Below are 458,146 nucleotides of genomic sequence, written 5' to 3'. Positions count from 1 at the left end.
TACAATGGTGTTCCCTTGGGGTCAGAATTAGGACCACTGCTCTTTTTGATATATATTAATGACCTGGACTTGGGTATAGAGGGTATAATTTCAAAGTTTGCAGATGACACGAAACTCAGAAATGTAGTAAACAATATGGAGGATGGTAACGGACTTCAGGAGGACATAGACAGACTGGTGAAATGGGCAGACACATGGCAGATGAAATTTAACGCAGAGAAGTGTAAAGTGATACATCTTGGTAGGAAGAACGAGGAGAGGCAATATAAACTAAATGGTACAATTTTAAAGGGAGTGCAGGAACAGAGAGACCTTGGCCTGCATGTACACAAATCTTTGAAGGAGGCAGGATAAGTTGAGAAGGCTGTTAAAAAAACATATGGGTTCCTGGGCTTTATTAAAAGAGGCATAGAGTACAAAAGCAAGGAAGTTATGCTAAACCTTTATTAATCACTGGTTAGGCCTCAGCTGGAGTATTGTACTCAGTTCTGGGCAACACACTTTTGGAACGATGCCAAGGCTTTAAAGAGAGTGCAGAAGAGATTTACTAGAATGGTACCAGGGATGAGGCTAGGTGGAGAGACTGGAGAAGCTGGGGTTGTTCTCCTTAGAACAGAGAAGGTTAAGAGGAGATTTGTTAGAGGTGTCCAAAATCATGAACAATTTTGATAGAGTAAATAAGGAGAAACTGTTTTCAGCAGCAGAAGGATCAGTAACCAGAGGACACAGATTTAAGGTGATCAGCAAAAGAGCCAGAGGCAACATGAGGAAACATTTTTTTACGTAGCGAGTTGTAATGATCTGGAATGCACTGTCTGAAAGGATGGTGGTTGCAGATTCAATAGTAACTTTCAAAAGGGAATTGGACAAACACTTGAAGATAAAAAATGTACAGGGCTATGGGGAATGAGCAGGGGAATGGGACTAATTGGATAGCTTTCAAAAAGCTGGCAGAGGCACGACAGGCCAAATGGCTTCCTCCTGTGCTGTGCCTATGATACCAGGAATGGTTTTCTAGGTAGATCTGAGGAGGCAAAACTTCTGGAGTCGTTCAAGAGTCAGTTAGATGCTATGGTGGGGAAATCCACAGGTTTGTACAGAAGATCAAATGGGTCAAATGGCCACCCTCAGCTGCAGCGGCTTTTGTTTGTGATATTGGCCCCTGCAACCCTTCACCGTGTTTTATTTTTCTGCTACACATTAAGTAATTATAGTTACAAAAGATGTACGTTTTCAATAGGAATGATATGGATGCACTCATTTTGGTGATGTCACTACAATTGGCAACATAAGCAAAGTAAACATCACGATCAGTAGTGACACTGATTGTAACCACATACATAGAAAGCTGTGTTTAATTTTCAGTGAAATATATCAAAATAGGTTACAGTGTATTTACAACTAGTCAGTAATTCCTAATAAATGACACTTGGCAGTTTGATTTTAGCGTCATAGGCGTGAAAGATGAAATATATATCCTGGTGTTGAGGATACTACAGGTGTTAAAAAAATACTGCTCACCTTTCTCACTAGCCTGTTCTCAACAAAATTACATTGCCAGAACCTGGACAACTCTACTTAAGGCGTCCTAATATTTGCCTGGGAAGTGCGGAGGAAAGAAATTTGTGAAACTTGTATTTCTAATTCCCTCAGAAATGACACTTCGACGAAAACATAAGATGCCGTAAAAATAAAAATAAACTTCTTTCACTTCCCTCGGCCTTTACCCCCCCCCCCCCCAAGCCCTCGCTAACAAAATACAGCAGCGGCGTTTCACCGACCAACTAAAGATGAAGCAGCGCGGGGTCTTGCGTTGCGGTGTGGCGCTGAGGTTTGTCGCCGAGTTGTGTTGGGGGGGAGGTTTGTCTGTATTGATTAACTGGGCTCAATGGCCGGACTGCTGATGTAAGCGGGATTGTTACTGGGGATCGGAGTGAGAATAACAACGAGGAAGCGCTTGGAACATCATGTTGCGGTCTGAGAGCGAGGGCCGCGGCTGCCATGGTTTTCTCGGGTAGGTTTTGACACAGGATTCCTTTTTGGAAGGGTGAGGCGGCGCTCGAACTGACGCCGCTGTCTCGAGCAGCGATTGTTATGGCCTAAAGCCTGCACACACAGCGTGAGATTTGCACCATATTTGCTATGGTCTGATTTGCTTTCTGTCAGTGTAGTTTTTTTTTAGAAAAAATGATCGTTTATATCGTACGATTTCTCGAATTACAATCGGCTCCGAACTTTTGTGAAAGCTGTTTGTCCACACTACCGATATTAAGAAAAAATTGCAGTGTCATGATGTTGGGGTAGTGTTCTGAGGTCATCTCTGATCGCGGAGACATGGAGGAGAAATTTGATTTGGTTTTGTTCTAACCTTTTTTCTCTAATTATTAAACCCACTAGAATATCAATCTGTTTTGTTCAAGTATGCAGGGGAATAAAACTTTGCGGTCTGCAAGAAGCAGTAAATGCTTTAGCTTCCTGTCATATCAGATCGAAATCCATGTTTCGAACGACATATTTTTCAATCCTCCCGTCTGTGACTAGAAACTTTTTTATGTCTGTATGCACATGTTGTTTGTCTAACTTGTAGTTGTTGTCGTGTGGATAGAGGATCAGTTCAGGTTAAGTAATATAAACATTACCAGTTATATTGCTTTTTACTGTCAAGGATTTTGCTTTCAGGAGCAATGGGACATAGGAACAGGAGTAGGCCATTCAGCCCCATGAGCCTGCTCTGCCATTTGATAAGATCATGGCTGATCTATGATCTAACTCCATATACCTGCCTTTGGCCCATATCCCTTAATACCGTTGGTTGCCAAAAAGCTATCTATCTCAGATTTAAATTTAGCAATTGAGCTTGTATCAATTGCCGTTTGCAGAAGAGAGTTCCAAACTTCTACCACCGTTTGTGTGTAGAAATGTTTTCTAATCTCACTCCTGGAAAGGTCTGGCTAATTTTTAGTCTGTGCCCCCACTCCTAGAATCCCCAACCAGCGGAAATAGTTTCTTTCTATCCACCCTATCCGTTCCCCTTAATATCTTATAAACTTCGATCAGATCACCCCTTAACCTTCTAAACTCCAGAGAATACAACCCCAATTTGTGTAATCTCTCCTCGTAACTTAACCCTTGAAGTCTGGGTATCATTCTAGTAAACCTACGCTGCACTCCCTCCAAAGCCAATATGTCCTTCCGAAGGTGCGGTGCCCAGAACTGCTCACAGTAATCCAGGTGCAGTCTAACCAGGGTTTTGTATAACTGCAGCACAACTTCTGCCCCCTTGTACTCTTGTCCTCTAGATATAAAGGCCAGCATTCCATTAGCCTTATTGATTATTTTCTGCACCTGTTCATGACACTTCAATGATCTATGTACCTGAACCCCTAAGTTCCTTTGGACATCCATTGTTTTTAACTTTTTACCATTTAGAAAGTACCCTGTTCTATCCTTTTTTGATCCTAAGTGGATGACCTCACATTTGCCTACATTGGGCAAAACTGTGGCAAATGGAATTCATTCACCTAATCTATCAATATCTCTTTGTAATTTTGTTTTCATCTACACTGCTTACAATGCCACCAATCTTTGTGTCATTGGCAAACTTAGATATGAGACTTTCTATGCCTTCATCTAAGTCGTTAATAAATATTGTGAATAATTGAGGCCCCAAGACAGATCCCTGCGGGACTCCACTAGTCACATCCTGCCCTCTGGTTTTAAATTTAGATTTGTTTCAAGACTGGTTCATTTTGACCAGCAGACTTAGTAGTTGAATTTGAATTTGAATTTTTAATCTTTGAAAACTTGTCCATTCTTTGACAACATTAAAGAAATCTTAGTGTATTTTCTATAATATCTGTGTGGTCAGTGACACAAACTAGATAATCAGTGGTACCTATAATGGGGAATATTAACTGTTTTTAAAAAATATGTATTTTTGCTATGCTTTCTTCATCTCTTGAAGACAGTGGTTTATGGAGGGGTGCAGTTCCACAGGCACCAGTAGCCTTCCGGTACTTCATCTAAACAACCATTTTTATGTATGTGCTTAGATGGAGTGTTGGTAGGCAATTCAACTGTGGGGGACATTACAGTTAAGCTCAATTCTGTCCTTATCCAAATTCCACATGGCTCTTTGCAGCTGGGGTCAGTGGATAGTCATCATTAGTGGGAACCTTTCCAGTTTAAAAGGGAAAAAAAATCTCCTTCCGAACTGGGAATAATCATTGTTGTGCTCCACCACCAAGATTGATTAACTCAGCACAATGCAGGGACCTTCCTAGTGTGAAGAATTCAGTACCATACCATGCAGTGCTTCTCTGGGTATTTTCTTCCTTCCAGGTCTCTTCAAGGTTTAACGGTTAGTAATTTCACAATTCAAATTCTCTTATTTTGTGTGACTTTCCAACTGAGTAGGTTTCAAACTTAATTGTGTGGGGAACCATCTGCAAATATTTATACACTCCTGTGTGTTTCCTGCAAATGTTCACACACGTCTGGTGACAGCTACCCAAAGGAAAACAGTGACTGTCAACAGTGGATGTTTTTTGTTAGTGTGCAGCAACAAAAATAACAAATAAATCAAGAAATACAGAAAAAAATCTGAAATTTGATGACCTTGGGACAGCCCCAAGAATCTCCTTTTGGACTCACTAAGATCGAGATATTCCAGTTTGAAAACCTGAGATTACCTGAAGGTCTGCCTGAAAAGACAGATTAGAGTTATGGTTCCAAATTGCTGTCAGCCACTGTATGAAATGAAACTGCACCTTTGCCTACTCAACGTCTACAGTAGGCAGTGAGTGTGGCTCCACCACCAAAAAGTGTCTAAATACTGCATTGATTTGCAGTAGAAGACCCTTATAGCACTGAAGGTTGAAAACTCTATCAATTTATCTTGGATATCAACAGCTTTAAATGTTGTGAATTCTGAGTTGAGTAGATTGGCATATACTTCTAGGAATAAAATGGCAGAGAGGTTACCTGCAACTCCACTCACAACACACTAGTGTAGAGACACCTGAGCATTCAAAAGCCTCAGAATTGATTTTAAGAAAGCTGTGCATTGCTCCACCCTGTACACTGCCTCAGGGCCCCTTGTGATCCACTCCTGGGTTTTTTATTGATTTTTTTTTTTCTTTTTTACATCAACCCACCTCTCAAATCAACCCCAGCACATCCCAAACCTCAACCAAGCACTCACTCTTTCCTAAGCCTTGGCTCTGGTTTCCATTTGGACACATCTCTCCCACTTCTGACCACACCAAGCACACGGTTCATATAGTTCATATAGCTCAGCCTCCTCAGTCCATGAGCATTATTGTGGGAGATGCATGTTTCGAATGTGAGCCATACTCACAGAATCATACCTTTCAGCCATCGTCCCAGACTCTTCCATCACCATCCCTGGGTATGTCCTGTCCCACCGCCAGGACAGACCCACCAGAAGTGGCGGTTCAGTGATATACAGTCAGGAAGGAGTGGCCCTGGGAGTCTTCAACATTGACTCTAGACCCCATGAAATCTCATGGCATCACGTCAAACATGGCAAGGAAACCTCCTGCTGATTACCACCTACCACCCTCCCTCAGCGGATGAATCAGTCCTCCTCCATGTTGAGCATCACTTGGAGGAAGCACTGAGGGTAGCCAGGGCACAGAATGTACTCTGGGTGGGGGACTTCAATGTCCATCACCAAGAGTGGCTCGGTAGCACCACTACTGACCGAGCTGGCCGAGTCCTGAAGGACATAGCTGCCAGACTGGGCCTGTGGCAGGTGGTGAGCGAACCAACACGAGGGAAAAACCCACCTGACCTTGTCCTCACCAATCTACCTGTCGCAGATGCATCTGTCCATGACAGTATTGGTAGGAGTGACCACCGCACAGTCCTCGTGGAGACGAAGTTCCGTCTTAGCACTGAGGACACCATCCAACATGTTGTGTGGCACTACCACCTAGAAGGACAAGCAGGCACATGGGAACAACACCACTTGCACGTTCCCCTCCAAGTCACACTCTAGATTCAGGAACTGTCCCTCCTGGATTGGAAAATTGCACATGTCACTCTGCTTTTTAAGACAGGACAGAGGGGGAAACCAGGGAGTTATAGACCAGTTAGCCTGACATCTGTTGTGGGTTAATGCTGGAGTCTATAATTAAGGATAGGGTGACTGACCACCTCGAGAATTTTCAGTTAATCAGAGAGAGCCAGTGAGAATCCCTACGTGGTCAGTTTTCAGTAAAATATTAAAATGCCTACGTGGCAAAGAAGCAGAATGCAAAATGGTTAGAAAGGGTTAATTAGTTAGTAACTGAGATTGATACAAGTGGCCTGGCCCTCCTGCTGGGCCATATGTTTGCTTAGTCAGCAGGCCTGCATTGTCTTATCAATGATAGGTCTTTGATGTGAGTCAAGGACTGGTCTGAATGTCTCCATGTTTATGGCAGATCAATATAGGTAACGAGCTTAGCCAAAGTTGAAAGACATTCCAGGTTGGGAGATAAGGAACAGAAGGAACAGGGAAGAACATTCCAAGTTGGAAAGTGAGGAAGTATCCCCTTTGATGTCTAACAGCAGCATGATCAGCACATGGACGATTTATGATTGGCCGGAAATAATGTAACCTCACATGGCAACCTATGCCCGGCTTATGATTGGTGTTGACCCTCGTTAAGTATGTTCCAACCCTATTCATCTGTATAAAAACGTGTGGATTTCTGTATGTTTCTTGTTCTTGCTCTGCCAGCATAGAGGGACTCTATCAGGAGTCCAAGTCAATGCTGCAGACTAAGAACCCTGCTATTAAAGATGTGTTGAATTTTAAAATGTATTCGACTTCAGTTATTACTGAACCAGACTGAGGGGAAAGAATCCGGATCGTCACCAGCATAGATTTGTGAAAGGTAGGTCGTGCCTGACGAACCTGATTGAATTTTTTGAAGAGGTGACTAAAGTAGTGGACAGGGGAATGTCAATGGATGTTATTTATATGGACTTCCAGAAGGCATTTGATAAGGTCCCACATAAGAGACTGTTAGCTAAGATAGAAGCCCATGGATTAGAGGGAAAAGTACAGACTTGATTAGGAAGTTGGCTGAGCGAAAGGTAACAGAGAGTAGGGATAATGGGTAGGTACTCACATTGGCAGGATGTGACTAGTGGAGTCCCGCAGGGATCTGTCTTGGGGCCTCAATTATTCACTATTTATTAATGACTTAGATGAAGGCATAGAAAGTCTCATATCTAAGTTTGCCGATGACACAAAGATTGGTGGCATTGTAAGCAGTGTAGATGAAAACATAAAATTACAAAGGGATATTGATAGATTAAGTGAATGGGCAAAACTGTGGCAAATGGAATTCAATGTAGACAAATGTGAGGTCATCCACTTTGGATCAAAAAAGGATAGAACAGGGTACTTTCTAAAAATTGGTAAAAAGTTTAAAAACAATGGATGTCCAAAGGGACTTAGGGGTTCAGGTACATAGATCATTGAAGTGTCATGAACAGGTGCAGAAAATAATCAATAAGGATAATGCGATGCTTGCCTTGATATCTAGAGGACAAGAGTACAAGGGGGCAGAAGTTATGCTGCAGCTATACAAAACCCTGGTTAGACCGCACCTGGATTACTGAGAGCAGTTCTGGGCACCGCACCTTCGGAAGGACATATTGGCCTTGGAGGGAGTGCAGCATAGGTTTACTAGAATGATACCCGGACTTCAAGGGTTAAGTTACGAGGAGAGATTACACAAATTGGGGTTGTATTCTCTGGAGTTTAGAAGGTTAAGGGGTGGTCTGATTGAAGTTTATAAGATATTAAGGGGAACGGATAGGGTGGATAGAGAGAAACTATTTCCGCTGGTTGGGGATTCTAAGAGTCGGGGGCACAGTCTAAAAATTAGAGCCAGACCTTTCAGGAGCGAGATTAGAAAACATTTCTACACACAAAGGGTGATAGAAGTTTGGAACTCTCTTCTGCAAACGGCAATTGATACTAGCTCAATTGCTAAATTTAAATCTGAGATAGATAGCTTTTTGGCAATCAAAGGTATTAAGGGATATGGGTCAAAGGCGGGTATATGGAGTTAGATCGCAGATCAGCCATGATTTTATCAAATGGCGGAGCAGGCACGAGGGGCTGAATGGCCTACTCATGTTCCTATGTACCATCCTGACTTGGAAATATATCGCCGTTCCTTCATCGTCGCTGGGTCAAAATCCTGGAACTCCCTACTTAACAGCACTGTGGGAGAACCTTCACCACACGGACTGCAGCGGTTCAAGAAGGTGGCTCACCTCCACCTTCTCAAGGACAATTAGGGATGGGCAATAAATGCTGGCCTTGCCAGCGAACGCCCACATCCCATGAACGAATAAAAAAAAACTTGCACTGTTAAAACGATTTAAACTCGCCGCAGAAAGTTAGGGTTGGTACTTAACAACGTCAGGACCCACGAGATTTACTCAATCTCTCTGGCCCAGAAAGGGAACAATTGAAACTGTGGAGTCTCATTCCTCCAGATAATAAATTGTTCCTAGAGGTTTTTAAAATTAAACATTTTTAATTTTTAAATATTTTTCTGACTTGTCTTTTTTTTTCTCGCTCTCTGATTCCAATCTTTTTTTCCCTCTCTCTTTTTCATCCTGTACCTAATTTGACTCTCATTCACCCTATTTCCTTCTCGGTCGTTTCTCTGTTCCTTTCTCTGTCCTTAAATCGCATTGGTTAAGGAGATAGACTGTTGGTTCCATCGTTCACCGGGGTCCCAGATGCCCCGTTGAACCCGCCGTGCCTTTATCAGCTCGCACTTCCAGCAATTTGCGCCGCAAAACCTTTTGTGCTGAAGGGTGAGGAAAACATTTAACAAACGTGGTCACGAGATGCCCCACTCCAGCAAATTCTGGGCCAATAAATTCCTGAGCTCAGCTAAGTCAAGCCATTTTAGGAGGATGTCTTCTCATTTTAGAGGGAAAATCTGGATACATTTTCAAAATTTTTTTTGCAATATCTTTTGTTGCGCTGAATACGATAATTTGCATGATATGGGTTACTTGAACCTTTCTAAACTGATGTTTTCAAAGTTCTACTAATGCTGCCATGCACTAATCTCATGGTGGCATTTAATTAACTCCCTGGGTACTATATACCTTTCATCAGCATGTCTGCCTTCTATAGCTTGGATGTGAATCATTTTATTTCAGGTGGTTTTCTGTGGGGGATGGGTATGAGGATTTATGTAACTCTTGTGCATTTGATTTGACTTTTTTTACTTTTTTGTCAAAATGTAAAAGGGAAAGTATTATTTGCCTTTTGACTTTTTCTCTCTCTCTCTCTCCCTTAGGTTCTGACTATCTCCGATGCAACTTTGCAATATAGTAATCCATGATGGATAAGATACTGGAAGCCCTCATCACTTCTTCGCACCCCTTACCCGTGAAGAAGGGGATTGTGAAGAAAGTGGTAGATGCAGCTGAGAACTCAGTTGACCGGGAGCAATGCAAGGCGATGTTCGATCTAACTACAAGGTTAATTTTACTTGGGGAGGACAGTTTCCAAAAACAAGTGGGTCATCAGGTACTTGATGCCTATGCCAGATACCATCGTTGTGAATTTGAAGAGTTCTTTAACAAGGGCTTTATTCTAAGCCTTCTGCAACAAGGTTATGGATCATTAGATAAGAAAGATATTGCCATAATTGACTATATCCACATGGGACTAAAACTTATAATGAGCTGCCCTTCTGTGCTTGAAATCTTTGGCTTCATGCACACTGAGGTATTACGATTAGTTTGTGAAAGACCAGAGCCTTTGCTGTGTGCTAGGTTGAGTGAGTTGTTGTCTGACTTTGTGCACTGTATCCCAAGGGGTAAAGCAGCAGTGCTGTTTTGCCAGCAGCTAGTAAGGACCATAAGTCAGTTCCAGTGCAGTGCGACACAGGAGGAAGAGATTCGTGGATTTATTTCTCAGGTGAATAAAGTAAGCAATTTGCTACAAAGCATTTGGAAAGCTGAGCCTGGTGCACTTCTGCCTTCTCTTCAAGAGGTATTCGTAATAATCTCGGCTACAGGTAATGAACATATCAAAGAGTGAGTTTTTTTTTAAAAGAAAAATTGTTATTTTTGTAGATTTATTTCAGCAATCGTTTCAAATGTTTTTAAAAGGAGATTCTCCCATTCCCCCTTTTTCCGTTCTCCTCTCCTGAAGGTACATACTTAACAAGCAATTGATCTTTGTGTCAGAGGCTATTCATCTATGTGTAGCACCAAAACCAAGTGTGACCTTGTTGCCACCTGATATCCGCACTCGTGTGTTATAGCTGGGAATCTCAAAATTTTGATCAACATCTGGGATTTGGGTTCATCTTCTCTTCACCTTGTGTCCCCAACCCAGGGACTGCAAAGCTAGTTGGAGCACCTTTGCCATTACCCTGGCTGAGAGCAGCTAACTCTGATCTCTGGGGATCAAACCTGGGACCTTGCTGCTCTGTATAACTCAGTTCCACATCCAGCAATTGTCTTACTTTTTTTTAACTTGAAATTCTTTGTGTCAGTAGCTATTGTTCATTTTATTATATTTTGCTCCCTTTTTTTTTAAAATAAGTTTTTCCTTTGCCTTCCCTCCACAAGCTGTTCTCTTACTTGGGGTGGGAAGCAAGTAGCTGGCCTGCTGACCTCCATCTGCATCTATAGTTTGAGTCCAGATTCTAAAGTGAAAGGCAAAATTTTGACTCTTAATAGTACCCAACCCCCCCCGCCCCCATGAGGTAAAAGGACAATGGGACCCTGGGGTTTAGCCCACTAGTGTATTGATATACTGTGACACCACACAGTCCATAGGAAATTCAAATATTTCCTTGTAGAAAATTACTGGGAAGCACAAGAAACATTAGAAATAGGAGCAGGAGTAGGCCATACAGCCCCTCGAGCCTGCTCCGCCATTCATAAGGTCATGGCTGATTTTCGACCTCAACTCCACTTTCCCGCCTGATCCCCATATCCCTCGATTCCCTTAGAGTCCAAAAATCTATCGTTCTCAGCGTTGAATATACTCGGCGACTGAGCATCTACAGCCCTCTGGGGCAGAGAATTCTAAATATTCACGACCCTCTGAGTGAAGAAATTCCTCCTCATCTCAGCCCTAAGTGTCTGACCCCTTATCCTGAGATTATGTCCCCGACTGCAGCATCTAGATGGGTTAGTGCCTCTAAAAGACTTGTCTTCCACCAGAGCTGCCTATCGCTTGCCGCAATTGAACCTTTTCAGTTAAGGTTCCAAGATTGATGCATTTTATGTTGGTGATATGTGTACAAACAGAGTAATGGTTACTGTGAATTTCAACTTATTTCATAAGACAGAAAATCATAAAACATGCCACATTGTCCCTGCGAATGGGCAAAATACAACTTTTCTGACCAGTAAATCCTCTGAAAGTGATCGGCTCTGAGCTTTAGGAGAGAACTTTCTCGCTTTGGGAGAGAACTTTCTCACTTTAGGTCTGGTTTCCTACACCTCTCTCTGGCCATTTTCCTGCAGACTATATATTTCGTTATTGCTTTGCAGGATGGGAAGCCGAGGGTTTGAGCTCTGATCCTGCCTCGGCTCTCCATGTCCAGGGGTTGGGTTGGCCCCTACGTGGACCTTCCCTGGCAGCTACCACCTCTCCTGGGCTCAAATAAATGGAACTGTCCAAACATAAATGAAAATGAATAACAATACAAGTCATATATTTGGAAAGTACCTGTTTCTTATATGCTCCTTCCCCTTTAAGAATGATTGGCATTGATGTTTTAGAATTCTGAACAAAATGTGATCAATAGAAAGGTAAATTATCAAATTATTGAGTCTAACTTTTAATCTATCTTGTATATTGGCGATCAACTATCTGATATGTGTCAGTTATTGAATGTTTTCTGTTTGCTGTTATGGCCTCGAATCAAGTTACTATGCAAGTTCTACATTGAATTGTTTCACCAAACCAAAAAAAAGCCATGTATCTGCTTGCTTTACAGATTCCATATTTGAACCATCTATTGCCCTAGCAAGTCTCGTTCAGCACATCCCATTACAAATGATTACAGTTCTCATTCGCAGCCTGATCACAGATCAAAATGTTAAAGATGCCAGCATGACTTGTGCTCTCTGCAGGTATAAAGGAACTTGCATTTATGTAGCACCTGTCTCATTCCTCACGATGTCCCAAAGCACTTCTTAGCTAATGAATTACTTGTTGAATTGTAGTCACCGTTGTTTGTGGTCAAATGTGGCTGCCTGTTTGTGCAGGTGCTGTTTAAAGCTCATAATCAGCATGATGATTAAAAATTATCGGATAGGACAATTCAGGGAAAATTTGAGTCTATTATGACAAGGTAGTTTCTATGATTGTCCCATGTGTATGAATGGGGGGGGGGGGATCCCAAACAAGGGGGCACAATCTTAAAATTAAAGCCAGGCCATTCAGGAGTGAAATCAGGAAGCACTTTTTCTACACAAAAGGTAGTTGAAATTTGGAATTCTCTCCCCCAAAAAACTGTGGATGTTGGGTCAATTGAAATTTTCAAGACTGAGATAGACAGATTTTTATTAGGTAAGGATATCAAGTGATATGGAACAAATGGAGTACAGATCAGCCATGATGTAATTGAATGGCAGAACAGGCTCGAGGGGCTGAATGGCCTACTCCTGTTCCTATGATGTGAAGCTAACTCTTGCTAGAAGATTCGGATGCAAAATCGGAGAGAATGCAATAGCCTCTCGCTGTATTGCCTTCTCATATCTAGGAGCTTTGGATATGATGTGTTTTAGTTGTTGTTACAAGGGAAACCACATAAGCCATTCTTGTTGAAATATGTTTCATTATATGCTTTCTAAGACCAGCATCCAAAGAAAGTCTGAATTCTTTCAGTAGAATAGAATTTCTGTTGCTGTGAAAAAAACTTTTAAAACGTGCCTACTAGTGCCTTTGCGCCTAAGAAAATGAGCGCAATTTGACGAGCCTTCCCTAACCTGCGCAATCAGCAGAATCTCTCAATTTCAAACTGGGGGCGTGGCCAGTTTTGTGGGCGGGGCCTGATCTGGGCAAATTGAACCTTAAACCATAGAATCATGGAATCATAGAAAGTTGCAGCACAGAAGGAGGCCATTCGATCCATCGTGTCCATGCCAGAAACCAGCGTGAGAGATTGTGGAAAACACAGCCGTAAGTGGTTTTGGGTATGACTCACCTACTTTTTAAATTCCCCGGTCTTTTGCGCTGGTTCGGCCAATTCTGCCCTGATTGCTCTGGAATCTGGGCGCAAAACTAGCAGAAACAAGTGGAAACTTCCCCCCAACTAGTTATAGCTTTATTGTACTAAAATGATATGGGGAGTTACTTTTATTGTATCGTCAGTAACCTTTCACCTCTGGTATTTGGTTTCACATCCAGCTCAAACTAGTGGGATAAATGTCTCCTTTTCCTGGCTGTAATGATTCTACATAATATGAATGCTGGCAGTCTCAACCCAGTTTCCAGTGGCCATTGCCCCAAGCACAAAGCAGCAACAATTTGCATTTATATAGCACCTTTTAATGTAGACAAATGTCCCAAGGCTCTTCACAGAAGTGTCTTCAGATAATGGACGCTGAGCCAAAGAATATTAGGAAGGATGACCAAAAGCTTGACCAAAAAGGTGGGTATTAAAAAGGAAAGGGAGGTGGAGAGGCAGTGAGGTTTATGGAGGGAATTCCAGAGCATGGGGCTTAGGCGGCTGAAGGCACATCTGCCAGTCGTGGGTGAATGGAGGGAGGATGCACAACTAGCCAGAGTCAGAGGAATGGAGAATTCTGGAGGAGGTTGTAGAGATAGGAAGAGGTAAGCCCGTGTAGGGATTTAAACACAAGTATGAGAATTTTAAATTGCCAGCATTGGACAATCAGGAGCCAGTGTACATCAGCACGGAAAGGAGTGATGGGTGAGCGGGACTTGGTGCGGGATAGGATACAAGCAGCAGAGATTTGGATGAGCTGAAGTTCACAGAGCATGAAGGATTGGAGGCCGGCTGGCGGGTGGAGTATTGGAATAGTCGAGCCTGGAGGTGATAAATGTTTGAATAAGAGTTGCAGCAGCTGAAGGACTGAGGTGGAGGTGGGCGATGTTACGATGGTGGAAGAAGGTGGTATTTGTGATGGAGGAGTTATGGGGTCAGCAGCTCAGTTTCGGGTCGAATAGGAAGCTGAGATTGCAAACAGTCTAGTTCAATCTGAGCTAGAGTCTGGGAAGGGGGATGTAATTGGTAGCGAGTGAACGGAGTTTGTGGCGAGGGCTGAAGACAATCACTTCAGTCTTCCTAATATTTTACTGGAGGAAATTGCAGCGCATCCAGGACTGGATGTTGGACCAGCAATCTGACAGTGTGGAGAAAATGGAGGGGTCAAGGGAGGTGGTAGAAAGATACAGTTGGGTGTTATCAGCATATGTGTGGAAGCTGACCCCATGTCTGCAGATGATGTCGCCAAGGGACAGCATGTAAACGAGGAAGAGGAGGGAGCCAAGGATAGATCCTTGGGGGACTCCAGATGTAACTGGGTGGGAAAAGAAGCCACTGGAGATGCGCTGGCTGCAATTTGATAGGGAAGAGTGGAACCAAGCGAGCTAGTCCCACTGAGCTGGACAACAAAGAGGTGTTGGAGGAGGGTGGTATGATCGAACATGTCAAAGACAATGGCGAGTCCAGGAGGACGAGGAGGGAAATGCACCACAGTCACAGACTGACTTTGGTCAGTGCTGTGGCAGGGACGCAAACCTGATTGGAGAGATTGAAGCAAATGAGTTGGAGGCACTATCTACCAAGTTAGTGTCGATTAGTGCTGAATTTGGAAGTCCCCACTTTCTGGACTACAGGATAGCTGGTGTAGGAAACTGGAAGTGCCATTCAGTAGTGGGTGCTTTTCTGAGGTTGGGATGAAGGCACATTCTTGGGGCAGAATAGAAGGATCTTTACTCACCAACTGTTCTGTATCTGACCCCTGAATACTTAGCACTGATGCTGGATGCCTGAAATAAAAAGTGTTCCATTTTCTCATCACTAATAATCCCTATCTTGATGAGCACACATAATTTTGGTGATGGCGGGGAGAAACCCAGTTGTTGGCATGACTGGAGGAGGTACAGACTTGCCGGTATAAGCATGAACTGAAGTAAAAGATGATTGAGGGAGTTTTTTGTACTTTGCAAACTGAGCCATGTCACTTATGAGTACTGCAGACTGGCTTACTTGGGTGAAATCTACTAGTTGTGTCAATTTAAAGGTGAAGAAAATATTAAGCTAATAGAAATTGGCCTTCTGGGTAATTTATAAACAAGAGAGTAAAAAGCACCATAGGAAGCTTTTTTGGAAAGAAATTGTGGAAGGATTACTTAAACCCATACATTACAGTGTTAAATTGACACAACTAAATAAATACTTACTCCCTTCTATCAAGTATTTTAATCACCTAAATCTAGAAACCATGGAGTTTAAATGTTTTTGGTTCTATATTTTTTGTCTCCTGAAGGATGATTGATTGGCTGTCCTGGCCATTAGCTCAGCATGTTGAGACATGGGTGATTGCGCTGCTCAAAGGATTGGCTTCTGTCCAGAAGTTCACTATACTCATCGATGTCACTTTGCTTAAAATTGAACAGGTAAGTGGGGGGAGAAACCAAGCACAACTATTCCACAAAGAGAACAAGAGGGTGGAAAAGCCTGTTGGCGATGTGATTGTGTGAATGCTGATGCAGGTTTAACACTTCATTTGAAATAGTAGAGAGAGGAATTTGGTATGAACATTTTGTGAAGACACACACACACACACACACCTGTTAATAGGACCTTCAGCTTCTTCCGAAGAAACTCCAGAAAGATAGATAGATATATATATATTACAGAACAGTATGTTTAATAATAAATTATATCTCTCTCTTGCGCACTCTCACTTCTGTGTCACTTAACACTCTGATGAAATTTACAAATCTTCAGCTTTAAAGACTACTCCCATCACTTCAGAGGGAACTGGCTCGTTGAAATGTCTTCACTTGAACACTTGTAGCTGTTGACACTACTGGTTTCGTTAATTGTATGGAGAGTAGGAAATTAAATCAAAACAAACCAAAGCACTGCATTAATAGTATCAACATTTAAGATAATACAGGATGTCTGAAAAGTAAAATGTAACAAATTTTAATATGGTGCAATATAGTGTTGTTGCTAAGATTTCAGTACAGCAGAATGGTGAACATTGCTACCTAGCAACTGAAGTACTGTATACTGCTTTTTTTTTTGATCCACTGCAACCTGAGTCCATATCAATGAAGGCAGAGTTTACCCACGCTTTTCAGTGAGTGTTAAACCATTTTATAACCTCAGCATCACCTCAAACAATTATGAACCAATGTGCTTCCCACACCACCAGCAAGTATGCATGATGATAGCAGCAGGAGCATTTCAGTTACAATATCTGTGCCCTGAAAGAATACTTTACTGAAGTAGACTTCATTTTATATCCTTTTTAGCCTTGCATTTGCTTGTTTGCACCAAAGTCAGAACTTATTGTACTTGTGCTTACTCGGTGTGCCTACAGCTGCTGATATAAATGCAATACATTGTCTTGTCCTGGCTGTGTTCCTCAGACACTGTTTTATTTGCAATTCACTGAGCTGGAAACTGCATTTGCAGAACATAAGAACATAAGAAATAGGAGCCTGAGTAGGCCATATGGTCCCTCGAGCCTGCTCCGCCATTCAATAAGATCATGGCTGATCTTCGACCTCAACTCCACTTTCTTGCCCAATCCCCATATCCCTTGATTCCCCTAAAGTCCAAAAATCTATCTATCTCAGCCTTGAACATTTTCAACAACCCAGCATCCACAACCCTCTGGGGTAGAGAATTCCAAAGATTCACAACCCTCAGTGTGAAGAAATTCCTCCTCAGCTCAGTCTTAAATGGCTGACCCCTTATCCTGAGAACCTAGTTTTAGACTCTCTAGCCATAGGAAACAACCTCTCAGCATCTACCCTTCTACCCTGTCAAGCCCCATCAGAATCTTGTATGTTTCGATGAGATCACTTTTCATTCTTCTAAACTCCAGAGAGTGTGGCCCATTCGACTCAATCTATCCTCATAGGACACCCTCTCATGCCAGGAATTAATCTAGTGAACCTTTGTTGCTCCGCCTCTAAGGCAAGTATATCCTTCCTTAGATAAGGACCCCAAAACTATACACATTACTCCAGATGTGGTCTCACCAAAGCCCTGGACAATTGTAGTAAGACTTCCTTAATCTTGTATACCAACCCCTTGCAATGAAGGCCAACATGCCATTTGCCATCCTTATTGCTTGCTGTACCTGCATGCTAACTTTTTCCGTTTCTTGTACGAGGACACCCAAATCTCTCTGAACACCAACATTTAATAGTTTCTCACCATTTTAAAAAATATTCTGTTTTTCTGTTCTTCCTACCAAAGTGAACAACCTCACATTTCCCCATATTATACTCCATCCGCCACCTTGTTGCCCACTCATTTAACCTGTCTATATTCCTTTGCAGACTCTTTGGGCTCGATTTTCGCACCCGCGATCGGTGCGTTCGTGGCGGGGGAGGCTGCGAAAATCCGGGATTCCCGGGGCGGGTCCGGAGCCCGGCTCCAACCTGCCCACTTCCGGGTTCCCCAGTGACGCGCTCACATGCGCGCGCAGCCCCCGCATTTGGAACTCCCGCCGGCAATTAAAGCCGGCGGGGTGCCACTTAAAGTACTTGAACAGATATTTCAGGTTGTTTACAGACCTGATTGACCTGATATTTTAGGAGGGATCGGATTTTGAAATTAACTGAGACTGTTTCCCGTACTGGGTAAAACACTCCCAATTGAAATGGATGTGTTGCAGCCACCAGCCTGTGGCAGCTGCAAAGGTCCGTTTGACAGGTGTGGGGGGGGAGACCCTCACTCATTGCAGGAGGCCACTCTCACTTTGGACAAAGTTTGGCCTCCACCACCCTCCTCCTAACAATCAAATGCATAAACTTGCATTCTTACCCCGGTGTCCAGGCACATTTACCTACCTTGCGGATCCCTTCAAACTTCCGGATGGGGGCTGCCGTAGCTGCAGTCATGACCTCCTCGGAGGGCGAACAGCATCACCAGCCTCGCCGTCCACCTCTGACATGTGGAGCTCCACAACACAGTGCTGTGACACATCCACCTGCACAGCAGGAGGGAGGGCAACCGCAGAGAGAGATGCGTCGTAGAGGCCACTACCCTCGCCACAGGGTCTACATACCGAGTCTCAGCTTCCTGGACCTCTCTGAGCAGCAGTGCACATGGAGGCTCAGAGTCACTCGACATGTAGTCGTGGACATCTGCAGCCTCCTTCATGCCGAGCTGCTCCCGGCTGGCCCGAGCACCATCTTCTTACCTGTCGCTGTCAAGTCACCACTGCCCTCAACAACTTCTCCTCCGCATCCTTCCAGGGTGCCACAGGGGACATCGCCAGCGTCTCTCAGTCGTCTGCACAAAAGAGCCCTGCAAATACACCTACACCCACTCTGCAGTGACACAATGGGTGGCATCAAGTGTGCGTGTTCATGGTGAACCCCATGATAAGGACCTATTCCACAAGCCAGTCAAGAATGGGCAAGACTTGGCAGTAGTGGTGATAATATTTATTGTGCATGTGAAACAAAACAAATATAAATGAAAAACATGACAAATCGTCAGACACCCTTGTGCATTCCCTTTGTGCTCACAAAACCTTCGCCTTGCGTTTCCAGGAACCCCTACGTGGTGCTACCCCTGTGGCTTCAGCAGAGGTAGTGGCAGGTTGCTCTTGTCCATGCCCTGACCGATGAGATGCTTTGGGCCGACGCCCTCTGGGTTTGGGTGCCCGTGCAGGCCCCTCCAAAGTCTGCTCCACCTGCACCTGTGCAGGGGCAGACTTGGCCACCTGGAGAAGGGGCATCATTGCGGGTACCGGTTGAGAGGGGGGCAACGGGGGAGACGTGGGAGCGCTTTGACTGGCATCCCCACTTCCATATCCCCTTTCACCATCATCCCTCTCGTGGCCCAGGCCCACATCACTCCTTCCACCCTGCTGGACAGCAGTTTGGAGGACTTGTGTGAGGCCTTGGAAGGCCACCTGTAAAGTATCTGTCAGCCTGTTCAAGGCGGCAGAATGTTGCTCACCTTGAATCTGAACGGCCGTTGTCAGGGCCTGAATGGACTCATTGTTGAGCCGTGCTTGACGCTCGAGGGAGGCTAGCCTTTCCTCCATCGCAGACGTTCCCGCACCTACCTACAACACTATCTCAGAGATGCCTTCACGTTCCTGCGACACTATCTCGGAGATACCCTCCTGTACCTGTGCCACCATTCCCCTCATGCAGGAGTTGGACTCCTCTATCCTCTGCGCAATTGTGGAGAGTGAGCGTGGCACTTGTTCCAGTACCTCGGCAATGTGCTGCTGCCCCTCGATGACTCTCCTTTTCATGGCTGGCCCCCAGGGTTCAGCATCTGGGTCCAGCTGAGCAGAGCCTGGAGAAGAGTGCTCCCACCGACGCGGACTCTCCACGTCTGCCCCTGCCACCAGGGTCTGCTCATGCTCACGTGCGTGGTGACTCACCATGTGCAAGCCCAACTAAGTGAGGACAGGGACCCACCAAGGTGTATGTATCTGCGCTGGTGGATGCATGGCTCAGATGTGATAATGGACCCTCAGAGGCCGGCAGGTTCTCTGAGGAATCGCCCTCCATGGTCACGGCGCTCGCAGATGGCCCTGCAAGAGAACAGAAAGCAATATTAGGCATGTGGACAGATGTTGAGGTGCTGCAGATGCCAAGTGATGCTAAGATCATTCGCTATCATGAGTGCTGAGTGTTAGCTTTCTGTCACCGGCCGCTTGTGCAATCCCAGCCTCTGCATCCGCCACGGACAGGCACTCCAGCGTGCGGCTGATGTCCAATGCCTGCTGCTCCACTTCCGTTAGGACCACCTGGTGTGGCGGGCCCCCTCCGGTCCGTGCCCTCTCCCGGGCGTTCTGGCATCTCTTCTCCTATCAAGGCAAAACACAGAGGTGTGATTGAGTGATGGTTGCATGGTGAGCCGCTGCATGCGTTGGTGTGGGTGGGGTTGAGCGTGAGGGAGATGCATGGGAGGGTGCATGTGCAACATAGCCATGATATTGTATGAGGATTGGGTTGCGTGGTAGTGTTCGAATGGGGACAGGGGCGGTGAGTACGTACAGGCAAGGTGAGGATGATAGTTGAGTGGATATGAGGAGTGATGCGAGAGCGTTGTGGTGGCAGTGCAGAAGGGGTTGTGTGGTGGTGGAGGTGATGTGGAAGACGGAGTGTGGGAGAATGCGTAAGTATACTCACTTTGCCTAACCTGGTTAGGTCATTAAATCTCTTCCTGCACTGGACCCAGGTTCGTGGCACATTGCCGCAGCTGGTGACCTCGGCCACCTTCAGCCAGGCCTCCTTTGTGGTGGAGGGAGGGCACTTCCTCCCATCAGACGGGAAAAATATTTCCCTCCTCCTCACCCCATCCAGCAGCAGCTGGAGTGAGGAGTCTGAAAATCTTGGGGCAGCCTTCCCTCTGGCGTGCTCCATGGTTTAACATTGGTTGTTTGCTGCAGGAGGAGCATTGATGGACTGCCCCTTTAAATAGGGCTCCTCCAGTTGACAGACCTTACTGCGCATCCGCAGTCCGCCCGCCGCGCAGCTTACCAGCGGGAAACCCGGAAGCAAAGGTAAGTGGCTCCAATTAGCCTGTAATTGCGTGCAGAGCACACTGATTTCACCGGGCGCGTGAATCGACCCCCCCTGCTGAGAACCTGCCGCCCTGCTAATATCGAGCCCTTTGTGTCCTCCTCACAGCTTACTTTCCCATCGAGCTTTGTATTGTTAGCAAACTTGGATCCCTTCACCTAAGTCATTAATATAGATTGTAAATAGCTCAGGCCCAAGCGCTGATCCTTGCGGCACTCCACTAGTTATAGCCTGCCAACCTGAAAATGACCTGTTTATCCCTACTCTCTGTTTTCTGTCCGTTAACCAATCTTCTATCCATGTTAATATATTACCCCCAACCCCATGAGCCCTTATCTTGCATAACAACCTTTTATGTGGCACCTTATTGAATGCTTTTTGAAAATCCAAATTATGCTACATCCACTAGTTCCCTTGTGTGCTTAAAAATGGAGATTTGCAGTTGCAATAACTTACGGATTTAATTGGGTTTAACCAAAATTTATAGATGATCTTACTTCTTCCCCATTGCCCCAAAGTGCAGCAAGTCCAGGGATGGGTCCTAAACTTTCTCTTGGGTCTTAACAAATGCTGTTAAGGGAACTGTGAGAGTTGCCAAAGATCACTACCTATTTTTGAATTTTTTTTTTTCCTTTCTAATTACTTTTTAAATAAATTGTACTATAGTATTTCCTGAAGCAGAGACAAAGGATGAAGCAAAAGAATTGCATCAGTTATGGGATTGGGCACACACATTGCAAATTTAATTTGATGTTGTTAAATTACATTGGTTGGGGGTAGGGGGGGAATAAAACTCCATGTGCACTGGCCACCCTCAGGTACTGAGGTTCAATCCTCAGTCTGTACTGAGCTAGCTGATCTCAGCTAGGCAGTAGTGGAGGCCCTTACACCTGACCCCAGTTCCCCGGATCACGGAGAGGAAAATCGGCCAGGGTCTTTGTTCTTGATTGCTATCCAATGTAATCTGCTGAAAGTACAAGTATGAGATTAGGTGAGGGCTGCAGATAGCTCAGCTGATGATGCTCCCCTTGGTCAAATAGTTTGAATGCGCATTGTGAAAACTCGGACAAGAATAATGACTATTTGGATGAGGTACCGGAGGATAACTGGCACCCTGTGGATCCATATCCCAGCAAAGGGTCGAGGCTTTCAGGAGAGTGGCAGGGGGTAAAGAAATTGGTGGGAAAATCATTACTTCATTGCTACTTATTGGTGACTTTATTTTCTGTGATAGGTATTTCATCGACTTTGGTATCCTATTGTGAGGCCTGGTGCTTTAGCGGTTCTTTCCCACATGCTGCTCAGCTTTCAGCATTCTCCAGAAGCCTTTCATTTAGTAAGTTATTATACTCGCGCTGTTTACAAAGGAAAACTATTTTCCCTAGTAAGTAATATTTTTGCTGTCTGTGATATTCTATCTTACTTAAGACTTTAGAAAATATATGTAAGATTATTTATGTGATCAAACAGCAGGTAAGAAATATAACCCAAAAAATGAATCTTGCCAGGAAGAATAGCAGTGGCTAAATATTATGACGTCGTTTCACTGTGAGCTTTAACTATTCTTGTGTTTTTTATGTTGTTTCATTAATGATCTGGATGTGAATATCAAAACCAAATGTAAGATTCTCAAACTTGGAACACTAAATTAGGAGTAGTAGAGAGAAGACGGAACAAAAGATTTGTCGAAAGATTTAGATCAGTTGCAATTTGTCTGCCCAATTGCTTAAATGAAACTTGACATTGATAAAGGCATTGCATATTGGGAGGGGACGGAGTATATAGTGAATAGAATTAGAGACAGAAGGTAATAGTTTTGTTGTCTGGATAATGCACTGAAACAATTTTTTTTAAAGTGCTGGGATATACAGCAAGAGCAGTAGAGTACAAGTCTCCAGAGGTTATGTTAAGACTGTACAATGAACTATCGGACCACATTTGGAGCACTGTGTTAAGTTCTGGTTGCCACACTACAAAAAAAAGCCGATTTAACTTGGGACACATTTGGGATGTATTAACAAGACATTAAGGAGCGTGCAGTGAAGAGTATCAAGATTGATTCCAATACAAAGGAGATGAGCTTTGAGGAAAGATTAGAGACAGTTAAGTTCTACAGTTTAGAAGGAAGGTGGTTATGGGGGATCCTCATTGAGCTACGTGAAATATTTAATGATGTAGATACGGTAAATCAAGAAGATTACTTCTGAATAATCCAGAAAAGTAGGACCAAAAGACATAAATTAAAATTAGTGAAAGTAAATTTAAAACCGGTTTCAAGAAGGACTTTATTCAGTGATAAATGTTTGGAATAATCTGCCAAGCCAAATTGTAGAAACAAAGACATTGGAGAACCCCCAAAATATAGTTGAATGTGTAATTGGGTGCTCGGAATGGGCTGAATGGCCTTTGTCCTTTTTTTTAAAACTGTTATTCCTTTTCACTGTACTCTTCAAAAAGGCACTGTACAAAATTAAGAAACAAAAACAGCTAATAGAAATACAGAGCAGGTCTATCAGCATTTGTAAAGAGAAAAGGCAGGTTAATATTTTGGTTGTAATCCTTTGTCAGAACTACAGGATGATCTAATTTTGAACTTTTTAAAACTCAATTTCCTTGCTTCTCTAAACATCCTCCTACTTTAAATAATAAGTATATAAATAGTACTTGCTTTCTTACTTCAAAATGTCTCCAGCACTTGACATGATAAAATTGCTCGTTTTTGAGTGCAGTGACTATTTTGTAGGTAAGCACAGCAACTGTTCTGTGCCAGCATTGCACAAACAGGCAGTGAGTTGAATAACAATGAATAAATTATTCCATATTTACAGTTAGTGAATTACTTCATATTTACAATCCACCCTCAGTTAATGAAATTATATTCTGGCAAACTCTAAAGAAAAATATCTGTTCCATTCTGAGTTGAATGGAGCTTGATATTCTTGGAGTGGGGTGGTGTTCCTTTGCAAGACTATTGATTCACCTAAAATAAAATGTCTATGGGTTAACTGTTGGAAACAAGAAATTTTACATTCATATATGTATGACCTTGTCAGCACAGTAAGCTCTTTGTTTGCTGCTTCAACACCTAAGAATCATGCTATCCATGATTCTCCATTTCAGTTCCTCCCTGCGGTTAAAATTAGGTTTATTGCAGGTGAAGCCAGGCCTGGGTGAGAGCAACAGAGTCTGGGCCTAGGTAGAAGCAATGGGCCCGAAGTGACCTGGAACAGCGAAGTCCAGGAGCTGAGAGAAGGGGAAGGCCAAGGTTAGCAGCGGGACTGCGGGGATTGGTGCACGATAACCATGCGACCGAGTTTACATAAATAGTCACTCAGGGTTATGACGGACTAATGAGACAATAAATGGACAAACAGGACAGAGAACATTTTATACTTAGAGATTTTGGGCAGCAGTGGAGAAGTTACAGTGACTCCTGAAAAATGTAATCCTGCCTGTATTTTTGCTAGTTGATTGGGAGTTGCAGTTTTGGAGATGTGCCTTTCCAGTCTGCATGTTGCGATAATGAGGATTGGAACTGGAGGTCAGTGTCAGAAGACCTTCAGGGGAGGGGGTGGGTTGTATCAGATTCCAGGGTGTACAGAGACCTTGCGGGCTGCATGGTCCTGGTTGGGGAGCAGGACTAGGCGTTGCTGGAGCAAAGTTTATAGATTTGTTATTTTTTATATGATTAATTTTATTTTTAGGAATATATATTGGGGTGGGCGAGCAACTAACATGGCAACAGTATTATGTATGTGATTGATAGACCAAAATTAAATTGGGAGAAAAGGGCTTTGCATAACATGATTGGTTAAGTTTGTTATTTTCTACTTTCACCAATGAGGAAGAAAACAATGGACTCCAATCATGATGTTGATAACAGTCACAATGTAGATTGTCAGGGCAAACATGAGAAATGTTACTCTGAAGATATATGTATATATATATATATATATGACATTTTACACGAGTAACCCCACGAACTGATCTCTCCACAGATTGTTCCTCACATTATAAAGCTAGTTCAGTTCCTGAAAGATGAAGCATCACCTACCAGTAAAATCTTCCTCATGCAGTTGACTGAGTTGGTGCATTGTATGATGTATCAGTATTCTGGGTTCCCAGATCTCTATGAACCTATTCTTGAGGCCATTAAGGTAGGCATCTGCGAGCTAATTACAGGAAACATCTGATTTCAGTCTCTAAAAATTTAATTCGTTCTGTGTTTGGCACGGTTTTTAAAAGGAATAATGAAAAACAGGTCATAACCAAATCAACTTGCAGCTTCATAGTAATGGAAATTAAGGTCAATTATTCCCGTGTTTATTAATTATAACTTTGTTCTGAGCCTGACACCTGACTTATGTTGCATAATTCCTAGAGATACAAGTTGGCGGATCACTAAGGTCTGAGAATGGTATCTTGTGTTTAATTTCTTTTCGCTCCACGTGATGTCTAGTGCAATTCAAATGCAATTTTTACATTTTTAGAAACAAAAACTTTACAAGGCTCTGATGCACAGATACATTTCATACTTCGTGGTAACACCATTCAAATCATGTAGCACCTGTAATGAAATAAATGCAGTAAATGCTGAAAATATAAAGGTCAATCAGCATCTGGAAAAGCAAGATAGGTTAATGTTTTGAGTATAACTATTAGAACATCCTGACATGTTAATCCGCCTTTCACTTTCAGATGCTGACTTACCTGGGGCGGGGGTGTGTATGTGTAGGATTTTCTGTTATTTTATGTTGTCCTCTTTAAGATCCTCATTTACCTGTCTATTTACTACCTTGTGCTTCCCCTGGGTTAGATGTTGGAAGTTAGTAATAGTGACACCAATATTTGACATTAAATAAATAGTGTGCTATTCCCACACCTCCAAATGCTGGAAGTTGTGTTGATGGTAAATCTGTTTTGTTCCGTATTATGTTAAGCCGAGGACAGAACTCTAATTAGTCCTTGTGTTTTTGGAGAGACTTGAAACACAATATTATTTCCAAAAGAAATAACCCAGGGAGAAAATAAGAAAGAGAGTTTTTAAAAAAGCAATTGAATTATAGTTTGGTTGTTCTCCCAACTCATAACTGTCTGTGTAAGTAGGACCCTACCACTATTGGGAGGGTGGGATTCTGAACATGTATATGTAACTTCAAAAAAAAATTTCTACCAATATTGGTTTTCTGTTCCACCATGCTTAATAAATGCTATCAGGAGTGGAATGGAGTGAAATGGTGGGCAGAGATTAGTTACTCTTGATCTCACCAATAATGTGTTTGGAACGCACCTCCAGTCAAGTTTATAACAGGCTCCCACCAGAAATGTGCGGGAGCGTTACAATATAATGCAGTGGAAATTATATCACGTAGGTGTTGACATTGTTTTCTGACTTTTATGTCAGATGTATACTCCGTCATAATTGTGCATATATAAATTGGGCAGCCAGGGTAACTAGGCTATGCCTTTGAATGTGAAGATATTTAAAGGGACAGACTACAAGTTAAATATATGGTTTCCAATTGTTTGGGACAATGGTTGCTCTGGAGAAGGTATGGAGGGATAACCAGACCTGCTAGATTGCAACGTTGGATTGTGTCCACCTACCATTGCACGCTTACCCACTAATACTGGAACAATAGCAAACTTGCCTGGATTTGTCTGAAGATTTCTCGTAAGCTCCAATCACAGGGAGACACTGGCAAAGTTGTACTGTATGCTGTAATCTGACAGGCAGCCAAATTCTGCCATAGACACAGCACTGCCAGTGGTTGTGAAAGTCATTTCGGTCCTAAACTATGTATCATGCTCCTTAAAGGCATGCTGCACCAATGTCTATAGGAAAGGTACAGTGGAGTGCCAAACAGGACAACACTCCTTGCATCCAACTCGTGCATCATAATGTCCACTTTCCCAGCCTTGAAAAACAATAGGTCGGCACTGGGCTACTCAGTCAGTTGCCCACAAACTCCTTTTTATGTCTCCACAATGGGTTTCCTTTCACTTCATTTTTACCTGGCACTTCCCCTTCAAAGGTAGAGCTGCTAAAAGGTTGATATATCCTTTTGAACCTTTGCGAAGAATTTTTGCAGCCCCACCCCACCCCCCCACCCTTTTGCAGTTACTTGACTTTAGGTGGCTGCATTCTTTTAAACTGAACCCAAAGCAAGATTGTTTTGGTTTCCCCTGCCCCCATTATGCTAGCTTCCTACACAAGACCAGAACCGCACAGGGAGCTATGTGTAATTATGCAAATGCACTCACCACTCAGCTCATTGCACTTTGAGCTAGCTTTACATTAGTTCTTTGTCATTCTGGACTGAACTTTGTTGAGACCACAATATCTACCCTCATTGTTGATGATAGTACTGATACCACTGATGCAATAATCATTCCCTAGCTAGTTGCTCAGAAAAATCAATTAATATTCCATTCTCCGCTTCTAATTATAAATAAACTAGGACTTAGTAATTCTGCAGATGTCTTATAGAATGGTTACAGCACGGAAGAAGGCCATTCATGGCCTTTCAGGTAGTTAACATTTTAATGGGAAAAAAAATTCTCAGGCACTGTCTGTGTAAGTTGCTTTTGCAGTCAGTACTTTTGATCTCCCACAAAGTGACTGTCAGCTGGCACTCTCCAACCTTGCCATTGCTTTCCAAACATCCACTTGGCATGACTGAAAGTCACAAAAATAACAGTTTTAGTTAACTGGATTATATTGCAGCTACCAAGATTACTGATCTAATGTGAAGGGAAACCTGGATGTAAATGATAGTTGAGAGTGAGTGGGACTTCATTTGTACATGACTGTCCAGAAGTATGGTGTTAGACTACATCTGTTCTTTTTTACTTTCTCATTTTCATTCATATTTTCCATTTGCTGTTTGTTTTTTTATTTCTTGTATTGTGTTTTTCTATTGCTCAGGATTCAATATTTTTCCATAATCTGTGTGTTTTTGGTACCTTTACAGTAGATCATGAGACTATATATTAATTGATATTGATATTTGTAGGATTTGCCAAAACCTTGTGAAGAAAAGATGAAACTCACTCTTAATCAAAGTGCCTGGACATCGCACTCAAATTCTTTGGCATCTTGTTTGTCGAGGCTTTCTGGAAAATCTGAAACGGGAAAAACTGGGTTAATAAACCTGGGCAATACATGTTACATGAACAGTGTCATTCAAGCATTATTTATGGCTACAGAGTAAGTGGTGGAGTCTGTTTCAGTATCGTAGAGAAATTAAGGCTTTAATACTTAACTGTACTAAGGTAACCTAATTGTAACTTGTTAGCACGTATGTGGAGATTTAGGACACAGTTCTATTGTCGTTTTTGCAACAGTGCAAAACTATTTTGGGTGAGTATTAATATCAAAGTAGCAGTATATCATAGAAGTCATTGGGACCACCACCTCCTGGAAACTATCCGGTATTATCCCATTTTAAAAATGCTCAGGAGGACTATTGGACCTCTTGGACATTTCAGAAAATTACTTTACTATGCTTTTTAATATTAGACGAAAACAGATACTCCAACCAGCACTTTTCTAACTAAAAATTAGTTGTATATGCAGAGCTCCTTCGTTGCTGAACTCAGTCTGAACTGCAGTTGCTGATAGAACTCCAATCTGTCCACCATGAATCCCACTTCTCAGACACTGGTCTGAGACTGGTAGTTGCAGTATAACTGCAAGCTTATGGTATCGAATGTTCAGTAGAACTGGTGAGCTTTTCTTCGATATTTTTTGAGAGAAACTTTAACAACTCTGTAAAACTAATAGTCATGGTTTATTAAATTTTACTTTTTTGTGGTGGGGCAGGGGGAGCGATTTCAAAAATTAGTTATGTTTTCTTAAATGTTCTCAAAAAAAAAATTGCTTCAGTTTCAGACGGTCTGTTTTAGCACTGAATCTAAATGGATCCCGTTCTTTGATGAGGAAGCTGCAACTTCTGTTTGCCTTTTTGGCTCACACTCAGGTACTTTTTAAAAAAAATTACCCTTGAGTAAATGCTCTAAATCAGTGGGTTGAGTAAACATTGGGTCTGTGTACTGAACTATTATCTTCTGACTGCTAATTTAGAAACCTTCGTGATGCAAGTTCTTCATTTTTGGCTGGGTATGTTGGGAAACGGTTTATACAGTTTTAATGACATTAGCAATGTTTTTGCCATTACTGCTGAACTTGGAGATGTGCAGTAGAGGGGAGAGTAACCAATGTTTTAAAAAAAATAATAATGGCAATTGTCACATCTGCAGTTTGATCATCCATTACCAGTGTGTGTGATCTTAACCTTGGACAACAGAATGATTATTCAACGTACACACACGTAACTATTAAGTGTGAAGCAGATCTGTTATCCTTGATTCATGCATTCTCTCACAAATCAAGTGCTTGATTCAATTCTTATGTTCATTAAGAGCTGAAGTTATTGTATTTCATGTCCATCTTTGTAAATTTTGCACTGTGCACAGAAATATTTAAAGATGGGCATTTACAGAAGAGAGAGTACTTGACGCTTTAGCAGGCCAAATATTACAGTTAGAGGATTGATCATTTGAAATTCATCATGGTTGAGTTTATAGTTAAATGAGCTCAAATCCAATTATATTATTAAAGCGTATTTGCAAATTTGCTTGTAGTCTGTCACATTGAAAGGAATAGAAATGTAACAAAAATAGCAACATTTCTGGATGTTCAGTTTTCTACTTGTTTCAGTTGATGCGAAACAATACAATGCAATTGTAAATGTGTAAATGCAGGTTCCAAACAGTTCCATTACTCTACCAACAGAGAGCAGCATATGCTCCACAGAGCTTCTTTGAAGAATCAAGACCACCATGGTTCACCCCTGGATCCCAGCAAGACTGTTCTGAATACCTCAGGTTCCTTTTGGACAGGTAAATACTGTTCTTGTCCAGCAGCCATCATTCTGTAACTAAACATAGTAAACTAGGTCACTTCAGTCCTTTTTATGCATTGTGCGTATTAGGGGCATAAGAACATAAATAGGAGGAGGAGTAGGCCAATCGGCCCCTCAAGCCTGCTCCGCCATTCAATAAGATCATGGCTGATCTGATCCTAACCTCAAATTTAAATTCATGTCCAATTTCCTGCCCGCTCCCCGTAACCCCTAATTCCCTTTACTTCTAGGAAACTGTCTATTTCTGTTTTAAATGTATTTAATGATGTAGCTTCCACAGCTTCCTGGGGCAGCAAATTCCACAGACTTACTACCCTCTGAGTGAAGAAGTTTCTCCTCATCTCAGTTTTGAAAGAGCAGCCCCTTATTCTAAGATTATGCCCCCTCGTTCTAGTTTCACCCATCCTTGGGAACATCCTCACCGCATCCACCCGATCAAGCCCCTTCACAATCTTATATGTTTCAATAAGATCGCCTCTCATTCTTCTGAACTCCAATGAGTAGAGTCCCAATCCACTCAACCTCTCCTCATATGTCCACCCCCTCATCCCCGGGATTAACCGAGTGAACCTTCTTTGTACTGCCTCGAGAGCAAGTATGTCTTTTCTTAAGTATGGACACCAAAACTGTATGCAGTATTCCAGGTGCGGTCTCACCAATACCTTATATAACTGCAGCAATACCTCCCTGTTTTTATATTCTATCCCCCTAGCAATAAAAGCCAACATTCCGTTGGCCTTCTTGATCACCTGCTGCACCTGCATGCTACTTTTTGATTTTCTTGCACTAGGACCCCCAGATCCCTTTGCACTGCAGTACTTTCCAGTTTCTCACCATTAAGATAATAACTTGCTCTCTGATTTTTCCTGCCAAAGTGCATAACCTCACATTTTCCAATATTGTATTGCATCTGCCAAATCTCCGCCCACTCACCCAGCCTGTCTATATCCCCGTGTAGGTTTTTTATGTCCTCCTCACTTTCTACTTTCCCTCCCATCTTTGTATCATCTGCAAATTTTGAAATGTTACACTCGGTCCTCTCCTCCAAATCGTTAATATAGATTGTAAAGAGTTGGGGACCCAGCACCGACCCCTGCGGAACACCACTGGCGACTGGTTGCCAGTCCGAGAATGAACCATTTATCCCAACTCTCTGCTTCCTGTTAGATAACCAATCCTCCACCCATGCCAGAATATTACCCCCAATCCAGTGATTCTTTATCTTGAGCAATAATCTTTTATGTGGCACCTTGTCGAATGCCTTCTGGAAGTCTAAATACACTACGTCCACTGGTTCCCCTTTATCCACCCTGTACGTTATGTCCTCAAAGAACTCAAGCAAATTTGTCAGACATGACTTCCCCTTCGTAAAGCCATGCTGACTTTGTCCTATTAAATTATGTTTATCCAAATGTTCCGCTACTGTCTCCTTAATAATAGACTCCAAAATTTTACCCACCACAGATGTTAGGCTAACTGGTCTATAATTTCCAGCCTTCTGCCTACTACCCTTTTTAAATAAGGGTGTTACATTAGCAGTTTTCCAATCTGCCGGGACCTTTGCCGAGTCCAGAGAATTTTGGAAAATTATTACCAAAGCATCCACAATCCCGACTGCCACTTCCCTCAAGACCCTAGGATGTAAGCCATCAGGTCCAGGGGATTTATCCGCCTTGAGTCCCATTAATTTACTGAGTACCAATTCCTTAGTGATTTTAATCATATTTAGCTCCTCCCCCCCCAGAGCCCCCTGTTTGTCCAGTGTTGGGATACTCTTAGTGTCCTCTACCGTAAAGACTGAAACAAAATATTTGTTCGGCATTTTTGCCATCTCCATGTTTCCCACCATTAATTTCCCGGTCTCATCCTCTAAGGGACCTACGTTTGCCTTAGCCACCCTTTTTCTTTTTATATAACTATAGAAACTCTTGCTATCTGTTTTTATATTTTTTGCTAATTTATTTTCATAATCTATCTTCCCTTTCTTAATCAACCATTTAGTTACTTTTTGCTGTCTTTTGAAGACTTCCCAATCTTCTATCCTCCCACTAAGTTTGGCTACCTTATATGTCCTTGTTTTTAGTCGGATACTATCCTTAATTTCTTTACTTAGCCACGGATGGCTGTCATTTCTTTTACACCCTTTTTTCCTCAGTGGAATATATTTTTTTTGAAAGTTGTAAAATAACTCCTTAAATGAACACCACTGCTCATATACCGTCTTACCCTTTAATCTATTTTCCCAGTCCACTTTAATCAATTCCGCTCTCATACCATCATAGCCTCCTTTATTCAAGCTCAGTACGATTGTTTGAGAACCAACCTTCTCGCCCTCTAATTGGATATGGAATGTAACCATGTTATGGTCACTCATTCCAAGGGGATCTTTAACTAGGACATTATTAATTAATCCTGGCTCATTACACAGGACCAGGTCCAAGGTTGCCTGCCCCCTTGTAGGATCAGTTACATACTGCTCAAGAAATCCATCCCTAATACAATCAATAAACTCTTCCTCAAGGCTGCCCTGCCCAATTTGATTTGTCCAGTTAATATGATAGTTAAAATCCGCCATAATTATAGCTGTTCCCTTATTACATGCCCCGACTATTTCCTGATTAATACTTCTTCCAGCAGAGTTGCAACTATTAGGAGGCCTATATACTACGCCCACTAGTTTTTTTCCCTTTATTATTCCTTATCTCTACCCAAACTGTTTCATTGTCCTGATCCTTTGTCCCAGTATCATTTCTCTGTATCACAGTGATTCCTTCCTTTATTAACATAGCCACCCCACCTCCCCCTCCTTCCTGATTGTTAAATAACCTGGCATATTTAATTCCCAGTCGTTGTCACCCTGCAGCCATGTTTCTGTAATGGCCACAAGATCATACCCACACATAGTTATTTGTGCCGTTAACTCGTCCATTTTGTTACGAATGCTACGTGCATTCAGATAAAGAACTTTCAAATATGTTTTATGACACTTAGTTCCTGCTTTTTCCTTTTTTAACACTTTACCTTTTACTCCATACCTTCTGTTCCTTCCTGACACGCTTTCCTCTGATTCCCTGCTCAGGTTCCCAACCCCCTGCCACAGCTTTGATGCTGGGTTAATCGCCTTACGCCTTCTAGTTTTTATTTTATCTGTCGCGCCTAAAGTACACTTTCTTTCTGCTGCTCTACACTTTTCCCTTTCACTTGTTCTTGAACAACTGTTTGTACTATTTGTATTGTAGATTTCCCCTGGGTCTTCCCCTCTCTTGCTGCTCTCAACTTTATTCTCTTCTGACTCCCCGCTCAGGTTCCCATCCCCCTGCCACTCTAATTTAAACCTTCCCCAACAACACTAGCAAACACCCCCGCGAGGACATTGGTCCCGGTCCTGCTCAGGTGTAACCCGTCACGCTTGTACGGGTCCCACCTTCCCCAGAACCGGTCCCAATATCCCAGGCATCTAAATCCCTCCCTCCTACACCATCCCTGCAGCCACGCATTCATCCTGTCTATTCTCCTGTTCCTATACTCACTAGCACGTGGCACCAGTAGTAATCCTGAGATCACTACCTTTGAAGTCCTGCTTTTTAATTTATCTCCTAACTCCTTAAATTCGCCTTGCAGGACCTCATCCCTTTTTTTACCTATGTCGTTGGTACCAATATGGACCACGACTACTGGCTGTTCATCCTCCCCCTCCAGAATGCCCTGCAGCCGCTCCGTGACATCCTTGACCCTAGCACCAGGGAGGCAACATACCATCCTGGAGTCACGTTTGCGGCCGCAGAAACGCCTATCTGTTCCCCTTACAACTGAATCCCCTATCACTATAGCCCTGTCACTCTTCTTCCTCCCCTCCTGTGCAGCAGAGCCACCCGTGGTGCCACGAACTTGGCTCTTGCTGCTTTCCCCTGATAAGCCATCTCCCCCCAACAGTGTCCAAAGCGGTATATCTGTTTGAGAGGGAGATGGCCCCAGGGGACTCCTGCTCTACCTGCCTAGTCCTTTTACTCTGCCTGGCGGTCACCCATTTCCTTTCTGCCTGCGTAATCTTTACCTGCGGTGTGACCACCTCACTGAACGTGCTATCCACGATAGTGCATGCTGCACTGTTCTCTATGGAAAGAGTACAGTGGGGTGTCAAACAGGGCAACACTCCTTGCATCCACTCATGCATCATGATGTCCACTTTCCCAATGCAACTTGGAGGTGATAGTGTTCCCATGATCATACTGCCCTTGTCCTTCTTGATGGTAGAAGCCACAGGTTTGGGGTGTACTGTTTAAGCAAACTTAGTAAGTTGCTGCAGTCCATCCTGCAGTACATACTGCAACAACAGTGCACACACAGTGGTGGAGGGGGTATATATTGTATCTATTGGCAGGGCACCGATCAAACAGACTGCTCTATGCTGAATAGTGATAAGCTTCCTTCGTGTTACAGCTGAACCCATTCAGGTGAGTGATAAGTATTGCCTCAGGCACATGGGAACAACACCACCTGCACGTTCCCCTCCAAGTCACACACCATCCCGACTTGGAAATATATCGCCGTTCCTTCGTCGCTGGGTCAAAATCCTGGAACTCCCTTCCTAACAGCACTGTGGGGGAACCGTCACTACACGGACTGCAGCGGTTCAAGAAGGCAGCTCACCACCACCTTCTCCAGGGCAATTAGGGATGGGCATGGCAATAAATGCCGGCCTCGCCAGTGACGCCCACATCCCATGAACGAATAAAAAAAAAATGCTGTCTTGACTTGACGCATTGAGAGAACAGGAGGTTAGCCACTGTCACAGGGTACCCAGCCTCTGCCCTACTCTTGTAGTCTTGGTGTTGATATAGTTGTCCAGTTAAGCTTCTAGTCAGTGGTGACTGCCTTCCACCCATGGATGCTGAAAGCGGGGGACTCAGCAATGTTGGTGCCATTGAAGTTTAGGAGGAGATGGTTGGCCCTTTTTCTTGTTGGTGGTGGCCATTGTCTGACATCTAAGTGACTGGATTGTTATCTGCATTTGTCAGGCCATGCCTGGATGTTGTCCAAGTCTTGCTGTAGGCTGACAAGAGTTGCTTCATTATTGGAGGAGCTGTGAATTGAGCTAAACACAGTGGAAGCATTCGTCAATAGTTCCAGTCTTGACCTTGTGACGGAGGGGAGGTGATTAATGAAGCAGCTGAAGATGATTGGGCCAGGCTGTTTTTGTGTGTGTCTGTCAAGAATTCTTAAATTAATCTCAATACATAATACTGATTAATTTCACTAAGTCCTTTAAATAGAAGAAATAGCTTTATTATTTATTGTAATGGATCGGATATTTCATTTTGATTTCCTTAATCAGACTTTATTTTGTTAGCATGTTAGTTGGAAAGAACAGACTTGCCTTTATATCGCGCATTTCACAACCTCAGGACATCCCAAAGTGTTTCACAGCCCATGAATTACTTTTAGAGGTGTAATCACTGTTGTAATGTGGCAGCCAATTTGCACACAGCAAGGTCCCACAAACAGCTATGAGATAAATGACCAGATAATCTGTTCTTGGTGTTGTTGGTTGACTGATAAATTGGCCAGGACATCATGAGAATTCCCCATCTCTTCAAATAGTGTCATGAGATCTTTTGCGTCCACCTGAGAGGGGCAAACAGGGCCTCGGTTTAACATCTCATCCAAAAGACAGCACCTCTGACAGTACAGCGCACTCTCAGTGCTGAAGTTCTGCAATGGGGCTTGAGCCCAGGACCTTCTGACTCGAGGTGACTGCTATCATTGAGCTTATTTTCCTGCTTAAATGATTTTAATAAACAATTGCGTTAGCAAGCTCAACAGTGCCATCAGGGAGAAGTAGTGTACTATTGGCAAAGGCTAGGAAGTAGGTTCCCTTTCGGGTTTCTCACAGTGCTTCTTATAGGAAATCTTGAAAGAAAAGGAGATAATATCTTGTTTCTCATCTTGATCTTTGAGTGCTACTTTACTCAAACAAATTGATGTCATTGTATTAGAAAGTGGTAAGAGGCACATTGTCTATAGCAATTGCTTTTATCCACATCTGAAGGAAACAGTGTTACAAAAAGTAGATGCATTGAGTCGAAATATTATGGGAGTCAGGAAATGGCAGTTGTTGTGGAACTACATATATCTGCATCCCATTTGTGTGTGTGTGGAATGTGAAGTGATGCATTTTCGAAGGAAAAATGAAGAGTGGCAATCTCAACTAAATGGTACAATTTTAAAACGGGTGCAAGAACAGAGACACCAGGGATGTACGAACACAAATCTTTGAAGGTGGCAGGACAAGTTGAGATGGCTGTTTTTTTTTAAAAAAGCATACGGGTTCCTGGGCTTTATAAATAGAGGCATAGAATACAAACGCAAGGAAGTTACGCTAAACCTTTATAAATCACTGAGTAGGCCTCTGCTAGAGTATTGTGTCCAATTCTGGGCACCACACTTTAGGCCTTGGAGAGGGTGCAGAGGAGATTTACTGGAATGGTACCAGAGATGAAGGACTTCAGTTATGTGGAGCGTCTAGAGAAGCTGGGATTGTTCTTAGATCACAGAAGGTTAAGGGGAGATTTAATAGTGGTGTACAAAATTAGGAAGGGTTTTGATAGAGCAAATAAGGAGAGACTGTTTCCACTGTCAGGAGAGTCATCAGCCAAAGAAGATAGATTTAAGATAGTTGGCAAAAGAATCAGGTGGGAAATTAGATTTTTTTTTACACAGCGAGTTGTTATGATGTGGAATGTACCACCGAAAAGGGTGGTGGAAGCAGATTCAATAATAACTTTCAATAGGGAATTGGATATATACTTGAAAAGGAAAAAAAATTGCAGGCCTTTAAGGAAAGAGCAGGGGAGTGGGATTATTTGGATAGCTTTCAAAGAGCCGGCACAGGCATGATGGGCCAAATGGCCTCCTGTGCTGTAAGATTCTACTATGTTCATAACACCTACAGACAGAAATGCAAATTTTCAGTGCATCTGAACTGGATATACTTTGCAATCCTTTTTCGTTAAGTCCAAGGAGAAAAAAGTATAGGGGAGTATTTTTTGTTCCAAATACTGCTCATTTTATGGAGGAAAATAACAGTCAGAATTGGAGACGCTCTAGTAAGGTCTTCCTCCATGCTAGGCTTTTCCATTGATATCACTTATTGGGAGTGACCCTGTAAATCCCAGAAAGTGTCTATACAAACAGGATATGCTGACATTATTGAATTCATCTTTTAGGGTGGGGGAGGAAGAGGAGAAGGCTAGCCAGCTAGAATAGCTGTAATAAGATGAGGTGAATGGAACAACTTGATTTCCTTGATTTGGCTTTTCTAGGAAGGCAGGGAGTTGATTGGTAATGCCCATGGTAAACCCATTTTCCATCTTGTTTTCTCAAAGGCATAGTGACCTGGTTAGGCCTGTACTCTTGTTAGGCTGGCCCTCTGTCTTCACTTTGTGACAGTTCATCTCCACTCCATCATGAATCTACCTGGCTGTTCTACCAAAAATTTGAGAAAGGAAATGGGCAAATCTAAATTTAGCCTTCCTAATGCTCCCATATGGCATAATCCTAAAATGGGAATGTGAGGGTGTTGGGGCACAGAAAGATTTATTCACAATCAGTTTTTTTGTAAATCTAACAAATGATAATAATAGTCTTAAAATGTTTAAGAAAAATATTTATAAATCAGGCCTCTTGCCCGGTGTGGAACTGGCCCACTGGTTCTTTAGTTCCTGTGTACAGAAAATACCCCAAATAAAATGAAGGGCTGGGAAATTATAAAGAAAGGCTGGTTAATCACAAATGAGACCAATCCTTCAAAGGCTTCAACTCATCCAAAACACTACAGTCCAGGTCCTCACCCATACAAAGTCACCCATCCTCTCTAAGCTTCAGTTGCTCCCTTTGACCCAGCATGTTGATTTCAAAATTCTCATCCTCGTTTTTAAATCTCCATTGCCTTAGTGACCCCTCTCCCTATGTCTCCAATGCACCCTCTGCTCTTCTAACACTAGACTTGTCCTTTGCTCCACCATTGGTGGCAGCTTATTCTGCCCTCTGGAACTCTACCCACTTCTCTCCACCTTGCCACTTCCCTCCCTGCTTTCAAAAACCTCTTCTTCAACCATGCCTTTGATTTCCCTATCCTAGCCTCTCTCCTTTCTCCATGCTCTGTGTCCACCATATCCTTTTCCTCATTGTGATGTACTTGAGACATCTTCCTGCACATGATGAGCAATTTATCGTGGATGACATTTCTTATAAAAACTCAGGCAATCTTCTGAGAAGGTGTAAAGGAATCTTTGAGAGGAGAAAAAATAAGTACTCTTTAAGTGAACACACAATACATTGGGTCCCTTCATGTCGACACAAGGCAGGACCTGGAATTCAGGTAAACGCTGATGATGTATCTGCTTGGGACCCACATTAGTATCCTATGGGATTCATTTGAAGCAAAGTCTTGCTGGGTGAATATCCAGGGCTTACCAAAAAATTGTTCTGGCGAGATCTGGCACTCTCCATTGCTGATTACCCAAGGAATGTGTGACACTCAAATCCATCAGTAGATCATGTATTGCTCTGTACACTTAAATAACCACTGTAATGCAAACAACCTGATGAAACTGGAGAGCAGTAGATATTTTGCCCACTGAAGAATGGAAAGCTGTTGACTGGATCTATTAATATGCAAAAACCAGGATCAGAGAGAAGGCCTCTGGGGTGGATTTGAAAAAATCTGTGGTATATTTTGCTCTGGTTATAAAGTTAAAGAAAAATTATTTACCACCTGTCATAATAAATCTTCCCAGTTGAGAAAGACTAAGATTTTTCTTAAATTTACAAACACAGCAAATATCCCTTTTTTTGATCGCTATTTTTATGGAGAATAGTAGATGTGAGGTTTTCTCCTCAGAGGTCCCCATTGACCTTTCTTTCAGGGTCCTTTTAGTCCTTGAATGTATGGCCCTCAGGTAAGGGTTTTATTCTTGCTCCATCCCCTTTCTTATACTATCTCATCCAGACCTTCCACCTCGGTATTGGGAGGAATATGTCCCTATAGATACATGGGGAAAATTAGCAGTAATTACATTGTGGGAGAATCTCTTGCAGTTTAAAACAAAATAGTACATTTCCAATGTGTGTATGTATATAGACAGGAGGATCATAACTACAGCGGATTTATAGACTTAAATAAGAATCAAGTTTGGGGAAAATGATATTGTGTTTTTAAATTTCAATTTTGTGCCCGGTAAATCTCCCTTTGTTTCCTATTCTTCCCCTTCAAGGTTGCATGAAGAAGAAAAAACTTGTAGAATTCTTCATGAGAATTCATCTCAAAGCAGCATCAGTTCTGAACATGAATGCAGCTCTCGAGAACATTCAGAGAAAATGCCATCTCTCACTGAATCAAATCTGCCAAGAGTTGATGAAGGGAAAACGCTGATAGAGAAAATGTTTGGAGGCAAACTGCAAACTACAATACGCTGTCTAAACTGTAAGAGCACCTCTCAGAAACAGGAGGCTTTCACTGATCTTTCACTAGCCTTTCCACCATGCCTTGAAGATATTGTAGAAGCTGAATCCACACAGTTGCTTGCCCCAGCAGATTGTGAAAGCACAGTGCCTCCATGTTGTACTGCAGTAGTCTCTGACGCTCTTCATACTGAGCCTCCTGTACTTCATGGCCTTCAGGTGGAAGAAATTGGGCACGGATCAGAAGCTGGGGATGAAATGCTTCAAAAGTTTCCATTGCAACCCATTACTTCTGTAGATTCCTGTAGCCTGCCAATCCCATCTGATAAACTGGTCACAGTTCACAATAATAAATCCATTGAGCGGAATGACAAAACTAAGTCTGTCCCAAATCTAATAAACTATTTTTTGGCCCCTGAAATTCTCAATGGAGAGAACAAGTATTACTGTGAAAAATGTGCCTCGTTGCAAAATGCACAGAAGGTTATGCAGGTAGTAGACGAACCTGAATACCTCATTCTCACTCTCCTGAGATTTTCGTATGATTCGAAGAGTCACATAAGGCGGAAAATCCTGGATGATGTGGCACTTCCTCTAGTTTTACAGTTGCCAGTTGAAAAAACATCTCAGAAATCACCAGCGATCAGCCAGTCGTTGCTGCCTGACTCGCCTGAAAACCTGCCTAAAAAATTGAAGCCCTCTGGTTCAGTCGACTCGAGTGATCCACAACCGGTATCTTACCTCCTCTCTTCTATCGTGGTACATTCTGGGATGTCATCTGAGAGTGGGCACTATTACTGTTATGCCAGAAACACCAGTTCAGGATCTGTAGGTCAGTTGTGCTATAAGACTGACCTTGCGGGTTTGTCCTCCCCTCAGGGTTGTGCAACAGATAATAATGATTCCAATACCTCGGTCATTTGGCATGATCCAAACTGCAAAGAGGCATCAAAGGAGTGGTTTCTGTTCAATGACAGCAGAGTGACTTTCACATCCTTTCAGTCTGTTCAGAACATCACCAGCAGGTTTCCTAAGGACACGGCATATGTCTTGTTTTACAGGAAACAGGATGCTAATTGTGGAGTATACCCAAGTGCAATAAATGGACTGTGGGTAAATGGAGAGCCGCCACTGCAGAAGGAACTCATGGATGCAATCACTAAAGACAACAAGCTTTACCTACAGGTAGTTTTTGATGAATTTTTGTGCTCTTCAAGGTGAGGGATTTAAGCAATGGGAAAGGAATACAATCAAATTTCATGCACCCAGTGTTGGCAGCAAGCACTCCTAGGTCCTGTAGCACAACTAGATGCAGCATTAAACTTCCTCTAGTCTGGTATCAGAGGAGCACCTTCCCTTTCCCTCCTCCCTCTAGTGGGCCAATGAACCAGCCATCCATGTGGTCTGTGAGCGAGTGAGAGCCAAATTAAAAGCACTTTTGTACTATGGGCCTGCTCCCATTGGGAGGTGGGCTTTAACAGCCCAAATTCATTTCACGTAGAACCCCTACCACTAACAGGGCAAACATTTTCATCTCATAGGTCAGGGCTGAATTAGAGCCCAGTTCCAGAGATGTGCGGTTCAGCCCTTTACAGGTATATTTTCATGCTATGTCACTTCGATTTTTAAAATCTGTACATTTTACAATTCTAATGCAAACTCATGAAGTACAGTGGAATTCTATTATACAAGTGTTAGCTTCTCCTTCACCCCCTCCCCCTTCCCTAGTAGCTCAGTAAATTTATCCAGTGAATAGCTGAGCCATACAGCTGAGGAAGGTCCCAAGTTTGACCCCTGGTCTGTGTTGATCTCGCCTGTAGTGAAAGTCGGAATGGTACAGTTGCCTCAGCTCGGTTAGAGGGGGAAAATTGTCAGGTTCCTGACTGCAATTCAGCAACCACTGTTGAAGTGTGGGCACTAGATGAAAACAGAATTGTGACTTCCTCCACATTCAAAGCCTGCCGACATTCACCGCTAAGGGTCATGCCTGAATAAAGGCTACTTGGGCAAAGTACTGGAGGGTGACTGGAATTGATGGAACCGTACCCAGCAAGGAGCCACTGCATTCAGGAGGGGACTGGAGAAAATTGGAATGGGGTGGAATTTATTCAAATGTTGACTGACTGCCCATGGCAAAACATGTTGGACTGTTAACATACAATGCCGTGGAATTGTACGATGAGGATTTGATCCTTTTTCCTCTTCCCTCTACTGAGTTCTTCATTTCAGACCCGGTGATGTAGGGAGGCAGTGAATGAAGGCTAGGTGCCTTCTCACCAGGAGGGGAAAAGGAAATTGGCACAAATCTCGTGTACCTCCAAATGGTCAGCTCAAGTGGCATTGATGGAAGAGTCCGAATGGGCTACCTATCTGGCACCTCAGCCACAAAGGTGCATGGCCTGGCAAGATGACATAAATAATTGTTAACATACCCTCTAAAATGAGCTAATGGATTTCCCGCTCATTTTCAATCCATGAGTTATTGAAATGACCACGGGCCTTAACTTATGGTTTTCATGTAAAAATGGATGCAATCACTGAACTCAATCTCCAAAATACCAATAAAAGTACCAAAATCACATAATAAAAATGGAATTTGACCTGTTCAGTCACCGTAAAACAGTAGCCCTGGAAATAACAACTTGCATTTATATCGCGCCTTTAACATAGTAAGATGTCCCAAAGCGCTTCACGGGAGCATTATCAAACAAAATTTGACTCCGAGACACACGAGATATCAGGACAGTTGGTCAAAACTATGGTCAAAGGTTTTAAGGAGCGTCTTAAAGGAGGCGAGAGGTAGACAGGCGGAGGGGTTCAAGGAGGGAATGCCAGAGCTTAGGGCCTAGGCAGCTGAAGGCATAGCCCCCAATAGTGGAGCGATTAAAATTGGAGATGGGCAAGAGGCAAGAATTGGAGGAGTGCAGAGGTCTCGGAGGGTTTTATGGCTGGAGGAGGTTACAGAGATAAGGAGGGGCAAGGCCATGGAGGGATTTGAAAACAAGGATGAGAATTTTAAAATCAAGGAGTTGCTGTACCGGAAACCAATGTAGGTCAGCAAGCACAGGGGTGATGGGTGAACAGGACTTGGTGCGAGTTAGGATATGAGCGGCAGAGTTTTGAATGAGCTCAAGTTTACGGAAGGTGGAAGTTGGGAGGCTTGCCAGGAAAGCACCGGAATAGTCAAGTCTAGAGGTAACAAAGACATGGATGAGGATTTCAGCAGCAGATGAGCTGAGGCAGGGGCGGAGACGAGCGATGTTACGGAGGTGAAAATAGGCAGTCTTGATGATGGAGCGGCTATGTGGTCGGAAGTTCATCTCGGTCAAATGGGACGCTATGGTTACGAACGTTCAGGTTCAGCCTCAGACAGCGGCCAAGGAGAGGTGTGGAGTCGGCTAGGGAACAGAGTTTGTGGCAGGGACTGAAGATAATGGCTTTGGTTCTCCCAATATTTAGTTGGAGGAAATTTTTTCCCATCCTCTACTGGATGTCGGACAAGCGTTGACAAATCAGAGACAGTGGAGGGGTCGAGGGAGGTGGTGGTGAGGTGGAGCTGGGTGCAGTCAGTGTACATGTGGAACCTGACTATTTGTTTTCAAATGATGTTGCCGAGGGGCAGCATGTAGATGAGAAATAGGAGGAGGCCAAGGATAGATCCTTGGAGGACTCCAGAGATAATGGTGTGAGGGCAAGAAGAGAAGCCATTGCAGGTGATTCTCTGGCTACGACTGGATAGATAGGAATGGAACCAGGCGAGCACAGTCCCACCCAGCTGGACGACTGAGGAGAGGTGTTGGAGGAGGATTGTGAAGTCAACTATGTCAAAGGCTGCAGACAGGTCAAGAAGGATGAGGTGGGATAGTTTACCATAATCGCAATCACATAGGATGTCATTTATGACTTTGATAAAGGACAGAAACCTGATTGGAGGGATTCAAAAATGGAGTTGCAGGAAAGATGGGCACGGATTTGGGAGGTGACAACACGTTCAAGGACTTTGGAATGGAAAGGGAGGTTGCAAATGGGGCGGCAGTTTGCAAGGACAGTGGGATCAAGCAATATTGTGTTACAAGCTTTGGACACCACTGCATGCTTTACATTGTAAACACTCATTTTATCCTCTCGCCCTGAACTGCCAATCTTATTTATGTTTTATCCTCTGACTATGTTTATTGTTTCGGTGGTGTTTTCATCATCATCTCCAGTGATTCTTGATGTAGATTGTGCATGCTAGTAATCTTTCTGCTGCTTTCAATCACACTTCATTTTACACCACTTTCTCCATTATATCTTCTTTACTTATGTCCCTGCCCCCCTCAAAAATACTGGTGCTCCAAACTTTTTAAATGAGCAATGCAAACTCCAACTGTTAAGAATGCTACACAATCTCTTTAAAATATAGGTCAGTTGGTACCGGGTACTCTGTGTGATTGTACTCCTTCAACTTCACTAAGCAGATTTCAGTAAGTGATGCTAGACACTGGGCAGAATTGAAGTTTCCAACCATTATCATCAAGTGGTGGGCCCTGAAGACCTTATTGTGTCTGTATTATGAGCATAGTTATAGCCTATGCTTGATTATCCAAAATCACCACTATCCTGTTCTGAGTCCAAGGACATAATAAAAGGTTGGGACCTCGCATTGTGGGGCATTGAAAGTTGAAACATGTCCAACTACTCCATGGCACAAATTACCCCTCACTCTGACCACTGTTGGAGCATGAGTTGGCACAAAAGTTGAACAATGTAATTAAAGACTTCAACATTTTCTTCTAAATGGTATCGTTGAAACAAAATAGAAATTTACATTTCATTTTCCTTTCCACAGGAACAAGAGCTAAATGCCCGTACCAGAGCGTTACAAGCGTCCTCCACTACATGTTCATTTCGTCCACGCGGTTTTGATGATAGTGACCCACCAGGGAGCTGTGGCCCAAGTGGTGGTGGTGGAGGAGGAGGAGGTGGTGGGTTTAATACGATCAGCCGACTTGTCTTCTGAGACTCCTTCAATAAGGCCAACTTTCTTCCCCTCCCCTCCCTCCTGCTGATAAATGGAGAAATTATATCACTTGTGCATCAAGTCACTCTATGGGTCAGAATCTATTAATGAAGTCTCAAGATGCTTCCAACTGTTGTGTTTGTTTTCCCGGCCTATTTGGCATTTTGAGAAAAAATTGACTTGTACTAGCTCTATTTCCTAGTTAATTCTTAAAATAGGGAAAAAGACAGGGAAAACATTCATGATTGCAATAATTTTTAATGTTTGTAGGTTTCTTAACCTTGCACCTGAATTTGACCATAACCATATTTGCATGTTTGGATTAATTTTGTAAATAAAACATTCAGCATTGTAATGTGTATAAAGGCTGTAAATACATTTCAAGTGAACTTTTCAAACCCATAAGTGATCAAAATATGGAGATGGTAATTTTTAAATTGCCACATTTCTAGTATTGCATTTCTTTGATATTTTTATTTTTGAATGTGTAAACAGCATCTTGCAATTTCAGGGAGCAGTATTTGTCACAGATTTGATAGAAATTCATTTTGCTCTTTTTTGTGTTTGTGCGTGTGTGCCTTGAGATCTGTACAGACTAGGTACATTTAGGATGCAAGAACAGAATTTGAAATTTATATTTTCAAACTTTTTTTAAAAAAAAGCACATCCTTGGGAGAGGGAAGAGAATTATTTGTATGTTTGTCATAGATGTAGCTCAACATCTTAAATCTTGTTTACGTTTTGAAGTTTCTAAGAAACCCTGCCATCACTTGAAGAGATAAGAGGTTTATTGCACATGTATACTAAATATAAAAGACTAACAAAAGTGTTTTCCTCTGTGTTTGTTCATGGCTGATGCAGTGATTCAACTACTGAATAATTCCAAACATTGTCAAACTTTTGAATGTGTTGAGAATTGTTCTACCATTGGGCTGACTACAGTGCTAAGACATTTCTGAAAAACTGAATATTTATAAATATTTAAATGTATAGGACTTAGCAGACCACATGATTAGCAAAAATCAACTTACTGGAACAATGTTGGCTGTTATTCAATAACTAATTTTCACTAAATTATTGATTTTTATTTTAGAAATGCACTGCTATGCTTTAGGATATGAAATAAAAAAAACACTCAAACAACATTTTAGATATGATTTTTTTCCAACATCATTCAGAGATAAGCAATAAACTGACTGCTGAGTAGTGGGGTTTTTTTGCAACAGTTTTATTTCATTCGCTATCTGCAAACACCGATGATGCAACAAAACTATTCATTGCATTTTATATGGATTTTTATTTTTTAAATAACTTTTTTGGCTTGTTTTCCTTATCCCTTTTTCCCTAGTTTTTTTTAAATCTTTATCTTACAAATATTAATATGTCGTGCCCATTTTATACCACATGGCTTTGGCAACAAAGCGGAACTGCTTGTTACATTTTCATTTTTGCTGGGTTCATCATCTCAGACCACTCCCTTAGGGGTCTCTTTGCTCACTTTGTCTGGAGTGTGATTTCATGACCCATATATCTTAAGTAAATTAGCAGTGTGCCTTCTCACTTTGTTGCAGCTTACTGCTTTTATCACGTGCTCTAGTGTGATCTTCCCTGATTTCAGAAAGCCCTAAGTTAATGTGATATTAGATTGTAACTGGGGTTTTAACTGCTAAACAAATTTTATTTAACACGAAATAATAAGTGAACAGTAGCAATGACGCACATAGGTTTTACAGTAGTTATTAGACTTAAATATCTTAAGTAGAAAATAACTAATATGCTGAACTATATTATTATGTGGCAGTTCTTTTCCTTTCCTCATCATCCACAAAAGCTATATAACCATCAGTCTCCAGAGCCAGACTCTCCACTTGGAACCACCCAGGCTGAGAAATACTTTTCAGAATATCTAATAACTGTTAAATTCAAAAGGAAGCTGCCACTCAAATGTTCTTCTAACTAATCCTAAGAGATGTTTGTGTTTGAATAATTTTGCCCTTCTCTCGGAAGCCTGGCTAAGAAAAAATAATTAATTGTTGAAACTACTGTATCAAAAATAAATTGGGGCATGTGTTCCTAGGGATTCTGTGAGTGAAGCTGGTATTTGACCATGTAGCATAACAAAATTTTAAAAAATCAATGCCATATTAAATCTTGGACAAAAATGCACAATTAGTGCAAAGTTTTTGTGAATTTACCTTCACAGCCAAAGGCAATGCTGTCCTTGCCCTGCTCTGAGGCTGCAGCTGTGGCTAATCTCCGTCACGACCTCTTTCGTGAACCGCAGCCGTCGGAAGCACTGATCTTCGCTCGTGTTGAGGTAAGAGAATTGGTCCCTGAAGGCCCTGATTGGATATGGCCACCTGCTCCTCCCTCTCCTCGCAGCTTGACCTGCTCTGCGTGGTCTCTCTGCATGCTCCCAGTCATGTTCAATGCCCAGCGGGAGCCCTAGTAGGCCAATCATGGTTGGCAGAAACCTTGTTCAGCACACTGTTCTAACTTCCACCAACAGTAATGCAGGACCTGCCGCACCACGCATCGCCAGTGAAGAGATGCAAAAATTAGGGAAATTAAACACCAGATAAAATTACTTGAAATCAAACATGGAAGCATTAAAATAAACTAATCTGAAACCAGGTTTGGAGCAAGGAACAACAAATATTGATTTATATGAAGGACTATAGAGAGCAATAAACAATGGACACAAAAGATTTTGAAAAAAAACTGCTCTCAAAAGCATGTAACATCATTATGTGCATCTTCCAAAAACAGCAGGGGGAGCCACCCACCTATATACAACCAATTTTCAAACGAGAGGAAATTGAAATGTCTTCTCAAGGTGACTTACCAGCTCCCTAGAAGCAGTGAGTTGAGGCAGATACTCCATAAAATACAATTGTACTTATTATCTCACAAATCAGGAAGGTTGAATAACTATTATCACTTAAAATAGGAATCAGTTATAGTAGTTTGTGAACTCCTCCAACTTATCTACTATCTGCAACTAGAGTTGCCAACTCTGGAGGCATTCCTGGAGGTTTGGTCATGTGATATTCTGACCACTTGACATCTGACCACATGACATCTGATCACGTGACTTCTACAAATGTTATTGCATTTACTTTATAAAGGTTGGGTCCCCTGTAGTTGAGAATATTTGCTCATGGTTTCACACCAGCAGCTATTGTGCGACAAGTTCCAAGAACCAGGAGGCCACTCGTGAGCAGGCGAAAAGGGGAAACCGAGGGCAGGGAAGAGGGGAATTCGAAGGTGGGGAATTGATTTGCAGAAGGGAAACCAAAGACAGGGAGCTTTGGGCCGGAAATTGTGCTGAGCGGCGAACACATGTCGCCCGCTGTTGGCAAATAACTAACTCACCCACAAACCTTTTGCAGGCTTCTGGGCGCCAACTTACTTTAATTGAGGCCTGCAAGAAATGCAGCGGTCGTTCCTGGGCTTCTCTGAGCTGTGAGAGGAGGAAAAGAGCTCTGTTCCCTCCACTAGTCAGCTTGAATCAAGCCACGCTGTGAGAACCAGGAAGTGAATCTCGCAGAGTAAGAATGAGGAAGTGTCAGATAAGATTAGTAAATGTACTATAAAATCAAATAGAGAAAGTGTAATAAAGAGAGGGTAAGATTAAAAGACTGAGATAAAAGAGACAGAAAGAAAAAGTAAAAAAAATAACATTTTACATTTTTAAATTTTTTTTTAAAAAATTTAAATGTCCAAAAACTATTAATATCAGGAGTAATAAGACGCCACATTTTTTTAAATTAATTTTCAGTGCCAGAGAGCTTGTTTGGGAGTCATTAATAGATTCCATACCGTTAAATGTTAGTTTAGACCTGATATAACTCAGTGTACCTTTTTCCTGGTGAGATTAGTTAGTTTCCAGTAGGGCAGGAGAGCAAGTTCACGTTGGTCCATTGATTCCAGCCTGTGATATCCCTTTAACGCAAAGCTGTCAAATCAGCAGGAAATCAGGAAGAGCGAGTTCCGGATTTCCGTGTTTGACTGTGCATATGTGGTCACCAGAACTTGCTCTTCGATTTGCCCATTAATAACCATGAGCTCTGTTAGGCTCACTGTTATTTTATGAGCAATTTCCAGCCCTAAATTTGATTCCACCAGTAACTAATGGTACCGCACTGAAATTGCACTGATAACTAATAGTGATAACACTCAGATTCCCCTTATAACCAACAGTAATACAATAACTCACTGATAATCTATAGGTAACTGGTAGTATTAGGTGTAATGCCCCAATAGCCTACCTGTAACTAGCAGTGATCCCATAACCCACTGATATTCACCCTGAAAGCGTACCCAGAAATCCCCTGCACTGCACAAGGTGCAGTCTGGCTCCCCAGTTGATGCCACTTTGAACTGGTCCGATCTCTCTCCCTATCTCTTTGGACTCTGGTTTGGACTCCGGTTCCATATGAAGGTGACAACTCTGAACTGAGAACCTCAGTCAGAGCTGACCTTTATTTGCACATCACACGTTAAAACTGACCGGTAAAGACCGACCTGAACCAAACCGAGAAATCGCACCAAGAGCAACGGGCTCAGTGTTTGGGGAAATTCTCACAGGGCACATTGTCCTCAACTTAGCTCAGCACCAACATTTCTGAATTTTAGTCTCTACTTCAATAGCCACATGTGATGAAGGATCCCACAGTCTAATAGCCCTCAGTTCAAGAACCTCCTCCTTTCCCCCTTGTTTCTTCCAGTGAGAATGTTTGATTTCCGCTCCCTAGTTCCCCATTCACCCACCAGTGGAAATAATCTTTCACTATTTACCCACAGTAAGGTCCCCAGGTTTCACTCACTGGCTTCTCCTCTCTCAGTGCCACTCCCACTCACCATCTTATTGCTGCTGCTCCCAGCTCTGCAGGAAATGCTGGTCCCCACCCCATTCCCCCTCTCTTCCACTTCCACCCTCAATATTGGGGTGGGCAGGGCACAATTTATATAAACATCGGGGCAAGCAGATATTTGGGAGGGTGAGACACAATTTATAAACAGGCAAAAGCAGATATTGGGGTGGGCGGAGCACAATTCATAAAGCATTGCAACAGGCGTATATTGGGATGAGGCTCAAATTATAAAAGAATGGGGCAGGCAGATATTGGGGCAGGGTTCAATATAAAAAGCAGTACACAGGCAGATATTGGGGTGCAAAGGGCACAATTTATAAAATAGTGGGCCAGGCAGATAATGGGATATGGCTCAATTCGTAAAACAGTTGGAAGGCAGATATTGGGGCGGGGCACAATTAATAAAAAAGTGGGGCAGACAGGTATTGGGGTATGGTTCAACTTATAATACAGTAGGGCAGGCAGATATTGGGGTGGTGCTTAATTTATAAAACAGTGGAGCAGGCAAATATTGGGTGTGTAGGGCACAATCTATAAAACAGTGGGCCTGGCAGATAATTTATAATACAGTGAGGCAGGCAGATGTTGGGAAGGGGCACAATTTATAAAACAGTGGGGCAGGCTGATATGGGGGTGGGACTCCATTTATGTAACGGCGGGCCAGCCAGATATTCGGGTGGGGCTCAATTTATGAAACAGTGAGGCAGGCAGATATTGGGGTAGGGCACAGTTTATAAAACTGTGGGGCAGGCAGATGTTGGGGTGGGAGGGGCACAATTTAGAAAATAGTAGTGCAGGCAGTTGGTGGGGTGTGGCGCAATTTATAAATCAGTGGGTCTGGCAGATATTGGGGTGTGCGGGACTCAATTCATAAAATGGTGGGACAGGCACATATTGGGGTGGGGCTCAATTTATAAAACGGTGGATCTGGCAGATATTGGGGTTTGCGAGACTCTTCATTAAACAATGGGACAGGAAGATATTGGGGCAAACAGGTATTGGAGTGGGTGGGGTTCAATTTATGTAACGGCGGGGAAGGCAGATATCGATGTAGGACTCAATTTATAAAACAGCGGGGCAGGCAGATATTGGGGTAGGGCACAGTTTATACAACTGTGGGGCAGGCATCTATTGGGGCAGGGCTCAATTAATGAAACAGTGGGACAGGCAGATATTGGGGGGTGCTGGGCTCTATTTATAAAACGGTGGGGCAAGTAGATCTTGAGGCGGGGCACAATTTATAAAACAGTGGTGCATGAAGATATGGGGGCGAGGCTCAATTTATGAAACAGTGGGTTAGGCAGATACTGGGGTGGGTGAGTCACAATTCATGAAAGCAGTGGGGTGGGCAGATATTGGGACAGGCAGGGCTCAATTCATAAAATGGTGGGGCAGGTAGATATTGGGGTGGGCAGGGCATAATTTATAGAACAGTAGGGCAGGCAGAAATCGGGGTGGGGCTCAATTTATAAAACAGTGCAGCAGGCAGATATCGAGGCAGGGCTCCATTGATAAAACAGTGGGGCAGGCAGATATTGGGGCAGGCAGGGCACATTTTATAAATACAGAGGGACAGGCAGATATTGGGGTGCACGGGGCGCAATTTATAAATACAGTGGGGCAGGCAGATATTTGGGTGGACGGCACGATGACAGGTAGCAATCAGCACAATATTTGCTGCCCCAGTGTTTTTATGAATTCTGCCACGCCCCAATATCTGTCTGCCCCACTATATTTATAAATTATGCCTCTTGCACCCCAATATGTGCCTGCCCCACTGTATTTATAAATTATGCCCCTTGCACCCCAATATATGCCTGCCCCACTGTATTTATAAATCATGCTGCGTGCACCCCAATATCTGTCTGCAATGACGCTTCCGTTGAGTTTCATTGGATCAGTGTAAGAGGCCGAGGACAGTGGGGTCAGAGTGGGAGTGGGACGGGGAATTAAAATGGCAAACGATCGGCAGGTCAGGGTCACGCTTGCAGACTGAGTGGAGGTGTTCGGCAAAGTGATCACCCAATCTGCGTTTGGTCTCCCCAATGTGGAGACCTCTCTCTTACCCATCTCTTTCACTCTCTCTGATCCCAGACTCTCCTTCTCTCAGCTTAATAGTTTCTAAAGCTTGTAAAACACAAAACCAAAGCTACAATAGGTGAGTAATCAGAACACTGTTATTTTTCTGACTTTCATTCTTTCTCACACACATCCTCTCTATTGTTTTAAAAATACTCAATATAAATTTTACCTCCAAAAAAATCTTCTGATACGCATTCTCTTGTTTTTCAAAATTACATGAAGAACAGCAACTGAGCACAATGTGCTAGAATCTAAAGTAAAATATTCCATCAGTACAGCTGACTGAAAGGTACTAGTGTATCCTGAGAAATTAGGTACACTTACTCAGACCATCACAGCTCTGGGCAAAAGTATTAGGTCCAAGCCAAGGCTCTAGTGAGAGACTGAGGCCTTCCAGTAAAAACTTTAATGGAAGCATTAAAAAGATGATTCACTGGATAAGTTCAATTATGGTATTGTGAAATATATATATTTTGATTTTTAAATTTATTTAAATCTTTATTTTGAATATTAGAAATCCCAGTTACTGAGCAAAAAAAAAAGCAGTGAAAAAATTTGTCAGAAAGCATCTTGCACCTATTTTGGGAACCCATGGCCAGATTGCATGATCCGGGTGACGAGTTTACAAAGGGAAAACCTATTACAATATGAATTTATAATGAGAAAATGTTGACACAAGAAATGTGGCAAAAACGAAACAAAGGCAAAGGAAGTCAGTCAAGTTATGGAGACAGAAAGTGCATGCAGAAATAAGGGGCACGATTTTAAAATGAAAATCCAATTAAAGCCTCAGCAACGATATTTAAAGCAGTAAATCAAGTATTTAACGTACTTGAAATGTCCATAAATCCAATTAACAATGAAGGCAAGTGATTTTAATGCTGCCTCAATGTGCTTCTCGTGCTGTGTGAAGCACGCCATGGGAAAGTAGTCAGGTTTCAGCCGTTTAAATCCCTGTTTGACAGATGGGGATAAAAGGTGAGTTATTGCAGCTGGGCACTCAGTTCTCTCAGTCAAACTTTTGGCTGGGAGATCTTTGTGTTTGGACTGAAAATTCTTGGTTCACACTCAGAATTGATCTGTTTACACATATTTACCAACTTTTCAGACCCCCCTCAAACTGACACCATGGGGGCGCGATGGCTGTATTCACGAGTACATCCGAGGACGAGGAACATCACCATCCTTGCCAGGCACGGCATGCACTTCGCCACTTGGAGCTCCACAACACAGTGCTGCACCACAGGGACCTGCACAAGAGCAGAGAGGGGAACAACAGAGGGACCGACATTGCAGGAGGCACTACCCTCACCAGGGAGTCTACAGACCAAGGCTGAGCTTCCTGGACCTCTCTGAGGAGCAATGCCTACGGAGGCTCAGAGTGAGTCACCAGATGGTAGTAGTTATCTGCAGCCTCCTTCATGCCAAGCTGCTCCCGGCTGGGCCTGGCGGAATCTCATTACCTGTCGCATTTAAAGTGACCACCATCCTCAACTTTTTCGCCTCCGGATCATTCCAGGGTGCCAGCGATGACATCGCCAGGGTCTCTCAGTTGTCTGCCCACAAGTGCATAAAACAGGTCACCGACGGTTTGTTTTGCAGGGTGTCGCAATGCGTCAACTTCCCCATAGACGACCTCAGCCAGACAGAGAGGGCAGTGGGTTTCCACTCTGTGGCTGGCTTCCCACGGGTGCAGGGTGCAATCGAATATAGCACGCATATAGCAATCCAAGCACCTCCAGCATGAGCCAGGACTGTTCATCAACAGAAAGGGATATCACTCCATCAACGCTTAGCTTGTTTGTGATCACCGCAAAAGATTTCTTCACACGTGTGTGAGACTCCCTGGCAGCTGCCATGATCCATTCATTCGGAGGGAATCCAACATCCCATCCCTCTTCCACGCACCAAACAGCCTTAAGGGCTGGCTCCTCGGGGACAAGGGATAACCCCTGCACATATGGCTTATGGCACCTCTGAGGAACCCCATCAGCAAGGAACAGCGTTGATACAATGACAGCCACATTGCCACCAGGTCTGTAATTGAACATGCGATAGGACTGCTGAAGATGCAATTTCAGTGCCTCGATCGTTCTGGGGGAGTACTTCAATACGCATTCAGACAGTGGGTCGAATTATAGTAGTGTGTTGTGTCCTGCACAACATGGCGCAACAGAGAGGGTTACCGATTGATGAGGCCCCATGCACTTATCCACCATCCACATCTGCCATGAACATTGAGGAGGAGCAGCAGCAGGAGGAGGAGGAGGAGGAGGAACCCCTCAGCATAGCAACGGCTCACCTGGCTGCTCGTGAGGCCAGGGAGTAATTAATATGTGAATGCTCCTAATAAGGAGATCACAAAGTGAGAATAGTCCAGTCTCAGATCACTTGGAACGAGCAGTGCCAACACCATCCCCCCACCTCCCTGCACAAAACAGTCCTGCAACTACACCCACTGTAAAGTCACCCACTGGGTGGCATCAAGTCTCGCCGTTCATGATGAAGCACATGAAAGGGCACTATCACAAAAGGCAGTCAGGAATGGGCAAGACATGGCAGTAGTGTTGAGAATGATAACATTTAATGTGACTTTATCAAAAACCAAATATAAATGAAAAACATGGCATTCGGTCAAACACCCTTGTGCATCCCCTTCGTGATCACAAATCCTTAGCCTTTCTCTTCCTACTCCTTCTATGTGGTGCACCCCTATGGCTGCAGCAGTGGTAGTAGCAGGTTGCTCATGTTCATGCCCTGACCGATTAGATGCTTTCGACATATGTCCTCTGGGTGAGGGCCCCGCCAAAGACTGCTCCATCTGCGCCTGTGCAGGGGTAGACTTGGCCACCTGGAGAGGAAGCAGCATTGCGGGTATTGGTTGAGAGGGGGGCAACGGGTGAGTTGTGGGACCGCTTTGAGTGGCATCCCCACTTCCATGTCCTCTTTCACCATCATTCCTCTCCTGGGCCAAGCCCACATCACTCCTACCACCCTGCTGGAGAACAGTTTGGAGGACATGTGTGATGCCTGGTAAGCCCAGTTGTAAAGTTTCTGTCTGCCTGTTTAAGGTGGCAGAATGTTGTTCACCCCGAATCTGAATGGTTGTTGTCAGGGCTTGAAAGGACTCATTTGAGAGCCGTGCTTGAAGCTCAGTGGAGGCTAGCCTTCTCTTCATCGCAGACATCCCCGCACTTGCCTGCGACACTATCACAGACATTTCTGCACTTAACTGCGACATTATCTCATAGATTCCCTCACATACCTGTGCCACCATTCCACTAATGCAGGAGTTGGACTCCTCCATCCTCTGCACTATTGTGGAGAGTTTGCGTGGCACCTGTTCCAGTACCTCGCAAATGTATTGCTGTCCCTCGATCATTCTCCTTTTAAAGGACGACCCCCGGGTTTCAGCATCTGCATCCAGCTAAGCAGAGCCTGGAGAGGAGTGCGCCCACCGACGCGGACTCTACACAGTTGCCCCTGCCACCAGTGTCTGCTCGTGCTCTCTTGTGTGTGGTGACTCACCAGGTGCCAACCCAACTAACTGACTACTAGGACCCACCAAGATGTGAGTATCTGCGCTGGTGGATGGCTCACTAAGATGTGACGGTGCACCCTCAGAGGCCTGGAGCTCCTCTGAGGAATTGCCCTCTCCCGCCACTATGGCCGTTGAATGGCCTGTAAGAGAACAGAAGGCAATATTAAGCTTCATCACAGATGTGTCATGTTGCGATGAGCATACTGAGGTGTTCAACATGCTGAGCATTCATAACATCAATTCATGTTTTGTGTGATGAATGTTAAAGTTGAGTCACCAGACTTTTGTGGAGTGCTAGTCTCGTGTCCCCGATGGACAGGCACTCGATCTTCAGGGCCTCCTCCTCCGCGTCCGTGAGGACCACTATTTGTTGTGGCTCCCCTCCAGTCTGCGCCATCTTGCATGCATTTTGCGCTCTCTTCTCCTACAAGGGGAGAAAGTACAGCCGTGTGAGTGAGTGAGGGTGAAGTGGTCAGCCGATGAATGCATTGCTTTGGGAGAGGCTGACCGTGAAAGAGGTGCATCAGAGGGTTAGTATCAGTCAGAGACATCACATTGGATCAGGATTGGGGTGAGTGGTAGTGGTGGGGTCACAAATGGGGAGGTGAGGAAGTGCTCAGGAAGTGAAGGTAAGTTGAGGATGAGTTTTAAGTGCGTGTGAAGAGTGATGTGATGGAGGAGTCTTGGCAGTGCGGAACGATGTGAGGTGGGGGGCTGGGGGTGATGTGCGACACAGAATGCAAGAGAATCAGTACGTGTACTCACTTTTGCTGACCTAGTTAGGTCATTGAAACGCTTCCTGCACTGGATCCAAGTGAAGGATATGTTGCTCCTGCTCGTGACCTCCTCTGCCACCTCGAGCCAGGCCTTCTTGGTGGCAGAGGCAGGACACTTCCTCCTATTGGCGGGGTAAAATAGTTCCCTCCTCCTCCTCACCTCGGCCAGCAGCACCTCAAGTGAGGCCTCGCTGAATCTTGGAGCAGCCTTGCCCCTGTGCTGCTCCATTGTATCTCCTTACTCCTTGCTTCAGCAAAATCCATTGGAGCAATGACCCTTTAAATCTAGACGCTCCAGCCGACAGCAGGTCATGCGGGTGCGCCGTCCGCTCGCTGTGCAGCTTTCGGATGCCAAACCCAGAAACAAGGTTAATGACCACCAATTAAGTTGCGATCGGGTGGGGAACAATAAGCTTTTATTATTTGGGTTACCTGCGCGCCCATTCACTCCCCCACCTGTACCCTGCCCCCGGCCCCGCTGTCATCCTGCCAACCTTTTAAAATTGTACCTAAGATTTTTAATAAGATATTGATAGATAAATTTGGAATGACTGGAATTTAATTGCAAGGGAATATCGAGGTTATTTGATCACGTTTGGGGAGCTTTTATGGGAACTCTTGTGGTGTAGTAAAATGCAGCCCAACACGTGTGCAATTGAACAATCTGATTCAGCAAAGGACCACTGAGGAAAGGGGTGGCCTTCCTAGTTAAAGCTGCGCAACACCATTTTTGTTTTAAAACAAAAACAGAATGTCGTGGAAACGCTCAGCAAGTCAGGCAGTATCTATGAAGACCACAGAGGAATTAATGTTTTGGGTATGGGCCCTTTGTCAAAATAATGGTGCACAATGGGCATCGTGAGCCACGAATTCTAATATTTTTGATACATTTCAATGTGCATGTATAATACTCAACTCCACTTCAGGAATTTTTTGAGGGAGAAAATTGCGTTTACACTCAAAAAATTACCTTAATTAAAAAATTTCCCCTTTAAATTGTACTCTCCATTGATGCTGCTATTATTTTTTAGTAGGACTGAGGGTTTACTTTTGTTCGACTATTGAGAAATACGGGATAATTTTGAAGCTTCTTAATGAAATAAATAAATATCTTAATGTTACCCTCAACTCCTTATATGTTTCTTTAATAATTGCAGCGTATACAATTTCATAAGAAGTTTACATTCTACATTATACGTCTGTAATGATTTGACCTTAAAACATATTTGTATTTTAAATTGTAACCTTGTGATTTGCAGTGCAACAATTATAAAAAAAAGTCTGTATCAAATTATTAAAATATGCCATTTTGGGAATTTGAATATAGTGACTGAGGGACTTGTAGGAGACAAGTCTCAATCCCACAGCTGAATTAATTATGCAAATAAAGGAGTGAGGATGAATTCCAAACTTTATTTCACTCTGTTTCTGATAGAAAATTATTCATAATTCACTTCCTCTGTCTCCTGGTTCATCACTGTAATACCTTTGTACGTTTTTGTTCTCTTTCTTTCAAGTTTGAAGAAGGGAGCTTCATCAACAGCCTCTTTTTATCTTAAACAATTGAAAAGAATTATGATTAACTTTAATTCTTCTTCTTTTTGTGCTCATGATAAGTTTATTGAAATAATGAATGCTCATTACCTTCATTGCGGGAATTGATTGTGAATCACCACAGGTAAGACTTCCAAGATGATCCTGTCCAGTGAAAGTTATCATAAGATGAATATAGACAACAATTGCCATTTTAGTTCATCTGTTCAGAAAGAAAAACGTACAGTCACCCCCATCACAGCATCTAACCACTTGTTGATTGACTCTAAGGTCAATTAACTACCCTAATGAAGTAAAAATTCTAAGATATAAATGTAACTTTCCTATACACATTTTCCAATTCTAACTGGCTGTACTCCATAAATTACTTTTCATAATATAACAGCTCAGGAACTATTGTGCCCTTTGGAAGGATGATTTTCAAACTTTTCTGTGTAGGGTACCCCTGTAAATATTGACACACTCCCAGGGACCTACTGCCAATATTGATGGACTCCCTATCTGAAAGACAGTGTTAGCTACTCAAGGGAAAACAGTACTATGGATTAATTCTGTTGCTATATACTAATAAAACCCCTAAAATGGTTATTAGTATATAGTAACAAAATGAATGTGATAGTAAGTCTAGAAATACAAACAAAATCTAAAATCTGAGGACAGCTGGGCTGACATCTGATAACCTTGGGGATCTCTGTGAACTGCCTAGTGTCCAACTGTTCCACTTTGAAAACCTATGCTTTAGAGTTTTACATTATTTTTGCCTTTCCTTATAATATATTTAGCAAGCTACTGTTTTCATCTGTTGATTGAAATGACATTGACTGCTTTTCATCTGACTCTGTTGCACACATTTATGACTCTGTTAGTTCTTCTGATCACTTGTTCTCTTTGAGGCTTGCCAACTTGTACCCAGTGTCCTCTAATTCTGCAGTTTGATTTAAATAACCTGCTTACATAACCTTATCCATGTCTTTTAGCACTTCAAAAATCTGGGTCGTGTCCAGGCCTTAATGCTTGTCTGCCTCTCACACAGAATTTTGAGTTCTATCAGCCAGATGAGATGAAAATGTCCCATCTCTTCTGCATGTAATGCACTCAATGTGAAATTGAGTAACAGCATTTTCAACCCCGCTCCTAGGTAACCATAGGTTACTGGCTGAAAACCGTCCATTTTTGGCATAGTTGACACGAAGGGCCATCTTATTATCTCTTTGAGTGCACTGGATACAGCAATGGGTACAGGTCCCGACAAGATCCTGTTGTAAAAAAAAAGAAAGACTTGCATTTAAATAGTGCCTTTCACAACCTCAAGACGTCCAAAGCGCTTTACAGCCAATGAAGTACTTTTGAAGTGTAGTCACTGTTATAATGTAGGAAAACACGGCAGCCAATTTGTGCACAGCAAGGTCCCACAAACAGCAATGAGATAATGACCAGATAATGTGATTTAGTGATGTTGGTTGAGGGACAAATATTGGCCAGGCTACCGAGGGGAGCTCCCCTGCTCTACTTCGAAATAGTGCACTGGGGTCTTTTACATCCACCTGAGAGAGCAGACAGGACCTCGGTTTAACATTTCATCCGAAAGAAGGCACCTCCGACACTGCAGCACTCCCTCAGTACTGCACTGGAGTGTCAGCCTAGATTTTGTGCTCAAGTCTCTGGAGTGGGACTTGAATCCACAAACTTCAGCTGTAGTGCTGAAGGTCTGTGCTGCAGACCGAGCTGTGCCTGTAGTCAAGCTGTTCGATTACAGCTACAAAACTGGCATCCACCCAACAATGTGGAAAATTGCCCAGGTATGTCCTGTCCACAAAAAGCAGAACAAATCCAACCAAGCCAATTACCACCCCATCAGTCTATTCTCAATCATCAGCAAATTAATGGAAGGAGTCATCAACAGTGCTATCAAGTGGCACTTACTCAACAATAACCTGCTCATCAACACTCAGTTTGGATTCTGCCAGGACCACTCAGCTTCAGGCCTCATTATTGCCTTGGTCCAAACATGGACAAAAGAGCTGAAGTCCAGATGTGAGGTGAGAGTGACTATTCTTGACATCAAGACAGCATTCGACCGAGTGTGGTACCAAGGAGCCCTAGTAAAACTGAATTCAATGGGGATGAGAGGAAAAACTCTCTAGTGGCTGGAGTCATACCTGGCACAAAGTGCAGGCCAATCATCTCAGCCCCAGGACATTGCTGCAGGTGTTCCTCAGGGCAGCTCCAACTATCTTCAGCTGCTTCATCACTGACCTTTCCTCCATCATAAGGTCAGAAGTGGAACTGTTCACTGATGATTGCACAGTGTTCAGCTCCATTCACAATTCCTCAGATAATGAAGCATTCCATGTCCGCATGCAGCTAGACCTGGACAACATCCAGGCTTAGGCTGATAAATGACAAGTAACTTTCGCACCACACAAGTGCCAGGCAATGACCATCTCTAACAAGAGTGAGCCTAACCACCTCCCTTTAACATTCAATGGCATTACCATCACCTGATACCCCACCATTAACATCTTGGGGGGGGTCACCATTGACCAGAAACTCAACTGGACCAGCCGCATAAATGCTGTGTCTACTAGAGCAGGTCAGAGGCTGGGTATTCTGCAGTGAGTGGCTCACCTCCTGATACCCCAAAGCCTCTCCACTACCTACAAGGTACAAGTCAGGAGTGTGATGGAATACTCTCTACTTGCCTGGATGGGGGCAGCTGCAACACCATCCAGAACAAAGCAATCCACTTGATTGACACCCCATCTACCAGCTTAAACAACCAGTGTTAATTGTATGATTTATATCAATTAGTGTTAAATTACATTCAGGTGGCGCATATCAACTGGAGTCTCTCTGGTATCCATATATATGAGAGCTTATCTAGGGTGTGGAACTTGTAATATGGATCTCTGTGAATAAAGGTTTGGAAGCAACTGAAGACCAGGCTCTAGTATTCTATCCTTCACCGCCTAGCTATCCAATTTGTAACATGGTAGCAGAGAATGGTTGCCTAAAGGATGGAAATGACAACTTTTTTTGGACATAAAAAAGAAAAACTTGAAAGCCTAGTGGCAATTGTGGAAAATGGAAAAAAGCAAATTTAAAGGGTCGAGGTACGATTTCCCTCTGATGTTCTCGGAGTTTGGACTATATGACCCCAGTGGAAGAATGAGGTTGATATGTGGACACGGGTTACTACTCTGCCAAAGAGAAAACAAGGCATGGCCTTGGTGTTGTCACTTCCTGAACGAAGTAAAATCAGAAATAAGGTATTTTCTGAGATGGATGCAGATCTTTTGGATAATGAAGGTTTTACCTTTCTAATAGAATTTCTGGATCAAATCTACAAGAAAGGTGACCTGTTAAGTGCCGATGAGACCTTGTCAGCATTTGATAGATTTTGGAAAATGGATGGTCATTCAAGGGAAGAGTGCATCATGAACTTTAACAAATTGTACAAAAGGTTGACAAAGTTCAAATTGTGAATCCCTGGATCGGTACTAGCATTTAAATTACTAGATTGTGCTAAGGTGTCTCATATGGACAGGTAACTGGTCCTAACTGGCATCCAATTTTCAGAAAAGGAGACTGTTGGACCAAATGGCTGCTGCCTTAAAAAAATTCCTCGGGAAACAGCCATTCCCTTCAGCCTTCGTGGAACAAATGGGGGCTTCCGCTGTGGCACAATGAATAGAAGATTCGATGGTTACCAGGTTTCGAAGCGTTCCAGATACTAAATGCAGGCGCCAGACCAGATTTCAAAATTTTCAAGAGACCGGACGCAGGCACCAATATGATGGAAGAATTAAAAACAGCCAGATTGATGATGAAAGCAGGTAGAGCAAATCCAGTTATATCAACAGAAGACAAAATTGGGACAGTAATAACGAGTGACTGAATCCCAGCAATGCCCAAGGAAAAATCAGTAGACGCTTTAGACAGTATCATTAGGAGGTGAATTGCCCAGAGCAAAGACGCAAGGCTTTTGAAATGATGCATGAAGAAAGTAGTTCTGAGGAAGGGAATGAAGATAATGATGAATCTGAATAAATTATACTGGTTAGAGGGAGTTTTAATCCTGTGATGAATGTTTTAGTCGCGGATTCCTTTAATTGTGCGGTGTTAGTGCATGTACTTCAACTGTATGCGGGGTAGATTAGTTAAAATGTTATCTTGATTCACTAAGTAGTGAGGATCGACGTAAAGTTAAGGAATATAAAAGTTCTACATGTTTTAGGTTTGGAGATGACAACACCTTGAGGTCACTCAAGAGAGTGGTAATTCCATGTAAGATAGCTGGAGTGAGCCATTTTATAAGTAAGGATGTGGTCTCCAGTGAGATACCTATGCTTTTGGGTAAACCTTTCATGAAAAAGGCAAAAATGAAACTTGACATGGAACACGATGAGGCAATCATTTTTGGCAAATCAATTGATTTGCAGTTTACCCAGTCAGGGCATTATTGTAGCCCCTTAATAAGACCTGATGTTTCTCATCAGCATGTTAGACAATTATTAATAGTGTCAGGCGATAAGGATAAGAGAGAAAAAAACAAATTGTCTTAAAGTTACATAGACAATTTGTCCACCCTACTTGTCAACATTTAAAAATCCTGCTAAAAGATGCAGGTATTGTTGATGAGGAGTATACGAGGCTAATAGAAGAGATTAGTGAGAACGGTGAAATCTGTAAGAAGTAAAGTCGGACGCCCCACATCCATTGTAAGTGTTCCGTTAGCACGTGACTTTAACGAGGTAGTTGCCATGGATCTAAATGTATGGGACAAAGAAATAAATGTTTTCATCCTACATTTTATTGACCTAGCTATGAGATTTAGTATTTCTACATTAATATCTGGTAAGAAGAAGAAGGTTATGGAAAAATGGATGGGGACTGGACTTGGGACATTGGCAAAGTTTTTGACCAATAATGGAGGTGAATTCGCTAGCTCAGAGTTCAGAGATATATGTGAGAATATGAATATAATTGTCATGAATACAGCAGCTGAGAGCCCTTTTAGCAATGGTCTTTGTGAAAGTAATCATGCTGTGATTGAAAGCATGCTGCATAAAATTTTGACTGATTGAACAGAGTGTAAATTGTCAACTGCCCTAGCATGGGCAGTTCATGCAATGAATTCTCTTCAGAGGTTGGAGGATATAATCCTTACCAACCAGTATATGGGCGCAATCCCAAATTACCTTCTGTTCTTTGTGGTAATCCTCCTGCTCTAGAAGATACTACAATTAGTGCTATTTTTTCTGAGCATTTAAATGCTATGCATGCAGGGAGACAGATTTTTATCAAGGCTGAGGTATCAGAGAAAATTCGTAGAGCACAGAGGCATCGTATTAGACGATCTGAGACAGAGTTCAATTCAGGAGATTTGGTATAACTATAAAAGAGAGGGTCATAGGGAATGGAAAGGCCCTGATAAGGTAATAGGTCGTGATGGTAAGACAGTAATTGTCCAACATGGTAATCAAACTGTTATGGTTCATTCCTCAGGATTAATTGGAATTAATTATAAAATCTCAGACTCTGAGCAGTTGATAGAAGTAAACGAGGCACCTTGTGCCTCAGATGTTCATGATTTTTTTGATGAGGTTCCTGAGGAACAGACTGAGGTAGATCAAGGGCTGGACAGTGGTAATGTCAGTGATCAAGAAACACATGTCAGAGCTATCATATCCACAGAACAATTACCCAAAGCGAGTACACGGGTGACATATGTTCCAGAAGGGACTAAAGAATGGAGGGATGCAACAATTTTGGGACGTGCAGGCAAAACCGCTGGTAGGTTTAAATATTGGTTGAATGTTCAGGATGATGGCCAAGGAGCGAGGTCCATGGACTGGCAGAATGGGGTAAAAATGTGAAGGGTAGGAAAGCGGAGTACAAGTAATGATAGGGAGTCTGGAAGCGAATCTCACATCAGAAAATGATCGCCAACTAGAGATGAAAGAGGGAGATCTTGCAGTAGTAGTCCCTACAGACAGAGAAGTGGAAGTAGAAGATGTAGCTTGACTAGGTCAGATAATGAAACAAAGGCTACAGAACAGTCACGTAACAGAACTAGAAACAGAAGTCCTCATGATTGTGAAGTTTTGGTGGCTGCCAATAAACTTGAGGATAAATGAGTAAGTGTGGCAAAACAAAGGAAGTTAGATAGTTGCAAAGAATTTGGAGTTTATTCTGAGGTAACGGATAAGGGTCAACCAGCTTTGTCGCATAAATGGGTTTGTACTGAAAAAGTCCTTGCAGTTGGGACTTATAAGGCTAAAGCGAGGTTGGTAGCTAGGGGTTTTGAAGAGAAACTGGGTGATATAGATGTTTGAGTGGGTTCTCCCACTGCTGGAAAGGTAATCTTAAGAATCTTTTTGGCTTTTTTGGCAACATATTCATGGAGTCTAGGTCAATTAACATAAAAGCCGCATTTCTGCAGGGCGATACTTTTCAGAGAGAAGTGTTTCTGAAACCGCCTAAAGAGGCAGTAGATGCAGAAGGAAAACTATGGAAACTAACAAATGCTAGTTTTGATGTGTTGGAGTTAAGTACTTCAATGAAACACCCCGCAGTAGAGAATGTTTTAAGGGCAAATAAAATATTATGAAAATTAAATATAGATAAATGTGCACTTAAGTTCCCATCCTTAGGTGACCCAAAGAAAATGAAGCTAGTTATTTTTAGCGATGCTTCACATGCTAACCTTCCCAATGGGTATTCTAGTGCAGCTGGTTTTATAGTGTTTCTTATGGGTGAGAATGGGAAATGTTGTCCTTTAGCTTGGGAAGCTAAGGAAATAAAAAGGGCTGTTAAGAGTACTCTGGCTGCTGAAACGCTGGCTCTTGTAAATGCAGTGGATATGGGATTCTATTTGGCAAATATCTTGAGTGATATCCTGTACAATGGGAGTACTGAAGATAGTATATCCATTGAATGTTATGTAGACAATTGTTCATTGTGGGATAATGTACACTCTACGAAAAATGTGAGTGAGAAAAGATTACGGATTGACCTTGCTGGCTTGAAACAAATGCTGGAAAGGGAATCTCTAAAATTAAATGGGTGCATTCAAGCCATCAACTGTCAGATTGTTTTACTAAAAGATGTACATATACAAAGAAATTATTAGGGGTCCTGGAGACTAGTATAAGTTGTACAGAAGTTTTTGATTTGATTTTTGAAATTTTTGTTTGTATTGTATGTATAAAGCTTTTTTTTTATTTAAAGAGAGAGAAGGGAATCTGTTATGATTGTATGATTTATATCAATTAGTGTTAAATTGCATTCAGGTGGTGCATATCAACTGGGGACTCTCTGGTATCCATATATATGAGAGCTTATCTAGGGTGTGGAGAAGGCCTTATGGATCTCTGTGAATAAAGGCTTGAAGACCAGGCTTTAGTAGTCTATCCTTCACCACCTGGCTATCCAATTTATAATAACCAGTACCTCCACCACCGGTGCACTGTGGCTGCAGTGTGTACTATCGACAGGATGCACGGCACCAACTTGCCAAAGCTTTTTCGGCAGCACCTCCCAAACCCATAACCCCCACCATTTAGGAGGAGCAGCAGGTGCATGGGAACACCATCACCTGCACGTTCTCCTCCAAGTCACACAACATCCAGACATGGGCATATATTGCCTTTCCTTCATCGTTGCTGGGTCAAAATCGTGGCACTCCCCACCTAGCAGCACAATGGAAGCTCCTTCACCACATGGACTGCAGTGGTTCACATGGGCAATAAATGCTGGCCTTGCTGGCGATACCCAAGCATGAATAAAAAAACACATTTATACCAGTTACATTGCTTGTTGGCTGATTACAAAGTGTTAAGGAATCATTATTGCAGGTATGTTATGATAGGCTGATTTTTGTTCCTGCGTTATCGAGAAATGTACAATTCAAAACTGTGCATTCCTTCCATTTTGTTAGTCTGCGCAAAACAACAGAATTCATTTCATTCATTTTTCAACAAAAAAACCCTAACTTAACAATCTCTATAAAAGGGCTGCAAGCATGGCCTGGTGGCAAACAGAAATAAGTGCTCTTCTGAGGCTGGGGTGGGGATATATTGTTGAAGGCAAAAGTTTTTGATAGTGAAGGAAAATTTATTCTGATAAATTTTATTTCTCCAACTCTGGCCTCTTGTGCAACCCTCACTTCCTTCACCCCACCATTGGAGGCCGTGCCTTCACTCGTTGAGGGCCTAAGCTCTGAAATTCCCTCCCCAAACCTCTTCGGCTCTGCACCTCGCTCTTTCTCCTCCTTTAAGACGCTGCTTAAAACATACATCTTTGACTAAACGTTTGGTCACCTGTCCTAATGTCTTCTTCTTTGGCTCAGTGTCAATTTTTTTCTGATTATGCTCATGTGAAGTGCCTTGGGACGGTTTACTACTCTAAAACACTATATAAAGGCAAGTTGTTGTTATAGGTGTGTGGCATATCTGAACAGGAGTTCTGGATACAGACACAAGGAGTTAATTCTTTTTAAATGTTCCATTCTCCAGGGCTGCCATCCCCCATCTCAGTGAACACAAAATTTATAAAGAGAAAAAGTAGGGTTCCCAAAATTGTGCAAAACATTCAAATGCGTACTCTCCAATGATTTTATTTATATATAATGCGAAAATAATCTGTTAATATTTGTAATTGTACTAGCCAACATATTCTTTCCATCTATGTTAAAATTGTTATGTTTGGCTAAATGTTTTAATTTACACTATAGTGGTGTTTAATGGTAATGTAAATATACACCCTTGCAATAATAGTTATCCAAAAAGGTTTTGTTTCAAAAATGAAATGCCAATAAACTATAAACTTTATTTTTAGTTTATGATTTTAAAACTACATATTATCTGTTAGAAGATTGAATGTTGATGATATCCCCTGAGGGAAAGTAGCTGAATTATTGAATTTGGCAGTACGAAGGAGCTGGACTAACATGAGTAGAAGTAACCATTAACCGAAAGATGCTTAAGCAATCTTTCAATTCAACTGTACACGTCAATTCAGCTCTCCTGCACAGTCTGACTCAGCAGATCTTTCCAACCAGTTCCCCGGTGAAGTCATCAGTACACTCCAGTTAAACAAAACATCTCAAGAAAGTTAATCACAATTCGTTGCAACTTTATTTTAAGTGGGTGAGGGTAAAGAGTCTAAACAATTTTAAATGCAGAAATTGATCAATTAAAGAATTACTGTGGATATGTTGTTTACAAACACGCACTAGAGTTTTAACTCATTTTATAACATGAGACGCACACTCAGACTAACCAGTGTGCAGTGACTCCGTTTTTAAAAAAAATAAAAACATGAGAACATAAGAAATACTGTTGTTCCACCTCTTGCAAAGCTGCTTTCAGTCCCCGTAGATCGTTCAGCCCATGATTCATCAACAGTATCACTGGTGACATAAACAAAAAGTGTGTCAAAAACAATAATGTATTATTATTATTCCTTTTGTAAGGTATGACTTTCGGATCAGTTTGGGGAAAAAAAGCCGAACCAGATAAACCAGTTCCTTGTAAATGTTTGGACTTGTTTGATTGGGAAGGGGGTGGGGGCAGGAGGAGGCTGTACATTTTTCTATGTGGATGGGGTAACTTTTTAGTTTTTTCCCCCTAGACGAATAAACTAGAACAGCCTTCTTTTCCGTGGTTATCTTACGATCTTGTGACTTTCCACTCCACTCACATTCAGAGGGAATTTTAACCTCGAGCGAGTTCCAGGAATCTATGCGATCTTTTGCACCGCATTCCTCGGATTCCTGTCCCAGCGAGGATAATGATTTTCTCATGACACAATCCAATAATGAAGTGGGTGGCATAGCAACCTTGCATTTCTGCCAAAAAGCAAAACTTTCACTTTTAAAAATGCCTTTTTTTAAAAATAAAATTTTGCAAGTCTTTTTTTAAATTTAAGATATTAAACAACAAATGTTATATCTGATCGAGGACAGACATTTCAGCAACTTAAGTTACATTCTGGATAGACCGTAGTTTATTTTACTGCACCTGAAATCTAACACTGAGTTTTTCCCGTCTAAACCCGCCCCCGGGGACTGTGAAACGGGATCGCTCCAATACCCAGACGCTGGGACCGCCACCGCTGGTGGGAAATGTAGTTCTCGAAGGTGACCGAAGACTGACCCATTGGGATTGCACTGCTTTTCCTGGTGCATGATGTGGAGATGCCGGTGATGGACTGGGGTTGACAATTGTAAACAATTTTACAACACCAAGTTATAGTCCAGCAATTTTATTTTAAATTCACAAGCTTTCGGAGGCCACCTCCTTCGTCAGGTGAACGATCCGCATCGTTCACCTGACGAAGGAGGTGGCCTCCGAAAGCTTGTGAATTTAAAATAAAATTGCTGGACTATAACTTGGTGTTGTAAAATTGTTTACAATTTCCTGGTGCAGATATTGCACTTCGCACTGACGGACACCCAGCAGCGAAGGGATCAGTATCAATGTCACACAGACCCTCGTCTCTAACAGGGGGTCCTCGCTCAACACGCAATGGGAATTCTTCGTAGCAGTCATCAGCAACCAGCCCCGAAACTGCAGTCTCGATTGCAGAAACTGGAGGAGCCCGGTTTGGTGGCGAAGGTGTACCTGCTGTTGCAACCAGGATGCCGAAAGCATTAAGTCAAGTCCATGGAGAGTTTTTTTGGGGGGTGGAAGCAGCAAAGGAGAAAAGCTGGGAGGCTTTTAAACTACAAATCCCACAATTCTGTGCAAAAATTCCTCTCCCCCTCTGGATAACGTAACATCACATGATGTACGTCACTGAGTAGTCGGATCGGTTGGAGTCGGTTACTTTGTTGGGAAAGTCTGGAGACGGTAGCTCGAGGGAGCGGAGCTGTCAATCATCTCAGGGAGACGCAGCGCGAGAGTGGCCGGGCGGGGGAGAGAGGAGACCGACCGACCGACCGACTGTACACAGGGGCTCTCTCCATAGTCTGTCCCACCACCACCACTGAGTGCGGTTTCTTCTTTCAGATTGTTGAACGGGGAATTGGGGGGAGAGAGTACCTGGGTTGTGCTGGGGAGTTGGTTAACAGTTACTGGGGCTGGGTGTGAGAGGGACTGGACTGTTTGTCTTCATCGTCATTTGCAACCCATTCGTGAGTAAGATGAGCGGTGGCGATATCGTCTACAACGGCTGGTTGAGGAAGTCTCCACCGGAGAAAAAGTTGAGACGTTACGTAAGTTTTTACGAAAACTCACTTTTGAAATATGATACATTCAATATATATGCAGATTAAAATGGGTTAAGACTGCAGTGGTGATGCTGTAATATTATAAAAGTTAATGTTTAACTGCAAAATTAATTTCTCATTCTGAACAGCGATTGATAGTCTCTTCAATACTTAAGGATAATTGACGATCCTTAATGCTGGCGCTAAGGAATGCAGTGAATCCATAGTAACTGCTGTGCACTATCCTTTTACACTTTAATCTTGTTAGTATGCAAGCTAGTAATTGCTATCAATTACTGTACGTGACACAGATTTATTGAAAAGGCGAATTGAGTTGCTGCCAAAAGTGGCAGTGTGTACAGTAGTTTATTCTAGATTTCCAGCGTTTGTAGATTTTTTTTGTTGTGTTGTGTTTATGTTTTGATGTTTATAACTACTTTTGATGCAATTTGAGTGAGGTTAAAGTCACTCATTGCTGAACACAAATCAGATCATCGACACAATTGCATGCATGTCAGTGTTGAACAGTAATAGTTTTCACGGTAACATTTGCTGAATCGCACAGGCTATCAGAAATCTAGTTTCCAATAAGAGTCACACCCATTAACTTGGCTGCTGCTCTTACCACATTTGAGGTGGAATGGGTGTTGATGTATTTTAATGCAGGTACAATGCCAAACGACGTGGAAGGATGAAGTAGCTGCTTGAATAGCGTCCTCTTGCGAAGTCATGGTTATCTCAGATCCCCAAGGTGTTCCCTCACTGCTGGCACTTCTTGGATACTTGATATCTTGGCAGGCGGATTAAAATGGATCTTAAATCATCTCTGTAGAAATCCATAACACTGGCAGAGGTTTGTGAGAATCGTGCAGTTTTCTCACTTTCTCAGCAATTGAACTGTGTTCAAGTGATCTGTGGTTTGGTCTGATTCTCATGAAAAGTCATAACAGCGTTTTATTGCAGCGTCAGCACCCAACTCATTTTGAAATGTTAAGTATACAAACTTTTGCATACTTTAGTCTGCAGATTTGAAGAGCTAATGAGCTAAATATAACGAGCTATTTTTTACTGCAGCTTGAGAAAATTATTTTTAGTGAGAGGGACTTTGAACCTTTTTGGTTTTGTAGTGACTGCTTCACTTTTGGATAAAATAATAAATGCAAAAGGTAAGAGGAAAATTTAAATAAAGTGCCTACTTCCATGTGGCAATCTGAAGTGGTCGTGATTTAACACACTTTAAAACCTTACATCTTTGAGATATACTTTTGAGGTGTGCCTCATTGGAAATAAGCTTCTTTAATAGCCATTTTCCTGAAGTGTTTACTTAATTTAATCTGTTTTATTGGAGGTGACCCCATAAGTAAGAAAAGGTTTGTCCATCTGATTCCAAGTTTTTGAGTTCATTTTTAGTAAGTCTTGGCTGTTTTAAATTTTCTTCCCAGCTATTTCCTGCAGAGTTAATTACTTACAGAGAACACTCAGATTAGTGAGAGCAGTAAATGTCTCGTTGTTGTGTTTGAATCGCAAGACTTTTAAAACTGGTATCATGCAAATTTTTCAGACTGTTTAGAAGTGAAGTGTTTAGAATTCAGCATCACTTTCTGCTGTTTGTAGATCCCTTTTCAGTTGAACCAAAGGAAAAGGATGAATTTGGTAAGACAGGTGCAGGCATTCCCATTGCAATATCTCTGTCAGTGATTGCTTAGTTGTATCTGCAAATGCAGAACTGATAACCTCTTATTATTAATCATCTATATTGATAATCAAAATGTAAAATGCATAAATGTGAATGTAATATGTGCAATTTCCACTTCAGCAAGAGTCAGTACCATGTTCCCCATTGTAAATTTGTAACATATAAAGTCCTATTCTTAATTGTTATATGACAAAAAGCACAAAAGTTTGTCAACAGCAATGTTTTTGAGCCTGATGAAAGTGCAAATAGAGATTTTGTACCAATGTAGGTTGAGATGGTTTATTTATTCAAGTCCTGCCTATTGGAAATAAGCCTTGGTTGTGATAATGCAAGAGAGAGAGGGGTTTGGGTGAAAGTTGCATTGGTCTCCCTTGCACTGGATTTGCCAATTAAAAGAACTTGCATGTATGTAATGCCTTTTACATCTTCAAGACACCTAACAACAACAACTTGCATTTCTTTAGGGCCTTTAATACAGTAAAACGGCCCAAGGTGCTTCACAGGAGCGTTATCAGACAAAATTTGACACTGAGCCACATAAGGAGATATTAGGACAGGAATGGTCAAAGAGGTAGGTTTTAAGGAGCGTTTTAAAGGAGGAGAAAGAAATAGGGAGGCGGAATGGTTTAGGGAAAGAATTGCAGAGCTTAGGGCCTAGACAGCTGAAGGCATGGCCACCAATGGTGGGTCAAAGGAAATAGGGGATGCACAAAAGGCCAGAGTTGGAGGAATGCAGAGTTCTGGGAGGGTTGTTGAGATGGAGGAGGTTACAGATATAGGGAAGGGCGAAGCCATAGAAAAAAATTGAACGCAAGGATGAGAATTTTAAATTTAAGGTGTTGCCAGACTGGGAGCTAATGTAGGTCAGCGAGCACAAGGGTGATGGGTGAACGGGACTGCTCTATGTTAAATTTCATCTGCCACGTGTCCGCCCATTCTACCAGCCTGTATGTGTCCTCTTGAAGTCTATTACTATCCTCCTCATTGGTTGCTACACTTCCAAGTTTTGTGTCATTGCAGTTTTGAAATTGTGCCCTGTACACCCAAGTCCAAGTCATTAATATATGAATATAGTGTACACCCAGTAGTGTAATAGCTCCTCTAATGTTACTTAATTCTAACCAAATTGATTCTGTCTTTGACCCCTCAACTACATCATCCCTTTCCAGTGCTATAATAGTTTCTTTGATCAATATTGCCACCCCCCACCCCTCTTTTTCTCCTTCCCTATCTTTTCTGAATACCTTGTAGCCAGGAATATTAAGTTCCTAATCTTCCCCTTCTTTGAGCCAGGTCTCTGTTATTGCCACGATATCATAGTCCTGTGTACCACGCTATATGCATTTATGCACATGCACTCCAAACTCATCTTAGACTGCCTCACATTTGCCCCCTGTCTAATTGCTCCTATTTCTGAACTAGAATCATAGAATCATAGAAGTTACAACATGGAAACAGGCCCTTCGGCCCAACATGTCCATGTCGCCCAGTTTATACCACTAAGCTAGTCCCAATTGCCTGCACTTGGCCCATATCCCTCTATACCCATCTTACCCATGTAACTGTCCAAATGCTTTTTAAAAGACAAAATTGTACCCGCCTCTACTACTGCCTCTGGCAGCTCGTTCCAGACACTCACCACCCTTTGAGTGAAAAAATTGCCCCTCTGGACCCTTTTGTATCTCTCCCCTCTCACCTTAAATCTGTGCCCCCTCATTATAGACTCCCCTACCTTTGGGAAAAGATTTTGACTATCTACCTTATCTATGCCCCTCATTATTTTATAGACTTCTATAAGATCACCCCTTAACCTCCTACTCTCCAGGGAAAAAAGTCCCAGTCTATCTAACCTCTCCCTATAAGTCAAACCATCAAGTCCCGGTAGCATCCTAGTAAATCTTTTCTGCACTCTTTCTAGTTTAATAATATCCTTTCTATAATAGGGTGACCAGAACTGTACACAGTATTCCAAGTGTGGCCTTACTAATGTCTTGTACAACTTCAACAAGACATCCCAACTCCTGTATTCAATGTTCTGACCAATGAAACCAAGCATGCCGAATGCCTTCTTCACCACCCTATCCACCTGTGACTCCACTTTCAAGGAGCTATGAACCTGTACTCCTAGATCTCTTTGTTCTATAACTCTCCCCAACGCCCTACCATTAACGGAAGGTCCTGGCCCGATTCGATCTACCAAAATGCATCACCTCACATTTATCTAAATTAAACTCCATCTGCCATTCATCGGCCCACTGGCCCAATTTATCAAGATCCCGTTGCAATCCTAGATAACCTTCTTCACTGTCCACAATGCCACCAATCTTGGTGTCATCTGCAAACTTACTAACCATGCCTCCTAAATTCTCATCCAAATCTATGCTTTACTCTAGTGCTATCTGTCTCCCAGTCCTCTGTGCACCTTGTTTCTCCTCTCAAATGTTTTATCCTGGTGCCCATACCACTGCCAAATTAGTTTACACCCTCCTCCACAGCACTAGTTAACCTCCCGGTGAGGACATTGGTCCCAGCTCTGTTGAGGTGCAACCTGTCCATCTTGAATAGGTTCCTCCTGCCCCACAACTGGTCGCAATGCCCAAGGAATTTGAAGCCCTCCCTCCTGCATCATTTCTCCAGCTATACGTTAACCTGCCTTATCGTACTATTCCTATACTCATTAGTGCATCGCACTGGAAATAATCCAAAGATTACTACCTTTTGAGGTCCTGCTTTTTAATTTCCTAGCTCCTGAAACTCTGACTGCAGGACCTCAACTTTTTTCCTTCCAATGTCATTGGTTCCCTCATAGACCACGACTTCTGGCTGTTACCCCCCCCCCCCCCCCCAAAAAAAATGTTCTGCACCCTCTGTGATGCCCTTTATCCTGCCACCAGGGAGGCAACACAGCATGAGGGACTCATGCCAGCGGTTGCAAAAACGCCTATTTGTCCCCTGATTATTCAATCGCCTATAACCACTGCATTCCTACACTTTGCTGGGCCCCCCCTCGTGCAGTCCTTTGCCCCATGGTCCCATGCTCTGGACTGCACTCCTTCGAGGTGTCGTCACCCTCACCGGTATTGAGTATTGTAAACCGGTTAGTGAGCACCACGGTCCCAGAGGATTCCTGCACTGCCTGCCTCTTCCTACCCTGCTGAATGGCCATCCATTTACTGTCCTGAGCTTTCTGTGTCTGTGGGGTGACCACCTCCAGGAACGTACGATCCAGGAAATTTTCAGCCTCGTATGCCTTGTAATGATTCTAGCCGCTCCTCAAGCTCAGAAACCCTGAGCGTAAGCAGCTGCAGGCACTTCCTGCACACGTGGTTATCCAGGACACCTGAACATCCTGGGCATGGCACAGGAATTGCAGGCAATGGGACTCAATTGCCCCTCCATTCTGTTTAGTGTCGATATATAAATCGTGTTTTATCTTAGTGCACCTTTAACTCTTATTTATTATTTATTTAGTTAATATTTACGTACACCAGATACTTCTTTAATACAATTTTGGATCCCATTAGTGTTAGGGTCCCTGACTTAGTTTATCTTATCCCCTTATATCTAATTCATTACTCTGATTATTTATTAATATGTTTACTTATTTAACTGTTAGTAAATGGACTTAATGTGATTTGAAATTAGTAATCAATTTATCCCATTATTTTTAAACTTAATCTACTTATCCTTTTATCCCGGGACTCTCAGAGCTCGTCCTCCACGTTTACTGTGACGTCACTTTCTCAAATTCTCTCGATGTTTGTTTTATTCCTCAGGCCTCTCCTCTGGCGCTCCGCGCTTTCAAAGTTATATATTAAAAGGTATACAGAGATTTTTCAAAACGTCCATTTTTCACAGTGTGGCAACTAGAAAATCATGACCTAGCAAAAGCAAGAGGAAGTGCTGAAGAGGAAAAACAGAATTTGCAGCAGGAACATCTCTCTAAATATAAAAACACATCAGACTGAAACTAGATGTGTAATGTCCTGGATTGTTCTCTGAGGTAGTGATGTCAGCAGTGTTTCGACTGACACTGCTATCAGCATTGCGGTTAATGCCAATGGCAGTCTCTCAAAAAGGCTTTTGAAACTGATAATACTGGTATGTCTCCCTTAAGTTGGCCTAACCTGCAAGTTACTGTGTCGCTTCTGTTCTGTGATCTGCAGTTTCACTGTTGATCTTAATTTTTTTTTTAAAAAGGAGTTTGGCTACTGTGAGGGCTCTTTCTTTCCCTACCAGTAAGTGAACAGTATACGAATGGTGACTCGTCTCCATTTCTCAAGTAATTTTTTCTCACTCGTAAATTGATTTGCTAAAACTGGTGAATGTAACCCTCTGAGGGAGGCTGAATGGAAAAGTGATTTGAGGTGAGTATTGCATTTACGTTGATTCCCATGCTGCAACTGGTTTTATTTTTAAAATATGCATGGGTGTACTTAGTGGAGTTGTTCTTTTTGTATTAGTAGCTAGTTCCTAAATATTGCAAAATATATATTTGATGTTGATTGTGCCCTTTAATGGGAACTAGGTGTGGGTTAAATACTAGTCTTTTACATCAGACCATGGGGTTCAAAATCCAGCTCAGGTTGATAGGCTGGACGTTTCCTCTGTCTTCTGGCTGTGAGGATCTTGTATGAAATGAGTACTGATTGTGGGACTAAAGCACAAAATGGCCGAGTTAGGCACCAATCTCATTCCAAGAGTTCATACTGTGACTGGGGGTGTGGCAAATGCAAAACATGCCACACTGGGCCAGTAGGCATGCTCTTCTGACTTTGGAACTGAGGCATTTGTTGGGGCTGAGCAGAATCTGACATTGGCTGCCTGAAATGGGAAGAGTTGCATCTTGATGGGCACTAAAAAAATATCTCTACTGGCTGATAATATGGAGGAGGAGCAACACACTGACAAGTGGATGTCAGAAATATGGATAGTTTTAGGCTAAATCCAACTTTGGTTTGTTATTGGAAACATGCACTAGGATTTAGACTGATCATCTGGTTCGAAGTTCAACACTCCAGCTTTACAAATACTGTTACCCCCCTTGCTTTCATTCTTGAAATAGGCCTGTCAGTAAGATGTGCCGCGTACAGAATGTGTTGTACATCATAGATTTTTAAATTGGTCTGCAGGGAGATCCTAAGGGATAAATTAATTCTTTAGATTTCTGTCTGTCTGAATCATTGTTGGATTTTTCTATGTGTGTTGATTAACTAGCGTGTTATGTACCAGTTTCTGTATACTAATGGTACTATTTTCCTTTGGATAACTGACATTGTCTTCAGCAAGTTAGGACCAGGGCTTAGGAGTTTGTCTAAATTTGCAGGTAGTCCCCCAAACAGGAAAATTGTGAAAATTTTGCACATAGCTGTGGCAAACATTTAACCACCTTTTGAGTGAATGTTCAATATTTGTTTTATTGATGTGTTCAGGGTGCAACAATTTCAAATGGGGGAAGAAAAAAAGCTGCATTTTTCAGTTTTTAGTTGCATCAATGCTGAAACTCCAGAGGATTCAGTGAACGTTATTATCACCAGACCATGCAAATGCTTAACATGCCATTGCATGAATGCAGGAAAACCCACACAAATTAGCTAAATATTTTATAATCTGATTCACACACTTGTTGCATTTTTGTTTAAATCAACACAACTGTTCATTTTCACTGACAGTAAGTTTCTGCATTTTAGTTGTCAAGTTACAAATTAAAATGCTGGAATATCATGCCTTCTAGATTGTTCTTTGGACTTAATGGCTTGTTGAAAAAAGATGCGGCAGCTTTTACTTTCCTTTCTCTACTTATACTATGTATGAAATTCAGCACTCAGTGCACACATTTCATTGAAACGTCATCGTAAGTACTTGTTACTCCTGTAGGTGGCATTATGATTGGTATTTTTAATGTTAAAGGTGTTACACTGTTCGACACACAATGGCTACACTTTTATATAGTTACCCTGTGATTGCACTATTTGGCCACTGAGTACCCACAAATTACACTCAATCCTTTCTCAATTTTATTTTCATCTGCCGTTTATTTTCTTCAGTAACTGAATTTCTAATGTAAAAAAACAAGCGTTTAAATAAAATAAATTCAAAAACTACATATTTGATAACACCATTAAATTTATCCATTGAATTGTCTTTTGTGTCTTGTAATGCCTTCACTAAAGTTTTTACTTGAAGGTCTTAGTCAGCCTTTCCCAAAAGCCTGGGCTTGGACTTCATATTTTTGCCTACAGCAAATGTGCTGCATTTGGATTGTGCAGCCTGAGCATGTAGTGTACCTAACTTCCCAGGATACACAGTACTGTTCAATGCTACAGACAGAGCTAAGCGATTCCACAACCAACGGATCAGATCAAAACTCTGCAGTCCTGCCACATCCAGTCGTGAATGTGTAAACATCCCCATCCTCAACAATGGCGGAGTCCAGCACGTGAGTGCAAAAGACAAGGCTGAAGCGTTTGAAACCATCTTCAGCCAGAAGTGCCAAGTGGATGATCCATCGCGGCCTCCTCCCGATATCCCCACCATCACAGAAGCTAGTCTTCAGCCGTGCTATCAAGAAACAGCTGAGTGCACTGGACACAACAAAGGCTATGGGCCCCCGACAACATCCCGGCTGTAGTGCTGAAGACTTGCGCACCAGAACTAGCTGCGCCTCTAGCCAAACCATTCCAGTACAGCTACAACACTGGCATCTACCCGACGAGGTGGAAAATTGCCCAGGTATGTCCCGTCCGCAAAAAGCAGGACAAATCCAATCCGGCCAATTACCACCCCATCAGCCTACTCTCAATCGTCAGCCAACTGATGGAAGGTGTCGACGACACCTTCCATCAAGTGGCACTTACTCACCAATAACCTGCTCACCGATGCTCAGTTTGGGTTCCGCCAGGACCACTCTGCTCCAGACCTCATTGCAGCCTTGGTCCAAACATGGACAAAAGAGCTGAATTCCAGAGGTGAGGTGAGAGTGACTGCCCTTGACATCAAGGCAGCATTTGACCGAGTGTGGCACCAAGGAGCACCAGTAAAATTGAAATCAATGGGAATCAGGGGAAAAACTCTCCAGTGGCTGGAGTCATACCTAGCGCAAAGGAAGATGGCAGTGGTTGTTGGAGGCCAATCATCTCAGCCCCAGGACATTGCTGCAGGAGTTCCTCAGGGCAGTGTCTTAGGCCCAACCATCTTCAGCTGCTTCATTAATGACCTCCCCGCCATCATAAGGTCAGAAATGGGGATGTTCGCTGATGATTGCACTGTGTCAGTTCCATTCGCAACCCCTCAGATAATGAAGCAGTCCGAGCCCGCATGCAGCAAGACCTGGACAACATCCAGGCTTGGGCTGATATGTGGCAAGTGACATTCGCGCCAGGCAATGACCATCTCCGACAAGAGATTGTCTAACCACCTCCCCTTGACATTCAACGGCATTACCATCGCTGAATCCCCCACCATCAACATCCTGGGGGTCACCATTGACCAGAAACTTAACTGGACCAGCCATATAAATACTGTGGCTACAAGAGCAGGTCAGAGGCTGGGTATTCTGCAGCGAGTGACTCACCTCCTGACTCCCCAAAGCCTTTCCACCATCTATAAGGCACAAGTCAGGAGTGTGATGGAATACTCTCCACTTGCCTGAATGAGTGCAGCTCCAACAACACTCAAGAAGCTCGACATCATCCAGAACAAAGCAGGCCGCTTGATTGGCACCCCATCCACTACCCTAAACATTCACTCCCTTCACCACCGGTGCACTGTGGCTGCATTGTACACCATCCACAGGATGCACTGCAGCAACTCGCCAAGGCTTCTTCGACAGCACCTCCCAAACCCGCGACCTCTACCACCTAGAAGGACAAGGCAGTAGGCACATGGGAACAACACCACCTGCACGTTCCCCTCCAAGTCACACACCATCCCGACTTGGAAATATACCGCCATTCCTTCGTCGTCGCTGGGTCAAAATCCTGGAACTCCCTTCCTAACAGCACTGTGGGAGAACCTTCACCACCCGGACTGCAGCGGTTCAAGAAGGCGGTTCACCACCACCTTCTCAAGGGCAATTAGGGATGGGCAATAAATGCCGGCCTCGCCAGCGACGCCCACATCCCATGAACGAATAAAAAAAAATTAGCTCTACTGATGGGATACTTTTTTTTAAACTTCCTGCACTTTCTGCCCAGTAGCTTTTCTTCAAAGAATTTTGAAACACAAGATTTCAAAGGCTTGTATGAGATGAAAATTTGCACCGTGTTTAAAAAAAAGGGGCTGTGTGTAATAGAGAGAAAATGATGCTGTTCTGATGACTCACCTGTTGTGGCTTTTGTTTTGTGTTCTAAAATTTAATGTTTAATTTACAAAAAAAAGGTGAATCTTGAAGCCAACTAATTATCTCCATGTCTATTTTGTTGACCGAGAAGGCCAGTGCTAATGATTTATGACAGGTTCTAATTTTTAACACCTATGAGACAGATGGGGGCGATAGAAAGATGCAAATACAGAGAAGGGCAGAGTGGGTGCTTTTTTCATGATTCTAAATTGATCTTTTAAAGTTGAATTTTGAAAGCAAACAAAGCCTCCTTATAGGGAAAGATACAGCAAGGAAGGTGAACAGGAAACTGGCTGAGGATGAGGAGGCTTCTCACCTCTTGGCACCCATCCTTGGGAGCAAATGGGGGTGAGGTGTGTGATGGTGGAGCAAGGGGAACAGGACTTGAGTCGGTAGTTTAGAGGTTGGGAGAGTGATAGGAGTGAGGGGTTTGTACCACGTGGAATGGGTAGTGTGAAGGGGTAGTGGATGGGAGCAAGGGAATGGTGAGAAGCACAAATGATTGATGGTAAGGGAGCCACTAAAGGCTACATTTTTTCCACAACCCTCATCCTAAATGCAGCCTGGAGCTGCTGGTGGTTCTTTTCCCCACCACATCACACCATACCACCCACCACCTCCCATCTGAAACGAAAGAAGAAAAAGAGAGAGGGTGAGAGTTAAGAGATGAGGACAGAGAGAAGCAAAAACAATTTTAAGGGGAGAGAAATGATGTGGAGATGCCGGTGATGGACTGGGGTTGACAATTGTAAACAATTTTACAACACCAAGTTATAGTCCAACAATTTTATTTGAAATTCACAAGCTTTCGGAGGCTTCCTCCTTCCTCAGGTGAACACCTATGAGACAGATGGGGGCGATAGAAAGATGCAAATACAGAGAAGGGCAGAGTGGGTGCTTTTTTCATGATTCTAAATTGATCTTTTAAAGTTGAATTTTGAAAGCAAACAAAGCCTCCTTTATAGTGAAAGATACAGCAAGGAAGGTGAACAGGAAACTGGCTGAGGATGAGTTGGCTTCTCACCTCTTGGCACCCATCCTTGGGAGCAAATGGGGGTGAGGTGTGTGACGGTGGAGCAAGGGGAGCAGGACTTGAGTAACATCCTCCACAACATTCACCTGAGGAAGGAGGAAGCCTCTGAAAGCTTGTGAATTTCAAATAAAATTGTTGGACTATAACTTGGTGTTGTAAAATTGTTTACAAAGGCGAGAGAAAGACAGAGAAGGAAGCAGAAGACATCAGAGTCATGTAAGCGAGTAATCTGAAGAAGGCCTTCCATCACTTTTTGTTTAGAGTAACTATATCCTCTAGCTTACTTTGCGATGCCATTGTATATCAATTAATAATAAATAAATGAACTGACAAGTTCTAGTGTCTAGTATGAGACCTGCATTTTAATGCTGTGTCTAAATGAAATTAACTGCAAATCAGCACTGTTCTTTGATGTCACCTTTTATTTTCTTCCCTCCCAATTTTCTCCCTTTCTCAAAATGTTGGTTCTTCCTGGTTACAGTTCCATGGGTGTCAGGTGCCCTCTTGTAGTTCAACCAAGTAGCCATTCATCATGTATGAGTCCAGACAGTGAGGATCAGTGGGCATCATGGCAAAACCTGGTTCTGTTTGCTCATGCACTTTCCAGCAAGGGTCACTGAATAGCAATTGGGGAAGGCAACCCTGATCTCCCTCCCCCCCCCCCCCCCCCCCCTCCTTTTTTTCCCCCCCACTTACAAGCGCTGAGGCTGAGTACCCCGAACGCTGCCTTGCCCGAGGTCATCTAACAGCACAGTTTAGAGATCGAAGTTGGGATCTTTCTGGTCAGTATGGCTCAGCTACTCATTCTAAAGTTCAAATTTTGTACCAAGAATATAAGAATGTTAGTGTTGTGTTGTAGGGGAACTAGGTGGCATAGCAGTTTAGATGCTGACCTTTCATTTCTGAGTTCAAATCCAGCCCAACTGAAGGGATGACTATCTCCTCTGTCGTTTGGCTGCAAGGGTGTGAGATAAGTTTGGGAATGGCCCGGATCACACAACTGCTCCTAATTTGGCATAATTAACAATCTCACTGTGTCACCACAGGAAGGCTGCTGTGAGAAATGAAGAAGTAATGCCACACTGGTACTGTAATGGTAATCTTCTGAGGTTGCGGCTGAGTAGAGGGAGCTTTAGACTGCTTGTGCTATACCTGATGCAGGCCAAATCGCAACAAATAAAGAAATTTCTTTGGGTCAGTCTGATTGAGGAAGTAGTGATGGGTGCAGACAGTATGCAATTCAGTAGCAGTCTTTTGATGGTAACTCGTGATTTCCCTTGGCAACCTAAAGCAACATTATTACTAGAGCTACTTAAAGAAAGAACTTGCATTTATATAGTGCCTTTCATGACCTCAGGACGTTCGAAAGTGCTTTGCAGCCAATGAAGTATTTTTGAAGTGTAGTACTAATGCAAGAAATGCAGCAGCCAATTTGCACACTGCAAGATCCCACAGACAGCAATGTGATAATGACCAGATAATCTGATTTAGTGAGGTTGGTTGAGGGATAAATATTGGCCAAGACACAGGGGAGAACTCCCCTGCTCTTCGAATAGTGCCATAGGATATTTTACCTGAGAGGACAGATGGGTTCTCAGTTTAACGTCTCATCTGAAAGACGGCACCTGACAATGCAGGACTCGCTCAGTGCTGCACTGGAGTGTCACCCTAGATTTTGTGCTCAAGCCTCTGGAGTGGGACTCAAACCCACAACCTTCTGACTCAGAAGCGAGAGTGTTACCACTGCACCACGGCTAACACCAGCACTTTAAGAACATAAGAAATAGGAGCAGGAGTAGGCCAATCGGCCCTTCGAGCCTGCTCTGCCATTCAATAAGATCATGGCTGATCTGATCCTAACCTCAAATCTAAATTCATGTCCAATTTCCTGCCCGCTCCCCGTAACCCCTAATTCCCTTTACTTCTAGGAAACTGTCTCTTTCTGTTTTAAATTTATTCAATGATGTAGCTTCCACAGCTTCCTGGGGCAGCAGATTCCACAGACCTACTACCCTCTGAGTGAAGAAGTTTCTCCTCATCTCAGTTTTGAAAGAGCAGCCCCTTATTCTAAGATTATGCCCCCTCGTTCTAGTTTCACCCATCCTTGGGAACATCCTTACCGCATCCACCTGATCAAGCCCCTTCACAATCTTATATGTTTCAATAAGATCGCCTCTCATTCTTCTGAACTCCAATGAGTAGAGTCCCAATCTACTCAACCTCTCCTCATATGTCCACCCCCTCATCCCTGGGATTAACTGCCTCGAGAGCAAGTATGTCTTTTCTTAGTATGGAGACCAAAACTGTATGCAGTATTCCAGGTGCGGTCTCACCAATACCTTATATAACTGCAGCAATACCTCCCTGTTTTTATATTCTATCCCCCTAGCAATAAAAGCCAACATTCCGTTGGCCTTCTTGATCACCTGCTGCACCTGCATACTAACTTTGATTTTCTTGCACTAGGACCCCCAGATCCCTTTGTACTGCAGTACTTTCCAGTTTCTCACCATTAAGATAATAACTTGCTCTCTGATTTTTCCTGCCAAAGTGCATAACCTCACATTTTCCAATATTGTATTGCATCTGCCAAATCTCCGCCCACTCACCCAGCCTGTCTATATCCCCTTGTAGGTTTTTTATGTCCTCCTCACTCTCTACTTTCCCTCCCATCTTTGTGGTGATTTGTGTCCATTCCTTTTGTCACTCTGAAGAAGAGATTTCACAGTTGCAATTAGCTGAGGTAAATATTTTAGATTTTTAAACTGTAGTTCTGTGCAGTTTTCCTTTGCTGCTAAGCGAAAAGGAGGGAAGATGTGCATCGTGTAGCATCTTGCGTCTCAAATGTTTCAAAAGTTCTTCATGTACAAAAAAAATTGAAGTGCATTGACTGTCATGCAGCCATTTTACACAGATGGCTTTGGACCTATAGTTTCCAAAGATCTCCACCACTGGGGTTTTCCTCATGTCATTTGGACATGAAGGGAATTAAGGGATATGGAGATAGGGCGGGAAAGTGGAGTTGAGGTAGAAGATCAGCCATGATCTTATTGAATGGCGGAGCAGGCGCTCGAGGGGCCATATGGCTTACTCCTGCTCCTGTTTTTTATGTTCTTATATTCTTATTTCTGGATCTGTTGCAGACTAATTGATAACAATTGATTGCTATGATTAGTCAACGATTCCATTATCATTGTGTCATGCGACTACCAGGATGGTAGAAGGTGAACTAGATGGACTGTAGTCTTTTTTCATCCAGCAATTCCTACGTTCCTATCATTAAAGAAACGTCATTCTGCAGTTACGGCTCTCTGCCCACCTCAGTTTTAGGTCACATTGAAGCTGGTTTTACATTTGATACCAGGCAACTGATATCCATAAGTTGGGTCCGTGCGTTTAGACTAATCTTAGTTCCCTTATCCAGGTGACAGACTTGTAGATTTTTTTTGTAGTCTGAATCTGCCACTGGGAAAAGGAACCTGGACACAGCGGGAGCTGCCTTACTGATGCCAATCTTGTGGAATCCAAATTAAAACGTCGGTCAGTCACCACAGCTTTCACTTTGACTCTATTTCCACAGACTTTTGGCATCACAGGACTTCGTAAGGCGTGTGTTTTTTTTATTGCAGCCTCTTCAGCTGCCCTGTCATACAAATGCTTTTGCAGCAATTGGTGTTCAGTTAAATGACTGTTCCTGATCTTTATAAGACTGGTCAGTACTGTTGTTAGAGGCTATTGGTGCTGTAACCAATGTGGTGCTTCATATGTTTACCACATTCTGAATCAAAATTTGCACAATTTTTACCTCTTGGGGAGCTCCTTATTAGCCATGATAAAACTTACCCCCCCCCCACCCCATTTTAAATAGACACAAAGCTGAAAGTGCCTGCTGTATTGCTACCATCTCAAAGTCAGATTTCAAAGTGCACCATAGAACGTTATGACACAAAAATAGTCATTTAACCCATCAAGTCTGTGCTGATGTTTTTGACAACAGGAGCCATCTAGTCCAACCCCTCTCTCCTGCATGCTCGCTTTAACCTTTAATGAAGCAACGTTTTTTGAAGCAACTATCTAATTTCCTTCTAAATAAATCAGGGGCTCTGCTTCAACAATGATTTGTGGCACAAGGTTCAACATTCTAACCATCCCCTGTGTAGAGAATTTCTTTCTCGCCTCCTTCAATTCTTTGAGATTATTTTAAATTTGTGGCCTCTCATTACTGTCTCAGTGACCGATGGAAACAACCTGTTCCTATTTACCTTAGTGCAACCCTCCATTATCTTGAAGGTCTCTAACAGGTCACCAATTAACCTTGGTTAGTTCCAGTGGGGAAGGGAACCCTAACTTAGCTGTATAACGATCCACTAATATATATGATACCATTGCATTTCAAGGTTACTGAGGGAAGTAAGGGTGGAAATTATGGAGGCTCTGGTCACAATCTTTCAATCCTCTTAAGGTTATGAGGGATGATGCTGGAGGACTGGAGGATTGCAAATGTAACACCCCTGTTCAAAAAAGGGGAGGGGGATAAACCCGGCAATTACAGGCCAGTCAGTCTAATGTCAGTGGCGGGGAAACTTTGAGACAATAATCTGGGACAAAATGAATTGGCACTTGGAAAAGTATGGGTTAATAAATGAAAGTCAGCACGGATTTGTTAAAAGGAAAATCGTGTTTGACTAACTTGATTGAGTTCTTCGATAAAGTAACAGAGAAGGTTGATGTTGTGTATATGGACTTTCAAAGACATTTGATATAGACTTGTTAGCAAAATTAAAGCCCATGGGATTGAAGGGACAATGGTGGCGTGGATACAAAATTGGCTAAGGGACAGAAAGCAGAAAGTAGTAGTGAAAGTTTTTTTTCAGACTGGAGAGAAGTAGAATCGTAGAATGGTTACAGCACGAAAGGAGGCCTATGCAAGAGCAATCCAGCTAGTCCCACTCCCCTGCCCTATCCCTGTAGCCCTGCAAATATTTTCCTTTCAAGTACTTATCCAGTTCCCTTTTGAAAGCCATCATTGAATCTGCCTCCACCACCCCCTCGGACAGTGCGTTCTAGATCCTAACCACTCGCTGTGTAAAAATGTTTTTCCTCATGTCACCTTTGGTTCTTTTGCCAATCACCTCAAATCTATACCCTCTGGTTCTTGAACCTTCTGCCAAAGGGAACAGTTTCTCTATCTACTCTGTCTCGACCCTTCATGATTTTGAATACCTCTATCAAATCTCCTCGCAACTGTCTCTGTTCCAAGGAGAACAACCCCAGCTTCTCCAGTCTATTCATGTAACTAAAGCCCCTCATCCCTGGAATAATTCTAGTAAATCTCTTCTGCACCCTCTCTAAGCCTCCACATCTTTCCTAAAGTGTGGTGCCCAGAACTGGACACGATACTCCAGTTGTGGCCGAACCAGTGTTTTATAAAGGTTCGTCATGACTTCACTCAGCAACCTCGGATGCATCCCATCTGGACCGGATGACTACACTGGTGCTTCTCCAGCAGTCATTATTAGGACCACTACTCTTTTTGATATATATTAATGACCTGGACTTGGGTATAGAGGGTATAATTTCAAAGTTTGCAGATGACATGAAATTCGGAAATGTAGTAAACAAAGAGGAGGATAGTAACAGACTTCAGGAGGACAGAGACAGACTGGTGAAATGGGCAGACACATGGCAGATAAAGTGTGAAGTGATACTTTTGGTCGGAACATACAAATTTGGAGCAGGAGTAGGCCATTCGGCCCCTCGAGCCTACTCTGCCATTTGATAAGATCATGGCTGATCTGATTGTGACCTCAACCCTACTTTCCCGTCTACCGACTATAACCTTTGACTCCCTTGTTAATCAGGAATCTATCTAACTCAGCCTTAAAAATATTCAATGACCCTGCCTCCACCGCTCTCTGGGGAAGGGAGTTCTGCAGACACGCGACCCTCAGAGAAAATTTCTCCTCATCTCCGTCTTAAATGGGAGACCCTTTATTTTTAAACTGTGGCCCCCAGTTCTAGTCTCTCCCACAAGGGGAAACATCCTCTCAGCATCTACCCCTTCTGGTACCCTCAGGACCTTATATGTTTCAATAAGATCACCTCTCATTCTTCTAAATTTCAGTGTATACAGGCCCAACTTGTCCAACCTTTCCTCATAAGATAACCTCCTCATCCCAGGAATCAGTCGAATGAACCTTCTCTGAACCGCTTCCAAAGCAATTATGTCCTTTCTTAAATAAGGAGACCAAAACTGCACGCAGTATTCTAGATGTGGTCTCACCAATGCCCTGTACAACTGGAGCAAACCATGTCTACTTTTATATTCCATTCCCCTTGCAATAAATGGCAACATTCCATTTGCCTTCCTAATCACTTGCTGTACCTGCATACTAACTTTTTATGATTCATGTACTAGGACACCCAGATCCCTCTGTACCCCAGAGTTCTGCAATCTCTCTCCATTTAAATAATATACTGCTTTTCTATTCCTCCTGCCAAAGTGGACAAGTTCACATTTTCCCACATTATACTCCATCTGCCAATTTTTGCCCACTCACTTAACCTATATATATCCCTTTGCAGACTCCTTATGTCCTCTTCACAATTTACTTTCCTACCTACCTACCTTTGTGTCATCAGCAAATTTAGCAACCATACATTCGGTCCCTTCATCCAAGTCATTGATACAGATTGTAAATACTTGAGGCCCAACGCACTGATCCGTGTGGCAGTCCACTCATTACATCTTGCCAACCTGAAAATGACCCATTTATGCCTACTGTCTGTTTCCTGTTAGCTAACTAATCCTTTATCCATGCTAATACGTTACCCTCTACACCCTGAGCTCTTATTTTGTGTAGTTGCCTTCGATGTGGCACCTTGTCAAAAGCCTTCTGGAAATCCAAGTACACCACATCCACAGGATCCTCTTTATTCACGTAGCTTGTTACTTCCTCAAAGAACTATAATAAATTAGTCAAACACGATTTCCCTTTCACAAAGCCGTGTTGACTCTGCCTGATTGCATTGAGATTTTCTAAGTGCCCTGCTACAACCTCCTTAATAATAGATTCTAGCATTTTCCCTATGACAGATGTTAAGCTTCCTGGCCTGTAGTTTCCTGCTTTCTGTCTCCCTCCTTTCTTGAATAGAGGAGTTACATTTGCTATTCTTCAATCTGATGGGACCCTTCCAGAATCTAGGGAATTTTGGAAAATTAATACCAATGCATCTACTATCTCTGCAGCCACTTCTTTTAAGATCCTAGGATGAAGTCCGTCAGGACCTGGGGACTTATCAGCTTTTAGTTCTAATAATTTTTTCAGAACCCTTTCCCTGGTGATTATAAGTGTTTTAAGTTCCTCCCTCCCTTTCACCTCTTGATTCACAATTATTTCTGGCATGTTATTTGTATCCTCTACAGTGAAGACGGATGCAAAATATCTGTTCAATTCATCTGCCATTTCCTTATTCTCCATTATTAATTCCCCAGACACACACTCTAGAGGACCAACGCTCACTTTACTTACTCTGTTCCTTTTTAGATATCCGTAGAAGCTCTTACTATCTGTTTTTATATTTCTAGCTAGCTTTCTCTCGTACTCTAATTTCTCCCTCCCGGTCGGGGAACACTTCAGCAGTCAAGGACATTCAGCCACCGACCTTCGGGTAAGCGTACTCCAAGGCGGCCTTCGAGACACTCGACAACGCAAAATCGTCGAGCAGAAATTGATAGCCAAGTTCCGCACCCATGAGGACGGCCTCAACCGGGATCTTGGGTTCATGTAACGCTACACGTTACCCCACCAGCGAACAAATGTTATCTGTTTTTAATATAACGGGTCAATTGCTGTCTGATATGTTTCTGCCTCTCTCGCTCTGTTTTTTTAATTGGCATCTCCACATCATCTGTTTTTTTAGTTCTGGCCATTTGTATATTCGGTGGCCTTGTAGGTAACACCTGTCTGTCTGAACACTTTGGCTGCCTTGGCAACGAGCAGTTGAAAAGACTATCTGTAATCACCAGGCGTTGTTCTGTGATTTATAAATGCGATAGGTTCGAGGATTTCATTTCCACATTCACCTGAGGAAGGAGGAAGCCTCCGAAAGCTTGTGGATTTTAAAATAAAATTGTTGGACTATAACTTGGTGTTGTAAAATTGTTCACAATTATTCTTTTAGTCATTCTTTGCTGTTTTTTATATTCTGACCAATCTTCTGACCTGCCACTAATCTTCTTGAAATTGTATGCTTTTTCTTTCAATTTGATACTGTCTTTAACTTCCTTAGTTAGCCACAGATGGTACGTCCTTCCCCTAGAGTCTCTCTTTCTCACTGGAATGTATCTTTGCTGAGTGTTATGAAATATCTTATTAAATGTCTACCACTGCATTCTTAACCTAAATTCCCAGTTCACTTTAGTCAGCTTTGTCCTCATGCCTTCAAAATTGCCCTTATTTAAGTTTAAAATACTAGTCTTAGACTTATTCTTCTCTCCCTCAAACTGAATGTGAAATTCAGTCATATTGTGATCACTGCTACCTAGAGGCTCCTTTACAATGAGGTCTTTAATTAATCCTGTCTCATTACACATTACCAGATTTCGATAGCCTGCTCTCTGATTGGCTCTAGAACGTGCTGCTCTAAGAAACTGCCCCGAAAGCACTCTATGAACTCATCTTCTGGCTATCTTTGCCAATCAGATTCTTCCAATCTATATGTAGATTAAAATCACCCATGATTATCGTTGTTCCTTTCTCACAAGCCCCCATTATTTCTTGAGGAGAGGCAATATAAACTAAATGGTACAATTTTAAAGGGGGTACAGGAGCAGAGCCACCTGGAGGTGCACATTCATAAATCTTTGAAAGTGGCAGGACAAGTTGAGAAGGCTGTTTTAAAAAAGTGTATGGGATCCTGGGCTTTATTAATAGAGAAAAAAGCAAAGAAGTTATACTAATCCTTCATAAAACAGTGGCTAGGCCTCAGCTGGAGTATTGTATTCAATTCTGGGCACCACACTTTAGGAAAGATGTCAAGGCCTTTGAGAGGGTGCAGAAGAGATTTACTAGAATGGTACCAGGGATGAGGGGATTCAGTTATGTGGACAGACTGGAGAAACTGGGGTTGTTCTCCTTGGAGCAGAGAAGGTTAAGGGGAGATTTGATAGAGGTGTTCAAAATCATGAACGATTTTGATAGAGTAAATAAGGAGAAACTGTTTCCAGTGGCAGAAGGGTCGGTAATTAGAGGACACAGATTTAAAGTGATCAGCAAAAGAGGCAGAGGCACCGTGAGGTAACATTTTTTTAGGCAACGAGTTGCAATGATCTGGAATGCACTTCTGCTGAGAGGATGGTGGAAGTAGATTCAACAGTAAGTTTCAAAAGGGAATTAGATAAATACTTGAAGGGAAAATATTTACAGGGCTATGGGGAAAGAGCTGGGGAATGGGACTAATTGAATAGTTCTTTCGAAGAGCCGGCACAGGCACAATGGGTGGAATGGTTGGCTGCCTCCTGTGCTGTACCTGCTATGATGCATTCCTAGGATTGTAGGCACTGTAATCTGCTACAAAGCTGAGACATTTTTCATTGCTTATTTTTACTTCATTGGTATACTAGTTTGTGCTATGTATCTGACATGTTTTCTGTAGCCAAAACATCATCATACAGGGCTCCAGGCATTGTCCATGACGTTACCTGTAACAGTAAATAAAATGTTTTGGCTTAATTAGTCCCTTGGTCAACTGCAGAGTTTTTTAGAATTTATTTTGTTATTGCCTCAATGGTTTTTTGCACCTTGTTGCGATATACATAATCACTTTTCCCTCACCATTTGCACCTGGACATATTCATAATAGAGGCAGAATATCTCTTTTTTGCAGTAAACTTTCTAATATTTTCAATGTTCCCCCATTGACCTCCTCGTTGAGCATGCTATGGCATACATTCTATTTTGGTTCTTAGTTCTGATTTTCTCTATTCCATCAACTAGATATTTTTTCTTTGGATACTGATTGTAGTTTGCTTGCCTGCTCAGATTTTGTGGTGTAAACCAGTGTTCTCACACCTCGCTTCCTTTTTTTTGGTAGGGGGCAGGAGAAAGTGAAGGAAAGAGGAGGAACAATTTCAAAAATTGCTTGCTTTTGGCATACCAACTTTCCATGTATTGCATTCAACTAAATTTTGTAAATTTTAAATCTAAGGTCCTTCTTGCATTGTTTTTATACTAGTATATTTCAAACTTTGGAGTTTTAAGTTGGACTGTGTATAGCTACGGAAGGTCTTCGCATCAGTAGAGTCCCAACAGAAGCATGACCTGAAACGTGTGAAGCATTTTAAACATTTTTTAGGTTTGTTCTTTTGGTTCAAGTTTATTCTTTTGAAACTCAATTCACTTCTATCATTGAAACGTTAGAGATTAATGTACAGAATTTATTCGCAACAAGTTACGCAATGGTGGAACTTTGAATTTAAAACAGTGTTCTGAAGAAGTAGGATCAGTTTTTCATTATGCCGGACGAACAATTGATCTTCAATCAAATTTTTGAACTGCCATTATTGGGCTTGCCAATATACTAGCAATATGTTCAGCTACCTGAACATATCATTCTGTGAAACAGTAAGTATTGTGTAGGAGAGAGAGAGATGGCTGCTGTTTGCGGAAGCAGTAACGTTCTACAAAGTTATAAATATCTGACGTTAAAACTTTTGTCTCAATGTTTCTGACCTCAAATGATCTGTGCTTTAATAAGCTGTTCAGTTTGGTACTTTCGTCTAGTTATTTTCATTAGGATAGCTTCTAGCCTGTTAATCCTGTGGGGATTACCATGGTAACTATTCTCCAGTGTGGCCATGCCAAACTCACTGGACCTAATATATTGTTACAGCAGGAGTCGAACAGGCCTTGGATTTGATTCTTAAACTGCCACTAGAGAATTACTGATGAAATTAGTGTTCACAGCATGCATCTGCCATACTAAAACAATGTATACCCTAGCCAGAAATGCAGTGATACGTGAAGTTGGAGTTGCCATTTGTGCATATATTGTAACTGTTCCAAGCTAATGAGGGGTTGTTCAGTTTCCTAGATTGCCTCTTTTTTTAAAAAAACAATTCTATCTTGTACAAGGAGTTTGGCATTGTACCTGGATAATATTTTCAGCCTTTTTATAACTAGTTGGCAACCATGTTGAATGTGCTAAAGTACAGATGTAGTCCACTGCATTTCCTGAAAAGTTAGACATTTTTTCGTTCCCAAAAATATTCTCATGTTTTTTTAAAAAATTGCCAAAAGTTAGTCTTGCATTATGCCTGCGTATTCCAAAAGCAGACCATTTACATTGTGGGGAAAAAAGATTGTTTAACTCGGCCTGTTGGAGTCCAATATCACTAGGACCCAAGCCATGAATTCTTGTGTAGCACAAGTGCAGGTAAGGATGTAGATCATGCATATGCAAAGTAGATTTGAACATTCAGGACTGTGAACCTTCTAGGAAAAATATTTGGGACTCTAACCCATGAGTACACGTTGGATAAAAATTCTAATTTTACAGATGTCAAATATGTTCTATGGAAAATTATCTCTCTGCAGCAGGCTGATTTTTAAATTGTGTGTTCTAGATCCTGCTGATCATGGGCTGGTGAATAACTTGAACTTCTCTCTTTCTGATTTTTTTTTGTAGTCCTCAACCTGTGCAATGTCACTACTGGGGAATGTAATTTTTTTTCACTTCTACCACTGTGTGTCAGCATCAATCATTCATTCATTCCCATGGATCATTTTGCACTGCTCCATGCAGAATAAAGCTCCTGTATTCTGGCCTACCAGTGACACCTTAGCCACATCCTCAAAAGAATGGCCTCAAACTAAGAATTTGTTTTCTATACTAGTCATTTTTATAATCCATTTGAGTAAGATCAGAGCTTTATGTACACAAGGGAATTGGTTTAAACCAACTTATGACTATCAGAGACAGAAACTCAGGTCCCATCGGTTCGGACTACATTTGTATCCAGATACCAGGGATCAGAACGTGGTATGCAACACTTGCATTCTGCTGAATCCATGGCACATAATTAATTCTTGGAGTAATATCTTAATAGCTTTTCTAGAAAAGCATCCAACGTCTTAAAAGGGCTCAAGTTGTTCAATAAATGATGTGGCCAAAGGGGAAATATCTATACAGTTACATGTGTCATAATCATCTGACTGGTGTGCATTTTTTCTAAAGATTACTACCTAGATTCAGTCTTCCAGTATTTAATTTGAATTTGCTTTGTATTTGTTTTTATGCTTTTCCTTCTGCAAAATCTTTCCCCTCCGCCCTTAAAGCTGTGTTCTTGCTGGGGCTGTTTTCATGGGTGCCCTCCAGTACCTTGCCCCACTTATAGTGGGTGTTGAGAGGCACCAAAGCTGAGTGGGATCTTGTTTTTACCTGACATCCACACATGCATCTCCACCAGTGATTATTAGATCAAGAGTAGGAAACCTGGTGATTGATTTTCCTTTTCCCTCCCTCTCTTTCACGCACAGTCTACTACTGTTACCGCGCTTGAACTCTGCTAACTCAGCAGAGACTGAGGATGAACCTTGGTCCTTCATGCTTTATATAGCGCAGCAACTCACTGCATTAACTTTCTGAATCTTAAGAAAAAACTTTCAGAATCTCTGGGGAAGTTAGTTTGTACATTTTTTGACAAACTTTAGTTAATTGGCTAGCACATTGTTGTAGTTAAAAAGCCAGACTGAGACATTTTAAATACCACCATATTCATGGCAGCTGGCTTACGCTGCTTGGAATTGAATTTATGTAAACAATTTGAGTGGTTGCAATACCTATCATGATGTGCACTATATTCTGGGGTGTAATGTTGACTCCAGCTGTTGTACTTGAATTGACATTACATTACCTTAGCACTCAGCCTTGACCCTTGGAGGCAGTAGAGCCGGTGCAGTTCAGCTGTTCTGTGCTTTGCTGAATAATTGCAAAAACTAGTTACGCTCTTGCTCAGCTAGTATTATGTAGCAGGTGGAAGATAGTGGATAAATGAACCAATTCTGCTACACAGCTTAGATAACCTCAAACTACAAGTATGAAGCACCAACCGGTTAAGCATCAGCTAAACTTCCTCGACTAGGTTAATTGAAGAATTAATACAAATTGATTCAAGGGTGTTCAGATGAAGACATAAACCACATAAGTAAAGTTGAAATATTTTTATAACTTTTGTTACCTGAGCTTTGAAATCATACTCGTACATCTGTTCTGCTGATATTGGATGTCATGGTGGATGATTATGGCCTCTGCATCCACACTGCTGGATTAATAATTGTAAGGAATCTTACAACACCAGGTTATAGTCCAACTGTTTTATTTGAAAATCACAAGCTTTCGGAGGCTTTCTCCTTCGTCAGGTGAGTGTGGGATTCGGATTCCATGGAAGGTTACCGCATTTATAGTCAGAGAACAATACCTGGTGATTACAGATAATCTTTCCAACTGCCCGTTGTCAAGGCAATCAAAGTGTTCAGACAGAGAGATGTTACCTACAGGACCACCGAATACACAAACGGCCAGATCACAAGACAGAGAGAGAGAGAAACATCCGAAAGGAAGAGAAAGAGAGAGAATGACCCGTTGTATTAAAAACAGATAACTTTTTTTCGCTGGTGGGGTTACGTGTAGCATGACATGAACCCAAGATGAAGTTGAGGCCGTCCACATGGGTGCGGAACTTGGCTATCAATTTCTGCTCGATGATTTTGCGTTGTCGTGTGTCTCGAAGGCCGCCTTGGAGAACGCTTACCCGAAGATCGGTGGCTGAATGTCCTTGACTGCTAAAGTGTTCCCCGACTGGGAGGGAACCCTCCCGTCTGGCGATTGTTGTGCGGTGTCCGTTCATCCGTTGTTGCAGTGTCTGCATGGTCTCGCCAATGTACTCTGGGGCATCCTTTCCTGCAACGTATGAGGTAGACAACGTTGGCCGAGTCACAGGAGTATGAACCATGTACCTGGTGGGTGGTGTCCTCTCGTGTGATGGTGGTACCTGTGTCGATGATCTGTTATGTCTTGCAGAGGTTGCCGTGGCAGGGTTGTGTGGTGTCGTGGACGCTGTTCTCCTGAAAGCTGGGTAATTTGCTGCGAACGATGGTCTGTTTGAGGTTGGGTGGCTGTTTGAAGGCGAGTAGTGGAGGTGTGGGGATGGCCTTAGCGAGGTGTTCGTCGTCATCGATGACATGTTGAAGGCTGCGGAGAACATGGCGTAGTTTCTCCGCTCCGGGGAAGTACTGGACGACAAAGGGTACTCTGTTGGTTGCGTCCCGTGTTAGTCTTCTGAGGAGGTCTATGCGATTTTTCGCTGTGGCCCGTCGGAACTGTCGATCGACGAGTCGAGCGTCATATCCCGTTCTTACGAGGGCGTCTTTCAGCATCTGTCGGTGTCCATCGCGTTCCTCCTCGTCTGAGCAGATCCTGTGTATTTGCAGGGCCTGTCCATAGGGGATGGCCTCTTTGACGTGGTTAGGGTGGAAGCTGGAAAAGTGGAGCATCGTGAGGTTGTCCGTGGGCTTGCGGTAGAGTGAGGTGCTGAGGTGCCCGTCTTTGATGGAGATTCGTGTGTCCAAGAAAGAAACCGATTCTGAGGAGTAGTCCATGGTGAGCTTGATGGTGGGATGGAACTTGTTGATGTTATCGTGTAGTCTCTTCAGTGATTCTTCGTCATGGGTCCATAGGAAGAAAATGTCGTCGATGTATCTGGTGTATAGTGTTGGTTGGAGGCCCTGTGCAGTGAAGAAGTCCTGCTCGAACTTGTGCATGAAAATGTTGGCATATTGGGGTATTAATAATTGTATAATAATTACTGCCGTGTTTGGGTGATAAATTGTTGAATATGAAGAAATAACCATATATTTTTAAATTATGTTGCTTGCTCTGATTTTTGATGTAAAGAACATTGGATGATATGTGGTAGTAGATCAGAGTGCTGTTGATATTGTTGGGTTGGAGTTTTACCCAGGACTTCACACAATACAGACATATTCTGGATGGTGCATTCGGGACTGTTCATCATCCTTCATATAATACATAGATCACTGGATGCTGCCAGTGAATTAGAGATTAGTAATTCTGTCAGACGACATCCAACCAAAAGTTATTGCTGTTATCTGAATCTCACTTTTGAAATGCTGTCTTGTGCATTGTTATTCTGTTAGCAGTCTGGAGTCCTTCATGTAACAAGGGTCTTGTCATGTGATATACCTTCAGGTCCTAGGTGATAAATCTATTAGAGGGAAATTCTGGGTCCCTTGAAAGCTCGGAGGGTAAAGGAACTGCCCAGTGTAGTATTCAGCCATACAGCCCAGAACGTACCCTATGCAAGACTGTGCTAAGTTATTTAATCTAAGCCAGGGCAGCAGTTGCAATGTTACAGTTGGATTTGGTGAATCTGTGCAAGGTAGGTAAAAATCAGCCAGGATTCCCACTCCTGATTGCTGGCCGTTGACTTGTACTGGAAAGCAGGTATGTGTGGACATTGGGTGAGGTGATAGTCAGGTGGGGTAAGGCTTGAGTTCAGCTGTGCTATCCTGTGCACATATCCTGCTGAAAGCATGTTTTGGCTCATGCAAAAAAAAAGTAATTTGGGCAAGATACAAGATGGTTGTTGGTACCTGTGGAACAGCATCCAGCAACAGCCATAACATCTTCAGGAGGGGAGAAAATTGGAGGAAAATTAAATACTTTTGGAAGCTGCATGGGGTGGGCCGAACTACAAAAGGAAACTGGGAAGAACATATTGAATAATATCTTTGGTCTTTGTGCTACTTCAATGTATTTTGGTATTACTGACTTCCATTAAAGATGTAACCTGACTTACCAAATACATTCCCTGACTGTACAGATCATTTATTAAGTAAAATATGATGCAAGTTTTTCTGTGTTGCATTTAATAATGTGGCTATTTCAGTGGCACCCCTTCTACTAGGAAACCCCACTGTGACTTGAAACACATAAAGACCTTTTCCTGCTTTTAAATCTAAACAAATATTTTCATTGCTGTTGTGTAATATTAGGTTTGGCTAAAAGGGACTGTCCAGAATCATTTTTTTAAACAAGATTGCAAAGAGTATTTTGGATGTGTGTATGTGGTAGGGTTGTTAATGGTGTGTCATTTATATGCAGTATATATGTGTACACAGACCATTAACAATCCTCCCAATTGATATAAAGTCGAGGGGGAAGAGCTGAAGATGAATAATTTGAAGACCAAGTAAAGAGTGGCATGTAAGCATGAAACCACAGTATAATTTATCATTTCAAACTGATTTAATGAAAATCACAATATTGTTCAACACAAGTGTGTCCAATTTAATATAATGTGGGCATTGAATTAACAGACCACTGAAGTGTGTTGTCACTAAAGTGTTTCTGAAGAGAGCGAGCTTCTGCTGAAATCTTCAGATCATCATGATGAGCTGTTGATTATTTGGAAAAGTGAGTAGTTATGGCAGAGCAAAATATACCTACAACACAATAAAGCTATTGCACTACATGGAAGTGTTGAAAGATAGAGGACAACCAGGGCTACTGGGCTTGACTCTTTCCAGGAGTTCCCAATGCTCCTATTGAAAACTTGTTTTGAGTTCAAACAAAAATTGCCTTGTTACAAGGGGTGCAGACTTGAGTTTATCTGGCACATAGTGTATACATGTGTACTTTAACCTTTTTGTGCGTTTGTTGGTAAAATGGTATGATGAAAAGCAGAGTGTGTGTGTTTTTTAATCGTTGTGAATGCTTGGTTACTGAATGGTGGAAGAGGTTTGAGTAAATATACACATGTGAAGTACATTTACCTGTATTCTTTGAGTGTGTATAAGGCATTTTCTACTAAATTAGTGCATGTGGCTAAAATGGTGTCACCATAGCCACAGCTGTGGCAAGTCAGCAATTTCTACTGGACAACACTGATCCAGCCCATCTATCCACAGTATTCCCTTCGTGCAATTCTAATAATCCTGAATCCTATTTGTTGGCAAGAACCTTTCTAGTTCCCTCTTGAAACTCATTAAGGTTTCTTGTTCCATCACCTGTGCTGGTAATTTGTTTGTTGTCCTCAATTTGTAAATATGACCCCTTGAGCTTAAATTCTGCACACGACAGGAAAGCTTACTTGGATCTAATTTGCCCAAACCTTTCATAATTTTAAGCACTTCTACTATATCCAGTCTCAGCCTTCTCTTTTGATGAGAAAAGACCCAGGGTAGTCAGTCATCCATTATAATATTTGAATATAATATTATTTGGTTTGTCTGAAAGCTATGTAGAGCTAGCTCCTAGTGCTGATCAGTAACGATGAGTCATCCTTTGATTTAGCCTGGGAAAGATAACAATGGAAATTTTCCAAAATGATTAATTCTGACGCCCATTAGGTTAAAAAGTTGGAGTGCGAGTCTGTCAGGAGTTCAGGTGACTGATTCATTAGGAACTTATGTTAGATTCTCTACTCGAGTGATGAGAAATTGTTAACTATTAGCAAAAATGGTAGGAGAGGATGAAAACAGGTGTAATTTGCTAGACAGAGGCTTAGTGCTGTGCAAGTATCAGCTCTGCAACCTACTTGTTTTAACTCTAATTTTGATGGTCACTTTCCAACTTTGGTCAATGTACCTCAATAAAATTCTGAAATTATAGCTGAACTGCTTGGCCATTACAATTCATTTATTTTTTTAGCCTCCTGGTGACTGAAACACATAACATTACAGAAGATGCCTGTAGCTTTTTGGGGCTCCACCTAATGGAGGTTAGGAAGGACCTAGGTTTGATCTTTACTGCAGAGTGACTTGATTTCAGCTGGGCAGCAGAAAGTACAACAACTGGCCTCAGCTTTTCTGGAGGGGAGGATTAACAAGCAAGGGTTTCTGTCCCTTATCACTGTCCTGTGCCTCTTGCCGGATAATGCATTGTGTAGGACAAGATTGAGCTTGGTTGTGATTAATCTACTCTCTTCCTCCCTATTCCTTCCCAACCACTCGCTGTTTAAGCTAGTACATGAAGTACATCCATTTGGGTGAGGTACCGGAAAGCTGCTGGTGCCTGTGGAACTGGACCACAGAGTGAGTCAGTGCTTTGAAAGGATTTGAGAAGATTGGAAATATTTAAAAGTAAATTCCAAGATTTGAGAATGCTGAAGTGTTCTCCTGCATCTTGGAGCTAATAAATAAACTGGAGTTTTTCACTCAATCTAAACATGATTCAGCATTGATCTGCTGTACTCTACAAATGTCTTGTTCTGTAAAGTATGTTTATTTTTTCACATTTAATTTCTACCCGCCATTCCATAATTAGACACGGAAGTGTGTTTTAAAAACTGTCTTCAGCTGTATCTCTGCATCAAGCAGTAGGTTAGTAGGCCAGCAAATGCAACTGTGTTGCTAGATCTCATTATGAGTAATGAAATGGATCGGGTAGATGAGCTAAATGTGGGTGAGCACCTTGGGATTAGTGATCACCATATGATCAGGTTTAATATCCAACTAAAAAGGTTAAAAGTCAGTGGAATAACTGGAACACCAGATTAGTTTCGGGCAGATTTTGGAAAGCTGAGGAGCAAACTAGCTGAGGTTAGGTAGAGAGAGAAATTGGCACACAGGACTGTGAAGCAACAATGGGATGACATTTCAAATCAAAAAATAAGGAAACCGCTAGTAGTTTTAGGATGCCATTGCGTTACATCGAGTCTACAGCATAGAAACAGGCCATTCGGCCCAATTAATCTATGCTGCTGTTTATGCTCCACACTAGCCTCCTCCCTCTACTTCATCTAACCCTATCAGCACACCCTTCGATTCCTTTCTCCCTCGTGTGCCTAACCAGCTTCCCTTTAAATACATCTAGGCTAATTGCCTCAATTACTCCCTGTGGTAGCGCATTCCACATCCTTACCACTCTTTGGGTTAAGAGGTTTCTCCTGAATTTTGTATTGGATTTTTTAGTGACTATCTTATATTTATGACCTCTAGTTTTGGATTCCCCCACAAGTGGAAATATTGTCTTTACGTCTACCCTGTCAAACCTTTTCATTATCTTAAAGACCTCTATCAGGTCACCTGTCAGCCTTCTGTTTCCTAAAGAGTCCCAGCCAGTTCAGCCTTTCTTGATAAGCAAATCCTCTCAGTTCTGATATCATCCTTGTGAACCTTTTTTTCACCACCTTGAATGCTTCTATGTCCTTTTTACAAAATGGAGACCAGAACAGTGTATAGTATTCCAAGAATGGTCTAATCTAGGTTCTATACAAGTTTAACACAACTTCTCTGCTTTTCAATTCTATCCCTCTAGAAATGGTGTTATTAACCTGTGTCGCTACTTTGTGATTTGTGTATCTGTACCTCAAAATCCCTTTGTTCCTCTACCCCATTGGATTTATTATCCAAGCAATATGTGACCTCCTTATTCTTCCTACCAAAATGCACCACCTCACACATCTATATTGAAATTCATTTGCCCATTCTGCAAGTTTATTAATGTCTTCTTGCATTTTAACGCAGTCTTCCTTTTGTATTAACTACACCCCCCATGGATGCATAAAGAGGTTAGAAACCAATTAATATTGAAAAAGAGGACTATGAGAATAATGAAAAAACGAAAGAGGAATATAAGAAAATAAGAGGTTAAGAGTGGAATAAGGAAAGTTGAGAGAGAATGAGTAAAAATATCAAAAGGAACGGTGAGGTATTTTAGGATTATAGCAGTAAAAAGAGAATTGTTAAAAGCGAGATGAGACCCCTGAGAGGAGAGGTCAATTTGTAGACGATGATCAAGAAAGGCAGGGATATTTAATAAGTACGTCACAGTCTTTACTAAAGAAAAGGATATTGGAGAAGAGGTAAATCCTGAAGTGGTTGAGGGTGAGATGAGTGATATTAGAATAATAGAATGATACAGCACAGAAGGAGGCCATTCGCCCATTAAATGCAAGAGGTTTAGAATAGAGGGCAGGAGGAACATCTTCAGAGTTGTGAGGCTGTGGAATTCACTTCCAAGGTTAGTGGTTGAGGCAGAAACTGTGTCAACATTCATGATTAGATTGGATCGATCTATAAAAGAAAAAGGGTTGAAGGGATATGGGAACAGGATGGGTAAATGTGATTAGAACTATTTGCTCGCATGGAGGTTAAACACCGGGTGGACTGAGTGGCCTTTTTCCGAGTTGCAATTTCTATGCATTTCTTAGTGAAGCTCATTGTATCTGCAACACAAGGAGTGCAGTTGAGTTGTCTGGACTGAAGCCTCAGTTGCCTTTGAACACTAGCTAATCAAATTATTGATCCTTTGAAGGATAGTGGATATTTAATATGTTAAACAAGAACAGAAAATGCTGGAAACTCAGAGCAGGTCAATAAGCATCTGTGGAGACAAGCTTATGTTTTGGATGTGGACTCTTATTCAGAAACATGAGAGCTGGACAGGCATAGTAATACAATCAGAAAAAGGGGAGGAGATGAGAAATCATCAGTATAATGCAAAAGGTCATCCCAGTGGAACAGTGATAATTGTAGTACTATGCCTGTCTGCCTCAGATTTTTCAGTTCCCAAAAAGTTAACTTATCTGTTCTCTCCACAGATGTTGATTGACCTGCTTTGAGTTTCCAATATTTTCTGATTTCCAGCACCTGCAATATTTTGTTTTTACTTGTATTTAATATGTTAACTCCAGCTCATGTACATCAAACATAAAGTTATGATTTTAATTGCTGTTAGTGTCAAAAACAGAGAGCAATGGTGACTGGTTGTTTTTCAGACTGGAGGGAAGTGTGCAGTGGTGTCCCTGAGGGTCGGTGTTGGGACCACTACTCTTTTTGATATATATTAATGTGCTGGACTTGGGTATATAGGGCATAATTTCAAAATTTGCAGAGGACACAAAACTCGGAAATGTAGTAAACAGTGAGGAGGATAGTAACAGACATCAGGAAAACATAAAATCAAAAGCAAAATACTGCGGATGCTGAAAATCTGAAATAAAAACAGAAGATGCTGGAAATACTCAGCAAGTCAGGCAACATCTGTGGAGAAAGAAAGTGTTACTGTTTCAGGTTGATGATCCTTAGTCAAAACTGGAAGAAGTTGAAGATTGAACAGTTTTTAAGCAAGTAGAGAGCTGGGTGAAGGTTGGAGGGGAGCAAGATTGGGTGATCGCTTCACTGACCGCCTTCGCTTAGTCTGCAAGTGTGACCTTGACCTGCCGGTCGCTTGCCATTTTAATTCCTCGTCCACTCCCACTCTGACCTCTCAGTCCTTGGCCTCTTACACTGTTCCAATGAAGCTCAAGGAACAGCACCTCATCTTTCGATTAAGCACTTTACAACCGTCTGGATTCAACATTGATTTCAGTAACTTCAGATCATAACCATTTTCAGATCCCATTTTTTTTGGACACCAGTTGCTAGTAATGGTTCTGATATTTACAGTTCCTCTAGACCCATTTTTTGATTTATTACCTGTCCCATTACCACCCTCCTTGCCTTGCACCATCATTTTTGTCATTTAATCGCTCCTGCCCTCCACTCTATCACAGACCTTCCCTTTTGTTCTTTCCTCCCCCCCCCCCCCCCCCCCCCTTTCCCCTGGCTGTGTACTTGCTTAAAAACTGTTTAATCTTCAGTTACTTCCAGTTCTGATGAAGGGTCATCAACCTGAAATGTTAACTCTTTCTTTCTCCATGGATGCTGCCTGACTTGCTCAGTGTTTCCAGCATTTTCTGTTTTTTATTTCAGGAGGACATAGACAGGCTGGTGAAATGGGCAGACACATGGCAGATGAAATTTAATGCAGAGAAATGTGAAGTGATTCATTTTGGTGGAAGAATGGGGAGAGGCAATATATACTAAATGGTACAATTTTAAAGGGGGTGCAGGCACAGAGAGACCAGGGGGTATCTATGAAGGTGGCAGGACAAGTTGAAAAGGCATATGGGATCCTCCTGTTTATAAATAGAGGCGTAGAGTACAAAAGGAAGGAAGTTATGCTAAACCTTTATAAAACACTGGTTAGGCTCTAGCTGGAGTATTGTCCAATTCTGGGCACTACACTTTAGGAAGGATTTCAAGGTGTTAGAGAGGTTGCAGAGGCGATTTTCTAGAATGGTATCATGGATGAAAGATTTCAGTTATGTAGAGAGACTAGAGAATCGTGAAGGGTTTTAATAGAGTAAATAAGGAGAAACTGTTTCCAATTGCATAAGGGTCGGTAACCAGTGGACAGATTTAAGGTAATTGGCAAAAGAACCAGAGGCGACATGAGGAAAAAAAATTTACACTGTGAGTTATGATCTGGAATGCACTGCCTGAAGGGGTGGTGGAAGCAGATTCAGTAATAACTTTCAAAAGGGAATTGGATAAATACTTGAAGGGGAAAAAATTTGCAGGGCTATGGGGAAAGAGCAGGGGATTGGGACTAATTGGATAGCTCTTTCAAAGAGCCGGCCCAGGCACGATGGGTCGAATGGCCTCCTTCTATGAAAAGCAAATTGTTAAAAGTGGTTAACATTTTACTTGTCTGATCATTGAGAAGCAATTGTTTAATTAGCGAATGGGCTTGCTTTAACATCAAAGATAGCTTTGTGTTTAGGAACAACTGTAGCCTATTCAGTTCCTTGCTTTGCAATGGGGACTAACTGCCTCTGTGTGAGGTCATGTACCATGTAACTTTCATCAGAGACTCGGTGGAAGCTACCAAAAAGAGGATTTTGGTCTGCTCTTCTGTACATTTTACTCGCAAAAAAGTGGATAGTTTTAGCCTGAATGTAATTGGTCCGACTGTTATTTTCCACCTTTTTTAGTGGAGAAAGGAAAATGTGATGGGTATCCCATGTGGTCTGTAGTGCAATAAGAGAAAGAAAGAATGACGTGCATTTATATAGCAGCTTTCATGACCTCAGGACATCCCAAAGCACTTTACAGCCAATGAAGTACTTCTGAAGTGTAGTTACAGTTGTAATGTAGGAAACATGCCAGCCAATTTGCATACAGTAAGCTCCCACAAACAGCAGTGTGATAATGACCAGATAATCTGCTTTAATGATGTTGGTTGAGGATAAATATTGGCCAGGACACTGAGGAGAACTCCCCTGCTGTTCTTCAAAATAGCACCATGGGATTGTTTATGTCCACGTGAGGGCAGACGGGGTCTCTGTTTAACGTCTCATCCGACAGACGGCACCTTCGACAGTGCAACACTCCTTCAGGACTGCATTGAAGTGTTAGCCTAGAGGTACTGTAGTTAAAGGTTAACTTTTAATCCTGTGGCACACTATCCCACTCACATCACACGAAGGCCAATAATTGTATATGGAAAGTGGTTCAGTTGTGATTGTAAGTTAAAAATGTTGGTAGAAAGCTGAACTGTAACAGGCCTATTACAACAAAAACTATATTGTCTTCTCCTTATAGGTCTTTGCTTTTTCGATGAATACCTATTGATTGTGCCCTGTAAAATACCCGTAAACATTTATTCCATTACTAGTTTCAGATGTACTTGTGTATAATTTGGTTATTTGTGAGTCTCGCCCCTTTTTTTTGAACATCAGGTTTACATGAGCTCCTCTTCAATGCTCAGGTAACTGGAATTCCTGAAAATAGGAAACAGCTTTGAATATTTCTTTAGGGATTTCAGGGCATATTCAATCTGGTCAAGGTGCCCCAAACATATCTAATTCTTTGAATATCTTCAGAATATGTTTTATTGTAGCCTGGATATGTTCTTGACCCCTAGATCACTTGCCAAACCTCTGCCCAGTATTCCCCTGGCCCAGCCCTGAATCTGCATCTCTCTCTCATAACTTTCTGACCTTCCCTCATGCCCACTTCAAGCTCCTCTTGTCCACGAAATCCACCTCCTGGACCTCCTTGGTCTTATTACCACTAAATTGCTAACTGCCCATCCTCTCTTCCTTGTTCTCATGCTAGCTGATGTTGTAAATGGTTCTTTCACCTCAGGGACTGTCCTCCTCCATTTCAAAATGACAGTGATCATCCACCTCCTCAAAATAACCACCCTCAGCCCCTCTGTCCTTGCAAATCACTGCCCCATCTCCATCCGCTGTTTCCTCTCTAAAGTAATTGATCATATCGCCTTCCAAATCCATGTCCATTTTTCCCATAACTCCATATTTAAATCTCCTCCAATCAGGTTTACGCCCTTACGACAGCACTGAAATGGTCCTAATCGACGTCATAAATTACATCCTTTGTGACTGTGACCATGATACATTATCCCTCTTTGTCCTTCTTGACCTCTGTGCAGCCTTTGACATGGTCAACCACACCAACCTCCTCTAACACCTCTCCTCTGTTCTCCAGCTCAGTGGGACTGCCCTTGTTTGATTCCACTATTCAATTGTACTCAGAACATCTCCAGCAATGGCCTCTCTTTCTGCCACTACATCGTTACTTCTGCAGTTCCCCAAGGATCTATCTTTGGCCTCTTCCTCTTCCACATCTACATGCTGTCTTTTGGTGATCTCATCTTCAGATTATGGGGTCAGTTTCCACATATACACTGTAGACACCGAACTCTATCCCTCCATTGCCTCTGTATTGTCAGACTGCTTGTCTGACATCCAGTCTTGGGTGAGCCGCAATTTCCTCCAATTAAGCATTGTGAAGGCCAAAGCTATCATATTTGGCCTCAGCTACAAGCTCTGTACCCTTGCCACCGATTTTATCTCCCTCCCATCACTGTCTCCAGCTGAACCAGTTTATTGGTAACCTCAACTTCCTACTCAAGCCTGAGATGAGCTTGGAATTCCACTTCCTCGTTATCGTAAAGACCTCCAACTTCCACCTCTGTAACATCATCCACCTTCGCCCCATCTCAGCGCATCTGCTCCTGAAACACCCATCCATGCCACTGTCACTTCCTGATCTGACTATTCCAATGCTCCTGATCCCCAAGTGCCTCAATTTTAAAATTCTCATCCTTGTATTTAAATCCCTCCCTACTTCTAACCTGCTCCAGCCCTACAACATCCCCTCCTCACAAACACTCTGGCCCCGATATTTACGGGGAGGGTACAGGGGAGGCCGAAAATGGTTGAAGAATCGGCAAGGCTGGGGACGCGGAGGTCCTGCCGAACTTAATGGCAGGACTTCATTTAACATTTTTTAGTTCAGTTTCCCACCTGGCAGCCGGCCAGATGGACAGCCTGGCCAGTGGCCGGGAAAGAACACCAGCAGCAGGAGGCCGCAGCTGACTGTTTGGGATGGTCCCCGGCAATTGGGAGAGGGGGAGAGAAGCCGTGATCGGGGTGGGGGGGAAGAAGAGAGGAGAGGCGCGATTGGGAGAGGGGGAAGAAGAGAGGAGAGGCGCGATTGGGAGTGGGGGGGGGGGGAAGAGAATGCGATTTGGGAGGGGGGGGGGAAAGAGAGGCCACGATCAAGAGGAGGGTGAGCAGTCAGCAATTGGGAGGGCTTGGGTGGGGATTGCGGTACATTGGAAGGGAGGCTGGTGATCGGGGCTGGGGGAGGCTGAAGGCTTCGCTGAGGGGCGTGGGAGGAGCTCTCCTGCTCCTCCAGGCCCACAAGGTGTGCTGAAAAAGGCACTTGAAGCCAGCAGCTCCTGCCTCCCTTTCACTGCTGGGTCTCCTGACCCCTGGGAAACCCGTGTGGCAGTAGTGAATTTTAAATCTGGCTCCCAATTGCACGGTGGGAGCCCAATTTAAATATGTCAATTGTCCTACCTGTCCACGGCGGGATACTCAGGTGCCCTGATATCCACCGCCATAAAAAAGGTGCCGGGCACTGCGTAGTGGGGACGCGTTCCCCGTATGTAACTCTTCAACCCCCCGGACCCCCTCCCACCTGTCTTAGGTGGGTTAATATTGAGGCTGCTGTTCCTCCTGAATCTGACCTTTTGTGTATTTTTCCCCCCTTTCTGTGCACCACCATCGGCAGCCTTGCCTTCAGCCCTCCAGGCTCTACTCTGGCTTTGGAAGAAGCTCTACCTGGCTCACCAGTCCTGAGACTGACTTTGGATAGTGAACAGTTGCTTCCTAGGATGGATTTGCCTGTAAAACAAATAGAATATGTTGAGAAGACTGAAGTTTGTCAAGGTGAAGTTCTGGGGCTTTTAAATGCTATCCCACCAGAGTAGGCTTCAATGGATTATTGAAAGAGTGCTTTTGGGTTATACATAATATATAAAAAAAATTTTTATAGAGCTCATCTGCGATTAATGAACCACATGTGGCACATAGCCAAATGATTTGCTGACCCACGAATACTGCCTACAATGTTTTTGTATCGCGATGCTATTATCAAGTACATTCAATTTCTACTGGACATTTAGTTAATTGTACTTGATGTCACTCCTGCAAGAAAAGGGTGGGGAGATATTCGGAGACTGTTGATTTTAGTCATTTTGGCCATTGATTAATGACTAGATTACCAATGTCAGTACTTAATCCCAGTTTTTGTTTCGGTGTGAACACTGCATAGCTTATATACAAGTTTAATAGAGATTTAAAAGCAACTATGTCTAATTTATTTACATTGAGACATTATTTAACCGATTTGAAATGTTTCTCTTTCAGTGATTTGAGAGCATCAGTGCACTTGACCAGAACGAAAGGTTAAATGATGCTTATTCCCTTCCCCTGATTGTGTTGCAGTTATGGAGCTGTGAAATGCCATAACGGCAATGTGTAATTTCTCAAGTTACTGAAAGATAGCTACAGTATGTTTTTTAGCCAATGAAACTCACCGAGCATCCAGCACTATTTTATGCAGGCCCTGGTGGACTCTTATGATTTCATTTATGTTATTCATCACCAGCTTGGATCCAGGCCACGGTTTTCTTTTCAGCTGATAGGTGGCTTCAAAGTTGATCACTGCAATGACTGTGATGGTGGGGGGTGGTGGGGGGGGTTTAGTATGTGCAGTCAACTTTGATTGAAGCAGCTGTTTACAGCTCATTCTCTTGCTGATGCGGCAAGACGCTGCCAATGTATGTGATGTGTTCTCTCTCTCTCTCTCTCTCTCTCTCTCTCTCTCTCTCTCTCTCTCTCTCTTTCCCCCCCCCCTCCCCCACTTTAGTATGTCCCACTGGGCCACTGATGTAATGGTGGTAAGACTACCTGACGCTTATTCTTAGGCTGAGGTTTTCTTCATTTTGAGTAGCACAGCCTCTTTCAGTGGCAGTATGTTCTATCTGCCTCCACGCCCAAGGATAGTAAAATTAAGAACCAGTTCTTGGGAGTGAAGTCTGCTTTTTGTTTTAGGTACTTGGCAAATTCAAGAGTTTTGGAAAAAATAAAATTGATTTTGTGAAGGAGTTGTAAAGGTAGATAAGCTTTTATTTTGTTTCAACTGTTACAAATCATAGACTGTAAGAAATTGACTTGTCCTGTAAATGTTACTTAAGTTGCAGTGATTTTATTTTTGATTCTTTGCCCAGAAAAGTTGAGATTGCTGTGATGCACAACTGTCTAGGCAAAGGATAGTTTAGTGACGAATAAGAATGCAAATGGTTTAACTAAATTGGCTAGTAATGGGTGCAGTCTTGCAACTAAGATTGCAGTATCTACAAAACATGAGCAGTTGCTAAGCAAAATGGAATGCCCTAAAAGTGTTGTAATGGAGTGTGACTGAGACAGCAAGTTCTGTATGTTTAAATATCTACTTGCTTATGAGTTCATTTTGTACGATACTTAACTCTTGCATCAAATTCTGTGTTGCGATTTAAAGTTCGAGGTAAATTTGGCTGTTCTGTTGGGGAGTGAGGGAGAAGGAGGAGAAGAGATTTCTTATTGGATGTGTTTTGTTTTCCAAACCACAGATTTAGATTTTAACAATTTTTAATGGCTGTAGTGTACATATCGCACAAGAGAAAACACCCACCCATATCCTGTACTACTTTGCTTTGTGGGTGTTGTTGGTGAACTTGATTGTTTTCTCAGCAGTAAAGTGGACCAAAAACTATAACCTTTAATTCAGTGTTGTAAACTGACTGAAGTATTTTTGGGTAAGTTACTAATTGCTAATTTTTTGTGTGCTTTTAATCAAATGCTCTTTGTTTTGTAGAGATTGATTTGTATATTTGCCATTTCTGCAAGGCGATGTGTAATGGGTTTGTGTGTGAGTAAACTCTGTGACTTTGATCATGCAAACTGTGACAATATGCTAAAGTTCTGGATTCAGGAAAGCTGTCTACATTACATTGTAGTTCTATATTTATCTTCTAATTGGAATAAAGGTAAGTATCTTATTCCACTTTCCCAACATGATCCTTTGTGCCAGTGATTAATAAAATCCAAGTTCTGTTATTGATCATTCAAAACTGAAAATTGTTCCACATTAGCACATTATTACTGCACTTAATGGACTCATTAAATCTAGTGAAACTTGAAATCATATTGGAGAGCCCTGTCTATAATTGTAGATGAATTTTATTTCAAAATCTGCAGTTAAGTCAAGGAAATTGAATACTGTATTCTGCTCCCCACCTCCCTTGTTGCTATTGTCAATAGATTGTGCTTAAAGTGGCATTACGAACTTTTTTTTGTTTCTTCAGCATAATCACTTTTTTTTCCAAGCTGCAAAATAGTGAGTTTCAATATAACAATATTTCAATTCCAGCTGTTTTGGTACAGGCTTTTCAGCTGGTTTCTCAATCACCAACTTGTTTTGACTCATCTGTTGAATTGTGGTTTGTTCTTTTGTCAGTGTTTCTGTTAGCATCTAAAAGGAAAACCTAGCATTTGCTGCAATATTAGTGTCTTTAGTGGAGCCTAAAAAAATGTTCCGAGGAACTGCCATGCCCTTTTGATTTAGGTTTGTGTGGGTCTGTAGTCGAGGATCAGAAGGGGTTGACGAGATCCCTTACATGGATTAATCTTGCTAATGTGAAAACTAGAGCAGTTAGGAGAAGAATAGAGCCGTCAAGTTGTTCCTAAAAGGTTGGTAAGAAGTTGAGAGTAGCTACTGTGTGTGTATATAAACTGAATTCTGTATCTGTATAAACATTGTGGAATGTACGCTTATAAAAAATGTTTGAGCTCTGGGTCCAGTTTACACATGCGAACGCTGTGCATAGATGCTGTACGCACAGTTGATCTTGAGCTTCACTCAAGGTGTGGTTATAGCATCAGTGAGACCTCACTGCGATGTAGTTATTAGTTCAACTCATTTCTGAATTTTCTTTAAGCTAACAAATAAATCAGGTTTTCTAGTATGAATTAAATGTCCACGGTAAAATAGTTTACAAATATCCAGATTGTAAGTTCTACATTTTTTTTTAAAAAAGTATGTATGATTTTCTATACTTTCTGTTGGCTTGCTCTCTAGTGTGCTGGTGGTGGAGGGGTTGACTATTGAGTCCATTGGCAGGGGTGCCCATCAAGAGCCCATCTGGATGATGTCAAGCTGCTTGAGTGTTGCAGCGGTACCCATTTAGATGAGTGGTGAATATTCTATCATACTGCTGATTTGAGCCTTGTCGATGCTGGAGAGGCTTTTGAGGGGTCAGGAGGTAAGCTACTCACCACAGAGTACCCAGTCTCTGCTCTACTCTTGTAATCGCGTTGTTGATGTGGCTGGTCTTAAGCTTCTGGTCAGTGGTGATTCCCAGAATATTGATAGTGGGGAGACTTGGCGATGGTAGTGCCATTGAAGGTACTTGGAAGTGAGCATTTCCTTGATGGAGATTGTCACTACCTGGCATATGTGGTGTGAATGTTACCTGCCACTTGTGTGCCCAAGCCTGGATGTTGTCCAGGTTCTGCTGTAGGCTGGTATGGGCTGTTTTATTATTGGAGCAGTTGTGAATGGAACTGAACATTGTAGAATCGTCAGTGAACAGCCTCACTTCTGACATTATATTGGAGGGAAGGTGATTGATGAAGCAGCTGAAGACTTTTGGGGATCGGTTACTTCCTTGAGGAACTTCTGCAGCAACGTCCTGGGGTTGCAGTGATTAGTTTCCAACGACCATGACCATCTTCCTTTGTATCAGCTGTGACTGTAGCCACTTGAGGGTTTCCCCCTTGAATTCCACTGACATAAGTTTTGTTTAGGCTCCTTGGTGACATATTCAGTTGAATGCTGCTTTGATGTTGAGGGTAGCTACTCTCGCCTCTCGTCTGTCATTTAGCTTGTGTTCATGTCTGGATCAACACTATGACGAAGTCCGGAGCCAAAATGGTTTGAGCAGACGACGCGTCCATCACAAAGCAAGCACTAATCTCGTCCTGGGCCTTGTCAGTGCCATGGCACAATTGGTCAGTAGAAGGTGTAAAAGACTGAACCTTTTTTTACCCACTTTGTCTCTTGCACTTTTTACTCACCATCCCCCACTGAAAATAATGGACGATGGATTGCCCTGCTGGATAGATCTGCCAAAAACTGGCCATTCCCCATTTGAGAGTCTATAGTACAAATTTAATTTTTATCATTCTCTTTGGCATTCAATGCATTGGTCACGGTCACTGATTTTCAGTGTGTTGATATACTAAGTTGTTGTATTACATGTCAGTGCTAGAAGTTTTGTTAAATTGAGTATATTTAGGGTAATTCCTTGTTTGATCAATCCTGCAGCCTCCAAGATCTAGTATGGTGACAGGTGTGGGAGTTAGCCTGATGGGTTTGTCCTTGCACACATGCTTTCAGAGAAATGAAGTCTGGAGGAATGTGCAGCTGCAGCTTCCTGGGCTGGAGCAGATTGAAAATGCCACGCCTGGAAAAGAGCAAGAGCACTTTCACACTTTTTTTCAAAAACTATATTCAGCATTTAAAAAAAGTTTATGATTTGTGCCTTTGTGATATGATTGATAATGTAGGTTATTATGCAGTTTGTGCTGTCATTTCCATGCAATTTTTCACATTCTTTATGGAAATGATATGTTGCTATGACTGTTCAAATTCATTTTCACAACATTTAAAATGACTGAGAAAAAACTCTGCACAATTGCACACCAGGAAAGAACAGTTAAATAACATTGTTGCTTCAAGTTGACTGACTACCTTAAATTTCTCGTAAACTTGTAATTGTAAAACATCTGGAGTCATATTTTGTTGGGTTTAATAAAAGAATTTTACTTTAACTTAATGCACAGTCATTATAAGCTCTCCATTTTCCGAAATCAAAATAAACCCCTGATGCTTCAAAATGCTTTTCTTCACATTGCACCATATGGTTTGAACAGGATACTGTATGATGGCCTCCAGATTAGATTTTATATCCCACTAGAGGTGCTAAATGCAAACCGTTTGGTTTTATTCACAAGTTGTTATGCCAGCCAGCTAGTGCGATTATAAATCATATAAGCCATGCTGATTATTTGTCAAGTTGTATATTCGGATAATTCCTAATCCTATAACCTCTTCCATATGGGAACATTTTATTACAGTTAGTACGTTTGATCATTCACACTATAAAGATGATTTCAGTCAGCATAAAAACAATGTCATTAACTCTTGAAAGTTGCACTTTTGGTGTCTCCAGTAGTAGTTTTGCAGAATTGCAAAATGGCATTTTTCATTTGTTCACGCCTTACTATAATAAAATGATCTCTGTGGCTTTATTGTAAATATGTTTTACCTCTACAATCTGCTTGAAGTGCTGATGTAGGTCATTTAAGAACATAAGAAATAGGAGCAGGAGTAGGCCATACAGCCACTCGAGCCTGCTCCACTATTCAATAAGATCATGGCTGATTGTCTACCTCAACTCCACTTTCCCACCCTATCTCCATATCCCTTGATGTCCAAAAATCTATCAGTCTCTGTCTTGAATATACTCTGCCCTCTGGGGTAGAGAATTCCAAAAATTCACAGCCCTCTGAGTGAAGTATTTTTCCTCATCTTGGTACTAAATGGCCGATCCCTTATCTTGAGACTAAGACCTCTAGTTCCAGATTCTCCAGCCAGGGGAATCAACATCTACCCTGTCAAGCCCTCGAAGAATTTTATACGTTTCAATAAGATCACCTCTCATTCTTCTAAACTCCAGAGAATATAGACTCAGTATACTCAATGGCGAGAAACTGGAAAGTACTGCAGTACAAAGGGATCTGGGGGTCCTAGTGCAAGAAAATCAAAAAGTTAGTTTGCAGGTGCAGCAGGTGATCAAGAAGGCCAGCGGAATGTTGGCTTTTATTGCTAGGGGGATAGAATATAAAAACAGGGAGGTATTGCTGCAGTTATATAAGGTATTGGTGAGACCGCACCTGGAATACTGCATACAGTTTTGGTGTCCATACTTAAGAAAAGACATACTTGCTCTCGAGGCAGTACAAAGAAGGTTCACTCTGTTAATCCCGGGGATGAGGGGGTGGACATATGAGGAGAGGTTGAGTAGATTGGGACTCTACTCATTGGAGTTCAGAAGAATGAGAGGCGATCTTATTGAAACATATAAGATTGTGAAGGGGCTTGATTGGGTGGATGCGGTAAGGATGTTCCCAAGGATGGGTGAAACTAGAACGAGGGGGCATAATCTTAGAATAAGGGGCTGCTCTTTCAAAACTGAGATGAGGAGAAACTTCTTCACTCAGAGGGTAGTAGGTCTGTGGAATTTGCTGCCCCAGGAAGCTGTGGAAGCGACATCATTAAATAAATTTAAAACAGAAATAGACAGTTTCCTAGAAGTAAAGGGAATTAGGGGTTACGGGGAGCGGGCAGGAAATTGGACATGAATTTAGATTTGAGGTTAGGATCAGATCAGCCATGATTTTATTGAATGGCGGAGCAGGCTCGAAGGGCCGATTGGCCTACTCCTGCTCCTATTTCTTATGTTCTTATGTTCTTAATCCTCATGGGACAGGCCTGTCATCCCAGGAATCAATCTCGTGAACCTTTGTTACACCCCCTCTAAGGCAAGTATATCCATCCTTGGGTAAGGAGACCAAAACTGTACGCACTACTCCAGGTGTGGTCTCACGAGAGCCCTATATAATTGCAGCAAGACCTTTTTACTCTTATACTCCAATCCCTTTGCAATAAAGACTAACATACCATTTGCCTTCCTAATTGCTTGCTGTACCTGCATGTTAACGTTCTGTGATTCATGTCCAAATCCCTCTGAATACCACATTTTAAATATTCTGCCTTTCTATTCTTCCTATCAAAGTGGATAATTCCACATTTCCCCACATTATACTCCATCTGCCACCTTCTCGCCCACACACTTAACCTGTCTATATGCCTTTGCAGCCTCTCTGCATCCTCCTCATAGCTTACTTTCCCACCTAGCTTTGTGTCATCAGCAAACTTGGATACATTACACTCGGCCCCCCATCTAAGTCATTGATATTGATTGCAAACGGCTGAGGCCCAAGCACTGATCCTTGCGGAACCCTACTAGTTACAACCTGCCAACCCGAAAATAGCCCGTTTGTTCCTACTTTCTGTTTTCTGCCCATTAACCAATCCTCAATCCATTCAAAGATCTTTGCAACAACTGAGTTTATCCAATAAGCAGTTGAGCCCTATGAAGCAGGAAGGTCCCAGGTTCTATTCCCAGCCTATGCCAAGTTGGAAGATCTTGGCTATCGAACCAATAGGGATGCTACAGTTGGCCTCGGTACCTCCAGATAAGGCAGGGGAACATAGGCAAGCAATTCTGCCACATAATTGCCATTTGGATGTACGTATGTATGGACTTGGGGGAGGATAGGTTTTTCTGCGATATCCTTTGTGGTTGATTAGTGTCCTGACGTTCACTGTTGAAGGTTATGCACGAATTGTGGCCGTTTGGGTGCAGTACCAGGGTGTGCCCGACGCCTGTAGAATTGTGCTCAGCAAGGAGTCAATGCCTTCTGGAGGTGAGGGGAAAAAATTGGTGGAGATCAAAGCAGTTTGTTGTCATTGGTAGGCCAGTAATGAGCAGCAACCATCATTAATGTTTACAACTGCTTAAGCTTCTATTTTTAGCACATGCTGAGAGCAGGGTCTCAAGTAGCTTTCATACTGTCCTGTGAAGACAGATCATGAAAATATATTGGACCATTTCAGACTGTGACGTTCAAACACATAGGGATTGTATTTCTTTTCTTTTTCCTTTCTGCTTGGTAGAGCTGCCAAAAAGCTTAACACAATAGATGGACTTTTATTCCCTGACTGTAGTGGTGGTGATGGTGGGTGGGAGGGAGATTAGGAAAGAAGTCCTACAGACCATCTACGCTTCTTAAAATTTAACTAGAATCGATGGGTAGAGGTGTGAAATACAACCAGTTATAATCCAGTTGAACTTTGTGAACTCTCACTAGTCAAAATGTATTACAGCAAAAAGTTTTATGCAATATAGACTGATCTTCATATTCTTGCAATTGAGGTGAAACACAAAATATGAATTGTTTTTGCAGCTGTTTGTAGGATGTCCCTAGAGATGCAGCAAACCATGTGAACTACTGTGTGTGTGTGTGTGTGTGTGTGTGTGTGTGTGTGTGTGTGTGTGAGTGTGTAATATATATCTTGGTTAACTTTTTTATTAACAGGGCCATGGCAATTTGGAATTTTTTTTTAAAGTTATATTTTTTTGATCTCTTCAATTTGAGGAATGGAGCACTTTTGGCCACCCAGCGTCAGCAATAATCATTCAGAGAAAAAGCAGTATAGTTAGATGGTGACAGAGTAACGTTCCTGCTTTGTCCTAATAATATAGCCTAACTGTAGTCTACAATTTCCCAATTTAGTGTGCTTTTTCTTTTTTGCTAATTTTCTTCCCTTTTGAGAAACCTTGCTTGGGATACATTTCCTTTCCTGATCGCACTTGGGATAAGGTTCCTCTGCTCATCACACTTGGCCTTAATATTCCTCTGTACAGGTCACTCTCCACTACCCTTTTTCCTCCCACCGTAATCCAGAGGCACTGTAACAATCTGAAAGTCATCCTGGTTGGGATCAGTTTAGGCTGGATTTGAACCCAAAACGTAAAGTTGAAAGAACAGTTCCTTGACCTAGTGGTGTTGAGGATGCGGTGGAAGGGCCAAAGGTGGCCTGTGAGCTCCTTTGATTGGACCAGCAAAGCTTCTGCTCGCTCTGTGCGCAAAGTCAACTTGAACAACTTTGCACTTCAGCTCAGTTGAGGATTATAAGTAAACCAATTTAATAATGTCATAAAATGAAAGAGTGTAATTTGTCATCTCAATTCAAAGATTAGATTGTTTCTCTTTTCCTATCCACTATTTTTGCATTAGAAAAATTATTTTTCCACTTTTCATCCATCCACCCCCGAAGGTCCTATCCTTTCCTAATGTAAAGTTCTAAAGGCACTGGGTTCTCATCTAAATGGCTATTTACACGTGATTTGTAGACTGACTGCGTAGGCCATCACAGCCAAGCCAATCTGGTCCTGACCAGCCACCCACACGCATACTTTCTAGCAAGGATCACTAGATCACGATCAGTAGCTGGATAACTGGTTGATTTATTTTGCCTTCCTCTTCCCCTGCTCCTCCTTGTAACCTACCAAGGGATGCTGAGGCCGACTGTAGCACGATTGTGTCCTGTGGAATATATGATCACATCAGCATCTGCTTTAGAACCTCCAGTCATATTCCTAACCAGGTAGTTGAGTTTTTTAAACTGAGTCGTACATCTAGAAATGTGATTTGTACTCTAAAGTAAGCCATCAATGTGATTGTATTGTACTAAGCATGGCTGAAAGTTGGAAACAGAAGTGTTTTTTGAGTCTTTTGTTCCTTAGTTTAAAATTGCTGGATGCTGCACTTGCAGTTTATTCAAACAATGTTTATTGTCTCTGGTGGTTGACCAGAATTAATGATAATTAAGAGCTCGAGGAACAAAATATTATTAGACCTGGTGCTGAATGACATCCTTATTTATTCTGTTGCAATTATGGTTATTCTGAGCAAGTTGCAAGTTCGTAACATGTGATTTCATGGTGATCATTTTAATCCTAATGCAATTGCAGATGATCTTTGCATGACAGTTAGGGTTTAACCTTTACTTGATGTAATGCTGTGTCGTTCTTTATACATGCTGTCTAATATAGTTGTAGGTTATTGTACTAGTAATATGTCAGACTTGTGAAAACCCCCCTTGTCATGTACGGTTGCCAACTCTAGTTGGACATATTCCTGGAGTGTCATCACATGACCTTGTCCCCAACCGCCCCGCCCCCACACTCCTGCCGTTGGTCGCCGAACATGTCCATACTTGCGGTACACTGCCTTCCCACACAAATTGGAAAGCGGATAGACTCTTCGTTACTCAATTGGTTAATTCTTGACTGTCAGTGAAACAGCGTTTTTTTCTTTTTATAACTAGTAAACAAAAGTGTTCAAAGAAAATATTTTATTGCCCCTATGATTTTTCTCCTGTGATGCTCGAAGCAGTGTCCTGGAGATTAGCCTTTAATTCCTGGAGACTTCAGGGCAGTCCTGGAGGGTTGGCAACCCTACTGTCATGAGTGATGAAGATAATAATGGTGTATTGCTGGAGTGAGAGCCCACGTGTCAAGGCGTTCTTTGTGTTTGATAGATGCGTTGTGCATTGTGGGCAGTTGAGTGAAAATCTGTTGCGCACATCTTAGTTTTACTGTTTTCCTTTCTGGCTTGTTGCATTATTATTAGCACTCAAAATAATTAGCAGTAGCCTACTACATTGATCAAACAGTTCGTTACCCGGTGAAGTTATCAAATAGGTTTGCAGCATGGATGGGGAGGTAGAGTGCTCTCACTCGTGCTATTTTTTGTTTTTTTGGTAGGTGACCTGACGTCTTAAAGTGGATTGACAAAGTTGTCTAATGGCGTCAAGCAATTTCTGCATCTCAGTGATGGAAATGCTGGTGTGACTCCAGGGTTAGGTCCTGACTTAACTCTGGAGGAGAGCTGTGTGGGGCCCCCTGGAGGAGAGTCTCTCACTGGTTGATGAAGCATGGAATATAACTAAAGTGCTGCATTAAACAACAACTTGCATTCATATATTGCCTTTAATGTAGATAAACGTCACAAAAGCACTTCGCAGAGGCGTAATCAGAAAAAAAAAGTTGGATGATGAGCCAAAGAGGAGATATTGGTGATGAAAAGCTTGGACAAAGAGGTAGGCTTCATGGAGGGCCTAAATAAAGGAGTAGGTGGTTTAGGGAGGGAATTCTATAGCGTGGGGTCTAGGCGGATGAAGGCACAGCCGTCAATAGTTGGGCGAAGGGAGGGTCAAGACGTTGAAGGAATTTGAATACGAGGATGAGAATTTTAAATTTGAGGTGTTGGGGGACTGAGAGCCAATGTAGGTCAGCGAGGACAGGGATGTTGGATGAGCGGGACTTAGTGTGGCATAGGATTTGGGCAAAAGAATTTTGGATGAGCTTAAGTTTACGGAGGGTGGAGGATGGGAGGCCAGCCAGGAAAACAAACGTAATAGTGGAATCTGGTGGTGATAGAGGTATGGAGGAGGGTTTCAGCAGCATTTGGGCTGAATTAGGCTCAGGTGGGCAATGTTTTGAAGGTGGAAGTTGATGGTCTTTGTGATGGACAGGATATAGGGTTCCATTCTCATCTTGGGGTCGAATAGGGCACGAAGGTGGTGACAGTTTGGTTCAGCCTGAGACCTTGGCCAGAGAGGGGGATGGAATCGGTGGCAAGAGCGTACAGAGTTTGTAGCGGGTGCTAAAGACAATGGCTTCAGTCTTCCCAATGTTTAACTGGAGGAAATTACTGGATGTTGGATAAGCAGTCTAATATCCCAGAGATACTGGAGGGATCGAGAGAGGTGGTCGAGAGGTAGAGCTGGGTGCCATCAGTGTACGTGTGAAAGGAACATGTGTGGGGAAAAGAACCTGTTGCTGAAGAAACTGTGGATACGAATGGATAGGTAAGAGTGGAACGAAGTGAGGGCAGTCCCATTGAGCTGGACAATGGAGGAGAAGCTTTGGAGGAGAATGGTGTGGTTGACTGTGTCAAAAGTTGCTAAGAGGTCAGGTAGGATGAGGAGGGATAATGTGTCGCAATCAGAGGATGTTATTTGTGACTTTGGTTAGGGCTGTTGCAGGGGCAGTTTTACAAAATGCTCAGGGGATCTGTTAAACTTTCTGGGTACTTTATGAACTTAAATATATTGAGTTCAGGTGCTCTTGCTTGCCACCTGAGAGCATTTAAAATTTAGTGGCTGGAAGCAGAGGTTTAAGTATGTGTCTTTCCTGGATCGCAATCTGAATCAAAGTCAACTGGTGTGAACAGGTACTGCTCGCTGCAAATGAGTACTGTAGCCAATGAGATTTGTAGTTTCTGTAATCGTATTGGGGAACAATGCAATCCTGAGATTGTTCTGCAAGTAAGGACAACGCTTGAACAGTTGTGTTACTTAACTGGTTTTCATACCTGGAATGTAGGTGGTATATTAGGAGGTCAGATTTTTTTTGGAAATTTGTTGAGATATTTTCTGCAATTGTAATCCTGTTTTCCTTGAGTGTTTCTTACAGGGAGTTCCCAGGAGTGAGTCAGTATTTGTTGAGGGTATCCCACCCAGAAAAGGATTGCCTTACTTGTAACACCAAAAACTAAATCTCTAGGGAGAGATCCTTCATTTAACTCTTATTTTCAGATGAGACTTAAACTGAGGCCCCATCTGCTCTCTCAAATGGACGTAAAAGATCCTACAGTGCTATTCGAAGAAGAGCAGGGGAGTTCTTCTGGGGCCCTGGTCAATATTTATGCTTCCGACACCACCCAAACAGACTATGTGGTCATATATATCATTGCTGTTTGTGGGACCTTACTGTGTGCCAATTTACTGCTACGTTTCCCTACATTACAACAGTAACAATACTTCAAAAGTACATAATTGGCTGTGAAATGCTTAGGGATATACTAAAGTTGTGAAAAGTGTTTTGTAAATATGCAAGTTCGTTCTTTCTACTTTTTTGGGATAATTGTTACAATCTCCTATTACAATTAACTGTCCACAAGTTATCCCAGCACTAGGAATGGGACACTGTTATTTTACGTCGGTGCTTCTTTGGATTATGGAAGAACAGCATTTGTGCACTGGCTCCTAGCACCTACTCAGCTTAATCTGGTTCTCTTATCCCAGTGTCAGATTTGTAGACCTACAAAAAAAGGGTCTACAATTCTGTCAGCATAAGAGAGCCAGATTTAGCAGAGTAAATGTGGAGAGTTGACACATGGACGACAATCCTCTGGTAACCCAAATTAAACACCAAAATTAACATGCTTTTATTCAATCATGGAATTTTAAGGTAAACTCCTTGATTGTACCCTTGCACCTTATTTACAATAGCAAACAGAAGTTGAATCAGCAAGGAAGATTTAGATGTTCTTGTTTGCCACTATAAACCTGGTTAAAGCAACGATTATTCCATTGGATAAATAAACTTTTTGTCAATTGTAAATTGTCAGAGAATGATGAGATATTATTCCCTCGAATAAAATTATTTTCAGGTCATCAAATTGATTTTCCTTGTGGTAGATTAGTATGTAAAGTTGAGAGAGCCTAATATCGGCCTGGAATTTCCGCATGATTTCCACCCAGATAACAGCGGAATCTGAGCAGAATGAAATGAAATAGCACAAAAGATCATGGAATTTTAAGCGTAAGCGAGTTGTGCCCATAACCACTTTACGCTGGAGTTTCTTTCACGCTGTTTCAAATGTCCCTTTGCTTGAATAGCCCCCACCCACAAAGCTGGCCACGCCCCCAGATTGGAAAGGCGAGTTTTCACCAGTTGCTCCCGTTAGGGGGGTATTCATCAAATTGTGCTCGGGCGCACAGACACCCGTGGTCACGTTAATCCATCGTTAATGACCAGCAGTCAATTGAAGCCTTACTCAGGTTTGTTTCTCATACTGATGTTACAGTTACTTTAAATTCAGATTAAATTAATTCAAATTCAGTCAGCTGATCTGCCCTGGGTACATAAGACCTGTGACCAGCAGTCAATTGAAACAACTGATTGGTCTGTTTGTTCAGCTGCAGCACTTAATGAATGAATTTAAAATAATTTAAACTAAAAATTTAGTCATCTTGACGCCCCATTGGCGATGTTCCAGTTAATAATCGATTACGATCGATTACGCTGCTTGATTGCGCTGATTCATGGCAGATTTTATATTCGGGCTTATGCTAATAAGTTTGAGCAGAAACTTGGGCGTAACTCCACCTTGGAAAAATTGGCATAGGTGTCCAGCGCAATTTACCGATTGCGCCCCTAGCCCCTCCAGGCCATTATGTATACAATGTATAAGAAACATTTTATTAAAAAAATTGCTTTGTTGTATCCACGTACTGTGCACATGTCGGCCTACGGTTACCACATATGTAATTGTAAAAAGTTTGATGTATGATTTCATCCATATACACCAGTTGTGTTTTTTTAAAAAAACACTTTGCAGATGGTCTAATTGAGTAGGCTCGAAGCAGAAGATCGGTTGGTAGATATTATCATGAGTCTCACCATCTGCCAGCCCTTGTGAATCCTGGCAGCTTTACTTCCACGTTGCAGCCAGCTGCATGAGACTAGTGTGTCAGGAGCTGGTACCACTAGCATGGACCTTCCTGACATATAAAAGCAGCCCTGGCTTCCAAACTGCTATAACAAACTTCAGACTCCTGTTGGCAGAACTGTCTTGCAGCGCAAATGGTGATTTTTGCCAGCACGTTAGAAAAACTCTGAATGCTCAGAACTGCCGTGGAAGGTGGCTGTTTAGTGTAAACAAAGTACTTTTGTGACTGGCGATTAGAAAGTTGGTGTATATTCCCCTTTTCCCCATCACCAGTAGTTGTACATCTTGTTCTACATTTTATGAGTTCATACTTTGGATAAGTGCTATTTTGGATAGCCCTAATCTATATTTCTATTCTCACGGGATGTTTTGTGTTTGTACAATTCACAGAATTTCACATCTGTTTGGCAATCTATAAACTGAAGGAAAATCTGGATATAATTTGATCGGAATTTGAACACAATTTTGAAATAGTTGCCAAAATAAATCTGAAGAAAGCAGCCGAGAAAGGATGGCTAAGTATCTGTTTGTGCTTGATTGTAATTCGTTAAATGAATTCTATATATAAATGAGTGGCAGCGCTTTTAACCTCCCATTTAAAAACTGTAGTTGCAATGAGTTTGGCAACCTCTACCTCTTGAAATCTTGTAAGTTTATGAGCGTGTAAATGGATTTGAGAAACATCCTGCATCAAGACGACAAAGTTTCTGACAACAGGAATCTAGTGCTGAGTAAGCAATTTACTTAAATACAAACAGGTGGACTAGCGAAGTGACCCATTGCTCTCCGACTGTTCAACGCAGCATATGATGTTTGCGCTATTGTGATTAAACATTTTCCTTTGGTTTGCAGGGCTTAGTGTGGTAATGCCCTGAGTTGGTATTTCTGTAACCCTCAATTGACACATTTATGCCATTCACTTTGTGCCTCATTTTTGTTAAGTTTTGTGGGGAAGCAGGAGGATTAGAATGCTGATTCTGTCTTTGTCTTGTCTTTCACACATCATCTGCACTTTCCAGTAGGTTTCATTGAGAACACAATGAAGAGGCAATTTGTAGTGACCCCCCAATACTGTCTAAGCTGAGTTCAGTTAACTAAGGACAGCCTGATTTGTGGCTTTTGCTGATATGCCTGAATCATTACTGTAACATTCATCCACTGAGAATATTTGTGCTAATTTTAAAAAGAACAACTATTTCAGTGTGTTTAATTACCTCTGGTATTAATTTTCAAAAACTCAAACAGTAAAACCAGTAATATGCTGGTAAGATCGTCCTGCTATATTTTTTCTTTCTCTTGCTAGAAACTTATCTAATTGTGGAACCCATTTGTACTGCCTGCTTCAATGGCCTTCCCTAGTATCTTATTCAGTTACTCTTACCTTTTGAGTGGTCATGTTTCAGCATTTTTGGGGGTATTTTTTCCACTGAAAAAGTTACTTTTGAGGTATCCAGATTTTTTTTTAAAAGGCTGAGTTGATGGGTGGTTTAAATGCTATTGGGCCAGCTGTGATGTTTCATCAAAAACTGTAAATAAGCAATTCATAAGCCTGTCTTACCAATTGGAAAACATGTCACACTCATTGAATTGGAAAATAATTGAATTATTTTTGCTGTGAGCAGAGATACAAGGTAGAGGCTGGGACACAGGCTGGCAGAGAGAGATTTTTCAAACAGGGTGCTATGTCGGCTGTGAAGTTTTTAAAGAGAAAGCTGCAGGATCTTTTCCGGAGGCTGAGGTCAGAAATGCTGAAGGAACAGTTAGAAGCCATCTTGCTTAAGTAAAGTAAGAAGACCCACTGATGTGGGGAAGTGTGGCTTGTTCTTCATTTTGTGTCATTATGCAAAGATAAGTTATACAATTTGAACCACTTGGATCCATGCAGTCATGCAGAACCTAAAAATGCTCAACTTTAGCTTCCACACTACATGGCACTATGCACAAGCAGAGAAGGCTGGAAGGTCATAGATGCACCGCCATGCTTCTATTGGTGGAATAGGTGAGGAGGAGGACTAGTCGTAGTAGTAGCTTGTTGATTCATATCTGATCTCATCTCACCAAGTGTTTGCGTGGTCTGCCTTTTGGAGAGACTGAAGCAGTATACGTGTGAAAGACCCAAACATCCAGTACTGGTCACAAAGGGGTACCATTTACGCCTCCGGGTTATGCTATCGTACAAGCAGATATACAGCAGCGTGAGCCCAGTCCCATAAAAGTAAGTGGCTCAGACCACTTCGGGAAGTGACTGATGCCAGTGAACCCATGAAGATATCTACTACAGAATTCGTACCCCTTCTAACATCCTAATTTTTAATTTGTGTTTCCTAAAATTTGAGCATGTGGTTGGATTAATTAATTTTGTCAATTCCTCAAAACGCTCTTTGCTAGGTCACCTTGAAGTCTATTTTCCAAAGAAAGCAAACTCAACTTCCTTAGTCTTTCCTCATTACTCATTCCTTATACCCAAAATCATATCAATTGCTCTCCTGTATCGCTTTGAGGGCAGTATCTTTCCTATGACCAATACTTTATTCAGCAATAATACCACTTTTATCTGATTTGTACTCGATCCTTCTGCTAATGCATCATGTTACTTCAGAGAAGCACTATGTTGCAGTTTCATAGATTTATTCACCATTACCTCTTTTGCTTTCCTGATCACCACTAACTGCTCGAAACTGCACTAGTAATGCCAGACTGAACATACCAAATGTAAGGTTTTTATGTTTAGCATTATTCTACTTGTGTTTGTAGAAATGACTTTATTCAGAGCTGCAACATGATCTCTGGTTTCAGGTGATTGACTAAACATACTGATAGCCATCTATTCTCTGCACATATCTGCTTGAAATTCCTATTGTCCTGCCCAAAGTAATGCAGGTCTAGCACATGTGAAAATGTATTCATCCTGAAAGGTGCAACTATATGCTGGAGTACCATTGCATGGTGTCATGAAATGAGCTGCAGTTTTGGTCACCTCACTCTGTCCAAATTCCCAATCCCAGTCACGTTGCAGGGAAGGTGGGTAATCTTTTTTTTCCAACTGCAATAAGACAATTAACTACAAAAAAAAGGGCCCAACAGAAAATTTAATTTAAGGTGTGCATTTGCCTTTTACTGTGCCCAGTTTTGGTCCCCTTATTTAGCAGGTGATATAGAGGCTCTGGAAAATGTTCAGAGGAGGGCCATTAGTTTGGTACCAAGTTTAAGAGCCCTCAATTAGTATGATAGGCTGAGAGGTAGGGCTGTTTACTCTGGGAAAAGCAGAGATGTTAAGGAAATTTAATTGAGATATTTAAAAATAATGAAAGGGTTAAACTCAGTCCACATGGACAAGCTATTCAAACCAGATAGGTTAAGGAGGAACAGGGGACACAAGTGTAAGTTACATAAGCATAGAATTACAGACTTTTCGCAGAGAATCGTCGACCTTTGGCACAAGTTGACAACACATGCAACAACTGCAAATTCGCTGCAAGTATTCAAATGGTAGGTAGGTACTGGGGTATGTGTCAACGTCACTGTGGTCTCCTCCAACTTGTTTTGTTGCATTCAGGCGTCAGGGGAATTACCCAGAATTTTTTTTCCTAAATTGGCCTATGGTATTTTTTCTTTTTTTGCCTCTCCCAGGAGATTGCTTAACTATGATGGGTTGAGAGGGAGAGGGGAGAAGGGTTAGGATGGGGAATGATACTGTGTAGAAGTTACACCATGCTAGTATAGGACAAGCTTGTTGGGATCAGCTGAACCTTGCCTTTTCTGTGTGTTTGTATGTACTATTTTAACAAGTGCTTGCTGAGAAATCATTTTTTTAATTGAAATATATACTTCAGGGATGCAACTGTCACTAGGTACCAGAATTTAATAAATTCTACTTTGCATTTTTTTGAGAAAAAACTTCATTTAAAAATACAAACAGAAAATGTTGGAGAAGCAAAGCAAGTCAGGCAGCATCTGTGGAGAAAAATAGGGTTAACGTTTCAGGTCTTCTCCAGCATTTTCTGTTTTTATTTCAGATTTCCAGCATCCGCAGTATTTTGCTTTTCATATTATACACTGCATGCTGAGCTGCACTGTATTCAACTAATTAAGCCTTCTGGTGAAAAGGATTCAAAACCTGTCTTTTTTTGTTTTCATCATACTAAGAATTTGCAGATGCTCTTGTCTTATTTGCCTCATTCAGTTTATTATGAGCATTATTGGAATTAATGCACTTCGGAGGGCAGTTCATCTATGTTGCTTTCTCAGCTGCATTCACCACATGCATCTGTTGATTTAGAAGTAAAAATTATTTTGTTGACTTACCGAGAAACCTGTTTTTTTTGATAGCTGCCATAAATTATACTAGCACATCTTGGCCTATGGTATACTAATTTCCTTTTTCCTAACAAAACTTAGTGCACTGGAGTATAATTTCAATAGTCTGTATCCAGGTTAATGAATGACACTGCTATTGCAATGGTGAATATAGAACTTAAAGTAAGTTCTAATAGGTAGAAGATGCTTTTGTTTTTAATCATAGAATCGTTACAGCACAGAAGGAGGATAGCCCGTGCTGGCTCTTTGTAAGAGCAATCTAGTTAGTCCCATTCCCCTGCTCTTTCCCCATAGCCCTTTAAATTTTTTCCCTTCAAATATTTATCCAGTTCCTTTTTGAAAGCCACGATTGAATCTGCTTCCACCACCCTTTCAGTCAGTGCATTCCAGATCATAATTACTCACTGCTTTGAAAAATGTTTTTCCTCACGTAGCCTTTGATTCTTTTGCCAATCATCTTAAATATGTGTCGTTTGCATCTCGACCCTTCTGCCAATGGGAACAGTTTCTCTTTATTTACTTTATCTAAACCCGTCATGATTTTGAACACCTATCAAATCTCCTCTTAACCTTCTCTGCTCTAAGGAGAACAACCCCAGCCTCTCCAGTATATCCACGTAACTGAAGTCCCTCATCCCTTTAACCATTCTAGTAAATCTTTTCTGCATCCTCTCTAAGGCCTTCACAACCTTCCTAAAGTGCGGTGCCCAGAATTGGACACAGTACTCCAGTTGTGGCTGACCCGGTGTTTTATAAAGGTTCAACATAACTTTCTTGCTTTTGTACTCTATGCCCCTATTTATAAAGCCCAGGATCCCCTATACTTTTTTAACTGTTTTCTCAACCTATCCTGCCACCTTCAAAGATTTGCGCACATATACCCCCAAGTCTCTCTGTTCCTGCATTCCCTTAAGAATTGTACCATTTAGTTTATATTGCCTCGCCTCATTCTTCCTGCCAAAATGTATCACTTTGCACTTCTCTGCATTAAATTTCATCTGCCATGTGTCCGCCCATTCCACCAGCCAGTTTATGTCCTCATGAAGTCTATTACTATTCTCCTCCACTCTTTACTATACTTCCAAGTTTTGTGTCATCTGCAAATTTTTAAACTGTGCCCTGTACACCCAAGTACAAGTCATCAATATATATCAAAAAAGCAGCGGTCATAGTACAGACCCCTGGGGAACACCACTCTCTGCCTCCCTCCAGTCTGAAAAACAACCATTTACCACTACTGTTTCCTGTCACATAGCTAATTTTGTGTCCATGCTGCCACAGCCCCTTTTATTCCATGGGCTTCAACTTCAGTGACAAGCCTGTTATGCGGCACTTCAGCCATGCCCTCTGCCTCCATGCGTAGATCTCCATTTTGGTCCTTAATCGGCCCCACCCCTCCTCTTACTACCCGTTTGCTATTTATATGCCAATCGAAGACTTTTGGATTCCCTTTTATGTTAACTGCCAGTCTATTCTCATACTCTTTGCCCCTCTTATTTCCTTTTTCACTTCTCCTCTGTACTTTCTATATTCAGCCTGGTTCTTACATGTCACTTCTCACGCCCCCCACTTTTTCTGCTTCATCTTACACTCTATCTCTTTCGTCATCCAGGGAGCTCTGGCTTTGGTCGCCTTACCTTTCCCCCTCGTGGGAATGTACTTAGATTGTACCCGAAACATCTCCTCTTTAAAGGCCGCCCATTGTTTGATTCCAATTTACCTGGGCCAGATCCGCTCTGAACCCATTGAAATTGGCCCTCCTCCAAATAAGTATTTTTACTCTAGATTGCTCCTTGTCCTTTTCCATAACTAATTTAAACCTTATGATACTATGATCACTGTTCCCTAAATGTTCCCCCACTGACATATTTGCTCCACTTGACCCACCTCATTCCCCAGAACCAGATCCAGCAATACTTCCTTCCTCGTTGGGTTGGAAATATACTGATCAAGAAAGTTCTTCTGAATACATTTCAGAAATTCCTCCCCCTCCTTGCCTTTTACACTATTGCTATCCTAGCCTATATTAGGATAGTTGAAGTCCCCCATTATCACTACAATATGGCTCTTGCACCTCTCTGTAATGTCCTTGCAAATTTGCTCCTCTATATCCTTCCCACAAGTTGGTGGCCTATAGAATACACCTAGTAGTGTAATGGCGCCTCTCTAGTTTCTTAACTCCAACCAAATAGAGTCTGTCCTTGACTCCTCAAGGACATCCTCTCCAACTGGCGCTGCAATATTCTCCTTAATCAGTACTGCCACCCCACCCCCACTCTTTTTTCCTTCCATCTCTTTTCTGAACATCTTGTATCCAGGAACATTTAGTATTCAATCCTACCCTTTTTTGAGCTAGGTCTCCATTATCGCCACTACATTATATTTGTGGTTATTTGCGCCTGCAGCTCACCAACCTCGCCATGCTTTATGCGTTTACACACACGCACCTATCTTCGACCTTCTCGTATTCTCTTAGTCAGATCCCACCTAATACTTGACTGTATCTTACTCCTCTATTGCCATCTGTCTCTCCCAACCCTTTGTGCACTTTGTTTCTCCTTTCTAATGCTACATCCTGGTGCCCACCCTCTGCCAAATTAGTTTAAACCCTCCCCCCTCACCCCCCCCCCCCCACCCCCACAGCACTAGTGAACCTCCCTGCGAGTACATTGGACTCAGCTCTATTGAGCTGCAACCCGTCTGCCTTGAACAGATCCATCCTGCCCCAGAACTGGTCCCAATGCCCCAATAATGATTTGTCTTTAATAAGTCGCTGTACATTCTTACACTTTGTAGCCTACTGGAGTAGAAACCAGTTATGTCATGACCAGAAAATAACCGTGACACTGTTCTGTGATGTGATTGTAGATATTTTTCACTTATTATGCGTTCTCTTTACAAGGATGAAGGAGACAGTTGTGAAAACCAGTAAAGCAGGAGCTTAAAAGATACGATAGTTCAGTGTTATGTTTTGGGTAACTGGCAAGTCAGGTCTCCTACCTGTAATGACAGTCGCTCATTGTGATTTATAATTGGAACCTATTTTGATGTGTTACTGACAAAGCAGTTGCTTATGTTTTTAAATTGGTTTCCATTTTGTGTCACTCCTAATATTCCCTGACGTTGGAAACACTTGCTTTGTGTAGTTGCTTAATGTGAGATGGGACTTAACTATAGCCAGCCAGTAAATTCATTGCAGTCTGAATAAGATAGCTCAGTAATGTAGAGTTTTTTCTTTTCTTTCCCCTCTGCTGCCTTCTCCTCCTCTCCTCTCCTAAGAGGAAGATGAAGGAAAAATACACTCTTGGAGCTGTTGTGCTTCATTAAGAAGCCAGAGTAAAAACTGATGATATTGCATCAAATTTAAGCAGAAGAGATTGAGTAAAAGAGTGTGTTTCTTGCTAATAATAGACCCATGATAGCTGGAAATCAAAGCCTAAAATGGATGTGTTAGAGTTGGTAGCTAGAATTGGACCTACAGAATGAAGAGACGGTTTCAAAAGTGGGATGCTGCTTAAATTATGCAGATAAAACTGCTAAACGTTCAGTGGGGTTGGGAGTTAGAAGAGTGGCAGAAATCCATTCTAATTGGACTTGAGAAAGGGAAGAAGAGAGTGTGTCTTTTTTGACATATTATAAAATGCACAAATCACTTCACTAGGATGGTGTCCATTAAAGGCATAATTGTTTCATTGCCACCAGAATTGATTATAAGCTATTCAAAGTTTGCCACTTCCTGTAAAGGAAATCGGGACACATCCATTTTAGGCTTTGATTTCCAGCTTTGTTAAATACTGGATATCCCACCAATCTTGCAGTTTAGCGAATATGTAAAATATTCATAGAATCAAACAGCACAGAAGGAGGCCATTCAGCCCATCGTGCCTGTACCGGCTGTATGAAAGAGCTATCCAATTAGTCCCACTACCCTGCTCTTTCCCCATTGCCCTGCAGTTTTTCCCCTTTAAGTATTTAGCCAATCTCCTTTGAGTGGTTAAATTAAAGCAGGTATGAAGTATAGATGGCTGAATGAGTATTAGAGGAAGGGGTTTATGACACAGTTGGAGTTGAGTTGATGGTAGACTTCTGGCTGGAATGTGTAATACGCCATTCAATTTACAAAATGTTGGATTTTTATTTGAAATGTATTCATATTCAGTATCTTGTTTTGCAGGTAGAAAAGTTTTACAAATATTAGTCTACATTTGAAGTAGAAACTTGAAAGCTTTGGTAATCCTCTGCTCAGGGATTGGAAACTCTCTTGATGGAGATGTTTGTTTAAACAGTAGGTAAATAAAGTATGAACTTTTTAAAGCTATACCCTGTTTACTGCATTTACCTAATGTGCACTCCAGAGTTGCATAATGCAATGAAAAGGCAATTGGGACTGAGGAGCGGGGCTGGTGCCAAGGTTTTCCCTTCCTGTTTAGGCCATTGCTTGCTTCAGTGCAGCTGTACCTTTGTTAGACTGGTTGTTTAAAAATAGAATTTCAAGTTGATGATGCGGTTCTGGAAAACATTTCAGACTAAGAGTGAGCTTAGTCTTTAATTGTCAGTGCTGTGCTTAAATATTAAAATAGTTGCAAAAATCAGATGTGTACAACAGATCTAATTTCTGATGCGATTAAAGTTTCACTGAATTTCTGCTGAGCATTTCCCTCCCAGCTGTTTAGGCATTGGTTCTATTTGGCAATATATAACTTTTCAAGTGCTGACTACTTGAGATCTTTGTTCAGTCACACCTCTTTCAAGACTGAGAACTGGTTGGTTGAAAAACGTTTCCTTGGTTAAATTGTTTTTGGTAGATGTGCACAAAGCATAATTTGTGATTTTTTTTTTTGTCCTGTCGTGTGCTGAGGCTATAAACTGAGATGGTTTAATCAGTGCATAAACTATTTGCTCCTGAGGATGCACTGCACTGATTGTCACTGTGTTATGTCTTGCATTCAGTTTTTGTTCACAAAAATGTCTTTTTGGCATCAAAAGGAGAAGAAAAGGATTTTTATTTCTGTTCTCCTTCCCTCTTTGGTAGTAAATCAGTCAGGAAATGAACTGTCCAGTGTGATGGTTGTTGAGTAGCCCCTGTTGAAAAGTATATGGTGGGTGAGGTCAGAATTGGGCTCAGAAGTGATGCCTCCCATAATCTAATAGCCTGCCAACACTTGAAGAATGGCCACTACTGGATAGCAACTGGCATCTATGGAACTGTCCACTGGCAAGAGATGCTGCTGCCTTTAGGAATGGGGAGGATATGGAATTGCATATATTCTAGAGCACAGAAACAGGCTATTCGGCCCAACTGGTCTATGTTGGTATTTATACTCTTCCCACTCTATTTACCTCTTCCCACCCTGCCCCCATATCCCTGTATTCTCTTCTCCGTCATGTATGCATCAAGCCTCCCCTTAAATATGTCGATGCTATCTGCTTCAATAATCCATGTGGCAGCAATTTCCAAATGCTCTCTAGAAATTCCTCCTAAATTGTTTTTGACCTGTTATTAGCTATTTTGTATTGTATTTTTTTAAATCAGACTTGGATAGGCAATGGTTGGCGTGCTTAGTTTGAACATTGGAGGAAGAATTCCTTTATGTACTACTTGTATTATTGAAATTGTAAAGATGTTTTTGATTTTATTACACATTGTCATAGATGTCAGCCTTAGCTCTTGCCTCCGAGTCAGAAGGTTGTGAGGTCAAGCCCCACTCCACTTGAGCACATAATTTAGGCGGACACTTCAGTACAGTACTGACTGAGTACTGCACTGTTGGAGGTGCCATCTTTTGGAAGAGACGTTAAACTGAGGTCCTGTTTGCCCCCTCAGCTGGATGTAAAAGATCTCATTCTAAAAAGAATACGGGAGTTCTCCTGGTATCCTGCCAACATTTATCCCTTAATCAACGTCACTTAAACAGATTATCTGGTCATTTATCTCATTGTTGTTTGAGGAATCTTGCTGTATGCAAATTGGTTGCCACATTTTCCTACATTTCGAAAGTATTTCATTGGCTGGGAAGCCCTTTGGGATGTCCTGAGGTCATGAAAGGTCTGTCTCCTTTTTTCCAGGTCCTGAATTAGAATTCAATTCGTATGAGTAACCTCTCTAATGGCTGTAAACATTCTAAATAGAATGAATGTGTAGCCTAAGCCTAGTGCCTAATGGGCCCAGTGCACAAGAAACGGCACAAAATTGGTCATCTCATGGTAAGCCAAAAGTGATGGCTGGTGTTGGAAATGGAAATACATTTTTGTGGGATTTTTTTAATTATATGGCCTACAGGGTAAAGGAATGACTTAGTGTAGCATTAAGACATACAAATAGGAAAACCCCAGCTTTGAAACCTGTCTATGATGAGTTAACCTATTTCCAGGGCAGTGGTTAAGGGTGCTGCAGTTGGCCTGATCACCCTGGACTAGGGAGAAGAAATTCAGACAGATTTCTTATTCCTGATCTCTATCCAGTGATGCCTGCCAGGAAATGTGCATGTGCAGATGTTGGATCTTCCCAAGAATGGGATTAGCAGTAATGCCCTCTACAGTCAAATAGCCTGTCACTGTCTGGGGTTATGTGTGAAGAATGGCTACTTGGGCTGATAGTATCCATGGAATCATACCCCAACAAGATTCCGTGGCTTTAGCAGAAAAGAAAATTGGGACGGGAGAGGTAATATAGAAGTAAATTTAAATTTCTCAAGTGATTGACATAAAGTAGTTGACAAACATTCATGCACTTCCCTTGCGTCTCATCTAAAAGCATTAGACAACAGCAACAACTTGTGTTTATAGCGCCTTAAATGCTGTCTCAAGGCGCTTCACAGGAGCATTATCAAAGGAGATATTAGGTCAGGTTGGTCAGAGGTGGGTTTTAAGGAGTGTCTTAAAGGAGGAGAGAGAGTCAGAGGGGTTTGGGGAGGGCCTAGGCAACTGAAGATATGGCCGCCAATGGTTGAGTGATGAAAATTGGGGAAGGGAAAGAGGCCAGAATTGGAGGAGCGCAGAGATCTTGGAGGGTTGTAGGGCTAGAGGAGATTACAGAGATAGGGAGGGGTGAGGCTATCGACGGATTTGAAAACAAGGATGAGAATTTTAAAATTGAGGTGTTGCTGGACCGGGAGCAAATGTAGGTCAGCGAGCACAGGGTGATGGGTGAACAGAACTTGTTGCAAGTTAGGATACGGGCAGCAGATTCTGGATTCTGAAAGTTGATTTGTGTTGGAAAGGGATAAGGAAGTAGCAAGTAACTGTACCCACAGCTTTTGTTGTGGCTTTTTCTGATGAAGTACGGTGATTTGACTATCAGTTAGTTAATCATTAGGCTAGCAGTAAAATGTGTTGATCAAGTGGCAAAAACCAATGTAGGAGAACCTTTATTCAGGAAACCATTTCTTCCTTTTTGAAAATGTTGACTACTTTCGTAAATGGGGAGTTGGTTTCTTGGTTTTAATTTTAACCTGGATTAAAACCTACTTTTTATGCTTAAGATTGTGTTGTGACTGAGTGACACGATACCATTTAAGTCCTGTCATAATGTAGGATGGTGAAATGATATGCTTCTGTTTTAGTTGACTAACCAAGTATCTTTGCAAAATTGATTTGAAGTTTAGCAATTTTGTCAATTCTTACGACCCTGCTGTGCTGCAAGTGACTCATGATATATGTAATCTAATAATTCTGTGGATGTTGGTCATTACAGGTCCAGAGGTGCCTCTGAGAGCCTGTAATGAAATTGTGGGAGTCAAATAACCTTCAAGCCCATGCTGTCGTTGATCTGACAAATCTGTTATCTGCCTCCTTTTTGGTGAATAGAGGTTTCTTTAAGCTTGGTTAGCACTCTGATGCCCAGCTCTTCTGTGCTCTGTCTATTGTTTCATCGCTACGTCTTTCACACACTTGGACTTCGGTTGAATTGTGTCCACACAACAATAGGTCACATGATGTTTGCAAGTATTTTGACCCATAGCTGTTTTTTGATGGCGCTGCAATAAGAACTAGTCTATTTTCAGTGAGTGGGACTGACTGTTAGATAATGCACTCAATAGCTTCAGTTTGGAATATCAAATGAAGTTCTTCACACCATGCCAGGGTACTACTTTTTCATGTACTTGGTCTACTGTGATATTGGAATGGCGCAGTGATCGTTGATCCCCTTGCAGAACAGAACAACAGCAATGAAAGTGACCTTTGGGAGCCATTCACAGCTGAATTTTCCTCCTACACCGCCCCCCCCCCCCACCTACTCCCCTGCTTCAGAAATCCATTAACAACTTATTACTGGTCCCTGTAATGTCACTTTAAAGAGAGTTATCCTTGATTTATAAATACCAAAAACCATAGTAGAATCTCCAAACCTTCTGCAGGGCAGAGATAAAATGATGGAGCAACTTTTTAGAGAAATTCTTTTTTTTGAAGAAGACATCAATTACATTTATGCACTACCACCACAGCAGAAGTCCAACTTACACTAATTCATAGAGAGTTAACTTTACAGCATGATTTTAAAAAGTACTTTTTTTTTTACCCAAGAAGTCCATTCTGCCCTTGTGATTCCATTATAATTTAAATGCTAGTGAGTGTCTATCCTTGATGTCTAATACCTTCTGAGATGCTTCTGTTCCCTACATTTTAAGAACTGCTTCTGTGTGCAAACATAATGGTCTGTGACTTCAACCCAACAATTCCCATTAATAACAGGTGTTCTCTGCCATCTTCTTGAGGTGAGTTTAAATTCTCCCCTTGTTGTAGGTGAGCAACTGAAGTGTGTTGCCCTCACATGTTTAAGCAATAAAAGAGAAGCTGGAATCCATGTAGACCAAGACCTGCATCAAAAACCCAGTGAATTGATTCATGCACCGGTGGCTATGACACTCTGGCCACTGCACATGGGTGAAGTAACGACGTGACACAAGTTACGGCTGATATTGCCACAATGTCCACAAGGTTCAGGGATTTACATCAAGGCCACACAATTCAACTTAGTGTACTTACTGGCCAATCTCTGAGGCTTCGGGGCCAGTAGAAGATGGGAAGACCCAGCAAAAACTGGGTCTCAGCTGCTGTTGCACTTATAAAAACAAGTACATTGATTTTCAGCAGTGTTTCTGGCTGAGCAGGATCTATTGGGAGCCAGTAGTGCTAATGTATGAAATGCCTTTGGTCAGGCTGTAGTGCAGGTGGTTTCTTGCCTCTACCATCCTACATTGTTTAAATCATGTTGGTTTTCATTGCTTGGTAAAAATGCTTTTATATTCTTGGTGTGAAAACCACACATTCATACATAATTGTTTGCCATCTAAATATTGGGGTGTATAGACTAGTATCTTGCACATGTTTGTGTAAACAATGATCCTAAAATCTATGTATAACATAGTTTTACAGTAATTGTCAAAGAAACAAATATCCTGGAATAATTTTCCCAAACTTAGGGCTTAGAATAGCTGCTTCCTCTTGATAAATAATGCAGCTTCAATCTAACTACAAAAGATGAAAGGGAAGGTTTTTTGAGAGGGTACTCTTTGTTTATCAAATTGGAAATGTCAGTGTAAGGTAATGGTTGCATTTTAAACTTAGGCCAGCTGCAGAGCAAACTACATTGCTGCATTTAGGGACAATTTTATTCTTGTGTTCACTAAGAATGTTAAGACTGCTCAAACTTATAAGACCCTTTCAGCCTTCAGAGAGAGAGGATTCTTTCATCCTGTGAGTTGGCTAGATTTAAACCAAGGTCCAGGTGAAAGCTCAGGGTGCTAATTCATCATACCATTCAGCTGTCACCAGGCAGGGTTCTAACAAAACATTGAATTACAATTTAATTTCCCGCTTGTAATAAACTCCTTTACCCAACCCCTTTCCCAGACATGGTTCTGAGTGACACAAATAAAAATTAAACCATTTAGTTAAATAATGTGGTTAGAAATTCTTCCATGCATGACTTTGCCCATGGGATAAAAGTAATGTACTCATTATAACTTTGCCCGTGAGGTACATTTACTGCATGGTGGAGTGTACGAGTCAGCTGCTAAGGGGGTGCCTTCAGTTACTAGTTGGGTAATTTACAATCATTTGCTAAGAAACTCCATATAGTTTACATTAGAGATAACTAGGTATGACGTATTGATTTAAATCCAGCTTTTCACCAGGAAGTTATACTGGACCATTTTTATGACTGTGTATCCAAATATTTGGATATATCACTTGAATAATAGATGGAATATTCAATTACCAAGTTGGTTGCCACAGCTCTAAAATGTTAAGTGTGAATCAATAGCAATAATGGCTAAGGTAATGCCTCGGCTGTCAATCTCCTGCTTTTCAGCCATCCAATCTATACTGACAATATTGTATATATGTCCCCTTATTGTTTAAACATTTATTACAATTAATGCATTTTCAACAAAGACAAAGCTTTTCAAAGTCATAAGTGTGTACACCAACCCAGAAATTGGCAAAAGCTAACTAGCAGCTTCAAAAAGCTGACAACTCCCTTACAGTCCTGAATTTAAACCTATGATACGGAAAACAAGTAATTACAATGCAAGTGCAGTGGACACTGGTTTACAACAAAGTTCCAAGTGTACCCAATATTCCTTCATTTGAATTGGAGAAAAACGACAGAAATACATGAAAGCCTGAAGAAGGATAGAAAAAGACACGGGGTTTCTTTTTTTGTTGTTGGTGCATTTCGGATCTAACAACAAATATGAGCATTACGATTTTTAAATCTAAAAATAAAGTAATATTTGCTCACTGATATTGGAAGCTACTCTCTATTTGCATTTTGGGAATGTTATTTTTCTTTATATATTTTAAAACCTCTTTCTCCTATTACTCGTCCTAGGAGGAGAAAAAAGCGTCTTTCTAAAAACAAATGCTTAGCAGCAAATAGAAGATTCGAAAGCTTGTTGCTTGGAGCTGCAGGCAGCAATTTAGAATTGTACACTCGTACACAACTTGCCCAACTTGCTGGTGGTGCATTTCTTTTTAAAATGATGCCTTTAACACTCCCCTTTGACGGCCTCCAGTTCACAGAGGCACTGACCTCCTCCCCCAGTTCAGAGAGGCACACTCCCTCTCTAACCCCACCAGTTAATGGTAGTAGACTGCCCTCTCCTTCCTCAGTAAATGCTGCTGCTCTTCCCCCCCCCTCCCCATCCCTCCCCATCCCTCCCCATCCCTCCCCATCCCTCCCCATCCCTCCCCCTCCCTCCCCCTCCCCCCCCCTACTGCCAGTGCCATTTCTTAGCTTTCCCCTCTCCCTCTCCCCCAACAAAGTGTTGCTCTTGCCCTCCCTCCATTGTGCCACTCTGGAACACTTATCTTTCTCTGCCGATCTGATTTTGAATGCCGCTGCATGCTACGGTTGGAATTGTTTATCTCTGAACATTGCCCATGAAGCACTGACTGTCAAACATGAATGATTGGCATGTATGCATATGACAGAATCCTTTTATTTAAATAAAAAATGAACTTTCAGTATTATTAAAAGGTGTGACTACATTTTGTCCTGTGACTAGCTCAAATCAGAGAGGCACCACTGTGATTCTGCTAGGAGAATGTCTTTTTATGTAGAGGGTTGTTAGGGCTGTCCATGTCGTAACAGAAGCTGAATCCATAATGGCTTTTAAAAGGGAAGTGAATAAATATTTGAAAAAGAAAAGTTTACAAGGGTATAGGGAAAGGCAGGAGAATGGGACTAAGTGGATAGTAATTTCAGAGAGCGAGTGCAGGCATAATGTCTTCAAAAATTTGATAATTTGTGTTTGTAACTGCACAATAATGAAGGGTGCTATTAAAGATAAAAGTGGAAAATACTTCTTTGAACACATGGGCCTCTTAATGTTGTAATATGAAAATGTTTGAAAAGGAAAGTGTGCGAATTAGATGACAGTGTAAAATGCCTTGATAAGTGGTGATTTGCTAGTTATTGTCTTTCATGTAAAATGAAACTGCATTTTTTTTCATCCAAGTTTGATTTTTTTTAAGCACAAACTTGGTATATACAAATGTGACCCTTCCAAATGCTACTGTACCTTTTAGATTCTGGGTTGGTATTAATAAACTAATAAGATTTTGTGAGTGCTGATACTTTATTCTGTCAAGGGATTGGTATAATGGATTGTTAGTGGGATTGCATTTTGAAACCACACACATTACCTCATCGCATTAGTGGACATAAAATGGAGTACTTGGTGCAGAGTTCCAGGGCTCTTGCAATTACTGCAGTTAGGGCAAGACTTAAAAGGATCCACAGTTTCATCTTTCTACTGGGATATGTACTGATGGCCAATATCTTGCAATCATATGATAAGTGCATTTTCCTTTGATAAACAGGAGGTGCAAATATGTTGCAAGAAAAACTAGGCAAGAACATTATTTAAATCATTATCTGTCCCACTTTGATCAGATGTATGTAGATAGTAAATGTAGTTGCAATTTTTCTAATTGATTGTGAATAGATTATCAATTTTTAGGCAAAGCACTATTCTATTAATGTATTAAAAAAATATAATTCTGTTTTTGTAAGAAGTCTCTGTCCATTTCAGTGCAGCCCTGCTTCTGGGTCCAATTTATGTCTACATTTTTAAACTTGGCTTTTCATAGTGAAAGTTCTTGACTAAAACACTGAAACTGAGTGTGCTATGGTATTCAGTGACCACTATTCCTCTGAATGTTGACAGTCTCCAGGTTTCATAATTCCAGATTCATTATTCATATCTTAATCATGATAATGAGACATACGGACTCTGGACTGAATCAACTGAACTAAGCCCACTAGTGGCAGTACAACTTGTCCCCACAACTAGTCTGTAGACTAGAGAGGGAAAAATCAGCTGCTTCCAATTACTATTTAGTAATCCTTGTTGGAGTGTTTGTGTAATTTTTGTGTGTTTTTATAGGTGAGGACAGGATTAGGTTTGGCCGTGGAAAGGTGAAACTACAGATTATTTTAAGTGTTGCCTTAACTGCAGTGATTGCACCCTGGGCCAAGTACTCCATCATACGGTTCAGTAACGTGCACACACTTCCTGACAAATCTTGTGAAGAATGTCCACTTGGACATGATACTAAAGGGCTGCTGGGAGAGGAGGGGAGAAAGTCGGAAAAAACCAAAAACATGGATGTCTGATCTGCCTTCTCATTTGCCCATTTTGAGATGACAGACTAGACAGTTAAAAACATTTTCTTCGCAGCCCAATGCAAACAAATCAAGTTGACTGTTTTGATGGTACAGAGTGACGTTTAACAGTGTCCGCCTGTGCCACAACTTCTGTTTTCATTGCAGATGGTTTTACATCAATGCACGAGCAAATACTGTAGAAAGTTTGAAATTGAGTCCTTTCAAACATGGCCTTGTTCTGGAGTAGCATATTGTTTTCAGGTTTGGCAGAATGCCATGTGCACCATAAACACCATTGTTAAATGCAAGTTACTACGCCAAGATAACAAACTTATGAAATATTCCCCAAGTTCGTTCTTGATATTCAACCAAGGTGCAACAAAACTAGACTTTTCGCGGATCGATGCTTCCCAGTGTACATTCTGAATCAGATCTGTAGCAAAGATTTGTTATGTGGAGGAAAAAAAATTGCTTTGGAAGTTATTGGATCTTCAAGTGCAACACAAAATCCAGTACAAGTGTTTTTTCCCCTCTTCTTCTCTCTTTTGATGAATTGGTTAGGTTGCTATAATGTAGCGAAAGTCAATAATTTGTTAAATTTAAAGTTCATAATAAGTTGCTACTTTCAAAAGAAGAAATGGAACTCAACACACTCCAAGGCTGACCAGTTGTTCTAAAAGTAAGTTTTAAAAACATTTTTGTAACTCGATAATTAAAGGGAACTGAGAAGGTTTTAAAAAAAAAAGTTATTTTGAGAACTGTTTTGGAATTGAAATTATGGGTCAACGTCACACTAATCACAATACAAACTGAAGTCAGATGTTTGTAAATTGTGCTGGGTTGAATTACTGACTTCAGTGAGATTACATTTCTTCAATCAGGAGCAGTCTTTTGCTTTGAAAGCATACCTGGCTCCTCCTGAACCGAGAATTGAAATCTGTTTAAAATATTGACCCAATAGAGATTTTGCGTTTTCAAGAGTACAGCTATGCTTTCTGATGTTAAGAGCCTGTAAGTATTAATTTCTAGTGGGTTTAAGTTCAACTGCATAGCGCAAGATCGTTAATTAACCTCCACCTTGGGAGGTAATGGTTTCACTGTAGTGCTTGTAGATTTACATTTTTTTGATTTTGATCTTGATCTTGCACTCTCTTCTCTCTTTCCCTTTCCTTCCCTCCCTTTGTGGTATCTCTGTCTCTTTTTCTCTCTCTCTCTTGCCTTTTCTTGCTTTTTTTTTTCTCTTCTCTCTCTCTCTCTCCCTCCCCCCTGTAATAATCTCTTTAATTTAATTAAGTGTTAAGTCTTTGGAAGCTTTCAGCCTTCTTGCAGTTGGTCCTTAATGAAACCTTGTGCATTCTCTAAGGTCAACCATGTGAATTGTTCTGGGGTGTCAGGCTCCAGGAAGGCAGAGATAAATGAGGAAATCTGGAAAGGATGGAGAATTGAAGAAGAATACAGCATAAAGTACATGTAAATGGTTTGATTGAATATTTCCAATTAACATAGATGGGGGGAAAAAAGCTTCAGGGGGGGAGGGAGAGACCCCGTTCTATAAAGTAATGTTTACCGTATTGTACATCTATCTCTTTGGTTTCCAACCTTGGACTTGACATTAAATCCCTTTTTCCTCCTCAGTTTGTTTTTGTTCAAATTTTTACTTGCAAATTTACCCACATTGTCCATGCAATTCTGGATTAGAAGCAGCAAATATGTGGTAGTACAGTATTTGCTTTGCCCTGTTGTATAGAGTAGAGTGGGGGGGGGGGGGTGGGTAGGGAGTGGGTTGGAGAGAGTTAAGTGGTGGCTGGAAAATGTAAGAATTCCCATTGGACTTTATTTGCTTTTCCAGTGGTTGCTTTGTAATGCTTGTTTTTATTGATTGGCTGTAACAGAACTAAAAGAGGTAGGGCTCTTTGTGCTGGTCCTTCAGCGACAGCGATACGCACTCTCTCTCACTGGGGACTTCATGAAGCTTCAGAAGGACTGTTACTTGCCCTGTGGATAAAGAAGTTCTGATGGGCTGAGGTAGCATTTATAAACATACTTTTTCTATTGAGCAGAAAATCTTTTGCAGTCACATTGTGCTGCAGCTGGGCAAATACTTCACAACAGCAGTGAGGCTTTGTCTTAGTGCTAGTTTCCTAACTGTCCACTGATTTTCAAGTAGCTATTTTGATTCAAAAACACATCAGTGTACAGAATTTAGCAGTTGTAAATTCTTTTATGAATCTCCGTTCAAATAACAAACGGTGCTGAGCAGTTTGGTACACGAGGAATAATATTGCTGGAAAATGCCATTTAGACTTTCTGCGTATACTGTAACTGGGTGATAGAGCAATATCTATCACCAGTGGCAAAATTAAGTCCAAAAAAAACTTCGGGAAATGACACATAGGTTGATTTCATTTAAAGGCATGTCCTGTCCTATAGTATGTTTGTTTATAGTATTATAGTATTTCTTTGTTTAGAGTATTATATATTATAATACAGCGTGGGCTTCGTTATCTGGCTCTGTGATTTGCACCTGCACCATCTGTGGCGAGGACTCTTCAGCCACTCACGATGTTGCAACATGGCATAGTAACTGAACCACTTTTGGCGCTTTCACTATTGTCTTTCGAGATGGACGGTTGCTGTATTATTATGTTATAGTATGTTTGTTAATAACAATTTAACATGCCACTGAGGGGTGGACATGTGAAAGGATTTGTTACAAGATTTTCCGAATTTTCCATCAGTCTCGTTTCCCCAGGCCTCCCACTGCCAGTTATTTACACACCCTTTGTTTCTTTTAATATCTTAATGCTTCTTTCCATTTCTGAACTGAGATGATCTGTTAACATTATGCCATTAATAACTTCTCTGGTTTCATCTGTTTTATATGTATTTCCCCCTTCCCTTTTTCTCATTGGTATTTATATGCCTGCCTGTCTGTCTTAGTATTCAGTTTTGAAAATAGGTCCGGAAACAAAAAGAAAACTTGCTTATTCTTTCCACAGATGCTGATTGACCTGTGTTTTCTAGCATTTTCTGTTTTTGTTTCAGATTTCCAGCATCCGCAGTATTTTGCTTTTTATTTACTATTGCAACTATTGGTTTAAAAACCAGAATATTTAGAAATCTGGAGAAAGGGTTCGTACCTTGTCAACTCTTTCAGTCCGTGTGTTGTATAGCAAAATAGGATGAGTAATTTTTAATAGGATGAGTAATGTTGCTTCGTTACTTACATTAGTACAGTTGCTCATTGAAAGTAGCTTCATGAATAGCATACATCGTTCTTTGTAATGTGGTAATTGTATTGCAGGAACTACTCTGCTGTTTGCACCTGTTACTGTTATTTTTAATTAACGTGTTTTTCTGGAACTAGAATGCTTAAGAATTTGATGTAGGAACATTGATGATCCAAAACATATTCAATTTGTGCTCTGAAGTTCCTTTTTTAAATTTACAATATTGTATGACAAAGTCATGACATGGGCACTTATAACTATTGAACTTGTTCAGTATTACTAAGAGAAGAATTTCTGGTGATCTCATAAATGACTGTCACAGTGGAGAAAGTAATGGAATGAGAATGAGGAATGCTAAGTAATGACGCATTAGCCTACTGTCATAATAGAAGCACTGTTATCAAATTGAGTTGACACCAGCAGTTTCCAACTTCATTGGATTGGATAGTATGAAATCTTTTTTAAAAAGTCAGCTCAACCAAAGCTCCCTATAACATGATGTGGAGATGCCGGTGATGGACTGGGGTGGACAAATGTAAGGAATCTTACAACACCAGGTTATAGTCCAACAAATTTATTTTAAAATCACAAGCTTTCGGAGATTATCTCCTTCGTCAGATGAATGAATGAAAAGGTTCTCAAATCGCATATCTTATACTATGTTGGGACAGCATCACACCAATCAAAAGGTGTCGTCGTTATTCAAACAGGCCAGTCACGGAGAACAGCACGTCCCAGTACACTAGATATACATTGTGTCTATTACACAGGCAGGCAGAAAGAAACTCAAAATGGCAGAGAGAGAGAGAGAGAGAGAATTTTAAAAAACATATAATTTTTTCCCCCCCTTTTTGCTGGTGGGGTTACGTGTAGCGTGACATGAACCCAAGATCCCGGTTGAGGCCGTCCTCATGGGTGCGGAACTTGGCTATCAACTTCTGCTCGACGATTTTGCGTTGTCGTGTGTCTCGAAGGCCGCCTTGGAGAACGCTTACCCGAAGATCGGTGGCTGAATGTCCTTGACTGCTAAAGTGTTCCCCGACTGGGAGGGAACCCTCCTGTTTGGCGATTGTTGCGCGGTGTCCGTTCATCCGTTGTCGGTGTGATGCTGTCCCAACATAGTATAAGATATGCGATTTGAGAACCTTTTCATTCATTCATCTGACGAAGGAGATAATCTCCGAAAGCTTGTGATTTTAAAATAAATTTGTTGGACTCTCACCTGGTGTTGTAAGATTCCCTATAACATGAGTATCCAGTTTGTGCTATGGACAGGAAAAGACCCTCTGGTCCATCCAGCCTGTCCCACACAATTGAGATACCTTGTGTATCACAATATATACACTCCACACCTCACCCAAAACCATGTGATCTCATGGGAGAGGTGAAAAACCAGATTTAAAAACCCAGGCTAATTTGGGGGAAAAAAATCTGGGAAATTCCTCTCTAACCCTTTTGGTGATTACTCTGGCCCTGATAATTCTATGTATTACATTACCTACCTTTTTGTAAGAGGTGATCTCTGCCCCAACCAGAAACATGTCAAACTCACACTCGAAGGAATTCAGTGAATCGGCGTCCATCGCACAAGCCGGCAGCCTGTTCTAGAGGTCCACTATTCTCTGGAAAAAGAACCACCCCCTGATATGTAAGCCAGATCTGGCCTCATACAACTTAAAATTGTGACCCCTGGTCCTCCCTAATCTATTTAATTGGAACAAACTGTCAACTTGATCACAATCCATTCCTTCCATCAGATCACCCCTAAGTCTACGCTTCTCAAGTGTAGAATCCCAGCTCTTTTAGCCTATCTTGATGGCAACTAAGATGCTTTAAGCTGGGAATTAGTCTCGTGTTTCTCCTCTGCACCCTTTCCAAAGCCACAATATCACCCACCATGTGAGGAGACTAAAACTGGACACAATATTCCAAATGAGGCCTGACCAAGGTCTTGTACAAGGACAAAATAGTATGCTTTTTCTCATAGTCAGTTGTCCTATAAATGCACCCTAACACCCTATTTGCTCTAGCTATCGCTTCACGGCATTGCTCATGAACCTTTAGAGCACTATGCACTCGAAGGCCCGGATCTCTCTTTCTCCAACTGCTTTAATGCTTTTCCCTGAAGAGAGTATGTATGTTGAGCATCTGTCCTACCCACACGCATAACACTGCACTTCTCCAAATTAAACACCATTTGCAGGTCACGAGCCCAATCCCCCAATGCATCAAAATCCGCCTGAAGCATTCGAGCATCATCTACAGTCCTGACACTCGCACAGATCTTGGTATCATCTGCAAATTTGTAGATCGTACCCTCAACACCTATTTCTAGATCATTAATAACAATAGTAAAAAGCAATGGTCTCAACACCGATTCCTGTGGGACACCACTGGTGACCGGACTCCAAACCGATCCAAATCCATCTATAACAACTTTCTTCCCATGGCCATCTAGCCAGTTCACAATCCAGCTCAATATATTACCACTTATACCAGAGGCTTCGATGTTGTCGAGAAGCCTCTTGTGTGGTACCTTGTCGAAAGCTTTTTGGAAGTCTAAGCAGACAATGTCTACTGGACTTCCCTCATCCACTGTCTTGGTGACTTCTTCCAAAAAAAAATCAAATTTGTTAGACATGACCTTTTTGAAGGCATGTTGGATGTTCCTAATATGTTCCTCTCTATCCAAGTAATCATATATTACAACCCTAATGATACTCTCAAGCACCTTTCCTATTACTGATGTCAAACTAATGACCCTATAGTTACCCAAGTCCGCCTTGTCTCCTTTTTTTAAAGATGGAGACTACATTAACCTCCTTCCAGTCTATGGGAACCATCCCAGAGTGCAATGAGCTGGGGCAAGGGGCTCTCACAGCACGTGTCCCATCTCCCTGAGGACCCTTGGGTGGATATCATTTGGCCCGGCTGCTCTATCTATTTTCAGCTTCTTAATTCTCTCTAAAACAATGTGTTCAATTATGTTACTATTACTCGACTCCAAGAGTGAAGATTGATGCAAAGAACTCATTTAATATTTCTGCCAGACCTCGAGTCCTTTGTAACCTGTCCTTCAATGGTCAAATACAGTTTTTGACAGTTCTGACTCTTCACATAGTTGTCTACAATCCTTGTTTCCATTATCCTTTTAGCTCATCTAATATTCTATAGAACTGCACAACAGCTACATGGACTAGTCATAGGAAATAGGAGCTGGAGTAGGCCATACGGCCCCTCGAGCCTCCTCTGTCATTCAATAAGGTCATGGCTGATCTTAGACCTCAATTTCACTTTCCTGCCTGAACCCCACTTCCCTTGATTCCCTTAGAGTCCAACATTCTATTGATCTCAGTCTTGAATATACCCAACGACTGAGCATCCAAAGGTTCACAACCTTCTGAGTGAAGAAATTTCTCCTCACCTCAGTCTTATTCTGAGACTATGCCCTCTAGTTCTAGACTCTCCAGCCAGGGGAAACAGCCTCTCAGCATCTACCCTGCCAAGCTCTCTCAGAATTTTATACGTTTCAATGAGATCACCTCTCATTCTTCTAAACTCCGGAGAATTTAGGCTCATTCTACTGAATCTCTCTTCATTGGACAACCCTCTCATCCCAGGAATCAATCTAGTGAAACTTCGTTGCACCCTCTCCAGGGAAGTATATCCTTCCTTGGGTAAGGAGACCAAAACTGTACACCATACTCCAGGTGTGGGCTCACTAAAGCTCTGTACAATGCAGCAAGACCTCCTTACTCTTGTACTCCAACCCCCTTGCAATAAAGGCCAACATACCATTTGCCTTCCTAATTGCTTGCTGTACCTGCTTGTTAACTCTGTTTCGTTTACAAGGACAGGCAAATCCCTCTGAGCACCAACATTTAATAGTTTCTCACCATTTAACAAAAATTCTGTTTTTCTATTCTTCCTACCAAAGTGAATAACCTCACATTTCCTCACATTATACTCCATCTGCCACCTTCTCGCCCGCTCACTTAACCTGTCTGTCCATTTGCAGCCTCTTTGCATCCTCCTCACAGCTTACTTTCCCACCTAGCTTTGTATTGAAAGCAAACTTGGATACATTACACTCGGTCCCTTCATCTAAGTCATGAATATCGATTGATGAACATAAGTCATGTAAATAGCTGGGGCCCAAGCACTGATCCTTGAGGCACCCCACTAGTTATATCCTGCCAACCTGAAAATGACCCATTTATTCCGACTCTTTCCTCTGTTTATCAATCCCCCTATTCATGCTAATATATTACCCCAACCCCATGAGCCCTTATCTTGTGTAACAACCTTTTATATGGCACCTTATCGAATGCCTTTTGAAAATCCAAATATACTACATCCACTTGTTCCCCTTTATCTACCCTGCTAGTTACATCCTCAAAAAACTCTAATAGATTTGTCAAACGCGATTTCCCTGTCATAAAACCATGTTGACTCAGCCTAATTATATTATGATTTTCTAAGCGCTCCATTACCACGTCCTTAATAATAGATTCTAGCATTTTCCCGACTACTGATGTCAGGCAAACTGGCCTGTAGTTCCCTGTTTTCTCTCTCCCTCCTTTCTTAAATAGCGGTGTTACATTTGCTAACTTCCAATCCACTGGAACGATTCTAGAATCTAGGGAATATTGGAAGATCCCAATCAGTGCATTCACTACCTCTGCAGCCACCTCTTTTTAGAACCCTAGGATGTAGGCCATCAGGTCCAGGGGATTTGTCGGCTTTTAGTTCCATTAATTTCTCCAGTACTTTTTCTTTACCAATTTTAATTACTTTAAGTTCCTCACTCTCATTCGACCCTTGGTTCCCCAGTATTTCCAGTATGCTATTTGTGTCTTCTACTGTGAAGACAGATACAAAATATTTGTTTAACGTCTCTGCCATTTCCTTATTCCCCATTATAATTTCTCCTGTGTCAGCCTCTAAAGGACCAATGTTTACTTTTGCTACTCCCCTCCTATTTACATGTAAAAGCTCTTACAATCTGTTTTTATATTTCTTGCTAGTTTACTCATATTCTATTTTCTCCCTCATCAATTTTTTGGTCATCCTTTGCTGGTTTCTAAAACTCTCCGAATCCTCAGGCTTGCTACTCTTCTGGGCAACATTATAAGCCTCTTTTAATATAATACTATCCTTAACTTCTTTAATTAGCCACGGATGGATCACGTTTCCCGTGTAGTTTTTATTCCTCAATGGAATGTATATTCGTTGAGAATTATGAAATATTTCTTTAAATGTTTGCCATTGCTTATCTACCGTCATATCTTTTAATCTAATTTCCCAATCAACCCTAGCCAATTTGCCCCTCATGCCTGTGTGATTGGTTTTAAGTTTAAGACTCTAGTTTTGGACTTAAGTATGTCCCTCTCGAACTCAATGTGAAATTCATCATATTATGATCACTCATCCCCAGAAGATCCCAGAAGATTACTAATTAACCCTGTCTCATTACACAAGACAAGATCTAAAATAGCCTGTTTGCTGTTTGGTTCCATGACATATTGTTCTAGGAAACTGTCTCGAATGCATTACATGAACTCGTCCTCCAAACTAGTTTTGCCAATTTGATTGGCGCAGTCTATATGAAGATTAAAGTCCCCTACGATTATTGCACTACAAGCTCTAATTTCTTGATTAATACTCTGTCCAACAGTATAACTACTGTTGTGGGAGTAGTTTATAGGCCCCCCTGAGCATTTCCTGCCTCTTGTTATTTCTTATCTCTACCCACACTGCTTCTGCTTCCTGATCTTCCCAGCCAAGGTCCTTTCTCACCATTGCCTTACTCTCATATTCTATTTTGTCCCTCTTTATCATTTTGTTTGTCTTTTCAAAAAGTCAAGTACCGTGGAATATTTAGTTCCCAACCTTGGTCACCTTGCGACCACGTCTCAGTAATGGCTACTAGATCAAACCCATTTATCTCTATTTGTGCTATTAATTCATCTATCTTGTTACAAATGCTTCATGCAGTCACATAAAGCGCCGTAACTTTTTACTATTCCCTGATTTGACCTTATTCACTGATGCACTATTACCGTTAAACTCTATGTCCCTTCCTGACACACTGCTTATCTTTACCCAAATCACTACACTACTCTATGTCCTTGACTTATCTGTTTAGATTTTTAAATTTACCCTTATCTGAACCACCCCCCCCGCCCCCCTCCCTTTTTAGTTTAAAGCCCTATCCACCGCCCTGGTTATTCAATTCGCCAGGACACTGGTCCCAGCTCGGTTTAAGTGGAGCCCATCCCAACGGAACAGCTCCCTCTTTTACCCAGTATTGGTGCTAGTGCCCCATGAATTGAAACCCCTGTCTCCCACACCACTCTTTGAGCCATGCATTTACCTTTCTGGTCTGTTTGACCCGATGTCAATTTGCGCGTGGCTCAGAGATTATTACCTTTGAGGTTCTGCTTATTAATTTGGACCCTAGCATCTCAAACTTCCTCAGCAGAGCCTCATTCCTAGTTCTATTTATGTCCTTAGTTCCTACATGGAGCATGACAACTGGATCCTCCCTCCTCATGCTCCAAGTTCTTCAGCTCAATTTTACTGTGTCTAGTGCTTCCCCAATTCAGAAACTCTAAATGGCTAGATCATTGATCTGAGATGAATTACCTTGCATCATGTTTGATCCTGTCTCTGATCCTTGTGAAGCACTAATTGGAGCGTAGGTTTGCAATATTCTTTATGCAGGGAAGGGCTTAATGTGGTGTTGAGGAAAGTAGGTACGCGTCATTCATGAAACTACTTCCAACAGCAACAATATAAATAGTCACCATGCCTGACATCTGCACCATGTCAGTTTTGTCTGATTCTGTGAAGCGCTTTAGGATGTTTCTCAATGCTAACGGTGCTATATATAAATGCACGTTGTTGTTGTGTAACATCACATCAGACCTTGTTCTTGTTTTAAACTATTTAGTAAATTTATTTAACAAAGAACATACAAATGACATATTAAAAAATACATATAATATTCACAGTAGAAATGTTGTCTCTTTCCTTGAAAGGGAACAAGATAAAATACTGGAAATCCATATGCTAACCTGTTTCTCTGTAAACAACTGTTGCATAGACAACTCCTCTTTTCCTTGTCCCTTCATGTGCTTTGGCAGCTTTGTAAAATCAACCTTTCTGTTTATGAAGATTACAGTTTGTTTGATTCAAATCCACTCAAATTGGCCCCTTTTTATACTCAGCAGGTTGGCAAGGCTTGTTAGAAATCCATAACAGCCAGCCTCATTTTAAAAAGAATAACAGAACATAACTGAACCAAACAAATTGTATATTAGGCCTCCTCTCAAGCGTTACCAGTGAAACAATAACAACAAATTTTGCTGGTGTTCTTTAAACTCTCATGTACTATACCTGATTTGAAGGGACAAGTATAAAAAGGTGGAATAGGACGGGAAAGTTACCTGCTATGCGTCTCTTGCCGAGGTACATAATATTCCACCGCAATGTAAAGAAGTTACACACACGCCAAAGATCTAAAAAATCAAGCGTGTCTCGTTACACAATTATCTGACTGTTACTTCAAAGTGAATAGAACGTGGTATCCTATAGTTAGGGGGTAATTGTTAATCTGTTGCACGCTATCCCAATCGTGGTATGCATAAGCGTACAAGTTTCGGTTCATAGGCAATTCTGTCTGCCTATGGAAACTGCCATTTTGATGTGAAGTGATGGGAGAATGCCTGAATGATAACTATTCAATTGTTGGCTTTCTCCCAACAAGTTTATCTATTGCTTGTGGCAAAAAGACAGTTTCCATTAACAGACCGAGACTTCTATTAACTGAAAGCTGTACCATCACGTATGCCATGAGTGGGATAGCGTGCCATGGGACTAATAATTACCCCTTAACCTTACACCACAGACCATGTGGGATGCCTATCACATTCTCCTGTTTACTCCAAAAGGCAGTAAATATCACTCTCAGACCCTTGCGTACAGGTTAAAACAAATAGATTTATTTACAAGCAAGATATTACCCCCAAAACAGCAAGACACTACAAGAAACTAGTAGTACAATACATGACATAAACAATATGCAAACAGCTTCAAAGGAAAAAAAAAGACAGTTTGGAATCCATGTAGTTCTTTTCAGTAGGCTTGAGTTTGTAGATATGATGAGAGATGACCTTGCCCCTTTTGTGGCAGTGCAAAGCAAGTAGCTGGGAACCACATGGCTGCCCCATATTTATATGTCTGTCTTTACACCAAAATAAATATATGGCAAGCTTATATGGTGATCAAACAAATTCTTTTCAACAGCTAGGCAATTAAGGTATTAACCACTTCTAACATTTAAGTCAAACAAGGTTTGAACTGATTCCCAGTAATCTCTTGGCCTGTTTTACTTTTGACACCTGTCAGCAAATAAAATAAAATCTTGTCCAGTTCTTGCATACTTGCCATTGCTTTTAAACAATACACATTTTCAACTTCAAAAACAAAGCCTCCTTGATGCCTCTAGCTGCATAGGCCCTAAGTTCTGAAATTCTCTCCCTAAACTGCTCTGCCTCTCTACCTCTCTCTCCTTTAAGATGCTCCTTAAAACCTACCTCTTTGACCAAGCTTTTGGTTATCTGTCCTAATATCTCCTTATGTGACTCGGTGTCAAATTTTGTTTAATAACGCTCCTGTGAGACACCTTGGGATGTTTTACTATGTTAAAGGCGCTATATAAATACAAGTTGTTGTTGGGTCAGCCATTGAGGGTCTCATGCATTTATCTGTGAACTTGCATAGTTTTGACACTTGCTAGCAATTGAAACGTCCCTATGTCTGACTGATATGAGCTAGAATTCGACAAATATATTGGCCATTGCGTTTCAAAGGACCAATCAGTAACTATCACCTAGAACCAAGCTTCTGAAACCTGGATGATCCACAGATCAAAGCACCTGTTTGCTTGCAGTTAGCCCCGCACTGGTCTTGATTTTGAACTTCAATAAGCAACGGCAGTTTCCATCTTAACTCCAGTATTTCTAAAACATTTACCTACATATCTATGTTCATATGTCAGCTTGGCTCTATGGCAGTGTTGTCCAATAAATTAGCCACTAGCCACATGTGGCTAATTGGGAATCCAGATTTGGGTAATTGCATTTCTTATTAATAAATAAAAAATGAGTAATAGACACCATCAAAGAGCAGAGGAGTTCTCTGTGTCTTGGTCAACACCTACCCCTCAACCAACACCACCAAAAACTGAACAACACGTCACTAATCTCATATGCTGTTAGTGGGGTCTTGCTGTGTGCATATTAGCTGCAGAATTTGCTGACAAAAGTGACTGCACTTAATAAGTAATGCATTGGCTGTGAAGCGCTTTGTGATACTCTGAGGACTAAAAGGCACTATATAAATGTACCTTCTTTCTTTTTAATATAGTACAGAAGCACTGTTGGTTCTTTTCCATCATAAAGCACACCAGTTTCTAAACAGCAAATCAATAACCAATACCACTGTGTTGTAGTTTTCATGGGAAAATGGACAGAATCATGAAAAACAAACCACAAAACACTGGTAAAAATCCCATGCAACAAAAATTGAATCTGACTTAGTCACCATAAATCATTAGGTCCAATTATAGATGGGTGCTATTACAAAATACAATCCCTAAAATGCTGGTAAAAATTATGGGATCCCATATAATAAAAATGAAATTTGATATTCAGTCACCTTTAACTAAAGGTGGCCCTGCCAAAAACTTAAAATGCACCTGCTAGGAGGATTTATGTTCGTTTTTAGTTTGGCTCTGGGATTTGTGTTAATTGTAACTACTGCAACATTGTTTGCTAGCGGTGGAGTTTTAGGTATTGATTCCAATGTAACTTTGTTTTGCACAGACATTACTGCAACACATGCACATCTAGTAGTTGAGCATTGTTCAATTTTATGCTGAATGTGCAATCAGATGTTTGATGTTACAATACATAGTCATCCTGTGCAAGCAAAGTACACTCCCAATTGTATGAGAATGTTATTGATCTGGAGCTTGACTCAAACCTACAGCAGAAAAAGACATTTTAGATGAATGATAACATGAGGTAATGCTACCAGCAGTACATCATGTTACAGAATTAATTTGAAGATGCAAACTGGTTTGGTATTGGTGATTCCAATGGACTGAGCCACAGGGCTTGGAGGAGAGCTCATACATGCAGGCTAATAATGTTAACTTAAAAAAAAAGATTTAAAAGAAAACAATTTTCTCCCTGCTGAGAATATTTGGAGTTGAGTTTCACATCCCTACGAAGACCCAGTCCAAACTGATTGGATGAAGATGACCTCTTTCTCAAATGGCTTTTAAGACATACTGTGAAATAAGTGGTAAGTTTCCTCCCATTTTTTGGAGTGTGAGCCCGTAGCCTAAAACTAATTTGGCATCAACTTGATAATGCCACTCAGACAAGCTGCAAGGATGGCATTGTAGGAAGTGGAAACATTCACACCAGTGTAGTGCAGTAGGGAGTAATCTTGAGTTTGTGGCTGGGGCACACCGTTAGGGCAAAGTAAAGGAAGTTTGACTTTGCATTTAACCATGTCATACTTGACCTGGGAATGCTTGCTGCTGGCAATTGGTGGAAAAAGTTTTTGTTTGATTTCCCCAACTGACCTTTACGAACACTGAAATTCACCTTCCTCCCAAGAATTTGTTTTTTTTTAAAAAACAACTAAAATTTCACAAACGTCACCCTTTCTTCTTTTGTAAATAAACCCTGAGAAACAGTTTAATGACTTATGATTTTAATGTTTGGAAATTGTTAATTGGGATGTGTTTTTCTAACTCGAGTTGCTTGACAGGAACAGATTTAAAAGTAAACTGACTAAGGTATCCTCTGTTTAGTTCAGTTCTCTGAAGGTGATGTTCAATTGGAAAACTTTTTAAACTTATTTTCCTTCAACAGTCTGAAGATCCAGTTATTATCCCATATCTAATATTTATGATAACAGCTCAGGTAGGTAGGATCATTTTTAAAAATGTAAACGTTTTCGGTCAAAGGGAACAAATCAGATGGAATTGCCTGAAACATTTGGCTGCTTGTAACTGTTTCTTCCTGTATTCCTTTTAGTGCCAATTATTACTACAATTTTTTTTTTAAATCACAGACTGAGTTAAAACTCTTTCTAATGTTGAATCTTGATGCCAGTGAGAAATTTGCTTATGAAGATAAGTCGGCTGAAGCATGAAGCTGTTAAATCCAGACTCAATGGCACGAGGACAGCTTACTGTAATTCACTGTACTTCTTCAAGCATAGCTAATATAAGCACTTGTTTTAATGTAGCATAAACATCTGTTAATGCCCATAAATGTACTGTATTGCATGTCATTAAGTGAAGAGGGAATTGAAGCATAATGAGATTACCACATCAGCGCTGCACCTCCAGTGATTCACTAAATTACATCTATACAAGCTTAATGTTTATTGCAGCCAAGTGTAATGAAAATGAGTTATATTTAAATAGTTCAGGGTTAGGACTAAACAAACTTTCTGTAAGCCACATGCTATTTGTTTATATTTTTGTTGCCTTTTCTGTCAGGATAGCTGCTGTATTGCATATTATAAACCAATATCTCTTGTGTCCTCATCATGTAACTCGCGCACATTTGTATCTCAACTTGGTTCTCAGTCCCACGCAGCTAGTATCCCATTTATATTGTAGCTCTGCCTGTGGAGGCAGGACTGTAATATTAGTGAGCTGATTTGCACACCATCAGCGGCAGGGAGCACCACCTCACAAGATGGTTTGCCGGTGACCAAGATAAATGGCTGCCTTCATGTAAAGTTGCAAAGGCAACAATTGTAGCAACTGCATATGTGCAGTTGTTCCAGTGTTGTCACACTTGTGCTCTCTGCAGTATAAATGAGCCCAATTTAGAACATGGAGAACCAAGATCATATTGAGTGGAAGTGGTTCTGCAAAATAAATTTGGTATTGATGAACCAATAAAAATCTTGATTTTTTAAAATAAAAATCAGGATGTTGGCTAGATATAGAACCACAGAACTTTACAGCGCAGAAGGGGTATTTGGTCCATCATGTCTGTGCCAATTCATCACTAGAGTAATCCAAACTGCCTGCTCACTACCTATATCCTCTGCTTCAAGTATTTATCTAATTTTCTCTTAAAAGATGTGCTGCTTCAACTGCTCCTAGTGGCAAAGTATTCTGTGCTTCAATAATCTCTGCTTAACAAAGCTTCTCTTTACCTCTCTCCTCACTCTTTTAGTAACAGTTTCAAATTGATTACACTATCAGTTTGCAAACTGAATTAACAATTATGTTTTATTGCCCATGTAGGTTTTGCTTTAGTGGGGGAAGGGGGAGCCCCTTCTGTTGGGTGTGTGGGAGGGCAGCAATGATTTGTGGTGGTTCTTTCTAGGATAAGGGACTGAAGCTGATTTTAGACGGGATGATTGATTTTGTTTTTACATAGACGTGGTTGATCTGAGTGTACTGCTGTTGCTGGTGACTGTTATTTTCAGTCTATTGTGTCTACTTCCTGTGTGTCAAAGGTCTTTGGAGGAGGGTGGTGTAAAGATGGGAAGCTGGCAGGAAAGTGACCAGACTGCATGTTGCAGGGCAGACTCAACCGCAGGAACAGCTGGTGCATCGACTGAATTCACAGGCAACAAAGGGTAAAACTACGGAGAAAATAACTTCAGATTGCAGATAGACTTTCAGTTGAAGTGTTCACATTGAGTTGAGTTTTTGTTTTGGGTGTTGAAGCATTAAGAGGCAGCTTTCCCCTTAAGTCGAGCTGAAGTAGGAGATGCTGTGTGAACATGAGAGCCCAAGGCTTGGTGTGTGATTCCTGCAGCTATAGCCATGTCAGCAAGCCCTAGTTTTCTTTTCGGAAGGTGGAAATCCTTTTTATTGTGTGAAATGTACAGTTATTAGCAAGATGCAGCGATCAGTTTTTTAATAAAAGGCTTGTACAAAGTTAGGAACTTGTAGGAACTGTGATGTTTTTCTGTAATGCTGTTTCTGCTGTTAAATCCATTGTACATACAACATCTTTGAAATCGTGAAAGTTCACTGTGTCCATAAATGATGTATGGGATTGAGATCCCGGTTAACTGTGATTGTTGGTAATGGTAACACATGTTTAACAAATACTGTCTGTTTTGATTAAATTGTTCTGCCGTGGCACTTCGGCATGTTAGAGTAGCAATAAAATCTTTGAATAGCAAGTCTAACTTTACTTTAACAAAAATAATTGAACAAAACTGCATTAGTGCACACTTTTGTAGCAGATTTCCCAAGTGATAGAATTAAGTTCTTTTTAAAGTAAAGCACGCGTAGTATTTTCAGTTTTTTTTGTCTTGCTGCTTTCCATTGGTTAGTATTTCATTTGGCTGCAGCTATCGGAATAATGATAGCTGAGTCTGTGTATAGAGCAAAGTCTGTTGTGAAGTGTACGCTCTAGAAATCTGATCAATGAGAGACATTTGGTATACTTTTCTCTTTCTTGAATCACGGTTTTGTTGCAATACTATTAGATTGTCTTACAATGCTTAAAGCAAATTGATGCGATTGGGTGGGAGTTTTGGGCTATTTTTATAATCCCAGAAAGCTGGGATTGACTGCGTTGAGACTAACAAATGTGAAAATCCTTTGAAAACAGGAAACTCAGCCACAGCGTGTGTGCGAGGAACAGATGATCAGGATGATAGCCAGCTGAGTGGAAACTTCCAGCGAGCCTGTTTTTTCCTTGTTTTGCTCAGTGCACAACTGAGCTTCCTGGAAAACCCACAAAAAAAACCTTATGGTCTGATCATTTGAGATTTGTGTAGTCACACATGCAGAAAATAGTTTCCCATTGTGTTCTGAACTGTTGTCACAGTAGTTCAAACAACTTTGTTTTTTTCTGATGGAGCAGTTTACCTTCTTTGCTGAACCTAATCAGTCATGTTGGCTTCCATTTGTCTTGGAATCACAAGTGAAGAAATATTACAAGCAGGGGTTTTGGGAAAGAAAATGATAGAGGTGCAGTTATTTGGTAATTTAGATACTATTTTAAACATAGCTTTATTGGTACTTGATCTGATACCTCAAATATAAATGGAGAAAAAAACATCAAGTACCTCTCAAGGTGCTCTCTCAAGTACCCAGGGTGTGTTAATATGTCATGCTTGTCTTTACTTTCTACATGGTAAGGGCTGTTATTTTGAATCCTTCTTGCTTCCTTAAATTCAGTATTGTCTCAGTCCAGAACTTTTAGCTCCACAACTCAAAATTGTAAGAGATTTAACCTTTTTATTCCTGTTTAAATTTGGCAACTGAAGGTTGATGGGTTCAACTCCACTGCTGGACTTGAACACATACTCTAGGCTGACAATTCAGTGCATTACTCTCTCAGATGAGCCATTAAGCTGAGTGCCTTCTCCTGCTCGGGTGGACAAAAAGATCAACGGCACTATTCGAAGATGACCAAGGGATTTCTTCTGGCATCCTGGCCAATAGTTATCCCTCAACTAATGCCACCAGAACAGATTAACTGGTCAATTCTCTAATTGCTGTTTGTGGAAGCTTGCTGTGTGCAAATTGGCTGCCATATTTGACTACATAACAGTGACTATAATTCAGAAGTAATTCTTTGGCTATGAATTGTTTTAAGATGTCCTGACAAGCTCTTTCTTTTTCTTTGCAACATGGAATTAATTACTTCTGAAGTTAAAGTGGTTAATTACAGCTTAATTACAGCTGCTGAACTCGATTGTGAAAATGTTTTGTTTTATTTCATGTTTATTAATTTATGGGGCAAAACCTCAGGGAGCTAATTACTTGCTGCAACATCCCGTTCTGTTTTAGGCCTGACAACCTGGTGAATTTCAGTCTTTGTATACCATTTCTCCCCGCTTCAAGATAGCAGCCCATCGTCTTATGAGCAGGGCTATTAGTTTATGGTGAATGAACATTTGAAATTCAGTTTCATTACACAAGACTCAGGAATTTTATGATGCTTTAGGAATCGCATTTTACAATTCTGGCCGTCTTCCTTGAAAACTGCAAACCAGTGACCTCCTTATGACAGTAACATTTGGATGAGCCATATTGATTGGTACAGTCATGCAGTTTGTCTCCTCAGAGGCCTGAGGTTGATTGTGGGGCTGTTATTGAGTAGTTTGTTAATTAGCACCAGTTACTATGCTGTGTGGCAACCAGGAAATATATTTGTTCAAATTTCCCCATATATTGTTAGAATAGGCTGTGATTGGGTTGGGGGGGTGGATTTTGGATACTCTTTTGCTGCATTTACATTGTCTTTAGAAGGGTGTATGTACTTACGGTTCCTAATGAGCCTGTCTTGTGCAGCTGGTGGTAACCACAATGTAAAATTGGTTGCTGGGAAGACCCACTTTTTAAAAAAAAAACAGCTAGATGTGAGATGGGAACTGGAAGTTCAAAATCTCTCAAACACAGCTGTAAAAAGATTTGTGCCATTTTTTTGTTTCACCCATTGTCGGCAGCAACCTTGATTGTTGAACATTCACAAAAATGACTCGTGTTCTGTTTTCTACGCCACGTGCTGGCTTATCTTGTTGAATGGCCTGTTAGAGCATCTACCCAGTTAGGGAGATTACGTTGCAAATTGAGAAAAGTCCCAAACTACAAGCAGTCCAGGGCTTACCCTTCATAGGCACCTGGCTCCAGGCAACTGCGAGAGAGTCTTATTAGCACCAGGAGACTTTAAGACTGTACAGTTGAAATGTCCCTTCTGGGTGGAAAGCCGGATTTGGGCCTGGTGCTACATGAGAGTGTTGGTGGCAGTCCGATTTGAATTTCCTGTGTGGGTGCATCCTGAAAGTTAGAAATTCAAAGCCCTAATGCCTGATACAAGGCTGTTCATGAGATCATTGCCAATATCCTTACCCGCAGAGTGGTCTTCGTCTCAAGAAGCTAATTAATGAAATGAAGGCTAATGTACTTTGATTTTGAGGCACATATACTTGAGGGATTGCAATAGCAAGCACCATTTTTCATTCTGACCAACACCTATTTAACAGGATTCGGTATGCATCTTGATGGGGTGTGACCAAATCACCTCACCTGCACATTTAAATTTACATTTACTGTCTGAATTTAAAATGGTTTGGATAGCACTGCTGTGCTTCACTGAACACATCTATAGCAAACTGAAGTCTGGAGAATTGGCACAGTTGTGAGGTACATGAGCAAGGTGGCACTCATTTGCATCTTCCATGTCGGAATGTCATCTAGACATGTCACTGGTGTTGTCCCAACTGCATGACCCTGTCTGCTCAACAGGTTGGTGGCCTTACATGATGAAACATTGCATAGAAAAATTTAGTGATCATCAGATATGCATATGCAGACTCAAACTCAGCAATGGGTCCTAAATGTACAAACTTCTCTGTATTGTGAGATGTAACTTAAAGCAGAAGTTAACAAGGGTTGAAGTAAAGAGTTAGACAATAAAACTTGCCTGTGATGGCAGAAGGTGGAAACCGAAACACTATAGCTGGAATGGCAAAGCTCAAGTCCTTTTTAGTTTTGAAGCTGAGAATGTGATTGAACATTGTCACCTTTTTCTCAATTGGTAAAACAGGCCTATTTTAACATAATCATGTTGTCATTCCTTTTGTTTTGCAGTACATCACTTACGAGTACACTGAGAGATGCCATTATAGCTCAGTAAACCAGAACTTCAAACACCTGTAGGTGAAGTCAGCAAACTAGAGAATCTTACCTCTAAAGTACCACATACGATATAAGTGCTTCTATTGTTCACTCATTCAGTGTATTACTCCGGTTTGTTGCTGCATTGTGCTGGTTAGCTAGATTTTAATGTGGTTTGTGGTTGATGGTATCAGCTTGCAGTGTACGAGCAGTAATTGTATATTGCAGATTGGGTCGGGGGTGAATATCCTGTGCCGATTGTTGCTGAATTTCTTTTAAGAATTAATATGAAACTACAACCGCATTGGTGCTACCAAGCCCAAAGGAGAGTTCAAGTTCTGCAGGTTAATAGTCTTTTTGCATCAGAGCTCCTGCTATGGATTCTAGGGGATAATATGGAAAGGAAATAAGGAGTCGTCTTGATTTGTAGCAGTGCTTTTGAATATGCAGTTATAACTTGGCTTTTAACATACCAGAGTCTGCTTCATCGGTTAACTTTGCCTCATTACAAAATGATCCATGATACCGTAGGTTCACCCTAACCACAAAGTTGTCTAATTTGAATTATCTGTTAATTTGAATTGAAATCATGCAAAAAAAAAGCCTCCTGTGCTAAACTATTACAATTGCTTAATTCGTACTATTGGACATTACAATTTTTTTCAAGCTTAAAAAAAGACTTTGAATTTGACTGTAGGCATTTATTTTTATTTTAAAACTGGTTTTACTAGTTTTGTGATTTAGCCATTAGCTGCATATGCGATCATTCCAACAACTGAACCATATGATGTGTTTCACTAGTGACTTACTGCTACTGTTCCATTGAACAGGGGCAAAAATGCTGCAGTGCTATATGAGAAAAATTGAGACTGGAGCAGAGGTTTCTACTACCAACATTTAATAAACCCAATGGGGTATAAGATACCATCATACACCAGTGTGATGACATTTCCAGTACTGCACCCTTACAGGTTCTCAGAGTAAAATTCCTAAATTAGTACAAGTTGTACTGAATTTGAGGGTTGTTGCATTTACTCTTGTTTACTGGTAACTGGGTTGTGGATGGCTGTTAAGTTTGCACATTCATCTGAAGACTTTCTTTCCTTTAGTTTGGTCTCAATTCAAACTCTACCTCTGAGGTAAAGGGAACTATTGTGCCACCCAGTCCCTTTCCATTCCACTTTTATTTAATCTTAGGATTGGAAATGGCTTCAATTCTTTTAAATGTAATGTCAGCTGTACCCTTTAATATAGCAGCCAAAGGAAACTCTGTAAAGTATACAAATGACTGAATATGGTGTTACTGTGAAGTTAGTACTTTAATAACGAAATGCACAGTACTGGATCTATAATCACCTTTGTGGTATGTGAATAATGCAGCATACGTTCAGTTATAGAACTTTACATAGTCATTTTAAAATGCATTGTGGCAGTGCAGGATGAAAGTTTGTTTGTTGAGGAAGTAAGCTTTGCATATTTGGTAGAAAATCAAGCCCATGATTGCTTGTACTGTTTGATTAGTAGGACCTAACTGAACAAAATGTAGGAGTATTTCCTGATGGTGCTTTGAAGAATTGTTGATGTTTTGAATTAACTGACATTTTAGACTTGAATGTTGCAGGAGACAGCTAGAAAAAAATTAACTAACTCTACAGTGCAGTCTCCTAAAAGATTACGCCTAGCTCTTCTGATGGGTCAGTTGGTTAAATATGCACTGCTCGTGTGGTTTTGAGCCATTTGGACCCAAAAGATGCAAGGTTTGATCCCTGGTCTTTGCTTCATCTGTTGATCTCAGCAGGGATGTGATGAAATTGGTCTCTGCATCGTTGGGCTAGAGAGGAGGGGGAAAATTGTCTAGGATTCCTGTTGCTGATTGCAGTCAATGACCCCAAAGATGGGATAGGTCTCTGCTGTGTTAACCCCATGGTTGAACTACTTGCCAAAACACATTACAGTTTCTCGCATCAAGAATGCACACTTCAATGTATGAGAAGGTGGCCAGGGCCCATAGAACCATATCCCAGCATGAGCTCGTGCCTTCAGGAAAGGGGGAGAGAAAATTGGAAAGTTGGGGGGGGGGGGGTGGTGGAATGACCAAGTCAAGCCTCTATCTCCAGCTATTACTATTAAATAAACTGTTCATATGAAATATTGGAGCTAGACTATAGGGTAATGAGCTATGATCGTTGTGGCTTAATAGTGGATCCACTCAGAATGTTGAATATACAGGTTCAGTTAGCTGCCTCCTTTAAACCTCACAATACATTAAAATGCTTTTTATAATGCAGGAAGAGGAAGTTTATTATTTAGACTCTTGAGCTTATCTGAGAAGCAGATGAATCTAAAGGAAGGGATAGCAACTCAAATGTAAACTGTGGCCACAGGAAAACCTAGACCCTGTCCCAGCTTAGGCCAGTGTTAGTGTCCAACAAGTTTATCCCATCATTTATATTCACGTAGGGAATGTTTACATTCAGGATTCTATTAATAAAGAAATTATGCATCATGTATTTAGCACAAATATATGGGCTAAGAAGGTTGCAGAAGTTAAATGTGAAGCATGTTTAATACACCAGCCTGAAGAAATTCCAAAATAAAAATAAGTGCTGAAAAGCACAGAAGGCAGGTCTACTGTGAGCAATTATTTCCACTGAAGAAATTTCACTGGGAGGGAACAGAAAAAAAAAAAGCTAGTCACTTTTATCTCTCATTCCCACCCCAAAAACAAATTGTTGTATTTCAATGGATAGGCTGTGTAAGTATGAATTAAATTTTATTTGAAGTTGGGCAGTTGATCCAGTTTGATCTAAGATGTCTAAATTTGGCAAACGTCTGTGTGTTCAACATAATCTAAACTGGCCTATTTCAGGTTACTATGGGGCCATATTTTGGTTTGATGCTAATTACTTCTAGTGGTGTGGTTTTCTTCTGCCGCTATATTGTGTAGTATTTGTGCTTTATTTTACCCCAATCCAAGAATGTTGAGCACTTAATGGATTAAAGTCTATGAACAGGATGGGGTCAGAGGAACTTCTGATTCATATGGACATTCTGGAAGTGTTGGGGTTTTAAACCTTTAGCTTTCAATCATCATAGTAATACAAGCTTTTACCGAATATTCACCTCTTTGACAGTTGGAATCGAAGGACGGAGAGAATTCAGCTGAATACATTCTACATCAGATCTTTTTAAAATGGTCAAATAACAATTGTGATTATACAGAAATCTGTCATGATATCAAGAACTTAGCACCACTTTGGCAGTGTGAACTACCAAAGAATAGAATTAGAAAGGCAATGAGCCAAACTCAAGTAACTTGTCTCTCGGATTTTAATTTTGGCATATGGTTTCTAACTCGAGTCGAACACATTGAATATTATATAAATGAATCTGAAACCTAGAACCTCTTTAGATTTTTCTTTTATTTAGTGAGTACTATAGATTTTTATTTCGACACACTATTGTTGTGGTCCTGAAAGAGATGGACATCCTTGTAGCATAACAGTTGGTTATTGCTCACCTCCAGAGGATGGTGCTTTTAACTAAGATTGGGTAAAATGCTGTCGCCATGTATTGAGCAGAAATTGTGAATTATGATTTTGGATAGCATAATGTGAGCATTCTGACTTTAATTCGAAGCATATGCCATTTGTAGATTTGTGAAGATGAGGTCGCTATTGAGCAAAACAAGTCAGTTTTTGAAATGTGGTCTTAAAAAGTGGCCTTTTTTGCTTTTCTTATTGCAATCCTTCGGATGAAAGTAATTTAAATTGAAAGATTGCATGAGGTGTGAGATACATACCACTATTGACAGATTAAAAACCTGTATCAGATGAATGGAACCAAAGTAACATTTGAAATCTATGAGCAGTGTGTTATACTGTGCATCAATATACAAAAAGGAAAGTGAGAAAAGGCCACCAAACATATCCATTTGGATGGTGCAGTCTCGCGCATTACCCTCCCCAACAGGCAACAATGCTAATTCCCGGGTGGGGCAAAAACATCCAGAGAAGTAAACCTGTGCATGTCATTCCTACTAAATATTTTCAAATTTCACAATGACAATACATTTTAATGACCAGTTATTTATTGGTTTAAAAACTCATTCAGAAAGGGAATGTTTGTTTATATTCTAAACCTAGATTACACAACATGAGACTAATTAATACTTGTACTTCCTCCAGCTGCACTGGAGCCATACTGCAAAAGAACATGGTGTAGTTTTGTATATCTTTACCTCATTAGCTACTGATGGTTATATTATGCAGATCTGTGAGATGTGACTTGTATTCCTTTTGTGGTGCTGAGAAAACTAATTTTTGACTTTGTCATTCGTGACTTATCTGGTCACTTGTGGGATATCAATCCTATCCCACAGATCATTGCAGTGTATCCTTTATGACACTTGTATGGAGAAATACTAGTGAAAATACCAGACTTCCACAAGTAAATGTATTGTGCTGAAATTGTGCATGATGATTTTAGATAGCATAATGTTCAGTTTTTGTACAACTAACTGTGTATTTTAAAAATAATTTTTTCAATTATATGTTGCTTTAAATTATTTCATTTAAGCTTCCTAAGCTGTAGCCTTGGGATAAAATATGTGGTTGAAATTTGGAAAACATTTTTGACTTCAAAACCTACCACTCCTTAGCACACCATCATACTATGACACTAAGATCTATCTCAAATATTTTGAATTGTTTTCAAGCAAATAGTGCTTTTTTTCACTTAGCCACATTTTAAAAAAAATTATCAATTTTCAGATGACTTCCTTGCACGTGTTTCAGTCTTAATATTTGATGACATGAAGTAAAATGCATATAATCATCTATAATATATAAAAAATCTTGTGTCTAGTGAACACTTTCTGTTTATCATTCTGACAAAAATGGATTTTTGTTTGTTGAATTTTTAACTTATATTCTTTATTGCTAGAAACAGCATGTGAGGAAATAAAAATCCAGTCACACAAATATTTCTCAAGGAAAAACCTTGAGCTCAGAATCCAGACAAGCTGGTTGTGATGGGCTTACAGTGAGAATTGCTAGGGAAAATAGAATAGGGGGACCCAGGTGCGAATCGGATTAAATGGCCCCTGATTTCACATTGCATGGCAAGCATTGTATGCCACTGTCAAAGATGGTTGTACCTTTAATACTCATCAGGGAAATGCAGCCTTTAGTTTTAGTATATCTTCAAAGGCTGTTGAATAATGGGCCAGAATTTGCTGTCAAAATAACGGAGAGGCTATTGGCGCTTGCTGTGGCGCATGTGTAAATTGTACAGCAATTTCAGGCGAGGAGCAGATGCACGGTTAAAATCGAATATCCAAAAGTTGCTGTCCTGGTTGAGCAACTCCGCTGTTAGCTTTGCGAAAACTGCATCTCGGTGCCTGCCTCGCCATTGAAATGCATTGAATGTCGTGAAGTTGCTGTATTTGCACAATAGATATGAACGAAACTCACCACAGAAAGTTAAGTTTTGTCATTTCAAGTGCATGTCCCCTTTTAACGATGTGGTAACTGTTAATTACTGCCTATCAACCCCTCTGGCACTGAAAATTAAGTATTACAAGTGTGGAGTTTCATTCCTTCAGGTACTAATTGATGTAGATTTTAAAAATGTCAAATTTAAATTTTTTAAAACAATTTTTTACTTTTCTGTCTCTCTTCTCTTTCTCTCTCAATCCAATCTTTTTTTTCCCTCTCTTATTTCTCTTTCTGTACCTGATTTGACATTGAATTCACCCACTCTAATTTACACTTCCTTCTCAGTCCTTGTGCTGTTTATTTCACTATCCTTCATTTTGATTGGTAAAGGAGATACACAGTTGCTTGCCCTGTTCACTCAGGTCCCAGATGCCCTTTCCTATGTGAAACGTTATCAGCTCACACTTACAGCAACTTGCCAAGCAAAAAATTGAAAACCTAAACATGCAAGGGCAAGTCTAACTAACAGCATACTCCATTAGATGCCATGCTACAGCAAATTATGGCCCAGTACATTTGTTCTGAATTTGTGAGTGGAGAGTCTCATAGCCTGCTTTTCACCCAACAGAAAAGTTCTGTGGTTTAAGATTGTACTGGCCAGCAGAGAAAGTGGGCAGGTTGGAAACTGCATATATGAATAGAGAGAAAGTCAGTGTCATCTTCCGTTATTTTATGCATTGACAATAATGTAAGATTCGCTGCTCCATAATATATACTGTTCTTTTAACCGTTCTATTTAAATAAACACTCTGCTGCTTTAGAGCCTTAGTCTTTGGGTGTTTATTCAGTCCATTTTTCTGAGCGAGAGCTGCATGGTTGCACGTGTTACATTCTAGTACAAAGTAAGGGTTCCTTGTTGCAATCCCTGTGTCTCCCTAACATTATTAGACAGGGAAAGGTACGCTCCGGATCATAGGGAATACGAGGTTTGGTTATGGTGGTGACTGGTAACACTGTACCTGAGACAATATGAAGCATAAAAACCCCCAAAATTATTAGTCACACTTGCCTCCTTGTAATGTTATATTTTGACAACACACTTTTGCTAAGTGGCTCAAAATAAAACTGAAGAGATGGGAAATGTCCGAGTTGGAAAACTGCCACTGCGGTTAGAAAACTGCCACTATTAGGGACTTCTGAAACAGTCAATCTTAAAAGAACAGTAAGGAGAACCTAGCAATATTTTTGTGGAAAAATTAAATTGCTCAACAGGATTTTTGGGAAAAAAAGTGCTTTTTTTTTCTTCAGCAACTGAAATTCTAATATCCAAAATAAGTTTTTTTTTAAAAAGCACATATTTCACAGTAACATGAAACTTACCCATTGAATTGTCTTTTAATATCTTAAAGTTTTTGCTTTCATGCCTCAGCCCCTCAAAATTTTAGGCTCTAATTGGATATCTTTTCCCCAGAGCAGTTGAAGGAAATTACTGACTACGTCCATGCATTCTGGCCATGTGCAGTTTGCAGAGTTTCCCAGCAAGCACCTGTAGGTCTCTTTAAATTGAAGTAGAGGGGTGCTCGCTCACCTTGAGGACTCGTGAGTTTCTTTGCTTTTTTTCAAAAGTTTGGAACAAATTGGAAATTGAATTCTCAGCATTATTGCAGGTAGGTTTCACATTTAAAATATTACAAACTGCTCTATTATCCCTCAGACCATACTTGTCATTAATAATGCCTGTGGTTTCTTTTGGTGACATTTAGAAAGTAAAATGAAGATTGTTTGAAGATTGAGTGGATTTCTGCCATATCAATTGTGATGTGTCCCTCCCCTCTTTGTTTTTGGCTCCAAATTCATTTTAAAAAGTATACGGTAATTTTTTTTGTATTTTAAAAATTCAAGCTGCTTTATTAACTGAACTTTTGGGTGTTTTGTGTGGTCACTTTTCCTTGTTTATGGAAGTATAAAGACTGTACAAGTTGGCAAACTGACGACTAATGCACTTAGTGCTTTAAGGTGGAACTTGAAGGTAGAAATTGGCTGTCAAAGGAGAAAATGGGGTGGGGGGGAGGGAAGGAGATGGCTGCCAACTCGAAGGGAGTTGGGGGAGGAACTTGACTGGGAATTTGGTGAAATCCTGATCAGCACTGCCTAATGCTAAGAGTGCCCTCAGTGTTCTTAATCACTGGACTTCCCTCCATTCTGAGTTCCCAGGACTGGCCACAAAGCTCCTGGGACATCCCTTCCCAATGTTCCCAGATTCCAGAACCTAGGTCCCAGTGATCCCAGATCAGGGACTTGCCACGGTGTTCCAAGAGCTCTTCTCGACAGTGTCCCAAGACCTCGTGCGGACCCAGACCCAGTGACCTATCTCAAAATATGCTAGGCCCTGAGAGCCCATCCCCATACTACCAGGCCTTGGGCACCCTTTCCACTGCATTTGGACCCTAGGGCTGCCCCCAATACTGATATCAATGTTGTTGATACTGCCACATGGAGTGGTTGAAGCAGGTAGCATTGGCACATTTGAGGGGAGGCTTGATGCATACATGAGTGATAAGGGAATAGAGGGATATGGGAGCAGGGTGGAAAGAGGTAGAATTGGAGGAGGCTTGTGTGGAGTATAAACACCAGCATAGATCAGTTGGGCTGAATGGCCTGTTTCTGTGCTGTAGATTCTCTGTAAATTTGTGTAATTCTGACTTATCGTGAGCATTGCCAAAGAATGTCAGCTAGCATTAAAAATTATTTCTGTTGTTTGTTTCATTGGTTGACGTGTTTTGGCTCTTTGCATGGTGGTTCATGCATCACCTTGATAGAAAAGGAGTTGAGTTTGCAATTGGAGCAGAAGTGTGGTGAGTGCTCCTGTTTGAGTGTTTTGCAGTTTTGGCTAGGTAGATTAGAGTTCCCTTCAATGGCAGGAAATGGGCACCGAAGCAGTATAATTCAGTCATTTACCAAGGTCTGATGGACTTCATGCTTCAGTTTTGTCCCAGGTAGAATTTTGAATCACTACTAATATAATAACATTACACTAAAGCCAAATTTACTATACTTCTCCTTAAATGCATCCATGTTCGTCTCAACTGCTCCGTATGGTAGCATGTTCCACATACTAACCACACTCTGGGTAAAGAGGATTCTCCTGAATTCATAATAAGAACATAAGAAATAGGAGCAGGAGTAGGCCAACCGGCCCCTCGAGCCTGCTCCGCCATTCAATAAGATCATGGCTGATCTGATCCTAACCTCAAATTTAAATTCATGTCCAATTTCCTGCCCGCTCCCTGTAACCCCTAATTCCCTTTACTTCTAGGAAACTGTCTATTTCTGTTTTAAATTTATTTAATGATGTAGCTTCCACAGCTTCCTGGGGCAGCAAATTCCACAGACCTACTACCCTCTGAGTGAAGAAGTTTCTCCTCATCTCAGTTTTGAAAGAGCAACCCCTTATTCTAAGATTATGCCCCCTCGTTCTAGTTTCACCCATCCTTGGGAACATCCTCACCGCATCCACCCGATCAAGCCCCTTCACAATCTTATATGTTTCAATAAGATCGCCTCTCATTCTTCTGAACTCCAATGAGTAGAGTCCCAATCTACTCAACCTCTCCTCATATGTCCGCCCCCTCATCCCCGGGATTAACCGAGTGAACCTTCTTTGTACTGCCTCGAGAGCAAGTATGTCTTTTAAGTATGGAGACCAAAACTGTATGCAGTATTCCAGGTGCGGTCTCACCAATACCTTATATAACTGCAGCAATACCTCCCTGTTTTTATATTCTATCCCCCTAGCAATAAAAGCCAACATTCCGTTGGCCTTCTTGATCACCTGCTGCACCTGCATGCTAACTTTTTGATTTTCTTGCACTAGGACCCCCAGATCCCTTTGTACTGCAGTACTTTCCAGTTTCTCGCCATTAAGATAATAACTTGCTCTCTGATTTTTCCTGCCAAAGTGCATAACCTCACATTTTCCAATATTGTATTGCATCTGCCAAATCTCCGCCCACTCACCCAGCCTGTCTATATCCCCTTATTCCTTATTTGAATTATTAGTGACTGTCTTTATATTTATGGCCCCTAGTCTTGGATTCCCCCACAAATGGAAACACCTTCTCTACGTCTGCCTTCTCAAACCCATTCATAATTTTAAAGACCTCTACTAGGTCACTGCTCAGGCTTCTCTTTTCTAGAGAAAAAAGCCCCAGCCTGTTCAGTTTTTCCTGATAGTTATAACCTCTCCGTTCTGGTATCATCCTTGTAAATGTTTTTGCACCTTCTCCACTGCCACTATATCCTTTTTGTAATATGGAGATCAGAACCGTGCACAGTACCCCCAAGTGTGGTCGAACCAAAGTTCTATATAAGTTTAACATATTTGCTTTTCAATTCTATTCCTCTAGAAATGAATCCCAAAGCTTAGTGTTATGGATGCCTTAAGTATATTTGGAACCATGTGTGCAGGTGCACATGCATGTTGACACAAATTGGCTTTCCACTTCAGTAATGTAACCTTTGTTATATTAAGAAAAGAAAGTCAATGTTTGAGGATATAATGAAGGGTTTTCTGCACTCTGTAGACTCCTAGTCCATGCATCTCCTATGTCAAAAAAAAGTGGCTTCGTCTGACTTTAAACCACTGCTACTTTTGGTTGGCCACCATGAAAGAAGCTTGTTTGAGACTTCCCATTTGACGTCCCTGAATAATATAGGTAAAAGCAAAATTAAATGCAATATAAAAGGTAACGATGTTATTAAAATATTGAATTTTAAGTAAAAAGGCAAATAAATCTAAGCATTCTAGAAATCTGAAATAAAAACAGAAAATGCTGAAAATATACAGCTGATCAGTCAGCATCTGTAAAGAGAAGACAGATTCATGTTTTTGGGTGTATACCCTTCAGCAGAACTGAAGTCTAAAAGGTAAGCAGGTTTTTTTGGAAAATTTGGGGAAAATAGAGTAAAAAGGGTGAAGAGGCAAAAACATTCCACTCAGGAAGAGGGATTTTAGAGGTTGAATAATCTGTAAACTGCTTAACAAAATAATTGCATAAAATATACAGAACAGAAACAGGCCATTCAGCCCAACTGGTCCATGCTGATGTTTATCCTCCACACGAGCCTTGTCCCACCCCTCTTCATCTAACCCTATCCACATAACCTTCTATTCTTTTCTCCCTCATGTGTTTATCTAGCTTCCCCTTAAATGCATCTATGCTAATCACCTCAACTACTCCTTGTGGTAGTGAGTTTCACATTATCACCACTCACTTGGTGAAGAAGTTTCTCCTGAATTCCTTATTGGATTTATTGGTGACTATCTTATATTCATGGCCCCTAATTTTGGTCTCCCGCATAAGTGGAAACATCTTCTCCAAGTGACTGTGACCGTGATTAAACTATCCTTCCTCATCCTTCTCGACCTGTCTGCAGCCTTTTAAATGGTTGACCACACCATCCTCCATCCACGCCTCTCCTCCGTTGTCCAGCTGGGTGGGACTGCCCTTTCCTTGATCTCTCCTAATCTATCCAGTTGTAGCTAGAGAATCACCTGCAATGCTTTCTCTTCCTGCTCCTGCACCGTTACTTCCGGAGGTTCCCCAAGGATATATCCTTGGTCCCCTCCTATTTCTCATAATTCTAAAACACATTAGGTTCCACATGTACGCTGATGAGACCCAGCTCTACCTCACCACCACCACCTCCCTCGACCCCTCCACTGTCTGATTTGTTACACTGCTTGTCCAACATCCAGTACTGGATGAGGAAAAATTTCCTCCAACTAATTATTGGGAAGACCAAAGCCATTGTCTTCGGTCCCCACCACAAACTCCATTCCCTAGCCACCAACTCCATCCCTCTTCCTGGCCACTGTGGCTGAACCAGACAGTTCTCAACCATGGTGTCCTATTTGACCTTGAGATGAGCTTCCAACTATATAGCTGCTCCATCACAAAGACCGCCTACTTCCACCTCATTAACATTGCCGACTCTGCCCCCGCCTCAGCTCATCTGCTGAAACCCTCATCCACGCATTTGTTACCTCTAGACTTGACTATTCCAATGCTTTCCTGGCCGGCCTCCCATCTTCCACCCTCCATAAACTTAAGCACATCCAGAACTCTGCTGCCTGTATCCTAACTCGCACCAAGTCCCGTTCACCCATCACCCCTGTGCCCGCTGACCTACAGTGGCTTCCAGTCCAGGAACACCTCGATTTTAAAATTCTCATCCTTGGCCTTGCCCCTCCCTATCTCTGTAACCTTCTCCAGCCCTTCAACCCTCCGAGATCTCTGCGCTCCTCCAATTCTTGCCTCTTGCGCATCCCCGATTTTAATCTCTCCACCATTGGCGGCCCTAAGCTCTGGAATTCCCTCCCTAAACCCCTCTGCCTCTCTACCTCTCTCTCCTTAAAAGCTACCTCTTTGACCAAACTTTTGGTCACCTATCCTAATATCTCCTTATCAAAAGCAAAATACTGCGGATGCTGAAAATCTGAAATAGAATTGTAGAATCATAGGTTACAACACAGAAGGAGGACATTTGGCCCATCAAGTCTGTGTTGGCTCTCTACAAGAGCAATCAAGCTAGTCCCATTCCTGTGCCCTTTCCTTGTAGCCCTGCAATTTTTTTCCCTTCAAGTACTTATCCAATTCCCTTTTGAAGGCCATGATTGAATCTGCCTCCTCCACCACCTCTGGCAGTGCATTCCACTCGCTGTGTAAAAAAGTATTTCCTTGTGCTCCTTTGGTTCTTTTGCCAATCACCTTAAATCTATGTCCTCTGGTTCTTGACCCTCCTGCCAATAGTTTCTCTCTATCCACTCTGTTTAGACCCTTCATGATTTTGAATACCTCGATCAAATCTCCTCTCAACCTCCTCTGCTGTGAGGAGAAGAACCCCAGCTTCTCCAGTCTATCCACATAACTGAAGTCCTTCTTCCCTGGAACCATTCAAATAAATCTCTTCTGCACCCTCTCTTAGGCCTTCACATCCTTCCGAAAGTGCGGTGCCCAGAACTGGACCCAGTACTCCAGTTGTGGCTGAACCAGTGTTTTATAAAGGGCCATCATAACTTCCTTGCTTTTGTACTGTATGCCTCTATTTATAAAGCCCAGGATCCCGTATGCTTTTTTAACCGCTTTCTCAACTTGCCCTGTCACCTTCAAAGATTTGTGCACATATATGCCCAGATCTCTCCGTTCCTGTACCCCTTTTAGAGTTGTACCCTTCAGTTTATATTGCCTCTCCTTGTTCTTCCTACCGAAATGTATCACTTTGCACTTTTCTGCATTAAATTTCATCTGCCACGTGTCCGTCCATTCCACCAGTCTGTCTATATCCTCTTGAAGTCTCTCACTATCCTCCTCACTGTTCACTACACTTCCAAGTTGTGTCATCTGCAAATTTTGAAATTGTGCCCTGTACAAGCAAGTCCAAGTCATTAATATATATCAAGAAAAGCAGTGGTCCTAGTACCGACTCCCGGGGAGCACTAATGTATATCTCCCTCCAGTCCGAAAAACAACTGTTCACCACTACTCTCTGTTTCCTGTCACTTAGTCAATTTCGTATCCGTGCTGCCACTGCCCCTTTTATTCCATGGGCTTCAACTTTGTTGACAAGCCTGTTAGGCGGCACTTTATCAAACGCCTTTTGAAAGTCCATATACACGGCATCGACTGCATTGCCCTCATCAACTCTGTTACCTCATCAAAAAACTCTATCAGGTTAGTTAAACAAGATTTGTCTTTAACAAACCTGTACTGGCTTTCCTTAATTAATCCACACTTGTCCAAGCGACTGTTAACTTTGTCCCGGATTATTGTTTCTAAAAGTCTCCCCGCCACTGAGGTTAAACTGATTGGCATGTAGTTGCTAGGTTTATCCTTACACCCTGTTTCGAACAAGGGTGTAACATTTGCAATTCTCCAGTCCTCTGGCACCACCCTGTAGTTAAGGATGATTGGAAGATTATGGCCAGTACCGTTGCAATTTCCACCCTTATTTCCCTCAGCAACCTAGGATGCATCCCATCCGGACCAGGTGACTTATCTACTTTAAATACAGCTAGCCTTTCTAGTACCTCTTCTTTATCAATTTTTAGCCCATCCAGTATCTCAACTACATCCTCCTTTACTGTGACTTTGGCAGCGTCTTCTCCCTTGGTAAAGACAGATGCAAAGTACACGTTTAGTACCTCAACCATGCCCTCTGCCTCCATGCGTAGATCTCCTTTTCAGCCCCTAATCGGTCCCACCCCTTCCCTTACTACCAGTTTACTATTTATAAGCCTATAGAAGACTTTTGGATTCCCTTTTATGTTAGCTGCCAGTCTATTCTCATATTCTTGCCCCTCGTATTTCCTTTTTCGCTTCCCATCTGAACTTTCTATATTCAGCCTGGTTCTCACTTGTATTATCAACCTGACATTTGTCATACACCCCTTTTTTCTGTTTCATCTTACTCTCTATCTCATTTGTCATCCAGGGAGCTCTGGCTTTAGTTGCCCTACCTTTCCCCCTCGTGGGAATGTACCTAGCTACCATCATTTCTTTAAAGGCCGCCCATTGTTCAATTACAGTTTTGCCTGCCAATCTTTGATTCCAATTTACCCGGGCCAAATCCGTTCTCATCCCACTGAAATATATCCTCCTCCATCGAGTATTTTTACTCTGGATTGCTCCTTTTTCCTTTTCCATAACTAATCTAAACCTTATGATAGTTTGATTGTTGTTCCCTAAATGTTCCCCCACTGACACTTGCTCCATTTGATCCATCTCATTCCCCAGAACTAGATCCAGCAATGCCTCCTTCCTCGTTGGGCTGAAAATGTACTGGTCAGGAAAGTTCTCCTGAACACGCTTCAGAAATTCCTCCCCCCACTTTCCCCTTTACACTACTACTATCCCAGTCTATATTAGGATAGTTGAAGTCCCCCATTATCACCATCTATGGCTCTTGCACATCCTGTAATTGCCCTGCATATTTGCTCCTCTATATCCTTCCCACTAGTTGGTGGCCTATAGAATACACCTAGCAGTGTAATGGCACCTCTATCATTTTTTAATTCTAACCAAATAGATTCTGTCCTTGACCCCTCAAGGACACCCTCTCCCACCAGTACTGCAATATTCTCCTTATTCAATACTGCCACCTCCCCACCCCCCACCCCAGTTCTTTTTTCCTTCCCTTTCTTTCCTGAACATCTTGTGACCAGGAATATTTAGTACCCAATCCTGCCCTTTTTTGAGCTGAGTCTCCATTATTGCCACAACATCATATTCCCATGTGGCTATTTGCGCCTGCAGCTCACTGACCTTGTTTACTATGCTTCATGCGATTATACACGTACTGTAAATCTATCTTAGACCTTCTTGTATTCTCTTAGTCTGATCGCACCTAATAGTGTACTATTTCTTACTCTAGTGCTATCTGTCTCTCCCAATCGTTTGTGCACCTTGTTTCTCCTTTCGAATGCTACATCCTGGTGCCCATCCCCCTACCAAATTAGTTTAAACCCTCCCCCACAGCACTCGCAAACCTCCCTGCAAAGGACAGAAAATGGTGGAAAAGCTCAGCAAGCCAGAAAGTTTCTTTCTCCACAGACGCTGCCTGACTTGCTGAGCTTTTCCAGCATTTTCTGTTTCCATTTCTGATATCTCCTTATGTGGCTCGGTGTCAAATTTTGTTTGGGAATGCTTCTATGATGAGCCTTGGGATGTCTTACTACATTAAAGGTGCTATATAAATGCACGTTTTTCTTGTCTACCCTTTCAAAATCTTAAAGACCTTTATCAGGTCACTTCTTAGCCTTCTCTCTTCTAGAGTAAAGAGCCCCAACCTCTCAGTTCTGGTATTATCTTCTTTCCACCTTCTCCAGTGCCTCTGTATTCTTTTTATAATATGGAGACCAGAACTGTGCACAGTACTCCCAAGTGTGGCATAACCAAGATTAGAGTCATAGAGTCATAGATTTATACAGCACGGATAGAGGCCCTTCGGCCCATCGTGTCTGCGCCGGCCATCAAGCCCTGTCTAATCTAATCCCATATTCCAGCATTTGGTCCGTAGCCTTGTATGCTATGGCATTTCAAGTGCTCATCCAAATGCTTCTTGAATGTTGTGAGGGTTCCTGCCTCCACAACCCTTTCAGGCAGTGAGTTCCAGACTCCAACCACCCTCTGGGTGAAAAAGTTCTTTCTCAAATCCCCTCTAAACCTCCCGCCTTTTACCTTGAATCTATGTCCCCTTGTTATAGAACCCTCAACGAAGGGAAAAAGCTCCTTAGTATCCATCCTATCTGTGCCCCTCATAATTTTGTACACCTCAATCATGTCCCCCCTCAGCCTCCTCTGCTCCAAGGAAAACAAACCCAATCTTCCCAGTCTCTCTTCATAGCTGAAGCGCTCCAGCCCTGGTAACATCCTGGTGAATCTCCTCTGCACCCTCTCCAAAGCGATCACATCCTTCCTGTAGTGTGGCGACCAGAACTGCACACAGTACTCCAGCTGTGGCCTAACCAGTGTTTTATACAGCTCCATCATAACCTCCTTGCTCTTATATTCTATGCCTCGGCTAATAAAGGCAAGTATCTCATATGCCTTCTTTACCACCTTATCTACCTGTTCCGCCGCCTTCAGGGATCTGTGAACTTGCACACCAAGATCCCTCTGACCCTCTGTCTTGCCTAGGGTCCTCCCATTCATTGTGTCTATACAAGTTTAACATAACTTCTCTGCTTTTCGATTCTATCCCTCTAGAAATGTGCCGCAGTGCTTGGTCTGCTTTTTTTAATGGCCTTATTAACTTTCGTCGCTGCTTTTAATGATTTGTGTATCTGTACCCCAGATCCGTCTGTTCTGCTACCCCATTTAGACTCTTATTTTTCAAGGAATATGTGGCCTCCTTATTCTTCCTACCAAAATGCACCAACTTACACTTATCTATTACATGCCCATATTGCAAGTTTATTAATGTTTTCTTCTATTATGTCACAGTGCTCCTCAGTATTAACTATACCCCCCCAATTTAGTGTGGTCTGCAAATTTAGATGACATATACAAGAAGTCATCAATGAGGCCATGGAAAGACATTCAAAGAACCGAATGTGCAAATAATTAGGGTGAAAATGCGAGGGAGGGGCCCACTCAAAAAGGTGAAGAAATGGAGGAGGGAAAAAAACTGCAAATGCTGGAGGTCTGAAATGACGAGAGAAAATTCTGGTGAAACACACTGCGTCCATCAGCCTTGAAAAAGCAATAAAACAGGTTAACAGCAGGAACGCAGCCCCCAACCCCCCCCCCCCCTCCCCCCAAACCAGCACTGTGTTTAACAAAGGGCCTGTGCCCAAAACGTCAACCTTCCCTCTGGATGCTGACATACCCAATCCATATCACTAGCATCCCCTGCTGTGGGGAACATGGAGGTTATAGCTAAGGTTGGAATTCACTAACGTGTTCAGGCCAGAGGGCTGCAGATTGCTCAAAGAAAGACAAGAAACTGTATGTGAAGCTTTCATTGAGTCTGGTTGAAACAGTGTAGCCAACCAAAGACACTGGTCAGAATGGGAATGGGAGGAGAGCTTAAAGTGGCGAGTCACAGGGACAGGACAGGTGTTTAGCAAAGTATCCCCTAATTTGAGTTGGAGACTCCATGATGACCACTAAATGCAGTAAACGAGATTGGAGGAAGTGCACGTAAATTGCAGTTCCACATGGAAGGAGTGTTTGGGGCCCTGGACAGTGGTGTGGGAAGAGGTAAATGGATAAATGTTGCACCTGCTGTAATTGTATGGGAAGGTGCCAGGGAGAAGGGCAGCTGGAAGTAGGGGTGGTAGAAGAGAGAACAAAAGTGTCCTGGTGGGAACGGTCCCTTTGAAAAGCAGAGAGGGTGAGGGGAAGATGTGCAGAATTTTAAATGTTGCAGAAGTAAGCAGATGTTTAGCCCATTTTGGTTTAGTAAGAATGAAGAGGTTGAAGTATTAACGCACTACTGCTGCTGTGGCAAACCACAAGATTTAAATATAGAATCTGTTTATAAAAAGATCCCAGATATTTGTGCATAACAAAGAATGATTTATATGAGTGCGTACTGCAAATTGACAAAGCATAGAGGAGCTTTTGTGCTGTGATTGAACAGGGTGCTGATGTCAGTTCTCTTGCCTCACATCCAGCATTATTCCAGCATTAAATTGATCATTGTTCCCTGATCCAGGGGACTTTTCTTTCACAGTTATTAAATTGTCTAATTTATGTGATTGCTTTTGTTCTTTATTTTGACTCTGCCAGTTATGCAGAACATGAGTCATCTAGATTGATGTAAATAATAATGAACACTGTATCACACCGTGACGGGAGTGGCAAGCCCCAATTCATGTCGAGAATATCTCAGCAGTTGACAAGATAAGAAGTTACTGATGTTACACAAGTGGTAAAGAATAGGGGGTAGAGTTTCTGCTTTGGGCGCAATTGGGAAAATCGTGCTCGAAATTGTGCTGGTTAGGTTACAGTTCAAGTTTCTGATTTTAAAAAAAACGTTTGCGTAATCACAAACGTAAAATCTTCCATGAACCAGTGCAATCAGGAGGCAGAACATAATTTTTTTTACTTTCCATTTAAAAAGTATTCATTGATGTATAAGCGTGGTAACCTGGTCCACTTTTATTGATACAGTTTATCACAAAAAAATAAATGTTTTTAATAAGACTGTCCAGTCCTCCATCTGTGAGTAACCTGATTTAAAAGTAGTCAGTTTCTTAGTAGATTAAATATTTTTTAATATGAAAAAAGCTTTAAAAACGTGCCTACTAGTGCTTGGGTGCCTAAGAAAATTAGCGCAATTTGAAGATCCTTTCCTAATCAGCGCAATCGACGGAAACTCGCATTGTCGACCTGGGGGCGTGGCCAGTTTTGTGGGTGGGGCCTGATTTGGCTGAACTGATCTTGAACCAACATAAAAGATCGCGGAAACTCGGGAGTGAATGCTTTTGGGCGTAACTCACCTTGCATTTAAAATTCCCCGATCTTATGCGCTGGTTCAGGCAATTCCACTGATACTACTGGTGTAAAGGAGCGGAAACTCTACTCCTAGTTTTTAAAATGCCACAGGCATAGATGGGTTACCGGAGCCTTCAGTGGGAATACAATAAGCTCTCGTTTACTTTAGATTTTTTTTCTTAGCCATTTAATGAAACCAAGTTATCTGAAAGGTGTTTAGCTAAGTCTAGGTGGAGTAAAACATGGAGGTCATTTACAGCAGTTGAGTTCTTTTTATAGGACTGGAAATATAAAGATAAAAATAAAAAGATTGAAGCAAAGCCACATTCTAGAACACTGCCAGTAAGTGGCAGCTTGGTGGCACTTTGTGCATTGAAACCCTTGTGTGTAGTGCCACAGAGTGGGAGGACCAAGGTTCAGTCCACCGTTCCCAATTTGAGCTCCACAATTAAAGGAAAGGAAAATCAGATGGAGGTGTTGTCACCAGGTCGTACTGCCTCCTGGTGGCTGGCTGAAAGGAATTGTGGAGGCAGGGATGGAAGCAATCTTGTTAGCAGATGGTGGGACCTAGAATTTGCTGGGATAAAACTGAGGGTGATCTTATCTCTGCATTTAACACTTGAAGTATAAAAAAATAAATTAATACAAGGGATGGTCATTGAAATCAAACAACTCAATGCTTTAAAGAAATTTAGTTTAACACACTTACATTTTGTTTCTTACACGTACTCATGTGCTGCTTTGATACACATCTGGAAGCATAAGATTTAATGGGCTGTGATAAAACAGAAATGTAAAGGTTCAAAGTTCCCTGGAAATACACTTTAAAAATACTAGGATGTTTTGCACCTTCTCTTCCCCTCCCCCTCCATTGCCTTGCTTCCTTCTCTTATCATCCTTCAGCACCACCCCGCCCCACCATGTATTGCTTTAGCAAAGGGAGTATGAGGTGAAGTGTCATTCCTTGCATCTGTTTATGCTGACCTGATAACCGTATTAAAAACTTATTCTACACTAAGCTTTCCATTCAGATACAATGCAAAAGATCTTGTGAAACTGAGATGAAGATGATTAACGCCCGCTGCTCAGGGATTAGTCATTAACTAGTTCAATTTCAGTTGATGCCAGTCAGAAACTTTGCAAAGCTACAAGTGTTAACTGGGCTGAGGTTAACTGTCTAGCAAAGTACATCACGCCACACCTGAAACGTAATAATTTTCATTCTCTGTTGATTGGAAAGGAGGAGTGATGCCAACACTGGTGTTATGTTTTCAAACTGTGTCAAATGATTTGCTTTTAGACAGAGTAAAACCCCTTGATAATGTTTTGAGAACAACATTTGCGAATTAATGTTTAATCTGGATGAGGATCACACGATTATAGCATTAAGAGAATGCTGCAGAATTTCTGTGCAGCTGCTTAGTTTTCTAGCATTTGGCACCTGGAGATGTTTACTGGAAACATTTGGCATTTGCACAAATGCAAGGACTAGGGCTGCAGATAATCCAAGTGGTGGTGTTGGGTATGAGAGGTGAGATCAGTTGATGTGCTCATTTTCTTCTGAAGATTAAGAATTTATTTGTGGCTATTCTCTTAGAGTAAAACATTAACAAAAATAGTTGACCGTGTTAAGCTGTGATTTGAAAACTTATGAACTAGTCTCACAATTTCCAATGCCTGAAATTGCTAAGATTTCATTTTTATTCTGTCTTGATTCAAGTGCATGGCCCTAAAATGGTTGACTTTCAAGATCTTTTCTACATTAATGTCACAAATTCTTACTATTTTATTGGCTCTACCTGGTAATGGAAAACAATGTGTGGTACACTGCATCAGATCTACCTAATTGGTTAAGAAAATAACGATGCTGCAGTTGGCCTCATGCTCTCGCTAGGGGTGAGAAAATCAGCCAGTGTTCCTGATTCTAATCTACTGACTCCCTGATCTGTGTTGGTGGGTATTGGGTGAGGACAGTGTCAGGCTTGGCAGTGATGCCCACCACCCCCCATGATTGAGTGGCTTGCCAGTGCTCATTGTCTCAGCTCACATGAAGACTGGTCATTTGGATGAGGCACTGGTGGGCTGATGCTGCCTATGGAACTGGAACTCCATATACGTTTGCACCTCCAGGAGAGGATGGGAGGGGAAAAAAGTAAAATTTGCACATAGCTGCTTGGATGAGATTCCTTATAACTAGATGAATGGGGAGTTAAGTTTTCAAACATGAAGCTGCTTGAGTTTTTTAAAACTTATTTTCCTTTCTACTTTCCATTGTGCCTCTCCAACCACCGCCCCCCCCCCCTCCCCCTGCAAACCCTCTGGGATACTCTGGTACTTAAACAATTTTAATGTATGTCTACCTCTAGCTTTAAGGTTATGACGTACTTTTTCCATACACTGTTTGCCTGATCACCATCAGTGCTCAACAACTTGTCAACTGGACATACAATTCAAGTGGAACCAACAGAATATCCATCCTGTATGAGTGAGAGATATCTGACTCTCGCGGTGAAATTAAGTGCTTCGGTATGCATGGAATTTCAATGACATAAGAACCCACCTTGCTGGAAAGGATTGAGTTTGGTTATGATCCCCACAGTTGAATAGCCTGCCAATGCTGTCCAAGTTCACACATGAAGAATGCTACTTGGACAAGGTACAGTAAAGCTGCTGGTGCCTGTGGAACTACAATTCAGTTTGACTACATGCCTTCAGGAGTGGTGGGGGTAGGGAAATTGAGAGAAACAAGAAAAGATCTTGGAAGAATATCTAATATTTTCTTGTCAATTCTTTTTTCTATTACAAACTTCTGTCCACATTTATAATGGCATCTCCCTATGTAAATGTGTCACATTGTAATTACACAGTATCAATGAGGGTGTAATTACAGCGTGACAAATTTACCTAGGCAGTTTCTAATATAAATATATAAACGTAGAGATTTATAAAGCAAAATATAAGAATGACAGCGTGTGGTTTTGAAATGAGGACTGAATTATATCTGTGTACCCTGGTCTAATTATCCCCCAGCTTTTAACCCCACTTCACCTGAAGACTGCACATGGACTTGAATCCCCATGTGCAATGCATGGGAGGTTGACTCGTAATTTAAAAAGGTATTGATCGTGCAGGTCACGGTAGTCGATGCTGAAGCACATGTTAGCTGTGTTTTTTTTTTAATTCCATGGTATGAAGGAAAAATTGCAGTCCATTTCAATTAAGAATGAACTATAACAGCAGCTAAGGGATATTATTACAGTATTAGCCTTTTACTCTGAAGATAGCACAAACAAACTGGAATTATTTTCTCTTTTTGTAATCTGGGGAGGAGGAAAAAAAATTGTCCAAAATGTATTGTAGGGTATATGTTCCCAAACTCTGTTCTGTAGATCCAATGGAGGAATTTACAAATCAAATGTCTGTCTGTCTAAGGATCAGCATACTGTGCCTACAAGCACAATGTCTTAAGAATCCTGTATTATGTTTTTCTGAATTTATTGATTTACTGGTATGTTACACCTATTGCTGTACACTAATGAGAAATGTTTTCTTCAATGATAGCACTGTTTTCCTTTGGGTAGTTGATACTGTCTTTCTGGAATTAAAATTGGGGGCCCCCAACAATGCAGCAATATATTTGGCTGGATTTTGCTGTGAGCGGCAATCGGCACTGGCCCATAGTCTTTCTATGAGCTTTTGCACGGCAACTTCCTCTAAATTCGAGAGCCAAAAAGCACAGTGCCCTCTACAGCGCATCTGAGACCTGTGTGAACAGGGCAAACAACTGTGTATCCCCTTAACTAATCAGACTGAAGCACCATTAATAAGCCGCGCAGAGACTGAACCAGGAAGTGTAAATTAGAATAGTGAATTCAATGTCAAATCAGGTACAGAAAGCGAAATAAAGAGAGGGTAAGAAAGATTGAATAAAGAGACAAAGAAAAAGTAACAAAAAAAGAAATTTAATTTAAAAAAAAATTTCCAACTATAATTAAAATCTGAAGGAATGAGACTACACACTTGTTAAAGTTAATTTTCAGTGCCAGAAAGGTTTTTTGGCAGTCATTAATACTTACCACGCCATTAAAAGGGTGCTTCCATTGGAATGGACAAGCCCTAACTTTTTCTGGCGAGATTAGTCCATTATCTACAATGTCAGTGCAATGTCAATGTTGATCCATTCATTTGAACATGGAGCCAGACAGCGAAATGCCATTTTCGCAGCACATACAGAGGAGGATCTCATCTCGTACAGCATCTTCCAGATTTCCACATTTAACTGTGCATGTGTGCTTGCATGTTGCTGTATAATTTGCACAGAAATAAATGGTGAGTGTTGTTGACCTCAGTTATTTTTACAGCAAAATCTGGCCCCTTGTTTCATAATCTTGAAGCTTGAGGTGCAAAATAATATATCACCATAAATGGCAAAAGTTTATTATTTGCTGTACTGTACTTTTTGGTTGCATGTCAGTTTATAATTGTGACTAAGCGCAACATGAAAGATGTGTGGAAGAACTTATTTATCTGAAAGAATAATGCTGGTTCAGTAACCTCCAATTCCAGACGGTGATATGATCACATTTAATGACAAACGCTGAATCATAGAATCTTAAAGCACAGAAGGAGGCCATTCTGCCCATTGTGCTTGTGCCGGCTCTTTGAAAGAGTTATCCAATTAGTCCTACACCCGTGCTCTTTCCCCATAGCCCTGCAAATTTTTCCTTTTCAAGTATATATCCAATTCCCTTTCGAAAGTTACTATTGAATCTGCTTTCAAGCAATGCATTCCAGATCATAACAACTTGCTGCGTTTTAAAAAAAAAAATTCTCACCTCCCCTCTGTTCTTTTGCCAGTTACCTTTAAATCTGTATCCTCTGGTTATCAACCCTTTTGCCAGTGGAAACTGTTTCTCCCTAACTATATCAAAACCATTCATAATTTTGAACACCTCCATTAAATCTCCCCTTACCCTTCTCTGCTCTATGGAGAACAATCCCAGCTTCTCTACTCTCTCCACATGTTGCCTAACCTCAATGCTCTATTGGTATCCTTGTACAAGAATACTTGTTCAGCCTTTTTTGCAAGAGATTTTATGAAGCCCTGTAAAAAGTAGTTTTCAAACCATTAAAGTACTTTGATTCTGGGATTTTTAGCAGATCTCTCTAGTGTAGTACGTGCACTAACTGAGAATGATAGACTTATCTGCAGTTACTACAGATGCACATCGGGTACAGATACATAAATCACTAAAAGTAGCGATGCAGGTTAATAAACTGCCATTAAAAAAAGACAAACCAAGCACTAGGGTTCATTTCTAGAGTGATAGAACTGAAAAGCAGAGAAGTTATGTTAAACTTGTATAGAACCTTGGTTAGACCACACTGTGCACAGTTCTGGTCTCCATATTATAAAAAGGATAGAGGCCTGGGAGAAGGTTCACAAGGATGATACCCGAACTGAGAGGATATACGTATCAGGAACGATTAAGGAGGCTGGGTCTAGAAAAGATAAGGCTGGAGGGTGACCTGAGAGAGGTCTTTAAGATAATGAAATTATTTGATAGGGTGGTCATAGAGAAAATGTTTCCACTTGTGGGGGAGTCCAAAACTAGAGGTCAGTAATATAAGACAGTTACTAATAAATCCAATAGGGAATTCAGGAAACTTCTTTACCCAAAGAGTGTTAAGAATGTGGAATGTGCTACCACGAGGAGTAGTTGAGGCAAGTCGCATAGATTCATTTAAAGGGAAGCCAGACAAGCACAAGAAGGAGAAAAGAATAGAAGGGTATGTTGATGGGAGTAGATGAAGTAGGGAGGGAGGGAGGAGGCTCGTGTGGAGCATAAATGTTGGCATAGACCAGTTGGGCCGAATGGCCTGTTTCTGTGCTCTCGACTCAATATACTGCACTATATTTTGCATCAGCTACTGAAAATATTGCAAATTGGACAAGGCACCTTTTCTGGAGAATCAGAGCCACTGTGATAAGAGGAATACATGGAAGATGAGAGAATTATTTCTTTGTAGTTGCTAACACTTCCACCGAGATACTGGTATTTGGTTGTATTCTCATTGTCTTTCATGTTTCCAGCTTTCATGCTTTGTAGCTGTGAACCCAATAAATTTTAATTACAAAAAGAAATCAAGTTTTTTTTTCAATGAGGATTAAAGTGGTTAATAGTTTCCAATATCTGTACATGCCTGGACTTGTTTGCTGAATGCTGAAATGTTTAGTTTCATTTTTGTGATCATGCACACATATTTGCATTGTCTTACTTCAAAGAGAATTGGCACCTTTCACTACAAGTCATCAAAACATTTGCAGCTGCATTGGGGAAAAGACTGTGCCTGACTGCTGAAGGAAGGTATAGTAAGTTTTTCTAAAGTCCAGATTGAAGTTGCAAGATCAGTACTTCAGTGTGAGAATTAATATTGGGGAAATTAAATTTGGGGAAAGTGGTTAAGAACAAAGAAAGGCTATTGGAGAGTGAGAGCCCAAACAGGGAAAAAAGTCAAAAGTGAACTGAAAAATGAGGATGATAAGAGGGAAACAGAGAGTTACAGCAAAACAGAGTGATGATTTCAATGACCAGTTCATCCAATTCTAGTAATGTACCGCTGAACTCTCTTTTTGAGAGCAAAATTAAGGAAACCATTTTAGCCCATTTGTCCATCCTTAATTCCATGGTATATTTGATTTTATGTGCTTCAGCATATCAAAATCCAACTGGTTCACTCATGTCCTTTTTAGGGAAGGAAACCCACTGTCCTCACCTGGTCTGGCCTATGTATGACTCCAGTCCCACACTAACATGGTTGACTCACAACTGCTCGGCCAATTCAGAGGGCAGTTAAATCAGGGCAATAAATGCTGACTTTGCCAGCAATGCCCATGTCATGAGAGTGAATTTTTAAAAAAATTCAATCAAATGCTTTCTAGGCAGCCATTTCAAATAGACCCAGAAAGCAGGCAAGAATAAACATAGGACAACCAATCTGCCCAGAGTGAAGGCCCTAGCTGTGCTATTGTACTTTGGGACATCTGCCACCACTGGCCCATGTAATCAAAACAATTGGAACAGTATGTTCACACTCGCTACCACCAAAGGCTTTAAATACTATGCAAGATATGATGCCCCATTCATGATTGCTGATACGCGTGATCAATAAATAAAATGTTTGTTGCTAAAGTGTGATATCACTGTCCAGCACATTTGTCCAGGCTTTTCTAAAAACACCCACTGGGAAAGACTAATGTGAACATCCCTTATATTTGAGGACAGAATTGTGAAATTGAAAAAGCCAAAGAAAGGTGACCACTCTGGCTCGATATTCGCCAATCTGTATTATGTCACTGTTGGATGTTCCTGAAGACCATTCTGACTTCCCAACTGGCACTGGGAATAAGTTGGAAGCGGTTGTGTTGGCCTACTCCAGGCCAAACAGCTTGAATCAATGTGTATCAATGACACGTTAGCATGGATTATTGCGTGCACAATGAGGCGAAGCGCACCAGATCCCAACAAAGAGGCAACTCTCGGTTTAGCATTGTCTCTTAAATGGATTATGTGAAGGAAATTTATTTTAATTAGTGCTGATTTTTGTCAGGCAAAAGTCTTTGTGAATTGGATTCCATTTTAGATTTGAGGTAAAGAGACCAAGTAGCAGATGAAAAGAAACACTGAGATAATTTTGGGCAGAAGGGCCTGGAAGGGAGAGGCCAAGAGAAAACAGAAGGCATTAAAGTTTCATGTCAAGTTCTCGATTTTTAGCAAAATAACATGTTGTACAGATGTGCACCAAGTGAGACTCCTGTGCAGGAGGTGGTTTGCATTTCACCAGATGTATTCCAATATTTTTTTTCCCCCTGAAGTCTTTAGTTATTTGTTCAAAAGTATTGTTTTGATCCTGATTTTATTTACATTTCTGCTTTGATGAGGACAGGCTGTTGTCCCAAAAGTTTTGAACATGCTGTGTTGTGATAGGTTGAAAATTGATACCATGAAAGCAGTCCAGTTTTCAGGGCATCCTCCCACGGTAATTTGTAAACATATTCTGTTTCTTGGAATTCTTCTTTCATGCCTGAAAATTGGGAAATCCCCTGCCCCCCACATGATGTTCAGTAAACTTTTTCAGTTGGATTTCATTAAAACAACCTCGATACTTGTCAACTAAGTTGGAACCTCGATATTTGTCAACTGAGTTGGAACAAGAGGAAGTACGATCACTTTCTTGGAAATCGAAGAGGGAACATGCTTTGACGAATGCAAAAATTTTATTGAATAACTTGAACAACATCCATTCTTGAGTTAATTTGCTTATTGCACTTGGCTTAAACCTAGTGTGCATTTCATTGAAAGTACTATATTGATCCAGGATTTAACTATTTCATCAGTCCCAGGACAGCTCAGTTGTTCCAGTGTTACTTTAGGCTTTGTCTTGCTGCCTTATTTCTTCATTGGTTCACTTACCACTTTCCCTTTTGACAGCCTTGAACATGTGTCTTGTGGCAACTCATTAACAGTCACTTGGAATTGTTAGTACTACTCTTGAGATTGCTACAGTTCTATTTATATTTACATTTCATTCTCTGACTTTTAACCTTGTTTAAAATAATGAAATGGCACCATCTTATTTAGCATTACTTGTCCTGCAGAGGCACTAGTTATTATCATTGACACTAATCTAGATACAGAGAAAAACAGCTTGCTGAGTCCTTATCAGCAGGTTGAAAGCTGTAATTTTTTACAAAGAAAACTGAACCAATTTCTAGAATGAGTATTATGAGTAAAAAAACAATCTTCTACTTAGATTAGTGATTCTTAGGAATTCAATATAAAGTGAAATCCCTTGGTCATCTTTAGTAAGAATCCACTTGAATTGACATTTGTCTTTTGGTGTGATAATTTTTAAAGCACAAAATTGCGATTGGACACTGCTATCCTATCCTCTTTCTACCCCCTCCCCCCAAACAATTGGCATTTTATTGGTTCTGTCATATTATCCATACCATATCATTATCCTTTTAAGTGTATTAGAATGTGTATAACCATTCCCCTGCTTGTCTGGCACTTTCTGTTTTTTTCTCCTCTTTTCCCAAAAGCATTGACTCATTTTGGGGTACAGTTCCAGCTGTTTTGGCAATCCTCTGAATCTTCATGTGTGCGCTGAGACAATGAGTGACTGTGGGGGGCAGGTACATAGTTAAATAAATAAATCTGTGTCCCTCCATTGCTGCTGCAACATCTTATACAATAAAGTAAAGTCTTGCATTTATATAGCTCAGTAATGTCTCAAAATACTTCACATACAATGAGTTTCTTTGAAGTGCAGTTACTCTTGTTGAGATTTTCAACTTGCATATTTAACAACAATGAAAATAGAATAGATAGGAATTATGCAATATATAAAATTATTTATAAATGTTAGCACTGTATGTAGCATATTGAAATTGGAAATGTATAACTATAAATATATCCCACTATATATAAATCTAAAGCAATGTTATGAATGTGTAATTATCATAGATGTGAATATAAACTGACTCTACAGTCAATATTAATTCTGAATATATGTACCTGTAAAGATTGGATATATACTGTTTACAATTTTGCACAATGTAGATGGAAATATAGAAGAGAATCTTTTCAGTGATTTGATGTGAAGGTCAGGCTTAGGAACGTGGATTCATTTATAGTTGGTATTTAAAAGTAATTTTAAGTGTCAGCTTGGCTCAGTTGCCTCAGCTCTTGTGTCTGAGTTAGAAGCTTTGTTGATTTAAAGCCCTATTCCAGGACTTGAGCAGGTAATCTAGGCAGATGTATCAGTGCAGTACAAAGGAAATGCTGCACTGCCAGGGTGCTATCCTTCCGATGAGATGTTAAGCAGATTCTGTCTGCCTGCTCAGTTGGACATTCAAGATCCACTTGGCACTATTCAAATAGTGTGGAATTCCCCTGGTGTCCTGGTCAACAATCTTTCCTCAAACACCACCAAAACAGGCCAACTGCTAATTTGTTTCATCACTGTTTGAGGGACCATGCTGTGCGCAATGTAGCTTCTGCATTTGACTACAATAACAAAAGTGACTACATTTCAAGGCAATTCATTGTGTGTAAAGCACTTTGGGATGTTGGAGAAATATGATTAAGGCACTAAATAAATGCAAGTTCCTTCTTTCTAAAAGGATGAAGGAATTAATCATCAATTTAGTCTATCTTGTAAAGAGAGGATACCATTGCAATTCCAGTCTTTGTTCTATTCAGTTATATTTGCATGTTAAAAAAAGAATCTTCGACGATGTTTGCTCACTTGTGTGGATCCACTGTCAGGAGGCTGGGGGCAAGGTTCATGGTAAGTTCATGGATGTGCAGTTGAGGTGTAGCATTGATGGGTGTGGTCCAGTAGGGACTGGGCAGCAGGAACGTTTTGTTTATTTAAGAAAAAAGTGGGAGCAATGGGTTAGGTCCAAGTTGAGCCACTGATTAAGATGTGATGCAGGGGAAAGCGGGAGCAGCAGTCTGGCCACAAACACGCACTGAGGAGAATGCAAGTAGAGTTGGGCTGTAGAATTGGCCTGGGAGTGGGCATGTGGGAGGTTGGCTGTGTACTTGGGCTAGGAGTAGGGAACCAGGTGTGGGACCACAAGATGGATATAGATAAGCAAGGCCATTCAGCCTATCTTAGCTCATTCATCCACCACTACATCCTGTTGTTCAATAATTCCAGGGTTTTTGCCTCTACTATCCAACCCTACCCTCATATCTCAGTCCTCTGATGCTAGGGATCAGTCTTGTGGCCCTTCTCTGAACTGCCTTTGGGGCTTTAATGTAACTGTATGTCTGTTACCAGTAATGTCCACAGTACTCAAAGCGTGGACTGTCCAGAACATCACAGTCTCAGCGTGACTTCTTCTGACTTGTACTCTATGTATAAAAATGATTTTTGACTCTATGGGGGTGATTTTAATGAAGGGTGGGATTGGTATGGCCAGGCGCTGAGACGGACGGGAGACCCGGGGTAGGGAAGGTGAAAGGCATCCTTGTGGGGCCCGGTGGAGCACTGCTGCTGCTCCTGGCCCATAAGAAAACAAACAAAAATGAAAAGAAATTTGCCTTTCTGGGCCTCGTCTGGCCCCACCTCCTTCCTGACAGGTTTGACCTAGCAGGAAAGCCATGAAGGGTTCCCCACCCAGACCTGGGGTTAAGATTGCAGTCGGGCCCTGATGTCAAAGCCTGGTCTGCTTATTCAAAGCAGTACCCCGCTGCCGTCCGGTGGGTGACCTGCTTGCCTGCTAAAAAGAGCAGATTAATATAGCAACCCGCGGGATCGGAGGGGGTATGTCACACTCTGCATTTTAACTGCCCTTGTGCACGGTTTCTGCCAGGCGGGCAGGCAGTTAAAATTCCCCGTGTAATTCTTCATTCTGTTTGCTTTATTGATTGCTGTTCTGCAGTGATTGCCCAAGTTGAGGATCAAACATTGCTATTTTGGTTCTAAGATCTAATTGGTCTGGCTATCGATGTGACTGATATCTGCTTACTGTGGACCATTTGAATCATGCAAACTGGATGGAAAGACACAGACTGATTTTATTTTTGATGCGGACCTATGATCCTGTGTTATAGCAGAAAATTTGAAATTGGATTAATTGCTGTTTTTTTTTCAATCATGGACTGTGTAATATTAACTTGAAACTTTCGTATTTCTTGGAAGAGAGACTGGTATCAACAGTTTTTATAGCATGTGTGGAATTTATGTGGGTGCCCAATTTGAAAGAATTTACAAGAAGTGCTTGCTGAGGATTTTTTAAAATTTCAAGACTTATGGAAAGGCTGTCTGGCATAAGATGGTTTAATTTGAAACTTTCAGATCTCAAAGGGTTTAAGCAATTGGTATTTTAGTGGTTCGGGATTTTGAATTTCTCCAATCAGGTTTCTATCCCTCTCACAACACTAAAATGGTCTTAACTTAAGACACAAACTACATTCTCTGTGACCGCAGTGCATTATTCCTCCTTGACTCCATGCAGCCTTAGACGTGGTCGATCATACCAACCACATCAAAGGCTGCACAGAGTCGAGGAGGAATAATGCACCACAGTCACAGAGAATGTAATTTGTGTGTCTCCACAGATGCTGCTTGACTTGCTGAGCTTCTCCAGCATTTTCTGTTTTCATTTCAGATTTCCAGCATCCACAAGATTTTGCTTTTGATCATACCATTCTCCTTTGTTGTCCCGCTCTAATGGGACTGCCCTCATTTGGTTCCACTCTCACCTATCTGATCGTAGCCAGAGCATCTCAATCAATGGCTTCACTTCTCACACACCACCACCCCCCCCCCCACCCCCGGAGCCTCCCAACGATCCACTGTTGGCGCTCTCTTTCTCATTTATATGCTGACTCTTAGCAACAGCATCTGCAGACATGGGGTTAGTTTCCACACATACACAGATGATACCCAGTACTACACCTCCATCTCTCTCAATTTCAGCACTTTCTCTGTGCAGTCAGACTGAGTCCAACATTCAATCTTGGATGAGCCGCAATTTCATCCAGTTAAACATTAGGAAGACCGAAGCCATTGTCTTTGGCCCCGAAACAAGCTGTACCCTCATTGCCCACTGTCTTAGGCTGAACCAGACTATTGGCAACCTTAGCATCCTATTCATCCCTGAGCTGAGCTTCCAACCTCATATCCTCTTAATCACAAAGACTGCATACTTCCACCTCTGCAACATCACACACCGCTGCCCCTCCCTCAGCCCATTTGCTGCTGAAACCTTTTCCATGCCTTTGTCACCTCTACATTCAACTATTTAAATGTTCTCTTGGCCAGCTAACAGACCTGCATCCCCTGTAAACTTCAGCCCTGCTGTCCATACCTTGTCCCACACCAAGTCCCACGCACTCACCACCCCAGTCCTCACTGACCTACGTTGGCGACCAGTCTTCCAGTGCCTGAAATTTAAAATTCTCATCTTTGTGTTTAAATTCATCTTTATCCTCACCTGTCCCTAATCTCCTCATCCCCCTTCTCACCCCCCCCCCCCCCAAAAAAAAATTCTTGGTTCGTCTGACTCCTGTCTCCTATGCCCTCCCTTTGCCCCACATTTGGCAGCCATGCTTTGGAATTCCTTCCCTATATTCCTCTGCCTCTCCACCTCTCTCTAACTTAAAACCACAAGTCCCGCCCCGCCTACACCTCAGTGGCTGATACATTGGTGTCAATATACACTATGTTAATATTATTCTTCAGCCCTCAGCTTTTGCAGACAGTGGCCATCTCAGCATTTCCTTTTGTGACAGCGCGAAAGACATATTTTTCATTGGGTATTTAATGAAGATATCCACACGTGCATACTGGTCAAAATGCCACAGCTAACTTGCACAGGAACAGAATGTTGGACCCCCACAGTGTAGCTGGTTTACAGGAAACCCAGCTGCATACTACAAAACTAAATGTGGGCAAGCGGCTTAGTTAGCTCGCTCTCATGGAGACATGGACTGCAATGTAAAAGCAGCTAACAAAAATTAATATTCTGCTCCTGTAGATCTCCACCAGCAATCAGTTCCATAAATATCAAGGTTTGTGCAGCAATAAAATGTGTAATATTTTGCTGATGTAGAACAGCAGCAATAAGTGTGCACAGAGATACAAAACCTGAAATTGTCACAGTGAGATGTCAAAAGAGGCATGTTTGAATTGGACCAGAATTCATCTGTTCAGTAATGGATCCAAACCGTTCCAATTTGAACATCTTCCTATGAGATGTGGTACATGGCAGGCTGGCTCCTGATATCCATGTATCTTATTTCAGACTGATCTTGTCAACTATCCACCAACCCTAGTGGTTGAAGAATCAGTTGACATTTTGTACTGTCTGTGTAAGGAGCCTCAGTTCCCTTCCATTACGAGGTGGGACATGGCGATACCTGGATTACCCGGTTTAAAAATGTTAAGAATTTGTCGCATGACCATTGTACCTGCTTGCTTCTGCTGTTCTATTAGTTTACTGTTGAAAACAAGAGCTCATGGGTTCTGTCATATCTCAGTCATATGCATTTTGCATGTTTGGGTTGTGAGCCATTTAACCAGTTTAATTGTTCACAAAAATGTGTGCTTTTTTAAAAACTAGTGCAAATCTGAAATAAAAACAAAATGCTGGAAATACACAAGAGGGATCAGAATCAATGGAGCGAACAGTACGCACATGTGTTTTAAGTGTACACCGTTCTGTACCCAAAAACATTTCTGTGTCTCTTCTCTTTACAGATGCTGATGCACCAACTGTGTATTCTCTGCATTTTCTGTTTTTGATCCAAAGTACATGTACTGTCTGAAGCTGCAATTTAAATTGCTACCCTGACCCAAATTGTGCTTCACTCCAGTGATGTTTTGCACTCATTCCATTCCATTTCCTCAAATGCTGACTTGGCAATCTCTTTTTTTATTCGTTCATGGGATGTGGACATCGCTGGCAAGGCCAGCGTTTATTGCCCATCCCTAATTACCCTTGAGAAGGTGGTGGTGAGCCACCGCCTTGAACCACTGCAGTCCGTATGGCGAAGGTTCTCCCACAGTGCTGTTAGGTAGGGAGTTGCAGGATTTTGACCCAGCGACAATAAAGGAATGGCGATATATTTCCATGTCGGGATGGCATGTGACTTGGAGGGGAACATGCAGGTGGTGTTGTTCCCATGTGCCTGCTGCCCTTGTCTTTCTAGGTGGTAGAGTTCGCGGGTTTGGGAGGTGCTGTCGAAGAAGCCTTGGACAGCACCTCCCAAACCCGTGACCTCTACCACTTGCATCAAAGGGAGCAAATCATCTGTGAAATGTAATGGTGTACATAAAATTGAATAGAGCTATCTAGTGGTCAGAGATGGAGTTAGAATCATAGAATGGTTACAGCATAGAAGGAGGCCATACAACCCATCGAATCCATGCCAGCTCTTTGTAATCCAGTTAGTCCCATTCCCCCGCTCTTTCACTGTAGCCCTAAAATTTTTTGCCCTTCAAGTATTTATCCAATTCCTTTTTGAAAGCCATGATTGAATCTGCTTCCACTACCCTTTCAGGCAGTGCTTGCCAGATCATAACTACTCACTGCGTAAAAATGTATTTCCTCGTGTCACCTTTCGTTCTTTTGCCAATCACCTTAAATCTGTGTCCTCTGGTTCTCGACCCATCCACCAATGGGAACAGTTTCTCTTTATTTACTTTTATCTAAGCCCTTCATGACTTTGAACACTTCTATCAAATCTCCTCTTAACCTTCTCTGCTCTAAGGAGAACAACCCCAGCTTCTCCAGTCCATCCACGTAACTGAAGTCCTTTATCCCTGGAACCATTCTAGTAAATCTTTTCTGCACCCCCCTCTAAGGCCTTCAAATCCTTCCTTAAGTGTGGTATCCAGATTTGGACACAATACTCCAGTTGTGGCCGAATTAGGGTTTTAAAGAGATTCAACATAACTTCCTTGCTTTTGTACTCTCTGCCTCTATTTATAAATGTAAGGAATCTTACAACACCAGGTTATAGTCCAACAAATTTATTTTATAAATTTGTTGGACTATAACCTGGTGTTGTAAGATTCCTTACATTTGTCCACCCCAGTCCATCACCGGCATCTCCACATCATGGCTTCTATTTATAAAGCCCAGGATCCCGTATGCTTTTTTTTAACCGCTTTCTCAAACCTGTCCTGCCACCTTCAAAATTTTGTGCACATATTCCCCCAGGTCTCTCTGTTCCTGCACTCCCTTTTGAATTGTACCATTTAGTTTATATTGCCTCTACAAGGAAAGAGCATTGCTGGACTTGGTTCTAGGGAACGAGGTGGGCCAAGTGGAGCAAGTGCCAGTGGGAGAGCATTTAGGGAGTAGCGCTCATAGTATCATAAGGTTTAGAATAGCTATGGAAAACGATACTGAGGAGGGTCAATTTCAATGTGATGAGAACAGATCTGGCCCGGGTAAATTGGAATCAAATACCGGCAGGCAAAACTGTAATTTAAGGAGGATATGGTTCGGGTACAGTCTCGGCGCATTCCTACAGGGCAGAAAGATAGTGCAACTAAAGCCAGAGCTCCCTGGATGACAAAAGAGATAGTGAGTAAGATGAAATGGAAAAAAGAGGCGTGTGACAGATGTCAGGTTGATAACACAAGTGAGAACCAAGCAGAATATAGAAAGTTCAGAGAGGAAGTGAAAAAGGAAATAAGAAGGGCAAAGAGAGAGTATGAGAATAGACTGGCAGCCAACATAAAAGGGAATCCAAAAGTTTTCTACAGGCATGTAAACAGTAAACGGGTAGTAAGAGGAGGGGTGGGGCCTATTAGGGACCATAAAGGAGATCTACTCATGGAGGCAGAGGGGATGGCTCAGGTCCTAAATGAGTACTTTGCATCTGTCTTTACCAAGGAAGATACTGCTGCCAGAGTCTCAGTAACGGAATATATAGTTGAGATACTGGATGGGCTAAAATTTGATGATTAAGAGGTATTAGAAAGGCTGGCTGTACTTACAGTAGATAAGTCACCCGGTCCGGATGGGATGCATCCTAGGTTGCTGAGGGAAGTAAGGGTGGAAATTGCGGAGGTACTGGCCATTATCTTCCAAACATCTGTAGATACTGGGGTGGTGCCAGAGGACTGGAGAACTGCAAATGTTACACCCTTGTTCAAAAAAGGGCGTAAGGATAAACCCAGCAACTATAGTCCAGTCAGTTTAACCTCAGTGGGGAAACTTTTAGAAACGATAATCCGGGACAGAATTAGCAGTCACTTGGACGAGGGTAGATTGATTAGGGAAAGCTTTCACAGATTTGTTAAAGGCAAATCGTGTTTAACTAACTTGGTTGTTACCTCATAAAAAAAAATTGAGAGGGTAGATGAGGGCAATGCAGTTGATGTGGTGTATATGGACTTTCAAAAGGCGTTTGATAAGGTGCTGCACGATAGGCTTATCAAGATTGCGGCACATGGAATAAAGGGGGCAGTAGCAACATGGATACAGAATTGACTAAGGGACAGGAAACAGAGAATAGTGGTGAACGGTTGTTTTTCCAACTGGAGGGAGGTGTACAGTGGTGTTCCCCAGGGGTCAGTGCTAGGGCCACTGCTTTTCTTGATTTATATATTCATGATTTGGACTTTGGGTGTACAGAGCACAATTTCCAAATTTGTAGATGACACAAAACTTGGAAGGGTAGTAAACAGTGAGGAGAGGATAGTGATAGACTTCAAGAGGATACATACAGGCTGGTGGCATGGGCGGACATATGGCAGATGAAATTTAACGCAGAAAAATGCGAAGTGATACATTTCGGTAGGAAGAATGAGAGGCAATATAAACTAGAAGGCACAAATCTAAAAGGGGTAAAGGAACAGAGAGATCTGGGGGTATATGTGCACATATCGTTGAAGGTGGCAGGGCAGGTCGAGAAAGTGGTTAAAAAGCATATGGGATCCTGAGCTTTATAAATAGAGGCATAGAATACAGAAGTATGGAAGTCATGAACCTTTTATAAAACACTGGTTCGACCACAACTGGAGTATTGTGTCCAGTTTTGGGCACCGCACTTCAGGAAAGATGTGAAGGCCTTAGAAAGGGTGCAGAAAAGATTTACTAGAATGATTCCAAGAATGAGGGACTTTAGGTACTTGAATAGACTGGAGAAGCTGGGGATGTTCTCCTTGGAACAGAGTTGGTTGCAAGGAGATTTGATAGAGGTATTCAAAATCATGAGGGGTCTAGGCAGAGTGGATAGAGAGAAACTGTTCCCATTGGCGGAAGGGTCAAGGACCAGAGGACATAGATTTAAGATGATTGGCAAAAGAACCAAAGGTAACATGAGGAAAAACTTTTTTATACAGCGAGTGATTAGGATCTGGAATGCACTGCCCGAAGGGGTGGTGGAGGCAGATTCAATCATGGCCTTCAAAAGGGAACTGGCTAAGTACTTGAAAGGAAAAAAATTTGCAGGGCTACTGGGAAAGGGCAGAGGGTGGGACTAGCTGGATTGCTCTTACATAAAGCTGGCGCGGATTCGATGGGCCGAATGGCCGCCTCCTGTGATGTAACCTTTCTATGATTCTATTCTAAGATTCGACTCATTCTTCCTGCTAAAATGTATCACTTTGCACTTCTCTGCGTTAAATTTCATCTAACATGTGTCCGGCCATTCCACCAGCCTGTCTATGTCCTCTTTAAGTCTATTACTATCCTCCTCACTGTTTACTACACTTCCAAGTTTTGTGTCACCTGCAAATTTTGAAATTGTGCCCTGTACACCCAAGTCCAAGTCATTTAATATAAATCAAAAAAAGCAGTGGTCCTTTTACCGATCCCTGGAAAACACCACTGTATACCTTTCTCCAGCCCGAAAAACAACCATTCCCCACTACTCTGTTTCCTGTCACTTTCATATCCATGCTGGCACAGCCCCTTTTATTCCATGGGCTTCAATTTTGCTGACAAGCCTATTATGTGGCACTTTACCATAGACACAACATAAACTGCATTGCCCTCCAACCCTCTCTGTTACCCCATCAAAAAACTCAAATCAAGTTAGTTAAACACGATTTGCCTTTAATAAATCCATGCCGGCTTTCCCTTATTAATCCACAGTTGTCCAAGTGACTATTAATTTTGTCCTGGAATATCATTTCTAAAAGCTTCCCCAACACAGAGGTTAAACTGACTGTCCTATAGTTGCCAGGTTTATCCTTGCACCCTTTTTTGAACAAGGGTGTAACATTTGCCATTCTCCAGTCCCTTGGCACCGCCCCCATATCTAAGGAGGATTAGAAGATTATGGCCAGCACCTCTGCAATTTCCCACCCTTACTTCCCTCAGCAACCTAGGATACATCCCGTCTGGACCGAGTGACTTATCTACTGTAAGTACAGCTAGCCTTTCTAGTACCTCCTCTTCATCAATTTTTAGCCCATCCTGTATCTCAACTACCTCCCCTTTTACTGTGACTTTGGCAGCATCATCTTCCTTGGTGAAGACAGATGCAAAGTACTTATTTAGTACCTTGGCCATGCCCTCTGCCTCCATGTGTAGATCTCATTTTTGGTCCCTAATCAGTCCCTCCCCTCCTCTTATTGCCCGTTTACTATTTATATGCCAAAGAAGACCCTTAAGCCTTTTATGTTAGCCACCAGTCTATTCTCATACTCTCTCCTTGCCCCTCTTAGTTACTTTTTCACTTCTCTGTACTTTCTATATTCAGATAACATATCAGAGTTGATATTTTTTTTTTAAAAATTGTGCTTAGAAACACAATTCGGAATAAAGCTAGAGACATGTTACAGACAGTTTCTTGAGTGTGAAAATAGAATACAAACCTTTACAAGGGGAACATCTTGCACCAGCACTTGAAAGGACATCTTGGTGGGTGTGCCAAGGTAATGGTCACTGCTAGGGGGTCTTTGTTGCCCTCCTGACCAAGGAGGAAATATTTTTGAAGACATTGTATTCCAGAGTGTAATTTTGTCAGTCAATTCCACTTACCTCAGTTAAGTAGATTTAATCATCATCTTGCTGAAATACTTTGAGGTACTTTTTGGGCAGAGGAAAACACTTTATTCGACTCCCTTGTATCAAAACACCCACCAACTACTGATGCATCGGTCGTTGGACCATGGGTATATTTGCAACTCAAGCTGTTCTTTGACAAGAGAATAATGGAAAAGGAGAATTTTTTGAATAGATGAGTACTAAACATGGATTGAATAAGTTATTCTGTTTTTATTAGATGAGATTATGGGATTTTTACTTAATTTAACGGCAGGTCCTGATTTAAATTTTTGGGCTCTGTTTCCAGGCCACATCCAGCCAGATTGAGAGGCAGGAAGGCCTGCGGCACCAGGCCGCAGCTGGGGAATGGAAAGGAGGTAGAAATCGGTTGGGGGGAGGCAGAGAGATCGGGGGTTTGGGGGGGGTGGTGGTGAAGAGATCACAAGGAGGTTAACAGGTTAGCTTGGTGGACCTGCGGGGATGCACTCCTGCTATTCCTGGCCCACGAGCAGTGCTGGAAAGGCGCTTACCTGCTGGATCCGGCCATGCTCGCCTCCCTTCAGCTGCTGGGTTTCCTGAGTCCTGGGAAATCCGGCCCGGAGGCGTTAAATCTGAAACACAACTAAAATTTGAGGTAGGTCGCCACATGAAAGTATTTAAATTAGGGACTGCCTCTGGAGAGAAGGTTAGTCACCCGACCCCCAAACCGCCTCTGTTAAAACCGGAAATTGGCGGGTTGGGGTTGGAATTCCCATTTTTGACATTTTAATTGGCATCTGTTTTTGTTATGCTTATTTGTGAAGCACTTAGGATGACTTTGTACATTAAAGATGCTGTATAAATGCACGTTGTATGTGTATAGATTACACATCATAATTTTCAGTTGTAACTGGGTATCTGTCTTCTAATGTCTGCAAAGGATGTTTATAATACGTACAAGGATTGCAAACTTTTGCCCTTAATTGACCAGTAGTAGAATGAGAGTACACTGAACCATAGTTTGTGAAATCATACCCTTCTTTGAATAAAGTGTTGTGATCTTGCTCTTAATTGCTGTGCAGCTAGTGCTTAAGGGGTTAGTCGCTGTGAGGTGTATTCTTGTCCAGCATATAAATGCCAGTTAATCGCCACCTGAACAATGAAGTGACCTTAAACTCAATTATTGTGACATTTCTGGTTTTCCCTCTCTGAGGATTACAGAATTTCTGGACAAAAAAACAAGAATAGAACTGGATTATTTTTTTTAACTTCCACATATAGAACCTTGTAATGTATTAAATGATATCTTGTGACTTCCAGTTGGAAATGCTAGGCTGGTTTTTGCAGTTGGCATTTGACTGAAATGGATGGAGGTAGAGAAGACCAGGGGTGGGGGGTCGGGGGGCCGGGGGGTGGGGGGGCTAGAATAGGAAAGTGATTTTTTTTTAACCTGTGAATATTGGAATTGCATTCCCACAGTGCCCTTAAATTGAAATGGCATTGGAAAAAGAAGTGTAATGCAATGCATTTTCAGGTTTTAAAATAAAAAACCGAGTGCTGTAGTAGCCAAAGAAACCTTCCAAAGTTGATTCTGCCCGGGGTTTTCAACAGTACAGTAGATGTGCATTTTTGTTGCTTGTGATTCTTTCAGTCAGCAAACAGCAGTTGATCCCAATTCTTAAAAAAAAAGAGAAGGGTGAGAGGTGACCTGATAGAAATCTTTAAAATTATGAAAGGGATCGATAGGGTCGATGTAGAGAAGATGTTACCACTCGTGGGGGGAGTCCAAAACTAGGTGCTATGAATATAAGATAGTCACTAATAAATCCAATAAGGAATTCAGGAGAAACATCTTTTGCTAGAGAATGGTTGGAATGTGGAACTTGCTACCACATAGAGTAGTTGAGGCGAATGGCAAAGGTGCATTTAAGGGGAAGCTGGATATGTTTGTGAGGGAAAAAGGAATAGAAGGGTGAGATGGAGTAAGATGGAAGGAGGCTCGTGTGGAGCATAAACACCGGCATAGACCTTTTGGGCCAAATGGCCTGTTCCTGTGCTGTGAATACCATGAAAAATATAATTGGACAAGATTTATCTTCACATTATCCACATTTGTGTCACCACATTATGTATAGATTCATGGCAACTTAGGTTGTAACTATCCTGCCATGTTTTAATTAAGTTGGAAATGATTAGTTGGAACAATGAATTGCTATCTAAAATCTCAAGTTATTGGCAACTTTTACTCTGTTTTTGCTAAGTGTAGGGCACATGAAAATCCTAATGACTATTTAAAGGAGGACATTTTGTCTTCATGCAATGGACTACCTTCTCATAGAAAATAAAGAAAATTATCACTTTCATCATGCTCTCTTCCTCATTTGCATATGAGTTAATGAGAGTTTGAAAGATAGAATGATCGATCCCAGTTAGCTCAAGTCAGGTTACCTAACACAACAGCCTGCATTTTACAGGGGTTGTAATGCCATAGCTATGTTTTTTTTCCAAGGAAACAAATTTCTAATTTGTTCTTTACTGCACCAAAGTGTAATTAAAGATTCAACTAATTATTTGAAGTTTGGGCAGTCATAGTGGTGAAGATTTTATCTGTACAAGAAACTTTCTCTGTGTACAGATGGAAATACGAATTGTATATTCAAGGCTGAGCAATGTGCAAGTAGTACATTGTTTACATTGTTAAAGGCATAGATTTTTAAAGTTGTTTTTGGAACAGTTGTAATGGCATTGTATGCTTTACAGAATTTTTTGGGTGTCTTGGTGAATTGAGCTACTTGTCAAGCAGTACTGGGGCCTATTTATAACTTTGTTTTGCTGTTATGAAAATATTCACTCAATTCCATTCCTTCCCCTCCCCCCACCTCCAAAAAAAAATCCAAATAATTTGAACCTGATCTGAACGGGTGTGATTCTGGAGCTTAGATCCCATATTTTTGGCATTAAGTGGCCCATGTGAGGTGCTTTGGAGTTCAGAATTATTAAATCGTCATTTGCTAACAAAATAGAATGATTGCCAATTTTGTTAATTTTTAGTTCAATTTTGTTTTAAGATTAAAAAGCTTTGTGAATTGAATGGGATAGGTTTTTTAGTATTCTGTTATCTGTTTATCCTGGCTGTACACATTCTCTTTTTCTCTTGCAGACATCAATTATTTTTTCACTTGCTAAATGTTTAGTTATTTTCAGCTTCCCTTTCTCAGCAGAATGATTGGCAATTTCAATCTGTGCATTTGTGCATTTTGATGTGAAACAGTAATTTTCCTTTTAAGAAGTTGCAAAAAGTGTGGAATGCAGAAGAGAATGCTTTTAAAAACTTTTAAATGAAGTGTTAGTCCTTTTAAGGATTATAATAAAATTAATCTCTTTAAAAAGATTAAGAAATACTACAGATTTTTTTTTAAAAGTACGGTCTTTAATTATTCACATTTCTCAGAACAGCCTCAAAGCACTTCAAATGCTTTGAAGTGCAGTGCCTGTTATGTAGGCAAATACAGCAGCCATTTTATACAAGACAAGATCCCACAAACAGTAATGACTATTCATTCTGTTTTGGTACTGGTGATTGAGGGAGGGATGTTTCCCAGGACAGAGCAGCAGAAGGTCAGGTTAGCAGATATTTCTGTTTTTAGAATTAGAATTTTGCTGAGGATTGAAACTGCAGTGAAACTTATTTTGCACCTAGTTTCCAGGATCCTTCATAACTCCATATCAATTGTTGCATATACAGCACAATCTTCTGTCATTTTTAAAGTAGGGTGTCCTGTGATCTACAGTCAGGTTTCAGGAAATATCTGCATTGTCCTTCGTCTTTTGCTTTTTATCTAATGATCCAATTCTTCCCTTAAACAGTCCAAGGTATTGCTGTTTTTTAAAAAATGAAATGAAAATAATTCTAGGCTTTGTGCCAATTTTCACAGTTATTGTAAGAAGTAAAGGTGCACATTTTAAACACTGGAAATCTCAGTATTGGATGAAGGTGGGATTTGCATTTTGTGTAATAACATATGTATTAGCTCTGATCTGGAAAACCAGAGATCATTCAGTCCATCATATGCTATGCTCTTTGCTAGAGCAATCCAAAACTAATCCCACTACCCTACCCTCTGCCTGTGAGTGGGACCAGATGTACAGTAGTGGCCATTTATTAACATTCTTTCAGTTGCTGGCACTGTGGTTTAGTCATCCTATATGTTTCAGGAAATGTTTGCATGAAATAAAAACAGAAAATGCTGGAAACACTCAGCGGGTGAGGCAGCATCTGTGGAGAGAGAAATAGTTAATGTTTCAGGTCAATGACCTTTCATCAGAACTGGAAGAAGTTAGAGATTTATCAGTTTATAAACAAGTACAGAGCCAGGGAAAGGGGTGGGGGTGGGGTGGGTGTTGGAGGAAAGAAAGGGGGGGGTGGTTTGTGATTGGGTGGAGGGCAGGAGTAATTAAATGACAAAAGGTGGGGTGATGTGACAAGTAAAGAAGCAAAAGATGGGTCCAGAGGAGGTGTAAATGATAAGAGCAGAACCATTACCAGCACCTGCTGACTGAGAAAATGGGAGCAGTGGTTATGATTTGCATGGTGATGTAAAAACATTATGCAGTTACAGTACCTCTGTATCTTCATCCATTACCGTTAACTTTTCCTCCTGTTGTATTGGAATTCACTTGCTAGATTAAACATTCAATCCACCGTGTGCTATATTGGTGTGTAGGACTGTGCAATCTTGTTCAGTCCCTTTCGTAAAGATAAGTCAGAATGACGTTGGGATCCAATAAAATTCCTCTATAATGTATAATAGAAATGATTGAGTCATCAGAGTTGCTTTGCTTTTATTCAGAATCTCCCACTTAATTGGACATCACCCACTTAAGTGTACAAAACACATGGTTTCTGAATATTTCTTAGTTGAATTTTTCATTTACTTGTTGGTTGGAGGAATCAGTCCATTTGAAAATCCTACTGATTTGACAAAATACCAGGATGCAGCATTTAGTGATGATTGCCCAATCTTCAACCATAACAGTGAATCAGTATACTTTATTGTTTCACTATTTTGTGCTATTTCTTCAACATTCTTTCAAAATAACAGATGCTCCAAAGTTATGTCGAACTGACCTCCTATGTTCTTTGTTTCCGTTGTTCTCTCCGTTCCCTTAAATGGAGGTTAGCTAATTGTATATTCCACTATTTTTATGGCCAGAATGATTGGCACTTAACTGCTGTGAGGGTGCCTGCCCAGACCCCTGCTAATACTTCCAATAGTGTGTGTCAGAGAGTTGTGCAAACAATACAATGTGAAACGATCACAAATCTGATGCATAAGTGATAACTTTATGAAAGCTGTTACTGTATTGTGTGCAAGTCTTGGTTGAGTGCAAGTCTTGGTTGAGTGCAACTTGGGCTCCAGTGCAACCAAACTTTTTTTTTGGTCCCCAATATAAAATTTGGGGCTTGTTTGTTGAATATTAACTGTGAAACAAGACTCCTGTTTGGTTATGTATTGAATGTATTAAATTTTATCTGCATGTGCGTTTGTGTAAGTCCCATCAAGCAATCAGGTTCCAGAACCAGAGATCAATCAATCATATTCTAGAACTTCAACCAGTCGGATGCAAGTTGTTGGCTAAATCCTTTATCTTTTAATAATAGAAGAGACCACTATTACTTTAACCAGTTAGACATTAGAATCAGCTCTATTATTTACATCGAAACTACAGCACAGAAACAGGCTATTCGGCCTAACTGGTCTATGCTGGTGTTTATGCTCCCCATAATCCTCCTCCTACTCTAATTTATCTAACCCTATCAGGATATCCTTCTATTCCTTTCTCCCTCATGTGCTTATCTAGCTTCCCCTTAAATGCAGCTATGCTATTTGCCTCAATTACTCCTTGTGGTAGCACATTCCACATTCTTACCACTCTTCGGTTAAAGACGTTTCTCCTGAATTCCCTATTGGATTTATTAGCGACTATTTTATATTTATGACCTAGTTTTGGATTCCCCTGGAAGTGGAACCATTTTCTCTGTGTCTACCCTATCAAACCCTTTCATTATCTTAAAGACCTCTGTTGGCTCACCCCTCAGCCTTCTCTTTTCTAGAGAAAAGAGCCCCAGCCTGTTTAGCCTTTCCTGATAAAGATATCCTCTTAGTTCTGGTATCATCCTTGTGAATCTTTTTTGCACTTTCTCCAATGCCTCTATATCCTTTCTATAATATGGAGACTGGAACTGTTCACACTACTCCAAGTGGAGTCTAACCAAGGTTCTATACAAGTTTAACATAATTTCTTTGCTTTTCAATTCTATCTCTCTAGCAATGAGCCCTAGTGCTTGATTTGCCCTTTTTATGGCCACCTTAACCTGGTCACCAATCACATTTTACTTTCTGTGCATAGAGCTGCCATTACTGTTCCACATCCACTCCACTGCCAACCCTTAAAAATAAGATTCATGTAGCATAATAATAACTACTTGTATTAACATAGTCCTCTTTTAATGTAGAAAAACATTTCAAGGCACTTCACAGAAGCTTGAGGAAAACAGACATTGAGCCAAAGGAGCGATTAGGAGGCATGGTCAAAAGTTCAGAGAGCTGTTTTTTTACAAAGGAGAGAGAGGTAAAGGAGTTTAGGAAAGGAATTCCAGAGACTCAGGCCTAGGCAGCTGAAAGCATGGGTGGCGGCGGGGGGGGCGGTGCACAACAAGCAGGAGTTAGAGGAACTGAGAATACAGGAGTGGGTGTAGAGCTGAAGGAGGTTACAGAGATAGTGAGGGGCGAGGCCAAAAATTCATTTTAAATCCTTTTTTTAATTTGATGCGTTGGAGCACTGAAAACAATAGTAGGTCAATGAGGACTGGTGTGGTGGTTGAGTGTGACTTCGTGGTCTAGGATATGGGGTAGCAGTTTTAGATGAGTTGAAATTTATGGATGGTGGAGGAGGGAGGCTGACCATTGGAATAATACAGCCTGAAGTTGAGGAAGACATGAATGAGGGTTTCAGTAGTTGATAGGCTGAGGTATGGGTGGACATGGGTAATGTTAGAGGTGGATGCAGGTAGTTCTTGTGTTGGAGAGGGTATGAAGTCAGAAGTTCAGTCCGGAGTCAAACAGGATGCCGTCATTGCAAACAATCTGGTTCATCTGTGACAGTGGCCTGGGAGCAGGGGCGATGTTGATGGTGCAGGTACAGAGATTGTGATGTGGAGCCAAACACGAAAGCTTTGATGGTGTTTAGCTAAAGGAAATTATGGCTCATCCAAGACTGAACGTCAGACAAGCAGTCTGACAGCACAGAGGCAATGTAGAGGTCGAGAGAGATGGTGGAGAGGTAGAGCTGGATGTCATCTGCATGCATGTGGAAGCTGTCCCCACGGCTTCAGATGATGTTGCAGTTCCAAGGGTAGCATGTAGACGAGGAGGCGGCCAAGGATAGATCCTGGGATGACTCCATGTTTGTGTTGTGGAAGTGGAAATAGAATCCATTGCTTCAGATACTCGGGCAGTGATTGGATAGGTAAGAGGCAGTCCCATGGAACTGGACAGCTGAGGAGAGGCATTTGGGGAGAATGTTGTGATTGACTGTATTGAAGCCTGCAGAGAGAACAAAGAGCGATAATGCACCGTCGTCACAGAGAATATCATTTATGACTGGTTATGGTTGTTTCAATGCCATGGCAGGGGTGGAAACCTGATTGGAGGTATTAAAACAGGGAATTGTTGGAGAGATGGGCATGGAGCTGGAAGGTATTAATGTATTCAAGGACCTTAGAGAGGAAAGGGAGGCTGAAGAAGGGACGGTAGTTCATAGGGATAGAGGGGTGGAGGGTGAGGTTTTGAGGTAGAAGTGAGGGGGGCGGTGCTTGAGAAGGAGAAATCATATACTCTATCAGTGAAAACATTGGCCAAGAAGGGACTTTGGGTGATCAGGAGTTTAATGGAAATGGGGTCAAAGGGAGCAGGAGACATGTTTCATGGATGAAATTAGCTTAGAGAGGGGCGTTGGTGGAGAAAGTAGGAAGAGATGCGGGTTCAGGACTTGAGGGAGATTTGGCTTGGTAAGCAAGGGGAATTGGGGGATGTAGAAGAGGTAGCTGAATGGATGGTCTCTATCATGGAGATGAAGAAATCCATGAACTACTTGCCCTTCACAGGTGAGAGGGGAAGGGTTTAAGGAGGCGGTTAGTAATAGAGAAAGGAGCCTGGGGTTATTTTTGCCCTCCAGGATAATTAGTGACCATTTTAGCAGAGGAGAGTGAGATACCCAATAGAGCTTAATGTGATCCAACCAAATCAAGCAATGAATAGTGTAGCCAATTGTGCACCAGGTTGACTGTTAGGATTTTAAACCCGACGCAAGTGGGGTAGAACAGTGAAGTGCTTGAAAGAGGAGATAGTACCAGAGGAGTAGGGTAAAGGCCAGGGTGTGACTTGCTGATAAGGACCATGCCACCATTGGTGGTTTGGACAAGGTAGGTGATGGAAAGTATAACCAGGTGAGGAGGCTTTGGTACGGAACAAGATATTGCCCACCAATGAGTCATGTTTAATTCGGAATCAAAATTATAATAGTCACCCACAATGATGTGGATGGCAAGGGCCTAGTTTATTAGTGAGCAGGCATTCTGGAGGGAAATGTGAAGAGAGGTGATAATTGTGGATTCACCAGCAGATACCAGGAGGCATTAGTAGGTGGTGTGAGTGGGATGGAAAGGAGGTTGGTGAGTTTGTCCCCAGTGAGCATGCTGCATGGTATAGTTGGCGAGTGAAGAGATGGGGCACTTGGTTACTGCTCTTTCGGAGGCTGCGATGGGCCTGTCTGAGAATTCCACAAGACACACAAAGGGTAGCCATTGGCTTGTTCAACACTGAAATTAAACCAACATTTGTGTATTGGGCGTATCAGCATCAAAATAATGACAGTTTCTGCAACTAACTTGTGGCTGGGAGTGATACAGAAAATGGCGATTGACAATTTCTTAGCAGTGGTTCTCAGCTGATTTACATAACTGTAGTAACTAGTGGAGAAGTCATTTCATTGCTATCGTTCTTTTATTTGGTAAACCAAAATGATGTTCCTGAAAGTGGATCATCCAAATTGTCCTCTTGATCTATCCTTTTAAAATATACCAGCAGTGCAATCAGGTAATTTCAGACACCAAAGCAACTGAGGTTTTTGCAGTCTTGTGCCCTGAAATTCAAAATTTGTTCATCATTTCTCACACTGTACAGACAGTGATCTCACTTTAGGAGAAAATTTATTCTGTCTTTCATATTTCTAACATTCCTGCTAATGCTTTTTGGTCATAATACTGGATGTGAACATTAAATTTGCTTTATAATTTTTCACTTGGGCACATATTTGTTTTAATGCCATAAATACTAATTTGAAAACTTACCAAAGCGAATATTATTCTGAAAAGTACAATTTTAAGGTTGGTTAATATGAATAGGAGACTGCCACAAGGGAGTAACATGACTGATCCTACTGCTGGGCATATAGAGTGGACTCCAGCTTTTCCTCATCCTTGATCAAACCAATTTATCAACTTATCAAGAAAAAAAAATCATCAGCAGGCTAGCCATGTGGTGGTGAAGATGAGATTGAGGAATGACACCTGGGATGGTGGTGAGTGATTTTCTGGTCTGTGGTTTACCTTAAATGGTTTTATGGTGGTCAAACTCTTATCCAGGATTATTGTTGCCTAAAGAGGGAAAAATCACTAGTGTCTATTATGAGGTTGAAGACTTCAGTATAGCTGTATGTCAGGTGAGAGGGGAGGGGGAGAGGCTGTTGGAGGGGAGGGGGGAAGGAGAGAGAGATGGATGCAGACAAAAAGCATACCAAAATAATGGGAAGATGCACAGAAGAGTTGGAAGGTAGGCTTGGGGAGAGACTGGGAAGATGGAGGACAGTGTATGTGTTGGTGGCATGCATAGAGAAAAAGAAAGCTTCAGCGTGCAATGCAAACAGATTGATAGACTAGAAGACTCGGAGAGAGGCAGTTACAGGAAGAGCGGGGTGCACATTGTATTTTTATTTTTTGTGTGAGCAACACCACGGGAAATCTCCCAACCTAACCAAATTTGGGGATGTGTCTGAACACTCAAAGTAGTGTCCAATTTGGTTATTCCCTCAAATTTGGCAAATGTATGCCTGATTCTGAGATTGGTTTGGTATACATTTGGTTTATCCTAGAGACAGGAGGATTTGATTTGGCTGTGCCAATATCACAATTCAGTGCATACCCACATTTGTTTGTGAAACAGTAAAGCTTTTAAAAAGATCTGAAAGGTAGTTTAATCATGGTACATATAAATACTTTGTAAGTTGCACTGAGGTGGGTATTAATAGTGCTCACAGAAATCTCAGGTTTTCTGACCTGTGCAGTTAGTGTTGAGTGCCGTAGAGCAGACGGACTGCTTGAACTACTGTTAGTGTGGTGGATGTTTCTGTTCTATTTAGTATAATTTTGTAGTCTGATTGGGATGCATAGTGGCAGCTAAATTTTGGCTTTCAGGAGTGATGTAAGTGTAATTCAGTTGAGGTGGCATTTTCAGCATTTTCAGCATTCACTGTCAGCCCTGTCTCAGTTTTGAAGGGACTTTTGAAAGTTTTCTTGTCTTGTGCCAAGTATAGCTGCATTTCTGGAGCATTGTAACAGAACATTTAATAAGCTGAAGCCATGACATTCAATGAGCTGTAGGGAATGAGGGGAAAATATAGTGCATAGATATTGCTCCAGCATGTGGAACTTCCTGTGAGGGCTTGTGACATTAAAGACATTTTGTCCTCCTGCAGTTGTTTGCTTGACAGGAAGAAGTGTGGATTGGTCATTGGGTCGTTGCAGGGGTTGATTGGATAGCGGACTGGGTCATGTCAGGCTATGGAAGTGCTGTGCTAGGAAGGCAAGAAAAGCAATTCCTGTTTACTGTTCATTTTAACTTCAGTCTCCGTTAGGAATAACCCAGCTGCTTCCTTTAAGTCATTGGACCAATATTCACTGTATATTGTGTATTTGTGTGTGGGTGATATCTTTATTCATGAGACCCTTAAGTGTTACATTCAGGATCTGCTACAGTTTAAAATAGGTATTGAAGATCCAGAGAAGGATGCTATAAAGCTCTGACATGTATTGGTGAGTGACATTTGTTAGTACAGTTTTGTCCAATATGTTAGCTGTTAGCCTAATGTGGCTAATTGCATTTTTGACTAGTAAATAAAAAATGAATAATAGACACTGTCATTGGGCATGTGATCTTAGTACTCGTATTTGGACAGCTTGTGCATATGTATTTTAATCTTTTTGTGCTTTTATTGGCAAAATGGTGCAGCGAAACGCAGTGTATGCAACTGGTTTTTGATGTGTGTGCTTTACCACCTTGGTTACTCCTTGGTTATCAGCTAAAATGGTTTGTAACACGGATGAAAACGCTGAGTTTCAGCACCATGGAAACACCAGCAACATTATATGGAGAGGGGAGCTGTCGTCGTGGTCAGCTCAACCAATTAGATAATCGGTCCAGGCCAGCAGAGGAAAGCAAGCCGAACCAATAATGAGCAGCTCCATCAGGGCTGGTCGTGACAAAGTGCAAGTAACATCCAACTGCTGGACAAAAACATAGAAGCTTCACTAAGATGTGCTGTGTCTGATAAATTCATGTCAGAATTACAAACTTTGGTGAAAGATAATGGCTGCAAAGTTTTGTACTGGATGGTGGTAGATGTTAAGTAAATAAACGTGAAGCACATTTACTTGTATTGTGTGTAAGATGTTTCTTACTAAAATTAGTGCATGTTGCCAAAGTGGTGTCACCGTAGCCATATCTGTGCCTCGTCAGCAATTTCTATTGGACATAATAGGCTATTGCAGTAGATGTAATGTTTACTATCCGTGCAAGAATGCCGCCAAGTCGTCTTGTATGCTGTAACACAGTTTTTCAGCGCTCAGCTCAGATCCGTCTTAATTTATGGGATGTATATTGGAGGTTTTGTTTAGGGTAGTGAAATTAAGTGTGTATCTTGACTAGCTTTCAATTAATTTAATAGGTTCTTTCTACATAGATAATATCTAGTGCCAAATTCACACACTCCCGAAACATTTAATACCAAACTGGTTCGTCTTCATTCTACCAGAAAGTAGTCACCAGGTGCGACACCAATAACTTGTGTACTAATTTTAACATTCTGCACATTAATTCTGTATATGCTTCTGAAAAAGTGTTCCGATGTCAATTGACCTGAGCATCGACTTACCATCGACTAAATGTACAGCTTACCTAAGTTTTTAGGTAAGATGTTACAATTTTCTAGCAGGACACAGAAAATAAAAATAACCTGTTTATAGTCTGTGTTTTATAGTCATGTCACCGCATGTAGTGGTGTCGTCCCTGTAGCACGGTGCTCTTTAAGCTCTGCAGGCTGTAATTTACAATTGCATTGAATGTATTTAGAGCAAAGGTCTGCTGTGTGGGAAGGAGCTTTGGTGCTATAGAAAGGAATTACCACATGTACAGTATTAGAATACAATATAATTGCTAATGGACAGCGAGAACAGTGCAAGTATTGACACTGTCTTAAATATGGCACTTAGGGTTGTGCATGAACCCAGTAGTGTGTAACATGTTGTAGACATGCATTAAGGGATGTACAATCTGGAACCCAGACTTAGTTGTGAATTATACTGCAGCCAAATGCCTGCAGAATTAGAATGTCTGTGACCATTTTAGGATGGCCATAATGCAAACCTAAGACGGGATTCAGAGCTATTCTTAGGGTTCAGTGTAAGTGGGATACAAGACACCTGTTCTCAACTTTATACTTTCCACTTTTAAAATACAGTGCGAGAATGAAACTGTTAAAAGTCCCACTGTGGACTTTGCGGGGAAACTTGGCAACTCATGCACACGTGTATGTTTGAAACTGGCTTGGTGCAGAATCTACAGCGGGATGATTGATGAAATGGGGCCAGTTGGCAGCTGCTCCAACACATCGTCACAGAATAAGGTACATGTGAAGTGCACTAGTTTATATGTGCGTGTGTGAAAATGCAGATATAGCACTTTCACATCAGGGCAGATAGAAGAGCAATCAGTTGGAACTAAATTCCTCTTCCCCTTTCCCCTCAATCAACTGAACGTAACGGTGGTGACTGTTAGTTCATGCATATGCCTGGTTTCTGATTTGTAGACCTGCTTTTCACTGGCAACTTCAGTCTAAAACAAAGTTAGGATTTATAAATTCTGGTACAGACTTATGTTCCACAAAAGGTGCTTGTTCAAATCTAACAACACTTGGAAATAGTAAAATGTGCCTTCTAATTGCAAAGTTGATTCCTTCCCCATCCCGACCCCATTTTTCCTGTTTTCTCCCTATCTCTTTCTTCCGTTGAAGACACTGACTCTTGCTGGGGTATGGATCTATAGATGCTGGCAGTCCTGGTATCTTGTTTAAGTAACCATGCTCTGAGTGAGCCCAGGTAGTAGGTGTCAGCAAGCTGTTGGATTGCAGAGCGCATCACAGCTCAGCTTGACTCTGTCCTTATCTACTGTCCACACAAGTGTGTTTCCAGTAGGGGTTTCAACCTATAGCAATCAGGAGTGGGAATCCTGACTAATTTTTAACCCTCTCTAGCCCAGAAGTTCTGTGACAAATTGTAACACCCTATCAATGCCCCAACCAAGGACAGCAGTAGGGATGCTAGTTGAATAACTGAGCACAGACCAAGAATCAAACTTATAACCTCGCTAAACTCAACTGGTAACTTTTTAGAGGAAGTTTCCTTTGATTCTGGAATGTCTATTGTGAGTATATATCTTGGTTTACAACAGTGTTGCTCAATGCATTAGCCACTACCTGCATGCGACTCATTGGGAATCCAGATGTGGTGAATTGCATTTCTGATCAGTAAATAAAAAATGAGTAATAGACACTGGGTATGTGATCTCAGTATTCATATTCACACGGCGCATGGATGTGTACTTTAACCTTTTGTGCGTTTGTTGGTAAAAAGGTATGACGAAAAGCAGAGTGTGTGAATCTTTCGATTGTTGAGTGCTTTACTGGCTTGGTTAATGAATGGTGGTATATGTTAAGTAAATGTACACGTGCATTTTTTTAAACTAAAATTAGTGCATGTAGCAGAAAGGTATAGCTACACTTGTGGCTCGTCAGCAACTTCTATTGGACAGCACTGGTTTACAGTATTACAATAGTTGTGAAATGTAGCTACTTTAAAATAATTGTTGTACATCTTTGCTGTATAGTAACAAACTGAGTACAAAGAGGGATGACTAATACTGAATAGCCCAGTGCCTTGAATTTACAGCAGCCTTGGCCTCTAGTAACTAAAACTCTATTTGTTCTCTGCTCACTATTACAGCATTGTGTATTCAAGGCTGCAGTATTCAATCCCAACCCTCTACAAGAATCTTAACAGGAGAAAATAACACAATTTAACTCAAACAAGGCAATAAGAAATGGATGCCCATAAGTTGTGGACTTTTGAGCTGGAATTCACTTTTAACCTGCCAATACAAAAATTAACTTTGTTTTCAACAAAATACTATATTCAGAAAATTACTTTATAAGCATTGTTGCTTTGCCTCTTTTTTTTCTTTTGCAAAACTAATTCTGTAGCAGCATCAGGCACCTGTTGCAACATGTAATCTTGACATCATGACCCATGTTGAACAGTTCTGCAAGGACTGTCAGAGTATTTCTTGTTTTTTTAGCCAAATGTTGCACCACCTCTTCTGATGGTGCTGATTCTTGCTGGGATAGGATACCTTAGGCTTGGGCAGTGCCCTGGAACCTTGCCCAAGTGGTCACTCTTCACGTGTAAAACCTAGCTGGTGAGTGTTGACAGCCTGCTTAACTGCAGAGCGCATCGCAGCCTAGTTCGATCCTGATCTCAGTTGATGTCCATAAATGGGTGTTGTCCAGCAGCAATTGCTGGGTAGCAATCACTAGCAGGAATACTGGCTGAATTTCTCTCTTGCCCTCCCCCCGTCCCCCCCAAACTGAAGGTGATGCAGCCAACATTTTGGCACCCAGTTTCTGCCTTGGGAACTCAAACCTGGGATCTCCTGGTCCATATGGCTGAAACACTGAGCTTTCTTAAGCTGTTAAGAGGTGAAAAGAATCAGTGTGTTTAGCAAATCGTGTGTGATCAATTGTTCCCTAGATCTGTCACTTTTAATTCTTCTTCATGACTAAAATTTAGAAACTGTCAAATACCATGTTTGTGGCTCTATTTGTATGAAACTAAATGGAATGATTGCAAGCAAGAGAAGATATTTAAGAGTTCATGGTGTTGATGTGAGAGCTCTGCTCTTAATAACTAACTTTACAGCTTGTTTATGTTGTAACAGTGTTTGCTGCGGCTCATCAAACAAAATGGTCCAAGGTCATTGTATAATAAACCAGGTTGTTACTTATAAATGATATCTTTTCAAGGAATGCAGTACTACGTCTTTTTTAAAATTGAGATAATTGGCAGTCCTACCTCCAAAACAAAATAGAACAATCACTTTTTGTGACTGCTCAGTGGGTGCGTTACAGGGCTATGTAGACCAGGGAGGCCCCAGGCTTCATTCCTCCTAGTCAGAAGGTTGTGGGATCAAGGCCCACTTCGCGACTTGAGCGTATAATTGAGGCTGACACTTCAGCGCAGTACTCGGGAAGTTTTGTACTGTCGGAGGTGTCGTCTTTCAAATGAGACATTAAACTGAGGACCTATCTATCTTGGGAATGCAAAAGATCCCGTAGCATTATTAGTGGCAGGAATTTTCCCAGTGTCCTGGCCAACTGTTTCCCCTCAATCATCACTCCCAAAACAGATGAACTAGTCTTTTTATCTCCTTAGGTGTTTGTGGGATCTTGCTGTGCACAAATTGGCTGGCTGTCATGTTCTACAAAACAGCAGTGACTACATCTGAAAAAGTAATTAATTGGTTGTCAAGCACTTGCAATGTCAACTAAGGTTGTGAAAGGTGGAATCTAAATACATTTTTTTTCTCTCCTCATCGCAACTAGAGTGATGCAAGAAGGGGTTGGAACAATAAACATCAGTGTCCTTAGGGAGAGGAAAATTGGCCATGATTCTTACTCCTGATTACTAATGAATATCTCCTGCTGGAAATCTACATGCACCTGCTGAGTGAAGCAATGGTTGGGCATTGCTGTGATGGTATCCACAATTAAATAGCTCTGAGGCTCACTTTTCACAATTGCATCTTGCTGCATGATGGAACATGGTTCGACATGCAGTAGTGACCTTTCATATATTGCCCAAGTGCCCATTCTTCAGGAGAGAGGGAGCAAAGGGAAAAAGATTGGAGGGAGGAAAGTTAATGTCACCCCGACAAAACCCTTTACTCTTTCACTAGATTCTTTGTTGTACATGTTTCAGGAAAGGTGAATCAAGCAGAAGGTGAACAGCTTGGAGCAAATGGAGCTCGAGGTGCATCCCAAGCAAAATGACTTCCCTACGACCCTTCATTCAGAGGGGACCAATTATACTTTTACTGCAGCCATAGAAACCACAAAGCAGTTGTAAACATTGCTACATATAGGAGACATAAGTTAACAAAGTAAATTTACAGATGCCGTGTCGGTGATCTTGTCTCCGCCTCCACTCTCCCTTTTTTGGCCTAAACACTGTGGATTTTATTAAAGCACAATACAGCAGTGAACACATCAATTTCGCTTTAGAAAATTGTAATGGTGCTGACACTTTAAAGGAATTTTCTTCTTGGTTTATTTTCAGGCATGGAAGAAGCGCTGGTTTATACTTCGAAGTGGCCGTCTGACAGGAGATCCGGATGTGTTGGAATACTACAAAAATGATCATGCAAAGAAACCGATCCGTGTCATTGACTTGAATCTTTGTGAGCAAGTGGATGCTGGGCTGACCTTTAATAAAAAGGATCTTGAGAACACTTACATTTTTGATATCAGAACAATTGACCGTGTCTTCTACCTGGTAGCAGACACCGAAGAAGAAATGAATAAGTGGGTTCGATGCATCTGTGACATCTGTGGGTTCAATCCTACCGATGAGGGTAAGTGCCTTATCTTTGCCTATTTGCAGTAGGTGTTGTTTTTGAGGGCATGAAATTGAAGTTATATTTACAGTTTGGTCCATAATTAGAATGAAGAGATCTCATCCTGGAAATTTCAGGTTCCTGTGACCATAAAAGAAGCAGTATCTGGGCTGGCAGGGGTGGGATTAATCAAGATGAGGAAATTGTGGCTTTTGTGGGGGGAAGGCACATAATATGCCTGCCCATAAATGGGTGGGTCTATTGGAGCACCATGCAAATGAGGGAAATGGACCATACAATGCATTCCCCATCATTAGTGGTGTGATAACCTGGGCATCCCTGGTGTCCAGTGATGCTAAGGGCTTCTGGGGTTTAAAAAATTTGAAGATGACTTACTGAGCAATCGATTGCATTATGGAATCTGGCAGTAAAAGGAGTTTTTAAAAAAAATTCAAATTTTGCCTTTTAAGCTCTCTCCCTGAATCCACTGGGCCCATTTATTCTGTGACAAGGTTGCACATTGAAATTTTCTTCCTCCTCCTCTTCCCCCCCCCCACCCCACCCTACCTGAAGTAGCACTCCCTGGGTTCTGAAAATGGCAGCATTGCCTGCCCACAATACGTTAATGGCCTCGATCCCAGGATATTTGATTGGGTCAGGGACACATCCACAGAATGGGTGGAATCCCCTCCCCACATTTCCCCTAAAAGACATCCCTTGGAATTTCTTGGCCCTCATCTTTTCTTACATCTCGATAGTCTACAGGAATGCTGAATGGTCCAACGGGTTAGCAAAATGTCTTTTTCATTTGAGACCAACTTGACAATTGGGATGAAAGTCTTGGTTCTCTAGCGCTAAGGGTCTTACGTGAAGTGAGTATGGACAGTCTGAACCCACTCTGTAATGGGTGCAAGTCCACACCAGAAAGCTACTCACAGTTTAGGAAGGTTGTACGGGCATCTGTTATGGAACATAGAAAATGTCAGATTTTCTCAAAGTGAAGCTGAAATGAAGGTGCATTGTTACAATTCAGCCAAGATAGGACAAGTACTAAAGAGATCATCAGCTCATCACAGGAGCATTCCTATACTTTCACTAATCAAATATATTTCCTCCTGAAAATCAATCAAGTAAACTGACTCAAAGCATCCTGCGAGAAACCAAGAAATAATTAGTTGGTCCCAAGAGAGCAAGGAGAATTTGCTGTTTCTGCGCAGTAGATCTTCAATGGGCTAAATAGAGCGTGTAGGCTGGTATTGATACAGACAGACCGGGAAGCCCAAAATTTAATCCTTGGGCTGCGTTCATCTCAGTTGGTGCATAGAATTTGGCCATGTGTCTCTAGGAAGAAAATCATTTGACCAAGGAAATTGCTCTTGATTGCTATCCTTAGACATGTGTTGGAGGTGCACTTGTGTTGATCTGTGATGCCCCCCACAGTTGAATACCCAATTGATATTCACTGTCCAGGCCCACACAAAATAGTGAGGTGCTGGAGGCCCATCTTTGGCTGTAGAGTTGCACCACAGCATGGAAGATATATTTCAGAAGAGGAAAATGGAGTGGAGAAAAAAGTGACAACTCTCTTTGAAGCTAGAATTGTTGAGTGCCTTTGGACCCCCTTGGATATGATAGCAAACGGCTGTACTTCTCTTTTCCCCTACAGCCTCAGCTTTGTCTAAAACAAGCAGCTGCTGTGACAAGTGGCCAAATTCTCATCTCTCGCCCTCTCTCAGATTACCCAAGGGTAGTGCAAAAAAGTAGAAAGGGCACTGAAAGGCTCAGCAAGAAGGTAGACCGAATGATTATCCTGGGAGAATTTCAGATTTTGGGAGGGGGGGGGGGTGGGAGGCGAGGGCAGTGGAAATGCATGACTTCCATAGAGCAGAAAAGTCAGATAGAACTGCTCATATTATATCATGGTTACTCCTTGCTCTTTAAGTAATCTCTAACAGCAAGGCAGTAAAGCTGGATTCTGGAGGCAGGTGTACAATGGGCTAGAATTCTGCTTATTCATACTCCATTGGCAGCCAATCCAGTCCACTGAGGGTTAGTGTTTAATGTAAGTGTAGCTGTGTGGGACTCATACTGTGGTGCATAGATGGAGGAAGATGGATTAATTTTAGTGTGTAAGTGTGCTGCCTCTATTTCATTACTGTTCCTTGAGCATTGACCCAATTTGCACTTGCTTAGTAAATAGGTTAGGGAGGGGAAATTTGTCTATGGAGATTGTTATACAGGAACTTGCGGAGGTGCATCAGTATGATTGGGATCGGTCGTCATGTTGCATACACAACAGAATTTCACTGTACCAGTTAGCCCAAGATTTCCAGTTGCAGGGACTCATTCGTGATTTGACATTCCGTTGCAGTCTCGCAATATTTGGGAGTGCCACAAGTGCTGCCGATGTGTCTGTATTTGGGAATGTTGCCTGTGTGGGCTGATTTGTGTAGAATCATCAATTTCTGCGAATAATATAGAACAACGAATACTTTTTTCCTCCCCAGATTGGAATGAATCAGAAGGATTCAATTTGAATTTGGAAATGTCTAATTACTATTGCTAACTCGAGTGGTAGCATTCAGGTTCAGGCTTACGACTTTGTACATATGTCCAATCTTGGAGTGCCATCTTGCAGTGCCATCTTGCAATGAAGCGCTAATTGTGATGCCTCTCCACAAGGAGAGAAAATGATGGATGGCTTATCCTTTAACACTTCGGTGCACCTGCCAGCAACTAGCCCATATGTTTTGCCTAGCCTTGGCTCAGTAGTTGCACTCTTGGTTCTTGAGTCAGAAGGTTGTGGGTTCAAGCCCGACTCCAGAGACTTTCTTTATTCGTTCATGGGATGTGGGCGTCACTGGCGAGGCCAGCGTTTATTGCCCATCCCTAATTGCCCTTGAGAAGGTGGTGGTGAGCCGCCTTCTTGAACCGCTGCAGTCCGTGTGGTGAAGGTTCTCCCACAGTGCTGTTAGGCAAGGAGTTCCAGGATTTTGACCTAGTGACGATGAAGGAACGGCAATATATTTCCAAGTCAGGATGGTGTGTGACTTGGAGGGGAACATGCAGGTGGTGTTGTTCCCATGTGCCTGCTGCTCTTGTCCTTCTAGGTAGTAGAGTTCGCGGGTTTAGGAGATGCTGTCGAAGAAGCCTTGGCGAGTTGCTGCAGTGCATCCTGTGGATGGTACACACTGCAGCCGCAGTGCGCAGTGGTGAAGGGAGTGAATGTTTAGGGTGGTGGATGGGGTGCCAATCAAGCGGGTTCTTTGTCCTGGATGGTGTCGAGCTTCTTGAGTGTTGTTGGAGCTGCACTCATCCAGGCAAGTGGAGAGTATTCCATCACACTCCTGACTTGTGCCTTGTAGATGGTGGAAAGGCTTTGGGGAGTCAGGAGGTGAGTCACTCACCGCAGAATACCCAGCCTCTGACCTGCTCTTGTAGCCACATTATTTATATGGCTGGCCCAGTTAAGTTTCTGGTCAATGGTGACCCCCCGGATGTTGATGGTGGGGGATTTGGCGATGGTAATGCCGTTGAATGTCAAGGGGAGGTGGTTAGACCCTCTCTTGTTGGAGATGGTCATTGTCTGGCGCGAATATTACTTGCCACTTATCAGCCCAAGCCTGGATGTTGTCCAGGTCTTGCTGCATGCAGGCACACTTCTTCATTATCTGAGGGGTTGCAAATGAAACTGAACACTGTGCAATCATCAGCGAACATCCCGATTTCTGACCTCCTGATGAAGGGAAGGTCATTGATGAAGCAGCTGAAGATGGTTGGGCCTAGGACACTGCCCTGAGGAACTCCTGCAGCAATGCCCTGGGGCTGAGATGATTGGCCTCCAACAACCGCTACCATCTTCCTTTGTGCTAGGTATGACTCCAGTCACTGGAGAGTTTTCCCCCTGATTCCCATTGACTTCAATTTTACTAGGGCTCCTTGGTGCCACACGGTCAAATGCTGCCTTGATGTCAAGGGCAGTCACTCTCAGCTCACCTCTGGAATTCAGCTCTTTTGTCCATGTTTGGACCAAGGCTGTAATGAGGTCTGGCGCCGAGTGGTCCTGGCGGAACCCAAACTGAGCATCGGTGAGCAGGTTATTGTTGAGTAAGTGCCGCTTGATAGCACTGTCAACGACACCTTCCATCACTTGGCTGATGATTGAGAGTGGACTGATGGGGCGGTAATTGGCCGGATTGGATTTGTCCTGCTTTTTGTGGACAGGACATACCTGGGCAATTTTCCACATTGTCGGGTAGATGCCAGTGTTGTAACTGTACTGGAACAGCTTGGCTAGAGGCGCAGCTAGTTCTGGAGCACAAGTCTTCAGCACTACAGCTGGGATGTTGTCGGGGCCCATAGCCTTTGCTGTATCCAGTGCACTCAGCCATTTCTTGATATCATGTGGAGTGAATTGAATTGGCTGAAGACTGGCTTCTGCGATGGTGGGGATATCGGGAGGCGGCCGAGATGGATCATCTACTCGGCACTTCTGGCTGAAGATGGTTGCAAACGCTTCAGCCTTGTCTTTTGCACTCACGTGCTGGACTCCGCCATCATTGAGGATGGGGATGTTTGCAGAGTCTCCTCCTCCCGTTAGTTGTTTAATTGTCCACCACCATTCACGACTGGATGTGGCAGGACTGCAGTGCTTTGATCTGATCTGTTGGTTGTGGAATAGCTTAGCTCTGTCTATAGCATATTGCTTCTGCTGTTTAGCATGCATGTCGTCCTGAGTTGTAGCTTTACCAGGTTGGCACCTTATTTTTAGGTACGCCTGGTGCTACTCCTGGTATGCTCTTCTACACTCCTCGTTGAACCAGGGTTGATCCCCTGGCTTGTTGGTAATGGTAGAGTGAGGAATATGCCAGGCCATGAGGTTACAGATTGTGCTGGAATACAATTCTGCTGCTGCTGATGGCCCACAGTGCCTCATGGATGCCCAGTTTTGAGCTGCGAGATCTGTTCTGAATCTATCCCATTTAGCACGGTGGTAGTGCCACACAACACGTTGGATGGTGTCCTCAGTGCAAAGACGGGACTTCGTCTCCACGAGGACTGTGCGGTGGTTACTCCTATCAATACTGTAATGGACAGATGCATTTGCGACAGGTAGATTGGTGAGGACGAGGTCAAGTAAGTTTTTCCCTCGTGTTGGTTCGCTTACCACCTGCCGCATGCCCAGTCTGCCAGCTATGTCCTTCAGGACTCGGCCAGCTCGGTCAGTAGTGGTGCTGCAGAGCCACTCTTGATGATGGACATTGAAGTCCCCCACCCAGAGTACATTCTGTGCCCTTGCTACCCTCAGTGCTTCCTCTAAGTGGTGCTCAACATGGAGGAGGACTGATTCATCAGCTGAGGCAGGGCGGTAGGTGGTAATCAGCAGGAAGTTTCCTTGCCCATGTTTGACCTGATGCCATGAGATTTCATGGGGTCCAGAGTCAATGTTGAGGACTCCCAAGGCCACTCCCTCCTGACTGTATATCACTGTACCGCCACCTCTGGTGGGTCTGCCCTGCCGGTGGGACAGGACATACCCAGGGATGGTGATGGAAGAGTCTGGGACGTTGGCTGAAAGGTATGATTCTGTGAGTATGGCTATGTCAGGCTGTTGCTTGACTAGTCTGTGTGATAGCTCTCCCAATTTTGCCTAGTGGTCCGATGCCGGGTGGTCCGTCCGGTTTTATTCTTATTGTGACTTTTTTTAGCGAGATTTTACAACTGAGTGGCTTGCTAGGCCATTTCAGAGGGCAATTAATAATCAACCACATTGCTGTGGGTCTGGAGTCACATAGGCCAGACCGGGTAAGGACGGCAGGTTTCCTTCCCTAAAGGACATTAGTGAACTTGAGCACATAATCTAGGCTGACACTTTGTTACAGTACTGCACAGTCTGAGGTGCTGTCTTTCAGATGCAACATTAAACCAAGGTCCTGTCTGCCCCCTCATTTGGACGTAAAAGATCCCATGGCACTATTTTGAAGAGGAGCAGGGGAGTTCTCCGTGTCCTGGCCAAAATTTGTCCCTTAACCAACACTACCAAAAACAGATTATCTAGTCATTTACCTCATTGCTGTTTGTGGGAACTTGCTGTGTGAAAATTGGCTGCTGCGTTCCCTACATTAAAACAACTACATTTCAAAAATACTTAAAATAGCTATGAAGGGCTTTGCGGGGTTCCAAGGCTGTGAAAGGGGCTGTAAATATCCAACTTCCTTCCTTTCTTCAAGAGTGAAGGGGAGGAAAAATAGCATAAATAGTTATAAGCACAGCTTGCATGGCTCATTATGTGCCCTGAGGTTGCTTGGGAGAAAAAGCAATTCTGGTAGTGATTCTATTCAGTGAATTGTCAGGAGGAGACAGCTCAATGTTACGACAATAATCAAATTCAAGATTTCTTCCAACTAGTATTGTTTTTGTGAAACTTTGTGTAATGTCTAACTGGCGGAAAGGAGTATTTTGACTGTATAAGTACTCCTGCCTTGCACTTGGTACCGACACGTCCAGGATGAGGAAAGCCATTGGCCTACCAAAGATCATCTGTCTTGGTATTCTCATTTTCCCAACAGCATCCAATTGTGTTGGATTCTCATTAACAGCTTTGAATTTTCTTAGCCACTGAACAAAATACCTCAAATTGATTGCATTTGTATTCAAGTATCTATTGTTATGAAGTCTATGAAATCTGCAATTTATCTTGATTTTCTAGAAAATTATTGTCATTAGAAAAGGCAGTTTAGTTGCTGCAGTATATTGTAAGTTCCAGCAGTATGAAATTTGTGTAACTGGCTGTAACGCTCATGCACTGTTTTCCTTCTAGCTATAGACTCCAGTCTGCAACAATATATGGCATAGTGAGATTCCCTCAGCCTATTACACTGAAACCAGTATGTTTTGCAATAGACCACTGAACGTATTGAAATGCTTGGTTGTGCTCCCACACGCACACTTTTTGTGCAGACTTTTCACAGATTCATCCAGCAAACATCTGTGTATAAGGTATATTATAATTATTATGGTGACAGACCAGTGTGAATGTATGTATGAGCCTAGACACGAGTGTTGGCAAACTATTCACCTATGAAAGAGCATCACACCTGAGGCTTATCTTGTTTTCACCCACCACAAGCATTATTGCAGCAGAAATCACTGGATCGTGATTAAGAGCAAGAGTCCTGGCTGATTCCTGCAGGCCCACACCTCCCCTCATAATCTGGAGGCACTGAGGCCAATTATAGGAAGGTGCTTTTTACTTTACTGGAGTTTTTGATTTTGTTTCAGGAAAGCGACCTCCCTGCTCCACTCTGCTTTTATATTTGGCGTAATGAGCAGGACTCTTTTGGCAAACCAGCCAACTTGCTACCATTTCAGTCCTAGAATGTAAAAGCACAGGTCTAGTTCCTCACTTTTACTTTCCTGAAACTACCAACCATCGTAGACACTCATTTCATGCAGTTAACTTCCCATGCATATGGTTCTTTACAGTGTAGAGTGTAGCCAATGGAGGGAGAGCTGTCTGCCATTAACTGCACATCCGTGTAAATGCCTCTTAACTTTCAGCAGACCAAGATGATCCATTTCTATTTCATGTGTAAACTGCATCAGAGTACATTTATCTCTAGATTGTGATGATTTTGTGTCCATTAATAAATAACGCATACATTGAAAACCTGTTTCGAACAAATTATTGAAGCACAGATGTTTAAGCGCTGTGTACTCGTATGTACTCTCAACTCTTTCCAATTTTCTATCCTTATTTCCCTTCTGTTGATGAAACCTTGAATTGTGGTATAGTTCCACAAGCTTTCAGCAACTCGCTGAAATGGCCATCTTTGTTCTGTGAGCTTAGTGATTATTAACTTCAAGAAAAATTCTATACACTAAAACCTTGTGAATCGTATAGTTAGTCTGGTTAAGTTCTTGCACAAGATTTACCTGTAATGTTCAATAAATTCTGAACCTGGCTAAAAACTTCTGAAAATATTTCCATTTACAAAATTTTAAAGTAGTTTGCTGGATGTTTGTGCCTGCTGTCCCAGCTCTATTCATCACTTTGCCAAGCTTGCTTGCACACATAAATTGGACTGTCAAAATGTTTAAGACATACTCTGAGACGAGCAGGTTTTGGCTAAGAGTTTTTGAATCCATTCCATGCATTCTGAATATCTGTCCATCACAAAGTGTAGTTGTGCTTGTGTGAGCAGCACTAACCACTCCTTGCATTGAGTGACACAAACAAGGTCATGATTGTGCTTTATCTGTGTCTCATTTTTCAGATAGAAGAGGGGCCAATACTTGCCAATATTCTTGCTGCTGTTGCCTTCTGATGTTTGTTGCTATCTGCAGCGTGAGCTGATGTCATGAATCATGCTGGAACGATGTTGAATTTTGGCAGAGCTTCAGTAAGCTACAAAATTGGCCTTTTATTCTCTCTGCTGAACTTTGTTGTTGAAACCAAGCTATTGTCAGGTATCAAAGTTTGTCATTTTCTTTTCTGAAAAGCAAAAAATGATCTTGTGCCTTAAACACCAGACTCCTGATTTAGCAGAAGCTTGAGGCAACAGGATGAAGAAGATGGCTGTCCAAATGGGGTGAATCAGATGAGCAGGGTGTCCTTTTCTACCTGTTTTTGTTCTTGCACACTCAAACAAATTAGGTCACCAGCATATTTTCAATTTTTCATTTGCATTGACAGTAATCTACAAATTTGAAATGTCTGTCTCCAATTTTAATCTTTTGGTGAAATGAGCAAGACATGCAATTAGCAAACTTGATTAACATACTTCCAACCGTTCCTAAAGGGTAACTTTTTGACTCAATATTCAGAGCTCAGAATATAAACTGCAGTTGAAGCCACATACGACCACTTTATTACCATGCATTTGTCTTAAAAGCCTGACAGCTGGGTTACGTGGGCCCACTGCTATAGTAGTAGACCAGAGTAACTGAAAATAATTTCAACAGTAGTCACGCAGTGAGAACATTTATGTAGGAAGAACAAGAAAACAGCTGTTGATTGATATGGGTCAGGGCACACCACTACAATTAGTTTTTGGAATGAGGTCATTACAAACATTGTGTAACGATACAGCCAAAAGAATGGTTACAGCATTAGAAGTTAACATTAACCTTTTGATTATTAAGTGTGCTTTCCATGAATTTGAGTAAGCTATTTGTTTACCAGGCATTTATACACCTTTCAGGTCCTCAGGATGCCCCAAAGTGCTTCACAACCAACTGATTACTTTTTGAAGTAAGTGTAGTTGCTATCATTATGTAGGCAGCTTGGCAGCCAATTTATATACAGCAGGGCCCAACAAACAGTAAATAAGATAAATAACTGGTTGATCTGTTTTTAGTGGTGTTGATTGAACACACCGGGAGAACTGCCTTCTCCTTTTCGAATAGTGCCATGGGATCTTTGTAACCTGAACAAGCAGTAGAGGCCTTGGTTTAACATTTTTCCAAAGGTGGCACCTCCATCAATACAGTACTCAGAGTACTGCATTTAAGTGTCAGCATAGGTTACATGTTCTAGTCATGGTGTGGGGCTTTAATGTTAACCTTCTGAAAGTTCTACCAACTGAGCCAGGTGCCACTGAGAATGCATTTAGTTTCTGCAGTTAATGTCTAGCTTGATAAATGTTTTCATAGATCAAATGGATGTAGTGTAATGATTTTAAAAAAGTAGTTATAGACTGAAAATGTACAACTGACTCCAGATAAACAGCTACCTGATTGGATACATTGGTTAGATCAGAATCATCCTTCACTCAATTGCCTATTTTGTCCCATTGTTCAGAATTCATGGTCCTCGCATAATCTATTCCCAAACTCCTATTTCACTGCTCAGCATACTGACTAATTGCGAGCGTATCATCTTTTGAATATTAACAACTACTTACACAAGGTTAATTTAATGTCACATATGGAATCAGTTGCATTCTTTCTCTAATTTAATGTCAAGAAGTAAGAATTAAGCTAATTGAAAATAGTCAAATCAGGGTCGATCTTAAAAATACTTTGTCCCCTCCATTTTTTAAGACACCATGAGTCACAGACCATGCCCATATGAAAAGGGTAAGCTGATGAGCAACTTATCCCAATCCTCCAACGAACTGCTCCAAAACGAGCCACGGCGAGTTGTGCAAACGTAGCCTAGGTGATTTTCCACCCTCTCAAAAGGGGAAGTGCCTGCCTACTGTGCTGTCTCATAAAAGCATTGCTGAGTTTGTGAACTGGAACGGGTGTGGAGGGAGAGGTTGTTGATGGCAATCTTGTTTCTTCCTAAATTAATTTTTTCCAATTCAGCCCAGCTAGTTTATCTGTCCCTTTTTAAAATAAATATGCAATTTTATTTTTTCCTAATGTCTTCGCTCACTCTCTCTTCCCTTTCCACTTCACTCTTGCTTAATAATTATTTTTTTGATACAATAGCTCTTGCTGGGCTGTGTAAGTGTCCAAGTGGCCATTTTTCACACATGGCCCTAACTGTTGTGTTTGAGCCACACAGCATTAGAGACCATCATAATTGTATCTTCACTTACCTTCAGTATGAGGTGTGTCTGCAGCAGACCTCTCAAGATAGCAAATAGTAATTTTTTCTCCTCCTTTGCCCAAGAATGCTTAGGCCACTGTCTCTCTCTGCCCCTGTTCCCCCTAGAGCCCCAGCTGAGATTAGCTAACTCAGTTCCCCCCTCCCTTAATCTTTTCTGCTGCAGTGAATACAGCTAAATTTTTCCAAGTCTCGTAACTGTTTCCTCTCATCCTTTGGTATTGTTCTAGCATACTACGTTGCTCCTTTTCCATGGGCTAGGTAAAATTGCATACAGTACTTCAACTGCAACCTGACCAATGTCTTGTACATGCTAATCACCGTCCTCGTTATGGTATCAGCTGTGGCTCAGTGGTAGCACTCTCGTCTGAGTCAGAAAGTTCAAGCCCCACTCCATGGACTTAAGCACAAAATGTAGGTTGGCATTCAAGTGCAGTACTGAGGGAGTGCTGCACTGTTGGAGGTGCTGTCTTTCAGATGAGACGTTAAAATGAGGCCCCGTCTGTCCCCTCGGGTGGACGTAAAAGATCCCATGGCACTATTCGAAGAAGAGCAGGGAGCTCGCCCCAGTGTCCTGGCCAATATTTATCCCTCAACAAACACCTAAAACACATCCTAAAATGGTCATTATCACATTGCTGTTTGTGGGATCTTGCTGTGCTGCATTTCCTACTTTACAATAGTGACTACACTTCAAAAAATACTTCATTGGCAGTTAAGCACTTTGGAATGTCCTGAGGTTGTGAAAGGTGCTAAATGAATGCAAGTCTTTCTTTTTGTTGCTTTTGTATTCAGTGCCCTATCTATATAATACCCAGAATTCCACTTGCCCGTTTGGTAGCTTTTTTCACATGCAATCGTGCTTTTGATGACCCTGTTTATCTGCATCCCTAGATCTTCATTTCTGTTGACTTCTGTCAATAATGTGTTTACAATATAATGTTGCCTTTGGCATAATCACTGGAATGTGAATGAGATAGCACTACTGTCTGTAGAAGAGTAGAAAGAGGAGTGTTTTCTCCCACATGCCACTGTAACCTGTGTGTCACTGTTTCTTGCCAAAAAAAAATCTGTTTTTCGTCTTGCTAGAGGTGTGTGTGGCCTGCAATTTTTTTTCTGGCCACAGGCAGGTTAAGGTTTTTTATTTGTTGCCTTGTATGGATATTTCCAGCCATTGGGCTGTAAGAAAAACAGTGCCGATTTACGAAGACTGTCTACCCAACAAGTCCACAGATATCAAGATCACACTTTTTCAGGATTTTGCGATCTTCCTAAACGTGAGAAATGTGGCATAAACAGTTAGGAGTAACTTTGAAGCTAAAAGTAGGCTTTGTATATTGTCTCTACTCAACTATACTGTTTACCAGATACTCCCTTACCTATGAATGCTTTGTAATTTAAATTCATTGGTAAGGAAAACAAAATAGTCACAGCAGCTTTAATAACTTGGCACCTTCTCTTCACCTACTTACCTATTTAGAATAGCAAAGCTTTTTTTAAAATTGTAGAACAATATTGGGCTTGGCTGTGATGCCCCTCACAGTGGGGGGGGGGGGGGAAATCATTTTTACAGTGAAAAAGCCTGCTGATATTCCTCATTCTAAGCTCAAACATGGAGACTGACAACTTGGCCTAGCTGAAGGAGAGATGTCGTTGCCCACCTTAGTATGAGTCAACACATTCATGAGAAGAAGGGCAGAGAAAATTCCCCCAAAAATTGATGTTTTTAAAAAAAAATTGATTTAATTGAATCATCTTTTTTCAGGGATCTTAATATGAATTTATGCTCCGAATAAATCTGTAGAAAGTCAATTGTAGCTTTAAAGTGAGTGCTTTAGAATTGTTATCCGCCACCTCTCTCTGTTGGGTACACAGTACCTCGGAAGAAAGGGACTCGCCTTAGTAATTGATTGGGGGAGGGAAAGAGAGGGGAGAAAATCAAAAAGTAAACTAAAGAATGACGCATTGTATATAGTTAGATCACTTGTAGCCAGAGTTTTGTGTTGTATGACATATAACATATTACTGACAACTCTAATAACTTTGCTCTCTCCTGTTCAACTTTACTACCAGAGATTTATTTGCTGTACCGCAGGGGTAGAGTTGATCCAGCTGTTGCGTTTTCCTAATAAAGAGCGTTGTGATTCCACTGGTTTCCAAAATCTGTGTACTACAGGCCGCAGATCTCTCAAATGTGACATCTGGGTTGAATGAACAGTTCGAAACACATGCAGCACTAAATATTGAAAGTGGGCATGTTTTTGGGGGATGTGTCCTTACCACTAGTCCATTGCAAAAGAGGTTTTTGTTTCCTGTACTACATGCACTAAATAGATGAAAATAGTAACAATTTATAGTTGTGTATTTCATCAAACTGTACTGTAATGGATTACTCTGTATACAAAACAAAAATGAAGAAAGTAGGTTAACCCTGCTATTTGGCATTTACATAAACCTTTTACAAATCAAAACAACCAAAACCAGTGTTCCCCATTTGGAAAAGGAATTTCTAAAACCTTGTTTACAAAGCATTTATTGTACTTGCAGTTCTACCTTCAATGCGTAATAAAGAAGATTTGGAGTTGCAAGTTTACCCACACTACATGAAATTATATTTGTAAAGGGTATAAGGGTACTGAAGGATTAGAAAACAAGAGAGCTTAACTGACATACATGAATGTTTGGAACAACTCTAGCTGTAGTCATGTGCCCCATTAGACTTGTGCATGAAATGAGGTTAAAATGCTCTTGTAACTGGGGTATGAATATATCATATAAGGTATTATTTATATGATGTATTTCAATGTAATGTGAATCATCTTTGGCAGTGTCTAATAGAATTTGACCTCAAACAGGTTTGACAGTGCAGTTGAAGGAAGAATTTTTTTTTTCCTCTGCACAAGGGTGATGTGTAGTTTGTGTAGGTGGAGTTTAAAAAGCAGGGGATTTTCCCAAACCAGGGATGAGTCAGCAGACACAATGTTTGATATTCTTAATATTTGGCATTATGATTCCACAATTGGTATATGATTCAGACACAACAAATTAGTCAGGCTGATGGTATTTCAAATACACGAGAGCGACAGACAAAGCAATAATGTTATAAAATTAACCCTGAGAAGATTCTTTTATTGGACACAAAATCTGATTCCCAGCATATGGATCGAACCCTTATCCACATTGAACCTTCTGAGCAGAGCTAGAAGCCACCTTGCATCACGTCCAATATTCTACCATTGTGGGCCTTGAAATTAAGAAAAGGGCTAACCTGTAATTGTCACCTCTGACAGAGGAAGGAGGCAGAACCCACCCCGTATGTTTGCAGCACTGCACTGTCTGTGGGTCGACAGGCTTTGGCAGATTTTAGCAGCATTCAATCACAGAGGATTATGGTCTAGGGGCCAACTGAGTGGCTCTGAAATCAGCACACTGGGCAGTATTGACTGTTGCAAGCTCCAGCACACCTAGTGTGAAAAGGGTAATAATCCCTCGGCCATCGTTAGCAAATTCCCAATTTATTAGTGGGTGCTGATAGTGCTTCTCTCAAGATAGTTTTAAGGACATTACCGCGCCTCCTTGTTCAGAGCCTGCCCAATGCTACATTGCCTTGATGTTCAGAACCACACCAGATGCTATAGGGCCGTGATCAACGGAGCTTATAACCTTTGTTCAGAATGTTTGTTCAAAGTGGAGACGGCATGGATGCTTGGCCTGGTCGATTGATTTCTTGAATGGTTTCCTGAGCAGTAAGTAAAATACAGCTAAATATTTATTTTAAATAATACAAATTTCTCCAGGTCACTGCTCAGGAAACCCTTTTCAAGAAATCCACCACAATCAGCCTGTCAAACTGCTGTGACCAGACCCCAAGCTGGTCTCAAAAAGTTATGGGAAGCAGGGGTCCAGTTGCTGTGGGCAGGGCTGGCAGCAACAATAGGGAGGGGTTTTGCCAACATTGACTTGGGGAGTTCTGTTATTTTAAATATATACCTGCTAGTGGAGGTTGGCAAGGATAGGGATGAGCAAGACAGGGTGCAGGTGACATAGTTCTGGATGAGGCAGTTTATGTAGGGTGGAGTTCAGGAAGCTGCTGAGGGCATTTAAGAAATTGAGTCTGGAGGTGACAAACGCAAATGAGGGTTTCAATGACAGTGGAGGTGATGTAGAGACAGAAGGACACTATTTTAGAGGTGGATGTGGACAGTCTTCATGAGGCAGTGGATGTTGTGTTTGAAGCTATGGTCAGGGTTGAGCAGGACAGCAAGGTTATGTCTGTCCGATTGATCTTGAGTAGGCATACAGGAAAGGAAATGAATAGCAGGCTAGGCTGTGGAATTTGAGTATTATAAGCATGGCTAAGTTTTCAGGCTTAAAAAATCTACTACATTTTTTTACAATTAAAAAAAATTGAAGTAAAAAAGAACTAAACAAATATTAATCGTACAATAGATATGCATGCAAACAAAGATTTGTGGTTGGTTAATTGCTCTTTTTGAGAAGAGTGCTTTGAAAATACGTCTTGAAAACATTCCTGGTATCTAGTCTACTTTTTGGTATTGGGGTTGAATGGAAATTGAATTATGATGTTTGTAATGCCAGCCATGTGTTGAGTCCCCTCCGTCTGATCCTGTCTCAGAATTCCAGTTTTTAAACCTGTTGAGATGTCGGTGTCATTTTTCCTGGGAATTCTAAGACACAGATAATGATTTGTATCATTTGACGACCCAATTGAGGCTGGTTGATGGTTTCCTGAATGAGACACCACATAATGAGATTATAATTCAGCAATATGAAGAAAGCCATTTAACAACTTTAAAATAAACAACTGCAATTGGTAGCTTGGCACACATTGATGGGATCCAGTCAGCCAGGCACATATTTGTGTCTGAAAAGCTCTCTCGCGTCTCTTTCCGTATTTCACAATAGATAAACATTGGCATGTTCCGGATATTTGTTTGCACCTATGTGGCCAGGTGCTAATTTGCGGAAAGCATTGGGATTGCAGGGGTAAATGCCATTGCTGGTGCTTCTGCCTGTCCACTGCCTGACTGCAGAGGAAATCACCAGCTGTTAATTAACATGTACTCTGATCATCAGCACTGTAATAGCACTGCTGTTTAAAATGAGAATTTTAAATGTTCGAAGCTGGTGAGTGGAACTCATTGACTAACATCAATTGGTTACTGTACTAGCTAGTAACGTCCTTGATGGTGAAGCAAGCTAGGAGAAGCAGAGCAAGTTATGACAGAGGTTACTTTACATCTGTTTTCACTAATAAAGATGATGCTGAGACTCCACAGCTGATTGATAAAATTGAATCTGTTGAAGTTGATGCAAAATTCGTCCTTGCCAGGATTGGGACTCTTGAGATGGATTAGGCTGGTGGTATTCACCCTAGAGTACTTGGGGGAAATGCCAGCCACTGATTCACATATTTATCAGTTCATTATTTATCAGGCTGGGAATGTTCTCATTGACAGGAGTGAGGCCCATGTGGTGCCTATATTTTTAAAAAAAGGGAACAAGTCTGAATCGTGGGATTATGTGCCAGTTAGTTTGACATCTATTACTTTAAGGAATTATTAGTGATGCGCTGCACAATTATTGTGAAAGAGTGCTGGTTATTAGGGATTCTCAACATGACTTTTGAAAATAGAAGTCCTGTCTCACCAACTTCACTGAATTTTTTGAAGAGGTAACAAAGTTGTTCATTGATGGTAGATACTCTCTACTCTCTACATCCCCACCACCTACACCCACCCTGCTTATATAGCCGCCTATATAGGGCAAATGATGCTAACCATTTGCCATTTCCATGGGTGTCAATTACAACAGCACCGCTCAATCTGTAATAGCCGCCAGCTATTTCGGGCAGTTCAAGCAGCTGTTCCACAATCTCTTTCTCTACCATCTGCGTTATTCCCTATTTCCTGTCACAAATTAAAATGAACACATTACAAACTTTTCAGTGACAAAGGTGAGAGATTGGACTCGGCCCGTTCAACTCACCCTCTGACTGTAATCGGAACAGCTTGCTCCGGATCCCGAGGCTTCTTGAGCTCCTCTGGTCTTGCTCCAGACCCCAACACCTAAGACCATAAGAAATAGGGACAGGAGTAGGCAATATGGTCCTGTAAGCCTGCTCCACCATTCAATTAGATCATGGCTGGTCTTCGAGCTCAACTCCACTTTCCCACCCTATCCCCATATCCCTTGATTCCCTTAGTGTCCAAAAATCTATCAATCTCTGTCTTGAATATACTCAATGACTGAGCATCTACAGCCCTTGGGTAGAGTATTCCAAAGATTCACAGCCCTCTGAGTGAAGAAATTTCTCCTCATCTCAGTCCTAAATGGCTAGCCCTTATCTTGAGACTATGCCACCTAGTTCTAGACTCTCCAGCCTCTCAGCATCTACCCTGTCAATCCCTCTCAGAATTTTATACATTTCAATGCGATCACCTCTCATTCTTCTGAACTCCAGAGAATATAGGCTTATTCTACTGAATCTCTCTTCATAGGAGAACCCTCTCATCCCAGGAATCAATCTAGTGAAACTTCGTTGCACCCTCTCCAAGAAGTATATCCTCCCTTAGGTAAGGAGACCAAAACTGTACACAGTACTCCAGGTGAGATCTTACCAGAGGCGTATATAATTGTAGCAAAACCTCCTTACTCTTATACTCCAACCCCCTTGCAAAAAAGGCTAACATACCATTTACCTTCCTAATTGCTTGCTGTACCTTTTGTGATTCATGTACAAGGTCACCCAAATCCCTCTGGCTACCAACAATTCTTAGTCTCTCACCTTTTTAAAAAAATATTCTGGTTTTCTATTCTTCCTATCAAAGTGGATAATTTCACATTTCCCCACGTTATACTCCATCTGCCACCTTGCCCACTCATTTAACCTGTCTATATCCCTTTGCAGCCTCTTTGAGTCCTCCTCACAGCTTACTTTCCCACCTAGCTTTGTATCGTCAGCAAACTTGGATACATTACACTCGATCCCCTCATCTAAGTCATTGATATATATTGTAAACAACTGAGGCCTAAGCATTAATCCTTGTGGCACCCCACTAGTTAGAACCTGCCAACCCAAAAATGACCCGTTTATTCCTACTCTCTATTTTCTGTCCGTTAACCAATCCTCAATCCATGCTAATATATTACTCCCAATCCCATGTGCCCTAATCTTGTGTAACTTGTTGAGTTCCTCGTCATTTCTCCAGACCTCGGCCCTGACTCTTTCGCACAGGCCTTGGTTACAGCGCCCACCGCATATAGTGGGCAAATCATGTTGACACCAATGTGCCCGCTATAAGCGGTGGAGACTGTGTTTGGATTTCTGATCAGCCTTCGATTTAAAATACTGCATAAAACACCTGTCAGATAAGGTAGACTTCTGTGGGAATGATGGTCAAATTTTAAGCTGGGTTGCAAATTGGTTATATTCCTGTAGGCAGAGGGAGGTATTAATGGGCTTTTCATGGGGTTCGGTCATTTGTGGAGTCCTGCAGTGATCTGTTAGGACAATTGTTCTTCACCATATTTAAGAATGATTTGGATGAAGGCATCAGTAGTACAATCCCTAAGTTTGCTGATGCCACAAAGATATGTGAGGGAATTAGGACTTTGGACGAAATCGTTTGCAGGCTGATTTAGATAGATTGGGGAATGGGCCCGGGTGTGGCAGAAGTCCTTCTATGTTGATAATTGCAGTGCAATAATGCATTTGCATCATAGTAATTCTAAACCATGTGTATATACCATGCCAGGCTGCAGATCAGGCAAGAGACCTGGTGGGTTGTTCATGAAATGCTGAAAGTTCATGGCCAGTGTTACGAGACTGTAGAGAAGGCTAATCAGCTGTTAGGATAGTATAGCTAGGACAATGTAATCCAAAGCCAGAATAAATATACATTTTACTAGACACGAGTGCAGCCCCATCTTGAGTACTATGCTTAGTTTCAGTCCCCTCAACTGTTGGGGGAATATCAAAGTCCTGGAGAAGGTCCAGAGGAGGATCAGCAGATTGATACCAAGCATTGGGACAATTGGGCTTTTTTCACAAGACCAATGTGGACTTCGGGGAGGGTGATGATATGATTGAGGCCTTGAAACTGATGAAGGGAGTAGATTCTGTTGGGTGAATAGGTTGGTTGAGCTAGACAGAGTGAAGAGCATCAGAACCAAATAAGAAAACATAGTATCAGGTTAGATGCCAGGAAATGCTTCTTTTGTTTCAGAGGTTAATGGCTGCAAATATTTCCAGAATGTGTGGTGAGCCTGAATTTACTACAGGCCTTCAAAAGGGAGCTGGATGGATTCCTGCGGTTAGAAGATATCTTGAGTTACAAAAGGTAGGTAGGGGATTAGGGTTACCAATTACGGCAGCCTCCCAGAATCATTAGAAATTTAAAGCACAGAAGGAGGCTATTCGGCCCATCGTGTCTGTGCCGGCCGAAAAAGAGCTATCCAGTCTAATCCCACTTTTCAGCTCTTGGTCCGTAGCCTTGTAGGTTACGGCACTTCAAGTGCTCATCCAAGTACTTTTTAAATGTGATGAGGGTTTCTGCCTGTACCACCCTTTTTCAGGCAGTGAGTTTCAGACCCCCACCACCCTCTGGGTGAAAAAACTTCTCAATTTCCCCTTCTACCAATTACTTTAAATCTGTGCCCCCTGGTTATTGACCTCTGCTAAGGGAAATAAGCCCTTCCTATCCACTCTATCTAGGCCCTCATAATTTTACACCTCAATTAAATCTCCCCTCAGCCGCCTTTGTTCCAAAGAAAACAACCCCAGCCTATCCAATCTTTCCTCTTGGCTAAAATTCTCCAGTCCTGGCAACATCCTTGTAAATCTCCTCTGTACCCTCTCTAGTGCAATCACATCTTTCCTGTAATGTGATCAGAACAGTACACAGTACTCTAGCTGTGGCCTAAATTATATTTTATACAGTTTTAGCATAACCTCCCTGCTCTTATATTCTGTGCCTCGGCTAATAAAGGCAAGTATATGCTTTCTTAACCACCTTATCCACCTGTCCTCCTTCAGGGATCTGTGGACATGCACTCCAAGGTCCCTCTGTTCCACTACACCGCTCAGTATCCTACCATTTATTGTGTACTCCCTTGCCTTGTTTGCCCTCCCCAAATGAATTACCTCTCACTTCTCTGGATTGAATTCCATTTGCCACTTTTCTGCCCACCTGACCAGTCTATTGATATCTTCCTGCAGTCCATAGCTTTCTTCCTCACTATCAACCACAAGGCCAATTTTTGTATCATCCGTAAACTTCTTAATCATTGATATAGACCACAAAAAGTAAGGGACCTAGTACTGAGCCCTGCGGTACCCCACTGGAAACAGCCTTCAGGTGAAAACACCTGTCAACCATTACCCTTTGCTTCCTGCTACTGAACCAATTTTGGATCCAATTTGCCACTTTCCCTTGGATCCCATGGGCTTTTATTTTTCCTGCAGCTTGCTTGATTGCCTTTGGGGATCAGAGAAGAATTCCCCAGGGGTTTTTTTTTCCTAAATGGGCTTGATTTTTTTTTTCCTCCAGAATTTTTTAATTTTTTTGGCCTGTCCCCAAGAGATTGCGTGACAGGGAGTGGGTTGATGAGGTACGTAGGCTGCACCATTTCTGAATGGGAAAGGCTGAGTGGACCAATCGGTCTGATCTGGACCTACTTTCGGTGAACAGGAAGATGGAGCAAGCAGGGGAAACAATAGGTTAGGATAACGCACTGCTCCTGCAGATATGTTTGTTTTCAGGATTTCACTGGTGGATTAAACCCAAAATCCACCAATGAAGGACTGCGAGGTTAGTCCTTTCCAAGTCCTGCCAAATTTAAACAGGCAAACCCACCATTATATTAAAAATTGGAAATAGAAACTGAGCATTCCATTGGTAGTTGTGCACTTCATGTTGAGTCCTGCAAGGCAAAGGAAGCGATTCAGTTTGTAGCACTCCCAGTATTATCATTGGAGGCACAGTTGGCACCTGTGAAAGTCAGTAGCCTCGCCTACTTGAAGAGCAAAAGTGGATCTTTCGGTTTTCAGTCAGCGGGCATGGATTTTTGAGATTTAAAAAAATACATTAAATATTTTAATATTCATGACATTGAACAGTAAAACACAAAGGCCTCTATAGTAACCTCCACCAGCGACCGGCAGGAGAGGGTTGGGGGGGATGTCAAAGACTTAAATATGGGGAACCCATCCCCAACACGCCCACCCCCTTTTTTACGGCGGTGGAGATTGGGGTGTCCGAGTGTCCCGTCGTGGAGAGGCAGGACACTTCATTAACATATTTAAATCGGGCTCCCACAGTGCAATTGGGAGACCGATTTAAAATTCACTGCTGCTGCGTGGATTTCCCAGGGCGCGGGAATCTGGCAGTGAAAGAGAGGCAGGAGCTGCCGGCTCCACAACGTAAGTGCCTTTTCCAACACTCCTTGTGGGCCAGGAGGAGCAGGAGTACTCCCCCCTTTGGCCTTCCCCCTGCCAATCACGGCGGCTGACCTCCTTTCCCCCACCCCCAATTGACGGGGACCGTCCCTGGCTGTGGTCTCCTGCTGCTGATTTTCCTGCCCAGAAGCTGGCCAGGCTGTCAGTTTGGCCGGCTGCGAGGCAGGAAACTGATCAAAAAACAGTAGAGGTCCTGCCGTTAAGTTTGGCAGGACCTCAGCGTTCCTGGCCTTGCCGGGTTCTTCGCCAGTTTTCAGGCTCCCTCGCACCCTCCCCGTAAATATGGGGACCGATATTTCATCATTCATGAAAACTATGCAGCAGCAAATGGTAATCCGACCTTAAAATGACTGAGGGATTGAGATGCCAAACTCATGTAATTTCAGTTTCTCTTTGTTGCTTCTAATCTAGGATTTATTTGTTTGGTGCTGGGGAAGGAATCCTACCTTGAGGCTTGCCAGTGTGGCAGAATTCAGGCTATTTTGTTAAGGGGGTCTGTATTCTGAATTATCTCACAATCCTAAAATGTTATGGATGTATTTGTACATTTATCATGGTCAGTGGTGGAGAATTGGCCGCCTCTTTAAGGGATCTAAGTTCAAATGCCAATTTCAAGCCGTCTTGCCCTTTGTAGCAAATTCTTTGTTCTTGACTGGGCTACTGGTTAGAATATCTTGTGACTAGACAGCACTCAAAAAAAGAGATTATTCCCTGCCAGTAAGGAGGCAGTATAGTGCAACAAAGCCAGCAGCAGTGCAGAAGGTCATGACTCAGAACATCTAACTGAAAAAGAACAATATGGAGGCAACAGCTGAACGGCAAAGCTGTTATGGCAGATATAAATTACAAAAGGTGAGGGGTTGCCTGTGGAAGCACTCATTACCTCAGCCTTCTATTTGATCCCGAGTTGAGCTTCAGGTCCCATATCCTCCCCATCACAAAGACCACCTATTTCCATCTCCATAATATTACTCATCTCCACCCCTGCCTCTGCACAACTGATGCTGAAATCCTCAACCATGCCTTTGTCACTTCCAGATTCAGATATTCCAATGCTATCCTGCTGGCCTCCCATCCTCCAATCTCCATAAACTTCACCTCATCCAAAACTCTGCCCGTATCCTATCCCGCACCAAGTCCCACTCACCCATCCCCCCTGTTCTCGCTGACCTGCATTGACTCCTAGTCCCCCAATGCCTCCAATTTAAAATTCTCATCCTCATGCAAAAATCCCTTTATGACCTTGTAACTTTCTTCAGCCGTACAACCCTCCGAGAACCCTGCGTTCCTCCAACTTTGGCCTCGTGTGCATCCTTCACTCCCTCTGCCCCACCATTGGTGGTCGTGCCTTCAGCCGCCTAAGCCCTACACTATGGAATTCCCTCCCTAAAGTCCTCCATCTTGCCACCTCCCTTGCCTCCTTTAAGACTTTCCTTAAAACCCTCACCTTTGACCAAGGTTTTAGTCACCCCTCCTAATATCTCCATCATTGGCAACATAATTTTTCAAATTCTGATTGTGTCTTTGAAGTGCCTTTGGATGTTTTTCTACATTAAAGGCACTATATAAATGCAAGTTGTTGTTGTTGTTTTAGTCACCCCTTGTTATTCTGCTTTAGTACTGACTAGGATCAGGGAGAGTTATACATCAACATATGTTTCCAGGCTGCCTCTCACCAGTAGCTCTAGAACATAAGTAAGATAATTGGAGTGACTAATAAGTGAGCAGTTATTTCCTTGTTTATAATAGTTAAGATCATGGGACAATTCCGTGGACTGTTCTTCGTTATTGGTCAGTTAAGCTTGATGAGTAGTGCAGTGCTGTAAGGGAATGCATATTCTCCACATCAACTGTTTTATTCATGGCAGAGTTCTTGAGTACAGAGTGAACTGCTAACGCAGTGAATTGCTAACAGAGTGAGGATTTTCAACTGGAAATTTGGTGAGTGTGGGAATTAGGTGCAGGGGGGGAAGGAGGTCTAAGTGATTTAAACCAAGGGACTATAAACTAATCTATCAACTTTTACAACTTAAATTTTAAAAAAAATCCATAACATTTTTAAAAAGACTAAATAATTAATTATTTTGAAATCAAGCTAAATCCATTTACTAAATAGAATCACTTGAGATCTAGATTCTATCAGTAGTTTGAGTTTATGGACAGTGAGACTGTCCCAGATTGCTGCATCTGCAGTAAATGCCTGTGGCTTGAGACACTCCGGCTCAGATTTGAGCTGGAGTACGAGTTAGAGACACTCTGACACATAAGGGAGGGGGTGGTAGAGAAGGGGGTCCTGCAGACACTGGCCCTATCCAACAAGTACAAGGTATTTGATACTGTGAGGATAAGGATGAAGGCTGCAGGGAGGATGCCCAGAATGCTAATTATGGCACTCTGGAGCATGAGGCAGTCCAAGGGGTGGAGGATCAGAATAGAAAGGTTGCAGTCATAGGGGATTCTATAATCAGGGCGATAGATAGCATTCTCTGCAGTCGTGACCAAGAGTCCAGGAGGCTGTGTTGCCTTCCTGGTGCAAGGGTAAAGGACATCTTGGAGCAACTGGAGAGGAACTTGGAAAGAGAGAGGAGGATCCAGTTGTCGTCCAAGTCTCCACCAATGACATAAGAAAAAACAAGGTGGAGGTCCTGCTAAGGGAATATCAGAAGCTAGGAACTAAATTAAAAAGCAGGACCTCCCGGGTGGTAATCTGAGGATTGCTACCCGAGCCACGTGCTAATTGGCAGAGGGATAGGCAGATCAGAAAGGTGAAAGTCTGGTGTGGGAAGGAGAGGCTCCATAGGCCAGTTAGCCTGACATCAGTAGTAGGGACACTGACACCAGTACTGGGACAGAAAGGAGCTGTACCGCTGGGACGGGCTCCACCTGAATCAGAATGGGACCAGAGTCCTAGCGGAAAGGATAAATAGGGCGGTGCATAAGGCTTTAAACTAGCAAGATGTGGGGAGGGATCTGGTAGCAATAACAAAAGCTTAAAGATAAAAGAAACCAGGAGATGAGTGAAGGTCAGACCAGGATAAGGAATAATGGTGACATAAACAGTCAAGGCACAAATACAGTTATAAAACAGAGGTATAAAAGGACTGTTTAAAAATAAAGTAAAAGGACCTGATGGCCTACATCCTATGGTTTTAAAAGAGGCGGCTGCAGAGATAGTGGATGTATTGGTTTTGATCTTCCAGATTTCCCTAAATTCTACAACTGTCCCAGTGGATTGGAAGGTAGCAAATATAACCCTGCTGTTCAAGAAAGGAGGGAGAGAGAAAACAGGGAATCGTAGGCCAGTTAGCCTGACATCAGTAGTAGGGACAATGCTATCATTAAGGTCCTAGTAACAGGGCACTTAGAAAATCATATGGTTAGGTAGAGTCAGCACTGATTTATGAAAGGGAAATTGTGTTTGACAAATCTATTAGAATTTTTTGAAGGCGTAACTAGCAGGGTAGACCAGTGGATGTAGTATATTTGGATTTTCAAAAGGCATTCGATAAGGTGCCACACAAGAGGTTGTGACACAAGATTAGGGCTTATAGGATTGGGGGTAATATTAGCATAGATTGAGGATTGGTTAACGGACAGAAAATAGAGTGTAGTAATAAACGGGTCACTTTCGGGTTGGCAGGTTGTAAATAGTGGGGTGCTGCAAGGATCAGTGCTTGGGCCTCAGCTGTTTACAATATATATCAGTGACTCAGTGACGTAGATGAGAGGACAGAGTGTAATGTATTTAAGTTTGCTGACGATACAAAGTGAGGTGGGAGAGTAAGCTGTGAGGAGGCTGCAAAGGGATATAGACAGGTTAAGTGTGTGGGCGAGAAAGTGGCAGATGGAGTATCATGTGAGGAAATGTGAAATTATCCACTTTGGTAGGAAGAATAGAAAACCAGAATATTTTTTAAAACGTGCAACTAAGAAATGTTGGTATTCAGAGGGATTTGGATGTCCTTGTACTTGAATCACAGAAAGTTAACATGCAGGTATAGCAAGCAGTTAGGAAGGCAAATGGTATGTTAGCCTTTATTGCAAGGGGGTTGGAGTATAAGAGTAAAGAGGTCTTGCTGCAATTATATAGGGCTACGGTGAGACCACACCTGGAGTACTATGTACAGTTTTGGTCGTCTTACCTAAGGAAGGATATACTTGCCTTAGAATGGATGCAATGTAGGTTCGCGAGATTGATTCCTGGGATGAGAGGGTTGTCCTGCGAGGAGAGATTATGTCGAATGGGCCTATACTCTCTGCAGTTTAGAGGAATGAGAGGTGATCTCATTGAAACGTAGAAAATCCTTAGAGGGCTTGACAGGATAGATGCTAGAGGCTATTTCTCCTGGCTGGAGAGTCTAGAACTAGGGGTTCTGGTCTCAAGATAAGGCGTTGACCATTTAGGACCGAGATGAGGAAAAACGTCTTTACTCAGAGTGTTGTGAATCTTTGGAATTCCCTACCCCAGAGGGCTGTGGATGTTCAGCCGTTGAGTATATTCAGGATTGAGATTGATAGATTTTTGGACAGTAAAGGAATCAAGGGATATGGGGATAGGGTGGGAAAGTGGAGTTGAGATTGAAGATCAGCCATGATCTTATTGAATGGCGGAGCAGGCTCGAGGTGTCATATGGCTTACTTCTGTTCCTATTTCTTATGGACAACTATTAAAGATGAATTAAACTGCCTGTACAGCAATGTACACAGCACCCAAAATAAAACTGGGAAACTGGAGACAATAATCCATAGTGAAGAACCAGGTGTAGTAGGAATAACAAATATGGCTAATTAAAGAACAGGACTGGCAACTAAATATTGCAGGTTGTAACATAATCAGAAAGGATAGGGAAGGAAGAAGGAGGGGTGGAGTAGCTATACTAATTAGAGATAACAGTGGCAGTAAAAAAAAAAGAGACATAACTAACAGAAGGATAGAAACAGGATCCATATGGATTGAAATAAAAGATAAGGGATTGATCACGCTAATAGGGGTATACTACAGACCACCTAATAGTGGAAAAGAGGTGGGGGAAGAAATATTTAAGCAAATATGTGAAGTGAATAAAGGACATAGAATAATCATGGGAGATTTTAACTATCCCCAAAGAAACTTGCAAGAAGAGGTAGGTAACAGGGTACTGGGAATGGAGTTTTTACAATATGTGCTCCTTTCTTACCCAGTATGTAAAAAGCCCAATAAGAGAGGAAGCGCTGCTGGATCTAGTAATGGGAAATGAACCAGAACAGATAAGAGAATTAGTATAGGGGAATATCTAAGCAATAGTGATCACAATATAATAAAGGTTTAAACTAAAGATTGAGAAGGACATAAGTAAGACAAAGACCAAAGTAATAAATTGGGGAAAAAAAGCTGATTTTCAGGGGATGAGAATGGAACTAGGGAAAATAAACTGGAAAAATGTACTGATAAACAAAGAAATAGAACAGCAGTGGGAAACATTTAAAATGGTGATCAATAGAGTCCAGGAGAAATATATCCCACTAAAAAGTAAGAACAAACCAGCTAGTAGCGATATACCATGGATAAATAAAGAAATAAGGGCAAAAGTGAAACTTTTTTAAAAAAGGCATAAGTCAAAAACAAAGGAGAGGGTGACAAAGGGGAATACAAAAAGGTGAGGAAAGAAGTAAAAAAAAACAATTAAGAAGGCAAAGGGAGATTATGAAATTAAATTGTTAAAGAAATATAAAAAGAAATAGTAAAGTATCCTACAGACACATGAATAACAAGAAAAATCAGGATAAGGACTGGGCCGCTAAGGGATACACAGATAAATTCACAGGTAATGACAGTGAAATGGCAGAAATATTAAATAATTACTTTGCCTCAGTATTTACCAGGGAGACTAACATGGTGGGCAAGACATTAGAAGAAGAGATCAAAAAAGATATAAAGGCATTTAAGATAGAAAGGGAGATAATTGATAAACTAATCAAACTTAGAGAGGATGGATTGCATCCGCGCATATTAAGAGGGTAGGGAAGAGATAGCAGAGGCACTATTTCATATATATAAAAAATTAATTTAAAAAAGGAATAGTGGACTGGCAGACAGCTAATGTGGTTCCTGCATTTAAAAAGGGAGATAGAACCAGTCCAGGGAACAATAGACCAATTAGCTTAACGTCTGCGTTAGGAAAGATAATAGAATCCTTAGTCAAAGATGTAATAGAAAAACATCTAACAACTAAAAATATAATAAAGAACAGTCAGTACGGATTTCAAAAAGGAAAGTCAAGCTTGACCAACCTTATTGAATTCTTTGAAGAAGTAACAGAAAGGGTGGACGAGAGTAATGCAGTAGATGTAACATATTTGGACTTTCAAAAGTCCTTTGACAAGGTACTGGATAGTAGACTCATGACTAAGGTCAGAGCATGTGGAGTCATGATAAGTAGCAGAATGGACATCAAGCTAGCTACAAAACAGAAAACAAAGAGTAGGGGTTAACGATAGTTACTCAGACTGGCAAAAGGTGGGGATTGGTGCTGGGATCACTGTTGTTCACCATTTACATAAACAATTTGGGCTCGGGAATCGGAAGTACAATTTCAGAATTCGCGGGCGACACCAAATTGGGGGCTATGGTTGATAACGAGGAGGACTGCGTCAAAATACAGGAAGACATTAATAAACTTGCAGAATGGGCATGTAATTGGCAAATGAATTTCAATATAGATAAGTGTGAAGTATTACATTTTGGTAGGAACAATAAGGCGGCCACATATTGCTTAGATAATAGTCTAAACGGGGTGGAGGAGCAGAGAGGGATCTGGAGGTACAGTTACACAAATCACTAAAAGTAGCGATGCAGGCTAATAAGGCAGTTTTTAAAGAAAGCAAACCAAGCACTGCGGTTTGTTCATAGCGGGATAGAATTGAAAAGCAGAGAAGTTATGTTAAACTTGTTTAGACCACACTTGGAGTACTGTGAACAGTTCTGGTCTCCATGTTATAAAGAGGATATGGAGGCACTGGAGAAGGTTCAAAAAAGATTTACTAGGATGATACCAGATCTGAGAGGTTATATCTATCAGGAAAGCTTGAACAGGCTGGGGCTCTTTTCTTCAGAAATAAGACTGAGGGGTGACCTGATAGAGGTCTTTAAGATTATGAAAGGGTTTGATAGGGTAGGCGTAGAGAAGATGTTTCTACTTGCGGAGGAGACCAGAACTAGGGGCCATAAATATAAGATAGTCAGTAATAAATCCAATAGGGAATTCAGGAGAAGCTTCTTTACCCAGAGAGTGGGTAGAATGTGGAGCTTGCTACCACAAGGAGTAATTGAGGCGATCAGCACAGATAAGGTACATTTAAGGGGAAGCTAGATAAACCCATGAGGGAGAAAGGAATAGAAGGATATGTTGATGGGGTTAGATGAAGTAGGGAGCGGGGAGGCTCATGTGGAGCATAAACACCGGCATGGACCTGTTGAGCCGAATGGCCTGTTTCTGTGCTGTACATTCTATGTAATTCCTGTAGATTTGAGTGTTTTCTGGTTGCAATAATGCCTGTCATTTGGATTAAGGAGTAAGGGAGAATCACCAGTCCAGCTGTAAAGTTAGTATGATTTCTATTTTGTGGGAAAGGTGTTGATCTGTTTCTTGAGTTACATAAATTTTATATTTTGGACAAATGTTGTTCACAATAATATAACAAGTAACGGGAGACTTTGTGACACTGAAGATAACATTGAAGTTGACTTTTCCTTGCCAAAAAAAATATTCCAGTGTAATCTTCAATTTGGAAATTGAAGTACTGGAGCAGAATACCCATCAATTAGCAAAGCAGTTTCTCCAGTTTTGCCTGGAGGGATAATTGAGGATTAACCACTTCATACTCTGCTACTGAGCATTGAGCCATTTTGGAAATATATTTCCAGAGAATCGTGAAGCAACTGCCAAGTCTAGCCAGGATATTTAGTCTTAGAAGGCTGCTTTTGCTAAAATAAATGCAAGATCCTAGCTAATGCCAAATGCAGTTGAAGCTCCTTTTGTATTGCCGCCGAGATCTTGGGGGAGTGAGCCAACTGCATCGCTCCCGCACTTTTATTTTTGTTATGTGCAGCCAATCTTCCTGTAAACCAGCTGCACTGTAGGTACCCGCCATTCCATGCATGTATTGACTAGCTTTTACCTTTTGACTAGCGCACGTGCACAGAGTACTGACTTCGTGCATTTGCATTGCAGCGTCACCAGAGAAAATGGGCGATGCAATGACATGTCGACTCATGATGATGCCACCACAAAAACTTGATGCTACTGCCAGAGTAGTGTGTTTAGTATCCTTCCCCCCACCCCCAAACCCCGGAAGATCCAGCAAAAAATGTGACTTGCTGGTTTTTAAAATAAACCTAGTCAGATTTTTATTTTTTTAATATAGCTGCCGTCTGCAAAAGACGGGAGTCTACGGCCGAAGACCAATATTGAAGAATCTAACTCCATTTTTGGTGACACCTGTTTTTCTTCATCTTATCACAGGAGCATTGCTAACTTTTACACAGTGGGATATGAACAAGGCTCATCATGTATTGTGTATGTCCTGGGCTGAAACAGATAAGTATTTTAGAAAAGGGATTTCATTAATGCCCTAATTCACATTCTGTGTCTCTGGAAATTTTTCATGCAAGTTTCTTTGTGCTATGACAAAGTTAGTCTGTGAATGGCCAATTCATATCACTGACAGCAATGCAAACATCCTTTGTCACTGTTAGGTTGATTGAGATCACTTGTGCTAAATATTCAGCTGCACCATCTGCAAGTTAAATTAATTAAACTGTTACCATGTCAACTTATTCAGTATAAATGTCTGACCTGAATGTAGTTTTGTTATTTTGTATCTACGCCTAGATGCCAAATGCGCAGCCTAATATCTGTTTCAATGAAGAACTGTATATATTGAGGAAAAGTCAGAACCAGGCTCTATGGTGGTATCCACACAGGGATAAACAACACAGGGAGAAATTATAATAGGGCCATAAAAGGCAGATACATGATGATTGCCTCAAAACTTAAAGATAGCTTTTTCTGGTACACCTGGTGTTTGGGAAAGGAGAGGGTTCACCAATAAATGTAAATGAATGGCTGGCTATCTGGTGTCAAAACAGCGGTGCTCCCTTCATAAGTTATTGGGAACATTTTCAGAATAAGAAGAAATGGACAAGAGGCAACAATTGAAAATCATTAGAAGTAGATGGGTGGGGAAAGATGGAGGGAGAGAGGGTACTTAGCCAGATCCCAGATGGGAAAGATAGTGGGGTAGAAGGTAGTCAACATGGGGGTATGAATAAAGTAACCCAGAGATATATACACATGAACCTTAGCCTAGGACAAAGCAGGCACTAGCGTATATGAAAGGAACCAAATCTACTTATGATGATTATACCTGAATGCTGGAAGAATTAGAAATAAGATGCCAGAACCAGAGGCTATTTGTGGCAGTCAGGAACAACAATATGGTGGGAATATCAGAAACATGGATAAACAGAGGATGGAAATGATTTTAACATTCAGGGGTATAGAGTGCAGAAAAGACAGAAAAGGAGGTAATGTAACCGTATATGTCAGGGACAACTAGAACATAAAATAAGTTGATCCTGTGGGAGGAAGTAAGGTACATAAAGAACTACTCTGGATAGAAATCTCTTGTCAAAAAAATCCAAACTAACACTAGGGATTTGCTAAAGAGCTCCAGGTCAACACGAGGAGCACAGTTTGCTCTATGAAGAGATAAAAAGAGTTTTTGAGAAACTGGAAAGCTATTTTAATAGGAGACTTCAACCAGCCAAATATAAATTGGTTTCCCAAGAGTTTTGGTGTGAGAGTTGGTAAATGTAATGCATGACTGTTTCATGAATCAAATGCACAAGGGAAGCTGCGAGAGGCAGTGCTCATCTTGACCTGGTATTGGTAAATGGCTCAGACAACATACAGGAAATCTAAGTCGTAGCACCCCTTGGGTAAAAGGACCGTAAGTTTAACACAATCTGGGATTCAGTTATACCAAAGACCAGGAGCCGGGTTTCTAACTTTGAAAGGGCTAAATTCAAAGAAATTAAGGAAGAATTAAAACAAATGGATTAGAGCAGGATGTTCATTATCATTTCAGTAGCAGAGAAATGGGACACTATGTAAATAATAATGCAGGGCATACAGTACAAATACATACATAGGATCATCAAGCTCAGACTAAACAAGCGTGATCCTAAATGGATTAACAAAGTGAAAGAGGTAAAATTACCTATACAAAGGTACCAAGGCATAATTCAGAAATTGGATATAAATGAAGTTGAAGTCTTAGACAAGCTGAAATCCCAGGGTTAAATGGTCCCAGAGTATTGAGTGAGACTAGTGAGATACTGCCAATCGTTATGATGGAGTCAGTGGACACCGCGGTGGGAGGTAGCACTAGATTGGAAACAGGCTAACGTGGTGTCCATATTTCTGAACATAAGGAACATTCATCTTGGTGATGTCTTTAAAAAATGTAATTTCCAACTGTTATCTGGTGTTAAAGAACATGTATGAGACCAAATTCCTAGGCCATTAACCTGTTTCCAGGGTTTTTAGCTTAAGAATCTGTTTGTTCAAGACAATCTTCAAAGAAACTGTTGCATTCATCAATGTAGGGATGTCTGGCATTGTCACCATTCTTCAATTCTAGAATTCCAAAAGAAGTTTGCATGCGTACCACCAGAGTCTGCTTCTCTAAGAGTAGACTGAGAAGTTTTAAGAAGTCGGGAGCGTAAATTGTGCTGTATAATATTGTACTTGTATTTTTCTGTTTCTGTATATTTTATCTGTAAATGCGTTTGGGCAGTCTATTTGAGGTAGTCGCGTGGTGTGGCATTTTCTTCATCTAAAGTGACAGAAGAATGTCATGAGCATCCTACTTGTCCACCATTAAGTAATTTACCAGGTTAGTTATTAGACTCTGACTACACTAACTAATTTCTGCCTGAGAATAAAGACACACGTTTTGGTTCATAAGAGATTTGTTTTGCTTACGGAAATTTGTTAAGTTTTTTTAACATGAGGAAAAGATGTTTCTGTGGGGGTGGGGGGGGGCGGGTGCGGGAAGAGTTTGAGAGCCCCTATTGTTTCATTGTTGTATCATCTTTGTTAATGTTAAGAATAATATCTTGGACTTCCAAAAGCATCTCCCCCAAATGATGCTTTAGCCAGTATCTCATTCCAGTTTGAGGGAGTACAGTTCAGAGCTGTTGCTGGGTTCCTAACTCTCAAGACTGATCAGAGGAAGAGGATATAAAAATTACATAACTACTCTTTTCCTACAATACCTACATTTCAACCAGCCACAAAATCTGTTTGTCAAAGCGCACAGGGAAGTAGTTGACAGCTGGAACAAAAATTTCTTCTGGAGCCTTGAACCTGAGGCCTTTGACCCATTATGAGCTCCCGAGAAAATGTCTGTGGACGTTTTAGTGAAATACAGCAAGATTGTTCTGCGATCTACCCACAGCATTGAAACACATTACCATGTAAATAACTTTTCTAATGCATCCAGTTTAATTTTTCTCACAGGATGCAATTTGGTGAAGTTTTCAGGAGATTGGAATGTTTGCTGAACACACTGCCACAATTTGAATTTACCTTTCAAATAAAATGTAGAATGATCTGTCCTGATAATTTGGAAATATTGTTCCCAGGTTGTGCCATTAAAAGCTGAACATAGTTAAGCGTCCATTTTTTTTTCTGAATGCTTTTTATTGGTATAGCTACTGATCACTGGCTCTTTTTGTCCCATTGTAGATGCTGTTAAACCATCCAATCCCTCTGGCAATGCAGTTACTGAGGTACCTCTTTCTGTCAGTACTACACAGCCTTCTGTACGGCCAGCAGTTTCCATGGGCTCGCTACCTCCACCCTATCAGCCAATCAGTGTGCGACATCTGGAGTCATTATCCAGCCAGGAAGATCCACAAGATTATCTGTGGTTAGCCAACTGTGAAAGCAAAAAGCCTGAACCTGCCAGGTAAGACAAGTGCTTGGAAAGTGTTACAGTACTGTTTATAAAGTGTGTTAGTGCTACAGTGCTTAATCTGAAGAATTCTTCAAAATTCTGACATGAATTGACAATTTGTATTATTCATTCTAAATAGGAATTGTACTCTGATGTTGGTTATTTAGTGTCTTGATTTGTAGTGATTTTTTAAAAAAGTTTTAATTTTTATTAAAAGCTACTAATCTTTTGAGGTTGGGTATTGAATTTTCAGTGTTTACATAGGCATATGGACCAAGTAAGTTCTTCATTGAGCCCAAGGTGTTATATTTTGAACACTGATAGCATGACTGTTTCTTTGATGCTTATCACTTGCATAATTAAATTTTTAGGAAATATTGAATATTATATAGCCATTAGCGATAGATGATGCATTGGTTGACATCTTCCCAAATTCTATAGATTCTGGAACAGTTCCTGCAGATTGGAGGGTGGCAAATGTAACCCCGCTATTTAAGAAAGGAGGGAGAGGAAAAACAGGGAACTACAAACCTGTTATCCTAACATCAGTAGTAGGGAAAATGCTAGAATCTATTATAAAGGATGTAATAACAGGACACTTAGAAAATAATAATACAATTTAGCAGAGTCAACATGGATTTATGAAAGGGAAAACATGTTTGACAAACCTATTGGAGTGCTTTGAGGATGTAACTAGTAGAATAGATAAGGGAGAACCAGTGGATGTGGTGTATTTGGATTTTCAGAAGACTTTCGATAAGGTCCCTCACAGGAGGTTGATGAACAAAGTTAGAGCACATGGAATTGGGGGTAATATACTGGCATGGATTGAGAATTGGTTAACAGACAGAAAACAGAGAATAGGAATAAATGGGTCTTTTTCAGGTTGGCAGACTGTGACTAGTGGGGTACCACAGGGATCGGTGCTTGGGCCCCAGCTATTCACAATCTATATCAATGATTTGGAAGAGGGGACCAAATGTAATATTTCCAGGTTTGCTGATGATTGAAAACTTGGTGGGAATGTGAGTTGTGAGGAGGATGCAAAGAGGCTTCAAGGGGATATAGACAGGCTAAGTGATTGGGCAAGAACATGGCAGATGGAATATAATGTGGAAAAATGTGAAGTTATCCACTTTGGTAGGAAAAACAGAAATGCAGAATGTTTTTTAAATGGTGAGAGATTGGGAAATGTTGATGCTCAAAGGGACCTGGGTGTCCTAGTATATGAGTCACTGAAAGCTAACACGCAGGTGCAGCAAGCAATTAGGAAGGCAAATGGTATGTTGGCCTTGATTACAAGAGGATTTGAGTACAGGAGTAAAGATGTCTTACTGCAATTTTATAGGGCCTTGGTGAGACCGCACCTGGAGTACGGGTTTGGTAGCATAGTGGTTATATTACTGGATTTGTCATCCAGAGGCCTGGAGTCATCCGGAGTCATGAGTGCAAATCCCGCCACGGCAGCTGGGGAATTTAAATTCAATTAATTAAAATAAAATCTGGAATACAAAAAAATAGTATCAGTAATGGTGGCTATGAAACTACCGGATAGTCGTAAAAACCCATCTGGTTCACTAATGTCCTTTAGGGAAGGAAACCTGACGTCCTTACCCGATCTGGCCGAAATGTGACTCCAGATCCACAGCAATGTGCATCTTGATTCTTAATCACCCTCTGAAATGGCCTAGCAAGTCACTCAGTTATACAATCTCGCTACAAAAAGTCATGGTAAGAATAAAACAGGACGGACCACCCAGCATCAGACCACTAGGCACCGGACACGACAAAGGCAAACCAAGCCCAGTCGACCCTGCAAAGTCCTCCTCACTAACTTCTGGGGACCAAAATTGGGAGAGCTGTCCCACAGACAAGTCAAGCAACAGCTTGACACAGCCATACTCACAGAATGATACCTTTCAGCCAACATCCCAGACTCTTCCATTACCACCAGAGGTGGCGGTACAGTGATATACAGTCAGGAGGGAGTGGACTTGGGAGTCCTCAACATTGACTCCAGACCCCATTACATCTCATGGCATCGGGTCAAACATGGGCAAGGAAACCTTCTGCTGATTACCCAATTACCGCCCTCCCTCAGCTGATTAATCAGTCCTCCTCCATGTTGAGCACCACTTGGAGGAAGCACTGAGGGTAGCAAGGGCACAGAATGTACTCTGGGTGGGGGACTTCAATGTCCATCGCCAAGATTGGCTCAGTAGCACCACTATTGACCGAGCTGGCCGAGTGCTGAAGGACATAGCTGCCACTGGGCCTGCGGCAGGTGGTGAGCGAACCAACACGAGGGAAAAACCTATTTGAACTCGTCCTCACCAATTGACCTGTCACAAATGCATCTGTCCATGACAGTATTTGTACGAGTGACCACCTCACAGTTCTCGTGGAGACGAAATCCCGTCTTCACACTGAGAACACCATCCAGCGTGTTGTGTGGCACTACCACCGTGCTAAATGGGATAGATTCAGAACAGATCTAGCAGCTCAAAACTGGGCATCCATGAGGCGCTGTGGGCCATCAGCAGCAGAATTGTATTCCAGCACAATCTGTAACCTCATGGCGCGGCATATTTCTCGCTCTACCATTACCAACAAGCCAGGGGATCAATGAGGAGTGTAGAAGAGCATACCAGGAGCAGCACCAGGCGTACCTAAAAATGAGGTGCCAACCTGGTGAAGCTACAACACAGGACTACATGCAGGCTGAACAGCGGAAGCAACATGCTATAGATAGAGCTAAGCGATTCCACAACCAACGGATCAGATCAAAGCTCTGCAGTCCTGCCACATCCAGTCGTGAATGGTGGTAGACAATTAAACATCTAACGGGAGCAGGAGGTTCTGTGAACATCCCCATCCTCAATGTTGGCGGAGTCCAGCACCTGAGTGCAAAAGACAAGGCTGAAGCATTTGCAGCCATTTTCAGCCAGAAGTGCCGAGTGGATGATCCATCGCGGCCTCCTCCCGATATCCCCACCATCACAGAAGCCAGGTCTTCAGCCACTTCGATTCATTCCACGTGATGTCAAGAGAAGGCTGAGTGCACCGGATACAGCAAAGGCTATGATCCCCGACAACATCCCGGCTGTAGAGCTGAAGACTTGTGCTCCAGAATTAGCCACGCCTCCAGCCAAACTGTTTCAGTACAGCTACAACACTGGCATCTATCTGACAACGTGGAAAATTGCCCAGGTATGTCCTGTCCACAAAAAGCAGGACAAATCCAATCCGGCCAATTACCACCCCATCAGTCTACTCTCAATCATCAGCGAAGTGATGGAAGGTGTTGTTGACAGTGCTATCAAGCAGCACTTACTCACCAATAACCTGCTCACCGATGCTCAGTTTGGGTTCCGCCAGGACCACTCGGCTCCAGACCTCATTACAGCCTTGGTCCAAACATGGACAAAAGAGCTGAATTCCAGAGGTGAGGTGAGAGTGACTGCCCTTGACATCAAGGCAGCATTTGACCGAGTGTGGCACCAAGGAACCTTTGTGAAATTGAAGTCAGTGGGAATCGGGGGGAAAACTCTCCAGTGGGTGGAGTCATACCTAGCACAAAGGAAGATGGTAGTGGTTGTTGGAGGCCAATCATCTCAGCCCCAGGGCATTGCTGCAGGAGTTCCTCAGGGCAGTGTCCTATGCCCAACCATCTTCAGCTGCTTCATCAATGACCTTCCCTCCATCATAAGGTCAGAAATGGGGATGTTCGCTGATGATTGCACAGTGTTCAGTTTCATTCGCAACCCCTCAGATAATGAAGCAGTCCGTGCCCGTGTGCAGCAAGACCTGGACAACATCCTGGCTTGGGCTGATAAGTGGCAAGTAACATTCGTGCCAGACAAGTGCCAGGCAATGACCATCTCCAATAAGAGGAAATGTAACCACTTCCCCTTGATATTCAATGGCATTACCATCGCCGAATGCCTCACCATCAACATTCTGGGGGTCACCATTGACCAGACACTTAACCGGACCAGTACTGTGACTACAAGAGCAGGTCAGAGGCTGGGTATTCTGTGGCGAGTGACTCACTTCCTGACTCCCCAAAGCCTTTCCACCATCTACAAGGCACAAGTCAGGAGTGTGATGGAATACTCTCCACTTGCCTGGATGAGTGCAGCTCCAGCAACACTCAAGAAGCTCGACACCATCCAGGACAAAGCAGTCTGCTTGATTGGTACCCCATCCACCACCCTAAACATTCACTTCCTTCACCAATGACGCGCCGTAGCTGCAGTGTGTACCATCTACAGGATGCACTGCAGCAACTCGCCAAGGCGTCTTCGACAGTACCTCCCAAACCAGCGATGTCTACCACCTAGAAGGACCAGGGCAGCAGGCACATGGGAACAACACCACCTGCACGTTCCTCTCCAAGCCACACACCATCCCGACTTGGTAATATATCGCCATTCCTTCATCGTCGCTGGGTCTAAATCCTGAACTCCCTACCAAACAGCACTGTGGGAGAACCTTCACCACACGGACTGCAGCGGTTCAAGAAGGCGGCTCACCACCACCTTCTCGAGGGCCATTAGGGATGGGCAATAAATGCTGGCCTTGCCAGCGATGCCACATCCCATGAACGAATAAAAAAAAAAAATTTTGATCTCCTTTCCTGAGAGAGGATATACTTGCCATAGAGGGAGTGCAACGAAGGTTCACCAGACTGAATCCTGGAATGGCGGGATTGTCGGTGAGGAGTGATTGAGCAGACTGGGCCTGTATTCCCTAGAGTTTAGAAGAATGTGAGGTGATCTCATTGAAACATACAAAATTCTTACAGGCCCCCACAGGGTAGATGCAGGGAGGATGTTTCCCCTGGCTGGAGAATCTACAACAGTCACAGTCTCAGAATAAAGGGTAGGCCATTTAGGACTGAGATGAGGAGAAATTTCTTCACTCAGAGGGTGGTGAATCTTTGGAATTCTCTACCTCAGAGGGCTGTGGAGACTCAGTCATTGAGTACATTCAAAACAGAGATCGATAGATTTCTAGATATTAAAGGCATCAAGGGATACGGGGATGGTGCAGTTGAATGGAGTTGAGGTAGACGATCAGCCATGATCTTGTTGAATGGCGGAGCAGGCTCGAGGGGCCGGATGGCCTACTCCTGCTCCTATTTATGTTCGTATACAGAGATGGCAAATAGTTTACTTTTTAGTTGTGCCCTGTCGTGTTGATGAAATTAATTTGTTGCCTGGTTAACTTACTTAAAACGTTGCGAAGTTGAAGATATGAGGATGGTGTTTGCTTTGTCCATGGACGAGGAAGTGAAACTGTTCTCACTCTGCCTCAGTTCAGTTTTTGAATCTTTTACACTTACTCCCAAGCTCTGCCTGTTTCCTAAAATCAATTACTCTGTATTGGTTACCTGTCTTCATTAACTCAGTCTTTAACCCACTGTTCCACATCAAACATTAAACCTATATTTTTTTTTAAATAAAAATGCCACCACCTCACTACTTATTAGAATCACATTGTCATGGAAACCAAAGCTTTTTAAAAGTACTTTGGTCTAATACTGTCTGTCCAGCAATGCAAACCTACAAAACACAGCAATTCTTTCATCTGAATAGCACAAACCCATCAGTAGAAGTGGACTCCAGATGAAAACCTGCTCACAATAGTACTATCCTGTTTTTCATTGCAATCCATATCTACACTGGAATAAACAGCCTTATCCCAGCCAGATGTACAAATGTCAATAAACAAAACAGATTCGAAGTGGGACATGCAACCAGTTGCACAGATTTCTATCATTGCTGTATTAACTACTGCTATACTTAAATAAAAGGAAACCCCTTGGAGCACTTAATGAAGAAAAAGTGGGCACTGAGGTGGGAGGAGGCAAATTTAGGGAAGGGGTGAGGGAGAACACTGAAGGCAATCAAGAGAAGGACATCCTGCAGGCTTTGGAAAGTAGCAAGACAAAGTGATTTTGGGAGAGAATTATGCAGGGCAAAGAAAGAACTAGCATTTATGCTGCTCCTTTCAAGTTCTCAATGTCCCAAAGCGTTTCACAGGCAATAAATTACTTCTTGAAGTCACTGTTATAATGTAGGCAAACACAGCAGCCAATTTATACACAGGTCCCACTAACAATAATCTGTTTTTGGTGGTTTCGCTTGAGGAATAAATATTGGCCAGGACACCAAGACAACTCTCCTCCTCTTCAGATAGTGCCATGGTACCTTTTATTACACTTGAACAGGCAGACTTAGTTTAATATCTCATGAAAGGCAACGCTTCCAACAATGCACCCCTTCCTCCATGACTGCAATGAAGTGACGGCCTAGATTATGTACTCAAGTACTGGAGCGGGGCTTGCAACCATGATCTTCTGTCTGAGGTGAGTGTGCTACCACTCAGCCAAGCTGGCAGGGGCCTGGTGACTGAAAGATTGGCCTCCAATGGAGTGGTAGAAAGAGCAGGGACAAGCAGTAATCTGCACAGAAGAATGGATGGTGCATGTCTGGAAGTATCATTTTGATATGATGGAGTGAAGTCATGGAGGGATTTGAATACAAGGACAAGGTTTTGAAATCGGCTTGTCATGTAGACACGAGGCCAGTGGAACTTGGCAGAGATGATGGGAGTGCAGGAGATGATGTGGGTGCATGAACCAGGTGAAGGTTGGAGGCCCACAGGGAGAGCAGTGGGGAAATCAATCATCAAGATGATGAAGATATGGATTAGGGTTTCAGCTTCAGTGCGTTTATCTATATCATTGCACAGAAATGACTATAACATGATTTCAGTTTAATCTTGCCTTTGGAAATGTTTTGAGAAGTTTTTATATTGGAATTGTCTTCTGTCACATTTTGTCATCCTCTGAGACTCTGTTGCATTCTTCAATTACATCTCCAATTTTGATCATTTGAAATTTTCTGTTGACCCCTTGGACATTAAAACTTCAGAATTGTACTTGCACTAGATTCCTGAGAGTCGAAAGCTGTAATAAGAATTATATTCTGTATGATTTTGCAGCTTGCATTGTTTAATGCTTAGAACTTATGTTTCAAAAGATATTTCAGAAAGCCATCTATATTGAATTTACTCACCATGCTACCGAGATAAGCATTTGAAAAATCAATTTAGTTTAAAACTGTCAAAACAACTGAAACGTACAGCATCAGAACGTATCATAACCTGGAAATTGGCTATTTCTAGATTTTCTCTAAATTTACTAGCATTTTTCTATCTATTTTATCATAACTTTAACATAATTTAGTGTGCCTTTTGCGCACTTTGTTTGTCTCACTTCTCTTTCATACATCAGTGTCACATTCAATTCTGTCACTCTTCAAAGTGGAATACAAAGGGTCCCTCCAGGAACAAAAAATAACCGAGTCAGGATGTCTGGAATCTCTTGATTGACATCTGTTTCATCCCAGTATTTGCCTAACAGCACTTAGAGACTTTGTAGCTTTAAAAGAGCACATACTGCAGCAGAACCACCGAAGCGGTACGGTAGCATAGTGGTTATGTAACTGGACTAGTAATCCAGAAGCCTGGACTAATAATCCAGAGTCATGAGTTCAAATCCCGCCACGGCAGCTGGGGAATTCAATTAATTAAATAAAATTCTGGAATAAAAAAAACTAGTATCAGTAATGGTGACCATGAAACTGCCGGATTGTCGTAAAAACCCATCTGGTTCACTAATGTCCTTTAGGAAAGGAAACCTGCTGTCCTTACCCGTTCTGGCCTATATGTGACTCTGGACCCACAGCAATGTAGTTGATTCTTAATCTCCCTCTGAAATGGCCTAGCAAGAAGCCACTCAGTTATAAAATCTCGCTACAAAAAGTCATAATAAGAATAACATCGGACCACTAGGCACCGGACACGAAAAAGGCAAACCAAGCCCAGTCGACCCTGCAAAGTCCTCCTCACTAGCATCTGGGGACTTGTGCCAAAATTGGGAGAGCTGTCCCACAGACTAGTCACACAACAGCCTGACATAGCTATACTCACAGAATCATACCTTTCAACCAACGTCCCAGACTCTTCCATCATCATCCCTGGGTATGTCCTGTCCCACTGGCGGTACAGTGATATACAGTCAGGAGGGAGTGGCCCTGGTAGTCCTCAACATTGACTCCGGACCCCATGAAATCTCATGGCATCTCATGGGCAAGGAAACCTCCTGCTGATTACCACCTACCGCCCTCCCTCAGCTAATGAATCAGTCCTCCTCCTTGTTGAGCACCACTTGGAGGAAACACTGTACTCTGGGTGGGGGACTTCAATGTCCATCACCAAGAGTAGATGAGTAGCACCACTACTGACTGAGCTGGCCGAGTCCCGAGACCACTGCACAGTCCTCGTGAAGTCTTTGCACTGAGGACACCATCCAACGTGTAGTGTGGCACTACCACCGTGCTAAATGGAATAGATTCAGAACAGATCTAGCAGCTCAAAACTGGGCATCCATGAGGCACTGTGGGCCATCAGCAGCAGAATTGTATTCCAGCACAATCTGTAACCTCATGGCCCGGCATATTCCTCATTCTACCATTACTAACAAGCCAGGGGATCAACCCTGGTTCAATGAAGAGTGTGGAAGAACATGCCAGGAACAGCACCAGGCGTACCTAAATATGAGGTGCCAACCTGGTGAAGCTACAACACGCTAAACAGCGGAAGCAATATGCTATAGACAGAGCTAAGCGATTTCACAACCAACAGATCAAAGCTCTGCAGTCCTGCCACATCCAGTCGTGAATGGTGGCGGACAGTTAAATAACTAACGGGAGGAGGCGCTGTAAACATCCCCATCCTCAATGATGGCGGAGTCCAGCACGTGAGTGCAGAAGACAAGGCTGAAGCGTTTGCAACCATCTTCAGCCAGAAGTGCCGAGTAGATGATCCATCTCGGCCTCCTCCCAATATCCCCACCATCACAGCAGCCATCTTCAGCCAATTCGATTCACTCCATGTGATATTAAGAAACGGCTGAGTGCCCTGGGTATACCAAAGGCTTTGGGCCCCGACAACATCCCGGCTGTAGTGCTGAAGTCTTGTGCACCAGAACTAGCCGCCCCTCTAGCCAAACTGTTCCAGTACAGCTACAACACTGGCATCTACCCGACAATGTGGAAAATTACCCAGGTATGTCCTGTCCACAAAAAGCAGGACAAATCCAATCTAGCCGATTACCACCTCATCAGTCTACTCTCAATCATCAGCAAAGTGATGGAAGGTGTCGTCGACCGTTACATCAAGCAGCACTTACTCAACAATAACCTGCTCACCGATGCTCAGTTTGGGTTCCGCCAGGACCACTCGGCTCCAGACCTCATTACAGCCTTGGTCCAAACATGGACAAAAGAGCTGAATTCCAGAGGTGAGGTGAGAGTGACTGCTCTTGACATCAAAGCAGCATTTGACCGAGTGTGGCACCAAGGAACCCTAGTAAAATTGAAGTCAGTGGGGATCAGGGGGAAAACTCTCCAGTGGTTGGAGTCACACCTAGTACAAAGGAAGATGGTAGTGGTTGTTGGAGACCAATCATCTCAGCCCCAGGGCACTGCTGTAGGAGTTCCTCAGAGCAGTGTCCTATGCCCAAGCATCTTAAGCTGCTTCATCAATGACCTTCCCTCCATCATAAGGTCAGAAATGGGGATGGTCGCTGATGATTGCACAGTGTTCAGCTTCATTCGCAACCCCTCAGTTAATGAAGCAGTCTGTACCTGCATGCAGCAAGACCTGGACAACATCCAGGCTTGGGCTCATAAGTGGCAAGTAATATTTGCACCAGACAAATGCCAGGCAATGACCATCTCCAACAAGAGAGCATCAAACCACCTCCCCTTGACATTCAACGGCATTACCATCGCTGAATCCCCCACCATCAACATCCTGGGGTTCACCATTGACCAGAAACTTAACTGGACCAGCCACATAAATACTGTGGCTACAAGCGCAGGTCAGAGGCTGGGTATTTTGCGGCGAGTGACTCACCTCCTGACTCCCCAAAGCCTTTCCACCATCTCCAAGGCACAAGTCAGGAGTGTGATGGAATACTCTCCACTTGCCTGGATGAGTGCAGCTCCAACAACACTCAAGAAGCTCGACAGCATCCAGGACAAAGCAGCTCGCTTAATTGGCACCCCATCCACCACCCTAAACATTCATTCTCTCCACCACCGGCGCACAGTGACTGCAGTGTGTACCATCCACAGGATGCACTGCAGCAACTCGCCAAGGCTTCTTCGACAGCACCTCCCAAACCCACGACCCCTACCACCAAGAAGGACCAGGGCAGCAGGCACATGGGAACAACGCCACCTGCACGTTCCCCTCCAAGTCACACACCATCCCGACTTTGAAATATATCACTGTTCCTTCATCGTCGCTGGGTCAAAATCCTGGAACTCCCTTCCTAACAGCATTGTGGGAGAACCTTCACCTCATGGACTGCAGTGGTTCAAGAAGGCGGCTCACCACCACCTTCTCACTGCAATTAGGGATGGGCAATAAATGCTGGCCTTGCCAGCAATGCCCACATCCCATGAACGAATATAAAAAAAAGTGTCTGAAACTTTTACCTGTAATCATCTGTCTGACGTTTAAGTCTATAAACAGTCCCTACCAAATGGCGAACATATGATTTGGTCTACTTAGGAACATATGAATATAAGAATTAGGAACAGGAGTAGGCCTTATAGCTCCTCGAGCCTGCTCCGCCATTCAATAAGATCATGGCTGCCTGTCTACCTCAACTCCACTTCCCCCACCCCCATCCCCATATCCCTTGTTACATATTCTTGCAATTTTCTTTTTTTTAAAAAAAACTGGATCATAATTTTCCAGATGTTCCAGAAGCATCTTGTGTAATTCCATACAAGCCAAAGTCATTGTCATATAACTGACAGTTGGATAATGTGATGGGAAACTGTTGGGGGTTTCTTTGATGAATGAGCCAAGATGGGCCAGGTAGCCTTCCTTATTCATACTTGTGGTTTTTGATCTGTTGAATTTTTAACTGTTAAATGTCAAACTTTGTTGTAAATGATCAAATGAATTAAATGTATGTGATTACAAAATTCCATTATATAATCATCCCTCAAAGTCTACAACATTAGAAAAACCATTTCTGCAAACTACCTCTTTTGGACTTTATCTGCAGAGACCTTTTCAACTTATTTAATGTAACATACTTTTTTTTTCTTTCCAACGGGATGTTTAGGCTGATCAGTGGAAAATGGTCCCACGTTTTGCATCCACTGTCTGCATCATGTATTCCCAGATTGTATAGCGCTGCCAGATCAAGAGTAAACCCCCCTCTGCTCTATTCAACAATGGGGGAAGATTTTCTCTGTGCCTTAGATGTAACAAAGTCATAAACCCATTTATAAAGGACAGGTTTACCATTCTGTTGCACTTGGCACATAGAGGAAATGTTTCCACACTCAAGAGCATTCCCCTACTTGTACCAGTGTGAACTTTTCTACTTTTAGCCCTCTTATAGCCACACATTAAGATTGAGGAGTTTTGTCCTGTGGCCCCGCACCTGCTTGGACCTGAGTTAAGGCCGTCCCACACTCAGTTAACATAAGATTCTTGTGGGTGGTACACGAAGGGCTTTCCATATGTCTGCGTTGGATCTTTTCATCCCATCAGACTGGACAGCATTCAGGCAAGGCTCAAGGTGAAAGGAAAGGGTGTTAAACCATTGCAAAATCTACCCCAATGATCTCTTGACATGACTTCAGTCTGTTTGCTTACCATTTTTTCTTCACTTGCTCTTCTTGACCATCTCTAAATCAGAGATGGACATTTCAAACCTAGAATGAGCAATTTCAAGGCTGTTGAAGCCATTTTGATACATGAAACTTTTGTAAATTGTTGGTGAATTACACGGAAAGCTGCAAATCTTGTTGTACCTTGCAGACTTCAATGTAGAATGAAAATATTTTTTTTAAATAAATTGATTTCAAGTAAGTGTGTATTTATTATTTTACTCATGAAGAAGACTTTTATCGCTTGTGTGCATCTATGATACTTGTGAATTTTAGGCACTCGCCCTTGAAGAGAAACAGTAATAAGGTAAGCTACTGACACAAAGCCAATATTTAACATAGTTAATAGTGTATGTTGGATATTAAATTTGAAACATTAAAAATACAGCAGCTATTCAAATATTTGCTTGTGCTTCAGTTGATTTTTATGTACAAAGATCAGTTTATGATTGGTGCCAATTATAACTTGACAGATATGCACCGAATTAAAAGGCTGCTGATTGATTATATTTTGTAATACACAGCTTTATCGCTAGCTGTATTTCAGTGGAAGATAGCACTTTAATGCAAGCGAATGTTTCCTTCTGTTTAATTGAGCTCTTTATTGCATTCAGCTGTGTAATTAGATCTTGCCAAGCCTTTATGTTGTCATCTTCCATTTCCTCTGTTTGTGAAATAGCCGAGCATCGTCTTTTGCCACAGAAGAGGGGGACGAGTATCTTCTGCTGGAAGATTTTGAAAGCAAAAAGCATCCGTTTCACAACCAGTGAGTTTAATAAACTGTAAATGGGTCTATAGTGAAAACATAGGCTCATCTGCAGTTCTCAGCATTTCAGGATTGATCGGTGTGGCAGAAATGGTTTGGCTTTCCACTCTGCAAATTGCACTATTGCCACTGCTTGTAATTCTAACCTTAATATATCTGCTTCCTACTAACTCTCCACAGTGGATTGTGTGAAACTTTGACATAGGAGTTTTTGGGTGATGGCATGGTGTGGGATTCATGCTTGGTGAATCCTGGGTAGAGGTTGCATGGAACTTCTTACTTCTTAATCAAATGTTAGTCAATGTGGACCCTGTAGAACATTTTTCTTGTGCTTCTTCTAATTTCATAAATTGAAGTGGACTGCCATGTGAATTGACACTAACTTTCATACGTTGGTAGGTAAGCATATTAAACACGGCAAAATCTAATGATTTGTAAGGCGTACCTAAACATTGTAGTGCAATTGAGGAAATGTTCCAGGATAAGGCATTGCAGTGACCATATATTTGAATATTTTTATGGGAAAAATGCGCGCGCGCGCACACATACATACATACATATATATTTATATTCCGGGTTGTGTAGCATTAAGTCATACAGACCAGCAGGATTCAGGCTTTGACTCCTGGTTTACGCAGATTTAATGGCCTCAACTGCAGGAACAGTTGCGGCTTTTCAATTGACCTCAGCACCCCCGTGTTAAGGACAGGAAAAATCGGCCAGTGTCTAGTGACCCCTGCTGGAAAGTATGTGTAATTGTGGACTTAGTGGGAGAACGGGATCATATGGCTGCCGACAGTCACTGTCTAGGCTTGGATGTGAAGAATGGTGAAGATTGTCAATGTTTGTGGATCCATATCCCAACTTTGGGATTTGGCGGTAGTAATGTGTGTCATACTGATGTTAACATTGCACGAGTAAGTTTTACACTGAAGTTGCACCATTGCAGAAGTTGTACCTTGAAATTTTCAGATAACCAGAAACCTGCATGAAGGTGAGATTCATGAGGCTGCTTTTATAAGGATTTCATAGTTGCATAAGTTTTTTAAGATACTTTTATTTTTAGCCTTTTTTTTAGGTTGCATAACTAGTTGCTTGAACTACAGAAAAATACATTAATCTAGTGATGCAAGTTGTTTTGCTTCTGTAAAAGGTGACCACTGAATCATTCTACATGTGAAATGATGAATGATATGTTAAGGTATAGATTATTCATGAGAATCTGAAAATTTCAAAAGATTACCATTATTAGCCCCAAAGTCCTGTTAAAAGTATTTTTGTACAGCATATAAAGGCTCATCTACAATATTGTACAATTAAAGGTTGTTGTTGCAGTTACCAGAAGTTGAGTTTTACAGTAGTGTATTGGCTGCAGGATACAGACAGTTGGGATTCTGACACTGGAATTTAATAGCCATTTGTTACTGGAATTGTGCATATATTTACGAAAAGCGATGAGAATGAATTTTCTCAAATATGATCGTATAACTCAGAACAAAACATTTTGATGGGCTATTAGATTTTGGTGTAGGGTAGCTGATTAGCTGCCTATGGTTAAGGCAACATTTTTAACAGGAGCTTATGCATTTGATTTAAGGGAAATGTTTTTTTATTTTAGCAACTTAACTATTTTAATTAAGTGCTGTTTCATGAAGATTTGTATGTGCTTCAAACATAGCAGAATTTAATTACCTTCAGAACAAATTTCTGTTTGTTTGGATCAAATTCTTTGAAAATATGAGTAAAAAGAAAACACTGCATATACTGAAACAAAAACACAAGATGCTGAAAACAGGCAGCAGCAGGTCAGTCAGCATCTGTGAAGAGAAGAGATTAAAATTAGTGTTTCGGATGAAGAAGAGTCCACACTTAAAAACATTAACTTGTCAGTTCTCTCCACAAATTCTGACAGACTTGCTATGAGCTTCCAACATTGAAAATACTGCTGTACTGTCCTTAAATCACTGGCGTGCATCATCGTGGACCTTGGACCAGAATGTGTCCAACATAGAACACTGAAGGCCCAGCCAAATCGTGTTCATTCTCGCATGTTGCAAAAATTACCTTTTCTTCTTTTAATGAATAATGACGATATGCACTTTCATTGTGGAACAAGATTCAATAAATTATTTTCAAGAGCTGCTTTCAGCAAAGGCAAAATTAATGCAAGAGCGTTACCTGACCTGTGATGTATTTTAGAATTATCACCCAGGTTGGATTCAGATTTTATTGTTCTGCAATATTGTTTTAAGGATAATCTGAGGAGCCGATGTTCTCTGTCAAAGCCTAAGACGTCATTAGCAGTGGTACGTCTGTCTGTAAAACTAGCTGTAAAACCAAGTTCAGTCAAATTCATTGAACATTACCTGATCAGAAGCCTTGTTAGTTTCAAAAAAATAAAGTTCTTTTTATCAATGCTGTTTTACTCCTAGTATTAAGATTACTTTGGCACAATTGCAACTTTTTCATTGTCAAAATGGAGCTGGACTCTAATTTCCAGTGCCATTGTATGTGCTTCGAATTATTTGGATAGTTCCAAGTGTGGCACTTACATAGATTAAAGCGAAATTGAAATATATTTTCAGATGGTGTGGAAAAATGTACGAAATCTGAAAATGTTGGAAGTGCAGTTGATTGCAGCAGCAGACTGACTTGTAACATTTTCCAGTATTGGTTTTCCCTTTATTCTTGTATGCAGTCAATGTTTCCAGCAGTGTGTCCTTTAAAAACAAGCTGAGTGTATTGCCCAGCAGCTCTTTTTTTAATGTATGTTCCACAGTAAATTGGCATTGTTAGAGTACAATTCACACTTACTGAGAAATGTGTAATTATCTACAGGTAATGTGATTTCCTCCCCAAAGTTTGTGAAAGTTCGCTTTAATGAGTTTTGAGTAAGATCTTTGATTTGAAAAAAAATACAAAGCGTTATGGAATTGCGCACAGAATTGTGTAAATTTGAAACCTTGGAGTGGGAGGAGAAGTAGTGCTCTACATGATGGAAGATCCGATAAATCAGAGTTTATATTCATTAAACCGCTCTTTGCCCTTTACTACAAAACCAATCCCGTTGTCCTGCTCTCTCCCCATATCCCGGCATCCTACTCTGCTTCAAATGTTAAACCACTCTTCCCTGAAAAGCTACAATAATTTCTGCCTCAAATCTTACCTGTGGCAAAGCATTCCATGTTTCAACAGCTATCTGCGTAAAGAAGTTGCTCCCAAACACCTCCTTTATTCTTTTAGTGACCGTTTTAAATTGGTGACCCCTTATCCAACCAGATTTACCCTATCAAAACCCTTCATCATTTTTTTAAAAAATCTATTAAATCTCAACTTAGCCTTCTTTGTTCCAGTGTAAATAGCCCCAGTATTTCATCTCATACTAATTTTAGTTGTTCATCTTCGGTACCATCCTGGTGAATCTGTCACGTGCTCTATATGGTTTATTTGTCCTTTTTATAATTGAACATGCAAAACTGGCCTTTACAATGAATGTTGGTACTCCATGGCAAACAATACAAATACACAGCAGTACAGAACTTTAATCTAAAGAGAGAGGCACATCCAGCTAAGAATGGAATAATTGTACTGATTGTTATAATCCAACCTGTGAAAATGCAAGAAGTAATAATGTACAAAAGTTTGAAATCAGTGGTGCATTGTGTATAGAGTTTGGCGGCTTAAAGTCGATTGATTTTTCAACAACAGCTTGCATTTATTTAGCACCTTTAACATAGAAAAACATACCAAACAAAGTGAACACCAAGCCAAAGATTGAGACATTAGATGGGGTGACCTCAAACTTGGTCAAAGAGGTGGGTTTTAAGAAGGGTATTAAAGGAGGAGAGGGAGATGGATAGGCAAAGGGGTTTAGGGAGGGAACATGAGTGTCGGCCCTAGATGGCTGAAGGCATGGCTGCCAGTGATGCCGGGGGGGAATGCATAAGAAGCCATAGTCAGAGAAATGGAGCGTTCTGGATGGTTGTAGCACTGAAGGAGATTAGAGGTGGGGGAGTGAAGCCATGGGGGGATTTAAACACCAGGATGAGAATTTTAAATTTGAGGCTTTGGGGGAGTAGGAGCCAATATAGATTGTCGAGGACAGAGGTGATGGGTGGGTGGGACTTGGTGCAGGATAGGATATAGGCAGCTGAAGTTTATGGAGGGTGGAGTCTCAATCGGATTTAAATCTGGGTGAAAATTCTTCGTTATATTGAAGCACTGGAATTTTATTTGACGTTCAAATGTAAGATGTCTTGTCTGCATGTTCGCATTCCATTGGATTTACTTTCTTTTGACTGCTGGTTGAAGTGATTATTTAATGTGTGCAGTTGTCGCAGCCCTACCCCTTCTTTCATAATTGGTTAAATTGGAATCAGGTGAGATCAGAAGGCTAGCTCTGAAGGCACGCCCTCAGTATCATTTTCTTGAAATGATTTGAAATAATTACAAAAGTTCAGCTAGGTGTCCTAATCCATAGATTGTGAATCTGCCCAAAAGAAAAGTTGGGGTTGCTAAGTTATCTCCATCAAAGATTTCCACAAAGGCAGCTAATTCCAGACTATTGATTTGCACTGATCAATTTTCTACATTTCTAATGTCGCTAGTGTGGGAAACAGTTTCTGAAGTGTTCTGATTTGTTTTTCAGGTTGCATGCAGATTCTTTGACCAAGTCCACCTCATCAGAACCTGATTGCAATGACAATGTACCTTCACACAAACCCCCAGCGCCACCTGTATCTAAACAGGCTATGAATGGCTTTTTCCCACAGCACAGTATATATGATTCTCCTCCACCCAGAGTTACTTCCACGTCTACAGAATCAAGTTTTTACAACCTGCCAAGGAGTTATTCTCAAGACATAATTGCTGGAACTTGCTCTCCATCGGTTGCTGATAGTGAAGGAGATTTATACGTATTTAATACACCCTCACGGATATCTGGTATAGAGAATCAAGTGAGACAGATGTCTGTCTGTTATGACATTCCTCCAACACCTGGAGGTTCTTATCAGATTCCACGAGCTTCTGTGGAGGGGACCCTGAGTCAGAGTTGCTCAAAGTTGGAACCTATACCAGATATTCCTCCACCTCGCCCACCAAAACCTTCTCTATCTCATGACCGTTCACCAGTGGACACCTATTGTGTACCTCGATCATCCTCAGAGGCCGATAATTACAGTGTTCCTACATCCGGCAAAACTCTTCGAAGCAATACCATTGGCACTGTGGAAGGCCATTGGCTAAGAAAAGGTCAGTTGAGTGACTTGTGTAAGTAACTGTCCTTTCTCTGCTCCCGCAGTTTATCCACTGAGTCATAAAGACCAGGAAGGCCCCAGGTTGAATTGCCAGTCTGTGCTGAGTTAGCTGGTCTCAGCCGGGATTGCAATAAGAGTGCTACAATTTGTCACAGTGCTCCAGAGTTAGTGAGCGGAAAAGTAAAGCGGCTTCCAGCCCCGATAGATATACAGTGCCCCCTCCTGGAATGTGTGTGTGTACGTCAGGTGAGAACAGGATCGGGCTTGATGTGATTCCCCCCAGAGTTGAATAATCTAGCAACATTTGCTGTTGGGGCTTTGGACGAGGAGGGGAGAAAGGTGGGTTTGAGGGAAGAACTTTTTCTGAAAATGTGGAATTGTCATCTAAAGAGCAAGCCATGAAGTCAAAAGGTAATACACACTGACAAGTTTGTATGTGTCCAGGAACATGACTCAGGAATACTATTTAGTGTCATAAGAAATTCTAGTGTTCTGATGTGCCTGGAAATCTGTACACTCAAATACCTTTCTGATAGGCTCATTCATAGTGAATAGCAGTCTTTAAGGCAAAAATTCAGTTGTTGGAAGGAGGTACCTTTCCAGTACAAACCTATTTTTATAGTAAATGCATAATTTATATGAAGGTTAAAAATGGGAGGAACTTGCTTTCGTCGTCAAAGCATACTCTTACTGCATAAAATGCAAAGTTCACAATTACCTGCTGACCTAATGTGGTTCAAATATACCACTGTAGAGAACCGAATGAGGTACTTGTCTGACTGTCATGACGTTACCGTAACACTTACAAGTATTTTTGGAGGATCGGTAAGTCAGACCTCCACATTGAGCCGAGTACGTGTCTGGGCTTGTCAATTAGTAACTCCAGCACACATTGTCCTGCTGCCTGTTGTGTTCCCAGCAAGCACAAATGTCAATTATGTGGAACATGGGACCATGTTGTAGTTGCCTCAGTTGTATCACATAATTAACATATTAATTATGTTCCTGTTGTGCAGTTCTACAGTTCGAATGCATGGGCTGCATCCTTCGGTAGAACTGCTTATACATGAGCATTTACTTTCTTCAGTTTTTCTTTGTTTTTAATTCCCTTTAACCAGGTTGCAAGTAAGTTGCTAATAAAGTTTCAGATACTTCTGCCACCTATGTTCTGGAGCTTAGCTAGCCAGGTGTGTGTGCACATACAATCATTAATTGCTATTAAAGAAGAATGATACTCAATAGGAAGTACTTACAGTGCAAAATACTCCAGCTTCCCCCACCCTTTTTTACATTTCTCTTTAAGTAATTTATCAAAAATCTGTTAGTACCTTGTTGCACGATCAAGGGAACTTGGCTTTTCAGATTTGGTTTGGCTCTGATTTGTGCTTGGGTAACACCTGCCAGAGGATTCGTCTGAGTGTTAGTGTTGACTCAGTAGGGATTGGTATCCTTTTCATTCCTGGATGTCAAGTCACTGTTTAGTACAACTGCCACAGTGCAGTAAAAATGGCTGAATCTAATTGAAAACCTGGAACAGTCAAAATATATGCCAGCTTTTTACCTTCCTGATACAGTATATGAAATCATCCCACTCAACCCAAGTTAAGTAAACTTTTCAATTTGGGATAGTTACATGCTGGTATAGTATTTCTTTTAATGTATTATGCAAGTACATTACCAAAAAAATGTAATTTTTGTTTAAAGACTTCAGTCTTTGGGAAATGTGGCATCAACTAACTTTACTGTCAATAGTTTGAGTTCTTCTCTAGTTACACAAGTTCTCTTTATAAGATTCCACAATATCATGTAATCCCCTCCAGCTAAGAGTGGGCAGCATCCTGCTGCTGCTGTAACCAGAGTGTAGAAAGCATGCACAAGAGTGCCAGTGGACTCCTCCTCCCTGAGGAGGCACGTCACTCTGTTTCTCCTCCTTAGATGGGCAACTTGCCGCACAGCCATTTTCTGCTATAAACTGGAATTGCATCATGCTGTGACTCACTCATGGCTCCCAAATATTTTTAATGTTTTCACTTTATGAATGGAAAGTTGCTACTTTTTCTAATTTCAAAAAATATCAGGTCAGCGTTGGAGTGCTTTTCTTGTTTTGAAAAGCCTGTATTAGCAGGTTGTGGGATAAAATGAAAATAAGAGGTGCAGGCTTGAAGTAAAAGTCAATCCTGACATTAAGGCCCCGATATTTATGGGGAGATGAGGAGGGAGTGGGTGAGGCCGAAAACAACCAAAGAACTCGGCAAGGCCGGGAACGCGGGGGTCCTGTCGATCTTAACGGCAGGACCTCATTAACATTTTGTAGCTCTGCCTCCTGCCCGGCAGCTGGCCAAATGGACAGCCTGGCCGGCAGGAGGCTACGGCCAGAGACCCTTGGGGGACGGTTCCCAGCAATTGGAAGGAGGGGAGGTCGGCAATCGGGGCTGGGGGATGGTGGAAGAGGTAGGCAAGTGGGAAGGGAGGGGGGGGGAGGTCTCCAATCAAGTCTGGGAGTTGGGGGGGCTGGCGAGTGGTCTGTGATCAGGACTTGGGGGAGGCCAAAGGCCTCCTTGAGGGGCCTGTGGGGAGCACTGGTGAGTTTCCTGACCCCAGCAGTAAATTTCAAATCGGGCTCCCAATTGCACTGTGGGAGCCCAATTTAAATATGTTAATAAAGCATCCCACCTCTCCATGGCGTTACATGCGGATGCCCCGATATCCGCCGCCGTATAAAACAGCGGCAGGCACCGCGCGGCTGGTTGGGGTGGAGATCCGCGCATTTCACTTCTTAATCACCCGTCAACCCACTCCCGTCAACCCACTCCCGCCCATTGTGGGGGGGTTAATACCGAGCCCAAGTATCTTTTGAGTAATGGATCATTTTATTTCATATTTGTAATAAATCCATTTCTTTGTGACTTTAAAGCTATTATTTTCAGTTACTGTAAAATTCCAGTATGTTAACTGTACCGGTGTAAAAGACTCACCTATAACTTCTACCAATTATAGAGAAATAGCCACGCGTTTTAACATGCTGTACACTCCGACTTACAAATGTTAAAAACCTATGTGAAGTTGTGATTGACACAACAAATGTTATGATACTTGAAAGTGGTCTTGATTGCCATTTTTATAGGGAAGATATGGTACAATTCTTGTACTTCAAACTATTGGTTTTGTCTTCATTTCCAGTGAATCAGGTAAATTCTAACATTGAATTTAACACTTTGTGTTGTTAGAGTGTTTACACAGGGTCTGTTCTTTCTTCCCTGGGAGAGTACTTTGGTTTTTGGGATCTCACTCTTGCAACCCCTTCTTTTACAGACTGTGGTCCTCAAGATAGCTATGATATTCCACGGACATTTTCGGACAGAACAAATTCATTAGATCTGGGGGAAGGGTTCAGTAGCTACCTAGTAAGTATATTTTATTTTTATATAAGTAATCACAAAGCTGTGTTTATTTCAAGTATTCTGTTCATAACCCTTTTTGTTTGCACAAACATAAGATTCTTTTTTCAGTGCATATTGTAAAGCACAATGGATTAATGTTAAAATAACCACCATGTAAAGCAGTTCATGTAATCTGAATTATGTCACCCAAAATCATATGTTTTTGTAAAGCAGTCTCCTGGTGTAGTTATTATCAAATACTGTATTTATAGAAGAGAAGTTCATTGATTAATTGTAGAAGAAATAACATATAGCTTCCTAGATTATTTCCTCATCTCATTATAAATCAAACAATGATTGACTGTTGAGTTCTTTTATAGTAGGTCTAAGTCTGTTATATTTCTACAGTATATCAGTGTGATACCTTTGTGGGGTTTTTTTAAGATGCTTGTGGTGCATGTGTCCCTATGCTCCTGTCGTAAATTCAGAGTTGTAAATTAACTTGCCAAAGAAAAGTTTGAGACCATAAGTGTGGCATAATAGAATCACAGCCTAAATATCCATCTCCTCCACCACTGACGTACCCTGGCTGCAGTGTGTATTATCTGAGAATGCACTGCAGCAACTTGCTGCGTCGTCTTCAGCAGCACCTCCTAAACACATAACCTCCATCACCTAGAAGGATAAGAGCAGCAGGTGTGTGTGAACACCCTCACCTTCAAATTCCCCTCCAAGTCACACATCATCCTGACTTGTCGCTGGGTCAAAATCCTGGAACTCCCGACCTAACGGCACTGTAAGAGCTCCTTCACTACACTGACTGCAGCAGCTCAAGAAGGCGGCCCACCGCCACCTTGGCAATTAGGGATGGACAATAAATGCTGACCTTGACAGGAATGTCCACATCATAATGAATTTTTAAAAAAGGAGCGGTGGGGGGGGGGTGCTGGTGCTGGCGAGAGTTAAATTTTAAATGGCCTGCAGGCCCAGGGCAATCCCCTCCTTCCCCCCAACCCCCAGGCTTTGCTCCCAGGTACTACCAAAAATTCTGCTGGAAGCCTGCCAAAAATATGAAAATCCACCAGGGTCAGTGTCGGGAGCCGGGGATGTATGTATGTGTGTATATATATTATACATGGATGGGTGGGTGGACGGGCGGTCGGTCCATCCTCAGGACATCCCAAAGCATGTGGCAGCCAATGAATTACGTCGGAAGTGTAGGCACTGTTGTAATGTAGGCAAATGCAACGGCCCAGCAAGGTCCCACAAACAGCAATAAGATAAATGACCAGTTGACCAGTTTTGGTGGTGTCCTGGCCAGGACACCTGGAGAACTTCCTACTCCTCTTCGAATAGTGCTGTGGGATCTTTTACGTCCACCTTGGTTTCATGTCTCACCTAACAATGTAGAACTTCCTCAGTGCTGCACTGAAGTATCAGTGTAGCTGATGTGCTCAAGCCCTGCAGTGGAGTTTGAATCCAGGACCTTCTGACTCAGCTACCAACTGAGTCAAGCTGATACTAGGCGAATGCTGTCCTGCTTTTTTTTAAAAAAAGAGTAAATTGACAATTCAATTTAACGTCTTAAAAAAAAATTAACACTTTTTTTCCTTCCATTTTAAGCAAAAGAAGGGTATGATGCCACTGGCAAGTTTGAGTAATGAAGAAGCTGACCAGAACTACGTACCCATGGATGCCAACTCTCCACCGCGCATGCACTCGATCAGCCACCCTGAACCTATCCAGGACACTAATTATGTAGCTATGACGCCTGGTCCTTTTGATTTCTCCGCACTGGGAATGCAGGTCCCGCCTCCAGCGCACATGGGTTTCAGGGTAAGCCCAAAAACTCCTCCCAGGAGGCCAGTACCTACTGCTGATTGTCAGCCACCCCCAGTAGACAGGAACCTTAAGCCTGACAGGAAAGGTAAGAGTAGATCTGTACTGTCTTCATTTGCTTCAATTTTTTTACATATATTGTGGTTTAACCCTTGGTATGTTAAGAATATAAAAATTATAAAACATAACCATAAATATTTTGTGATTTATTGCATGGCAATTTTTTTTTAAATGGGGAAAAAAAGTTTATTCATTGAATGTTCAAGGTAAAATGATTTTAAAATGTTTGCTGTTTATTTTGAGATTTACAAGAATGTGAAGTGACTACAATCCTCACATTAAAGTTTGAGGCTTTTTAAGATTAAAAAATTTTGAAGTTGAAGTGTTGCTACACAATTTGGTGAAAAAAGGGAGACCTGCACAAAAGCTACTGACTCACTAATGCCAATCTGGGCTTGTGCAGTAGAAATTGGATTCAAAACTATCATTTTTTTAGATTGTATTTGCAGTGTTCCAACTATTAAATAAGTTGGAAAATAAACTTAATATACAAGTCAATTTAGGATTTTTTTTTAACACAACTGAAAAATGTGTTTTAAAGACACTATCCCAGTTTAAAATGAGTTGTTACTTTAACATATCAAAGCCTTTGACACTACCACTTTTTATCTGTCTATGAGAAAGGCCTGGTCTAGATTGTGTGGAAAATTATGGGTGCTAATCCATGTCCTGTTACGAGACCACCTGCACTCTTAAATGCTTTTGGTTTGTTAGCGTTAAATTGCTTCCAATTGAAAAGCAGTGTTTCCCTACACCACATGCAGATAAATGTATGTTGGATGGATTTTGATTCCCTGACACAGACAGACTATTTTTCAGAGTTTATTTCCTAAGTTTGTGATCGAGAAATGGTATTATCCAGCCAAACATGACACAGTAGTTTGCTGCACAGTCAAAATTTGCTTAGACACTTTGCAGTTTTGATTTAAAAAATCTTTTAATTGGCATTATTACATTAAACCACCTGAATTGCTTTTGCTCAGTTAGTAAAATAGCTACTTTGGCTCAGTCTATTATAGTTTTAGAAATGGTGAGATGTTAAAATATTTTGATTTGTTTTTGGAATGTTATTGTATCTGCTGTCTGTATGAATTTTTTTATAAATTTGATGTCCTCTTGTGCCTGGGCTTTGAGTGCACCTTTCTGCAAAATGCTTTTATTGTCTAGCTGCCACTGGTGGAGGATGCTAAGTCGGTTCAGGATGCTGCTAGCTGAGTTCGTACTCAAACATCACTTTGCATTTGCTGCTAAGACCTTGGGTTAATTTTAACAATACTTGCATTAAAGGAATGTATAAAAATGAGTTTTAACGCTACATTAGAAAGTGAATTGAAGTTTCCTGCATCACTGTTGTCACTAGGAACATTTGGCATCTTGGTGCCAATAACTACAGGGAAGGGAGAGAAAAATCACTCTTCCGGGAATATATTTCGTACATGAAAGTTCAGCACCTCATGTCGCTCCCACCTCAACCCTTGACTCTAGTGCTTTACAGCTGAAAATGCTCTCTGAATAGAACACAAGTTAGGAAAGACAAAATCTATAATTGTACTGCTGGGTGTTTTTCAGTGTTCAAGTGGACACAGCACAATGATTTCACACTTATGTTTCACTAAGATCCTAGTGACAATAATTTGCACGTTAAACTTTGGAAAAACATTACCTGAATAATCTGCTTATAACATTTTTCTACCCACTGTCCTTTCTTAGTCCTTTGCTTCCATGCAATCAGTGTTCCTTGTCTCGCAACACCCATGCTACTCAGACTATGTGGTGCTGGGGATTACAGAGGGCAGGTAATACGTTACCACCATCCTTTGAGGGATGATGCACCCCTCTAGAAGTACAGTATTCCAACCCAGTAACTTGGTTGTAGGTTAAGAATAAATGTGTAAATTGAAAGCAAGTTTGCATATACTGTCACTAAGACTGAATTACATTGCTGCAGTGGCAGAAAGCAAGCACCTTTTAAAGAATAGTATTAGGCTGCTTAAGAATTTGTTGGAAATGTCAGATAATGTTCTAGCAGATACTTTAGAAGAGAAAATTCAAAATAGAATTATACTTTATTTCAGTTCAGGATGTGTTTTGAGTATTGGTTCTTGACTATTTGATATGAAGCTACCACATAGTTGAAGAAAGACGCCTGATCCAGAACACTCAGTGACTTGCACTCCCACATAGATTGAAAGACACTGAAAATTTGTTAGATTGCATTGTTGCTATAACTGATATTTGTGGTTTATTGATATTGTTGCCCTTGAGTTTGTGTTCAGAAATGTTTTATTGTAAATTGGGAGTATTTTCCCAATGTTGTTAACCCATGTGTTTCCCATTATTGTTTATCAAATTCCTGTGTAGACTTGGAGGAGTGGGAAGAAAGGAGCTTTGTAAATGGAATTCATTCTGGAGCATCCACACTGTTTGTGGGCTTCAGAATTGTGTGAATGCTGTAGTTTGAGACGATGCCATAGGAGGGGGTGTCTCAAATTCTCTCACAAGCGCAAATGTGTCAGTTGACTTTGCTTCTGATACTGTCAATCAGACAGCGTGAGGTCTAGATTTCCTAGATAGTGGTTGTTTCCTAAGAGGACCAGACGAGGTAAGATCAGTAATTTCTTTTATAAGCTTTAATGTGTCGTATGGCTGTTTTAAAAAATATATATATATTACAAATTTCTGATATTTTTTCCTTGGGGATAAATTGTATATATTAGGTATATATGTGTTGTGGTTAGCAATGATGTACATTTGTGCTGATTTTTGCCTCCTAAAATGGAATTGCTAAGTGGAATCAATAGCACTTATAGGCAAACTTCCCCATAACATTGCAGATTCAGATTGTCATATTTCATTTTTAATGCATATGAGATGTGAAGCGTTGTAAGGGAAATGTGATGGTAATGATTTTTGGTTCTTAAAAGCAGAATTTCAGCGATTGAGGGTTCATTGGAACTGTGTGAACAACTATTTGCAGGAAGTTTTACCTGGGTTGATTTTTTACTATTTTTAATGATCAGATTGATAGAGGAGCGTATGACTTTTGGTCATTTTTGTTTGTGTTTGTCAAGGTAAGAGATGTACCTTGTCTGATTATGTTCCTGTGAAGCGCCTTGGGGTGTTTTACTGCGTTAAAGGCGCTATATAAATGCAAGTTGCTGTAGTAGTAGTAGTAGTAGTAGTAATAGTACACTGCTAGGGAATTAAACACTTCCACTTTGGGCACAGTGCCTGATTCAGCCATTCCCAGGTCAAGTATATAACTTGGGCCAATGCAGAGAAAAGCCCCTTCCACTCTGTCAAAACAATGTACTTTAACCCCAAACTCAAGAGTGCTCTCGACTGCACTAGTTTTTTTTCCATTTCATCAAATTCTGAGTGAGTTTTCTCATTTGGTACCAATCAGTTGACAGTTTTGTTTAGGAGATCCAATACCCACGACAAACTGGGTGAGACTTGCCAAACTTGTTTCACAGAGGTCCTTACAACTAGCAGAGAGAGGACACTTTCCTCATCAGTCTGGTCTGGATTCTCGCCCATGTCCCAGAGATGTAATGAGTGTGCCAATCCACTGTCCGTAATATAGACTCTAATCAGAGAAAATAAAAAAAACACACATCCATCTGAGAAAGGCAGTCTATTCATGTGGCAGCACAAGCCACTATGTGGTGGGATCAAGATTACTCCAGCGATTTTCTCCCACCCACCTTCCCACTGCAAATTTGAGTGTGGACGTATTATTGGAGGGATGTGACCAGCTGTAGACGTCTAGGGAAGAAAAGCTAGTCAGATTATCGCCCTGAACTGATCTTTCACACCTAGTGGCCAGCTGATGTGGCATTAGTGAAACACTTAGTAATGGAATGAGTGAGGAGAGAAATAAAATCCGAAATAATTAGTAGAGCAGGGCCTTAAAAAGGACTTGAAAACAGCTGGCAATAAATAAAAATACCCTGTGGACTGAAAGATGCAAGGTAAAAGATTTATTTAAAAATAATCACCGGGAATTATCTCGGAGGCTTCTCGTGCTCCACTATTGTAACTTCAGTGGAAGTTCAGCAGAAACCCTGTCTATGTGCTTAAACAGTGTTTCCGTCAAAGTTATTGTGGTGTAGCAGGAGGATCCCAGCAAATATAAATCTTTTCGCTTACTAGTTTTCACTAAAATTCCATCATTATCATTAGGTCCCTGAGTCTGGCCCTGCCAGAGCATACGCCATCAAACCGCCATCAAACCACCATCAGTGTGGAAGAGACCACAAGGCAAACCCAGAACAAGATGGGATGCCAACATAACAGCGTGGGCCTTACCGCCAATGAGGCACAAGTGAGAGCCCTGCACCATAAGGCTGGAAGTAGTTGCTAGCGGCAAAATCCGCTTATGGATAAGCCGCTCGACCACATTGGGAATCTATAATTTTCAATATTCTGGGAAGCATCTTTGCTTAACTACAGTAACATTGTAGCCACTCCTCCTGCATTATGTAAAAATTGGAGTGAGAGGCTTTTGAGCACTTTCGCTTTGCATTTCTGCAGAATAATCTTAATTAGCTTTCATTCTAGAATGGCAAGGGAGAAAAAAATTGGCTCCAGAGATGATGCATTCACTGTTTTTGGTGCTGATCCAAATGAATTTGATTAGTATGGACTACTTATTTCTGATTAGTTTTGTATGAAACCTATATATTAATGCACAAACATTTCAGTAACAAATTTTGGAGTATTGTATAATGGCAAGTGGATATCTAAAGTATACTGGAATTGGCCAGAATTTAACTATTGTCACTATAAATCGCTAATCTTATGTTCTGAATTGACATTGGCAAAAAACCAGAGCCACCTTAGGGAGAGACTTTAGTCTGGTACCTATTAAGGTACAGACTGACATAGACATCAGTGCAATTATACCTCAAAATCTTCCCTTCATTTTATCCACAGTTGTAAGAATTGTACATGTAGTGTAAGCTAATGCGTGTCCAGAGATTTTTTTCAAAATCCATCTGTAGAGCAGACAAACAGCATTAATGGGACATTTCCATTTAATCCTCTCAAGGATTTGATTGTTGAGCTGAATTAACAGCCCTGAATCTCAGTATAAACCATGTGTGTGTGTGTGTGTGTGTGTGTGTATGTATGTATGTAGTGTAGCCTTGTATTGTAGATCGGTTTGCACTACTGTACTTTCACCTCATTGTGCAGTTTTTTCCTTTCTCATGCCAATTTTTCCCTCATCTCCTGACGATATTCACTCCCTGCTGAGATACAATTCCACAAACATCACTTGCCTTCCACTGCTTTGCCTAAACAGCCAATAATGGGTGGTCCTGAATGGCAAGTGTCAGTAGCCTATGGAGAGCATCACAGCCAAACCTAATCCTGTCCAAACCTGATAACCACAAATGCACTTCCACCAGGGATCCCTGGATGGCATTTAGGAACAGAAGTGCTTGCGGATTTCCCTCCCCAACCGAGGGGTGCCATGGCTAATTGTAACGCACCTCGCGATGCTCCATTTTGAGATCAGCTATCTCAGCACAGATTGGCAATCAAACCTAGGACCTTCCCAGTCTGCGGGGCTCAGCGGTTTGCTGGATAACTTCACTAACCAATTGGGAAATCCTGGCTACACAGTTTTAACAATTTATTTTACCTAGTTTACAATTGTTACCACATACGGGATGAAACTGCTGTGCAATCTTGAATGTTAGGAGATGATCATTCATGTGTGAGCAAATATTGCGAGGCCAGCTAGTTATGGAGGGCCTTGCTGCCAAGCCTGGTCATGTCTTCATACGATGTCCATGCATATGCTTTCCAGCAGGGGTCACTGGTCAATGATTAGGAGTGATAACTTTGGCTGATTTGTTTTTTTTCTTCCTGGCATAGGACCGATGAAACCAGTTGTAGCTTCCCATTGTTGACCCAACTAAGACCAGCCAGCTCAGCACAGACCAGGAATTGAATCTAAGGCTTCCTTGGTCTGTTTGGCTCATCACTGCATGAAGTGTATTACACAATACGCCATCTTCTCCTTTTAAGTTGAAAGACAGGGACATTCTTAATTACAGACTCCGACGTGACTTGGTTCATGTTTTGTATTTGATCAGAAGATGTGCGTGATTCATAGAGGGCAAGTCTTTTCTCCTTGCTTCCCCCTGACCAGAGTAAAGCTTCTGTTTCACATGGTGATTTACTCAGTAGCCCACAAAAGAACTAACTTCTCCTTTGCTCAACTGAAGGAAGCAAGTTTGCATCTCCAGCAGTCCTTAGGCTTGAAATCATTACTGTTAATGGGAGTTGAGTCCTTGGCCACTTGCTGTGAGAAGCAATGGAAGTTTTGTAAGAAAGTAGTTTAATTTTAGTCTGAATACAGTATAGCCAATAAATGTGGTTTTCTTTCCATGTAATTTGAAAGATTGAGGAAATGGCTGAAATTAAGGATGTGGCTTTCAGAACTCATGATGTCTCCAACAAGTTTCGATTACTAAACCAACTACAGAGGAATGAAGCTGTTTACTGGAAGTGACTGGTGGTATGGAGGATGAAAGAAAAAGGCTTAGATTTGCTTGCAATATAGATTTTGATATTGCATTCCTGGATTAATTTATGAAAAAAAACAGAAAATGCTGTTAATATTCAGCAAGTCAGGCAGCATCTGTGGAAAAAGAGAGTTATCATTTCAGGTCGATGACCTTTCGTCAGGCCATTCTGATGAAAGGTCATCGACCTGAAACATTAACTCTGTTTCTTTCTCCACAGATGCTGCCTGACTTGCTGAGTATTTCCAGTATTTTCTGTTTTTATCTCAGATTTCCAGCATCCACCGTATTTTGCTTTTGATTTATGAAAAGGCTGTTCCACCCTAATTCAGCACGAGATTGGCAATCATTCACATTAAGCAGACCATGGGGTGGCCAGTGTAGGAAACGGAAATATGTCACACTGGTAAAATGGGAAGTTTTCTTCTGAAGTTAGGAGCAGAGGAGGCTTTACGTTGCATCAAATCACGCCTGGAAATGTCTGCTGATGGCAGTAGGTGTCTGAAATGGAAAGCATTTCATTCCTCAGCACCAGCAGTCGTCTCCTTTCCAAGTACAAAATTCACAAAGTTTTTAAAAATGAAGGTTTTATTTTTTAAAAAAACAATAAAACTATCTGGTAGCATTTACTTTGCAGTTGACTTTAGTGCCTCACGACCAGGGATGGGCAAAAATTAGTCAAGGTTCCCACAACTGATTGCTATCCCAGTGAATCCTACTAGAAAGTGTGTATGTGTGAATAACAGCCGAGGACAGGATCAAATTAGAGTGTGCTGCTGTTCTCCCTCACACACAAACAGCCTGCTGATGTTTACTGTTCAGACTCTCGTATTAAAAATGCCTACTTGGTGAAGGCACCTGAGGACAGGTGATGCCTGTGGAGCTGTGGGCCTTCAACAAAGACAGGGTGGGGGAAATATGCCTTTTTAAGGTTGGTGGTTGTGGCAAGAGGATTCTATTGATTGCTTGGTTTAGAAATTTTGTCTTAAGGCTTTGTACTTCTGGGAAATAATTCTGCACTTTGTCTACACCTCATAAGACACTTGCACGCTGTAGCTTTTTACTCCTCTATTTAAAAAATAAATGATGCTTTGAGCCTCTAGCATGAGCATGGGTAAGGACTGTCTGATCGGCCGGAGGAGCATGTATCGCTTTTGGCTGATTAACACTTGCACTTGCAATTTTGGCAAAGCCAACTGGCGATGCTAAAAGCCCGACGTTGTACAGCCATTTTACAGAGAAAAATTATAACCGAAGAGTCTTCTTTTCTCGTCAATTAGGTCAAAGTCCTAAAATATTAAGAGCTAAACCTGTTTTAGAACGAACTGATACTCAGACCATAGGTGACTTTACTCCAAGACGAATCAAGGGTAGGTAATGTTCAGCATGCTATATTAAGATGACTAAGAACTTTAACTCACTAAATTTTCAGTAATGATCCGTACTTATACAATTAACCCTCCCATCAACATGTTGCATTTTGTTCATTTAATCAGTAAACATGATACCTCTGTTTGCATTTTAGGTTTGTTTTGGACTTTTTAATATCTTTATACAATGGCTAAATATTCCTGAATGATTCATGAAATCTACTATTTATGATCCTTAATTGTCTACACTTGTAAAATATTTGAAGTCTAACAACTTGTCTGGATGCTATGGCTCCTATTTTTAAAACAAAAACCGGTTTTAACTTTATCGTTAGTAAGTGGTTCAATATTAACCTTCAGAACAGCACTGAGTGACAACTTAATTACCTACTACTTTCATACTCTGGGGAAAGAGAACTATTGTATAGCAACTTCATATCCTGATCTGAGGAGAGTATTAGAATAAAAGACAAACTTTGTTTAGAGTGACCTCTACTGTCCAAATGAGTCTGCAGAAAAGCTACAGCATATTAAAATGTTGTAGAGAATATTTTTAGAACCCTATTAGTTTAGCCGCCTTTGTGTTGCTGAGGAATTTACATTCTAACATGAAGAAAACTGAATTTATATAACACATGAAAACCACAAATGGAAGTAGTTTTGTTGCTTGAACAGCTAACAGCAACCTGCCTCGTAAATCTCCAGTCTTCCACTGTTCGGACAAGGGGAAAGAAGAGAATCAAATTAAACTGTAGCTTAATCTTTTCCAAGCATTCTATTAGCAGGCCAAAAAAAAGCTAGAGAAATAATTTCCAAAACTTAGTGTGGGTTTGGAAATGGGTTGCACCATTGACTTTTTTTAAAATCAAAAAAAAATATTTGGTTTGGTGTGTTCCTCTCAAGTTCAACATGACTGTCATTCGGTAGTTACAGAAAATTGTTTGTGCTTTTACAGAACTCAAAGGGTTAATATATTTCTTAACTCGGCTGTGAGATTGACATTATAGGGCAGATCCTGAATCTGTGCTCCTAGCAGGGAGTCTCACTGGTCAGCAGCGCACTTTGGAAATTCAGGTGTGCGTTGCCCTTAGTTTTCTAGCCTTTTAAATGAATGGGTGGAAAATCATTGTTCGTGCGTGCCTGAATTTCTGCTGAGTACTGCTGGCCAATGAAGCACCCCACCAGCAATGCCGGCTTGTAAAATCAACACCTTGTGCATAAAACAGGCTATTTGCAACATTTGATTTTGGGGTTAGGAGACCAAATGCCCGTCCGTTTCTAATTAATGCAGCTACAACATAACATTTCCTCTCTGGCGTGTAGCCAACCTTGTTTACCCGAGGTAACACCAACAGGCTCTGCAGTACGTCTGTTGATTTTAAACATTCGAAGATTTTTGTCAATTCTACTTTTATGCAGTCATCAATATTCAATAGTAAATAATTAACAAAACAGTTTTCTAAAACTAGCTACATGTTCAAAACATTTGGCCTGCATTCCTGAGATTGACATTTAAACAAAGCTAATATTAAGGGTTTTTACCAGATCTTGATAACCTGTTTTTTTTGAGGGGGGGAGGAGAAAGAGGTGGGGTAGAGAGTCACATTTCCTGTTTTCTCGCACTTCCTTTGAATTAGCTATGTCCTGTGTGATTCCAAGCGATTTTCCAGTGGTCACAATAATCAATTACAAATCCAAGAGCACAAAATACAGTTGAACCTTCTCAGTCAAATATACTTGAAATCAAAATTTTGTTTAATGAAGAGTATTTTCAAAGGACCCAATAATGCTAGTTAATATTTATCTGCAATATTAGTTGCAAGATTGCAATATAATTTCCTAGTTTTAAATGATTTTCTAGTTTAAAAAAATACACAAGCCTCCAGCACTGTTTATTTTACATACAGGGTACAAAATGTTAATGATACCCAGCAATTTCATCACTTTTTTATACACAAAGTATATTCATGTGCATTTTTTATACCACAGTTAAACCTGCTCCATTGGAAATTAAACCTTTACCTGAATTTGAGGAAATGCAGGAATTAGCTCCAGTCAGATCACCAGTGACCAAAACCTTTACCAGAGAGTAAGTCTTAACTGTTGCTTATTATCTGTTATGTGTAGCATTTTTTTTGTTGTTGCATTTGTTCAACAGACTTTGGATGAAAACAATCTTTAAGTAATAGCCTTCCTGACTATGCATTAATTATCTGTGTTTTAATGTTTATGGAATTTTAAAGATTTGAACTGTAGAACAGTGTGATGAGACACAAAAAAGGAGTTATAATATCTCCATGCTGACTTTACGTAACAAAAATGACCAGAAACTCGAGCTTCCCATTCTGGCTCTATTGCCAAGCTGACATTCCATCTGGGTTTTATACCCTCTCCTGCCAGTGCTCCTCTCTGATTAACTCAGCTCTGTCTCCTGACTTGCATTTTTTTTGTCCTCTGAACACAAACTTCCTATTCTGTTAGTGTTTCAGGTCATATCCTGTTCAGGTCTATGATCCAAAAACAATTTGAATCCAGTTCTCACCTTCTGCAGGCCCACATTGTTTGCCAGCTGACGTGGGTTTTTCATCCTCAACTGATGTAATCCATCCTGCAAAGTTACTTACAAAATGGCTACTTATTCTTCCATCATCTGTTCTTCCTGTACCACTCTATTCTTTCCTGGACCACTGGTGCCTAGATTCCATTAGAATCAAAATTAAATACATTAAGTTTATTTACAAGACAGATTTGGCTTTTTTAAGTATGTATGTATGTAAATTTGTATAATCAGCAAATTATTTCTCACCAGGCTTGGGGGTTGTACACTGTCAATCGTGGCATTGTTTTTTTTTGCTGGGGGTGTAAATTACCAGTGCCTTCATGTATGTTATAAATATTGATTTTAAAATTGTAATTAACCCAGCAAAATTGTTAACTGATCCCTTGATTGTGTCCTCCGGTATAAACATGGCACAGTTTTGTAAAAGCATTTGATTTAATGGTCCGCACCCTGTTCTGCAGAAACAAAAACTTGCATCGCTGTGCTAATAAAACAAACACACAAATCTATTTGTGGCAGTTGGCTTGTATATCAGCTGAAAGAATGTAATCCTTGCAAGCCAGGGCATGTTTGTACCACTTTGTGGTTAATTGTGCAGCATATTGCAGAGAAATGCGTCAAACTCCTACTGAAAAAGGCCTAGTTCTGAAATGTTTAATTGCTTAGATTGGATGCATAAATCCAATTTTCATCTTTTATATTAAAGGAATACTCCAGTCTGTTCGTTCTTAGTTAAATAGAGGTTAACAGTTCTGTTAAGTCTGATAAGTCCCATGTATTGGCAGTTTTTGAAGAAACATTCCTTTTTGAGATGCGTCACGTGTAGATTGCATTTACAGATTGCAACGGCTGCTTTGCTTGAAAATTGTGTTTAAAATATTAATTGATTGATTAAATTGTTTATTCATCACAAAGATTAACTTCTTGTGGACTTGGCCAAAATGTTAGATTCCACCAAATTTGGTTGATATTGGGTGTTTAGCTTGGATTTTTTTTAAAAATGCTCAAATATAATATATTCATAAAAGTACACCAATGAGTTCTCAAATCCACCACTGATGAGCGTTTTCTTTTCCTGTCTCTTAACCTACTGATCAGCTTGGCTATTGACAGTGAAGCTGTAGAGTAATCTGCCTTTCATTTTATTTCCAACACCTTGCTTGACTGGGCGGGGGGAGGGGACTGACTGGGGCTAAAACGAACTGAAAGAAGAGAAAAAGAGGAAAGACTGGTTATATGAGATATGATTGTGAATCCTTGGAAATCTTTGGATCATTTCTGAACACTGAATTTCTTTTGAATTTTCACATTGAGATTTCTTTAATACTAGAAGTCTGGCCTGTGAAACTGTAATTTACCCACACAGAATTTAAATTCCAGATGCGCTGCAAATTTGTTGTGTTGTATGCAACCCCCATCTTCTGTAGGGCAAATATCAGTCATGGATCTCTTGCATCTCACGACGATGGGGACCTCTAAATATTGAGGCTGAGCAACTCAGTGAAGGAAAAAAAATCTTTCCTGTGAACAAAAAGAAGTGTGTAAGAAATGTGTGTAGCAAATGGGACATTCTTTATCCAATATTGGTTCCTGTTGCCGTGTCATACATAATATTTTATTAATGTTTAATCTTTGGCTGTAATCAACAGAAATGAGTGCAACCAATTCAACATTATAGAATCATAGAATCGTACAGCAAAGGAGGAGGCAATTCGGCCCATCGTGTCTGTACCAGCTCTTTGACAGAGCTACCAAATTAGTCCCGCTCCCCTGCTTGTTCCCTCTAGCTCTGCAAATTTTTCCTTTTTAAGTAGAGATCCAATTCCCTTTTGAAAGTTATTATTGAATCTGCTTCCACCACCCCTTCAGGCAGTGCATTCCAAATCATAACTCGCTGAGCAAACAAAAAATTGTCCTCATCTCCCCCCCCCCCCCCCCCCCACACCTTTATTGCCAATTATTTTAAATCTGTCTCCTCTGGTTACCAACCCTCCTGCCACTGGAAACAGTTTCTCCCTTTCTACGCTATCAAAACCCCTCGTAATTTTGAACACCTCTGTTAAATCTCCCCTCAACCTTTTCTGCTCTAAGGAGAACAATCCCAGCTTCTCTAGTCTCTCCACATAACTGAAACTCATCATCCCTGGTACCATTCTAGTAAATCTCCTCTGCACCCTCTCCAAAGCCTTGACGTCCTTTCTATAGAGTGGTGCCCAGAATTAGACTTAAAACTTTAACTGAGGTCTAACCTGTGATTTATAAAGGTTTAGCATAACTTCCTTGCATTTGTACTCGATGCCTCTCACTTTCTTTCTATTTATCTATATAATGTCTTACCACCTTCAAAGATTTGTGCATGTGAATCCCCATGTGTCTCTGTTCCTGCATCCCCTTTAAAATTGTACCATTTAGTTTATATCGCACCATTATTCCTTCCAAAATGTATCACTTCTGTGCTTTAAATTTCATCTGCCATGTGTCTGCCCATTTCACCAGTCTATGTCCTCCTGAAGTCTGCTGCTATCCTCCTCACTGTTTACTACATTTCCAAGCTTTGTGCCATCGGCAAACTTTGAAATTATGTCCCCATACTCGAGCCCAGGTCATTAATATATATCAAAAAGACCACTGGTCCCAAGACCGACCCCTGGTGGACACCACTGCACACTTCCCTCTGGTCTGAAAAATAACTGTTCACCGCTACTCTCTGCATTCTGTCCCTTAGCCAATTTCGTATCCACGCTGCCACTGTGGGTTTAATCCCATGGGCTTCAATTAAGATTGAATGTTATGGAAAACGAGTAAAGCGCATGGAACCATTGAATATTTTTGTAGTGATGATTGTTGCCTTTTCTTAATCTTCCCCCTCCTTTATTTTCTTGCTCCCTATTTTCCGGTTGGATCATAGACCACCTGTAGATGAAAGGTGGGTGATCAGCAGCAAGGCTTCTGCCAGTGCTGTTCTTGAGCTGGCCAGCAGGTGGTGTACAACTGCAGCCTGATGACAACTTAGTCTCAATTTTTCTTTCCCTCAGCCCAGCAGTTGAGCTTGGTCACTTAGTGCAGAGCCACATCTCAGCGCTCAGCGCACCGGAGTGCCACTTTGTTGCAAAAGATAAAGTGCCAGTATTTGGGCTTTTCAATAAAACTACTAAACTAGGTTTTGTCATTGGAAATTAAATGAAAAAAATTATTTTTGCAGTGTTTTATATTAAAATGAAAAAGAATTTGCATTTGATATAGCACCTTTCATAACCTCAGGATGTCCCAAAGCACTTCACAGCCAATGAAATACGTTTGAAGTGTAGTCAACTGTTTTAATGTGGGGAAACACAGCAGCCAATTGACACTTAGCAAGGTTACACAAACAGCAATGAGAGAAATGACCAAATCATCTGTTTACTGATGTTAGTTGAGGGATAAATATTGGCCAGAACTCCTCCCTTATTCGAATAGTGGCATGGGATGTTTTGTACACCTGAACGGACAGATGGGGCCTAGATTTCATCAGAAAGACGGCACCTCCGACAGTGCAGCACTCCCTTAGTACTGCACTGAAGTGCCAGCTAAAATTATATGCCCATGATCACCTGACTCAGAGGTGAGAGTGCAACTGACTGAGTCAAGGCTGGTACCTAAAGGTTCAGTTGTACCAGATGGTGTTACCTCCATGAAGTATTTTCATGCATTTCAGGGAGATTAAATCAGTTTAATTCCCATTTAAAAATTGGACATTTTCATCTGACATGTTATTGTGATTACTTGCCTGAGGTCTAATGTAAGTAGACTAAATGTCAAGAAACAGGATATGACTTAAACCTTTTTGTGGCATTGACCATAACTCACATGCAAAAAGCCCAATTGTGGGTATGAATCCTTTCCCATGGCTCCTGGTCACTTATTTTATATTGATTGTGGTTTCTATTATTTTTTCATATTACATTAGGTGACATTTAATCATAATTATCAAAAGCTGTTTTTCGTGGAAAATTCATTTGAAGAAGTTGTTCCAAATATAAATATTCTATACCACATCAATAACATTAGACTAATTAACACTGGACTCAAAGGACAAACTTAAACTCATCTCTGCTTTTAACTCTAATTCATTTACACAATTTATTTTAATTAAAACTTGAGCGTGATTTTTATATTGCCTTGAGTTAAGCATAATTTGTGATTTGCTCATAAGTCATCAGTTCAGTCCACTGCCTCACTATGGATTTGAAAGTGATGTGCACATACGGTTTTATTTCTTGCAAATGGTGATCTTGCATATGGGAGGAACATAAAAGTGTAATTATTTGGACTGTTGCTTTTTTTCCTCCCCAATAATCCCTAAGAATCTCCAGGTTTCCTGTCAATCCCCGACCAGCCTCCGTTCACAGCACTGCTTCCAGCACTGATTCACAGGACAGTGAGGAGAACTACGTGCCCATGGAGTCTGCTCCCTCCACAGATGATCCAGTATGTAACCTTCAGATTCATCCATTTTAATGTAGTATTATCATGTCGCAGACTCAGCAGAGAAATAGGGAATAAAGATGCAATGCAGAGTATTAGAAGCATTCACGATCAAAGCTTGCAGCATAGTGATCCTTCTGATTTTAACTTAGGTGATATGTTGATTTGATTCTTCTCATTTAAACACCTTTTTTAAAAACACAAATTTCAGTTTAAAAAACACATGCATAAGTATCAATGGAAGGCCATTTAACATTACTAAAGTAAAGGTAAGATGTTGGTTATCTGACTGTCTATGTAAATGCTGTATTTGGATCTGGGGTAAGTTGTGTCCAGCTTTAGTTAACCTCAACTTTTGCTTAAAGGGATTGAATTTGATCATTATGTCCCAAAATACTGAGGTTGGAATAATGAATTTAGAAGGACTCCTCGTCTATCTGTGAGTTCTCTCATTTTGGTTGTATTTCTTTTTTTTTAGCATTCTTCATTCTTTATTTGATTCCTTTTAGGATCTGTACTAGAAGCTGCCTTACTTTTTATTCTTGCTCCTTTTAGGGCAACATTTACATTCCTAAACTCCTGTGTTTACCTTTTCCAGTACTCTTATGTTTGATTAAGTTGGCTCTTTTTTTTGTATTACTTTGCCTTCATCTCATTGCTTTCCTTCTCTTAGGATCTGTGCTGTTCCACACCATGCCTTTTCCTTGGGAGTTTTCTGAAGCTTTCTACTTGCTCTGGTTTCTTTTTTAAGTTTACCATTTCCTTTCTTCCTGTTTCTTCATTTCTTTTCAGTGAAGAGTCCTTCTATTGTACTGTTCCTATTACACCCATTGAACGGGAAGTATCAGGAAGGGAAAGGACAGAAGAGATGAGGTGGGATGATTTGGGGACAACAGCTTTCATCTCTGTAAGCAGCTGTTTTTCTGTAAGATTGTATCTTTAATGAAAAAGGTTTTGTGTGTAAAGCTGTGTTTTTTTTTGGTCAGCCACTCTTGAGCACTCAGTTGAGTTCACACTGTCAATACAGTAGACATCCACAAGCTTAGACATATAGAAATGATGTTGAATGAGGTTTTTTGGTAACTATAATGCACCAACCACTGGACTGTCAACTAGGCAATCCAAGTCTGGATTGCAATCAGTCTCAACTTACATCATACATCCCCCTAGGAGGATAGGTATACTCGTTATTATAAGGAAGGGAGCTTTTCTTGCACCTCCTGATGGATTAACTGAGATAGGGATGGATAATCCAGGCCTTCAGTGAAGGACTGCAGTGTGGATCGAAGGAGGTGAACTGGGAGGGGAGGGGGGAGAGAGAGCAAAAAGGGGAGTGGTAAAAATACCTCTTGGGTGATGGGCTTACAAAAAGATGCAATGTGGTTCTAAAGGTATCACAAAGAAGCTATAAACACTTTTTTTCTTTATCAGAGGCCTAAGTATTGGAGAGTTTCTAAATAGTGGTTATATTTCAGATGGAAATATATTAGTGCATTTAAAAAAAGGTTGATGTATTTTTGAACAGCCCCAGGTGGTGGTAGTGAGATTGCAGTTGTCACACTTAGCATTGTGTTTATTTTTGTTCATTATTGGACATGAGATTTATTTTGAATTCACGAGGTAACTGCTATCATCTAAAATGAACAAATTCATAATCGTAATATGTAATATGTTAATGGCTGCTCTAGTTATTGTCTTGCTGGAATAGGGTACAAAACAGCTAATTTGAGCTTCTGTGCACACTTTCTAACCCTAAAGGGCAAGGAGACAAATGAAGTTTCTGCTACGGACACTAACCGCCTCTAGGAAGCAGCCAGTGTAGATCAGGGGGACATTTTCCTCCCTCGGGGAAAGTACTTAGCCTCCATGCTGCATCTCTTATCAGCCAACTTAATATTACCATTTGTACATAATTTAGAAATGCAGGTTCCCACTATTAATTAATGCTCACTACTTTCAAACAATTGGATCGCTTTTTTCATTTTGATTTACCAATTTTAATACACGTACCTCAAATAATATCTCACTGTCTCCCACCCTGCAGAACTGAGATGCTCGTAGAACAGGTTTATGTAATGTGAGAGGGGAGTGAATGGAATATAAAATGTATAGTTAAATGCCTTCAGCTGTATTTATAAAGTTATTTAAATTTTATTTTGTGTATGAACTTTTCACAAGTTAGCAGGTTAAATATTTTTTATTGTTTAAAATTTCTAGGTGGGTGGTTTCAGCTAATGGTTTGTTGCAAGGGTTACTGAACACATTGGATGAGTTGCATTATATTAATGAGAGTTCTCTGCACCACATAGATGGAGGCCATTTGGCCCAGTGTGCCTATGCTGACACATGCAGGGTGTATTCTCTCAAATGTGATGTTAAATTCAAAACAATTGCTTTTGAAGCACATTACAACACAATGCTTGACATGGACACTATTTGGATTTTGCTTTGTTGAAAATAAAATCAGTTTTTTTTTAAGAAACTAAAACAAAAGAATATTCTCCAAGCAGCCTTCGGTAGCTGCACATCCTTTGCCATGGTTCCCTTCTGACCAGGGAGCTATATATTTAAGACCCAAACTGTCCACTTGAAGTTTCCTGCATTAGTTGAATGAACTTTCTCTGTCCTTTATTTGCTAGAGGAAGCACTGCTCAGAAAAAAATACATGGTTTCAGAGGAGCCTGTTTGTTATCAGACATGTCTTCCCTCTAGCTGGATTATAAAATCGCTATATTAAGGCCCTTCAACAACATTGTCAACAAGCAGAGAGGGTACCCGGATGACTAAACTGATGAAAACGACAGTTTGATAAATGTATTATTGATGCATTTAACATTTACACAAAATGTTTGACTTGATTTTAGCAATGTTTAATAGTCTAAAAATATTTTCAAATGTAATTATTCTGCAATGATGATTTTATCCACATGGTAACGTTAACCTATTCTGTTGTTTTGCAACAGATAGTTGGGGAGCGTTGGCAATTCCAAGCTGTACACTTTGTCTTTGTGGTAATGTCAGATTTACTCTTAATGGACTTTTTTGCAGAACATAAAACAAGCACAGCAATGTTGTGACGGGGGAAGCAGTTTAACGAGATCTAAAGGTGACAAGCAACAAGTGGAGTACTTAGACCTGGATCTAGACTCTGGAAAATCAACACCGCCTCGAAAGGTACACTGTTGTACTGCTTATGAGAGTTTAGAGTCAGCTACACATAATGTTTAGAATTTTTCTGTAGTTGACTACAAAAAAAATAGCATAATAGCCCTGATGTCCAACTGTGCTGATTTATACTAGGGAGCACTTAAACATGACTATATTACTTTTGCAAAACTTTTTTCTTTTTAAAAAAAAGTGTAGGATTTGATTTGGCAAGTCACTTTCCCTCTCATGGAGCCCTGTCATTTTAAATCTCCCCTCTCACCACATTCAACATGGCTGTTCATTTAAACAGAATTTGGCACTTCAGATCTGCTAGAGTGCCTGAGCTTGGAAAATGTAATGCCATCTTGACACTGTCATGTACTTAGCCAATACTAACTTTTCTTGGCTTGCACACCAAGTTTTTCTTGGATATTGAGTAGAGTAAAAACTGAATAGTACTGCAACTTTTACAAGTTTTTTTTTGTTTAATTTCAGAAAAGCAATGGTACAGGTACAGTAGCAGCAGATGAAAAAGTAGATTATGTAGTGGTGGACCAACAGAAAACACTCGCACTGAAGAACACCAGACAAGCATGGACTGATGAAAGACAGTCTACAGAGTCGGAGACCCCAATTAAAAGTGCAAAGTGACCCAACGCTGTCATTAAAAAAAGACCATCATGCCTTGTTGAGATGCCTTTTTGTTCCTGCCACTAATGGCCTTCTAGCCAGAGTGCCCTACGTGAGTACGCCATCGATCAGTTTATGAAGCGGTCAGAAGTGATTTATGGCCAGTGACTCGAGACTTTACATACAAACAACATACATCATCAAAAAGGGGAAATTATTGGAGTCAAGTTGGTAACTGTAATTAAGTGCAAGTTGTATGATTTTTCATGCATCGTCTACAGAGGCTACCCTTGAGTCTGTATGTTAGCTACATTTGGACTTGGAATGCTTCAAGCATTCCAATATGTTAATTCAGTTTTTAAATGCCATTTGAAAAGGTTACTTCGGGTACAAGGAGAAGCTGTTAGTTACTGCAGGAATCTGGTCTCAAAACTTGATCGCATCTATATAGAAAATAACTTTTCACTTTTAATTCTAGTCTGAATTATGGAAATGTTTAAACATCCAGTCTGAAAAGTATGTTTTAGCTAAACTAATTTTCTAATTTTTTTAATTGAAGTCCAGGTTTATTTAAGCTAGGTTTAGTTGAGGTGATTTTTTGACACTTTAGACTTAACAGAAGTAGTTACAGTGGAACTACTAATACATTGTTAAACTATCCCTAGAGCAACATTGCTGGCAGTGGCCTTTAGATGACCATTATCAATAATTATCCACCAAAAGAAAACCCAAAATCCCACCAAATTCCTTTCCGGTATTGAAAACAGAATGAACAATAAATGCCAATGGTTTCTCATTCTTCAGTTTATATGTACCAAAATCACTACACAGTTGTTGAGTTTATAACTCTGGAAAGTTGAGATTTTAATCCTCTTGATATGATTTACATGCCTGGATTTAAAAATAAACTTGCAGAGTGCAGATTCTGCAGGGTAGAGTCTTGCATTCTCTGTCACTGATCCAGACAGAAACTAGTTTGGTATCGCCCCAGGCAGCAAGATGGCTCATAATTTTAAAATGAGGTGGTACTTTTTGGCAAATCTAGCATGCTTGTGCCCTAGAATCTTGTTTCAAAATATACAAGTTCCATTTCAGCCATATGTTTTTGAGCCCTATGCAAAGATTGTGTAATTTTTTTGTATTATGTATAGCAGTAAATTCTACATGAATTTACAGATGGTTGCATTATTGCTTTTGCATTTTGAGAGATCAGGGATACAGTGCTTAGATTTTAAAAATGCCACCTGCAGATTATAATGGCAATTAAGTTATGTAAAACCCCCATCTCCAGGAGCCACTGACATCATTTCAGTAATATAACCGCCGCCTTATCTCGGGAATGTGATAATTATGTTGTACATAAAACCTTTTTCTCTTCAGATCACTTATAAAGTGCTTACAAACTGTAAATGTACTAAAAATTACTAACATTTGTATTTACAGAAATTGTCTATATGCATAAAAACATTGGAGTCCATCAAAGATTTTATCATTAAACCGTGAATGAATTACGATTTTACGTGTATGTTTGTAGTTTTCCAGCTCACAGGCTTTGTATCTAAAATAAACGCCTTGGCTGAAGAACCCTTTTCTCTTAATGTAAATTGCACATGGCGATGGTTACTCATTATAATGAAACAGTGATACTACTTGTATTTTTAATGAAAGTTATGGAACTCTGTAAGTCATAATGTAAATGTAAAATTAAATCAATGACAATATTCCACCCAGGTGTATGAGCTTTTTATCTGGTCAATTGTGCAAATATCCAGATGAATTGAGATTTATTGCACAACTCATAGTAATTACCCACCCCCCCGCGCCACCGTGGACCAAATAACATTTAAACAATTTATTCACATTCAGTTACAATGCACTGTGTTTCATTAAGTGAGAAAAGACCATTAGGCAGGAGCCCATCTTCTTTTGCACCCCACCTACCTATATTCTCTTTCTATCTCATATGCACACGCATCTCCTATTGGCCATAATGAGTTTGACATGTAAGTCGTAGGTATATAGCTGACGTGTGCACAAATGGCTAGAATGGTTATTCAAGTGGAGATACAATGTACAACGTGTGAGAAGTGGACGGCGGGGGGGTGCGGGCGGAGTAGGAAGAGGAAGAGATTTGGCAGGAGCTCCACCCAGAGTTACGTTTTGATCTTTCCTGCTTAACAGCCTTCCTCTCCCACACCCAAAAAAGTATGATGTGCAAAAGAAACTTTCTAATAGTAATTTAAGAATTTGAAATAGTTCGAATTGCTGGATTTTGTTTCAGATGTTGGATGAAGAGAATTAAAATGGCTACAGAATTGGTAGAAGGCTGTCTTGTAAAATCTAATGAAGTTTTCACTGATTCCAAGTTCATTACTACAGACATTTTGTCTAATCCTATGCATTTCCAATTTAGAGGATATGATCAGTCGATCACTTCACTCCAAAAAAAAAAATGTTTAAACTATATCCGCTAATTAAATTCCTGCTTGGACACCTTCACTACAATGCCATTTAGTGCCCTTCCCAGTAAATTCTTCAGAATGTGAAAATTTTATTTAATTGCTTCTACACTGCTTAGTGTCTTGATCTTTGAGAACATTAGCAAAGAATGGATGAATAAGTATTCCATAAATAGTCAAGCAAATTCTAGATTTTGGTGAAGCATCAGAGACCCTGAGAGTAAAATGTTGCGTTTTCATAAAGATATGTGATGGAGGGAAAAAAAAACTGAGATTTGATCTGAATGTGAATAGCTTACAAAAGTCCACACCCACTGGTGCATTCCCAGTGTAAACTCGCCAGGAGTGCAGCAGAGGGTCTGGAAATTGAACTGGGACCTGGATAAGCAATTTCTTTCAAAAGCACCAGTTGAGATAACAAACTCCTCTATGAGCTGTTTCTCTAGCTTGCATACTGAAACTTCGGAAATGGCTGGTCCTGCCTGAGGAGGCTGCAGAAACGTGCTGAGCAGTCTGTCCATCGCTCCAGAGAATAATGAAGCCCCAGTGTCAGCTTGGGGCTTCATTATTCTAACCAGCACCTTGATCAGAAAGGTTGTCTGTAGATGCAGGAATTTGACCTCAACCAGCACTCAATAGGTCTTGAAATTACATGGTGAAAACATTGAATACAAAAGCAAGGCAGTGATGAAGAAACCTTTACTAGACTTTGGGTAGCAGTTTTGGACATCCTATTATGGAAAGAATATCAGAGCTGTGGAAAAGGTGAAACATAGGTTTACTAAGGTGATGCCAACGATGAGAATATAGTAGTTATGATGGGAGACTTCGAAAAATTGGGCTGTGTTCACTAGAGTAGGGAAAGTTAAGGAGGATCTAATAGAAGTGTTCAAAGTTTTGAAAGGATTTGGGAGGGTAAATAGTGAAAGGTTATTCTTACTGGTTGATGCACTGATAACTGAGGTATAAGTTTGTTACTAGTACTAAAAGCATAAAGGGGGGGTTAGAAGCAGGTTTTTTTCATGGAGAGTCATTAGAATATGGAATGCATTCCAAGTGGCTACTGAAGCTGAGTCAATCACAGCATTTTTAAAAAAACAGAGACTTGCCCAGTATGTCAATATGTTCCAAAGCGCTTCACACCCAATTATGTACTTTTTAACTGTACTCACAAGTATTTAGGCGAATACATTTAAGAGACTCTGGATAAAAGGAAAAAATATTAACAGATATGGTGAAAAAGCAGGGCAAGGGAATTGGAGTGCATGGCTCAGATGTGGAACCAGTACAAGCACAAACATTTGAATAGCTGTGCTGAAATTCCTTTACCTCAATTATAATGGATCTGCTATCTCATGTATTTCAAATTGGCTTCTGTTTGGTCAGCCCAATAGTTTTAGCTGTTCACTAAAGCATGGTGCCCAGAATTGGGCCACAATACTCCAGCTGGGGCCTAACCAGTGATTTATAAAGGTTTAGCATAACTTCCTTGCTTTTGTACTCCATGCCTCTATTTATAAAGCCAAGGATGCCTTTTTAACAGCCTTCTCAACTTGTCCTGCTGCCTTCAAAGACTTGTGTATATACACCCCCAGGTGTCTCTCTTCTTGCACCCCCTTTAAAATTTTGCCAGTTATTAGTATAGGTCTCAGCCAATGCTCAACAACTTTTGTTGCACAGACTTTGGTTCATTTTATGTCTTCTGATTCAAATGAGGTTAGGGGCAGGGGGCAGGAGGAAGAAGAAATCCAGCCACCTGGCACTCATACCACAACACCTCTTGGGCAGATTCCTTGTTGAATTTAATATCCAAAAAGCATCAGCTTGCCCAGCACCTTTTCCTGATGTTTCAGGTAACAAATTATTCCTGGATCGACTGGAATTACTCCTCTCCACAGATTTCTGTTTCCACCTAATGGTTTATTATACATTTAGGTGGGGTTATTGGATCAATTTAATCTGGCTCAAGGAGACAGAGTTCACCTTATCCTAATGGCAACTAAAGAAACTAATCCCGCAGTGGCATTTCATATATAGATGGGAAATCCCTCTGGGGAATAATTCCAACAAATCAAAAGCTTCAACCGGTGGCATTTATTTCCAGAATGTTTTATAAACCAGCAAATAGCCTGGAATCAATGTTAATGCAAGCTGCAAGAATCCATTAAAACTGCAAAACTCAACTTTGGCCACTTGCCATAGAATAAAGTATTACCATGGTAACACCTTATGCATTGTGGGATGCTAGTACTTTTCTTTTGCTTGCTTTTCAGTAGGAAAGAACTATCCTACTAAAGATCAATGGTTTCTCATGTTGCTGAGTGAGTTAGATAGTCTGAACCTAGGCAATCTGCACCATCACTCATCATCTATCAATGGTAATTCGTATTCTCTACAAGCGAACAACTTTGCTTTTATTCTGCTTTCCTTTTCTCATTTTTATATCTATTTAAACAATATCAAATGTCCATAACTATTAATCACAATCTCTCTCCTCTCAACAAAATCCCTCTCGGCCTTCTTACCGTATCAGGATACCATAAGCCTGATGTAATCCACTGATGTGATGTTATAAAGGAAGAGGAACATTGGACAGTGAGAGAGGTAACTCCTGGCAAAATCTATTCAATGCTATTACTTGTAGAGATCGCATAACTGATTAGAAACTGCAATCTTTCAAGGCTTTGGAAATCAGATAAATATATTATGGTGGCTTAATTAGGGTCATATATATCTTTAACTTGATAAAATAGTATTTGTTGAATACCTCTTGGGAAAATGAGTGAAACCAGTTACCCTTCATAGGTTGATCATTGTTTACTTCTCATTTGATTGGGTGGGGCAGTATCGTGAAAATAAATGTAAATGGAGCCCTCGTGCCCACCCTAGTGATTTCTACATTCCAGCTCCCCTCAGTGCTGCTAGAGTTATGATGTGGGGAGATCGCTTGTGTATTCAGTATTCTTGGATGTAATGTTTCCCTGTCTGAACACCATCCACTCCTTTGATTGCTGTGATTATCTCTCTGCCGAGGTGTGATAACGGGCAGTTGGAAAGATTATCTGTAATCACCAGGCATTGTTCTCTGACTATATATGTTGTGCCTTTATGGAACCCTGCACTCACCTGACGAAGGAGCAAAGCTCCGAAAGCTTGTGATTTCAAATAAAGCTGTTGGACTATAACCTGGTGTTGTATGACTCCTTACATCTGCTAGAGTCAAATCACCCAGAGTGCCAATGTACTCCAGCATCACACCCTAACCCCTCCAAATATGGTTAGACCATGGCTCCCCACTGACTGCTACCAGATCCCCAGTCTCCCCAAGGCTGCCATGCATCAGCCACTTCTGAGTGCTATCAGCTCCCCCCTGTCCCATACTGGCAGACCCCAGTGCAGTCTCCTTGAGTGCTTCCGCACCCTGGGCCTCCCCCATTCCAATAAGTGCTGTTCGACCCCAGCCTAGAGTCCTGCTCGCTCTTGTGCTGCCAGTTTTCAAGCCTGCCCTGAATACTACCTGACCCTAGCACTTGTTGAACGCTTAGCTCTGTTCTAAATCATGGCTAGATAATTGTTTTCCATCGAGAGGGATTGTAACGTGATTGTGGCATTACCATATCCAGCAGAGGTGTTAAACCGTTGCTACATTTATGTTCTAAGATATCACAGTGAAATCCACCATCATGATTATATCAAACATAAATCACAGTAGGACTGATGTTTGTTGGTCTACATAGTGACAATGGAAACTGCAAGTACATCAAAGACAGGAGAAATGATTATCCTAGCATAGTGATTGTATCTGATAAGTGACATTGTAGGCTATTATATCAAAATATTATTAAGATGTGCTGTCACCTGTAAAGATTCCTCATGGACTTTTCCGTGTTAATTGTATCCACACCTATGTTACATTGGATGATGCCTGCCTTGTCATTTTTTTAAAATAGAATTTTCCTCATTTATGTGGCAGCAGCCTGTGATGCTGGAATACTTGAGAATTGCTTTGGGTCTGCATGCAGTTCTGGGCTCTGACCACCAGGTGACACTGTTGAGCACTATATTCTCAGCTCTGAATCAATGCCATGTTGGGTTCCCACTGTGCAAGGAGAAATAGTTTAGTTTAGCTTTTTTTAAAAAAAATACTTTTGGTGTTTTAAAATTTATTTTATTTCCTTCTTCCCCATCAGGACAGCTGTTCCACCCCACTGCAGCTCCCTGTTTTCTAATGGTGTTACTGGCACGACCATTAGCCTCACTAACTAACTGGCCCCTAGGTACTGTTAAACCATCTTTTACTCTGCCTCTCAAACTTCAAAAAAAGAATCTTAATAAATATATTAGCACCCTACTCCAGTGCCCCACTGGCTGCCTTTCATCACAGCCCTGGTGGGGCTGCCCAGCCTATTATCTCCTCCTCTTTCCAACACCCTGCCCCCCACCCTTCACAAGCTAGCCTGATCCAACATGTTCAGACTTTGTGCTCCTTGACTGTTGACCATGACTGCACCATCATCACACCTTCCAGCTTCACCCTGCTCCAGTGCAGGACTCCATCTCTGTCCATTGTCACCAATGCCCTTATCTTTGGGTCCATCTCCATCACTCAAGTGCTCCTCTTCCACAATCATGGAGGAGAGTCCCGAGAGCGGGAGGAGAGTTCGAGAGGTGAGTGCAGTGTAAAAGGAGAGCCCGAGCGCGGGAGAAGAAGCAGAGAGGTGAGCGCGGGAGGAGAGTCCGAGAGGTGAGCGCAGTGCAAGAGGAGAGTCCGAGAGGTGAGCGCGGTGTAAGAGGAGAGTCCGAGAGGTGAGCGTGGTGTAAGAGGAGAGTCCGAGAGGTGAGCGCGGTGTAAGAGGAGAGTCCGAGAGGTGAGCGCAGTGTAAAAGGAGAGTCGAGAGAGCAGAAAGAGTCCGAGAGGTGAACGCAGTGTAAATCTTAAGGCAAGTCATGGTAGCAGAGCTCGCACTTGTGATATGCTCCTCCTGCACTATGTGGGAAGTCATGGACACTACAGGTGTCCCTGTTGACCATGTGTGCAGGAAGTGTGTCCAGCTGCAGCGACTGGCTAACCGCATTTCGGAGCTGGAGCTGCGGGTGGATTCACTGTGGAGCATCCGCGATGCTGAGATTATCGTAGCTAGCACATTCAGTGAGGTGGTCACACCGCAGGTAATGATTTTTTTTAAATTCGTTCATGGGATGTGGGCGTCGCTGGCAAGGCCAGCATTTATTGTGCATCCCTAATTGCCCTCGAGAAGGTGGTGGTGAGCCGCCTTCTTGAACCGCTGCAGTCCGTGTGCTGAAGGTTCTCCCATAGTGCTGTTAGGAAGGGAGTTCCAGGATTTTGACCCAGCGACGATGAAGGAACGGCGATATATTTCCAAGTCAGGATGGTGTGTGACTTGGAGGGGAACGTGCAGGTGGTGGTGTTCCCGTCTGCCTGCTGCCCTTGTCCTTCTAGGTGGTAGAGGTCGCAGGTTTGGGAGATGCTGTCGAAGAAGCCTTGGCGAGTTGCTGCAGTGCATCCTGTGGACAGTGCACACTGCAGCCGGTGGTGAAGGGAGTGAATGTTTAGGGTGGTGGATGGGGTGCCAATCAAGTGGGCTGCTTTGTCCTGGATGGTGTCGAGCTTCTTTAGTATTATTGGAGCTGCATTCATCCAACCAAGTGGAGAGTATTCCATCACACTCCTGACTTGTGCCTTGTGGAAAGGCTTTGAGGAGTCAGGAGGTGAGTCACTATCCGTGGAATACCCAGCCTCTGACCTGCTCTTGTAGCCACAGTATTTATGTGGCTGGTCCAGTTAAGTTTCTGTTCAATGGTGACCCCCAGGATGTTGATGGTGGGGGATTCGGCAATGGTAATGCCGTTGACTGTCAAGGAGAGGTGGTTAGACACTCTCTTGTTGGAGATGGCCTTTGTCTGGCGCGAATGTTACTTGCCATTTATCAGCCCAAGCCTGGATGTTGTCCAGGTCTTGCTGCATGCGGGCATGGACTGCTTAATTATCTGACTGGTTGCGAATGCAACTGAACACTGCAATCATCAGCGAACATCCCCATTTCTGACTTTATGATGGAGGGAAGGTCATTGATGAAGCAGCTGAAGATGGTTGGGCCTAGGACACTGCCCTGAGGAACTCCTGCAGCAATGTCCTGGGGCTGAGATGATTGGCTTCCAACAACCACTACCATCTTCCTTTGTGCTACGTATGACTCCAGCCACTGGAGAGTTTTTCCCCTGATTCCCATTGATTTCAATTTTACTAGGGCTCCTTGGTGCCACACTCGGTCAAATGCTGCCTTGATGTCAAGGGCAGTCACTTTCACCCCACCTCTGGAATTCAGCTCTTTTGTCCATGTTTGGACCAAGGCTGTAATGAGGTCTGGAGCCGAGTGGTCCTGGCAGAACCCAAACTGAGCATCGGTGAGCAGGTTATTGGTGAGTAAGTGCCGCTTGATAGCACTGTCGACGACACCTTCCATCACTTTGCTGATGATTGAGAGTAGACTGATGGGGTGGTAATTGGCCGGATTGGATTTGTCCTGTTTTTTTGGGCAGGACATACCTGGGCAATTTTCCACGTTGTCGGGTAGATGCCAATGTTGTAGCTGTACTGGAACATTTTGGCTAGATGCGCGCTAGTTCTGGAGCACAAGTCTTCAGCACTACAGCCGGGATGTTGTCGGGGCCCATAGCCTTTGCTGTATCCAGTGCACTCAGCCAGTTTCTTGATATCACGTGGAGTGAATCGAATTGGCTGAAGACTAGCTTCTGTGATGGTGGGGATATCGGGAGTAGACCGAGATGGATCATCCACTCGGCACTTCTGGCTGAAGATGGTTGCAAACGCTTCAGCCTTGTCTTTTGCACTCGCGTGCTGGACTCCGCTATCATTGAGGATGGGGATGTTTACAGAGCCTCCTCCTCCCGTTTGTTGTTTAATTGTCCACCACCATTCACGACTGGATGTGGCAGGACTGCAGAGCTTTGATCTGATCCGTTGGTTGTGGAATCGCTTAGCTCTGTCTAAAGCATGTTGCTTCCGCTGTTTAGCATGCATGTCGTCCTGAGTTGTAGCTTCACCAAGTTGGCACCTCATTTTTAGGTACACCTGGTGCTGCTGCTGGCATGCTCCTCTACACTCCTCATTGAACCAGGGTTGATCCCCTGGCTTGTTGGCAATGGTACAGTGAGGAATATGCCGGGCCATGAGGTTGCAGATTGTGCTGGAATACAATTCTGCTGCTGCTGATGGCCCACAGCGCCTCATGGATGCCCAGTTTTGAGCTGCTCGATCTGTTCTGAATCTTTCCCATTTAGCACGGTGACAGTGCCACACAACACGTTGGATGGTGTCCTCAGTGCGAAGACAGGACTTCATCTCCATGAGGACTGTGCGGTGGTCACTCCTACCAATACAGTCATGGACAGATGCATCTGCAACAGGTAGACTGGTGAGGACGAGGTCCAGTAGGTTTTTCCCTCGTGTTGGTTCGCTCACCACCTGCCGCAGGCCCAGTCTGGCAGCTATGTCCTTCAGGACTTAGCCAGCTCGGTCAGTAGTGGTGCTACCGAGCCACTCTTGATGATGGACGTTGAAGTCCCCCACCCAGAGTACATTCAGTGTCCTTGCTACCCTCAGTGCTCCCTTCAAGTGGTACTCAACATGGAGGAGGACTGATTCATCAGCTGAGGGAGGACGATAGGTGGTAATCAGCAGGAGGTTTCCTTGCTCATGTTTGACCTGATGCCATGAGATTTCAGGGGGTCCAGAGTCAATGTTGAGGACTGCTAGGGCCACTCCCTCCTGACTGTCTATCACTGTACCGCCACCTCTGGTGGGTCTGTCCTGCCGGTGGGACAGGACATGCCCAGGGATGGTGATGGAAGAGTCTGGGATGTTGGCTGAAAGGTATGATTCTGTGAGTATGGCTATGTCAGGCTGTTGCAGGCAGAAAGGAAATGGGTGACCGCCAGGCAGAGTAAAAGGACTAGGCAGGTAGAGCAGGAGTCCCCTGGGGCCATCTCCCTCTCAAACAGATATACCGCTTTGGATACTGTTGGGGGGAGATGGCTTATCAGGGGAAAGCAGCAAGAGCCAAGTTCGTGGCACCACGGGTGGCTCTGCTGCACAGGAGGGGAGGAATAAGAGGCAGGGCTATATTGATAGGGGATTCAATTGTAAGGGGAACAGAGGCGTTTCTGTGGCCGCAAACGTGACTCCAGGATGGTATGTTGCCTTCCTAGTGCTAGGGTCAAGGATGTCACAGAGCGACTGCAGGGCATTCTGGAGGGGGAGAGTGAACAGCCAGTGGTTGTGGTCCATATCGGTACCAACGACATAGACTTTTTTAAAAAAAAAGGGATGAGGTCCCGCAAGATGAATTTAAGGAGTTAGGAGATAGGAGATAAATTAAAAAGCAGGACCTCAAAGGTAGTGATCTCAGGATTACTACCAGTGCCACGTGCTAGTGAGTATAGGAACAGGAGAATAGACCAGATGAATGCGTGGCTGGAGGGATGGTGTAGGAGGGAGGGATTTCGATTCCTGGGACATTGGGACCGGTTCTGGGGAAGGTGGGACCTGTACAAGCGGGATGGATTACACCCGAGCAGGACCGGGACCGATGTCCTCGTGGGGGTGTTTGCTAGTGCTGTTGGGGAAGGTTTAAACTAGAATGGCAGGGGGATGGGAACCTGCGCAGGGAGACAGAGGAGGGGGGAAACAAGGATAGAAACAAAAGACAGAAAGGGGCGAAGCAATAGTGGAAGGCAGAGAAAACAAGGGCGATAAACAAATAAGGCCATAGTGCAAAATAAAACTAAGATGACTAGCAACCTTAAAAAGACAAGTGTAAAGACATTGTGTCTTAATGCGCAGAGCATTCGCAATAAGCTAGATGAATTAACAGCGCAGATAGATTTTAACGGTTATGATACAGTTGCGATTACGGAGACATGGCTGCAAGGATGGGAACTGAACATCCGGGGGTATTCAATATTTAGGAAGGACAGACAAAAATGGAAAGGAGGTGGGGTAGTGTTGTTAGTAAAGGAGGAAATCAATGCAATAGTGAGGAAGGATATTGGTTCGGAAAATCACAATGTGGAATCTGTATGGGTGGAGCTTAAAAAACACCAAGGGGTAGAAAACGGTGGGGGTTGTCTATAGGCCCCCAAACAGTAGTGGAGATGTCGGGGAGGGCATTGAACAGGAAATTAGAGACGCATGCAAGAATGGTACAACTGTAATCATGGGTGACTTTAATATACATATAGATTGGTCAAACCAATTTAGCAATAATACCGTGGGGGAGGAATTCCTGGAGTGTGTACGTGATGGTTTTCTAGACCAATATGATGAGGACCCAACTAGAGAACAGGCGATCCTGGACTGGGTATTGTGCAATGAGAAAGGATTAATTAACAATCTTGTTGTGCAGGGTCCCTTAGGGAAGAGCAACCATAACATGATAGAATTCCTCATTAAGATGGAGAGTGAAGTAGTTGAATCCGAAACTAGGGTCCTGAATCTAAATAAAGGAAATTACGAAAATATGAGGTGTGAGTTGGCTATGATAGATTGGGGAACTTTACTTAAAAGGGATGACGGTGGATAGGCAATGGCTAATATTTAAAGGACGTGTGCAGGAATTACAACAATTATTCATTCCTGTCTGGCGCAAAAATAAAACAGGAGAGGTGGCTCAACCGTGGCTTACAAAAGAAATTAGGGATAGTAATAGATCCAAAGAGGAGACATATAAAATTGCCAGAAAAAGCGGCAAACCTGAGGATTGGGAGCAGTTCAGAATTCAGCAAAGGAAGACAGATTGATTAAGAGGGGAAAAATAGAGTTTGAGAGTAAACTAGCAGAGAACATAAAAACTGACCGTAAAAGCTTCTATAAATACGTCAAGAGAAAAAGATTAGTGAAGACAAATGTAGGTCTCTTACAGTCAGAAATGGGGGAAATTATAATGGGGAACAAAGACATGGCAGAATAATTAAACACATACTTTGGTTCTGTCTTCACAAAGGAGGACACAAATAATCTCCCAGATATGTTAGGGAACCAAGGGTCCAGTGAGAGGGAGGAACTGAAGGAAACCAGTATTAGTTTTAAAAAATAGTGCTAGGGAAATTAATGGGGCTAAAGGCTGACAATCTACATCCCAGAGTACTAAAGGAAGTGGCCCTGGAAATAGTGGATGCATTGGTGATCATCTTCCAAAATTCTATAGACTCTGGAACAGTTCCTACAGATTGGAGGGTGGCAAATGTAACCCCACTATTTAAAAAAGGAGGAAGAGAAAAAACAGGGAATTACAGACCAGTTAGCCTGACATCAGTAGAGGGGAAAATGCTAGAGTCTACTATAAAAGATGTGATAACAGGACACTTGGAGGGCATTAACGGGATTAGACAAAGTCAGCATAGGTTTATGAAAGGGAAATCATGCTTAACAAATCTGCTGGAGTTTTTTGAGGAGGTAACTAGCAGAATGGATAGGGGAGAACCAGTGGATGTGTATTTGGATTTTCAGAAGGCTTTTGATAAGGTCCCACACAAGAGGTTAGTGTGCAAAATTAAAGCACATGGGATTGGGGGGAATATACTGGCATGGATTGAGAATTGGTTGACAGACAGGAAACAGAGAGTAGGAATAAACGGGGTCTCTTTTCGGGTGGCAGGCAATGACTAGTGGGGTACAGCAGGGATCAGTGCTTGGGCCCCAGCTATTCACAATATATATCAATGATTTGTATGAGGGAACTAAATGTAACATTTCCAAGTTTGCAGACGACACAAAGCTGGGGTGGAATGTGAGCTGTGAGGAGGACGCAAAGATGCTCCAATGTGATTTAAACAAGTTGGGTGAGTGGGCAAGAACATGGCAGATGCAGGTGATAAATCGGTAAAAATGTGAAACACGACCCAACCCGCCGCCAACACGCCTACTTCTGGTTTAACCATGGTGGGTTTGCGGGTGACTGAGTAACCCACTCTGGAGGGGCAGATTTTGGGAGCCGTTTGAATTTAACTGTGCGGGCCAGGTTTCCCAGGGCGCGGGAAACCCAGCAGCTGAAGGGAGACGGGAGCTATCAGATCCAGCAGGCAAGTGCTTTTTAGAGCACTGCTTGTGGGCCAGGAGGAGCAGGAGTGCTTCCCCCAGCCCCTCAAGCAAATCTTCTGCCGGAATCTCTCCCTGCCTGCGATCGGCCAACGCCCCCCTCTTTCCCCCACCCCCCCCCCCTCCCGGTGATCTCTGCTGCACTCCAAGCCTCCCCACCATGCCCCGATCTCTGATTGCCAGAGACCATCCCCAGCAGCTTTCCCCCCAGCCAGCTTTCAATCTGGCCGGCTGCCGGGCAGAATATCGAGTTAAAGAAAATGTTAATGTGGTCCTACCGTAAAATTCGGCAGGACCTTTGCCATCCTGGCATTTCCAGGTTTCCTGCTCCTACCCCGTCAATATCAGGGCCTCTTTCTCTGTTTGTGTCTCCTTCTTCATTTAAGAAAAATAGGCAGATGTTCCCTTTTAGTATTTCAATATGACCTTCCTATGATCTAGTCAGAGTTGCTGTGAGAAAGGTTGAACGAGCTGCTCCAAAGTTGGTTTTTTTGGCAAATATACACACAGTTTAGCAGATCTTATTTCTGTCTATTTTCTCTAACAGAGATGCTGGGAAGTTTGCTACCAACTGTGCAAGTGGAGGATATTGTAATTTTCCATGGGAAAGAAACAGCCTGAGACATTGGTTGAATTTCTATCCTTGTTTGTGTTGCTGCGTGAGAGTTGCTGTCTGAACATTTCTCATATCACTTGTCAGCTGTCGGAAGTATTTATGTTATCCAGAGGTTACATTTATAGAGTTTTTTTTCCTGAAAGTTGCTTCCATTTCCCATATTATATCAAATATTTGACTAATTGTAAATGACCATAACCATTAATTTTACAACCTCTCCTCACCTTGTTACTCTACTGTATGCCAGATACAATATGCTAATATGATGCCATAATAGAAGAGGGACATTAAACAGTAAGATAAGTCCTGGCAAACTATATCCAATACTGCTGCTTTTAAAGAACTCGCAACTGATTAGAAATATATTTGTCTCCAGACTGCGAAAATCTCATAAAAGTAATCATTTGGTAATTTAGCTAATTTAATTTTACATATACATTTGTTGAAAAACTTCCCTCAGGAAAATCAGTGAAACGCAGTTTTGTCATTACCTATCTGCTATACGCAGGTTGGAACAATATCATGACACAGCGCAATGATATAAGTAGAGGTGTAAACTGTTTCTTTATCAGGCATAAGCATCACAATGAATGAATATTCAACATTATGATGATGTCAAACAACACAATAGGACTGGTATTTGTTGATCTGCAAGTATAATGGTTACAAAAGCAGTTCAGTCAAGCACATGTAGCTTGGGTGATGTAGCCCAGAAAATCAGGAAGCCTTTTGTGACAAAAATGTATTTTTTTGTCTGCATTAAATTTTTGATTTGGATTCTTTATGGCTAATATCAGCGTGTGAGGGGTTAAAATACTACAGGCACATATGCCTTTTCCTTTGAGAAATAACCTAAATCCAGGATCCAGACAGGCTGAATGAAGTGGAGGTCAGAGTGTGTGAATTGCTAAGGAAAGCACAATATGTGTAAGGTGTTAATTGTTCAAATGGCTGGAGCCATCGTATAGTTACATACTTCCTTATCCTGGTCAAAGATTGGCTAAGGGAATTAGAATCTTTTGCTTGGACATATCTGCAGAAGTAGTTTCAACCACCTTGGAACATTTCAAAGAATTAGGACCAGCCTGAGGTAGTGGGTTTGATTAAGAACACCAAAAATGGCAAGCTTAAGTCAGCAGAAACTAATGGTTGAAGTGAACACTGTGGTCAAGGGCTGCCAAACGTAGGTTCAAGATTTTGATTTTAAGAAAAATACCATGGTAAGGTGCCATGGCATGGGTACATTTTATGGTACATTTCTCAGCCATAAGCAATACAGGAAGTCATTTACAGTGGAAGCACACATTTCTTTGCAGAACATCAGCAAAGACTGCATCCCAAGGGTGTCCAAGATGTGAAATATCGCAGAGCACTTTGTGATTGGCTTTCCACAAGATCTGTGAAACCCTAAGGTTTTACCTTGATCAAGTCCTTCATGAAGACATGATCTCAGCAGAGGCGCAGACTGGTCTGTAGCACTATAACGGCAGTCTCTGTGCATATAATCACACAGCATTCAGACACTCTACAAACCACCAATCAGTCCAACCATTCATTAGCTCCCATAATCCAGACCTCTACCTATACTGGCAGCATACAAGAAAACACAATGGGCAGAAATTGCTCAGAGCTGCGAACCAACAGTACTTGCCGCTCCATAGGTTTATGCTAACCCACTAACTCACTGTGGTCTTTACTTCGGGCACTTCCTCAAATAGGAGGAGGAGAAGAGCCCAGCGTTCGTTCAAGCGAAGCTAAGACCAATGGGAGAAGAGAGATCAATCGCTCCCCTCAACCAATCAGATTGCAGCATTTTTTGACACACTGCGCAACTGTTTCTGCAGGCTTCGAATGTGAAAACCAGGAAGTGAAAGGTACAATATTAAAATCATTGTATAAACAGTTATAAACAGCAAAAAAGAAAGGGTAAGAAATAATTAAATTAAATAAGGGAAGTTTTTTTTTAAATTTTGAATTTTTAAAAAATTTTAATGACCAAAAACTATTAAAATAAGGAGTAATGAGACTCCATATTTTTAAAAGTTAATTTTTAGTTGTTTGGCAGTCATTAAGACTTACCACGCTATTAAAACTTAGTTTAGACCTGGTATTTTTAAGCGTGCCTGTTTTTGTGGCGATATTAGTTACTTTACAGCTGAGCAAGTTGGCGTTTTTTTCAATGATTTCACTGATTGCAGCCGGCACTATAACTTAAATCTGCCGCTATCATATTGCCGGCGAATCAGTGGGAGCACTTTCCGGATTTACGCATTTCACTGTACCTGTGCGAACACTCCGCAGAACTTGCTCCTCAATTTCCCCACTAACAACTATGAGCCCTATTGAGCTTACTGTTCTTTTCCAAGCAATTTCTGCCCCATTGGCTTTTAATCCCATGGCAATTTCCTTCAAACTATTCTTGGATAATCTGATTACTTTATCAGTGTATAAACTCCCCCATGAACTATCATTACCAGCTTCTCCACTAACTCTTGGGTTTACTAGAATGATACCCAGACTTCAAGGGTTAAGTTACGAGGAGAGATTACACAAATTGGGGCTGTATTCTCTAGAGTTTCGAAGGTTAAGGGGTGATCTGATCGAAGTTTATAAGATATTAAGGGGAACGGATAGGGTGGATAGAGAGAAACTATTTCCGCTGGTTGGGATTCTAGGAGTAGGGGGCACAGTCTAAAAATTAGAGCCAGACCTTTCAGGAGTGAGATTAGAAAACACTTCTACACACACAGGGTGGTAGAAGTTTGGAACTCTCTTCCGCAAACAGCAATTGATATTAGCTCAATTGCTAAATTTAAATCTGAGATAGATAGCTTTTTGGCAACCAAAGGTATTAAGGGATATGGGCCAAAGGCAGGTATATCACAGATCAGCCATGATCTTATCAAATGGCGGAGCAGGCACGAGAGGCTGAATGGCCTACTCATGTTCCTATGTTTGGCTAGAGAGCGAAGAAGAGTGGTTTAATTGAAATTGAAGTAGATGAAGAAAAGCTTGAGTTGTTACTAGTAACTAACATTTATAGTAAACAATGGGTAAGAATTTCCTCAGAACTGCTTCCACTCCACAGTGGGGATTTCTGCTGCACTTCCAGCAAAGTTATGGCAGCGAAGTGGGAGCATATCTTAAGAATATCCCAGCAGCAGAGACAGTAACGTGCAGTTCCTGCACGATGTGGGTTTTAAAGTACCATATGTAGGCCTATAAATTAGATCGCGATGCGTCTGTCTTACAGTCATGCGGAGTTCAGAAAATGTGAATTACTAAGGAAAGCACACTGGTATTCGGGCACGATCCAGTTTCTACGCTGTTGACTCGGACAAAAACATTTGCGGGAACTGTTTCCAACTGAAATGAAGTACTCAGATCTTCACGCAGAGTAGAAGACAATCCGACACGAGGGAGGGAAAGAGGTTTTTGGAGCAAGAGTTTCAGAGGGTAGTCACCCTGCTGAGAGATAGGGAGCAGGTGGTGGTAGAGGAAGGAGTGTTAACTATCTACGGATCAGGGAAAGCAAGGAGGGACACTCAAAGCAAACCACCTTCTCCAACAGGTTTGAAGCATTGGCTTCCCGTGGGGAGGATGATGACTTTGCGCAGGCGCATCAAATGGATTATAATGGCACCAAAAGACATGCGATGGCTGGGAGAAGAGATTAACCAATCAGTTAGGAATCCAGTAATAATTGGAGGGGGCGGCGCTATTTTTCTTGCAGTCCAGAATGATTTTCCCGGATGCGTCGCTGCCTCCCACGTGCTAGGTCTGAGCCAAAGGCTAAAACCTAGAAGAAGTTAGTAATAGACAAGGGTAATAGAGATTTTTTTTTAAAAAAGGAATTTCACAAAAAGGGATAGCTCTCATGTATAGGAATAAAAGGAGACGACCAAAATCAAATTGACAAGAAGGCAAAAAACTTAAAGGGACGAGGTGTTCGCTCGGCCAAAAAAATCAAGGGAAAAGAATACGAGCAAAAAAAATATATAAAGTGCAAGTTCTGCAATACTCAGAATAAAATGGGGGAATTAGAAGCACTTATCACAGGGAGATATTGGTTTAATAACACTAACTGAAACTTGTCTGGAGTGGAAAATAAGCATATTCGGTTACAATACTTTTAATAAGGACAGAATAGGTAAGAAAGGAGAAGGTGTGGCAATATTGATAAAGGAGAGATATATACTGGAGACAGGACTGATGTACACAAAAGAGGTTCAGCACAGCCATTATGGTTAGAAATCAAAGATTGCCCCAGCTGGAATATTGTGTCCAATTCTGGGCACCACATTTTATGACAAGGCCTTAGAGAGGCTGCAGAGGAGATTTACTAGAATGGCACCAGGGATCAAAGACTTCAGTTACGTGGAGAGACTAGAGAAGCTGGGGTTGTTCTCCTTGGAACAGAGAAGATTAAGAGATTTGATAGAGGTGTTCAAAATCATGAACGGTTTTGATAGTAAATAAGGAGAAACTGTTTCCAACGGCAGAAGGATCGGTAACCAGAGGACACAGATTTAAGGTAATTGGCAAAAGAACCAGAGGCAACATGAGGAAAAATGTTTACGCAGCAAGTTATGATCTGGAATGCACTGCCTGAAAGGGTGGTGGAAACAGATTCAGTAATAACTTTCAAAACGGAATTAAATAAATACTTGAAGGGGAAAAATTTGCAGGGCTATGGGGGAAAGAGCAGGGAAGTGGGACTAATTCGATAGCTTTCAAAGAGCAGGCAAAATGGACCGAATGGCCTCCTATGCTGTAACCTTCTATGATTCCATGATTAAAAAAGTATTGTTACATCAGTGGGGTTGTACTACAGGTGCCCTAAATTGTGGGCGGGAAATGGAAGAGAAAGTCTATGACTGATCAGGGAGACTAGTAGGAATAACAAAATTATTTCTCTGGATTTTATTTACCCATTCATTGATTGGGTAAATGAAGGAGTAAATGGGGAAAAGGAAACAGAATTCCTAAAATGTGTATAGGACTCCTTCAGCAAGCTGTATGTTTGTATTCCTACAAGCAGAGAGGTGTTACTAGATGTAATAACGCCTAACAAAATAGATCAGTTGAATGAGTTAAAAATGGGTGAGCACCTTAGGAGTAATGACCATAATAAGGTTTAAAGTCCAAATAGAAGGGGCAAAGTTACCACAAAAACAAAGACAACTGATTAGAATAGGGCAGATTTTAGAAAGATAAGGAGTGAGCTAGCTGAGGGGAATGGAAAGAGAAACTGGACTGTAGATCAAAAATGGGATTTTTTTTGAAAAGAAGATTGCAAAAGTGCAGAATAAATAATATCCCATTATAAAGGAGACTATTTCAAGTTTCAAGATGCTGTGGATTAAATTTAGAAAAAATTAAAATTGAAGAGGGTATATTGGACCGATACGTATGATAAAAATAAGAGAGAATACGAGAAAATAAGAAAAGCGGTTGAAAGGGATAAGGAAAGCAAGGAGGGAGAAATGAGGAGAGTGTCTCAAAAAAAATACTGAAAAGAAAAGTAAAATATTCTACAAATATATCAGTAAAAAGACAATTATTAAGTGTAAAGTAGGACTCCCGAAGGGGAGGATAGTGAGTTAGTAGAGGACAAGTGGAAATTGACAAGGATACTTGACCTTAGTTCCCAAATTTCCAATGCTCAATTCCAGGAATGCAAATTTGTAAAATCTTACTGCTTTTAAATAAAAGGTTTGTCAGCCAACTAACTGAAAATGTGTGATTGAGGTCATTCTTGTTTCAGAAGGGAATGATGGATTAACTGAACTTGAGAGGACAAGGAAACAATTTAGCAGTCACTAAGGCACACTAATGGACTATCGATTTACTAGAATCCACATCCTTCGCAAAATCAAAACTGCAGTTTACAACAGCACAGAGGGGTAGTGTTTCCACTTTGGGTGCAATCGCCAATTGGTCGCAAATTGTGCCCGAAAATTTTGCCAGCTAGGTTACAGTTCGAGTTTCCACTCAAATGCATTAACATAATCACAAACATAAAATCGTCCATGAATCAGTGCAATCCGACAGCTCTACGTAGTGGAATCGTTTTCTTTTTCATTGCAATAAAAGATATTGATTGATGTATTTAAGAGTGATAACCTGGTACAGTTTTATTAATGCAGCTGAAAATGGGTTTATTACAAACAATAAGCATTTGTAATAAGTGTCTAGTCCTACACCTAAATAACCTGATTTAAAAAAACTATACTGAACCATTTACTACTTTCATTGCTGTACACTAGTCAGATTCTTAGTAAATTCAATTTTAAAATTTTTTTTTAAATGTTTAAACGTTCCAACTGTGTCTAAGAAAACAAACTTAATTTGAAGACCCTCCGCGAACGGCCGCAATCAGCAGACAACTCGCTATCCTCGTTATTTCGTTCGAGGGGCACGGCCAGTTTTGTGGGCGGGGCCAACTTCAGCACGATGGTTTTTGAACCAGCGCAATAGATCGCAGAAACTCGAATTACACAGGACGTAATTTACGCCCTGCGTACACCGAAATTCCTCAATCTTTTGCGCTGATCTGGCCGGATTCCACTGAAAAAAAACAGTGCAATCTAGCGGAATCTCTACCCCTTAATATTTCTTCATGTTCACATCTAAGAACCATCCTTACAAATAAGTGGACTGTGATCAACAGAGCGTGGATGTGGAGGTTTGTAATTACTTCCAGCTGGAAAGTGGGGAATGAACTAAGTCTGGGATACAGAATGTGGGTGAAGAGAAATTGGCCAGCTTCCAATTGAAAATGAGAACAGGCGGAGCCTATTCTGCAGAATTAAGATAAGAAAAAGATGGTTTGAGACGAAGAATCTGGATGAGTGAAATAATTTTGAGATGGACAGACATAACCTGGAGGAGGTTTATAACTATTCACAATTAGCAGACTCAAAGCAATTTGAAAACATGTAACAACTTGCTCTCCTGCACAGAACATTTCTGAGAAGACACATAAGAAACTGAAGAAATTTAGATACAAAATATGGATTAGGACTTATTCCTCATCTGGAAAATGACAAATAGGTGGAGCCTTCTCCAGAGACTTGAGATAATGACTTCCAATTGGACCATGAAGAATGGAAGAATCCTGGAAACAAATATGGATGAGAAGAAATGTAATGAACTAGAGAAATTTGGAGTATGTAATGTGAATATTTTTTAAAATAACGACTTCTATTTGCTAAATGAAGAATGAGTGAGGTGTCACCCGAGAACATAGATGAAGAAACAAATAGTACCAGGCGATATCAAAGAACTAGAGAAGGTTGCTACACAGCACCTATGTGAGACCTCTGATAGTAAACAACTAGAGGAAGCTGTAAGTATAGGTGTACCAGGTAGGATATAGTAAGCTTTTAAAATATATATCCACATATTAATACTTATTCTGCAAAGGCTGTACTAGGTCAAGCCTGGAGCAATGGAGACATTACCTCACTAACTGTCCATGACAAGAGATAAGAAATATAGTAGGTATATAGTAAATCAGTCAAGGAGACCGTAGGGAGGCAATGGTCTGAATAGGCTTAAGACCATAAGAGATAGGAGCAGGGGTAGGTCATTCGGCCCCTCGAGCCTGTTCCGCCATTTAATGAAATCATGGCTGATCTGATTTTTACCTCAACTCCACTTTCCCGCCCTTTCTCCATATCCTTTGACTCCCTTGCTGATCAAAAATTTGTCTAACTCAGCCTTGAATGTATTCAATGACTCATCCTACACAGCTTTCTAGGGTAAAGAATTCCAAAGATTCACAACCCTCCGGGAGAAGAAATTCCTCATAATTTCCGTCTTAAACAGGCGACCCCCTTATTCTGAGACTATGGCCCCTAGTTTTAGATTCCCCAATGAGGGGTAACATCCTCTCAGCATCTACCCTATCGAGTCCCCTCAGAATCTTGTATGTTACAATAAGATCTCCTCTCATTCTTCTGAACTCCAATGAGTATAGACCCAACCTGTTCAATCTTTCCTCATAAGACAACCCTTCCATACCCGGAATCAACCTAGTGAACCTTCTCTGAACTGCCTCCAATGCAAGTACGCCAGGTGTGGTCTCACCAGCACCCTGTACAGTTGTAGCATGACTTCCCTGCTTTTATACTCCATCCCCTTAGAAATAAAGGTCAATATTCCGTCTGCCTTCCGGATTACCTGCTGCACCTGTATGTTGACTTTTTGTGTTTCATGTACGAGGACACCCAGATCCCTCTGTATTGTAGCATTTTGTAGTATTTCTCCATTCAAATAATATTTTGCTTTTTTATTTTTCCTCCCAAAGTGGATGACTTCACATTTTCCCACATTATATTCCATCTGCCAATTTTTTGCCCATTCGCTTAACCTGTCAATATCCCTTTGCAAATACCTTGTGTCCTCATCACAACTTGCTTTTCCACCTATCTTTGTATCATCTGCAAATTTGGCTACAAGACACTCTGTTCCTTCATCCAAGTCATTGATATATATTGTAAATAGTTGAGGCCCAGCACTGATCCCTGCGGCACCTCACTAGTTACTGATTGCCATTTTGAAAATGACCCTTTTATCCTGACTCTCTGTTTTCTGTTAGTTAGCCAATCTTCTATCCATGCCAGTATATTACCCCCAACACCATGAGCTCTTATCTTGTGCAGTAATCTTTTATGTGGCACCTTATCGAATGCCTTTTGGAAATACAAATATATTGCATCCATTGGTTCCCCTTTATCCACCCTGCCCGTTACTTCCTCAAAGAACTCTAATAAATTTGTGAGACATGATTTCCCCTTCATAAAACCATGTTGACGCTCCTTGATTGTATTATGATGAGTCTCCAAATGTCCTGCTACTACTTCCTTAATAATGAATTCTAGCATTTTCCCAATGACAGATGTTAGGCTAACTGGTCTATAGTTACCTGCTTTGTCTCACTCCCTTCTTAAATAGGGGTGTTATGTTTGCGGTTTTCCAATCCGCTGGGACTTTTCCAGAATCTAGTGAATTCTGGAAAATTACAACCAATGCATCCACTATCTCTGTCGCCACTTCCTTTAAGACCCTCGGATGCAAGCCATCAGGTCCAGGGGACTTGTCAGCCTTTAGACCCATTAGTTTGCCTAGGACTTTTTCTCTAGTGATTGTTTTTAGTTCCTCCCTCCCCTTTGCCCCTTGATTTTCTACTATTATTGGTATGTTATTAGTGTCTTCTACTGTGAAGATAGATACAAAATATCTGTTCAATTCCTCTGCCATTTCCTTGTTTTCCATTATTATTTCCCCAGTCTCATCCTCTAAGGGACCAATGTTTACTTTAGCTACCCTCTTCCTTTTTATATACTTGTAGAAGCTTTTACTGTCAGTTTTTATATTTCTTGCTAGTTTACTCTCATAATTTATTTTCTTCCTCTTTATTATTCTTTTAGTCATCCTATGCTGGTTTTTAAAGTTTTCCCAATCTTCGGGCTTACCGGTAATCTTTGCCATGTTGTATGCTTTTTCTTTTAACCTGATACCATCCTTGACTTCCTTTGTTAGCCATGGTGGTTCACCCTTTTTGTGGAGTCTTTCCTCCTCACAGGGATATATTTTTGTTGCGAGTCATAAAATATATTTTTAAATGTTTGCCACTGCTTATCCACCATCATACCATCTAATCTGTTTACCCAGTCCACTTTAGCCAATTCCACTCTCATTCCTTTATAATTGCCCTTATTTAAGTTTAATACAGTAGTTTCAGACCCAAGATCCTCGCTCTCAAACTGGATGTGAAATTCTATCATGTTATGATCGCTGCTTCCCAAGGGATCCTTTACTTTGAGGCTTGTTATGGATGTACTGGGAAATGATAGGAAAGGAAAGCTGATACCCACAGTTTCTCATTAGTGAGTGAAATGAACAAGAAACAGATGTTATTGCACAGACTAGTTGAAGGGAGATTAACCAGAAGTAGAGAGAAACATATAAAAGATATAACACACTGGATCTCCTTGGAGACTTTTGACTTAGTCTTGCTGAGGCTAACGTAAGCAGTCAAGACAACATGCTTGCGACTTCCTAATAAAGAGTCTTTTGCATGCGAGTTAATCGATACTGATCTCATATGCACTGTATGTAAGGGGTTGTGTTTTATTATATAATCGATTTGATTTAACCAGAGTATTAACCAGACGTTCCATTGGGCTAGAATTTGCTGGCAAAAAAGAGCGTTATAGGCACAAGCTGTTATTAGTGTGTAGAAAATCCAACAATTTGTGGTGAGGAAGAGCTATGGCATGAGTTGAGAATCGCCACAAATTGCTGGACGATTTGCGCCGCTCCCCCGTTAGCCTCGCAAAAACGGGATCTCACCATCAATCTCCCCATGAGTTTCAAGAAATTGCTGGATTTGCACTGTATCAATTAAACTCGCCACAGAAATTTAGGGCTGGTATTTCATGACTAGATTTATGTTCCTGCAATGTCACTCAACCTCGAAAGCCCAGAAAGGCAACAATTGAAATTTTGGAGTCTCAGACATAAAACATAACAACTCCTCCCAGAGGTTTTTTAAATTTTAATTTTTTTTCTTTTCCTTTCTGTCTCTCTTTTCTCTATTTTTTCCTCATTTTCTTAATACAATCTTCTTTCCCACTCTATTTCTCTTTCTGTATCTAATTTGACTCTAATTCACCCTATTTCCTTCTCCAATGTTCACTCTGTTTCTTTCTCTTGATCCTTAAATTTGATTGGTTAAGGAGATGGACTATTGGTCCCATCGTTCACAAAGGTCCCAAAGGCGTTATCAACTCACACGTCCAGCAATTTGCAGTGCAAAATTAATTAGAGCTGAGGGGCGAGGATAAAAATTCAACTCATGGTGCTCCCTGCAAGCTGCCCCGCTTAAGCAAATTCTGGGCCAATGTTTCCTAGTCTTCAAACTTGTGTTAGGGGTAAAGGGTGTATGACAATATCCTATATGAACCTAATAGAAGCTGCTGAATGGAACATGTTTGTAGACATATTTCCCCTATCATTCGTGATCTACTAGATGTTGAGAAGATAGTCTTTGCAATAGCTAAGGATAGCTGTAGATAGCCAAAGCTGGACGATGACTTGCATAACATCGGCACTGCTGTCAACTATCTTTGCAACATTATAGGTCAGGAGATGAGAAAACATCAGCAAAGGAGTTTAGGATCAACTAAAACACAAATAAATACGAAAAAAAAACTCTTAGTGCTCTTAGTTGTATTTACTTTGGCCTACAACTGCAACGTATCAGGTGGATTGATGTCTCCAGAGCATATAATCCTATACCATTTCGATTGTTTAGATGATTGTCTGGCTCCAAATGCACACAATAGGAACGTGACTGGGGAAACAAGATCAGAGTCAGGGAAGAAGGAATTATAGGGGTAGTAATGGTACTTCAGCATCTCACACACTAGTAGTGCCATGCCACTGGTGTCATTATCTTAGTAAAGACTGTATATTACAGTTAAACAAAGTGTTAGTTTTGCTTAGGGACAAACAAAAATGGCAATGGTAGTTTGACCGACTACACCTTGTAACTTACATTGTGTGTATGAAATCTGACCTAATTTGAATCATCTTTCACACAGTCAAGAAAATATATTTGAACCTTAGATGATATATATTTTAATTTTCGTCATATGAAACAACAAACAGCATGAGTAATTGCTCTGCATGGTGTGGCACTAAACTCACATGCAACATATCTCAATAAAGACAAACGGCATTTTGGGGAAAATGATTTTTTTCATAAAAATTAAAACAAATGTACGTAATATACAACAGTCCTGTAAACCTGTACACGAATCCTGTGAAAATTTAGATATTTTAATGCAGATTAGAAGTGCTATATTACATTCCACTAAAAAGGCCTCTGTTGCACAGGTCCACATTGGATACTTGGTTAATCATTTTCTAAAATAAATCTCCTTTTGCATCTTAAATGCAGACCATGATGAGCCACTGTTCCACTAAGACCATGGACATCCGGCTTTGGTTTACTTAAGGCTATTAAACAGAATGTATCACACTCCCCAGTAAATTGAATTGGACAAGTATCTGGGAATAACAGGTTATGCTAGAAGTTTAAAGCATAGGTGGACACTTAATTCCATATGTTTCAGGCTGTGGGCCCATTCTGACATCCCAGAGTAAAGTCTTTCCTTTTCCATTAAAGTCATCTTCAGTTAAGATCACCTTTCTCCCTCACTATAGTAATCTTGGGTACTTTCATTTGAAAGGCTAGGATGTTCCTATAAAATCTTGTAATTGCCAAGGGAATGGTTCATCAAAACTGGTAGTACCCTGACCGTTTCAATTTCAGAAACATGGCTGGAGATGTTACAGCAGGTAGGTACTCTGGAGAGGGTTGCATGTTGGTCCTTCCCTACTGCAGCTCTGGGCCTACCCAAAGACAGTTCACTAAAGATCTGTGCCTGGAATCTTTTTTTGGGTTCTCCCAATCTACTGCCATAACTTTAGATCCATGGAACCCCTGGAGATACAGCATAAACAGCTAAAAACAACCACTTACACCCAAGTTATGATGTGAGATCAGGAAAACCCATTGGAAATTCTCCGCACCCCCCCCCCACCCCATTCTTTAACTGACTGGTGGGTGGAGCTTAAAGCATTACGGTTCAACAATTACCATTGATTATCAGATGGAGCAGGTGTCTAATATGGGCAAGATATTTTAATTTATAAAATGTATTAACCTTTATGTTTTTCACAATTCTACTAAGTTAGAAATAAAAATTGGAAAATAACCTCAATGATTAATTTTAGCATTTAACAGAAGTATCACTGAAAAATCAGTCTAAATAAATTCAGAAATTTATACATTTGGGTCTCCAATCTCAGCTGTTAATTCTAAGTCAGATGTTTTATACACAATCTCACAATGGCTGCTCTGTTAAATTGCAAAAAAAAAACGTAAGAAGTTCTCCAGCCTATAAAACATCATAACATTTTCAAGATTATATTATAGATTGATGATTTTTCAAACATCGTATTTGTCCTCCAGAAATTTATTTCTCTCAAGTTCCCAATCATGGTAGATAAATTCTACAAGAGCTAGTTCCACTACTGAGAGGAATTAATGTTGCATCGTATTTGCTAAATACAAATGTCTAGTACTAGAAGAAAAACAAAGAAACATCAAAAAATTCAGTCAGTCATTCATTTTAGATATGAGTTTCAACATAGTGCACTAATGTCCATGGGACAGAAATAATTTAGGATGAGGTATTCTGTCTGGGAAATGTTGATTAACTTGAACTGAACTGATGTAGTCTGGAAATTGTGCGATCCTGGAATTGTAATCCTGATATGGGGGGGTGGGGGGAGACTGGAATTTGGACCAGAACCCAGATCTGCCAGGTTGCTGCCCCATCAAGGATAAGCCAGAAAATTGAGAGCCAGAGGAGGGGGTGCTACTGGGCTATGCAAGGAATTCTGCTTATAGCACCCTTCAGAAGGGGTGGAAAATGAAAAGATATTGATGGGACACTTTGCTCCCATTCCCAGCAGAATGCACTATATTTGTTTCAACATCTTTTTGTACCTTTAATGTATGGGTGATTTTATGTGATGGATCTACATGAAATAATCTATCATTAAAATGTGGGCCTGCTGAAGGAAGAGGAGCTGAATCTTATTTTTGAATGTGTGGGACAAATTAAAAATATCTTTTGTATTTCTTGTTGGCAATAGAATCACAATATTATAGGACTGAGAGGACAGAGGGTTATATCACTGTCCCTTTATCTAAACCTTCCAGCCAGTGATGGGAGGAAAGTCTCCCGTTTCTGATGGCTATAAGAGACCCAAGTAACATGAGTTTGGAAAATCTCAGCTCAGTTGCTGATTGATGCAAAATCCACAGCACCAAAATGACCATAATTTGGCAAAATTCTGGCAGTCTCAGATTCCCATAGGAACCTGGTGTAGCAAACAGAGAAGTGCACACTGGTGCAGTAGGAGTTGCTCTGCTAGGACTGGGGCTAAAGCACATTGTTGGGTCAAGTGTACAGGGAGCTTTTCTCTACATCTGGCTGTTGAATATCTGCTCAGTGTGTTTGATAATGACACTCAATGACAGAAAATGGAAGGAAAAATATTCGAGTCCCTTAGCACTGGGATCTCTGGCCTTAATGAACACAAACATTCATCAAAAATGGATTACTTAAGGAATCAATATATTAGTGATTTATCAGTGGAATTAGAAATAATATAGGCTCACTTATCAGGTGTAAAATCCAGTAACAAATTTCAACACGCACAAGATAGAAGTGCACTGCAGCAGATTGACATAACCATCCATATGCTCTGAAAGGGAAGAGTTTGATATGTCTCTCACATCAACGTCTGGAGCAATATGATCTTCTCATTAATGCAAAACCTATGTAACACTACCATTAGATTTTCTCCACAGCGAGAAACCTGTCGTTCCATTGCTAACCGGAAATCCTCCTTCACTCCCTTTGTGATACCTCGGGTTACAGTGTGATGTCTGCAACACAAATTAAATAAGCAAATTATCCGTCTGTCTACATTCCTGTCAACTGTAGATAACTTTTCCTGCTTTTGCTACATCCCACCAGAAAGAAAATTTCAAGCTATTAAAATTTAACTCACTAAAGATTAATAACATATAAATAGATCATTAATTTATACATAGAAATCACTGTTTTAAACAGCTGTATTGAATTATTGAATTACTAGATCTGAATTAATTTCTTGTCTTTATTTCTGTCTAGACAAATTCCCAAGTTTGAGATTAAAATAATTTTTTTCGTACTAGTTATATCATTCATAAGTTAATTGGTGAATACTTAAGGACATTTAGAAGAACAAAGTTTTATGAACCATCATTCTTTTTAACTAAAGCACACAAATCTCCTGACTGCAGTGAGTTATTGTTTTTTTATAGCAATGGTGCAAATTCATTGGAATGCATAACGTGTTGTTGTTACTGTGATAAATGCTCCCTTGCTGCACTCATTTTATAACAACTTACAAAATACAGTCATAAACATCCCTTCAAAAAAGGTACTGAAATAGTCTCATGGCAAACAGTTTGCATTTTGTGAAGTACTATATACTAAAATGATCACTGTATGGCATGATGCTTAAATCATGGATTGTGTAAACACAAAAAAAAGAAAAAGAAAGACATTTTAAAACTTTTAAAACCCATGGGTTAACATGGTGACAAACACAGCACATGACGAACAGGTCGTGTGGTACCTGTCAGCTGTCTGACTGCTGGGCTGCAGTTTGAACTCCTGCGGAAGTACCCCCAGTGGAGGGCTAGAATTCCTTGAAAACAGTAAACATCAACAGTACATTCAACATTCACACATATTCACCTATTAGCACAAAACTGTTTACCTGTTACCAACAGGAAAAAGATAACTGGAAGGAATTGAACAGAGTACATAATAACTTTCAAATACATAAATTACAGCAATTATCTGGCATGTCACAGAAATGCAAGCATACTGATTAAAATACAAGAACAGTGTACTACATATTCCAGAAATGCAAGTCTTTATAATTTGATACTACATGCATAAACTAGATAGGTTTTTCATTAGTTAAAACGTGTTATGCAACAAAATGCAAGACATTTGCACACTTTTCTAACCACTTAAAAAAAAACGGGTGTAGTGAAATTAGGGACCAGTGTTTTTACAGCAAAGAAAATCTATGCAGGATTTCATCACCACATCTGTTTATCAACAAGGACAAGAATTCCTATTTCTCCCTGCAATCTCACTAGACCAAGCACCTCCTGTGACAGAAAATACAGGTGACTTGTTCTCAAGCTTCCATCAATGCTCTTCTATTGGCAATTCTTGCTTCATTTTCCCTTCTACTGTGTTATTTTTTAAATACATCTAGTACAGCTCATAAAATATTTCACCAGTGCAGAAACATAACTGGAGGAAGCTTGAGGGAATGCGTGACTGCACAGCTCATCTTCTCCAAGACTATGTATGTATAACTGCATTGGAAAAAAATAACTAAACAGATGTGCTAACAGGCTAGATTTTACACAGAATGATCTTTGTCCAAAACAAAAATACAAGTTTTATTTTTTTAATATTAAAAGCAGCACTGTAGACTGCCGGAATTAATTTAACAATGGGGAAAATAGCAATACGAGCTTGCTCCCACAAGAACAGACAATGCTAGGTTGGTAAGAGTATCAAATTCAAGTATACAGCACTATGAAACCTGCAAATCCTTCACCCCGCTTCCCCCCACCCCCCCACCAATCCCCAAAAAGTTTTTATGCTATATTAATGCACATACAGGCCGCACTATTTTTAAAAGCAAAACAAAATGGTTTAACTTCAGGGTGGTTTTAATAAATTAAGAATATTTTTTCCCCAACAGGAGACATTGAAATTTTCAATGCGGCTTGAATGCGTGTCAATACAATAAGCAGGATTTGTCACAGACTACATTGTACCAGTGCTAGCTCCATATTGGAGCTATCTACTCTAATCCTTTTCACTATTCCTTCCCCATACCTATTCAAGTGTTTAGAAAATACCAATTATTTTGGAGGGATTGTAACATTTCGTCTAGGAGTCAGCTTGTGAAAAGTGGATAAATAAATAAAACTGTAGAACACATTTTACATAAAAGTGTCTGTTTTAACAGGTATAACAGGCCTAAAAATCTTCATTAGGCTTTACTCTGTCTCATATAAGTTTCAAATCTTTCTGTATAGCAGGAGGGGGAATACTACAATTTCAACTTTATCCAATCACAGCTCTAGGACTATTTTGCCAGTTTTAATTATACAAAATTTGAAATACATCAGCACCATGTGTATTACAAATGTAGATTAAATCCAATTTCTCAAACACCAGTACTGCTCAGTTTATTCAGGCCAGCTACTTGAGTTGCCCAAATGTAGAAAAGAAACAGCAGGATAGCAAAATAGACTACAACAGAAAATAGATTTTAATATGACAATTATGTTCCACAAAAGAACAATTCCTCAAGTTATCCATTGATTAAAACAATCTCAACAGGTAAATTCATTATTGAAATTCCTTTTACCTCTGAAGTTCGCAGAGGAAAAGATAATTTAGCCATCGAGATAAGAATGGTCCTTACCTGCAATCCAGATATATATATACACACATACATATGTATACATACATACCACACAGCTTAACATGTCCATGGTACTTAACCAGATTTCTACTCTTTGAGTACCCAAATGTTAGTATCTGAACAAGTAGGGCACCGATGAAGGACGTGGGAAAATGCTATTTTTTTATTTTTTGCCACCTCTCCCACCTCCTATTTTGAAGTCTTTGATGCCTTACTGAAACACAGGTACATGAGCGTTGCTGCTCTCCAGTACCTACCCAAAATAGTTTTCATTCACGTGTAAGCATTAACACGATCAGCTGGCTATTCACCCACCGGGAGCACCACTGTCAAATCTAATCATGCATTCATTTGACATCCACACATGCACTTTGAGCAGAGGTCCCTGGTCAATTGTCCCCTCCCTAGCCCAGGTACGTCAAGGCCAGCTGTAGCACCTCTATCCGTACAGAACCTGGGATTTTCCTGATCTGGATATTTATCCAGCTACTCACTGGATAAACTCAATGAACCATCCAGGGAGATTTTAAAACTATTACTGAAATGAGGGGAAAAAAATCAACTTAAGGATTTGACTGATGTAAAAACAAAACATTTTATCAACTTGAAAAACTAACGTGTTCCAAAAATGCTCAAAACTACAAAAACCTAACAAATGTTTAAAGAAAGTTTAATTATTCACTGATCTCCCCAGGTGATTAAAATTACTGTTAACCTTCTCAAAGGTTTAACTCCTTCCAGCATCTTTTTCCCTTAACAACTGCAACATATATTTCTTGTCACATGCTGTAACAAAGCAAGTAGCAACATCAATCAACTTCTCAGACAAACATACTGAAATTCCATCATTTGACTCACAGTGTGCATCAGTAACACAGCCTTGCAAGCTCAGTACTCACTTTATTAGAAGGCCTTGATTTGGCAATAGCTCTAGATGAATTTTACCACCTTCTATAGTTCTGAGATAAGCAAATTCTTCCAACATGTCAATGTCTACAGGTGTGATTAAGGACAAGTTGACGACTATCATTTCAGTGCAGCACTCTATTAGCTCATTTGTGATATATTCATAGGATGTGCAGAATATTATTCTACCACTCATCTGGCATCACTTTCATAATTCAATTGTCTCTCATTTGGCTAATTTATTCGGGTGCAAGAATATCACATCTTGTACAACACTTGAGGTATAAACAAAGCACTGGATGTTAAGTCTTTGGTGTAGAATCTATTACACTTCCACCTGTACTAATTGTGATCTGGATTTAGGATAATTTCAAACAAAAATATGAAATCTGGACAAACTGAAAGAACCTGGCATCAGAAACAAGTACAAAGATGATGTAGAGAGAAATATCGTACCTGCAATAATTGAAGAAATGAATGTAGAGGAGGCGTGAAACACCATCAAAAATGGAATATAAGAACTGAAGAACAAGTATTGGGTCTCAAAAACAAAACTAAGAAACATAAATGGATGACGAAAGAAGTCCTGGAGTTAAGTGAAAAACAAAGAAAGGTTAAGGCGAGCATAAAAGCAGATTAGGACCGAATACAACAGGTTAACCAGAGAAATAAAGCTAAAAGCCAAGAGAGATAAGAATAACTGCATAAACGACCAGTGCATAGAATCAAAAGATTACATGAAAAGAAACAAAATACAAGGGCTGCATCAGAAGATATGAGAACTAAGTGAATCTTGCAAACTTAAAATGGCTACAGTGAAATATCAAAATGGTTAAATAATTTGAGGACAAACCGAAACAAAGTACAGAGCATGGTGGGTGAATCAGTTCTGGAGAAACCACCCTGTACAAATGTAGGGGAGATGATGCTGGATTTCTTGGAAAACGAAGTAAAGATTTCTCTTGATAGTTTGAAAAAGAACAAGGCTCCTGGTATCGATAATATAACTGCAGAGCTATTGCTTGTTGCGCGCGGGTGAGGAACATACTATGGAAGTGATGCAAAAGCTGTTTAACAAAATCTGTGAAGAGCAGCAAGTACCTGAAGACCGGGGAAAGGTGATGATAATACCAATTTTCAAAAAGGAGACAAGAGTGAATGAAGCAATTACAGAGGAATCAGCTTACTGAGTATACCCGGAAAAGTATTTACTAAGACACTGCAGAGGAGAACAAAAAGTTACGTAGAAGTGCTCGTGCATGAGTACAAGCTGGTTTTAGACCAAAGTACAATAGGTCAACTGTTTGTGATAAGGCGGGTTTTGGAGAAGTTTATAGAACACAATATTCATTGTTACAATAACTTCATAGATTTTAAGCAGGCCTTTGAGAGTGTATGGTGAGAAGGGATATAGCATGTCTTGAGAATGTAAGGTATGCCTGACAAACGTCAGACCGATAGAAAGCATCCATAACAAGTCCCTAAGCGGTGTTAAGAGTGGATAGGAAACCGACGGAATTGTTTAGATCAACAGTTGGGGCGAGACAAGGATGCAGACTGTCACCTGATTTATCTAATCTAGTGCTGGCAGCAGTAATGCACTAAAAGATGATACTGGAGGAGTAACCTTATGTGTCAAGATTTTAAATAATTTCAGATTTGCAGACTACTCCGACCTTGTAGCATCTAGAACAGATTTACAGAGGCAAACTGATAAAAGTGTATGTGGAGAGTAGAAAATCTGGATTAAAGATGAACACAAAGGAGACAACGGTCATGTCATTTGGGAAGTACCTGGAAGATGTACATATTACTGTTGGAGGCAATGCAGTTGAACAGGTGAAAAACTTTGTATACCTTGACGGGTTAGTGTCAGTGAATGGGAATTGTGAAGAAGACATCAAAAGAAGGATTGGACTTGTTTCTGCTGCTTTTGAAAGTTTAAGCAGGATATGGAAGGCCAAAGACGCTTCAGTAAAAGCAAAGGTAAGAGCTTATGAAGCGATAGTTAGCAACATTTTATTATATGGATCTGAGTCCTGGAACATGAGAAAAGTTGATGAGCGAAAGATACTAACAGCAGCGATGAGTTGGTTGATAGGAATACTGGGAGCATCCAGCATGCAAAGAATCAAGAATGATATAATACGAACATTGAAATAAAAACAGAAAATGCTGGAAATACTCAGCAGGTCAGGCAGCTTGTGGAAAAAGAACAGATTTAACAGTTTTTAAGCAAGTACAGAGCCAGGGAAAGGGGAGGGGGTGGGGAGGAAAGAACAAAAGGAAAGGTCCGTGATACGGTATAGGGCAGGAGTGATTAAATGATAAAAGGGATGATGGTGCAAAGCAAGGAGGGTGGTAATGGGACAAGTAAAGAAACAAAAGACAGGTCTAGAGATGCTGTAAATGGCAACAGCAGAACCATTACAAACACCTGCCGTCTGAAAAAATGGTAGCAGTGGTAATGATCTGAAGTTATTGAAATCAATGTTGAGCCCAGAAGGTTGTAAAGTGCATAATCGAAAGATGAGGTGCTGTTTCTTGAGCTTCCGTTGAGCTTCATTGAAACAGTGTAGGAGGTCGAAAACGGAAACCTCAGAGTGGGAGTGGGAGGGAATATTAAAATGGCAAGCGACCGGACGCTCGAGGTCACACTTGCGACTGAACGGACGTGTTCAGCAAACTGATCACCCAATCTGCGTTTGGTCTCCCCAATGTAGAGGAGACTGCATCTTGAGCACCGGATACAGTATACTAAATTGAAAGAAGTACAAGTAAATCGCTGTTTCACCTGGAAGGAGTGCTTGGAGCCCTGGACAGTGGGAAGGGAGGAGGTGAAAGAGCAGGTGCTGCATCTCCGGCACTCGCACGGGAAGGTGCCGTGGGGAGGAGCGGGTGTTGAGGGTGATGAAGAATGAACCAGGGTGTCGCGGAGGGAACGGTCCCTTCCGAAGGCTAAAATGGGAGTGGAGGAAAAGATGTGTTTGGTGATGGCATCGCGCTAGAGGTGGCGGAAGATGATCCGTTGAATGTGGAGGCTGGTGGAGTGGAAGGTGAGGACAAGGGGGATCCTATCGACATTCTGAGAGGGAGGGGAAGGGGTAAGGGCAGAAGTGCGGGAAACAGGACGGACACGGTCGAGGGCCCTGTCAACTACAGTAGAGGGGAATCCTCAGTTGAGGAAAAATGAAAACATATCAGAAGCACTGGTGTGGGAGGTGGCATCATCGGAACAGATGCGACGGAGCCGGAGAAACTGGGAGAATGGAATTGAGTCCTTACAGGAAGTGGGTGAGAGCAAGTGTAATCAAGGTAGCTGTGGGAGTCAGTGGGCTTATAGTAGATATTGGTTGACAGCCTATCCCCAGAAATGGAGCTAGAGAAGTCGAAGAAGGGGAGGGAAGAGTCGGAGATAGACCATGTGAAGGCGAGGGAGGGGTGGAAATTGGGAGCAAAGTTGCTGAAATTTTCCAGTTTGAGGTGAGATCAGGAAGTGGCACCAACACAATCATCAATGTACCAGAAAAAGAGGTAAGGGAGGGGACCCGAGTAGCACTGGAACAAAGAATGTTTGACGTATCTCACGAAAAGGCAGCCACAGCTAGGAGCAATACAGGTTGCTTTTATTTGGAGGAAATGAGTGGAGTCAAAGGAGAAGTTGTTCAATATAAGAACAAGTTGAGCCAGGTGGAGGAGGATGGTGGTGGATGGGGACTGACTGGGCCTATGTTCAAGGAAAAAGCCTGGAAGAGGCCGTCCTGGTGCGGGATGGAGGTGTAGAGGGACTTGACATCCATGATGAAAAGGCGATGGTTAGTTCCAGGAAACTGGAAACTGTTAAAGTGGCGGAGGGCGTCGGAAGAGTCACAGATATAGATCGGAAGAATAACGACATTGCTTGGACAAGAAACGCTTATACAGTACATAAGAAATAGGAGCAGGAGTTGGTCATACGGCCCCTCGAGCCTGCTGCGTTATTCAATAAGATCATGGTTGATCTATTACCTCAACTCCACTTTCCCGTCCTATCCCCATATCCCTTGATTCCCTTAGTGTCCAAAAATCTATCAAGCTCAGACTTGAATATACTCAACCACTGAGCATCCACAGTCCTCCGGGTTAGAGAATTCCATTGATTCACCAACCTCTGAGTGAAGAACTCTTTCCTCATCTTGGTCCTAAATGGCCGATCCTTTATCTTGAGTCTATGACCTCTAGTTCTAGACTCTCCAGCCAGGGGAAACAGCCTCTCAACATCTATCCTGTCAAGCCTTCCAAGAATTTTTTACATTGCACATGTCACTCCATTGTTTAAGAAAGGTGAGAGAAGGATACCAGCGAATTACAGACCAGTTAGTCTAACATCTGTTGTCGGGAAATTACTAGAGCCTATAATTAAGCAGAGTGACTGAACACCTTGAAAAGTTTCAGCATCAGAGAGAGCCAGCATGGATTTGTAAAGCATAGGTCATGCCTGACGAACCTGATTGAATTTTTTGAAGAAGTGACTAAAGTAGTGGACAGGGGAATGTCTATGGATGTTGTTTATATGGACTTCCAAAAGGCATTCGATGAAGTCCCTCATAAGAAACTGTTAGCTAAAGTTGAAGCTCATGGAATTGAAGGCAAATTATTTATCTGGTTAGGAAATTGGCTGAGCAGCAGGTGACAGAGAGTAGGGATAATGTGCAGGTGCTCAAATTGGTAGGATGTGACTAGTGGTGTTCAACAGGGATCTGTGTTGGGGCCTCAACTATTCACTGTATTTATTAACGGCTTAGATGACAGGAAAGAGTGCTACATATCCAAGTTTGCTAATGACACAAAGATAGGCAGCATTGTAAGCAGTGAAGATGGAAGTATAAAATTACAGAAAGATATTAATAGATTAAGTGAATGGGCAAAACTGTGGCAAATGGATTTCAACGTAGGCAAGTGTGAGGTCATCCACTTTGGACCTAAAAAGGATAGATCAGAGTACTTTCTAAATGGTGAAAAGCTCAAAACAGACCCAAAGGGACTTAGGGGTCCATGTACATGGATTATTAAAATGTCATGGACAGGTACAGAAAATAATCAGAAAGGCTAACGGAATGCTGGTCTTTATATCTATATGACCAGAGTACAAGGGGGTAGAAGTTGTGCTACAGCTATACAAAGCCCTGATTAGACCACACCTGGACTACTGTGTTCAGCTCTGGTCACTGCACCTTAGGAAGGATATATTGGCCTGGGATGGAGTGCAACGTAGATTTACTAGACTGATACCAAGACTCTAAGGGTTAAGTTACAAGGAGAGATTACACTAACTAGGGTTGTAGTCCTTGGAATTTAGAAGATTATGGGGTGATTTAATCAAAGTTTTCAAGATATTAAGGGGAAGTGATAGGGTAGATAGAGAGGAACTATTTATGCTGGCTGGAGAGTCTAGGGCTAAGGGACATAGCCTAAAAATTAGAGCCAGGACTTTCAGGAGTGAAGTTAGGAAACACATCTATGCGCAAAAGGTGGTAGAAGTTTGGAACTCTCTTCTATAAACGGCAGTTGTGGAAGAGAGGCAGGCTCAATTGTTAATTTTAAATCTGATACGGATAGATTTTTGATAACCAAATGTATTAAGGGATATGGGGCTACGGCAGGTATATGAAGTTAAGTCACAGATCAGCCATGATCTCACTGAATGGCAGCACAGGCTTGAGAAGCTAAATGGCCTACTCCTGTTCCTATGTTTCAATAAGATCACATCTCATTCTTCTAAACTCCAGAGAATATAGGCCCATTCTACTCAATCTCTCCTCATAGGACAACCCTCTCATCCCAGGAACCAACTAGTAAACCTTCGTTGCACACTGTCTAAGTATATCCTTCCTTAGGTAAAGAGACCAAAACTGTATACAGTATTCCAGGTGTGGTCTCATCAGAGCCCTATATATCCAAGACTACTGCGATGGTTTGGGCACATTTCAAGAATGGAAACAGCTAGATTACCTTTCATGGCCCGGCAAAGAGGTACAAGGAACAAGAAGCCGAGGAATACAAAGGAAGCGCTGATTAGACAATGTCAAGAGTAACTTGTTACAGGAAGGGACACAAATGACTGAAGCAGCCATGCTATTTCAGAATTGAACAGTGGAGTGAATTCATTTGGCCCCATCGTCGCTGCTGAGCGGGAATTTAATAGTAGTAGTACTATTCAGGATAAACTGCTTATTCAGGAGCCTGCCATCCAGTACCCTCTATATATTATGTTCAGAAGTTCAATACATCTGTAGAACAGTACATATTTCTCAGTATAACTAGATCAACTGTTTCCATTATATACTTTGTCTAGCACTAAAATGTTGTAGGATCATTCCCTTTCCCTGTGGTTGTAAATTTAAATGGGAAAGATCTGAAAAGATAAATATAAAACCATGCGGGTGAAACAGAGCCATTTAGCGCCCGTTTTTTAGGCACTACGCGGGTAACTAAGCTTCGAAAATGGGGTCTGAGATGCGTGGGCGCACATTTCCAACAGGAAGCGTGTAGGATGCCATCTTGGTAAAGGGGTTTGCTGCACACACCTAACAAACACCAGCAGCATGCAGAGTCGAGAGATTATCAGTGTGCAATGCTGATTTGAAGGGACCGCTGCGATTTTGAAACTCCACACTGCATTCAACGCACTATCTTAACTTCACACAGCTGAACAAGACTTAAAGAACACAAGAAATAGGACCAGGCGTAGGCCATTTGGCCCCTTGAGCTTGCTCCGCCATTCAACAAGATCATGACTGAACTTGTACCTCAACGCCATTTTCCTGCACTATCCCCATATCCCTTGATGGCTTTAATAACTAGAAATCTATCGATCTCTGTTTTGAATGTATTCAATGACTGAGCCTCCACAGCCCTCTGAGGTAGAGAACTCCAAAGATTCACCACCCTCTGAGTGAAGAAATTTCTCCTCATCTCAATCCTAAATGGCCTACCCTTTATTCTGAGACTGTGACCCCTGGTTCTAGGTTCCCCAGCCAGGGAAAACATCCTCCTTGCATCTACCCTGTCGAGCCCTGTAAGAATTTTGTATGTTTCAATTAGATCAGCTCTCATTCTTCTAAACTCTAGAGAATACAGGCCTAGTCTACTCAATCTCTCCTCATACAACAATCCTGCCATAACAGGAATCAGTCTGGTGAACCTTTGTTGCACACCCTCTATGGCAAGTATATCCTTTCTTAGGTAAGACCAAAATTGCACACAATACTCCAGGTGCAGTCTCACCGAGGCCCTATATAATTGCAGTAAGACCTCTTTACTCTTGTACTCAAATCCTCTTGTAATAAAGGCCAACATACCATTTGCCTTCCTAATTGCTTGCTGCATCTGCATGTTAGCTTTCAGTGACTCATGTACAAGGACACCCAGGTCCCTTTGAACATCAGTATTTCCCAATCTTTTACCATTTAAAAAATACGCTGCATTTCTGTTTTTCCTACCAAAGTGGATAACTTCACATTTCTCCACATTATATTCCATCTGCCATGTTCTTGCCCATTCACTTAGCCTGTCTATATACCCTTGAAGCCTCTTTGCATCCTCCTCACAACTCACATTCCCACCAAATTTTGTGTCATCAGCAAACTTAGAAATGTTACATTTGGTCCCCTCATCCAAATCATTGATATAGATTGTGAATAGCTGGGGCCCATGAAGCACTGCCCACCCAACTAACGTTATTTAAAGGGATGAAGAAGTAGTTACAGGTTAGTTGTTGCTGCATTATTTCTTCTGGCTGCTGGTGCATTTGTATGTTTCCTATAGTTGGATAAAGTTTCAATACTCTACAGGGAATGGGCTGGCTGGCTACAGGCAACAGCAAGGGCACTGGCAGTGTGGCAGGGGTGGGAGCAGGAATGCTGTCATCCTGAGAGACGACAGCAGGTTCGTGTTCCATCGAGCCACTGCTGCTTGCTGCCTCCTGTTATGCGCCACCTTCTCCAGCAAGAAAGAGGGAAGTGTCTCAGTGAGTGTCCTGCAAGATGTTTGGGTGATGTGGCTGTCATGGTTGAATAGCTAGCTACAAGTGTGTGTAAACTGTGAGTTGTGAGTGTGAGGCTTGCAACAATGCTAAGTGTGTGTGAGGGTGAGATAAAGCATATGAATTGAACTGCTGAGTACTGATTGACAGTGATTGTTGGTGGTGGGTGATGGGGACGTAATGAATTGAGCAATGGACGAGGCTAGTGGTGCAGTTGGTGGGGTATGCCACTTGAAGCTTGAACTCAGTCACCTTGACAACTCATGTCAGATCACTGAACTTCTTCCTGCACTGCATCCATGTTCTTGGAGCTATGCTCCTCGCATTTACTTCCTCCCCTACTTCTTCCCAAGCATAATGCTGGAGTGCCTCCTGCCCCCCTGTGGATACAGGAAGCTCCTCCTTCTCTCCACTTCTTGCACCCAGACCTCCAGTGCATTATCAGAGAACCTTGGCGCATGTTCTCTCCCAGGTGCAGCCATTCTTCAAAGTATCACAGCACAGATCCAGTTTTGAAACAACTCCCACCACTTCTTGCAGCCACAATGCACCTCCCCTTCAAGAAGAGCGAGCCACTCACGATATCAGGGCCCCCTGCTGATGCGTGCAGCCAATCATCAGTGCAGGCTGCACGCAGCAATCATTTAGAACAGCAGGCAGCATAAATGTAATGTGCTGCCTGCATCGCAACAAACGGGTGAGGGTTAATCATGTACCGCGATCCCCGCACCCGTTTTCAGGGGTTATCCAATTTAACCCCTATATCTTTTTTTAAAGGACTGTCTGGGTGTATTCAAATCTGCAATAAATCAAAGTTCAGATCACTTGTTAAACCATTCAAACTTCGCACTAATAATTTATGATGTCTTCTGAACTTCTTGAGCATCTTGCAGTCCTGTAGTATTATATACAATTACTTAAAAATGAATCGATTCAGCAAAGCAGTAGAAACAAACACCACAACAAAAGAACGCACACAAAAGGACACTAAAACAAGTGCTACTGACCTCAAATATTTTTTATACACTTCACTTGATATTTAATATTAAATCTGGAGGTCATAAACACTTTGGTTTCTGTCCTTTTGAACTGAGATTTCTTTGCACATGGGTCGAAAATAACAAATATTAAAGAAGCCCCAAAATGCTTCGCAGCCAATGAGATGTAATTACTGTTGTTAGTGCGCTAAAATATGCCAGCCAATTTGCACACAGTAAGGTCCCACCAACAGCACATGAGATGAATGACAAGCTAATCTGTTCCGCTGGTGTTGGCTGAGGGACAAATATTGACCAGCACACCATTAGAAATCGCCTGCTCTTCGTCGAAGTGCAATGGGATCCTCTACCTGATCAGGCAGACAGAGCCTCAGTTTAACGTCTCATCTCAAAGATGGCACCTCCACCAACACAACAGCACCTCAATACTGCACTGAAGTGTTCAAGTCTGAGATACGATTTGGAACCCCATGACCTGCTGACTCAGAAGTGAGCATGCTACCACTGAGCCAAACTCACATTGATAAACATGATTAATAAATAGAATGGTACTTTAGGACTTTCTTGCGTATTATAAAAAAGGTAAAAGGATACTTGTGACGTAATTGAAGAAGTTTTCATACTGAAAGGATCCTTGCTGACAGATTTTGTCAACTGCTTTGAGAAATAGGTTCTCTCCTCGAGGCCAGTCCAGCTGTAGCAGTACAATCACATGACCTAAAGCTAGATCATCTCGTATGTCTGTAAAGGCTCTCAACTACAAAAAAAAGTTCCTTGTCAAATCTTCCTGAAAAGCAGTTTATGTAAACAAGAAACATGCAATAATACAACTATTTAACAACAGTTTGGTTTTATTTTGTGTTGTCAATTACTGAATATCTAAATTCACGTCTCTAAAATGAACTTAAACGATTGTGTGGTGACACAATGGGGTAAGTTTTAACATACCGGCGAGAACTCAGTGGGGGAGTTAATGCACACATGGGAAACCCAGAAAAAATTTTCATGCCTTTTCTCGGGTGATTGCGACTAAATTGAAGGCCCTTAATGCACCAAGAGGAATAACATGACCTGGTGACTTTCTCTGGGCAAGTACCAGTAGCAGGCCAGATAAATCCTTATAGGGAGGAATAAAAAAATTAACCAGCACTGATCTGCATACTTCCTAGTAGTCAGTAATCACCTACTTGTCCTTTCATCTGGAGCTGGTGTGGGAATACTAGAGTAAAAAAACAGATCATAGTCCAGATAACATTAAAAAAAAATCCTCCCCGATGGCCTGCTCAGTAAATGCACTGCCGGTTATGGTGTTGAACCAGAAATTCCTAGTTTTGATTCCCACTCTGTGGTGGGTCAGCTCATCTCAGCCAAGCAAAAAATGGGGCACAATCACTAGCTTCATCACCTCAGGATAGGAAGGGTGGGGGGAAGGAAATGGTAAGGTTCTTGTTCTTGATCATTATCCAGTGACCCATGCTAGAAAACACATGTAGGGACATCAGGTACATGCAAGGACAGAATCAGAATCAGTTATGATGTCTTCTACAGTCAACTAGCATGCCAGCACTCATTGTCTAGGCTCACTTATGAAGAATGTCTAGTTGAATAAGGTACTAGAGGGCTACCAGTGCCATGGAGCTGTACCTCACAGGCAAGATCCAGACTCTAAGAAAGGAAGGGGGGAAAAAAACTATTGTTTTTCTTAAAGCTTTTTGTTTGTTCCCTAAGACTGACTCGAATCCTTATCTACAGCCAACAGCAAATACTGTAGATTATTAACGTTACCAAAAGTGTTTGGTCACAGTCAATCAGCTTACCTTAAAGCAAGCCAACATTAACTGAAGGCAATATGGCATCATAGTTTTGCTTGTACAGGGCAACAGTTTAAGGTCCGAAGCTAAAAGCAAATGGAGTAAAAAGAAATGAAAATGTCAGCAGTACATTTAGACCTTTTGAGAAATTAAGGGGAAAAATACTTTCTAGAAATTCAAACTATTTCTTCCTTCTGCTTAGCAAATCATGCCGCTTATATAACTTGTCAGGAAAGAATCCAGATTTATTTTTAGTACAAATGTGTATTTAATTAGAATTTTAAAAAAATAAACATGAGAGTAACTCCACTCTGTATTTTCTTCCCTTCTTTCAATTGGTAACATATCAAGCTCAGTTAAGATGCCAGGAGGGTAATAATTTCCAAGGCCTCTACTGATACTGTTATTAATCAGAAACTAAGTGTAATGCAGAATAAACCTGGGTTCTGTCCTCTGTTTGTTGCCTTTCCACAGCAGTGTGGAAAGAGTTCAGGAACTCAGGAACATGAGAGATTGAACCTGTGTCATACCTGTGGTGTTATGCAATCTGCACTTCTAGGTTAGTGCCATTATAATTATCACAAAAATACAGGGCTCTAACTTGCTTCATCCTACATGCAAATCTTTATGCAAGTGCAAGGGATAAAATTCATAGTACAGTGAAACCTGTACAAACAGATGCCTCCAAAAAATGGACACCTGCAAAAAAAGGACACTCACTGATAGTCCCAAATAATTTACATTGTAATAGATACAAGCCGTATCTTGAAACAATGCACATTAGCAAATTACGAACTATGGGCAGCCTTCATTGCACCAAGTCCGTTTAGAACATGAAACACGGGACATGCAGGTATGTGCAAGGCGGCAGCGGGTGTAAGCGGCAGAGAAAATGTTCTATCTCTGGCATTGAATGCTTGCACGGCTCCATCACAGGAATAGAGTAGTTTCTCTGCCACTATGGATGCAGAATAAAGAACTTCCCACTCCACAAAAGCCGGGAACTGCTGGTTGGGGGTGGGAGTCGGGAATCGGAGGCCCTGAAATCGTTGGGGTCGGGGAGGGGGGGGGGGTGGTTGTAATCACGGGGAACCTTTTGAAATCACGAGAGAGGGAGACTGGGGAACGGGAGCTCGGGGAGAGAGATGGAGACTGGGGAACGGGAGCTCGGGGAGAGAGATGGAGACTGGGGAACTGGAGCTCGGGGAAAGAGATGGAGACTGGGGAATGGGAGCTCGGGGAGAGAGGTGGAGACTGGGGAATGGGAGCTCGGGGAGAGAGGTGGAGTCTGGGGAATGGGAGCTTGGGGAGAGAGATGGAGGCTAGGGAACTGGAGCTCGGGGAGAGAGATGGAGACTGGGGAACGGGAGCTCGGGGAGAGAGGTGGAGTCTGGGGAATGGGAGCTTGGGGAGAGAGATGGAGGCTAGGGAATGGGAGCTCGGGGGAAAGATCGAGAGAATGGTTTCCCCTCTTCGCCTGCTCACGGGTGGCCTCCTGGTTCTTGGAACTTCTCGCACGACAGCTGCTGGTGTGAAACCACAAATAAAGATTGTCAACTACAGAGGACCAAATCTTTATATGGTAAATCCAGTAACATTTGTAGAAGTCATGTGACCCGACCATCACGTAGTCAGAACATCACGTGATAAAATCTCCAGGAATGCCTCCAACCAGAGTTGGCAACCCCACTCTGCCAGTACATCACATACTGATGAATTATTAACAGCCCTCTACCCACCCCCCAGTACTTCAAATATTAGCAACTGCAGCACTTGGAGGGAGGGGGTCCCAGATAGGGGTCTGCAGGACATTAATCCCCACCCAGTTTGACTGAGTTCTCCCAGGCACTCTGGCCCTACAGCAACCACCTCGCCCTGTGCAGGCTGCTAACGTAGCAGATCCCAGGATCAGGACATCCCTCCGTCAATGGAAAGGATGGCAATGAACTGGGAAACCCAATGAACAGAAAATTAACAGAAATCGCATTCCACTGGTAGGGCTCCTGAATTAGGCACAATCCCAGGTGAGGGTGAAGAAAAGAAGGAACGCTGCAGGAGATACAGCCAATCCTGAGATATTTGGCTCATCCGGTTTATTGTTCATATAATCACCATTTTGAAAATAGGGACACCTGAAAAAAATGGACACCTGATGCAAGTCCCTTAGGTGTCCCTAATTTACAGGTTTCACTGTATAATATGTTATTCTAACGTCTTCCATCACCACCATCAAGAATACTACAGACAGAAAAGAGCCAAAAACCATGACAAAATTATACTTTTTATGTATCTGCACATACATACATACATATACATATATATAAACATATAAATAGTAAACAGGTAGTCAAAGGAAGGGTGGGGCCGATTAGAGACCAAAAAGGAGATCTTCTTGTGGAGGCGGAGGGCATGATGAGGTACCGAATGAAAACTTTGCATCTGTCTTCAATAAAGAAGAGGATGCTGCCAATGTCACAGTAAAGGAGTTGTAAACAATTTTACAACACCAAGTTATAGTCCAGCAATTTTATTTTAAAATAAAATTGCTGGACTATAACTTGGTGTTGTAAAATTGTTTACAATTGTCAACCCCAGTCCATCACCGGCATCTCCACATCACAGTAAAGGAGGAGGTAGGAGAGAAATTGGACAGGATAAAAATAGATAAAGAGCAGGTACTTAAAAGTTTGGCAGCACTCAAAGTAGAAAAGTCACCCAGTCTGGACGAGACACATCCTAGGTTGCTGAGAAAAGCAAGGGTGGCCACAATCTTCCAATCCTCCTTAGATATGGGAGCGATGCCAGAGGACTGAAGGATTGCAAATGTTACACCCTGTTCAAAAAAGGGGAGAGGGATAAACCCGGCAACTACAGGCCAGCAGCCTAACGTCAGTGGTGGGGGAACTTTTAGAGACAATAATCCAAGACAAAAGTAATTGTCACTTGGAAAAATATGGGTTAATAAATGACAACCAGAACGGATTTCTTAAAAGCCAAATCGTGTTTGACTAACCTGATTGAGTTCTTTGATGAAGTAACAGAGAGGGTTGATGAAGGTAGTGCAGTTGATGTTGTGTATATGGACTTTCAAAAGGCATTTGATCAAGTACTCCATAATAGACTTGTTTGCAAAATTGAAGCCCATGGGATTAAAGGGGTTGTTGCTGCACGGATACGAAATTAGCTAAGAGACAGAAAGCAGAAGTATACAGTTGTGTTCCCCCCAGGGGTCGGTTTTAGGACCACTGCATTACGGTTAGGATTAGGGTTAGGGTTATATCTTTTTGATTATATATTAATGACCTGGACTTAGGTGTACAAGACATAATTTCAAAGTTTGCAGATGACGCAAAACTCGGAAATGTAGTAAACAGTGAGAAGGATAGTAACAGATTGCTGGAGGACATAGACAGACTGGTGAAATGGGCAGACACATGGCAGATGCAATTTAACACAGAGAAGAGAAGAGGCAATATAAACTAAATGGTAGAATTTTAAAGGGGGTGCAGGAACAACGAGACCTGAGGGTGTATGTATACAAATCTTTGAAGGTGGCAGAACAAGTTGAGAAGGGCGTTAAAAATGTATACAGGATCCTTGGCTTTATAAACAGAGGCATAGAGTACAAAAGCAAAGTTATGCTAAACCTTTATAAATCGTTGGTTAGACCCCAGCAGGATTATTGTGCCCAATTCTGGGCACCAACCTTAGGAAGGATGTCAAGGTCTTAAAGAAGGTGCAGAGGAGATTTACTAGAATGGTACCAGGGATGCAGGACTTCAGTTATGTGGAGAGACTAGAGAAGCTGGGGCTGCTCTCCTTAGAGCAGAGAACGTTAGGGGGAGATTTAATAGAGTTGTTCAAAATCATGGAGGGGTTTTGATGGAGTAAATAAGGAGAAACTTTTTCCAGTGGCAGAAGGGTAGGTAACTAGAGGACACAGATTTAAGATAATTGGCAAAAGAACCAAAGGTGAGATGAGGAGAATTTTTTTTACATAACGAGTTGTTATGATCTGGAATGCACTGCCTGAAAGGGTGATAGATGCAGATTCAATAATAACTTTCAAAAGGGAATTGGATAAATACTTGAAGGGGAAAAATTTGCAGGGCTATGGGGAAAGGGCATGGGAATGGGACTAATTGGATAACTCTTTCAAAGAGGCAGGCTTGATGGGCCGAATGACATTCTTCTGTGCTGTATCGTGATATGATTCTATATATTTAAAAGAACACTACACTCAGCATTGAGTTTGTTAGAAGTTCCACAATGTTAGAGAGGTACAAATAATGTGAATATTTAGCTTTGGAACAGGTGGTAAGAATCCACTTGTCCCCACTACATCTCTCATCTGAAAATGAAAAGACATCTATCGCACAGACACAGCCTTTTCCAAACCTATAAATTATCCAGGTGCAGTATCAACTATTTCACATGTTACAAAAGGAAATTGGAAAATATAGACCGTAAGTACCTATGCCTGAGCCAAACTAATTGTGCATCTCAACCCAATATGTTTTTGCCCATGTTGAACAGGCAAACAGGTTACTTCAATCATTGTGACACCAGAGGTAAAACATATTGTAGAGATGTACTTAGATCAATACTTACAATGAGGCATTTTATGGGGAACACTTTTACATGGTAAGTTAGACTATTTTAGAAGGGAAACAGGTATTGCCAAATATCACAACTCCTCCATACCCCTTCAAAAGTTTTAGGGGGAAGAGGTAAAAAGCACATTTCTGAATATCTGAAGCATCTGGCTGTGCTCCATACCTTTCCTGAATCTAGGTTTCACCTTTGGAATTTCCTCCTGTACTTTCACTACATCTTGCACGCATGGAATGATACTGCACATAACATCCAACACCTTATCACATGTCATCTGTAGAAGGGAAGCAGAGTTAAGATTCATGGATCGTCTTCACTACATTGTGAAAGTTTTGCAGTTGTCTTTTCAAATGGTGAGAAAAAAATTTTTACAAGGTCATATATTCAATTTATCAACTAAATAAAATAGAACTTTTTAGAAACAGCAAAGGCCATAAAGCCTAAATAAACCCTTCCATTTTTGACAGATCAAACCTACCTACCCATCTTCTCACCATACTCCTCAATCTTTTCTCTCTTCAAGAATGTATCCAATTATCTCTTTAACCCATTGTTATTGTCTGCTTTAGTGGTCTTCCCAATCATTTAAATTCTTTGTTTAAAAAGAAAAATATCTCTTCATGTGCAAATCAGGCAACGCAGTTCCTCTCAAAAGAGCATGTTCAAAACAGTGGGTTTCTCACCGAACAAAGCCTCATGTATTATGAATTCTTTATTTTATTTTTACATCTGTCAACAACCCCTGCACCAAGCAGCATACTTAGTTTCATTCAAGAGAAGGGGCAGCAACCAGCTATTTCCTCATCTCCAATAATGCTACTTTACAATCAGCTAATATGGGTTGCAGAATAGCAACAGTTTGACTCTCCCTTTCAATCCTGGTAAGGAATAACATCTCACCTTCACACAGTGTCCACTATTCAGATCAGAAACTTACTGTGTGAGGAGCTCTCAGCTGAGTTCCAGCAACCACGACACCAATGTACTACTGCATTAACCCAGTAGGTCACCAGGTCATCAACCCAACTGTCTCTTATGAACAGTAACAGCATGTGCATCAAAAACATGCATCCAAGCTGATCATGTTTTAAAACAGACTGTCAAGATATCCCTATATCTTATCAAAAACAATTAAAACCATACAATAAACTAGAATATTTTTTAGTTACAATGGAATAGGAGAATTTGAAGTTTGTAAAGCAGATAGGCAAAAACTATTCTCCGAGTTTTCGGAATATATTACCATTGTGGACTTACTCTGTATTCTCCTAAAGCAAAGTGACAGGCAGCCATTTGGATTAGTGCTCTCTGCTGCTCGAGTGCGCCCTGACTCATGACATGCTGTTGGGCTCCTTGAAGCGCACCTAACTGATGAAGACTGTTTATTGCTTTTCTGTATTGGCCCTTGAAAAAAAAAGTTTCAATTACATACTAAGGCAATAAAAAGGCAAAAAACATCATGTACATCACTTATGAAATCCAAATGTGCACATAATAAAAATGTAACAGTGAAAAATATTTACGGCTGATTTTTAGACCACTTCAATAATCTTGCTTTCCTTAAATCAGCAGACTAACATTCGAATAATAGATGATAAAAATTGTAACTGCTTTTATTCTTCTAATCATTAGTGCACGTCAAGGTTACTTTTATCCAGTTTTCTTTAAAGTATTTTAACTTTATTTATATAAATAAGTATCTATCCTCTACCTATTGCCCTTCCTTCCCCACCCTCAGCAGCACAGAAGACACTGCCATGTAGTGAACTACTCCACAGCACAGTGCATTGGTGCCAACAAGGCATACCACTGAGATGCCGAATGGTATATTTCTAAATTTAACTTTAAGTTTTTAATTTAAATAACTATTTGAGCATTAAAATCATTTTATTGCTTTCTAAATATGAATAACTTCACTTTCAATACAACTAAAAAAAATTAGGTCAGACTAGTAATGCTAAAATGTTTCTACCTATCTATATAAGGTTTGTGTCTGCATGATTGTAGGATTTCCATTTGCTTTCTGACTCGATCGCAGCAGTAGTCACTGGCTCCTGGAAATTGTATCTTTCACGTCAGAGACAGATACCTGCACATATGCATTTTGTTTGTTTACATTGAGCAGATTACATTGGCTTCCAAACATGAGAGTCAGCTTGCTAGAAAGGGATCGTATAAGAGTGGTGGACAGATGTACCTTTGGGGACATGGCACTGGACTAGCAACCAGAGAGTTCAAATCCAAGCATGGCAAATTGGGAAAGTGAATTAATTAAATCTGGTAATTTATTGGCTAAGACCAGATAAAATAATCATAAAAGCTGCCAAATTGTCATAAAAACCCAACTGGTTCACTAATGTCCTTCAGGGACGGGAACCTGCCACCCCTACCCGGTCAGGCCTACATGTGGCTCCAGTCCCACACTACATGGTTGACTCTTAATACCCTTGGGGCAACTAGGGATGGGCAATAAATGTGGCCAAATATTAAAAAAACAAAAGTCCAGAATGTTCAGAGGCTGAGTGGGATGTGCAATGCTGCGGGGGAGATTACATTGGAAAAGTCATGCTTATTAGAAAATGTGTGAGTTTCTGTTAAGTGACAATGCCTTATATCATTGTCTTGTGACAAAAATGGAGCATTATTTTTAGGGGTTTGTAGTGGGATAGATGAGGAACTTTTATGGCAGCTGTATATTGGAGAATTTTTGTTTGAATGTGATTGTGTAAATTTTGGTGCAATATGAATGGTGAGTAATGAAAGTAGAAAATAATCAAATAGAAAGGAAAAAATATACAGACCGAAATACTTAACCAACAAGGAAGAAAATTCCGAGAGAGATTCAACCGCCACAAGACATAAGTCATTTTATTATGAAGATAACTTAATGAACTTCAACCAGTAAATTCAGAATAAGTCACTGGTTAATAAGCTGAGCACATATATTTGAGAGCAAAAGGTCTTTCTGTACTTCCACAGATGGCGTGACCTCAAATAATTTACCTGGTATATAATCATGTCGGTTATGAATATCCTCAGCCACAGCCAGGTTTCAGTCTTCCATGACATGCAGATTCGAGTGAATTCTTAAAGAGTGGAAAGAAGAATAAGTTATACAACATATTGTGATAACAGGTGACTAATAGTGCTTCTCAGTTTAAGGAAAATAAGAAAATAGTTATTCAGTACTTGCAAGTGCCCTTGCACAGATATCCAACCACCAGAAGCAAATATTACACTGCAAGAATTCCAATACACCAGCAACCTTGGAATATCAATGACAAACGCAGTTAATATGAAAGGAAGTGCAATTCTGGGTCAATCAATCCCATGCCTTATGTCGGTGTTTTATGACAAAAATGGAGCATTGTCTATAATTTGTACTGCAATTCTTAGCTTAAAAAGCGTCTTCTAAGATATCACCCTCAAAATGATTTCTGGAATTGTATGCTAAGAAATTGGTTTCTATTATTTTGACGTTGCATGAGGTATATTAGAAAGAAGTTAATCAAGCCAATACTGTTGATTACTAAACAACATGTGTGTCTGGAAAAAAAAGCAACCACAGAACACACCCAAGTGCTAGAAACAATGTGCATCACCGAACTATCAAGCCAAAAAACACTCTGATCAGAATAGCCCTAGCAAAGACTTCTATGTGGCTATGCATTATTGATGTTTGTGATTTGAGTAAAGTTCCTCTGTTTAGCAGATTGACTTTTCAAAGGCAACTATATTTGAAAGGGTTTTATGGGTATAGGATTGGTCACTTTTTGATATACTGGCAAGTCAATGTTTAAATCCAACTCTGTAATAATTCCGAGAAATATGGTAACCAGTAGGGAATTGGGAAACTACTCCCTTTCTAAGGAGTGCTTCTCTATTATTTATTTGAAAGGTCCTCAAAGAAAGCCAGTCAAAGGAATTTAGCTGAATGCAGTTTTCAATGTAATGGCTGTAAACAAAGCCAATTTCACTGAATAATTTTCTCTACTTTATGTCCAAACATTTAAATAAAAAGACCTAAAAAATGCACAATCCTATCATTTTACAAGTGCGCAGCTGTAGTTCTTTCCTAAAATTATTTAAGAGATTGTAAAATAGTACAATTTTAAACAAGATACCAATTTTGAATATTTGCAGTCCCCTTTAGATGTTTCGATGTGTGTAAATCAAAACTTTCGCCAATGCTTATCCATAATCTTTTCAGAACTTAGTGAAAAAACAACTAAAGAATTGCTGTGCAAACTGTACTAGAGAATAGGAATTTCTTCTATTTGATAGCTCCCCACATGCCTTGATAAGATCAGGGAACCATGTAGGGGAGATTTGAACTGAAGAACCTTCAAGCTAACAATTTCACAATGCACAAAAATGTAACTACTACTATTATGGACATCCTTATATAAAACGAAATGTGGCAGAATGATGAAAATGCTAACAGCAGAAATCTACTGTTATGTTTTTTTTATTAAGTGTAGAACTGCTTCAAGGCAGAAGAATGGGTAAGGGGAAATATGGCTACCATTTGACTGAGCAAGTGAAGAGCTTCTGCACCCATCTGTAGAGGGAGTAAAGAGGTTTTACTACCATTCACCTACAAAGAGCTCCCCCAGTGAGCGGAAGCAAAAGGAAAACAGGGTTTTAAGAAGATTTTAAGACAATCATACTCACACAAGCAACGTAGCTTGCGTAGTTGTTTCCCAAAATTTTTTTAAAACTTGTCAATTGCTTCAGTAACTTCCACAATCTTAAGCACAGGAGAAATATCAAACTGAAGAGTGGCAGTGAAATCATGTAACTCACTGTACAGATAAGAGCAGGAGCACTTCAGTTGCGCGGCATGATAGCAACCATGCTTTTACCATTTCTGCCCTCAGTGTCAGCATCAATATGACAAGCAGGACTTCTAGCATCTGAAAATCAGTCATCAAGCAAGTCTCCAAGAAACCAAAGGCAACAATTATATTTTAAATTTTTCAAAGACTTCAACAGTTGCATCAGTGACAGATCTGTACCATAAATGGAGTACTATAATAAACATTGTGAGTAAACTAGAAAACAACTCCCATATTTAGTCTAAAAGCGGACTGAATTGTTCAATGCTTTCAGGCTGACATTAGCCTGGGAATAAGCTAACCGAGCAGGTAATTTGATATAACAAGTATTAACTAGTCAATCTCAAACGCCAATCAGAAAAATCAAAACCTTGTGCATATTCGCAGACATCTTGATGGTACAACAAAAAGTTCCTTTCTCACCAGATATTTAGGTTCTACAGAGCAAGAGAATTTACTTCCCATTGTAGAATGGGATTAGCCCTACCTTTTTCCAAAGCCTCTTGGGAATGAAGCAACTCCCAACTTTCCCTTGCGACCTTAAAGCTCTCAAGTACATCAATTGAGTTTGGCAGCTCAATCTTATTGACAACAATGTGACGACTACGCCCTTTTCCAGAACATTCTTCATCATCTGAACTCTGAAAAAAAAAATGAAATAAAGTAGCTTCTTTAGAATTTAAGTGTTAAATTGTTTCATGACAGCGACTGTATCTTTTTCATCTGTCTTTTTCCACCAATTTTCTCTCTTCTGTTCCTCCTCTTGCTGGAGAAGTTAACTCCTTCCATGGTGTCGATCATCCTCCTGTACCTTACAAAAGTGGTTATGCCTCAAGTGTGAGCCTTGACCATGAACGTTTCAGGCTACTCAACCATAGAGAAAGATGTACATCACAGCTGAACCTGACTCTGTCCTTGTCCTTGACAAAAATCCTCACACATAGACTTCCAGCAGGGATCACTGGATAACAATCTGGAGTGGAAAATGTAGCTGATATTTCTCTCCCCAAGTCCAGGGGTGCCAAGGTCAATTGTAGTGCCTACCACTGCCCAAACAGAGATCATGATGTGGAGATGCCAGTGATGGACTGGGGTGGACAAATGTAAGGAATCTTACAACACCAGGTTATAGTCCAACAGTTTTATTTGAAAATCACAAGCTTTCGGAGGCTTTCTCCTTCGTCACCTGATGTTGTAAGATTCCTTACATCAAACAGAGATCAGCCAACTTAAAGGAGACCAGGCACTGAACTGGAATCTTCCAGGTCGACATAGTTTGGCTACTCACTGTCATAACCAGCTGAGCCACTGGGAAGCCATTTGTATTTTAAAAGCTAAATAATAATTCCATTTAATCACAATATAATTCTGCATTTACTGACCAATTTCTTGCTAATTAAATAAAAATTATTTCATGAAAGACTTGTAGCGACGATTCCACAATCAATATAAATTCAAGTTTTTACCCCCCATTAATCCTTCAGCCTGAATATCATTACATGGCAGGAACACTAAGTACACTACAGGGCTGTTTCGCTAGCACAAAAACAAGATCCAAAACAGAATAAATCTACAGATTAATTTATCCTGAACTACCTTCAAAGGAATAATCCAATTTCAGGACTCAGATGAGTCACAGTCTTCAAAGTATTCTTGATGCTTATAGTGTTACTGGAGCTGATCAATTAGGTTATTAACTTGTGAGGGGTTACAACTATCCATTATTCTTTATAAAATAGATATTAACAATAGATAAATGCATGTCTTTCTTTCTTATTAAAATATAAAGTAGTAACAGTGAAAAATTACAAGCAGGAATTCTGAGATGAATTGATGACATCATTCCAGGTGCCCTCTCATGATACATGAGATCAACGGATCAGATCAAAACTCTGCAGTCCTGCCACATCCAGTCGTGAATGGTGGTGGACAATTAAACAACTAATGGGAGGAGGAGGCTCTGTAAACATCCCCATCCTCAATGATGGCGGAGTCCAGCACGTGAGTGCAAAAGACAAGGCTGAAGCGTTTGCAACCACCTTCAGCCAGAAGTGCCGAGTGGATGATCCATCTCAGCCTCCTCCCGATATCCCCACCATCACAGCAGCCAGTCTTCAGCCAATTCGATTCAGTCCACTTGATATCAAGAAACGGCTGAGTGCACTGGATACAGCAAAGGCTATGGGCCCTGACAACATCCCAGCTGTAGTACTGAAGACTTGTGCGCCAGAACTAGCTGCGCCTCTAGCCAAGCTGTTCCAGTACAGCTACAACACTGGCATCTACCCGACAAGGTGGAAAATTGCCCAGGTATGTCCTGTCCACAAAAAGCAGGACAAATCCAATCCGGCCAATTACTGCCCCATCAGTCTACTCTCAATCATCAGCAAAGTGATGGAAGGTGTCGTTGACAGTGCTATCAAGCGGCACTTAGCACCAATAACCTGCTCACCGATGCTCAGTTTGGGTTCCCCCAGGACCACTCGGCTCCAGACCTCATCACAGCCTTGGTCCAAACATGGACAAAAGAGCTGAATTCCAGAGGTGAGGTGAGAGTGACTGCCCTTGACATCAAGGCATTGTGGAATGGGAATCAGGGGGAAAACTCTCCAGTGGCTGAAGTCATACCTAGCACAAAGGAAGATGGTAGCGGTTGTTGGAGGCCAATCATCTCAGCCCCAGGACAATGCTGCAGGAGTTCCTCAGGGCAGTTTCCTAGGCCCAACCATCTTCAGCTGCTTCATTAATGACCTTCCCTCCATCATAAGGTCAGAAATGGGGATGTTCGCTGATGATTGCACAGTGTTCAGTTCCATTCGCAACCCCTCAAATAATGAAGCAGTCCGAGCCCGCTTGCAGCAAGACCTGGACAACATCCAGGCTTGGGCTGATAAGTGGCAAGTAACATTCGTGCCAGACAAGTGCCAGGCAATGACCATCTCCAACAAGAGAGAGTCTAACCATCTCCCCTTGACATTCAACGGCATTACCATCGCCAAATCCCCCACCATCAACATCCTGGGGGTCACCACTGACCAGAAACTTAACTGGACCAGCCATATAAATACTGTGGCTACAAGAGCAGGTCAGAGACTGGGTATTCTGCAGCGAGTGACTCACCTCCTGACTCCCCAAAGCCTTTCCACCATCTACAAGGCACAAGTCAGGAGTGTGATGGAATACTCTCCTCTTGCCTGGATGAGTGCAGCTCCAACAACACTCAAGAAGCTCGACACCATCCAGGACAAAGCAGCCCGCTTGACTGGCACCCCATCCATCACCCTAAACATTCACTCCCTTCACCACCGGCGTATATTGGCTGCAGTGTGTACCATCCACAGGATGCACTGCAGCAACTCGCCAAGGCTTCTTCGACAGCACCTCCCAAACTCACGACCTCTACCACCTAGATGGACAAGGGCAGCAGGCACATGGGAACAACACCACCTGCATGTTCCCCTCCAAGTCACACACCATCCTGACTTGGAAATATATCGCCATTCCTTCATTGTCGCTGGGTCAATATCCTGGAACTCCCTTCCTAACAGCACTGTGGGAGAACCTTCACCACATGGACTGCAGCAGTTCAAGAAGGCGGCTCACCACCACCTTCTCAAGGGCAATTAGGGATGGGCACTAAATGCTGGCCTCGCCAGCGACGCCCACATCCCATGAATGAATAAAAAAAAACTGGAGGGTCTAGTGTGCAGAACTAAAGGTTACCAATATGGAAAGAGTGAGGCTCTGCAACAACATAGTTGGTATATTTAGCAGATATTCTGTGGACAGCATTCTGATAAAGACCAGAGGAAGTCAAAAGTAGTCTCCAACTTCTGAAATCTGTTGCTGTTACACTTATGAAGCGTCAGCGAACAAGATAACAGAAACATTCGCAGCAGCTGACCATCACGCAGCATGCAAAATGTGAAACAGGTGAGTCCTTGGTTGCAGAGTTCAGCCTGTAAAATGATTTGAAAAAAACAGCTATACATCAAGTGTTAAAGCAACCTATAGGCACTGTGCACCTAGGCTCATTTAATGTGTTGTTCAGTCAAGTGCTGGAAATATGTTTTTAGGACCAATTCATTACTTTTCTAGAGCTTATTTCACAACAATGAATACAGAATAAGCCTATGGCAGACAATGATACCCATTTAATAATGTGTAATAAATCAATACACATCTACTGTTGTACGGTCTGTAGAGCTGATTCCATTCATAACAACCTTAACTTTTCATCACATACCATTCTGAATTTGTTAAGTGCTGTTAAAAATAGAGTAAATGATGGCATAATCAATTTAGCAACAGGTCTCAATGCTTCTTGATGATGTTGTTAAACTGAGATCGGTATTTTCTCTGTCAGTAGAGGATTAGTTCAAAGCAGAATGTTCTTGGTCTGGTGGCAGTAACCATTTTCACGGCCCCTGTCACGAGGCTGTCTGAGATCCCTTCAGTTAAACCAGTTGCATCAATGGTTTCCCAACAGATTCGAAAAATCCCCTCATATGCAGGAAGATGTCTCAAAGGGTGAGAGGCACAGAACAGTAGATGCCGATAACAAGGGTGAAAAGGAAAAAGCAAAAGACGGAAATGATCGGGGTGGGAGAGTAGCAAAGGTGTGATCAAAGAGAAGGGTTTTAAGGTGGCTTTAAAATCAGGGAGAAAGGTAGCAAGATGGAGAGAACTGGACAAGGAGAAGCCCAATGTTAGAGGAGCAAAAGGGATGCAAGACAAGATCACTGATGTGTGGCTGATCACAGCCATGAAGGAATATGAAAGCATAGACGAGAATTTTAAAGTCAGCTCACTGGGGCATGAGGAGCCAATGAAGCTTTGAGAAGATGGCAGTGATGGGAGTGAGGGAATTTGTGCAAGTGAGGACACAGGCTTCACAGTTCTGAATAAGCTAAAGCTTGTGGAGCATTGAGACAGGGGAGGGGATTATACGCAAGAAGATGCCTCAAAGGGTTAGGGCCACAGAACAGTAGACACCGATAACACGGCGAAAAAGCAAAATGCGAAAGACGGAGATGATCGGGGGTGGGGAGGGGAAAGAGAGTAGCAACGGCAGTTAGGAGATCATGGAGGAGGAAGTTGAGTTTGGGGGTTAAGCAGTATACCAAGATTCTGAACTTCTTGTCACCCTGAGAATGGCAGTTGGGGTGGTTGATGGAGTTACGTAGGTACTAGTGGAAGCCTAAAAAGGATGGCTTTGGTTTCACCAGCATTAACCTGAAAAACAATTTGGTTCATCTTGGCCTTGATTTCCTACAATACAACAGTGACTACACTTCAAAAGTACTTCATTGGCTGTAAAGTGCCTTGGGATGTCCTGAAAGGCACTATATAAATGCAGTTTGTTTTTTTGTTTGATGTCATGCAGGAGCGTGTACTAACAGCCTCTGGATCAATGGAGGAGGCAAAGGTAGAGCTAGGTGTTGTCAGCATACAGATGTAAGCTGACCCCAGGCTCTCTGATGATGCTGCCAAAGATGAAGAGGAAGAAAAGAAAAAAACAAGGATGGATCTTTGGAGGTGACCATGCTTGCACTACAACAGATAGGTGCGGACCCAGAGACAGCAGTGCCACAGAAGTGGAAAGCAAAGGAAAGTCGTTGCACGAAGACAGAATGGTCAACAGTGGTGAAAGCAGCTGCAAGGTTGGACATGATGAGAGATTGAACGCCACAGATACAATTACACAGAATGCCCTTTACGACTTTAACTAATGAGGTCTCAGTGCTGTATGTGGGATGTAAGCTAGATTAAAGAATGTCAAATGAGGAGTGGTGGGAGAGTAGTTATATGATGACGACATGTTTCAGGGCTTGAGAGAAAGGAAGGTTTGAAACAGTGCAATACTTGAAGAGAATAGAGACGTTAAAGCTGATTTGCTTGAGGAGCAGTTATGAATAGTAGTGTTGAAGCGGGTGGAGACAGATTGATGATGGCAGCAAGCATTGGGTTGAGGAAGAAAAAATAGATGGTTTGGAGCCGAGATGGACACAATCAAGTGGTAGGCTTCATGGACAAGATGGATGTATTCAAAACTGAGGGAGGGAAAAGACACAAACCAGTGTACAATCTGAAGTGGTCCAGCCAGAACTCACAGTAGACAGCCAGACTTGTCGATCACCAAGTATGTTTGAGCTTACGGCCTGAGAATTTGAGGCCATAGAGAGGAAGACCATTTGGGATCTGAGGAGATGAGGGCGTCAAACGTGGAGGCGAAAAAGTTGAGAAGGTTAATAGAAGCATGAATGTCATCACAGATGGTAGAGCACTGGAAGGGGGAGTCAGAATCTGTGTCAGCACTTGTGAAAACATCCTGAAAATAGTTCTCCTTCAGCCACTATCTTCTTTACTGACAGCCTAGTCCCCACCGCATATAACAGCCATGGTCGTGCTATTGCGATTTGCTTGCTATACGCAGTGGATGATATATCCATTTGAATGAACCAAGATGTTGTAGCGGAGGTTGACCTGATCTCACGTATCAGCTGATTGAAGTTGCGAACAGCTGACTGAAGCTGCTAAAGTCTCCATCAGCTGTTCGCACTGTTAACAACTACAGGTGGCAGTCGAAAAGTGCAGGCTTCAAAAACCAACGCATGAATCAAGGATATCATCAACATTTATTCTTTATGCCTTTAGTTATACTGAAAGTTATTGGTTTTGAACTAAATGAATAGTAGCCAAGAATGGGGAAAAAGCCATTTGGGCTACCAAAATTTGTCACTCTAATACCCTAACTCCCCTAGCCAAGTATCCAGTTGAATACCTTTAATGTTTTTGCCTCTACTATCCTGTCCGGCAGATTATTCCCCAAAAAATGACTTTTTGTTCTATTTTAAAATTTACTTTTTCACTGATTTAGGTCCACTAGCCTGACTAAATCCACACACTTGAAATCAATATTAATAACAAACACCTTTTATTGGAGACTGTTCATCTGCCGCACTACAGTTAATACTCCAGCATTCAGTGGAAGTAGCCACAGTGATCAATACAATGAGGGATAAATTGCTTATAATGCAAAAAAAACCTATGCCCAAACTGTCTTACACTGTAAGGTCCCTCATTAACCTTCTCTCTGCTGTATAGCTTCACAAAAAAAACCATACTTAAATCTTTACTCATGAGTCAGTCTCTTTATATTCAAGATAATTTTTGGTGCTCTTCTCTATAATCACTCCAGTGCACGAACATCTTTTTTGTGGTATAGTGAAGAACTGAATATATTAAATCGACTTGCACTCTGCACAGTATATTGTAAAGCTGTAGCATAATCTCTAGTGACATATTCTACAATTCTAAAAATATATCTCAACATCTACCTATCTATTATTAAAAAGAAATCAGTGGCTTAAGTGTCATGAGTGTCTTACCACTGGGCAAGCTGATTAATCCAAAGGATATACGATATTAAATAATGATTAAACTATGAGTGTGGACTCCCACAATTTCCTGTATAAGTTTTCAATGCTGCTGTGTTGTAAAGATAAAGCTAATTAAAACATTAGAATATCATTTAATTAACCAGATATTCTCAGTCTAGAAAGCACACAGATTCCAACCAGCTTCTAGATCTTTAAAAGTTGTATTATTGGATAGTTTACCAGGAGCTACCATTCTGACTGCCCAATGTCCCTCTTCCACTATGACAACACAGCAACATACATCAGACATGCGCTATCCTGGATACAGGAAACTGTGCCCTCAAAGTAATATATTACTTCAGTCATGTGCCATTCTGGATACAGCAAGCTGAGAGGGGTGTGCCCTCAAAGCAATATATTACATCAGGCATATGGTATCCTGCGAACAGTAACAAGTTGAAAGGGAGTTTGGTAAGAGGAAGAGAGAGGCTGTGATTAATAGTTTTGGTCATTTGAAATAGTTTATATATTTTGATAGCAAATTGAAAGCACAATTGGAAAAAATATCTAAATTATTAACCTCAGACAGGCAACAAGTTATGAGGCAGGTGGTGACACTTCAGTCTACTTTGCATGGTGTCTCACACAAGCATGGAACTTCAGCCCTTGCATTAGGATATTTCTTAGAAAAAAGCAAAAACTTCCCTGATTGGCTCATTTGGTAGCAAATTCACCAACTGGTAACAAAACATCCCAAAATGAAATCAGGTAAATACTTCTGTCTATTACTGGAAAAACCTTCACAGAAGTGCTCTCAACCATTGCCAAAAGCAATTTTGACCAGATCACAGTAAGATCATATAGATTTATTTAAAGGAGAACATCTTACAGAAAAAGGGAAGAGAAAAAAAAAGACAAACACAGAGATACAGGAACTACATTGAGAGAAAAGAGGTGACAGCCAGAGAGACACAGACAGGCAGACAAAGGATAGAATGGAGCAACAACTTTCATTTATTGTGCCTTTAACAGATAAAAATCATAAGGAAAAAATGGACACTCAGCCAAAGAAGGAGATATTAGATGGGTTGACTAAAAGCTTGGTCAGAGGTGGGTTTTAAGGAAGGTCTTTAAAAAAGCAGAGAGTCGTGGAGAGGCTGAGGGGTTTACAGAGCATGGAGCATATGCAGCTGAAGACACAGCCATCAAAGGTGAGGTGATGGGAGTAGGGAGGCAGAATCAGAGTAACTCAGAGGCTGGAGTCATTGGAACTGAAAATTCGAGGGGAGGGAGGTAGTAGTAGCGCTGGTGGAGGTTTCAGATATAAGGGTGATGCCAAGATGAGATTTAAACACAAAGATAAGAATTTTAAATGAGGTTTTGGGGGACCGGGAGAACGTAGGTCAGCGAGGAGATGGGTGATGGGTGGGCAGAACTTGATGCGGATAGACTATGGCCAGATGAGTTTTGGATAAATTGAAGTTTATGAAGGGTGGAGGATGGGAGACAATGCAGGAAGGCATTGGAATAGTCTAGTCTAGAGGTGACAAAAGCATGAATGAGGGTTTCAGCGGCAGATAGGCTGAGGCAGGGATGTTGAGAATGCAACCAGTCAGGCTCAGCCTGAGCAATGGCTGGAGAGTGGGATTGAATTGGTCGCGAGGGCAGTTTGTGGCGGGATCCAACGACAATGGTTTCAGTCCTCCCCATGTTGAACTGGAGGAAATTGCAGCTCATCCAAGACAGATATCAGATAAACAGACTGATAACAGAGGAAGTTGAGGGGTCAAGAGAGGTGGGAGAGGAACAGCTGGGTGTCATCAGCGTATATGTGGAAGCTGACCCCTGTCTGCAGATAATGTCACCAAGAACAGAATTACCAAAGGTCTGATACCAGGCCATTTACAGCAGGGAGAAAAATAACTTTCCAAAAATAATGAAAAATCCAAGAGACATAGATTTCTCACCAATGTTTTTTCCCTCCCATCTCCAAGTTTCCGTCTTTTATGAATGTGTTTACTCCGATCGATGTCCACATCACCATAGATATTTGACAAGTCATCCAACAGAATAAGAGGAATTTGGTTGCTGGAAGGGCTAGATGCTAATAAGAAAATTATTATTTTTAGCTGTCAAAACAATGTGCACAAAACATTTTTAAAAATCAATATCAGCATTAACAAGAACATATTCTGCTACCTTTTGGGAACTGCATCACAATTTATTTTATTTACGGGATATATTGAATAAGAAGTGCTCTGATAAATATTTATGGTGTTAAAATCCAGCACTCTCTTTGGATATAGATCGTTAATGGTAACAGTGCCACATAACTCAGTGAACCTACAGGGCAATGTTTGCTGTGCAGTTCTGCAAGGACCAACACTCACATCAACAGAGATACTCAGATGCACATGCAATTCCTCTTAGCTACTTTCAATGCTGGTTCTTGCCATATCCTTGTTAACTGGTCAACTGAATCATTCAGATTTATTCCTCTAGATTTCTCTAAACATTTTTTAAAAATTGTTAATCAAACAAAAAGCTGCAATGAACAGAAGTGCACATTTTGTGAACAGAATGGGTCCGTTTCATTGGAGTGAAAACTAAAGGTGATTCCCAAAGCCATTCACTAACAGAAAGCTTTTGGGATTGGACAAAAATTTTAAGAATTTCAGCATACATGGCACTACTATTAATATGAAATTTAAGCTAGTCCACATGATATGTGAGGCATGTCAATAATATACATCATATAAAAAAACAAATTTGAAATATGGTTTAAAGTAAATCTAAGTTATGCAGTTGACTGTTTTCTGACACAACAAAGGCTTCGGAATCCTATTATCATTGTATCACATTTGGTCACTGAATCTTATGGGATAATGAGAGGCTATGGAGTGTATTATAAAACAGCAACAAATTAAGGGTATTCAGATAACATCAGAAATTGTGGGAGCAAAGATTGACTGATCTACCAATGTCAAATGAATTACATCCTTGAAATATATTCTAGTCTGTGATATTCTATTTAATAACTGGAATACACAATATAGTTTATTTCATTTCTGGAATGTTATTCTGCCAATGGTAGGCGTCATGGCAGATAACAACCAACAGCAGGCTCCTATGATCAAATCTTGTGATTTGGACTGAAGTGGTACCAGATTTTTCACTGTATGTTACAGGGTGAATAGAATACCCTAGCAACACACTGCTGTCTAAGTATCATTCCAAAATTTCTGCCACTGTATTAAATTGTCATTATGCATCTTTTAAAACTTTGCAATGTTTCATCTGCTTTTGTGAAAGGATGGCACCAAATAGGAAATGAGGCAATTTTTCACTTGCACACTAAAATAGCAATGTTAGCATTTATTGACACATTTTAGACAAATTTACAGTGATGCTATAATTCAGTATACAAATCTATGAAAGCAGATTAGGGGGAACTGCCCCACTAATTCTGCCAACTCAAAGCAAGACAGTTTTTTTTTTGGGAGTGGAGCAGAAAGGTCTTTTCCCTCTCAATAAGTATTTGCCCATCTCTCTTCTTGACTCTCTTCAAAAAGGTCTCTGTCCCTTTCCTTCTCCTCCCCACCCCCCGGATAGAATTTCCCTCTACTGCTCCTCATCTCAAACGGGTATCTCTATCTTAAGTCCATCTTATTCGCTGCCTCCACAACCAGGTCCAGAAGATGGTTTTCTGTGTCTCCCTTTCCAGTTACGCCCCAGAACTGGCACTCTCCATCCTCAACAGCGTCTCTCTCTTTCTGCCCTTCCCCACATGGATCCCTCATTCCTTAGTCTGCAGCACTGCTGCAATGGAGATAATCAGGAATTCATACATCAGACATACTCCTGAGCATATCACACTTCCTCACCATCTTCTCCATTTCTTTTATCGGCCCTCTGCTCCTTTCTCTCATTTTTATCCACTTACCCCTTTTTCTCCACTTACTCTTCTGTTTTACCTCTCTCTTGTGTGTACTCCTGCTACGCTTCCTCCCCATTTCCTGCAGCATTTGTACTATGTGGTAAGACTGCAAAAGGGGAGGGGGAATGGACCACAGGAAAAGCAGAAAGTAAGGAGGGTGCAGGCTGTAGAAAATAGGTAAATGTAGCTGTGGGGACATCAGATAAAGTTGTCGTTAGCCTATGAAGGATGTAACCAACCAGGAAGGGGAAAGGAGAGATGAACCTCGAATTCAAGATGTTCAGAGACCATCATAAAACTGAAGAGGAGGAGGGAAGTTGTTGGAGCCAATTCTTTTGTGGATTTTTTATGCATTTATTATGTAATAAATTTTATTTTTAGGGCTTTATATTGGCATAGTTAATGAACTGTCACAGCAGCTTGTTTCATGCACCTGTAACATCCCGATTTTAAAATTACTACAACCTGTCAACAAGACACCAGTACATACCTTCTCACATATTCCTGATTACTAGCTTTCCTTATTTTCCTTCCTGCATCTGCATACATGTGAAATTTTACTGTAAAATATGGGAATCCCTGTAGATATAAGAGCACTAATTTTGGTCTACTTGCTACAGTGTTATTTTCCTAGCAATCCCTTAACTAACCTTGGAATAGCGATGGCTGGATACTGCAGACATACTGGAATGCATTCTTGAAGAAAACCAGCATTGTAGAATAAACAACTTGGTTCTTATACTTCCTGTGGCCTTCGTCATCAAAGCTGTTTATATATCTGCATAAATCTTTCATCCTATGCAGAATTTCACCACAATTCCTGAAAGATGAATTTGAAAGAAAATCTGGAACTCGGAAATGATTGGAATACTTGAAGAAAAACAAACCTCAACAAACCTGAATTGTCAATTTAGACTTCAAGCTACGATACTAGACACACCATCAGTTTTTAAGAAACGTTGTTTGTGTTGCATATATATATTTTGAACAGTCAGCACAGAAAGAATGAATGCAGTGCAATAACACAGCACTATGTGTGGGCTGGTTCTGAATCAAAGAATCAATCTCTCCTCTAGTTCACTTTTAATCTTTGAAATTTTTAGATAGCTGCTCGTGTCAACTGAGTGGGAAGCAGTGCTTCGACCCAACCAAAACTTTTTTTTAAATTGAGAAGTTGAGGTACAGGAGAGCACCAATGTTTAATATAGCGTTAGAGAAGACAAGGTAAAAAAGGAAATAATGATTACGTAAAGTCAAGCCTGAATTTTAAAAACTTGAAGGAGGAAGGAAAGACTGAGGGAGGTTAAGGGTTCAATAGCTTTGTGGTCCTAGGAGACTATGCATTGAGTCTTGATTTCAACACAATGAGGATGTTAGGGAGGAAGAAAAGCATATAGATCAAAATATCTGCAGCTTGTGAGGAACAAGAGAAGAATGTTTCAAGGAGTAATTCAGGAGAAATATGACAAAATGTCAGGTATCAAACATTTTTTCTTACAGTTAGGAGACTTTCCATAATGTACTAGTAAGAGATCAGATTTGAATTTTTACCTTGGTTAACTCAAATTATTTCAAAAAGTTATCCAGTGTCTTCAGCTTCTATTAAGACAGAGCAGCTTAACACCCAACTAAGGATTCTGAGGCAGCTGAAGGACAATCTGTTGGCTGATGCTACAGTTTATATAAACTTACTAAAATTGAATCATGTAAATAGTTAATATTAATTTCTTTATGAATTTCTAACGGCCTTGGACAGATTGGAGGAAAGCGGGTAGAAAAAAGGGGACTCCTCTTTCACATTGTTAAAGTGTGCCACCTAACCGGTTGACCAAGTTTAGCCATCAACTGCCTCCATTGAGATGTCTGTGGGTTGGACACTCCCACTTAATCAACCATGAAAGACAGCCTAGAAATCAGAGTTTTGTTTTTTTTAACATGCTGTAGGGTGAAAAAAATGATTAAAAATTTTAAAATCCTTTTTCCCACAAATAAAAGTTAAAATAGCTCATCTGATTATAACATTAAAGTGCAATTTGGAGTATTTTTCCACAATGCTTATCCCAGAATGTAGTGGACCATAATGCGCAATCGGAATTCTAACCTGTTTGCTTTGTCCATCTGCCACTCACACCTCATTGCCACAATAGACAGGATTTCAAACAATCTTTCCCATGGTTCCACTATCAGTGATGACTTCTCAGTCAGGCCTTCAATGATATATTTCTGAGTGCTCCGCTTGGTGGGTGACTTTATATCAGCGGTATCTTGGGAACCTGGCAGAAGACAGGAGTAAATTCATTTGTTATCTGTTCATTGACTGCTAAAGTGGGGAAAAAAGCTTGTTTTCCATCCTCTACAGATCTTTCAATTTCCATAGCCTAATTCTGAAAAGCCTACCCATTCAGAATTCATACAAGGAGACATATTCAAGAGTCAAATTCTTCTCCATCAAAACATTTCTGACAAGTCCAATTTACTAGGCAAATTAGAACTAATTTACATTTTGAATTCACAACAATGAACAGTCCCCAGAATCTGCCAATTCTGGTCTAATGCATGTCTTATACTAAGGGGTGTGCTCCTTACAGTCAGTAAGTCATCTGTGCCAATGTGTATAATTGAAATACTCCTACTTCCCCCCCCCCCCCCCACCCAATGTGAACCCTAAATGTCTCCAAGTATTATGTCACTGATAAATAATTCTGCTGCAATACAGGTATCATTTAATTACTCAAGAAATGCAGCATCAGTGGAAATGCAACACCAGATAAAAAGGGATGAGGCCAAACACTAATAATTCAGGTCACTAGCGACCATTCCAGGGAGTAGCAGGCCTAAGGATTCCACATAAGAAGGAATTTCTGAATTAAGCAGTACTGTTGGATGAACCACGGTAGTCAGGTGCTTCCCCTAAGCGAGAGCGAGAAATAACATGGACGGCAAGATTTTCTGCCACATTCTGCCAGTTTTCTGGCATGAGCAGAATGGACAATTGCGCAGGTAGCCAGACTGCCAGGACCCACCCACTTCTCCTGTAGCGATCTTCCGGCATCTACCTAGATATGGGCAGGAATACTCTAATAAGGGGATAATGACAGTAACATTATATGTCATATAATCCTCATTAACAGCTTAGCAATGCTGGAGTAAAGAATGACTGTGTAGAACAGGACTCCAGCATTTTCAGGGCCAGTAGGACACGTCACTAATCTTATATGGGCAATGCAGTGAGTCAGGTCGATGGATAGGCCATTGAAGACGACACTGGAACGGGTAGATTGCTGGCAGTTTCTCCAAGCCAGCAAACTATTTGTATTGGTCATGGTTGCCAGTCCCTTTAATCTGATGCAGGGGCTGTGGTCCCAAAAAAAATCACAAGGCTGACCATGGAAACTTCACCAGGTTCAGTGACGGGGCAGACAGAAATCTCTCCCCACCTTCCGGTGACATTGTGACCAGAGTGGAAAGTCTCACCAATAGTCACTCTGAACCACCCCAGTAATATTTCCCACCAGTCAACTATTGAGAACCTTTGGCAGAGGCCTGGGAACAGAGCTCCAGACTTAGAAGAAGGGAAGCAAAATAAAAGACTAACTTACCAAAAAGAAATGCTTAAAAATTGCAAAAATTCAATTTGCACAGTTTTACGCAAGTGACCATTAATAAATTGCATTTTTAAAAACACACTTTCTAACAGCAATAAAAGCAGTCCTTTCTCTTATATCTGGCCCACACTGACCATGCAATACTGGACTCTTGGAAGAGTGCATTGCATTACCTTGATGCTGGCTTTCCAACGAAGGAGATCTGGTAACGTAACCAATATAAAACTCTGCTGCCTTGTGGAGATACTGATACAACAGATTGGCAGGTAATCGCACATCAGGGTTGTTAATAATTAGAGGTAGGACATCACACACTGTAGATACAAAGGTACATTGTGTTACAGAAACATTTACATTACCATAAGAGAAAAGTTTCATAAGTGATGTAATACTAGTAGCATAAAAAGAGCTAAATTATGCACTGCCCCACCCTCAAATAAATTGCAGTTATAGCAAGAGAAAAAATAACCCATGCTTATAACTTATGTTAAGAAGGAAGAAAGAATCAATAAAGATTATTTTTTTGGAAGCCAGAAATCATTGTACAGCAATGATGGACCCTAATTCTTGGATTATAACCCAACATCATAACACCATAAGAATTATAAATAGATGCAAGGTACTTTACTAGATCTTCAGGTAGCACAGCTTTTTATTCCTTCCTTTTTTCTCCTCTCACCTCCTGAACCCAGTAACTGATTTTGAGGTATGGGCCCATGGGCAGCAGTCGCCACCTGGCACCTCTTCTGATTAACCATTCTTCATGTGTCAATCTGAACGACAAGCATCAGCAGACTGTACATCGACAACGGCATCACATCTACGCCTGACCGACGGCCATACACATGTACATTGCATTGTAAGTAGCAATGAGAAATAGGACCCTGCTTCATTCTTCTCCTGCCCTAGCCTAGGAGCATTAAGGTGCACTGCTGCCAGAACTGCTCTGGTTGAGATTAGCTACTCAGCACAAGCCAACGATAAAGACTGAAATTTTACTAATCTATATGACTCAGAGCCACACCAAATGGTGCATTTACCAATCGAGTCATCAGGACACTCCAACTCAGAATAATCCAAGTATTGCTGTTAAAAACATTCAGATTTTCATATTGATGCTTTTTTCTTTCTTACCAAATAACTTTCTAAAGCAGTTGACAGGTGAGTCTTGATCATCAAGGTTTTCAGCTTCCAATAAAGTTTCACCAAGACTGACCTAATTTATGAAACAAAATAAACATACCCAAAATATTTATCACCATTACATCTTTGAGTACTCAAAAAATCTTTCAAATTTTCAAAATCTATCTTGTTAAAAATCTTGCATTTAGCACGCGTCATATTTCAAAGCCCGCAGTGTCACACATGCAAAGAGTAGGTCACACAGTATGCAGTACAAAGATCAGTACAGATGATCTAGCTCATCCTTCCATAGAAACCCATGATTCAGCCCCCCACCCGATCACAATATCTAACTATCTCTTAAATGCTTTCACCACACATCCCAGAAGACCATTCCCAGAATCAATTAGTCTTTGTGGAAAGTGCTTTCTGACATCAGTCCTGAACTTATCTTTTAACAGGTTGCTCCTACGTCCTTTGTTTTGCAGTCATGGTCTAACTTGAAAAGTGTGCCCGATTAACCTTTTCTATTCCATTTAGTCCTATATATATATATATATATATATTATATACACACACATACCTCTATGAGGTCCCCTCTTACTCACCTCCTTTCAAGACTGAAGAATCTAAATTTTTCTAACACTTGCTTCATTGGCTCAAATAACAAACTAACATAGTTAAGCAAACAACGCTAACTGCCCGAACACCGCCGATGCGGCCGACTCCATTTTGAAAGGGACCTACCCCCAGGTGTCCAAAGCTCCCACCTATTTCAGGCAATAGGCCCTTTCTAATAAGAAAGGCCCCTTTTAATATGGAAATCAGGGTCCCATGACTTAAATAGGGCCCCAATTGCCAATTTAGGTCAGAACTGGTCGAGGCCTATGCCGTGCACACTGCGACCAGTCCCATGGGTGATGGAACCAAAGAGGCCCAGCAAAGGTGAGTGCTGAATTATTTTTGAAGGCCCCGGAGGAGCAGGAGTGCTCGTGACCTCCCCCCACCCCCCCACCCCCCCACCCCCCCCGGCAGCTGTCCTTCTGGAGGTCGCCCTGGCCCAATCTTGAGGCCTTAATCCAGCGAACTACATCGGGACGCCTGTTTGGCAGCCCATAGCTTGCCTGCTAAATTTAAATGAGGCCGGGGATTCAAAATAGCAGGGGCCTCTTCGCTGCTGGAATGGGCGGCCAACCAGCAGTCAAAATTGATCACCTTGTCTCGTGTTCTGTTTCCATTTTGCTCTTTCTCTCCTGCGTCTATACTGCTCTTCTTTCAGGCTTTCGACCGTTCTTTCCTGCTACTTTCTCATGCATTTTCTTCTGTCTTTTTGAGTGGGTGGTGTGGCATGGAAGGGAGGTGCTATAGGCTGCATGGTGCATTTTGCTGTGATGGTTCCCTTAACATCCCCTACTTCTACACCCTTGCGTGTTGTTTTTCCCCCATCACATCACATGCCACTTCCCTTCCTAGTATCCACTCACAGCTATCATGTCTATGCCCTTTTCCCGCTGCACTATTCCCTTAAGCCCGAATTACCACTAACCCCTCACTACACTCCTGGTGCTTAGCCCTCCATTGTCTTCCTATCATACTCTTCCACTCATCCCCTATGGCCTGCAGTCACCCATCCCGTCCGCAACACCCTGCCTTTCATGTCCCATCCTTTTCCCCAATCCCTTATCCCCTCCTCTCAGTCCGATCACGTGCCCTAAGCCGTTATTCCCTTTCGCCCTCCTCCATTTCCTTACCTAATCAGCCCCCATACCCTGTATTCATTCTCCAAAACCCCTCTGCTTGTAACTCCTCTTCCCTCTACCTCATCCTCAGTGTCATATACCTTTAACTTCTATCCACTTCCCTCCACCATGCTTATCTGAAAGGCCCATCCCTGTTCTCCTCCCCCTTCCTGTCCCCCCTGAGAAGCTCCCCCTTGTTCATGGGTTTCCCTGAACTGAAAAGCCAGCAATTCCTTTTTAAAGCATTTATACCACTCTAAGTAGATTACAGCACTATGATCTATTTATTTATACCACTATAAGCATTTTAAAAGCAAATTTCTGGATTCCCAGTGCTGAGAAACCAGAGAAAAAGTAGGTCGTTGGGGGGGGGGGGGGGGGGAGGAGACAGGGATAATGGGTCATCGGGGAGGGAAAGGTGGGTAGGGAACAAGAGGGAAACCAGACGTAAAATGGTGTGGAACGGAATCAACACTTTTGGGGCCATAACATTTTTATCATTTAAAATTGGTAGTTGACGCAGGCGAGGAGTGAGATCCGCCAACATTTTTAGGGCTGGAGGCGGAAGACATTCTTTAAAATGGGCAACAGGAAAAATTTAGCCAGAAGGAATCCAGACAACAGATATATAATCTATCGTATATTAAGATGTGAGGATTCTAAAGGTACTGCACCTGTAACGTAATGTGACTAATTGACAAAAATAGGGCACAATCTAACGTTATACGACGGCCCCAAAATGAACCCGCAATAATAGTCAGGTACTCCTTGCTGAAATAAATTGTGATTGTGACCTCGCAGGAACCGTCAAATTGGGCAGAAGGTACTGTGAAACAACCTGTGTCGTCTGAGTTCGAGAGCCGTCAATTTAAAACCCAACTGAAAGTTACCAAAGTAATTGCACACTGTACGTCTGAGAGTTTTCTAAAGAAGTTTACACAGAGAAGTAATGTAAACCTGAATACTGAGCACTAGTGATAAAACAGTGGCTCATAGGGAGTGATCAGCGATTACAGAAAACCACAGAGACACTGTGAAAGTCAAATAATGTAAACGCACAAACCCAGTAAATATCCGGTTTAATATCTTCACCCACAAAGTGAAAATTGCAGAACCCTCCCCATGAGGACAAAGCAGCCCACTTGATTGGCACCCCATCCACCACCCTGAACATTCACTCCCTTCACCACCGGCGCACTGTGGCTGCAGTGTGTACCATCCACAGGATGCACTGCAGCAACTCGCCAAGGCTTCTTCGACAGCACCTCTCAAACCCGCGACCTCTACCACCTAGAAGGACAAGAGCAGCAGGCGCATGGGAACAACACCACCTGCACGTTCCCCTCCAAGTCACACACCATCCCGACTTGGAAATATATCGCCGTTCCTTCATCGTCGCTGGGTCAAAATCCTGGAACTCCCTTCCTAACAGCACTGTGGGAGAACCTTCACCACACGGACTGCAACAGTTCAAGAAGGCGGCTCACCATCACCTTCTCAAGGGAAATTAGGGATGGGCAATAAATGCCGGCCTCGCCAGCGACGCCCACATCCCATGAACAAATTAAAAAAAATTGGGGCAAAATCCTCTTTCCCCTCCTCCACTGACAGCAAATAAGACTGAACCCCATGCCTGCTCAACTAAATATATATTCTTCCCCAACAACCCCCAAAATTGGACAATAAAGCCAGTCATCCGCCTCAATTAATAATTCCTGGATCGAACAGCAACCACCATCCTCCACTCTGGTGAGCTGAAACCCTTCAAGTCAACTGGAAATCCAATCCACATCTCCCACTAACTGAGCAGTAATTCTTGGATCGCAAATTCACATTCATCACCCTCTCTCCGCTCCCCACCACCCCTGTAAGAAAAACGTAGGGAGAGGATCTGAACGTCGCATGCCGTTATTAATGCGCAAATCGGCCAGCAACTTGTAGCGAGGAAGAGATACCCTGTGAATTGCAAATTGCCACAAGTTGCTGGTCGATTTGCGCCGCTCCGCCATTAGCTTTGCGAAAACGGCATCTCGCGCTTAACCTCCCCGTGATTTTCATAAAGTTGCTGCATTTGCACATTAACTGTCCATTAAACTCGCCTCAAAGTTAAGTCTAGTAATTAGCAGCGCAATGATGGCGGAGTCCAGCACGTGAGTGCAAAAGACAAGGCTGAAGCGTTTGCAACCATCTTCAGCCAGAAGTGCCGAGTGGATGATCCATCTCAGCCTCCTCCCGATATCCCCACCATCACGGAAGCCAGTCTTCGGCCAATTCGATTCACTCCACGTGATATCAAGAAACGGCTGAGTGCACTGGATACAGCAAAGACTATGGGCCCCGACAACATCCCAGCTGTAGTGCTGAAGACTTGTGCTCCAGAACTAGCTGCGCCTCTAGCCAAGCTGTTTCAGTACAGCTACAACACTGGCATCTACCCGACAATGTGGAAAATTGCCCAGGTATGTCCTGTCCACAAAAAGCAGGACAAATCCAATCCGGCCAATTACCGCCCCATCAGTCTACTCTCAATCATCAGCAAAGTGATGGAAGGTGTCGTCGACAGTGCTATCAAGCGGCACTTACTCACCAATAACCTGCTCACCGATGCTCAGTTTGGGTTCCGCCAGGACCACTCGGCTCCAGACCTCATTACAGCCTTGGTCCAAACATGGACAAAAGAGCTGAATTCCAGAGGTGAGGTGAGAGTGACTGCCCTTGACATCAAGGCAGCATTTGACCGAGTGTGGCACCAAGGAGCCCTAGTAAAATTGAAGTCCATGGGAATCAGGGGGAAAACTCTCCAGTGGCTGGAGTCATACCTAGCACAAAGGAAGATGGTAGTGGTTGTTGGAGGCCAATCATCTCAGCCCCAGGTCATTGCTGCAGGAGTTCCTCAGGGCAGTGTCCTAGGCCCAACCATCTTCAGCTGCTTCATCAATGACCTTCCCTCCATTTTAAGGTCAGAAATGGGGATGTTCGCTGATGACTGCACAGTGTTCAGTTCCATTCGCAACCCCTCAGATAATGAAGCAGTCCGAGCCCGCATGCAGCAAGACCTGGACAACATCCAGGCTTGGGCTCATAAGTGGCAAGTAACATTCGCGCCAGATAAGTGCCAGGCAATGACCATCTCCAACAAGAGAGAGTCTAACCACCTCCCCTTGACATTCAACGGCATTACCATCGCCGAATCCCCCACCATCAACATCCTGGGGGTCACCATTGACCAGAAACTGAACTGGACCAGCCATATAAATACTGTGGCTACGAGAGCAGGTCAGAGGCTGGGTATTCTGCGGCGAGTGACTCACCACCTGACTCCCCAAAGCCTTTCCATCATCTACAAGGCACAAGTCAGGAGTGTGATGGAATACTCTCCACTTGCCTGGATGAGTGCAGCTCCAACAACACTCAAGAAGCTCGACACCATCCAAGATAAAGCAGCCCGCTTGATTGGCACCCCATCCACCACCCTAAACATTCACTCCCTTCACCACCGGCGCACTGTGGCTGCAGTGTGCACCATCCACAGGATGCACTGCAGCAACTCGCCAAGGCTTCTTCGACAGCACCTCCCAAACCCGCGACCTCTACCACCTAGAAGGACAAGAGCAGCAGGCTCATGGGAACAACACCACCTGCACGTTCCCCTCCAAGTCACACACCATCCCGACTTGGAAATATATCGCTGTTCCTTCATCGTCGCTGGGTCAAAATCCTGGAACTCCCTTCCTAACAGCACTGTGGGAGAACCGTCACCACATGGACTGCAGCGGTTCAAGAAGGCAGCTCACCACCACCTTCTCGAGGGCAATTAGGGATGGGCAATAAATGCTGGCCTCGCCAGCGACGCCCACATCCCATGAACGAATATTAAAAAAAAATACCCTTTTAACATGATAATTATTAATGACTGCCAGTCAACCTCTCTTGCCCAGAAAGTGAACAATTATAAGTGTGCAGTCTCATTGCTTCAGGTTGTGAATTGTTTGAGGAGATTTTAAAAATGTTAAATTTTACATTTTTTTTTCCTTACTTTTCCTTTCTGTCTCGTTTTTCTCTGTCTCTCTCTCAATCCAATCTTTCTTTCCCTCACTTTATTTCTCTTTCGGTACCTGATTTGACATTGAATTCACCCATTCTCCTTCACCCTCCTTCTCAGTCCTTCCTCTGTTTATTTCTCAATCCTTAAATCTTATTGGTTAAGGAGATACACTGTTGGTCCCGTTGTTCACCAAGGTCCTAGATGCCCTGTTTCCCTCGCCGCGCCGTTATCAGCTCACACTTCCAGCAACTTTATGGGCAAAAAATTTTAAAACTTAAACATGCACAAACAAGTCTAACTAATGGGGCACGCCGCGAGATGCACCGCACCAGCAAAATCTGGCCGAATAATGCAACTTAATGTCAGGATGCCTGCAATTACAACATGACAGCCAAATGTTCACATGGGTTCTTGCCATTATGTTGACATACAAAGCGTGGCTGAAAAATCATGACACAGAAGTAAGTTTCATATGCACAGGAAATGCACACTATTCACAAGACTTTTAACATATTCATAAAATCTTTATAGATTAAGGGCACAGCTACATAACTAACAGTGCCATTAAGCACAGACACTAAATCCACACATTAGAATGCCTATTTTTAGCATCAAAAACATCTGCTTACTTTATGATTTGAACATTTTATTTCAAAAATTTACCTGAAGGTGACGTGTCTTTCACAAATCTACAGTGGTCTAATTTTGTAAAAACTGAATGAGATTTTTAAAAATCCATTATCCTCAGCATACTCCAGCAGTTAGAAAGAATAAGCATTTTACTCACAAGTTGATAATCACCAGGCCCCCCACATTCCAACCACTTGAGGTCATATCTCAGTTGGATGGGATTTCTCCATTCTTGTCAAGGGCATTAGATAGGAGTACAATGGAGCATTTCCACTCACAGGTAGCCTCCCGTTGGTCAATATTTGGAGTACTGTCCCACCTGCTGGCTGGGGACATGTGGCATTCAGTAACCTAGATCACATTCCACTGCTGGCTGCAGCAGGATCTATTGCAGATCATCCCCGTATGCTCATTAGAGGAAAATACAGCTTTCAACAGGGAGAAATGGGAAATAATCTATTTTTTGCAATGTTGGGTTCTTTGATTTTGACTTTTTGGGGTAGGGGAGGACCAAGTTATTTCATTCCATTCTCCCCTTCTCTACATTTTCCATGTCTCCTTATATCCTGTACTGGCCCTGTCCAGGATGGTAGGAAAGCAAATTGCTTGCAGATAACTGACAATGGCACTGTGCAATTCCCACTAGGAGTTGTGGTCTGGGGTGACAGTCCCTCTGAATTTCCATTCTGATCTGTAAAGAAATGTCCACCCTCTGTTAAGCATCACCTTCAATAAAACTGCTGAGGTTGGGTACTCACCATGTGGCAAATCATAGACTTGACCCCCTGTGTCCCATTTGACCACTATGTGCTATAAGTTTTAAAATCATAGAAAGCAGCACATTCAGAACAGGTAGCTTACTAAAGATCATTTCAGTTCAGAAACAGCATCTCAATCAGAGTAAAAAGGAGAAACTACTGCACACATTTTAATCTTATTTTTGTTACACTAACAACAGAACTGATCTATAGCAATTGCTGAAACAGAACACATCACACCAGAAGTGACAATTAGTTCACAACAGTAAAAAATTAGATCAGTATTTTATGAATATACATACCCCATGCTGTACCACAGATTCTGGGAACCGTCTCAAGAGAAGCAGCAACATTTCTGCTCTCTCCAATGTGTTGAAGCACTGTTCTGTGGCTTTAAGAAGCATTTCACATTGTATTCGACCTGGAAGAGTCTCGAACAGTCCTGAAAAGCAATTTAACAGAGTTTTTTAAATTGATGATTCATGTACAACTGGCTCTTAGAAGTAAATTATTTGTACTTCAATATCTCACAAAGTATTCACATTTGGTTCATGCAGACCTTTCAGGTAGGATATATGTCACGTCAATACTTCATGAACTTCATCCTCCGTCTCTCCACTTCCAGAATGTGTACATTCACAGTGCCATTACTCAATGCCTAAATGACAACAGTAACGATGCGGTAATGATCCAAACGGGAAATTGACCGTGGAGGGATTTTAGGATAATGATGAGAACTTTGAAATCTCACTGTCAGCTCTTCCTCAGCAACTTGGATTGGAAATTAAAGACCAGGATCCGTTTAAGAGGTAGTCAGACTGCCATATTAATTTTAAAACGGAGCCGGAAGGTGTTCAGCTCAGCAAGCTGGCAAGAAGGGCTCACAGGAGTGGCAGGAGTTCGAGAGGCCATGGGGGGTTAGAACTTAATGACGGGTAATCGCACTTTAACAAGGTGCGAACAGCTCCTTGAACTGCCTGAAATAGTCAGCGCGCTTAATACGGTTTAAGCTGCACCTTTGTAATTGAAGCTTCTGGCAATGGCAGATGGCACCAATATACAGGCAGCTGTCCGGGATAAGCAGGGATGGTGTAAGTGATGAGGACTGTATTGTGGTTTTTTTTAAGTAGTGACAGCACCATCCTCTGGAAGAAGTGAGAAGAACAAATGTTACCTCTACCCACTGATCTCTACGGACTGGTGTTACAATCTTGAGAAATCTAAAAGAAAACGCAAGTCTATTTCTCTTAATTCAAATTATCTGATAATTCAATTTCTAGCACTAAATTCCCACTTTTCTGTGTTATTTATATATCTTATTTCAAATTACTAGATAATTTCATTTTTTTAGTGCAAAATAACTTCAAATTATTTGGAATAGACTATTTATATTACAAAATTACTGAATTTGCTGGTTAACTGCTTTTTCCATAACCCTGACAAACCCAGCAGTGGTGCTGCAACACACAATTATGTTATGCTGCGGATCCAAAACCTATCAGACAGGATTAAGTTAAAACACTGATCGCCCAACCCCCAACACCAAATAACAGCAGGTGAGGAGCGCTGTGGCAGTTCTTACATATGTATGATTGCACTACTGAATTACTTTAGTCCGTCAAATTAGAAGGACTGTCTCACTTAGCTGCATGAACCCTAATTCAGCTTACTTTCCTGTTGTCAATACTTTCTGTGCACCCCTCAACTTACAAGTGTGAGGTCATCCACTTTGGACCTTAAAAGGATAGATGAGACTATTTTCTAAATGGTGAAAAGCTCAAAACAATGGAAGTCCAAAAGAGACTTAGGGGTCCATGTACACAGATCATTTAAATGTCATGGACAGGTACAGAAAATAATCAAAAAGGCTAATGGAATGCTGACCTTTATATCTAGAGGACTAGAATACAAGGGGGTAGAAGTTAGGCTACAGCTATACAAAGCCCTGATTAAAACACACCTGGAGTACTGTGTTCAGTTCTGGGCACTGCACCTTGGGGACGATATATTGGCCTTAGAGGGAGTGCAGCGTAGATTTACTAGAATAATACCTGGACTCCAAGGGATAAATTACAAGGCGAGATTACACAAACTAGGGTTGTATTCCCTGGAATTTAGAAGATTAAAGGGTTTTCAAGATATTAAGGTGAACTGATAGGGTACAAAGAGAAACTATTTCCGCTGGTTGGGGAGTCTAGGACTAGGGGACAAAGCCTAAAAATTAGAGCCAAGACTTTCAGGAGTGAAGTTAGGAAACACTTCTACACGCAAAGGGTAGCAGAAGTTAGGAACTCTCTTCCGCAAACGGCAACTGATGCTAGCTCAATTGTTAATTTTATATCCGAGATTGATAATACCTTTTGGTTAACAAAAATCTAAGGGATATGGGGCTAAGGCGGGCATATGGAGTTAGGTCACAGATCAGCCATGATCTCATTGAATGGCGGAACAGGCTCGAGGGGCTAAATGGCCTACTTCTGTACCTATGTACAGGAACATATTTTGCCAAATTGGAGCCTAATTATTTCTCCTTACTACTCTTCTCTTACAAAAAGGAAGATCACTGAATTTGCACAGAATTCCAAAGCACGGTGTCACATGCATGTATTCATGCTTGACTTATCTGCAGATTTTTTTTAATTTAAGGGTTATTTCTCATTTCCCCTTCGTATCCCTTCCCATTACATGCATCATTCACCAGCTAAGATGACTTGTTGCCAGATTTCTGTTAATATAGTTCTGTAACTGGCCACTGGCAGACATAAAAGGCACCCCAGGGTAACTCACCCTCCATTGTTCCCCTTTCCCTTCTTTAGGGGACATCTGGCCTCCAGTGGACACCCCCTTCCCCCCCTACTTGCAAAGTAGAAATCAGGAATTTGTTGTGTGAGGAACTGCAGGCTTCAATCTCAGTCCTACCATCTGCGGCACAAAGAATTAAGATGCAAAATCGCTGTGCCTCCTTGCTTTTTATTTTAATTCAATTCATACCACTAGAAACCAATATTTATTTCAAAATAGAAGCCTTCTGTATACAGAAAATATTAGAGGGCTGATGTTGAATTACAAGTCAGCAATCCAATCAAGAGGATCAGATGGCTACATAAATGATGACAGCTAAACTCAGTTAGCTAAAATCCAAGATTAGATTATTGCCTGTAATTTGCTGACCATCAACTAGCATATGGAGGTTAGTTTATTTTTTCCTAAACTGGCATAGTTTTTCACTGGTGACAACTTTGACATTTTTTTGAATGAGATGCTATGGTGCCTGGTTAAAATTTGATTTGTGACACAGAACCCCACAGGATAATGGGCCATTCTGGATTGTGAATTATTCAGAAATTCACTGTCCTCCATCTAATATAACATTTATGATGCAATAAAAATAACAACAATATGCCATTTGGATTTTGAGAAACTTTCCACTAGTTGAAAGTATGCAAGATTTTGTGCAACAGAAAATTCTTACAAACTGTGATTCCACGTCGTGCATCACTTTGTATTCAAGGAGTCAGGCACCCAATGTGCACCCAGGCATCCACCAGCACTGCATCTTAAGCCAGATGCTAGGGATCACACAAGGATAGCCTGGGCTAACTCATCTTCCAATTTCTCCCTCCATTCATTACTCTGTTAGTCACTCAGTACTCTCCTAACCCTTGCCCCCTCTCTAAACAGAACTGTGCACTGGCTAAATTATGACAAATTCCATTTCATGTCACACCACTCAGTAGTACAGTTAGTTGGTTTACCTCTATTCGACGATTTTGATTCTTTTTAAAACACACTATGTAGGGCAGTAAGAAAAATGAAACCATTTTTTACCTCGTAAAAACTGTGTCTGCTTGTCCTGAGAATCATTACGCAGTGCTGCTGTAATGACGCTTATTTCCCTCCATACCATTGGCTGGTCAGGAAAATTTACAAACCTGTTTTTTAAAAAAACGCACTGAGATATTTGCAATGCAAACACTAATACTTCACTGTTCTGGAATGTAGTACAAGTACCTCTACGTAACAGTACAAAGTTATAACATAATTAAGTCTTAAATTCAGGTTAATTGTGGCTAGCTCAGATGCATTAACCCAAATAAAACTGGATAAATTATATAGGAATATAAAAGTTTGATTTGTAATTCTGGGATAACAACAACAACTTGCATTTATATAGCGCCTTTAACTATCCCAAGGCACTTCACAACAGCGTTATCAAACAAAATTTGACACCAAGCCACGTAAGGAGATATCAGAACAGGTGACCAAAAGCTTGGTCAAAGAGGTAGACTTTAAGCAGCGTCTTAAAGGAGGAGAGGTAGAGGGGAGAAGAGGTTTAGGATGGGAATTCCAAAGCTTAGGGTGTAGGTAGCTGAAGGCACAGCCACCAATGGTGGAGCGATTAAAATCGGGGATGCGCAAGAGGCCAGAATTGGTACAGGGTTTCACTACCCAATACAGACGATACCTAATTGGAACATTACATGAGTTAACATCGTCTCCCTCTTGCTGCCCAAAAGGATTTCTCACATTTATAATTCCATCGATTGATGCTACAACAGTAGAAAATATTAATGCTTCAATTTCAGGGTTAAAAAGAGAAAACACTCCTGCAATAAAGTGATTATTTTGTGTTCAGATCCTACACAAGCTCCCAAGAGAATGTGTTCTAGTGAATGGTCTACACCCAAAAAATTCACCCTATCTTTTTTCTGTTCAGATGCTAGCGAGCTTTTTGTGTATTTCCAGCATTTTGTTTTGATTTCAGATTTCCAGTACTTGCAGTTTCTTCTTTTCATCTCCCATAGAGATAGATGCCTGGCACTATCTCAATGCACTGTTATATTATTGGTGTCCTGCTTGTGTGGAAAACTGTTTGTTGTATTACTTACATGTCATATAGGAGTCTTCCAGCTGAAGCTGTTCTCTCAGCATTTCGCTCAACTGTGTACATTTCATACTATGAACAGAGACCATTAAAATATCAATGGAAAAAAATCAGTAAACTAATCTAAAACATTTAACATATGATTTCAGTTACAGCTCAGCCTAATTTTCAGGGAGAACAAGCGAGAGTAAAAGTCCAGTTTCAATTATTATCAGCAACCTGCTCACTGACCCCCAATTTCATTAACAGCATGTGTAACAACAAATTAAAGGACACCAGATATTAAATCTGGAAGTGAAACTGACAATTTCATGGTGATCTCAGGATCCATCTAAATCAAGAAGCAAGTTTTATGTGGTATCTTCCCTAAACTAAATACAGATTTTAAATACATATGTACTTGTGACTCAGCCATCCCATCCAGTTACATATCTATATTCTGATCTTGTCATTTAGACCATGGCTTACAGAGGCTACTGGCACTAGTGCAATAACAAAACATGTTGAAACACACTTTCCACTTTTGTTTATAGCCATGAATAGAAACAATTACAATATTAGTTGGAGGGGGAGGGGGGAAAAAAAAATCGGTAAATTAGTCTAAAACATTTAGGTATGATTTCTTAATAGTACTGACCGATGTATTTCAGTAAATAAGTGTTTGAAATTAGCTGATTTCAAATAATAATTGGTAAACTTTTGTGTTCATTAAGGTAAGCACAAAAGACTCTTGTCTTCGTGTGTCAGTATCAATCGTCCCTGGTCAAGTCAAATGCAGAGTAAAGTTTTCTTTTCTGCCTTAAACATTTGGTCTAGCATTAATCTCAGAAAAAAACTCCCACTACAGCAATGCGATATTTCTATTTCCTACAGCAGGCATTCTATGTCCTTTCTGACTGAGATTTCCAATTTAGTGCCAAATCATGGCACATTTTGCACTGAACATCCACAAAAATCTGGGTTGAGACTGCCCAAATTTTCTTAGTGATCCTCAGAAAGAGAGCAAGAGGAGACTTTGTTCCCATTAGTCAGGGCTGGATTCAACTCGAGTTACAGATATGAGACATCCCATACTAACCGAAACTACTCAAAGTGCTCTACACTGCATTGCACAATACAAAATATCAAGGAGTTACAAGGCTGGATTTTAATTAAACGATTCTGAAGAAATCATTTTTTTTAAAGTGGAAAGGCTTTAACTTACTCCCAAGCTTTTATTAATTCTAAATGTATAAGACGGACCACTCATTTTATTGTCGTTACATGTTAGCTGCCTGAACAAGTTGCAAAGTAAAGGCAGTGTGATGTACTAACCTTTAAATCTTTTATTATATATACTATATAAAGCTGCCAATGATGAGTTATGCACCCTGAACTGGGATGTCAATGTTAACAATACGCACCGTACAGACCTGTCTTTCGTTGAGTAGTGAACACTGTACAGAGCTGTCTGAGGGACTTTTTACTAATGCACATTGAACAGAGTTGCTGATCATTCATGTAGGGTTTACAGAGTGGTGGCTGTACAGAGTTGTTGAATGTCAGTCTTTAGGAGAGATGGACAGTGTAGATCCAAGTGTCAGTATTATACACTGTACTGAGCTGTAAGTTCTTTATATGTAAAAAATGGGAATAGTTTGACGTAGTGAAGGGTGTCACTGCTGACTCTGACATCGTGCTCAGGTCAGGTTCTACAATATTCCCATTCCCACCCCCCCGACATCATCAACCGTTCCCCCCCCCCCCCCCGACATCATCATCAACATCATCCGTTCCCCCCCCCGACATCATCATCATCATCATCATCCGTTCCCCCCCCCGACATCATCATCATCATCATCATCCGTTCCCCCCCCGACATCATCATCATCATCCGTTCCCCCCCCCCGACATCATCATCATCATCATCCGTTCCCCCCCCCGACATCGTCATCATCATCATCCGTTCCCCCCCCGACATCGTCATCATCATCATCCGTTCCCCCCCGACATCATCATCATCATCCGTTCCCCCCCCCGACATCGTCATCATCATCCGTTCCCCCCCCGACATCGTCATCATCATCCGTTCCCCCCCGACATCGTCATCATCATCATCCGTTCCCCCCCGACATCGTCATCATCATCATCCGTTCCCCCCCGACATCGTCATCATCATCATCCGTTCCCCCCCGACATCATCATCATCATCCGTTCCCCCCCCCGACATCATCATCATCATCATCCGTTCCCCCCCGACATCGTCATCATCATCATCCGTTCCCCCCCGACATCGTCATCATCATCATCCGTTCCCCCCCGACATCGTCATCATCATCATCCGTTCCCCCCGACATCGTCATCATCATCCGTTCCCCCCCCGACATCGTCATCATCATCATCATCATCCGTTCCCCCCACGAAATCATCATCATCATCATCCGTTCCCCCCCCGACATCATCATCATCATCATCATCCGTTCCCCCCCGACATCATCATCATCATCATCATCCGTTCCCCCCGACATCATCATCATCATCCGTTCCCCCCCGACATCATCATCATCATCCGTTCCCCCCCCCGACATCATCATCATCATCATCCGTTCCCCCCGACATCATCATCATCATCCGTTCCCCCCCGACATCGTCATCATCATCCGTTCCCCCCCCGACATCGTCATCATCATCATCATCATCCGTTCCCCCCACGAAATCATCATCATCATCATCCGTTCCCCCCCGACATCATCATCATCATCATCATCCGTTCCCCCCCGACATCATCATCATCATCATCATCCGTTCCCCCCCGACATCATCATCATCATCATCATCCGTTCCCCCCGACATCATCATCATCATCCGTTCCCCCCCGACATCATCATCATCATCCGTTCCCCCCCCCGACATCATCATCATCATCATCCGTTCCCCCCCCGACATCATCATCATCATCATCCGTTCCCCCCCGACATCATCATCATCATCATCCGTTCCCCCCCGACATCATCATCATCATCATCCGTTCCCCCCCCGACATCATCATCATCATCATCCGTTCCCCCCCGACATCATCATCATCATCATCCGTTCCCCCCCCGACATCATCATCATCATCCGTTCCCCCCCGACATCATCATCATCATCATCATCCGTTCCCCCCCGACATCATCATCATCATCATCCGTTCCCCCCCGACATCATCATCATCATCCGTTCCCCCCCCCCGACATCATCATCATCATCATCCGTTCCCCCCCCCGACATCATCATCATCATCCGTTCCCCCCCCGACATAGTCATCATCCGTTCCCCCCCCCGACATCGTCATCATCATCCGTTCCCCCCCCCCGACATCGTCATCATCATCATCCGTTCCCCCCCCCCGACATCGTCATCATCATCATCCGTTCCCCCCCGACATCATCATCATCATCCGTTCCCCCCCGACATCATCATCATCATCATCATCCGTTCCCCCCCCCGACATCGTCATCATCATCATCCGTTCCCCCCCGACATCATCATCATCCGTTCCCCCCCCCGACATCATCATCATCCGTTCCCCCCCCCGACATCATCATCATCCGTTCCCCCCCCCGACATCATCATCATCCGTTCCCCCCCCGACATCATCATCATCCGTTCCCCCCCCGACATCATCATCATCCGTTCCCCCCCCCCGACATCATCATCATCCGTTCCCCCCCCGACATCATCATCATCCGTTCCCCCCCCGACATCATCATCATCCGTTCTCCCCCGACATCATCATCATCCGTTCCCCCCGACATCATCATCATCCGTTCCCCCCCGACATCATCATCATCATCATCCGTTCCCCCCCCCGACATCATCATCATCCGTTCCCCCCCCCGACATCATCATCATCCGTTCCCCCCCCGACATCATCATCATCCGTTCCCCCCCGACATCATCATCATCCGTTCTCCCCCGACATCATCATCATCCGTTCCCCCCGACATCATCATCATCCGTTCCCCCCGACATCATCATCATCCGTTCCCCCCCGACATCATCATCATCCGTTCCCCCCCGACATCATCATCATCCGTTTCCCCCCCCCCGACATCATCATCATCCGTTTCCCCCCCCCGACATCATCATCATCCGTTCCCCCCCCCGACATCATCATCATCCGTTCCCCCCCGACATCATCATCATCCGTTCCCCCCCGACATCATCATCATCCATTCCCCCCCCCCATCATCATCATCCGTTCCCCCCCCCCGACATCATCATCATCATCATCCGTTCCCCCCCCCGCCGACATCATCATCATCATCATCATCATCCGTTCCCCCCCCCCCCCCGACATCATCATCATCAACCGTTCCCCCCCCACCCCCCGACATCATCATCATCATCCGTTCTCCCCCCCCCCCAATCATCATCATAGAAGTTACAACATGGAAACAGGCCCTTCGGCCCAACATGTCTATGTCGCCCAGTTTATACCACTAAGCTGGTCCCAATTGCCTGCACTTGGCCCATATCCCTCTATACCCATCTTACCCATGTAACTGTCCAAATGCTTTTTAAAAGACAAAATTGTACCTGCCTCTACTACTGCCTCTGGCAGCTCGTTCCAGACACTCACCACCCTTTGAGTGAAAAAATTGCCCCTCTGGACCCTTTTGTATCTCTCCCCTCTCACCTTAAATCTATGTCCCCTCGTTATAGACTCCCCTACCTTTGGGAAAAGATTTTGACTATCTACCTTATCTATGCCCCTCATTATTTTATAGACTTCTATAAGATCACCCCTAAACCTCCTACTCTCCAGGGAAAAAAGTCCCAGTCTATCTAACCTCTCCCAATAAGTCAAACCATCAAGTCCCGGTAGCATCCTAGTAAATCTTTTCTGCACTCTTTCTAGTTTAATAATATCCTTTCTATAATAGGGTGACCAGAACTGTACACAGTATTCCAAGTGTGGCCTTACTAATGTCTTGTACAACTTCAACAAGACATCCCAACTCCTGTATTCAATGTTCTGACCAATGAAACCAAGCATGCCGAATGCCTTCTTCACCACCCTATCCACCTGTGACTCCACTTTCAAGGAGCTATGAACCTGTACTCCTAGATCTCTTTGTTCTATAACTCTCCCCAACGCCCTACCATTAACGGAGTAGGTCCTGGCCCGATTCGATCTACCAAAATGCATCACTCACATTTATCTAAATTAAACTCCATCTGCCATTCATCGGCCCACTGGTCCAATTTATCAAGATCCCGTTGCAATCCTAGATAACCTTCTTCACTGTCCACAATGCCACCAATCTTGGTGTCATCTGCAAACTTACTAACCATGCCTCCTAAATTCTCATCCAAATCATTAATATAAATAACAAATAACAGCGGACCCAGCACCGATCCCTGAGGCACACCGCTGGACACAGGCCTCCAGTTTGAAAATCAACCCTCTACAACCACCCTCTGTCTTCTGTCGTCAAGCCAATTTTGTATCCAATTGGCTACCTCACCTTGGATCCCGTGAGATTTAACCTTATGTAACAACCTACCATGCGGTACCTTGTCAAAGGCTTTGCTAAAGTCCATGTAGACCACGTCTACTGCACAGCCCTCATCTATCTTCTTGGTTACCCCTTCAAAAAACTCAATCAAATTCGTGAGACATGATTTTCCTCTCACAAAACCATGCTGACTGTTCCTAATCAGTCCCTGCCTCTCCAAATGCCTGTAGATCCTGTCTCCCAGAATACCCTCTAACAACTTACCCACTACAGATGTCAGGCTCACCGGTCTGTAGTTCCCAGGCTTTTCCCTGCCGCCCTTCTTAAACAAAGGTACAACATTTGCTACCCTCCAATCATCAGGCACCTCACCTGTAGCTGTCGATGATTCAAATATCTCTGCTAGGGGACCCGCAATTTCCTCCCTAACCTCCCATAACGTCCTGGGATACATTTCATCAGGTCCCGGAGATTTATCTACCTTGATGCGCGTTAAGACTTCCAGCACCTCCCTCTCTGTAATATGTACACTCCTCAAGACATCACTATTTATTTCCCCAAGTTCCCTAACATCCATGCCTTTCTCAACCGTAAATACCGATGTGAAATATTCATTCAGGATCTCACCCATCTCGTGGTTCCGCACATAGATGACCTTGTTGATCCTTAAGAGGCCCTACTCTCTCCCTAGTTACTCTTTTGCCCATGACAAGCCCAACAAGAGGGGATGCAATTCTAGATTTAGTCCTGGGAAATGAAGATGGGCATGTGGGTGAAGTGACAGTGGGTGACCATATTGGGGATAGTGACCACAATTCAGTTAGTTTTAGCATTATTATGGAAAAGTCCAGAGTTAAATCAGGAGCAAACGTTTTAAATTGGGGGGAAGGCAAATTTTACAGAACTAAGAGGTGATTTGGCAGAAGTGGACCGGACACAACTACTTGAGGAGAAATCAGTGGCAAGCCAGTGGGAGGCACTAAAAAGTGAAATTCTACGGGTACAATACAGACACCTCTCCTCTCTTCCCCCCTCATCATCATCCGTTCTCCTCCCCCATCATCATCATCCGTTCCCCCCCCCTCATCATCATCATCCATTCCCCACCGCCCTCATCATCATCATCCATTCCCCACCCCCCTCATCATCATCATCCATTCCCCACCCCCCTCATCATCATCATCCATTCCCCACCCCCCTCATCATCATCATCCATTCCCCACCCCCCTCATCATCATCATCCATTCCCCACCCCCCTCATCATCATCATCCATTCCCCACCCCCCTCATCATCATCATCATCCATTCCCCACCCCCCTCATCATCATCATCATCCATTCCCCACCCCCCTCATCATCATCATCATCCATTCCCCACCCCCCTCATCATCATCATCCATTCCCCACCCCCCTCATCATCATCATCCATTCCCCATCCCCCTCATCATCATCCATTCCCCCCCCCCTCATCATCATCATCCATTCCCCCCCCCCTCATCATCATCATCATCCATTCCCCCCCCCCTCATCATCATCATCCATTCCCCCCCCCCCTCATCATCATCATCATCCATTCCCCCCCCCCCCTCATCATCATCATCATCCATTCCCCCATCTTTACTACGAGCCGCTGGCGCTGACACAAGAGGCCCCGCCTCTCCCCTTTCTCTGACTCACACCGACCTGAATCCCAAAATCCGTAGGGTACAAGGTCCTGGCGGTGATTAACCAGGCTTTGGCGGCCCAAGGATCCTCCGTCACTAAATCCCGAGCTTTCTTCACCAGGAATTCACAGTCAATCTGCGCCGCCATAACGAAAAAAAAGTTCCGTTTTTTGTGGAGACACAGCGCGCAGGCGCGTTAAACTGGACATGCGTATACGCGACGCTCCTGCTCCGACAGAGACTGCGCATGCGACCGTTCGCCACAGTGATTGTGGAGGTTGCTGGAAATGGAGGATTTAAAAATTGTATAAAAATGTTACCAGAGAAAGAACTTGCATTTGTATAGCACGTGATCACATCTCTTAGGATCTCCTAAAGCATTCACATCCAATGAGAAATAAATAACTTGAATTTATATAGTGCATTTCACAACCTCAAGACGTCCCAAAGCGCTTAACCACCAATTAAATACTTTTGAAGTGCAGTTACTGTTGTAATGTAAGGAAATGCAGCAGCCAATTTCTGCACAGCAAGGCCCCACAAACAGTAATGAGATAAATGATCAATTAAACTGTTTTAGTGATGTTGGTTGAGAGTTAAATGTTAGCCAGGACACCAGGAGAACTCCCCTGCTCTTAAAATAGTGCCATAGGATCCTTTACAACCATCTGAGAGGGCAGACAGGACCTCAGTTTAACGTCTTATCCAAAAGACAGCACCTCTGACAGTGCAGCACTCCCTCAGTATTTCACTGAAGTGTCAGTTGACATTATGCGCTTAAATCCTGAAGTGTGGCTTAAACCCACAACCTTCTGACTCAGGCAAGCGTACTACCACTGAGCCACAGCTCAACCTTGATGAATGACTTCTTGAAGTTGAAGTTACTGTTATGTGCAGCAATGGAAGGAGCAGTTCATTTTTTTGGAGGTAGGGTTCAGGGAGGAATGTGGCTCAGGAGAACTTCCTACTCTTCTGCAAATAGTGCCATGGGATCGTTAACGACCACCTGAAGCAGCAAATTCAGTTTAACACCTTTGACGATGCAACACAAGAAAAGTCATCCAGTCCGGATGGGATGCATTCTAGGTTGCTGAGGATATGGGAGTGGTGCCAGAGGACTGGGTGGTTGCAAATGTTACACCCCTGTTCAAAAAGGGGAGGATAAACCAGTAACTATAGACCAATCAACCTAACGTTGGTGGTGGGGAAACTTTGAGAGACCATAATCTGGGAAGAACATGGGTTAATAAATGACAGCCAATGTGGATTTGTTAAAGGCAAATCATGTCTGACAAACTTGATTGAGTTCTTCGATGAAATAACAGAGAGGGTTGATGAAGGTAGTGCAATTGATGTGTATATGGACTTTCAAAAGGCATTCGATAAAGTGCCATATAATAATTACAACAGTGACTACACTTCAAAAGTACTTCATTGGTTGTAAAGCCCTTTAGGACGTCCGGACGTCGTGAAAGGCGCTATATAAATGCAAGTCTTTTTCTTTTAGACTTGTTAGCACAATTGAAGCCCACGAGATTAAAGGGGCAGTGGCAGTGTGGATACAAAATTGGCTAAGAGATAGAAAGCAGAGTAGTGGTGATCAGTTGTTTTTCAGACTGGAGGGAAGTATCAGTTGTGTCCCCCACAGATCGATATTAGGTCCACACTTCTTTTTGATATATATTAATGACCTGGACTTGGATATAAGAGGCAGAATTTTAAAGTTTTCAGATGGCACAAAACTTGGAAATGTAGAAAACAGTGAGGAGGATAGTAACAGACTTCAGAAGGACATAGACAAACTGGTGAAATTGGCAGACACATGACAAATGAAATTTAATGCAGAAAGGTATGAAGTGATACATTTTGGAATGAAGAATGAGGAGAGGCAATTTTAAAAGGGGCACAGGAACAGAGAGACCTGGGAGTTCACATACACAAATCTTTGATGGCAGCACAAGCTGGTGAGACTGTTAAAAAAGCATACGGGTTCCTTAGCTTTATAAATAGAAGCATAGTATACAAAAGCAAGGAAATTATGCTAAACCTTTATAAATCACTGGTTAGGCCTCAGCTGGAGTATTGTGTCCAATTCTGGGCACTACACTTTAGGAAGGATGTTAAGGCCTCGAAGAGTGTGCAGAGAAGATTTACCAGAATGGTATCAGGAATCAGGGACTTCAGTTATGTGGAGAGACAAGAGAAGCTGGGATTATTCTCGATGTGGAGATGCCGGTGATGGACTGGGGTGGACAAATGTAAGTAGTCGCACAACACCAGGTTATAGTCCAACAGATTTATTTGAAATCACAAGCTTTCGGAGCTTTGCTCCTTCGTCAGGTAAGTGAAGAGTTGCATAAAGGCACAGTATATATAGTCAGAGAACAATGCCTGGTGATTACAGATAATCTTTCTAACTGCCCTTTATCACACCTTGGCAGAGAGATAATCACAGCAATCAAAGGAGTGAATGGTGTTCAGACAGGTTAGTCAGGGAAACATTACATCCAAGAATACTGAGGTGGGGTCACATGGGGTCAAATTAGAGAGAGAGAGAGACCAGAAAGACACCCAAGGTCCCGGTTGAGGCCGTCCTCATGGGTGCGGATCTTGGGTTCATGTCACGCTACATGTAACCCCACCTGACGTAGAGTCATCCAGACTCAAGCCGTAGTTGGCTTGTTCTCCATAAATAGATGCGGCCGGACCTGCTGCGATTCCCAGCAAAAAAAGTTATCTGTTTTTAATACAAACCCCAGCATCTGCTACATTTGACCCCTTGCCAGCGACGCCCACATCCCATGAACGAATAAAAATAAAAGAATGCACTACCTGAAAGGATGGTGGAAACAGATTCAATAGTAACTTTCAAAAGGGAATTGGATATGTTTTTAAAATGGAAACGTTGGCAGGACAATGGGGAAAGAGCAGGGGAGTGGGACTAATTGGCTAGCTCTTTCAAAGAGTCGGCACAGGTATGATGGGCTGAATGCCCTCCTCCTGTGCTGTAAGATTCTATGATTTACTCTCATAGTACAGTACTGAAATGTCAGCCCAGATTATGATGCTCAAGTTCTGGAGTGAGGCATCATACCATGACTCAGAGCCAAGCTACTTTCAGAACCAAGCTGATAAAATCTATTTTCTTAGAAACAAAACTACACATTGCATGAGGCTGTCAACATGAGACAAATTCTAGCGTGAGATTTTCAGTCACAAGCTGCATGCTGGAGTTATCACCCACCAAAAATATAAACGAGTTCCCTCCATCACATGCACCACCAGGGGAACGATCTGTCAGTACTTGTATTAGAGTTTGCTGTTCTGTTTTTGCTACTGCAGCTATTCCAGGCCATTGGTATTCTTCAGTTACTGACTGAGTCATGCTTCCTGCTACTTATGTGACAAGGTGCTTTCAGCCAATCAGCTATCAGAAATTACTTGGGAGCGGATGGACATAAAATTAAAAATCAGATAGTTCAAAGTCCTGCCAAACAAGTTAAGCTTTTGAATTAAAAATTAACTTTGGTGGTTTATTCATATTTTAACAATTGACTTCTTGTCAGCTACTTTGTTATTAAAATCACACTGCCAATGGGAGTCGTTGAGCAATGAAATCTGCACGTGTTTGAGAACTATATGTGGAACTCTGTCCTCCTCAACCCCACAGCAATGCTATGCAAGTAGGTAGTAAAAACAGGCTCCCAATTACATCACTGAGAAAATAGAACTGATACTGCATCCTTCAGTATAGGGTAAAAGTGGTATTCCTATACTCTTTGGATGACATTTTTCCTGTCTTTACCTTGTTTACGTTTCTTTCATTTTTTCATCTTTTTCTTCTCATCTCATTTCTCTTTTTTCCTCTGACTCCTTTTATTGTATTTTTCTTTCACAACCTGCCTGGCTGTGATTTTTGTGATCGACAAAATAATAAAAATAGAAAAGCGATTGGGGAAATGAAAGAATATGGAGGAGGAAAAGGAAGACAGAACGAGCAGAAGAAAAGTGTTTAAAGGAGAACTGTAAAATTTGTCTTTTTATTGACTCTAACCAATCTACTCAGTCTCTTAAAACAGATTACCAACCACAGCTAAATCCCCAAGAAGATAAAGCTCTATGAAATTTTCCTTTGACCTTCAGAAAGTAAACAAGCAAAAGTAAGTCCAGTCCACACTTACAAGTCTGAAATGAAAACAGAAAATGCTGGAAATACTCAGCAAATCAGGCAGCATCTGTGGAGAAAGAAACTGAGTTGATGTTTCAGGACAAAGACTATTCGTCAGAATTGGAAAAAGTTGAAGATTAAACAAATTTTAAGCAAATGTAAGGAATCTTACAACACCAGGTTATAGTCCAACAATTTTATTTTAAAATCACAAGCTTTCGGAGATTATCTCCTTCGTCAGGTGAGTGAGTGAAAGGTTCTCAAATCGCATATCTTATATTAGGCTGGGACACCATCACACCAATCAAAGGTGTCGTTGGTGTTCAGACAGGTTAGCCATGGAAAATAGTAGGTCCCAGTATGCTGAATACACATTGTGTGAAATTACACAGACGGAGAGAAAGAGACCCAAAAGGCAGAGAGAGAGAGAGAATATTAAAAACAGATAACTTTTTTTTCCCCTTGCTGGTGGGGTTACGTGTAGCGTGACAAATTTTAAGCAAGTACAGAGCCAGGGAAAGGTGGGGAGGAAGGGGAGGGGAGGAAAGAACAAAAGGGAAGGTTTGTGATAGGGTTGAGGGCCGAAGTGATTAAATGACAAAAAGGAAGATGGTAAACGGCATGGAGGGTGGTAATGAGACAAGTAAAGAAACAAAAGATGGGTCTAAAGGAGCAATCAATGGCAACAGATTCTGACGAAACATCTTCGACCTGAAACATTGACTCTGTTTCTTTCCCTGCAATGCTGCCTAACTTGCTGACCTTTTCCAGCATTTCCTGTTTTTATTATTGAAATTAATGTTGAGTCTGTAAGGTTGTAAAGTGCCTAATCGAAAGATGAGGTGCTGTTCCTCGAGCTTCCATTGAGCTTCATTAGAACCGTGAAAGAGGCCAAGGGCAGAGAGGTCACAGTGGGAGTGGGACAAAGAATTAAAATGGCAAGTGACTGGAAGGTCAGGGTCACACTTGCGGACTAAGCGGAGGTGTTCAGCAAAACGATCACCCAGTCTGCATTTGGTTTCCCCAATGTAGAGGAGACCGTATCGTGAGCAGCGAATACAGTATAGTAAATTGAAAGGAGTTCAAATAAATCGTTGTTTCACCTGGAAGGAGTGTTTGGGGCCTTTGACAGTGGGAAGAGAGGAGGGCAGGTGTTGCACCTCATGCACTCACACGGGAAGGTGCCGTAAGAAGGGGAGTGGGTGTTGGGGGCGATGGAAGAGTGGACCAGGTATGGTCCCTTCGGAATGCTGAAAGGGGAGGGGAAGATGTGTTTGGTGGTGGCATCGCACTGGAGATGGCGGAAATGGCGGAGGATGATACATTGAATGTAGAGGCTGGTGGCGTGGAAGGTGAGGACAAGGGGGACCCTCTCGTGGTTCTGGGAGGGAGGGGTAGGGGTGAGGGCAGAGTGCGGGAAATGAGACAGACACGGTCGAGGGCCCTGTCAACTACAGTGGAGGGGAATCCTTGGTTGAGGAAAAAGGAAGACATATCAGAAGCACTGGTGTGAAAGGTGACATCGTCAGGACAGAAACGACGGAGACAGAGAAACTGGGAGAATGGAATGGAGTCCTTACAGGAAGCGGGGTGGGAGGAAGTGTAATCAAGCTAGCTGTGAGAGTCGGTGGGCTTATAATAGATATTGGTTGACAGCCTATCCCCAGAAATGGAGATAAAGAAGTCGAGGAAGGGAAGGAAAGGGTCGGAGATGGACCATGTGAAAGCGAGGGAGGGGTGGAAATTGGAAGCAAAGTTGATGAAATTTTCCAGTTCAGGGCGAGAGCAGGAAATGACACCGACTCAGTCATCAATGTACTGGAAAAAGAGGTGAGGGAGGGGACCTCAGTAGGACTGGAACAAGGAATGTTCCATGTATCCCACAAAAAGGTAGGCATAGTTGGGACCCATACAGGTTCCCATAGCAACACCTTTTATTTGGAGGAAGTGAGTGGAGTCAAAGGAGAAGTTGTTCAATATAAGAACAAGTTCAGCCAGGCAAAGGAGGGTGGTGGAGGATGGGGACTGGTTGGGTCTCTGTTCAAGGAGAAAGCGGAGGGCCCACAGGCCGTCCTGGTGGGGGATGGAGGTGTAGATGGACTGGACGTCCATTATGAAAAGGAGACGGTTAGGGCTGGCAAACTGGAAACTGTTAAAAGTGGTGGAGGGCATCGGAAGAGTCGTGGACGAGGACACGGAGGACCCTATCTTCATTCTGGGAGGAAGGGGTGAGGGCAGAAGTGTGGGAAATGGGACAGACACGGTCGAAGGCCCTATCAACTACAGTGGAGGGGAATCCTCAGTTGAGGAAAAAGGAAGACATAACTGAAGCACTGGTGTGGAAGGTGACAACTCTGATCCATGGTTAAGTCATCTCAGTCCCTACAGTTCAGGATCCACCACATCCCATGGAGTATTTGATAAGTTGTGTCTATCTGCATTCTTGTTGCTGAACAGATATTTATTCATGTCATTTTTCCCTGGAGTGAATTCAGATAGGATTAAATACTTCTGTTGTGAGTCTATTCCATACGTAGGGCCCGATATTAGAAGGGAGGCGGGTTGCCAGCGGGGGGTCGACTGGGTGCGTGCTTCCGGGTTTCTCATTGCAGACCTGCGCAGCGGGCGCACTGCGCACCCGCATCACAGGCGGTCAGCAGGAGGAGCCCTATTTAAAGTGGCAGTCCTCCAATACTCCTCCTGCAGCAAAGAACTATATTGGCAGCATGGAGCAGGCCAGAGGCAAGGCTGCTCCAAGGTTCTCAGACTCCTCACTCCAGGTGCTGCTCAATGGGGTCAGGAAGAGGAGGGAAATGTTTTTTCCCAGCGTACAGGAGGAAGTGGCCTGCTTCTGCCACCAAGAAGGCCTGGCTCGAGGTGGCAGAAGAGGTCACCAGCAGCAGTAACATCTCCCGAACCTGGGTCCAGTGCAGGAAGCGCTTTAATGACCTAACCAGGTCAGCCAAAGTGAGTATACTTACGCTTCTCCCACACTCCGTCTTCCACATCACCTCCACCACCACACAACTCCTTCTGCACTGCCACCACAATGCTCTCGCATCACTCCTCACATCTACTCAACCATCATCCTCACCTTGCCTGCACGTACTCACCGCCCCAGTTCCCATTCGAACACTACCACGCAACCCAATCCTCATACAATCTCATGGCTATGTCTCACATGCACCCTCCCTCACGGTCACTCCCACCCACACCAATGCATGCAGCGGGTCACTATGCAACCATCACTCAATCACGTCTCTCTGTGTTTTGCCTTGATAGGAGAAGAGATGCCAGAATGCCCGGGAGAGGGCAAGGAATGGAGGGGGCCCGCCACACCAGGTGGTCCTCACCGACGCAGAGCAGCAGGCATTAGAAATAAGCCATAAGCTGGAGTGCCTGTCCGTGGCGGAGGCCGAGACTGGGAGCGCAAAAGTGGCTGGTGACAGAAATCTAACACTCAGCACTCATGATAGCGAATGATCTTAACATCACTTGGCATCTGCAGCACCTCAACATCTGTCCACATGCTTAATATTGCTTTCTGTTCTCTTGCAGGGCCATCTGCGACCGCTGCGATCTGCGGAGGGCGATTCTTCAGAGGGCCTGCCGGCCTCTGACGGGGCATCAACACATCTGAGCCAGCCATCCACCAGCGCAGATACACTCACCTCAGTGGGTCCCCGTCCTCACTTAGTTGGGGTTGCACATGGTGAGTCACAACGCACTTGTGAGCACGAGCAGACCCTGGTGGCAGTGGAGAGTCCGCGTCGGTGAGAGCACTCTTCTCCAAGCTCTGCTCAGCTGGACCCAGATGCTGAACTCTGGGGGCCAGCCATGAAAAGGAGAGACATCGAGGGGCAGCAGCACATTGCCGACGTACTGGGACAGTTGCCACGCACACTCTCCATAATCGCGCAGAGGATGGAGTAGTCCAACTCCTGCATGAGTGGAATGGTGGCACAGGTACAGGAGGGTATCTCCGAGATACTGTCACAGGGACGTGAAGGCATCTTTGAGATAGTGTCGCAGGTAAGTGTGGGAATGTCTGTGATGGAGGGAAGGCTAGACTCCATGGAGATTCAAGCACAGCTCAACAATGAGTCCATTCAGGCCCCGACAATGGCCATTCGGATTCAGGGTGAGCAACATTCTGCCGCCTTAAACAGGCTGACAGATACGTTACAACTGGCCTTCCAAGGCTTCACACAAGTCCTCCAAACTGTCGTCCAGCAGGATGGAAGGAGTGATGTGGGCCTGGCCCAGGAGAGGGATGATGGCGAAAGGGGACATGGAAGTGAGGATGCCACTCAAAGCGCTCCCACGTCTCACCCATTGCCCCCCTCTCAACCAGTACCCGCAATGCTGCCTCCTCTCCAGGTGGTCGAGTCTGCCCCTGCACAGATGCAGGTGGAGCAGTCTTTGGAGGGGCCCTCATGGGCACCGAAACCCAGAGGGCGTCCGCGCAAAGCATCTCATCGGTCAGGGCATGGACAAGAGCAACCTGCCACTACCTCTGCTGAAGCCACAGGGGTAGCACCATGTAGGGGTTCCCGTAAACGTAAGGCTAAGGTTTTGTGAGCATAAAGGGGATGCACAAGGGTGTATGACGGAATGTCATGTTTTTCATTTAGATTTGTTTCTTTTGCCACTCACATTAAATGTTGTTATCACCACTACTGCCACGTCTTTGCAAATCTTGTCTGGTTTGTGCAATAATTCCCTTGCCTGAGGATCACAATGAAGACCCACAACTAATGCCACCCATTGTGTCACTGCAGAGTGGGTGTAGGTGTATTTGCAGGGCTCTTTTGTGCAGACGACTGAGAGACACCGGCGATGTCCCCGGTGGCACCCTGGAATGATCCGGAGGAGAAGAAGTTGACGGCAGTGGTGACTTTGACAGTGTCAGGTAAGAAGATGGTGCTCGGGCCAGCCGGGAGCAGCTCGGCATCAAAGAGGCTGCAGATGTCCACGACTACATGTCGAGTGACTCTGAGCCTCCATGTGCGCTGCTCCTCAGAGAGGTCGAGGAAGCTGATCCTTGGTCTGTAGACCCTGTGGCGAGGGTAGTGCCCTCTGCGATGCATCTCTCTCTGAGGTTGCCTTCCCTCCTGCTGTGCAGGTGGATGTGTCACAGCATTGTGTTGTGGAGCTCCATGCGTCTGAGGTGGACGGCGTGGACGGCGTGGCCAGCGAGGTTGGTGATGCTGTTCGTCCTCCGATGAGGTCATGACTGCAGCTATGGCGGCCTCCATCCGGAAGATGTACATTTGAGGGGGTCCGCAAAGTAGGTAAATGTGTCTGCACACTGGGGTTGAGGTTCCAAGTTGATGAATTTTAGTGTTTGGAGGAGGGTGGTGCAGGCCAAACTTTGTCTAAAGTGACAGAGTGGCCTCCTGCAATGAGTGAGGGTCTCCTCCCCCCCTACCTGTCAAATGGACCTTTGCAGCTCCCACTGGCTGGTGGCTGCAACACGTCTGTTTCAACTGAGAGTATTTCCCCCAGCACGGGAAACACGCTCTGTTGAGATGAAAATCCCACCCGTCCTAAAATATCATGTCAATCAGGTCTGCAAATGACCTGAACTATCTAATTAATTGTTTTAAGTGGGATCCTGCCGGCTTTAATTGCCAGTGGGAGACCCGCATGCGGGGGCTGCGCGCGCATCTAAGCGCGTCATTGGAGAACCCGGAAGTGGGCGGGTTGGAGCCGGGCTCTGGACCCGCTCCGGGAATCCCCAATTTTAGGAGCCACCCCGCCACAAACACACCCGCTCAGCCATCCGAAAATTGACCCCATATAGCTTGTGAGCAAAATATTTCTTTGAATGAGGCTTGCTATTTTTCTATTTGCATCCTCTAGTTCTGTACTCAGAGGTCAAATTAAATAACCTGCTTGGAGCTGCCTCTGACCAATTTTTTCCACAAATTATCTCCCTTTCTTCCTCTCCTGAAGGCACTGACTCCTTCGTGGGCTGTGCCACCCTTCAGTACCTCACCCAAGTGATCACTCTTAATGTATGCGCCTTGACAGTTAGTTCTGCAGCCACTTCCTACCAGCGGAGCATCACAGTTGAGCCGGAACACTACGTACATCTAATATCTACACATACACTTCCACCGGGGATCACTGCATAACAATCTATGCTCCAGAACTAGCCGCGCCTCTAGCCAAACTGTTCCAGTACACTGGCATCTACCTGACAATGTGGAAAATTGCCCAGGTATGTCCTGTCCACAAAAAGCAGGACAAATTCAATCCAGCCAATTACCGCCCCATCAGTCTACTCTCAATCATCAGCAAAGTGATGGAAGGTGTCGTCGACAGTGCTATCAAGCGGCACTTACTCACCAATAACCTGCTCACCGATGCTCAGTTTGGGTTCCGCCAGGACCACTCGGCTCCAGACCTCATTACAGCTTTGGTCCAAACATGGACAAAAGAGCTGAATTCCAGAGGTGAGGTGATAGTGACTGCCATTGACATTAAGGCAGCATTTGACCGAGTGTGGCACCAAGGAGCCCTAGTAAAATTGAAGTCAATGGGAATCAGGGGGAAAACTCTCCAGTGGCTGGAATCGTACCTAGCACAAAGAAAGATGGTCGTGGTTGTTGGAGGCCAATCATCTCAACCCCAGGACATTGCTGCAGGAGTTCCTCAGGGCAGTGTCCTAGGCCCAACCATCTTCAGCTGCTTCATCAATGACCTTCCCTCCATCATAAGGTCAGAAATGGGGATGCTCGCTGACGATTGCACAGTGTTCAGTTCCATTCGCAACCCCTCAGATAATGAAGCAGTCCGAGCCTGCATGCAGCAAGACCTGGACAACATCCAGGCTTGGGCTGATAAATGGCAAGTAACATTCTTGCCAGACAAGTGCCAGGCAATGACCATCTCCAACAAGAGAGAGTCTAACCACGTCCCCTTGACATTCAACGGCATTACCATTGCCGAATCCCTCACCATCAACATCTTGGGGGTCACCATTGACCAGAAACTTAACTGGACCAACCACAAAAATATTATGGCTACAAGAGCAGGTCAGAGGCTGGGTATTCTGCGGCGAGTGACTCACCACCTGACTCCCCAAAGCTTTTCCACCATCTACAAGGCACAAGTCAGGAGTGTGATGGAATACTCTCCAATTGCCTGGATGTGTGCAGCCTCAACAACACTCAAGAAGCTTGACGCCATCCAGGACAAAGCAGCCCACTTAATTGGCACCCCATCCACCACCCTAAACATTCAATCCCTTCACCACCGGTGCACCATGGCTGCATTGTGTACCATCCACAGGATGCACTGCAGCAACTCGCCAAGGCTTCTTCGACAGCACCTCTCAAACCCGCGACCTTTATCACCTAGAAGGACGAGGGCAGCAGGCACATGGGAACAACACCACCTGCACGTTCCCCTCCAAGTCACACACCATCCCGATTTGGAAATATATCGTCGTTCCTTCATCGTCGCTGGGTCAAAATCCTGGAACTCCCTACCTCACAGCAGTGTGGGAGAACCTTCACCACATGGACTACAGTGGTTCAAGAAGGCGGCTCACCACCACCTTCTCAAGGGCAATTAGGGATGGACAATAAATGCTGGCCTTGCCAGTGATGCCCACATCCCATGAACGAAAAAAAAATCCTGGCTTATTTTCCTCTCCTTAACCCAGAGATGCTGAGGCCAAATGTAATATTCCTATCAACCACCCCTGCCCTTCCAGCTGAGATCTCAACACATCCTAAGAAGAAACCAGCACCGTCCTGGTCTATATGTTTCAACTGCTCACACCCTGCTTTGGAGAATATCTTGATATTTTAAATCTCTGAATAGTGTTCCGTTTTAATCTTTTCTCCAATCAAAATAAGTTTGGTTCTGTGACTCTCATCATTACATATAGCTGTAAGCCCCAGAATCATCCAGTCACACTTCTCTGAACTTTCAATGTAGAACTCTAAATTAAGAAATTTTATTTTGTTATATATTTTTGAAATTTTACTTAATATGATTTTTATTAGGTGAAGTGGAGGCAGTGGAGAGAAGACCCACAAAGCTGATCCCCCGTATCAGGGCTCTACGTTATGAGAAAAGACTGGAGAAATGTTTTTTTCAGACTAGAAATAAGGCATCTGAGAAGTGGTCTTACTGAGGCATATAATATTGCTAAGAGTGTAGAAAACATTAATTTGGAATACTAGTTTAAAATAAAGTGGAAGTAGAACAAGGGGACACAGGTTCAAATTAGTAAAAGGAAATTTTAGGATTGTAATTTAACGCTCCTGCGAAGTGCCTTGGGAAGTTTTACTACGCTAAAGGCACGATATAAATCCAAATTGTTGTTGTTGTTGAAAGTAGGAAATTCCTCTTCACACAAAGGGGTAAAATTTGTTCGTGCCAAAACGGGGCAGAGGGACCAATCCCTACGCCTGAATGAGTAGGCCTGGGGCTCACCTGTTATTGAGCCTGGAACCTCATTTAAATTACACTGGCGAGCTGCGGACGCCTAATAGGAAAAGAGGTTTTGAAGATTGGGCCACTGTGACGCCAATAGCGGCTCTCAGGTAAGTGGTTAAAGGGGACCGGGAAGGGGGATGACTGAGAAGGGGAGCGACTGGGAAAGGATGCGATCGGATCGGGAAGGAGGGTAGCAGTGGTCGGAAGGGAGGACGATTGGGTCCGGAAGGGGTGCGATTGGGTCAGTCAGTCGGTCGGGTAGCGGTGGTCGGGAGGGAGAACGGGCGATCAGGTCATGAGGGTAGAGGTCGGCATCGATCGGGGAGGGCAGAGGCTAGGATTGGGGGGTGGTGGTGGGAAACTGCGGCAATTGGAGGGGTAGCAGCGGCTGGCAGTGGTCCACCTGGATTTAATGTGGAGTTGGGAGGAGGGCCTCCGCATTTATGTAAGTATATTTTAAACACTTACCTTTTTGGTAGCAGCTTGCAGCAGTCCATTTGAGGACTGCCTGTTAGGCCACGTGTAGACCTGATTTTCCTGAGTGCAGCCAGCACCGGCTGCCTCAGGGCAATCCAATCTTGCACAAGGGACCTCAAAGAGCCGTTAGGTCCCTTATTTGCATTTGCAAAAAGGGCCAACGCCTGTTTCAGGCATGTGAAATAAACTTTCAGAAACAGTAATGGAAGCAAAAGTCTTGGAATCATTTATGAAATAATTGGATGCTACAATAGGTGAATGTTAGGGTCTCTTTGGGTAGCTCATTTAAGATGGGCAGAATTGACTTCCCATTCTGTAATTATGTTGTGAAGTCAAAAATGGAAGCTTCACCATAAAATGAAAAGAAATCCTAGAAAATTAGAAAAAAGTGACTATGAAAAGCCACTTACACATATGCATAGATATAGTTTTTGTTTTAGATTTTTAAATTGAATGTTCAGTAGTTTACATTCATAAGGATATTTTATGAATACATTACATTTTTGATTACACGGTGCTTACAGGAGGATTACGTTGATGCATAAGTTTCTTGGCATAGTTGTGCCTACACTGGGAGCAATGTGAGTTTCAGGATGAAAGCAACTTGTTCTTGGTCTCTGGGATTCAGTTGGATACTACTACTACTACTACTCCTCCTCTCGTTTGGCAAGAGAGGCGATTAGCAATGTTCAAATAATCAAGTCCAGATTGATGAGCCAGTGGGTAGCTTGGGAAGTGGCTTGCAGTAAGTCTGTGATGCCACTGGCAAACATTCAAAGTGAGCACCGATTTACAATGTGGTCCATAGTTTGCGACTGGTGTCCGCAGTCACATTGTGCATTGTCTCATCTTCCAGAGGTGTAAGAAATGACCGCGTCTGCCACGTGATCTTCTGAAACAGTTTAATGCAGACCACTGTCTCCAGGGTATGTTGAATCCTGAAGTTCTTTTTTGTGGTTAACAATCAGGTGATGGTTTGGCATATTAGCATTATTCCAGAACTCTTTCCAGTGTGAATGAGGACACTTTAAGAGCAATAGCCTGACCAAAAAGGCTTGCAAGATTTCAGGTGTGCCTTTGGAAGCTTCTGGAGATCCTTATGAATTGATAAGTTCAGGATTGCCATAGTTGTACTGAAGAGCTATATGTGTGTCCCTCGGAATTTTGGGCAGGGATATATGTGCCACAATGGGAAACCACTGTTGAAATGTAGGAAATGTGGCAGCCAATTTGCACACAGCTAGATCCCACAAACAGCAGTGAAATATATGACCAGATCATCTGTTTTTAGGTGTTGGTTGAGGGATAAATATTGGCCAGGACACCGGGGAAAGCTCTCCTGCTCTTCTTCAAATAGTGCCATGGGATCTCTTAGATCCACCTGAGAGAGCAGACAGGGCCTTGATTTAATGTCTCATCCAAAAGACAGCATCTCCAACAGTGCAGCACTCTCTCAGTACTGCACTGAAGTGCTAGCCTAGATTATGTGCTCAAGTCTCTGGAGTGGGGCTTGAACCCACAATCCTCTGACTCAGAGGCAAGAATGCAACCACTGAGCCAAGGCTGACACTTAGAGAGTGCCTCATTGGTGGTGGTGAGGTCTTTGCCTGTGTCTCAAGGGCAATGTCATCAGCATAAATTAACTTATACAAAATTGTGTCAGGTAAATCACTAATGTATTCAATTGGGTTAAAGAGCGGGAGTGGGTCCTGCCTGCTAGTAGTTATGTTGATTGGGGTCATCACCTTTGTCTGTTTGTGAGTGTTTGCTGGTCTGCATTTTCCACGTGAGAGGTAGTTTGAGTGTTTGGGGGAAGAGGGGCTTGATCTGAGTTAACTTCCCAGAACAGGTTATAGTCCTGGTGTTGTAAGATTCCTTACATTTGTACACCCCAGTCCATCACCGGCATCTCCACATCCCAGAACAGTGCAGACTGCTTGGTATTTCTCCAGTTCTAGATGGAAGGTTATTTATCACTTCCAATACAATTCAGGCTGCTTCTCAGTAGGTTTTCCTATATACCTTCTCAAAACGCCTCAAAATTTTGAACAACTCCGTCAGATCTCGCTTATCCTTCTTTATTTTAATGAAAAGAATTCTGATTTCTCTAATTTCTCCTCATAAATGAAACCTCTCATCCCTGGTATCATCTTAATGAATTTCTCTCTGCATCCTCTCCATGGCCTTGACACCCTTCCTAAGGCACCCATAACTAGATACAGTATTCAAACTGTGGTACAACCAATGATTTGTATGTTTTACACTTCCATTATGCTTTTGCACTCTATATCGCTTTCTGGGATTATTTGATCAATTTACCACAGAAAAGATTTGGAAGAAATTACTAAAAACATAGCATATTCAGACAAGTTTGAAAAAAAGATTGGGAGAACAGATAATCACGATGCAGATTTGTTGATGCTGTTTTCCCCATAAACTGTAAATAATAAGTAATTTGTTAGACTGGTTCGGCAACAGAGAAACAGTTCTCACCTATTGTATTGAATGAACTGAGTGAGGTAGGACAGAGACTGGGATACATGGTAGCAGAGGGATTTTTTTCAAACAGGAAGGCAGTCAGTTTTGTTAGAGAAAATTGTGAGGGCTTTTGCTGAGACAGAGATGTGTGAGGTTCAAAACCCCTTTAACAAAAGACATTTGAAGGAAAGGGTTAACTGTGCCCCTTTTAAACAGACATTTGAAAACCTGCAAACACAGTAATGTGGTAAACTATGTCCTCAATGACACTGATGGAATTACTGATGGAATTGGAGAGGTATGAGTTTTGGGATCGAAGACATTGTACTGCAGATAGATATCTAGATTATTAAATAAATGAGCTAGATGGATAACATTGATCTTAAAGGTTTGTCAGGCTTTTAAAAAACAGTGGGGGAAAAATTGGATTGTTGTTGCCTATCGGCCAGCCAGGCCAGACTGCTGCAGCCCAACCTGAGATGGTGCAGTCTGAAGTCGGGCTCTCCCGGCCCAGTGCTGCTGGTCATCCTCCAAGGCCATCTGCACGCTCCTCCATGAAGGCCAGCAGCCTCCCACCACACATGCTCCAGGCACTGTGGAAGCACCTCGTAGGAGCACTAGGATAGGTAAAGGCACACGAACAACAGGCACTAGGGGAATGCAAGGGTGAATAGTTCTGTTCTCTTTCCATAATTTCATTTATTCATTGATATATGAGACTTTGAATTTGCATTTGGTGGTGGTTTTTATTTATGCAATGAGCTGAGGGGGAAACCAATGTGCAATCAGATGGATGGCGATTTGATTGTCTTGTGGGAGCGGAAAGGTGGGGAGTGGAGGACTGGTGAGTTGGGGGATGTAGTTCACATTATTGATAGAGGGCACGGATCAGGCGAGCACGCAGAGCCCTTGCAGACAAGGCATGTGGTTCCTGTTGCACCCTTGCGTCTTCCCCCACTTCCTCTTCCGGCTCCACCCCCTCCTCCTCAGCTTCCTCCTCCTCAGCCTCCTCCTCCTCCACCTCTGACTCAGAGTCTTCTCCAATCATTGGTGGCAAAGGCTGGTCCCTCAGGATGGCGAGGTTGTGCAGCATGCAGCATACCACCATGAATCTGTCCACCTGCTCAGGGGAGTACTGCAGGGCTCCTCCAGACCGGTCCAAGCAGCGGAAGCGTTGTTTGAGGAGGCCTATGGTGTGCTCCACGATGATGCATGTGGCAGCATGCATCTCATTATAGGCCTGCTGTGCACCTGTGCATGCGTTCCTGACCGGTGTCATGAGCCACGGCGTGAGGGGATAGCCCTTGTCACCCAGTAGCCAGCCTTTGACTTGCCGAGTCGGGTGAAAGATAGCTGGTACGTTGGACTGCCACATGACGAAGGCGTCGTGACTACTCCCAGGGTAACGGGCATCGACCTCCATGATTCGATGCGTGTGGTCGCACAACAGTGCACATTGAGGGAGTGGAAGCCCTTTCGGTTGACGAAGACGGCTGAGTTGATATGTGGGGCTCGCAGGGCAATGTGCGTGCAGTCAATGGCACCCTGCACCATGGGAAAGCCAGCAATGCAAGCGAACCCCCGTGCTTGCTCGTTCTGCTTGTCTCTGTGGACAGGGAAGGTGATGAACCTGTTCCTCATCAGGTACAGTGCGTCTGTGACCTCCCTTACGCAGCAGTGCACTGCATACTGCGAGATGTTGCACATGTCGCCAGCAGAGGCCTGAAATGCTCCTGAGCTGTAGAAATTCAGTGCCATGGAGAGCTTCACAGCCACAGGCAATGCTGTCCTTGCCCTGCTCTGATGCTGCAGTTGTGACCGCACCAGTTGACAGGTCTCGGTCACAGCTTCCTTGTTGAACCTCAGGCGTCAGATGCAATCTTCCTCAGTCATGTTGAGGTAAGAGAATTGGATAGGGCCTCCTACTCAGTGCCCTGTGCCTCCTCTTCCTCCGTCTCCTCGCAGCTTGACTTGCTATGCGTGGCCTCTCTACATGCTCCCAGTCGTGTCCAATGCCCAGCGGGAGCCCTAGCAGAACCCCCATGGTTGCCAGGAATGTTGTTTAACCAAGGTTGTAAGTTTCCAAACCGTAAGGCAGTACCTGCCAAACCACTCTCAAATGTAGTCTAGGAACTCTCGGTAAGAATAGGGAGCTTCAAAAAACACTTCCTACTCCACCAGTAGCCAGAAGCAATAATCCAGCAACTAACCTGCAACACCTGCATGGCCCCTTTAAATAGCACTGGTGAGGAGGTCCTCCAGGCACTGTAAGACATGTTCAGATTGTCGGGGTTAAGGTCCAAAGTGATGTCTATCACTTTAAATTAGCGTTGCACACTGATTGCACGCATTTTCTTCAGCGTTCGGCATTTGCACACGCATTAACTCCTATACCAAGATGGTGTTCGGCGCACCTCATGCTGGAATTGGGCCATGTAGCGCCCATTGTTTTGGCGCCAGTCCCCATCTTGGTACAGGAGTTAGCGTATGCGTAAATATTGATCGCCGGAAGCATGTAAAGTAAGGAGAAAATGGATACAATCAGTGTGCAACGCTGATTTAAAGTGATAGACACCATTTTGGGACTTAACGCTCAACTCAATGCACAGTCTTAACCCCGACCATCTGAACGTGTCTTAGAGAGCCTGGAGGACGCCCACCAGCGCTATTTAAAGGGACCATGCAGGATTTACAGGTTAGTGGCTGGATTATTGCTTCTGGCTGCCGAAACATTTGTAACTGTTTTTGGAGGTCTCCTATACTTGAATACTAGGACTAGGGGACATAGCCTAACATTTAGAGCCAGGATGTGCAGGAGTGAAGTTAGGAAATGCTTCTACATGCAAAGGGTGGGAGAAGTTTGGAACGCTCTTCTGCAAACGGCAGTTGATGCTAACTCAATTGTGAATTCTAAATCTGAGATTGATAGATTTCTGTGAACCAAGGGTATTATGGGATATGGGGCTAAGGCAGGTATATGGAGTTAGGTCACAGGTCCACCATGATCTCATTTAATGGTGGAACAGGCTTGAGGGGCTAAATGGCACTGCCACTTGCTGCCTCCTGATATGTGCCATCGTCTCCTGCAAGAAAGTGGGACATTTGCCTGCGTGATCTGCCTGTCATGGTTGAATAGCTGCCAGTGTGTGTGGCCTGTGAGTTGTGGGTGGGCGGCTTGAAACAGTGGTAATGTGTAAGGATGAGAGGAAGCATCTAATTGGAAGAGTTGAGTACTGATGGAATGAGTTTGTTGGTATGTGGGTGATGGGGGTTGTAGTACATGGAGCTGTGGATGCAGCTAGTGGTGTAGTTGGTAGGAGACGCCACTCACCTTGACCTCTCGTGTCAAAGCATTGAACTTCTTTCTGCACTGCACCCATGTTCACGATGCTGTGCGCCTGGCATTGACTCTGTCCTCTGCTGCCTCCCACTGCCTTTTGGGTGTATGTCTGGAGGGCCTCTTGCTCCCATTCCCCTTCGCGGATATAGGACGTCCCTCCTGCTGTCCACCTCTTGCACCCAAGGTCTCTAGTGCATCAGCAGAGAACCTTGGTGCATGCACTCTCGCAGGCCTGGTACCAACTCAGATTGGCAGATTGGTGAGGTCTGGCGTGCAAATTGGAGGATGTGGGATTTAGTAGTGCGCAACTTTTATTCAATGTTTTAACATAACTCATCAGTTTGTTAGGGACGGGAGCTGCATCTGTATTTTGCATGTGCGATGTCTGATCTCCGTTCAGACTCCGTGCAGACAGCAGACTGTTATTTTCAGCAAATAACAGGTACCAGCTACCTTATTTTTAAGAGGAAGTCTGCCTTTAAGAGATTGGAGCTTCCCCCTGCTGGTGGAAAGTGCGAATTGCATTGAAGCCTTGTGTCAACATTGATTCGGAAAACTGCTTGACAGTAAGTCCTCAGGCCTCACAAAGGTCTCATGCAGGGTTGATTGGGTGCGGGGTAATAGTGGATCGCGCTACCTCCGTCCAATAATAGGCCCTATCCAATTTTTCCCCCATAGGTTTTTGGAAACACAAACATTTCAACACAGCAGGGAATAATGTAAGAGAAGGCAACAAGGACATACATCAAAGGCTTCGGATCAGGAAAACAATGATAGGTGTGAAAAGGCATAGACTTCTCATTCCTATCTGGTAGTCTGTCCAAAGAATGGTGATTTGTAAAACATCAAATAGTATTGCATCCAGCATGTGGTCAAATGGTATAAGGAATGGATTTGAAACCAACCTAAACTGGAGACGTCAGGACCATTAAGAATGTCTGTGTATAGAAATGTAAGGGGCTATCTCTACGTGAAAGGCCATAAACAGAGATAGTAAAGCGGCCTTTTACATTCCATGGTTCGAGCACATGGTCTTTTCTACATCGAAGGGTCTCCAGTCACATGATCAAAACCTACACTATCAATCATTGAGGTCTGTTAATGATTGAGGCATAGCAACAGGGAGCGATTAGACAAAAAGAATGACCCTCCCCAATCTTACATTCTATTGGTAAAAACAATATAAAAAGACGACTTTGAGAGAAGAACAGTCTCTTCACCACCTGGCAGTCACAAGGAATGCACACTGCAGTCGAACATCTCGCAAGAAGAGGACCTTGTGGACTAAAAAGTTGATCACTTTCAGGCCTCGATGAGCATAATCCTTGGTTTAAAGGTTGTATATATTACATGATTTGCCTGATGTGTGTATGAATTGTTAAGTCATTACATAATAACATTATAAATTATTAAGTGTATAACGGGATTTTATTGCGGAAAGTCATATGTATGGTTTGATTTTGCTTCATGAATGCTCATATGAATTATGATGTGGATTGTTCTGTGAATTATAAATGCGATTTCATCTCGAGGATTTCATTTTCACATCGTTCACCTGACGAAGGAGGTAGCCTCCGAAAGCTTGTGAATTTAAAATAAAATTGCTGGACTATAACTTGGTGTTGTAAAATTGTTTACATATGAATTATAACATTATTAAATAATTCCTTTTAATTAATGAAACTACCGTGAGTGAAGGTGACTTTCTTTGCTTGACTGTTCATCCAGTTCCAAGAATCACAGGGAATAAGGAATACCCTACATAATTGGCACCCCAGATGGGACCTGACAGTCAGACTAAGAAAGTGAAATATTGTGTCCTAACAGAAATGGGGATTCTGGCTAGTGGACAATGGTAGAATTTTTCTGGGAAGAGGCGTAGGAGGAGAATGCTGTGTCCAAAGCCCAGACAAATATAGAGTTTTTCTGGTAAGAGACATAGGAAGTATATTAAAAATAGAAGCGGTAATTCAAAAATACATAGCAAAGAAGTTACCAAGGAATGAAGAATGGTTCCAAGTGGAGGACCATCAAACAGACCCCTTTGAAACCTACGATAATAGGTGGGCACGTATGATAAAAGAGTGGCCGAAATTTTAAAAAGGGTTAAAGCCATATGGCTACTTGCCTTCAGTAAACAAAAAAAAGTGATGCACAGGAAAAGCAAGAGTTAGAAACAGAAGTATTTGATCTAAAGCGGGAATTGGAAGAGTAAAGAAACAACTGGGAAAGACACTTGATAATTGGAAACAGGAGAGACAGAATAGTGAAAAATGTACCCACACTTTAGAGGGCCATATAGAATACTTTCAAACTCAGGCAGTAGTTAAAGAAAATGATTTGACCCTAAGACAGGCAACTCAAAATGACTTATTAGAGCAATTAAGAAAAGTAGAGCTGCTGCGGGACAACCTAAAAGCAGTGAGTAAAGATGAGTGCCAACAAAGAAAGCCGTAGAGGACCAGAAATTTCCCATTCCCGTTGTAAACATAAGGGGGCCAATTTTCCGATGGCGGAGCAGGTGCGTTGGGGCTGCGAAAAGCGCTAAAATCCGGAGCAGGTTCAGAGCTCGGCTCCAACCCGCTGACATCTGGGTTCCCCAGTGACGCGTTCGGGTGCGTGCGCGCGTCTCCCAAATGCGGGAGTCCCCACCGGCAATTAAAGCCGGCGGGATGATCATTTACATACTTTGTCAGATAGTTAAGATATTTGAGATACCTCATTGAGTCGACATTTTGGCAGGGGTGCAATTTTGAAGGATCCTCAGTGTGTTTCCCGTACTGTGGGAAACATTCTCTGTTGCAACAAATGTGTTTCAGCCAGCAGCCCATGGGAGATGCAAATGATTATTTGACAGGTGGGAAGAAAACCTCATTTATTGCAGCAGGGCACTCTGTCACTTCAGACAAAACTTTGGCTGCAACACCTTTGTGTTTCCACTCAAAATTCTTACTTTCCACCCAAAACTCTGCTGTACAAACATATTTAACTACTTTGCGGACCCCCTCAAACTCACACCGTCAGGATGGGGGGCATCATGGCTGCATTCACCACTTCATTCGAGGACGAGCAACATCACCAGCCTCGCCAGGCACGGTGTCCACCTCCGCCACGTGAAGCTCCACAACACAGTGCTGCGCCACACGCACCTGCACAAGAGCACGGAGGGCAACAACGGAGAGAGCGACATTGCAGGAGGCACTACCCTCGCCACAGGCTCTACAGACCGAGGCTCAGCTTCCTGGACCTCTCTGAGGAGCACTGCATACAGAGGCTCAGAGTCAGTCGCCAGGTAGTCGCGGACATCTGCAACCTCCTTCATGCCGAGCTGCTCCCGGCCACGTCGAGCAGCATCTCCTTACCTGTTGCTGTCAAAGTCACCACTGCCCTCAACTTCTTCGCTTCCGGATCATTCCAGGGTGCCACCGGGGACATCGCCAGGGTCTCTCACGCGTCTGCATACAAGTGCATAAGGCAGGTCACTGATGGTTTGTTTTGCAGGGTCTCGCACTTCGTCAACTTCCCTCAGCCAGACAGAGAGGGCAGTGGGATTCCACACTGAGGCTGGCTTCCCACGGGTGCAGGGCGTAATCAATTGCACCCATATAGCAATACGAGCACCCCCACACGAGCCAGGACCAGTCATCAACAGGAAGGGCTATGACTCCATCAACACTCAACTCACTTGTGACCACTGCAAAAGATTTCTTCGTGCCAGATACCCTGGTAGCTGCCATGATTCCTTCATCCTCCAGGAGTCCAACATCCCGCCCCTCTTCCATGCACCGAACGCCCTTAAGGGCAAGCTCGTTAGGGACAAAGGATACCCCCTACACACTTGGCTCATGACACCTCTGAGGAACCCCACCACCGAGCAATAGCGTCATTATAATAACAGCCACATCGCTACCAGGTCTACAATTGAGCATGCTATAGGGCTGCTCAAGATGCACTTCAGATGCCTTGATCGATCTGGGGGAGTGCTTCAATACGCACCACACAGAGTGGAGCACATTATAGGGCACAACAGAGAGGGGTGCTGCTTGAGGAGGCCCCATCCACATCTGCCACCCACATTGAGGAGGAGGAGGAGGAGGAGGAGGAGGCAGAGGAGCAACCCATGGGCAGAACAATGGCTCACCTGGCTGCTCGTTAGGCCAGGGAGTCACTGATATGTGAACGATTCTCCTAACATCAGACAGTGTGAAGAGTCTAGTCCTCACCACCTGGAAAGAGCAGCGGCCACAACAGCAACCACCCCCTCCCCCCCACCCCCGACACAAAACAGTCCTGAAATTACACATACGGCCATAGTAGAGTGACCCAATGGGTGGCATCAAGTGTGGGCATTCATGGTGAACCTCATGAAAGGGCCTTATTACAGAAGCCAGTCAAACTTGGCCAAGATGTGGCAGTAGTGGTGACAATAATAATATTTAATGTGCGTTTAACAAAAAGCAAATATAAATAAAAAACATGACCAACCATCAAACACCCTTATGCATCCCCTTTGAGCTTACAAAACCTTCGCCTTTCGCTTCCGACTACTTCTACGTGGTGCATCCCCTGAGGCTGCAGCAGAGGTAGTGGCAGGTTGCTATTGTTCATGCCCTGACCAATTAGATGCTTTGGGCCTAAGCTCTATGGGTTTCGGTGCCCGTGAGGGCCCCTCCAAAGACTGCTCCACCTACACCTGTACAGGGGCAGACTCGGCCACCTAGAGAGGAGGCAGCATTGCGGGTATTGGTTGAGAGGGGGGCAACGGGTGAGACATGGGGGCGCTTTGAGTGGTGTCCCCACTTCCATGTCCCCTTTCGCCATCATCCCTCCCCTGGGCCAGGCCCACACCACTCCTACCACTCTGCTGGATGACAGTTTGGAGGACATGTGTGAAGCCTTGTAAGGCCAGTGCTAGCATATCTGCCTGCCTGCTTAAGGCAGCAGAATGCTGTTCACCCTGAGTCTGAACGACTGTTGTCAGGGCCTGAATGGACTCATTTGTGAGCCATGCTTGAAGCTCCATGGAGGCTAGCCTTCCCTCCATCGCAGACATTCCCACACTTATCCGCGACACTATCTCAGAGATGCCCTCACGTCCCTGTGACAGTATCTCAGAGATTCCCTCCCTTACCAGTGCCACCATTCCACTCATGCAGGAGTTGGACTCCTCCATCCTCTGCGTGATTGTGGAGAGTGCATGTGGCACCTGTTCCAGCACCTCGCAAATGCGCTGCTGCCCCTCGATCATTCTCCTTTTCATGGATGGCCCCCAGGGTTCAGTATCTGTGTCCAGCTGAGCAGAGCCTGGAGAATAATGCTCCCACCGATACGGACTCTCCACAACTACCCTGCCACCAGCGTCTGCTTGCGCTCACAGGTGTGTGGTGACTCACCATGTGCAACCCCAACTAACTGCGGATTGGCACCCACCGAGGTGTGTGTATCTGCGCTGGTGGATGGCTCGCTCAGATGTGACGGTGCACCGTCAGAGGCCGGCAGGTCCTCTGAGGAATCATCCTCCGCCGTCACAGCAGTTGCTGAAGGCCCTGCAAGAGAACAAAAGGCAATATTAAGTATGATCACAGATGTTGAGGTGCTGAAGATGGCAAGGTATGTTAACATCAATTCATATTGTGTGTGCTGAATGTTAAAGTTTTGTCACCAGACGTTTGTCGGGTGCCAGTCTCGGTGTCCCCGACGGACAGGCACTCGAGGGTGCGGCTCAGCTCCAGCGCCTCCTGCTCCGCGTCTGTGAGGACGACTATCTGTTGCAGCCCTCCTCCGGTCCTCGCCCTCTCCCGTGCATTCTGGGCTCTCTTTTCCCTTAATGGGACAAAGTACAGGCGTGTGAGTGAGTGATGGTGATGTGGCCAACCGATGAATGCATTGGCTTGGTGTGTCTGACAGTGAAAGAGATGCATCAGAGGGTGAATATGTGACAGAGCCATGATGTTGTATGAGGATTGGGTTGAGTGGCAGTGGTGAGGGGAGTAATGGGGAGGTGAGGAAGTGCAGGTAAGTTGAGGATGAGCTTTGAGTGGGTGTGAGGAGTGATGTGATAGAGTAGTATTGGCAGTGCAGAATGAGTTGGGGGGTGGGGGCGGTGATGTGGAAGACGGAATGTAGGAGAATGAGTAAGTGTACTCACTTTGGCTGACCTAGTTAGGTCATTGAAGTGCTTCCTGCACTGGATCCAGGTGCGGGAGATGTTGCTGCTGCTGGTGACCTCCTCTGCCACCTCGAGCCAGGCCACCTCCTCCCATCTGCCGGGTAGAGCACATCCCTCCTCCTCCTCACCCCATCCAGTAGCACCTGGAGTGAGGCATCACTGAATCTAGGAGCAGCCTTTCCCCTGGGCTGCTCCATTGTTCTATTTGGGTGTTTGGTCCAGGAGCAGCCATTGGAGGACTGTCCCTTTAAATAGAGCTCCTCCAGCTGACAGCCTGTGATGCGGGTGCGCAGTCCGCCCGCTGTGCAGGTTTCGGACACCAAACTCGGAAGCCACGTCATGTGGCTCCAATTCACCCGCAATTGTGTGGGGAATGGACAGATTTTATTGGGCAGGTTACCCATGCACCCAATCGCTGCCATCCCGCCTCCCTGCTAATATCGGGGCCAAGATAGCTGAATTAGAAAGAGTGCTGCAAGTAGAACAAGGAATTATCTACATCATAAGGGAAGAAGATAGTGATAGTGAATTAGGCGAACAAGATTGGGATAACTTAAACAGAGAGGTTACTAAATACAGACACTATGATGATCAACTCCCATGTGACACAGGTCCCCCTATGGCAGGAATGAAACAGGTTAAATATAATGTTGGCGTTAATGGTGTTCAAACAACTGTAGCAAAGAGATTTAATGTACCAGTCTACACCATGCAGGTGTTAGAATTGCTGGAGGATAGTTAGAAGCCATCTTTATTTTGTATTATTACATGAAGATAAATTGTACGGATTGAATTAAGTGAGTCATAACAGCTGTTCTGTATATTCACCTTACTGTGAAATAAAGCCTTGTCTCACCAAGTGTTTGCTAGGTCTGCCTTTGGAGAGATTGAAGTACACAAGTATCCAGTTCAGATGACAAGGGGCTACTATTCTTACACCCTGGAGTTATTCTATTATACAGGCAGATATATGGCTGTGTGAGGCAACTCCCACAAAACACGTTCATACTGCTTACAAGAGCTACTGATGCTGAGATGAGGGGCTTTAGTTATGAAGAGAGCATAGAGAAACTGGGGCTCTTTTCTTTAGAATAAAGGTTAGGAGATCTGATAGAAGTGATCAAAATTTTGAGGGGCTTTATGAAAGTATTTATGGTAGTCCTGAATTGTAACATCTTTATCTATAAAACCAATGCTTTTTATTTTACAGCTTTATCAACTTGTCATGCCATTTTTAAGTTTTGTATATCTGAGCTCCTAAGTTTCTACTCCTGTTAAATTTTACCATTTAGTGTATAGTTGTCTCCTTTTTCTTTGTCCCAAAATGTATCACTTCATGTTTTTCCAGATTAAATTTTATCTGAACAATCTACTAATATGTCTATGTGCTCCTGAAGTTGCTTACACACCTCTTCACAGTTAACCATGCTCCCTCTTTTTGTGTTTCCTGCAAATTTTGATTGTGCCTGCTTTGCCTGAGTTCAAATCAGATTTATATATGAAGATAAGCAATAGTCTCAACAGTGACCCCTGGAGGGGACACCAGTCTGAAAAACAACCATTAACCACTGTTTTCTATTTTCTCAAAAGCAAAATACTGCAGATGCTGGAAATCTGAAATACAAACAGAAAATGCTGGAGAAACTCAGCACGTCAGGCAGCATCTGTGGAGAAAGAAACAGGGATAACCTGGGTAACTATAGACTAGTCAGCCTATTGGTATTGGGTAAACTTTTATAGGCCACAATACAGAATAAAATTAATACCCACCTACAAAGACATATATTAATTAAGGAAAGCCAGCACGGATTTGTAAAAGGCAAGTTGTGTCAGACAAATTTCAGAGTTAACATCTTCCAGTTCTGACAAAAGGCCTTCGACCTGAAACGTTAACTCTGTTTCTTTCTCCACAGATGCTGCCTGACTTGCTGAGCTTCTCCAGCATTTTCTGTTTTCTATTTCCTAACTTCCTATTCACACTGCCATATTCCTTTTAATACCACATGCCTTATATTTATTGACAGCCTCTTAAACAGCACCTTATCAAATATCTTTTGAAAATCCATGTACACAACATCCATTACATTTCCTTTATCAATACTGCACTCCATTATTTCCTCAAATTTGTCAGACACAACTTGCCTTTTACAAATCCGTGCTGGCTTTGCTTAATTAATATATGTCTTTGTAGGTGGGTATTAATTTTATCCTGTATTGTGGCCTATAGAAGTTTACCCAATACCAATAGGCTGACTAGTCTATAGTTACCCAGGTTATCCCTTTCTCTCTATTTACATTGGTGTTACATTGGTAACCCTCCAATCCTCTGGTACAATTTCCATATCCAAGATGTTTGCAAGATGGTGGTCAGAAACTTTATATCCTCTCTGACTTCCCTCAGTATTCTAGGATGCACGCCATCAGGGCCTGGTACCTTTTCCATTTTTAAAGTTCCACCAAATTTTTTAAGACTACTCCCTTATCTATAGTTATCCCATCTAATTGCTCCACCTTCTCCTCTTGTATCCTTTCATTCCCACTATTACATTCTTCTATGAAAACCAAGGTAAAGTACTTATTCCTTCGTCCTCAATAAGATTCCCCTTTTCATCTGCCATCAAACCTACCCTATCTTTAACTATTCTTTTATGTTTTAAGTGTTTCTAAAAATCATTTACTTTTTCCCATTATGTTGCCTGATGTTTTTCCTTCATAGCCTCTAGCTTTTCCAATCTCTTTTGCTTCCCCTCTATATTTTCTATTTCTGTATCTGAAGTTTGGAAGGCTGAGTTCAACTTTTGTTATAAAAATGAGGAATTAGTATGTCATCCTTGCACAGTGGCTTTGCTAGTGTCTGTATCATTCCAATTTTGGTACCTACTGTTTTACATCAAAACTGAGAAATCCAGAAAACCACAGAACTACTGCGACAATTAGAAAATAAAAACATTTCAGAAGTCACAAAAATGTCAAATATGGCAGTAAGTCAAAAATAAACATAAAGAAATTGGAATATTTCCTGTGAATAATTAGAAAGAAAATTCTTGAAAAAATGAAACATTGCAGAAACTCAAAAAAATCAAAGAAACAAAAAAGAGAAACATATAAACTTTCTTTACATTTTCCAGGCTGAAAATTGAATTCAGCACCTAGCAGGAGTTGATTGAGGGGACTCTCCTGGATGAATATAAAAGTAAAATTCTAGGTTCTTCCTGTCTAACATTTTAATATTTTGTACAGCTGAATAAAGTTCTCTTAATTGTTTTCTGTTGAGTTTAAGCTTCTCTCATCTTTATTCACAACTGATTCCCTTTGCAGTGGGGATCAGTCTAGTTGTTCTTCTCTACAGTCTCTTCAATTCTTGTAGATGCTTTGTTTGATCAGAATTGAAAACAGTACTCCGTTCAACACAACGTGTCTCAGGATGTTATTCAATATGTGATGCATCACAGATCAGCCCAATAATATCTACTGTCCCTGAGTTATGTGATCTTAGCTAGGGCGGTGGTAATAAGAGTGCCACAATTAGCCAAGAACTCTTAGTTGCACAATTTCCACTGCTGATCGCAAGAGCAATGGGGCTGTAACCTCCTTGAACGTCAGTTGTTTCATTTCATTCATGACACTTGTTTATTTGCCTTAACAACCACAAACTTTTCAAGCAACTTATATGGCACCATAAAATGTTAACTGCTAATGTAAAAAAGTTGCTACATCATGTTATAACATCATGGTGATGTCAAACATCAACCACAATAACAATGCAAGTAAAGTAGCCTTAAAAACAGTTCAGGCCTAGAACAGAGAGGAAACGTGATCATCTCATATGATTGATCTAAATAGCAAGTGATGTTGTAGCCTAGAAAATCAGAGAGGCTTCAGATGGTTTAAAAATCCATGGAAAACTTTGAAAAAATTCTGATGACACAAGCACATGTATTTGTGACAATGACTCAAACTGCAGGATAAGATTCTGGCACTTACAAATAAATTATAATGGAATTTGAACAAGAAAGCTCTATGTGCATCCATATAGTGGAAATGGTACTTTCATTCAAATTGGTGAGGAGGACAATAGAAGGCTGGAACAATTATTTCCTGCTGGAAGTAAATTGACTGACCACCTTGAGCACAAGCTTTAGGTGGGACTTAATGAGGGTACAATAATTATGCCACATCAGACATGACTGATGTAACTAAGCCACATTTCCAGCAATGGTTTCTTTTCCTGCTGTTAGAGATTAAGATTGAGAAATAAAATATTAGATTTTAGTCACATATTAGCTTCCATTTTATATTCTGTAATTAAAACCTTAGAATTAGAAGGCTGCAAAAGCAATTGACAGTAATATGTCTGTACAAATGTTAACCACAGCCTTCTTTGAGGAAAACTTACACTTGCTTACATTTAGATTCACTTTATCACTCCAAACTAGAGACTCATTGGGCCAGAAATTGCTCCCTAAGTAACGGGGGAGCTCAAAAGTGCTCTCAGTTTTTAGTGGCGAATTGAAGGAGCAAGTTCCCGCATTTGCACACTGACAATGAAACGCGGAAATTCGGAACTTGCTCCTAGTGGTTCGCAGATGATATGACAGCTTCGAATTAAAGGGCCATCGCACGCTGCAATGAGATACATCATTGAAAAAGCACCAACTTGCTTATCTAACCAGCTGGAAAGTAACTAATTACACCACCAAACATGAACGCTTAAAAATACCGTGTCTAAACTAAGTTTTAACAGCGTGGTTTGTCTTAATGACTGCCAAACAACTAAAAATTAACTTTTAAAAATGTGGAGTCTCATAATAACTATTATTTTAATAGATTTGGTTATTAAAAAAAAATTTAAGTTAACATTTTTTTTTCACTTTCCCCTTCTGTCTCTTTAATTTAATTCAATTATTTCTTTGGCTTTTTATAAAAATAATTTAAAATTTTTATTTAGAATGACATACAGAATACTAACTTTAAATGAATGAAATCTGTTTGCCTGCTCGAGCAATGCAGCCTGAATCTGTGGGCGGGCCTTCCCTTCCTGACAGATCTGTGGGCGTGTCTTCTCCTCACAGACGTTTCCAGCCACGCGGCAACTCACATTGCTCAGAGGCTGGGTTGATAACGCACATTTTTAAAAAAAAGTTCTAATTCAAGCAATTCGACACCACCGAGCCCGCAGTAAGTATTTTCATTAATTTAATTCGCAGGAGCTGCGGTGCACGATTTCTGGCCCAATGGTAGTATGGCTTCTTTTAAGTTTTGCTAACCCTAAACACGGATGTTTTCTGTGCAACTTCGAGAGCATAAGACATCAGGATAGGGACAAATATTTAGCAGGCCTGGAACATCCTGATAGAGACTTAGTACTGAAAATATAGGTGAAAGGTTATGGATATGGGGGCCTATAGATTAGTGGTGCTTAGAAACAGTATAAATGAGGTGAGATCGTAACCATAGGTTGGAAGAAATAGGAAGGAGTAAGTTGAGCTCAACTGGCTGTAATGTGCTGTTCTTCTTATGTAATCTCGATGTTGGCTGTGAGTATGTTGGTTCATTTAAGCCTTACTAAACCTCCAAGTGTTTTTGACTCCATGTTTCGAACTCATTATTAATACTCAGACAGGACTGAAGCCTTTGTCTATATTATAACAAAAAGACATTGCTAACACTGTCCCCGCACTATCACCTACAGAATCCCCTAAGGATTTGTACACTTGCTCATCTATGTGCTGCCCCTGAGCAACATCATCTACAGGCACCATGGTCAGCTTCCCCATATATGCTGATCATCCCTAACCCTACCTCTCTACCACCTGTTGACCCCATAACCATTCTGCTAGACTGCCTGTCTGACATCAAGTCATGGATGACCCACAACCTCTTCCAACTTACCAGTACAGAAGAACCAAAGCAGTTGTTTTTGGCCTCTCCCATATACTCCACACCCTTGCCACTGATTCCATATCCCCAGCCACTTGCTGCACCAGGCCATGCAAAAACTTGGTGTTCTGTTCAACCCTGAGCTAAGCTTCAAATTCTACACCCTACCTATTAACAAGACCACCTACACAACATTGTCCGCCTCTACCCGTACCTCAGACTAGTTGTCACTGAAAGCCATTGTATCCTTGCTTTTATCACCTCTAGACGCAATTACTCCAATTCCCTCCTTTCTGACGCCTCATCCTCTAGCCTCCATAAACTACTTGTCCAAAACAGAACGGCCTATATTCTGTTGGTCCATCACCCTGTCCTCGCGGACATATACTGGTCCTGCACATTAAAGTTTCATCTCATGATCTTCCACTTCATCCTCATCTTCAAATGCCTCCATGACCTTGCACCACCCTAACTGCAACCTCCTCCAACCTTATATCCTCACCACATTCTCAGTCCCCTGACTCTGGCATTTTATGCATACCCTTGTCCCCACAATTGGTGGCAGAGCCTTCAGCTGCGGCAGAGTTTTGGATGAGCTCAAGTTTATGGAGGGTGGAAGATGGGAGGTCAGCCAGAAGTTGGAATAGTCGAATCTAGAGGAAACAAAGGCATGGAAGAGGGTTTCATCAGCAGATGAGCTGAGGCAGGCGCAGAGCTGGGCGATGCTCTTTTTTATTCGTTTATGGGATGTGAGCGTCGCTGGCGAGGCCGGCATTTATTGCCCATCCCTAATTGCCCTTGAAAAGGTGGTGGTGAGCCGCCTTCTTGAACGCAGTCCATGTGGTGAAGGTTCTCCCACACTGCTTTTAGGTAGGGAGTTCCAGGATTTTTCCCAGCAACGATGAAGGAATGGTGATATATTTCCAAGTTGGGATGGTGTGTGACTTGGAGGGGAACGTGCAGGTGGTGTTGTTCCCATGTGTCCACTGCCCTTGTCCTTCTAGGTGATAGAGGTCGCGTGTTTGGGAGATGCTGTCGAAAAAGCCTTGGCGAGTTGCTGCTGTGCATCCTATGGATGGTACACACTGCAGCCACAGTGCGCCAGTGGTGAAGGGAGTGAATGTTTAGGGTGGTGGATGGGGTACCATCAAGCGGGCTGCTTTGCCCTGGATGCTGTCGAGCTTCTTGAGTGTTGTTCGAGCTGCACTCATCCAGGCAAGTGGAGAGTATTCCATCACACTCCTGACTTGTGCCTTATAGATGGTGGAATGGCTTTGAGGAGTCAGGAGGTGAGTCACTTGCTGCAGAATACCCAGCCTCTGACCTGCTCTTGTAGCCATAGTTTTTATATGGCTGGTCCAGTTAAGTTTCTGGTCAATGGTGACCCCCAGGATGTTGATGGTGGGGGATTCGGTGATGATAATGCCGTTGAATGTCAAGGGGAGGTGGTTAGACTCTTTCTTGTTGGAGATGGTCATTGCCGGGCACTTGCCTGGCACGAATGTTACTTGCCACTTATGAGCCCAAGCCTGGATGTTGTCCAGGTCTTGCTGCATGCGGGCACGGACTGCTTCATTATCTGAGGGGTTGCGAATGGAACTGAACATTGTACAATCATCATGTTATGGAGGTGGAAGTAGGCAGTCATGGTGATGGAGTGGATGCCAAGGTTCAGTCTCAGACAGTGGCCAGGGAGACGGATGGAGTTGGTGGCTAGGGAACGGAATTTGTGGCGGGGACCAAAGACAATGGAAGGGTCGAGAGAGGTGGTGGTGATGTAGAGCTGGGTGTTGTCAGCATATATGTGGAATCTAACATGTTTTTGGATGATGTCGCCATGGGGCAGCATGTAGATGAGAAATAGGAGGGAGCCAAGGATAGATCCTTGGGGGACTCTAGAGGTAGCAGTGCGGGAGCGGCTAGAGAAGCCGTTGCAGGTGATTCTCTGGCTACAAGTGGATAGATAGGAATGGAACCAGGCAAGCGCAGTCCCACCCAGCTGGATGACTAGAGGAGATGTGTTGGAAGAGGATGGTGTGGTCAACCGTGTCAAATGCTGCAGACAGGTCGAGAAGGATGAGGAGGGATAGTTTACCACAGTCACAGTCACATAGGATGTCATTTGTGACTTTGATAAAGGCTGTTTCAGTACTGTGGCAGGGGCAAAAACCTGATTGGAGGGATTCAAACATGGAGTTGCGGGAAAGATGGGTACAGATTTTCCCATCTTAAGATAATGATTTCTCTTTTTTTCAGTGTAATTGAACGGTTTTCAAGCCACTTATGCTTGTACATTGACATGTGTGAATCCTGTTGTGACTGATACTTGACATCATAATGCTAGATGTCATTGTGATGCTTGCAACATTGTTTGCTGCATGCGCCACTATTTTGCCATCCAAAGAGGCTTATCTTGGCATCCTATTTGACCCCGAGTTGAACTTCTGACCCCATATCCTCTCCGTCACAAAGACTACCTATTTCCACCTCTGTAACATTGACCATCTCCACCCCTGCTTCAGCACATCTGCTGCTGAAATCCCTCATCCATGTCATTGTCACCTCCAGAATGGACTATGCCAATGCTTTCCTGGCTGGCCTCCATTCTTCCCCATCTGTAAACTTCATCTCATCCAAAACTCTGCTGCCCCTATCCTAACCTGCACCAAGTCCCACTCACCCATCACCACAGTGCTTACTGCGTTGGCTCCCAGTCTTCCAACTCCTCAAATTTAAAATTCTCATTCTTGTGTTTAAATCCCCTCATGGCCTCACCTCTGCCTATCTAACACTTCCTGTATTACAACAGTGACTACACTTCAAAAGTACTTCATTGGCAGTAAAGCACTTTGGGACTGTCCTGAGGTTGTGAAAGGTGCTGTATAAAATGCAAGTTTTTCATTCTTTATCTCTGTAACCTTCTTCAGCCCTACAGCCCTTGAGAACTCTGAGATCCTCCAACTCTGGCCTTTTATGCATCCCCATTCCTTTCACCCCATCGTTGACAGCTGTGCCTTCAGCTGTCTATGCCCTAAGCTCGGGAATTCCCTCTTTATACCTCTCTCTCCTCCTTTAAGACCCTCCTTAAAATCTACCTCTTTGACAAAAGCTTTAGTTACCCTTCCTAATATCTACTTCTTTGGCTTGGTGTCAATCTTTGTCTGAATACATTTCTGTGAAGCGTTTGGGATGTTTTTCTACATTAAAGACACAACATAAATGCAAATTGTTGTTTTTGCTCTCAGCTGCAGCCAGCACCAGAGGACAATAACTCTGAGAATGTTGCCCAAGAACAGCTTTGCACCATGAAACAGTGGTACACCAGGCTGCCAAGGACACATTCACGTACATGGTACACCCATCCATTTCACCAACAGACCAGTACAGATGCACTATGTGGTGGGCAGATACACCATCCCCAACATTGCCCTCTGCACTAACTAAACTATAATAGAAGCCCATCCTTGCAGCTACTGCTACCTTATTCTGCACCAGCAAACATTTTCTTCACAAATACGAAATAAAATGCAACCAATTTATTTCCCTAAAAGTGATCAATGTATGCCTGCTCTTTTTTTTTAAACCCCAGTGCTTTCCCCTTGATGACAGTATATTGTGTATCCTTTGGAACCCATTTTCATGCACCTTTTAGCTGTTTTCCCAGTGGAAGAAATGAGTGAGGTAGCTGGCTGGTGGGTGTCTGTGGAAGCTCTTTGGATTGAGGTGGCCATTTACCTCTTTGTGCCAGGTCATGAGATGGCCCTGCTACTAGTTAGGAACGTAGGAACAGGAGCAGACCATTCAGCCCCTTGAGCTTGATCTGCGTTTCAATTAGATCATGGCTGATGTGTATCTTAACTCCATCTACCTGCCTTGCTTCCATAACCTTTAATACCCCTGTCTAACAAAAATCTATCTATCTCAGTTTTGAAATTTTCAATTGACCTAGCCTCAACAGCTTTTTGGGGGAGAGAGTTCCAGATTTCCACTACCCTGTGTGTGAAGAAGTGCTTCCTGACATCACCCCTGAACGGCCCAGCTCTAATTTTAAGGTTATGCCCCCTTGTTCTGGACTCCCCCATCAGAGGAAAAAGTTTCTCTCTATCTAACCTATCAAATCCTTTAATCATCTTAAACAACTCAATTAGATCACCCCTTAATCTTCTTTACATAAAGGAATACAATCCTAGCCTTTGCAATATGTCCTCATAATTTAACCCTTTTAGCCCTGGCATCTTTCTAGTGAATCTGTGCTGCACCCCCTCCAAGCCAATATATCTTTCCTGAGGTGCAGTGCCCAGAACTGAACACAGTATTCTAAATGGGGTCCAACCAGAGATTTATATAACTGTAACATAACTTCCACCCCTTTGCATTCTAGTCCCCTTGAGATAAAGGCCAACATTTCATTAGCCATTTAGAAAATACTCTGATTTATCTTTCTTGGGTCCAAGTGGATGACCTCACACTTCCCCGTGTTAAACTCCATCTCCCATTGTTTTGCCCACTCACTTAATCTATCAATGTCCCTTTGCAACTTTCTGCTCCCATCTACACTATTTACTGTGCCATCTAACTTGTTATCATCAGCAAACTTGGATATGGGGGTCTCTATTCCTTTTTCTAAGTCATTCATAAATATAGTGAAAAGCTGAGACCCCAATACAGATCCCTAGGAGACACCAGTAATCACATTCTGCCAATTTGAGTGCATACCCATTATCCCTACTCTCTGTCTTCTACCTCCGAATAATTCCCTACCCATGTCAATAGGTTGCCTCCAATGCCATGCACATTCATTTTTGTTCACAATTACTTGTGTGGAACCTTGTCGAATGCCTTCTGGAAGTCCATATAAAAAACATCCATGGGCACTCCCTTATCTACCACATCATTTACATCCTCAAAACATTCAACTAGGTTCGTTAGACATGACCTACCTTTTACAAATCCGTGCTGGCTCTCTCTGATCAATTCATATTTGTCCAAGTGTTCAATCACTCTGCCCCTAATAACAGATTCTAATAATTTCCCCACCACAGACATTAGATTAAAGGCCTATAATTTCCTAATTCATCTTTCCTACCCTTCTTACATAATGGAGTGACATTGCCAATTTTCCAAACCAAGGGGACAATTCCTGAATCAAAAGGGTTTGGAAGATCATGACTAGAGCATCTACAAATTCCTCACCTACTTCTTTTAATACCCTGGGTGGAAACCATCAGGTCCTGGAGATTTGTCTATCTTTAGTCCCATTATTTTCCCCATTACCATTTTTTTTTTACTTTTATTAAATCTAGTAAGTTCCTTCTCTTGATTTATTTTTAGTTTTCCTCATAGCTCTGGTACTTAGCTCTGGATCAGATCAAAGCTCTGCAGTCCTGCGTCCTGCCACATCCAGTCGTGAATGGTGGTGGACAGTTAAACAACTAACGGGAGGAGGAGGCTCCATGAACATCCCTGTCCTCAATGATAGGAATCTTACAACACCAGGTTATAGTCCAACAGTTTTATTTGAAAATCACAAGCTTTCGGAGCTTACCTCCTTCGTCAGGTGAGTGAGTGAAAGGTTCTCAAATCGCATAGCTTATATTAGGCTGGGACACGATCACACCAATCAAAGGTGTCGTTGGTGTTCAGACAGGTTAGCCACGGAAAACATTACATCCCAGTATACTGAATACACAATGGGTATACAATGGTTACTCACCAATAACCTGCTCACCGATGCTCAGTTTGGGTTCCGCCAGGACCACTCCGTTCCAGACCTCATTACAGCCTTGGTCCAAACATGGACAAAAGAGCTGAATTCCAGAGGTGAGGTGAGAGTGACTGCTCTAGACATCAAGGCAGCATTTGACCGAGTGTGGCGCCAAGGAGCTCTCGTAAAATTGAAGTCAATGGGAATCAGAGGGAAAACTCTCCAGGGCACTTGCGTCCGTTCGTCGGGAACAGCGTGTCCCTCCTCCTCCTCACATCCTCCAGAAGCAGCTGCAGCGCGAAGTCGGAGAACCGTGGCGCAGCCTTGCCCCTGGGGTGCGCCATGCTGTGATGCCTCTTGCTTGAAGCAGGAGGGGCTTTGGGGGACTGCCCCTTTAAATGGAGCTCCTCCATCGCGATAACGTTAATGCGCATGCGCAGCCCGCCGGCGCGCAGCTGGGGAGCGGAGAACCCGTAACCACGGCTTAATGGAATCAATTATCCCGCGATCGCGCGGGGGGCGCACTCATTTAGCCGTCCGCGTTTTCCACGCTCCCGAAGGACCACCCGCTGGGAACCCGCAGGCCTGCTAAAATCGGGCCCTATATGTGGTGCCCTCATCCAAATCATTGATATATATTGTGAATAGCTGGGGCCCAAGCACTGATCCCTGCGGTACCCCACTAGTCACCGCCTGCCACCCGAAAAGACCCATTTATTCCTACTCTCTGTTTCCTGTCTGTTAACCAATTTTCAATCCATGCCAGTATATTACCCCCAATCCCATGTGCTTTAATTTTGCACACTAACCTCTTATGTTGGACTTTATCAAAGGCCTTCTGAAAATCCAAATAAACCACATTCACTGGTTCTCCCTTATCTATTCTACCAGTTACATCCTCAAAAAACTCCAGTAGGTTTGTCAAACATGATTTCCCTTTCATAAATCCATGTTGACTTTGTCTAATCCCGTTGATATTTATAAATGTCCTGTTATTACATCCTTTATAATGGACTCTAGCATTTTCCCTACTACTGATGTTAGGCTAACTGGTCTGTAGTTCCCTGTTTTCTCTCTCCCTCCTTTTTTAAATAGTGGGGTTACATTTGCCACCCTCCAATCTGCAGGAACTGTTCCATAATTCATAGAATTTTGGAAGATGACAACTAATGCATCCACTATTTCCATGGCTACCTCTTTCAGTACTCTGGGATGCAGATTATCAGGCCCTGGGGATTTATCGGCTTTCAGTCCCATTAATTTCTCCAGCACTATTGTTTTACTAATACTAATTTCCTTTAATTCCTCCTTCTCACTAGACCCTTGGTTCCCTAGCATTTCTGGGAAGTTATTTGTGTCCTCTTCCGTGAAGACAGAACCAAAGTATTTGTTTAATTGCTCTGCCATTTCCCTGTTCCCCATTATAAATTCTCCTGTTTCTTCTGACTGTAAGGGACTTACATTTGTCTTCACTAATCTTTTTCTTTTTACATACTTTTATGTTCCTTGCAAGTTTACTCTCATACTCTATTTTTCCCCTCTTAATCAATCTCTTGGTCCTTTTTTTGCTGAATTCTAAACTGCTCCCAATCCTCAGGTTTGCTACTTTTTCTGGCAACTTTATATGACTCCTCTTTGGATCTAATACTATCCTTAATTTCTTTTGTTAGCCATGGTTGGGCCGCTTTTCCTTTTGTGTTTTTGCGCCAGAAAGGAATGTATAATTGTTGCAATTCATGCATTCATTCTTTAAATGTTAGCCATTGCCTATCCACCGTCTTTTAATGAAGCTTCCCAATCTATCATAGCCAACTCACTCCTCATACCTTCGTAGTTTCCTTTGTTTAGATTTAGGACCCTAGTTTCGGATTGGATTACTTCACTTTCCATCTTAATGAAGAATTCTATCATGTTATGGTCACTCTTCCCTAAAGGACCCTGCTCAACAAGATTATTAATTAACCCCTTCTCATTGCACAATACCCAACCTAGGATAGCCTGATCCCTAGTTGGGTCCTCAACGTACTGGTCTAAAAAACCATCTCATACACACTCCAGTAATTCATCCTCCACAGTATTATTGCTAATTTGGTTCGGCCAGTCTATATGCAGATTAAAGTCACCCATGATTACTGTAGTACCCTTGTTACATGCATCTCTAATTTCCTGTTTGATCCCAACCCCTACATTACCACTACTGTTTGGAGGCCTATAAACAACTCCCACCAATGTTTTCTGCACCTTGGTGCTTCTTAACTCCACCCAGACTGATTCTACATCTTGATTTTCTGAGCCAACATCCTTTCTCACTATTGCTCTGATTTCATCCTTTACTAACAACGCCACCCCACCTCCTTTTTCTTTTTGCCTGTCCTTCCTAAATAGCGAATCCCCTTGGATATTCAGCTCCGTGCCTTGGTCACCCTGCAGCCATGACTCTGAAATTGCTATTATATCATATCCGATTACATCTATTTGCGCTTTTAATTCGTCTACCTTATTACGAATGCTTCGTGCATTCAGATACAGTGTCTTTAGATTTGTCTTTTTAACATTTTTAGACACCTTAACATTTTTTTGTACTATGTCCCTATTTGTCTTATTACCATTTTTTCTTACCTGGACCCTATTTGTCGTCTTTTGTTTGTACGCTCTGTCCCTTCCTGACACAATATGGTTATCCTTACCCCAATCACTTTCCTGCACTGCTTCTTTGTCATTTCTGTTTAGCATTCTAGATTTCTCTCCACCGGGACCCTCCCCCACTTATTTAGTTTAAAGCCCTATCTACCTCCCTAGTTATTCGATTCACTAGAACTCTAGTCCCAGCATGGTTCAGGTGTAGTCCGTCCTAACGGAACAGCTCTCTCTTTCCCCAATACTGGTGCCAGTGCCCCACGAATCGAAACCCACTTCTCCCACACCAATCTTTGAGCCACGCAATCATCTCCCATATCCTATTGACCCTATGTCAATTTGTTCGTGGCTCAGGTAATAATCCAGAGATTATTACCTTTGTGAACTCTGAGGAGTGGAAAGGAAAGTAGCACAGTCTGAGAAAAGTGCAGTAGCCTAGTGGTTCTGGTACTGGACTGGCAACCCAGAGGTCATAAATTCAAATTACAGCATGGCAAGTTGCGAACTTGAATAAAATAAATCTGGTATTTTGTGTGCTGACACCAGGAAAAATGACCATGAAAGCTGTCAGATTGCCATAACAACCCAACTGGTTCACTGATGCCCTTCAGGGAAGATAACCTGCCACCCCACACCTGGTCTGATCTACACATAACTCCAGGCCCACACCGTGTGGTTGACTCTTAATGCCCTCAAGGCAATTATGGATGGGAAATAAATGTGCTTTGCCAGTGCTGTCCCATCCCAAGAACAAATATAAAAAAGTGAAGTAAAGGATATTGTAGGTAGTTTCCTGAAGGGAGAAAAGATACAAGAAGGGGTGGTAAGGAAATAGTAAGGGAGAATTTCTGTCGGGTACTCCTCATGTCTCACTATAACTTTAGTGACAGATTATTGGAAACCTTGGAGAAATGACTGAACGCCATTTCTCCAGGGTTCCACTGAAGTTATGCCAGTAGATCATGGAAATTCCAGGTGAGTAGATCCAAACTGAGAAAGGGAGAGGGTGAGTAACCATCATAAAATATAGCAAACAGATTTAGATGGGAGAAAACAAAAGTGAAAGAACTTGAGTAATTGGAGGAACAAGCATATAATTTTGCTAACAAAAATTCTGGAAAATGTACCAAATAAAGTGTGAAACAACATTTTCTAGAGGGGCTTAATCCCAGAACTCCAACCTCCTACCCATCTAACCCTGAGTTCACGCCTCCCCCCACCATCTCCAAGTTCAGCTCATTGCCAAACTTCCTGCACCCTTGATCCCTTCCCTACTCAACTCCTGACTATCTAACTCCCCTTCCTGATCCCCATGCTAATTGAGATCATCAAGGGTTCCCTCTCCTCAAGAACAAATCCTTTCCCTTCTAAACCACCATTATCACCACCTCCCACAAAAAAACACTCTCAGCTCTTCAGTCCTTGCCAATTACCACCTCATCTCCAACCTTCTTTTCCTCTCCAAGGTCGTTGAGCATGTCACCTCCCAGCTCTGTGCCTGTAAGCACCAAAACAGCCCTAAAGTCCTGAATGCCATCATTTCTTGACTGTGACCATGGTGCTTTATTCCTCCTCTCTGCAGCATTCAACATGGTTGATCACACTGTCCTCCTCCAACGGTTTTTCTCCATCACCTACCCAGCTTGGTGAGGCTGCCTCGCATGATTTCACTCCCACCTATCCGAACTTAGTCAGTGCAGCTCCAGCAATGGCTTCCCTTGCTACTTTTCCCACAGCTCTATGCTTGGCCCCCTCCTCTTCCTCATCTACATTTCTCATCAGTGACATCATCTGCAGGCATAGGGTCAGCTTTCAATGTACACTGATGGCACCCAGCTCTACTGCTCTTTTACCAGCTCTGTGCTTTTTAAAAAATTGTTCTTTGGATGCAGGTGACGCTGGCATGGCAGCATTTATTGCAAATTGCTACATGACCAGAGGGCATTAAGAATCCACCATATATTGTGGGACTGGAGTCAAAAGTAGGCCCAAACTGGGTATGGGCAGCAGATTCCCTTTCCTTAAGGACATGGGTGAATCAGTTGGGTTTTTACAACAATCCAGCAACCTTATGGTCATTTTTTCAGATCTATGAAGTTCAATTCACAACTTGCCACATTGGGATTTGAACTCATGGCTATTCTAGTACAATAACTTCTAGGCTACAGTACCTGTTCATCTGATGTCTACTCTTGGATGAGCCATAACCTCGCCAGTTTAACATTGGGAAGATTCAAGCCATTATCTTCAGCCCAGCCACAAATTCTATTCCCTTGCCACTGATTTCATCTCCCTCCCCAACCACTGTCTCAGACTCAACCAGACTGTTTTCAACCTTGCCGGGTTTGACCCCAAGCCGGCTTTTAGACCCTATTTCCTCTCCATCACAAAAAATACCTCCACAACGTTGCCTGCCCTCACCCCTACCTCAGCCCCTGCACTGCTAAAACCGTTATACATTCCTTTATCACCTCCAAACTTGACTACTCCAATCAAAAGCAAAATACTGCGGATGCTGGAAATCTGAAATAAAAACAGAAAATGCTGGAAATACTCAGCAAATCAGGAGGCATCTGTGGAGAAAGAAACAGAGTTAATGTTTCAGGACGATGTCCTTTCGCAGAACTGGAAGAAGTTGAAGATTAAACAGTTTTTAAGCAAAGTACAGAGACAGGGAATGTTGGGGGGGGGGGGGGGCGGAAAGAGCAAAAAGGGAAGGTCTCTGATAGGGTGGAGGGCAGGAGTGATTAAATGACAAAAGGGATGATGGTCCAAGGCAAGGAAGGTGGTAATGGGACTAGTAAAGAAACAAAAGATAGGTCTAGAGGAGCTGTAAATGGCAACAGCAGAACCATTACCAGCACCTGCTGTCTGAAAAAAATGGGGGCAGTGGTTATGATTTGAAGTTATTGAAATCAATGTTGAGTGCAGAAGGTTGTAAAGTGCCTAATCGAAAGATGAGGTGCTGTTCTTCGAACTTACGTTGAGCTTCATTGGAACAGTGTAAGAGGCCGAGGACAGAGAAGTCAGAGTGGGAGTGGGATGGGGAATTAAAATGGCAAGTGACCGGCAGGTCAGGGTCACGCTTGCGTACTGAGCGGAGGTGTTCAGCAAAGTAATCGCCCAATCTGCATTTGGTCTCCCTAATGTAGAGGAGACCACATTGTAAGCAGCGGATACAGTATACTAAATTGAAAGAAGTTCAAGTAAATCACTGTTCAGCCTGGAAGGAGTATTAGGGACCCGGGATGCACTGGTGGAGGAGCATCAGCCCTTGATCTTGTCCAACGCGTACAAGGTACTTGCTACCTGTATGGATAAGTTTGAGGAGCTAGAGACTAAATTAATAAGCAGAGCTTCAAAGGTAATAATTTCTGGATTACTACCTGAGCCCGGTGCAAGTTGGCATAGGGACAACAGATCAGAGGGTTAAATGCGTGGGTCAAAGAGTGGTGTGGGAGGAAGGGGTTTTGTTCATGGAGCACTGGCATCAGTACTGGGAAAAGAGGGAGCTGTTCCAATGGGACGGGCTCCACTTAAACTGGGCTGGGGCCACATCCTGGCGAATCGAATAACTAGGGCTGTAGACAGGGCTTTAAACTTAAAAGGGTGGTGGGGGGGGGGGGCAGGAGAGGGGAAATTCAGAACGCTAATGAGAAAAGTTAAGACAATAGAACAGTGTAGTGACTTGGGTAAAGATAAGCAGAATGTGGCAGGAAGGGAAGGGGAGTTTATCAATAATAGTGCAACAACAAATTAGGTCAAAGCAGGAAAAATGATAAAAAGTCAAAATTAAAGGCTCTTTATCTGAATGCACTGAGCATTCATAACAAGATAGATGAATTAATTGTACAAAGAGAGTTAGATGGGTTTGACCTAATAGCCATTACAGAGACATGGTTGTAAAATGACCAAGGTTGGGAACTAAATATTCCAGGGTACATGACATTTAGAAAAGACAGGCAGAATGGAAAAGGAGGGGGTGTAGCCCTAATAATAAAGGATGACATAAGGACAGTAGTGAGAAAGGATCTTGGCTCAGAAGATCAGGAAGTAGAATCAATATGGGTAGAAATTAGAAATAACAAGGGGCAGAAAACACTGGTGGCCCCCTAATAGTAACAATACCATTGGACAGAGTATTAATCATGAAATAATGGGAGCTTGTAACAAAGGAAATGCAGTCATCATGGGGGACTACAATCTGCATATAGGCTGGGCAAATCAAATTGGCAAAGGTAGTTTGGAGGACAAGTTCATGGAATGTATTCGAGACAGTTTCCTAGAGCAATACGTCATGGAACCAACCAGGGAACAGGCTATTTTAGATCATGTATTATGTAATGAGATAGGGTTAATTAGTAATCTCAGAGTAAAAGACCTTCTCGGGAAGAGTGTTCATAATATGATAGAATTTCACATTGAATTTGAAAGTAACGTACTTAAGTCAGAAACTAGAGTCTTAAACTTAAATAAAGCCAATTATATAGGTATGAGGGGTGAGTTGTCAACGGTCGATTGGGAAATTAAATTAAAAGGTTTGACAGTTGAAAAGCAAAGGCAAACATTTAAAGAAATATTTTAATATTCTCAACAAATATACATTCCATTGAGAAATAAAAACTCCATGGGAAAAGTGATCCACCGCTGGCTAACTAAAGGAGTTAAGGAGAGTATTAGATTGAAAGAAGAGGCCTATAATGTTGCCAAGAAGAGTAATAAGCCCGGGGATTGGGAGAGTTTTAGAAACTAACAAAGGATGACCAAAAAATTGATAAAAAGGGAGAAAATAGAACATGAAAGTAAACTAGCAAGAAATACAAAAACGGACTGTAAGAGCTTCTACAAGAACTTCTTCTGTCTCAGCACCCTTAGGTGCTGAGACAGAAGAAGTTATAATAGGGAATCAGGAAATGGCAGATGCATTAAACAAATATTTTGTATCTGTCCTCACAGTAGAAGACACAAAATGCATACCAGAAATAGTGGGGAACCAAGGGGTACATGAGAGTGAGGAACTTAAAACAATTAATATCACTAGAGAAAAAGTACTGGACAAACTAATGGGACTAAAAGCCAACAAATCCCCTGGACCTGATGGCCTACATCCTAGGATTCTAAAAGAGATGGCTGCAAAGATAGTGGATGTATTGGTTATGATCTTCCAAAATTCTCTAGATTCTGGAACAGTCTCAATGGACTGGAATGTAGCAAATGTTTTCCCGCTATTCAAGAAGGGAGAAAGAGAGAAAACAGGGAACTACAGGCCAATTAGCCTGACATCGGTCGTCCGAAAAATGCTAGAATCCATTATTAAGGAAGTAGTAACAGGGCACTTAGAAAATCATAATATGATTAGGCAGAGTCAACATGGTTTTATGAAAGGGAAATCATGTTTGACGAATTTATTAAAGTTTTTTGAGGATGTAACTAGCAGGGTAGATAAAGAGGAACCAGTGAATGTAGTATATTTGGATTTTCAAAAGGCATTCAATATAGTGCCACATAAAAGGTTGTTACACAAGGTAAGACCTCATGGGGTTGGGGGTAATAAATTAGCATGGATAGAGGATTGGTTAAAGAACAGAAAACAGAGTAGAGATAAACGGGTAATTTTCAGGTTGGCAGGCTGTAACTAGTGGGGTGCCACAAGGATTGGTGCTTGGGCCTCAGCTATTTACAATCTATATTAATGACTTAGATGAAGAGACTGAGTGTAATGTATCCAAGTTGGCTGTGATATAAAGATAGGTGGGAAAGCAAACTGTGGGTAGGACACAAAGAGTCTGCAAAGGAATATAGACAGATTAAGTGAGTGGGCAAGAATGTGGCAGATGGAGTATAATGTGGGGAAATGTGAGGTTATTCACTTTGGTAGGAAGAATAGAAAAACAGAATATTTTTTAAATGGTGAGAAACTATTAAATGTTGGTGTTCAGAGAGATTTGGGTGTAGTCGTACAAGAAACACAAAAAGTTAATATGCAGGTACAGTAGGCTATGAGGAAAGCAAATGGCATGTTGGCCTTTATTGCAAGGGGGTTGGACTAGAAGAGTAAGGAAGTCTTAATACACTTGTACAGGGCTTTAGTGAGACCTCACCTGGAGTACTGCATACAGTTTTGGTCTCCTTATCTAAGGAAGGATATATTGGCCTTAGAGGCAGTGCAACAAAGGTGCACTAGATTAACTCCTGGGATGAGGGTTGTCCTATGAAGAGAGGTTGAGTAGAATGGGCCTATACTCTCTGGAGTTTAGAAGAATGAGAGGTGATCTCATTAAAACATACAAGATTATGAGGGGGCTTGACAGGGTGGATGCTGTGAGGTTGTTTCCGCCGGCTGGAGAGTCTAGAACTAGGGGGCATAGTCGCAGGATAAGGGATCGGCCATTCAAGACCGAGATGAGGAGGAATTTCTTCACGCAGATGTTTGTGAATCTTTGGAATTCTCTACCCCACTGGGCTGTGGATGCTGAGTCATTGAATATATCCTAGGCAAGATAGATAGATTTTTGGACTCTAAGGGAATCAAGGGATATGGGGATCGGGCAGGAAAGTGGAGTTGAGGTCGAAGATCAGCCATGATCTGATTGAATGGTGGAGCATTCTCGAGGGGCTGGATGGCCTACTCCTGCTCCTATTTCTTATGTTCTTACTGGAAAGACGTGATTGCACAGAGGAGATTTACAAGGGTATTGCCAGGGCTGGAGAATTTTGGCTATGAGAAAAAAATTGGATAGGCTGGGGTTGTTTTCTTTGGAACAAAGGAGGCTGAGGGGTGATTTAATTGAGGTATATAAAACTATGATGGGACCAGATAGAGTGGATAGGGAGGGCCTATTTCCCTTAGCAAAAGGGTCAGTGACCTGGGGGCATAGATTTAAAGTAATTGGTAGAAGGATTAGAGGAGAAATGTTTTCGCCCAGAATGTGGTGGGGGTCTGGAACTCACTGCCTGAAAGGGTGGTAGAGGCAGAAACCCTCAACTCATTTAAAAAGTACATGGATGTGCACTTGAAGTGCTGTAACCTACAGGGCTATGGACCAAGTGCTAGAAAGTGGGATTAAGCTGGATAACTCTTTTTTGGCTGGCACGGACACGATGGGCAGAATGGCCTCCTTCTGTGCCATAATTTTCTATGATTCTATGATTTCACGACTTGAGGGCGTCCCAATGCACTTTACAGCCAACAAACGCTTTACTTCTAAAGTATAGTCACTGTTGTAAGATGGCATAACTGATGAGGTAATGAGACAAAGAAGGACCCAAGCTGATATTGATCTCAGCACTTAACATCCCTGAGCTAAGGAAGGTGGGGGGAGAATGGAAAATCAACCATAGTTTCTGCTTCTGACAGCAATTAAGTAATCCATGCTGAAAATTGCATTATGTTAAAATCAGTGATGGCTGACACAGTCTAATAGCCTGAAGATCTTAACTATCCAGAATCAAGTCAAGAACAGCCACTTGGGTGAGGTACGAGAGTGCTGCAAACCCTCCAGAAACTAAAATCTAGTAGGGAGGAAAATTAGGAAGAGCAGATCATTTAAAAATATGACAGTATCTTCTAATGTAGGTTGAAAACCTCAATTAATTACCCATTTTCTTCTAGCCAACGAGTTGGTTTCACTCATCCAGTAAGTAGTTTTGTGTAGATGCATGACTCATTCATAAATAAATCAGCATTCCAAAAATTTGTCTATGCACCATCTAGACAAAGTACAGGGGAGATCAAATTGCCCACACTGTTGGACAGTCTAAGTTTCAAATAGATTGGTGTAAAATTAATAGAATAAAAAAGCATGTCCCATTTGAACCAATAGTGATCACATGACCTATGCAATTGAGTGACACTTTCTAGCTCTCACTGACCAATAGTGATCACGCAATCCTTGAAATCTTGACTGCTTTTAAGCAATCTCGTTGGTCAGTGGGGATCACGAGGGTTCAATTATTAAATCTGCCGCTTCTACTTGACCAATTTGGTTGTTCAATGTTTGAATGACCGGACTCAACAATGCTGCTAATGGTTGGCCAGGATGGGCGATGACATTCAGCAGACTTCAAGTGACAACTATTTCCGTGCTGACCACTGCTCATTGTTTTTTAAGCCCTGTGATTGGTCCATGGGAACAATGTGCCCAAGGTCCTATGCCATTGGTTCCTGCTAGCTACATGACTGTAAAAGGAAGAACAGCACAAAGTAGTTTGCACTGATTGATTTTAAAAATTCCCTTCAAAAATATTGTACCAGAATCATAATGAGAATGTAAATTGGGAAGAGAGAAATTAACATTTTGTCCCAGTTATTATAAAATTAAGAGATCTGTAGTACAGGTAGGTGGGCAAAGGAATAGTAGGAAATATACCTATCGATTTAACGTAAAAAGAAATTGCACCTGATACACGTCTGTAGGGAAAAGGTGTCTGTAAGACAAGCAGCATGCTGATTGGCACGGCAAGGTCCCACAAACAGCAATGTAATAATGACCAGATAATCTGTTTTTTAGGTGTTGCTTGAGGAATAAATATTGGCCAGGCTCTTCTTCGAAATAGTGCCATGGGATCTTTTACGTCCACCTGAGAGGGCAGACAGGCATTGGTTTAACGTCTCATCCGAAAGACGGCAGCTCCGACACAGTGCAGCACTGGAGTGTCTGCCTAGATTTTGTGCTCAACCACAACCTTCTGACTCAGGATGCTACCACTGAGCCAAAGCTGACACCTGGATAAAAGAGAACACAGTGATAGTGAGGATAAGTGTTGGAAACAAACAAATACACACCACAATGAGAAAAATGTGCAACAGTCACATATAGAGAAAAAGAATGGAAAACAAACAGAAGGACAATGAAGGCGACACAAGGAATGAGAGAGTAGAAAAGAATGAGAGAGACTGATGCCAGTTTTCTCCCTGAGCAATCCTACAGAAGATCTACTAGTAAAGTAAAAATATCTGAGCAACTGGAAATGCTTGAGGTGCAATACCACAGTTGCAAGAGGAAGTAGCCTCCAAAGTTGCAACTACATATCGGCACTATGAGTGCTTCTCTCGTTGGATCAATAGAAACAATGTTAAAAGCATATGGTTCAAAAGCAGCAGCAATACTGCAGCTGGACATCTCCTTAACACAGCAGAACAATTCAGAAAACTTGGCAGAACATTGTGTTTGTGAGTAAACCAATGAAATTTAACATTTTGTAAATATAGCAGCATTCTTCATTAAAGTATCCTGCTTGGTACTACAGTACATCCTTGTTGGATGCACCATTTGGGAGCCAGCCAAACAATACATCATAAGGAGAACAGCATAAGGTGGTTCCCACTCCATATTACGGCTACAACTGAGTGATTTTAGGATACTGTTCCTGTAGAAACATGTACAATGTTAGCACTTCAGTTTATTCAGCAGGGAACTGGAGAAGCTTATGGTGTAATCACCTCACAGTGTAACCTACTCTTACCTTGCTTTTCAGAATTTTCAATCAATAACTGCAATGCATGTACTTCAGTCTTCACATTCTCTGCTGGGTTTTTCCTCTATGCCACCATGCTCATGATGGTAAATATCTTACCTCCCCTTTCCCCACAATCTTTTACTTCTTCCCTATTTTTAGAAGCATAGAAGTTTACAATTCAGAAGTGAGTCATTCAGCCCATCTTGTCTGTGCTGATTCTTTGGTAGAGTAATCCAAAGTGAATTCCACTGCCTTGCCTTCTCCTTGTAGTGCTGCACCTTCCTCCCCTTCAAATGTTTATCTATGCTTTCTTTTAAAAAAATGGCCTCTACCAACAACTTGCAATTACATAGCGCCTTTAACGTAGCAAAACGTCCCAAGGCGCTTCATAGGAGCGCTTGATACCAAGCCACATAAGGAGATATTACGACAGGTGATTAAAAGCCTGGTCAAAGAGTTAGGTTTTAAGGAGCGTCTTAAAGGAGAAGAGAGAGGTAGAGAGGTGGAGAGATTTAGGGAGGGAATTCCAGAGCTTAGAGCGTAGGCATCTGAAGGCACGACAAACAATGGTGGAGCGATGATAATCGGGGATGCGCAAGAGGCTAGAAATGGAGGTGTGCAGAGGTCTCGGAGGATTGTAGGGCTGGAGACGGTTACAGAGGTAGGGAGGGACAAGGCCATGGAGGGATTTGAAAAGAAGGTTGAGAATTTTAAAATTGAGGTGTTGCCGGACCAGGTGACAATATAGGTCAGCGAGCACAGAGATCATAGAATCATAGAAAATAGGAGCAAGAGTAGGCCATTCGGCCCTTCGGGCCTGCTCCGCCATTCAAAATGATCATGGCTGATCGTCTAACTCAGTACGCTGTTCCTGCTTTTCCCCCATATCCCTTGATCCCTTTAACATTAAGAAATATATCTATCTCCTTCTTGAATATATTTAATGACTTGGCCTCCACTGCCTTCTGTGGTAGAGAATTCCACAGGTTCACCACCCTCTGAGTGAAGAAATTTCTCCTCATCTCGGTTCTAAATGGCATACCCCGTATCCTGAGACTGTGACCCCTGGTTATGGATTCCCCATCCATTGGGAACATCCTGCCTGCATCTAGTCTGTCCAGTCCTGTTAGAATTTTATATGTTTCGATGAGATCACCTCTCATTCTTCTAAACTCTAGTGAATAAAGGCCTAGTCGACCCAATCTCTCCTCATACATCAGTCCTGCCATTCCAGGAATCAGTCTGGTAACCCTTCGTTGCACTCCCTCCATGGCAAGGACATCTTTCCTCAGATAAGGAGACCAAAACTGCACACAATACTCCAGATGTGGTCTCACCAAGGCCCTGTACAACCGCAGTAAGACATCCCTGTTCCTGTACTCAAATCCTCTTGCAATGAACGCCAACATACCATTTGCCTTCCTAACTGCTTGCTGCACCTGAATGCTCGCTTTCAGCGACTGGTGTACAAGGGCACCCAAGTCTCGTTGCACCTCCCCTTTTCCCAATCTATCAATATTCAGATAATAATCTGTCTTTCTGTTTTTACAACCAAAGTGGATAACCTCACATTTATCCACGTTTCACTGCATCTGCCATGTTCTTGCCCACTCACCCAACTTGTCTAAATCACATTGGAGCCTCTTTGCATCCTCCTCACGGCTCACATTCCACCCCAGCTTTGTGTCGTCTGCAAACTTGGAAATGTTACATTCAGTTCCCTCATCCAAATCATTGATACATACTGATCCCTGCGGTACCTCACTAGTCACTGCCTGCCATCCGGAAAAAGAACCTCCTTCCATCTATCCTGTCGAACCCTGTAAGAATTTTGTATGTTTCAATGAGATCACCTCTCATTCTTCTAAACTCTAGAGAATACAGGCCTAGTCTACTCAACCTCTGCTCATATGACAATCCCACCATCCCAGAAATCAGTCTGGTGCATCTTCGTTGCACTCCCTCTATGGCAAGTATATCCTTTCTTAGGTAAGGAGACCAAAATTGTACACAATACTCCAGGTGCAGTCTCACCCAGGCCCTATATAATTGCAGTAAGACATCTTTTCTCCTGTACTCAAATCCTCTTGTAGTAAAGGCCAACATACCATTTGCCTTCCTAATTGCTTGCTGCATCTGCATGTTCGCTTTCAGTGACTCATGTACATGGACACCCAGGTCCCTTTGAACATCAACATTTCCCAATCTCTCACCATTTAAAAAATACCCTGCATTTCTGTTTTTTCTACCAAAGTGGATAACTTCACATTGTTCCACATTATATTCCATCTGCCATGTTCTTGCCCACTCACTTAGCCTGTCCATGTCCCCTGAAGCCTCTTTGCATCCTCCTTACAACTCACATTCCCACCTAGTTTTGTGTCATCAGCAAACTTGGAAAAATTACATCTGGTCCCCTCTTCCAAATCATTGATATAGATTGTGAATAGCTGGGGCCCGGGCACCGATTCCTGCGATACCCCACTAGTCACAATCTGCCAACCTAAGAATGATCCATTTATTCCTACTCTCTGTTTCCTGTCTGTCAACCAATTCTCAATCCATGCCAGTATATTCCCCCCAATCCCATATGCTTTAATTTTGCACACTAACCTCTTGTGTGGGACCTTATCAAAAGCCTTCTGAAAATCCAAATACACCACATCCACAGGTTCTCCCCTATCTATTCTACTAGTTACATCCTCAGAAAACTCCAGTAGATTTGTTAAGCATGATTTCCCTTTCATAAACCCATGCTGACTTTGTCCAATCCCGTTAATGCCTTCCAACTGTTCTGTTATCACATCCTTTATAATAGACTCTAGCATTTTCCCCTCTACTGATGTTAGGCTAACTGGTCTGTAATTCCTTGTTTTTTCTCTCCCTCCTTTTTTAAATAGTGGCGTTACATTTGCCACCCTCCAATCTGTAGGAACTGTTCCAGAGTCTATAGAATTTTGGAAGATGACCACCAATGCATCCACTATTTCCAAGGCCACTTCCTTTAATACTCTGGGATGTAGATTATCAGGCCCTGGGGATTTGTCAGCCTTTAGACCCATTAATTTCCCCAGCACTATTTTAAAAAACTAATACTGGTTTCCTTCAGTTGCTCCCTCTCACTAGACCCTTGGTTCCCTAACATTTCTGGGAGATTATTTGTGTCCTCCTTTGTGAAGACAGAACCAAAGTATGTGCTTAATTGTTCTGCCATTTCTTTGTTCCCCATTATAATTTCCCCCATTTCTGACTGTAAGAGACCTACATTTGTCTTCACTAATCTTTTTCTTTTGACATATTTATAGAAGCTTTTACAGTCAGTTTTTATGATCCCTGCCAGTTTACTCTCATACTCTATTTTCCCCCTCTTAATCAATCTCTTTGTTCTCCTTTGCTGAATTCTAAACTGCTCCCAACCCTCAGGCTTGCCGCTTTTTCTGGCGATTTTATATGTCTCCTCTTTGGATCTAATACTATCCCTAATTTCTTTTGTAAGCCACGGTTGAGCCACCTTTCCTGTTTTATTTTTGCACCAGACAGGAATGAATATTGTTTTAATTCCTGCACACGTCCTTTAAATATTAGCTATTGCCTATCCACCGTCATTCCTTTTAGTAAAGTTCCCCAATCTATCATAGCCAACTCGCACCTCATACTTTCGCAATTTCCTTCCTTTAGATTCAGGACCCTAGTTTCGGATTCAACTACTTCACTCTCCATCTTAATGAGGAATTCTATCATGTTATGGTCGCTCTTCCCTAAGGGACCCTGCACAACAAGATTGTTAATTAATCCTTTCTCATTGCACAATACCCAGTCCAGGATCGCCTGTTCTCTAGTTGGTTCCTCAACATATTGGTCTAGAAATCCATCACGTACATACTCCAAGAATTCCTCCCCCAGAATATTATTGCTAATTTGTTTTACCAATCTATATGTAGATTAAATTCACCCATGATTATAGTTGTACCCTTCATGTATGCATCTCTAATTTCATGTTTAATGCCCTCCCTTACATCTCCACTACTGTTTGGGGGCCTACAGACAACCCCCACCAACGTTTTCTGCCCCTTGGTATTTCTTAGCTCCACATCGTGATTTTCCGAGCCAATATCCTTCCTCACTATTGCATTGATTTCCTCCTTTACTAACAACACTACCCCACCTCCTTTCCCTTTTTGCCTGTCCTTCCTAAATATTGAATACCCCTGGATGTTCAGTTCCCATCCTTGGTTACTCTGCAGCCATGTCTCCGTAATCGCAACTATATCATACCCGTTAATATCTATCTGCGCTGTTAATTCATCTACCTTATTGCGAATCCTCCGCGCATTAAGACACAATGCCTTTAGACTTGTCTTTTTAAGATTGCTAGTCATCTTAGTATTATTTTGCACTATGGTCCTATTTGTTTTTTGCCCTTGTTTTCTCTGCCTTCCACTATTGCTTCTTCCCTTTCTGTCTTTTGTTTCTATCCTTGTTTCCCCCTCCTCTGACTCCCTGCTCAGGTTCCCATCCCCCTGCCATTCTAGTTTAAACCTTCCCCAACAGCACTAGCAAACACCCCTGCGAGGTCATTGGTCCCAGTCCTGTTTGGGTGTAACCCGTCCCGCTTGTACAGGTACCACCTTCCCCAGAACCGGTCCCAATGTCCCAGGAATCTAAATCCCTCCCTCCTACACCATCCCTGCAGTCACGTATTCATCTGGTCTATTCTCCTGTTCCTAGATGATGGGTGAATGGGACTTGGTATGAATCAGGAGATGGGCAGCAGAGTTTTGGATGAGCCCAAGTTTACGGAGGGTGAAGGTAGGAGGCTGGCCTGGAGAGCATTGGAATAGTCAAGTCTAGAGGTAACAAAGGCATGGATGAGGGTTTCAGCAGCAGTTGAGCTGAGGCAGGGGCAGAGACGGGTGCTGTTATGGAGGTGGAAGTAGGCCGTCTTGGTGATTGAGTGGCTATGGGTTGGAAGCTCATCTCAGGGTCAAATAGGATGCCAAGGTGCAAAGCATTTAATTTTCAACACTAACGTCCCATTATTGTACTCATGACTTTTGAAAGAAGTTATGTACTTCCAGAATTTTACCATTTATATTGCAAGATGATTTTAGCAGTACGAGTCTAGAGGTAAATGCACTAAGTCCTCCCATAATGATAATGGTTGTAACTTATTAGCACTGTGCCAAACATATGGTAGCTAAGGTATGAAATAAAAAACAAGTTTTTTTTAAAAGAACAGCTCATGTGAGTTTAAAAAAAAAGTTTTTTCTTTATACAACTATTAGGAATTAGCAAAGAAGCACTGCATCTGAAGTAAAACAGGAGGGAGAAACAGCTGGAGATTAGGGCAGTAAAAATGCAAATCTGAGGCCACATCTGTCAACCACAATTTCCGAAAAGGGCAAGTAGGCTTTTTGAAATTTGCCCCATTTATACTGGCAGAACAGGAATCAAGTTCCCATTTATTAATATACAAATGGTGAGTCTTTTTCAGTTCATACCACTAATGCTGCAAATATTTCATTTTCCTAGTCTCTGAGGTAGTTCACTTGCTCCAAAATGTAATTTTAAAATTATGCTTTATTATATTGTCACAAAAGCACTATTACTCACCACATATACAATTTTTCAATGTTCAGGTTCCGTTTTCAAAAATAAAAGGGAGAAACTGTTCTCTTATCAAATTTTGGATGCTGTAAACACCAGTATTTTTAGTATTTGTATTCAAAACCATCTCAACACAACTTCAAATCAGAGATCATAATATACAAGAATTGGGTAATAAAAATACACTATTACAATGATAGGTTATAAGAAGACACTGTTACCAAGATGCCTAATGATCCCATTTTGCTAACATTTAAAATACAAATTAATCTTACAATGTGCGATAAGTGCTTTGTGCTTCAGAGACAAGCATTTGCAGTTTTCTATGTGGTCTATTTGACTTCCAGCAGAAGACTGTGTGATCAGCCAGCTGCAAAGAAAAATAACAAATCAGTAACAATCTAAGGGCCTATTATCTGCTCCAAGCACTGAAGTGGCAGGACCATAGCATTACAAACTTTTGCTTGCCCAAATCAGGAAGGACCAACCCCATTGGACTGTCTATAATCAGTCCCAATTTACTATGTAAGGTGCGCTCCCAGACTTAATTGGCTGTGCATCTCTTTGGCCAAACTATCTGCCATCTTTCCTAACTGTTCCACAAAGGCATCCGCTCCTTTTTTCCTATTAAGTACCTAGAGACATTTTTCTGCATTAAAGACAGTATATAATGCAAGTCATTGTTATTATAGATGGAAGTTTGCCAAAGGCAATAATATGGAAAATAGTGCATAGAGCCTTTAAAGGGCCGTGCGCCAGAGTTAAATGAATATGACCACTTAAAGATAAGTAGTCGCATGAAGGGATAAATTCTGTGTCAGGCAAAAGAGATGGTTGACAAAAACCTGAATGGCAAAATAATGTGGAGGCTGGGGGAAAATGATGGAGCAATGTAAAACCTGAACCCCCTGTTCATGGCTGGTAAGGTGGAAGCTGTACTGCATGACTTGGGTGCAAGGAGGTTGCTGTGTTTAGCGGGTTATCCTCTCCAAATGACATCAGTGCAACATGCCTGGCAGAAGACAGCAGCCTCGATCAATGCTTCTATACACTATCTACAAAACCTGGGAATAGGTGTGGAAGAACATAGCACACGTTAAAGATGCTGCCACAGTAAAACTATCCATCAATATTATTTACCAGGTTGGTAGCCCAAAAATGCACGATAGAAAACGTTAGCCTGTTCCACATTTACTGCTGGCCTATGCCACAAGATCCCTCATAATCCTCCCATTTCTTACCTTGCATACCCATAATTCAAAAAGGCACACATTCAACATGCAACTTATAATTGAAAGACTTGGCACACTGATATCTTCAAAGACATGTAAAATCTTTAGCTGCGTGATGCATGATCACTTACCGACATATAGGCTAGACTGTAGGTTCAGTACTCCTGTCACCCATATTTTTCCTCAACATGTTAAGATTACTTCCCTGCTTGTATGACAAGATGGTACATAATACAAGGAAACAACATGAACTGGAGGAGGCCTCAAAAATAACAATTCCTTGACTCCTTTTGGAGAAGCCCTCTGGATATCTTTGCATAAAAAAGCAAGGGAAACATAAGGATGCAAGTCTCCCACAAAGGCATCCACTCTGGCAACAGCTCATCTAATTTCAGAATCTGAAAGAAAAAAAGCCTCTAGAACAGTGTGAGCTTATTTGACTGAAATAGCAAAGTAAATACAGATATTTGATGGATGACAACAGATTTAAAGTCAACAATCCAATTGACGGGATGACACCAAAACTCAAGCACTTTATTATCTAAACACTCTCCATTTTTTTCTCAATTAGAAATACTTAAAAAAAAATCATCCCTAATGGTTTCATTATGCCTAACATGGAACCGAGCCACCCAGTTCAGAAAACATTCAGCTTCAATTCCTAGTCTGAATAACTCTCCTCAGATTCTCTTTTGACCTGTAGCATCCAATCCTATCTGACAGACTCAACAAACAACTGATTGCAGCTTTGCAAGAGACCATTTCCACAACCCCTTCCCAAGAGATGGAATTTCTGGATCAGGTAGCCACAAGAAGTTTGCATCCCACTGCAAAGAAAGCTTTTCCCTCAGGAGAAATAGCAAAGACATCAGTCACCAAGGGCACTTGAGTCACACATGCATGAAGGCCCAGCTAAGCAATCTAGGCTCCAGAAAACAAATTGAAGGCAAGCCTATAGACAAAAGTTTTTTTAATTTATTGAACAATGAGATGGATGAGCTTATTGGTATCACTGTTTGGGATTACGCAGGCAGAAAGGAAATGGGTGACCGCCAGGCAGAGTAAAAGGACTAGGCAGGTAGAGCAGGAGTCCGCTGGGGCCATCTCCCTCTCAAACAGATATACCGCTTTGGATACTGTTGGGGGAGATGGCTTATCAGGAGAAAGCAGCAAGAGCCAAGTTCGTGGCACCATGGGTGGCTCTGCTGCACAGGAGGGAGGAATAAGAGTGGCAGGGCTATATTGATAGGGGATTCAATTGTAAGGGGAACAGATAGGCGTTTCTGCGGCCGCAAACGTGACTCCAGGATGGTATGTTGCCTCCCTGGTGCTAGGGTCAAGGATATCACGGAGCTGCTGCAGGGCATTCTGGTGGGGGAGGGTGAACAGCCAGTAGTCATGGTCCATATCGGTACCAACAACATGAGTAAAAAAAAAGGGATGAGGCCCTGCAAGGTGAATTTAAGGAGTTCGGAGATAAATTAAAAAGCAGGACCTCAAAGATAGTGATCTCAGGATTACTACCAGTGCCACGTGCTAGCGAGTATAGGAACAGGAGAATAGACCTGATGAATGCGTGGCTGCAGGGATGGTGTAAGAGGGAGGGATTTAGATTCCTGGGACATTCGGACCGGTTCTGGGGAAGGTGGGACGGGTTACACCAGAGCAGGACCAGGACCGATGTCCTCGCGGGGGTGTTTGCTAGTGCTGTTGGGGAAGGTTTAAACTAGAATGGCAGGGGGATGGGAACCTGAGCAGGGAGTCAGAGGAGGGGGAAACAAGGATAGGAACAAAAGACAGAAAGGGAAGAAGCAATAGTGGAAGGCAGAGAAAACAAGGGCAAAAACCAAATAGGGCCATAGTGCAAAATAAAATTAAGATGACTAGCAATCTTAAAAAGACAAGTCTAAAGGCATTGTGTCTTAATGTGCGGAGGATTCGCAATAAGGTAGATGAATTAACAGCGCAGATAGATTTTAACGGTTATGATATAGTTGCGATTATGGAGACATAGCTGCAGGGTGACCAAGGATGGGAACTGAATACCCGGGGTATTCAATAATTAGGAAGGACAGGCAAAAAGGGAAAGGAGGTGGAGTAGCGTTAGTAAAGGAGGAAATCAATGCAATGGTGAGGAAGGACATTGGCTTGGAAAATCACAATGTGGAATCTGTATGGGTGGAGCTAAGATAAACCAAGGGGCAGAAAACGTTGGTGGGGGTTGTCTATAGGCCCTCAAACAATAGTGGAGATGTAGAGGAGGGCATTAAACAGGAAATTAGAGACGCATGCAAGAAGGGTACAACTATAATCATGGGTGACTTTAATCTACATGTAGATTGGTCAAACCAAATTAGCAATAATACTGTGGAGGAGGAATTCCTGGAGTGTGTACGTGATGGTTTTCTAGACCAATACGTTGAGGAACCAACTAGAGAACAGGCGATCCTAGACTGGGTATTGTGCAATGAGAAAGGATTAATTAACAATCTTGTTGTGCGGGGTTCCTTAGGGAAGAGCGACCATAACATGATAGAATTCCTCATTAAGATGGAGAGTGAAGTAGTTGAATCCGAAACTAGGGTCCTGAATCTAAATAAAGGAAATTACGAAAGTATGAGGTGTGAGTTGGCTAGGATAGATTGGGGAACTTTACTAAAAGGGATGACGGTGGATAGGCAATGGCTAATATTTAAAGAACGTGTGCAGGAATTACAACAATTGTTCATTCCTGTCTGGTGCAAAAATAAAACAGGAAAGGTGGCTCAACCGTGGCTTACAAAAGAAATTAGGGATAGTATTAGATCCAAAGAGGAGACATATAAAATCGCCAGAAAAAGCAGCAAGCCTGAGGATTGGGAGTAGTTCAGAATCCAGCAAAGGAGAACAAAGAGATTGATTTAGAGGGGAAAAATAGAGTATAAGAGTAAACTAGCAGGGAACATAAAAACTGACTGTAAAAGCATCTGTAAATATGTCAAGAGAAAAAGATTAGTGAAGACAAATGTAGGTCTCTTACAGTCAGAAATGGGGGAAATTATAATGGGGAACAAAGAAATGGCAGAACAATTAAACACATACTTTGGTTCTGTCTTCACAAAGGAGGACACAAATAATCTCCCAGATATGTTAGGGAACCAAGGGTCTAGTGAGAGGGAGCAACTGAAGGAAACCAGTATTAGTTTTTAAAAATAGTGCTGGGGAAATTAATGGGTCTAAAGGCTGACAAATCCCCAGTAATCCAAGATAAAGCAGCCCGCTTGATTGGCACCCCATCCACCACCCTAAACATTCACTCCCTTCACCACCGGCGCACTGTGGCTGCAGTGTGCACCATCCACAGGATGCACTGCAGCAACTCGCCAAGGCTTCTTCGACAGCACCTCCCAAACCCGCGACCTCTACCACCTAGAAGGACAAGGGCAGCAGGCGCATGGGAACAACACCACCTGCACGTTCCCCTCCAAGTCACGCACCATCCCGACTTGGAAATATATCGCCGTTCCTTCATTGTCGCTGGGTCAAAATCCTGGAACTCCCTTCCTAACAGCACTGTGGGAGAACCGTCACCACACGGACTGCAGCGGTTCAAGAAGGCGGCTCACCACCACCTTCTCGAGGGCAATTAGGGATGGGCAATAAATGCCGGCCTTGCCAGCGACGCCCACATCCCGTGAACGAATAAAAAAAAAATCTACATCCCAGAGTATTAAAGGAAGTGGCCCTGGAAATAGTGGATGCATTGGTGGTCATCTTCCAAAATTCTATAGACTCTGGAACAGTTCCTGCAGATTGGAAGGTGGCAAATGTAACACCACTATTTAAAAAAGGAGGGAGAGAAAAAACAGGGAATTACAGACCAGTTAGCCTAACATCAGTAGTGGGGAAAATGCTAGAGTCTGTTATAAAAGATGTAATAAAAGAACATCTGGAGGGCATTAACGGGATTGGACAAAGTCAGCATGGGTTTATGAAAGGGAAATCATGCTTAACAAACCTACTGGAGTTTTCTGAGGATGTAACTAGTAGAATAGATAGGGGAGAACCAGTATATGTGATGTATTTGGATTTTCAGAAGGCTTTTGATAAGGTCCCACACAAGAGGTTAGTGTGCAAAATTAAAGCACATGGGATTGGGGGGAATATACTGGCATGGATTGAGAATTGGTTGACAGACAGGAAACAGAGAGTAGGAATGAACGGGTCTTTTACCGGGTGGCAGGCAGTGACTAGTGGGGTACCGCAGGGATCAGTGCTTGGGCCCCAGCTATTCACAATATATATCAATGATTTTGATGTAACATTTCCAAGTTTGCAGACGACACAAAGCTGGAGTGGAATGTGAGCTGTGAGGAGGATGCAAAGAGGCTCCATTGTGATTTAGACAAGTTGGGTGAGTGGGCAAGAACATGGCAGATGCAGTATAACGTGGATAAATGTGAGGTTATCCACTTTAGTTGTAAAAACAGAAAGGCAGATTATTATCTGAATATTGATAGATTGGGAAAAGGGGAGGTGCAACGAGACTTGGGTGTCCTTGTACCCTAGTCACTGAAAGCGAGCATTCAGGTGCAGCAAGCAGTTAGGAAGGCGAATGGTATGTTGGCCTTCATTGCAAGGGGATTTGAGTACAGGAGCATGGATATCTTACTGCAGTTATACGGGGCCTTGGTGAGACCACATCTGGAGTATTGTGTGCAGTTTTGGTCTCCTTATCTGAGGAAGGATGTCCTTGCCATGGAGGGAGTGCAATGAAGGTTTACCAGACTGATTCCTGGGATGGCAGGACTGACGTATGAGGAGAGATTGGGTCGACTAGGCCTATATTCACTAGAGTTTAGAAGAATGAGAGGTGATCTCATCGAAACATATAAAATTCGAACAGGACTAGACAGACTAGATGCAGGGAGGATGTTCCCGATGGATGGGGAATCCATAATCAGGGGTCACAGTCTCAGGATACAGGGTATGCCATTTAGAACCGAGATGAGGAGAAATTTCTTCACTCAGAGGGTGGTGAACCTGTGGAATTCTCTACCACAGAAGGCAGTGGATGCCAAGTCATTAGATGTATTCAAGAAGGAGATACATATATTTCTTAATGCTAAAGGGATCAAGGGATATGGGGAAAGGCGGGAACAGGGTACTGAGTTAGATGATCAGCCATGATCATTTTGAATGGCGGAGCAGGCCCGAAGGGCCGAATAGCCTACGCTTGCTCCTATTTTCTATATTTCTATGTTTCTATCTTCAACTATTTTCCCACAGAAAGGATTTGACAAAAAAGTTACTTTACATGTTGAAAATTTCAGTATATCCTCAGAGATCTTTGCACTCCTCCAATTCTTGCCTCTTGCACAACCCCGATTTTAATCGCTCCACCATTGACAGCCTTGCCTTCAGCTGCCTAGGCCCTAAGCTCTGGAATTCCCTCCCTAAACCTCTCCGCCTCTCTCTCCTCCTTTAAGACACTCCTTAAAACCTACCTCTTTGACCAAGCTTTTAGTCACCTGTCCTAATATCTCCTTGTGTGGCTTGATGTCAAATTTTGTTTGATAATGATCATGTGAAGCGCCTTGGGGCGTTTTACTATGTTAAAGGTGCTATAGCAATGCAATTTGTTGTTTTTGCTGCAAGTTAAAGAAAACGGGGTCTGAGACAGTAAATAGTTGAGATGCTAATAAGCTAGCTTTGATGTTGTTCCTTCATAGGCTGCAAATAATAAACAATTCATTAGCGCGTCTCATTGATTGATAAGTGCCTCATACCTATTATGTGTAATGGTTTTTGATCTTTTTCTGGGTGAACAGCCAGAAAATAAAACAGAATCACTGACAGTCTGGCATTTGGAAACAGGATGCTGCGCGGGCAGTCTAGCAGCAAATGGGGGACTGGAGAGAGAAGTTAGAAGTTCACCTTTAAAGTGTGAGGTGGGGTAATGTAAACATTCATTATTTTTATATTTATATTAATAGGCAAAGACAAGTTGTATCGATGGAAATAAGTGAACCTGATTACAACTGTTGTCCTGCATGTTCACCTGGTGGGAGGAGCAGGCCTTTGGCTTAGTGGCAGCATTCTCGACTCTGAGTCAGAAGGTGCAAGGTTTGAACTCTGCTCAACATCCCTGAGGAGTGGCGACCAGAGATCCGGCTCTGAATTCTAGGTTGACATCCAGCAGGATATTCACTTCCAGTGGGTGTGGGTGTGGGTGCCACCCCCGCCCTCCATTGTTTGGGTTGTGGGAGGCCATAAAATCCTCCCGCCATATGGGACTAACCACCTCGGCTGGTATAAAAGATGGTTACGACCATGGAAAGAGTGGTCATGTCGTGGCCTGTCAGAATTAGTCTGTTGGTTCATTCCACCACTTCACATTATTCTCCAAAGAAAGAAGTGTGAACATACAAAAACAACAACCTGGTGGGAAATAAAGCAGTTCTGTTTGCCTTCAGGGTGATTGAAGAAATAGATACAAAAAGAAATCATAAGTTTTCATACAATCCAGATTTCAAGGGGATACTATTGTAGATATAAGACAATATGAGTCAATTGTTATAAAATTAAGATGCTCAGCTACTTAAAGGAGAAACTGATGCCACTAAATCTGAAGATATTTATGGCAGACCAGAATTCATAACAGTAAATTGCTGTTTTGTTCCAAATTTCATTTTTAAAATCTGCTTATTATGTTGAAACAGCCACAAAAAGTAATTTGCAAATGTCAGTGATTTGATAGTCTGCTTTTGTGGTAATTCATTAGCTATTTTAGTAAACAAGAAATGGAGACAGATAATAGTTTAACAGTTTAAAAAGAAGAGATTTGAGCCTCTAAGAAAGTTTCACACCCTCCAGACAGGTCAACACTTTTCCTTTGCCCTAAGATATTTTCCCACAGATATACATCAGATTGGGGAATAAAGGGATATGGGTACTGGGCAGGCACATGGGGTTAGACTACTGCTCGTGTGGAGGACTGGTTGGGATGAATGGCCTGTTTTTTATGTTGTAATTTCTATGTAATTCTAATGAGAAGTTTTGCATATATAAATTTGTTCTAGCAATACATGCATACTTCCAAATCCTGCTTGAATCTTCTTTTTTATATAGTTTCTTACTAGCCTAGTATCTGCAACCTCTTGACCCAACCTTTTTTCTAAATCAGTTGGTGGTTCTGCTTCCTCACTGACTTCCCCCCACCCTGAAAAGAAGTCATGACTGTAATCCCTTACTTCTTAGCTAACTGCATTCTGCCTAAAATGGTCATACAGGTACAGGTCAACCAGGGATCACTGTGTAAAATGTACAATTTTTTAAGCTTTGAGTTGTAATAAATTGATAGCAGAGCTAATTATCCTTCAGAACATTTATTTCAGTCCAATAAATTGCATTCTTGTAAGATTACTGAAAAACTTATGCTCACTTGTACTTTTGCAACAGATCAAAAATCAAATTTCAAAAAGCTCTTAAAAATCTTTTAATAATTGCAGCTTTGTTCTAAACTGTATTAAAGTTGCAATCCTGCCATTATTTTTATATATGAGGTTCTCCCTGGGTGTTCTTTACGGTAAAACAGATTAAACACCATTTAATAAGTTTAGCAGTGACATACCATGGAACGAACAATGTTTATTCCGCTGCTAAGATGGTGCTATATCTCATTAAGGCCACAAAGTCTAATTTCGGGCCTTGCTTACCCTGCCAAAACCACTCACTACTCCAGAATCATCCTGGAAAGCAAAGATAACTTCTGGCTTCTTTTCTCCACTACCAACTGCCTCTTTAAATCGCTATCATCTGCCTCTAACACTCTCACTTCTAACAAGTACGAGATGTTTATGGTCTTCTTTATCACTAAGATTGAGACCATTCGTTCAGCTGCCTAGGCTGCATTCTCCCTTCCCACCAAACTAAACCACCCTCAGGGCTACCCCTGAACCCGCGTCTTTCTCTAGTTTCTTTCCAACATCACCTCATGTCCTCTTTAAACACATCTTGTCCATGAGACCCACCTCCTGCTCTCTTGACCACACTCCCACCAAACTGCTAACCACCCAACTTCCCTTCTGCCCCACAGACTAACTGATATTGTAAGTGGTTTCCTCTCAGAAGGTTGTGCATTCCAGTCCTCAGAACCTCCAAGTTAGAATGTTGTGCATTTCAGTCCCACTCCAGAGACTTGAGCACAAAATCTAGGCTGACACTCCCGTGCAGTACTGAGGGAGTGCTGCACTGTTGGAGGTGCCTTCTTTCAGATGAGACGTTAAACTGAAGCCCCGTCTGCCCTCTCAGGTAGACGTAAAAGATCCCATGGCACTATTTCGAAGAAGAACAGGGGAGTCCACCCTGATGTCCTGAAATATTTATCCCTCAACCAACATCACTAAAACAGATGATCTGGTCATTGTCACATTGCTGTTTGTGGGACCTTGCTGTGCACAAATTGGCTGCAGCGTTTCCTACATTTCTTACAACAGTGACTACACTTCAGAGGTATTTACTTGGCTGTAAAGCGCTTTGGGACTTCCTGAGGCCATGAAAGGAGTTATATAAATGCAAGTCTTTCTTTCTTTATTTCTCCTCAGATACTACACCCGATCCCTCATCACTCCTCCTCAAAAAACCCATCCTTGATCCCTCTATCGTTGCAAACTACTGCCCATCTCCAATCTCCCTTTCGTCTCCAAAGACCTTGAATATACTGTCGCCTCCCAAGTCTGTGCCCACCTTTCTCGCAACTCCGTGTTTGAATCTCTCCAATCAGGTTTTGCCCCTACCATAGGCTTAATCAAAATCACAAATGACATCCTCTGAGATTGTGACTCTGGTGCACCATCCCTCCTGGTCTTTCTCGATATTTCTGAGTTTTTGACACGGTCGACCACACCATCCTCTTCTAACACCTCTCCTGTTATTCTTCTCAGTGGGACTACACTTGCCTGGTTCCACTCTTACCTATCTACTCACAGCCAGAACATCTCCAGCAATGGCTTCGGTTCCAGCCCCTGCACCGTTACCTCGAGTCCCCCAAGGATCTATCCTTGGCCCCCTCCACTTCCTCATCTACATGCTACCCCTTGGCAAAACCATCCGGAGACAAGGGATCCGGTTCCATGTGTAAGCTGACAACACACAGCACTATCTCTCCATCACCTAACTCAACCCCTCCACTGTCTCTGTGTTGCCATACTGCATGTTTGACATCTAGTCCTGAATGAGCTGTAATTTCCTCTAGTGAAACATAGAGAAGATCACAGCCATCAGCTTGGCCCCCGCCACAAACTCCGTACCCTCGCCATTGAATAGACCAGGCCAGGTGTGGGGTGGCAGGTTATCTTCTCTGAAGGACATCAGCCACAATCTCGGGTTGAACCAGACTGTTTGCAACCTTGGTGTCCTATTTGACCCGATCTGAGTTTCCGACCCAATATCTTCTCCGTCACAAAAACTGCCTACTTCCACCTCTAACATCGCCCGTCTCCAACCCTGCTGTCAAAACTCTCATCCATGCCTTTGGCCCCTTCAGACTCGACTATTCCAATGCTCCCCTGGCCGGTCTCCCATCCTCCATTAGCTTCAGCTCATCAAAAACTCTCCTGCCCATATTCTATCCTGTACCAACTCCCACTCACCCACTGCCCCTGTGCTCGCTAACCTACATTAGCGCCCAATTACCCAGCACCTCAAATTTAAAATTTTTATCCTCGTGTTCAAACCCCTTCATGTCTGTTAGCTTCTCCAGCCCTACAACCCTTTTTGAGAACTCTTCGTTCCTCCAACTCTGGGCTCTTGTGCATCCACCAATCCCTTTGCCCCACCATTTGTAGTTGTGCCTTCAGCTGTCTAAGCTCTGGAATTTCTTCCCTAAACCTCTCCACCTCCCTCTCTTGCTGTAAGATCCTCCTTAAAATCCACCACTTTGGCCGAGCTTTTAGTCAGCCTCTTAATAGATCTTCCTTTGGCTTGGTGCCAAATTTAGTCCTGTGACTCGCTTTGGGATGTTTTTCCTATGTTAGAGGCACTATATAAATGCAAGTTGTTGTAATTGTTGTTAATTAAACATAGCTCAGATGTCAGTGTTAATTATTGGTTGGTGAGGGAACTATGCAGATTGGAAAATGTTTGTAAGTTTCAGGCTCCAGGCCAGAAGCACCCAGCATTCAGTGACTGGTTTTCTTTCTGTTCTTTTTAAAGATTGTGTGGCTTCAGTAACAAAATGTAACTTCTGCAGTGTGATGGACAAAGTACATGGTAGACAGACAGACAGAGAGATAGATTAGTTATTTGAAGATTGAAAACTCTCAAATCTTGTGCTTGAAATGTTATCAAATATTTTAATCTTTCTGGTAGAAACGCTGATCTTTGCTCTTAATATGTCTTCTGTTAGTCACAAACAATGGAGAATATCAGAGTTGACTCACCATTCAAAACTAATCAACAACAACAACAACTTGCATTTACATAGTGCTTTTAATGTAGTAGAACGTCCCAACGCGCTTCAAACAAAATTTGACACCGAGCCACATGAGGAGACATGAGGGCATGTGACCAAAAGCTTGGTCAAAGAGGTAGGTTTTAAGGAGTGTCTTAAATGGAGAGAGAGGTAGAGAGGCGGAGAGGTTTTGGGAGGGAATTCCAGAGCTTAGTGCCAAGGCAGCTGAAGGCACGGCCGTCAATGGTGGAGCGATTGAAATCGGGGATGCGCAAGAGGCAAGAATTGGAGGAACCCGGAGATCTGAGGGTTGTAGGTCTGGAGGAAGTTACAGTGTTAGGGAGGGGCGAGGTCATGGAGAGATTTGAAAACAAGGATGATAATTTTAAAATCAATATGTTCCCAGACCGGGAGGCAATGTAGGTCAGCGAGCATGGGGTAATGGGAGAACTGGACTTGGTGCGAGTTAGGATACGGATAGCAGAGTTTTGGATGAGCCCAAGTTTATGGAGGGTGGAAGATGGGAGGCCGGAAGATGGGAGGCCGGTCAGGAGAGCATTGGAATAGTCAATTCTAGAGGTAACAAAGGCACGGATGAGGATTTCAGCAGCAGATGAGCTGAGGCAGGGGCGGAGATGGGCGATGTTACGGCGGTGGAAGTAGGCGGTCTTGGTGATGGAGCGGATATCTGGTCGGAAACTCATCTCAGGGTCAAATAGTGCGCCAAGGTTGCTAACGGTCTGGTTCAGCCTTAGACAGTGACCAGGGAGAGAGATGGAGTCAGTGGCTAGGGAATGGAGTTTGTGGCGGGGACCAAAGACAATGGCTTTGATTCTTCCCAAATCTTAGTTGGAGGAAATTTTTGCTCATCTGGTACTGGATGTCGGACAAGCAGTGTGACAAATCAGAGGCAGTGGAGGGGTCGAGGGAGGTGGTGGTATGGTAGAGCTGGGTGTCGTCAGCGTAGATGTGGAACCTGACATGTTTTCAGATGATGTCGCTGAGGAGCAGCATGTAGATGAGAAAAAGGAGGGGGCCAAGGTTAGATCCTTGGGCTAGTCCAGAGGTAATGGTGAGGGAGCGGGAAGAAAAGCCATTGCCGGTGATTCTCTGGCTACGATTGGATAGATAAGAATGGAACTAATCATAATCATAGAAATGCAGAGCACAGATGGGTCTCTGGTAGGAAAAGTACAATCCTAGGGCACTGCAGTTTCAGCTCAATAATCATAATCCCACATGATTACCTATCTCATGCTCTTTATTACTATTTTGGGATGAAATGCAAATCATTTTCATCCTTCTGAAAGGTGAGCCTTTCTGGCTTGTCATTGAAATCCATATACTAGAAAAAAAATGAAATTATCATCTCTTGTTTAGCTGCTGGCATCAATTTGAATTCCATGCTTTCAAAAATGCTAGAAGTTAAACGGGTTTACCATATGTTACTGATTTATCACAAACAAGTGTAGCTGAGCCGAAGGAAAAGAATATATTGTCTCAGACTAGCACTGTAGATCTATACTTTGCTGGCCCATAACATACCTTGCAAGTTCCATATCTTTCCAAGCATAAAGCATTCCTAATGGGAATTTCCTGGTGCACGGTGCACTAGAATCTTTTGAAGCTTTATGAACTGATTCAGTTCACGATGCTGTGCTTAGGCATGCATGATCAAAGCAGGTTACTGTTCCTTACGATTCAGAATACAGGATCACGAGCAGAATCTTGAGCAAGTCTTCACTGGGATTGTGGAAAAAGTAAAAAAAAAAGCAACACAGTACACACAGAAAGTGCTGCCTGCCAGCCAGTATTTTTCAGAGAATCACAATTGGTCTGCACCTGCTGGCTGTAATTTGCAAAAAGAACTCAATTCCCCCAATCTTACTTTGGACTGTGCTGGCATTCATTCACAACTATTGTACACAAGGTTCTAAGAAATATACAAAAAAAACTCCAAAAATTGTATCTATATTTCATATCCATCAACTTTACAACAAAAAATATGCTATGTATCATGTTCCACAATGGACATTAAAGGAGGGGTCTAGCCAATGACCAGAGGAAGGACCAGATCGCTGCTGATTGTGTCTGAACATTTAGTTGTTTATTGTGATTGTAGCTCCTCTGTTGGCTTTTGGATCTCTTCTATAATCTTGGTCATGCATATGCAGTGCAAATTCCTTCTGTGTATATTTGCATACATATTTTAGCTGCTGCTCTGGGCTGAAGCCCATCACTTCTATCTCCTTTTATTTTCCTCTTGGGCCCTTCTCTCCAGTCTTCCCCACTTCCTGCCAAACAGTAATGTCACATTTCATTTCTCCCCTTTCGGGTACTTTGCCCCCACCCATTCCTGCCTCAACCCATCACTACTCCTCTGCTTTCCTACTCTCGTGACGTTCCAGGCTTAAATAAACCCACAGCCACCCTCTGTGCCTCTCTAGGCATTCTCCATCGAGCTACCTGTTGCTGCCTTCTTTCAAGTAGCAACCCCTTCTGCTCCATTCTCCTCTTACCAACATTCCCGGCCAGCACGCCCATTGGGAGCTAACCCCGCCAACCTTTCTCCCATTCCACTCACCAATACCCCCTTAGACTGCCAGCAAACCAATCACTTACCCGTCTCTGCATTTCCTTCTAGAATGGCTGCTTACTCGTATACAAGGCCCTTGCCATCCACAACAAAATTCTATAGATTCTGGAACGGTTCCTGCAGATTGGAGGGTAGCAAATGTAACCCCACTTTTTAAGAAAGGACGGAGAGAGAAAATGGGGAACTACAGACCTGTTAGCCTAACATCAGTAGTAGGGAAAATGCTAGACTCTATTATAAAGTATGTGATAACAGGACACTTAGAAAATAATGATAGGATTTGGCAGAGTCAACATGGATTTATGAAAGGGAAATCATGTTTGACAAACCTATTTGAGTGCTTTGAGGATGCAACTGGTAGAATAGACAAGGGGGAACCAGTGGTTGTGGCGTATTTGGATTTTCAGAAGGCTTTCGAAAAGGTACCACACAGGAGGTTGGTGAACAAAGTTAGATCACATGGAATTGGGGGTAATATACTGGCATGGATTGAGAATTGGTTAACAGACAGAAAATAGAGAGTAGGAAAACAGGTCTTTTTCAGGTTGGCAGATTGTGACTAGTGGGGTACCACAGGGATCGGTGCTTGGGCCCCAGCTATTCACAATCTATATCAATGATTTGGAAGAGGGGACCAAATGTAATTTTTCCAAGTTTACTGATGACACAAAACTAGGTGGGAATGTGAGTTGTGAGGAGGATGCAAAGAGGCTTCAAAGGGACATAGACAGGCTAAGTGAATGGGCAAGAACATGGCAGATGGAATATAATGTGGAAAAATGTGAAGTTATCCACTTTGGTAGAAAAAACAGAAATGCAGGGTATTTTTTAAATGGTGAGAGATTGGGAAATGTTGATGTTCAAAGGGACCTGGGTGTCCTTGTACATGAGTCACTGAAAGCTAACATGCAGATGCAGCAAGCAATTAGGAAGGCAAATGGTACGTTGGCCTTTATTACAAGAGGATTTGAGTACAGGAGAAAAGATGTCTTACTGCAATTATATAGGGCCTGGGTGAGACTGCACCTGGAGTATTGTGTACAATTTTGGTCTCCTTACCTAAGAAAGGATATACTTGCCATAGAGGGTGTGCAACAAAGGTGCACCAGACTGATTCCTGGGATGGTGGGATTGTTGTATGAGCAGAGATTGAGTAGTCTAGGCCTGTATTCTCTAGAGTTTAGAAGAATGAGAGGTGATCTTATTGAAACATACAAAATTCTTACAGGGTTCGACAGGATAGATGGAAGGAGGATATTTCTCCCACCTGGGGAATCTAGAACCAGGGGTCACAGTCTCAGAATAAGGGGTAGGCCATTTAGGACTGAGATGAGGAGAAATTTCTTCACCTAGAGGGTGGTGAATCTTTGGAATTCACGACCCCTGAGGGCTGTGGAGGCTCAGTCATTGAGTACATCCAAAACAGAGACTGATAGATTTCTAGATATTAAAGGCATCAAGGGATAGGGGGATGATGCAGGAAAATGGCATTGAGGTACAAGATCAGCCATGATCTTGTTGAATGGCGGAGCAGGCTCGAGGGGCCGGATGGCCTACTCCTGCTCCTATTTCTTATGTTCTGTGATTGTACTGACATAACTGAAACTGAAACTTGGTTCATGGGTGGCAACACCTTGCCCCTTACCAAAACTTCCTTGCCTGTCTACAGTTTCCATCACCTGACCCACCCAAACCGCCACACAGTGGTGGAGTGGCCCTTGGTCTCTTCCCCTACTCCTCTGGCACCTTTTCTTCAAAGCACCTCACCTTGCGTTTAAAATCCTTGTTGTCTACCACCACCCCCAAGCCCCATCTCGAGTTTCTCCCTCAGCCTCCTCATTCTCTATGATTTCAATCTCCATCACAGCTCCCCTTGCCTTCTCTCCATTGAATTCACTGTTTTCCTTAAATCTCTTCCTCCAAGTTAAACTCTCCTACCCATATTCACAGCCACTGTTTCAAGCTTGGCATCTCTTGTCCTGTGGTCTTGATCACTGACAAGGCTATCTCCAATCACTTCCTTGTGTCCCTCACCCCCAATTCCTTGTGTCCTTTCCTGGAAACAGCTCTCCCCCAAGTCATTTACACCACTTTCAAACTCCCAACTACCTAGCCTTTGCCCTCCATTCGCAATATTTCTGCAGCTGTCGATTTGCTGAACCACTCACTCACTGTCACCTTTGTTGCCCTTGTCCCGACAAAACCTTTACTCTCTCCCATCCTGGTATGTCCCCCATCTTTGCTCTCAAGTCCAAGGGGTGCTGCCTATCTGGCACACAACTGGTTTAGTCATCCATCACCAGATCTGTTGGATCACCTCAACGCTATCAGACCTCACTGTACTCTGTACTCTCTCCCTAGTTACTCTTTTGCCCTTTACGTATTTGTAGAAGCTCTTTGGATTCGCCTTTGCCTTATCTGCCAAAGCAATCTCATGTTCCCTTTTTGCCCTCCTGATTTCTCTCTTAACTCTACTCAGGCAATCTCTATACTCTTCAAGGGATCCACTTGATCCCAGCTGTCTATGCATGTCATATGCCTCCTTCTTCTTTTTGACTAGGGCCTCAATCTCCCGAGTCATCCAAGGTTCCCTACTTCTACCAGCCTTGCCCTTCACTTTATAAGGAATGTGCTTACCCTGAACCCTGGTTCACACACTTTTGAAAGCCTCCCACTTACCAGACGTCCCTTTGCCTGCCAACAGACTCTCCCAATCAACTTCTGAAAGTTCCTGTCTAATACCATCAAAATTGGCCTTTCCCCAATTTAGAATTTTAACTTTTGGGCCAGACCTATCCTTCTCCATAGCTATCTTAAAACTAATGGAATTATGATCACTGGTCCCAAAGTGATCCCTCACTAACACTTCTGTCACCTGCCCTTCCTTATTTCCCAAGAGGAGGTCAAGTTTTGCCCCCTCTCTAGTCGGGCCATCCACATACTGAATGAGAAATTCCTCCTGAATACACTCAACAAATTTCTCTCCATCCAAGCCCCTAATGCTATGGCTGTCCCAGTCAATGTTGGGAAAGTTAAAGTCCCCTACTATTACCACCCTATTTTTCTTGCAGCTATCTGTAATCTCCTTACATATTTGCTCCTCAATTTCCCGTTGACTATTTGGGGGTCTGTAGTACAATCCTATCAAAGTGATCTCTCCCTTCTTATTTTTCAGTTCTACCCGTATAGACTCAGTGGGCGAACCCTCGGATATATCCCCTCTCACTACTGCCGTGATGTTCTCCCTAATCAAGAACGCAAATCCCCCTCCTCTCTTACCTCCTGCTCTATCTTTCCTATAGCATCTGTACCCTGGAACATTGAGCTGCCAGTCCTGCCCCTCCCTTAGCCATGTTTCAGTAATAGCTATAACATCCCAGTCCCATGTACCCATCCATGCCCTGAGTTCATCTGCCTTGCCCATCAGACTTCTTACATTGAAATAAATGCAGTTTAATCTAGACTTCCCTTGGTCTTTGCCCTGCTTTCTCAGACCATCTGTCCGGTCATGTTCTGTACACTCTCCCTTACTGCCTTTTGTTTCTGTCACCACTTTACTTCCCACTGACTTCCTGCATCGGTTCCCATCCCCCTGCCACATTAGTTTAAACCCTCCCCAACAGTACTAGCAAACACTCCCCCTAGGACATTGGTTCCAGTCCTGCCCAGATGCAGACCGTCCAATTTGTACTGGTCCCACCTCCCCCAGAACCGGTTCCAATGGCCCAGGAATTTGAATCCCTCCCTCTTGCACCATCTCTCAAGCCACGTATTCATCCTAGGTATCCTGTCATTGCTACTCTGACTAGCCCGTGGCACTGGTAGCAATCCTGAGATTACTACCTTTGAGGTTCTACTCTTTAGTTTAACTCCTAACTCCCTAAATTCAGCTTGTAGGACCTCATCCCGTTTTTTACCTATATCGTTGGTACCTATATGCACCACGACAACTGGCTGTTCACCCTCCCCCTCCAGAATGTCCTGCAGCCGCTCCGAGACATCCCTGACCCTTGCACCAGGGAGGCAACATACCATCCTGGAGTCTTGGTTGCGTCCGCAGAAACGCCTGTCTATTCCCCTTACAATCGAGTCCCCTATCACTATAACTCTGCCACTCTTTTTCCTGCCCTCCTGTGCAGCAGAGCCAGCCACGGTGCCATGAACCTGGCCGCTGTCACCTTCCCCTGGTGAGCCATCTCCCCCAACAGTATCCAAAACGGTATACCTGTTTTGGAGGGAGATGACAGCAGGGGACCCCTGCACTGCCTTCCTACTCTTCCTCTGTCTGTTGGTCACCCATTCACTGTCTCCCTCAGTAATTTTTATCTGTGGTGTGACCAACTCACTGAACGTGCTATCCACGACTTCCTCAGCATCGCGGATGCCCCAAAGTGAGTCCATCCGCAGTTCCAGAGCCGTCAAGCGGTCAAACGGTAGCTGCAGCTGGACACACTTCCCACAGGTGAAGGAACCAGGGACACAGGAAGGATCCCTGAATTCCCACATCCCACAAGAGGAACATGACACGGGGTCTGGGATCTCCTGCCATGACTTAACCCTTAAATTAGCTTAACAACAACTACAATTAAATTCTCCTAATTTTTGCAATTTACAATAGAATTGAGCACTCAGCACACCCAGATCAGTTACACCATGTCTAGATACAGATATGTCTAGATCTTTAGCAATGTTGGATCAGCAGCCAGTGGCATCAGTATGAATCTTTCCATTTCCGACAGCAGTTGCACGAATGGAATAACTAGGGCTGTAGATGGGCTTTAAACTGAAAAAGTGGGGGGGAGGGGTCAGGTGAGGGGAAATTTAGAAATCTAAATAGAAAAGACAAGGCAATATAGTAGTGTAGCGATTTAGGAAAGATAAGCAGTGTGACAGGAAGGGACAGAGAGTTTAACAGAAATAGTGCATCAACAAATAAGGTCAAAGCAGGGAATATTGATAAAAAGTTAAAATTAAAGGCTCTTTATCTGAATGCACGAAGCATTCGTAACAAGATAGACAAATTAGTGGCACAAATAATGATAAATGGGTTTCATCTAATAGCCATTACATAGACCGGGTGCAAGGTGACCAAGGTTGGGAAATAAATATTCCAGGGTACTTAACGTTTCGGAAAGACAGGTAGAATGGAAAAGGGCGGGGGGGGGGGGTAGCCCTGATAATAACGGATGACATAAGGACATTGGTGAGAAAGGATCTTGGCTCAGAAGATCAGGAAGTAGACTCAGAATGGGTAGAGATACGAAATAACAAGGGGCAGAAAACGCTGGGGTGAGGAGTTTATAGGCCCCCTAACAGTAGCTATAACATTGGAAAATGTATTAATCAAGAAATAATGGGAGCTTATAACAGAGGTAATGCAATAATCATGGGGGACTTTAATCTTCATATAGACTGGGCAAATCATATTGGCAAAGGTAGCCTGGAGGACGAGTTCATGGAATGCATTCGAGACAGTTTCCTAGATCAATACGTTGTGGAACCAACCGGGGCACAGACTATTTTAGATCTTGTATGGTGTAATGAGACAGGGTTAATTAGTAATCTCATAGTAAAGGATCCTCTGGAGAAGAGTGACCATAATATGATGAATTGCACATTGAGTATGAGAGTGACATACTCAAGTCCAAAACTTGAGTCTTAAAGTTAAATAAAGCCAATTACATAGGTATGAGGGGCGAGTTGTCAAAGGTAGATTGGGAAATTAGATTAAAAGGTATGACTGTAGATAAGCAGTGGCAGACATTTAAAGAAATATTTCAGAATTCTCAACGAATATACATTCAATTGAGAAATAAAAACTCCACGGGAAAAGCAATCCATCCGTGGCTAACTAAAGAAGTTAAGGAGAGTATTCGATTAAAAGAAGAGGCTTATAATGTTGTGAAGAATAGTGGTAAGCCTGAGGAATGGGAGAGTTTTAGAAACCAGCAAAGGATGACCAAAAAATTGATAAAAAGGAAGAAAGTAGAAAGAGAGTAAACTAGCAAGAAATATAGACAGGTCGTAAGAACTTCTACAAGTATGTAAAAAAGGAAGAGAGTTGCAAAAGTAAAGTTGGTCCCTCAGAGGCTGAAACAGGAGAAATTATAATGGGGAATAAGGAAATGGCAGAGACGTTAAACAAATCTATCTTCAGAGTAGAAGACACAAAAAGCATATCAAAAATAGTGGGGAACCAAGGGGCAAATGAGAGTGAGGAACTTAAAACAATTAATATCAGTAGAGAAAAAGTACTAGACAAGCTAATGGGACTAAAGGCGACAAATCCCCTGGACCTGATGGCCTGCATCCTAGGGTTTTAAAAGAGATGGCTGCAGAGATAGTGGATGCATTGGTTGTGATCTTCCAAAATTCCCTAGATTCTAGAACAGTCCCAGCGGATTGGAAGGTAGCAAATGCAACATCACTATTCAAGAAAGGAGGGAGTGGGAGAACAGGGAACTACAGGCCAATTAGCCTCACATCAGTCATTGGGAAAATGCCAGAATCCATTACTAAGGAAGTGGTAACAGGGTACTTAGAAAATCATAATATGATTAGGCAAAGTCAACACGGTTTTATGAAAGGGAAATTGTGCTTAACAAATTTATTAGAGTTCTTTGAGGATGTAACTAGCAAGGTAGATAAAGGGAAACCAGTGGATGTTGTGTATTTGGATTTCCAAAAGGCATTCAATAAAGTGCCACATAAAAGGCTGTTATGCAAGATAAAGGCTCATGGGATTGGGGGTAATATATTAGCATGGATAGAGGATTGGTTAACAGACAGAAAACAGAAAGTAGGGATAAACAGATCATTTTCAGGTTGGCAGGCTGTAACTAGTGGGGTGTTGCAAGGATTGGTGCTTGGGCCTGAGCGATTTACAATCTATATTAATGACTTAGATGAAGGGACAGAGTACAGTGTATCCACGTTTGCTGATGATGCAAAGCTAAGTGGGGAAGTAAGCTATGAGGAGGACACAAAGAGTCTGTAAAGGAATATCAACAGGCTAAGTGAGTGGGCAAGAAGGTGGCAGATGGAGTACAGTGTGGGGAAATGTGAGGTTATTCACTTTGGTAGGAAGAGTAGAAAAACAGAATATTTTTAAAATGGTGAGAAACTATTCATTGTTGGCCTATATTCTCTGGAGTTTAGAAGAATGAGAGACGATCTCATTGAAACATAAGATTCTGAGGGGGCTTGACAGGGTAGAAGCTGAAAGGTTGTTTCCCATGGCTGGAGAGTCTAGAACTAGGGGGCATAGTCTCAGGATAATGGGTCAGCCATTTAAGACTGAGACGAGGATGAATTTCTTCACTCAAGGGGTTGTGAATCTTTGGAATTCTCTACCCCAAAGGGCGGTGGATGCTGAGTCATCGAGTATATTCAAGGCTGAGAAGATAGATTTTTGGTCTTTTTGGCCTTGCCAGCGACGCCCACATCCCATGAACAAATAAAAAAAAATACATTTTGCCAAGCAAAATGTTATTGCCTGGTTCGAGATCTCTGCAGGTGCTTTGCTAGGTTTGTCATTTCCATCTGCAACAGCCAACAAGGCTGCAACCAGACAGACTTATGCTAATAAATCAAATCTTATCAGGCAAATCAATGGAGCAGCCATATGCAAATTATGATTGGCCATCTCTAAATTGGTCAGAAACATTATTTAACATTTGAGAAATGCTTTGCTTTTCCACACAGAGACTCACTGCTTTCAGAAAAAGGAACCAGTCATGCTTATATTTACAGAAAATTGTCCCACCTTAATTTTCTATACCAGTGATATTTAGTTCATAAAGCTGATACTAGTTGAAAATACTGAATACAAGTAATAATCATTATTACTGAAAATACTGAATACAAGTAATAATCATTATTACTTGAATACCGCTACATCATTAAATAAATTTAAAACAGAAAGAGACAATTTCCTAGAAGTAAAGGGAATTAGGGGTTACGGGCAACGGGCAGGAAATTGGACATGAATTTAGATTTGAGGTTAGGATCGGATCAGCCATGATCTTATTGAATGGCGGAACAGGCTCGAGGGGCCGATTGGCCTACTCCTGCTCGTACTTCTTATGTTCTTAATAATCCTACGTCTGCACACTTTGGAAAAACACCTAAAGCAAAAGCTTCAAATACAAAGACATAAACCTAGTGGAGTTTTATTTTTGCATTCAACAAATGTTTCTCACTTGCTCGTAACATCTAAAATCTTAAAAGCCTGTACAATGCAGTCCAACTTATTATTACAGAACTTTAGGACCAAGGAAGTTCTTATTAGGGACCCATGTGTTACAAAACTTTTGGTCTTTTGTCACTGACTCCTAACAGAGCCTCAGCAGGGAGGTTGGTGGGGAAACAAAGATGTTGGGAGAAATAGAGAATACCTTAAGAAGGGGATTTGTAGTAATGATGGATAGTACTTTACAGGTAAAAGTCATGCTAAACTCTGAGCGCAAGGGACACTAAAACCAACTTGAAGAAAATTGAGACTGCATTGTAGAAAATTTGCTTTGAGTAATTCCTGCATATTTTAATTCTTCTATACAAATGTACTATTATACATACAAGTACAATGTATTGTACAATAAAAAATTAATTGTACCAAGAATAGCATTAGAACCTGTTAAATGTTAAATGAAATAAGTAATTTAACAATTAAAAAATTTTGCAAAGAAAATATTGGTTATGAGAATTCATAATTGTTTTCAACTACAGTATGTGAGAAAAGCATCAACAGATCAAATTGAAATCAGAACTGCTTTAGTGCTGTGCCTGTCGCACATGTGTAATTACATTTAAGGGATATAACTATGGAATCCAGGAGACAATGGGAGAGATAATTTATCATTTCAAGCTTGTTTGAATGAATTACCAAGTGAAAATATGATATACAAAAACTAATTTAGAAAAAAGGTGCTGTTTATTTCATATATATTACAAAACAATTTAGGTCAGCTCAATTTATTTTTGAAGAACATTTCCACTGGCTTCTCAATTACCAAATGTGAAATACTGAACTAATCCCTTCAGTATTTAACATTTGGTAATTGGTCATATTTATTTGAAATTCACAAGCTTTCGGAGGCTTCCTCCTTCCTCAGGTGAATGTTGTGGAAATGAAATCCTCGAACGCTTCGCATTTATAAATCACAGAACAATGCCTGGTGATTACAGATAGTCTTTCCAACTGCCCGTTGCCACGGCAATCGCAGTGTGCAGACAGAGACGTGTTACCTACAAGTCCACCGAATATACAAACCACCAAAAAAAAGAGGCAAAAACATAGAAAAGACAGCAAATGACCCGTTATATTAAAAACAGATAACATTTGTTCGCTGGTGAGGTTACGTGTAGCGTGACATGAACCCAAGATCCCGGTTGAGGCCGTCCTCATGGGTGCGGAACTTGGCTATCAATTTCTGCTCGACGATTTTGCGTTGTCGTGTGTCTTGAAGGCCGCCTTGGAGTATGCTTACCCGAAGGTCGGTGGCTGAATGTCCTTGACTGCTGAAGTGTTCCCCGACTGGGAGGGAACCCTCCTGTCTGGCGATTGTTGCGCGGTGTCCGTTCATCCGTTGTCGCAGCGTCAGCATGGTCTCGCCAATGTACCATGCTCTAGGGCATCCTTTCCTGCAACGTATGAGGTAGACAACGTTGGCCGAGTCACAGGAGTATGAACCATGCACCTGGTGGGTGGTGTCCTCTCGTGTGATGGTGGTATCTGTGTCGATGATCTGGCATGTCTTGCAGAGGTTACCGTGGCAGGGTTGTGTGGTGTCGTGGACGCTGTTCTCCTGAAAGCTGGGTAATTTGCTGCGGTACAGCAACCGAAGAGGAAAGAGTCACACTGGACTCCTCCGGAGGGTCGCTACCCTCAGCTTGACTTGTATGCTCAAGCTGTCAGGAAATGCGTCAATGCCAGATTCATCAGCCGCACTCAGAAGACAGTCCAGAATGTCACCCGAGCACAACGCAACGCCATCAACGCTCTCAAGACCAACCGCAACATCGTCATCAAACCAGCAGACAAAGGAGGAGCCATTGTCATACAGAACAGAACGGACTATTGCAAAGAAGCATACCAACAACTGGACAACCAGGAACACTACAGAAGGTTACCCGCAGATCCGACCAAAGAACACACCCACCAGCTCAACAAACTGATCAAGACCTTCGATCCAGACCTTCAAAGCATCCTACGCGCTCTCATCCCACGTACTCCCTGCATGGGAGACTTCTACTGCCTCCCAAAGATACACAAAGCCAACACACCCGAACGTCCTATCATATCAGGCAACGGAACCCTGTGTGAGAACCTCTCTGGATACATCGAGGGCATCCTGAAACCCATCGTACAGGGAACCCCCAGCTTCTGTCGCGACACTACAGACTTCCTACAAAAACTCAGTACCCACGGACCAGTTGAACCAGGAACACTTCTCACCACGATGGACGTCTCGGCACTCTACACCAGTATCCCCCACGAGGACGGCATCGCTGCGACAGCATCAATACTCAACACGAACAACAGCCAATCTCCAGACGCCATCCGACAACTCATCCGCTTCATCCTGGATCACAATGTCTTCACCTTCAATAACCAGTTCTTTACCCAAACACACGGAACAGCCATGGGGACCAAATTCATGCACAAGTTCGAGCAGGACTTCTTCACTGCACAGGACCTCCAACCAACACTATACACCAGATACATCGACGATATTTTCTTTCTATGGACCCACGGCGAGGAATCACTAAAGAGACTTCACGATAACATCAACAAGTTCCATCCCACCATCAAGCTCACCATGGACTACTCCTCAGAATCAGTTTCTTTCTTGGACACACGAATCTCCATCAAAGACGGGCACCTCAGCACCTCACTCTACCGCAAGCCCACGGACAACCTCATGATGCTTCACTTTTCCAGCTTCCACCCTAACCACGTCAAAGAGGCCATCCTCTACGGACAGGCCCTGCGAATACACGGTCTGCTCAGACGAGGAGGAACGCGATGGACACCTACAGACTCTGAAAGACGCCCTAGTAAGAACGGGATATGACGCTCGACTCATCGATCGACAGTTCCGACGGGCCACAGCGAAAAATCGCATAGACCTCCTCAGGAGACTAACAGGGGACGCAACCAACAGAGTACCCTTCGTCGTCCAGTACTTCCCCGGAGCGGAGAAACTACGCCATGTTCTCCGCAGCCTTCAACATGTCATCAATGACGACGAACACCTCGCTATGGCCATCCCCACACCTCCACTACTCGCCTTTAAACAGCCACCCAACCTCAAACAGACCATCGTTCGCAGCAAATTACCCAGCTTTCAGGAGAACAGCGTCCACGACACCACACAACCCTGTCACGGTAACCTCTGCAAGACATGCCAGATCATCGACACAGATACCACCATCACACAAGAGGACACCACCCACCAGGTGCATGGTTCATACTCCTGTGACTCGGCCAACGTTGTCTACCTCATACGTTGCAGGAAAGGATGCCCCAGAGCATGGTACATTGGCGAGACCATGCAGACGCTGCGACAACAGATGAACGGACACCACGCAACAATCGCCAGACAGGAGGGTTCCCTCCCAGTCGGGGAACACTTCAGCAGTTAAGGACATTCAGCCACCGACCTTCGGGTAAGCATACTCCAAGGCGGCCTTCGAGACACACAACTCAAAATCGTCGAGCAGAAATTGATAGCCAAGTTCCGCACCCATGAGGACGGCCTCAACCGGGATCTTGGGTTCATGTCACGCTACACGTAACCCCACCAGCGAACAAATGTTATCTGTTTTTAATGTAACGGGTCATTTGCTGTCTTTTCTATGTTTCTGCCTCTCTTTTTTTGGTGGTTTGTATATTCGGTGGATTTGTAGGTAACACGTCTCTGTCTGCACACTGTGATTGCCTTGGCAACGGGCAGTTGGAAAGACTATCTGTAATCACCAGGTATTGTTCTGTGATTTGTAAATGCGAAGGGTTCGAGGATTTCATTTCCACAACATTCACCTGAGGAAGGAGGAAGCCTCCGAAAGCTTGTGAATTTCAAATAAAACTGTTGGACTATAACTTGGTGTTGTAAAATTGTTTACAATTGTCAACCCCAGTCCATCACCGGCATCTCCACATCATGGCCCTTCACATATGCAATTAATCACTTAACAGAATAAGCTTTCACAAAAATGACTAAATGAAAACTTTTCTCTAAAATACACTTAAAGGGATCGCAATAATCAAATTCTGCACTAAGTTACTTCCATTTAACTTGAGCCATCCAAAATCAGATGTTGATGTTTGAATTTTAATAAAAATTGACTTTTTTTGGCCATAGATGGTACTTGAAATGTGTTAGTTGTAGCCTAATGACACTCTTCAGGATCAATGAGACAACTTTTAAATATATATATTCTATTAATTGTTTCTGTAAATATCACTTGAAAACAATGGAGGTGCGAGACAAACCTGGTGGAGTCCCATATATGTACGGAGTCGTACAACACCAGGTTATAGGCCTAGTCCAAATGTACGACTCCGTACATTTGTCCACCCCAGTCCATCACCACATCATGAGCCCCATATAGATTGACAGCGAGAAAAGGCAGAAGGTTGTTAAAGATAATACAAAACCAGGTAACCCGAGAAATCACAAGAAGTTGTGGTTTAGTTTTGTTTAAAGGTGTTAGTTGAGTCACTATGCAGATTTTGTTTTTTCAGTACGATCTTTCATCAATGGGATTAGATTTGTTAGAATACAGTGCAACTCAAACAGCCCCTGTTTACCAAATGCACAAGAAAAAGTAAAATTAATTATTTTAGGTCTGAGAAGCCACATGGATATGTTCCAAAAATATCAGGGGTCAAGATTCTGGGTCCTTGGGATGGTCGTATTTGCAACTACTTAAATACAAAAAAAAAATCACATTTTTGAACAGTTACAATTGGTGATCACACCTGTAGCAAGGAATGTTTCATATTAAAAGCCACAAAGTTAGAGGCTAGTTTTGGAATATGACCACTGCTAAAATTACATTTAATGACTGGAATTTTAAGGGTAAGATTATTTCAGAATCAGTCCCATGACCCCCTATTCAAAAAGAGAATGTATGGTGGGAAGTTCCTACTGAATTTTAGGCAATTGTGGATACAAAAATAATTGGAGTTATCTCTGAACAGTGATGATTGAGGTTTTTTTAATCATGAAAATCATTCATTAGTTTAATACACGAGTATTTCCCCCCCAATTACATATGCTGCATCAAAACATTGAACACAAAACAGGGTTTCCTAGCTCTGCCCAATGTGACAGTGCTTAAAAAAAATCAATCCAGTGCCATGATTCAGATACTATTAACCTGCTAGAGTTTATATTTTCTACAGGGGAACAAAAGTGGCAAAATTGAAACATATTTCAGCTTTCCAACACAAATCCACAGAACAAAGGCTCCCCGACATCCACTAGGACTCAGATCTTACTGCCATATTAGAATGGATTCCCTCACCTCTCTCAAACAGTATTCCGCACAACTCAACTGAAACACTAATGTAATGGTAACAGGTAAGGAAGTACAAAACTTGAACTGAAACGAGTTCATGATGTAGCACACATCCCAACATGGGTCAGTATCTAGTCTTTGAAATCCACAATCTTCTACTGTTCATTACTGGAGCTAGTACCACAATTTACTTCAGTCTGAGTTGAGGTTTTACAAGGTTCCTAATGATACAGGTAAATATTTAACAATCTGCTCCATTAAATCATTGCTATTTAGAAATTGACACACTGAAGAGACAACTTGCTCGTTATTCAGCAGGTACTATGTCTACTAGTTTTAGACAAATACAAATGAAGCTGGATGCTGAAACATTAAGCCCATGACTCCCCAAAACACAAGTTGTTAGATGACTGGCAAAATGCAGAAAACACTATCCAGAAATATTTGCAAAAGACCACCGACCAAAAAGTGTTGAGATTTGAAAATCATTTGAAAGGCATTTCAAATGTGAAGGAAGTAATATACAGGCATGCGTACACATTCCATTGTAAGCTGAAAAATCAGCAAGAGCTTTGTAGTATATGTTACACTACTGTATATTGATGCTACAGTAACTTTGCTAAGCTAATGTCAAAATAGGTTTGCTGTGCCTACAACGGTGATGGTTTTGGTGAAGTCTTACTATAAATCAAAGCTGAATTGCTCTTACTGGCAGTTTAAGTGGTTTTTCTGGATATAGTTTACACATTAATAGATTCTCCAAGCAACATTTCAGCATTTATATGCAAATGTGGGGTTTCCTGGATGCCTGGTTTTAAAAGAAACCAAAATGACTTGAGAAATAAAATTGTGAAAGGTACAAAAGCATTTGTAGACATATATGCAAGTTTTCAAAATGAACAAAGTGTTAGATGAAGCAAAAGTTTAGAGAAAATGTAATCCAAAGTATTTTTAAAAGGACTAATGTAGTAGCTAAAGGATTGACTGCTTACAGATCAGACAGAATCAGGGACTATAAAGAGGAATTCCCATATCAAGTTGAAACGTCAAGCAGTTTTAAAGTCAGTCAAACATCTGGCTTTACAAGCATTTACAAAGCCCGTTCAGGAAAATATGGGTTTAATCTGATGACACTATATTGCAAACAACTAGTTTGCATTTCTGAATAAATAGTCGGAGAGTGCAGTAATAAAAAGCCACTAGCATTTCA

The 458,146-nt window shown here is 42.1% G+C and overlaps 3 protein-coding genes across 13 annotated transcripts; 2 read left to right on the top strand and 1 right to left on the bottom strand.

Annotated features, from left to right (window-relative positions):
* The first annotated feature begins 1,840 nt into the window (after window positions 1-1,840).
* Window positions 1,841-45,322, top strand: usp38 (ubiquitin specific peptidase 38). Of its 3 annotated transcripts, XM_067993746.1 has the most exons (11): window positions 1,841-2,014; window positions 9,348-10,073; window positions 12,015-12,150; window positions 15,538-15,667; window positions 22,023-22,124; window positions 24,787-24,945; window positions 27,805-27,998; window positions 28,677-28,770; window positions 29,586-29,692; window positions 38,991-40,362; window positions 44,009-45,322. In XM_067993746.1, the coding sequence occupies exons 2-11, from the start codon at window positions 9,389-9,391 to the stop codon at window positions 44,177-44,179; spliced, it is 3,150 nt and encodes a 1,049-aa protein (XP_067849847.1). In that variant the 5' UTR covers window positions 1,841-2,014; window positions 9,348-9,388; the 3' UTR covers window positions 44,180-45,322. The 3 variants fall into 3 exon arrangements, with proteins under 3 accessions (XP_067849847.1, XP_067849857.1, XP_067849865.1); XM_067993756.1 differs by lacking the exons at window positions 1,841-2,014; window positions 9,348-10,073; window positions 15,538-15,667 and having other exon boundaries at window positions 12,085-12,150; XM_067993764.1 differs by lacking the exons at window positions 1,841-2,014; window positions 9,348-10,073; window positions 12,015-12,150; window positions 15,538-15,667; window positions 22,023-22,124 and adding an exon at window positions 23,973-24,053.
* A 22,127-nt stretch (window positions 45,323-67,449) lies between these two features.
* On the top strand, window positions 67,450-288,680 carry gab1 (GRB2-associated binding protein 1). 5 transcript variants are annotated; one of them, XM_067993709.1, is made up of 12 exons: window positions 67,450-68,230; window positions 211,861-212,155; window positions 244,965-245,187; window positions 257,626-257,712; window positions 262,361-262,965; window positions 266,283-266,374; window positions 267,974-268,277; window positions 276,069-276,158; window positions 278,148-278,247; window positions 283,975-284,089; window positions 286,231-286,356; window positions 286,825-288,680. In XM_067993709.1, the coding sequence occupies exons 1-12, from the start codon at window positions 68,159-68,161 to the stop codon at window positions 286,978-286,980; spliced, it is 2,265 nt and encodes a 754-aa protein (XP_067849810.1). In that variant the 5' UTR covers window positions 67,450-68,158; the 3' UTR covers window positions 286,981-288,680. The 5 variants fall into 5 exon arrangements, with proteins under 5 accessions (XP_067849810.1, XP_067849827.1, XP_067849803.1 ...); XM_067993702.1 differs by lacking the exon at window positions 283,975-284,089 and adding an exon at window positions 283,062-283,185 and having other exon boundaries at window positions 67,458-68,230; XM_067993726.1 differs by lacking the exons at window positions 276,069-276,158; window positions 283,975-284,089 and adding an exon at window positions 283,062-283,185 and having other exon boundaries at window positions 67,457-68,230.
* Window positions 288,681-312,807: 24,127 nt separating this feature from the next.
* ints10 (integrator complex subunit 10) lies at window positions 312,808-378,132 on the bottom strand. 5 transcript variants are annotated; one of them, XM_067993653.1, is made up of 19 exons: window positions 378,018-378,132; window positions 374,793-375,054; window positions 367,632-367,699; window positions 366,571-366,674; window positions 363,045-363,184; window positions 355,583-355,664; window positions 354,622-354,762; window positions 352,945-353,116; window positions 351,494-351,663; window positions 348,874-349,010; window positions 340,012-340,165; window positions 337,690-337,772; window positions 335,944-336,090; window positions 334,852-334,960; window positions 330,079-330,158; window positions 328,856-329,018; window positions 319,234-319,327; window positions 316,448-316,519; window positions 312,808-315,710 (listed from the first exon to the last, which is right to left on the bottom strand). In XM_067993653.1, the coding sequence occupies exons 2-19, from the start codon at window positions 374,919-374,921 to the stop codon at window positions 315,554-315,556; spliced, it is 2,202 nt and encodes a 733-aa protein (XP_067849754.1). In that variant the 5' UTR covers window positions 374,922-375,054; window positions 378,018-378,132; the 3' UTR covers window positions 312,808-315,553. The 5 variants fall into 5 exon arrangements, with proteins under 5 accessions (XP_067849754.1, XP_067849764.1, XP_067849771.1 ...); XM_067993663.1 differs by lacking the exon at window positions 316,448-316,519; XM_067993670.1 differs by lacking the exon at window positions 319,234-319,327 and having other exon boundaries at window positions 328,885-329,018.
* Window positions 378,133-458,146: the final 80,014 nt, after the last annotated feature.

Source organism: Heptranchias perlo, chromosome 1 (genome assembly GCF_035084215.1).
Source record: "Heptranchias perlo isolate sHepPer1 chromosome 1, sHepPer1.hap1, whole genome shotgun sequence".
NCBI classification, from domain to species: Eukaryota; Metazoa; Chordata; class Chondrichthyes; order Hexanchiformes; family Hexanchidae; genus Heptranchias; species Heptranchias perlo.
The sequence above is the reverse complement of the archived record's forward strand: the minus strand, read 5'-3'. Positions and strand labels throughout refer to the sequence as shown.

Bases quoted from the DNA above. Each gene is read 5' to 3' on its own strand.
- gab1 (XM_067993702.1), top strand. From the start codon at position 68,159: ATGAGCGGTGGCGATATCGTCTACAACGGCTGGTTGAGGAAGTCTCCA. The intron at 245,188-257,625 runs GTAAGACAAGTG...TTTGTGAAATAG, and splicing joins AAAAAGCCTGAACCTGCCAG to CCGAGCATCGTCTTTTGCCA. The intron at 266,375-267,973 runs GTAAGTATATTT...TTCCATTTTAAG, and splicing joins AAGGGTTCAGTAGCTACCTA to CAAAAGAAGGGTATGATGCC.
- usp38 (XM_067993746.1), top strand. From the start codon at position 9,389: ATGATGGATAAGATACTGGAAGCCCTCATCACTTCTTCGCACCCCTTA. The intron at 24,946-27,804 runs GTAGGCATCTGC...TGATATTTGTAG, and splicing joins CTATTCTTGAGGCCATTAAG to GATTTGCCAAAACCTTGTGA. The intron at 40,363-44,008 runs GTAGTTTTTGAT...TCCTTTCCACAG, and splicing joins ACAACAAGCTTTACCTACAG to GAACAAGAGCTAAATGCCCG.
- ints10 (XM_067993653.1), bottom strand. From the start codon at position 374,921: ATGGCGGCGCAGATTGACTGTGAATTCCTGGTGAAGAAAGCTCGGGAT. The intron at 330,159-334,851 runs GTATGGAGCACA...ATTTGCTTTTAG, and splicing joins GAAACCTAGATTCAGGAAAG to CTTCGGACCTTAAACTGTTG. The intron at 315,711-316,447 runs GTACCACACGAC...TTTGTGTTGCAG, and splicing joins AGCAGTCAGACAGCTGACAG to ACATCACACTGTAACCCGAG.